Genomic DNA, 518,191 nt, shown 5'->3' with positions numbered 1-518,191 from the left:
AGCACTTTACAAACATAATCTATTCTTGCCTCTTTCGAAAGTTTGTATTTCTCTCTTAGTAATGGAAAAATCTTTAAGGTTTGAGAAGTGAAGCCAACTGTTTGGAGGCTAAAAAAATGGTTGGAATTAAATTATAAAGGAAGAATTAAATTATTTAAATTGAATTAAATTATCAATTAGCAGGCATTTATTAAGCAATTACTATATGCCAGGAGCTGGGGCTATAAAACTAAAAATAAAACAGTCCTTCTCAAGGTGTTTACATCCTAGTAGGGAAGGGGGGGAGATAACATATATGTATATGTACATGTGTAAAGGTGTGTGTATGTATGTGTTATATTGTAATATAATATTATAGTATAGAATAATCTAATCTAATATGATTAGAGCACCCAACCTAAGTAGGCTTGGGAAGTCCCTTTAGGGACATCCTTGTGCTGCTGTGTATGCATAGGAAGATGTAACTCCTGATTAGCTGAGACACACACACACAGAAAGGGAGAAATGGAGACACAGAGAGAAGATATAAACTTTGAATAGAAGATGGGAGGCCATGGAGCTTATGGAGGCTTATGGGCAGGAGGCTGCACATAGTATGGATTTTTTAAATAGATGTGGATGCCCCATTCTATATCTCTAAGTTCTGCCTTTGTGGAGGGTAGGAAGGACTAGGCAGTTACTCTACTCTCCTGTCTTCAAGAAGGACTTGGGGCTAGAATTACACCTAATTCTATTACACATCAGATATCTTCAGTCTCAGGTTACGATGCTCTTTTGGGGTTCAGGAAGAAAATGTACTTTTGGGGCAGCTAGGTGGCACAGTGGATAGAGCACCAGCCCTGGAGTCAGGAGGACCTGAGTTCAAATCCAGCCTCAGACACTTAACACTTACTAGCTGTGTGACCCCAGGCAAGTCAACCCCAATTGCCTCACTAAAAAAAAAAAAAAGATTGCGGAAGAAAAGGCACTTTCCCTGCTTCACAGGGCTGCCAGTTTAATCTCATCCAGTTTAGCTTCCCTCCCACCAAATGCTTATTACACAAAAGACAATCACATACAGCAAGCAAATATCATTTATCCAAACAAGCAGTAAAATAGTGTTTGGGAAAGTTATACAGATCAATTTAGGCAACAGGACACATGTGCCTTGGTGCAGTCTCAGCTCAACCTAGGAGAGAACGATCTCACCCACTCCTGGAAGTTTTGGGGATCCAGGTGCGGGTAATCAAGGCATATGTTGGGGTACTGGCTCTTCCCCATCTGCCTCAAGCTCTAGGACTTCCTGTTCAGTATTCAAAGTTTCTCAACTTTGCTCTCACTCGGGATCTTGCCTTTTTCTCACTTTCCTTATGTGTCAGTCTGCCTGCCTCTTTCTCCTCTGCAGCTTCACAGAGTTGGCCTCGAGGGGACAGCTCAAACCTACCTTGGTGGGGTGCTGGACAGATTATTTGGGGAGTATACCAGCAGCTGGGGGATCAGGAAAGGCTTCATTTTGTTGTTGAGTTGTTTCAGTCGTGTCCTTTTCTCTGTGACCCCATTTGGGTCTTGTCAGAGGTACTGTAGTGGTTATCTATTTCTTTCTCCAGCTCATTTTACAGATGAAGAAACTGAGGCAAAGAGGGTTAAGTGACTTGCCCAGGGTCACTGGCTTCATTTGGAAGGTGGCGTGTGAGCAGTCTTGAAGGAAACCAGGGATTCCAAAAGACAGAGGGAAGCAAGCATTGTTGCACTCCAGGCACTTTATGAAAATACAAACCTACAAAATAAAAATTGTGTCAGATTTGCACTGAAAAGGGATCTTCAAGACAATCCCAAAGGACTGTTTGGGGGGAGGGCAGTGAGGGTTAAGTGAATTGTCCAAGGTTACACAGCTGGTAAGTGTCAAGTATCTGAGGCTGGATTTGAACTCAGGTCCTTTTGAATCCAAGGCTGGTACTTTATCCACTGCACCATCTAGCTGCCCCCCTCCCAAAAGATTATTGATGAAGCATACTATCCACTTCCAAAGAACTGATATTGGTGGAACAGACTGAAGCATACTATTTTTCGCTTTCATTTTTTTCTTTTAAGCAAATTTTCTTGTACAAAATGACAAATATGGTATTACTTTGCATAATCATAAAAAAGGGGTCTTTAGGTTTACAAAAGGATTACCTTCGCTGCAAGTTCATGCCTTTAGCAAGGCTTCCCAGTACAATCAAAATAAGATTTGACTTAGAAAAATCAGATTTATGCCCAATGTTTTAGGAATCATCAATTTTTTAAAACAAGGTATGTGAGGTAGTCTGATATGTACTTATGCCAGTAGGCCCAAATTTACTTAGTCTGGGTGCTCTAATCATATTAGATTAGATTATACTATACTATTATATTATATTATATTATACTATATTATATTACAAAGCCTATCAGTTTTACTTTCGCATATATCCTCTTCTCTTTTCTGACCCTGCCCCTGTCCTGGTACAGGTCTTCATCGCCTCACCCTTGGACTATCGCTTCTAGCCTGCTGGTCTGTTTGTCTGCCATAAGTCTCTCCCCTCTCTCAGTTCATCCTTCACTCAGCTGTCAACCTGATCTTTGTAAAAGTGCAGATCTGATCATGTCACAAACTCCAGCAGCTCCCAAGATCAAATATAAAATCCTCTGTTTGACATTCAAAGCCCTTCTTAACCTACCTTCCTACTACCTTTCCAGGCTTTGTACATCTTGTTCCCTCTCCTGTACTCTGTGATCCAGTGACACTGGCCTCCTTGGCGAGTCTCTCCATCTAGACATTTTTCATTGGTGTTGCCTTGTGGCTAGAATCTTCTTCCTCATCTCCACCTCTTGGCTTCCCCAGCTTCCTTTAAGTCTCAGTGGTAATCCCACCTTCCATAAAACACCTTTCCTAATTCTTCTTAGTTCTAGTGCCTACCCTCTGCTGGGTGTTTATAGTTTGTCTGTACAAAGTTGTTGGAAGGTCAACTCCCACATCTCAGTCTAATGACTGTGAGTCCCTTGGGAGGAGGCAAAGCTTTTTGACTTTGGGGGGGGGGGGCGGGTATTCCCGGCATTTAGCAGAGTGCCTGACACCTCTGTTATAGTTCAGTTGTTTTTCAGCCATGTCCAACTCTTTGTGACCTCATTTGGGGTTTTCTTGGCAAAGATATCAGAGCAGTTTACCATCTCCTGCTCCTGCTCATTTTACATATGAGGAAACAGAGACAAACGGGATTAAGCGCCTTGTCCAGGCTCACACAACTAGTAAGTGTCTGAGACTGGATTTGAACTCAGGGAGATGTCAGTTTTCTTGACTCCAGACTTGAAGCCTGCCACTCTACCCACTGTGTCACCTAGCTATTCCTAACACCTAGTTGCCTGAAATATAGTAGGTGCCTTACTGCTCATCACTCTTATTTCATAGATTGAAAAATGGGGACAATCAAAGGGCCAAACAAAGTATTTTTGACTACCAGATCAATGTTTTACCCATATACACCATGCCATTTAGAATGCTTTAATGTTTTATTTTTTAAATGGTGAAATATGTGTGCGACCATGAAGCATCTGGACTAAAGACAAACTTACCAGAATGTATACTTTCAAAAGAGTATCTACTTATATCATAGAAAAGTAGAGCTAGAATGTAACTTGGGAATTATCGTGGATCTTTAGAACACAGGTCTGCAGCTGGAAAGGACGGATCCCTTAATCCATCTAGTACAGTCTCCAATCTCATTTTTTTTTTTTTTTAGTGAGACAGTTGGGGTTAAGTGCCTTGCCCAGGGTCACACAGCTAGTAAGTGTTAAGTGTCTGAGGCCGGATTTGAACCCAGGTCCTCCTGACTCCAGGGCCGGTGCTCTATCCACTGTGCCACCTAGCTGCCCCCTCCCATCTCATTTTACTGACGAGAAGATGGGCCTAGAAAAGGGAAGTGGTTTGCCTGCACCACCCACCCCCATCCCCACCCCAGGTCACACAGCTAAATGCTGCTATTTCTCAAACCACTTTTGGGATGACTTTGGTGGAAGTTTCCAAGCCACCCACGACACTCCCTCTCATTATAGCTAACTCTACTTGCTCTTTCACCTTGTTCTCCAGATACGGCTCCAAATTACTCTTGGCATTTTCTAGAAATTAACTCTACTGTCAGTGGACAAAAATTTGCCATCCCTGAAGAGTTTTTGAAAAAGGTGCTGTAGGCTTGGAAGGCATTTCCAAAAGAAGAGTTCCCAAAATGCTTTGAGCCATGATAGTGTCACTGGATTAAATGCTTAACCTCCTAAAATGATTAGTTTGAAGAGAACAGCATTCATTGGGATGTGTACATTTGGGTGTGTGTATTAATAAATCGATCATGTGCCTTTATAGCCGCCAATAAATGTTAATGCTCAGAACTGACTGTGAAATGTCAACATTTTGCACTGGATCTCTTCACAGATCTTCCCCCCAGAGTCCCATGGACTTTTGGATAAGCACAATATACCTAGGAAACATTTAGTAAACTAGCTTTACACTTGGGCAAATTTTTATTGATTCTGCTGGTCTGAAGTTAGAGTAAGTCAGTCTAATGGTTTTGAAAAGTTCTAATGTTTGGATTTTCTCCCCCAGAACTTGGGAAGAACTATCCAGACTGCCTATAGATAGAAAAGCTAAGGGGCCACATAGATCATAACCCTGACTTCAAAAAATAAAAGTTACTTTCCTGTCCCAAAACATTTTTTCTCCCAGAGGCAGCTGATACTGAGGACATAACTATAGACCTAGGAGTGAGAAGAGCTTGGTTCAAGTCTCAGCTATGTGACGTACTAGCTATGTGATCATACAATCAATACAAATTCATTATGTGCTGAATTCTTTGCCCGGCCCTGTGCCAGGCACTGGGAGTGAGGGGCCCTGAACATATGTACATATATAGAAAAGAGATACAGGATGATTTGGGAGAGAAAGACTCATGGGTGAGGGGATCAAGAAAGGCCTCTTATAGAATGTGACATATGAACCAAACCTTTGATGAAATGAAGATCTTGGGCAAATCCCTTCATCTCTCTACGAATTAAGGTTGCTTCTATTACTTACCTCTTAAGGTCCTTGTGAGGACTAAATGAGAAGAATAATGTATATAAAGGCATTTTTATTGCTATTTTGAACTCTCAGTCATGTAGTACTTTAGGTTTTACAAAACTAGGAAGAGGGAAGGAGGGAAGTAGCATTTATTAAGCAGTCACTGTGGGCTGGGCAGCCGGGTGGCGCCATATTGGATAGTGTTGGACCTGGTGTCAGAAAAACTCTTCCTGAGTCTAAATCTGGCCCCAGACACTTACTTGCTGTGTGACCCTGGGTAAATCACTTAATCCTGTTTACCTCAATTTCCTCATCTGTAAAATGAGCTGAAGGAGGCAATTGCAAACCACTCTAGTATCTTTGCCAAGAAAACCCCAAATGGGGTTTGTTGGACTGAACAATAACTTGAAGTGGACTGGGCACTGCTGAGCTCGGGATAAAACCCAAAGAAAACTAGATGATCCCCTACTTTCAAGGAGATGATCTTCTAATAGAGGAAGACAGCACATAAAGAGAAGGAGAGGGAATGGGGGAAGGAAGCAAGGCAGTTTGGAAATGGAGCCCATAAGAGAATGAGCTGAGAGAGAAGGCAGCAGTGTGGCTGCAGCTTCTGATGATATGACAGTTCTGGACGAGGACACACCAGTCAGTCATCACGTTGGCCTCACATTGGAGTCATCCTCAGTGGGGTGAGGCAGTTGGTTAGGAGATGGGGCAGACCAGATGAGAGAGTGAACTGGGAAACTGTCTCCCTACCACAAGCCTGTAAAGTGGTTCATACAGTTGTTGCCATCTTCATTTTACAGATGAGAATACTGAAGTCTAGGGAAACAAAATGACACATCCAGGCTCTTAGAGCCTGTAAATGTCAGAAACCATATAGAAACCGAGGTCTTCTGATGGTAATGCCTATACATTTACCGCCATGCCACAACCACTTCTATCACTTTACAGACTGTATAAATGGGAGCTAGGATTATTTTCAAATAGCACTTAACATGTTAAAGAGTATTAACCTCAATGGCAGGAAGCATAATCTCTTCTTTTTATTATATACAGACATAAGCATACTGGTATTATCAGTTGTCTCACTGATTGATTCTTAAAACAGCAGAATTGAAATTAAGGAATTAGTTTAAAAACACACGCAAAAATGTAATTCTGGTCAACTGCATATCAGTTTAAAATAATGTTGTCAGGATAGTAATTTTACAAAACGACTTAAGTTTTGAGCATTAAGTACCAACAGCCAGTATTTTGACCATCTTTGCTTTGTCTCTTACATTTACATTTTGTTATTTTTATCAAATCAGTTGTTCTAAAGAGTTTGCATGTGCATATCTGAAAACCATTTAGTTTTCTAAAAAAGTCTTATTGGTCTTTATCATAAGACAGTTCCATAAGTAATGTGCTTTTGGAGGGCGCATCCTCCCAACAAAAGCAGAAGTTTAATGTTGTCAAATTTATTTTTCATTTCTTTTGTGGGGACCAATTTTTAATTGGGGAGTGCTAGCTATGCGGCTCGCCGCAATATTGGGGCAAGGAAGGAGACCAGCAGCCTCCCTCAAAACAGAACAAGATTTATTTTAACAAGAACGAACTTTAAAAAAACACAAACAGGATCAGTAGGATCAAGGGAAAGGAAATAAAATGGGAAAAGGGCAATTATAATACCTGAAAAAAATACCGCCACCCAGGAATCAGCTGAAAATACACAACAGAACGCCTGTCACTTTCCAACTTCCACCTAGAATGCCCACTTCTCCTCCCCCAAACCTAGAAACACTTCACACAGCCCCAGCCAATGGGATGGCCGCTCTGACAGTCACATGACTGCCCTCACTAGGCTTCCAATCATTATAATTTTGCCAGGCCCATGTAGGCCTTGGCGAGTGGTGATGACGTGAGGTGCCAGAGCCCTGGCAAGGGCTACAACCAGTGGGCGGAGCACCGTGCAGTTTGCGGAGCCCCAGGCCAGTGGGCACCTAGGCATAAAAACCTCAAATAACAATTAATTCTTTACACTTTCATATAATATTATTTTTGTACCTGTATCGACTGTTTCTTTCTTTCTTTCTTCTTTTTTTTTTTGTGAGGCAATTGGGGTTAAATGACTTGCCCAGGGTCACACAGCTAGTGTTAAGTGTCTGAGGGCGGATTTGAACTCAGGTCTTAGGGCTGGTGCTCTATCCACTGTGCCACCTAGCTGCCCCCTCGACTCAGTTTCTTCATCTGTAAAATGAGAGGATTGGACTAGATGGCCTTATGAGGTCCCTTCCAGCTTGAGAACTATGGTCCTCCTAGGTATGAAACACTGGCTTTGAGGTAAATACAAAGATTAATAACACATGGCCCCTTCCCTCAAGGAGCTTATAGACTAAATGGGAAAATTAAGACAGAGAGATAAACCTAGAAATTGGAATATGACATATAAGAATGTAGAATAGGAAGTGCTCTGGAGATCAAATGAGGAATCTCTTTACATATATACATGCATACAACATTCATTGTATGTTTCTATTTATGCACAAATACATATGTTCTGGATAGACAGCATTACTTCAATTTGTAAGGATTTTTCAGTCTTTTCAAGCAGAAAGGTTTATACAAGATTAATTATAAAGTTAGAGCCCCATTCTCTTTGCAAAGCACACATTGCCTAACCTCTCATTAACATTAATGAGCGTTATCTGTGTGTACTGAGAGCAGAAGAAACCTCTAATTGGGTTTATTTTTCTTAAGTAGAGATAGAAATATCTCTCCAAAGTGTCATATAAAAGACATTGCTCACCTAATACAAAAAGTGGAACCTTTGCTAATTCAAGCCAACAAGAGGGTCCACCTAGAATAATTAAATTTTGTGACATTAGCAAGTTGGGGGAAACCACAAAAAATATCTCCTGCATCACAACATATACTTGGTTCATTAAGCTGTAAATAGAGTTTAGCCTTAATTATTTATGATAATGGTCTCTAAGCTACTAGTCAATGTGGTGCAGTCTGTTTTGTACAAGTAATGGAATGCTCCTACATGGCGAACTCCCCACAATCTTGCTATTGAATCTTCCCTGAGAGATGGTAAAGGAGGATCTGAGTTTACATGGGAGTGATCAGGTTCATACTTTAATAATCATGCTCTGTACTTCTATAGAGCCTTTCATCCTTGGATCTCAAAGCACTTTACAAGCATTCATATAAAACGCACATAATGCCCCCAGAAGGTATGTCTGTTTTTACCATCACTGTTTCAGAGATGAGGAAAACTCAGATTCAGGAGAGATCAAGTGACTTGTCCATGGTCACATATCAGTTGGCCGGCTGGGAATAAATTAAAGAAGGATCTGGCCTAGGATGTAATCATGAAAGCAAGCTTACAAAGAAAATTTTTTTCCTCCAATTTCTGTCTTGCCTTCATAACTAGATTCTAAGCTCCCAGAAGGAAGGGACTATGTCTCACATTGGTTTTGCATCCTGTTCAGCCCTTTGCACAGGGCTGCGCATTCATTTATTCATGTAGCTACCAAGTAATACATCACAACGTGTGCTGGATGGGATCTAGAGATGAATGACCTGCTGTGTGTGTGAATCTTACAATCTAGTAAGAAAGGTAAGGCATGTACACAAATAAATACAGTACAAAGTAGAGCAAGATAATGGTAGGAAAGAAAAAAACAACACAGTGCTGGGAGAAATTGGAGGGGAAAGGCAATGAATCGCCCATGCCAAGTGCTGAGACCTATGCATTCAACAAATGGATGATTCGCATTAATGCTAATGATTAAGCACCACAGTGATCCCTGCCTTGAGAGTGTGTTCTTTACTATTTATTATTTTATTTACTTCAGCTCTTTATTCCACAGAGAAATTTGGAGTATTTGAAACCTCTTGTTACTAGATGTCGCTTTATCTTTGCGCTTAGAGAGCTGAACGGGTCCTTTGTTATGGAAAGAGATTGCAGCTTTTTGTTTTGTTTTGTTTTCTGTGATGTCAAGTAGGTCAAAACCTTTGTGTTTCAAGTGTTCATTTTTCTTCTTGTAAGTCTCTCTATTCTTTGAACTCTCAAACTGGAACAGTTGCTAACAGGGAGCCTTTTTATGCTTTTGCTAGTTTCTTACTGGGCAATTTTATGCAGCTTTTTTTTTTAAGTGTGTATTTGATCCCTGCCATAATTTACATTTTAGACATTTCTAAAGTTTGTCCCCAAAATGCTGTGGAACGCTGAAAAAACGAAGCTCATTTAAAGAGGAATGAACTTTTAGCTCTGTCCTCTGTGACAGATTCCAGAGCATCTCTACCTTGGGGCAAGTTGGGTCACCATTTCGCTTCTCTGACCCCTCCTAACCTGTACCAGTCAGCAGGCTAGCACTAATGTCAGTACTGTTTACTTGGACAAGACTGATAGCATCCAGGTGGATTTCCCAACCCCCCACCCCCTTTCCTCTTCTCACTACTCCCCCACATTTTTTTTTGAAAGCCGACATATATGTTTGCCAGTCAAAAGTTAGACACCAGATCCTTGGTACAAAGAGACCAGGAGGAGCAGCACATTTTCTTAAAAATGGTTAATTTATTTTCTGACTACAGAGTAAAAAGAAAAATCTATTTTCAGTGTCTCCCTAAAATCTGCTGACCTGACTTTTTATTTTACTATATTTTGCCTTTATGCTTATTAAGCAGAGATTAATGGGTTCTTATTGCATCCCCAGGGGAATCTTTCTTGGATGAGGTCACTTTTGAAGAACTTTCCTATTAGTTGGTCTGGAGCATATCCTTTTATGGGGAATAATTTTTTGTGGCCAAATAGATTGGCCAGTAGATTATAAGTTCCCTGAAGGCAGGGGAGATAGTAAATTGCCAAATGGAAATGAGTTTAATCTCTAGGTATCACCAGCAACAAACCATTCTTACTTTAGCTAGTTTTAATCCATTATCTTTATAAACACGAAATATTTATTGAACCACCTATTTTATGTTCTTGGAATCCAGCTTGGTGCCTTGTTCAGAGTGGCAGCGGTTTCTTCCTTGCCTATGAATCCCACTTAAAACTGGGTTTTAGTTTGTTAGTTTGTTGAAAGCCCTTATTATAATCTAAACTTTTTATCATTTTCAGCTCCTAGCACTATATAGCAGTAAAAACTTAACAGAAATTTGATGAATTCTATAAAACATTTGGCAGCAGCCTAATAAAAAAATGAAAAATAAGCAGATGATTTTGAAATAATTTCTTTTCCATTAGCCAAGGGAAATTCCAGAAAGGTGTTTTTATTTTAAATAGTTGTTATTTCATAGTGGATGAAATGTGAAATACCTTGTTTAATGATGTGCAGACCTGCCCACTGCTAAAATGGATTTGGGGGTTGGGGTAGTAAAGGTGCAAAAGAGGCATTTGGTATCAAGGTCAGGGGAAGAAGAATGTGTTTTTGGACCTGTTGAGAAGTGTTTCACTCTAGATCAAGTTTTAGCTTCACAGTATATTTGGTACCTGCATAATGTACTATGTGTCTTAACTATTTGTTGGTATGTTATTCTGGTGATTATCAGCCAGGGAGTATGGGGGACATTGCAAAGAGGCACAAAACTTCTACATTAAAGGAAACTTAAAATTTTTTTGTCTAACATAGATATAGGGGCCAGAACTAAAGGTAACAACCACAATGGGAATGAAAAAGTAAGAGCAATTTCGAGACATTCTGAAAGGAAAGGTGGATGAATAATGGATGTTTGATGCAGGAAGGATGGGTTTGGACTTGGCAACTGACTACAGCTAGGCTTTGGTACAACATGGTGTTAAAAGAGGGCTGGGGGGGTGCAGCTAGGTGGCACAGTGGATAAAGCACCAGCCCTGAATTCAGGAGGACCAGAGTTCAAATCTGGCCTCAGACACTTGACACTTACTAGCTCTGTGACCCTGGGCAAGTCACTTAACTCTCATTGCCCCCCAAAAAACAAAAAGAGGGCTGGATTTAGAGTCAGACACTATGGGTGCAGATCCAGGCTCTGCCATTTGTTACCTTATGGAATTAGGGAAGCAATTTTACCCTTGTGCCTCAGTTGCCTCATTTGTAAAACATTACTTAAAGCAAAAGGAAATTAGAAAATAGAGCTGGCTTGGCAGTTCTGTTTTAGCCATATATCATATTCCCAGTGATTAAAAATGTTCTTGGCACAGAGTTGCTGTTTATCCTTCATTCTAGAAGAGGACTGTGACATTGGGAGGTGATGTCACGACTTGCAACGAATTGGATTTAAGTAAGGCAGAGCTGTGCAGTCACCAGCCCCACTCTCTCCTTCAGAGATGTCTAGGGCCAGCAGCAAGATATACATCAGGATGACTGGAGATGGCCCCAGATGTTTGATGCATTAGGGGTTAAGTGACTTGCCCAGAGTCAAGTATCTGATGCTGGATTTAAACTTAGGTCCTCCTGACTCCAAGGTCAGTGCTCTATCCTCTCCAATAAATTCCTGTTCATTGATTAACAAGTTCAGTTTCACATATACTGAATTCATGGTGTTAGTATGACAAACAAAAAGCACAACCATGTAGCTTGGGTATCTTTAGATTGGATAAAGGTGCCAACATTTTGAGATAAAAAGGAGAGCATAGAAACAAAAATATTTTGAAACAGGAAGATAGATGAGGGACCTCATGCCAAATAGATTCTTCATCCACAAAATAGGAGACAGGGCTGGTCTCTGAAAAAGGGGATTTGACAAGGGATGAAGCTAGAAAGCCTGGGCATAGATAAGATTTGGAATATTCATTTGCCATACTTCTCAGCCTATTTCTTATCTAATGTTATAGGCTGGTAAGGGTGAGTGATGGAAAGTCAAGCAATTAAAGGTGAGAGGATCTGTGGATACAAGGCTGCTGATGGTAATGATAACAGCGATGACAACTGCTTTAAGGTTTGCAAATGGGCAGCTAGGTGGCATAGTGGTTTGATTGCCAGGCCTGGAGTCAGTCAGAAAGTCTCATCTTCCTGAATTCAAATCTAGCGTCAGGCACCAAGTAGCCATGTGACCCTGAGCAAGTCACTTAACCCTGTTTGCTTCAGTTCCTCATCTGTAAAATGAGCTAGAGAAGGAAATGGCAAACTGCTCCAGTATCTTTGCCAAGAAAATCCTAAATGGTTTCATGAAGAGTTAGACACAACTGAACAACAACAACAACAACACATTAAGGTTTGCAAAGTGCTTTACAAGTCTTCTCTCACAACAGCCTTGAGAAGTAGGTAGCATTATTATCCCTGTTTGACAGAGGAGGAAACTGAGGCAGATTTAAGTGACTTACCCAGGGTCCCACAGCTAGTAAATGTCAGAGGTGGGATTTACACTCTGATCTTCCTGACTCCAAATCTCTCTCTCCATCCACTGTACAGCTCTGGTCCTGGTGAACTATATCTTTAAATAGGGAGGGGTGGGGTGGGGGGGTAGAACCATTCGGCAGATGTAATTGCTGAACCATTGTCAATGATAATTGAAAGATTGTGGAGAGCAGGAGAGATACCAAAGGACCTAAAAGGAGCAAATGTCTTAATTTTCAAAAAAAGGGAAGAGAATGGAACATGCAAACTCCAGGCCAGTGATCTTGACTTTGATTCTTGGAAAAATTCTAAAAAGAGCTTATTAAGAAGATTGTTAGTAAACATCTAGAAAAGGAAATGGTGATCCCAGAAAGATCAGCTCAGTTTCATCAAGGACAGGTCATGTTACCTAACTTGATTTCCTTTTTGCCAGGGTTACTAAATGGGTAGATGGGGTGGGATAACATAGTTACAAGTCTAACGTTTTAGCAAAGCATTTGATAAAGTGTAATATGCTACTACTGTGGAAAAGTTGGAGAGACATGGGCTAAATGATAATAAAATTGCATTCTTTCCAAACTGGTTGAGCTTTGATTTCTTCATGGGAAAACTGCCTGTTCATATCCTTTGACCATTTCTCAATTGGGGAATGACTTGCATTCTTATAAGTTTGATTTAGTTCCCTATATATTTTAGAAATGAGGCCTTTATCAGATATACTGACTGTAAAAATTGTTTCCCAGATTTCTGCTTCCCTTCTAATTTTGGCTGCATTGCTTCTGTTTGTACAAAAACTTTTTAATGTAATCAAAATCATCCATTTTGCATTTCATAATATTCTCTATCTCTTGTTTGACCATAAACTGTTCTCCTTTCCATAAAACAGATAGCATTCTTAGCAGATCTTAAGATGACTTAGAACCAGGAGAGGTGGCTAATGTAATACACAGCAGTGTCAGGATCTGAAAAAATTTTTTGAGATATTAGAAAACTGAGCTAAATGTGGAGGCTTATATGTGTATTCATCAGATCAGCTTCCCAGGTACAGAATGAAAGCATCATGCTTCGACAGCATCTTCTTATTCTTTTTTTTTTTTTTTTTTTTGGTGGGGCAGTGAGGGTTAAGTGACTTGCCCAAGGTCACACAGTTAGTGTGTGTCATGTGTCTGAGTCCGGATTTAAACTCAGGTCTTCCTAAATCCAGGGCCCATGCTTTATCCACTGCGCCACCTAGCTGCCCCCTGGACAGCATCTTCTAAAAAGGTCTGGTGTGCTGTTTGTAGCCTGCAAACTCACTCTGAGTAAATAGGGTGATAGGGCAGCCAGAAGAGCCACTTCTTGAGGTTGTAGGCTTGCTTTTAAGCAAGATTGAGGGGCAGCTAGATGGCACAGTGGTTAAAGCACCAGCCCTGGATTCAGGAGGACCTGAGTTCAAATCCAGCCTCAGACACTTGACACTTACTAGCTGTGTGACCCTGGGCAAGTCACTTAACCCCCATTGCCTGCAAAAAAATAATAATAATAAAATAAAAGCAAGATTAGACAACCACTTAGTATGCTTAAGTGGGATTTTTTTAAAGCATAGATTGGACTGGATGATTGATGAGGTCCTTTCCAAATCTGAAATTCTTGGATGCCATTGATTTCTCTTCTTTTCCTGACTGCCAATAGGGTAACTCCCTGGATATTCTTAGGATAGCGATAAGAAGATCCTGACCCCATTCTCATTGTGTCTGCCCACTTCCATGGTAGTTGGAGCTTGACTCCAGTGTCATTTCCTTAACTCCCTGCTCAAAAGGAACATTGAAGTGTGGTGGGAAATAATAGAAAGTAGAGGAAGGAAACATGCCTCTGTGGCTAGAATTATCAGGATTCTCACTATGTAGAGAACAGAATTTAATATATAATGATTCCATCTTAGGACCCCACCCCTCAACCCCCACCATTCTGTTATCTCCATACAAGGGGATTTTGTTACAGAAAAAGGCACATTGCAAATTGATTTTGCATACAAGGCAATCTCATTGCATAGATGCCAGGGGACAGTGTTATAGTAAGCCTCTAATATTTGCTCTGTACAATATCATAATACCTCTATTAATGAAGAAAAGACATTCCAGTGACAGTATATTGTTAGATTTCTTGCTATTTGAGGTAGAAAAAAATATAGAAGATATATGGAAGTAGAGGATACATTGTTCTTTGCTACCTCATCATGGCATAGAGGTAACTCTGCTTTCTCAAAGACTATGTCAATGGGGAGAAAGCTGTAGTAGGTCCTCTTGCCATTCATTCATTCATTCATTGTTCATTAAGCAACTATTATGTTCAAAACACTGTGCTAAGATCCAGGGATACAGATATAAAATATGACAGCCACTGCCCTTGAGGGCACATTCTATCAAGCCAGAGTGACTTTGAATATGGATCTAGCCATGGGCCATATATCTATTACCAAGGACCAGCCTGTCAAAATTTTCAGAGGCTTTTAACCAGAGGTTTGGCCAGGAAAGCCATTGTTTTCCCCCTCATCCATAGCAGCTGATGGTTATGTTTCTTTTTTATTGTTGTTTGTTGTATGATATTTTTATTTTTTATTTTCAGTTCCAAATTTTCTTTCTCCCACCACACCCTCCCCCACCCATTGAGAAGGCAAGAAATACAATACCCATTAATACATATGAAGTCAAACATTTCCACATTAGCCACATTGCTGGTGACAGGGGCAGGAAGCAAGAAAAATAATATGCTTCAATCTGCATTAGAGTTTATTAATTTACTCTCTGGAGTTGGACAGCATTTTTCATCATGAGTCCTTCACAGTTGTTATGTCAGAATAACTAATTCACAGTTGATCATTATTATGATATTACAATTATCGTATGCAATGTTTTCCTGGTTTTGCTCACTTCACTTTGCATCAGTTCATATAAATCTTACCAAATTTTTCTGAAACCGCCCCCTCTTGTAATTTCTTATAGCATATTAGTATTCATCACAATCATATACCACAACTTTTTCAGCTATTTCCCAAATAATAGGCATCTTCTCAGTTTTCAATTCTTTGCCACCACAAAAAGAACTGCTATAAATATTTTTACACATATGGGTCCTTTAACTTTTTCTTTGATCTCTTTGGGGTACCAGACCTAACAGTGTCATTGCTAGGCCAAAGGGTATGCATGGTTTTATAGCCCTTTGGGCATAGTTCCAAATTGTTCTCCAGAATGGTTGGACCAGTTCACAACTCTAGCCACAGTGCATTAGTATCCCAGTTTTTCCACATCCCTTCTAGTATTTTTCCTTTTTTTTTTTTTTTTTTTTTGCAGGGCAATGAGGGTTAAGTGACTTGCCCAAGGTCACACAGCTAGTAAGTGTCAAGTGTCTGAGCTCCAATTTGAACTTGGGTCCTCCTGAATCCAGGGCCAGTGCTTTATCCACTGAGCCATATAGCTGCCCCCCTAGTATTTTCTTTTTCTGACATGTTAGCCTATCTGATGGGTGTGAAATGGTATCTCAGAATTGTTTCAATTTGCATTTTAAATTATTAATTATTATGGGCATGTTTTCACATGACTTTTTAAAAAATAAAAACATTTTATTATCTTCCAGTTACATGTGGAGTAGTTTTCAACATTTGTTTATATAAGATTTCAAATTTCAAATTTTTCTCCCTCCCTCCCCTCCCTTCCCCCCCCTCCCCTAGACAGCAGGTAATCTGATATAGGTTATATATATGTAATAACATTAAACATATTTCTGCATTAGTCATGTTATCAGAGAAGAATCAGAGCAAAAAGGAAAAACCTCAAAAAAGAAAAACAGTAGCACCAAAACAAAAGAAATCGTATGGTCCAATCAGCATTCATATTCCAGAGTTCCTATTTTTTTCTTTTTTTTTTTTCTGAATTTGGAGAGCCTTTTCCATCATGAGTCCTTTGGAACTTTCTTGTACCATTGGATTGGTGAGAAGAATCTAGTCTATCACAGATGATCAACACATAATGTTGATGATACGGTATATAATGTTCTTCTGGTTCTGCTTGTCTCACTCATCATCAGTTCATGCAAGTCCTTCCAGGTTTCTCTGAAATTCGCCTGCTCATCATCTCTTACAGCATAATGATATTCCATTACATTTATATACCACAACTTGTTCAGTCATTCCCCAATTGGTGGGCATCCCCTCAATTTCTAATTCCTTGCCACCACAAAAAGAACAGCTATAAATATTTTTGTACATTTGGGTCCTTTTCCCTTTTTTATGATCTCTTTGGGGAAAAGACCTAATAATGGTATTGCTGGGTCAAAGGGTATGCACAGCTTTATAGCCCTTTGGGCATAATTCCAAATTGTCATATGACTTTTGATAGCTTTGATTTCTTCTTCTAAAAATTGCCTCTTCATTTGACTATTTATCAATTGGGGAATGGTTCTTATTTTTTTATTTGGCTGTTTCCTAAATATTTGAGAAAGGAGACCTTTATCAGAGAAACTTGCTATATAGGATTTCCCCCTCAAAGTTTCCTGCTTTCCTTCTAATTTTGGCTGGATTGGTTTTGTTTGTGCAAAAAAACTTTTTTAATACAATGTAATAAAAATTATCTACTCTACCTCCCATGGTCCTCTCTGTCTCTTGTTTGGTTATGAACTCTTCCCTTATCCATAGGTCTGACATATAATTTTTTCCATGTTCCCCTAATTGGCTTATGTTATGGCCCTTTATAGCTAATCATGTACCCTTTTTGTACTCATCTTGGTATATGGTTTGAGATACTGGTCTATGCCTAGTTTCTGTCAGACTGCTTTTCCAAAAACTGCAGTTTTTGTCAAATAGTAAGCTCTTGCCCCAATAGCTTGAGTCTTTGGATTTATCAGACAACAGGATATTGTGGTCATTTACTTCTGTATATGGTGTACCTAATGTATTATATTAGTACCCCCACTCTGTTTTAAAAAAATAAGTACCAGATAGCTTTGATGATTACCATTTTGGAGTAGAGTTTGAGATCTGGTACACCTTCACTTTTTTTTTCATTGATTGCTTTGATATTCTTGACCTTTTGTTCCTCCAGATAAATTTTGTTTCTTCTAATGCTGTAAAATGATTCTTTGGTAGTTTTCTATGGTACTGAATTAGTGAAACCACTCTGAGTTCACTGCCTCCTTTTCCCCAATTCCTTGCAGTCTGCTTTTTGACCCCACCAATTTCTGGAAGCTACACTATCAAAGGTTGCTAGTGATCTCGAATTGCTAAATCTGTTGTCCTTTGCTCAGATACCATCTTCCTTGAACTTTCTGCTGATTTGGACACTGCTGACTGTCGCTTCTCCTGGATATTCTCATCCCTTGGCTTCACTTGCATGACTCCCTCACTGTTTTCGTTCTACTTTTCTGACTTCCTTTTTGGTCTCCTTTGCTCAATCATCATTCTCCCCATACCCCTTAACATGGGCACTCAACAAAGTTCTGTCCTGGGCCTTCTCGTTTCTCCTTTAGATATTCTACTTTGGAGCCTTCTTCTAATCTCCTAGGATTAAATATCACCCCTCTTCAGACTCTATATATTTCCATATATTCAGCCCACATTCCTCCAGGGAGTTCCAGTCTTATGTCTTCAAAAGACCTTCCCCCATTAACTTAAACTCAGCATATCCAAAGCTAAGCTTTTCTAATCTTTCCCCCTAAACCTGACCTTCCTCCCAACTCTTATTTCTGTTGATGATCCCACCAGCCTGTGAGTTACTTGGGTTTGAAACCTCAGAGTTTACCCATCATTCTTATCTCTTCCTCATCCCCACATCCAGTTTGTTGGTAAGTCCTGCTGATTCTATTCTGAACTATATCCCCCTTGACCCTGCATTCCCATGCTGCATTCACCCAACTGCTACCTTACTTACCACATTTACTCACACAGGCTCTCATCACCTGCCTTCTGGACCATTAAAGATAACCTCATAATTGTTTCCCCTGTTCAAAACTTCATTGGTTCTCTGTTGCCTACTTTAAAATACAACCCTCTCCTCCTGGCATTGAAGGCCACGCACACAATCTGGCTCCAACTACCTTTGTAGCCTTATTATATACATGACTCCCAATCACTCACTTCATGTTCTAGCCAAATTTAACGTTCCATCACCCACCTCCATATACTTACAGTGTTTGGAATTCACTTTTTCCCCATCTCTGCTTCTGAATTTCTTCAGGGCTCATTGTAGATGCCCAATTCCTCTGTGAAGATGGACATATTTCACTAGAAAATAGATATGCCAGTGGCCAAAATTTGTATACATTTTATGGAAACGTTTTATGACTAAGAGATTTCCAACTAATTATCCTGAGAAGAGATGGAAAAAACACACTTCTATCTCCATGCTAGGGAGGTGGGGGACTGTGGGTGCATAATGTCAGATATATTATAAGACAGGATAATTTGAGCGGTCAGTTTTGCTTCACTGTTTTTCTGTGTCACAAGGGAAGGTATAGGTGGATTGTAGAGGGTACCGAGGGGTGCCCTAGGGGTCTGTATGGTACTTTCTAGCTCTAAAGCTCTAGGTCTCATGAAGTTAACCAGGCAGAAGCCATAACTGTAAAAAGCAAAAGTGACTTTCATTTTCCAAGTGTTGATTAAGTAATGAGAGCTCATTTAATAATTCCCTAGAAAATAGGATGCTGTATAGAAATCCAATGAAGAAAAAAATGTGTGTTCATTTAACCACAGAGTACAGACTGACAAATAAGCACTTGGTTCATTTGACAGTTTCTTTGTATTATTGGCTTGTGACTTAAAGAATAGCTGTTTTCCCTTGAATTTCTTTTTTCCCAACATGTCTGTTGCTTGATGAAGCTAAGTCCCTTCTTCATTTTGGGCTTAACAGTTAACTGAGCATTTAGAGACAAGTTGTTGTTTAGTGGTGTCCCACTCTTCATGACCCTGTTTGGGGTTTTCTTGGCAAAGATACTGGAGTGTTGCCATTTCCTTCTTCAGCTTATTTTATAGATGAGGAAACCGAGGCAAAGAAGGTTCTGTGACTTGCCCAGGATCTCACAGCTGATAAGTGTCTGAGGCCAGATTTGAACTCGGGAAGAGGAGTCTTTCTGACTCCAGACCTGGAGCTCTATCCACTGAGCCACTACTGCCCCAGAAGACAAGTCGTTGCTGATGACAGGCCAGTTTGTAATTTTAAAAGCTGTATACATATAACTAGTGAGACTATTACATAGCATAGCACTCTGAGATTTGTGCTTATTTAATCCTGATATAATCCAGTGAGTTCATGATAAAAACCCCCTCTGGTACCTTATGTTTACTCACATTCACTATGCAAGGGCTGGTCTGCCTAATTATGACTGGCTAGTCGTGCACTGTGATGTAATCTGGTTTAATTGGTAAGTAAAACTAGCAGCATATGTAACTGCTAAGGGTGGAGTGGTGTACTGCAGCTGCTAATTAGCTTTAAGTGATGGTAAATGGTAGCACTTTCACAAAATCTGTTTGTAGGGCTTTTTTTTTTCCTCCCAGCCGCTAGCCTCTGCACATAAATATGTAGTGGGGAAGATCAGGAACTTGGAATCCTAGCCCTGGCTCTAGCATTAACTGTCATTATGACCTAAAAATTCATTTGACCTTTTGTCTCAGTTTCCTTATTTGTTAAATGAGGCAGCTGGACAAGATGACCCCTGAACTCTAACGTTCTGTGGTTGTATTGAGTAGTAGGCCTCCACCAGTTGCGGAGGCCCATGGATCAGTGCCTTGAAGAGCCACAGGTCACAGTGTGGCTGTGCAGTCCGATATGGGAGCCACAGCTCCTAAGTGACTCATAACGGGTAACTGCTGCATCCCTTGTTGTATCTACCCCATGAGGAGTAGCTGGAGTGTCCTCTCCAGGGCCCTGGCCTGGGCGGATCAATATGGAAAACAAGCTATTAACCATGCAGCAGGTTTTCCTCCTCCTCGACATTGGTGGATCCAAAGGAGAGGCAGAGCCAATACAGTTTGGCACCAGTGCTGCCGCAGGAATTCCAACATCCAACAGCCTAAGGGCCTCCGACTCCTGATTTTTCCTCGGGGTTAACTCCTGAGGGCTTTCCCATATATCCCCTAGGCAGATGCCTGCCCTGGCTAACGAGCCCCACCTGCCCGAAGCAACTGGTTTTAAGGCGCCAGTGACTCGCCTTTGCCCCTTCTCCTATTAGTGGAAACAGTTCTGCCAGGAGAAGGCCAGGAGTTGGGCTTCAGTTGTCAGAGGCTATTTGAGCACGCTATTGGAGCATCTTATAGAGAATGGGAACTTATCCCAACTCCCACCCACAACAAATGAGATAAAACTGGCTTTTTTTTTTTTAAACCTTGCTGTCCATGTTTATTGAGCGTCTATTATGTTGAAAGAACTGTGTTGGACTATAGAAGGGATATAAAGGTGAGCAGTAAACAGGTCCCTAATCTCTGGGGTTTACAGTCTAATGGAGGAGATGAAGCAGGTGGATTGCAAGATGTGATAAGTGTCCCTCTGAGAAGTACAAAGAAGGGTAAGTGGACTTCAGAGGATGCTGATGCCAGAAGGTTTCATGGGAAGGAACAGCCCTTAACCTGGGTCTTGCAAGATGGGCAACCTTTCCTGTGGATAGAGCCAGGTTGGACAAGAACAGACCAAGAGAATATTTTGAACATTGAGAAGCCCACTTTAGATGGAAGCACACACAGGATTAGTAAAACTAGGAAGGAAGGTTAGGGCCAGATTTTTAGGGGGCTTTGACTAAGTATTTTCTTTTTTCTTTCTTTCTTTTTTTTTTAGTGAGGCAGTTGGGGTTAAGTGACTTGCCCAGGGTCACACAGCCTCAGACACTTAACACTTACTAGCTGACTCCAAGGCCGGTGTACTATCCACTGCGCCACCTAGCTGCCCGACAAAGTATTTTCTAGATCTGGGCTTCTTAACCTTTTTTGTGTCATAAACCCCTTTGGAATTCTGGTCAAGCCCAAGGACCCCTTCTTAGAGTAATGTTTTTTTATGTAACATAAAATAGACAAGACTGTAAAGAAAATCAATTCTATCAAAATAAAAGTATATATATATATATATATATATATATATATATATATATATATATATTTAAAATTTCACAGACCTCAGGTTAAAAACCTCTGGGATTTAATAATGGCCAGTTGTCCCTTTATGTGGGCATGGAGAGGGAAGAGGTCATCCATGCAATATTTAAATTTTACACCATTGGGTGGTGCAACAAAATTGCTAAGTGGATCATGCTAAATATTTCCCATCCAGGAGTATTTTAATTTTAATAGCTCTTGAAGATAACAATTCCTTAATTCCAAGGTGGCTAGAATCTCCTATTCTATACTAAACATTACAAGTTGTTCAGGATGGTTTCAGGCCATACTTTCAGAAGTAGCCCTCATCACTAAGCAGCTGCCTAATGTTAAGGACAGCCTGGCCCTGGGATGCCCAAGACTATATGTGGAACTTTGAACACCAAAGCTTGCACTGATTTCTTTAAGTCAGATTTCTATAATCTTGCATTTGTCTGTCCTCTCTGCTCACTGGAACTCTTTTCTCTGCTTTTTTTTTTCCTTCACTTTTTTTTTCTGTTGCCTTCTCCTATGTTTCTCAACTTTAGGGCTGGTGAGACTTAAATTGTATAACATAATACCTACAAAAGGGAGAGTGTACCTGGTTGCTAAACTGGCCAATCATGTTGTAGTTCCTGTAATCCTCTGCATCTTTGGCTCTTAACTATTTTTGTTGTTGACACTGGAGGCCTGAAGATTTTCTTAATAATTCTAGATTACTTTCTAGGTGGTTATGGGAAGTCATATCCCTGAGCATATCAACAAGTATTTATTGAGAACCTATTGTGTGTGCAGGTACATATCCAATGTGGCACCTCACCTCTTCCTCTCATCTCTCTCTGCTGGTTCACCTCCATCCTAGCAGGTCTAAAGAGAGTTGTTCTCAAAGTAGGGGAAGAGGGTAGCCATGGCCACAACCTTACTGATAGATGTCAAACTCTGAGTCCTACGGATAGCCCTGTTACAGGGGATGTACACCTGCTGCTCACCACCATAACTCCTGAGTCCCTGGTGGTTTGCCTTCTATTTATACAAAAAGTCACACCATGACATCATTGACTCTTTTTCCCCCTTTTTTTGGGGGGGGGCAGGACAATGAGGCTTAAGTGACTTGCCCAGGGTCACACAGCTAGTAAGTGTCAAGTGTCTGAGGCTAGATTTGAACTCAGGTCCTCCTGAATCCAGGGCCAGTGCTCTATCTACCATGCCACCTTGCTGCCCCCTACATCATTGACTCTTAAACATGAAATATCCCCCCTTCCCCCACAAAAAAGGTAAAAGCAAGAATAATTATAACATTTACTCAATTAAAGGCAAATCAGGACTAATCAAAATATCACAGTCCCATAAACCTGGGAAACAAACTCCCACCAATCTTCTACATACAGACTGAAGAAGGTGGATGGGATAGAGGGAAGTGGGACAGCAAACCATTAAGGAGACACTTAAGTATGGAAACCTAGGCAACTCTGGGTTCTGGATATTAAGGCTTTGATGTCTTTAATCTCTTTAGGGAATGGTTTGTACCACTTCTCTGTTAGCTGCTCTCCTTCTAATAATGATAACAATAACAATAATAATAACTAACCAACATTTATATGACACTTACTTTGTACCAGGCACAGTACCAAGTGCTTTACAGTTATTATCTCATTTGTTCTCATTTGCCCTTTTTGGTGCTCATAATTCTGCTGCTGGGAAAACCTGCTTCTTTACTAAGCTAATCAGCTCTGTTCTCCATGGGCTAGGAGGGGGTTTACCCTTCTCAGGCCATAGAGGAGAGATAAAAGGGCAAGAGAGGCACCCCTGAGAGATCTTTCCTCTCAGGCTGTATGTAGATATCATGAAAGGACAATAAAGCCCAGAGAGCTCATCATATAGCAGAGGAGTTGGCTTTCCTCCAGTCAGCTTCCAACAATTACAGTCCTCTGTTCCAGTCAAACCGTTCCCCACCTCATCTATAAATCCTGCCTGTGAGATGGGCTCAGCTCCTGTTGGCTTCTGTTTTGTATCTTTTCTCTTTGGCATCTTTTGACACCTCCTTTACTACATGTAGTACAATGCCAAACACATAATAGGTGCTTAATAAATGCTAGTTAACCAACTTCTATTTTCTGTATCTATCATTGTCTCCAGTCAGGGTCTCCTTGTGTTTAGTGACTTATCTCTATGTTGTGAAACTCAAAAATTTCCCTTTTGTTTCAGGTATAACCTTCAACTTATAAATAATTGTCCCATAGCCCTCTAACACCTACTTAATTTTTGTTTTCTCAGTTACAACCTTCAAAACCCTGAAAACAGCTATATACAAATGAGCCATCAGGACAACAGAGCCTTTTAGCCATCTCCACTTTTAGTCACGGATTTTTGTCTCTTTCAAGTATCTCTTCAAGCACTTAAAAAAAAAAGTTTTTATTGATGTCTTGTTTATTATATCATCATAGTTCTCCCAAGTATCCCTCATTCTTCACCCCCCCCCCAAAAGCCATCCCATATAACAAGTAGTATTTTTTTAAAGGGGGGAAAAACCCACAACAGTACAACTGATCAGTACATTGAAGAGTCTGAAAACATGTGTGGTGTACAACACCTGTGGACCTCCCACCTCCATGAAGGAGTGGATTGTCTTCTTAAACACTTGGATCTGACATCCTCTTTTTCTTCACAAGCTGATTTCATCAGTGTTCCCCACACAGATGTTCTTTATGTGCTGCTTTCAGCAACCAGAATGTCCACCATTATCCATGAGGGAAATAGGTGCCATTGTTGCTTTGTAATGCTGTAACTAGACATGATTTATTTAGACTTTTGCTTTTCGCTGAAAACCAAACAAGAGAACATCCCGCTTCTCCAGACAGAAAACCTTAATTCATCTGCTTTTTGCCCCCAGTCAGTCATGTGAAACATAGTGGGAGGTGCTATCAGAGGTAAGGAAAATATTCAACATTTATTAAGTGCCTGCTACCTCTATGCTAGGTGATGAGGATACCAATATCCCTCTGCACCGCCCCCCCCTCCAAATTCTTGCTCTAGAGGATTTATCTTCTAGTAGATGAGATGCAGGACTCAACATACCCACAAATAAATTTAGTACAAGAAAAACTAAGGGGCAGAGAATTACCTAGTGAGAAGATCAGGGAAAATGTGTCCAAAAGTATAGTTATTGGCCTCAAAGAGTTTTTAATAATAATAGCTAGCATTTCTATAGGGTGTCCCAAAAGTCTTAAGCCCTGTTTTAAGATTTAATAGCTTAAATAAGAATAGCATTTACCTCATAAAGTTATTGTAAGGAAAGATCAAATGAGATAATATATCTAAAGTGTTTTGCAAACTTTACATTTGTTATGTATTGTAAGCAACACTGTAAAGAATATTCCCAGAAAATTGTGCTAAATCTTTGAGGATGCCCTTTATAGTGCTCTGAAGTTTGCAAAATGCTTTACATGTGCTATCATCTTGTTTGACCTTTACTTAAAACACTCCTTTGAGGTGGGTCCTATTATTATCCCCATTTTACAGATGAGGAAATGGAGGCTAAGAGAGGTTAAGTAAGTTTGAGTTGGCTGTGGTCACAAAGCTATGTAAAACAGACAAACAAGCAGCATATATACATAAATTAAATGCAAAGCAATTTCAAGAGTGAGAGAGTACTTGTACAGGAGGGGGCAATTGAGCTGTACTTGGGAGGAAGCTATGAGGTGAAGGTAGGGGGAAAATGTATTACAATTGTGGAATACGATTTGTGCACAGACACAGAAACAAGAGATGTGCCATCTCCTATGGGGAATTAACCAGGAAGCCAGTTTGATATGGAAGATGAGGAGAACAATATGGAACAGTACTGGAAAGATAATTAGGAGGGAGCCAGCTTGTGGAAGACTCTCAGTGCCTGCCTTGGTAGTTTGTTTTATCCTAAAGGCAATAATAAGGAGCCATTCAAGATGTCTGACTTCGAGGTCGATGGACATTAGAGGATGAGTGGGATTTGGATCTGATCATGAGAGATGGGAAGGCAATCCAAGGTAGGGGGACATGAGTGATGAAAACAGGGTAGACATGTGCCCAGCATGTTTGTGAGAGAGGGAGAGGAGAACAGCATGGCTGGAACTGAATATTGGAGTAGTAAAAAAGAGTAAAGCTGGATAATTTAAAGCCAGATAGCCCAATACCTTTATTTTATAAATGAAAAAACTGGAAGTCATAAAGGCATAGGGACTTGACCAAGCCAAGCAAGAAGCCATTACAGTAACCCAAGCATGAAGGCCTGGATTTGGGGAATGACTGTGGAGCTGGAGATGAAGAGAGACAGTTGTGAGATATTTTGACTGACTTGGGGGAGGGGAATGGACAGCTGACTTTAAAGTCTTTAACTTGAAGAAGTGGGATGTTCCACTTTTTGGTTTTCAGTGAAAAGTAAAAGTCTATATAAATCATGTCTAGTCAAAGCATTACAAAATAGTAATGCCACTTATTTTTCCCAAGGATGAAGGTTTGCACTTCTGAAATCTCCTTACTAGACAGCATGATTTTATTTTTTCAATCTACCCACAGGGAAGAATTTTCAGCAAAAGATGAAACCCTAGAGAGGATACTTTATACAAGCATTTTTAAAAAGATAGATTGCTAGGATCACTTTTTAAAAATTTAAGTAGCACTCATCTTCTGGGAAAATTAGGGGCCTTTACAACCTTTATATTAATGATTTAGAAAATACCCCTAGAATGTTCTCAAAGACTGATATTTAGATTGAGGAAAGTAGAGTGGAAGAGAAAGTGACCAAACCCCAGGTGGATGGTAACAGGACCCAGAGACCTCTTCCCACAGTTCTAAGATACTTAGAGGGAACAACAACAAATGCCAAACAGTTGGGTGGCCTCTGCAGCAGTGGTAGCCAGAGGTAGGAGAGGCCAGGAAGTAGTAGATTAAGAGATTCTGGCAGATTCTAACCAAAACACAAATCTGTCTGAAACAAAATGAAGACCTTAGGGTCATTATTTTTCAGATCTGCTATGCATAAGGACAGATCCTTGTTATTAAAATGAAGTGAATATTACCTGCCATTTAACTATTACAGTCTTTTTTTTTCCTTCTTTTTTTCCCCCTATCCAAAAGCAAAGGGGAACTCAAGAGGTTAGATGCCTGGCAGATAAGTGGAAGGGCAAAGGTCAAGCTGTTTTCCAAGGACCACAGAATGTTGGAGCTGGAAAGTTCCTTAGAATTCACCAGCCCCTTCATTTAGCAGATGAAGGACTCAGCCCCAAAGATGTGAGGTGACTTGCCCTAAGGTTCTAATAACCGGCAAAGCCAGGACTGGTCCTTGGGCCTTTTTTTCCATTATGCCATGCTTCCCCTCTGTATTTAACTAGCACCCACCATCTTCTAGAACATTATAGATGTCCAGTAAGTAGCCAACCACAGAACCACTCCTCCTTCCCTCCAGGGGCATTGGTAATGGTAAGAGACAAAGAGACCCCTGGGAGGAGTAGGAAGGCAGCCAGTGCCTCAACTGACTCGCCCCTGCCTTGCAGGCACCTTCTTCTGATTTCAGTGATTTATTTATTTGCTTGTTATGCGAGGAGAAGCTAAAATCATGTTTATTTTCTAAGGCTTAAAAGAATATAGAGTGGGGCAGCTAGATGGGACAGTGGATAGAGCACAGACCCTGGAGTCAGGAGTACCTGAGTTCAAATCTGACTTCAGACACTTAACACTTACTAACTGTGTAACCCCAGTTGCCTCACTTTAAAAAAAAAAGGGTAAAGAGTGTCACAGGACCTGAACTTTGTATGTCAGACCTATGAGAATGTTCATGGCTAAACATGGCTACCTTCTGCTAACCCTGAGGACACCTTATATTTTCCTGTTAGAGCAGTGTTTGTACACACATGAGCCCACTTTTTCACCACCAAAGACCTCAAGGTGTTTTGAGCACTATAGAATCAAAGGAAAGAATTTCAAGACCTTGTGTGGTACCTCAACAGCATTAGGGACCAGAGCACTGGGCCTGGAGTTGGAAAGACCTGAGTTCCAATCCAGTTTCAGACCCTCTCTCTGCCTCAGTTTCTTCAACCAAATTGGGGATCACAATAGTACCTCCCTCACAGGTTTGTTGTGAAAGATTACTTGAGATCACATTTGTTAAAGTGCTTAGCAAAATGACTGCACATGTATAAAACATATCAATTTGCTTCTCCTCAATGGGGGGAGAAGAGGAAGGGAGAAAATTTGGAACTTGAAAATTTAAAAAATGCATGTTAAAAATTGTTTTTACGTATAATTAGGGGGGAAATGTTAAATTTATAAAAATAAAGTGCTTAGGGAAGCTAGGTAGTGCAGCAGATAAAGCACTGGCCCTGTATTCAGGAGGACCTGAGTTCAAATCTGGCCTCAGGCACTTGACACTTGATAGCTGTGTGGCTAGTAAGTGACCCTGGGCAAGTCACTTAACCCTCATTGCCTTGGGGGGAAAAAGGTGCTTGCACAGTGCTGGCACTATTAAAGTAGGCACTTAATAAGTGTGTGTTTTCCTCACCCCTTATCAAGAATTGGTCCAGCCTCTCCATTTTAATAATGAGAAAACTGAAACCCAGAGATGGAAAGTAATATTTAACCTTCCTAGCATTCCTGGGAGGAACAAATGAGGCAAAATATCTGGAATCCAAAAGCCCAACAACTTAGGCTATGAAGTTGTGGCATGTTCTAAGTAATACAGCAAGTGGATGCATTAATTAAGGATTAGAATTCTAACAGGATAAAGATGATGCTTTTTCCTCCTTTTTTTTCTTTAAACTAAAGAAAAGGACATTTCATTAAGAACCATAGAAAGGTGATGCAAAAATAGTATCAATTAAAATTTTTTTCTACAAAAAGAATCACAACATCTCCCCCCACCCCGATTTTCCTTAATCATGTTTCTGATGAAGACACAATGTTTCATAGTATCATAGATGTAGAGATGGAAAAAAACAGGTTTTCCAAGTCCATTTTCTTCCTCTTTTTAGATGGGGAAACTGAGGCCCAGAATGGATAAGTGAAATAAGTGGTAGAACTAGGATTCAAACTTGAATCTTCTGATTCCAACATGGCACTTCCCTATGTGTCCAGAGTCATGGTGGTCAAGTCACAGTTGAATGAGAAGGATTTGTGGCTATTATAAATGGATAATCCTCTTTAAGGTCAACAGTCACTCACCAGCGCCTTATGATTTTCCCTCTGTTTTGTCCTTCCTCCATCTAAACCCCTTCACCACTTCACTTATCTTTCCCTATGCTTACCTTTGGTTCCCCCTTTTCTGTATCTCTGCCTGGCTCTGCTTCCATACTTGTTAACTTGGCAAACTCCTCCTGACCTTGGCCTTTGGCACAGTGTCCTGTTTATTCTTCTTCATTGTGGCTCTAGCGCCAAGCATTGTTTCACCCACCCACTTAGGAGTTCCCTCCTCCAGGTTTGCTGATTGCCCATGCTGGCTAAACTCCATTCCTTTATCCCTCAAGGGGGTAGGGATGCAACTTCATATTCTATATTTATAAAGCAACCCAAATGTGAAATTTTATTTTTTTTCAGTCTGGACTCATTTATCTGGTCTCTAAATCCCACTCTATGTGTGAAACCTTCAGACAGGTTACTTCATTTCCATTATCTACTCTTATCTATAAAATGAGGGAGTTGGTCAGATAAACTCTTTAGAGTAAGCCCTTTCCGTCTCTGGTCTGTGTATATCTTTGAACTGGAATGAAACCTTCTAGGTAAAAACAGCAAGAAAAAACAGGAACCAGGATGTAGTGCTGGCCTGTTCACCTTTGCAACATCTCTTTACTACACCTCCTTGTCTCTTCTAATGCTGCCCCACTCTGATGCAGGCCCTCATCACCTCATGCCTAGTTACCTGCTCAAGACTCTCCCTACTCCAAACCTTCCTCTGTTCAGCCACCAAAGTGATTTTCCTAAAGTGCGGGTCTATCCCCTCTCCCCACCCAGTAAACTCCATTGGCTTCCTATTGGCTCCAAAATCAAATACAAAATTTCATTTGTTGTTCATAACCCATCCCCCTCCTACCTTTCCAATCTTCTCACTTACTCCCTAGCTTCCTTTATATCCCAAATAAAATCCTACCTTCTATAGGAAGCCTTTCTCAACACCTCTTAATTCTACTGCTTTTTTCCTTTTAATTATTTCCCTTGCATAGCTTGTTTGTTCATATAGGTTTGTTTTTGTTTTTTTGTCTCTGCCATTAGATTATGAACTTCTTGAGGGCAAGAACCATCTTTTGCTTCTTTAAATCCGAAGTACTTAGCACAATGCCTGGCACGTTGTAATCTCTTAATAAATGTTTATTGACTGACTGACTGGCAGGAAATAGACAAACAAAACATCACAGCAAACATAATAGAGCAAATTCATGCATGCTCATGGACATTACTCATAGGATAGCCCTTCAGAATGACTGAAGGCCGATTGACTTACATTATATACAGCTCTAACAAGCTTGTTTATGTTTTCCAAGCCCACGGCAACATTGTGTAGCATAAAGGCCCATGCATTGGGAGTTATAGCACCTAGATTTATATCTGGGCTCTGATACCTACTACCTGTGTGACCTTGGGAAAATCACTTGTAAACACTGGAACAAAAAGTGGCTAGGTCCTGGTTAGTATGAATGAAAAGTGGTCCCGTTATTTTGAATTCACACTGCATGTTTCCACAGGTCTAAAAACAAAAGATCATATTTTGCATAATTATCACTTTTAATATTGCAAATTCACATTCACGTAACCACTTCATGGGATTCCTGATCAGGTCCTAGCTGCAGGTCTGGTCCCCTTTAGTATAGTAGCAAACAGCCCTGATGGCTTCAACAGAACCTAAGGAATCATTATCTGACTGATGGATCTAGTATCATAAATTTAGAGCAGAAAAGGCTCTTAGAAGCCAATTGGCCCAAGCCAACATGCAACTCCCTCATTTTTTTTTTTTTTTTTAGTGAGGCAATTGGGGTTAAGTGACCTGTCCAGGGTCACACAGCTAGTAAGTGTTAAGTATCTGAGGCTGGATCTGAACCCAGGTACTCCTGACTCCAGGGCCGGTGCTCCATCCACTGCGCCACCTAGCTGCCCCATCCCTCATTTTTACAGATGAAGAAACAGGCCTAAAGAATTTGAGTGACTTGCCCAAGATCACATATGTAGTGAATGACAGAGATAGGATTTGAACCCAGGCCATCTGACTCTAGATTTATGCCATGCTCCTTCCTACAATCTGCTTCTCAAAGAAGTAAACCTTAAGCTACTGGGAAAACTCACTTATCTAAAGTAACTCATCCCTCAAAGATTCAAGGTGGATGAGATTTTTTTTCCCCTGTAATATCCAGGAATTGCCCTATGGCATTATTTGGAAGTTTGTTGGAGCAATCCTGTCGTGAGTTCCAAGAGCTTACTGCCTTTCCTCCACCATCTTGAATCTGCCCTGGAAATCCTCTGTAATATCACAAGATATAAATTCTACATGTATATTTCTTGAAAATATTTTTTGTTCTAATATAGAAAGATCCATGCTCTCTGTGCTTTGTCATAAAGTAATTACCAGTTTAGTTCCACAAACACCAAAATGCCTACTAGGTTCAAGGCACTGGGCATATAAAGATGAAAAAGAACATTGTTCTTGTCTTCATGGTGCTTGTAATCTAAAAAGCAATACAACATGCACACAAATAGGTTATGATACAAGATAGAAAGGGATAGGAACCAAAGGAAGCTCTTGAGAAAGTTTGAGGGGAGAGAGGGATCAGGGGAAGTATTAAGAGGAGAGCACCCCTGTTGTGCCTTGATGCAATGAATGAGGAAAGAATACCATTTAAGCATGGGGGCCTCCCTACAAAGAATACACAGATGAGATCATGGAAAAGCTAGTCACTCCATTGGGGGGAAGGTCATGGAAAGTGAAGGGGAATGGTGTTAAATAAAGTTGAAAGACTGCAGGAACTCTTACATTACAAGTGAAGGATATAATACTATCATAGAGACAATAGAATCTAATGAAGGTTTTTGAGCAAGAGATAGACTATGGTGAAACCAGTACATTAGGAGATCATCAAATAGCAAGAACAAGTTATTTTCAAATGCCTTTTCTGCCTTTGTGATAACATTTAATGAACTAAAAAAAAATGCTATATATACATTCCGATATAGTTAGGGGAATTTTTTTCTCAAACTAGGAATGTTGAACAAGGCTGTCTTACACATGTACCAGGAAAAATGTCTTCTGGATGATTTGTGAACATGGCTTCAAGGGAACTGTCTCTGTTTCCGTTAAGTAAGCATCAAGAGAATAGTTTGGGAGTTTGGGGTAGCATTAACCTCTTGGAAGGCAGCAGTAGCATAATTTGTCAGAATAGCCCATTGGTGCACTAAGTGATTATTGTTCCTAAAGGAGGAGAACAGATGGTAAGACATTGAAGTTATGAGGTAGCAGACTAATGGCGATTCCGCATCTATAATAGACATAGGTGGAAAGTGGTGAGACTAGATCAGTTATTCATCGATATTTACTCTGTGATGTTGCTTCCTTCTTAAATAAGAGATTCCTGATAGTCAAAAAGTTCTGTGGCTTAATAGTCCCAGACATTCTGGTTATAATAAGAATAGTATATATTATCGTAGCACTGACCACCTACAAAGTATTTAATATATGTTATTTGATTTAATTGTTACATCAACCCTGTGGGTAGGATAGTGAATTATTCTCCCCATTTTATGGATAAAGAAACTAAGGTTTAGAGGGATTAAATGACATGCTCGGTCATTTTGTAGTTAGAAAGGGGTGGAAGTGGAACTTGAAACTACGTCTTCTGATTCCAAATTTAGCGATTTTTTTTTTCTATACCATACTGCAGAGACATCCCCAGGTGGGTTCTTCCTCATGGGAAATCTTCAAGTAAAGGCTGAATTTGTCAGATATGATGAAAAGGAGATGCTTGTTCAGGTATGGGTTGGATTAGATTATCTCTTAAATTCCTTCCAACTCTGAAATTCTGTGAAATATTTAATTTGTTTGTTTGTTTTTTAGTGAGGCAATTGGGGTTAAGTGACTTGCCTAGGGTCACACAGCTAGTAAGTATTAAGTGTCTGAGGCCGGATTTGAACTCAGGTACTCCTGACTCTAGGGCCGGTGCTCTATCCACTGTGCCATCTAGCTGCTCCATGAAATATTTAATTTATAATTTTTTATTAACATTTTCACATCACCTTCATTTACAAATGTATCCCTCCCCTCCCCTCTCCTCTCCTCTCCTCAGCAAGCCATTCCAAGAAAGAAGGGGTAAAGAGGCAGCTCAACAAAACTAAACAACATTTCAGCAGCATCTGACAGTCTATGTTTCACACTTGCCTCAACAAGGAAGCAAGGGAGGTGAATTTTTCTCCTCTTTCAGGGACCATGTTTTATCATAATTACACAGAATTAAATTTTTATTGTCCTTTAGGAGAAACATCTTTTAAAAGGAAATAGGAGCCCAGAAAGGTTAAGTGATTAGGACTAGAGAAATGTAGGCCTTACATAATGGGGGATTTGGAACTAGCAGAATGCCAAGCCCCCAGACTCGTTACTTGTTTTTCAAAAAACCAAAGCTCTGAAGAGTAGCTAATATGTTAGCTGATAGGCTCTAAAATAGTCCAACTTTAGGCTTAATCTTAGTTAAATGAAACATTATATATATATACACACACACATACATACATACATACATATAATACACACACACTCACACATACACATATATATATTCCTAACCTTGGATTTCAAAAACCAACTTCAGTAGCACAGAACAGGGGAGGTACTGCTAGATGAGTTTATTTGGAAAGAGATCTAGAGGACCCTTCAGGCATGGTAGAGGTCCAGAGTAATGTTATGGGGGAAAATGGGGGGGGGGGGGTTAGGATAGGGGTTCTTGGGAATTCCTCTTTAAAGAATTACACCCTCTTGTACACAAATCCAATTAGAATAAAATAATATTTTATTTAGGCGCTAGGGAAAGGAAACCAAGAGAGAAGTCCTTGGACTTCTTCTCATGGGGAAGAGGAATGGACCAGAGGCCTGGTTCTCTGAGAGATACCTTTTTCTCCAGTGGGACACAGGCAAATCCTTTTTTCTCTCCTCTCCTCTCCTCCCCTCCCCTCCCCTCCCCTCCCCTCCCCCCTCTCGCAATGAAGGTTAAGTGCCTTGCCCAGGGTCACACAGCTAGTAAGTGTCAAGTGTCTAAGGCTAGATTTGAACTCAGGTCCTCCTGAATCCAGGGCCAGAGATTTATCCTTTGTGCCACCTAGCTGCCCCCAGGCAAATCCTTTTATAGAAGACTGATGGTGGTCAGATAGGGTGATCATCTGACTGTAGAAAGTCCCCTTATTGGGGGAGGACCATCCCCCACTGGTGGTGGCTCCAATCTCTCAAGCCATTTCTGTCACCAAGGCAGCAGCCACACCTAATCTCATCTCCCGAGGGGTAGGGGAGACTGGAATGAAGGGTGGTGGTCCTGGAGTTGTCTCAGTTCGGATCCTGTGCCTCTCATCTCTTTAGATGTGTCTGTCCTTTGGTTTAGTTTCTCAAGGAAAAAGTTTCTTGATTTTTTTCCCCCAGAAAACTTCTGAGGTACCCAGGCCTATAACAATAAGATACGGTAGTCATAATGGGATCTGAATCCAAATTAGGAAAAGTATAATATCCATGGTAAGGGAGATAAAGAGTTCTCCATACCTTCACTAGTCAGAACATTTCTGGAATATGGAATTCACCTTTAGACTAAACACATTAAGAAAAGATATTGATAAAATCATCATAATCCCCAGAGAGGGGGCAGCTATAGTAGCAAAATGCTTGGAGTACATAGCATATCAGGATGGTTTGAAGGAAATGGGACTTTGAAAGGCTGTCATGTGGAAGAAAGATTTGACCTACCCAGAGGGCAGAATTATTAGGTAGAAACAATGGGTAGAAGTTGAAAAGAGGAAGATTTCCGTTTGACTAAGAAAACAAAACTTCCTAAGATTTAGGAATATGCAAAAATGGAATGGATTTCCACCAGGTACAGTAGGTTCCCCTCCCTGCAGGATTTCTAATGAAGGATGATAACATCTCTGGTTGGTTATTGTGTAGAGGGGGGATGGGGGGGGTGTACTGCTGCTTACCGTTCTGCCTTTAGGTAGACAAGATTGCCTTCGAGGCCACTCCCAGCTAGTAGAATCTGTGGTTCTAAAGGAGTGGGATTAGGTGCTTGTGGGTGTTTTCATTATTCAAAACCAAATTCTGTGTGTTTCCTGTGTGGCTTCCAAAACTTTTCTATAAAATAGTATAAGGATGCTATGAATCATCACTTAATCGCTGTGCAGTTATCTATACTATATCTCACACCTTCAAAATTTGAGAATATAATAAAAAATCTTTTCCTGCATAATTCTTTTTTTATCTCCAGAGTTTCTAGTTTGTTTGGTTTTGCTTTGGTATTGCCCAAACAACAGAAATTCCTCTAAGTAAAAAATGCTTTGGTCTGTTCATAACAAAGGGGGTAAATTAAAGGAACTGTCTACAATTTGGTTTTTCTTTTTGTTGTTGTTGTTTTGGTTTGGTTTGTTTGGTTTTTGGTTTTTTTGGCAGGGCAATGAGGGTTAAGTGACTTGCCCAGGGGGTCACACAGCTAGTAAGTGTCAAGTGTCTGAGGGCGGATTTGAACTCAGGTCCTCCTGAATCCAGAGTCAGTGCTTTATCCACTGAGCCACCTAACTGCCCCTTAAAGGTTTTTGGTTTTTTAAACAAGACAAAATCACTCCTCTACCTATAATAACTCACCTCTGGCTGCCTCCCATTCCTCTATCTCCTTATCTCTTTCTCCCTCCTACTTTCCTGGGGCATGGCATAATGACTCCATGTATCCTGAATGCTCCTTCTGCCCAAGCAGTAAATTGGTACAGCCATAGTTGACTGGTCCTCTTTTCCTTATATTAAAGGTATTTAATCCCCAATCCTAAAACTCGAAAGGAAAGAAAACCATAAATGTAAAACAACTTTTAAAACCATTCTCAGTTATATCTACTTTGTGTCTGCTGCCCTGCCTGGTTTCAACTCTAAAAAACAAGATGCTTCTCCCAGGACAAGCTCTTCACTTCAGATCTCATCACTGTGCTGCTTAATTCAAGCTTTGATTGACACCACCTCCATCTTCCTCTGACTCCAGATTGGAAGACTGGAGGGGAGAGCACCAATCTCCTCCCAATGGCTTCATTTATAGAGGGTAGAAACTAGATGTATAGCTGGCTCCATTTTTGGGTGGGAGGAAGCAATTGGGGGTTAAGAGCCTAGGGTCACAAAGCTAGGAAGTATCAGAGGCTAGATTTGAACTCGGGTCCTCCTGACTCCAGGGCTAGTGTTTGATCCAGTGTGCTACCTAGCTACTCCTTATCTGGCTCCATTTTGCATCTGCTCCCCTACCTGTTTTTTTAACTACTGAAGAAGCTCCAGTGCAGGGTACCCTCTAGTACCCACCTCCTGCCTCTCTGCCTTTTTTCTGTGTTGTTTCCTTTCATTAGATGGTAAGCTCCTTGAGAGCAAGGACTATCTTTTTTTCAGTTGTATCCCTAGTTCCTGACACTTATTAGGTGCTTAATGAATATTTATTGCACACACTTATAGCACCAACCAGCTATCGAAAGTGGCACTAAATAACCCTGCCACTCATTAGTGACTTACCTTTGCTTCCTAATATTCATTGGTGTCCCTAACTATAGCACTGTGACTTTCAAGTAAGTTGGGAAGGAGGTGCCGCAGTAAGAAGAGTTGCTATACTTACTCAGATGAGATCTGGGTTTGAATTCTGCCTCCGACACACTTAACCCCTCTGAGCTTCAGTTTCTTCCTCTCCAAGGTAGGGATCACAATCCTTATGCTTCATACAAAAAGGATTGTTAGAAGATCAAATGAGATCATCTGTGTAAATCTCATTATAAACTTTAAAGTATTCTATAAAGGTCCCCAGTGGCTTGGGTCAGATAATTCAAAAGCTCCCTTGCAGATCTACTGTTCTCTGATCTAAGACAAATGATACGACATTAAATATATTATAATGATATTAAATTATATTAAATAATAATTAATTAAATTGATAACATTAAATCCAGGTTTAAAAATAGCATTAGAAAAAAGACAGCAAAGTGTTCTACTAAGTCATAGAGAAGTGAAGGTAAACATGGGATGAGTTGATTCTAACTCCACTTTGATAATTGGAGTCAAGGGAAAAAAAAATAAACTCTTTAATTTCTTGGTATGTAAAATGAGGTGAGGGATACTAATTCTGTATTTTTAAAAATACAGTAGTTGTGAGAAATTCCACATTTGAAATGATTGCAGAATACTTAGCAAAAAGAATTGCTATAGGTGCTGAAGATCAAGATTTAGATGAACTTAGGGGATCGTAGTAGGAATTAAGTTTTCCTGAGAAGAGATACTAAGGTTCCATTTTATTTTTAACATCATTTTTATAAGCAGGGGATCTTCACATAAAATCTCAGCAAGGCTTCCCCTGCCTTTATGTACCCTTTATGCTGCAACTTTATTTGTTTATATTTGAAGTTTTATTGGTGTCTTTTAAAAAAAATATGGTCGTCACAAAGAACTGTCCCTTGCAAAAAAGTAAAAACAGTTGCGCAAAGTCAATTGACTTGGGGACCTTGACTGAGAGTAAACATGACATTCCACATATTGGTCCCCGATTTCTTCTGTGCCAAGAAAAGCACTCCCTCCTTTTATAAATGAGGCAGTTAAGGGCCAGGTAGATTAAATAAGTTGCCCAAGGTCATAAAGCTTGTTCACACAAGATCAGAGTCTAGAACTCTTGCTGCCCAGGTCAGTAGTACTTTTTCTGCACCATCCTGAAAATGTGCATCATTCATAACTTTTTCTCACAGTACTCAATATGTTCAGTTTAATTTTTTAATTACTTCGAACTCTTTCAATGAGATTCTAAATGCTTTGGATTCATGGGGGAAAAAATGGAAACAGGAAATGGGGAATGCTGAAATGCAGGAAATAAAGCAGCTGAAGCAGGTTTGAATCCAGCCAAATGGGACAGGAAATTGTTTGTCAAACTCCACCTGCCACCTCCACCCCTGCCTCCATGCCAGTAATGCCCTTGTTGCTCATCTTTACCTTTCAGTCTTTCCCTTCAAGGTTCAACTTATATGATGCTATTGATATTTGTTTGTTTGTTTGTTTTTAGTGAGGCAATTGGGGTTAAGTGACTTGCCCAAGGTCACACAGCTAGTAAGTGTTATGTGTCTGAAGCTGGATTTGAACTCAGGTACTCCTGAATCCAGGGCCGGTGCTTTGTCCACTGTGCCACCTAGCCGCCCCTGCTATTGATATTTGAAGAAGCTTCTCCTTATTTACTTATACACATACACCTGCTGAAAGTACTTTCTCACTTCTCACATTTTCTTAAAGTACCTCATTCTGATTTCTTCTGCCCATCACACCTCCATTTTCGTATTGTTATCAATAATATTTCATATTAAACTTAATTGTGTGTTCATCATATTAATATATAAACAGTCAGTTGTAAGCAGCTTGAGGACAGGTAGTGTATAATTTTAAACATTTGTAGCACTAGAGTCTACTAGCATAGTATGTGGAATATAATAATCATTTAATAATTACATGTTAAGTTGAATTGGATCACTGGGGAATTTGCCTAACACAGCACTACTTGCATGTCTCAAGCACATGTAGGAATTTCAACATGTCAACAAAGTGTCTTATGATCTTATCATAACAAACTTTCCATTATTTTACTGCTGGGGTCTTTGTGTAGTTAATGATAATAGCAGCAGCTTACATTTACGTAGAACTTTGCAGATTGCCAAATTCTTTACATTGCGTATACCCCTAAGTATAAAGCATACACAGAGTCTCCCACTATAGAATGTGAGATCTTTGATGGCTGGGACTGATTCCTTTGTCATTCTGTCCCCAGGATCTAGCATAGCTCTAGGCACATGGTATGCCCTTAGTAAATGCTTGTTGTTTTATTGATTGATTTCATTTTATTCTCACAAAAACCTTGTAAAGTACCAGTAGGAAACATATCTCCATTTTTTTTCCCCTCTCAGGAAACAGGCTTGCAAAAGTTTGGTGCATTGCACTGTTAATAGGTGGCTGTACCAAGATTAAAACCCAGGATTCATGGGGCAGCTAGGTGGTGCAGTGGATAAAGCACTGGCCCTAGATTCAGGAGGACCTAGGTTTAAATCCAGCCTCAGACACTTGGCACTTACTAGCTGTGTGACCCTGGGCAAGTCATTTAACCCTCATTGCCCCACAAAAACAAAACCCAAGCTGCCTTCTTCCTCCAAGTCCTTAAAAAAAATTTTTTTTAAATAAAGCTAAAAAAAAAGCCTAACAATCCTTTTCAAGATTCAGATGTAATCGAGAGAAAAATAAAACAAAAGATCACCACAGCTCCTACCTTGGATCTCTCTCCTGCAGTTTCAATCGGCTCTAGAAAATTGATTCGACAATTTTGAGTTGAATGGGTATGAGACTGACACACCCATGTAGTCAGTGTCTAGGAGGAACAGCGAAGCATCCTGTGGACTGGTGTCCATCACAGACTCCGAGCTGAGAAAGTGGACAATGATACTCCAAGGGCAGATGGCCTCCTCTTTCTTCTCTACCAGATTAAAACAAATTTTTCAAAGCTCAAAATGTGCTGTAAAGCTCACCAGAGCTAAAGGTTTGCAGGTGTTTTTGTAATGAAAGCTCTGAAAGCAGATGTGTCTGAAATCTGTGCCTGACCAAGTGGGAAGCCTGTAATCCATTAGTGATGTCCTGTCAAGAGAGAAAGTGAGAGAGAGGGGAGGTTCAAGCAGGAAACCAGTTCTGGAGAAATGCAAGAATTAGCATGTGTGGGAGCCATTCCATCATGATTTTAGGGCATGGTGGCCTTTAAAACAAAACAACAACAACAAAATTCCTTTTTCCACTGAGATAAAAATTTTAAAACAAATCTTAGGTAGTAATCAAGTTTGTCCTTTTTCTTTTCTTGGTCAGGTTGTTCACAGGAGTCTTAGCTAGGCAGACCTTCACATTTGAGCATTTAAGGTTTGGCAAGCTTGTCTGGTAAATAGAATACACCTTTCTTTGGGTATGCCAACCTTCCCTAATGCTCAGTGAGAGTCACCCCAGCTAATAGCTCTGCTTCTTAAACTCCCACGAAACAAACAAAGGAAAATTGTCACCACTGGCAATTTTCCTGAGCAGTAAGCGTCACTTCCAGGTTACTCATGGGCTGTTATGTTCTGCCTTCCAACCCCTGAGAAAACCACTAGCTTTTATTAAAGATCAAGCAAGGATTTCTACACAATGATGCCCGGGGCTGCAAGGATGACTACAAAGCTTGTGACTCTCTATGAGGGGAAGAAAGTAAGAGAGAGAAGCCACTAACTACAAGGTGGACAGTGGCAAGGGCAGGGAGGGAGAATAGTGTCTGTTGGACTGTCACTTGCTCTTTTTGAAAGGTCTGCCTTGGATTTCTGTTACAGAGGGTACATTTAAGGCAAATAATGTCGTGTGCTACTCACTTAGGCCCCTTAAGGATGTAACACAAGGGGTCTGTCACATCTGTCTGATTTACTGTACATTCTGTTAACTTGCTTACTAGCATTTTGATAAATCATTAGTTGGGGATCTTTGGTTAATTACTAAACTTTCTGGTGATAGACAAAACTTGCCTGTTTCAACTTGCATTGTAATTTGAGGATTAAAAGCCACACCTCTGGGAAGCATCACTATCACAACGGATCTGGTACAGGAGACATGTGTTGTTGGAAGCCACAGTTTGACGAAGGAGATTCCTAAAATCAGTCAGGACAGTTAGCAGTTACTTTTTTTTAGGAATCTTCAATTCTAACATTCTGTGAAGGGCCCTTTAAAAAAAAAACTACAAGTCAAATCTCATTTATTTTTCTTCAGAAATATAAAAGCACAACTATATAAAGTTTTTGCCCATTTGTTTTTTCTTTTTCTTAAAGGCAAAGTCATTAACAGTGACTTAAACTTCATTAATATATCTGGCTTGGTTGACTTGCCAACACTTGCCCTTAAGAGATTGTAGATTTAAAATCTGAGATTCAAAAATGTGTTTTTAGATGGCATGTAGCTAGTGCAAGTGTGTGGCTGATAAAAGGTACTCTGTTTGGAAGGTTTTGGAAGTTTTAAGTACATCAATCTAAATATAGATAGGAGTCTCCCAACTGTTTTGTATAAAATCAGATTGGCTTATAATTAGTATTATTTTTGCATATAAATACACATGTGCATAAATATCCTTTCAAAGGGAATCTTCTTTTAAGGTTGAAGCCTTTTTTTTTTCTTTTGAGGCAACCTATATTCAAAATCATCTAGTATTTCATTAATTTTTTTCCCCTCCTTTTACCTGAATGACCATCCAATAAAATGAACTGAAAACTCTTTAAATATGCTGCTTTCTGGGGGCAGCTAGGTGGCACAGTGGATAAAACATTGCCCCTAGAGTGCAAATCCGGCCTCAGACACTTGATACTAGCTGTGTGACCCTGGACAAGTCACTTAACCCTCATTGCCCCGCCCTGGGGGGGATGCTGCTTTGCTGATTCCTTTGGCTGATGACTAGTTTAATTTATCCAACTTCTGAAAGTCTCCAAATCTGACGTGGATGCATAATAAATCTTAATCTGTTGATTGTAAACATTGCCTAGGCAAACCTTAAAGGATAATAATAGTACATTTGGTTGTACCATTTTAGGTCCCTAAATGTTCTCTAAAACCAAACCCTAGATGACAGAGAGACCTCTCAAGCATTATCTTGTTCTTTGTTTCTCAGATTATGTTCTACTGTTAAGCAGTCCAAGGGGACCTATCAGTCAGTTAACAATTGTTGATTTAGGCACTGTGCTAAGTGAGGGGGATACAAGGAAAGAAAAATGTTGCAATGGCAGACACGCGCACACACAGGAAACCCATTTACTCTGCACTCATGGACAACTGCATTCAATCAGGGTGGAGAAGCATTCCTGACTAGTAGAAATTAATTGAAAAGTTATTTCTTATTAGTCTTGAATTAATAATTGATTGTGTCCTGTACTATATAATGTCATTCGTCATTATTTTAACATTTTATATGTAAAATAATCAGTATCTATTGTAAGGGGCTAAAATTCTAGCTAGTCTGTCTAAAATGTCCAATGAGTGGTCGCCAATAAATTATAAGCTTTAGCAAGTGTTACAATTTTAAGCATTTATTAAGGAGAATAAGAATTTGGTAAAGAGAGAGAGAAAGGCCTAGATTCATCTATCTATTAAAGGGAGAGAGCATTTCTCACTCCACTCTCCACCAGAGTCCTGACAAAAGAGAGCAAGAGCGCCAGCCTCACCCCCTGTTCCTCCCACAAGCAAATGTCACTTCCTGACACCAAAGAGCCACATGTCTTGCCCTCAAAGGTCTTCTCCTCATGGCGGAGCTTTGCTACAGTAAGTCTCCAGCAGGTGGCGTCATTCCACTCGTTACACTATTCATCCATATCTTCATCCATAGAGCATTGTAGGGTATGTGGAAAGACTTTTAGCTTAAAAAGACCAAGGTATCCCCACTGCATCTGGGGCTATCTCCAGTCATCCTGACCTATGTCTTGCCACTGGACTCAGATGACTCAGGAGGAAAGAGTGAGACTGGTGACTCTGCACAGCCCTGCCTCACTTAAACCCAATTCACTTGCAAGTCAAGACATCACCTTCCTGATGTCATTGGTCCTTTTCAAGAATGAAGGACAAACAGCTGTAGGGTGTGAGGAGGAGATACATGAAGTAAGCAGTTCCTGACTTCTTATCCTCCCTTTTTTTTCTCTCCGGGTTCAAAAGTCATTTACTGATATGCTCTGGAATATTCCCAGAAATTACCAGAATCTCAGAAACTAATTAGTTTGGCCCTCTCACTAGAGTAAAGTAGACAGATCTCTTCTTCCATTGGCCTAGCTTCCCCTCTCTCTGATCTTGAACCAGACACAGAATTAGACACAGAAATCATGATTAATGGACCTGTAATGTATCAGTGAATATAAAGTGGAACAGATAAATTGTCATACCTGGAACAGAAGGCTATAGAAGGGTTTACAGCAAAGAGAAAGATTAAGAAATTTCCCTAACACTGTGCTCTAAGAAAATAAGTTAAATAAAGGAGCTGTTCACTGGACTTCTCTCCTCAACTACCACAATTGTTGTAAGAGACTGGTCTCAGCAAAGTTCACTCTGACCAAGTGTTCATTTTCTCATTATTACTTACTCTTTAACATCTTCCTTTTGTCTGTGTCTGTCTGCCTCCCTACATGATGACCCAAAACTTGGACAGAAGTTGCTTCTTTAAGGCCACTGGAAACTTCCTCCCCAAACTAAGTTTTCCTGGATATCTATAAATACTCGAGCCTAAGGCTATTCTCTTGTGTGTGTGCTTGCTCTCTCTTGCTTGCTTTCTTTTCCTTTCTCTCTCTTGCTTGCTCTCTCTTGATCTCTCACTCTCTCTATATATATACACATATAAATATGCATATAGATATGTATTTTTCATTAATAATTTTTGTAACAAATGCCCTTTTTTTTTTACAAATGCCCATTTTTAATAATTGGAGGACACAAGGAGACAAAAGCATTAACCGCGCGCACATACACACACACACACCAATAATTTATAAAGTACCAAATCCCTAAAGAAACATGAATATAATGATAATGAAAGGAATTTGGGGTTAATTTCTAGTGATCCTAATGTGTGTTGTGTCTTAGTGACTAATTTTTCTTAAAAAGCCTTATGGTACCATGAAAATCACAAAGGCATTTATTAACAAAATACAGAGAATTTAAAAACAAAACAAGTTTTTTAAAAGCCAAAAAGATGATAAAATAAAAGATCTCAAAATGTTGACTTACAAAAGGGAAAGGGAAATGAAATTGTGAAACACTTTAAAAAATAAAGTTGGTATTCCAAAGATGTTCCCAGTTATAAAAAGCTTATTGAGTGAGATGAGTTGGGGCATCATTTTATGTCAATTATGAATAAAATTGATTAGAAATTATGTAAAGTAAAAGCAAACCTTGTAGTATTTGGTACCATTATCAGGAGGCATCTTACAAAATAAAACAAACAAACAAAAAAAACCCAACCCAACCCTTTTAAAAGGTTTTACTTCAAGGGTTCTCCTATAGCAGATACTTTGAAAACTACTCTATTCTAAGCTCTTTTTTATAGATGAGGGTCATGGATTTCAACCTGGGAAGAACCTTCTAGTCCAACCCCTTCATCTTACAAATAAGGAAACTGAGGTTCAGAGAAGTTAAGACTTGTTCAGGGTCATGTGGCTTTGTAGACAAAGAAATAATAAGTGACTCAAACTGACATATGATTTTTATAGTTTCTTCTTCCCTCAGGGTATACAGCCCTTAAGAAGTGTTTTCAAAGGTTTAGAATTGTAGTTAATCATCTTTATTTTCTTTTCCTTTTTGAAAAGGATAACCCTAGTATTCTATTAAAATGAGGGAATAGGACTTGATTCCCCCCCCAATAGTCTATAACTCCTCGAACCACAAGTCTACCTTTTAATTTAGTCCTATATCTTATTTTCCCTAAAATCTTTTTCCTTGCTTTTGAAAGAAATATGATAAAATGATAGATCAACGTAGCAGTCATATTCCAAATTCTCAATTGTATTAGCCCTATGTCCCTCTAGTAACTATAGTCACTAGTCATATGCCACTCTTGTTGTTCATGAAGGCAGAAGCTCCACATTTTTAATTGAGACTTGAAGCACTAAATGTCTATTAAATTTGTAAATGACACTAAATTTGAAAGGAAGGATCTGTGATTTCCTGGAGAAGGGGAAATATGTTTTTCCCAAGAATTTTCCAAGAATCTACCAATATAGATTGTGACCAGTGACTTAGACAGCTTGGCTCATAGATATTAAGTGACTTTTCTAAGACTACATGGCTAGTATCAGAGGCAGAATTTGAACCTGGGTCTTCTTGGCCCCAAGTCCAACTCTATATCCACTATACTATATTATTGTAGTTGTTGGGTTTTTTTGGGGGGGGGGGCGGGCGGTCGTTGTTTTTCTTTTCTAAATTAAAAACAGTCTTATTCTAGTTTATTTTCAAAGAAAAATCAGCTTTCTCCCCATCCTACCTCCTACCCTCATTGAGAAAGCAAGAAAAACAAACCCTGTTACAAGCATGTATAGTCAAATTGTCAGTTGTTTTAAAAAAATAACAAGATATAGGGGCAGCTAGGTGGCACAGTGGATAAAGCACTGGCCCTGGATTCAGAAAGACCTGAGTTCAAATGTGGCCTCAAACACTTGACATTTACTAGCTGTGTGACCCTGGGCAAGTTACTTAACCCTCATTGCCCTGCCCCCCCCCCAAATAAAATAAAATAACAAGATATAGAGCCATAAAATTTTGTTTTTGTTTTGTATTTTCACAAAATCTTACTCATTACAATTCTTCCTTCCTAGTTCTTACTTTTCATTCAGCAAAGGGATCAGGTCTTATTTTTCTTTGAATTTTTCCTAGTTAAGTACATTTTACCTAGGAAAGAGCTTAGTAAACATTTTACATTAGTTTAGATTTTACAGAATCTCAATTGAAAGGGACACTCAAGGCTATATAGCCCAGCTTATACTTGAACAAGAATCCTTTCTGACCTATATCCAAGTGGTTTTCCTGCCATTGCTTGAAGACCTCTAATGAGGGGGATCCATTTACCTCCCAAGGCTGCTCATTCCATGTTGGGACAGTTCCCAGTGGCTAGGAAATTTATTTGTTGGTTTGTTTTGCGTCAGGTTTAAGTTTGCCTCCCTACAACTTCTATTCCTAGTTCTAGCCTTTGGGACCAAGCAAAACAGTCCTACTCCCCATGATGGCCTTCAGATATTTGAAGACAGTCATCATGTTGCCTCTCCCTCCCCAAGTCTTCTCTCATCTAGGCTAGACACCTCCATTTGCAAAAGCCAGGCCTCATAGGTCCTTCCTAGTTCTTAGATGGTGTTATCTTGAGGCTTTTCACAATAGTGATTATCCTCTTCTAAACACTCTCTAGCTTACCAGTTTCCAGTTTTTGGTAACGAGAACAGAATACTATTCCAGTTATTGGCTGACCAGGGCATGATAACCATCAATTTTTTTACTTGTCGCTATAGACAGGTACTGATTCTTGTGAATAAGGAATCTCATGTATTCAGATTTACACAGATTTTCAAAGTTATAATTATGTAAGATAGAGTAGTTGGTTCTGGCTCAATGGAAATATGCAATGTGGATTTGAAGAATATGAACATTTCAGGGGGTTCATTGTTCATGCTAATCAGGACTTGTCTGTATTCTTCTCTTAATGCAGCCAAACATCACATCAGCAGTTTTTTGGCTGCCATGTCACACTGTTGACTCATTGTTATACTTGCAGTTTGTTAAAAGACCCAGATATCTTTCAGACAAATCACTATCTAGCCACCCCTTCCCAAACTTGTATATATGAAATTGATTTTTAAAAAACTCAAGTGTAAGACTTTACATTCATTTATGTTATATTTCTTATTAGATTCAGCACAACATTCCAGTTTGGCAAGATCCTTTTTGGGATCCTAGTTTGATCATCCAACATCTTAAGCATCTCATCCAGCTTTCTGGTACCTCCAAATTTTATAAGAATTTATGCTATATGTGTCAGCATACATACACACAAAACTGAGTACAGATAGATGCCCATGGCACTTCATCACAGACTTAGTAATTGCTGTCAAGTCATTGATGTACTACTCTTTGCATCTGGCAGTTCAACCAGATCCTAATTCTCCCAAATCTACTATCACCTCTCCATCATTTGCACAGGAACGGCATGAGACTTTGGCAAGTGCTCCAGTAAAATCTGGGTAAATTTTTTACAGGATACCAATACAAAAAGAAATACAGGCTATCAGCAGCCACAGGAATGGTTTCACCAGTAATCAAGGAGAGGCAGTTATTACTTCATCTGTCTCTGTCAGGACCAGCTAAACTCTGTGTGACAAATTCATTATATTCATTTTCACCATAGAGTTCGAAGACCTGTGACCATCAGGGACATCGCATCTTCCCCTTAAGTTTTCCCTTTCATTTCCTCCCCATAGCCAGAACCCATATGGGCTGCTTAACCACTCCCATGTCTTGGATGAAATGGGAATCACTATAACTCTGCTCTTCCTGGTGAGATGTGGAGAACCACCAGGCCTCATAATTGTCCCTGATTCATCTACCCTGCAGTCCCCTTGGCATTGTCATCTGACTTGCTGACAACCAAAGAACCCCTGGGCCTTGCCACCTGCCCCTCCAGTGAACTCTTAAGACTCTCTGAGCCTTTGCATCTGCTCTGAACAAAATTTTCTTTTATGGGTTGTCTTCCCTAATTAGAGTGAGCGCCTTGTTTTTTCTGTTTGTATGTCCAGTGCTTAACACATTGTAAAGTGCTTAATAGCATAGCACATAGTAAGAGCTTAATAAATGCTTTTTCATTCTTCATTCATTCATCCATTCATTGATTACATCATCCTCCTGCTCTACCAGTATAGTAGTCCTGTCTGAAAATGTTTTGGAGGTCAGGGAACCATGCTAAGGTCATTGTGATCACTGGTTTTTTCCTCTAGGTATTCCCTAACCATCATTTAATGATACATTCCAGAATTTTGCCAAGAATTTAATTCAAACTCACTGGCCTTCAGTTTGGAGACTTAATTTCCTAACTTTTTTTTTTTAAATTAGGACAGCATTTGCTCTTCCCAAATCCTAGAGTAGCTCTTAAGTCAAGTCAGCAAGCATTTATTAAGCCGCAGGGGCAGCAAGGTGACCAAGTGCACAGAACACAGGGCCTGGAATCAGTATGACTCTTCTTCCTGAGTTCAAATCTGGCATCAGATACTTACTAGTGCCCTGGGCAAGGCACTTTACCCTGTTTGCCTCGGTTTCCTCATCTGTAAAATGATCTGGAGAAGGAAATGGCAAACCGGTCTAGTATTTTTGCCAAGAAAACCTCAAATGGGGTCAGGAAGAGTCAGACACAACTGTGCCTATGCTGTGGGCTGGGAATACAAAAACAATAAGAAAGAAGGTCCCTGCCCTCAAAGAGATGGTGTTCCAAGGAAGACCAGACATAAAAAGAAAGCTGAAAAGCACTGGGGGAGGGAGGATGCACCTGTGGTAAAGTCCAGAGTCAGGAGTGCAGTCTAGAGTGAAATGAAGACTCTTTCCACTCTCCATGTTTTACATCTGCCAGTGCCTTCACTATTCTAGATCTCAGTCTGGATCACCTGCATCTGGCAATCTAGGCTAGGAATAGCACATCAATGACAGTAATGTGTTCTCTTACTATCTGCTGACTTATCACCTTCTCCATAGTCATTTTTCTGACCTTCCCAGTTAAAACAAAAACAAACAAAAAACCCCCATTTGCCTTGAGTAGGAAATATAGGTAAAATTAAGCAGTGGCAGTTATTATACCATTCCTCCCTAGCGATGGTCCTCTCTTTTCTTTGACATTCCTCTTTTCTCTTCCCCATGTAGTTAAGAAAGAAACCCCTTGTTTTCTTAGCTTTCCTTGCCAGGCTCAGCCAATTCCAAGCTTTAGAAATCCTGCCATGAATCTTAGAAGACTGTGGCATGCTTTTATATTCATCCTTTGCTATTTGCCCTTGCCTCCAACTTCAAAGTACAAGTCTTTTATTTTGGTGGGGGAGTTCCTTGTGTATCCACACTAGTGTCTTTAGATGGCTTCCTCTTTTCTTCTTTATCAAATTGGTTTTCTTTTTGCCTTTCAGAATTTCATAACTGAGAACTTCCTATTTTGCCTGCACTGGCTTCCCCTGTAGAATTTCAGGACATGTGATCCCACCTATCCTTTCTTTGAATACTTTGAAATCTGATCTCTCAAAATCTAGAGGGCATGTCAGACTTTCTTCTTTTAGATGGAACAATCACTTCCCTGAAAGTTTCCCATCATGCAGCAGTTCATTCCTTCTTCTTGTTGACAGATCCAGAATAGAATTTCTCACTGCTTCCACTTACTTTACAGAGGACAAAATTATCAAGGCAAATCGGGAAATTATTAGTGGCTATGCTTTAGGCAGAGCACACACTTGTATAGATGTCGGCATAATTGAAGACCCCCTATTACTACTAAACTTATGCTTCCAATCCAGAAATCAGGTCATTCTTATACTGTAAGCTGTATTCAAGAAAGCAAAATCTCATTCTCAGACATTCCTTTTCTAATCAGCTGTTCATTTCCTAATATGTTTGTTGAATGTTGGATTATCCGAAGAAAATATACATGATAGAAAGAAAAGGGATTTTTAAAATTTAGCAAACATATGGAAACTCTTACTTCCAAATGAGAAGTATCCCCTTCAAAGAAGTCACCTTAGGAGGCAAGACCTTGATTTCAACTATGCTGCCAATGCTCAGAAATTCCTCTTTGGAATTGCCTTCAGAGCTAATACGTGAGCCACACAGGAAACCAAGTCTCATTGTTTTATTACCACACCTACATTTTTACCCAAATCGCATTACCCAGCTTAATCATTTGCCTTATTCACCAGCCAAAGCTCTGAATGATCTTGGGCAGTTAAAAAAAAAAATCAAGCTTACTCTAAAAAAGCTGAAGATTGGCTACCACTGAGGATATTTAGAAAACTATATCACAGGTATGGAAGACAGCTAATAAGAAGGATCACTAAACATGCTGACCAATGAATGTCTTTCTAGATTATGTAGGTATTCTTCCAAAAGAACATTTCTCAATGGGATGGTATACTTTTTTAGAGATCAGTCATATTTCCCAGTAGTCAAACTTGATAAAATAACGGGTATCAATATTCAACTCACCCCTAAACCAAATTCCAGTGGCATTTTATCAGAAGCCCTCTTCATTAAAACAAAAAGGAAATGTAGCACTTGAAGTTATTTTAGATCTACTGCTTAATGGCCTTTATAAGCTAGAATTGTGAGTTGTATTGAACAAAACAAAGTCCATTTGAAAAAAGCCAAGGATAAAAAAAAAAGGGTAAGGGTAAAGATCTTGAGATAGAGTAGACCAAAAAATTACTTTGGGACAGCAATGTTTGATTATATTTAAGGTAATCTAGTAGTATATTCTCTCAAATGGGCTGTCATATGCAAAGCTTTATAAAAAACAACACCTCTTCTACTCTATTGAACACTTTCTGGTGTACCCTGCCTAGTTGGTGGCCCTATTTATTCTGATTGCTTTTCAAAAAAAAAAAAAATTCTTGTTCTCTTTTGTCTTTACATCACTTTCACTTCCAAATATACTTATCCTCCCTCACCTTACCTCCAAAGCCATCTCTTCTAACATTCTTATCTTTCTTATTTAAAGAAAGAAGAAAGTAGAGAAGCTGTTCAGCAAAACTAGCATGTTGACAGAGTTTGACAACGTGCAGTGCCCAATACCCCTAGTCCGTTAGCTCTGGAAACAGGGGAGGGAGATTCATTTGCTCATCTCTCCTTAGAGGCCAGACTTGGTCATTATAACTACATGGTATTTGGTTCCTTTTTTGTTATTGTTCTTTCATTTTATATTGTTGAAGTATGTTTTGTTTTCTTGTTTCTACTTTGCATCAATTTCATCTGTCTTCCCATGTAGATATCTCTATATTCATCAATTTTTATGACACTGTAATATTCCATTACATTTGGAGGTCTTGTGTTTTAAAGGGGGCATGAAGAAAATAGGGGTCATGACTAAAAGATAGAGGAAATGGGATCATTAGCACTGGAAAAGAAAACTTTAAGAATAGGGAAAGCATAGGCAGATTTAGACAGCAGGAAAAGCCAAAATTTGGCAAATTTGGCAATAAGGTTGATTAGTTATGATGAAAGTTGCTAAATCTCCTTAGCTAGAGATCTTTTAAAAAGGAGGCCCTCATTGTAGCCTGTTGTCTGAGAGATGTGGGCCCAACCGAAGATCCGCAGATGAACCGGATAGCCTTGGAGGTTTAATTTCACTCTTGGGCTAAGCAATTTTCCTTCATAAGAATCGTCACGATTGCCCTAAAAAGCACTTGGAGAAAATCATTGGATAGAAGTGATGCTCTAAACACAGGTTGCCTCTCTTCCTTTGAAGATGGGATGGTAGAAGTTTAGGGTCAGTTTGCCATTTTTTAAAACAAAAAATTTTATTTGTTGAACAGCAGAGTAATTCTAAAACTCTAACTTCTAGAAAAATCACTTGTTTTTGCCTTTCTTGTAACTCTCTCTAAACTTGACCTTGACCTCCCTCTTAGCCTTACATTTTTAATACAGGATCATGGATCATATCCTTGTTGACAAGTTTTCTCCAATGGAATATCCACAGAACATCTGGTAGACATGAGGTGGTTGTGATTATAAACTTTCATGAAGGACTTGATTTTTTATTTCTTGGCAATCTTTTTGCCCAATGCTTGTGTCACTTTATGGGGGTAACAATTGATACAAGCCGCCAGGATATATACCTGTAGAACCTGTCAGAGGTCCCAGTATCAGTGTTTAGGGGGCTTGGGGTTTTTTTTGAGGCAGTTGGGGTTCAGTGACTTGCCAAGAGTCATACAGAAAATGAGTCCAGATTTGAACTCTGGTCCTCCTGATTCCAGGGCTCTATCCACTGTTCCACCTTCCTTTACTCACCTAGCTGTCTCTGCATCACCTGTATTCTTGACTATAATGGCTTTGTGTTCAGAATACCTTTCACCTAGCTACCAGCACCACCTTCTTAGAGTTCGTGAACTTGTCCATTGTGACATGAAGCAGCCAGAAGCTAGTTTTCTATTTTATTTTAGGCAAAAATACTCAAACAGGTCAGTAGCTTACTAGAAATAACTTATGTGGTTTTTTGTTTGTTTTTTGCAGGGCAATTGGGGTTAAGTGACTTGCCCAGGGTCACACAGCTAGTGTTAAGTGTCTGAAGCTGGATTTGAACTCGGGTCCTCCTGAATCCAAAGCCGGTGCTCTATCCACTGCCCCACCTAGCTGCCCCAACTTATATGTTTGTGAAAGAAAACAGGCATTATGTTGCATGTTTATTTTGTTTCTACATGGCCAAAATTTCTCTCAGTAATACTTCTCCTTCCTACAAGTCTTCCCACGCTTCTCTGTATTCATCATATTTGTCATTTCTTATAGCAAGGTAATATTCCATTACCTTCATGTACCACAATTTGTTTAGCCATTCCTCATTCAGTGAACATCTACTTTGGTTCCAGTTCTTTGTTTCTACAAAAAGTGCCTCAAGAAATATTTTTGGGATAGGGCCTTGCTTTCTTTTTCAGTGGTCCCTTGGGGTCTGTATCTAGTGGTAGAATCTCTGGTTCAGAGGGTATTGATATTTTAGTCACTTTACTTGTGGAATTTTAATTGCTTTTCAAAATGGTTGTACTGATCCACAGCTCCACCAACAATGTACTAGTGTGTCCATCTTTCCACAGCACCTCTAGCATTTAACTATTTCCACCTATTAATATCTTTGCCCAGGTTGCTGTTAAGAAGGAATAGCTTGTTTTTCATGGGATATTTCCATTGGTGCACAGACCACAGAACAACTTAGGAGACTGGGAGAGGGGGTTCTCTGCTTTCAAGACAGCAGGCCAAGAAGATAGGAAATGGGGCAGAGGGGGGGCCGGGAAGTGAGTCAAAAATTGAACTTCTTACATAGAGTAAGGTAGGAAAGAGTTTCTGCTTCTCCTCCCCTCTTCCCCCTACCAGTCTCTATACAATGAATTCTTTTTTCTTTTCTTTTTTGGTGAGGCAATTGGGGTTAAGTGACTTGCCCATACAGCTTACATCATACAGCTAGTAAGTATCATGTGTCTGAGGTCAGATTTGAACTCAGGTCCTCCTGAATCCAGGGCCAGTGCTCTATCCACTGAGCCACCTAGCTGCCCTAATACAACTAATTCTTACTGCTTTCTTCCTCTATCCATATTTCAGATATGAAATACAAATATGTAACCCAAGAAATTAACTGGACTATTCTAGAATTAAAAGTTCCCAGAAATGAGCCTAACCATGTAATCTTTTGGTACCTTTGCTCGCATTCTTCCAACTTTCTAATGTGAGTCAATGGATTGCCATGTATTGGAGCTTGAAAGGGCCTTGAGACATTAGTCTAATGCAGTCTATTTATAATGAGGACACTGAAGCCAAGAGAAGTCCAGTTACTTTCCCAAGGTTACATAGTAAGCCAGTGGCAAAACCAAGACTGGAGCTGGCAACTGATGTAAAAGTTGACATGAAGTAACTGGTAAAAAAAGGTCAGTTTCACACGCTAAGCAGATCTGAATGATGATAACCACTTATGCAATCCTTTTTTCCCCCAAATCAAAATTTACCTCAAACAAAATAAACCTTAAAGCCATTTACTTCTCAGTGTTCTTCCCAAGTTTGTAGGGTTTACATTTCATTGTTTATGCCTGTTTTCTTTTTCTCATGTTGGGACAAAAACTTCCAACTTGCATCTCTGCTGAAGGCAGATACATGAGAGAAAATGATTTAGAACCAAACCAGGGCTTATATTTTGCTTTGTTTTGCATTTTGTTTTTGTTTTGAAGATTAGGTTCCTCATATTTTTCTTTCATTTCCCTTGTTCTTTTCTTTTACTTAAGATTGGGAAATCTCATTAACCCTGAAAACCCAAACAACAACAACAAAAAGTCCAGTCATCATGCATTCACTCTTGGTGAAATGACACATGCCTACTGGCCACTTTGATCCCTTCTCTCCGAAAGCTGGAAATACAAAACTGAACATCTTCAGCCTTGGAAATTTAGTTTTCTCTAATGTTCAAGGTAAAGGGAGGAGGAGAAATCCATACAAGAAGAGGGGAAAGTAGAATGGACCATGTGAAGGGAACCACAGGCAAGACACTATTTAGGCAGCAGAACTCAGAGCCAACCTCTTGGCTAGAATCTATCATCCTTCTCTCTCAACAGAAGGCTGTTTCTGGGCTAGTCGCTATAGAAATTGCAACATTTGGCCTCTGTGGCAGTATGATCTGTACCCAGGGTGTTTGTTGCGTAGGGGGGAGCTTTGGCTCCTTCTTCTTGCTCTTAGTCAGGTCCCAACACCATCTCATGCCCCAGATGTGCCCAGACCTGCTGCCCCTAGATAGATGTCTTTTGGCAGTGGGGTGAAGGTAGAAGGGTTCATCCTCTCTCTTGGTGTTTCCTGATTCTTCTGAGGAATGTGCATCGACTCCCTGTATCAATCCTTAGAAACTCTCTGAAGGAGAGAGCCACCCTTCACATTCTTTCATCTCATAAGGGACTTGATTTGGGTTTTTACCCAATATCTGTAGACCCATTACTGGTACAGTGCTTCCTGCCATCTATCAACAAATAGTTGAGTTGCTTTCTACAACACTATCAAAATGTTCAGGTAGCAGGGGCTCTTCAGACCTTACCATGAAACCCCATCTGTTATTGATGCTCAGATCTCAGTCTGTTTTAGATGATTATTAGTCAAAAACTGTATATGCCCAGAAATTGAGCTCTTAATGCCATCTACATCTTAATAATTTCTCCTACAGAAGCCTGTGGGTTCTTTCCCCCTTTATTGGGAAGAATATTTACACTCCTGAATGGGGGAGTTATCTATTTAAAAAAATAAAAAACCCAAACCTACATTTCCTTTGTAAACTGTCATCTTCCAACCTATTACCATTTTATAACTTATGAGTCAGGCTGGAGACTGTTCTGGAACATGACCATGAGACAATTTTTACCAAGTTGTGTAATTTAAAAAAAAAAAAAGGTCAAGTACCTAATGTTTATGTCAATGTGGAGATTTTGAGGATTTCATTTCTTCACTCTAGAAATTCCCAACCTGGAATATATGAACCCCCAGGGGATACAAGGTTTTCAAGGAATATGGGACTACTTGGCAAATATATCATCCTATTGAAATTAATCTCTGTATCTTCTCTGTATTAATCTTGTATGTTCTGATTTATGTATGATGTCTTCCCACTAGAACATAAGGTCCTTTAGGGCAAGTCCTGTTTTTGCTATTTGTATCCTCAATGCATAGAATGGTGTCTGACACATAGTAAGTGCCTAATCAATATCTGATTGTTTAACTTATTGTTTTGTTTATTCTGGGCATGTGCCTGGTAAACATTAGACTTTATTTCATGTTGAAGAGAGGGTAGGGGAAAGTTTACTGAAATCCATGACATACAGGACCAGAAAAGGTTGTGTAAACTATTAGACTTTATACTCTTCTCTCTATACACCTTGAGGGAGGGAAGAAGGGAATGGGGGGGGGGAGAGAGAGAGAGAGGGATGCTCCTTAGAAAATGCTGGTTTCCAGGGGCAGCTACATGGTGCAGTGGCTAGAGCATGGGCCCTGGATTCAGGAGGACCTGAGTTCAAATCCGGCCTCAGACACTTTATACACTTACTAGCTGTGTGACCCTGGGCAAGTCACTTGGCCCCAATTGCCTCAAATGCTGGTTTCCTAAAAACATCAGTTCATGGAATAGTTCATTCTTTTTTTTTTCCTGTGGGGCAATAAGGGTTAAATGAATTGCCCAGAGTCACACAGCTAGTAAGTGTGAAGTATCTGAGGCTGGATTTGAACTCTGGTCCTCCTGAATCCAGAGCCAGTGCCTTATCCACTGTGCTACCTACCTACCCCGGGATAGTTCATTCTTAATTCAAGTCTTAGCTCTGTCACTAACCAGTTGTTTGACTTGAGGCAAGTCATTTTCTTTTTCCAGGTCACTATTTTCCTCATCTGTAAAATCAGAAATTGGACTAAATGATCTCTAAGGTTCTTTCTAGCTTTAATATTCTCTGATTCTGAGGTCTTCATTGCAGTGGTTCTTAGTGGTTTTGTTTGTCATTGGCTTTTTTTTGTTTTATTTTTAGTCTATCCTTTCCTTCTCCCTTTGAAAAAAAATGAAAATCTGTAGTAAAGCAAGTGGAAACTTAAAATCACCACCTGAAAAAAATGTGAGTTAAGCTCTCAGCACAGCATAAATTGACCAGTTGGAATGTTCAAGATTGGTTGAGTTCCTGTTACTATAGGAATTCTTAACATTGGGCACTTCCTGACTGTGTTGAGTTAGAGCATACAAATAGAGCACGCTACTACCGAAGGTTTCAGCAGGTAATAAAACTTATGTATGACCCCACCCCCACCCCCAGCTGAAAATAGTTCAATGATCCAATGCTCTATTCCTCCCCAAACTAACTGGGAGGCATCTGAAACCACAGCCTCCTGGCAGTGAACAAGGTACATCATTGTAAGCTAGAAAACCATGGCCAGTGTACCAGGAGAATGGGGACTTCCTGGATGGTGAGTAAGTAAAACCATCTATGGTTTCTAAAGCACCTTCAGGTAATATGATGGGAGCAGCCAGTTTCTCCTTTTATCACAAGCTGAATGGGGGGAAATGCCACATCTCTCCACTGATCATGATCTTTGCTGACCCCTAATCTTGAGCCCATCTTTCCTCCTTTTTAAACAGTTCATTGAATACCTTCTTGAAGTCTCCTTTATAGGTGGTAAAGGGACCAAATAAATCCCAGATGTACAAAGAATTAGACTTATTTCTGTGAGATACACAAATGCACCATAAACTTGGTCTTTCCGTTTAGAGTCACTCTAAGGTTCTGCACATGCATGGTAAATACCAGGCACCCCTTTTGTTCTTATCTCTCATGTGGAAGGTGTATAGTATGATGGAAAGGAGACTTTGGGTGTGAGCCCCACCTCTGCTCACTTCAGGCCTGGCTGTGTGGCCTTGGACGACTCTAGGAGTCCTCCTTCCCCTCTGAAATGCTGAGCAACCTGAGAAGAGACAAAGTCTTCTAGGAAAGACAACAGTTAAGTCATCTTCCTTTTTCCATTCCACTCCCACCTGTTTTAATCCACAGGAAGTTCATAATGCCCTGCTTTACCAAAATTTTTCTGCACTACAGATGAGTTAACATAAAACTGATTTGTGCAAAGCAAGATATTTAACTGAAACAAACATACAAGTCCAGTTCATTTCCAGCACACTCAAAAGTGCCTGTCCAGAGTTTTTAGTTAGGCCGAAATCTTATCAAATTGAATATTATCTGATTTAAATGTGCCATCGTCTGGGGCTTGAGAAACTTTGTAATGTGGACATTCCCATCATGGTGATATTTAAAGGAACTGAACACATCTCTACAGGTGCCAGATGGTACATGGATATACAGGGTCTTCTGGCAACCGAGGTCTTTTGTTGGCCTTATTAATTTTTTTTTCATAAAAGCATACAAAGTTGAGTCAACCTACAAAAATACTGCTCAAATGCAGTTTTCTCTTTAAGCTGGGCAGCAACACCACTTGAAAGCCAAACTTTTGTGTACATCTTGTGTCGGGTTAAAGCCCTCTAAGAATGTGCGGGAATGGTAATGAAGATGAGAATGATGATTATAGTTGAATGCAGACAAGTCCTCCATAAAATGGTGAAGTTGGCAAAGGTTTTCTTGGGAGACCCTGGCCTGCCCTTTCTGTGAACTTCTTCCCTCTTCTGGGGCAACTCATTTTCCCCTTTTCCCAACCTTCGGCCACCCAGTGCCCTCCTGCTCCCCCAGCCTCTTCTTTCTGTCAGAACTAGAAATGATCTGATACCATTTGCACTTGGTTGATTGACGCTCATTTGAACTGCAGTTATAATGTGTTCTGTCAACCAGGCATTTGCCTTTTAAGTCCCTTATCTCTCATCATGGTCTAAAGGGCTTTGTCTCTCCTTAAAGGAGTTATAGGCATTGGGAAACAGGTGGGGGAGACATGCTTTTGGATAGGGGAGGTCCAAAGTCATACTGTGGGTTCATCTCCCCCAAAATAAACCCAATTTATCCTAATTATCTGTGTGGTCTTTCTGGGCCTCAACATCTTCATCAGTAAAGTAAAGGGGTTGGATTAGATCGCTAAGGTAGCTTCCAAAGTTAAATCCTTTGAGGATGACTACAGATGGATCATAAAAGATGAAGGAGCAGTATTTCTCCCCCCTCCCCCTGCCCCAGTCTTTCTGCGCGCGCTCTCTCTCTCTCTCTCTCTCTCTCTCTCTCTCTCTCTCTCTCTCTCTCTCTCTCTCTCTCTCTCTCTCTCTCTCTGTGGCTTCCAGCTCCCCTGGGATGAACAAGCTGGGTCTGGTTGGATTGAGGCTACAATCTGGGTTACAATGTTTCTGACTTCTTCCAAGACCTTGAGCTAGCCTTGCTCTGGCACAGCCCACCCCACCACCCCACTCTGGACTCGACCCCTACTTCTCCCTTCCCCCTCCCTTTTTTGATCACGGGTTGGACTTTTTTCTCGTAACCTATCCCTTAACCTCCCTGTCTGGGAGGCCCATATTGTGTTGTTCAGCACATCTGACCACCTTATTTTAGTTATTATTTAACAATATTTCCATACCTCGCCCTGTATCTCATCCTCCCTTTTTCTGACATCCAAAAAATCTACCTCATGCTCCCCCAACCTCATTTTATTTCTACCTCCATCAATGAAGTTTCAGATTAGAATGGGCATCATTAGAATGCACCCTCTTTTGTAGACAGAGGTATGATTGTATGTGCATCCCCTGACTTCAAGTAAAATCGTTCCACTTAAGTGTGCAAGAGAAACCTTCACAGTGTTTGCTGTTTTAAATTGGAGATAAAAAGGAATGCATTTGTGCTTTAAAAAAAAAGTGACTTAAAGCCTTCAGCTTATTTGCAGATAGGTCTGCGTTCCCGGAGAAAGTGTAATGGGCCTCAGGTCAGCTGCATTGATTTAATGCATTACTCAGGCTGCCCGAGCAGGGGGAGAATCTTCTTAGACCGCATTAGAAGTGCCTCGAGCCTCTATGACTCCTTTTGATCAAATTTCTGTGAATGATGAGTGTCATGCCCTCTTCAAGCCAGCTGTGAGAGGGACTACTCCGGGACTCCTGGGGCATGCTGGAACACACCACACCGGGCACAGAGATGAGAGCTTGCTACAAAGGTGAGAGAGGCAGACACAACTTCGTACTGGAGAACACCAAGGGGGAGGATCTTATTTCATTCCCGTCTGCGGGCTGAGTGTACATCAGACCTTGAGGTGCTCGGATTCAGACGAGAGTAAAGGGGAGGGTGATGGTCCTGCCTTCTTTTACTTGTACAGACAGGAGTGTTTCCAGTACTTCTTGTAAGAGCTCACCGAGGAATGGGAAATTCTTTTAAAGCTCAGGAAACATAAGCAGCAACATCATGGCCGAGGTAAGAAAAGTTCCCATTTTTAGACACTGGAATGCCTGACTGCAGTGGACAACTTTTTTTTCCCCTCGTTTTGGGGAGTGTGTGTGTGTGTGTGTGTGTGTGTGTGTGTGTGTGTGTGTGTGTGTGTGTTGTAGCTGGTTTGTGGAGGCGGCCTTCTGAGAGTAGGGTTGTCTGTTGGGGCTTTAATGGGTCTTAATGCTGCATGTTGAGGCATTTGATGAGTTAATTTTCAAAAGAGTTGCCATACCTGAGCTGCTGGGCTGTGTGCTCCCTAGCTGTCTGCAAGGGGGGGGTTTGGGGGGTGGCCCTGAAATTTTAGCTTAGATATAAATACCAGTTGGGTAATTGTTTTTAGACTGAAGTGGTCGGGGCTCTGAAAACCCAGAGAACCTGATAATGTCTAATTGTATGAGTCTGGGATACACATTAATCACAATAAAAATCTTTGATTTGTGACCTAAATGTATTTCAAGGCCAAGTGCTTTAAGAAAATACATTAGAATTATTGTGATGTATAAATACACTGGGGGAGACCAGAAAGCTATACAGCTTCTCTCTGGAGTTCTTTGGGAATGAAAGTCTAAGTGTTCAGCAATTGAAGCCCCACGTCTGCCTTTTAGACACATTTCATTGCTGACTCTCTCTGTCTCTCAAAAACTAAAGCCAGTAATACTTCTTCCCCCCTAAACGAGGTAGGCATCTCCTTGGCATTGTTTGTTTCCATGGAGTGTTTTTCTTTGAAGTAATTAAGCAGCTAAATAGCTGACATTTCAGACAGACTATTTTTTCTGGCTAGATTTGGTTGTCTGTGGAAAACTAAACACGGCCTCAAATGTAAACTGAAATCCATTATCATTTTGCGAGGCAGATTTCTACAGAAAGCAGAGTGGCAATTACTGTCTTTACCCCCACACACACACACACCCCAACCATGTACCCAACATTTCCCAAATTTTTTCTGTAACACAGAGGGTAGGAAGGAGAGCTATGACTGATGGAAAAGTTTCTGGGAAAACATAAAATTACTTTCCATCTGGATTGTCAGGTTTCAGAACAATTTGTAAAAGTCTGGATTGTATTTCTGAAAAATCTTCTTGGAGTCAGTTAAAACTGAGAGTTATATAGAGTTTTTAAATCTTTCAAAATGAAAGCGTGATAAAACGGTCATTTGTCACTTTAAAAAAGAAACCCACAGATCTGGGATTTAAAGGAAAGTAGCTTAATAAATTGGCCAGACAGTGGCATTACATGTTATACTGTATTCATTGGGTTGTGAGAGAGCTACTCAAGTCTGTAGTAAGTCTTCCCTCCCACCCCCTTTTAAAATCATATAATTGCTTGGCTTCTCGAACCTGGGGAGCTGATTGTTTGTCTTATCTTTGGATGAGCTGACTGTTCTATGTTGCAAAACCTGGAGGCAGGCTGAGTTTCTTAGTGTTCCTTCAGTCTGCAAAAGGAGTCAGCTTCATTAGTCTCACGATGGCACATCCCATGCATGGCTGGTGTTGCCACTTCCTTCCAGCTAGTCCTGGAGCATGATCTGGGCTGCCTTGGTTTGGATAAGCTTGTAAGGATTTGTCAGCCAGATGTGACAAGATTGTCAAGAGGCAAGTAAAGGAGGAGATCTGATATTAATCAGTGCATAGCTCGGAGCCAAACTTTCTCAAATGCTGTGTAGTAACATGTTCTTCTCATTTAGTGCCTCTCTTTGTGGCTCTGGAGCTGCCACTGGTCTAAGTTTGACGGTTAAATGGGATGCCAACTAACAGCCTTTAATTGTATGAATAAAATTCTACTGGGGAGGGGGGAGGGGGAATCACACTTTATATTTTTTTTAATGTTTCCTTCAAATTTTATAGTTATATTCACTAGAGTCCTTAGAGGATGAGAACACTTAAATAAGGCCAGCCTCTGAGAATATCTCTCTCCAACTCATGGTCACAACTAGCTCTCCTATTAGTATGCTTAGGAGTCCTAAGGAGAAGGGGTCCACTGGTTTTCTGGGAAACCCTTTTGGAGGTGGGTTGCAAAAGCGACAGTTTTGAGTCACTTGTGTGTACATTTGTGTGTAAGTGTGTTTAATGTGAGAATTATACTGCCATTTGTTGGATACAGGAGGTCTATAGATTTTTGTATATTTAGCCACAGTTAAAATTTTTAATTATTCTATGAGTTGAAGCATATAGTGCAAGAGATTGATATTTTTTCAATTTTTCTAGTGTACTGTGCAACACCCCCCCCCAAACAAATGTTAGGTTTTACTGTTTTAAGGTATCATTAGATTTTTGCATAATTTTTCTGGAAGAGTTTTAGTTCAAGGGTATGTGAACGAGCATAGAAAAAGAAGACAGACTCTGATGTTTAAGGTGAAAGGGATCTTAAAGAGACACTTGGGATAAAAACAAAAACCAGAATTGGTGGGAATTAGCCAAAAGAGTATCTAAGCATTACAATGTACCTGGCAGAAACCTTATTTTAAATGTTAAAATAACTTGTGTGTTCCTAGGATGTGCAAATCACTTAAATGTTATAAGATGTCAATGGATTCAAGAGTATAAATTTTAAAGTAAAGAAAAGAAAAATTACAATTAGTTTTTTTTTTTACTATGAAAGACTTTGGGTTTTAAAAGTTAGGTTCTCTGAAAAGAAAATCACAATTAGTTTCTTAATAATTACAAAGGATTATGATCATCATAACCTTTATCATTTAGTGTTAAAAGACTGTAATAAGTTTGATTTCACCAATAAAAGTGAATAATTCATGTAGACTGCTGCAACATAAAAGGATATTATTGCTTCATCCAAAAAAGTTAAATGATCCAAATTATTAAACATGTAGACAAGAAAATGTACAGTAGCACACGTACAGTTCGTAATGCGATTGTCATGTAATTGTGACGAGGCATCATCCTTTAAGTAATTTGTACTATCATCTGGAAACATTTAGTATATTTAAACTGATAAGAATTCAGGGACTATGCTGCTTTTTAAACCTTGAACAGAAAGCTGGTAGCTTGAAATGACTAATTGGTGCTCAATAGATAGCAATGCCTGATCTGTTAGTTTGGGTCATAATCTACTTCAGAAATGGCTTTCCTTGTACATTTGGAGAAGTTCTGCAACATAATGACTTGCAGATAAGCTCCCCAAAATGTTCCTCTCTCTCTGAAGTAGTAGTAGACACATTCCAGTCCTGAATGTGTTTCAGTACGGTGAGGATTGGCAGCTTGTTATTAAGGTCGGGTCCGAGCTGAATAGCCAGGCAGTTGTAAAACGTCCAGTGAAAGGAAGGATGATGTCTTCCTGATTTCTTACTTTGAGGTGCAAGAAGTCATAACCCTGCGATCTAGTAGAGTATATAACTGAGCCTCAAAACATGCCTGTAATTTAGAAACGTGTGGGATTAAATATACATGATAGAATGAGCTCACAACATACAGTTTGACAGTAAAATTGAACTGCAGTATAGAGTATTTGCTGACATTTTTAAAAAAAAGGAGCAGTTGTCTATGGCCTTAATAATTATTTTGACAGTGCTCATTAACAGAAGTTGCCCTGAGGGGCCCTGTAGGGTAAATGACTTGAAAGAAGAATGGTGGTGGTAGTGATTTGTTGTTGTTGTTTTTAATCTCCCCCCACTCCCCAAAGTGAACATTTTCATTTAGAGATGGCTTTTATAATTAGCCTCCTTCTTTAGAAAAGTCATCCTTTTTTTTTTTTAAACACCCTGAATTTTCCTGTCTCCTTGAGGTCCAGAACTCCCCTCTTTTCAGGGCCGCTGGTCACTGTTTAGGGAAAAGATTCTTTCTTTCTTTCTTTTTTTTAATTGGGGAATTTTACAAATTCTCCATGGCAGATATCTTGGGTTTTTCTGTCTTGGATTTTTTTTTGAGAGATTATTTAAGAGTTTAAAAGAACTAACTGGCAGGCCACTTGGAGGTAGTACTTTGAAAGTTTTTACGAATGGAGATTGACTTGAAGGCAGTATTTCCCATTACTCTCTTAATCTTTGAAGCTTTCCTAATTCAAGTTTTTCTAATTCTGAAGATTCTTGGAGTTAGAGTGTGGTGGTACTTCTTCAACCCAATATACACTCCGACTTTAGCCAAAACAAGAAAGTCTTTAAAACAACAGCAACAACAAAAAGGAAGACTTAGACCCTTTTAGTGTCCATTTTCTGACCTCCCCAAACACTTCACAGTTAGAGCCAAACAAGTTGCTGCACCATTCAGGTTCACACATGGACCTGAATTATTGTAAACTGTGCTAACGTCCCCTCAGGGTGGAAATAGTCTTGTTCAATCAATGTGGGGCACAACAGAAATGAAGAAAGAAAACTGTGTCCACAGACGATAGAGAAAACCCTGTCAAAACAACACCATGTGGAAAACAGTTGTCACATGTATGTTCTGGCTCAACTAGACCTAACAATAGGTATGTGGTGTGTTGTTTTTTTTTTTAAAGAGGACTGTTATAGTTACTCTAATTCTTTATCCCATGTGGATAGTTTTTGCTGTCCTGCTGTGTAAGAAAATAAGCATCTGAATGATTTTCCTGCTTCATATGAACAGCCAACTCCCCCACCCCACCCCCATATTTCAGAAACATTTCCCCGATGCTTTCAGAGATGCTTGTCTAATTCCAGAGAACTGGAGGCCCCTGCCTTGTCGCTTCCATTTTTCATTGAAGGATAAATTCTTACCCTGGTGCTTTTGACATCTCGTGATATACATACTGGTTTCCTTAGGTGCATGTACAGTTTGTTTGGAATGGCATTCCTCATTCAATTATGCCTTGAACTTCAGTGGCATCCTGGGAATTAAACTGAAACTGAGCTTATAGAGAATTAACACGGGATGGCACAGTTCATGAGTTTGGTTTTGGTTTCCTTTTTAATTGGCAGTAGGTTGTTTTTGGATCTTCCTCAGCAAAGTTCGGATCCCTATTCAAATGTTTTTAGATCTGCTAAATGCCTACCCAACTGGGTGATGGACATTTGGCTTACAATTGAAGACATCTCGAAATACAAGAGTTGAACCTTAATTCTGTCTTCCAAGCTGAGTAAAATTTAAAATACTAATCCCAAAGTGCAGTTAGTTTCTGCCCACTGACTTTTCTAAGGGTGTCTGAAGATTTCTAGTGTAGACTCCTAATTTTAATATCAAATGGAAGACTTTGGTGAAAATGTTTTTAATACTACGTAAGTGTGTCTTGAAAAGGAATGGGAATGTCTAGTTTTGTTTTTCTTTATTTTAAATGCTCCGTATGTAAAATGTTTTCTTTATATTTCTTTTTCCTTTTTTGTCATTGAAGTGATCGGTTTAGAAAATAAAAAGTCATGAATGTGATGTGTTTGGGGGGAAACGTTTATACTTGTATTTATAGAGAGATCAAAAGAACAAGGATTTACTAGTCACCTGACTTTGGACTAGACAGCTATTGAACAATAACCTACTTTCTCCAAGATTCACTCTATTACCTGCAACTTTCAGATTCTCATCTCCTACAATATACTGTCCTATGCTGGTGGTGCCACCATCCTCTACAGTAATCCAGGATAGAATCTCCAATTAATTGTTGACTCTACCCTTACCCATTTCCCCCTCTTCCCTTCTCTGCATACTTCTTTACCATTTATTCTGTTACTTTCCAGGGTTTTTTGGGTGTTTTTTTAACATCTTATATCAAGCCATGCCTGGTGCTACCATCCTATTATAGGCCATCATCACTTCACATCTTGATTATTACTGTCTAATTAGTTATCTTGTCTCCTAGCTCTGCCTCACTTGTGCTTCTTAAAAGTGGATTAGATCCAGTCACTTCCCTGATTTAAAAAAAAGTTCATGTTTTCCTATTACTAACAGGTTTAAATCCAAACTTTTCATTCAGGCATTTATCAGGTCCCACAGTGCCTAACCAAGACTTTATAAGATGAAGCTGTCTATCCCAGTCAAGCCAGTCAGTCATCTTAACATTCCCTTCATCCATGTCATACTAATTCTCACTAATGTGCCTTTCCCTGTGTTGTGCCCTCCTGCACTATTTTTTATAATTTAACTACATTTTATTTTATTTCTAGATCTGCCTTCTTTCTCTCCCACCCCTAGTTAAGAAAGCAAGAAAATAAAATCCCCTGTTAAAACAAGTGTAGTGAAACAAAAATTCTACCCTTGGCCATGCCAAAAAAAATAGGTCTTAATCTCTGCAATATCTTTTTCATTAATCCTTCCATGAACTCTAACCATAATGCCATTAGAATTTGTTGTTGGGACATCTAAGGTATGTTCTGTTATTGCCTTATTTTTTCACGTTACACACATATTTCTGGTTTCTATGGCAAAGTTGTATCTCAAGGGGAGTGACTGTGTTTTATGCTTCCTTTGTAGCCTCTGTATATTAGGTGCTTGAAAATACTTTTAAGAATGAATGAATATTTTAAAAAGAAAAATATGAAAAGTTAAAACTGTGATAGTCAACTCTTATGTAAGGAGAATGCAGTCTATTAATATTTTGAAATATATCTTTGGATACCTTGCACAAATGATCTAACCTCTCTGGGGGTAAATTGGTAAAATCGAGGGGATCGGATTGGATCGATGAATCAACAGTCATTTATTACCTATCATCCCTGTGCTAGGTGCTGAGAACATAAAGAAAATCATTGAAAATGTCTTTGCTTTAAAGATGAGCTTTTAAAGCCAAACAGGGAAGTTGATATTTGATCCTGGGTGCAATAGGGAGCCACTAGAGTTTATTAAGTAGGGGAGTGGTACTAACATTGTCACTTTGGTGCTGGAGGAAGTCAGTTTGTAGGATGAATTGGAGAAGAGTTGAGGCAAGAGAGATCAATTAGGAGGCTATTGCAGTAGTATAGCCAAGAGGCAGTTAGGACCTGAAACAGTGGATTCAAGAGATGTCCAGAAATAGATATGTGACGATTGAGAATAATAATTGAGAAGGCAAAAGTGGAAGCCTAATTAAAAAGATGAGGTTCTCAAAAGAAATAGGGGTGAGCATGGAGGAGTGGGAAGAGATGAGTTCTGTTTTGGACACATTGAATTTGGGATGTCTGTGAGTTAACTAACCAGTTCAAAAGGTTCAATAAAGCAGTTAATGACACAGTTCTGGAGGAAGATTTGGACTGAATGTTTAGACCTTAGAGCCATCTGCATAGAGATGATAATTAAAGCCACAGAAGTTGATGAGATCACCAGAGCAGAGAAGGAAAAGAAGGTGTAGGAAAGAGACTTGGACTCCTCCAGGTGTGTGCTGGAACTGGCTTTTGAAGTGCTAATCATTCAAGTTTTCTTGTATTTACACTTTAGGAATGGACAAACTACAAATCAGGACTTGATTTATCGTTTTGTTGATTATTTAGATTTGAGAAAGTGATGGGGAAAATGTTAATAATACAGATGAAACTTAAAAGTTTATGTCCAGGGGCAGCTAGGTGGCACAGTGGGTAGAGCATCGGCCCTGGAGTCAGGAGTACCTGAGTTCAAATCCAGCCTCAGACACTTAACACTTACTAGCTGTGTGACCCTGGGCAAGTCACTTAACCCCAGTTGCCTCACTAAAAAAAAAAAGTTTATGTCCAGTGTACATTTGGGGAGTGGCATGGGGTGAGAGCCAGTTGTTAAACATTTAATGCAGATGAAACTTAGAAGTATATCCTGTCTACATTTGGGGGAGTGGAGGTGAGAGCCAGTTGTTAAACACTGAATGCAGCTTAAATGTAAAGGTGTATGTCCTGTGTACATTTGGGGGTGGGGCAGGGTGAGAGCAGGTTATTAAACATTTACTGCCACACTCCTAGGCTGCTCCCCACAGTTAGGGGGCATGATTTTGGATAATGATCCAAAAATGGAAACTGAGAAGATGTGGTCAGGAAAGGTAAGAGGAGAAAGGAACATCACAAAAGCCTCAAGAAGACATATTATCCAGGAAGAGAGGGGTAGTCAGCAATGTCAGATGCTGCAGAGAGAGGTCAAGTAGGATAAGTTCTGGGGCAAAAAAGACAACAAAACATCAGATGTGGCAATAAAGAGGTAATTTTCGAGAAAACCATTCAGATCCCTTCCTGCTCTCCTGTTACCCAGCAGACTTCCAGGTTCATGTGATAACCACAATAACAACAACAACAAAATGCTCCATTTTATTATTTCAGTCCAGGACTGGTGACTTGGGGACTAGCATTTGTGTTAAAAGCCTACTTGTCTGTCTTTCAAGGCCCAGCTCAAACATCACCTCCTTCTGGAAGGTTTCAGGGTCTCCTTTCCCCCTGTCTTGCCTCTTTTCAAGCCAGGTGATTTTTCTGTCTCCTCTGAGTAGCCCTAATATTTCCCTCTTCGGGCTCTGGACATAGTCTACCTTGTACTTTAATTAAACGTGTGTGTGTGTGTGTGTGTGTGTGTGTGTGTGTGTGTGTGTGTGTGTTGTGTAATCACCTAACTTAATTGTAAGCTGCTGGAGGGGTGGGATAGTGTCTTATTCATCTTTTATTAAGCCCCTCCAGGGTGGAATACAGACTTTCCACATGGTTGCTAGATAAATATTTATTTAATAAATGAATGGATGTTTTGTTTCTTAATGGTTTGGTGGTGGTTTGTTGTTTTTTTTTTTTTCTCCTCCTAGTAGTTCTATTGGTGGTGAGAGGAGCTGAACTGACAGTGCTAGAAAAAACTGAAATACTGGTTTATTTATCAAACTAAGAATAATAGCAACTGCATCCTGGTAATTGCACTCTGAAACTCTCTATGTATATTACCTCATTATTTCTTCTAAACATGTAGGTGGCAGATATTATTCCCATTTTATAGATGAGGGATCTGAGGCATAAGAGCTGTTAATTAACTGGCTTAAGGTTATGTGGCAAATCAGTAATAGAACTCTGGGGTTAGAATCTTTAGTCCAGCATCTAGCCCCTGAGAAGCAGATGGGATTCAGCCTTCCTCTCCACTGCCTTGAGTCATCTATGGTGCTCTTGAATCTTTTTTATTGTGATATCATCCTGGTTACATATGCTAGGGATCCTAGTGGCTTAAATGAGTGGTTTTACTTCTTGAACACAATCCAGATCTTGTTCCAGAGCTAAATAGAAGTACAATCTCAAAGATCCCTTCTCCAAAGACGCATATCCTGACTGGATAGCTACAAGTGTGCATGCAGTCCATGCAAACTCATTCATGTAGCTTGAAAAATAACTTAAGGTACATGTCCTTCTGACAGTGGATGCAGCTGATGCATCTTCACTGATGGACAGCCCAAACATTCCTGTCAGGCAAAGTCCAGTCAGTATCTTTACTTAGCTCTTTAGTGACCAAAAGATGCTTCCTGTTCTCTCATGGACAAAAACTGGATCACTGTAGATATCAGAATTTTTAACACTGGTTTAAAGCATATCAGAATGACTGATACCGATTCTGGAAACTGCCAGTTTAAGAAGAAGAGTGACAAAAAAGCAGGGGGGTGATGATGATGACGACGATACGATAACTTTTGATTGGTCCAGAATACTCTAAACATCTGCTTTTATAGGTTTTGCTTTTGGGTTTTTTTGGTGGGGCAGTGAGGGTTAAGTGACTTGCCCAGGGTCACACAGTTAATAAGTGTCAAGTGTCTGAGGCCGAATTTGAACTCAGGTCCTCCTGAATCCAGGGCTGGTGCTTTATCCACTGTGCTACCTAGCTGCCCCCTGCTTTATGTTTTTTGTTGTTGTTGTTGTTGTTGTTGTTGTTGTTGGATTTTTTTTGTTTTTTGGTTTGTTTTTTTTTTTAGTGAGGCAACTGGGGTTAAGTGACTTGCCCAGGGTCACACAGCTAGTAAGTGTTGTGTCTGAGGCTGGATTTGAACTCAGGTCCTCCTGACTCCAGGGCCGGTGCTCTATCCACTGAGCCACCTAGCTGCCCCACTGCTTTATGTTTTTAGAGAATAGAACACATATTAAGATGCTGAGTGAAAGAACTTAACTTTTTAAAGTTTTCTATTTTAATTTCCACTTGCACCTCTAGTCCTTTAATTAGAATTTTGAAATTTTATTTGACTTTAGACATTTTAGTTTTACTTTAGAGCATAACACTAATGTTCTTCGATGTGGCAGGATTCTGTGACTCTCTTGCTTGTTGAAAAAACATTCCGAAATTAGAAGCTTTCTTAGCCACTATAATTAGCATTCTTTTTTATTAATGATTCAGATGAGATTATTTCCCTAGATGCTTAATTAGCATCATTACCTTGTGTTAAAGTGGGTTAAGTTAGAACTGATCTGAGTGTAGTTTATAAAACACAGTTTTGGAGATTAGAGTTGTTGGTGAATTTCTTGGAAATCCTGAATCAGAATTGAAAGCTCCTAAAATAAAGTGACCAGGTGGTTACATGTTATTCAAGACAGAAAGTCCCATTCATAAAGGAAAGTAGAATTAATCTCAATCTCTCTCTGTCTCTGTCTCTCTGTCTCTCTCTCTCTCTCTCTCTCTCTCTCTCTCTCTCACACACACACACACACACACACACACACACACACACACACACACACGGATCTTGGGGCAGGTAGGTGGCACAGTGAATAGAGCATTGGGCTGGAAGTTAGGAAGATTCCTCTTCCTGAGTTCAAATCCAGCCTCAGACACTTACTAGCCGTGTAACCCTGGGCAAGTCACTTAACACTGTTTGCCTCAGTTTCCTCATCTGTATAAAATGAGCTGGAGAAGGAAATGGCAAACTGCTTCAGTATCTCTGCCAAGAAAACTCCATATGAAGTTTTCCCATATGGAATCATGAAGCATTGGATAGGACTGAAAACAAGTCGACAAAAACAATACATGAATCTCTTGGGCTGGGGTGAATAGAAACTGCTATTTGTCAATAGAAGTCACACTGTTCTGGAATAGAACTCTCACTGTCTGTGGGACAGTTAATCAGATAATAAGCATCATTAAGTACCTACCAGATGGGTGTTGGGCACTACACTAGGTGCTGGGGTTCACACACAAAGAATGAAACAATCTTGCTTTCAAGAACAATGCGAATAAAGGATGAGGTGTGCACCCTGAAGAAAAACCTAGTCACATCCTCTTTTCTGAATCTGTGTGTCTGTTCTTGGTCTAATCAGAATACCCGAGTTATGCTCCTGGCTCCTCCCCTCGCTAGCCAGTTGATCTTGACCTTAACCTTTCTGAGACAAAATCTGACCTTTAAAATCTTTACCAGACACACAGATGAACATCATAAGAGCCTAGATTTGAGGCTGGTAAGGATCTTAGGAGGTCATAGTCCTCTCTTTTTAGAAATGAAGAAACTGAGCCTCAAGATGTATGACTTCCCTAGTGTGTTATGAAGCATGATCTTAATAGGATTTGAATCCAGATTTTCCTGGCTTTAAAGTACAACTTTCTATCTCCTACCTTTTAAGTGAGAAATGTACCAGAAAGTAAATTGTAATGGGTGATATGGATGTCGGGGATTATTGTTATTGTTCGTATTAACGTGACTGATAATTTTCCCCAGGTTGCAAATAACTGAAATATGCATTAACCAACTATAATTCAGATACCTTGTTTTAAGAATAAATTATATTCAGAGGGAAATGGATGCAAGAGGAAAAGGAAATGTTGAATCCTTAATTTTTGTGGTCCTTTTGAGAGAAAAGAAATGTGGAACAAAGAGACCCCAGACACGTTAACTTATTAAATATAAGCTGGGAACGACCTAGTCCTCTTAGTGTTATACTAACAGAGCATAAGGTCTGGCAGGTTCTCAAGAACTGAAAAAAGACCGAGTATAGACCCAGACCACAGCCTTCTCATTTGAGAACCAGTTTGACTGGGTTCAGAAAGCCTTGTGACCCAATGAATATTTGGGTCCTAACAACCCGTGAGGACAGTCTGCTAAATTGTATAGGGGACACAATCTATTTTGGTGAGGGGGGGGGGTACCAATTCTGATGAAATCCCAGAGCCTTGCTGCTGAAGCAAGTTGTGAAATATTCCTGCTGTTTATAAATGGCTACCGGACACTAGGTGCTGTTCAGAATGGCCGAAGGGCATGATTTCTGATTCTCCAGCAGCTTACATCGAAATCTTTTTTTTTTTTTTTTCATGGAAGTCTGAACTGTTGGAACATCCATCAGATGTATAAGGATGTCAACTAATTGAACTGTAGTTCTGTTTTGACGTTTTGTTAGGTAAAGGCGATCGTTGCTCATTATTTTTTAACCTTTGATTTAAATGTATGACTTTCTGCTCTTTGAGTGTTTCCATAACAAGGTTAAAATAGATCTGTTACAGGAGCAAAAAGTGATTAATACCACCCCACATGTTCACGGGCTCTCTTTTACAAGGAGCCAAAGCTTTTTTTGTTTGTTTTCACCAGTTTTATCATTTGAGGAGGATGTCTTTGAGGGATTATGCAGAAATACTCCAGTCAGCTGCATACCCAGTTACTGCTTGTTCCAGTCCTTCAGATGAAAACCGTTGTCTGCCCAGTTCCTACCATCTTTGTATCTCCAGGCATGCTAATATGTCATCCCCTTTCAGAATAAATCCTGGAAATGAGCGGGGCCTTAGAGATGTGAAATTCTAAAGTGAAGGAGTCACTAATTATCACTGTTGAGGCGCCCCAATATATACTCTAAGGGCAGGTTTCCCAATGCCCTGTAACGGATTCCTTTGTTCCTTTATGTTCGGAGGATCCCAAAACACTTTTGAAATAAGCCCATATCCCCATATTTCTGGAGGGAAGAACCAAAGCCCCAAAAGGTAAGGTAGTCATTCTGTGAACCAGTACCACAAATTAAACCAATGGTTTTGTATTCGTGTACTTTAATCCTATCCCTGACCCAAACAGAATGCAGTTCTCCCATACCTGATACCTTGTTCTTGGGTCCAAACAGACCATGTACTGCTTTTACCTCTCCTGATGATAGCGTTTCCTATCTGACAGTCAGGTCTCATCTGAGGACTTTTGCTATTTAATAATTCATTTCATTCTTTAGACCTTTATCCCTCACTGGAGGATTGGAGATAAAGGGAAGGTCTGAGAAATTCAGCTAAACTTAAATATTTCCAAAACTTTGTCAGCGAGAATTCTGCCCACTTTGAACTCATGCCTATCTTTTACATGTTTGTGTATGGAAAATGCACTGTGGATCATGTATTGGAAAGAACACTGAACAGGCAGCTATTGGGCTGTCTGCTGCTCCCAGCTCAGCCATTAGTTCTGAATGTATTACCTTGGTCAAATCACTTTGCTTCTCTTTATAAAACAAGGGGGTTGGATGATATGATCCCCAAAAGTATCTATCTTAAGCACTCTTTTACCCTTACAGAGCTCCCAGCCCCCTGCATGGCAATGTACCAGATGTGTAGCAAATGACCATCATTCAGATCTCAGCACCACACTACCTATATGGCCTTGGGCAAATCACTTAACCTTTCTAAGCCTCGCTTTCCTCATCTATAGAGTGGGAATAATAAGACTTAAGCTGTTACCCACAAGACAGTAGAGTTTATTGCCTTTAGTAATCTGTTTTGTAGTTCATAAGACTTATTAGATTGAATTTATAAGCTCCAAATTCCTCACATAGAGAATTGTTACAGAATCACACTGGGTCATGTCTGGGGTCATCCTGCCCCAAATTCCTTTTCCTCTTGAGTAAAGATATTGTACCTCCCCTCCATGGAGTTAACTTAAGAGATAAGGTCCATACCCCCAAACTTCCCTAGGTTCCCTTAATAGATCTCCCCTTCTTGAAGCAATTTGTATTCAGCCTTTGCCACCTCTTTGAGTAATGAGTTCCATATGTTTACTACCCGCTGTTTAAGTAGTATTTCCTTTTGTTTGTTCTAAAACTACCTCTCTTAAAGCTTCAAGGGGTACATGTTCCCTAGCTCTAATATTCTGGGATGTGGCGAACAAGTCTGGGCTTTACCCTATCAATACCCTTCACGATTTTATAGGCTTTGATCATATTTCCTGACCCCCTTCTTCCTACCTTTGCCTTTCTAGACTAAAAGAGACTAATTTTTTTTTGTCTGCCCTCACACAAAAATCTCTATTCCCTTGATCTTTTTCATTACCCTTCAGCTCCACGATAAGAAGTGTTCACAACAACCAGACTTGCTTGGAACACAAGGAGCTCCAGGACAAGAATTCTCAGGAGTGCCCTGTAAGGAGAGTTAGGTTTACAGGTGAGGGGGTGTGAAACTGAACAGGTAGATTGAGGCAAATGATGTAGTTTACTCCCCCCAAAGTGAGCATCCCTTTTGTAATTAAACTGAGGCGATGAATCTCCTTTTGAATTTCCATTGCAAATGTCACAGTGAAACTTTACCATAAACTACAGAGACTTGCCTGCCAAACAGCTTCCTTTCTTTCTCCAACTAGATGATTGGGAATCATGTAATCCCACCTCTCTGCTCAAATGCATTAGCCCTTAAAAGCAACACAATTCTAATCCTTCATCCATTTTGGTCCAAATGGAGCATCTATAACACTTAATCTGAAGACTTTACTCTTCGGGTTCTAAGTTGTGTATAAACCTAGCATATCTGTTTCCTTTCTCTCTCTCTCTCTCTCTCTCTCTCTCTCTCTCTCTCTCTCTCTCTCTCTCTCTCTCTCTCTCTCTCTCTCTCTCTCTCTCTCTCTCTCGGCAATGAGGGTTAAGTGACTTGCCCAGGGCCACACAGCTGGTAAGTGTCAAGTGTCTGAGGCAGGATTTGAACTCAGGTCCTCCTGAATCCAGGGCCAGTGCTCTTATCTACTACACCACCTAGCTGCCCCTGCATATCTATTTCTAATAAAGAAATCTATTTCTATTCCGATCAAATGTATGAGCTGTTTCTTTGGGTGCAGAGAATATTCATTTGACACATTAATGGCTTCAGGCACCAAATTAACTGTTTATCTTCCTATGCTAAAATTGATTTCGTTCTTTCTGCTTGGACTTTTAAAAAAGAAAACAAAACAACCTGCTATTCTCATCCCAAATGTCACTTTTCTGCTGTGCTTGTTACTTTGCAGGCTATTGGATGCACTCTGAACTGTAGTTGTCAAGGTTTCAAACCAGGAAAGATACACCACCGTCAGTGTGAACAGTGCAGACATGGATGGGTGGCACATGGTAAAAAAAAAAAAAAAATTTAAACAACAACTATTTGTGTAACTTTTTGCTTATGTTGTATGGTCAGTAGCTAGTTACTTAGTTTGGGGGATTATTTCTGTCCCTTTTTTATTCCCTTCCCTTCCTGTATGTGGCAGCTTGACTACTCATGAACTTCAATAGCTGAATGAGGAAAATAAGGGAGAAAAGAATCTGAGACCTGTCCATTTCACTTCTTATATAATAGTTCCTGTTTTGTTATGGTGGTTTTTTTTAAGTTTGGGGAAAAAAACAGAAGTCGTTGGGTTAATCAAAATTATAAAACTATTAATAGCTTTTCTTCATCTTGGTTGGTATAAACAATTGAGGTGGGACTATAGTTTAAATGACTGCATGTATGAACTGAGATCACCTCTTTAAAATGCTTTTTTTCTGTCTGGTTTTCAGCACTAAGCAAATTGAGAATCCCAAATGTGTACCCAACTAGCCAAGTGGAGATAGTCCAGTCCAATGTGGTTTTTGATATCAGCAGTCTCATGCTCTACGGGACCCAAGCTATTCCCATTCGCCTTAAAATTCTTTTAGATCGGCTTTTCAGTGTCCTGAAACAAGAGGAGGTAATCCAGATTCTTCATGCCTTGGACTGGACTCTGCAGGATTATATTCGTGGATATGTGCTCCAGGTACTGTAGAATTGACAGCCCAGACTAAGAAATGTTGGGGAAGGTATTGCATGGAATGCCGCCTGTGTGTGGTTTCAGTGTAACTAGGAAATTTAACATAATTTTGATAGTGCTCTAAAATACTTAGAATTTTATCTGGGTGTGGCCTACATTTGCCAAACTAACAAATCGCCCCAAATTAACCTGTATGGACATAAAAAAAAAAAGAAAAGAAAAGTATGTGCTCACACAGACTAGGCCCTGCAACTGGCTGGAAATTACCTTTTATGTAAAGTAGTATTATGATCTTACATTATGACATGGATCAATATTTAATGATCTTGATAATCTTGCTTTTTAGTGTTAGGATTAAAAATATGGAATCAATTACCTTGAACCTCTATCACATGAAAAATTTATGATGTTACATTCCTTATCATCTTAGAAACTCTTACATGCACTGTGAAAAATCTCAGTAGGCCATCAAATACATGTTCTGTGATAAAATATTTATTATAGTTATTGGGAAAACTTAGGCATAGCTAGAGTTGGAAAGAACTCCAACACTCTAGTGTAATTACAGCTTTGCTTTGTGAACACCAGCAGCAGATCAATACAGGTTCATTTGTTTTCTGATGTTAGTTGCTTGGAAGATTATTAAGCTTTCAGTGAAATAATACTTGAGTTATATATCTAGGCTGATTGCTCTATCTTTTCTCCTTGGTCTTAGATGCTGCTGTTTGTTCAGACTGTACATATTTTAATTCTGGTGATGAAATTATACAAGAGTTTCTGATAAGTAATTATGCTATGGGTCATGACAGCTGAGTAGTTTATCACTGGGTTGGAACAAAGGAAAACAAGGATACATGAGTTATCTTGAGTTAGAATTGGGCGTTGCCATTAAATAGCTATGGTGAATCCAGGGAATTATTTTTTTCGGGGTGGGGGGCGTCAATGAGGGTTAAATGACTTGCCCAGGGTCACACAGCTAATGTGTCAAGTGCCTGAGTCCTGGATTTGAACTCAGGTCCTCCTGAATCCAGGGCCAGTGCTTTATCCATTGCGCCACCTAGCTACCTGCCAGGGAATAATTTCTTTAAAAAAAAAAAAAAAGTTGATTAATATTTTTTTTTTCAACTTAATCTTGTATTCAGGATGCATCAGGAAAGGTTTTGGATCACTGGAGTATCATGACGAGTGAAGAAGAATTGGCCACCCTGCAGCAGTTTCTTCGTTTTGGAGAGACCAAGTCCATTGTAGAGCTCATGGCGATTCAGGAGAAAGAAGGACAGTCTATTATCGTACCATCTACAACAACTAATTTGGATATTAGGGCCTTTATAGAAAGTTGCAACCAGAGAAGTCCTAGCCTTTCTGTTCCAGTGGACAAGGTGAACCCTGGAAACCTCCATCATTTTGAAAACCTCATCAATAATATGGCTTTCATGCTGCCTTTTCAGTTTTTCAGCCCAGTGCCTCCCCCCTTGATAGGTTCACCACCGGAGAGACATGTGATTGAGCAAGGTCAAGAAAGAAGTAATGACAGTAAACATGACAGCCAGATACCCTTTCCTGAAAATGGCTTCTTAACTCCCAATTCTGCTTCATTTCAAGTCGAAAATGAGCAGTGTATAAACTGTCCAGATGTCCTACCCAAAAGTGAAGATGATGCTCATTTCAGTGATTCCAGTTCACACCACCCAGTAGCCAAGCTTGAAATGACCCAGCTGTCCCCAGAGCCCAAATGGAAAACCACTGAAAGAAACAGTATTGGACCAAAGAAAGGCCGGGTTTTCTGCACTGCATGTGAAAAGACCTTTTATGATAAAGGGACTCTGAAAATCCACTATAATGCTGTCCACCTGAAGATCAAGCACAAATGCACAATTGAAGGATGCAATATGGTATTCAGTTCCTTGAGGAGCCGGAACCGACACAGTGCAAACCCAAACCCACGGCTTCATATGCCCATGAACAGGAACAACCGAGATAAAGATCTGAGAAACAGTTTGAACATGACTATCCCTGAGGAGAGCAAAAGAACAGGCTTTCCTGTGACATCACCAGACAGCAGGCCCATCCCCAGTTATGTCGGTCCATATGCTGACTCCAAAGTACAGTCATCATTTCCCAGTATTGGGCAAAATGGTGTGCTTTTTCCTAACTTAAAGACAGTTCAGCCAGTTCTTCCTTTCTACCGCAATCCAGTCACACCAGCTGAACTTGCTAACACCCCAGGAACACTTCCCTCTCTGCCTCTGGTGTCCTCCTCCATACCTGAACAGCTGGCTTCCAATGAATTGCCATTTGATGCTCTTCCCAAGAAAAAATCTCGGAAATCGAGCATGCCTATCAAAATAGAGAAGGAAGCAGTGGAAATTGCCAATGAAAACAGTGATGCCCTCAGTTCAGATGAAGAGATGCCCTTGCAGGTTGTCAGTGATGGAGAGTTAGAGACGTGTGAGCTCAGGGTGGAAAAACAGGTTGTTGACCAAGCAGAGCAGCACCCACACTCGGCCAACTTATGGAAGTCTCTTTCTGAGGGAGGGAGGCCTCCCAAACCAGAATCGGTGATTGAGACCAAACACTTAAAAAAAGTATCCGAGCAGGATTTGAACAACTCGGAGAAAGAGACTGAACAAAACCCAGTGTTAGCCATTGTGCCCAGGGAAGCTGCATTCAGTGATCCCAAACAACACACCAATGTCTTAATACCAGTGATTGAGCCTCTGCCAATGTATGCAAAAGAACAATCCAAACACCAGCTTCCCAATTCTGACTGCGTGGAATTACAGCACCACTTACTGACTGGGGGATTTTTAAATGCTTTGTCCAACAGGGGGATGGCTCTTCCTTGTTTTGAGGATCATAGAGAGAGAGATCAGGTCGGTCAGCACGTGCTAGGAAGACAAAAGGAAGAAACTCGCTTTCATTGCGATATCTGTAAGAAGACCTTTAAAAACACTTACAGTGTGAAAATTCATTTCAAAAATGTACACGCCAAAGAAATGCATAGCTGTACAATTGAGGGCTGCAGTGCAACCTTCCCTTCCCGCAGAAGCCGAGACAGGTAAGAAGTCATTTGAAATTTAACACCTTGAGGAAAGGAGCCAGGGAACTTATTATCTATGGGTCATTCAAATACCCTTTATAAAGTATTATTGCTGAGTCACTTCAGCAAATATTTTATAAATATCTGCTTTACGTGAAGGGACCATGGGGGAGGAGATACAATGTGCAACGGAAAAGAAGCTTTCCCAACCCTTGCCCATAAGAAACTTACCCTCTAGTGTGTGAACCAAAATAATAATAATAATAATAATGTACAGAGTGGAATATGAAAATGCAATATGACAGGTGTCCTGTGAAATTTAGAAAGGGAGAGGTTACTTAGAGCTAGGGGAAGGGGCTCATACAGTGAGTGCCATTTAAGCTAAGTCTTGAAGGAAAGGATTTTTCATTTATGGAAACTTTTATTTTCTTCTAATTGATCAGGTATTGGGGTGGGGGGAGGGCAATGAGGATTAAGTGACTTGCCCAGGGTCGCACCAGCAGTAAGTGTCAAGTATCTGAGGCCAGATTTGAACTCGGGTCCTCCTGAATCCAGGGCCGGTGCTTTATCCACTGTGCCACCTAGCTACCCCATCAGGTATTTTTTAAAGCAAGAATAATTTTAATTGCTAAAGACTAAAACGTGAGAATAATAGAGAGTAAATGTTGAGGGCTGACTTCTTTTTTTTTTTAAGTTACAGTTTGTGGTTTGATAATTGGAAGAAGGGAAACCTATAGGTGATTGGGTTTGGGGTTTTGTTTTTTGTTTTTGATACACAAACCTATCAGCTTCCTTACTTATAAAATTCAGAGGCTGTGGTATAATATACTGTTGTATGTAAATGACATGGCTATTCACGAAAAAAAAAAATATATATATATATATATATATATATATATATATATATATACTGTTGTAGTTAGTACAATGTTATCTGTAAGATCTCATCTCGGTCTGATATCCTGCGACTCTGAATTTGAATGTAACCAACCTTTTACTAAGCAGTATAACAGACCATATCCAACCAATCCAATAGGGTCTCATGTCCTGAGTTATAATCTTGTTTTTGTTTTCAGTAAAATTGAGTTACTTGACAGGTTCCCAACCCTATCACAAATTCTGAAACATTGTCCCCAAGAGAGCTCAGAGAAGATCAGAAGTTTTATGAAATACATGAAAAATAATAACTATATTTCTTCTTTCTGATCATTATGCCTTCTTGTAGCTTATCCATTAATTCCACAAACATTTACTGTGCACCTCTAAGTACTATGGGAAATACAAAAGTGTACTTTGTTCTTTTTGTCTTTGATACTGGTCCCTGCCTCCAAGTAGATTATAATCTAGTCAGAGAGAGAGGTGTGTAAAGATAACTCTAAAGCAAGACATATTATAGTAAATGCCACAAGAGAAAGTGTTATAGGTGCTGAGAGAAGAAAGATCACATCAGACTGGGAAGATTAGGGAAAGCTGATTGAAGGAATGGTACATTTGATCAGTGGCTCAAAGAATGACTAGTAATTTTATAAAGGGCATTCCAAATGGAAAGATTAGCATGGCAGGGGCGGGGGAGGCAAGAAAATGGGAAGTGTGTGCTAGTTTGACTTGAAACAATGGGACACATGAAGTAAAGAAGGGGAAGGCCGGAAAAGTTGGGGCCAGAATCTGGCAGACCTTGGTCACAAACATGTCAGTTTCCTTATTTATTTCCAGATACTTCTTTTAATTTGAGTTTCAAAAAGCTTTCTATTTTTATTTATTTATTTATTTTTGGTGAGGCAGTTGGGGTTAAGTGACTTGCCTAGGGTCACACAGCTAGTAAGTGTTAAGTGTCTGAGGTCGGATTTGAACTCAGGTCCTCCTGAATCCAGGGCAGGTGCTTTTATCCACTGCACCACCTAGCTGCCCCTCAAAAAGCTTTCTAAAGGAAGAAATTAGGAGAGAAAAAAAGTTCAAGTCCTGAAGCTATATCACAAAGAAAGTCTTAACTAGAGCACATGAGAATATATTATTACTAATAAAACCTATGCTTTATTCAAGTATCTGTGATTTCATAAGCATGACTGCCCCTACTGTAGACTGTAGACTATAGTAATGAATTTCTGTAGCTGAAAAAAATTTATAACAGAATCTCAGATTTGAAATGGACCTTGGAGATCCTCTAGGCCAGTCCACATTAAAACAGGCCTTTCCTCTATGACAAACCCAACTTGAGGTTTGAGGGATAACCTCCTCCCTGCCAACCCAGCCCTTCCATTTTTAGATAGTAGGAGCAAATGTGTATTCATGAATGAGCTGTGGTGTAAGAGCAAAGAAAATACACAGCGGCGGTAGGGAGAAAATGAGAGAGGATTCATTGGGTTATAAAAAAAAAAAGATCTTTTGAATGTCTATTGATATGTGCTATGGGGGCCACAAAGAGCAGTAAGAGATAGTCTTGATGAGATTAAACTCCACGTTACATATCATTTTTTATTCTTTTGTACAATATCTGCTAAATTGTCGTTTTTTTCAAAAGTCTTCAATTTTTTTTTTTAATTCTATGTGTTTGATGTGTTCACACTTTGGCCTTATAAAAATAAGCAGGCCCCCCTTTTGGAGGCAGGGTATATTTTGAAAGTTCTTTTATAACATGGTTATAACCCAGCAGCAGTATATGGGGCACTAGACTTGGAGTCAGGAAGATCCGAGTTTGAATTCTGCCTCAGACAGCTCCTAGCCATGTAAACCTGGGCAAATCACACAGCTGTGATTCTGGACAAGTTACAGAGGAGGAAAATGGAGATAAAAATAGCACTTCCCAGGGTTGTTGTGAGGATCAAATGAGATAAAATTTATAAAGCACTTTATATACTATTTATATTTACTATATAAATGCTGTTATTAATAGTTGTGAAATGTGTGGGGTGGAAAGAGCAGTGATTTGGAGTCAGAGGACCCAGGTCAATATTCCAGCATTGTCACCTACTCATCTTGGGCAAATCAACTTTTGTCATCTATAAAACAAGGTGGCTGGACGGGGTGGCCACTAAGGGTTCATCCGACTTTGATTACATGAATTTGGGGTACGTTCTCTTTAGTGGGGGTTAGATCCCAAGGTTGGTCCTACAAAACCTGTAATCCTCTTGATGATGATAAGAACAACAATGGTCGTTTTTTATGATGCTGAACAGTTTGTAGCAAGCTTTCTTTAGGTATGTCGTCTCATCTAATCCTCATGCCTCTGTGAGGTGACCTGCTACAGCTAGAATTATGGCAAGAAACCAGCCCTGAGAGAGAAGGGATCCCAGGATCCCCCAGCTAGGAAGTATCTGAAGTAGAATTAGAACCCAGGTCTTCCCGACTGCTTCAGGTTCAGTGCTTCTGTCACACAGTTAGAATCAGTCCCACTATGGGTTAAATACACTTTCATGGCCTAGCCCAGTAACCCAGTTACCATCTACAGCATTATTTCTGTGGGGAAATGAAATCCACAGGGATTGCAAAGGGGGGGAATGCAGTGACACCCCAATCACAGGACTGTTACCCTCAGCCCGTGGAAAACGATTTAATGACAAAAAGGATAAAGATGCATTTAAATGTAGCCCTTTGGGGTTTTCAAAGTGAGCCTCTGTTGAGTCTTTGAAGTCTGTCCTATTTTTTTTTTGAAGGACACTAGGTTAAGTGACTTGCCCAGGGTCACAGAGCTAAAACCTGTTTATACACACACACACACACACACACACACACACACACATTTTTTGGTGGGGGCAATGGGGGTTAAGTGACTCGCCCAGGGTTACTCAGTAAGTGTCTAAGGCCAGATTTGAACTCGGGTCCTCCTGAATCCAAGGCCGGTACTTTATCCACTGTACCATCTAGCTGCCCTAGGATCTGTCCTCTTTTTAACCCCACTATATACCTATGATGAATCTGAGTCTGTGAAGGTTGTTTGCCCAAGGTGAACAGAGGTAGTGTATGGGATGAGATTTAAACCCCTGTCTTCCCTCACTCTACCTCTATTGTTCTCTTTCCTATACCACACAGTAGTTTCTTCATATGTAAAATGCAGTTGTTATATTAGATTATCAAAAGCTTTTCCCATCTTTAAAGCTTGGAATCCTTCTTTGCTTCTGCAGTTTCAGTAGCCTCTGTGCTTGGACCACAGGCTCTGGAATCAAGGGACCCATGTTCTGAACCCACCTGGGTGATCTTGGGCAAAGTCACTTAATATCCCTAGCCCTGAATTCCTGATCTTTAAAATGAGGGGGATAGACCAGAGTTGCTCTAGGATCCTGAAAGGGAAAAGGAATTTCTCTTCCAGCCTACCTCTAATTTTCTACCTATTTCCCCTTTTTCTTTGGGCTAAGGGAACATTTTTGGGTCGCTGGGGAAAAGTCAGCATAGGTCTAGCATTAGTATGTACAAAATATCTGGAAGTCAAGGAAACATGGTGACTAACAATATTTTGGGGTCACTGGGGGAAAGGGCAGCATTGGTATAACATTAATATGTGCAAGGTTTTCAGAAGTCAAATGGTCATACCATAAGTACCTATATTTAAATTCTCTAGGTAGGTGCTTTTTAGGTAGTTGTGTTTTACTTGCTATCTTGCTGAGCAGCTTTTATGTCGTCTCATCTTCATGTAAGATTACTGTACATTTTTGCAATGAAATATGTTTCCTCTTTCAACTTGGAAATTGGTTGGAAAAAATTAGAGTCATTTTCATTTTCTTGTGTGGTCATAGAAAGAAACAACATTTATGGGTAAATGGAAGATTGAACTTTTTGGAATTCTGTAGCATTAATTTTATTTCTGGACCCTGTGAAATGTGATGCAATAATAGGACCTGCAGTAGGGTAAGCTTCACAGTATCTCATAGGCTACCATTGCATGAAATCTTACAACTGGAAGGGGATCTTCTGGGCTAGCCCTGTTAGATGAGGAGCCCAGAGCCCCAAAGAAGAACAATGGGTCAGTTAACAGGCCTAGGTTTTTATCATGTGCCCATCACAGTACAGTCTAGTCCAGTCTGCCAGAGGCTGGTGTTCTTCCCTGAGAGCTTCTTCACCCACAGCCTCCAGGTTTTCCCCTAAATTGTGTCTTCATTAATGATATTGATTATTAAAGGCTTTAAAAACCCACAGTTTTTTGATTGCTAATCTTCTTTTTTGTTATTTTAGACACAGTTCAAACCTAAATCTTCATCAGAAAGTTATCACCAAAGATACCCTGGAAAGCAGTGACAACCCTTTGGGTGCAACTTACCTTTTGAAAGATGTGGCTAAGGAGGTTTATCAGGATGCAGCTTTCAAACAGCACACTCCCCAGACTTCTGTCATCTTCAAGGGAACCAACCGGACTGGGAGTGTCGTCTACCCACTCACCAAAATCCGAGAATCATGTTTAGAGAGCTACAGCTGTGGTCCTACTAGTGAGGGCACTGTCCTCGATTTAAGCACTACCTCCAGCATGAAGTCTGAGAGCAGCACCCCTTCTTCCTGGGACTCCGATGGAGGTAGCGAAGAGGGCAATGTAGCTCTGGAAGATAGCGATGAAAGCTGTGAAGGACCAAGCCTGATCCCCAGTGAAGATGGCTACCCAATTTGCACCCTCATGGAAAAGGCCAGTCACAACTTTTCAAACCTTCCCTCTGGTTTGCCAATAACTTGTCACCTCTGCCAAAAGATGTACAGTAATAAAGGAACCTTCAGGGCCCACTACAAAACTGTGCACCTTCGCCAACTTCACAAGTGTAAAGTACCAGGTTGCAACACCATGTTTTCATCAGTCCGCAGTCGAAATAGGCATAGCCAGAATCCCAACTTGCACAAAAGTCTAACCACATCTCCAAATAATCTCCAGTAACAAGATGGGAGACTGAGTTTTCTTTTGATAAGCTTTTTATTTCAGATAATAAAATAGTAAAATGAAATGTCTCTAATTTTCTTTTCCAACATTTTGTCCAAGCCCACAGGGTACCTGGCTTTAAACCACTATTTCATTTGACTTTTTAAGTTCCTAGAGGCTGGGTAGTGTTTGAAACAACCAAACTTAAAAAAAAATAAGAAACAAAAAATAATATGCAATATGGAAGGATAGCATTGTGGTGGCACTATCTAGTATTACTTCTCTAAACCTAAAGTATTATTCATAGAGAATATAGAAGCCTGCAGATAATCCAACTGGTCCCAGTTTTGTTTACATATTACCTTGGGGAAGCACTGGACCAGTGGACAGGTTGGGATCCTCAATGTAGGATTGGGGTGGAGAGGGTAAGGACCATAGACTAAGTTAGACTTGCAGTATTAAGGACCAGATTTATGTGTCCTGGAAAATAATGGAATTGGAGAGCATGAGGACCTTTCCCTAAAGGTCCTATTTTGAACTTAACTCCTTAATAATTCCAAAAGCCAGATCGTGGGTCTAGAAAAATGACTTGGAGACTATTAGATGAGACCATCACATAATTTGAAGTGGAATAGTCTTTTTCTATTCTAAGGTGGCCTCCTATTTTGCTTTAGAAAACGTTCTCAGAGAATAAAGTGTTGACATATAAAATGCCCCTTTTGGGTTCCTGATTTGTAGCAAAACACATCCTAAAAGTGGATGGGGGGGGGGGAAATTTCCTATTTTAAAGTGCACTTTCTGTAAACTTCTTTTGGGAAGCAATCATCATTTCTTTTTCCTGCCTGCTTTTTCTCCCCCTTCCCTCCCCAAAGCACTCCCAAATTGGTAATTATTTAAGTTTTAAATTCTACACATGGAAGACATACACCCAAAAGATGTGCTCATGTTGCTGTGGTAGATGTTTACAATTTGGTTATCCAGGTAGGAAATGGATTAATTTTGCTTAATAATAGTTAAGAAAAACATTGCATTTCTTATTTTTGGTTCTGATACTAAGGTGATTCACCTTGTTCTTTCTGGTCACTGTAATTGACAGTATTCTGCATTGTGTTCTGTGCACTTACTGGTGTTTCATTTTATTTAAAAGCATTTTGATAATATTTAATTTGTGGTTATGTCCTATGAGTATTATATGTGTATATATGTTGTGCAACAGTATACTTGACTGAGTCCTTCCTGAGAAGAGCAGGAAAAATGCTAAAATTAAATTTTGCAAAACCACTGCTTATTTTCACTTTGTAAACTTTGGATTTCCATTTCTTTTGGTCACCTGTGGTATACAAGCATGATTCTTATAGCACAATTTGTATATATTTAATGTTTTAGAGTATGTGGTTTTGAAGATTTGTTTGGATTTTCACCATAACTGTATCTCTTAATCTTGATACATTTTTTGAATGTATTAAGATTAGGTTGAACTTTTTGAATTTAGTTGGTAGAAAGAATAGTGCAAAATTATTACCCATTTTGTGTGTTTAAATGCTTAACTTATTCTAAGATATATTCAGTACCATATACTATCCATTTCATGTTCTTAGAAAGGAAGCTAAATCAGACCTATGAAATGAGACCTTGTGAAATTTGGAATACAAGTCTGGACAAAAATGAATTTCATATTCAGAGTATAACTGAACCAATCTTTTATATTTCCAAAAGGCTAAAGTAATATTAAACAGCAATCAAGAAAACGTTTGGTCCAAAGAAGAATATTATTACTCTGGCCTTTTGGTAAAAAGCCAATAACTCATTACCAACTATTTCAACTTTTTTTTTTATGTGTGATTGCTTAAACATTAAGGCTCTGTTTACAAGTCAAATGTGATGTATCTTTCAAATATTTGTTATATACAACCGTTTTGTTTTTTCACTGTTTTCAAAAAAGAGCAAAATTTGTATACCCTTTGCATTTTTTATGAGTTAATAAAAATATTATGATACATCTTTTGTTTTAAAATGAATACATTTTTAGAACAAAATTCATTTTGCAGTTTAGTTTTACAAACTACATTTTTCAATTAATATTATCCCATTGCATGCCCAATGAGTTTATGCTGAATTAGACATTGTCATAGTTTACTGCTACCACAGCAAGAACATAATTATGGAAATTAATGAGTTAGAGTGTAAATAATGTAATATTTTTTTCTATTGGTATATTGAATTTTTGCCTGGGAATATTCAGTATGAAGTGATTTTTTTTTTTTGGTGGGGCAATGAGGGTTAAGTGACTTGCCCAGGGTCACATATCTAGTGTCAAGTGTCTGAGACTGGATTTGAACTCAGGTCCTCCTGAATCCAGGGCCAGTGCTCTATCCACTGTGCCACCTAGCTGCCCTGAAGTGATTCTTCAACTAGTACATGCTATCATGGTAAATAATGAATACAGAATAATGTTGCTATCATTTTGTTTCATTTAAGATACCAAAAGCAACCATTTATTTTTGAGGAAAATTATTTAGATGAGTTTTCTTTTTTAGAAAACTTACACATTTGTAGAACTTTGGAAATTCATGAACTTCCTATATTCCTTCACCCTCATACTTCCAATTTACAAATTCATAAACTCATCTACTTGAGCTTCTTTGGTCCTATTTCCACCTTGAGAGTAACCAAATGAAAGCCTTCTGGATCACTGGGCTTAGCCCAGTGCCTAAGAGTAAGTGTAATACCAACTACAAGGACACAGGACTTGGAGAATTTCTGCTGTCCAAGTGACTAAATAGTGAAAGTAATGAAATAACCAAGTACATGTATATATAATCACAGGACTTGTGCCACAGGATTCCAAAGGTCACCTAGTTCATCCCCTCATTTAAGCAGAGGAAGAAGGTAAGACATAGACCCTTAGTTAAATGATATTTGCCCGAAGTTGTACAGGTACTTAATGTCAAAACCAGGATTTATACCCAGATCTTCTGATTCCAAATAAACCAGTGCTACCTTCCAATGCTTGTGACGATCCCAAATCCTTCCCAGCTAAAAAAAAAGAAAGTAACTCTTGTTTAGTTTTCATTTTCATTCCCAAACTCTGTTGACCATTTCTCTTAATTGCCATTTTCCTTGATTCTTTTACCTTCCCAACTCTACTCATCAGCCAATATTGTCTTCCTTTGCAGTGATCTGGATGGTCCCCTAACAGCTGGTTGCCTTACAAACCCTTCTTCTAGAGTTACCCAAACCATTTAGTATAAATGGCAGAAGAAGCAGAAGGGGTATAGCAGCTTGTTAAATAGATGCTCTTCCATTTCCTTATTGTACATGGGACTTTTACAGCCTCCTCCTTTAAAAGAAGCTGGTTTTTACATCATAATGAAAAGAGTATCAAAACCTTTCTCAGTACTGGAGATTATTGTATTAGTTCCCACTAATTTAATATTGTATCAACTATATAGGTATAGCATGTAAATTGTTTGTAAAGTTAAAAAGAAAGTTGAGCTGCTTGAAGCCCTCTGAAATATGTCCCTTCTATAGAAACTATTATAAAGTAACCAAACACCTTTTGTGTGCAGAGCACTGGTAGGCACTGGGTAAGATACAAAGTTTAGCCAAGAAAGACACATCCTTTATCATAATGGAATTTACTAATCTAGTACCTAATATATGAACATAGATAATACAAAATAATACAACATAAATATATTAGGGGCACCTAGGTGGTACAATCGATAAAGCACCGGCCCTGGATTCAGGAGGACCTGAGTTCAAATGCAGGCTCAGATACTTGACACTTACTAGCTGTGTGACCCTTGGCAAGTCACTTAACCCTCATTGTCCTGCAAAAGCAAACAAAACAAAAAACAAGATAAATATATTAGGCCCAAACTAAGTACGCTGTAAGATCCAAACAGGAAGAGTCCTTAAAAACTGGGGTAAGAAAATCTCAGGAAAGGTTTTAGAAGAAGTGATTTTTGAGATGGGCTTTTAAAAATGGACAAATAAGGTGTTTTGCATGAGTGCACATATATAACCTTTATTGAATTGCTTGATTTCTTGAGTGGGGAGGGAGGGAGAAAGAAAATTTGGAACACAAAGTTTTAAGGAATGGACAAATCAACAGATGGTGAGGATGGAGTGACTTAAAATTTATAGGCACAGGAAATGACATTAGCAAAAGCTCAGAGGTAGTAGGTATGGGGTAAGTTTGGAGAACAGGATAATACAAATTAATTAAAACAGAATAAAAATAAAGAATAATATTAGTTAAAGCTGGAATTGTAAGTTGGGGCTAGATCATAATCGGTCTTGTATGTCAAGAGGAGGTGTTTGAAATGTACTTCCTAGTCAATAAAGAGTAGTTCAAGATTTTTGAATGGGGAAATGAAATTATAAAATTTATGTTTTGATAGATTGGGCTAGCAGAGATAGAAAGAGGATGGATTTGAGTGGGAAAGGATTGAGGTGGGAAGACCTATTAGGTTATTGTAACAGGCCCAATAGGTGGTAAGGACCTGTACTGAGGGGATGGCAATAAGAATAGAGAGGTGGCAGGTATGAACAATATTTTAGAGGTGGAATCCATCAGGTTTTAGTAACATTTCAAGGAGAAAGAAAGATAACACCTAGGTTTTGGACATGTAACTGGATAGATGATGCTACCTCTGACAGAAATAGTGAAGTTCTAGGAGGAAGAAAGAGCTGGAATTAAGGGGAAAGACAATAAGCTCAGCTTTGGACATGGAATTTGAGGTGCCAGTAGGAAATTTCAGTGCAGATATCCTGTGGGCTCTGAAAGATCAGGGTCTGGGACTCAACAAAGAACTCAAGTAGTTACATGGATATGAGTCATCTACCTAAATGGAGTAGTTAACTGAATGAGTGAATGAAATTGTTGATAAAGAATGTATAAAAAGGAGAAAAAAATCAAGCATTTATCAAGCACCTACTATGTATCAAGCAATTATTTCTAGGTTCTAGGAATATTAAGACAAAATTGAGGCAATTTGCATTTAAGGAGTGTATATTCTTATTAGGAATGGAGAAAAAACATTGGAGTATGTCCCTTTTGAGGAGTCAAGAGAAAATGAGACAAAGGTATTCTAAAAATAGATATAACCCTACCATTTTACTTTTACAGCAAGTACTCTTGGCTTCTGTCTAGAGTTCATAGAATGTCTAAAAATCTTTAGCTTCAACATTTTCTCCGCTGATCTTATATTGTAGGTTGGCACACCAATCAGCTGTAAACCATAACCAATAGCCAGGTGGGCACACCAGTTAACTGTAGAGTAGTTAGAATTAGCCAAATCTCAAACTTAACTACATGGTTTATTCCTGCCTACTAAAAAAAAATGAATTGATCATGTTTTGTCTCTCTGCCCAATTAAAACTAAAAACTAAACTCAAGTAAAAATATGATGGATTCTTGCTCAACACCTTCTAGCCATAATTTTTATTGTCCAGCAAGTTATACAACTATTCAATTTTCTTCTACCAATAGACATTTATTAAACTTGCTGCTTATTAGGCATTGTGTTAAGTGTTGGGGTTTTATATATATAAAAAGACCAAAACATTGAAACAATCTTCCCTCAAAGTAAGGTTACATGTTAATAGGGAAATCAATATGTAAATAAAAAGGTACATACAGGGGGCAGCTAGGTGGCGCAGTGGATAGAGACCAGCCCTGGATTCAGGAGTGCCTGAGTTCAAATTCGGCCTCAGACACTTAACACTTACTAGCTGTGTGACCCTGGGCAAGTCACTTAATCCCAATTGCCTCGCAAAAAAAAAACAAAAAAAAAAACGTACATACAGAAGAGAAGGAAGATGGCCTTTGAAGCAAAGACTCCAGTGGCTGGAGGGATCAGGAAGACTTCCTGCAGAAGAAAGCTGAGTCCTCAAGGAAGCCAAGATGTGGAGGAAGAGTTGAGCAGGGAGACATTCCAGGCATGGGAGACAGCCAGTTCAAAGGCCCCAGGATAGAATGTGTGAGAAACTGCAAGTAGACCAGTATTACTGGACTGTAGAATGTAGAGAGGAAATTAAGGTGTGAGAAGACCAGAAAGGTAGGAAGAAATCAGGCTGTGAAGAGCCTTAAATGCTAAACACAGGACTTTATATGCCACCCTGAAGGTAATGAGAAACCATGAGTTGACTGAGAAGGGATGGGGGTTGGAGTGCCTTTTGGAGACTCACCTTGGCATCTGTGTATGGGATGGTTTGGAGTGAAGAGAAACCTGAGATTACTTAGGAGACACTTGAAATGGTCCTGACAAGAGCTGATGAGGGCATGAACTGAGGTGGTTGTGTGAATGAAGAAAGAGAAGGGGACTTATATGAGAGATGTGAAGGTGGGAACTGAGCTATTGATATTTTAAGAGAGAATGGCAATTTCAACTTTAGGTTTGAACTTTAAGGTTAAGTTTAAACTTTGAAGTTTAGATTCTAGGTATGACCCAGTTTCTAAAGGAGACAATTAATAGGGAGAGCTAACAAAAAAGGAATGAAGATGGAGAAAAAAGGAAGATATCTTGCCTTCCTTTTGAACCAGCAGCAAACAGGACTCCAAAAATGAAAGTGCTCACTACTGGAGTTGCAGATTTCTGGAAGTAATTTTTTTTTCATTAGGAAAAGTAATTGGGGTGGGAGCCAGAAGACAAGGGGTTCTAATCCAGCTCAGCCACTTCCTGGTTCTGTGTTACTGTTGTTTTTTAGTCGTGTCCAACTCTTCATGACCCCATTTGGGGTTTTCGTGGCAAAGTCACTGGAGTGGTTTGCCATTTCCTTTTCCAGCTCATTTTATAAATGAGGAAACTGTGGCAAACAGGGTTAAGTGACTTGCAAGTCATAAGTGACTTAAGTGTCCAAGGCTGGATTTGAACTCAGGATGATGAGGTTTTTTGACTTCAGGCCTGATGCTCTATCTTCACTACCTAGAACTTCCCTCTGGCTCTGACCTTGGATGAAAATCTTATCTTTTCTGGGCCTCTCTATCCTAATATGTTAAATGAGAAGATGGAGTTAGATGGTCTCTGTACCTTCCAGATAGAAAAGTCTTTGTTTCTAATGAAGAGAATGGAACTCTAATGACATCTCATGATGATATACAACTGATTCTTACTCTGTGTTAAGATGTAATGGATGGAGGAACTCACTTTGCTACTTATTACCTCCTGTGTTATCTTGAGCATTTCAAGATAACCAGAAGGCTCAGTGGATCTCAGGTTCAGCCTGGGAGTCAGGAAGGCTCCAGTTCAAATCTGACCTTGGATACTAGCTGTGTGATCCCTGAGCAAGTCATTTAACCTTTGTTTGCCTCAGATTCTTCATCTGTAAAATGGGGAATAGCACCTGCCTCTCCCAGGGTTGTTGTGAGGATCAAATGAGATAATAATTGTGAAGAACTTAGCACATAGTAGGTGCTCTATAAATATTAGTTATTATTATTTATCCTCACTGGGTTTCAGTTCCTTCTCTATAAAATGAAGGGTATTAGATGAGCTAACTTCTCAAGTCCCTTCCAGCTCAAAACCCTAAAAGTTAGGGGAGACTCCTTTTTTTCTTCCACTTTTGCTAAAAACCTTTCTTAGGTTTTCATTATGTTACTAAATAGATGGGTTCAAACAAATTCTACTTTTGTACAAAGCTGTGGTTGAAAATGGAGTTCTTAATCTTTTTTGGGTCATGGACCCCTTCTTAGAATAATGTTCATAAATACATACGTTAAAATACCAAGGATTACAAAGGGAAACCGATTATTTTGATATACAGTTATAAAAAAAAATAAACATACTTGATTAAGTCCAGGCTCCTTATTTTTTTTTTTTGTGAGGCAATTGGGGTTAAGTGACTTGCCCAGGGTCACACAGCTAGTAAGTGTGTGTTAAGTGTCTGAGGCCAGATTTGAACTCAGGTACTCCTGACTCCAGGGCCAGTGCTCTATCCACTGCGCCACCTAGCTGCCCCCCAGGCTCCTTATTTTACAGATAAGAAAACTAAACCCAGAGAGATGAATGATTTGTCCAAGGGCATGCAGGTAGCAAGGAACAGCTCCTAGAGCTGGTATTTGACCCCATGTCCTCTGACTACCAAGTTTCTCTCCATAACAATACACAATCTCTTCATGGCCTGAAACTACCTACCCACAATTAACATAGGGTGAGTGGGGCTTTGCCCCAGGGTGCCAAAATTTAGAGAGAACTGACTGTGCTTTGACTATTTCACAAGCACCTGGTCAGTGTGAATGATTAGCTCAATGGATATAGGCAAAGTGAACTTCTCAGCCTGGCACCTACCTGTTCTATCCTCCTGGGGTGGTCTCTTTGCTATTTAGTGTACCAGAGCCTGTTTAAGCCCTTGGGAGGTTATTTTCCCTGGACCCTCCACCCCCTGCCTTTGTGTCTGCATTCTCCCCTTATCATAACTGAAATTGTTTTGTACCCTATTCTGGCCTCCTCCCTAGGCATGTAGTGCTTGCTTCAAGGTATAAGACTTGCTTTTATCAGATCCAGTAGTAGCTTACCTGAACTTCCTGATGCTCACAAATGTTAGGTATCTTGCATAATTAGGAAGAAAAAAAGAAAGGAAAAGAAAAGGAAGGAAGAAAGAAAAAGAGAAAGAAAGAAAAATCTTATTTACCAGGGGTTCTTAATTTGGGGTTTATGAACCTGTCTTAAAATATTTTGAAAATATTACAATTCAGAATAATTGGTTTCCTTACAATCTCATATCCTTTATGCATTTACAAACATTATTCTCAGAAGGGGTTGGTGGTAGCACCCCCCCGCAGAGTACAAAAGGGGCCAATGATGGCCAAAGGTTAAGAACCACTGTCTTAATAAATGCCAGCTGGCATTTATTGACCACCTTGTATGTGTCAGGCACAGTGCTAAGCACTAGAGATACTGTACTAAACTCTGGGCTACAGAAAGATTGATGTAATCTCCCTCCCATATCAACTGAGACTGAGTATTAAAAATTACCTCATAACACTAGCTGTGTGACCCTGGGCAAGTCACTTAACCCTCATTGCCCCACAAAACAAAAACAAAAAAACAAAAACAAAAACAAAATTACTGCATAAATGACATACATAAAAAACTAGTTTCAGGGTGTTTGGAATATTCAAATATTTAATTCTATGGAGAAGATCTAAGCCAGTTAGGAAAATAAAAACTACCCTCACTCATTGCTCTTCAGACTTCCTTAAGGCCTGAGGATAATGATCAATCAATCAACAGTCCTACTATGTGCCAGGAATATAGATACATAGAGTTGCACAGATATTCACGTGAAGCTGGTATAGCTGTGACCTTGCTTCCCAAATATCCAAGTGATTAGAATTTGCCTTTCCTCCTCTAATATGTTACATATCAAGGCCGGCTTTTCAGTTTTACTTCCAAATGTCAAAGAGCTGTGATTTCATCAGCGTGGATAGTCACTCCACTGAATTAGACCTTAACTCCAGCCAAGACTTTGGGAGGTTCTGTGGGAGAACAACTCAACATCTGGCGGCACCCTTGTGACGAAACTTTGAAATTAGCTAGGTCAGTCCTCAACCTACAGTTTGTTACCTGACTCCTACTTAAATCTTTTTCAGCATAGTAAAACCCACCAGAACCTGTCCTCTTCTGGGATAGCCTTCAAAAATCCAAGGTTACCACCATGCCAACTGAACACACACCTGAGGAGGATTTTAAAGACATTTTTTAAAAAGTTTTTCTTTTAACAAATTAAAATCTTCCCAGTGTCATGAAGAGGGGCATAACATATGTTAAGTACCCACTGTTTACATTTTGCTGATTTGGGTACAATGATCAAATTAAGCTTAAGGAAGAGAAATTTCTCAGGATCAGTGACAAACATTGGCCAGCTGACCCCCGGAAAAACTACTTAACTTTTGGTGCCCCCACACATGGATAGGAGGAGTTTTCTCACCTAGTACTTCCTACACAGAAGAGGTGTCAGGTCTGAGAACAGATTTCATAAGTCCTTCCAGTGAGGAACTTCACTTAGCAATGCAGATTAGCACCTTCTCTGCAACTTAAGAACTTTAGAGAATTACCTGGGTCACTTTGATGCCCAGTGACTTGTCCAGAGTCACATAGCCATATGAGTCTGAAGCAGAACTGGAACCCGGGTCTTCCTGACAGAGCCATTTCATTTAGGACAATACACCATTACATACATACATCCAAACACACACACACAATTATATATATTATATATGTGTATATATGTATGGGGGGAAGAGAGAAGAATACACACACTCCACCTCAAATATTGTGGTGTCAAGGAATCCAAAGAATACCCTTTGACTAGGGATCCTTATATGTGTGTTGTACTTTACTATTTTGAGACAACTTTCACCTACATTAGCTTATCTGATCACAATAAGCCGGTGAAACCTGAGACTCAGGTTAAGTGATTAACTCAAAGGTCACAGGAGGCAGAGGAATGGAGAAACAAGATTTAAAACCCATGTTTTCTGGCTCCTAGAGGACTGACCTCAGACCCAGGGTCACAAAGAAAGTACATTTCAGAGACAGGATTCAATAAGATCTCTCCTTATTCTAAATCCATCACTTTTCCCACTCCGCTGAATTACACTGTCTTCGAGTTTCCTCCCTACAGTTGTAGTGTCAGTCCAGGCCTCAAATCATTTCTTGATGATTCTAGAGAGGCAGAGAATCTGAGAGCTAGAAAAGACCTTTCAAGATGTGTCCAGTGCAGATTCAGACCTTTTTTATTTTATTTTTTAAATTAAAGGAAGAAAAAGGCACAGAAACACCATATTCCAACATCTTTAGTGGTGGAGCCTGAACTGGAACATAAATCTGCGCCCCAGTCTTTGTGTTATAATTTAAACATTACTAAGTGCTTCATTTCATTCTTTTTGTCGATTCTGACCAACATAGGCAAAGCCCTATTCTCTCTCTGTTACCTTGACCATTTCAACCCAATGTCTGAGATCTTCCAGTGGCTTCCTTTCAACCTACATATCTAATCTATGTAGCTAGATAGCACAAGAGATAGAGTATTGGACCTGGAATCACAAAGATCTGAGTTCAAGTCTGGCCTCAGACATTTAATAGCTATGTGGCCCAGAGTGAGTCAATTAACCTCTGTATGCCTCATTTTCCTCATTTGTAAAATGGGGAAATGATAGCATCCCTTTCACAAGATAGTTGTGAGGATCAAGTGAGATGATATTTTTTAAGAGTTTTTAGCACACTCCCTGGAACATAGTAGGTGCTTAATAAATACTTGTTCCCCCTAGTCCACACTATACTTGGCACATCCCATGATCATTCATCTACTTTGTTCTTCTGAGCTTTCTCTCATGTGACACTCCAGGTCTGTACTGCCCTCACCAAATCCCTTACCCTGTGGAATGGAAACAGCTTCTAAAATCCCAAGCATTTTACAAGTGTCTTCTTCAATAAGTGGAAAAAACATTTGTGATTTTGTCCAACCCACGACCATGCCAGTGCATTATCACTAGAGGATAAACACTTTCATTTTTAGGATAAAGCAAACACATCTTTCAATTTCTGTTCCACTGTTAGTGCTTTCCTTATTTTTTAATAGCAAGGAGAATGATGTTCTTTTAGCTTGTTTCAAGTAGCGTCTAGCATATACACATGGGAGCAAGAATCTTTTTGCTGGTTTTGAGGTTTTCAAGATAGGCAGTAATCTGGAAGTAGGCATATTCCACTCATCTTGATAAGTTAAGGAAGTTTGTCCCTTGTCACTGAATAGAACTTAAGAAGAGAGGGAGGTGTCACGAGTCTTCTCTAGTTATTGCTTAATCAGTAAACCATTTCCCCATCATTTTATTCTTTAAATAATGTGTAGTTTTGAGCAAGTCACTTGATTTGGCCTCAATAGTCTCATCTATAAAATGAAAGACTAGGAATGAGATGTGTCAAGGTTCCTTCTAGCTCCAGAAGCCCATGTTTGTTTGGGGGACTGGAGACAGGAAATACAATGCTTTAATTTTCTAGAGGTCGAGATGTAAGTTTTATTTTTTATATCATTTTTACATAATTTTATATTTTATATAGTATATGTCTATCCAGAGATATAAATCTCCTTCCTTTATGTGCTAACTACATGACTTTATGATTGAGATCAAAACTGAATTTTCTCTTTTTTTTCCTTTTTCAATTTAAACCACTTTATTGAAAAGTTAACAATAGCAAATATTGTCATGAATTTTCAAAGCCATATAATGAGAATTAGCATAACCCCTGCCCTTTCTTGATAATTCTTCTACCAGTAGGCCTCCAACTCCCCTCCCTGCAAAGCTCCAATCCCCCCCCACACACACAAAAAAAACCCTTGACTCTTTTGAAGTACATGAATTCTGTTTATGCCACCCTTTCCTTATCTTTGTTGTTGCCATTTATGAGCCTCTACATCACTTCCCCACATTCTTCATGACTAACATCTGGCTCACAGTCTTCTCATACTATTCCCAGCCATCATCCCTGGGACTTTGGTGTTCACACCAATGAGACCTCTAACAACCTGATTACACTATTCTTCCAACTTCCTCAACTCCAGCAACCTTATCTACCCACCCTAATCACTCACTGTTAATTCCATCCGTTTAACCTTCTCTTTTTTCAGAAATGCATGATCTCTACAATCTGAAGCTTCTAAATGTCACTCTCTTACTACTACCTCCTGTCCTTCCAGCTACCCCAGTCTCTCATTCACATGAAGCCTACTCCTCATTCTTGTAGCGAGCTCCAGTCTCTTTGCTTATCCCCATTCTCTTAGTCTGCCTTTCCCGTTCTAACTTCCTTTGCCTCCAAACCCAATGTTGAGGACACAATTTGACACTTAAATGTTCATTAGTTTAGCCACTAATTGAGAATCTCTTCATCTTCTATCACTCTTAGTCTGCAAGTTCTCATTCCTGGGGATGACGCCCACAACATCTGTTCTCTTCAGTCTTGTTCCCAGGCTGCTGAACATCATGGGACAAAATCATGAAAGCAAGTTCATTTTTACACACTCCATATTGATGGTGCTAACTACAGCTTTATATCTTTCTAGTTGATTCATGATGACAACCTATCTCTTCCCCAACAATGACCGTCGAAAATATTTTACTCCTTCCTTTCACCCTTCAACTGAATGAATGACAGCCTCAGTTACTCAGAAGATTGAGGTTTTTCAACATAAGCTCCCTTCCCTCCCATCTTTCATTCCTCAAAATGTTTGAGAAGCCTCATCAGATCCCTCCATCCATCTTGTCATAGACAAAGAAATTATCTCTGTCTTCACTGTGGTTAATTCTTTGTCTCTTGATCCTATTCTGTCTTCCCTTCTCTATAAGTCACCCCACAACATACATACCTTCTTTCTCATATCTCTCAGGCATCTTCAGTCTCTCCCTTAACACTGGCTTCTCCTCTGACTACAAACATACTGGGATATCCCCATTATTTTCTTTAAGCTTGCCTTTCTACTTTCCCTTGCCCTTTCTACTCCATCCAACTTTCATCTCACCTTACTCTTCCCCTTTACTGATAAAGAGTTTGTTTGGGGGGTGGGGGTGGGTGGAGGCAAGAAATATAATGCTTTAATTTTCTACAGGTTGAACTGTAAGTTTTTTTATGAAATTTTTGCATGATTTTTAGTTTTTTACATAGTATATGTCTTTGTAACACAAAGACATAAAATTCAACATATCTCCTTTAAGTACTCTGCATTAGCACATTTCCCCCAATAAACACTTCCCATATATCATTAGGAGTGGTAATATCAATAAAGTCCCACTCATTCAAACAGCACATCACAATTCCTTTTTTTTTTTTAATAACAAGATGATGCAGTGTATTTTCTCCATTTCTCTTTGGCAATATGGTTCTGACTGGGTTTTGATACCATCCAAAATAACTACAGTTATATAGTACTCAGGACTATTCAAGACTCATTCAGGGACCATATGAATCCAACACTCTTTGTAGAAATAGAGACCTAAATAATTAGAGAAATAATAATTGTTCATAGGTAGGTCAAGTCAATATTATAAAAAGGGCAATTTTACCTATAATAATTTGCTTATGCAGTGGCATACCAATCAAACTCCCAAAGAATGTTTTATAGATCAAGAAAAATTAATGAACTTCTTGTGGAGGAACAAAAGGTGAAGAATCTCAATGGTAATAATGAAAAAAAGTGGGAAATAAAGGGGATGTATCAGTACCAGATCTTAGCTTGAACTATTTTTTTTTTTTTGCAGGGCAATGAGGGTTAAGTGACTTGCCCGGGGTCACACAGCTAGTAAGTATCAAGTGTCTGAGGCTGGATTTGAACTCAGGTTTTCCTGAATTCAGGGCTGGTGCTTTATCCACTGCACCACCCAGCTGCCCCATCAGCTTGAACTATTAAGCAGCAATTGTTAAAATACTTACTACTGGTTAAAAAATAGCAGTCAATCAGTGGAAGAATTAAAGTACACAATATACTGAAGCAAACTCTATAGCATAGTATTCAATATACCCAAAATTCCCAGTTACCAAGGGAAGGACTCACTACTTGACAAAAACTGCTGGGAAAACTGGAAGGAAGTGTGACAGAAACTAGGTGTAAACCAACATTCTGAGGAAATTTATTTTGATTTGGGGACCCTGCCTTTGGGCTGAGATTAAAAAGCCTTATGCCCTTAGGGGCTTTTTCTGTGTAAGAGGAGCTAGGGCCCCTCCCCCTCCACTTCAGCTGGGGGGGAGGGGGGGGCGTGGGCAGCGGGCAGCCTCTGAGCTGGGCTAAACTGTGCCGACAAAAAACCCCAGGCCACAGTGCTATGTGTGGGCACAGTGGGGAGGCGCAAGAAAACCCTCAAAGACACTGGGGTTTGCTTCACCCACCCCCCAGTTCAGCCTGGGGAACATGGGCTCAGCCAGCCCTGGGGGCGGCCAGCCCCAGATTTCAACTGAGAGAGTTAATAAAAAGGGACACTAGAGATGCTGAGGGGGGAGATGCAGGAGGTTGGGAGAGGCCGGAAGCTTAAGAGAACAGGAGACAATACGAGAAAGCACTAAGATATAGAGACCTAAAGATGCCAGGGGGTTGGCAACAGAGGTGAAGATAGTAAGGGGCTTTTCAGGGGGGTCAATAAAGTGAAAGTTGGAGTGAAGGAGAAAATGAGTGAAAGTTGGAGAAAGCTGGAGCATACCCTAAGGCAAGAGGCGGCAAAGGCCCTTATTATATTAAAAGCAGATAGGTTGTATAATTTGCATTTCTTAACCTTTATCATTTATGTTGATTTTTATAAATAAGTTCTGCTTTGATTATTGAATTAACAGGCTTCTTAACCTTTTGCTTATCAACTTAGGATCAGAGCAAGTGTGGAGAAAATTTTTAAAAGGCCCTAACAGATTGGCTTTGGAAATCAATAGTAGTCAGATAGTCAAACAGTCAAAAGTCCCCAGATTAATCCTCCAGTTAGTTTAGTCCCCCCTAGTTAGTAAGATTAATTCTAACATATGAATGGTGACCATGGCAGGATGTACGGCCCAATTATAAATTTTAATAGTTATAATTTTTCATATAAATACAATTATTAATTTTTCAGATTAGATATAGTTATTAAAATTTTTTACAGTTCTCACCATATGACAAGATAAGTTCCAAATGTATATACATTACTTAGGTTTAGAAGTTTACATCATAAGTAAATTATAAGAGCAAGCAAAAAAATTCCTTTTTAGATTTTTTAATAGGGCTAGAGTTCATGACTAAGTGATAGAGAGGATCACACCAGGTAAAATGGATATTATATAAAATTTTAAAGTTTTTGCAAATATGTAATATAAAACTCAGGAAAGATAACTGAGAAAAAAATTTTGCAGTAAGTTTCTCTGATAAAGACCTCATCTCTAAGACTGATTCAAATTTATAAGACTAAGCCATTCTCAAGAGATTAATAGTTAAAGGACATGAATAGTCAATTTTCAAAGGAAGAAACCCAAGCTATCAAAATTATATAAAAATGCCCTAAATCACTAATAACTAGAGAAATGCAATATAAAGCAATTTCAAGGTTCCACTTTGCACCTATCAGACTAGCAAAGATGACAAAATAGGAAAATAATAAATGTGGGAGGGGTTGTGGGAAAACAGGTAGCACTAGTGTCAACTAGTGTTTAACTAGTGGTCAAACTGCGAAGTGGCCTAGTCTTTATTGAAAGCAATTTAGTACTATACCCATAAAATTATTAAATTATGTATATCCTTTAACCCAGTTCTGCCACTACTTGGCTTACACCCCAAAGACATTTTTAAAAAAAGAATCTTTATGTACAAAAATACTTATAGAAGCTCTTTTTGAGGCAACCAAATTTATAAATTAAGGGGATGTCCTATTGAAGAATCTTCAAATGTTGTATATTAATGTAATAGAATATTATTGTTCCATAAGAAATTATGAAACAAATCGTTTCAAAGGAAAGCTGGAAGACCACTATGAACTGACACAAAATGAAGTAAGCAGAACTAGAACAATTTATAAAATTATATTAAAGAAAATAAAACTTTAGAAGATTTTAGAACTCTAATCAATGCAAAATAAAAAAACAACAAAAAAAAACCCTTTAATCAATGAAATAATAAACCAGGAATCCAAAAGAATGAAGAGGGGGCAGCTAGGTAGTGCAGTGGATATAGCACCAGCCCTGGAGTCAGGAGTACCTGAGTTCAAACCCAGCCTCAGACACTTAACACTTACTAGCTGTGTGAGCCTGGGCAAGTCACTTAACCCCAATTGTTTCACTAAAAAAAAAAAAAAAAGAATGAAGAGGAAAAATGCCACCCCCTGACAAAATGCTAAAAGACACACATTTTTGAACATGACCAATGTGGTAATTTGTTTGAGTGAACAATGCAACTACGTATTGGGGGCTTTATTTTTCATATTTAAAAAATTGTAATTTAAAAATTGAGGGGAGAACAAAAATGTGTTTCATATTTAAAATTGTATTTCATATTTTTTAAATTGTAATTTAAAATTTGAGGAGAGGACAAAAGGATAGAATAATGCAAAACAACAGCATAAGCTTTATTTAGTTCAACATAATTTATTTGTATTCAGTAGTGTTGCTCAGTCAAAACTGCTGAACTGAGAGTCAGCTAGGTGGCACAGTGGATAAAACACTGGCCCTGGATTCAGGAGTACCTGAGTTCAAATCTGACCTCAGACACTTGACATTTACTAGCTGTGTGACCCTGGCCAAGTCACTTATTTTTTTTTTTTTGCGGGGCAACGGGGGTTAAGTGACTTGCCCAGGGTCACACAGCTAGTTAAGTGTCAAGTGTCTGAGGCCGGATTTGAACTCAGGTACTCCTGAATCCAGGGCCTGTGCTTTATCCACTGCTCCACCTAGCCGCCCCCGCCAAGTCACTTTTTAACCCTCATTTCCCCACCCCAAAAAACCCAACAACCTGCTGAACTTCTCAAAAAAGTTGTCTACAACCAATGCCCCTAATACCTCATTTCCAGTTCTCTCATCAAATTCTTACATTCCAGCTTTTGACCACACCACACTAACGAAACTACTATCTCAAACCAATGACTTCCTAATCACCAAATCCAGTGGCCCTTATTGGCCCAAGAAGGTTCATCCTTCTTGACTTCTCTGCTGTATCTGACTCTGTTTAGAGTTAATATGGTGTACAGAAGAAAGTTTGCTGTTGGTTAGAGTCAAGGAGGTGTGGGTTGATGGCTCTGACATTAATGAGCTGTGTAACCATAGGCAAGTCACTGAACCTCTCTGAGTCATGGTTTCTTTTTGCCCCCCCCCTTCTTTACCTATTTTTAAAAAATATTTATTCAATTTGAATTTACATACAAAAAGACATTTTCTCTCCCTGAGTCCTCCTCCCTCAGACATCAACCATGGAACCTTCAATAAGTCACTCTAACTTCCCTGAGTCTTAGTTTCTCCATCTCTAAAGTGGGGATCAAAATAACACTGACCTCAAAAGCTTGTTGTGAAGGTCATTAAAAAAGCATTAAGGGGCAGCTAGGTGGTGCAGTGGATAGAACACTGGCTCTGAATTCAGGAGGACCTGAGTTCAAATCTGACCTCAGCCACTTGACACTTACTAGCTGTATGACCCTGGGCAAGTCATTTAACCCCAATTGCCTCACCAAAAAAGAAAAGAAAAGAAAGAAAGCATTAAGCAAATCTTAATATATAAATGTGATATTATTGTTGTTGACTCCCAGATATGTTCTGCATTTTTGCCCCCTCTAAGCCTTAGCTCATTTTACTCATATTGGGCATGGCCTCTCTTTTTCCTCTTTGCCTTTTGAATTCCCACCCATCATTTAAAGCCAAATTCAAATGCCACCTCCTCTAAGAAGTGTTGCCCAATTCTCCTGTCAACAATTACCTTTTCCATTGATTCTCACATGGCATTTTTGTAGTTTTCAAATGTTACATTCAGGTTCTTACAACCTGTTCAAGGTCACCACCTATTAAAGCATTGGTCACCCACCCCCATTAACTATATTGTTCCCCTGCCCTCCCACCTAATGAACCAAGATGAATCCTGAAACATTATAGTAATACAAAAGAATATTTACATAGAGTAAAATGGAGGATACTAACAAGGAATGAAAACCAAACTGCCAATACTCTTTAATATGCCATTCCTCAAACACCCTCTCTCTCCCTGAGTCCCAGGAGGGTGCAACTCCGCACATCCCTACTCCTAAACATTACTTCTTAGCTCGACAGTGCAAACAATGGAACAGAAAGGATGTAATGACTTGCCTAGTAGACAAATGATATAATATTGATTCCTGACACAGCATTGTCCTTTGTCACCAGATTGTTGAAGCCCCCTCCCGCCATGTCCTTAAAATGGAAGGGGGTGAAGATTCAATGTTTACAAAGCCCTGTCATATCATTGTCCTAAAGTCTAGTACCAACATGATCTTGGAGAACTGCTGTTAATAGTAGCAGGAGATAAACAATGCTGAAATATAACACCAGCAAGAATATTGAAAGTTCTTGGTAAGACTACAAAGAGTTCATTGCAGCCCAGGATAAGCCCCTAGCCTTACCTCCCATTTTTCCTTTTCTCTTTTCTGGTTTTCATTTGAATCTTCCATATTCCCTCTCTGATGAGACTGTGCCCAACTTCTTACCAGACATACTGTAAATTCTCCTTTGCAACAGGAAACTGTGTTAGGGGAGCATCATTATCTGCTGTGCTCTGCACAGGCTTGTGAGGGATAAAGTTCCCTTTAAAATTTTGCTCTACTTGAATGCACTTATATAATTTTTTTATTGTAATTATATTATCTGTGGGTTATCAGGCTACCAGACTCGTAAGCCCTATTCCCTCACTTCCCACTTATCAGTGTTCTCTTTTAAAATTTTTTTTAATTAAAAAAAAATTTCCCCCCCACAGTGTTCTCAAAACAGAAAGTGCTTAATGTTTTGATTTGATGTTTGCAAAGCATATTGTTAGAAGCTATAAACTACTAGGCTGAGAAAAGCAAGGTTAGAATTCACCTATCACTGTTACAACAGTCCCACTATAAAAGTGCAAGTTTATAGATGAATGGAACCTTATAAACTTCAAATTAATAGAATGGTTTGGGTTTTATATGGAGAGATTTTTTCAAATGATATTTAAAATAATAGAATAATAGAATTTCAAATCTGGAAAAGCAATTAGAAATCATTTAGTCCAACCTCTCTTTCCTCCCATTTTATACATCTAGGTGAGAAAATGAATGGATTGGGTACCAGCACCAGGAATCAAGAAAACCTGAGTTTGAATTCTTCCTCAGAAACTTGCTAGCTATGTGGCCCTGGGCAAGTCACTTAACTTCTCTCAGTTCAGTTTTTCCATCTGTAAAATGGCGCTAATAATGACACCTGCCTTATAGGGTTGTTGTGAGGATCAAATGAGATAATAATATATGTCAAGTGCTTTAGAAACCTTAAAAGTAATGCATAAATGTGAATGATTATATTGATGAAAAATTAAGTCCTATAAAAGTGTGGTAAAATATGAAAGTTTTTAACAGTCGGTTAGGATAACTGAAAGACGCCAGTTTTTCAAGGACCACCCTTTTGGGGAGGAGATGAACAGTCCGCCTGCTGCGCATGTCAGACTGCCTGCCAGGTACAGTGCGCCTGCTGCGCATGTCAGACTGCCTGCCGGGTTTTTTTTTGACTTCCGGGGTGGAGAAAAGGAGAGAGGCCTTTTTTGGCCGGCTTGGCGGGACTCCGGGCGGCGCGGCACAGACGGTCTGACTCACTCCAAAGGTGGCCTAAATCGGTTTGGTGAGTTTTTATAAGGAATATAGACTAAGCCTAGATTTAAGACGATTTGTACTGTATTTCTGTTTTCCTATCCTTCTAATCAACAACACCTTATATACAATAAAGGCTCTATCTAGAAAACCAGAAGCTTCTTCCATTTACTAGTCTGGGAGATGAATTAAGGGAAGGGTTAAGTAGGGGAGATTTATGATCTAATATCCAATTTTAAATCTCACAGTTTGGCGACCCCGAAGGGACCTTAAGGACCCTCCCACCCTCCCTAGTTTGGCCATAAGCCGGCTAATTCGGTGGATTTTCCAAATACCCCCCCCCACCCCCCCCCCGCGGACTTTCCCTTTGTCTAGTCTCCCTTAAAGACTTTAAGCCTCTAAAAGTCTTGCTTTAAACAGAAAAGCCAGCCCAGTTTAAAGGGCAAGATGCTCGAATATTCTACCATCCCTTTGATTTTTCTCATCGGAATGTATTGGGACAGCATAACATCCCGACTTAGAGGAATAGTTTACTCAATGGTCCTTCATAACATTATTGGTTTTTTCCTCATTCAGGCAGCAAAAAGTTTTTTGTATAATAGTATACGTGAGAATCTTTGGGAAAATACGTTTAATATAAGTAGAAATTTTATGCCTGCAATTGAAATACCTTTTAATACCACATCCATAGTTCATACGACTAAGGATTTTATTTTTTTTTGTTGTTTTTTTTTTTGTTTTTGTTATTATCATTGTTTTTGTTATTATCATTGTTATGATGTGGGGGAAACTCTCACATATGGAGAGAGACCTCAAAATGGCTGTTTCTACTAGAGATGATCCAAATTCAGAATCAGATCAGCAGAAACTACTCCCTCTGCAGGAAGCTATAGAACATAGTAAGAAGGGAGTGCCAATTCAAGTCAGAAAATATAGCCCCTTTAGACCAAGTGACTTGAGCGCATGGAAATCAATCATCCCTAGTTTTGAGAAAAATCCAAACACTGTAATTTCACAGTTAAGGACTATATTTAATGCATATCAACCCAGTTGGGCTGATGTTACTTGCCTTTTGGAAACTTTACTGTCCCCAACTGAGATTACAGATATTATCTCAGCAGGAAATGCCCTTGTTGCGAAAGGTAAGGCCGATGTGGAATGGCCTCTAAAGGATCCAGAGTGGAATTATAATGATGATAGGGATTTCCAAAGATTAAAAGATGCTAGAGAAACACTTCTGAAGGGAATGGAATCTTGCTCTAGAAAACCGGAAAACTGGCAGAAATTTTTAAGCCTACCTCAGGAGGCTAATGAAAGACCAAACAGATTTTATGATAGACTTTGTGAGGCCGCTAGACAGTACACCAGATTGGATCCAGTAGATTTAAGAGATTCCTGTATCATTCTCAACACATTTGTTTATAATTCACTGCCAGAAATACGCAGATACTTTCTGAAACAATGTCCAGACTGGAGAAATCTCTCAGTAGATAGAATTAAGGAACTTGCAAATTATGTCTTTGACTCACGTGAGGAAGATCCAGATCACCCTAAACAGAGCATTCTGGCACCAGCGATTCCTAGTCAGCCATGTGGACACCGGAACAAGGACACTAAGGTGTGTTGTTACTGTCGTAAGGAGGGGCATGAATTGAGAGAATGTAGGACTTGGAGAAGAAATTCTAATTCTAATTACAGGCGAAATCAAAATAGAAATAGATCTTTTTGGAGGAATACAGAAAGGCAGTACCAGAATAATGGTAACCAAGACCCCCCTCAGAAGAGGACACAGGAATGATGGTGTCTTGGGGAGGAATGGAACATAGATAATGAAAGCCATATATTCCCAGATCCAGATTTTTTGAATGCACTTGTGCCAGTCCATTCACCTCCCCAGAGTAATGAACCACATGTCACCTTAAAAGTGGGGGAGACTTATTATGATTGTCTGCTAGACACAGGAGCCTCTAAATCAGTATTAGTAAGCAAACCAGATGCTGGGTGTAGACCTGTAGGATTTTTGAATGTAGTGGGAGTCTCAGGAAAGAGCCAGAGAGTGGCAAAATTGAATCCTCGCATGGTATCTATGGGGCCCTTAACAGTGGAACATTCATTTTTACTCATGCCTGATGCCCCTGTAAATTTATTAGGTCGTGATCTCCTTTGCAAGCTTAGAGCAACCATATCTTGTGCTCCAGATGGGGCTGTCTCCTTACAATTGCCAGAGGATACTGTTCATTTATTACCAATTTTACTTACAGAAGCTCAAGGAACAGCAGGGGAGGTATCCAAAATCCCCTCTGACATTCCTGAGTCTTTATGGGCCTCATCCCCTAATGAGGTGGGGCTCCTTAAGTCTGCCATGCCTGTTACCTTTAAAGTTAAGGGGGGACCACCCCCCTCCATTCCACAGTATCCATTGTCTAGGGAAGCAATAGAAGGGATCACCCCTATAATTGAGGCTTTGAAAAGCCAGGGTATTATTATTCCATGTCATCACTCTCCATGCAATACTCCCATTTTGCCAGTTAAAAAACCCAAGCCTGGGCCAGATGGTAAACCTGTTTATCGTTTTGTGCAAGACCTTAGAGCGATTAATAATTATGTTATTCCTAGACATTCCATAGTTCCAAACCCGGCTACGATAATTTCATCGATTCCCTATGAATCTACATGTTTCACAGTGGTAGACCTTTGCTCTGCCTTTTTCTCCATACCAGTACATGAGGACTTCCAATATTTATTTGCTTTTACCTGGAAAAATAGACAGTGGACCTGGACTAGACTCCCACAGGGATTTGTAGACAGTCCCACATTATTTTCCCAAATTTTACAGCAGGATCTGGCCTCTATTACCTTTAAGGGCTCCATACTAGTACAATATGTTGATGACTTACTTTTGGCCTCTCCTAATGCTGAAATTTGTCAGGAAGATAGCCGTCACTTACTGCTGGAGCTGCACAAGAGAGGACACAAGGTTTCCAAGACAAAGGTACAATGGTGTTTGCCCCAGGTAGAATATTTAGGATTTATTTTGGCTGCTGGAACTCGCTCTGTCTCTTCTAAGAGAGTCCAGGCCATTCAACAACTCTCTGCCCCCACTACTAAGAGGCAGTTGAGAGCCATTCTGGGAGCAGCTGGGTACTGTAGACAATGGATACCCTCTTTTGGTGAAATTACTAAACCCCTCATAGCTCTTACAAAAAGTTCTGTTCCAGACAGTTTACAGTTGGATCCCCAGCATCTCTCAGCCATAAAAGAATTAAAACGGGCCTTGTTATCAGCACCTGCCCTAGGACTGCCAGATTATAGTAAGCCTTTCACTCTCTTTGTGCATGAACAAAGGGGGGTGGCTTCTGGAGTCCTGACTCAGTCACTGGGGCCTAACCAGCGTCCTATAGCCTACTATTCAATTCAGCTGGACCCTGTAGCGGCTGGAGCGCCACCTTGCCTTAGAGCAGTGGCGGCCACAGCGCTTTTGGTAGAAAAAGCCTCTGATTTGGTCCTAGGTAACCCTCTAACTGTGCAATGCCCTCACGAAGTGGAGGCTCTCTTACTACGTCACAGGACACAAGCCTTTTCAGATCAAAGGCTGGCTAAGTATGAAATAACCCTGTTAGGTAATGAGAATATCACTTTAAAACGCTGCACAGTTCTTAATCCAGCAACACTACTCCCTAATTTACCATTCTCGGGGGAACCGTTGCATGACTGTGCTTCTTTAGTTGATATGGCTGAAAAACCCCGTGATGATCTTTTTGATACACCTTTAGAAAATCCTGATCTTGTCCTCTATACAGATGGTTCCTCATTTATGAGAGAGGGAACCCGTTTTACTGGAGCTGCTGTAGTTTCTGATTATGACACCCTCTGGGCAGCTTCTCTGCCTTCCCATTTTAGTGCACAGGCTGCTGAACTTGTGGCTCTTACACAGGCCTGTAATATAGCTAAAGATAAGAGTGCCACCATTTTTACTGACTCGAAATATGGCTTTGGCATATGCCACTTTATTGGTATGATTTGGCGTCAACGAGGCTTTCTAACATCCTCGGGCAAGGCTATTGCCAATGGGGACCTTATCAAGGACCTCTTAGATGCCCTAAAACTGCCTTCTTCCCTAGCCGTTGTACATTGCCCTGCCCACACAGGGAATAGTGATCCTGTTTCAAAGGGAAATGCACGAGCCGATTCTGCAGCCAAGCTTGCTGCATTAGAAGCTCCTGAACATGTATTTAACCTTTCACCTTCTGAGGATATTCCTTCCAACCTAACCTATGACGATTCTGAAGTAGAAAAGTGGAAAAAGAAATTTAAGGCGAAACAGATCAATGGCATCTGGGTGTCTCCGGAAGGTAAGCCATTTCTTCCCCGGAAATTCTACCACCAGGTATGCCTCTCTGTTCACAGAAAAGGCCATTTTGGTACACAAGGCATTGTAGACTCTATTAAGAGAACCTGGATAGCACCAGGTGTGACTAATACAGCATCTCGAATCTGCTCGGGCTGCTCCACATGTCAGTCTTATAATCAGTATGCTTTTAAGGTCAAAGCTTATGGAGGGCGTCCTCTAGCATATACACCTTTTGAGCACTTACAAATTGATTATATTACTATGCCAAAAGCAGGACATTATAAATTTTGCCTTGTTATAGTTGATCAGCTCACTCGGTGGGTGGAGGCCTTTCCCAGCCCCCGAGCCACAGCTGCCTTTGTTGCCAAAATTCTTCTTAAAGAGATAGTACCTCGTTTTGGCCCACCAGCCCGCATCGATTCTGACAAAGGCACACATTTCACTGATTCGATTTTATCCCAAATCTACTCTTTCTTGGGAGTGACTCCAAAATTCCACACGCCCTACCATCCACAAAGTTCAGGCCAAGTCGAACGTATGAATAAAGAGCTTAAGAGTATGATTGGCAAATTATGTACTGAAACCCATTTGAAATGGCCTGATGTTCTACCATTGGCATTATTCTATCTACGAAGTAGACCAAGAGGAGAACTTCATATATCTCCTTATGAAATGCTTTTTGGTCACCCTCCTATCCAAGCTAAAACTTTTTCCCCAGTTTATACATCACTGGTGGGAGGTGATACTTCTGTTGCTTCCTATATACAGGAATTACAGACCAGGCTACGTGAACTCCATGAGGCAGGAGCTGTGGTCCAGGCAGGACCATTAGACTTTTCATTGCATAACTTCAACCCAGGAGATAAAATATATGTAAAGAATTTTCAGAGAACCAGTGGAACTCAACCTGCCTGGGAAGGACCTTTTCAGGTATTATTGACAACTCCTACCGCCATTAAAATTGGTGAAAAAGACTCATGGATTCATTGCTCTCATATAAAGCCTGCACCATTCATAGGTGAAGAGATTTCAGATAGACCTGAGGTAGACGCTAAAGAGGTAAAAACCCTAACGATAGCAACTGTTAAAGAGCAAAGAAAGTTCAGAGGAAACAGGAAGTTCCCATTTAAGAATCCCACTGATCAGTTAAATGCTTTGGGACTCAGTCTTCGTAAAGTATCAGGAGACGGAAATTGCCTTTTTAGGGCTTTAGCAGACCAGCTAGAAGGTCACTGTAGAAATCATCTCAGACACAGACAAGAAGCTGCTTCTTATATGATTAACCATAGACAAGAGTTTGAGTCTTTTATAGTAAATGACTCCCCTTTTGAAGAATATGTTGATGAATTAAAGAAATTTGGAAAGTGGGGAGGAAATGATACAATTGTAGCATTTGCTAAGCAGCATCAGCTGAATGTTGTGGTTCATCAATTAAATCAGCCTTTATTGAAAATCAGTGGCACAGACAAAACTGATGCTACAGAACTCCACATTTTCTACCATAAAGAACATTATGACAGCATTAGAAAGATCAATGACAATTCAGAAACCCCTGCCACTTTGGCATGCAGAGAATTGGGGAACCAGTTAAAACAATGTGGCATACCCCAAACTCTAGCAGCTTAAATACCTTATAATTTAACAAGCATTTCCTTCTACAGGCAAAAGCACTGAAGTACATGGCCTAGTTTTCTGGCCTACCTCAACTATTTTTTTTTTTTATTAATTTTTGGGTTTTTTTGTTTTTGTTTTGACTTTTGAAAGGCACTGAAAAGACCTGGAATTGACTGCACCTTTAAGTTCTTTAAGAGCACAAAAGGGTGCTTAGCGAATCTTTTACTTTTTATTTTTTATTTTTGGTTTTGCTTTGGTTTTTTTTTTACTTTTGTTTCTTTTGCTTTTCTTTAAAACTAAATTTTGTAAACTAAGTGATTATTCAAAGACATTTTAAGTATATGCTGTGGGTGAGGCTATCGGGCCTCAGAAGCTACCAGAATTCTTCTTTTTTTTTATTTACTCTTTCTTTTGAGAGAACCATGAGTTCTAATGAGTTTTGTTTTATTTATTTATTTTTCTCCTTTCTCTTGTATGTTGTTCTGTTTAACTAAAAAGTACCAGAAATTGCTTGATACCTCACTGAAAACATTGAATATTGAATCTTGCTAATTGAAGTCTTATTTCTTTTTGATGAATTAATCACCACTTTAAGTATCTGCTACTGTTATACCAGAGAATTCATGTATAAGATGATGTGGTCTACTTGCTAAAAGAAGATTATGTAATAATGTCTAAAAGAAGATTATGTAACAATGTCTAATATAATCAGCTATTTACATTCGTTTATTATTTATATGTCATTATACTCTGGGTATGGTTTGGAATTATTGTATATATCACTAATATATTCTCAGTTATGCAGCATAGCACACATTTTTACCATCATATTGTCTTTGGTGAAATTAATGAGATTTCAGAAATATGGAAACTTATCATTTCAGAGACTAACTTGCTGTGAACTCTGACGCAGGCCCTGGAGAGAATATATGTGCAACAAAAGGAGAGACAGGTATACGTAAGTCCATGGTTTGCTTATGATGGTGACTATGTAGAGCACAATTACTAGGCACAGTCCAGTATTCATCCTCTCTCCCTCCTAATTTAACCTAATTTAACTGAACTTATTTATCTTTTTATCTCACTCAGTTGAATTCACCTGTGGCCTAGCACAATCACTGGCTGTCTCAGAACCATGAGATATGGTATGATAACCTTTCCATAACATTTTCAGGTGTCATGAACACATACTAAATTTGGCTTTGATCCAGACACATGGTGGTAAAAAGTGTTACACATTGCATAACTACCTCAACCCTCTATTACAAGTCTAACCCTATAAAGGAGGGAATGTAATGGAATTTATTAATTTGATCATTGACAATGCTATGCTAAGGTTTTAAAAATACAGCAATTCAAACAGTTAAAGAAGATAATCCAGCTTTCCAGACCAGAGTCCAGAATCCAGTTTTCCAGACCAGAATCCAGTTTCCTCCTGATGACATCTTACCACTTCAAGAAGACAAGAGAACTCAGAGACTTTATATGAATTGTTTTGCTTTATTAGCTTTTACTATCTCCTTTCTGTTATATACTATCTGTAACATGTACTCTCTGCAGAGGCTCTCCCTTTGCAAGACTAATGTCAAAGCGTCGGTTCATGAGGAAAAAAAAAAAATCGCCCCTCTGGACAAAACTTTCCTCTCTTCCTTTTCTGTATTGTTGTTCGCATATTATTAGTCAGCAAAAGTTATTATATTCTTTTTACTGTTCCATCAAGGAAACATTCCGTTTCTTGAGGAAGCAAAGGGGGGAAATGTGGTAAAATATGAAAGTTTTTAACAGTCGGTTAGGATAACTGAAAGACGCCAGTTTTTCAAGGACCACCCTTTTGGGGAGGAGATGAACAGTCCGCCTGCTGCGCATGTCAGACTGCCTGCCGGGTACAGTCCGCCTGCTGCGCATGTCAGACTGCCTGCCAGGTACAGTGCGCCTGCTGCGCATGTCAGACTGCCTGCCGGGTTTTTTTTTGACTTCCGGGGTGGAGAAAAGGAGAGAGGCCTTTTTTGGCCGGCTTGGCGGGACTCCGGGCGGCGCGGCACAGACGGTCTGACTCACTCCAAAGGTGGCCTAAATCGGTTTGGTGAGTTTTTATAAGGAATATAGACTAAGCCTAGATTTAAGACGATTTGTACTGTATTTCTGTTTTCCTATCCTTCTAATCAACAACACCTTATATACAATAAAGGCTCTATCTAGAAAACCAGAAGCTTCTTCCATTTACTAGTCTGGGAGATGAATTAAGGGAAGGGTTAAGTAGGGGAGATTTATGATCTAATATCCAATTTTAAATCTCACAAAAGTCAAATAATTTGTTCAAGTTACTGATTCGACTTTAACAACAACAACAAAAAAATTAGATGTGTGGTGGGGAGTGGAGACAGGGTTAAAAGGGAGACAGGGATAAATGTTTAACAACCTGGTGTAGGAGGAACACATTATTGAAATTTTCTCCATAACTCTCCTATGAAGTCCAGATAATCAACAAAACAATAAATCAAATCCTGATTTGTAGATTTTGCTGATTTCTGAGGTGTAAATCCTCACACTGAAAATGTAACAATGTACTCTGGCAAGCCCAATAGAGCTGGCTCCAGCACAGCCCTGGAAAGGTATCCATTTTCAAATGATCTTCAGAAAAAGAAAGTCAGACAGATGTCTGGAGTGTTGTAGTATAAAGATTAGAAAACTCCAGCTCCAAATACTAATCACTGGAGGGGAATAAAAGATAACATTGTCCTCTTGCTTACAAAGCAAAAAATAATCCCCACTTTCCATGGATTACATAGCTATTCCATTCAGAGCAGAGCTTCTGAAGGGTTGATTCAATCCAGCAAGTAATTATTAAACACTAACTGTGTAGAGGAGACTAGAGTAAGTACTGGAGACAGACAAAAATGAAACAATCCCTGCCCTAAAGGGCCTTCATTCCACTACATTGTATGAGTTGTGAATTCTAATTAAGGAATTTTGGATTCCCACTTTATGTTCCCCCCATTAGGGGACATGTTGGCCACACACCTAAAGAATTTGGTTTGAAAAAAATAATAATAAAGGCTCAGAGTAAATAAATGTTGGCCCTAAATGTAACTCTAAAGAATTTTGGCAGCTTTAATATGTCAAAGAACAAACCTGTCAAACAGCATTTAATTGACTGTTTTCCCAAGACCAATTCAGTAGTCAGGATGAGATCAGTCTGGCCCTGAGGCACTCCAAGGCATACACCCCCAATAGCACTGCCTCTGCCAGAAGAGACTGTTTTTCAGGTCATCCCCAGGCCTGAAAATTCCAAAGACAGCTATACTCCCATCGCCCCCACGGGAAGTCCAGGTTACTCTACAGAAGGCACAGGGGTGAAATACTTGTCCTTTCTACCTCCACAACCTATCTCCCATCCAACTCATCCTATCCAGTCGCACAGTCACCAGCCCAGTTCAAGTCCTAATCACCTTTCTCCTAGATTTTTTCAAAAGCTTTCCAATTGATCTTTTTGTTTCAAGTCTCTCCCTACTCTAATCTACGCACTCTACGCACTCAGCTGCCAAAGTGATTTTTGTAAAGTTCATGTCTGACCATGGCAGCACCTACTCAATAACCCCCATGCCTTCCTATTGCCTCCAAGATCACGTAGAAAGTCATCTGGTATTAAAGTGCTTTATATCTTGGCCCCTTCCTACCTTTCTAGTCTTCTTCCCGCCCCACCCCCAACCCCCAGTCTTCTAATTTTCTGGTCTTCTTATCCTTTATTTACTTCCATTTTCTTTCTAATCCAACTCTACTTGCTCTTCCTTGTGCTGGACATGATGTCTCCCATCTCTATGCCTTTGCCCTGGCTGATCCCCATGCCTGGAGTGCTTTGCCTCCTCATTTTTGACTTTTAAGTTTCCCTGACATCCTTCAAGATTTAGATTGAATCCCACCTGTAGAAGGCCTTTACTGGTTTTCCTAGCTGCTGATAGATACTGTCTGATCTGAGATCTACCTAATTATTTTCATGTATATCTCAACTTTTGGAATGTGAGCTCCTTGAAAGCAGGGGCTATTTTTAACCTTTCTTTGTATCCCCAGCATTTAACAAAATGCCTGGCACAAATTAAGAGCTTAATTAATGCTTATTTATGAACCAGATAACCTTGGTCCCATCTCTCCATGATGTTCTCTGAAACCCAGTGTCTAGGCAGAGAACCAATCCTGTCTCCCACAGATCCAGATGGTTAAGTATGGCGGAAGGGGGGGGGGAATCCTTTAGGTCCAGAGAAAGATAGCAGAGATAGCCCTGAAACAACTAAATACAAATCCTAATCCAATTTTTTTTTCTATCCAGAATGAGATTAGCCTTGGCAAGGCTGTGAGGGCAATGGATGTTGAGTTTCTGCTTAGCTAACATATGCTCTAATTCAAAGGCCACATTTGGAAAAGGTTGTTCTTCAAATATGGTTTTTAGAAAGGAATCCATTATAATTCCTTTTGTAAAGCCCTACCCTGCTCAGACCCCAAAATATGTGCTTACAACTGAAATATTAATTATTTTTGCTCTCATGTGAATGAATGATTCCGAGTTAGAAAAAATGTTACATGTCACTTAGTCTAACATCATTTTACAGAGGAGGAAACTGAGGATGAGACAGATAAAGTGACTTGTCCAGGGTAATACAAGTCATAAGCAAGAAGATAACTTTGTGAATTCCTTTAAAAATGTATAATACCCATCATCTTTTCACAAAATGAAATAAGAAGAACTCTGTACAGATTATCTTCTAATCCATGATGTGCTGGTAAATGTTTGACAGCCAGCTCTCCAAATATACCCAAGACACATTTTAAAATTCATTTGCATGATTAATATTTTCCTCAACATTTTCTTAAATCCAGACTAGAGCTGTCACACAATTCAGAGGTGGCAGGCCTCATGTGGCCCATAATACTCACTAGTGTGGCCAATAAGACATAGATAATCATATGTTTTAAATCAATCAATATTCAGCCAGTAGGGATTCTTAGGTGTGGTTCAGTTTATTTCCCTTTTCTAACTGAGTTTGAGACAGTTGGTCTAGATAATCGACAAAACAATAAATCAAGCCATCACTTGTAGATTTTGCTAATTTTTAATGTCTAAATGCTCACATTGGAAATATATAGAAGCAGGGCTGTGCCCTTCTGAAAACCTGCTGAAAACATGTCCCATCCCCTATTAGAAATGTTATTATTGAATAAGTCTACAAAAGAGATAGTTACTATTTGGGCGACCAGTTCCATGCAGGGAATTCTCAGAGATCATTGACAGTACTGACTACATGCTTGTAAGTCACTAGATAAATCACAGTTTCAGGCTGATCCCACAGCTAAGCAATGGAAGGATTACTTACATATAACCTCCATCCAACAGATGCTATACAGATTGCCGTTGTTATTTTTCCACAGAGTCATTGAGCAATCCTGAAAATAAAGGTATTATTGCAAATTATCAAATATTTGAAACATTTGTATTTCACCTATAATAATATTAATTCTGTACTACAGTATTAATGAACCAGATTTCAAAAGTGTTTTAGACCAGTCCTGAAATTCTTAAAACATTTTTAATTCCTCTCAAGTGTGAAAAACTGAATGAAGAAGAAAGAAGAAAAGAGATTCCTTAACAAAATCTTACTGGAGGCCTGACATTAGGTTCCTTTGCCACTACTCTAGGAAGGTCTCAAGGGGGTGGATGGGGGTGAAGGGTGAGGGAGGAAAAGTTCTCAATCTGGAGTCAGAGGAGCTGAGATCGAATTTAGACTTGGTAGTGCTCTATTGGTATTAACCTTGGACCTTGGTTTCTTCATCTATAAAATGAGTGAATTAGACTAGGTAATCTCTAATATCCCTCCTAGCTTCAAATCAATGAAACTATTCTAGTTAATATGTCTTGGTGGTAATGTTAATTGGTGGCCAGCCTGCTGCTCTGGCTCTTCTCTCTGGCCAGCAATCTCAATGATTACCATCTCAACGATAAGCTCTTAACCTCTACATTCACTTTAATAAGCATTGTGTTCGATGTGTGTCAGGTACTGTATTAGGACTGGGAAATTTGGAGGGGTGGGGACTTCTGGATCTGTGATTTCATCTGTGTATGGAACTCCCAGGAAGAACCCCCACCCCCCCCCCCCCCCCCCCCCCCCCGCCAAAGCAGATTAGCAACTGTTTTGCCAATTCTCTCTCTATATATAATTTATATATAAAATAATATATAATAAATATATAATAACATGTAAATAAATAATATATTTATTTATGAATTTATATATAATAATATATAATAAATAATATATATAATCTTTGCTAATGTAAAGAATTAATTGTTATTTGAGGGTTTTATGCCTCGGTGCGCATTGGCCTGGGGCTCCGCAAACCCCACGGTGCTCCACCTACTGGTTGTAGCCCTTGCCAGGGCTCTGGCACCTCACGTCATCACCACTCGCCAAGGCCTACATGGGCCTGGCAAAATTATAATGATTGGAAGCCTAGCGAGGGCAGTCATGTGACTGTCAGAGCGGCCATCCCATTGGCTGGGGCTGTGTGGGGTGTTTCTAAGTTTGGGAGAGGCGAATTGGGCATTCTAGGTGGAAGCTGGAAAGCGACAGGCATTCTGCTGTGTATTTTCATCTGATTCCTGGGCGGTGGTATTTTTTCAGGTATTATAATTTCCCTTTCCCCATTTTATTTCCTTTCCCTTGATCCTACTGATCCTGTTTGTGGGTTTTTTTAAGTTCGTTCTTGTTAAAATAAATCTTGTTCTGTTTTGAGGGAGGCTGCTGGTCTCCTTCCTTGCCCCAATATTGCGGCGAGCCTCTTAGCTAGCACTCCCCAATTAAAAATTGGTCCCCACACTACCTAGGGAACTAGAAGTGACTTTGTCCATGCTCACAAAGCGAGTATGTAGCAAAGATGATGTTGGAACCTATGTGGTCCTGATTCACACAGAGGCAGGCTCTCTATTTACCATACCACCACTTCTGTCTGTCATATATGCAAAGACAAAAAAGAAAGAAAGAAAATAATTCCTGTCCTTACCGGAGCTTACTTTCTACATGAATGTCCCTATAAACATTTTGATTTCCATAAGCATCTTAACCCAGAACCCAAATGTTTCTCTGACATAAAGGCAAGACTGGCTATGTTAGGAAACATCCTGATTTCATTGAAAAAAATCAAGGAAACAATTTTGAGTGAGCTACTGCAGGAAGTGAAAGCCAAGAGCTTGACTAATGCATTCAAACTAATAAAAGAAACAGTTCTTCCTTTCCCCTCAGGGTTCCATTACATAGCTAGATTTAGACAAAAACATTGGTTTGCACAACATAGAATCAGCCTGAAGAGTTCCCAGACAGAAGGAGGGGCCGCTCAATCCAGTCCTACAGCAAGATTGCTTAGGGGCTCGATAATGAGAAAAGGACCTTAGGGTCAGGAAGAAATTTTTTCCCTTGAAGAAGGGAGCTATTTAGCTATTAATCTAGGACCATGGGAGCCTTTTCTAGAAGGAGCTTTCCTTGTTGAATGGGTAACATTTGATATGTCTATAACCTGAACTTCCCACTGGAAAACCTATGCTCCTGGTTCCATCTCTTTGTATGACCAAGTGGGACTAGTTATTTGGGTTTCCAGGAGCAACTTTCCCTACGCACTATTTTCACATGAGCAGGAAGAACTCTGGTGTCCCAAGAAGGGTAGACCCAAAAAAGGCAAGAACCAAGTAATATCTATGTTATTCAGCCTTAACAAACTCAGCACATCATTACACATCACTTGACCTGATGATTTTACAGTATTAATAATATTAATTTTGGATTTAATTCTATATATTTTTATGCTGTGCCACTGGTAATAATAAGAGCAACTTATGCGTCAAGGATATGTAGTTTCATTGGTGTGATTAGGTTCTCCACTGATGCAGATTACAACCCCTCCATTAAATGGTTGTGAAGAGGTGATGAAGCCAAAAAAATCCCTCATCTCACAGCCAGCTTGGCAGTGAGCCTGTTCAAACTTAACTAGGCTAGTTCTTGGACAACAGACATCATCAGGCCCATATTCAAAGCCTCTCCAGCTTGCTGTGACCTGCCAGAGCTTTCATTCTGTTGGCATAGCCCTTGAGAACCCAGGGTCTTTTCCACGTCATGCATCAGTATGGAGTAGTGTATCAAGTGTTGGACCTAGAGTTAGGAAGACCTAGGTTCAGTTTCCACCTTGGATACTTCTTAGCTGTGTAACTGGCAAACTGCCTAATTTTTCTGTGCCTCAGCTGTTAAAAAGGTGAGTTGGACTCAATGACCTCTCAGGTCCTTTGAGCTCTAAATCTATGATCTTATGAACTGCAGGGAACTAAGGGGGAATTCTCATAACAACTCATATTTATGGAGAGCTTTAAGCAACACAGCAAGTGTTAGCACCCCCATTTTTCAGATGAGAAGACAGACTCAGAAAGGTTAAGTTGCCCATGGTCACGTAGCTGAGTGTCAGAGATAGTATTTGAACCAAGGTCTCCTGATGCCCAGAACAGTCCTCTTTCCTCTGTATCACATTACCTATCTGGTGGCAATAACCACGAGAATCCCAAATGACCCCTGTGTCCTGCTGAATTGTGGGAAATGAAGATTAGAGATCATTAGGATAAAAGCATTGCCCTGTGGCATAAAGTTAAGAGAAAGTAAGATAAGTTTATTTTTAATGATTTAAAGCTTCTAATTTGAATTTGTTCACTACAGCATTTACTTTACACTCAGGCACATGATATTGGTTTAAATGGCCAGGAAATCCTGTATAATTAGTTAAAGTAAAGAAAATTGCCTTGCCACTCTGAACCCAGCTACAGAGGGGACATTACCATTTCCCACAACATCTGTTCTCTCCTTACAGCCTGAACTGCTGATGAGATTGAGTGAGCACAGCTCCTGCTCCAGAATTGGGGGAAACCATTAAAATGACCAATCTAATTGTATTAGTTGTACAAGGTGAAGGGCAAAGCCATAGCCCCCCAGGTCAGTTAGGGCCCTTTGGAACTAAGTCCCCATTTAGGCTTTGGGTCTGGCAGAAGAGTGTGTATATTCAACTGAAGACTTGTGCCACTGGGACCCATCGTACAATTAGACTTAGAAAGGATGTTACTCTTCATCTAACCCAACCTCCTGTTCAGAAATCTCTTCTGTAACACCCCACATTCACAAGGAAACCCTTTTGATTGTTGGATAGCTCCATTGTTCCACTTATTAAGCTCTCCCCTCCACCATACAGTTATGCATTCCACATTACAACTTTCCCCCATCAACGTTTTGATATATCACTGGTGGGTATAAGAAATTAAATGGGAGGGGCAGCTAGGTGGCACAGTGGATGGAGCACCAGCCCTGGAGTAAGGAGGACCTGAGTTCAAATCCGGCCTCAGAACTTGACACTTACTAGCTGTGTGACCCTGGGAAAGTCACTTAACCCCAATTGCCTCACAGAAAAAGAAAGAAAGAAAGAAAGGAAGGAAGGAAGGAAGGAAGGAAGGAAGGAAGGAAGGAAGGAAGGAAGGAAGGAAGGAAGGAAGGAAGGAAGGAAGGAAGGAAGGAAGGAAGGAAGGAAGGAAGAAACAAAGAAATTAAATGGGAATTTGGGGGGAGTTTTGCTGAAGCCACAAACAACATGCAAAGGCCAGCAGATGACACAAAAAAAGTTTCAAAACTCAGAAATGCATAAAATATATGTATAGTATTGAATAATATCAAGATATTTTACCTTTTAATATCATAATAATTCAGACTTCTTCTCTGGCACAAAGGGAGAGCCAAAAAATTTTATAAGGATTTTCCAGATGGGAGGGAAAGGGGAGGGAGTGCATCTCGCCCTTAACCCCTGCCACATGGAAAGGATAACTATACAAAAAGATTATTTCCTCTTCCAAACAAGACACTTTCACATATTTAAAGAGAGTAATTTGCATCTATTCTGCCTTCTGGAGTCATCCTTTCACACTTGTTTTCTCAAAAGGTTTCAGGCTGAAGGGACCTTAGCGATTGCTAATTCAGTTCAGTCTTCTGGTTTTACAGATGAGGAACCTGTCATGGTTTCTAAACCTGTCATTCTATTGTCCACCATCCTCAAGATGTACCTCACTATCCAGCAAGGGCAAATTACAAATTCACAAAGTTGCCTGTGACACTAGCTGGAGAAGTCTGGTTTATTCTGGAATCTTAGGTAAAACCCTTTCTTAGAGCTCCCTGTTACATCACCCAAAAAATTGGTCTCACCTGTTGGAAAATAAAAAAGGAACTATTCAGAAACTTGATGATTCATATACTTGTGTTTGTCATGACTACTGCTGACTTTGTTTTTTCATGTATATTTCAATGTAAACTGCTTCATAAAAGAAAACAACCATCTTGATGTCGGCTGATCCCAAAGCCACATCCCAAAACATCATGTAATTGGGGGGTTTTAATAATAAATTGTGGCCAATGCATGTACTTTCTTTAAAAATCTACATAGAATTCTGAATATCTCTCTTTAAAAAAAAAAAAAAGTTCCCTAGACCTCATTAATAACTGTCCTACAAGCCTAATTATTAGGGCATAGAGACCTCTGCTGGATCCTACTGGGTATTACAGATATTCAACTTGGACCTTTTAGGCTCATAAATTTTAGAGAGGGAAGACGCCTTAGAAATTTTCTATCTCTCTTCTGTAGGTGGATAAACTGAGGCCCATAGAGGGGAAGTGACTTGCTTAAGGTCACACACATAGTAAGTAGGAGAATCAGTCTTTGAACTGAGGCATATTTTCATACAACCAGAAGGTTTGCAAAGCTCCTTACATAATATACATTATTTCACGTGATCTTCACAAAATTCTAGTGAGGTAGGTATTATTATCATCATCACCATTCGACAGATGAAGAAACTGGAGCTCATGGGCATTAAATGACTTGCTCAGGGTCACATATCTACTAAGTGTCTGAGACCCACAACTTCCTAAATCTTAAGTCCAGTGTTCTCTATATTCCCCTAAATTCCTCTCTGACCCAGCACACTCATTACCACTTACTATACTGCCTTTACCATATATTACCCTAACCTCCTCTCAGACCTACTACACTTTCCACTATTTAGCATTCTGCCTTAAGGACTTGCTAAAAATTAGGAAAGAGCTTTAAGTGGAAAATCCACTTAGCGAATCCATACTTGAAGCCAAAGTTTAGTTTAAAACCAATTTTATAGGTTTTCTGCTCCCCCCCCAAAAAAAACCCACCCAACCCTTTTAGTCATTGTAATGAGTTTGTCTGGAGGTGCTTGTTCATTAAGCTTCAACAAATCCCTTTCTTCAGGAACGTTTCCCTCATCCAGAGGGGGCTCATCCCCATGTACTGCTGGCTCTTTAACAATACAATGTCTTTCCTCCACAATTTCTGTTTCCTCCACTACTGTGATGGGGCCTCTGAGGCCACACAAATGCCCTGAGCATCACTTTATGGAAGGATCTATATACGGGTGCCTGGGAAGGCTTATTTCTCATGCTTCTGAAGGACCAGATCTGTATCTCCTGGTTATTTAATAACAGCCTAGTCCTGTAGCAGTACACCACCTGTGCGGATGCTCAGCAAATGCTTTTGGATGATAATAATGATTCTTGCATATGGGAAATTTAGAAAGAAGCGGCTTAGAGATTACTGTTGACTGTAAAAATTTCATCCCTATCTCCTCTAATATGAAAGTGTTTTTCTTAGGAGCAGAGTACTTTAAGGTAGACAAGGACTTCCAAAGTCATCTAAGTTCTAGGATCAGAGATTTAAAACCAGGAGGGACCTTAGAGTTCATAAATCCGACCCCCCTGCTCCATTTCACAGACTGTATAAGTAAAGTGCTGGAGAAACAGAAAAAAATGAAAATATCCCTTGCTATTCAGGAATTTACATTCTAATCTAACAATTGCAGCTACAATCTGAACCTGAGGATCTGGTGCTTTGTGCCTTCTACCTCTCCATTAAGGGGTTCCTCCTCTTCTCTAGACCCAGGCAGATTCTGTACTGGGGGAGCAGGCATCTCCTGAAAGGGTTTGGACCCTCTTTTTCTTACATTTTCCACCTCATTAAACTCCTCACTCTGGTGCAGCAGCACAGACTAGTTATTTGTGGCTTATATTATGACTCACACTCATGGTTTCCTCCAAAAAGGGCTGGTAGAGAAATATTCAGCGTACGATACAAATCAAGGACGACGATGATGATCACTCAAATTTTTATAGCATTTTAAGGTTTGCAACGTACTTTACATATATTTAACATATTTGATCTTCACAACAACCCTGTGAGGTGGCTGCTAGTATTATCCCATTTTACATTTGAGGAGACTGAGATTGAGAGAGGTTAGATGACCTGCCTAGAGCCATACAGCTAGGATTGGAGGCAGGTTTTTAATTCCGGCATTCCAGGCCCCTCCAGGGCCAACAACTCTACCCATTGTACTACCCAACTCTCCTTAGCTACAGGAGAGGTAATTTATTTCTACACACAAAAGTGGTAGACTAATCATGAAAGACACATTTCATATTATATGAGTGACTTGAACAGAATTCAGTCCTCTGGCTCTAATCCTGCTGAGAGGCTGGTACTTAACATTATCACAACCTAAAACAGTTTACAGGGCTGGTAATTAAAGCATTTTATATTTCAGCTCAGCTCTGCACCAGCCAAACAATTTGCTGATAAAACAGTCAGATTTGGGCCAATCCTCTTGTCACTGACTGTCCTACAAGAGTGATGGAGCACTTGTTGAGGATTCCTCCTAATCTGATAGGACCTCTGGGCCTCTAACTCATGAGGTAGTCTCTAAGCCTGAATGTATCTCCCTTAGGATAGGTACTCTTTCCCCTAAGATCTCGAAAGAACTGACAAAGAGTTAGCCCAGTCCTAGGCTCAAGCTTACCTGCGCTTTAGCCTCCATGTTCTTAGGCTGTATTGAGATGAGGGGTTTGCATTATGGGCAAACTGCCCTTCTCTTTCTCCTTATGGATAACAGTTCAAAGAATTCCAATGCAATTGGCAGGCAGAAGAGAGCAGGAAAGGGGTCAGTAGCTCTCTTTTGTCATCCGTGGAGGCTTCAACTCCTTTAGTTCTACTATGAACTAGGGGATTCTTCATCATTTCAAAGTGAAGTCCTAAACTATAAGAATCACGCATTTGAGCCTCACAATAACCCTGCAAGGTAGGTACTATTATTATCCACATTTTACAGTTGAGAAAACTGAGGCTGAAAGAGGTTAAATGACTTTCTCATAGTCACACAGCTATTAAGTATCTGAGGCAGTATTTTCACTCAGGTCTTCTTAACCCCAACCCCAAACCCCCAATCTGTACTGGGGGAGCAGGCATCTCCTGAAAGGGTCTGGACCCTTTCACTGAACCACCTAGCTGCCCACTGGCTAATACCACCTATGAACACAACTCACCCTGAACCTGCCCATCTGTTTTCATTTCAAGTTGAGAGGCAGAATAGACAGATGAACAGAATGTAGGCTACTGCTCTTAAAAAAATTACTCTATGGTTAAGGGTCTAATTAAAGCCCTGGACCCTATTCTTCCTTCAAGGAAAAGGAGAGTCTAGTAATATCAAGTGAATCTTGTGCAGTGCAGTGAAGCTGCCCCATCCATCAGTTCTGTTCATAAGTGTTAGCATTCACCAAATAATCTTATCTAAGACAGAAAAGGAGGAGGTTAGACTCAGGATGTGCTCTCTATCTCTGGATCTCTTATCATTACTATTTCAGTCTCTCACCTTTTATTCACTCATTGCTGCTAGACTATTGGTCTTGGAGTGAGGAAGACCTGAGTTCAAATCATGACTCAGATACTTACTAGCCTTGTGACCCCAGACATGTCATTGAACATCTTTCAATTTATTTATAAAATGTGAATAATAATAGTTCCTACTTCACAGGGCTGTTGTGAGGATTGAATTACATAACATATGTAAAATACTTAATAAACTTTAAAGCACTATACAAATGCTTCTTTCTTCTCTTCTTCCTCTTCCTCTTCCTTCTTTCAATCTAGACCCAAGGGTTGTCATTCCATCAATGCGTGTTATAAACATGCATTCTGTTATAAGGAGATCTCTCCTAAGGCAGGTGGGCATAGTTGATAGTGAGCCTGCCTTGGAGACAGAGAGACTACGGTTCAGGTCCTATCTCTGCCACATACTAACTTTGTGACTCTGGCTAAGTCACTTAACCACTCAGTATTGCAGGCAACTCACCTAGATGATAAATTATAGAAGAATTGCTCATCTGTATTGGTGGAAAGTTTACATCCTGGGAGTTCTCCACACTCTTGAAATCATAGTTCTGGACCAAAACCAAAAGTATTTCCTAAACACCTACATCCTTGATGACTTTCACAAATTCTTGGACTTCATGGCATAAACTCTAGCCAGTAGATGGTTGGAATTGTCTTGGAGGTTTCCAATATCTTTATGAAGAGACACTCATTCATTGCTTTTCAATGGATATTTTGGAAAAAATAAATACCAGAGGTAAATAATTTATAGATATTGGCAACATTATTAAAGTATATTTTTAAATTAGAAGTTGGGCTGCACTTTAAAAATGGTGCTGTATGATTGGAGTGAGTAGAAATAGAATTTGGCAATTATGTAACACAAATGCAAATGAAAAACTATTGGTGAGCTATGTGATGCAGTGGATAGAATGCTAAGCCTAAAGTCAGAAAGACTCATCTTCCTGGCCTCAGTTTCCTCATCCATAAAATGAGCTGTGGAAGGAAATGGCAAACCAATTAATTATTTTTTTGAGGAAAACCCCAAATGGGTTCATGAAGAGTTGGGCATGACTGAACAACAACAATAATTTTCTTCCTTTATTTCTTCTTTATTCTATTAGCATGTTACTCCTCCAAACTTTCTCTCCCCACATTCTAGTCAGTCAAACCTATGTAATGATTGGAATGACGCCACCTGCTGGAGACTTACTGTAGAAGAGTTCCGCCCATGAAGCGAAGGTCTTTGAGGGCCAGGAGTCTTTTCTTTGGCGTCAGGAAGTGACGCGGGCTAGTGGGAGGAGGAAGGAAGAGACTGGCGCTCAGTCTCGCTCTCTTTCCTTTGGACTCTGGTGGAGAGCGGAGCTAGAAATGTGCTCTCCCTTTAATAGATAGGAATCTAGGCCTTTCCCTCTCTCTTTACCAAATTCTTATTCTCCTTAATAAACACTTAAAAGTCTAACTCTTGCTAAAGCTTATAATTTATTGGCGACCACTCATTAAATATTTGACAGTTTAGCTAGAATTTTAACCCTTAACACCTACATACTTCCTGTTCCCCATATGTGATGTGTCATCTCCTGTCTTTGTGGCTTGAAGAGGCTTGCCTCTGTGCCTGGAACACACTCCCTTCTCACCTATCATTCTTAGAAGCCATAGTTTCCTTTACTGCTCAGCTCAATTGAGACATCCCACAGGAGGTCTGATCCTCTCTAGTTTCTAGTTGCCTTGCTACCTCCCTCAGAAATTACTTTCTATGGTGGCAGGTAGGTGGCGCAGTGGATAGAGCACTGGCCCTGGATTCAGGAGGACCTGAGTTCAAATCCAGCCTCAGACACTTAACGCTTACTAGCTGTGTGGCCCTGGGCAAGTCACTTAACCCTCATTGCCCTGCAAAAAAAAATAAATAAATAAAAGAAAGAAAGAAAGAGGAAGGAAGAAAGAAATTACTTTCCATTCACGTTCTATTTAATTATCTGTTTACCTATTCTTTCTTCCTAAAAGAATATAATATTCTTTAAGGCATTTTTTTCATTTTTAATTCTGTATCCCTAGTGCCTAGCAAAGTGTCTGGCACTTGTTGAATGAATGAATGTTTGTTGAACCAATGAATGAATGAATGAATGAATACTGTATTTGGAATCAGAATACCTGAGCTCAAATCCCAGATCTATATCTACCCTCTGTGTAACCTTGGTCACCTATCTTAACCTCAGTTCCCTCATAAGATGAAAGGATCAATAAAACTAGATGATCTCTAGCACAGGTCTCTTCTAGTCCAAAATCTAAACTCCTATGATCTTATACTTATATTTTGATTTGTGATAATTTATTACTAATAGCATTTGTTTTAACAGGTTGTTTTTATTCCATCTCCCAAAACCTATCCTTTTCTCTGGCTCTCCCCCATGCCTAAAATACTCTCTTACCTCCATTCTTTTTTTTTTTAATAATGTTTTTTGTGTGTGTGTGTGAGGCAGCTGGGGTTAAGTGACTTGCCCAGGGTCACACAACTAGTAAGTGTTATGTGTCTGAGGTCAGATTTGAATTCAGGTCCTCCTGAATCCAGGGCCAGTGTTCTATCCACTGCACCACCTAGCTGTCCCTACCTCCATTCTTACTATTGATTTCCCTGGCTTCCTTTAAGTCTCAAGTAAAATCCCACCTTCTACAGTATATCACCTTTGTTAATTATTTCCTATTTATACCGTGTATAGCTTGGTGTGTGTATATGTGTATGTGTGTATGTATGTGTATATATATATATATATATACACACACACATACATACACACATATACATATATGTGTATGTATATGTGTGTATATATATACACACACACATATATATATACATATACATATATATATATATGTTTGCATGTTGTCTCCCCCATTAGACTCTAAGCTCCTTGAGGGCAGGGACTGTTTTTTGCTTCTTTTTGTATCCCTAGCACTTATCACTGCGCCATCTAGCTGCCCCAATAACTAGTATTTATATGGCACCTTAAGACTCATAAAACATTTTACATATGTTATCCCATTTGATTTTTAAAAAAAGAAAGAGATAGAGAACCTGTATCTTAAGTCTATAGCTAGAAAGGATCTTAGAGCAAAGGTATCAAACACTCAGCCCACGATTGGCAACCCACAACACTCCTAAGTATAATCAGAACCAAATTAAAATGTAATTGAGAGGGGGCGGCTAGGTGGCGCAGTGGATAAAGCACCAGCCCTGGATTCAGAAGGACCTGAGTTGAAATCCAGCCTCAGACACTTGATACTTACTAGCTGTGTGACCCTGGGCAAGTCACTTAACCCCCATTGCCCTGTAAAAAAAAATGTAATTGAGAAATAGTTAACAGAATAAATTTTAAAACGATAAAACTGAGATAATATTATATTTTAAAACTAAGGCCCATGAGAACAGTTATGTATGGATTAGTGGCCATGTTTCTATCTGAGTTTAACAGCAATGGTCTGGGTCAGCCCCCTCACTTTAAAGATGAGAAAGCCAAAGCCCAGAAAACTGAAGTGACTTGCTTGAGGTCATGCACATAGGAAGCAGCAAAGCTAGAATATTAACTCAGGTCTTACCATCTCATCTACTATATTGTACAGTAAAAGCTGCATAAATTGAAATTTCTAAATAGATATTATAGGGTCCCAAAATATTCTCATCATAGTAAGATAAGCAAAAGCACCTAGAAGACAAATATATCCCACAAAAATTAATGTCACTTTACAACAGTAACATGTTAATATATATAAATGTGGTAACATACATAAATACTTATGTGTGTACACACACACACACACACACATATATATATTACAATCTTCCATTGGACCATCCTTCCTCCATCATTATTATTTCTTCTTTAAAAATAACAAAATTTCCCCTTTGAATATTTAAAGGAAAGGCTGGAACTTTCAGGGTTGGAATGAAGTAGGGACAAAGATAGGACTCAGAGTCCACCTGGGAATTGGAAATGAAAAGGGAATATTGGTGGTAAATTTGAGGAGAAGGACTCCCAAATACCTGTTCTAATGGGTCCTCTGTGCCAAATGAGATCTGGGATATAGGTAGACTGGGACAGGGGATAGGGAGTAAAGAAAGAACTCTCTCTTTACTGCTCAGCTGAGCTTTCTGTTTCGTAGTATCATAGGAAACTAGATCCAAAGGCAGGATTAGTTCTAAGTCCTTTTACTACAGTCATTGCTCTTTCCGCTGTATTATGTATACATGTATGTTTTTAAACACTGCCTTTCATCTCATCACCAAAGTAGCATAAGTTGTCCTACTTTGGAATCCTGCCTGCCAAGAGATGAATGGGCAGGCATTGATTTATTGGCTCAGTTTTCCTCGTTATACCGCTGAGTGATGAGGATGTTGTGCATTAAAGTTGTCTTTGCAAACCAGCCACATTGATCACCTAAGAACTTTTATCAATTAGTCATGCTAGCAGAATTTCATTTTCCATTATAAAATGTCTCCTTTTTAGGGAATGTTCTATCCGAAGTGTGTGAGCAAGAGGACTTCAGCCCTCAACACTGCTTATTCTGATGGTTTGGGGTAACAGTCTTCAGGAGGACAGACTAGGAACAATTGTGACTGTAATCAGGACTTATTGAACTATATGTTATCAGATGCTGGAGAAATGCACAAATTTCTTATTTCATTAAATGCCTATTACCAAGCAGAAAACATTGTCTCAACTTAACAAGTAATAAAATAGATTCATAGAGATCATAAGTGATTTGCCTAATGGTCTGAATTATAAAATGAAGCAGAAAAAGTTCTCAAAACAATCTCCAATTTCATATTTCTTGTGGATAGGCATGGTAAGGGGTTGTGATACTTGTTTGAAGACTGTATATGTTCAAAGAATCCATAAAAGCTTTCTCTTTACCTCCAAAGCCCTATTATGGGAAGTACTCATCTTCTGACTCTCTGCCTATATGTTATTTAATAGACGAAAATAATACTAATAAATATTGGAAATTTGGTGGTGGGAGTAGTAGCAGCAGCAGCGGTAGTAATGGTAGTAGCAGTTGTAGTTATAGTAATAGTGGTACTTATAGTAGTGGTAGTACTCATGAATAATGTAATTGTAGTGGTGATGGTGGTGATAGTAGTAGTAATAGTAGTAGTTGTTGTGGTGGTAACTAGTAGTAATGGTAAAAGTCCTGGTAGTTGTGATAGTGGTAGTAGTAGTAGTAGTGGTGGTGGTGGTGGTGGTGGTAGCAGCAGCTGTGGTGACAGCAATAGTAATTGTAGTAAGATGGACTGTGTGTCCATTCCCAGATAGCACTAGAGTACCTCTTTCCTCCCTTGCCCTACTCCAGTTTGGAATCTCAGAAATTCATGGAGAAGGGAATAGAACAGAGATGATGGTGTAGGACTGAATATTAACTGACATGGAGATCTAGCAGGAAAGACATCCTGGATCTACAGATAAATCCTGATCTACTAATTGGGGCCCTCTCTTCTACTTGAAGAGCACTTACTAAGCGTGGACCCTAGATGGTGCACTCTTCCTAGTTTAGATGATACTTGCCTCCCCACCCCAGTGATGTTCTAGGTCTAGGGAAATGGAAAGATCTAAATGGTTGGGTACCCCTGAAGGAGAGACTTGCCTTCATGGGAACCATCTAGTGGCTATGGTGAGGAAATGAGTATGGACTACATGTGGCACACTGGAGGATCATAGATTTAGAGCTAGAAGAGACCTAAGGGAGGGGGGAGGGGGTCTTCTTGTCCCTCATTTCACAAATAAGAAAAACTAAGCCCCCACGTTAAATGTCTTGGCCAAGGTCACACAGGTAGCAAAGTGGCAGGATCAGCATCCTTTCCACCAACCCCCATCTGAAGCTGCTGACTGAAGAGAGCCCCTACTTTGAACCAAATTCATGAATCCATTTATGTTGGGCTCTTCATGAGGACTTACGGCACAGGAAACTGTAGCACCATTTATCATTAGAACATCATCTGCAAATTTTGAAAATCATTTGTCTTAAGTAGGTTAAGATATTGCCCTTTAATGGGGCAGCTAGATGGCGCAGTGGATAGTCAGGAGTACCTGAGTTCAAATCTGGCCTCAGACACTTAATACTTAACTAGCTGTGTGACCCTGGGCAAGTCACTTAACCCTAATTGCCTCACTAAAAAAAAAAAAAAGATATCGCCCTTTAATAATAGGATCACAAGAACATGGATTTAGATGGATGAGACCATCAAGGATATTGAGACCCGGCAAGTTAAGTTAGTTGTACAAGGTCACACATGTAATAAGCAGTGAAACAGATATTTGAACCCAGGTTGTTCATCTCCCAATCCAGCCCTTTATCTCTCTTTTAAAAAATATTTTGTCTTTTTATGCCCAGCACCTAGCACGGTGACTGATACATTATTGCTGTTGTTGCTGTTATTCAGTCATTTTAGTCTTGTCCAACTCTTCATAACCCCAGCTGGGGTTTTCTTGGCAAAGATCTCAGAGGGGTTTGCCATTTCCTTCTCATTTTACAGATAAGGAAATTGAGGCAAACAGGATTAAGTGACTTGCCCAGCACTTCGGCTGGGCTTCAGCACTCTTTCCAATGTACCATGTGGTAGCAAGCTTTTTTTCCCCCATAGTACTTCTCCATCTCCTGCCTCTACACCTTTGCTGTGGCTTTGACCCCTTATTTGCCACACTCTCTACCCCTAGCTCTTCCTCTTAAAATCTGTGATTTTCTTCTAGGCTCACCCAAACGCACCCTTCTACAGGAGGGCTTTCCCAGGTTCCTTTGCACCCAGGCTTCTATTGCCTTCCCCTCTAAAGTTAATTTGTATCTACTCTGTGTGTATCTTGTATTTGCCTATTTAGTCATACAAGTCCAAGTTGTCACCCTCATTAGAACATAAATTCCTTAAGGGCAAAGACTGTTCTAGCTTTTTCTTTGTATTCCCAGCTCTTAAAACAGTCAGTGCTAGGGGCAGCTAGGTGGCGCAGTGGATAAAGCATCGGCCTTGGATTCAGGAGTACCTGAGTTCAAATCCAGCCTCAGACACTTGACACTTACTAGCTGTGTGACCCTGGGCAAGTCACTTAACCCCCATTGCCCCGCAAAAAAAAAAAAAAAAGTCAGTGCTTAGCAAATAGTGAGCTAGGATATATTCTCCCACACATATATACACCATCAGGAAGAAGAGTGGCCATACTATGGGGAACATGAAAGACAATTCAAAACTCTGACATTACAAGGTCCCACTGGCTTTTCTCATGGTGTCTTCACACTCTTATCCCTACATATAGCATCCACCTCTCTGCTGGTCAGGTTTCCCTGGCCTAGGACGGCTCCTTTCTAGAATTCAACTTGATTCCCTAGTGGGATTATTTGGGCCCAATCTCTGCTGGGCACAGCATTATCTTCTACTGGACATCTTCTAAAAGATGTCACTACTGATGGCGGAGGGGGAGAATCTAAGCTCAACTGAACCCTCTCTATCTGCAGAAAAATAATTACATTCTTCTCTTATTGACTCTCTATCACTCTTTACAGCAACTATTCCAAATTTAAGGTCCAAATTTTCCAAATTCCAAATTTTCCCCTTTTGCTATCTCCTCCTATGACACCTTAGTAGGTAACTTTGCCTCCTACTTTACTGATTATACAAACATACATACATATATATATATACATATACTTATTATATATACATATATGCGCATATATGTTAATATGGAGAGGGAGCTCCCTCTTCTCTCCCACTGCGCTCTTCAAATTTTTCCTTCCCCATTCTCTTTGTCCTAGGCTCTGAAGAAGATTCTTTTCTTTTTATTATTTCTACTCTTGGTCTTATCCCCTTCTATATCTTTCAGGAGTTTCCCCCTTCTAGCATTCCCTTTCTCTCATCTTGAATCTCTCTTTGTCTCTTTCCTTGCCATAAACATTCCTAAACTGTCCCCTTAGAAAAGGGGGTCCACTTGACCCTGCCTTCCTGTAAAAATGTCATCTTTTCTCCCTTTCAGGGCCAATCTCCCAGGAAGTCATAGAAATAAATATTGGGGCGGCTAGATAGCACAGTGGATAAAGCACCAGCCCTGGATTCAGGAGTACCTGAGTTCAAATCTGGCCTCGGACACTTGACACTTTAGCTGTGTGACCCTGGGCAAGTCACTTAACCCCCATTGCCCCGCAAAAAAAGAAAGAAATATTAAAATTCATATGTATAGATCTCTCTGTCATTTTGCTGCTATCACTGTAGGAACAAGAGAGGAGCCACAGGATGGAGGACTATTTTGTGTTTTTATTTACTTCATGGTTATCATTGTCAAATAATTCATTATTTGGTAGCATCCTAATGGTTATGGACCTTTCTATTTGATTAGTTTGGTCCTTGGATGATAGATTCAGTTTGTCACAAAGCCCATGTTAAAATCCTTCTGATAGAATATTATTATATCACCATTAGACTTTACAAATGGGAAGAAAGCAGATTATTATGACATGTGATATGTGTAGAGTGAAGAAAACAAAACTGGGAAAATAGTCTAGACCATGACTACAACTATGCAAATGAAAAAAACAATGAAACTCAAATGAATGTTGTATAATTATAATGACCAAGATAGACCCTAGAGAAAAGATGGAAAAATTCTTTCATTGAAAACTTGAGGGACTATGGATATGCAATATTACACATTCTATCAGACACAGTAAATGTGCTGTTTGACTTTGCTTTTTATTTAATCCTTGTTTCAAGGGAAGATTTTCTGGGTAAGAGAAGCCAGAGGATATTTGGAAATGAATGTGCTATAAAATCCAAAGGAATCAATACGACTTGGAGGGGAGAAAAGGCCTTTCCATTATGAGAGAGTCTGCCAGAGTTTATTCTCCATTGGCAGATTTGACTGTGAGAAAAACTGAGGTAGAGGATGACCTCCATATCATAATGAGTGATCTGAGCAGGCATTTTCATAGGATTATATTTTCATAATGATACTAAATTAAAATCAGACTTTAAAGCAAGTTCATTTGATAAGATGCCAGTGATTTAATGGTGAACTATTTGGCTTAATCTAAGAACTGACTATTAACATATCACTGAACAGAATTAGATTGGAATTCACAGTGATATTCATAGTCATTGGCATGAGAGTCTGAAAGCAGACATTAGTAAAATATGACAACTTTCTCTTGTTTCTGGGTAGTCAGTTTTCAGTGGCCATGGGTCAAAGGGGTTAATTCGCTCCTCTGCTACATACACTGGGCTTGTAGAGCTAGAAAGACTATGTTACTAATAAAGAGAATCGATCAAGGGAGACAGATAAACTTAATTAAATCAGAATAATGATGTCATGGGGGAAACTTTGATTATATAGGAAAGATTTTGTACCCCTTAGATTGGAATAAAACATCCTTATGGATTTATTGGGTAGGTAAAAGGACTTTGAAGGCATCTCCCTATGGAAAGTGTGGACATATCTAGTGATATCACACTGAGATGATGGAGAACACTTCATTGATGAGAAGTATTCTAAGCTTAGTACTTGTCTACCCATTCACACCTCATTAAAGATGTGGTTACATCTCAGTATGAAGATAACTGAATTGATTCAGGCTCTTGTGTTTCACAGTGACCCCTTGGTAATAGATCTATGAAAGGAGACCCCAGATCAGAAAGAGGTCCAGAGAGAGCTAAGACTGGAGAACTGAGAGTAAACTTTGGTCTGTGGTGGGGAGGAGGAATGAAATAAGTCCATTAGCATAGCCTCCCCGGAATAACAACCATATTCCAGCCTCAGAAATGGCATCTATCTGGAGGCAGTTGCAGAGTTCCTTGGCTCAAGAAATGGTAGCTGTGGATAGACAAACCGCATCCCTGAGTGGTGGGGAAGACTGAGTCCCAGCCTTCTGGAACAGAGGTGAGAATTCCTCAGTACCCAATTTCTGAAGGAGCGGGAAGAATTCCTGGAGTAATTTTTGAGCACACAGACCGTAGATTTTGAGACATGGGAACCGAACCATGATGTAGAGAAACAAAACCTGGACTTTGACCTCCACTATTCCAATAAGTTATTCAAATAGTACAGATCTGATGGGAATGGTGCTGATTTTTTTTTTTTTGTGGGGCAATGAGGGTTAAGTGAGCTGTCCAGAGTCACACAGCCAGTAAGTGTCAAGTGTCTGAGACTGGACTTGAACTCAGGTCCTCCTGAATCCAGGGATGGTGCTTTATCCACTGTGCCACCTAGCTGCCCTGAATGGTGCTGCTTTTATCACAGGGCAAATGGCCGATGTCCCCCACTTATACTTATTCAGCAAACCCATTTGTTTTCATTCCAGGGAAAGTCCAAGTCTTAAGAATGGGATTTACTGCAAAGTCAAGGTTTCCTTTCTATAGGATTGCCAAATTATTTTTCCTTCCAGGGGAATTTGAAACCCTCAGGGTAGTACTCTGACAGGAGGCCCATAAAGTTGCTGAGGTTCACGAGCGTGTGTGTGTGTGTGTGTGTGTGTGTGTGTGTGTGTGTGTGTGTGGTCTTTCTCTAACAACCACAAGGAGGTTTCCCCCCTCCTTTCAGGGGGAGTGTAAACTAGGGTATTATGGTCTATTTGACTCATTGGTTGGGGAGTGGAACTCACTGAAATGCAGGTGTTTGACTAAGAAATATATTGATTGTTTCCTGGCTACCATGAATTTCTTATCTTATTTTGCATTTTCTGTGGGATGGAACAAAGGCTACCTTGTATTCAATATGCATTATTACCTGGAGTGTTTGCATGCAAGCTGGGGCCCTTTTAAATCATATCTATGGATACTTAGACAAGTTATTTTCTGAAATTTCTCTCTTGCTCATTTGGGAAACCCAATCGAAGAAATACAATTTTCCAAAGAACCTCCCAAGATTAAACTTGGCTCACGTAAACCCAGACCTTGACAGTCGGAGGCCATGTGTTACACTAAACTTACCTTGCCATCATGAGTCCTTAGTGGATCAATTCAATTAAGTTACACAGGTATTCATTAAGTGTCTATCACATGCAAGTCACTGTCCTAGGTACTGAAACCAAAAGACAAAAAAGTCTCAGGTAGCTTATGGCCTGTTGGGAGCAAAAACCTATACAAAGTAAGTTTGGGAGGGGGGAGAGCATAAACATTTATGGGGAGGGGGCAGCTAGGTGGCACAGTGGATAAAGCACCGGCCCTGGATTCAGGAGGACCTGAGTTCAAATTTGACTTCAGACATTTGACACTTACTAGCTGTGTGACCCTAGGCAAGTCACTTAACCCTCATTGCCCCACAAAACAAAACAAAAAATCATTTATGGGGATCAGTTAGCTTCTTTCTGTTCTGCAACTAAGGAATCTACTGATAAATAACCTCAGCTAATTATATTGTCAAATGCCTGCCATTAATCATACGGGTCATCAAACAAGCTTGGTAGGAAAGACAGAGCACTGGATCTGAAGGGAAGATGAAGGGATGGGGTGCAGGGAATAAGAAACTAAGCATTTATTAAGCACTTGCTGTGTGTCAGGCATTGTACTAAGAGCTTTACTATTATCTCATTGAATTTGAAGCCCAGAGACCTGAGTTCTAGCCCTAGTTCTACCACTACTTGCTACGTGTCACATGGGTAAGGTTTTTTTTTTACTTCTCTGGCCCCAGTTTCCTCATTTGTAAAGTGGCTGAGTTTGACCAGATGATCCATAATGCTATTTTCAGTTCTAAATATCTGTGGTTCTAATTAGGGATAGATATTGATGGAAACTTCTCAGCTATGCTAGAAAGAAACCCAAAGTTCTTTGCACTACAAATGGTAGCTCTGGAGCATAATGGAGCACCCCAACCTGACAACATATGATTCTACATAACTCACCATGGTCAGATTACACTCTGAACATGCTCATACTTGTCAATGGCCCTCCTAAAATGTGGCCAGAACTAAGCAAAATAACACCAGTGTGGTCCAACCCAGCATGGAGTATGGCAAAATAGCATTTTTCCTTCTAGACACTTCTATTAATGCAGCCTTAACTTTAGTTAGATTGGGGGGGGGTTGTGGGGGAAGGATGATTTTTAGTCACTACCTCCTACTGTTGACTCATAAAACATTTTGTTGTCATTCAGTTATGTCTGACTCTTTGCAACCCCATTTGGGGTTTTCTTGGCAAAGATAGTGGAGTGGTTTGCCATTTCCTTCTCTGGCTCATTTTGCAGATAAAGAACTTGAAACAAACAGGGTTAAGTGATGTGCCCAGGGTTATACACAACTAGTAAGTGTCTGGAGTCAGATTTAAACTCAAGTTTTCCTAATTCCAGGCCTGGTGCTCTGTCCACTGTGCCACCTAGCTACCCCTAATTGAACATGCAGTTCACTAAAATTCCCAGGTCTTTTTCACGTGAACTTCTTTGTACCCACATTTCCCCCCATTCTGTATTTGGATCTTGATTCTGTCATTTAATGTTTTAGGCATCCCTTCAAATGTTGGGTCATTTGCAAATTTGATAAACATGTTATCTATCACTTAATCCAAGTCCAAACTAAAAATGTTAAGCAGGATAGGAGCAAAGTTAGTTCTGTCAAACTCACAGACAAACTCACATCCCCCAGGTTGCAAGCAGCTAAATGCAGCCTTAACCAGATTACAATGTAATTGGGAAATGTTTAACAAAATAAATAAAAATGTAATACAACAGATATATTGTTAATTTTTAGTTTTCCAAGTCAATATGACGCCTGCTGGGATCTAGTTCTATTTGAGTTTGATACCGCTGCTCTACAGCATGGTACTGCAGACTTCCCTTTGCGCTGATTTCCATTCATTAGTTTCCTTTGGATACAGTTGTTCAGCCATCTATAAATCCATTTAACTAGACTGTCACCTAACCTATGTTCTTCTATCTCCACCACGCTGAGATCATCATAGATTGTCAGATGCCTTCTTGAGAGTTAGGTATAATTCATTAGAAACTTTAGCAGCCATGCACATGGGAGAGAGAAAGACACAGGTACCAGGAGTGAAGATTTTCTCTGAGTTTCCCACTGTGGAAGGGGCTGTCCCATGGGAAGATTGGGCAATCTACAATTGTTCAAGAGTCTTTAGGAACTCCACAAAGTGGCTTAATTGCCGATGAATGTCAATCACCAGTTTGGAAGACCAGCCTGTCATCTGTGAGTAGGATGGAAGGAAAGTCAGCAGTTGTAATGAGAGTGTATTGTAGGGGTATGTGTTTGTGTATGAGTCAGAACAGGTGGGTGTGAGTATGGAACTTGGGCATTCACCTGAGAACACAGAGTGAGTAGGAAAGAGGTGTTTTTCAGTGGCTGCAGAGAATGAGATGGTGTGGGTGTGCCCTGACAGGTGAAAGTGTGAGGGGGTGGGTGTAGAGACTGGATACAAACCCTTGATTCAGTGAGGCTTTGCTCTAGATCTGTTTCCTCTGCCTAGGCATCCAAATGTGAACATAGTTGCTAGTGCTACATGCATATATCATAGACCAGTATCAGGTTCTATGCTAAGCAACGTACCTGAATCTTGGGCATCTGAGCTTCTGCTTGGTTCTATTTTGGAATGAGAACATTTGGGGTGGGGTGTGGGAGGCAGGTATTTTACTTTGCCCTAGAGTTATCTACCTCAAATCTGGAGGCTTTCCTCTAGGTCTCTCTATGTTTGGTGATTTCAAGTGTACCATGTGAAGTGTCCATCTATTATCCCTTTCTCTAGATACTTGGCCAGCCCACATCCTTTTTCCAATCATTCATTTTCTGGATAATATTGTTTGTGACATTTCTCTTTCTTTCTTTCTTTCTTTCTTTTTTTTAAGTGAGGCAGTTGGGGTTAAGTGACTTGCCCAGGGTCATACAGCTAGTAAGTGTTAAGTGTCTGATGCTGGATTTGAACTCAGGTACTCCTGACTCCAGGGCTGGTGCTCTATCCACTGTGCCACCTAGCTGTCCTGTGATATTTCTCAAACATGTTATCCCTAACAATATTCTCCAACCTGCATACATACCCTACAATGCCTTTGTGTCACCTGTAATTCTGATCTTTTGGAAACTGTGTGATACCATGATTCATAGCCATGCAGCACCACTAGAAGAATATTAGTGTTAAAAGCATCAGTTTTTGTTTCAAAGAGCAATCTAGTAACCCTTTCAAAAAGGGAAAAGAAATCAGTTTGACATGACTTGTGCATAGTGAACCCATGCAATCTCCTAGGCCTCGCTTCCTTTGCCAAAGGAAACTTGGTGAGTCAGGAGCAGTCAGTTATTCTAGCCCTACCTATCTTCACACTTCTTTCAATATCATTGTACCATTTAATTCGTTGTGAACCTACTTAAGGTACAAAAATCTTGAAACAGGGCTTCAGGAACCCTCTTTTCACCATCCAGAACACAAAGTGAGAACCAGTTCCTCTGAGAGTGTTTATGGATTATGGAAAGTTCAAAATATGAGTTCTCAATGTTGGGTTTTAGATTCCACTACAGAATTCAACTTCTTTTTTGATAGGCAGAAATCTGTTTAGTCATAGCAGGAAAAAAGCAATCAAACCATTTACTGCCAAACTCCAGCAGTATCTTTAACAACCACTGTCAGCCCAGTGAAAAACTAAGGTGCTAATTTCCCTAGTAAATGTTCCAAATCAGTCCCATAATAAATTTTTTGAGGAATCTATCAAAATGGGCATCTATTTATAGTCATGGTTACTTTTTCAACATCATTTCCAAATTAGAAAAAGGAATTTGAAATTTGCTTAAGGGATATATTTTTTCCTTCATCCTCATAAGTTTATGGATGTAGAATCATCTTTTGCTTCCAAGGATAGGCAATCTTTATTTTGAATCCCAAGCTTGACATTTGGGATGAAATTTTATAGTTTATGCCAAAGAAGTGCAGTAGTAATGTCTAAGTAGGAGGAGATATATGACGCTGTGCTTGCTTTCCTAACCCAAGCTTCTCACTCATTCATTAAAAGTTAATGTGAAGTTAAAAAAAGCTTCCTTAATAAATATGTTCTGCTGTCCACTTCAAGGTATAACTTTCCATTAAATCCAATCTAAGAAGCTGTTTCTATTAGTATAATATGAGACATGGGAGAGAAATATTTTTCCTTGGTATTTATGAGATGAAATCTCTTTGGGACTCAAGTCATTAATATCATAAGAAAATTATGCTTCTGTCAATTCTCAACATGTTTCTCTCACTATAACTTTGGTTTGCTTTTAGATGATGCCTTTACAAAATTCCTTTAGAGAAAATATGCAAAGAAGCAAAGCTTTTCTTTTCTCAGCAGGGTTGTTCTCTACCTGCAGAGATAATGTTTATCATGTAGACTAGAATTTGATGATATTAGGAACCATTTTGTCTACATGGCATTCAAATATAAGGAAGAGAATTATATTATATATATATATATAAAATATATGTACATATATTATATATATAAATATCAGAAGATAGATGGTTTGGGGGCTATTATAAATGGTATAGGGGATACGTAAGGAAATGTTTGGTGGTCAATAACATAGCCTTTCTCTGAAACACATCCACCAAGATTCTAATGTTTTGCTGTTCCCCAGCATGCATCCCCTTCCCCACTCAGGGCAGTTCCTCAGTATCTTCTTGGAATACCATCTCCATTCTTATCTTGATGCCTTTACTTATGACTTTTATTTATCCTTTATCTATTTAAATATACCCATCCTTCAAGGATCAACTCAAGTTCCACCCCTCTCCCGACTATGTCTTCTTATCTCAGCAATCCAAGTAACATAGATCCTTTCTCCTCTGAACACCTACTTATCATACTCACAGTAAGTTCCACAAAAGGCTATTCTTTAACCCATCACCAAATGCCTATTGGATATCTCAATCTGGATATCCTGAAGGCATCTCACACTCAACAAGGCCCAAGTAGAACTTAGTATTTACTCTTCCTGAAACCTACCCCTCTTTCAAACTTTTCTATTTCTGTTGAAGGTACCACCACCCCTCTAATTACCCAAGTCCACAATCTTGGAGTTACACCTTGGCTCTTTCTTCTCCCTACCCTCAGTATCCCACAAATCATAAATTGCCTGATTCTGTCAATTCCACATTGATGATACATCTCCAATCTGTACCTTTTCTCATATGGCCACTACACTAGTTCAGATCCTCATTACCTCTTCTCTGGGCTATTACAAAAGCAGCAACTAATTAATTTCTGGTTTCCATTCTCTCCTTTCTCCCGTCCATCCTCCACAGAGCCACCGAAACAATTTTCCTAAAGCTCAAGTCTGACCATATCATTCCTCTACTCAAGACCCTTCAATGGCTGTTGCTGCTAGGAGAAAAATACACATGCTTTAGCTTGGCATTTTTAGACATACAAATTGTGGCTCCAATCTACTTTTTCAAGCTTATGATATATTACTAACCTTTATATACTCTACCTTCTACCAAACTGGTCTATTTGCCATTCATTGGAGCTTAGTATTCTTTTACCTGCCTCTTTGCTTTTGCATTGACTAACTTCCCTGGAATATTCTCTCTACTCATCCCTGTCTCTAAGAATCCCTCACTTCCTTCAAAGCCTAGCTCATATGCTGCTCCCTTTGGGAAGGAAGCCTTTCCTGATTCTTCCAGCTGTCACTGTTCCTTCTAGCTTCAAATTGCCGTGTAGATTCTTATCTGTGTACATGTTGTATCCTACAGTAGAATGGAAGCTCCTTGAGGACAAGGATTTTGTTTGTTTGTTTTTTCTCTGTATTCCCAGCACCTAGTATATTTGATTGGATTAGTTTATTTGGATATTTTTAGTTTTCTCTCTCCAAGTCGAATATAAATTTCCCAAGGACAGGAACCCCATTTTGAATTTTTGGACATCCCTCATTTTAGCATAGTATTTGATTATAATAATATTGTTTTCATAATGACTTTGAGCAAATAAGTCATTTTGACTATTATAAATTTCTAAATTAACTATAAAGGACATATGAAGAAAGATGCTATCTGCATCCAGAAAAAGAACTGATATATAGAAGTATGTATAGAATAATTTTACATATATATTTATTTATATATAGCCATGGGGACTGGAGAAAAAAAGTAAAGATAAATTTACATGATAACTTTTTAATTATTGAAAAAGAATATAGTAATTGGGAAAAAATTTGAAGCAGAGGCAAAAGCAATGTAAGATGAGGATGCAGATGATGCTGGTGGTACTTATTTTGCTGGGGTACTGTGAAGAAAATTCTTTGTCAGGTATGAGGTACTATATAAATATTAGCTATTATTTTTGTTGCAATAATCAAACTCATGGGTTTTTTGAAAGGAAATCTCCTTTTAAAGTTTTATGTGTGTGTGTGTGTGTGTGTGTGTGTGTGTGTGTGTAAAAGATGAGCAGGATGCTGTCAGAAAAACCTGGAAAGACTAACATGAGCAGATGCAATATGAAATATACTATATACAAAATAACATCATTATTGTAAGATGATCTACTGCGAATGACTTAGTTATTTTCTGCAATGCAATGATCCAAGACAACTCTGAAAACCTTATGAAAAATGCAATCCATTTACAGAGAAAGAACTGACAGTATCTGAATATAGATGGAAGTATGTTTTGTTGTTGTTAGTTCCTTTTTTAAAAGTTTTTTTTGTTTGCTATGTTTTGCATGACTGCACATGTATAATTTATATTGAACTGCTTGAGTTCTTAAGGGGGATAGGGAAGAAGGAAGAGAATTTGGAACACAAAGTTTTAAAAAATCAATGTTATAATTTCTTTTTACATGTAAAGTGGGGAAAATTCAAAATAAATAAATAAATAAATAATGTGGGGAAAAAAAGAAAAAGAATAGAAAGTTGTACATAATAGGTTTATAGTTTCATGTGCAATCATCTTTTTTATTATATTATGTAATGGAAGTGCTTGTTTTGTTCCATAAATTAAAAATAAAATAAATAAATGTGGAAAAATAAGCGCTTTATTAATACTTGACAACTACATGTTGTTGTCTTTTAAAATCCCACACATGATGCTTTAAGCAAAAGTAATAATAGAACTAGCTACTAGAAAATTTAATTTGTAACTAAAGTAGAGATCATGCCACTTTCTTTAGATCTTAATCACCAAATATTATAGCCATCTAAAAACTGTCACAAGCTGACTTATATTGCAGAGTTCAATCTGTGAAGCTGACAAGGTACTTGATAGTCATTAATACAATCTGTGAAAACTCAGCCATAATTGGACCTCACTTTTGCAATTCAAAGACCTGAATTCTTAAAAGGATATTGCAAACAAAGACTTTTTTGAATTATCCAAATTGGCCACAATAAAGTACCCCTATTGTGTACCACCTAATTAGACAAATCCTTGGATAATTCCAACACAGGAGAGAGAAGACAGGGTCCAAATTGCAGGAAAGCAGTCATAACACCCCCCCCCAAAACAAATCAGGCTGTATTGATAACTTCAGAGCACACAAACCAAGAGATAAAGGGAAAAGTGGCTGCTAAAGACATAGGTTCAAATCCTAATTCTTCTTTTTACTGAATATATGACTTTGGATAAAAGATTAAATTTTTTGGCTCTCACATTTCCTCATTTTTGAAATGAAAGTGTTGGGGGCAGCTAGGTGGTGCAATGGATAAAGTACTGGCCCCTGGATTCAGAGGGACATGAGTTCAAATCTGGCCTCAGACACTTGACACTTACTAGCTATGTAACCCTAGGCAAGTCACTTAACCCCCATTGCCCTGCCCCAAAATTCAAACTGATAAAAAAAAAGAAAGTGTTGAATTAGGATATCTCTAAGATTTCCTCCTGCTCTTAATTATATGACCTTGTGAACATGATCGATTGTTTGATACAACTCAATTCACTAAAGCGCATGTCTTTTATTGCAACTAATTCTGTTCTCTAGCCCTTCCTGGTGCTCATATGCTGGTATGGGCCTGGGCAAGGTCCAGCAAGTCTCCTTCTGGCTCTGATGTGGCAGTCAGTGGGTCATGGAATCATATATCATGTCAATCCCCCAAATATTTCCTTGTACCCCGAGGCTATGGCTTGGTGGGATGCTGTTGGTGGAAGGATTCTATAAATTCCATGATGTACATACTGTGTGCTAGCTCCTGTGTCCTTTCCTTGGGTCTATTTATTCACAAGCCCACGCAGTAATGGAATCAACCCTCCCACTTTTATGTGTCATGGATGTTCTGATATGTACCAAGAAAGGCATACTAGTAATGCCTTGTTGGAGCTGTGAATTTGTACAATTGTGATAAGCAATTTTAAATTATGCAAATAAACTAGCTAAAATTTTTCTGCCCTTTAACCTAGAGATTCCATTATTAAGTATGTACTTCTAAGGAGGTCATAGAGAAAAAGAAAAAACCCACCCCCAAAAAACAATATTTATAGCAACTCTTTTTGTGATAGCAGAGATGCCAATCTATTGGAGAAAAGCTAGACAAACTATGGTACGTGAATGAAACAGAATACTCCTCTATGGTAAGAAATCATGAATATGACCAATACAAAGAAGCATAACAAAACCTAGATGGACTGATGCAACATGAAGTAAGTAGAGCCAAGAAAATAATATATATAATGCCCATAAACTTGTAAATGGAAAGAACAACAATCATAAAATAATTAAAAATGAATGTTACATGGACAGCTAGGTGGTGCAGTAGATAAAGCACTGGCCCTAGATTCAGGAGGACCTGAGTTCAAATATGGCCTCAGATGCTTGACACTTAACTAGCTGTGTGACCCTGGGCAAGTCACTTAACCCTCATTGCCCCTACCCCCCAAAAAATGAATGTTGCAAAGTTACAAAGAACAAGGTTGGCCCCAAAGAAAAGATTTTGAGAAGATACCTCCCCCTACTTCTTGATAGATATGGTGGATCCATGAGTATGGAACATGGTATGTATTGTCAGATTTTTTAAAAATGCATTGATTGGCTTTATTTATTTTCCTTTTCCTCTTTTCTTAAAAATATTCTGTGATATGTAGGATGTTTCTCTGAGAAAAGAGAGAGGGAAGGTTAGAAGGGGAAATTTTTGCTACATAAAACAAAATATATAAATAAAACTTTATTTTTTTAAAAAATACAATAGTGTTGAACAATGACTTTTGTTTTATTTTAGGGCAAAGCTGAACCTGTTGTAAAAATTAGTGAAACATAAACCAATCTGAAGCAAATTTGGCAACCCCAGCTAGACTGACCACCTGAATGACAGGGAAGGATCTTCTAGGCTTTGTGTTAGTTTATGTCAAGGCCTGCTGGTACAGAAGTTTCAGGAAGATTCAACAACATTTAACAAAGAAGTATTAAGAGCCTATCTTGTGGTAGAGCTAATCCCCAATATTCAATGGCCCCCTCCTAATAGTCAGCCCCCTAATTATATACTACTCTATTAGTAGGCTATGCTACAGGTCAACCTAGGTGAGCTCCAACCCTCCCAGGTAATAATTGACTAGACAAATTATGAGTGGGTGAATGAAGGAAAAAATTGTGGGTAGAAATCATACCTCTCACAGAAGGGCCTGTTCCCTGTGGATGAGTAGATAGAGAATTTTAAACCTGCACAGTACATTAATCAGGTGACCTAGTCAACCTGATAATAGAAGATGTGGCTCTGGAGATACTGTTCCAGGGTTAAGTTCATGCACTATGTCACTCCATTTGACTAATGGTAATAAGCTGTGGAAAGGTGAGTGTATATTTACCTGAAAGGCTGTAAAAAGAGAAACCTAGAAATTCACATTAAACTGGATGTCCATGTCAGAGGTGATACAGAGTCTAAAATTTCTCTTTAAGAAAAGGTAGGAGGGCAGCTAGGTGGCGCAGTGGATAAAGCACTGGCCCTGGATTCAGGAGTTCCTGAGTTCAAATCCGGCCTCAGACACTTGACACTTACTAGCTGTGTGACCCTGGGCAAGTCACTTAACCCCAGTTGCCTCACAGAAAAAAAAAAAAAGGAAAAGGTAGGCAGGGGCAGCTAGGTGGCACAGTAGATAGAGCACTGGCCCTGGAGTCAGGAGGACCTGAGTTCAAATTTGACCTCAGACACATGATACTTACTAGCTGTATGATCCTGGGCAAGTCACTTAACCCCAGTTGCCTCACAGAAAAAAAAAGAAAGAAAAGAAAAGGTAGGCAGCTATCCAGACAGGAAGCCCCAAACCAGGAAAGGAACTGAGCTATCTCTGTCAGTTAGGGATACTGTGACCACCAAAATAGTGTCATGGTTCCTGTACACAGGTAAGTCTTTGAAAAAATCTAGCATTACTGGTTCTTGGACCTGGGGGAATTTGCTGAGATTTCAGTTCAATGACCATAGCTGGAATGTTCTGCCTTTTCAGTCAGTCAACAGGAATTTAAGTGCTTACTACATGCCAAACTCAGGGGGATACAAAGAACGTAAAAAATATCATCCCGGCCCTCAGGGAGCTCACATTTTAATGGGGAAGACAAGATGCAAATAACCAGTTACATACAATTTTATTCAGAATATTTATGAATGAACTGCAATCTGAAAGGAAAAGGCATTAGCAGCTGGAGGGCTCAGGAAAGACCTCCTAAAGAAGGAATACTGAACTAAGTCTAGAAAGCAGCAGGGGAACTAAGAAACTGGGTCAAGAGGGCAGTCTTCAAGGCATGGAGAAGAGACAGTGCAAAGACACAGACAGGAGATGGAGTGCATAGTTTGAGGAACATCTGGAAGGGCATTGTAACTGGACCACAGAGTGCTTAGAGAGGAATAAAGTATGAAGAAGACTGGAAAGGAGACTTACTATTTTCCCGTGGAAGTAATTGGTAGCCAGTAGAGATCATTGAACAGAGGGTAGGGGTGACATGATCAGAGCTGTACTTTAGAAAAATCACCTTGGGTTACAAGTGGTAACACATTCATAGTCCCTACTGTTAAATTACTTGAAGTCAGGCAGTAGGTCTAAAGCTGTTGGGTGCCTATACTAAGTGGTGCACCAATATAGTGATGCTCTGGGAGTGGAGAACCACTAGGTTGCCTAAAGAATGGGTGAACTGGGGAAAACAGAGCAGGTTAAAGGTTAAAGGTTAAAGGTTCTGTGTTGCTCAGTATTGGGATATGGCCCACAAATGGGACTGCACTTATAGGGAGACACAGTCTGGGATATAAGAGAAGGAAGAAAGGAGAAAGGGAATAGGAGAGAGGAATCACTTTGGCAGCTGAATAGTGGGGAAAGGCTTGAGGTAGGGAGACCAATTAGAAAGCTGTTGCAATGGTCTAGATAAGAGGTGATCACAGCCTGCATCAGGGTGGTGGCTGTAAGAGTAAAGAGAAAGGGACTTAAATGAGAAGAAATACTATATATGAGGCTGGAAACAAGAAGAAGAAGAAGATTTAACGATGGATTTTTGAGTGTGTGGGTAAATGAGAGTGAGGAGTTGAATATTACACCACGGTCAACTGAAAGAATAGTGGTAGCTTCAACAATTACAGGGAAGTCTGAAAAGGGGGAGAATTTTGAGGGAAAGATAGTAAATTGTCATCTCTACCTCTGAGTTTCCCTGGCTTCCTTCACAACCCAGGTCAAATCCCAATTTCTGCCAGAGGCCTTTCCCATTCCCCCATTCCACTCCCACCCACCCCACTCATTTAAAATGCACAGAAGAGAACAGAGGGAAATTCAGAAGAAAGCATAGACAATCAGGACAGTTTTAAAGTAACGTGTATGTGTCATGTGCTTTTAAAAAAGCAAGTGATATGAAATAGAGATTCATGGTCTCATATGGAATCTCTTTTTATGTAACGTGCCAAGAAATTATTATTTTTTTGGTGATTAAGTTCAGAATTAAAAAAAAAATTAAATGCCCAGAAGAAAACACAAGAAGATTTGGAGGGAGACACAGATAAGCAAAATAGCTTTGAAACTAACAAGTTTATTTTATTATATAATTTTGAAAGGAAATGCAAGTTGTATATAATAGAGCTTTGTGGCTCTATATGCATTCCTTTTTTCTGTGTTCTGTATTTGGAAATGTTCATGTTTGCTGGTACGTATCAAGTTCAGAAAAACAAAAATAAATTTTAAATATATATTTTTTTAAAAATCAAGCCCTATGGCCTTGGACTGTAATGACCAAGGAAGAGTGTTCCTCATTGAACTCTTACCAAGAGAGATAAACAAATGTATGCAGAGCTGATCAAAGACTCATTCCTCAGATCTGGGAATCATGCTTGCTGTGGGGATAGTTGAGAGGGCAATCAGCTAGTCTGAGTATAGGAATCTTGAGTCTGCTGTTGGCAGGCTACTTTGAATAGGCTCTGACTGAGATTTAAGGCTATAGGGATATGATGGCTATAGAGTTTATATAGCTATATATGATATATTGTTATATATATACACACATATATATAGCTATATATGATATATTGTTATATATACACATATATATAGCTATATATGATATATTGTTATATATACACACACATATATAGCTATATATGATATATTGTTATATATATACACATATACATTTATGGAGAGAGAGAGAGGGTATAATGGCTATAGAGTTTGTATAGTCATATAAGAGCTTGTTGAGTGATACCTATAAATTATGATATCCAGGAAGGTATATGATTGTGAAGATGAACCTTCTGAAATGAAAAATCATTTCCACCAGTCTGTTACTGACTGAAATGGCAGTCAGGCTGAATGTACTCTAGCAACTTATGGACAGTGTGGACAGTGCATCCAGAGGGCCTTTGATGTAGCTTTCACTGCATATAGCATCTTCACCCAGATCATCTTGTTCTATTTTGCATTGATCAGCAAGCACTTACTGGTCGGAGGAGTGAGAGGACAGCATCATTGAATATGTTGTCCCTACAACCAACTGTTTCTGTGATTCTGGATAAACCAAGAGAGGGGCTGAAGTAAACTGGTTCTTCAGTCAAAAGCATGCTTCAACTCTGAAAAGCCTTGAAATGTTTTTGCAAATTGGTAAGAGACACTGTTAAAGAAGTGGTAGCAATACCTTGAGAAGCCATGGAACCACTCTGGGGTTTTCAAAAAGAAGGGAGTTGCTTACTATAGTGTAGACTCCACCTTACATGGCTCTATATGAACTGTATAATGACAATTTGTGTGTTTCAGGAACTCTTTCTCCTCCTTTGCTAATATGTATTATTCTAATTTTGGCAAATAACTGTTGCTGGCATGATCAGCTTAGGCCAATTTAATGTATTGGACAGGATCCCAGTATTAAATGAGGATATAATCAAGATAAACCACCACTTTGTGAACCAGAAGGTCTTAAAACATTCATGAACCTCTGGAAAACTGGAGGTATATCACACAATCCAAACAACATAACCCAATATTAAAACAGGACTTCCTAAAATTTTTGAAATCCATCTTCTATTTATTCCTCCTTTGTTTCTAGACTAGATGATATAGTTGAATATTGTTGCCCTAGCCAGTTTATCCATGAGTTCATGTATCAAGTAAGGGATATTTATTCTGGGTGGTGATGGCATTCATGACTCTATTGTCATGCCAAATCTCTATTTTTCAACTTTTTTTAATAACATGGGTATATATCAGAGGAGGTAAAGGGCCAGATGAATCATTTCTTCTGATTCACTCTGGCCTGATCAGTGAGTAGATTCTTCCACCTGGAACTGTGGTCCCCAAAACCAAGTAGATAGCACAATCAAATTAAATGCCTGGGGGGCAGCTAGGTGGCACAGTGGATAGAGCACTGGCCCTGGATTCAGGAGGACCTGAGCTCGAGTCCAGCCTCAGACACTTAATACTTACTAGCTGTGTGACCCTGGGCAAGTCACTTAACCCCAATTGCCTCACTAAAAAAAAAAATTAAATACCTGGAGGCTACTTCTCTGTAATGACAATATGCACACATGAATATTCCTAGTCTGGGGGAAAATACCTGGTGACAGATACAGATAGGAGCCATGGCTAGATGAATCACATATTTGTGGTAGTCAATATATTCAACAATAGTGGGAGAAGGTGACCTTCCCCGTCTCCCACAGTGGCTGAATTGAGCAGTGTCTACCAACTACTATTGAGTACTACTAGGAAAAAATGTACACAAGTAACTATTTTACAATGCCGAGTATAATAGGTATGAACTGACAGCATTCCTTTGAACTGGACTCCATCATGATCATGCCCTATGGACCTCATTATATAGAAACTCATCACCCTGAAAGTTTGCATGAACTCTAGTAGTCACATCTCATCAGTACTTTAGGACTCTGTCCTTCTGACTCAAGGTGGGAGGACAGAGCAAAGAACTCATCCTAAAACGTCCACTTAAAGAGGGATCCCAGGGGCAGCTAGGGGCTGCAATAGATAGAGTGCCAGACCTGGAGTCAGGAAGACTCATCTTCCCAAATTCAAATCTGGCCTCAGACACTTGCTAGTTGTGTGACCCTAGGTCACAAACCCTATTTGCCTCAGTTTCCTCATCTGTAATATGAGCTGGAGGAGGAAATGGCAAAGCACTCCAGTATCTCTGCCAAGAAAACCCCAAATGAGGTCATGAAGAGTCTGACATGACTGAAAAACAACCAAGGGCAGCTTATCTCTTAATTTCCCACCTGGCTTCACTCCTTTAGACTGAACTCCATAATGATTATGCCCCCATGCTGAGAAGCTCTTTCCTCTTTCAAACTTCCTTTTGTGTGTTGTCTTCTCCCATTAGATTTAAGCTCCTAAAGGGGCAGGAACAGTTTCATTTATTTTTTTCTGTATTTGAATCCCCTTGGCACAGCACCTGGCACAGAGTAGGCATTATAAGAGAAGTACAAGAGAAGCAGTGTGGAACAATCGTGGATTCAAGAACACCTGGCTTCAAGATCTGCTTCTGATACATACTATCTATGGAACCATGGACAGGCCATTTAACTCCTGGTGCCAGAGACAACTCTCCAAGACTATCAAGTTACAGCATTATTATTTAGCTGTATCATTGGAGAGAGTTTCTGCATTGGGATTTTCCCAAACTAATGACATTAAATATCTGCCTTTCCCTCCACCCCAAGTTGAGGGAGAAGAGAGACAGAGACAGAATGAGAAAGAAACAGAAAGAGACAAAGACAGAGGCACAGAATTAAAATCAAAGAAAATTTAATGAAGATGATTGCATTTGAACTGGACCTTGAAGGATAGATAGAATCTTGATAGACAAAGATGGCTAGGATAGTCTTTCCAAGCAGGAGGAACATAGTACAGGGCTGAGATAGAAAGAGCATAGAAATGACTTCCAGTCAGATGATAGGGAAAAAAAAGAAAGCAAAAACCTAAGCATATGTATCTGAAAAAAGACAAAACAAAAAGAGCTCTAGACTGAACAATGATTAGGAAATAGAAACTCTAGTGAATATCTTCTTCCAGCCTAGGTCTACTGAAGTGGATACCTAAAAGCATCCAGGCACTAAGAAGGAGGGTGGGACAGGCAGAAGAGCTAGGGTGAGGCAAAGCCAGCAGCAAGGAAGCTTCTAGCTTTCACAGCCTCACTATGTGCCAACTAGGAAGCCCCGGAACAGATAAGCATGCTCCTATAACAGACGTGGAAGTTAGAGTCTCAGGGCAGTCAAGTGCACCCCTAACACCAGAGTGCTCCAGGGAGAAGGTCTGATGATACTTAAGTATCCTGGGAGCCAGCAAAGCTAGCAAGAAGACAACAATCAGTCCACTCATCCTGAAAGTTTGCAGCCGCAGAACTGATCCATGTTTGACAGCTCAAAAGAGCTCAAGATACGGATGAGCCTGGTACCAGGCAGCAATTTGTGTATAACAGACACCAGTGGAAGGGAGGGCTGGGACCAGGGCTTCAGAAAATACAGACTGAGTGTGAACATGGGCCCATCATCCTCTACAAGTGTGTGTGTGGAAGTCTAAGCCTGGCCCTGCGGGGGGAAAAGTCCAGGAAAGAAAAAGAAGTTTAGGAAAGAGATCTTGAAATGTGCATAAACAGAAGAAGGCACCAATGATAAAGAAATATATATATCAAGAAATTTCTAAGACACAGACCTAGAGGAAGAGTGTAACAATATAACCACTATGAGCAGACCCTCAGGTAAAGGTTTGGCTTGCCCACAAGAATTCATGAAAGAGATGGAAAAAAAGATATAAAGGGATATTATTATAAATTAATGAGAACTCAAGGGGAAAAGAATTAGAAAGAGATCTGAAAAGTTTCATACAGGAGGTATAATATTTTAACCAAGTAACATATTCCCTGAAAATTAGTATGGGCTAAATGGTAATAAATGACTCCATGAGACAATAGGAAATATTAAAATAAAAAACTGAGAAAATAGAAAAAAATGTAAGGTGGCTCCTTTTGTGAACAAATAACTGACCTAGAAAATAAAGAAGAGAGAATCTAAGAATCATAAAATCACCAGAAAATCAGGATTTAAAAAAATGTGATACCATATTTTTAAAAATAATAAATCAAACTGTCCAGAAATATTAGAATCAGAGAGCAAAGTGCAAAGAGAAAGAATTCACTGGTTTGCACCTGAAAGAAACTTCAGAGTGAAAAAAATCCCAACAACAACATGGCACTGAAGAGCTTGACAATTGAATTTTAACATTAAAAATTAATTCCAATATTATATAAACTATTTGTAAAAATAAGAAAAGAAGAGATTCTGCCAAATTTCTCCTGTGATAAAAATGTAATTTTTACATCTAAATCAGAAATAGACAAATCCTAGAAATAAAATTATGAGCCAGTATAATTATTGACTATCAACACAAATTTTTAAATAAAATATTAGCCTAAAGGCTATTTCAAAGCACCAAAAAGATTGCACATTATGACCAAGTAAGATTTATATTAGAATACAAAGTTGATTCAATATTAGGAAAACTTTAAACATAATAGACCATATCGAAGACAAAAATAATCAAAATAGCAGGATTATGTCAATATGTGGAGAAAGGAAAAGATTTTGACAAAATACAACACCCATTTCTATTTTTAAAAAAAAATCATTTAAAAGTATAGGAATGGGGCAGCGAGGTGGAACAGTGGATAAAACACTGGCCCTGGATTCCGGAGGACCTGAGTTCAAATCCAGCCTTAGACACTTGATACTTACTAGCTGTGTGACCTTATGCAAGTCACTTAATCCTCATTACCCTGCAAAAAAAAAAGTATAGGAATAATATGTTAAATATATTTATGTAACACCAACATTATATGAAATGGAGAAAAATTAAAGAACTTTATAATAAGATCAAGTATAAAAAATTCTTTGTCACATTATTATTACATGTAGTATTAGAAATGTTGCCTATAGCAGGAATACAAGAAAAAAAATCAAGGAAATAAGTAAAAACAAGGTAAAAACAAAATTACAAATTTTTGCATATGTGAAAGTCTACACAGAGTACCCAAGAGTCAACTACGAAATTATAGAAACAAATAATAAGGGAAGGCCGGGAAAGGAGATAAGGATTTACATAGTGGCTACTATATGCCAGGCACTCTGCTAAATGCTTTTTACAAATAGTATCTCATTGATTTTCATGACAACCTTGCATTTGAAGAAACTAAGACAAATAGATATTAAGTGACAAGTCCAGAGTCACACCACTATGAAATTTCTGAGGCTATATTTGAACTTGTCTTCCAGATTCCAGATGCAACATTCTATCCATTGTTCTACTAGCTGCCTCTATAATAACTTTAGCAAAATAGCAGTATATAAAATAAACCCACATGAGTGGTATGTCTTTCTATATGTTACCAATAAAATCCTGCAGGAAAAGATAGAAATAGAACTTCCATTTAAAATATCTATGAGGTGGGGAGGGCAGCTAGGTGGCACAGTGGATAAAGCACTGGCCCTGGATTCAGGAAGATCCAGCCTCAGACACTTAACACTAACTGTGTGACCTTGGGCAAGTCACTTAACCCTTATTGCCCTGCAAAATAAAATAAAATAACTATGGAATATATATTTTTAAAAATAGAAGTCTAAAGGGCAGCTAGGTGGCACAGTAGATAGATAGAGTACTGGGTCTGGAGTCAGGAGGACCTGAGTTCCAATCCAGCCTCAGACACTTGACACTTATTAGCTGTGTGACCTTGGGTAAATCACTTAATCCTCATTGCCCCGCCCCAAAACAAAAACAAAAAACAAAATGGAAGTCTACCTATCAAGACACACAAAGGAACTATATGAATATATCCACCAAGTAATATTTACAGAAATATATACCCAAATAAGTAGAGATATATTAATTACTCATGGTTTGGCCATATCAACATGATTAAAACGATCCTGCCTAAATTTATTTGCTTGTTCAGTGCCCTAAAAGCCCAAGGGGAAAAAAATCACAAAATTCACCTGGAAAGGAAAAAAAAATCAAGAATTTCAAGGGAATAATGAAAGAAAAAGTGAGAAGGAAGGGGACCTGATTTCAAACTACACTGCAAACAGTAATTATCAAAATTATTTGGAACTAACTCAAAAATAGAGAAGTCATACAAAGGAACAGATTATGTATTGTACACAACATAAAGAATAAAAGAAATATAGTAAATTATCATTTAATAAACCCAAAGGCCACAACTCTTATGCTAAAATTTGACAAAATCTCTTGGGAAAACTGGAAAACAGATTGGAAGAAATTAAACCTAGACCAATATAACACAAAAATATCCAAATGGATAGATACATGACCTACATATAAAAGGTTGCATTATAAACAAAGTAGAGGAGCAAGGAAGAAAATATTTTTTACAACTATAAATAGGGGAAAACTTCATGACCAGACAAGGGAGAGAGGATCACAGAAGATAAAATATATAATTTCATTGTATAAAATTGATGTTTTAGTACCCAAAAAATCAATGCAGTTAAAATTAGAAGGGACGCAATTAACTGGGAAGAATCTTTACAGCAAATTTCAGTAATAAAGAGCTGATATCCAACATTAATAAGGTACTGTTTCAAGTAATAAGAATGATCACCATTCCTCAATGGTCAAAGGATATGATTTAGCAGTTCTCAAAGGAGGAAATTGAAGCTACTGACTAACATATGAAAAAATGCTTCAGATAATTAGAGAAAGGCAAATTAAAACAGTTCTGAGCTTCTACATATCTATCAGATTGGAAGTGGGGAATGAAAAGTAAAATGGCACATAAAAAGTATTCTCAGCAACACTTTTTGTGGTATCAAAGAAGTGGCAAATGTAGTACAAGAGTTTAATGGAATCTTATTGTGCTGTAAGAAGCAATGAATATGAAGAATTCAGAGAAGGATGGGAATATTTATATGAACTGATACAAAATGAAGTAAGCAGAATCAAGAAAAAATATATACAATGACTACAGCAGTGTAAATGGAAAGAAAAACAATAACAAAAATTGAAATGAAATGTTAATGACCAAGCTTGGACTTAAAGAAGAAAGATGAGAATGTACCGCCCTGCTTTCATTCCATTACAGAAGCAAAAGGGTAAAAAGCCTAAAGTTCTTTTATTTAGGCATTCTTAGATTAAATCTTGACATCTCCCCATAATTTCCATATGAACCATTTGTTGCCTAAACTGGTTAGCATTGACAAACTGGTTGTAGGCCTGTTGAAGCAGTCTCTGATTGGGCAATTTGCCTATCCTGTCCTTGCAAACATTCTAAACCTGTGACCTCAGAATTCTGCATTTTTCTGGGCTCAAATCATGATAATAACACAATAGCAATAACAATAATAATAATAGGGAATATTTCTATAGTGCTTTAAGGTTTGCAAAGCATTTACAACTATTATCTTATTTAATCTGTACTCTTACCCTGAAAAGGGAGATACTATTATTTATTATCCAGATTTATAGATGAGGACATAAGATGTGGTTTTCCTAAAGTTATTTGCCTCTTTTATTGGTCTTACATTAGTTTCATGCATCTGCTATATTTCTTCAATGGCATGTATGTCCTATCATGGACTTGAACAGTTTCTTCCCAGTGCTGTGTAGGTTCTTCCCTCAAAGTTTTCATAGCTTCACATAATGAGTTGCTTGTATTTTCATTAGCAGCTTACTGTCTGATCTCCATCCCAGCCAGCTAGGGCTGCTGTTATCTTGCTTCCTGATGTATACTTCAACCCAGTTTCTGTCCATACTTCCTTCATATGGACCTATTGAAGCTAAGTTCAAGTGTTTTAAGCATTTTTATTGTCTTCATATCAACTGTGGGTTGGAAAGGAATAATGAGAGGAGCATATTGTTATTAAATTTCTAGCTAGTATATACATATATATGAAACTTTATTTTAAGATTTAAAAAAAAGCTTTATGTAGGAAATTTCATTTGATCCTCACAACAACCTGTGAAGTAGGTGCTTGAAGAAACTGAGACAAGATCGACTTGCCAAGGATCACCCAGCTAAGTAAGTGCCTAAGGCAAAATTTGAACTCAAGTCAACCTGACTCTAAGTCCATATCTCAATTCTCTTTACCACCTAGCTGCTCTCTAACTAGTTTCCAAACACTTCCATCAAGTTTTGTCTTCCTCAATGAGGGACTGTCTTAGTTTCAGATAATTTCCATAATATGAATGGTACTTTGTTTTTCCATCTTGTACACCTTATATTGACATCTCTTCCAATTGTCCACAACATCATGTCTTTCTCTTCATTGTCAACAGGAACCCCCCAAAACTATAAATTCTTGATGAGGATCCAACTGTAAATGGGATCCACTCCCACTACTGAGCACCAGCTTTCCAATGACAAAACAGCCCTGGTGCTTTTAGACCTCCAATCATAATTACAAAATGTTACAGCAGTGCAACAATGTCAATACTTAATCGCACACCCGTGCAACATGGTGGAAACTTGGTCACACCCTGCAATAACATATAAAGCACTATGCACATCAAATTGGAATTATATGCATCATGGGATTAGGAGTCTAGTGAAATAGCAACTGGTCCATTCTAGAAAGGGTTCCAGTGGGAGCTGTCAATTACAGTCTAGAGAAAATGGGGGAATGGAAAACTTCAGGGGATCTTGCTGTGCCAAAAAATAATGATAATAATAGTATTTGTGTAACACTTTATGGTTTGGAAAGTACTTTCCAAATATCTCATTTTATCCTCCCAACAACCCTGGAATGTAGGTGCTGTTAAGACCCCTGTTTTACAAATGAGGAAACTAAGGCAAACAGGCAGAAGTATATTGGGGTTTTTTTGTTGTTGTTGTTCCAAGGCAGTAGGGGTTAAGTGACTTGCCCAGGGTCACACAGCTAGTAAGTGTCAAGTGTCTGAGGCCGGATTTGAACTCAGGTACTCCTGAATTTAGAGCTGGTGCTTTATCCACTGCGCCACCTAGCTGCCCCCCGTATATTGTTGTGGTTTTAAAAAATTTTTTAATTTTTTAGTGAGGCAATTGGGGTTAAGTGACTTGCCCAGGGTCACACAGCTAGTAAGTGTTAAGTGTCTGAGGCCGGATTTGAACTAAGTTACTCCTGACTCCAGGGCCGGTGCTCTATCCACTGTGCCATCTAGCTGCCCCCCCCCCCCGTATATTGATGATGATGATGATGATAATAATAATAATAATAATAGCTAGAAGTTATATAGCACTTTAAGATATGAAAAAAGTTTTTATGGAGGGCATCTAACAAGCCCATGTAGTAGGTACTTTTATCACTCCCATTTCACTGATAAGGAAACTGAGACTGAGGGACAATGACTTGTCCAGGGTCACACAACTAGTCACACACATCTGAGGCTGTATTTTAATTTAGGTCTTCATGATTCTGAATTTAGCACTCTGTCCACTGACTCAGAATACTAAAAGATATTTGAAGTACTCAATGAATCTTTCAAAGATAAAATCCACAATATTTAAAAATATATATCTTGAGAATAAATTCCCACAATATAACAGTTTCCTGGGGCTTGTAGGAAATCTCTTTTATTGTTACTCTTGAATTCAAAACACTCTCACTGGTTCCACCCCCATTTACTGGGAAATCTTTCCTTCTTATTAGATCCAGCTGTTGTTGACAAATGACCTAGACCTCTTAATGGTAGTGAAAGCAAAACTGTTTAATTAGGAAAAGCATGAAAATGTCAGTAGCAGGCACAAGAATAGAAATAGCAACAATTCTCAATCCCTATCCCCTCGAGTGAAACGTCTTCTCTTGGCTCATTCTCTTCTCTCTTCCCAGAAGAATTTATGAAACTCATTGGATTCTTCTTAGCCTCTCCAATGAGGAATTTCCTTAGTCAATCATGGCATTTTTAGAGGCAGTACCTAAGTGGAGAATGCTGGGGTTGACTCATAGATGACTCCTGAAACTCTGGGCCATGACTTCACATGGAACTGGCCAGCAGGGATATCAGAAATCCCCTTCTCCTTGTCTGTGCTCAGTTGAGCTATCCTCATTTCACCACGCTGCCACATTTCAGAAGGGAGAGAAAAAAGAGAACCTCAGCATCTCCAAGCTGAGGCTGGAGGAGGCACGAAGAATAGCTGCCATCTTACTCCACAGTCATTTGTTGCCCTTCCCTTTCACTTTCCGAATTAACCTTTATGCCACATACACTAGAGGTTATGGTGTCCTGTGTCATTATCACCCCACAAATCATTCCCTCTAATTAGGTCATGCTGGGAGATCCATCATCACCACTGGCTGTACTTTGCTAACTCTGGGAAGTATCTTACTAAAGCAAGAGAAATATCACCTCAAAACTCTAAAAGCACTTTGCAACCATGCTCCACTTAGAAGCATAAGCAAAGCATTACATGAAGTTTGAGTATTTTAGGGTGGGGGGAAAGAAGGAAAGAGGGAAAGGTCGTTTTTTACCCACTAGGGGGAATAGAGGAAGCCTTCATGAATAGGGTTGAATCTGAATTTATCTTTAAAGAATAGGTAAGAATTAATTAGGCAAAGGGGAAAACAGGAATATCTAGGAACAGAGAACATAACAGGTAAAAAGAAGAAAGAATGAAAAATGAGAACTACATTCAGGGGACAATGAATCATCCAGTTGGCTGGAACATAGATTTCATGGAATAGAATTAGATTAGGCCTATAAGATGTAAGATGGCACTAGATTGTAGAGAACTTTGAATGTCAGGCAAAGGAATTTAAATTTCACTTAGCAGCCAATAACAGATATTTAACAAATGATTTTTGAATGAATGAATGAATGGATGGATGAACTCCTCCATTGACCCTCCTCTCCATATCCATATCTTCTCTATATCTCTCTTTTTCAAATTTATGGATACACTTTGTTTTTAAATAAAACACTCCTCCCAATACACACCCAAACAATACTTGCTACAAAACACACTACTTGAAAAAGACAAAACAAATGGTTTACAAGTATGTTAGTAAGTTGTAGTTTAGCAATTGTTAATGGGAAGAGCATGTTGCTTAGTTGTTATGGTTTTGTACCACCATTGATTGCTCTTGATAAATCCCTCTCCTTCCCTTTTGGGTATGACACTCCAAAAATCATTTTCTTTTGAATCTTCATTTTTGCCCTTTCTACTCACTCCATTTCTTTTTTCTTCAATAAATCAATCTTCAATTTACCTCACACTGGAGAAATGAAAGACAACTGGAATAGAATGTTGTGTCTATTGGTATATACAGACGTTATAGCAGATATTTTTGCTTAATTTTTTTCTTTGTCATGAGAGAGGGTTCAATTTGAAGGGATGAAGATAAAAAGGCTGTGACAAAAGGCATTAAACAGTCAACCAACCAATATTAAGCACTTATTATGTGCCAGGAACTGGGCCTTGAGATAGAAAGAAAAATCAAAAACAGTTCCTACCCTTAAGAAGATTAGAAGATACATGAAAAAATACATAGATGCTACTCTTAGGCAACAAAGGGACTGGGAGGTAGGTGGGTGGATGAAGGCCTTGTGCAGAAGATGATGCTAGAGTTGTGTCTCAAAGAGAATCAGAGTTTCTAGGAGACAGTGAGTAAGAACAGCACTCCAAGCAGGGAAGAAAACTTGAGTGTCATAAGTAAAAAATAGCAAAAAACAAAACAGAAAAAATTCACACACATAAACAATATGGCTGCATCATAGAATGAAAGAGAATAGTATGTAAAAAGGCTGGAAAGACAGATCATAAAGACCTTTGAATGCCAAATTTTGCATATAATCCTAAGGTAATAGGGAGACATTTGGAATTTACAGAGTAGGAGGCTCCAAGGTCAGACCTATATTTTAAGAAAATCACTTTGGCAACTGTGTGAAGGATGGTTTGGAGTAGGGAAAGACTTAGAGAAAGGAGTCCAATTTGAAGGCTATCACAATAATTTAGGAGTGAGGAAATAAGGTCCTGAATTATAATGGTAGTTCTGTGAGTAGAGAAAAGGAAATATATCTGAGAGATGATGCAGAGAAAGAAATTACAAAATTGGACAATTGCTGAGATATGTGGGACCAGTGAGGGTAAAGAGTTGAGGATGACAATGAATTATGAACTTGGGTGACTGGAGGATGATGGTGCCCTCAGTGATAACAGGGAAGCTCATTGGAGGAGTGGGATTGGGGGAAATGAGTTCTGTTTTGGACATGTAGAAATTGAGATGGCCATGGGACAACCAGCTTGAAATGCTCAAAATGGAGGTGAATAAAATATATTTCCCAATATCCCTACCTTTCCTCTCTCCACAAAAATTTCCCTTATTTATTAATTTTTACATACTTATCTGTATTCATATCACCTCCCCTGATAACACGGAAACTACCCAAGAGCAAGAGTTCTTGAATTTTTTGTCTTTGTATAGCCAGTATTTAGCATAGTGTCTGATACATAGTTGTCACTATGCTAGACACTGGGAGTAGACACAAAGATAATAAAATCATATGTTCTGCCCTCATGGAATTTATATTTTAGAAGAGGGAACTTGACACATATGCAAATATGCACACTGTACCATAACTATAATGCACTGCCATATACATGGAAATATAATACAGAATACACTGAAAGGAAATATAATGCAGAAGACACTAAAACTATAAGGTAGGTTAAAATTGCTAAAGGACAGAATAAAGAAAACTTAATTTTTCTTGGATAGAAGACTTTCTGAAAGAGGTGACATCTGTGCTGAATTTTGCAGGATGAAAAGGATTTTTAAAAACAAAGATAGGGTAGAGGTAAGGGCAAGGGAGAGCCTAGAGAGTAGCCTAAGCTAAGGTATGGACTCAAAAAACACTATAATCCATGGATAAGTCATTTAACATCTCTCAGGTTTAGTTTCCTCATCTGTAAAAAGGGGAAAATAATAAGCACCTACCTCACAAGGTCTTGAAATCTCAAAAAGATATGTGGAGACTACTTTGCAAACCTTGAAGTACTATGTAAATGATAACTATTATAATTAAAATATAAGGCATTAGAGGGCAGCTAGGTGACTCAGTGGATTGATCACTGACCCTGGATTCAGGAGGACCTGAGTTCAAATCTGACCTCAGACACTTGACACTTACTAGCTGTGTGGCCCTAGGCAAGACACTTAACCCTCATTGCCCCAGATGATATCCTAGTCACAATCCTCTTTGATCATAGCTCATACTAGATGACCTTGATCTTCTCATTAAAGTAGAAGATTAAGGGGAATTGGGAGATGAAGGTTGGGTTCAGGACTTGAGGGGTTTGGAAAAGATTTGGAATAATTATTGTGGAGGATATGATAGGTAGGAAGTCAAGAAGAGATAAACCAAAGGATTGATAAGCAGAAGTAAGGGCCTAGTTTAGCTTACATAGCATAAAGTTTTAGTTGGCCAAATCAGCATGGTGCTGTGACTTTCTCTTACAATTCTCAGTAAAATGGGAGCTGGAGGGGAGAAAATAAACAGCAGGAATTGTGCAGCCTTGAGATTTGAGTCAGGAGATGGAGCTTTGTACCACTTATGTGACTTTGGGGAAATTACATTACTTCTCTGTGCCTCAGTTTCTAAATTGAAGAAATGAGTAGATTGGACTAGACAACTTCAGGCTCCTTCTAGCTCTAAATCAATGATTCTTAAACTGTCTATTGTTAGCATAATAAGTATTTTATTATTTTAAACAATTATTTATTTTGAATTTTTATGTACAACACTTCTCTTTGGCAACTGTCATAATTTCCTTTTGATATTTCACTCATTGTTTCTCTCTTTGGCACCCACTTATTGACATACATGCATATGTACATGAAAAGGTCACCAAAAGAGTTAGCTGTTTTGTTGGTCAGCTGTTTGCTAATAACAGATGTACTCTTTTATATGTGAAAGGGAATTATTTGCAGGGTTGTTGTTGTGCATTTGCCCAGTCTGAGAGTTGTTCAGAGCTACAACTCTAGGGAATCCTTATTAACTACAGCCATCTGGGAGCACCTTTCCTAGATTTTCATTTGTGTGAGTTTTATGGATCTCCCTGTGGGCTCATGCCACTGCCAGATGGGGTCTGGTACAAATAGTTCTGTGTATGTATCTAGAAAAAAACAATTCTTTTGGTTGGGGGCATTGGTCTCTGTGCTTCTACAGGTAAAGAGTAGCATTGAGGGACCTACTGAAGCTGATCATGAATCCATAGATATGAGGCAATGATGAAGCTGGCTGTAGACTGTTGGTGAACATGTCTGATAGTGTATTTTTGAGGTTTCCCCTCATTGTTCTTGTTTAGTTGTTCCTGACTCTTTGTGACCCTGTGGACTATATTATCCATGGGATTTTCTTGCAAAGATACTGGAGTGGATGTCATTTCCTTCTCGACCGGATTAAAGCAAACAGATTAAGTGACTTGCCCAGGGTCACACAGATAGTAAGTGTGTGAGGCTGAATTTAAACTCAGGTGTGCTTGATTCCAGTCCCAGTGCTCTATCCACTGAGCCATCTAGTTGGGTTTTTGAGACCTTCCTCTCATTACTATTGTCAAAAATCATACATGTGCAAATAAGCATTTCTACATAGTAATAATGGTAGATGGTACAGGGGGTAAAAGAACCCTTAGATGGTAGTAATTGCACAATTGAAATGCCTGGTTAGATTTGGAAGGGAGGCAAATGAAGTAAGAAATATAATGATGGCTTGAATTGGAAAAGGTAACCTTTAAGGACCCTTCCAGCATTTAGAACCACATCATGATATAGTGGATAGAGTATTGCATTTGGAGAGAGGAAGAGCTGGGTTCAAAGCCTGATGCTGATACTTATTAACTGTGTGGCCCAAGGTAAATAATTTCTTTCCCTTGACCTTTAGTTACCTTATCTGTAAAATGGAGATAAAACCTGTAGTACTTAACTCATGGGGATGTTGGGAAGCTCAAATGCAATAATTTGTGAAAAGCATGAAAATTCCTCATAAATGCCAGTAATTATTCTGTGGATAACTGGAAGCTTAGAGAAAGATCACAGCACTGAGATTGTGATAAGGGCAAAAAGCAAGTTCAGTAATAGTGAAGAAGTGGGAGACATGGAAAGGAAGGAGTTCGAGTCACTGAGGATATTTTAAGAGTTCCAAATCTTAGGAGCAGATCAGTTCTGTATGAGGGTTAGCCATTTAGAACATATCTGTGGGTAGTGGAAGTAGATAAAGGTTACTTAAAACTGAGAAAGTTGAGGAACTGTAAAGTTAGTATAGGATAAAGCTTATCTATACCGATGTTTATCATAAAAAATGATGGCAAGGGATAAATTGAAAAGGAAAATAGTGAAAGGGGTCCTAAAAGCATTAAGAAAATTGGAACGATATATGACATTCAAAAGACAGCAGTAAAGAATATGAAGAGGTGAAATACTCATTTGGCTTGGACATCGATCAATCAAGAAGCACTTAGAAAACATTTATTATGTGTCAAGTACTGTGAGGTGTGATGGTGGCAGAAAAATGATTTGGAAGCAGCAGGAATCAAGAAACATGTTGGTCCAACTTTCTGACTCATGCCTCATCCCTTGAAATGATAATAAATAGTATTTTGCATGTATTTTATTCTTGCTTTTATGGATACTGTTGTTTCCCCTGATAAAAGGGAAGTTCTAAAAAACCAAACCAAACCAAACAAAAAAGGGGGCAGCTAGGTGGCACAGTGGATAAAGCACTGGCCTTGGATTCAGGAGGACCTGAGTTCAAATCTGGTCTCAGACACTTGACACTTAGTAGTTGTGTGACGCAAGTCACACACTGCCCCACAAAATAAAAAATAAATAAATAAATAAGCAAGTAAATAAATTAATGAATGAATAAACAAATAAAAGGGAAGTTCTTTGAGGAGAGGGACGGTTTCTTTGTATCCCCATGCCTAGCCCAGTGTCTGATGCAAAGTATTTGCTTCATAAATACTTGTTAATTAATTGATTGATTGGCCCCAATCAATTTTTAATAGCAGAAAACCCATTTATCCAAATTGGTAGCAAAACAGAAATCAGAGAAGATCTCCATAGGAGAATATATACTAGACAATATAGAGTGAAGGAGCTCTCCCATCTGGAATTCAATTGAGAGAGTTTTAGATCTCACCCAAGAGGAAGGTCCCCAAAGTCTCTAGTGTAGCAAGCTCGAGATAGGGACATGAAGGACACTTCTAGCTTCACAACTTGTTCAGCCCTTCCCCAACTGATAGGCATCTCTTCAATTTCCAATTCTATGTCACCACAGAAAGAGCTGCTATAAATATTTTTGTGCAAATAGGTCTTTCTCCCTTTTCTTTGATCACTTTAGAAAACAGACCTAATAGTGATATTACTGGGAAAAGGGTATTCACAGTTTTAATAGCCACTTATGCGTAGTTCAAAATTACTCTCCAGAATGGTTGGATTGGTTAACAACTCCTCGAACAGTGCAACAGAGTCCCAATTTTTCCACATCCCCTCCAACATTTGTCATTTTCCTTTTATGTCAGCTAATCTGATAGGTATGAGGTGGTACCTCAGAATTGTTATAGTTTGTATTTCTCCAATCAATAGGGATTTAGAACATTTTTCCTTTGACTATAGATAGCTTTGATTTCTTCATCTGAAAATTTCATGTTCATATCTTTTGACCATTTATCAATTGGGGAATGACTTGTATTCTTATAAATGTGTAGGTCCAATAGTCTTTCCACTTACTGTACCCCACTAATACTAGAAAGAGTGAAGAGAACTAGGCAGTCTTAAGGTTCTAATTGTAACGTTGGTTTGACAACATTAGCTTCTGGATGGGGTAACAACAACAACTACACTTATAAATACTTTACAATTATTATCTCATTTGATACTTACAAAAACCTAAAAAGTAGGTCTATGGTTTAATGTAGGAGGCAAAAAGGGGTTAATAGAAAAACCCCAAACCCAAGCTCTAATACAGATATTAGCTCTAAAAAGGAGTTAGATCCCAGTTAATGGATAACTTATGTTAGGTTCTTGTACCCATAGTGATCAACATCCATAATAGACCAGAACGGGTCAGGTCAAAATAACAATAAAAGAAAAAGACAATCTATAGAAATTCTAATGAAAAATGATTATATTTTGAAACTAGCCATGGGAATCAGAAAGAGATATGTGCAGAAAAGGCCAAATTTGTCCCCAGATCCACCTTATGATGTGTAAACTCCAAAAACACACCTCCTCTGAAAAAGGTACCCACCTCGGGGGTTGGCTTAGGACCCCAGGAACTCCAAATTAGGATAAGCCCTCCCCTGAAAAACCCCTAGGTGGAAAATGTTATAATGAGAAGGACAGGCCCTCCCCTGTGCGTCCCTAAGGTGGATATTATTATAAAGAGGATGATAATCAATTTATCCATACTATAAATATAACTGTCTTTCCTTTCACTATTCGAGAGATAACCTTTCCAATATTTTAGTTCTCTCTCTGTGATCACTCACAGTATTGCAATAAAATTTGGGAAACTGAGTCACTGAGTCTTGCAATTCTTTTGGGATGACTCACAATCAATTTGACCCCAAATTCCAGCCCACATCAGGTTTGTATATGTGGAATATCCAATCAAATATTGTGAATCTAATCCCCATCCTGCTGGCTCTTCCTCTTCATTACATCACTGGCTTTATGCTTCATTTATTCACTTACAAAACATATAAATTTTTACTCAGTATATTAGAAATGAATAAAGCAAATAGAGCTAATGAACCCAAAATGTACATCTCTCCAGCTTGGTCAATCTTCTTCCAACCAGGCAACAACCCCCCCCCCTTCCACCCCCATACAGCAGGCAGTACCAATAAATAAACAAACAAACAAACAAACGAATGAATGAATGAATAAACAAACAAACAAATGAATAAATAAAACAACCTGGATCCTCAGGCTCTACACCCATAGATTCTCCCAGGCGTGCTCATGAGATATCCCACCTTAGGGTTTTTTCACTCAACAAAACTTCCCAGTATGTCAGAGCTCAAGCTGGTGATACAAACACTCAGAAAATCTCTCTGATCTCCCTCAAGCAGCAAAGGTGCTGTAGACTGATTGCATTCAGCACAGATCTCTAGTGCAAACTGCCTTTATCTCTTCTTCTCTTTCCCAAAAACATTTCAGATGAATTAATTTAATTCACTTTTTTTCACTCTCTCATACCAGGCAAGTATGAGGAAATGATTTTCCCTACAGATCATAAATGGACTAGGTGTCCTAGTTTTGCTCAGGTGGCAGAAAAGGAGTAAAATTTCTGAGTAATTTAATAATTGTATTAATAAGGCCAGCAGGTTATTAATAAAAGAATGGTCATTTGGATGTCTTTCCCAGACCAAAGACAATCATGGTGAGCTCGTAGTTCATATACCCTTCCAAACAGCAATCAAATCTAATTGGTTAAAGTAATTGGAGGTAGGCTATATTAAAATGAAAGGCAACATCAGACCCCCTATTGCTTTAGGCTATTAATTCAAAGGCCACTTTCAAGGGGTGGGCTGAGTGACCCCAGGGTGGAGAAGCCTTCCTTTGCTATCTAGACAAAAGAATCTATCTCCATCAAAGCTTGAGTAGAACACAATGAGCTTCCTACCCTAGATTAAATCCCTTGCACAGTTGGGTGGAGACTAACCAAGATGAAGAGAGTTAAATGCAATCTTATTAATAAAGTCTTTCAGGAAAAACTGAAGGACTTTTGGAAGATATCAGTTATTAATAATAATTTCTCACACAGAATACCATTTCCTCACCTCTTTTCTTCCCAAAAGGCTCAATGCTCCACTTAGGTGACCTCATGTCCATTTTCATAATCCTTTTTAAATAGCCCAAGATAAGTCTGTGATTTTGGCAAACATCTAGCCTGGGGTATACCTATTACATCTATAACTTCCTGGTCAGTGTAACATAGCTATTTTTCTGTGTTATTCCACAAAAATTATTTGTTGAATTAAACATTGAAGTAGCCTTTTCTTGGGTGGTTTTCTCACCCTCCTTAAAGATATGTTTTCTGTTGCTGGTACCATTATAAAGAAGGTAGACATTTGAACTGAAGAAATGGAAATTAGAAGCTGCTGCCAGGAACACCAAGGAGATCCCTAGGCTCTCTCTCATACTAGGGTTGTCTCCCACCAGTCAGCTGTTTGTTCTTCATTCTAGAAGAGGACCATGACATTGCAGTGAATTGGATTTAAGTGATGGAGGGCAAGATACATATCAGGATGACTGGAGATGGCCCCAGATGTTTAAGGAGATTGGGGTTAAGTGGGTCACATGGCTAGTAAATATCTGAGGTGAGATTTGAACTCACTTCCTCCCAACTTCAGGGCCATTACTCTATCCACTATGCCACCTAGCTGCTCTTACCAGTCTGCACAGAAAAGCTGGAAGAGGTGGGACTTTGCTCATGTTAAAGACTGGTTCACAATCCTTGCTGTGGCAATTCTGATTGTCTTTGAAGGAGGGAGAAAGGAATCCTGTTGAAATCTCTTCACAACAGAGAAGGGAACCTACAGGTGACTGCTGTTTCTGGTGGAATTTACTGTGTTGTGTAAGTTTATATTCCTTTATAAAACCTAAAGAAGTATTCTGTATTGTGCTGTGAAAAATCCCATGGTCTTTGGGCACAAGGGTCACTGAAGGGTTTGTGGTGATGAATCTGTCACAAAATCAGCAACAATTACACCCTTGACAATACCTTCAGTTCAATAACTTAATAGGTGCCTCCTAAATGCATTGACATGTCATATTAGAGACACAAATAAAAAAATGATAGTCCCTACCCTCAAAGAGATTACAGTCCAATGTAACACCAGGATATGGTACTAGGAAGAAGATGTGACACGTACACACACACACACAGATATATATATATATACATACATACATATATATGATGCATGGTAAGATGTGACAGAGGCAAAAGAGAGTCAAGAAAAGAATGATCAATATTTGAGAAGTAATAAATAGATCACTTTCACCTGGGGTTGGGGGTTGGAGATGTCATTCACTATTCTCTCTGATTTGATACCTTTGAAATCTATGTCAGAGGCAGTGAGAACTGGAAGAACTGCCGGTGTCCTCTCTCTTGTCAGCAACATTCAAAACATCTATGACTTCTGTATCATTAGCATAATGCATGAAAGTCAACTCCTTGTCAGACTGTGTGCATTCATTTATCCCATATTTATTGTTTGTGGCTGGGATGTGAAGAAGTATTTCTTACTATTTCAAGAATTGGCGGTAAGTTGTTTGGTGGGAGGATTAAAGTCTAGAAAGTCTTCACCACCAAAAGAAAGAAATGTCACTTCAATATGACGCCAAGCTACACTTTTCTTTAAGCTTTCCTTAATGTTTGCCTCTGAACAGAATTGAATGAACCAGCAATATTAACTTTTCCATCTGTAATGTCATAAGAGTTCAATAGGATTGACTATTTCCTATCATCAGGAGCAAGATGCACAAGAGAACCAATGTCACAAAGGCATGGGAATAAGCAGTCAAGCTTACTCCAGGTAGTTTCTCTGTGTTTCCATATCAATGAAGGTATAATTAACTCCTTAAGGGAAGGATGAGCAGTGATTAGCTTCTGGTGTTTCTAAAAGTGGCCTTATTATTCAGTAGTTGCATGCTGGAACTGAGTGAGTGCAAGAGAATGATTGGAGGGGCAGCTAGGTGGTGCAGTGGATAAAGTACCGGCCCTGGATTCAGGAGGACCTGAGTTCAAATCCGGCCTCAGACATTTGACACTTACTAGTTGTGTGACCCTGGGCAAGTCACTTAACCCCAATAGCCTCACCAAAAGAGGGAGGGAGAGAGAGAGAGAGAGAGAGAGAGAGAATGATTGGAAAAGTATTTTTGGAGTAGGAAGCTATCATGTTTGATGGTCTAGGCTCCCTGAGGTGTCTTTCCTTTTGTGTCTCTTTTGGGGTCTTACTGTAGTTTTTTTACCTAAAGGGATAGTCTTATACATGTTCTCTGGATCAAGATATATTTATATAAGGCTGAAAAGTCAAGAAGCTCAGAAATTTGTGTATAAAAACACCAAGATAGGGGCAGCTAGATGGCGCAGTGGTTAAAGCACTGGCCCTGGATTCAGGAGTACCTGAGTTCCAATCCAGCCTCAGACAATTGACACTTACTAGCTGTGTGACCCTGGGCAAGTCACTTAACCCCCATTGCCCTGCCAAAAAAAAAATAAAAACACCAAGATAGAAACTGGTCAATGGTGAGATGATGGGCACACGTATCTAATACTTCCTACTGTTTTTGTCATCTCCCTTCTCTAAGGGGTTCTTTTTTCAGAGGTTTGTTGCCAATTGATCAATGCATCAATTTGCTCATCAACTATCCTCTTTGACATTTCATATTCTGAATAACACCATGATTCATAGATTGAAACAGTGAGGTATACTTTTGAAACAGGAAAATGATAAAAAAAAAAAATTCCTTGACACTAACCTTGCTTCTTCAGGATGAGTGCTACAGTTGTCAAGGAGTAGAGTAGCTTTACTCTCTTCAAACTTTAAAATGCTCTATAAGTGAAGGTAGAAAAAAGAATGATAGAATCTGCCAGAAATAATTTATTTGTCCATTCATGCATTAGCTTACATTTCATAAGCAAAAGGTAAATGTATTGCCTCTTTGAAAGCTCTAGGACATTGAAATTTCTAATCGCAAAAGGTTTCATTTTATAGGAGCAGTAATGTAGGATTTAGAAATTTAAAAATCCCTAAGACATCATCTAACCCAATCTCATCATTTTACACATAAGAAAAACTGAGACTCAGGGGGCTTAAATGACTTATCCAAGGTCACACAGATAGAAACAAAAAAAGTCAATAGGTAAATAGGTTCACTTTTTATTTAAAATTGTTATTGCTATCTTTAATTTTCATTTATGAAAATAAAATTTTTCATTTATTTTCATTCATTTCATTTATTTACCTTCACTCTTCCCTCCCTACCAAACCATCCTTTGCAACAAATAATTTTTTTAAAGGTCATGGCATCTTGGATTTACATCTAGCAACAACAGCTACAATCACACTTCACTGGGTTTGAAAAGTTATTGCCTAGAGATTATTTCTGGGAACCAGTCTTCTATGTCTGTTCTTCCTTACCAACAGATATTCCCATTAAAGTCAAGTCTCTGAGTCTAATCCTGTGTCACACCACGGGAGGATGACTGTGAAGAGGGATGGTTTGAGAATTGTCATTGCTAGGACCCTTGCTTTAGGCACAGAGAATGACTAGGACATTAAGAATGAGTATTCTGATAATGGTGAAGTTGCTAAGCCTCTTTGCTCCACATGGACAGAGCTTTGGGAGGGATATGGCTATCTCCCAGTTCAACCCCAAATTCACCCACAGTATATTTTGTAGATATAGACTCTCTCAAGAAAGCCACATTATAAATGTACCCATTCAACCAGCCAAATCCCTCAAGAGTTGGTCTTCTACCAGGAATTCAGGGAGGCAATGATGTTGAGTGAGTGTTACTGAGCTGCCTAGGATGAAGGGCTTCAGTCAGAAGAGCCCCACTGCAGCAGCAGTGGCAGCAGAAGCCACAGCAGCATGTTTGGAGCTCTCCTTGGTGCTACAACTGGCTTTTTCCTGTTTCTTCTCTGCCTGCCCCAAAACTTAAATGATTTCAGCTTGCCTGACATTTGATCCTATCTAACCCTCTCTTTTACCTTGATAACTGTTTTGGCCCTCTTGCCTGTCATAGCTTTTAGCCAGTTTGACACAGCTTTTGGGAGGCTCAAAAAAGAGGAGGTCTAGAATAGGTCTGTGGGGAGTGAGATAAAGAATTAGAGAGGAATAAAAGACAACTTTTTTGAAAGATATAAGAACTATGACACAATGACCATTAATGATTCCATTAATGATGAAACATGCTATTTGTTATACAGAGGTGATGCATTTAAGGAATATTTGTGGACAGCCATGGAGGAAGAGGACTTGCTTTGTTCAACTATATATATTCATACAAGAAATTTGTTTTTTATTCTTTTTCTAATAGGATAAATATGGAATGGAGAGTAAAATAAGTTTTTGGTTTTCTTTTTACTATATTATTTACTATATTATTCATTTACTTATTACTATATTCATTACTTTTTACTATGTTATTCATTTTACTTATTAATTTATTTTACTTTGATACAAAAGACCTTTCACTATGCAGGCGTAATGCATAAATGTAAAACTGAAAGTGTGTATTTTGGTAAATTTTAAAATTTATTTTAGACTTAAATACAAAATGAGAAAAGAGAAAAAAGTTGCCATGTTCACAGCAGAATAGAGAAGATGATTTAATGTATAACAATAAATTTCCATTTCAAGAAAACCTATATAATAAATATTACACATTGTTTTCAAATCTGCCCAGCTTTTCTTTGCTTCCTTGTTGGTTTTCTTTTGTTCTCTTCTGTGTACTTTTTCCTTTATTATTTTCCCTTTCCTTTTCCCCCACCATAAAGAAGGCTACAATTAAGTGTGGATACACACACACATGGAGATATCTATACACACACACACACACACACACACACACACATATATACACATATACACTCATACATGTAAGACCATACTATGCCTATTTCCACTCATCCCTTGTTTTTCTGAAGGTAGCCAGCATCTTCCTTCAAAGATCCAAGTCTTTCCATTCTTTTCCAAGTCAAAAAGCTCATCATCTCCTATACCACAGCAATATTCCAATCCAATTACATCCTATCTGATGGACTGTCCTTTCTGCATTCCATGTTTTTAGGAAAAGGAATAGAAGGATTTCCTTGTTACAGTAAGGACCCAGTTGAAGTTGGCTAGATGAATTTATAATGTATTTGGTCCATATTATTGTGTGACTTCCTCCAGCTCTGTTCAACAGTATGTGTTAAGTTATTGGAGTTGTGTCCAACTTTCCATGACTTCCATTTGGGGTTTTCTTGGCAAAGAAACTGAAGTGGTTTGCCATTTTCTTCTCCAGCTCATTTTATGGATGAGGAAATTAGGCAAATAGGGTAAGGAACTTGCCCAGGATCACACACTTAGTGTCTTAGGCCAGATTTGAACTCAGGAAAATGAGTCTTCCTGACTCCATGTCTAGTACTCTCTCCACTCTGCCACCTAGCTGCCCCAACAGTATGTGAATAGATGCAAAAAGGATGGTGGAAGTCATTCATAACTGAAGTACTGCAAGGGAAGAGCTATGATGGAGCAATGGAGTGAGAAATAAAAAATAAAGGACAAAGCGGAATGGAGTTAGCTAACTTTAAGATCGAGATTAAGAAGGAGGAAAAGTGAAGTAATAGCATGCATGGGAAATGAGCAGGGAAAGAACTGATGGGTAGAAGGATCAGGAATCAAGATGAGACTGAATAATAGATTCTCTAGAGGTGGAGCATAGAGACAGGATGATAGGAGGGTTATGTAATCAGAAGAATCTCAGGGGTTTTTTAACTAAGGAAGTAGAATATTTGTGTGTAATAGTGAGCTCCAGTGTGTGACAACATATGTGTGGCTGAGGTTTCATTTTCAGATGAGAAAAGAAGTCTAAGATAGAGAAGAGGTTTGCATAAGTTCATACAATATAATAGTAGAGTTAGGATTAAAGCGTGTTTCCTGACAACATATAAACCAATGTTCTTTATATTGTTACCACATTGTCATTAGTCTAGGATGCCTCCATCAATGGTTTTGTGAGGTGGGATGATATTTCAAAACATCAGGTCTGTAATTTCATTGATATCGGTGCTCCTACCAAATAGAGAACTTAGGAATTTCAGTTTAGTTTTTAGGCAAAACGTGTAGCTTTGGTGAATGATATAATTTCAGAATTGGAAAGATTTTCAGAGGTCCTTGAGTCCAATCAATATATAAAATAGAAATCCCCTGTAAAATATCCCTGTTAAATTATCTTCAGCCCCTTCTTTTAAAAACCAACTTGTTAAATTCCTAGGATCCCAAATAAAGCAGATTTTGGGCCAAATCTTCTCAAACCAAAGGAAAGTCCTTCTTCCCCTTTAAAAGGGCAACACTGTTTCTGAAGTGTTATTTAATCTCTGTAAATATTTGAATGAGTAACATGTTATATGGAAACAATAGTATCAATCTCATACATAAGACAAGAGGAACAAGTCTGAAAGCCCTGTCTGCAATTGAAGCCTTAAAGCAGTGGTTCATTAAAGTTGTGTTGACATGGTGGTAATATGTCAATCCTGGTCCAGACAAATGGGTACTTAGCCATGTCCATTAGGAGAGCCCTGATGACCAGCTCAAAGAAGATCACAAATAGATTTCAAATGGTCCTTTATGAAATCTGCCTGGATTAGGAGATGGGGGAAGGGAAAGTGATATATTCTCAAGATACGTGTTAAACTCTGTTGAAAACCTTTAACCAAAAGTATAAATGTTAAAAGAAATATCTATGGTTTAGAAATGATGAAATAGCAGAGTTACCTAGCATTAGTTAAAGGGGGTCTTTTGGTTTAAATCTTAGAAACTGGTGAATTAGTTGGGTTGAGAGTCTGATACTTGTTGATTGAGTAGCTGACAAAATAAATACTTCATCAGGAAGAGATAAAGGGATATTTGGGAATCTGGATAGGATAAATGACAGATTCCAAGAATGAGTATTTTTACAGTTCACAAGGAAAAGCTAGCCTTGCTGTTTGGAAGTAAATGGTAACTGTTACAGCATGAATAACAGGATTGATTATTTTCTCCCATCTGACAGAAGATGGAAAAACAAAGTTCATTAGCTGATCAACAAGTGTTTACAATGCCCAAACTGTATACTAGAAGATTATAATTTAGTTGAGGGAAAGGAAAATGCAAGTTGAGAAAGAGTTTTACTGCAGGCTAAAGAAAGCAAGGGCTCAGTGGAGGAAACTGGACAAGAACTATGCCTTGAAGGAGAGATATGGGAGGCATATGGTACTGAAAAAGAATACTTGATATGAAATTAGAATAGTTGGGTACAAATCCTGGCTCTGCCATATTACCTTAAGCAAGACATTTAAGTTCTTTGGGCCTCAGTTTCCCTATCTCTAAAACAGAATAGTTGCAATGCCTGAACTTTAAAGTCTCAGCTCTAAATCCTATGATTCTATGATTTGGATAAGGAGAGAAGAAGAGGGGAGACATTGAAGGGATAAGGGAAAAAGAAGATGAGCAAAGAGACTCTAATGGCATGGAGTGTGCAGGAAACAGTAAGATGATAATTATTACTCTTCAGGAAGTGGGTGAGAGAAGGTATGCAGCTATCTGAAGGTATACCTATTGAAGATTTATAGAGGAAAATTTAGGAATGAAAGAAAAGTACTACTTAACACAGTGGCTAGTGGACTTAGGGAATTTATTGTCCCAAGGGACCATATAACCTCAAAATGCAAGTAGTACCAAAAAGACTTGGATAAATTTATGAGTAATAGGTCCAAAGTGAATTATGTATATCTTTGCTAATGATACTAATCTAGAGTTTTACAGTTTACAAAGCATTTCATGTATATTATCTCATTTGATCCTTGTAATAAGTCTGTGTGGTAAACATGGCAGTTGTTGCTAGCTCCCTTATTGCATAAATGAGGAGAGATGTTCACTGATTTACCCTAAGTCACATGGCTGAGAAATGATAGAGTCAGGATTATAACTTGGGTTTTTAGTTAGTCTAGTAGTGCTTCCATTCAGGACCAGTATTAAAAGTATTTGTGATCTGAGGGATATTGGCAATGTTTCCTCCAGCCTAAAGGGCATCCCCCCACTCATCATGCCACACTGCTCAGAAAGACATTACTTTCTGAAGTATTGAGGGCCTGTTAAAATGTATGTGTTTCTGCTCTGATTCTTTCTCTTGTAACAGGATTAATGCAGAAATAGGATTAATGTTATTATGTGTATATATGTGTGTGTGTGTATATATATGTATATGTATAGAGATATATAGATATAACCTATATCAGATTACCTGCTGTCTAGGGGAGGGGGGGAGGGAGGGGTGGGAGGGAGAAAAATCTGAAATTGTAAAGCATGTATAAACAAAAGTTGAGAACTATCTTTACATGTAATGGAAAAAATAAAATACCTCATACATAAAATGTATGTGTTATCTAGGAAAGGTAATACGTTAAGTACACATTCAGAATACTATGTCTACGTATAATTGATATCACATTCTTTGCTTTCTCAATGGGTGGGGGATGGGCTGGAGGGAGAAAATTTGGAACTCAAAACTTTTTAAAATGAATGTTTAAATAAATAAAACAGATAAATGTAAAACAAGGAATATTTGTCTAGATGTGGGCATCATATTTTAAGAAGGACATTGACATTATGGAATACATCCATAGAAGGGCAGCCAACAAAGTGAATAATTTGGAAACTTTGTCGTATGAAAAGAGTTGAAGGAACTGGATTTGTGAAGACAAGACTCAGGGGACTGGTACTTGATAGTTGTCTCAATAATCTCTGGGCTATCCTGTGAAAAAGAAATATATTTCTTTTCTGTAGCCATGACCAGAGCATGGAGACATCATGGTTTAGTGGTTAGAACATTGAATTTGGAGTCAGGAGACCTAGACTTAAGACCATCCCCAAACATTAGCCCTATGACCCTGGGCAAATCACTTATCAAATTCTCAATTTCTTAATTTGTAAAATGGAGACAGTAGTATTTATACTACTTACCTTAAGTGGTTGTGATATATGAAAATATAACTTCTTATGACAGCTGGTTTCACATGACTGCTGTCATAGGAAAGAGATTAGATTCTTTTTTTTTTCTTAACCCCAGATGGCAAGAGAGAGAACCCATGGGTAGTAGTTTCAGAGAAATAAATTTAGGGTTCATGTGAGGAAAAACTTCTTAATTAGAGTAAGCCAAAAATGCAGTGGGCTATCTCAGAGGGTAGTAAGTTCCCTTCACTTTAGGTCTTTAAATAGAGGTTAAAGGACAATTTATTGGGAATGTTGTAAAGGGAATTTTTGTCAGGTACAGTTGGACTAGATGGCCCCTGAGATCCCTTTCATCTCTTCTTTTAGTAGTGAACTGAAAGCTACAGGGAGCGAATTTTTGAATCAACATAAGGAAGAGCCTTCTAATACTTGGAGCTGTCCAACAATAGAATGGTATACCCAACATCACCACCTGTTAGGTTCAGAGGCTTGGTGTTATAAAGCGAAAGGGAAGGGGGAATTTCATCAACAGATAGAAGGTTGCACTAAATGACCTTTAGAGTCCCTTCTAACTCTAAGATGATTTTAAGCCATTTTAATAAACCAGTTCCCACCTTAACTTCAATTAATATATCATATTAACTATTAGTCAACCACCTAGAAGTATTTCAAGAGAATGGTATAAAAGACAGGTACTAAGGAAGAGGGAAAGATTTGGAGCACTGCAGTGTTATTTCTTTGGGCAGTGAAAGAACACTGAGTATATAGATAAGGTAGGATACCAAGAGGGAAGTAATGATACAAGAGGAAATAATGACAATCACTACAATGTTGTGATCGACAAAGTAGAAAATTGGAAAGGGAGTTAGATTTGAAGACCTACGTTCCAGTTAAGGCATTAGCCATTTGCAATATAAGTGCTATTGGGCAAATCTTTCAGAGCCTCATCTATAAAATTGGAGGTCATGACATTTGCCCTTCCCACTCCAAAGACGGGGTTTTGAGTGCAGTTGAACTACATGCTCTCTAAGGCCCCTTCTAGTTGGGAAATTCTGAGGTCAAACGTTTTTTTTTGTTTTTAAGATTTCGAGGTAATGTATGTAAGCAAGCCACAAAAATACGAGTACATTTTTGCAAAAGAGACTGAAGCCCCAAAAGATTTTCGTTTGCCCAAGGTCACATAGCTAGTAAGTGGCAGAGCTAGGACCACCATCCAGACGCTCAAACTCCTCCCGATTCTGTACTCTGTAGGTCACAACATGTTGGAAGGGAATGGAGAGGCCCGGAGGAGACGCTTCCTCTACTTCATTAGCTTGCCTATTGCTAAGCTGTTTGGGGTCCACCCCCTAACCTTGGAGATGAAAGCCTAGAGAGACCATAATGGTCTACTCCTGAATGTCCCTTGATGACACTGTCAGCAGCCGAAACCATCTGGATGGGGCATGGGTGTGACCCAGAGTTGCGATTTCGATATTAAGGATGGCGCAGAAGCCCTTGGAAGAAAAGGGGTGCCCTCCAGAGGGGTGGTGGTGGCAGGGGACGGGTGTTGATTGGAGGTGTGCCCCCTCTGGGCCGGCTGGCAATGGGAGAGTGGGGAGCGGGGGGACAGGGAGACGTGGTGAACGATTGGCTGGGCTGGGCTGCTGGTTGGGGAGATAGCTCCGGACCAAGAACAAAAGAGGAGCTCCGGCGAGCTGGCTCCGGAGTAGGCGCTCCAGCCCGGCTCGGGCTCCTGTTCTAGGAGGAGGGGGGAGGAGGGGGCCTGATGAGTAGTGGCTGGTGGGGGTGGGGGGCGCTCGGGTTTCACTAAGGCGACCGCGTACCTAGAAATTAAGCGGCCGAAGACACCAAGCGCGGGGAGTAGCCGCGCAGGACGCGCGGGCGGGCGGGCGGGCGGGCGGGCGGGCAGGAGGCTGGGAGGGAGGGGGTGGGGGAAGGAGGGAAGGGGAGGGGAGGGGGAAAGGACGGCGGGCTGGGGGGTGGGGTGGGAGGGGGGATGCTGAGGGCGAGGGAGAACAATAATAAGATCGTGTTGGCGGCCGCTGCCCGAGGAGGAATTCAGAGCAGAACCCATCCGCGCCCTCACCGGGCTGGGGAGGGAGGCCCGCCGCCGCCGCCGGCGGGGGGATGAGGCGGGCGACGCGGCGGCTGTGACCAGCGGGCGGGCTCGCCTCCGCAGCTCCAGGAAGGAGCGAAGAGCCGCGGAGCTCGGAGCCGCTGGGACGCGCTCCCTCCTGGACGCCGCGGGGTGACCGCGCGGTGGCCGCCGTGTCCCCTCCCCCGCTGTCGGGGGCTGTGATTTGCCGGGGCCTGGTCCCCGTCCCCCTCCCCCCGCCTCGTCCTCCCGCCCCGCTCCCCGCCCCCTCCATCGCCGAGGCTCCCGCCGCCGCCGCCGCCGCCGCCGCCGCCGGGGGAGAGAGGAGGCATCGCCCGCCCGAGCGCCGCCGCCGCCCCCGAAGCCGCTTCCCTTCCCGGCCCCGGCCCCGGCCCCGCCTCGCCCCGTCGCTTCCCTCGCTGTCCCGGCTCCGAGGCCGGGGGGACGCGCGGGGCGCAGCCCGCAGGGGGGCGGCCCCCCGGGATCTTCGGCGGCGGCGTTTCAGGGAAGCAGAGGCGGCTCCGGATGGCGCGTCCGCGGCCCCGCGAGTACAAGGCGGGGGACCTGGTGTTCGCCAAGATGAAGGGCTACCCGCACTGGCCGGCCCGGGTGAGTACCGAGCGGGCGAGCGGGCCCGGCGGGGGCCCTGCGGAAGATGCCTCTTCGCCCACCATTTTCCCCCTTCTTTATGGCAGTACGGACCCCTCTCACCTACCCACTCACCCACCCACCTGCCCTCTTTTGCGGTCTCTGCGGCCCCGAGCGCCCACCCTGTCCCTCCGCACCCGGAACCAGACGAATGAATCCCTGTCCTCGGTCTGAGGATTGCGAGCCTACAACAGCCCCGGATAGAGGGGCTGGGGCGGGGGGCTCATTTTCTGTAAGCAACACGATGGAGGTAGAGGGCATCGGCTTGGGGGCTTGGCAGTACTGGGGGCTTGATGCTTGTGGGGTGCACCCTTCTCGTCCCCATCTTCTCCTTTCCTTTCCTCCTCCCCACCTCTACCTCCCCCTCCCCCCCCCGCAGGGAGGGCAGCCATCCTTTCTTCCGTCTGTAAGTGCACCAGCAGCTTCCGAAGAAAACAACTGCCCGTCCCCACAAAAATCTGCCACACACCGGCAGCAGCCACAGGCCCGAATGGTGCCGCTTATTCCAGAAAGTATCTGGTGATTGAGGAAATACACTTGGGAAGAAAACAAGGCCTGTAAAACGAGCCTGTTTTTGAAGCATCAACTCTTTCCAGGGTTGTTCATAAATATCCCAGGTACTAGGCAGCCATCAGAGCAGGTAGGAGCCCTGCAAATGGATTTCTAAACAAGTTAAGTAAATATTTGGAATAATATATCCCTGGTGTTAATCCAAAAGAAGATATGTGCTTCTTGGCAGCCTTCCATTTATCTTGCCATGCACCCTTCAAAATCTAGACTTGTTGAGTTTTCTCTGAGCACAGGTTGTGGTACTATATGTCTTTTGGACTACTAATTTGTGTTTGGGGGTTCATACTGCTGTGTTCTCATCTTTCCTTTTAAATTGGCCTTGAATAATAGGAAGCTTGCAAACTGTCAGTGAGTCAAAAGCACACTAAGCATTTTTCACCTCCTTTATTATAGCCACTCCACACAGCAAGTTGGCTTTCCATGCTTCACTTTGGTCACCCATATACTCCAATACCCATTTGTGTATATGTGTTTTTGGCCCAGTGCTCTCTCTCTAGAAAGCATCTGAGTGAATTACATATTCATTGCTTTCCCACTTGATTGGTTCTATTAGGTGACAATGATTGATGCTGACTGTGTCATGTGTGCTTTAATGAGTTGAAAGTTATGCATTTTTGGTCCTGTATTATAATTTTGGAACTGATAGAATTAACAATATCAGGAATACAATGAAAAGGAGGATAAGGAATCTTAGATAGTATTAGTCAACTTAAAAAAAAGTGGGCATAGGGAAAGTTAGTTGTAATTAGAAAGTATGATCCATAAAACATTCTGAGTCAGAGTCAAATGAAAAATGCAAAACAAGGAAATAATATACACACATCAAAAAAGGATATGACATCAAAGAGGGCCTAGCAGAAATTTAGTGAAGTAGACATAATCAGTGAACAAAGGAATTTTTTTTAGAAATGTACAGAATAGCAAAAATCAAAATGGAAAATACAATGTTCATGTCTCTATTAACTCATTTTGGTTAGCATAGTGTCAAAAATCATTTGTTCTTTCCTTGTTGCGGTTATAAACTCTGCTTAAAATTGTATTCACATTAGAACTGTTTATTCAGATAACCATGTTGATTTAAAAAAAAGAGAAAAGTTTATTATAATGGGAATGAAATAGGTAACCCTGTACAAACTAGGAGAGTAAGAAGTGTTACTGTGGAGCGTAAGAGGCAGGCAACCTACATTCAAGCAGAGAAAAGGTATTGCAAAACTTAGATGCCCAAAAGGGACCTGTGCATAAAATTTATATGCCACCTTACAAGGTGATTATAATTTTTCTCTGACATGATTATAGAAATTATTCTGTAATAAAATTGATTTTTAAAAATCTCCCCACCCCCATATGATGGGGACAAGGAGAGAAAGATTAAGAACTAAAAAGAATAAATGAAAGAAATTATGTAAAAGCCATAAACACTAGAAAATCTACACATAGGATACCAGTGTCCTGGGTGAAATGAACATTCAGACACAAGGAAAATAGTCCCTAGTGTAGTATTTGGTCTTGGTGATTGTATCATAAATTTCAGGAAAGTGATAGCCCAAAAAAAAACATAGGTACACTTTTCAGAAATAAAAAAGAAAACCAAAAAACTAAACAAACAGGTAAAAGAGGTGGGGCAGTGGCGGGAAGAAGTAGGAAGGAACAATCTGTATCCATCTACTTTTGCAGTGTAAGTAGGAACTGGTTCAGAAAAGTTCTGTACTTTGCTGTGAAGGCTTAGTAAATGATAATCATTAGATTCTAAGAATATTGTTAAAGTGGAATGTAGAGTATAAGAAGTTCAAGGCTAAGAGTGATTCATTCCAGCAATTCTGTGGTTATACAAGGAATCTCTCATCAGTATTAACTTCCAGCAGCTTTTATTAAGTGCTTACAAATAAATGCTATCCTCAAACACAAAAGTGAAAGCAAAACTATTCCCATCGTCTTTGTGTCACTGCAGCTGGGTCACACTGAGTGATGAAGGTTTGAGGGTCCACAAAGGAATACCTGATCTAGGTCTAAAAGAAAGGGGGAATTTCCCATCTTTTTTGGGGGGGGGAGTGTTGTGAACTGTAGGAGAGCAAGAGATGAAAAAAGCAAGATAGGTAGAGAGACTGAAATTTACAACTTGAAAAAGAACTGTGAACCATAATAATCTTCTCCACTATTACAGAATAGCAGAAGAGAAAGTAGACTGTTTAAAATACTAATTGTAGGTAGAATAGGGAATTACCTTGAATGCTATGATTTAATTAAGGGTTTTATAAATAGGAAATTGCATTTGACAGATTTTTCACAAATTATCATGGGAATTCTGGGCTTTTATGAATTTATGATACTATATTTTATCTCATAAAAAGCCAATTTGTAAAATTAGTCAAATCTGGCATAAAGAATGAACAATTTGAACATATAAAAATCTTGTGGATATCAAAACTGAAAGAAGTAATATAAGGTAATTTGATTTCATCCATTAACTTCCAAACTCCAAGAGGAGTGATCTTCAGGTTGAGTCATGGTGGATAGATAAAATGTTGGTCTTGGAATCAAGGGTCCTGATTTTTTTAATCTCATCTAAGACACTTAATAGCTATACAACTAGGTATGTTTCAGCCTCTCTGGGGCTCTGTTCCCTAATCTGTAAAACAAGGGGAATGATAAGTATAATACTTACCCCACAAGATTTTTGTGAGGAAAATCTTGCACAATAGTGTTGTGACTAACTTTGTTTTGCAGACCTTTAAGCCTACATATAAATATGACTTATTATCAGTTTAAGGATCTGAGGAAGTTAGTGAGGATATAATAGCACTCTTCAAATATTTGAAGGGCTGTCCTCCTGTCAAGAAGGATTAAACTTGTTTTGCTTGGTCTTAAAGGGTAGGACTAGGACCAATGGGTGCAAGTTACAGGGAAGCAAATTTAGGCTACCTTTAACCAAGTATTTCCTGATCATTTGACTGGCCCCAAAACAGAATTATCAGTTCCCCAATTACTAGAGAACTTTAAGCAATGACCAGATAATAACTTGTCAAGCATGTTGTCAGTAGGATTTATTACAGAATCACACAGGTTCTTTATAATTCTGGCATTCTCTAATTAGATACAGAGCTGGAAGCCAGGACTAGGAACACAAGGGAGAGATCACTCACTCTCTCTCTCTCTCTCTCTCTCTCTCTCTCTCTCTCTCTCTCTCTCTCTCTCTCTCTCTCTCTCTCTCTTTCACACACACACACACACACACACACACACACACAAATAAGGTCATGCTAAACAGACAGTCCAGAACAGGGGAAGGGGAGAATTGGGAAGATGATATAGTAGTTGAGAATCAAAGACCCTTTCTTTGGCTCTGACATTCTCCCAGTAGTTAGAAGCTAGGATTAAGTAGAAATCAGAAGTCAGATGGAACAGAATGTCAAAGCCAGTCAGCACAGCAAAATTAGAATGAAATAGAGATAAGAGAACCTTGAAACCAATACAAACCCCACCTTACGGCGTCTTTTGTATCCCTCCAGCTTTAGCAAGAACCATTTTTTTAATGGCCTTTGAACAAATGGGTAGCTTAGGGTCTGGTGTTTAGAAAACCATTAGCTTGCAGCCACTCACAGAATTGGAAAGAGGGTGACAGTGAAAAGTACTAACATCTCAGTAACTGACTTACAAAGAGCCAGTTACTGTGCACTGTGCAGTATTTTAAATACCTCAAGCTCATGAATGTTGTTATGTGTTCAGAAAGGTAACTAAGTGTCACCAATTCTTATTCTTCTCTGGAAAGCCATTCAGTGGATGGAATACTTATTTCAATTCTTTAAGGATCTATATTTCCATTACTAATGCAGATTGTGAGTTTTAGATCTTTTTATGAGTTGCTTTGGCCGAATGAAAATCAGTTCATGGTCAAGTCTTCTGGGCATGAATTATTTGAATTTAGCTAGGCTGGTCTCCATAAGCCAAACACATAGTCCATGTCTGGGCCTTTCCAATTTGGTAGTATCTGTCAGAATTTCTGGCCTCCTGAAATCAGAATATGACTTTATTGGAAGAATGGACAAAATTGTTCAAGGTTTTATGGTTTTCTTGGACCTGGAAGGAGCCATAGAGATAATCCAGTAGTGATTATAGTTTATGATAATTTAGGGTTTTAAAAAGCCTTTTACAGGGAAGAGTCTGGTAATGGTCACCATTAGCTAGATTCATTTTATTCAATTTATTAGAGACATAGAAGAAGCAATTTATAGTAAATTTATACAAAGCTGGGTTGCAAATAATTCAATGGGAAAAAGTAATATAATTCAAATGAACTGGAAAACACATATATGTAAATAGTGACTTAAACAATTTGAGATACCCAAAATTTTATATTTGCTTCAATTCCAAATATAAAAATCAGTTTTGATAAGGAAAGCAATCATGTTTTATGACATAAAATCAACTAAATTGCAGTTCCAAAGTATTTTTTTCCCTTATTTAAAAATGTTCTCTCGGGGCAGCTAGATGGTGCAGTGGATAGAGCACCAGCCCTGGAGTCAGGAGTACCTGAGTTCAGGTCCGGCCTCAGACACTTAACACTTACTAGCTGTGTGACCCTGGGCAAGTCACTTAACCCCAATTGCCTCACTTAAAAAAAAAAGTTCTCTCTAAATATATCTGTTTCTGTATACATATATATGTATGTATATGTGTGTGTATATATATATACATATATATATTTATATTTATATACTCCAGATCAATGTGATCATTTAACTGTGAGGATGTTGATGCTATAAAAACATATAAGTTACATAAAAATTAAATCCCTCATCTATAATTTCCCTATAACAGCATATTTCCTGCCCTCTTTATCTCTACAGTATTTAAAATCAATTTTCTTGAAATCTTTGTTAAGTGTATTGTATCTTTTGGGTTTTGTATTACTTTTGGTTTTAAATATAACAGATGGCTTAATTTCTTTTTGGGGAGGGATGAGGCAATTGGGGTTAAGTGACTTGCCCAAGGTCACAAAGCTAGTTAACTGTCAAGCATCTGAAGGCGGATTTGAACTCAGGTCCTCCTGAATCCAGGGCCAGCGCTCTATCCACTGTGCCACCTAGCTGCCCCAGATGGCTTAATTTCTAACTAATATTTCAATGCATATGTGATCTCGTCAATGTGAGTACTAACTATATTATGATAGATTGCAACCCAATCTTGCCATTGTCTGTGACTTTGATCTAGGTCTTCTTGTAAAGTCTCCACAATAATTCTCTTACATACTCAGGACCTTCCACTTGTTCTCTTGATATTATGTGGGTACCAATGAAGCATGGAGCTATCCATCTATTATTTCTCTCCCTATATCACCTTTTTTGGTTATGTGTCTCCTTGATGATAACTTTTATACTCTTATCCAGTTCATCTTCAGTATTATATTGCAACCTATTTCTTTTTACCATATATTTCTCCTTTGACTTTTGGGTGACATGTAATCTTCATTTCTTGAAGATTATGGTAGTTCATGTATTTTTTTAGGGAGACATTTGGGTTATTGACAGGATTTCTACAGTTTCTCTAGGGCAAATGAGGCTAATTCTTTTTTCCTGTTCAGGGTCCAATGCAATGTTCACTTGCAATGTCAAATCCATAGATATTGACATAAATATAGAAATAGATATTGGTTTAGGTATATACATACAATCAAAACTAATAAAAATGATGACCACTAATCCTATAGTGCCTATTATGTACCAGGCACTGCGCTAAGCACTTTACAAATATCATCTCATTTGATCCTCACAAAAACCCTGGGAGGGAGGTACTATTATACCCATTTTACTGATGAGGAAACAAACAAGAAGTGAAATGACTGGTCCAAGGTCGCACAGGCTAGTAAGTATCAGAGGACAGATTTGAATTCAGGTCTTCCTGACTCCAGTGCTCTATCCACTGTGTCACTTTCACATACATGCATGCCTACATATGTGTATACATATACATGCACACAAGCACATGCACATGGGCTGTCCACCCCACTATATGTCATAATCTAAACAATAGGCATTCCTCATGCATTTGGGCTTTCTCACGTAAACAGGCCAAATTCTGAGTCATATTGGATCTTATTTAGGAGACTGTGCAGTGTTCTGGGGCTTGATGCAATCTGTCTAATGTCATCTGAAAACTGCAACATCTGTAAGACCTCATTATCCATACGGATTCTCTTGCATTTGAACTTTTCACTGGTCTTGTTGCAAACACCTTTGGCAAATATACATCTCTTTTATATCTCATCTGATACTGATAATCAGAAGATCATCAAAGTTCTCTCTGATGCTGATTCTATCTAGTAATCTTTTATGATGTTAACTTATTCATTAGAAACACCTTGTGGAGAGAAGCCTTTAAGGAAACATTTTGACCTGTGAGTAGAATGCTTTTTATGAATTCAGCAAACAATAAGCATAGTAAGATCTTATATTCTCCTGAACTTTTTATGAACTTCAGCCCATTTTATGACTAAATTTGTAGTCTGCTTTAGAATATAATTTGCAGAATTTCCCAATTCTCATATTTTCATCAAGGATGCTCTTGATTACAGATGTAAATTGTTCTCAACAATTTTATAAAAATGAGAATGTAGGATATAGAATGGTAGTTCTTGTTATCCTTTTACTCCCCCTTTTGGTATTAATTATATCTGTGGGTTTTTTCAGTAGTTTGATATCTTTCCTTCTCACAGATACCTTTTTTCTTACAGATACCTTTTTAAAAATATATTTCCCTAATTACATATAAAAACAATTTTTTACATTTTTAAAGTCTTGCATTCCAAATTCTATCCCTTTTACTCTCTTTCCCCCTCTCTGAGACAATAAGTAGTCTGATATAGGTTATATATGTTTCACAGATATCTTGAGAATTATAGTGCAGCCTCAAATACAGATATCCTCTGTCTCAACTTCTTAAGCTGCTCTTAACTTCTTTATTTTCTTTAGTGACATTTCCACTTTCTTATGTAGCACATTAAGGATTATGATGTTAGGGTGCATATATGGTGTTTCTGCTGTCATTGATGGAGAAGATACTTTGTTATTAAAATCCAGACACATATTTCCCACTTTCTATGTGTTTATCATCCTTCAATGCTCTATGGATAATTTCTTTCAATCATAAGCTTGTTTTTCCCTTCACTTCTTCTTGCTGTTTTTTGAGCTAATGTTAGGCATCATCTTTCTTCATTATCCTCAAGATTTTTCAAATGAGTTCATATCCTAAATCTGGGTTGCCTTTGACTACCATGTATCTCTGCTTGGCTAGGAAATAAATTTCTGGCTGTGATGTTTACTGGATTTTGTTGGCCTTCCCATGTTGCACCTGCATTATTTATATGGATTTAAACTTTGTAAGAAATGTTGATAATGTTAGTGTCTTTTCCTTTATCCATTTCCCATTTTTTTCTTTGACACCTTGTTTAAATAATTGATAGGGGACGGCTAGGTGGTGCAGTGGATAGAGCACCGGCCCTGGAGTCAGGAGTACCTGAGTTAAAATCCAGCCTCAAACACTTACTAGCTGTGTGACCCTGGGCAAGTCACTTAACCCCAATTGCCTCACTAAAAAGAAAAATAATTGATAGCTTGTTTAAATTGTTCTAATTTGGTGTTGGTTTTGTTCTTACATGAAATCCAAGCATACAGAGAAAGCTGATTCAAAAACTATTTTCACATGAGTAGCTTAGTAGTTCTTATCTATTAAGATATATTAAAATTTTTATGATGTCATTTGTATTGCTGTCATTCTGCTATGCCTACAGAATTACTTGGTTTTAAATTTATTTTAAATTAAAAATATACTTCTTTTAAAACATTTTTAGTGTTCTGCATCTAAATTTTTTAAATCTTAAAATCATGTGAAATACACTTGGACATAATTTGTTTTAAAGGAAAAAAGTTTTATGGTGCCACAATTTATTACTTGATGGTAATGGATTTTTGTCTTAAAAGCTTTCCCTTGAGACCTTAACGGAGTTGTTTCACATTTTTTCTGAGCTTCTCACAATTTTTCTCACAAGTGGGTTAAAATAGAAGATTTTATGATCTTTTTTTGCTCCCAAATTTGGCAATTCTAAGTGCTTTCCCCCCTTCTTCTCAGTACTGCCAAGTTTCTTCTTTTCCCATCTTGACTGCTCTAGAACTTAAATTTCCTTTTTCAGCATCTCCTTTCCTTCTAGGTTTCTTGGATACTACACTACAGAACTTTTCAGTATTCACCTCTACACAGTTCTATTTTCTGCATACTGTGTTATGATTTACCTTACTTTATATCTGCCTCTAAGACCTAGAAACCATGTCAAGAATTTGCTGAAGGAATTGGAAATGTTTTAGCTAGGGAAAAGAAGACTTGAGAGTGGCGTTAAAGTATTTTTAAGGCTATTATGCAGAAGAGGGAATCATCTTATTCTGTTCTACCCCAGAGGGCAGCACTAAGAAAAAAAGGATTGAAGTTACAGAGAATCATTTTAGGCTCAACACAAGGAAAACACTTGAACATTTAGAGTAGTCTCCAAGGTTCCTTGGGAAGCAGTGGGTTGCCCCTCGTTAGAGGTCTTCTTGTGAAGGCTAGGTGGCCATTTTTTTGATATTACGGACAGCATTTTTTTCAGGTACAGGTTGTAGTAGATGGTCTCTGAGGTCCTAACTCTTGAAATTCTGTGATCTGGCTAAGTATACTCTAATAACTCAATTGTTAAAATATGTACATGCGTTGAGGGGAACTTTTTTCCTGTTCTGTACATGGCAAACTAGAAAGAGCACTGAATTTGTATTCAAAGGACCTGGATTTGAATCTTGACTCTGTCACTTACTATCTATGTTTCCTTGGGCAAGTCACTTAAAGTGATAATATTCAATTCTAAGCTATTAGAACAGGAGGCTTTTCTTCTTTGAGGGCCTGAAACTTGTTCATTTGAATTTTTATAGCTGAGTTGACCATAATTGAAGTACATCAGATTACCTATGAGTTAAATTCTTTATGTGTCAACAGAGAACAAAGCCCTCTCTTTTAGAATTTTATTTTGCTGTCCTGTCAGTGAAATTGCTATAGTTATTAAGTTTTTTTAGGTAGTAAGATCTAAGGTCTCTCCAGCTCTACTGTTTAAGCATCCTGGTAATGGGGATGGATTTCATTTTCTCAAAGAATTATAGTTTATTTATTCAGAGACTTGTAGGTCATTTGTTTTCCAGTTTTGTCCTATTGGTCACTGAAACTCACCAACTTGTATTTCAGCACTATGGAGCTATATTCCATACTTGTATTCAATAGCATGTCCCAAGAACTACAGCTCTCTTTTCTTAAGTATGTGACATCTGGAAAGTGTATTACTTCATGTAGCATAAAGTTAAACCAAAAGGGATGTAGTTATTTGTTCTCTTCACATGTTATGTGACTCCATAGAAGATGTCAGTCCTATTAGAAAATATTAGAAAATTGAGAGAAAACCACAAAGGAAAAACTAAATAACTGAAGAGACCAGTACTTCTGATTATTAGTAAAGAAGGATATCTTCTATTTACACAACTATTTTACTGGGAGTCAGGATAGATGTGTGAACTGAACAAAGTAAATTAAGTTGTTTTGAATCTCAAGTTTCTTCATTAGGGAATGGAAGTAGATGACTTCTAAGGTTCCTTCCAGCTCAAAAGTTCTATGATTATTGTTTAGGCCAACTGGATACAATTAGGAGATCATTTTTTTTATTATAAACATTTTTATTTAAAGTTTTGAGTTCCAAATTCTATCCCTCCTCCCCTTCCTCCCTTTCCCCCTCCCTGAGGCTGCAAGCAATCAAATAATGTGCAGTTATGTAAAACATGACCACATTAGTCATGTTGTAAAAGAAAACTTAAATAAAAGAAAAAATGAAAGAAAGTGAATATAGCATGCTTCAGTCTGTGTTCCATCGATATCAGTTCTTTCTTTGGAGGTGGATAGTATGCTTCATCATTAGTCCTTTGGAATTGTCTCGGATCATTTTATTGCTGAGAATAGTTGTCATTCACAGTTCTTCATCAAACACATTGTTGTCACTGTGCACAATGTTCTAGGAGATCATTATTTACAAATAGATCTTGAAACTTTACCAGGTAAATCTCCAACCTGGTTCACACTCCTGTTATTCCCACCCATTCAATCAATAAGCTTTTATCAAGTTATCCACTATGTCCCAGACATTTTGTTAGGTGCTACATATGCTAAGACAAAAAAAGTATAATAGTGCTTGCCCTCAAAGAGCTTATATTTGGTGGTAATGAAATAACATGTATAGAGAAAAGTAAATACAGGCTATATGCAAAGTTCAGACACTTATTTCAGAGTGGTGTCTAACAACTGGGAAGGATAGGGAAAGCCTCATGGAGATGTAGTAATTGAATAGATATTCCAAGAGCTGGAAGGAAGGAGAAAATATATTCTAGTGACAGAGCACAGTCTATGCAAAGGCTAGAGGTGGGAGATAGAATGTCATTTGCAGAGGACATTATAAGTAGGTCAGTTTGGCTGGAATGGATGATACATGAAAGAGAATGATGTGCTATATACCTGGAAAAGTCAGCTGGTATCAGACCATGAAAGGCTAACTGCTAAACAGAGGAATTTGTATTTTATCATAGAAGCAATAGGGAGCTACTCAAGCTTCCTGTGTAGGAGAGTAACATAGTAGAATTATGCTTTAGGAATATCCATTTGGCAGCTGTGTTGAAGATCTGTTAGAAAAAAGAGAATCTGGAGTCAGAGGTGATAAGAGCCTAGGCTAGGGTGGTTGCCATACAAGTGGAGAGAAAGGGATGGGTTTGAGAAATGTTCTGAAGGTAGAATTGATACCACTTGGCAATTTATTGGATATGAAGAGGGAGGGAAGAGGAGTCGAGGATGACTCAGTGATTGTGAACAGGTGTGACTGGAAGAATGGTGGTACCAGCAACACAGAGAAGTTAAGAAAAAGGGTAGGTTTGGCAAGGAAGAAGATAATGAGTTCTGTTTTACACTTATTGAGTTTGAGATGCTGACTGAATATTCAATTGGAGATGTCCAATAGGTAGTTGGTAATTAGGGTGGATATATTGCTTTGGGAGTCATTTGCAAAAAGATAATAGTTGAATCAGTGGGAGCTATTTAGATGGCTGAAAATAAAGGATAGAGAAAGTGATGAGGAACTAGGACAGAAGGTGAGAATCCATTCAGAGTTGGGGTATAGCATGTAAATGATGACTTAGTAAAAAAAAAAAAGACTGAGACAGATTGGTCAGACAGGTAGGAGGAGAACCGGGAATAGCCAATGTCAGGAAAACCAGATAGGAAAGAGTACCCTATATCAGATGCTGCAGATAGGTTTAGAAGGCCAAGGAAGGAACAGCCATAAACATTAGCAACCAAGAGAGCATGTTTACCTTGGAAAAAGCAAACTCATTGAGTAATTAGGTCCAAAGTTAGGTGAGCTACAAGATGAATTCTTCAGCAAATATTAGGATCAAGAGGAGATATTTTAAGGATGGGGAGACCTGGGTATATTTGTAGGCAGCAGGGAGGAACCAGTAGATAAGGCAAAATTTAAAATTAGAGAAAGGATAATTGAGAGTATAAGAGGATGGGGTCAAGGGCACAAAAGGCTTTTGCATGTAGAATGCTCAAGGTAAATGGACCCTCTTTTCCTCAGTAAAGTATGAGTCAAAACTTCTGTGTAGAGAAGGAAAAGGGATGGGGGGGTAGTGGGAGTAATTTTTTTGATTGAGGCATTTAGAATAAGGACTAGACTTGAAACTTGGGGGACTGAAAGGATGGTGGCATCCTCCACAGAAAAATTTGAAAAAGAAGTGGGTTTGAGGGGAAAGATAATGTAATTACCACTCATCTATGCCTGCTTATTCTGTGCTATTCACCCCTTCCCATTGAAAAATAAAAAGTATGTGTGTGGGAGGTAAGGAAAACTGACTCATTGTTCACTTCTCTGTAGTGCAGAGCATACTGGTAGTGATTGGGGGCAGGGTGTAGTGATTATTGGGATGGGGATTGTAGTGAAAATTTGGCTGAATAATTGGGTCAGATTAGATTATATCCTTCCCATTCTGAGGGACCCATTCCTAGTGTGCTATAATAGGCCAGCCTTGGGAGGAAGCTGAATGCTAGAGTGTTAAAGCGGATGGTGTAGATGTGCGTTGGAGACAAACCCATGATTGACTATGGGGGAAGGTAGGATGAAATGCATATTCCCATCTTTTGATTGGGATCAGTCACTGGTTGGGGTAAAGTCCACTTTGGAGACCTCTTTTCTAAACAATAGGTACACAGACGAATATGGTGGGAAAATTCTTCTGACCTGGAGTCAGGATAGACTGAGATTCAAATTTCAACTCTGACATATATTATTTGTATGACCTTGAAAAAGTCATAACCTCAATTTCTTCATCTGTGAAATGGAGATAACAATTCTTGCAATATTTACCTCACAGAATTGTTGTGACGAATATACTTTACAAACCCTAATGTGCAATATAAATTTGAGTTAATATCACATATGCATCTGTCAGTACAAATTGGCATACCCTGGCTTAATGTCTACTGCCAAATTTTCTATAATATAACAGAATTTTTATTGGGGTGAATAATTGGTATAATACATTTCTAAATGGTTTATTTTGTGCCTTTTAAAAAGGACTCGGGGCAGCTAGATGGCGCAGTGGATAGAGCACTGGCCCTGGAGTCAGGAGTACCTGAGTTCAAATCCGGCCTCAGACACTTAACACTTACTAGCTGTGTGACCCTGGGCAAGTCACTTAACCCCAATTGCCTCACCAAAAAAAACCCCACAAAATAAAAAGGACTCAAGGGGCAGCTAGGTGGCGCAGTGGATAGAGCACCGGCACTGGAATCAGGAGGACCTGAGTTCAAATCCGGCCTCAGTCACTTAGCACTTACTAGCTGTGTGACCCTGGGCAAGTCACTTAACCCCAATTGCCTCACTAAAAACAAAAAACAAAAAACAAAAAAAGGACTCAAGTCAGTAGTGAGATTTTTAAAACAACAGTTTAAAAATAAGCAACCTGCAAAGACCCCATGGGTCATCCATAGTCCCCTCATGAACCACACTTTTAAAATACTAGATCATAGAATCTTGGAGTTGAAAAAGGCCTTAGAGGTCATATACAAGAGGACATTGTTTAAGTCACATAGCAATTTTGTGAAGAATTGCCAGATCTCTCTGTGTTAGCTTTCTAAGCTATAAAAGGTATTTGTCCTTTGTAGCCTTTAGTTTTGTGTATATGTGTGTAGGAAATGAATATATATACATATATATATATATACACATTTGTGAAGATACATTTAAAAGCATATGCAGGAAGCAACTAGGTGGCACAGTGGATAAAGCACTGGCCTTGGATTCAGGAGGACCTGAGTTCAAATCCAGCCTCAGACACTTGACACTTACTAGCTGTATGACCCTGGGCAAGTCACTTAACCCTTATTGCCCTGCCCCCCCCCCAAAAGCACATGCAAAAAGACATGATTTTTGTTAGCAATTATTTGTTAATAATTATTGAATAAGAACCAAGTTCACTTCTCAACAGGGCTAGACAAATAGTGGGTATTCAGTAAATACTTATCAATTGATAGGTTTTATTTTACCATACAGGAGATTTATCATTTGTTTCCTGGCTGGTATTCCAATCCTTAAACTTACATTCCATTGGCTGTACTTCTGATCATAAGAAAACTGAGGATTTGGAGAAAGATTGGTGAAAGTCTGGAAATCTATGTGTCCTGGCTCTCTTTATACTCCATGAGTGTCTTACAGTGCACAAAGAGCTCTTGAATGAACTTCCTCCTTCTGCCTTCAAAGCACAAGCTCCAGATCAGATTCCTTGAATCTGTCCTAGAATTCCATGAAACTATGTAGAGGCTGGGATATTCAACTTCCTAAATGTATAAGAGTCAAAGATAATCCAAAGGTCGTGAGTATGTATAGGGAACTAGAGAATTCAGATTTTGGCACTGTATTAATAAACTTTCATTTGTTTATGTTGACAATTATTGTAGGGGGTTAAATTGTTAAGTTCAGCAATGGTAGCAAATTTTAAAATTTATTTTACCAAAGATTCCAAAAAAGACTTGAAAGGAAAATAAATTACAGGAGGTACAATTTCTAACTCAGAATGGTGAAATGATTTGATTTACTGATACCAGCTACTGACATATTTCCTGTGTTTTTACCATTGAAATAAATTTCTTAGTTAAAATATCTTACAATTTTGGAGAGATTGCTAATCCCTTTTATATACAGAAGAAACAGTATAATAAGTTCATTTCAATTAAGTTGCTATTTGGTGAGACACAGAAAGTAGAGTGAGCACTGGCTTAATAAGTAATGAGTTCTCATTTTTATCTGTCACACTGACTTACCTAATGAGACTTAGGATTTAAAAAGAAAAATTGATAATTGATCCTCTCTTGGGTAATGTGAGAAGATCAAGCAAATCATTTTTATAAAGCACTTTGTTTGAACTTTGGGAATGAGGTACTTATTGATTTGTTTCAATGTAGTTATGTGGACACCTACACTATAACCAAATGGCCACAAATAAATTTATATTTCATGTGCATATATAAGAAAAGAAGTAATTGAGTTCTTTGATGTGAATAATTCTCACATTTGGTCTTGCATATTTTCATTACAACATTTTCTAGTGCAAAACACACACATAGAAACACAAGGTTTTTTGAAACTACCCAACTTTTAGACTGATGTCAATGCCATGAGAACAGAAAAATCCATATTTAGTTGTACCAAGGAACCCACTGTTTCCATTGACCTTAAACAGTTATGAAAATGAACAAACACCTCTAAATTTTCCTTAATTGCATTTTATGAATCTGTAATCCATTAATTTATCTAAACCTTTCTTTATACCTTCTATATTTTTAGCCTACTACGGTATATAACCAATCTACATCCTCTTGGGGTAATAAGCTACAAATGTTTAGCACCTGCAATTACCATATGCTTACTGGAACACCACAATGTTTTCCTTACAATAAACCTCTGGGTCCAGAGGGTTATCATAGTTTTGCTTAATATGTTGTCTCTAAGTCCAGAAGGTTGCCAGATAGACAGGGAAGTTCTGGGGGTTAACAGTTCCACGGTTAACTCTATAGAGCTAAACACGGTCAAGTCCCTGTGAAGTTAAAGGCATCCAGGCATCTAGAATGTACCACTTATTGCAATATTTCCTTCTCAATGGATTTATATATTAATTCTTATTTCATAATTTCTTGTTCCTATTGGGTACAATAGTTATATATAATAATGAAAGAACCTAACATTAATGTTGGTGGAGGATTGAATTTGTATAGACTTTCCTAAATGCATTTTTGCTTGTCACATCTAGTTTTCCAGTTGACATATTACAAAAAGCCACATTTTCTTGAAAATAAACTTTTATTAAATAGTTGTAAGTATGTTGGCATCAAAGAGATTTAAAGGTAGTCATATCATGGATCATTCTCCTCCTTGGTATTATAGAAATGTTATTACTGACAGCAATTATAATAGGTCCTCCTAAGTAGTTTATTTTTTAGCACATCAAGAGAAGTTTCTATCAGATAACCCATTTAACACATAAATACACATACAAAAGGTAGATGGGGACAAGTACTTGTCTACAACCTTTTGGCTTGCCACTTGATGTGTTGCTCTATTTAATTTTTATCATTTTGAGCTCTAAACCTAGGAAATTAATTGGATAGTTTTTATTAGTAAAATTTCAACTTTTTCTCATTGACCAATCCTCATACCAGTTCATTTAATATTATTTATTGAATGACCTGGAGAAATCTCCTTTTCCAATAGTAGTCATATAGAATTTATTAGCAAATAAATCCAATGATAAAGACATAGATAACTATAATATTTTGGCTATGAGGATGTTCACATATAGGTTTAGCTCAAACCCTCAGTATAACGGTAGATGATTCCAGTTCCAGAAATACAATTTCATCATTCAGTTCACTTTAGATTCTGATTTAAGGTCTCTTAAGAATCTTCTTCATATCTCTCCTTAAGGTAAGGGTTAAATAAGCTAGTTTAGTCTTTTTTTCCTTTTTCCTCAAAAGTCATCACAGGACAGTCTTTGTATAACATAATATACTTACCAGCTCCATACAAACTCTTAATAGAATTTTCTTTATAACATACCAGTTAAGACAGTTCTGACCAGGAAAAAGTTTGTCATCATCTTATTCTCTGTCCACTCCACACATTCCTCATAAATCTTCAAGGAACAAAGCACACACACACACACACACACACACACACACACACACACACACACACACACACACACACAGTCCATGACTTCATTGGAAGAAACAACTCACAGCAAGACATTTTCTCAACTGACTTCTAGAATAAACTGGTTTTTCTTCATCATTTCATTTGACTCAAAGATACAGTAACAGGGGGGCAGCTAGGTGGCGCAGTGGATAAAGCACTGGCCCTGGATTTAGGAGGACCTGAGTTCAAATTTGGCTTCAGACACATGACACTTACTAGCCATGTGACCCTGAGCAAGTCACTTAACCCTCAGTGCCCCACAAAAAAATTAAATTAAAATAAAAAATAAAGTTTTAAAAAATATTTTAGGATAGAGCACCGACCCTGGAGTCAGGAGTACCTGAGTTCAAATCCGGCCTTAGACACTTAACACTTACTAGTTGTGTGACCCTGGGCAAGTCACTTGACCCCAATTGCCTCACTAAAAAAAAAAAAAAATTTTAAAAAAGATACAGTAAGGGGCAGCTAGGTGGCACAGTGGATAGAGCACCGGCCTTGGAGTCAGGAGTACCTGAGTTCAAATCCAGCCTCAGACACTTAACACGTACTAGCTGTGTGACCCTGGGCAAGTCACCTAACCCCAATTGCCTCACTAAAAAAAAAAAAAAAGATACAGTAACAGCATAACAGTATCTATAATCTGTGGGAGAGCCAAGCAAAACAGAGGTTATATATGCATATAATATATGTATTATATAACACCTGTAACCTATTGTGTATATAATATTATTAAAATATGTGATTACACTATCTATATTATATAACATGTATTATAAATTATATATCTGATGATATATAATACACACATACATGAATATATGTTTTATATTGTATAGGGATTTCTGGTGGTTGCTTCAGTTGCTAAAAAAAGTACTCTGCAGAGAAATGGTTGGTGTGGCAAAGTCAAGGGATGCCACCACTACAGCTGTGGAATATGGCTCTATCAATTTGGTTTTTTTAATGGGCCAGTGTCATGACCATGGAAAATGTTTAACTATAAAAGGATCAGGTGATAAATGTAACCACATATTTGCTATATAGAGAGCATTATGGTAGGATCTGGGGAGATATATACAAAGTTTAAATAAGAGATATCGTGTAATAGTGTCTATTATAATTAAGTGCAATAGATAACTGTAAAATGCTTTTTGTCAGGGTAGTTGTTAACAACCAGGGAATTTTTTTTCTAAGTAAATACTCCTTTATTTAAAGTTTTGAGTTCCAAATTCAGGGAATTTTTTTAAGTTGCCAAGCAGGAAAGTATAAAAAGAGAGAATAGAGATGGCCAAGAACTGGCCTTAAAGAAAAGTAACATTAAGGGGCCAGGAAGCAACGGAAGCAACATTTATAGAGGATCCAGGGAAGAAGTGGTTTCCTACTTAAAATATTTTATAATTTTTCGCATATAGTAGAAATCTTGGCACATCTAAACAAAAAGAAACCCCACTGAATCTGGGAATCATGAATTTCCACAGTCCTGCAGTTTATGATGCTCTTGTACTCAAAAGTTGCCTGCTTAAATAAAGGCATAAATTTTTTTTTCAGAAATTGCTCTGAAAGACCATTTTAATTTTTAATTTTTTTACATTTAATTTTAATTTTTTTCAAAGTAAACAAAAAATTTTAACATTCATTTAAAAAAATTTTTGAGTTTCAATTTATCTCCCTCCCTCCTTCCCTTAAGAAGGCAAGCAACTTGATGTGGATTATACATGTGTAAGATTATTTTTATTAATCATAATTACCAATGACCATAAAGCAGGAATGGGAAAAGGACATGTGTTAATGCCTTTCTTATCTAGGTGGTACACACTAGGTTATTAACCCACTAAGCTCCCACTCCACAAGAATTTTTGAAATTTTCCATCTTTCTTGATGACAGCCTTTAGAAGTTTTTGGAGCAGTGATATGTTGTAGAAAGAGCACTGCACTGGGAGTCAGATCTTGCTGTAGTCTACCATTAACTAGTTTTGCTGGACAAGTCATGTCATCTCCCTGTACCTTAGTTTCCTCATCTGTAAATTAAGGAGTTCTCTAATAGTTCTCTAAAAAAGTCCTTTCGGGGCAGCTAGATGGTGCAATGGATAAAGCACCGACCCTGGATTCAGGAGGACCTGAGTTCAAATTCTGCCTCAGACACTTGACACTTACTAGCTGTGTGACCCTGGGCAAGTCACTTAACCCTCATTGCCCAGCAAAAAACAAAAAGAAACAAATAAAAAAGTCCTTTCCCCTGCTATCTCATCTTGTGAAGTGGAATTATTTTTTCATCCCCAATTATAAAATCTTGGAATTTTAGAACTGGGAGTGATTTTAGGGATCATAGTCTGATCTCATTTTACAGATGAGGTAATGGAGGCAAGAGATTTGAAGTGACTAACCTGGGGTTATATAGGTGGTATGTAGCAGAGTTGGGATTCAAAATCATATCCTGATTTGAGATCTGGTCCATTATCTATACTGCTTCACCAACTTCTGGTATAAGTTTATTGTGATGAGGGATTTATAATTACATTCTTATTACTGCATTCCCAAAGCTGGTTATTCTTGAACATTACTGAATTAGCCTATCTTTTTTTCAGAATCACCTCTAAAATATACCACTTAGACAAAAAGAGCTATCTTGTTTCAAGGACTTCTGAAGCACTGCCCCCCCTCCCACCCTTTCTGTGGTTTTAGGGGATGATAACTATTTTCTTTCCAGGGTTATTCTGCTTAAACATCAGATAAGTAATTTTATGTTTGTATGAGGTCTCTTTCAAAGATGTTAACACTTTAGTTGCTGGTCTGTTCACTAGATTGAAGATTTGGTTGATACCAAGTGTTGTATGATTAAAAATAGGTAAATTGGTAGAGTTGTTTATGTTGAAAAGAGTTCTGACTCAAAGTTTATATGATCTGTACAAGGCTATTTTTGCCTTCCGTGCTTTCACTACATAACTGAAAATTGTTAACCCATATAACTGAGTTATTACTGTATTGAGAGTCTGCTTATGATCAGAGTTCTCTATTTAGCACATTACCTTTTTTATATAATGGATTACTCTAATATGCAGGAAATCCATATTGACCAGTTGATTTAATCATTAATAAGAACCATGGGAAACTCCTGAGTTTGACCCAGGACAGATTTGAAAAGAACTCCAGAGTTCTGGATATATCAGACCAAATACTAGGGATTCTTTAGATTGTTTTGTTTTGTTTTGTTTTTGTTTTTGTCTTTTTTTACCCCAGGGACACCTTTGGTACTATTAGAATTAGGTTCTAGACCTTTCCCTTGAGACAGCTATGGAAAGATTGAGTTTCTGTCCACATCTGTACATCTATCTTCTGATGATTAGCTTAACTAAGATTATATTTCACATGTAGAAGTAGAAGAGGATGTAGTCTGAGATATCCCTTCCACAATGAAGGGAGGTAGTTGCCACTTTAATGCAATTTACAGCTAGAATTTAGTGTATGGAAGGGAGTAGAATATAAGAAGACTAGAAAGGTAGGAAGGAATGAAGTTCTGAAGAATTATAAATGCCAAACAAAAGATTTTGAAATTTGGACTCCACTGTTTCCCAAACTTCCCAAACCTTTTCTTTAACTGGTTTACTAAAAGGTTTAAGAGGAATAAGGCAAAAGAAAAGATGAAAAGATAAAAGATTACAATCAGATCAAGAAAATTCAGAGTTCTTGTTCACACCTGTGAGTGAGGACAAAATCAAGGAGATGGTCATTACAAGAGAGTAGCTGAGTTGGAGTGAAGCATTCCATTCACCTTCCCCCTCCTTTCCACCAGTAAGTTGGGGATCTGAGTGAAAGTACTAGCAGTTTTGGAAAGGGTGACCAGGGATTCAGTGTCATCAGAAGGCAACCAGATCTCAATGAGTGTCAGAAGATGGAAGGAGTGAGGTGAAAGGAAGTTCAATGAACATAGAAAGCAATGTTATAATATTTACTAGCACTCTGTAAACCCTAAAGTGCTTTTGCCACAGTTACCTTTTGAAGAAGACGATGCAGTTTTCCAGTACCTAGCATAGTGTCTGGCTTATAGAAATCACTTAATGACTGGTTGATTTTATAGACAAGGAAACTAAAGTTCAGAGAGGTTAAGAGACTTGTCCATTGTCACACAGCTAATGCCAAAGCCAATATTCGAACTTGGTTCTCCTAAACCACAATCCAGGACTCTTTCCACCGTACCATCCTGCCTCTTCCTTTAATGGATCTGTGATCTCATCAATCTAGGTATCCCTGTGATGATGCAGAACCCATCATTGCTTGTCTATCCTATTTGACTTTTATCCATGTCCTTCTGTAAGTTCATCACTGAGGGTCTACTCAATGTATCTGAGACCTCTCTCAAGTTCTCTTAACAGTGTTTGTATACCAATGGATCATATAGACTTTCCACTGTCCATAGCATGATCTCACTGTTGTTGCTAGCCATCTGATTTTTCCAGTCATGCATTTTTGATGATATCTTTTATAGTGCTTCTCCTATGGAATTCCCTTACTTATAATGTGCTGTGGACTGTCACTCTCTACCATGTACCTTTAGCTTGCCTTTGGGGCAAGCCTCAACTTTAATTCATCAAATACTGTCATGATCCATGACTTAGCTTTAAAGTTATAAATATGTGTGTAGGTGGTAAGGCTATTGACAATAGAAATTATGAAAATCATTCAAGTCGCTATATAAATAAGAATTCTATATTAATATCCAATAATTGTAATTGGTGCTGGCATAAACATATATTATGCATGTGTGTATAGTTTTGATTTTCAAGCAGACCAATTAGGGCAAAGGTCAACCTGGACAATATTCCCACAGCATGAAATAGGTAGTTCTAGTTCTTCTATAGCATAAACCAGTCTTATATTCAAGATACAAGTTTTTCATTGTTTAGACAGAACGACAGAGGAAGAGAGCAATATGAATCCCGTTTTAAATTTGAAACAATGAAGAAAAATAGGTTTATGTTCATTGAAAAACCACAAGACATATTATATACTAAATTCTGTTATTGGGAATGAATATTCTGCTTATCAACTCCATTGAAGGGAATTATCATAGATACTCTAACATGGCCTACCAGTTTGGGGAAATTAAAATACAATAAAATATACTGTTAAGGGCTAAAATTCTAGCTATATTGTCTAAAATACCTAATGAGTAGTTGCCAATAAATTATAAGCTTTAGCAAGAGTTAGACTTTTTAAGCATTTATTAAGGAGAATAAGAATTTTGTAAAGAGAGAAAGGCTTAGATTCCTCTATCTATTAAAGGGAGAATGCATTTCTAGCTCCCTTCTCTGCCAGAGTCCACACGAAAGAGAGCAAGTCAGAGCGCCAGGCTCCCCCTTCTTCCTCCCACAAGCAAACATCACTTCCTGACACCAAAGAAAAGATGCATGGTCTTGTCCTCAAAGACCTTCACCTCATGGCGGAGCTTTTCTACAGTAAGTCTCCAGCAGGTGGCGTCATTCCGATCGTTACAATACTTAACATGAAACTATACTGAACATAGTTTAATCTTTGGCGAATTAGATGACAACTAACTCAATTCATAGTTATGATAAACGTGAGTTAATACCAGACTTTGGAGTAATAAGATGACAGATGACAAGATTTACTGTCCTGGGCTTTGTGGGGTCTGATAGAACAAAAGAATTAGATCAAACAAGGTAGAAGAACACCTTTGCCAATTAAGATAGCTCATAAGTTCATAGAAACATAGCTAAATAGGCCCTTAGAAGTACACCTTATTTTATAGAGGAAGAAAGTGACACTAAGAAAAGGAGAATTACTTGTCTAAGGTCACAGAGGTGGCAAGTAGCAGTCAGGATTTGAACCCAGATACTATCACTACAGGTCTTCCCAGAGTGATATCGATATATCAGCAAATTAAGATATTTGTAGTACACTACAACATATACTGAGAGTGATACAAAATGGAGTGGAGGGATTGTTTTAGAGAGTAGTCAGTTATTCAGCCAATGAACATTTATTAAGATCTTACTATGTGCTAAACCCTGGAGTGGGAAATAAGCTTAAAAAGATAGGTAGGAATGGTTTGATAGAAGGCCTTGAATGGAAGAATAAGGAATTTGTACTTTATCTTGTTGGCAGTCAGAATCTTTTTTTCTTCTTCTGAGAAAGGAACATATTGAAATATTTGTTTTTTAGTTGTGGCTAGAGAGCAGGTCTCAGAATCAGATACACCTCACTCCCTTTATACACAGTGAGCCTTTCTTTTAAATCAAAAGAACCAAAACAACAACAACAACAACAACAACAACAAAAAACCCAACAAAATCAATTAAGCAAAACCAGTCAAAACCGTGACCAGGCTGACCAAATATGCAACATTTCCCATATGTGTACTCCTACTTCTCTACCAAAAACAGATGTTCATTTCCTGATTTCTTCTTAAGGTCAGGATCAGTCAATTACAATTACAATTACTCAAGATTTGTTCTTCCTTTGAGTGTTCTTTTCACTTTATGTCATTTCACGTATTGTTCTCCTGGTTTTTCTCTGCATTGGATCTTCCCACATTTCTCTGAATTCTTTGTATTCTCATGACTCAATAATATTATATGATATTCTTATACTGCAGTTTGTTTAGTCATCTCACAAGATAGGCACCCACTTTGCTTCCAGTTTTTTGTTGCTACAAAGAGTAGGCCTTTCTATCTTTGTCTTCCTTGGAGTGTAGTCCCAATAGTAAGATCTCTGGATCAAATTTTAAGGACTTGAAACAGTATTTTCTAGCATTATGTTAATTATTATTATTATTATTTTGGTGAGGCAATTGGGGTTAAGTGACTTGCCCTGGGTCACACAGCTAGTAAGTGTCAAGTGTCTGAGACTGGATTTGAACTCAGGTCCTCCTGAATCCAGAGCCAGTGCTTTATCCACTGCACCACCTAGCTGCCCCATATTATGTTAATTATAAACAATTCCTACCACTTAATAAGTATGATTATCCTATACAGCCTGTTTTAATGGAATTTGAGCTAACTAGTAATAGACAGGATAGCAAAAAATACTGCTAAACCAAAGAGCATCAACAATCTGCAGCTATATATCTGAGACACCAAATGCTATGTTGCTATACTTCTGATTAGAGTGACACAATTTCTATCACTTAGCTATTCTCAAAGGCATACTGATTTTTCCTTTCTTCAGCTATTTTTTTTCTGACAACCTTTATTACGTTCATTTGAATCGGGTTCAGACTATATAAGTGCATTTTTCAACCTTCATATTATCTTGCATCTACTTCCTGTTTTTATTTGTAGGTAACAGAATCAATTATGTAATTTTGGGCTTAGCGATTTCATTCATTCACCAAGTATTTATTGAGTGGATATTTATTAAGTTATCTGTATAGAGATACAAAATAAATGCCACACATTCCAGTTTCATTGTTTTCCTTTCTCCATGTCTTTATATTGAGTGTTCCTTCATTTGTTATTTGTATCACCAGCAGCCCAACTATGTGTCTGGCACATAGTAGGCACTTAATAAATGTTCGATTTCAGCTGTCTGACCCTTTGCAAGTCACTTAGCCTCTAAGGTGATTTTCTAAGATATAAGATACTGAGAAGGTGCTGACCTGAACAGTAGAAGAAATTCTCACCTGGGGCAGCTTCCTACCCCACTGAAATCATAGATTCTTTCTCAGTTCTTGTCTCTGTCTCCCCATCTGCTGTAGTGCCTACTAAGAATATGAGTTAGTCAAATGCCACCGGGTTATAAAGACAGTCTCTTCTCTTTAAAGACTGTATAGCCTAACTGATGACAAGAAATTAGAAGACATGAAAAGTTCAATAATATTAGAAGAGGTGTCATGGAAACCACCTATAATTAAGAGCCAAATAAGTGGTAGAGACAAACAAGTCCTCTAGGCATTTCAAGAAGGAAAAGGTCACCATCATCTAGGTTAATAAGGATCACACTGTTCAAGGAGGAGGTGGGGTATGAGTTGGAGTTTAGATGAATTGGTAAGACTTGGATAGGCAGAGAGGAGGCAAAGGATATTCTGGATGAAAGCAATTTAAGAAGCGGAAACTACAGAAATGCCAGTGAAGTATTTGGCAAATAGTAAATATCAGCCTGGCTGCAGTCAAGGGAATACATTTTGAAGTAATGGTGATTAAGATTATAAATACAATTTAGTACCATATTCTAGAGAGGGGCTTTGAATCTCAGTTTGAATATAATTTATTTGTTGCCATTGTTCAGTTGTTTCAGTCATGGCCAACTCTTCATGACCCCATTTGGGGTTTTCTTGACAAAATACTATATGGTTTGTCTTTCTCTTTTCCAACTCATTTTTCAGATGAAGAAACTGGGACAAACAGGCTTTTGTAACTTGCCCAGGGCCACCCAGCTAGTAAGTGTCTGAGGTCAGATTTGAACTCAGGTCTTCCTGACTCCAGGCCCGGCTCTCTATCCACTGTACCACTTAGTTGCGATAATTTATTTAATAAGTAATTATCAAAAATATACTGTGTAAGTAGCACTGTGCTGGATTAGAGATAGTGACAAATGAAATGTAAAACATGGTCCCTGCTCTCTGTGAGCTTGCAATTTAGTCAGAAATAATATACACATTAGAATTAAGTAATAATAAGACAGCATACAATCAAATGCCCAAATTTGTGTAGTCAGGAAGTATTTTAAGAGTTCAGAAAAGAAATAGGTCAAAATTGGATGGTGTGTTCAGGTAATGAAAGGAATAAAAGCCTGAATTGGCATGTTGGCAATGGGAATGGAAAGTTATTTTAGGAAACAATCAATCAACAAGCATTTATTAAAAACCCAACTACAAGACAGTCACTGGGGATACAGAGATAAAAATGAAACAATACCTATGCTGCTGACATTCTTTCAAGAGAGATTCCTTATTCATATATAAATATATAAAAAATATATGTTGTTATTCAGTCATTTCAGTCATATCTGACTTTTTTTTTTACCCCATTTGGGTGGATCTTTGCAAAGGTACTGAGTAGTTTGCTGTGTCCTTCTCCTTTCCACACGAGGAAACTGAGGCACACAAGGTTACATGACTTGCCCAGGGTCATACAGCTAGTAACTGTCTGAGACCAGATTTGAACTCAGAAAGAGGAATCTTCCTGACTCCTGATCCTCTATCCACTGAACCACCTAACTGCCCCTATAAAATATATACCAGCTAATGTTTCATGCTGGAGATGAGTAGGATCAGGAAAGGGCTCATGTAGGAGGTACCTATGAACTGAACTTTGAAAGAATCTAAGGATTCTGAGAGATAGAGCTGAGAAGGGAGTGCATTTTAGGCATTATTGGTTGTTCGTCCTTTATTCTTGAATTCTTTCTTTTTGGCACCTTGCAATATTTTCTCCCTGACCTGAGAGCTCTGGAATTTGGCTATGATATTCCTCGGGGTTTTCCTTTTGGAATCTCTTTCTGGAGGTGATTGGTGGATTTTTTTGTTTTCTATTTTAGCTTCTTCTTCTTCTAGAATTTCAGGGTAATTTTCCCTGAGAATATCTTGGAAGATGATGTCTAAGCTCTTTCCTTGATCATTGTTTTCAGGTAGACCAATAATTTTCAAATTATCTCTCCTAGACCTATTTTCCAGGTCAGAAGTTTTTCGCAAAAGATATTTTACATTGTCCTCTGTTTTTTATTCATTTGGATTTGCTTTATTGTGTCTTGGTTTCTCATAAAGTCACTGGCTTCCATTTGTTCAATCCTAATTCTTAGGCAATTATTTTCATCAGAGAGCTTTTCCATTTGGTTTTTCAAGCTGTTGACTTTTTTCTCATGTCTTTCCTGCATCACCCTCATTTCTCTTTCCATTTTTTCCTCTGCCTCTTTAACTTTATCTTCAAAGTCCTTTTTGAGCACCTCTATGGCCTGAAACCAATTCATATTTTTCTTGGAAGCTTTAGATATAGGGACCCTGATGTTGACATCTTCCTCCGAGGGTGCACCTCGGTCTTCCTTGTTAATGAAGAAACTTTCTATGGTCCTCACCTTTCTCTGTCTGCTCATCTTGTCTTTCTTTTACTTGACTTTTAGCTCCTTAAAGTGGGGCATTGTTTCCAGGCTGCAATATCCCAAGCTTCAGAAGTCCCAGGTGGTATGATTTAAGGAGGATCAGGTTCTTCACTCACCTGGCCTGTTCCCTGGTCCATAGATGACCCCAGACCAACTTGCTAATCAACCAGCTTTGTGTGTTATGGTTGTTAGCTCCAATGAGCCTGTGCCCCTCCCCAACTCGGGCCACTGCTACTCAAGCCTACCTCCTTGTTCTCGGCAGGGGTGAAAAACCCAAGTTCTGCCTCACCACCAGCATAGACCCCTGTAGTCTCCCCCCTGTCCAGGGCTCAGCCCTCTCACCAGACTGTGAGCTTAGTTCCAGACGACACTGGTGCTTTAGCTGATTCAGAGGCTCTGGGGGTCTCCCTCTCTGGTGAGGCCTTCCTGGGACTGGATCTCTGTCAGGGTGACTGTGGGGTTGGGCCCAACTCCTGTATCAGCACAGCAGCTCCCTCCTTCCGACCTTCCAAGCCGTTCTTGGTTAGAAGATGATTTCAGCACATTCTTCTGTGAGTCTTGCTGCTCCCGGCATTTTCCTATGGCGTTATTTAGATGTTTTTTGGAGCGATCCTGTCATGAGTTTGAGAGCCCACTGCCTTTCCTCTGCCATCTTGGCTCTTCCCTGTGTCCTTTATTCTTGAAGAAGACCATGACATTGGGGAAGTGATGTCATGAGTTGCAGTGAATTGGATTTAAGTGAGGGAGGGCTGTGCAAAGTCACCAGCCTCACTGTCTCCTCCAGGGCCATCTGGGTCTGGGGCAAGATGTAGATCAGGATGATTGGAGGTGACCCCAGGCTTGTAAAGAGACCCAGAGATAGGAGAACAATATATAAAGGATAAGGTTCTGTCCCTGCCCTCTTGCAGGTTACCTTCAAGCAGGTTTCATATTTCCAGCTTACAGTGATTAGAAAGTAGTAGTATTAAAAGATCAAGCTCTGAAATTCTAGGTTTAAATGAATGAACGAAAAAAGCATTTATTGAAACTTGCTATGCGGGAAGCATTGTGCTAAGGCTCACTAGACAACAAGAAAAGCAAGACAATCCCTGCTTCTTTTAAAGTGCTCACATGCTAATAGTGGAATGACAACATATACCAGAGGCTTCAGCCATATGGAGAGGTCTATGAGTCCTTAGTGTTCAGCAGCAGAGCAGATAGTGATGCATCTTTTACAATGTCATTTGCATGAATTGAAACCATTTCCATTTCTGATACTGAATCATTTGACAGCATCAAGTAATTTGGTGGCACACATTTTCATTTCAATGTCCTCAGTAGTTATGACTGCTGAGGAGGTGGGGCCTGCAGTACCTGCAGAAGCAGTTGCCTTGTCCATGTGTCCACAAGAATTGCTCCCTTAGATAATGTCTTTGGGGGCCAAGATAAAAGGAGGATTGATGATCTGGAGGATTGCTGATTTTTCAAACACTCTTAGGTTTAACTAGCAATCAGTGGCAATTGGTCATTGGTTGGCATTGGTGGTAGTGGAAACAGCAGGTCCCTTCTCCACAAAGGTTATTCCCTTCATTGGTGGCAGCAGAAGTTAATATCAGGACTGGAGGGATGGGAGAGGAGACACTGTGATTTCCAGGTCTCTGGAAATAGGAATAGGAAGATTAATCTTTCTATAGTGTGTAGATTCTATTGGGAGAGGGGGAAATCAGAGAGAGGGAAATTAATTGATAGGCTATTGCAAAGATTCAGGTAACTAGCACCTGAATGGGGGTGGGGATAGGTTTGGTAGAAAGCAGTGGAAATAGGAAGAGACAGATTAAGGACATTATGAAAGGGGGGAAATTAATAGCATTTAAAAACTGATTGACTATCAGTAGAAAGGAGTATAAATTTTGATGGTGATAAGGTTTTCAAACCTGGGTAACTTCAAATGATGGTAGGAATAGAGTAATTAGGAAGATCTAGTTGGTAATGGCAGGTTGGGAGAAAAGGAGTGGTGAGTTAGATTTTCATTATATTAAGTTTGAAGGGACAGATGGAATTTCCACTTAAATGTACCAGTAAAAAGGTCAAAATGTGGAACTTAAGAGAGGTCAGAGTATGAGTTAAATATTTGGAAATCAACTCTGTAGAGGTTATGGTTGAGGCCAAATGAATACATTTTAAAAGGTAACAAAGAAAGAATAAAGGACCCAGCACAACTTTCGTTGAAATAGCCACAGGTAGAGAGCAGGAGAGCACCTCCTGTGTGCTAAACTCTTCAAAAGGCAAAAACTTTTGATAAGCCACTATCCCTGCCCTCAAGGGTATGTCATGTAGTAGGTGGAATAGGGTACAAATACATAATACATAGTATTACCTAAGTGCCTTTTAGAGGTACAAAGCAAAATGCAAGAAGGAAAGTCACAGTGTATTGGGGTTGGGGACTCCCCCCCCCCAAAAAAAACCCTTTATGAAGGAGATAGTGTATGAATCTGACTTTAAGGAGAGGAGGGGGAAACATTCCCAGCAAGGCAAAAGTTTGAAACAGTTATAAAGACAGAAGCCTCTCAGAAACTAATATGAATGTCTTCTTTCTTTGGTATGTTCTCCCCCTCCCCCAATAGTACCTAGCTCCCACTAATAGTACTTTGTACAGTGTTCTGTAAGCAGACATATTATCTGTTCACTACTCTTTTAAGACAAGCGTTTTCAAGAAGTGACCTCTGAATAAGTGGCCCACTTCCAAATGGAAGTGTTCTCAAATTTCCTGGTGTAGTTATTTTTCTAATTTGATAATTAAATATAATTGTAGAATTTTATTTGACTCAGCAAACATTTATTAAGTATTTTACAGGTGTAAAGCGGGTGTTTGGGATCCAAAGATAGCTAAAATATAGGCCTTAGTCTAAAGGAATTTACAAGGTGGGAGACCTAGTCTAGTACAACTGATTAAAAAATATCCAAAAGCAAACATCACCCAGAGAGACTTTTAAGTAATCATTTCTGGAGGTTATATACTTACTCCAGTGAACAGCCTTTGCTCAAAAATTTTGAGAACTCATTTTTTCAAATGGTTTTCAGAACCTTTGGCACATTCTTTTGAATCTTCCAAAGGATAAGACATAGGAAAATATTTAGAGATAGAAGGGGCCATAGAGTTAGAAATGACCAAAAAAGAATAAGGAATACAAAGAGGTAGAGGGGTGTGCTCATCTTTGTCAAGAGACTGAAGGGTAGAAGAAAGTAAAATAAATGAAGAACAATTGATCTTTTGAAGCTATGGGATAGGCTTAAGCATTTTCTTGTAAAAGGGTGGAAGAAAGTGAAGCATCTTCTTGTTCCCCAAGGAATGATGATGGGGATCCACAGTTACCACCAGGAGAAACACATTATCTTTATAGCCCTTGGAGCTTTATCATCTGCTAGGACAAAAGTCACCCAGTAATGATCAGAGGAAGAGATTACTTTTTTTTTTTTTTGGTAAGGCAATTGGGGTTAAGTGACTTGCCCTAGGTCACACAGCTAGCAAGTGTTAAGCGTCTGAAGCTGGATTTGAACTCAGGTCTTCCTGAATCCAAGGCCAGTGCTCTATCCACTGCGCCACCTAGCTGCCCCAAGAGATTACTTTTGACGTTGGTGACTCCTTGCTAATGGATACCAAGGAAGCTGTGAACCTGACAAACAAGAGAGTGACCTAATAACTTTCCAGGACATTTGGGATGTAATGGACGGCCTACTGAAACTTGTCAAGTCTAAAAATGACAATCCTTACTTACTGATTTTTATGGGCAAATGATCGTGCTAGAAGCAACCCAGAAAGAATTCCTAGGAATTTTGGTCATGAGTGCAAAACTAAAGGACTTACAATGTATAGTAATGTCATCACTACTGCCAATTGGGTTTCAGAAAATAAGGCAGATTTTTATAGTAAACAATTGGTTAAGAGGGTTTGAGAACAGGATTTAGATTTCTAGACCATGGCTAAGAATATAGGAACAATGGGCTCTTGGCCAGGGATGGAGTATATTTACCTGAAGTCTTGTGAACTAGAAGATCTTAAATTTTAAAAAAGAGAAAAAACAACTCACATTTTTTCCAATACAAGTAGAACAGAGAGGCAGGTACAACATAGGAAGGAAACTATTGGTAAAGAATATCAACAATTCACAGGAAACAATATCCAAGTGAAAAAACAGTTAATAAAATCTGCTGCCTTGCAACTATATAAAATATGGGAAATGAACAAAGTGAATAAGATAAACAAGATCCCAAGGCAGAGACTAATTTGACTTTCTTCATAGCATTCATAGTGGTAGAATGGAACTCATGTCTGGAATATGGCTATGGAAGAGCATATTTTATTCAAAAGGAAAAGAATGAAAGGGGCAATTTAGTAACATATAATTAGGAAGTTGTACTTATGTCAGGAAATCTAGGCAATATGATACAGAGCATTTGTGTAAGGACCAATGAAAAACAAGAAAAACAAGAAAAATTGTGAGATACATATTACTTGGGGAAAAAGAAATAAATTAGTAGTTTGAGATAACAATTGTTTATATGGAGACATTTTAAGGTGATGGGAGACTCCATTTATCCATCCATCTGGAACTCTCTCTGCCCAAAGCAGATGATTAGGGTGTCAAGAATTTATTATCATTTCATTTTTCAAAAAGATTTAAGAAATTATAGGGGAACTGCTACTTTGGACCTGATTCTGGTGAATTAGGAACTAGTTGCAGAGGTAGATATGATGGGAACCTTGGGAGGAGGTGACCACCCCCATTTAAAAATTTGTTATAGAGAAAGAAGGGAAAGCATATATTAGACTAAAATGTATCTTAGATTTGAGTAGGGTTAATTTTTAAGGGTTGAGAGAAAGGATAGGTCAGATTCCAAACAGCCCAAGAAAGATATTAAACATAAAAAAAATTAAAGAAACAATTATAAATAAATAAAAGACAGTTATGTAAAGAAATTTATGTAGATAAACTCTATCTCAAGTACACTGTGAAATAGGTGGCAAATATAATTATCAAGAAACTGATAATGGCCTTTGGAAATATGATGGAGAACATGGATAGTACTATAGGACTAGAGATAATAAAATATTTTGTTTTACAAGAGAAGAGGTCAGTTGGTAGACTACAGGCCAATGATCTTGATTTCAATTCAGAGGAATTTCAATAATTTCATTAAAGGGATGTTTTTGAGCATTTATAGAGTAAGTAGTGCTCACTTAGAGCAAGCATGACTTTGTCAAGACATGGCAAGCTAACCACATTAATTTTTATTTATAGGGTTATATGATTGGTAAAGTGAAATGGTAGACATACAATACCTTAATTTGAGCAAAATATTTGGTAAAATTTGTCACATTATCTTTTGTGAATGAGATGGAGATACGGATTAGCTGATAATATAGTTTAAATGGAATCAACGCTGGTTGAACAAGTCAATCAATTTGGAAGGAGGTTTCCAATATAATGATGCATCTGATTGATACAATGTGCTAGGCTCTGAGTCAAGAAAACCAGAGTTCAAATTTTGCCTCGAATACTTACTAGCTGTGTGATGGTGGATAAGACATTTAACGTTTCTCAATCTCATTTCCCTCATCTGTAAAATTAAGGGGTTAATGTTGGTGACCTCCAAAATCACTTCTAGTTTTAAAACTATGATTCTCTAAGTACCACAGGAATCAGAGCTCTGTGCTCTTCAACAGTACAGTCCTAAGGGGCAGCTAGGTGGCACAGTGGATAAAGTACCATCCCTGGATTCAGAAGGACCTGAGTTCAAATCCAGCCTCAGACACTTGACACTTACTAGCTGTGTGACCCTGGGCAAGTCACTTAACTCTCATTGCCACCCATCCCCAATAAAAAAAAATTTTTAAATAAACAGTACAATCCTTGGCACATAGTAAGTGCTTAATTTTTTTTCATTTCATTTTTATCAATGACTTGTATAAGAAGATTGACATGTCCCATGTATCAAAAGCTGCATATGATAATAATATGGGAATGATAGCTGAGGTATAAGACTGAGAGATAGGACAAAAAAGATTAATGAGGCAAAATGGACCAAAATGGAATTTAATAGGGATAAAAGTGAAGTTCTATATTTAGTTTTTTAAAACATCAGCTTCTCAAATGTAGGATAGAGATGCAATTCCCCCATAAACTTTCCCATCAATAAACTCCTGTGGCTCTCTATTGCCTCTGGGATCTGATATAAAATCCTCTGTTTGACTTTTAAAGTCCTTCATAATCTGTCCCCTTCCTATATTTCTAGTCTTATTACACCTTAATCCTCTCCACTTACTCTGTGATTCAGTGATACTGGCTTCCTTGCTGTTCCTTTTACATACAACTTCCTCTCAACATGTAATGTTTGCAGTGGCTGTCCCCCATACCTGTAATGCTATCCCTCCTCATCTCAGCCTCCTAGGTCTCAGCTGAAGCCCCTTCTGCGAGCATCCTTTCCTAGTCTTCCTTAATCTTAGTGCTTTTTTCCTGAGACTGCCTCAATTTATCCTGTGTATGTATATATACACATACATGTATATATACTTTGTGTACATATGTTGCCTCTCCTAATAGACTATGAGCTGCTTGAATTTTTGGCCTTTCTTTGTATTCCCAGAACCTAGTAGAGTGCCTGGCACATAGCAAGCTCTTAATAAATGCTTGTTGATGATTGCGACCAGGTCAACCAGTCTATTTGATAAAGTTAGGCAGAGTTATTTGCCAAGTTTAATGATTCAGAGTGACGTGATGGCCAAAAAAGTTAATGTAGTTTGAGGCTGCGTTAAGAAACAAGGTGTTGGGGGCAGCTAGGTGGCGCAGTGGATAAAGCACCGGCCCTGGATTGAGGAGTACCTGAGTTCAAATACGGCCTTGGACACTTGACACTTACTAGCTGTGTGACCCTGGGCAAGTCACTTAACCCCCATTGCCCCGCAAAAAAAAAAAAAAAAAAAAAAAAACGAAAACCAAAACCAAAACCACCAACAACAAAACAAACAAACAAAAAAGAAACAAGGTGTCCAGGATGAGGGAGGTGCAGGCCTCACTATAACATTCTTCCCTGGTTAGAACAAATCCCCATTTATTGTGTTCAAATCTGGGAACCACATTTTAGGAAGGACATTGTTAGGCTGGCAGATGGCTGGGATTTCCAAATCCTCATCCTTCTTGACCATTACCATTGTTTATCACCTTTTTCTTCTGTATGTTCTCACCAACCTGGGTTTTTATGATGCTTACATGCTCTTGGTCTTCCACCCCTTCTAAACTTTCCTTCTCAGTTGCTTTTGCTGATTCTTTGTATCATGCCCACTAACCATAAGTGTTTCTCAAGGCTCTGTCCTGGTCCCTCTACTCTTTTCACTCTATTTTATCTCCCTTGGTGATCTCCTGTGAACCATAACTGGAATGCTTTGCCCTCTCAATTCAGCCTCTTCATTTTTCTTCCTTCCTTCAAGACTCCTCTCAGTCCTCCCTTTTGAAGGAGCCTTTCCAGTTCCCTTCAGCTGCTTGTATTTTCCACTTACTCTATTTCTGTCTATGTACCTGGTTATTTACAGTTATCTCCCCCACAAGAATGCATGATCCTTGAGAGTAGGGACTATTTTTGCCCTTTTTTTTCAGCCTCAGTGGTAAACACAATTCTTGGCACATAATTAGTGCTTAAGCAATGCTTGTTGACCAAAGGCCCGAGCTCACAAAGAAGTGACCTGGGAAGGTTGGCCTGGAAAAGAAAAGACTCAGCTAGCTAGAATGCCTCACCCAGAAAAAGAATATGTAAATAAACTAAAAGGGAATGCTCTAAGCGTCGTGAGGTTTGGTATCTTCTAGTATTTAAGCAGTTTAATAAATCTGTACCTCTCTTATGAATTCTTGAGACCTCTGGATTAGGGCAAGAAACTTTAGGCGAATTTGTAGGAAAGTTTTAGTACTTAGTACTTTCTTTAAAGATGCCTCCTGGGTAGAACATAATTTGTGTTCACAGGTAAGGAAGCCCTTCTTTCCTAGAGCACAAGGTAGAAGTTTCTTAACTGAGTTGTGACTTTCAAAGGAGTAAGCTTACAGGTGAGATGGATGATTTGTATGGTGTTTGCTTAAGGACTAGAACCATTATTAAGTGTAACAATAGCTTATACATTTTTTGGTTGCATTATATTCTGCCTTCCCCTTTTCTTCCCCTTTCTGTTTTTCCCACTGCTATTCTTCTTTCTTCCTCCATCTGTCCTTTCCTTTTGCCTGCTGTTCTGTTATTCTCTCTATTCTGGTGAGTTTAGCACTGACTTGTTAAATAGCCAGACACATCATCACATTGGTCAGCTTTTCAGTCTCCCACAAATAAGGACTCCTACATTTGGGATCTGTCTTTTCCTTCTTCTCTTTAAAAGTAATTTTGTGGGTAATTAATAGGTACATAGTACCCACTTGTAGTCATTAGCTCATTGTTCTTCATTTGTTTTTTTTTTCCTTAGGTATAGACATTAGACAACTACCTTCAATAGCAGGGTTAGCCAACAATTCACATTAGTCATTGTCTGGTTTGGAGTTTTTGTTTTTAGCTGTAATATGATTTTAGTAGATGGCAAAGTGGGTAAGAGTTCTGGACCTGGAGTCAGGAAGACTTGAATACATATTTGTCCTTAAGAACTTACTAGCTATTTGACCCTGGGTAAGTCACTTAACTTCTGTTTGCCTTTGTTTCCCCAACTATAAGATGAGGGCAATCATAGCACCTTCCCCTCGGGGTTGTTGTGTGGTTCAAATGAGATCATAAATGTAAAATGCTTAGCACAGTGCCTGGCACCTAGTTATCACTTAGCAAATGCTTATTCTCTCCCCCCATACTTTATCTCATTTTTTGATTGTCAAAACTCTTTAAGTTAGGCAAGGAAGATATTATTATCCCCATTTTATAGATTAAGAAACTGAGATTCCACGGGGTTTGTTCAGTGATTTGCCCAAGGCCACCAAGTTGATAAGTGTGAGAGACAGGGATGTAACCTGCATACCACACTCTCACTCTTGCCAGAAGAGCAGCCCTTTGCTACTCTCCCTATATGAGAGCTTAATGCTAACATCACGAAGAGGACATGCCTTTGTTTTATAATTCATGGTGATAAATTTATACTCATTTACCCTTTTTCACCTAGCTCCTTTGACCAACCGTATATATTTTTTCAAGTTTTTTAGGTGTGTAGTCTTTAACTATGTAGTAAATGAAGCGAATTATCTCATCCAGTTCTCATGAATCATGGCTGCTTGGCCTCATTAGCACAACATTCTAACCCACTGTTTCTCAGCCTCTGCACAGTGGCACTTTGTTTTGACATGAAGTTGCCTTTAATGTGGCATGACATCCTGGGTTTCCTTAACCCTAGCAGCTGCCTACCTAACACATTCTTACTTTCTAACAGTTACCGAGCCAGTTTTTGAAAAATGGCTTATTTTTTCTAGAAATCAAAAACTGAGACAATCTGTGTTATGAATATTAGGAAGGAGACCAGTTGGGCAGAATTTTACATAAATTTCTAAAACTTAAAAGTCACTTTCAAGCAGGGCAGGGATTATACATTTAACTATGTCAAATGACCTTTAGGTTTCTAGAATAAAGAAAATCCACCAACAAAAGTTGCATATTCTGGGTAGCTAGGTGGTGCAATGGATAGAGCACCAGCCCTGTAGTCAGGAGTACCTGAGTTCAAATCCTGCCTCAGACACCTAACACTAGCTTTGTGACCCCGGGCAAGTCACTTAACCCCAATTGCCTCACTAAAAAAAAAAAGAAAGAAAAAAAAGTTGCATATTCAGGGGCAGCTAGGTGCCACAGTGGATAAAGCACTGGCCCTGGATTCAGGAGGACCTGAGTTCAAATCTAGACTCAGACACTTGACACTTACTAGCTGTGTGACCCTGGGCAAGTCACTTAACCCCCATTGCCCCACAAAAAAAAAAGTTGCATATTCATGTGGTTTGAATTTTGATCTTCCAAAAATATTCTTCCTAAGGCTGATCTAACTTTTCCTTCCCTATCCCAGAAACCTTCAGTGCTCCCATGCCTGTATGGTAAACTATGAACTCCTTCATTTGGCATTTAAAGGCCTTGACAATGTGGCCCTAGCCTACCTTGCTAGCTGGCAGTAGTCCACACTCCTCTCCTTCTAGCTTTTCACTTTACAGCCAAACTAGACAACTAGCTTTCCAAATCCCATTCTGAACCACTCTTTTTGTGCATTCACACTCCTTCTCCCTGCTACATGCTAGAAATTCTCTCCCTGTTTATCTAAGAGTAAAGATTCTTCTTTTTTTATTTCAAGGTCCAGCCTAGCCCAGCCCAGCTAAAAACAATCACTCCTTCCTCAGATTTCCCTAGAGTACTTTGGAAATCCCCTTGGCTTCTATCACACTTTTCTTTGTATCATACTTATTTGTGAAAAAAGTCATATATACTTTATTAGACTATATGATCCTTGAAGTAAGGGACTCTTTCCAATTTTTGTATCCCCAGTGTATATAATAGTGTTTTATGCATAGAATATGCTTTTAAAATTCCTTTTAAATTGGTTCTCAATTGAAACTTATTTTCCCTTAAAATCCTTTTCCCACTCTGATTCTTGGTGGTGTATCTATTGAGTATTTAAAAACTGTCTGGCCCATTTGTCAGGAGACTTTATTTTGGTTTAGCTTATATTCAGTGAAACACATTTTATCTCTTCTCAACTTTAAAATGTAGCTACTTGGATCAAAATGGAGAATGAATGCTGGAAGCTATAGAGATTGACTTACATAAAGGTGTCTATAGTAAATCTATGGAACATATTCTCCATGTCATTATTTATAAAGTCCAATTCTTTGACAATCAAAGAGCACTCATCTATACAAATTAATATGGAGATAAGATAATTCCTTTCTCCCTAGAAAATGTAGTGAATGAGAGCTAGAGGGAACCTTGAGAAATCTGATCCAGTCCCTCCCCATAAAGTTGGTGAAAAATGAAATAGTTTCCAAGCTCGATTTTCTACCACTCCAGGGTATCTCCAATTATCAGAAGATTTAATGAGATTGTCAAAACTATTCATTTTAATTTACTTCATTTTTTTGAATGTTAAAGCTTTTTAGAGGAAGAGATTGGCATGAAATCAAATGCTCCTATTCCCCAGATTCCAAAATCTACGTCACTCTTGACCTCCAGGCAAGAGCTCTACTACCTGCTAAATCTCCCTGTTATATGTCCTGCTGTCAACTCCAATCTATCTTGTCTAAAACCTAACTCATTCTCTTTGATTAAAAACGAGTTCCCTTCTGGACTTTCCTTTTTCTATCTGTCTAGCTTTCTCTTTCCATTGTTCATCTTTGATTCTTCTATTTCTCCCCCTATATCCAGTAAAGAGATAGGCATGCAATAGAGTGCCAAAATATACTCAAGTAGCAAGAACACTGGATTTGGGGGGGGGGTCTCAAACAAGCTGTAGCTCTTCCACTTAACCTTCAATGTGATAGGGAGCAAGTTACTTAACTGTCCTGGGCTCAGTTTCTTCATTTATTAAAATAAAAGGTTTTGGACTAGGTAATCCCTAACATTTTCAGATTTTGTAATTCTTTTTTCCTTCCTTCCAAATGCTCTTCATATATATCCCTTTCATAACCCCTTGCCATGGTCTTTGTCCATACTCTCTTTCCCTCACTCTTTGACAGTATTGGTCTATTTTGAAGGCAGGGCCTTTAATTGCTTCCCCTCCCCAACCACCCTACAAAAAAATTCCAGAATAATCTTCCTAGATGATCGTTGGTATGTGTTATCTGACTCTTCTGCCTAAATTTTAAAAATGCAGAATCTAGCCTAGCATTCTAAGATCTCTCCAGGTTGGCCCTTGCTTAATATCTCTATGTCCTACCACTTTCCTACACTGGAATTTTCTACTCTAGTGAAACTGACTTCTTTTTCATTATGGCCCCTTCCCCATACATATATCAATATTCTATGTGCCTTCCCACCTCTGCGCCTTTGCTTATACCCTTCCCCATGCCTGCAGTGCCTTCCTGCCTTCTACTCAAGTTCTAACTTTCCTTTGCGACTTAGCTCAAGCCCTGTCTTCTCTTTGAGACCTTTTGTAACATCTCCTGACGTCAATGATCACTCCTACTGAGTTCCAGTAATGCTTATTGTCTGTGCTACTTATTTGACATTTGGTTTAAATGATCTTTTATTGTGTTTATGATTTTATACACTTATCCTACATCTCTAATTTTGAGGCAGCTAGGTGGTGCAGTGCATAGAGTGGTAGCTCTGGAGTCAGGAAGACTTGAGTTCAAGTCTATGCTCAGACATTTCCCAGCTGTATGACCCTTAATGTCTTTCTGCCTTAGTGTCTTCAACTGTAAAAATAGAGATAATAATAGTTCCTTCCTCACAGGGTTGTCATGAGGATTATGTGAAATAATAATTGTGAAGTGCAAAGTATGGTTAGCACATGGTAGGTGCTTAATCAATTCTTATTCCCACTTATTTTCTAATTTTTTAAGCTCCTAGATGTCACCAACTGTCTTATACCTCTTTTCCCACTGCCTTGCACAATTTATTACACAAAAGAGATGCTGCAGTTGTTTGTTGGTGATAATGACCACAACATTCATTTCTTCATCCTTGGATTGGGAACCTGTAGGTTGCCCACTTTCTTGGCTTTCCTCTGAAGCTTGATGGGATGAATTTTTAAATAGTCTTCAATTATTAAAAAAAGTTCTTTTTTGGAGCTCCCTTAATTAATACATTCTTCTGTCTTAAGCTTTCCACATATACTCTAACGTGGCTATAGGTATTTCCTTTATTTTTGTTTTACTTTCTTCCCTTATCACCTTTATTTTGCCCTTGAAGAATTGTCATTCTTCTTTCCTTTTATTCTATTTCTTCTTTAGTTTCCTCATCCTTGACTCACCTTCTCTCCATTCCCTAATTAATGTTCCCTGATAATCATAGAATCATATATCAGAGTTTGAAGTGATCTTGAGAACCACTAAATACAACTCCCTCCCATTATAGATAAGAAAACAGGCTCAGAAGGGTTAAGTGACTGTCCTCTGTCATACAGATGAGTATGATTTGAACTCGTGTCTTCCAGAATCCAAGTCTAGTTCCATTACCTGTTATACCACTTAGCTGCCCCTTGTGTAATTGGGAATGTATATTTTGTGATTTTTCATATTTGTTCTCACTTCATAGTTTTAAGTTACACAAAACTAACTTATTAGAGAAATATTATTGGTGCTTAAGCACTATATCTTCCCCTCAATTAACTGCTCCCAAATGAGTTGGTGCCTTGAGTTTTTGCTTCCTTGGCCAACTGGTTATGTCTCAGTTATCCATGCCTAAATGTCAAGAGTATAATGGTTGTAACTTATGCTTCAAATATTGCTTAAGTTTCAATGAAACAACCTGACCCTTAAAGTAATATTTACTGAAAAACAAACTCCTAGGTACAAAGTAAATATTTTTTCCTGCTATAGTAAAATAGTATTATCACTACATATCTAGCTCTTGTTACTTTAAAGAAAAATGCAAGCATTTCTCACTTAGGCTTGGCTTTTGGAAGGTTTCCCCCACTACCCATCAATACTAACTCCCTTCAGAGTTATATCAATAGTCCTTACATGTATTAAAGAGAAGGTAACAAATGGCCTAACACTCTCCATGTCCTACCTAGCTCCCTCTCCTACATCTCCTTTTTGTAGAGAAGATGGTTCCCTCCTGCCCTTTCTTCTGCCCAGTTTGGCTGAAAATACTTGATTTCAGATTTCCCTTTTCTCCTTCTCTCAACAGACTACCTCCAGAAAGTGGTTGTATGAAACTTCTTGATGGTGGCATTCTAATTAGCAGTCTTAGCCTGCTAGCTTTCTCATCACCAAATTCTTCTCACCTTTGAAGTTTAACGTTTATATGCAAATAAACCTGGAATCAGTCGCTGAAGACTGCACATTATCTAGCCTACTAACTCCTTTCAAGCCTCTTAAAAATTATTTGTCCCCCCCCCAGACATTTAAAAACATATTGAACAGAAAAAATTAAAAATGGAGATATTCACACTTTTTGTTGTTGTTGTTGTTGTTTTTGTTTTGCAGGGCAATAGGGGTTAAGTGACTTGCCCAGGGTCACACAGCTAGTAAGTGTCAAGTGTCTGAGGCCAGATTTGAACTCAGGTACTCCTGAATCTAGGGCCAGTGCTTTATCCACTGTGCCACCTAGCTGCCCCGATATTCACACTTTTTAGAAATTCTACCTTTGTTTTTCCCCCTCAGAAAACTCTCCTTGGGTATCTTTTGGCACAGTGGATATAGAATTGGTCTTGGATTCAAGAAGACCAGAGTTCAAATCCAACCTCAGATACTTACTAGCTATATAACTCTGGACCACACTGTCTGTCTCAGTTTCCTCATCTGTAAAATGGTTATAATAATAGCACCTACTTCCAAGGGTTGTTGTGAGCATAAAATGAGATATTAATTGTAAAGCGCTTAGCACAGTGACTGGCCCACAGTAGGCACTGGATAAATGATCATTTATCATTATCATGCCCTACTACTTAATAATGTCCCACCTGTTGACCCTACCTATTTCCAAAATTTAAATTTCTTCATATTCTATAATGAATTTGCCTATCCCATATTTTCTTTTACCAATTTTTCTTAAAAACATGAGAAAATTATTTTGGCTTTACATGATCAAAGAAGGCAGTATGTCTCAGAGCCTCTGTTTCTTGCACAAGAATCCAGTTGTTCTTACTGGCCCATCCTTCATGTTTCAGAATTATGGGCACCCTGTAATTTTGTATTCTTACAAATAGATACTAAATTCAGTAATGCTCCATTGACCTGGAATCATATAACCTTTATATATTTTTTTAATTTATAACATGAAAGTGTTGGATTAAAATGTCTCTTAAGATCTTTCCAGTTCTGTGATTATATAAAATAGAATGTCCTGTGTTACATAAGCTTTCTTGACAGTTGAAACTTTCATTTTAACTAGGCTCTATCCTATTCTCTATCTACTGCTCCACCTAGCTGCCCCTACTCCATTATACATTGCTGCTTCCACTGAACTACACTGGCCCAAATATATTTTCCTCAGAAAAATTGCCTTGCAAAAAGCTGAAGTACAGCTTGTAATCTATAGTATTTTTCTTTTTCTTTTCTTTTCTTTTTCTTTTTCTTTTTTCTTTTTTTTTTTTTTTTGCGGGGCAATGAGGGTTAAGTGACTTGCCCAGGGTCACACAGCTAGTAAGTGTCAAGTGTCTGAGTCTGGATTTGAACTCAGGTACTCCTGAATCCAGGGCCGCTACGCCACCTAGCTGCCCCCTATAGTATTTTTCAATGTTTATATGCACCATTCCTTTCAAAGCGATTTTTGTATAGGAGAGTGATATGAAAAACAGAATATTTTGGGAAGATGCTGACTAGGGGCATATAGAATGTACTTATTTAGGCTCAGGGTGGCTAATAATGAATAGGAAATAAAGCTTTGAACAAAACTATAATAAATTAAATAAAGTCAAGGAAAAATTTTAAGTTTGGGCAATGTGACTTATTGTTGCTTCTCTAATTAAAAAAAAATCCTTAACAGAAAAATAGAATCTTTATGTTATTTTTAATATTAGACAAAATTCCAATTTAGAATGCAGTAGGTCAGAGGAAAAACTTTTTTTTTTAATGCTCCTGCAGAAGATACTGCTGTAGGTGAAAACTGAATTATTCTGACAGTAATAGGAACTTTAGAGGTCAGATAAGGAAATTGAGGCCTTCAGAGATTAAATGACATATCTAGCAAATCAGGAGTTTGAATTCAGGGACCACAAGTTCAAGTCCAGCTCTTTCTAGAATTCTACCTCCAAAAGAATTTATAGGGACTCTTTAAAAATCTTGATGGCAAGTATATTTTTAAAATTTCTTTAAAATTTTTTATGTAAAACATTTCCATATTAGTCATTTTGTACAAGAAGACAAATAAAAGAAAAATATGAAAGAAAGAAAGAAAGAAAGAAAGAAAGAAAGAAAGAAAGAAAGAAAGAAAGAAAGAAAGAAAGAAAGAAAGAAAAAATAGCATGCTCGGGGCAGCTAGGTGGCACAGTGGATAAAACACTGGTCCTGGATTCAGGAGGACCTGGGTTCAAATCCAGCCTCAGACACTTAACACCTACTAGCTGTGTGACTCTGGGCAAGTAACTTAACCCCAATTGCCTCACCAAAAAAAAAAAAAAAATAGCATGCTTCAGTCTGTGTTCAGTCAATTTCAGTTCTTTCTCTGAAGGCAGATAGTATGCTTCATAATTAGTCCTTAGGGATTGTCTTAGATCATTGTATTGCTGAGAATAGCTAAATCATTCACAGTTCTTCATCAAACAATATTGCAGTTACTGTGTCCAATGTACTGGTTCTGTTCACTTCACTATGCATCAGTTCATGTAAGTCTTTCTAGGATTTTCTGAAATCATCCTGCTTGTCATTTCTTATAGCACAATAATATTCCGTGACAATCATATGCCATAGTTTATTTAGCCATTCCCCAATTGATTTCCAATTCTTAGCTGCCACGAAAAGAACTGCTATAAATATTTTTATACAAACAGGTTCATTTCCCATATATATGTGCATGTGTGTGTGTGTGTATCTTTGAGATATAGACCTAGTAGTGGTATTGCTGGATCAAAGGATATGCATAATTTTATAGCCTTAGGGCATAGTTCCAAATTACTCACCAGAATGATTCGATCAGGTCACAACTCCACCAACAGTGCATTAGTGTCCCAGCTTTCTCACATTCCCTTCAACATCCAACATTTTCCTTTTTTGTCATATTAACCAATCTGATAGGTGTGAGGTGGTACATCAGAGTTGTTTTAATTTGCATTTCTCTGATCAATAGTGTCATTTTCCTATAGATAGCTTTGATTCATCTGAAAACTGTTCATATCCTTTGACCATTTATCAATTAGGGAATGACTTGTATTTTTATAAATTTTACTCATTTCTCTATATGCAATGAGTCATTAATCAGAGATACTTGTCCCCCAAAATATTTTCCTAGTTTTCATTTTTCTTCTAATTTTGATTGGTTTTGTTTGTGCAAAAACTTTTTAAATTTTTATAACCAAAATTATCTGTTTTACATTTTGTAATGCTCTGTTTCTTCTTTGGTCCTAAATTCTTCCCTTATCCATAAATCTGAAAGATAAACTACTTCATGTTCTCTTAGTTTGCTTATGGTATTACTTTTTATGTGTAAATCATGTGCTCATTTTGACCTTTATCTTTGTATACGGTGTGAGATGTTGGTCTATATCTAATTTCAGCTGTACTGTTTTCCAATTTTCCCAGCAGTTCTATCAACTAACAAAGCAAACATTTCTGAAATATTTACAGTGAGCTCAGAAATTTACTGTACTCTGTCTGGTTTAAGAAAAATTATGGCCAAGTGCCTATGTAAGTCCATACTTCACCATTAGTAGTTAAGGATTAATCCAAGTGTTTTTCTGATAAGAATTTTAGCAAGTGGGGGCAGCTTGGTGGCGCAGTGGATAGAGCACTGGCCCTGGATTCAGGAGTACCTGAGTTCAAATGCAGCCTCAGACACTTGACACTTACTAGCTGTGTGACCCTGGGCAAGTCACTTAACCCCCATAGCCCCACCCCCCCAAATTAGCAAATTACATAGCACAACTTACAAAAAATAGCTTTCAAAATTTACTTGAATATATTATTTCAAATGATAATTAGAAGTTCTAATGATTAATTTGTGACATAATTAGTCTTTGAGCTTTAAATTTTTTTAATTAACATAGTCCAGATATGAGGTTTAGCAAAAAAAAAAAAAATTCATTAGAATTTTTTCCACCAATTTTTTTAATCCAAATAATCCATAGAGGAACCATATGAGATAGTTGCCTCCATGACCTTTTAGCCCTTACTTAGGAGATTATTTGAATATATTGTCTGTGTAATTTTAAATTATCTGTGTTTTATAATGATTTCTTTAAATTTTAGTGTCTTAAATCAAAACTCTCTTTGTATGGGATTGATTTTTTAGTTAAAAACCCAGAAACAAAAATTGAAATAAAAATTTTAAATCAATCATTTTACCCACTTTAATTTCTATATTTCCACTTTCTCTGATTAATGAAGTGGAAGAGATGAATTCAGATGAAATGAGGCATGCAAAATGAGAGTATCTTTTTAATAAAGTTAGAAAAACTCAATAGTAATTCAAAATTCTTATCAGTCTGCAAATTGTGTACTTTGGTCATTATTTTTTTCTTCCTGTCACTTTCATCTCTTTAATTAAAGTTCATCTTTTTTTATTATTAAACAGCTTTTCTTCCTTTTTTCCCTCTTTTTTTTTGGTCCACATTCCTCTGCAGAATCCACTTCAAAAAGATTACATTTCTCAGTTCAACTCAGTGAGTATTTATTATATACAAGATGCAGGGGATACAAAGAATGAAAGGCAGTTCTGTATCCATGGGATTTACATGCTACTAGAGAGATATAAAATGTAAATTAATTTTTTTTTTTTTAGTGAGGCAATTGGGGTTAAGTGATTTGCCCAGGGTCACACAGCTAGTAAGTGTTAAGTGTCTGAGGCCGGGTTTGAACTCAGGTACTCCTGACTCCAGGGCTGGTGCTCTATCCACTCTGCCACCTAACAGCCCCTAAAATGTAAATTTTTAATTGTATACAAAATAATTTCAGGAAAGAGAGAACACTAAACAGGTGGAAATGGGGGCATGGAGGACCTTGGGAAAGGCCTTTAAAGAAAGGTAGAATTTGAAGGAGACTAGGAATTTGAAAGGTAGATATGAGCAGGAAATACATTCAAAAGATGGGGAAGAGCCCATACAAAAGACATGGAAGCAGGAAATGGCATGGCATGGTTGGGGAACAATTTGTACCCTGGAAAGTAGAGAGTAACAGAACAATATGAAATTAATTTGGAAAGGCAAGTGTGAGCCAGATTGTGGAGACTTTTAAATGCTTTTAAAATGAGTTTTCATTTTATATCAGAGGCAATAGTCACTGAATATTTGAGAATGGAAGTCATATAATCAGACTTGTGCTTTAAGATTATTTTTGCAGCAGTGTAAAGGATGAATTGGAGAGGGAAGAGACTGAAGCAGTGAGACCATGAGGAGACTAATAAGGTATTCCAGACAAAAGATGACAAGGATCTGAACTAGAGTGGTAGGGCTTGTGAGTGAAGAAAATAGCATATGTAGGAGAAAAGTTATGGAGGTAAAATTGACAAAACTTGGCAACTGATTTGATCTTGAGGTGAGGAGAAGAGTCATCTCTGCTTGGGGGCAAAGGAAACAATATAAAAGTGTTATTTTTTGTTGTTGGGGTTGTTTTTTTTCTTTTCAGTTCCTAATCCTGTCCTTTCCTCCATCCCTGCCCCCCACCACAAAGAAAGCAAGAAATATTACATTCATTATACATGTAAAATATAATTCCACATTAGCCATGTTGTAAGAAAAAAATAAGGAATAGAAAATAATATGCTTCAATCTTTATTCAGAGTCTTTCACTATTGCTTATTATTACAATATCGCTTTTACTCTATACATCGTTCTCCTGATTCTGCTCATTTCACTTTTCATCAGTTCATATAAATCTTCCCAGGTTTTTTTCCAAAACCATCCCCTTCATTTCTTACAACACAATAGTATTCCATCATAATCATAAACCATAATTTGTTCAGCTGCTCTCCAATTCTTGGGTATTTCCTTAATTTCCAATTCTTTGCCACCACAAAAAGAGCTGCTATAAGTATTTCTCTAAATATAGGTGATTTTCCTTTTTATTTGATCTCTTTGGGAGAAAATCTAGTAGAAGTATTGCTAAGTCAAAGGTTATACACAGTTTTATTACCCTTGGACAAAATTCTAAATTGTTTTCTAGAATGGCTGGACTAGGTCACAAGTAGGACAAGGAGTCCACCAACAGTGCATTAGTGGACTTATTTTCCCCACATCCCCTCCAGCATTTGGCATTTTCCTTTTCTGTCATGTTAGACAATTTGATGGGTATGAGATGATATCTCATAGTTGTTGGCCTGTGTTCTCACAGGAAGTGATGTGCTAGCATTTTTATAGAATTTATATAGCATTGTACGGTATGCAAAGTGCTTTATACAAATTATCTCATTTTATCCTAACAACAACCTTGGAAGTTAAGTAGCTTGGCTAGGATCACACCAATAATAAATGTTTGAGATTGGACTTGAGTACAGGTCGTCTTGACTCCAGAGCTAACACTCTGGAGCCACTGAGCCACCTCCTTGACTCTGTTGGGGTGGGGGTGGCAAGGAAGGGGTAGTTTAAAGGGATTTGAAAAGGTCTGGAATAGGCGCTATGGAGAGTGTGATGTCAATCATGGAAGAATAAAAGCATAACTAAAGTGAGAACCCAGTTGAGATTAGATGACATATATTTGTAGTGGACCTAATTTCCACTTGTGTGATCTTCGTTTTTACTTCTCTTTTAGCCAGATTATTCAGTCTGGGGAAGCTAATTATTTAGTATAGCCCAAGACCTATATGACAGTTCATATCTTTGTATCCTCTCATCTCCAAAGAGTTACCTCAGATTTTATGAATGTGTTGTGATAAAAAAATTAGTTAGAAAGCATGCCATCCCTGTAGCATAGGATATAAATTTTCCACAGTATATTTCATAAATGTCTATTTTCTTGTTCTACATTAGTTTGTTTTACAAACATCCAACAAGAGGCTGAGATGATCAAAAAGTTTAATAATAGCATTATTTGCTCAACTGCTATTTGAATTTATAATAGGTTTATTGGGATTCTGATTCTGATGCCCATACTTAGAAGCCAGTGTATTGACATAATAAGTAGAAAACATAGTAAAGTGTGTTAAGGTAAAAAGTGTAATTAAAACCTTAAGTGGTGGGAGGCGGCTAGGTGGCACAGTGGATAAAGCACCAGCCCTGGATTCAGGAGTGCCTGAGTTCAAATCGGGCCTCAGACACTTGACACTTACTAGCTGTGTGACCCTGGGCAAGTCACTTAATCCCCATTGCCCTGCAAAAAAAAAAAGAAAAAAAAAGAAAAAAAAAAAGAAAACCTTAAGTGGCATTACTAGTACCACCTTTCTGACCTCATTTTTCATTCATATTTAAAAATAAAACAATTATTATTGGTTAGGCAAATTATTATTGGTTAGTAAAATAATTCCAGGTGATACAATCAGAAATTGTAGGTCTTTTTCTTTTATGTTGAATTAGTGTTTGCCTTGAATTATTCAGAATGCTTTATCCAGAAAACTTTCTTTGTAGTATATTTTAGTGTAGATTTCATCTTGTCATCTAAAATTTGTTTCTTTCCTTTATCAGTAGAGTAAAAGATTGCTTTAGACATTGTCTGATTATTACTAATCTAAACTTTAAAGCATCCTCTAATATTTAGTATTGAGCCATGTTCTTTTATAGGCTTTAAAAAACACAAAGTTACTAGCAAGCATGGTGATTTCTAACCTCTAAGAATTATATTCTTGGTAGAAATAGTCTTTTAAGAAACATGGAGTCTATATAGTTATCTGAGGAGTCAAGTGCTTATTATTCATAGTAATGGGAAGTCAGCATGAATAATTGACTGAAGAGAGATTCCAATATTTTTGCCAACGATTTCAAACTCCTGCTCAAACCTTTTTACAGCCACCTTTAACAAATACCGAAATAGATGGGTTTGAGTTTTTATCTCCACTTTTTATAGCCTCTTTGTTGTTGTTCATTTGTTTTCAGTTGTGATGACTCTTTGTGACCCCATTTGGAGTTTTCTTGGCAGAGATACTAGAGTGTTTTGCCATTTGCTTCTCCAGCTCATTTTACAGATGAGGAACTAAGGCAAACAGGGTTGACTTGCTCACGGTCACACAGCTAGATGAATCTTCCTGACTCCAGGACCAGTACTCTATTGATTGTGCCACCTAGCTGTCCCCTACTTGCCTCTACACATACTTTAGTGGGGGTGCTAACATAAGTTATCAAAGGGGTGAGGGAAGTAGGCAGGAAAAAAAGGAACTAAGCTATAAAATAAATGATATCCTGGATAATTAAGTGTTGTCTATCATATACAACTTTAATTTTTAACTCAGTTACTATTGACTGGACTTTGACTTGCCTTTGACTGAACCACTTTATGTATATCTCTATCAGATATTGGATCCCCTGAGAGACAGCTAGTCTGTATAGTGGTTAGAGTGCTTAGTTTTAAATTCAGGAAGATCTGAGTTCAAATCTTAAGATCTTAAATCTTAAATCTTGCTTAAGGTGATGTTGGGCAAGTCACTGAACCTCTCTCAGCCTTTCTTTCCTCATCTGTAAAATGAAGAGGTTGGACCCAATGGTCTCTAAGGTTCCTTCTAACTCTAAATGTATGATTTATGATCAATAGTTTTGGGTCAGGGCAGCTAGGTGGCAAAGTGGATAAAGCACCAGCCCAGGATTCAGGAGGACTTGAGTTCAAATCTGACTTCAGACACTTGACACTTACTACCTGTGTGACCTGGGCTAGTCACTTAACCCTCATTGCCCCACAAAAAAAAAATTGGGGGGGGTCTCCTAAGTAGGAATTCACTCTTTTTAGAGCACTTTCCCCCACCAACTCATGTCATACTTGCTGTCCATTAGAGTTCAGGGTAAAACATTTGCTCTTGGGGCCAAGACTAAGGAATTTATCCTAGAGGCAATAGAGAACCATTAAACATTTTTGAGCAGGGAAATAATGACATGATTAAGCCTATGCCTTACAAAAATTATTTTGGGAGATGAGTGAATAAGTAAATGAATGAATGAGTGGAAAAGCATTTATCAAGCACTTACTATGTGTCAGGCACTGTGGTAAGCACTAGGAATACAAATACAAAATAATTTTGTAAGAACAAAAAGCAAGATTATCTCTAACCTCAAGGAATTTATATTCTAATAAGGAAGACAACACATATGGAAGACTGGTGACCAGGGAGGAGCGCTTTGGACTCTGAAGTCACAGGGATGGTGACTGGAGTCATAGACCGATTGACATGTCCTTTCCAGGAATACAAAATTAACTTGATTACTATTCCCAGAGATAAAAGTGGAAAAAAGCTAAGGGTAATGATATGTGTATGAGAGCAACAGGAACAAAAGTAGGTCAGGTCAAACAAGTTATGGTGAATGAGGGCTGGAATTCAAGTGGTGGTTGTATGAATGGAAGGAAAGGAGAAGAAAACAAATGGGAGAAAATGTAATGGGTGTAGAATTGATAATACTTAGATACCAATTTTAGGATGATGGAAAGTGAAATGTCAAAGATGACTCTAAGGTTACAACTCTGGGTGATTGTAAAGCTGATAGAATCCTTAAAAGAAATATGGAACTTTCCAGAAGGAGTGGGTTTCAGAGGAAAAATGATAAATTCTCTTTGGACAGGGCTCATAGTCTTATGGACTTAGAGCTAGAAGAGACTTTAGAGGCAATTAAGACCAATCCCCTCATTTTACATCTGAGGAAACTGAGAATCAAGGATGTTAAGTGAGTCACCCATGATCACAAAAGTAATAAGCATCAAAGGTGGGATTTGACCCAAGATCCTATGGTGCCAGAGCCCATGTTCTTTCCACTGTATCTTGCTGCTTTCCTTCTGAAGGGGCATGTTGAATTTACCAATGGGACATCTAAGTGGATATATTATAGCTAGAGATATGTGTGTGATGTGTGTGTATCTGTATATAATTATCTATGTAGAGATTCAGTTCAAGGCAATAAGCACTTATTAAGCATCTACTACACATGATGTGCCACACAGGGTACTAGATTCTAGAGATCCAGAACCCAAACAAAAGTCAGTCAGTTATGATAAATCTATAGGAGCTGATAAGATTTCCAAGGAGGCACAGATTGAGAAGAGAGACCAGAAGGGTACCTTTATAGTCTTGTTTGTGGAGCAGAAAATCAATGATGAACCAGCAAAGACTGAAAAGGAGTGAGTGATTAAGTAGCTAGGAGGAGAAATAAGAAAGAACAGTGTTACATATGCTGAAGAGGGAGAGAGAATTCAGGCTCAGGGGCTTGTAAAAACTGCAGAGGGGAAAAGGAAAATGAGACTTGAGAAAAGACCATTGATTTTTAGCAGTTAAAAGATCATTAGTTTACTTTAAAGGGAACAGTTTCAGTACAGTAGTGGGGAAAAAATCCTGGTTGTGAGAGTTTGAGAAATGAGTGTCTGGTGAAGAGGGGGTGGTAAGAAAGAGACAACTCTTTCTGGGAATGTGGCAATGGAATAAAGGTGAGATACAAGAAGAAAGCTTGAAGGAAATGTAGGCTAAAGTGAAAGGTTTTCAAAAGATGGAGGAGTTGTTTACATGTTTATAGGTAGCAGAGAAGGAGACAGTAGAAAGGAAGGGATTGACTCTGAAAGAGGGAAATAATCATTGTAGAGGGAGATAATGGTTTACTAGGTCAAGTTCCTGGTAGAGATGAGAAGGGATAGGATCAAGGGCACAACTGAAAGGAGTTGGCCTTGAAGACATGGAGAAAGGATGCCGCTTCTTTAAAGACCAGGGTAATGAAAGAAAGAAAATATGGAGGCAGATACAGAATTTTGAGGTGTGGGGTAAGGAAGATGAAAGAGTTCCTAGTGGAAGGCTTCAATTTTCTCAATAAATCAATCAAGCACTTTATTAAGTGTCTACATGTGCTAGGTGCTAGGAATAAAAAGGCAAAAACAAAACAATACCTGTTCTCAAGGAGCTTTGACTCTGTGTTAACAACATGAATACAAATAAAGAAATGAAAAATAATTTTGATAGGGAGAGGATATTAACAACTGGAGATCAGGATAGACTTTGTGAAGGAAGTGACGTCTGAGTTTGGTTAGCCCTTAGGAAGAGAAAGATTCCAAAAGAGTCAAGAGAAAGAGGCATTATTAGAACCCAAGAGGGAGAGAATATCAAGAAATGTATCCAATCATTTCGCAAGGTTAAGAAGAATGAGGACTGGGGCAGCTAGGTGGTGCAGTAGATAGAGCACCGTACCCTCAGGAGTACCTGAGTTCAGATCTGGCCTCAGACACTTGACACTTACTAGCTGTGTGACCCTGGGCAAGTCACTTAACCCTCATTGCCCCATCAAAAAAAAAGGGGGGGTGAGGGAGAACTTTGTTAGCCTTAGAGAGAGCAATTTCAGCTAAGTGATCTAGAGACCAGATTGTAAGAGCTTTAAATGCCAAATAAGAGGACATGCAGGGGGGAAGTCAGGTGGCACAGTGGATAAAGCACCGGCCCTGGAGTCAGGAGGACCTGAGTTCAAATTTGGCCTCAGACACTTGATACTTACTAGCTGTGTGACCCTGAGCAAGTCACTTAACCCTCATTGCCCTGCAAAAAAACCAAAACAAACAAAAAAAGAGGACATGCAGATGCTAAAAGGGAAGTGAGAAGAGTAGAACTGGAGGAATACAAACAACTCTTTCCTAGAAGTTTGGCTATAAAACAGAGGAGAAACACAGGATGAAAACTTGAGTCAAGGTTACCTACTAAGAAATAGTTGATGGAATGAGGGGTTCTAGGAGAGAGGATAGTTACAGTAACCATTATGGGAAGGATGACAGTTAATCATGGAGTACTAAAGGAGGACCCAACTGATGTTGAGTAACATGAATTTAATAAAGTAACCAGATTCCAATTTTAGGCAGAATAGACCTATTTTAAGTCTACCTTGTAACCTGAATAGATAGGAAACATCTTACTTTAAGAAAGATATTTTGTTCCCTACCTTATGGAAAGGCCCTCTTGTATTTACTAAGGTATATTGGATCATGGATTAAGAGCTGGGAGGTACCTTAGAGGATATATAGTTTAACATCCTCATTTTATAGGTAAAGAAAGTGAGGCCTAGAGAAATGAGCTGACTTGCCCAAGGTCATCTTTCTGTCATCTGTGAAAAAAAAAGTATGCTAAGTAAATTAGTAATGTAAATAAGATTTTATGTGGTCACATAACCTACTGAAGAAAGCAAAATATTTTAAGTATTTCATTTAAAACACTAGCATTGGTTGCATAAAACATCTATTATGTACAAGTGTTTCTTATATACTCAATAACACAGATTATGCAGGAACACTGGCAGCATTTTGTTGGGCTTAGTTTTGTGGCATCAACGTGGGGTTAGTTCAGGTATATGATTTTATTGATGTAGGGAACTCCTATTTGGGATTTCCTTACATCTACCAGTGAAGATCAATAACTGTTTTAGAACTTAGAATGTTAAAGAGTTACCTGAGAGTTGAGTGATTTGTCCAGGGTGACTCAGACAGAGGGTGGCAGAGATAGGATTTGAAGCCAGTTCTTCATGACTCCAATGATAGCTCCCTCTTTGTTATGTCATGCTGGGTTTGGGTGAGAGTAATAAATTGAAAATATTAAAAATGTAGTTCTTTGCAAACATTCTACAATGCTTGTTTTTTTAATTTATTCAAACTATATTCTCTTCTCCTTTATTCTAAATTAGTGAATTTTAAAAAATAATTTACTAATTAAAATACTTATTTGAGGAAGAGGCTTAATTAGGTGCTTTAGGGTTGGTGGGGGGGATTATGTTTACAGAGGGTCAATATGAAACCTGAGAGAAGGAATGGTGGGGATTTCAAAAGTTTAAGAGTCACTGAGCTGGATGCTAAGTGATCTATCTCAATGACTGTATCTCATTTGAATTTTCAAAAGTGTGACTGAGAATCAAATTGTGACATTGTATTTCTAGCTTCTCAGTGCAGTGGCCTGTTATTCTTTCTCTGGTGTACAATTAAATGGCAACAACAACAAAATCTCAGAGAGTCTAGGAGCAGTGGAACAGTCACTGCTGTTTGAAATTAGTCACAGAAAGAGCAGTGCTCATCATTGTAGTCATCCCTTTATGAGATTCACCTGATTTACACAATTTATCTGAATGGTTGATAACAGCCCTATGTAATTTTATTCTTAACAGATTGATGAACTCCCAGAGGGAGCTGTGAAGCCTCCAGCAAATAAGTACCCAATCTTCTTTTTTGGCACCCATGAAACGTAAGTTAACCAAAATGCCGTATTCTTTTAAAATGAATGTCTTGTCAGATTACAAATTTTGATTTTAATCTGTAAAATATTGTTGATGGATAAGCTACAAATTTACGTGCTATCAAAATCAGTTTGATCAAAACAAAAGAACAATGTCTTTTCATCCGAGTAGACATTTGAAACAATAAATATCTCTATCTTATGACATAAATATCTTTGGTATTGAATGGCCTTAGCTTTTCAGCTAGATATTGGTGATAATGTGAGGACCCTCTGCTAGTGTACATATATCTTGTGTGTACCTCTGATTCTACCATATATTCCAGATAGGTCTCTTGTCTTTTTTTCAAACCCCAAAGACTGGAGTAGCCCTTCCCACTTATTTGGGGTGAACCTATCCCATTCTCATACAGGAGTTTCTCTCTTTCCTGCCCCATTGCTGACACAAGACACAATCTCTTAGTATCACCTCTTCCATCCTTAGAACAAGCAAAGAGTCCTTTATACATTTTTCTAAGGGTTTTGTTGTTGTGGTGGTAGTGGTTGTTTAACTGCTCGTAACTGTAGGAAAACCAGGGAGTAAGAATAATAAATGGGGGCAGGAGTGAATTATGAAGTTTAGATTCTTAATTAGCTTCTTGATTCTACTCCTCTAGCACATTCTTAATTCTTGTCTTGAGAGAAGGAAGCTTTGCCCAGACCTTGTATACCTGAGGCTGCTGCTCCATGATCCTTCTGGAAGGAAACCTGTATCCTAGGTTACCATCTCACCCTTTGCCTGGTAGACCCTCAAGAATAAGACAGATGTAAACACAGCTGCTAATGGTGGACTTTGGGGTATACAAAAGACTACTTGAGATTCTTTTACATCTCATTAGAAATTTCAAACTGCTTATCTATCATAGCTTCCTCTTTTACACACTAGCAAAATTATCTGGGAGCATTTTGCTTGAAATGCTTACCTCACAAGATTGTTGTGATAATCAAATGAAATACTGTACAGGAAGCATTTTGTAAACTTTAAAGTGCTCTGTAAATGTCAGCTGTTGGTATTTTTATTCCTCACCTCTCCCTTCCCTTAACACAATAGAATCATAGACTTTTAGAGCTGTAAGAGGTCTTTGAGATCATCTAGTTCAACCTTTTAAGAAGACATTTGATGGGAAATGATGCTCTAACAAAGTATGTCACTTTCCTTGCTAAATGAAATATGAACCTGTTCCACTATCCAGAACAGGAAGTGAAGCTTTTGCCTCTATTAAAAAATGAATTAAGTATTTCAGGAATCCCTCTGTATCCAAATTTAGTAGCAATCAGAATGCTTTTTATAAGAAATCCTGGCCACGTTTGCCAGAAATTATGATTGCACGTTTTTAAAGCATATACAACTTTCAGCCCTCCCCAGTATTCCCTGTTTACAGAGATCATTATTGTTCAAACTTCGCTTATTAGACTCACACATGACTTGAATTCTTTCCTTAAATATGCTTGCCCCATCCGTGTATGCCACACACCAAGCTGGACTCTTTACTGCTCTTGCTTACCAAATGTGCACCGCTGGATCACCTTGCTTTTCTGCACATCCTTGAAACATTTCTTCTGCCCACATTTATGGTTGCCCCACTTCAGTTCAACATAGGAAAGCTCTTTGGGCAGATCCATTCCCTATATAGGTCAAACCCCATGGAGCTGTACTGTGTTGAGCATTACTTTGGTGCTGCTAGACTGGCTCTGATCTAAAATCTTGTTGATCTTGTCTCCCTAGATAAGCTTCAGTAGATCTGGAGGATAATGATAAAAGAACTCTTTAAGAATCTGAATTTGAGACCTTTGATAAGTCCATGTCTTCAGAACCACATAACCCCTCCAGACACTGCCACTGCTTTGTAAGCCTCATCTTGGTTAGGAGCTTTATGCTGCATTGGTAATTCACATCTTCTTAGGGAGATATTGACATTTTCATCCCATTTTCTACAAACCCTTTACTGATAAGCACTTGATTAGACACAGTAATGTCTAAGAATTCAGAGACAGCTTACAGCTCTGTATTGCAGGTAATGTATGTAGAAGCTTAGTATAGCTTGGGAAAATTACCTCTAATACATACATAGGTACACATGCATGTATGAGGACAGTTAGAGAGATACATAAAATAGTTAAAAGTAAACCCTTGTATGGCAGGTGAGGCAAAGAGCAAATCACCCTCTGTTCCCTTCTCCTTACCATTTTTATATTATAATAATAATAGCTAGCATTTAGATAGCACTTTCTATGTAGCAGGTACTATGTTAAGCTCTTTACTATTATGTCCCATGTGGTCCTCACAACCACCCTGGGAGGTAGGTGCTATTATTATCCCCATTTTACAGATGAGGAAACTAAGGCAAACAGATGCTAATTGACTTGCCTGGAATCACAGATCTGGTAAGAATCTGAGACCATATTTGAACTCGGGTCTTCCTGACTCTACACCTAGCACTCTATCCACTGGGCCCCAAAATGAAAACTAGTTAAAATGAGCATTGAAGGCAGTTTAGAAAGACAACTTTTTAAGGGGAATAGATGTGACAGAGGAGGAGTGTTCAGCCTGAGGAATATGTACTGGAGAAAGGAGAGGGATATTATTACCAAATGGCTGGTTCTCATCCCTTCCCCATCTTTTTACATGCTGATTGAGTGCTTCACATCATTCAATCCATTTGCCCACACCACCTACTTCTCTCCTTAGCCACTGGCTCCCTGTAGTTTCTGTGGCCTGTTTAATTTAATCTCTATCATAATACAGGACTCCCAAGAATACAGAGCCTCAGGGAAGTTTCGCTAGATTTGTCATAAACCAGGAATGACTCCTTGCACAAAAATCCCAATCAAAAGATAAATACGGTAGCTAAGTGAGAGCTTGTGTGAACTAGTAGGAATGAGAGACTGGATGAATAGATACAAAGAATGAAACAATTTCTACAGGCAAGGAACTTGAGGGAGACAATGAATGTATACATGTGCATCTGTGTATATGTATACACACATATAGAATAAATAAAAATGTAATATATTTATTTTCACAGATTTCTCTGAATTCTTCATAATTGCATTCCTTATGGCACAATAATATTCTATTATTCATATACCATAGGCATCTACTTTGTTTCCAATTTCTTGCTGCCACAAAAAGTATTGATCTAAATATTTTGGGAACTTCTCCTTTGTCTTGGGATTAATGCCTAGTAGTAGTATTCCTGGGCCAAAAGAAATTCTGTATATTTTTCAAGGCCCAGTTCATGTTCCATTGGTACTCCAGCACACATTTATCTGTCCCCTGCTCCCAAGTTTCTATAACACTTATAAGCCATACCACCCAATTAAGTCTTTAAATATATTTAAACTTTTGCATTTTGCTGCAGTAGTTGCATATATGTCTGTCTTGTCTTCCCAATTAATTTATAAACTCCTTTAAGCACAAGGATCTATGATGTCTTTTATTTCTTCTGTGTCTCTAATCAGACCTATTGAAGTTCTTCTTTATAAGAGGCATTCATTAAATCTTTTGTTCTATAGCTGCTTAAAAAAAGGCTAACTCAGTTCTTATATTATATCAGGAGAAGCATCGTATCTAGATTATAAAAACTAATATTCCCATTATATACTTTTAACATACTGTCTGGAACATTGTGTTCAGTAATGGGTAATACATTGTTAGAGGAACCATGATGAATTAGAGATTAGAGATCAGGATAGTGATTGATCTGATGCAAACTGTTTTATTGAAGGAAAGTGGAAGGAACAGAAAATATTTAGCCCGGAGGCAGGAAGACTTAAGGGAAATGCGAAAACAATCTTCAAATATTTAAAGAGAAAAAGTGTGTAAAGAGAAAGGTGTATTTTGTGTTTCTCCAGAATGTAAATGAACCAGTGATAGAAATAGGTTTTTGTTCAGTATAAGAAAGAACTTTCTACCAATCAGTCTCAAGTCAACAAGCATTCATGAAGTCCTTACTCTGTACCAGGAACTGTGAGAAAATAAATACAAGCAAGATAAAGACAGGCCCTGTCCTCCAGGAGGTTACATTTCAATGGGGAAGACAAAAACACAGAAAAGGAAGTCTCGAGGAAGGTGCTGGAGAAGACTACAGCTGCCCAGCCTAGTAAGAAGTGAAGAGATGGCTAGTCTGGGTACCCCTCTTTAAATGGAGGCCTGTCTAATTGGAGAGAAGGACCCTAGGGGCAGATAGTGCCTCTGAGCTGTGATTTTCAGGATTAATAATGGTTGCTATAAAAATAATTTCTTCATTGGATGGGAAGTTGGACCTTTCTGGGCCTCAGTTTCCTTATCTGTAAAATGTGCAGCTTTACAGAAAGACAGTTGTTTCTGAGGTCCCTTCTAACCCTCAGTCCTCTGATGCTATGGTCTTTAAATTCTCTTCCAACTTAGAGACTCCATGGTTGGTTAAGAGAGGATGAGTTGTTGGGGGCAGCTAGGTGGCGCAGTGGATAAGGCATCGGCCCTGGATTCAGGAGGACCTGAGTTCAAAAAAAGGGGGGGGGGGGAGTTGTTAGTGAGGAGATCATAGGATGTTAACTAATAATTGATTTTAGTATGTATAATAGAAGTTATTCAGTAGCATTTTGATCTTTTAAGAGCAATGTTTTTCAGTTTCTAGAAATTTTGCGAGGGGATAATGAGTTGATGTATGCTTGATATTTCCTGTTCCATTACATTTTATATCTAGTGTTATTACTCTCTATATTATAAAATTTGGTAGTATGTTAAGAGTCAATGGGCCTTAAATAAACTAAAATGTTCATTAAAATAAGTCTTAAGGAAAGGGATAGGACCTTTGATTTCACCTATATAGGGAAGATGAGATAATTCTACCAATGTAAGTCAGCCCTTCTCTATATCTCATAGCTTATTGAATTACCTAGAACACTGAAGGGTTGAATGACTTGTCCACAGCCACAGAGCCTGTAAATGTCTGAAGGTAAGTGCAACTTGCTTGGATCTTCTTGACTCCAAGGCCAGTACTCTATCTACTATGCCATGCTACAGTAAGTCTCAAGTAGTTGAAAATTTTTTTTAAAAATGGTCGGGGGGGGGGGCAGCTAGATGGTGCAGTGGATAAAGCACCAGCCCTGGATTCAAGAGGACCTGAGTTCAAATCCAGCTTCAGACACTTGACACTTAACTAGCTGTGTGACCCTGGGCAAGTCACTTAACCCTCATTACCCCGCAAAAAAATAATAATAAATAAAAGAAAAAAATGGTCTGAGGCTAGAATTCATCCATCCATTCTTTGAACATCTATTTATTAAGCAGCCATTATATACAAAACACTATGCTAGCCACCGAATGGGGTGAAGGGGTGAGGATGATGTTAAGTGTTAAGGACTTGTTTTCTTAACTTTCTTATAAACTACCTTAGGGTACTTATTTCTTAAAATGTACTTGTTTCCTACCTGACAATTTTTAAAATTAGTATGTACATTGGGTTATTTAAGTGAAAAATGCCTTGATTGTGGTGCTTTTGATGTTTTAGATGTATTACATTTGAAAAGACATTTATATTACCCATGTCTTTTCTGCAGAGCATTTCTGGGGCCCAAAGACCTTTTCCCTTATAAAGAATATAAAGATAAGTTTGGAAAGTCTAACAAAAGAAAAGGATTTAATGAAGGCTTGTGGGAAATAGAAAATAATCCTGGAGTCAAATTTACTGGATACCAGGTAAATAATTTATATTATTTTCCTTCATCTCATCTCTTAGTTTTAGTTTTTATGCTGTAATGATCTTGTGCAGATGTATATTCTTTCTGCTAATTGGTTGATTACCTACTAGGAACACAAACTCTCTACTCCAGAAGACCAGCTAAATGTTTTCAGTAAATAGTGCTCCTAATGTTGTGACTGACTATGACTTTAATGTGCAGGTTTCCATCATCAAAACTTGATTGGTCCCTTCAGAGTTAAAGCTTCTTCATCTGATCATTGATGTTTAAGTGGCCACTGGAAGAAATTCTTTCTGCCAGACCTTTCTCTCCAGAGCCCTAAGAATAAGCCAAGCTGTTTCTAAGTAAAATGCCTAAAGTATAGCCATTTCTTATCACCATTTCCATGTGAGTATGTGTGTCTTTGCTACTTTGCTCAATGTAATTAGCTAATCTTTTATTATTTTTCAGGCAATTCAACAACAGAGCTCTTCAGAAACTGAGGGTGAAGGAGGCAATACTGCAGATGCCAGCAGTGAGGAGGAAGGCGATAGAGTAGAAGAAGATGGAAAAGGCAAAAGAAAGAATGAAAAGGCTGGCTCAAAACGGAAAAAATCATATACTTCAAAGGTTACAGAGGAGCTTTTTCCATTGTTATTAATGTCACATGCATGATAGTCACTTGCAAAATAGAAATCTAGCTTTTTTCCCCCCCTTTCAGTTATCACCTTCCATTGCAGTTGTTATTCCGCAAAAGGACTTGGATTCCATTTAGACGCAAATCTTCTCCAACTCTGAACTTCATTTCTAAATCTACATATATTTATTTTGAATAACTTATGGCTTAATGAGCTCCATATAATATTGGTGACACCTTAAATTGTCTTCACTAGTTTCTATTGCAAGATATGTAGTATAATCCAGGTATATATGACCTTAAATATCATTGTTTCACTCGATTATTGGTAAGACTTCCCCTAATAAGGGAGTCTAGGGTTGGTGACTGGCAGAAGGAATCATATGTTAATTCAGAAGTCACTAAAAAATTTACAAAATTTTAAAAAGTCACTAAGAAATATTTTACTCATTTACTGAGTTCTCACTTTTAAGTTCTTACAAAGAATTTGAAAAGATAATGGCACATGAAGGTGCATAAAGCACTTTCCTAATAATAACCACTGATGAGGAAGTAGTGTGTTATTGTCCTCAGTATACAAATGAGGAAACTGAGTTTCAGAAAGGTTAGGTGACTTTCCAAGATTGACACAGCCAGGAAGAATTAGAAGTAGTGTTCAATCTCTTGACCCCAAGTCCAGCATTCTCTCTTCTCTACTATTATGCCACACTAGATCTATGTGTTTAAATTCTTGGCCCACAAATAAAAATATCAGAAACTATATTTATCCTTCTTAAATTACAAAAACAAAAAATTACCCTGTAAAATATTTAATGACCATTTAAGTAAGGGGAATGTTTATCTCCTCTTCCATGTCACAGTCTTAACAGATATTTTAGTCACAGGTGAGCTGTGCCAGTTATAACCTTAATAAAATAATTAGAGTCACTCCATAACTATTCAACTTAAGTCAGATTTAATCAAGTATCCAGAGAGAGGCATAGTGGCAAAGGAGATAGAGAGCCAGCCTCTGAGTCAGAAAGCCCTGGACTTAAGTTGTCTCTGAAACATACCAACTGTGTGACCTGAGGCGGGTCATTTCATCATTTGGTGCCCTAGGCAACTCTGTAAAACTATCTCTTTTAGAGTATTGGCAGATTTGCATTGATAAAGGAAGTATCCTCGTTGACAGAGCCTCCATCAATCAAATCACAGGTTTGATCTAAAAAAAATAAAAGCTGGATTTGATAGGAACATGTTCTATTGTTGAGTGGGATGAGGAGTGAAGTACTGTTCTACCTAAATTTGGCCCCAAGGTGATTAGAGGTTATCATTTTTCTCTTCAGGTAAAGTGAACTGAAGATCATGTATTACATGATCATTTACATTAATACCCTAACCTTAATTCAGATTCTGAACATTCTAATTTCCCCAAGTCCCTTTGTGTGTGTGTGGGGGGGGGGGGCAATGAGGGTTAAGTGACTTGCCCAGGGTCACACAGCTAGTAAGTGTCGAGTGTCTGCGGCAGGGTTTGAACTCGGTTCCTCCTGAATCCAGGGCTGGTGCTTTATCCACTGTGCCACCTAGCTCCTCCTCCCCCAAGTGCCTTTTGAAGTTTATTGTATATGCCGTTTTTTTTCACATTTGGCCTTTTACTACAAAGTAAGTGGTCTTCTTTGGCACAATTAGACATTTGCTATATTTTTTAATGATCTTTTCTTTATTCACTAGGAGAATGCAACACAGATATTTCTTTTTCCTTCATTGTAATACTTTCTAAATTATCTAAGTGTGGATAAATATGGATAATCAGATCTCTGATTACATATGTAAATATACTTAAAATCTGTTATCTAAAGTGAAAATCACCTAATTTTAACTAAATTGTAACTTCCATTTTGGGTTTGATTAGTAAATTCAGTTAAGCAAGATGGAATCTTGCAGAGAATTTAAGTGAACAGTATTTCTTTTGGTTCAGTTATATTCCATGTCATATATCTATCAAATAGACTTTTTCTCTTTAGAAATTGCATGGTTTTTATTGGTTGTGTGGCTAAGCACCAATTTGCTGATCCATTTCAGAGACATTTTCAGTGACTAAATCACATTTATCTAACAACACAGTGAGAGGATTTATAAATCCTTAAAAGAAAAGTGTTATAGAAATGTTAAGTGGTCTTCTTTCCTTTAAGGTATATTAGTATGGACCTACTTATTAGTGATTTCAGGGTTATCCAGTTAAACTTCTCTTGCTGGTAAGCCATTAAAAATTCAGACTTTAGCAATTTCTTACTTTTTCCTACTCTGATTTCAAGTACTTAATGATGAGAATAGGACTCATCTACCAGCATGATCCTTGGTTCTTAAGTAGGTATAATTGAAATGATTAAAGTTCATTATGTTAATAGTTTTTAACAATTAGTTTTTCTAATGCTGTTCTTACATTGTCTCTTTTGGTGCTTAATCACCAGACAAAGTTAAAAGTTTTGTCGTGCTGACAAAAGTAAAATGACAAAAACAGAATACTATCTATTCCATTAATGTAACCCAAAAGGAGACTGAATTCAAATGGCCATATTCTGTTGCCCCTTATGTAAAAATTCTCTACTAGAGGCAATGGCTAACATAATAGGTTGCCTGTTCTGGTTGCATATTTGCAGTGTATTCTGAATATACAAACTTCTGAGCTTCAAATTTGAGAATTTTAGTGCTATAAGTGGACTGAGAAATCATTTAGTTTAGCCCCTTATTTTCTGAATGCTGAAACTAAGCCCAAAAAAGGTTGAATGATTTTCCCAAGGTCATTAGATAGTGGCTGTTCCAGGACTATATAAAGCTTGTTTTTCCCCTGACTCTCAGCTTAGTTTTTTCTACTGCATTGCATTGCATCAAAGAAAACCTCTCAAGCAGTGACTTGTCCCAATGATAGAGAAGACTTTTTGATGCCATATTTGATGGGCTTTTCTTGCTTTCTAACTTTAATTTTAGCTTTTGACTCTGTTTTTTTAACCTGTCTAAACATTTAGAAATCTTCTAAGCAGTCACGGAAATCTCCAGCAGAAGAAGATGACAAGGACTGCAAAGAGGAAGAAAATAAGAGTGGCTCTGAGGCTGGAGATGCAGGCAATGACACAAGAAACACGTCTTCAGATTTGCAGAAAACCAGCGAAGGGGTAATTCTGTGCTTGTCCTATTCTCTTACTTTCCATTGTGTCAGAAATCCTTTTGCTTGACAATCAGGGCCCTTCTGTCAATGATATTCATGCCAGCAGCAAAATCTAAAGGAATATTGGGCACAATAAATATTGCTAAATAGTGAAACTGTTCTTAAATGTGTGCACAGATAGCTTCTCAGGGTGTTATCCTGAATGCAGAGAGCCTGAGGACAGAAATTAGCTTAGTGGGAGCTGTACATGATGATTGGAACTTGACATCATATTTACACATTTTTTTCTTAAAGAAAAGTATTAAATGCTTCAAAGATGCATTGAAATTGATAAATACCACTTGAAATCTGCATTATTTCTCTTAATTAAATTTCAATCAATTCAATTTCCAGTAGTATAACTAATAAAGTATTATGGCTGATTCTTCTCTCTCAAAATTTATTAGTCAGTACACATGGGGACAGGTTTTTTCACATTATCTTTCTTGAATATATATGAAACTCATGCTAATTTCTGAGGTCACAAAGAGTTCCACCTTTGTAGGAATATTACTGAGAAGGAAAACTTGTTCATAGGAATTTTCCAGCTGTCTGTCCTATTGTTCTGTCTTGGGAGATTAGTTGGTAACCATTTTAAAACAGTAAGATTAATTGGCCATGAGATGGCACTATTTGCATATTACCAAAGTATATAGGTCCATACATTACTGTACCACACAGTTGATTATCATCACAATACTATTAAGTTCTAATTTCAGTTGAGTTCTTTCTCAGACTTAATTTAGCAGAGCAGCTGTATTTCATTGGGGCAGAAAACAGTTTCAGGCTAATATCATTCATAATAAAATTAGAGACAAAGGCAGAACTTAGCAGTTTTGGTGTTCTTCTCAGAGACCGATTTGAAGTGTACATTTAAGATGGAAATATTGGATGTTTTGGATAGCCCTGAAAATATGGGAGGGTTAGGTTTGGATTTTTTTTTAAAGGATTCTCAAGTTTTCTCTCAGAAATCAAAATCTAAAATATGGCAGAGCCACAAATTATTAGAGTATATTGCATAATGGTACTTATACTTGAGTAACTCCTGTGGATTTTGGGGGGGGGAGGATAGATGGGCCTTTTAAGGTTTTTTAACTTTAAACAAAAAGGTTTTGAATTTGAATGGTCTTTTTAAGGTCCTAAACTCTGAATTCTGCATGAGCTTCAGTTTTTCTTGCTGTGGTGATGGTGGTGGTGGTGGTTTTGTATCTTGATTCTTTCAAGCAAAAGTTTGAACCTTCTTGAATCTTTAGGAACTTATATATGTATCAAGCTGTGAAAGATGGCCCCTGAGATGTCTTCTGCCCACCTGATTTTTGCAGAACTCATAGGTTGTGAGTTGTTTATGTTGGCTAAAAACCAAAGTTTTATTTGGTTTTGCCTAAAAGAAACACTAAAATGTTTAGAACAGGATTTAAGCATTTGGTAATATAAAATTTTTTTTAAAAAAACTTGTACTTTGGGGGAGGGGGCTGGGCAATGAGGGTTCAGTGACTTCCCTGGGGTTACACAGCTAGTTAAGTGTCATGTGTCTGAGGCCAGATTTGAACTCGGGTCCTCCTGAGGCTGGTGCTTTATCCACTGCACCACCTAGCTGTCCCAAAACCTTGTATTCTCTCCATTCTCTTGGTTAGAAGCAGCTGAGTGGCACAGGGCATAATGTTGGACTTGGAATTAAGAAGACCTGAATTCAAAACCTGCCACTTAACCTCTTTGTGTCGATTTCCTTATCTATAAAATAGGGGTAACAATAGCATCTACCTCTAGGGTTGTTGTGAGGATCAAATGGAATAACATATGTAAAGCATTTTATAAACCTTTAACCATTACATAAATACTAATTGTTGTTGTTGTTGAGGCTGTTAATTTATTAAACTCTTAGTTCCCAGAAAATTGGCAACTCTCTCTACATATATTCTATTTAAGCTACTTTGTGACAGAAGATTGTATCGTTTTTCTAATGCAAGAAGGTGATCATAAGAAGATTTCGTGTTATACCTCAAGTGTTGGTTCCATATGGACAGTAGAAGTAGCTTTTCCTTGGGTGTGAGCAGAGCCATGGTAGAGTACCTGGAGCATGGTTGGGCATGTAGAATGTACTGGTGTGGGAAGAAGCTCAAGGCAAGGAAATAAGTTAGTCTGAGGCGTGTCTAAGTGGATATTAAGGTCTGCTAGTAAAAGGACAGGATCTGGGGAGGGGAGAAAGTGGTGAGCCAGGGATTGAACTCCTTCAGAAAGGAGGGAGAATAACCTAGGAGTTGCTGTAATATAGTTACCTTAACATGGTTCGAGTGGAAATTTTTGAATGCGTAGTCTTCAAAAGAAGAATAAGTACTGCAAAGACACAGTACATTCCTGTCTTGAAAAAGTATCTGTACTGGTAATTATAATGCATTTCCTATTTGTGTCACAGATATGCAAAGTTGATAAGGGACAGGCAGTCCTTTATGCCCTTCTTGCTTGGTTATACATATCCACAATGACTCATTAAAGAAGGACATTCCTACGTGTCACCATGTCTCAAGAATGAATAAATTTGTATTCCTATTTCTCAGAAAGGGACAGATGAAATATGGAAATAAAAAAATAAAACTCATTGTAGGTCATTCAAGATATCCAAATTGTGGAGTTTCCCTCATTGATTTAGCATAAATGGGATGAAGGCAGATGTCCTAATGATTGTCTGTGCCCCCTGCAGTGGAATAGATAGACAGGCCATTGCTCCAAGAGGAAAACAACTAATGGTCATTTACCAAGGGGCCAAACCTCCTGTGTTCCTAAGTGAACTTAAGTGTACTTCTAATTAAACAGGACTTCCTCAGAAATATATGTCCTATCCCAAATACAGCAATTGGTTGTTGTTCAGTTGTTTCAGTCATGTCCAGTTCTTCATGACCCACCCCATTTGAGATTTTCTTGCAAAGATATCAGAGTAGTTGGTCATTTCCTTCTTCAGTTTGTAGATGAGGAAACTGAAGCAAACAGGGTTAAGTGACTTGCCCAGGGTCACACAGCTAGTGAGTGTCTGAAGCTAGATTTGAACTCAGAAAGATGGGTCTTCCTAACCCCAGGTCCAGCACGCTATCCACTGTACCACCCCATATATAGCATCTACAGAACCTTATTTCTAGACTCTATTCTTACATTTCCTCTGAAGGATGGAGAGGTACCTAAAGACCCTCCCATCTGCCTTACTAATACCACCATATTCACTAAGGCCCAAATCACTTAGGGATTTTTAGATTTTCTCCAAGATGCAAATGGATCCTTAGTGGAAGCTACAGAAAACAGAATTTGAGCAATTCGAGCAATGCTCTTATATTCCAATATATTTTCCCTCAAAAAATATAAATTACAACACATTCATATCTGCCCGGTGAGACAACTGTTGGCTATGTTCTCCCATAAGCTCACTGTAGTACATCCGCCCAGTGTATTGGGGCCTTCCCCATTTTCTCCTTAAATTGTATAAATACACAATTGTGTAAATACAGTGTATTTATGTAAATCCAGTGAAGTGTGTGGGTGGTTCATCTGTTGTTTCTCTCACTCTCACTTTGTGACTGACCCATCTATTTTTTCTGATCATACATTTCTTTGATGGGATGCTCTACATCGCTTCTCCTGTATAATTTCTTGTTTGTTGTATATTGATGTTTATTCATGCCCACCATGTTCCTCTCCATTGCCCTTTGGGTCACCCCCTGCTTCATTTCTTCAGAGACTGTAAATGTTCCATATGTTGTAGCTGTATACTATCACCAGAAAGAACATTTATGGCCTTTATTTTAGGGAGCAGCTTGATGTTATTAAAGTAATTTTGTAATTTCCCAAAGGCAATAATCCTACATTCCCTCTGCCTGTTCAATTCTAGGTCCAGTTTGTTATCTGCTTTTAGTCCCTGAACAAAATATAAATATGCCGACGGACAGCTTCTGTGTCTATTGCCCATCCAGTTGCATACCATAGTCTGGATAAGAGGGCTTCTTCATCCACTTGCTTTTTTTTTTGGCATGGATGGTTAGCACAAGTTCTTCTGAGTGATCCTAGATCTCTTTTAGTAGGCTTTACAGTGTACATGGGCTTGAGGAGAAATCAATGGTGTCCATCCACAAACAGGGAATTCTATGCCTTTAAGTAAATAAAAGTGATCCCTTTTGTATGTTCATATCATCTTTGTTTACAACAAGGTCCTCCTCCATTTATTCTAAAAAGCAGGAATATGTGGATTTGATCTGTTAATATAGATAGAATTTTACCATAGATCTAGGTAGTTGTATGTTCAGAAATCCTCTTTTAATTGTCAAGAAGACAAATATAGTAACAGAAGTCTGGTATGCAATCTATTTTTAAGATTCTATTTTCTTTTTTTGTTCATTTTTAATTTGAAAATCTCTTCTTCCCTTCAGACCCTCCCCTACCAAGTGAGAAGGCAAGCAGTATTATACCCATTATACATGTGAAGTCTCGTAAACCATATTTCTATATTAACCATGTGGTAAAAAAACAAACAAACAAAAAAAAAACCTTTTTTTAAAGTGAAAAAATATGCTTTAATCTGAACTCAGAGTTCATCAGTTCTCTCTTTGGATGTATATAGCATTTTTCATCATGATTCCTTTGGAATTGTCATGGATCATTGTATTGCTCAGAGTAGCCACGTCTTTCATAGTTGCTTATCATCACAATTTTGCTGTTACTATTTACAGTGATCTGATTCTGCTCATCAGTCAATCTAAGTCTTTCCAGGTTTTTCTGAAACCATCTGGCTCATCATTTCTTATAGCACAATAGTATTCCATCAAAATCACACCAAATTTGTGCAGCTATTCTCCAGTTGAGGGGCATCCCCTTAATTTCCAATTCTTTGCTACTGCAGAAAGAGCTGCTATAAATATTTTTGTACATGTAGGTCATTTTCTTTTTTCTTTTATTTCTCTGGGGAAAAACCTAGCAGCAGTATTGCTAGTTCAAAGGGTATGCACAGTTTTATAGCCCTTTATTTGTAGTTCCAAATTGATTTCCATAATGGTTGGACCAGTTCACAACTCCAGCAGCAATGTACTAGGTGGTGCAGTGAATAGAGCACTGGCCCTGGAGTCAAGTGGATCTGAGTTCAAATCTCACCTCAGACACTTACTAAATATGTGACTGTGGGCAACTCACTTAACCCCAATTGCCTTAAACATCTGGGGCCATCTCCAGTCATCCTGATATCTATCTTGCCACTTGACTCAGATGGCTCTGGAGCAGAGAATGAGGTTGGTGACCTGGCACAGCTCTCCCTCACTTAAATCTAATTCACTGCAAGTCATGACATCACCTCCTGATATCACAGTCTTCTTCGAGAATGAAGGACAAACATCAATAACCTATTTTTCCACATCCCCTCTAGCATTTGTCATTTTCCTTTTCTGCCATCCTAGCCAATCTGATAGAAGTGAGGTATTACCTTAGAGTGGTTTTAATTTGCATTTGTCTAATTGTTAGTGATTGGGAAGATTTTTTTCATATGATTATCTATAGCTTTGATTTCTTCTTCTGAAAGCTGCCTGTTATATCTTTTGACCACTTATCAATTGGGGAATGACTCTTATTTTTAGAAATTTGGCTCAATATATTTGAGAAATGTGTCCATTATCAGAGAAACTTGAAATATTTTTCCCAGTTTCCTGCTTTCCTTCTCATTTTGGCTACATTGAAAAATTTTTAAAGTGAAAAAATATACTTTAGCATATTGATTATGTTAACATTGGTTTTGTTTGTACTAACAAAACCTTTTTAATTTCATGTAATCAAAATCATCCATTTTATCTGTAATCCTCCCTACTATTTGATTGTAAATCTTCCTTTATGCATAGCTCTGACAGGTAAAATTTTCCATGCTCCCCTAATTTGTTTATGATATCCCCCTTTAGGTCTAAAACATATACCTCTTTTGAGTTTATCTTTGTATACAGTGTTAGGTATTGGTCTATGCCTAGTTTCTGCCAAACTGCTTTCCAGTTTTCCCAGGAGTTTTTGCCAAATAGTGAGTTCTTGCTCCCAAAGCTGGAATCTTAGGGCTTATTAAACACTAGATTACTGTGAGCATTTACTACTATACATTATGTACCTAATCTGTTCCATCTATTATATAATCTTGAGGCTTCCACCTTGGGAGCATCTCTGCTTTGGTTAGACTTTGTGTGACTCCTTTGGCTAGGAAGGCTGCCACAAAGAGTGAGGATGCAGCCCTCAACAGAAAGGTGACTAGATTAGCTGAGTGCCAGGAATCCCTAGTGAGAGAGATATTTCCCCTTTCCCTTAGCTGACTTTTGTACTTCACTATCACAGAGAACAGAATGTTGTTACAACCCACCTGGATTGTTTGGTGGCTGGGAGATAGGGAGCCCTACTGTCTATCAATGAATATACCCTAAAATCAATTTCCCTTTTACTTATTCTGGTCGGAAGTTGCTTATAGGAGAGAAATAACCTGCATCCAACTGGAGGAATATGGGAAGGAGCCTGTGAATAGAAACTAACTACTTATAAATTTATAAATCTCAGTGTCATTTGCTTGTCCCATGAAGGACCAGAATCAGAGAGAGTGCTTGGATCCCTGAACAGGGTGACAGATCTGTATCTACACAGTATGCCAGGGAGTCCCCATAAGGAACAGGGGCATGATGTAGAGCAACAAATGTGGACCAACCCCAAACAACGGAGAGCTGTGCAAGTCTTTCAGGTCTGATGTGAAGGAGGTTAATCCTCTTGCAACCCCAAGGTCAGCTCTTTTTTCAGGGTAACCTAAACCATAAGGTTGCTAAAAGAGGTACTGCATCTGCTAGCAATGATGCCTACAGCTCACAGGTCTCTATGACTCTGGAGCAACTCTAAGTTACTTCACCTTTTAGGACAGATTTTTTAGATTTTATTTTTGCTTCTATTTAAAAATATATATATATACAGCTATTTTTTACTCCTTGTTTTTTATTTTATTTTAATTTTATTTTGGGGGTTGTGGCAAATCCTTGCAAGCACCAAGTCAGGAGTGAACGTAGAGGAATATTGTATAGTTATGTACTGAGGGTGGAGTGGGGTGGGGGTGGGGGGTGGGCTTAAGCACCAGAGCATCCCAGTTATGGGAAGTCTCTATCCTCTTACAAAGGATTATTGATTTGGATTACAAAACAGTGCTTGCAAATTGTGATGAGGTACTACGGAAAGGAATTTATACATAACTGTGGACTCTAAAAGTTGCATAAAGTACTAGGGAAGGTATTTAGGAAAGAGGACATTTCACCAGGCACAGTAAGTTACCAAATACTGGAGAGGGCTTCCATAGTCTCCAGAAAGATGTCCTTAATTTTTAAAAATCTTAATAGTATTTTTTTCCAGTTACATGTAAAGATAATTTTCAACATTCATTTTATAAGATTTTGGTTCCAAATTTTTCTCCCTCCTCCCATTCGTCCCTTCTTTTCAAGACAGCAAGCAATCTGATATAGATTATACGTGTAATCACATTAAACATATTTCCATATTCATCATGTTATGAAAGAAAAATCAAAACAAAAGGGAAAAACCTCAAAAAAGAAAAAAAATACAAAAAGTATAAATAGTATGGTTTGATCTTCATTCAGATCCCAGAGTTCTTTTTCTAGGTGTGGAAAACATTTTCCATCATAAGTCCTTTGGAATTGTCCTGGATCATTGTATTGCTGAGAAGAGCGAAGTCTATCACAGTTCATCATCACACAATGTTGCTGTTACTGTGTACAATGTTCTCTTGCTTCCGCTCACTTCACTCAGCATCAGCTCACTTAAATCTTTCCAGGTTTTTCTGAAATCTGCCTGCTCATCATTTCTCATAGCACAATAATATTCCATTCCATTCCTATACCCCAACTTGTTCAGCCATTTCCCAATTGATGGGCATTCCCTCAATTTCCAATTCTTTGCCACCACAAAGATAGCTGCTAGAAATATTTTTGTACATGTGGGTCCTTTTCCCTTTTTTATGATCTCTTTGGGATATAGATCTAGTATTGGTATTTCTGGGTCAAAGGGTATGCACAGTTTTATAGCCCTTTGGACATAGTTCCAAGTTGCTGTCCAGAATGGTTAGATCAATTCACAACTCCATCAACAATTCATTAGTGTTCCAATTTTTCCACATCTTCTCCAACATTTATTATTTTCCTTTTTTTGTCACATTAGCTAATCTGATAGGTATAAAGTAGTACCTCAGAGTAGTTTAATTTGCATTTCTCTAATCAATAGTGATTTTTAACATTTTTCATATAGTAATAGATAGCTTTGATTTCTTCATCTGAAAACTGCCTTTTCATATCCTTTGACCATTTCTCATTTGGGGAATGAGATGTCCTTAATTTGTAATCAAGTAGTGCCACCCTGTAGTCCAGTATGCCAAGAGGCATTCCAGGGTGATTTCTCAGACTGGAGATTTTAACTAAGGGAAAGATTCAGTGGATTTGACCAGGAATAGCAGTGTCACTCCAACAGGGTTAGAGAAGTCTTTGTTGAGACTTTTTGTCTATTGTGTGAAAAGGTGCCCTTACATTTATTTGATTACCCATTGACACGTCAATGAAGATGCTTGATACAATTTTGGCATTTGAAGATGGCTAGTTGAATTTTATGTAGTGTAGACCTATGCTACAGCTAAGGAGTTGTGCATGAAAAAAGGAAGCAGTCAGGAGACCAAAAATTGGGAGGAGAACTGAACATGGATAGATACAAAAGCCAAGAGAGCTGTTTTATACCTTGGTAAAGGCAGTGAAGCTTATACATCCACACAACTCGAAAGGGAGCCTCTAACCCCCCTGTGGAAAGCTGTGGAAAGGCAGGGGTAGAACCTCTTGGGCAGAGAAAAAATGGAGATCTTTGAGTGGTTAACAGTATGACCCCAGGAGAGGAGAGAGACTCAAGAGCCTATGAGATAACAGCAGCCAGGGAGAGTGGTAGAGTGATCAGAATTTCCAGACAAAGGAAGGGGAGTTTCTACACCAAGGAGAAGCAAACATGAGCTTTGCCTTTCATTGTTAGTGAGTTAGCTGTCCAGTGAGAAAGGGGTTCCAAGTGTATTTTCCTTGCAGGAGAGTCTCAACTACTATAACAATGGAGTACTGTGATAGGTTCCCCAAAGCCAAGGTGGCCCTTGCCAAAAGTTAGAGTCACTTTGCTGTTTAATGTGTTTTGCTGGGAGTCCTTGGGGTTTTTTTTGTTTGTTTTATTTTTATTTTTTTGCATTTTCTGTGGGATGAAATAAAGACTATATTAGATATGTGTTGTTAGCCCAAGTGCTTACATGTAAAGTTTTTACCTTTTCTGTAGAGACTGAGACATGGACCAAATTGTGTATTTCAGAGGAGTTGGAGTTAGAGCCAGAGTGATTTTGTGGGAGGCCCCCCATAATTAAACCATGTTTTTGTAAACCAAGAGCTGGGGTTAGGGCAGAGAGGTTATGCAAATAATTATGATGGTTCAAATTCCTTCACTTTGGAGTATTTTGCAACAATATTTTAATCATTTCCAGTCTATTTTATCTACTCTTTTAGTTTAAAAAAAATTATTTTGAAGGAAAATATATTGTTAAATGGGGATGAATGAACTTCATTGTATTTCAGTTTCAATCCAATTAGACATTATTAAGTTGATAAGACTTTAGCATAGATGAAGATAGCAGATACCTCTGCTTGCTTCTTACTATTAGGATCACTGTAAAAGTAGCTGAAAAAATTAATAGCAGCAATCATTTTGTTAGCCCTGCAAGCTCAAATCCACAAATCTCCATGAGGTCCCCTGTATGATATAGAAAGGAAATTATTAAAGCTCCTTTCTCCATGGTTATTTTAGATCCTACAGAAGATAACCGACCAGTTGGTTAACAGTTGTCTCTTTTCATGTCCCCTCTGGTGAAGTTAATATATTCATTAATTTAGCGTTGTTTTACTTTTCATGGTATTGATGTATAAGACTACCAATAACCTATATTTACACAGTATTTTAAAGTTTACAAAACACTTTGCCTCATAACAACCTTGTGAAAGTATTGAAGTATTTTCCTCATTGCATAGATGAGGAAACTGAGGCTTAGAGACATTAAGCGATTTTCCCCCCATGGGCTCACAGCTATGAGTGGAAACTTGAATCCAAGTCCTGTGCTGTTTTCATTATATCATACTGCCTCCCTCTCAATATCACTTAACATTCATATAGTACATGTGTCAAACACTTTTCACATGCATTGTCTCATTTGATTATCACAACAGCTCATTGAGATTGGAGAGTCTGGTATCATTCCTCTATTACAGATGGTAATACTAAAACTCTTGAGAGGTTTAATTATATGCTCAGGGTCATACAACTATTAAGTGGAAGAGTAAAGATTAGAACTCAGATCTCCTGACTCTTGTTCCTGGGTTCTGTCTAGTGTATTACATTATCATCCAAGCAAAATGATGTTATTTCTTGGGTTAATTGAAAGTGATTACAGTAAATAAGTTCAAGCTTAATTCAGTAAGGAAATTTATCTCAGTAATATTTCAGTGTTATTACTGCTTTGGTGTACTGAAATCCTATGTTGGTGCAATTATTTAAAGGAAATCATTATACCCTTGGGTTGGTATAATGATTTTACTAAGATCAGAATTGATTATTGAGGTTTATGTTTGAATTTTATTTCCCTGAATTTACTATGCATTCTATATATTGGTGTGGATAGTTTTCATTGGAGAGTAAGGGACTGTACTGTATTTACACAAGGAAGGTCTTTGTAAATGAAAGAAGAAAATAGTTGTTTGGAAAAATTAATCATTAGAGAGAAAATAACTTCTCATCTAAACCCAAATCCAAGTACTAAGTATATTCCACATGATCCCTCTCTAATATATTCACTAGGCCCGCATTTTGAATTACATAACATTTCAGCTTGTACTAGGTATATCATTCATTATACTATTTGAGAGACCCAGTGAAAAATACCTTTTGATTTTTTTTGTAATTCTTAAATGTCACAAATAGATAAAATAGTACCCTAAAGAACTTTGGGTTTTTCAGTGTTAAAAATGTTTATTGCTTTCTTAGCAATAAGTAAAATGAAGGGGACTATAAAATCCCTTCTAGCTCTAAATCTATGATCTGCGATCTCTATTTTTCTGGTTGAGATATTTGCTTATATCACCCGATCAATGGCAGAACCTGAATATGAATTCATTTGTCCCAATTTTTGAGTCAAAACCTTCAACTGACTGGAATACTAGAATATTAATTCAGGGTTTTGTTTTTTTTTTGGTTTTTCAGTTAAGTATTCTTTCTAATTGACCATCTGAAACTATTGTAGTCTTAAAAGGACAAATATAGCAAAATTCTCAACTAGCCTCTGTCTTTGAGAAATTGAGGACAGATTACTAGATAACTTTTTAGTTAAATATCCATCTTGTAAATCTAAATGATAAATTAAAGTACATTGTACTTCTACTTTAAACTAAGTATAGGTAGATTTTCTGATTATCAAAATAGTGAACTATTATCAACTAGGCATTTATGAGGTCGCAGTTATTTCATTTCCTATAAATCTTCTATCTACAATCCCTTTGCGAGAAATTATATTACTACTTTGACCTATCTAGATCCTAATTATACTCTGTATCCTATAAGTATGAATCACCCTTAGAAGTCTATTTGATAATAAAAAAAATCAATGAGCAGAAGAGAGGAGAAGGTTGAAAGAGTAGGGAAATCATAATGTGGCCTCTCATTTGTTAACCCCAAAATAAGCATTGCCAACTAGGCAATCCATTGCACAAACTGATAAGACTATTATTATATTTCTCCTTTGATTTTAAAATAAATCAATATTACATATCTGGCTAAATATAAAGAAATGGTGATATGCTTAATATGACAGTGGGTCAGTAGAAAAATATTTTTATCCTTATATTCTACTAGACTATACATATAATATTATGAAAGAATATTAGTGCAAAGATGTTAATTTAGTAATAGATTCATAGTAATAACTTTTTAAAGTATAAAACACAGTAATAAGGTTTTTAAGTTCCAAAATAGTCTTAATTTTTATAATAATTAACTGTGTTATAACAGCACAGAGTTATTGCAGATAAATATAAGACAGTAGAAATAGTAAACACATCCTTTACAGACTGTAACACAATAAAGGTAGTTCATAAAGCACAAACAAAATGCACAGACCTAAATGGAAGCTTAATAAGGAAATCCTAAATAGCAAGTGGGTCAAATAATAAGTCATAGAAAAATTAATTATGTAAAAGTCAATCATAATGACAAAACAACGTATCAGAATTTCTGGGATATACACAGCTAAAGCAGTCTTCCACAGAAAAATTATATCCCCAAACCATAAATTAAGAAAACAGAAAAGGAGAGGCTCGACGAACTAAATATCCACCTACAAAGGTAGAAACACAACCAAAAACTAAAACCAAAAAAGAAAAAAAGAAAATTAAAAGAGAGAGAAATTGGAAATTAAAAAAAAAAACCTAGAGAAATTATAAACAAAACTAAAGGCTGGTTCTTCAAAAAGACTAACAAAACTGATAAACCCTTAGCTAATCTGGTTAAAAAGAGGAGAAAAAACTAAATTAATAAAATGGAAAATGAACAAACTGAAATCACAACAAAACCAGAACAAATAAAAAGAATATACTATACACAGTTATGTGCTAACAAAACTAAGAACAATAGAGGATTACCTTTGAATCTATAAAATACCTAAATTAACACACCACCACACAGAGATATTAAATAATCTAGTGTCACAAAAAGAAATAGAATTAGTAATAAAGGAACTACCAAAGGGAGCGAGGGGAGGAGAAACTCTCAACTGTGAGGAAATTACAGGAGAATTCTTGAAAATTTTTAAAGAACAATTTATGCCAGTACTATACTCAAAATTTAATAAAGAAAGCACTCCACCAAACCTCTTTTATGAGATGACTACAGTACTAATAGCTAAACTAAGAAAAGACAAAGTAAAAAATATAGACAAATATTATTAATGAATATCAATTAAAAATTTTAAAACAAAAATCTAGTCAGTCTGCATCAATTTATCTAAGAAACCATTTATTGTCGCTGATCCCCCTTAATTCTAGTGCCTTCTTTCTGTTTGGTGGTTTTGTTTTTTTTTTTCAAATTTATCATGTATACAGTTTGTACAGGGTTGTTTGTATGTTATCTCCCTCATTGGACTATGAGCTCCTTGGGAGAAGAGACTAGCTTTTTCCTTTCCTTGGGAATATGACCCTTGAAGTAATGATTTTAAGAGGTGGATATGAAAAGGAAGTGCATTCCAGGTTCTTTATACAAGTGTGCTCTGTACAGACACAAAGGTGGGAGATAGAATGTTGAGCTCAGGGAACTTGGAGTTTACCAGTTTGGCTGTTAAGGAGACTGTGTAAAGGGAAATACTTCAAAAATCAAGAAAAGTAAAGTAGAGCGAGAATGTAAAAAGGGCTTTAAATGCCAAGCCAAGAGGTTTGTATTTTGTCCTAGAGAAAAATGGGAACTAATGATGATCCTTGAGTGGTGTAGTCAATTTAGCTACATTAGGTCCCATACAAAGCATCTAGAGATATGGCAAAACCCCTTTAAATAGTAATTCTTTGTAATTCAGGAACATTCCTTTACAAAAGACCTACATTGCTGGCTCATCATGATGTGGAGGAAGGCCTGAGAAAGAGGCGTAGAGCTCTTCAAGACTGTATTGAGAGATGCTTTATTAGGTTTGACTCTGAATATGGTCCCAGTTGAAGACCAGATGCTGTCCAGTAAACAGCCAACTGAAGTGCTGAGGGATTCATCACCAAGAAGTTTGCCAGTATAGGGTTCTTGGTTACAAGTCTCAGTCCTGGGTAGCCCCCTTCAGTACTGACAGTAGTAAAATGAGAGAAGAAGGGACAAAAGATAGCAAAAGCCACAGTTTTTCAAACTGCTTAAAAACATTAATTGTTCATATTCTTATTATGAGGCTTTATCAAATTACCAGTTGAATTATTTATTGTGAGAGGACTTAATCATATCTATATTCATAATATTGCTATGTAAAAGAAGTCAGGCAAGGTTTTAAAAAACTTGAAGTTAAAGAGGAGGGTGACTCAAAGAATCTCTTTGGATGGGCAAATAAAAGAATCGATAGAGTTGGTTTCATTGTTTCCAAAGACAAGAACAAACATATCACAAGCTCCTTGATCATATTACTTTTCAGTAATCACAATGAGCATGTGCAAACAGACTACAATGAAGATAATTGCAGTTTATTCAGCAACATCATTTGCAAAGGATGAAATAGAAAATTCTATGAAGAGATAGATAAGATCCTCCAAAGTAAGCACACATTTACCTTGACCCTTAGTGACTTCAGTGTGAGCATGGGCACAGAGAAGGATCACAGGAACATAGATTTAGAGCCGAAAGCAACCGTGGAGAACAGGGACTAGACTGGTCCAGGTTCAAGAAATGGACAAGATAAAACACTTGTAGATCATCCAGAAAGCCTTACAAGTACATATTATGAATATTTTCTTCAAGAAAAGAATTGCGGGGTGGGGGGTGCAGCTAGGTGGTGCAGTGGATAAAGCACCGGCTCTGGATTCAGTGGGAGCTGGGTTCAAATCTGACCTCAGACACTTGACACTTACTAGCTGTGTGATCCTGGGGAAGTCACTTAACCCTCATTGCCCCAGGGAAAAAAAGAAAAAAGAAAAGAGTTGGAAGGCACTAGATATGACAAGCACTGAACAACATCCCCCCCAAACCCGAAAACTAGATCCCAACAAAAAAGAAATAATTGGTTACCTATGTGAAAAGTAATTTCGAAATCAGTTTGGCTGTGTACAGTCAAGTCATTGACTGGTTGAAGGTCTAAATCAATTAGAATAAAAAATAAAAATGAGAAAGAAAACATTAATTACAGTAGCTCCAACTTGATCTGTTTAAATAATCTGTTGACTTTAAAAATAAAGACATTGACTATAATACTATTTCTTAGAAAACTTTTGACTGATACAAAATATCATAATGATGAGGCCAAAAGAATACAGGAAAAAACCTCAGGCAGTTAATACTTGACCTCCTTGCCAAGTGGAAAGACATGGCAATCATGGTTTAGAGACTTATTTATGGTTTAGGCTCATTTTCAAAACAATAGAGTAGAATGATGGAAAATTACAAGCAGTGAAGTGGTCATCACAAAACAATGTGAAGCTGTTAAAAGGAAATGAACTTACAAAGAGGTTGGCATGTGGCTCAGCTAAACCAGATCATCCAGAGAACATTTTTTTTTGGTGGAACTGAAAGGAGGGAGCACTAAAAAATAGGGAGATCAGGAAAAGTTTCCCTTAGGAAGTGGAATGTATGTTGAGCTTGAAAGGAAGCTAAGGATTCTCCACCAAAGAGACACAAAACAGAATAGATCCACTAGTGTGTTTCCATCATTTTATCATTATTATAAGAATGGTGGAATGGCTGCATTTGAACTCTTTCACCTGGATACCTAAAGTACTATGTAAGGAATTGGCAGTAGCTTTTAAGAAGAAAAAAGCAAAAAGAACAGCTGAATCCTACATACAGAAGTGGTAATACAATTTAAAAACCACATAGGGATCATTTTCAAAGATATCTCAAGGACATATTTTTGGGAGATCTTTTGAGAGAGATTCCCAAAGAATATGAAAAAGATCTCAAATGTTAATATTAGTTCAAACAGGCAACCAAATAGACATTAGTAGCTATCATCCCATATCCCTACTTTTTTTTACCTCTACAAACTTTTTAATGTGAATATTTTATGTGTGTATTGGGTTTGTGAACAGATGTAAATAAAGAAGGAAGCAGGAGGGGCAGCTAGGTGGCGCAGTGGATAAAGCACCGGCCTTGGATTCAGGAGTACCTGGGTTCAAATCCAGCCTCAGACACTTGACACTTACTAGCTGTGTGACCCTGGGCAAGTCACTTAACCCCCATTGCCCTGCAAAAAAAAAAGGAATCAGGAAAACTCTTACAGATTACTTTCTACAGCAAATCACTACTTCATAATCACATAATTGACTGAAAAGTATAGAAAATAAAAGAGAAGCTTTTATTGTTTGTTGTTGCTTGGTTGTTTTCAGTCATGTCTGACTCTTCATGACCTCTTTTAGGGCTTTCTTGGCAAAGATACTGAAGTGGTCTGCCATTTTCTTCTCCAGCTCATTTTATAGGTGAGGAAAGTAAGGCAAAGAGGGTAAAGTGACTTGCCCAGGGTCACATAGCTAGAAAGTGTCTGAGGCCAGATTTGAACTCGGGTTTTCCTGACTCCAGGCCTGGTGCTCTATCCACTCTACCACCTAGCTATCGTTGATGACAAAATGGCCTTTTATTTGGTAAAATAAAATAACAACATTATAGACTTTTCTTCAATAAGATTCTCCTCAGTATGTATTAATATCATAAAATAATCCTTACTAGATTAAGCTCTTAATAATTAGAACTGTCTGAAAGTAGAACAATTTCTCTCACTAAGTAGTAGTTTCCCCTTCATTAGAAGTATTCATGTATGGGCAGCTAGGCGGTGCAGTGGACAAAGCACTGACCCTGGATTCAGGAGGACCTGAGTTCAAATCCAGCCAAAGACACTTGATACTAGCTGTGTGACCCTGGACAAGTCACTTAACCCTCATTGCCCCACAAACAAAACAAAACAAAAAAACCCCAAGAAGTATTTATGTAAAGTTTGTATGACCATTTATTGGGGGAGGGGCATTACTAAAGGAATTCCTCTCTAGGTATGTGTTAGACCAGACAGCCCCAAAGGTCCCCTTTATTCTGTGGCACATACATCTTGAACAAGAACTGTGGGTGCACAGTAAGTTGAGCCCATATCTGAGCAGAATGAAAAGAGCAAGCTGGATTGCCTTTGGAAAACTATTTTTATATACATACATACATATATGTATGTGTATATATGTGTATGTTTATTTTATATATATTTTATAAATGTGTTTTATATATTTATACACATATAGATTATATATAAAACTATAGAGTTTTATTTAGATATAAAACTATAGAGCATTTCCAATAATTGCCAGATACTCCCTGCCATCAAAACCTGTCCTTTTTAACTGTATCATATTAACACTAAAGGGCACTAATTAGCACTAAGTGGCACAGTGGATAGAGCCCTGGGCTTGGAATCAGGAAGACTCACCTTCCTGAATTCAAATCTGGCCTCAGATATTTACTAGCTGTGTGGCCCCAGGCAAGTCACTTAACCCTCTTTGCATTAGTTTCTGCATGTGTAAAATGACTTGGAGAAGGAAATGGCAAACCACTTCAGTATCTTTGCCAAGAAAACCCCAAATAGGATCATGAAGAGTTGGACATTACTGAAATGACCAAATACAATTAACACTAATCTTCTTTAAATAATACTCTAATGTTACAATTGTGGGACCAACATAGTCTTTTAAAAATAAAGATGCGGGGGGCAGCTAGGTGGCACAGTGGATAGAGCACCGGCCCTGGAGTCAGGAGGACCTGAGTTCAAATCTGGCCTCAGACACTTAACACTTACTAGCTGTGTGACCCTGGGCAAGTCACTTAACCCCAATTGCCTCACTAAAAAAATAAATAAATAAAGATAGCAGATACTTACTAGCTCTCTGACCCTGAGCAAGTCACTTATTATCTGCTTCTGTTTCCTTATCTATAAAATATAAGACAATCATAATAATCCTCCCGGGATTGTTGTGTGCATCAAATGAGATATTTGTAAAATTCTTAGCATAGTGCCTGGCACCTAAGTAGGTGCACTATAAATACTAGCTATTATTATTATTGTTATTATGACTTGCAGTAGAATAAGGGGCATGTAAATTAAGAAGATCACAGATACACTGAAATATTGAAGTACAAAATAAGCTTGTTTTGAATGGTAGTTTTTAATTAACATACTTATGGGTTCCCATTATATATCACTTTGTTTTCTGTATGTGAAAGTCACCCATGTACAATAAAATATTACATACTTCATATTTTCATGATCGGACTGCACCTCTCCCCGGTTATTCTGATTTAGCCACGTTTATTACACATGACAGAGTGATGGTAGCACAGAAATAGACCCTTAATTCAGCCACACTTTCAAAGTTAGATTTTTTAAAATCTCCAGGTGTGAACTCTAATAGTTTGGTGAGCATGTAAGAGCATAGGATCACAGTTAGAGCTGGAAGGCTGGTTAGTTCAATGAGCATTTATTAAACACCTATTGTGTTAAACTCTTAGGGATCTAAAGAAAGGTGAAAGGCAGTTCCTGCTCTCAGGGAGCTCACAGTCTTATAAGGGAGATGACGTGAAAATCAGTTAAGTACAAGCAAGCTACGTACTGGATAAATTGGAAATAACCAACCAGATGAAATCCCTAGAATTAAAGGGGATTCCAGTAGCCTTCCTGTAGAAGGTGAGACTTGAAAGAAGTCAGAGAAGCCAGGAGGCAGAGATAGGAGGGAGAAAATTCCATCCATGGAGGACAGCTAGGGAAAACAGTTGATGTTGGGAGGTGGAATGTCTTGTTCAAGAAACAGCAAAGAGGCTGTGTTGGCTGGATCACAAAGTGTGTGGTAGGGGGAGCTGGGGGGGGAGGGGTAAGATGTAGGGAGACTGGAAAAGTCAGGGAGGGACACAGGTTATATGAAGTCTTTGAATACCAATCAGAGGTTTTTATATTTCATCTCAGGTGATAGGGATTCTCTGGAGTTTACTGAGTAGGGTGGTGATGTGGTCAGACTTTCACTTTAGAAAGGGACCTTAGAGGTCATTAAGTTCAACCTTCTCATTTTAGAGATGAAGAAACTGAGACCCAGAGATGTTAAGTGACTTACTCAGTATCACACAGCTTTTGAGTGAGGGAAGATTCAAATTCAGGTCTTCATGACCCCAAGGAGAATGCTGTATGTATGTTGAGCTTCTCATGGATGAATGCATAATCTTGAAGTAGTTAAGACTACAATTGCTATTGTCATTTTATGTTGAAGGCCATAGGATAAAATAATCCCAGGAATTTTCAGTGCTTCAATTAACACTTTAAATGTTAACACATAGCTTTCTTTGCATCTATGTATGGTTTTTTGCTGTTCTCACAAAGGTTGTCTCAAAAGGTGACTTTGGTCGATTAATAGTTTATAAGGATCTTAAGTGCCACTCTCCAGTGCCTCATCATGCTACGGAGGTAGCCCTGGGTTCTGGGAGACTATGCCAGGAGAGCACAACTTCTGGCAGGTTCTGCTGTTTCAGAAGGACTTCCAAGAGAGTCCTGGTCAGAACCTGGAAGCTTTCCCAGAACCAGCCAAGATGAAGTATTGAGAAAGGCCTTCCACCAGTACCTTAGCTACTAAGTGATGAATTCTTTGCCATGGCAATGCAATTATTTTAATGATTGTCTATACATGCATGCATGCATTCATACATATATGCATACTTACACATAGGAAGAAAATCAGTAGTGATATCCTCCCCAAAGCAAAACCTCCAAAGTACCTTTAAACCTTATCTTATCTTTAGTATTTTTGTTTATTAATAAACATAAAAATATCTGTAGCATGAAAAACCACAGACTGTGGGTGTTATTATGTGATACTTTTCCCCTGTAGGCATAGTGAAAGGGATCTAGAAAATGTACCCTCTGTGGCCCTAAGGGGAAAGGAAATTTCATAAGTCCACCCCCATTCCTAAGATTATTTACAAACTGAAAGATTCCCTAGGCTATAGATACATATATCTTGTATAATGAAGAGCTGAAGTAATTATGCAGGTAATTGTTTTTTGGCAAAAGGGCTTTGGTGATTGAATTAGCCACCTAATTGCCTGAGCTCTCCAATACACTTTTCATGTGAAGACACAGCTATAGGGGGAACATATTACTACTAATGATAGAGAAAATATTCATTTAGGGGAAATATAATCCCTCTTTAAATAAACTTCTTATATCCTGGTACAATTAGGGAGGAGGATATTGGGAAATTATTCTGATTTTATTCAAATAACATAATGAAAATTATTGAGCAAAAAATAAAAGGATCACAGAAAACTGTATCTCTCATAAAAAGTTGATTTCTAAATTCCATGTCAATTCTTATATTGTGGATTTCCACCCCCTCAAAGCTCCCCTCCTTCTTCTTTATTAATTCTATTTTGAAGAGCAAGATATCTATATTTCTATGACCTCAACTTTTTTCTCCTGTTTCTCAAAACTACATGTTTTAGTGATTGTCAAGAGTAATGTGTGCATCCTTCAACTCATTATCTTTCCCACATAACCTTCCCCTCTTCCAAACTTCCCTATTACTTTTGAGGATGTCACTGTCCCCCATTACCCAGGCTTGCAAATTCAGGGTTATCTTCAACTTCTCCTCACACACCTCACTTATTTAGCCCATTACCAAATCTTGTTTCTACCTTTACGTCTCTCATATGTGCTCCTCTTTCTCCACTTACAGAGCCACAAGTGTAATTCAGGCCCTCACTCCCTCACCTAGCCAGAAGTCTCTTCCCTTCCTGCCTTTTCATTCTTTTTACCTTTTACTCCCTTCCATGCATTCTAGGATCCAGCAATGTAGGACTACTTACAATTCCTTAAGCATGACTTGTCATCTCCAGCCTCCATGACTTTGAACCAGCTCTTCCCTCACACCAGCAATTCTCTGGCCCCCTCACCTCTACCTTGTAGTTGTCCTGACTTCTTCTCAGACTCAGCTCAAATCCCATCTTGTGTAGGCTTTTGTGGTTCTCCCCCAGCCTTTAAAGCCTTCCCCTCTCAGATTGTCTTCCATTATCTGTGTGTATGTGTGTGCACATGTATATGTATATACATATGTATACACACATATTTGCATGTTATAGATATGCACATAATATATATGTATATACACATATACATATGTATCTCTCTATGTATATCTATCTATCTTGTATGCACCTAGTTATTTATATGCTATCTCCCCCATTAGAACATAAGCTCCTTGAAGGGAGGGACTTTTTGCCTTCCTTTGTATGCCCAATGCTTAGAACAGTTCAGCACAAAGTAAGTGCCTAATAAAGATATTTCAAACATCTCACTTTTCTTGTTGACATTTCTTATCCTGGGATGCTTTTGTACCAGAGAGTGTCACTTTCTGTTTACTGTAAAGCCCAACAAGTAATTAGAAAGCTCCAGAATTTTAATTACCTTCATTGAATTGTGTTCCATTCAATAGTCCTGTATCAAGTACCTACTCTGAACAAGACGTGGAGTAGAAAAACAAAAATCAAACTGATTCTGCCCTCAAGAAGCCTAATTTTTCTGTTGTCCTCAAGTGCTCATCCAAATTGTAATCATTTTAAATTTTTTTCCTTTGAATAGAGACCGTCTGAATGTTCTCTAATGTATTCCTTAACTTGGACAGATCTATGAATATGTACAAATAGATGTATATTCATTTGTGTATGTATATCTAGACATAGAAATGAAGATATTCCACACAAGCTGTTTCCTCTTAGTAACTGAGAATATTATAGTATTAAGTATAAACAAAACCTAAAAGCTCAGACTTAAATACAGTATTTAGAATCTCACTTTTGTATAATAAAAAATTAAACCCTTATAAGCACCTAATAGTTCGTTTTCTTCTTTTTTACAGACTTAACCAACATAATGAATACTGAATAATAAGGGAAACCACAAGAAGGTTACATGTTTGATTGTCTCGGGTTTGATATGAATCAACACGTACTCATTGTTACCATCAATAGAGTCCCAGTTTGTATGCACATTATTCACATTCCTCTCTGTTGTGTTTGCAAAAAAATGAGACATTTTAGTCTTTTCTAAGGGTTAGCAATTCAATTTCTCGTTTGGCTGCATGAAGTTGCCCTTAACCATGGACTGATGATGATTTTTACACCAAGTTGTACATCTGGATGTTTTACCAATAGGGCAGTTCTCATCATCCTACTCTCACCTCTACCCCAACCCTCTCCCACCACTAAACTAAATTCAAATCGGCATTTTACAAAAGAGCCCAACAACATAAAGTTTAACAATATTTCCCTTTCATGATAGAATTTGGGGATTAACTCCTAGAGATAGAATTATAAATTACCACAAGGCCATTCTTTGTTAGTTGATTGATTGAAAATGAAAGCAAAGATGTTCTTGATTCATGAGGCCACGTGCAAAACATTCAATAATGTTGTAAAATAACTATTCCTTATTAGAAATAGCTAGCTGAGAGCTAATACTTCTCAAAAAAAAAATCACATTGTTATGTACGCAAATTCACTTAGTTTCTGTATGTGATGTTAGTAAAAGTCTTTTGTGTTCCTTTAGATTAAGACAAGGACTTTTTTTTCCAATACCAATACGACTTGAACTAATTACTCATTTATCAGATACCTTTCATTTTTAAGCCTATTTATGATACAGCAGCCCTATGGGAAACCAAAACAAATCACTGACTTTAAAATACTGAAAGGCTTAAAAACAACTACTTATTCTTCTCTTTTCTTTTGGAAATAGAGCTAGACTAGTAAATAATCATTCCAGAACCATTATGTGTACATTATTGTTGCAATTGTGATAATAGAAAATTTTATTTATTTTTATGCCAGCTAATATCGTGAGAACATATTTAGTCGGTTTGGTTTTTCAATCCTTGTTATGCTTGTCTTTGGAACATCTTTCGCGTATTCAAGGTTTGTAGTTGAAAAGTTTACTGTAAAAAAAATCAAAAACAAAAAAAAATGTATTGTTTTTACAGAATAAATTTATTGGAATGTGTATTGGGAGTAAGATTTGAGGTTGTAACCAACTAAGCTAGTGTCATTTGGCTTCATACATGTAATAATGTGAGGTATTAATGTAACTCAAGTATTAAAGCAAAATATTGTTAACAAGAAGTTGACAATAGAACTAAGTGCAGGTGAGGTTTTTTGTACGTTTTCTGGGTAATAGGGTTATTAATTTACTTAAAACATATTCAGACTAGTTTTGAAAATGCTGAAAAAAATGGATGCATGACCTGCATGTGTAAGATATTACCACAGCAAATGCACTCTTAGTTTCATATATCTGTCACTACACATGTGCTCTGATTGGCTCCTATTTTCTTTTGGTTTTCTTATCCTATTTAAGAGGCTGGGTGGGTCTAGAGGGTGACAGGGGTGGTTATGTAAAGAAGAGAGTTAAAAGAAGGAGAAATACCAATGATAAATCGGGGACACTGTAGTGATGGTGGGGACTAGGTGATATGATGTAATCATTAACCAGATATTGAAATGGAGATTCTTTAACATATTTTGGTCTAGATCCCTTTTCTCATTAATAAAAAATTGGACTTTTTCATTAGACTCACATACACACTTAGCAATTCAGAACATGCAAGAGTTCAGAGGAAGTTGGTAAGGAAGGTATCCCAGGTTTCTTTTAATTAAGGTTCATAAAAATTAGAGTCCATCAAAAATGTCACTTCTTTATAGGAAATGCTCACACTGAAATATAAATGTGGTATAGATAATAATTATAATCAGAAATTAAAGCAAAGAAAGTTAAAAAGAAACAGAAGTGAGTACTATAGACAATAGGCCATGTTTAGCAGAAATATGTTAAATATTTGCAATAAAAACTTAACGAAAATTTTTTTTCACAAGATAGACCAAAACATTTTATTTCAATTACAAATATACATTGAAATACAGTAGAAGAACTTCTCATTACAAAAGGAAAGGTAGACACTCCATAAAGGGAACAAACATAGCAGGATCTTCTTCTGGGGGTGATTTTTCCAAACAAAAAACATTAACAAAAGCATTGTAAAGAGTAGTATGCTTATAATTGAGAAAAACACTGTTTAAAACAACATCTTCTAAAAGGAGATGGTTTGAATTTCACATTGAGATTAGTATTAGAAAATACAAGCCTGACTGTTCATTTTCTCCCCCAAAAAATCTATGTTTGTTATGAGGAGACTCTTTCATCAATGATAACTGTATACAGATCACTTTTGTTCCAATGTAGGTTTATTTTTATGCTTCATTATAGTTTTACATAGGTTCAATTTCATAATACTAGTAATCGTTGACATTTCAATAATTACATTTGTGCAAATAAAATATTGAAATAATATAATCACTGAGTGGTAGGAAATGCCAAAGTTTATTCACAAATAATTTAGAAAACATTTTAAAATCTCTTATTTTAAACAAACATTTTTCTAGACAATTTAGTTTTCCCTTTCCAAAAAGGAACAAATTTATCTGCAAACATTATAGTACAATTTACGCATATGGTGGAGAGCAATAAAATTGTGTGTATTTTAATATACACTTTGAGGGAGATCTTCTATCAGTATTCCAATTATAACAAAAACCAGTAACCTAGATACAAAAAAAAATACGTTAAGTGATTTTTATTCCTCTTTTTCATCTGTGTTTGTTTTCATGAAAAACTCTGGTTTGTAGACACATCGGTAGGCCAGCAACTGAGGAAGAATTCCATAAACTAGGTTTAATACTAGGAACAACATTTTAGCGTCCTCAGGGACTCTGTAGACAAAAGGAGTTCTGGCATGAAGAGAAGCACCAATGTGGGAAAACTGAGCCTGTTGCATATAAAACAAAAATTGGTCAGCAGGAAGTTTGCTTTCAGATAAAGGCATAACTGTGTAAAAATGTATACATGTGCCCTTATAAACAGTCCTACTCTCAGACATCTCACTTTATAAAGGTTCATGTTCTTTAGAATATCACTGAATTTGGGGTCCTTCTTGATGTAACTGTCCAAATAAATTGTACCATCCTTGACATGGTTAGAGTGTGGCAGCTGTGTTTTTGAACCCATCCAATGTTCTATGCTAAACTCCATTAATGGCTCAATTATTCCCCATAATAACATAAAATTCTTAATTAAATAGCAAGTTTTGCTATGCTGTACATTCTGGAGAGACTATGTAGACACGTAATTGTCATTCACTGATTAAATTTTTAGCAAAGATTCCAGAAAAAAGAAAGCTAAGTAAATGGATTTCCCTTGCCCCTGCCCCCCCCTATAAATAGCTAATCAAAGATATAAGCAAGAGACTCAGAGGATTCTTGTTTTGTTTTGTCTACATCTGTTACCTATTCTTTCAAACAACTCATTCATATTAATGAGCATATGTAGCAATTAACAATCTTATTATATTTACTTATTTATGTTTGCAAAGTAAGGAATTTGGGAGCTTGTGTTGTACCCTAAGGTTGTCAAGGCAATAACTGGGAAAAACTAGCAGGGGTTCTTCCCAGATTAGAAAATAGGAACACAGACTATCTTTTCAGGTCGAAGTATATAATTTTGCCTAGCAATCTGTTTTGCCAGAATGGCATGGATTATGGAAAAAGAAAAAGGAAGTGGGCCTGTCTTTGTTCTATTGCATACTTGACACAGTGCATTTGAAATAAAAGGAAATCACTTGAACTTCCAAGATATCATTCATGAACATGTCAGAAAAATTTCATTAGAAAAATGTTCAGGGCAACTAGGTGGCACAGTGGATAAAGCACCAGCCCTGGATTCAGGAGGACCTGAGTTCAAATGTGACCTCAAACATTTGACACACTACCTATTTGACCCTGGACAAGTCACTTAACCCTCATTGCCCAAGGAAGGAAGGAAGGAAGGAAAGGAAAGAAGGAAGGAAGAAAGAAAGAGGAAAGAAAGAAAAGAAAATGGTTCATTTTAATTAGGAAGTGAAATAACAAAATAAGAAAAAATTAATATGATTGGAATATCATTTTTCTCCAAATATTTTGTTGCACTTATTTTGATCTACTTCAGTGTTTCCGTTTTTGTAACCTGAGTGAAATTCAGCTTATAAAATTTCATGAGGAAATTAAATAGTAACTTGTGACTTCAAAGTAAGAGCAAGGTAGACAAGGACAACATGTTTTCACCATAAAGCTTTCCCTGACAGGGCCAAAAAGTAACAGAAAAAAAAAATCACTTCCCACACAGAAAATTTCTCTTCTATTTTCAATTCCCACAAAGTAGTTTACACATAACTTACTCTATTAATCTAACAAATATAACAGTATTAGCATCTTGCTTTAGCACTAAAGCTATCTTTGGATCTCAGTTTTCTGGTCTATAAAATGGAAGAGTTGGAATAGATACTCTTTCAAGTTCCCCGTAACTCTAAAATTCTACAGCTATGAAATGGAAAGGTAGAGATGCTTACTTATCAGACAACATTGTTTATTAGTGAGCATGTGATGAGTATTTTAAGGAAATAGATTTCTACTGCTGGGTTGGGTTTTTTGTTGTTTGTTTCTGCTGCTATTTTATGGAGATAAAAGTAAATGTAGCATATGGTATCATAAATTAATATTAGGCTATGGTCAAAATTAGCATGTAGTCAAAAGAGTGACACTCTTATACAATGATAATTTCAAGGGCACTGGAAAGCCTGCGGACCTCAAATATACCTCTCTGACTTGCTGGTCAATGCCTGAAATTTCATAAGAGCTTCATTAAAATCTTGAGAAGGGTTATATTTTAAGCTATTATGATAAATATACCTCAGTTTCCTAAAAGCTGGTTTTTCTAAGTGGGAGAGATCATGAGGATGCTAGAGTTGCAAGGCTGGTGTCAGAGGGGGCAATCTCCAATAAGAAAGACAAGGAAATTGTTGTGTTTCTAGAGACACCAAACTAAAATATTTAGGTTTAGTTCTTTCTATATTGATAGACATTTTTCCATATCACAAAATTACAGAATTTGAAAAAAAAATTACTAGGCAGGTTTTGAAAGTACTGGAAATTAGAGGCAGTAGAGATATCATGCAACAGTGTTGGGAGATGTAGGAAAACCTATAGAAGCATTCTCTTGTTTTTCCCTGCACTATTCAAATGAAGTTCAGTACCTCATTTTCACGAACACCAAATTCACAGCAACATACAAAACAGTTCATGTGTTTAGATTAGATTGTAAGCCATCTGGGCAGGTACTATGTCTAATGTTCTGTAAAGCGCCTGGCGCATTGTTGGTGCTCAATAAATGTTAAATAATGGCTTTGCAATTGTCAAAATACAAAACCATTCTAAGAAATATTTGTAATCTTTTTTATACCTAAATTAGTATACTTTTTCTAATTGATTTGACAGACTAAAAGTATGAATTATGAAGTTTCTGATCATAAATTTTCTTGTTAAGACAGAGAAAGCTCATCAGATCGGTTTATGTAGTTTAGATAATTTATGTGCTGTTGATGAACTGGTAATTAATAGACAAAGTCAGTGTGACCATATCCCACAATATATTGGGTCCATCTGGAAGATCCCAAAGCATATGGGCTAAAGTAAAGTAAGGAATTAACTAGTATTATGGCAAAATCTCTGAGGGGCTCCAGGAATCTACAGGCCACAGAGAAACTTCAATCTCAAGTATGGGGGAGCTTTGGGGAATATTCCCTAAATAGACAGTTACAGAGATCTCTGACATACTTTAAGTCTGTAAAAGGACTCTTAAAATATGAGATCAGGCAGGCATTTTAACATCCCTAATGATTATAGGCACCCTATCACAGTGTAGTATTGAATTTGGAGTCAGAAGCCCTAGATTTGGATCCTGGTTCTACTACTTTCTGTCTTGTGACACTGGCCATGTTATTGAACCTCAGTGGGTGCCTCAGTTTTTTCACCTGTAAAAAGATGGGTCCTCTCCAACTCTCAATCTTAAAATGCCAGGTTATTGTCCAAGGACTTGACCTCTGATCTTTTCTTTTGCCCTCTAATCTTTTATTTGCTATATAATCTGACCCTTTTTATGCTACATAAAAGTGTGGAAGAAAAAATATGAATGAAGTTCTTAAAGCTACATCTATATAAGCAAATCTGCCTTCTTCCAATAAACAGCCTGGACCAGTGATTCTGAAAATCCACAGCTATTTCCAGAAATCACAGTTTAACAAGCTTTATATTCTATTTCAGTCTATAGGTCTATCCAAAAAACACAGGCAAAAGGTGACATTACAAATTTGGGTGATTATACAGGTAATCTGATCAGTACAGGGCTGGCATCTCATTGAGAATTTTAAAGTCTTGTTTATTCTCAGTGAGTGGCAGATTCTTCAATACACTTGAGTAGTAGATGCACCTGTTTCAGTGCCAGAAACAAGTTCCATGTACTCAATTAAAAATCCGACTCTTGATTACTGGTGTTAAGAACAAATAAACAGGGGGGACCTAGTTTGCTCAGTGGATAAAGTTCTGGCCCTGGATTTGGGAGGACCTGAGTTCAAATCTGGCCTCAGACACTTGACACTTACTACCTATGTGACCCTGGGCAAGTCATTTAATGCTCATTGCCCCACAAAAACAAAAACAAAAAAAACACACCAACAAAAAAAATTGTTTTTGTTTTTTCTGATCTTTTGCCCATTTCCCATTTTTATGTCTGGTGAAAAAAAATCAGAAGGAAACATTAAAATGACCACAATGCTAATGAAAATTTGGCTGCAGTCAGGTAGATGTGAGTTCAAATCTAGACTCAGATATTTACTAGCTGTGTGACCTTGACAAGTTATTTAGCCTATCTGCCTCAGTGTCTTCACCTGTAAGATGGAGATAATAATAACACTTACTTCCACAGTTATTGTGAGGATATAAAAATATAAAAAGTGTTTTACAGATTTTAAGGTGTTATATAAATATTAGCTATCGTTATTGTTAATATCTTTAAGCTTATCAGTTCCTTATTCAAGTATTCTTTAAACTTTCAGAAACACCACTTTACCAAAAAAAGAAGAAGAAAAGACACATAAAGCACACTGCCCAAGTTCTTACTCTCAATTAATTTCACAATTATAGCAGCAACATCCTAGGTCAACTCTCTAGGAACCAGTCACCCAAAATAATATTTTTACAATATTTTTTTTGAAAATGAATTAGACTTTCTGAATAGTCAGGGAAAATTCAAAGAATTTTTATTTGGAAAAGGAGAGGAAAGGAGTAAATGAAATAATTAGGTTCCTGGGCCTGCTTTGGGTAGCAAAGTTGATTTGGCCATAGGATTGAGAGGAAATTAATAAATAATAGAGATTAACCAGATCAACCTTAGGTGCTCCACTGAAGTCATTATACTTCTTTTTTCTGGTTTCTTTAATCTCCAAAGTAATCATGTGAACAGGTTATTTTCACAGCTATCAAGTTAATGAATTGATCTCATAGGTAGAATAAGGATTTTCAGTACTTCCAAATTGTATAACTAAAACAAGACTGGTTCTTGGTATTCATTGTGGCCAAAAGCATTTATTGACTGCTGTTTAATCAATTAATTCAATTATCTAAGGAAAAAATATGAAATCACATTTTCACTGGAAAGCAACAGAAAATATACACTTTAGCTGATTTTTTAAAAAATTACATAAATACCTATAAAATGATCCATTAGTCAATCACCAAGCAGGCTGGAATGTTTATCAATCAGATTTGGAGAAACTTCACTCCTAAAGTAAGAAAATAGCTGTTTGTTTGGAATCCAAGGTTGTGAAAGTGAAAGGATTCCCTAAAAATTATTGTGTAGGGTAATTTTTGTCTTAGTTTAATTTTGTTGGCTCAAGTTTTATTCGACTTGTCCCAGGTTGGGTTTTTATTTTCCTTACAAGTATCACTATACCACTTTCTGTTACTATTTGGATAACAGTTCCCTATCCAACCCACATGTCAACCATCTGTCTATTCTAAGTTCTAAAACACAGTTGTGCAAACTTTGGCCTAGTAAAGATTGCCCTCTGGCATCTGTCTCATGCTTTCCTTTGCTCTAAATGTTACCACCTTTTCCAATCTCTGTGCTACAGTTATAGGGTTCTAGCACAGTCATCATGTCCCAGTGAAAAGAAACATTTACAAATTTCAACAAACATTTATTAAGCACCTACTATGTGTAAGGCATCATGCTATGTGTTGCGGGGACAAGAAATAGAAACCTTAAAGAGGAGGAAGGATTATAATTTCAACTTGAAAAGGTAATAATATACTGTACAGTCAGAGTAAGCAACAGGCAAAGATAACTCACATTTTAATATAAAAATAACTCATGGCCTACTTAACTTTCATCCTTTGATTATGCCCCATGGAAAAAGCCAAGAGGAACCACTATGCTAGAAAATGCTTTCAGTTTTCTCCGGGACAAAAAAAAAATGGGTTCTTTAAATTTATACTCAACTAAAAAAAACCCTGAATTTATTTAAAGAATTATCTTCTATGTGACTAAGCTTGGAATTTCCAAATGAAAAGACTTGAAAAGGTACCCGTGACAGAATCACATTGTCTCACAGTTGAAAGGCACTTCAGAGGCCTAATTCATTGATGAACAGGAATCCACAGGAGTGTATAACAGTCAAATAAGCTTTCCAATGAGGGGGAACCCATTAATTCCCCAAGGAAGCGTATCCCAGTTTTTAGAGAATGTTTATTATTGAAAAGCTTTTCCTTACATCAAGCCTTAATTTGTTTATCTACAACTTTTACCTACTGCTCCCACAACTCTGGCTCAAACAAAGTAAGTCTATTTATTCTGTTCCACAACAGGTCTTTGAATACTTGATGAGAATTATCATAATGCTATCCTCCCTAAGTCTTCTATAACCAACCAGCCTTAGAGTTCCTTCAACTTTTCCTTGTATTATCATACATGAACTCAATGTCCTTTATCAACATGCTGGTTATGTTGATATCCATCACATATAATACACTATTATATATGTATGTAACATATATATACATATATGTATGTATATATATATATGTATGTATGTATATATTTTTTAATACCAGTCACTCTCCTCTCGATACTTTTTAGCTTATCAATGTCCTTCAGTGCCCAGGACTGAAGCCAGTACTCCAGATGTGTTCTTACCTGGCTAGAATGCAAACATGCCACCCCCACCTATCTTGTCTTGGCCACTATTCCTTTCTTAGTGGAAGACCAAAATCACGTCAACATTCCTGCCAGTTATATCACAGTGTTAACTCACCTAAAGTGTATAGAATGTGGGTAAAGGATTCCTAACCTTTTGTAGACCGAGTGCTGCCTGGCTGTGTTTCTCTGTATTGTGCTGTACTTGTACTGTACTGTAATGTAATGTTGACCTTTTAAATCCCATTGTAAGGCTTTACGTTTACCCACATTTTATTTTTCCTTGAGATTTCCCCCAATGTTGTTCCTACCTGTCGAGGTCTTTCTGAATTTTGATTGTTTTGATTCAGTATGTGAGCCATACTTTCCAACATTGTGTCCTCAGGAAATTTGCTAAGCATACCATCCATGCCATTACTGAAAGTAACTGATAAAAATGACGAACGACCAAGCACAGATACCTAAGGCATGTCTACATTGCTATGGAAAAAATATATTACTGACTACTTTTCAGTTACAGACATTGAAACACTTCTGATGTCACCTAACTATACTATTGTCTAGCACAGGTCATCTTAAACTTTTTCCACTCAAAACCTCTTTTTGACCAAGAAATTTTTATGTGAGCCCAGGTATATAAGTACATAAAATAGGCATATATAACCTTTTACTGTTGCCAAGTTTTTCATGACCCCATATGGAGTCATGACCCACAGTTTAAGAAGCTTTGGTCTAACACACGAATCACCTTTATGGGCCGCAGGCATAACAAAAGAGATTCTGTGAAATGTTTTACTAAAATCTAGATAAATTATACATATACATTCACTTAGAATAGCTATTCTGTAAATAATAATAATAATTATAATTGAAGCTAGGCTGGCATAGCCTGTTCTTGAAAAAGTCATGCTGGCTTTTTGTGATCACCACCTTTTCTAAATCTTCACTAAATATCCTCTTCTTACCTCTTACTGACTGTGTGACCCTGGACAAGTCATTTAACTGCTGTCTATCTCAGTTTCCTTAATTATAAAATGGGGATGACAGTACCTCCCTCAAAGGGTTGTGAGGATCAAATGAGATGGCATTTGCAAAGTGCTTAATACAGTCTCTGGCACTTTGCCAGTGCTATGCTTCCTTCCTTCCCTTTTCCTTTTAATAATCCATCTGAGGGGGCAGCTAGGTGGCGCAGTGGATAAAGCAACAGCCCTGGATTCAGGAGTAAGTGAGTTCAAATCTGGCCTCAGACACTTGACAATAGCTGTATGACCCTGGACAAGTCACTTAACCCCCATTGCCCCACAAAAAAAATATATACATATATATATAATCCATCTGAGAATTGCTGCCAGAAATCAAAGTCAAGCTCATTGGTCTTAGTTTGTAGACTTCACTTTCTTGCACATCTTCCCCACCCCCAATTCTTTTCATTTGGCACATCTGCCTTTCTCCAAAGCCACAGTGTACTTTCCAATCTTTGTGGTTTTTCAAACATCGATGACTATAACTCATTCAGTAATCACATTGCCAATTCTTCAGGACCTGAGAATGGAGTTGACCTGGGCAATGTGACTTGAACTCATTAAAGGTAGCCAGGTGTTCTCCTACTATTCCCCTTTTTGGTTCAGGTTATAGACTCCCTACTAGCCATTTTTGTTCTGTCCTTTCCAATCTAAAAGTAAAACAAGAGAATTAACTGATTGATTTATCAACTTTTCATCCTTTCCACTGATAGTTGTCTTCCTCCCATCCCCACTTAACAGCAGGCAATCTCTTCTTTGATTCTCTTTTCCCCAGGTTACCCAACAAAACTGTCTATCCTTAGCTTTTCCTCACTAACCTCAACCCATTCTAAATCTTAGCACCCTTTGCACCTTTCTTAAATGATGTCATACATTTATATTCATTCTTTGTTACCTAAACTTGCTTCTTTGATACACATGATTTAAAAAAAATAAGCATGGGGGGCAGCTAGGTGGCGCAGTGGATAAATTGCCTCACTCCCCAAAAAAATTAAATAAAAAAAAATTTTTAATAAAAAAAATAAAATAAAATAAACATGGGTTGGTGAGTCTCATATGCACCCACAAACATCTTTTTTGGAGGGGTGGGGTGGGGCAATGAGGGTTAAGTGACTTGCCCAGGGTCCCATAGCTAGTAAGTATCAAGTGTCTGAGGCCAGATTTGAACTCAGTTCCTCCTGAATCCAGGGCCAGTGCTCTATCCACTGTGCCACCTAGCTTGTGGCTGCCCCACAAACATCTTTACAAACAAAAATAAAACACATTTGCTTCCTCATTGGTACTGTTTCTCTTTGTTATCAGAATTTCATTCCTCAGAACTTTTCTATTCTTGGGTTGACAACCCATATAGAATTTTAGTCTATGAGGCCATAAGGTTCTATCAGTCCTTCAAAATCTGCTCTTATAACATCTAGAGCACATGTAAGATTATTCCATTTAATTCCTTTCTCTAGCTCGAGTTCTAAAATGGAATGGTCATTCTTCTCAACGTTCTCTTCATTTCTATCCCAGCAACCAGTTCAGTTGGTGAGAATTAGATCTTGACTACATTTGTCCCTTTTGAGTTCACTTCCCCATAATTAAAAGGCTGAAACTGTCAGTAAAACATGTCAGAAAATGATGAGTTGCTCTGTTTTTGGCTGAGAGAAAGCTCCAGCAGATTCCAGATAACTTAAGTCTCCCATCACTATTACATCGTGCTTGTAATCTTTTTCCCAAGTTCTTCATCTATTTCCTCTTCTGTTCAGGTGGTCTATAGTTAATTATACCTCCACTAATCTTCACCTAAATGTCCTCTACCATATCTTTCCCCCTCCCCCATCTTCCATTCTTGGATTTCCTCAATATATCATAAATTATATTCTCCACCCCGCCAAAAAAAACTTTCACCTGATTTTTTCTCTTTTTAGTTAGATTCACCCTTTCATTGCTTTATTATAATTAAGTTCAATAATACCTATGAGGTCAAATATGCCTTTTAAGATCTCTATTAAATCTTATTACCCATATTTGGTGTATTTGTGCATAAATATCTGAAGGTATAGAATTCATTACTGGTCCGTTCTTGAATTTTTTTTTCCTATGAAATAGATGTTTTGTTCTGTCATTTTCCAGTCATGTCCAACTCTTCATGACTCCATTTGGGGTTCTCTTGGTAAAGATACTGGAGTGATTTGTCATTTCCTACTCTAATAGGTGGCTCCCAATAATGAAAAAGGTGACTACTGCTATTCTTCTGACTATTGGTAGATATACATAAGCAAGTTTCTCTTCCTTTTCAGTTTAAATTTTGTTTTGCTTCATACTGATTTGCAAGATTCCAAACAAGTATATTCTTTGCCAGTTTCCTAGCTATACTTCATCTCTGACCAATACCTTTTAATACTATATTTTAAGCCACAATGACCCAAGTGGTGGCCTAATTTTTAAATTTTAAGTATTTAAACCTTGAGGGCTTTTTATATTTCCAACTTCAGGATAAAACAAAATAAGTGGAGATAAACCTAATGAAGGAAAGCATTGGAATGGATGATCCTTTTTCTATGGTGATATTCGTGATCTGCCAAATCCAACTTATTTCTGGATAGTGAATGATAGTAGATCAAATAAAGCTAGTCACTGGCTAAAAATTAGCTATTCTTAAGTAGGTTTACTTTTTTTGTGTGTGGGGCAATGAGGATTAAGTGACTTGCCCAGGGTCACACAGCTAGTCAAGTGTCTGAGGCTGGATTTGAACTCGGGTCCTCCTGAATCCAGGGCCGGCACTTTATCCACTGTGCCACCTAAATGCCCCCAGTAGGTTTATTTTTATGAAATTGGCACTTATTTTGATCCTTCCTTTACTTTTTTTTTTTTGGTGGGGCAATGGGGGTTAAGTGACTTGCTGAGGGTCACACAGCTAGTGAGTGTCAAGTGTCTGAGGCCAGATTTGAACTCAGGTACTCCTGAATCCAGGGCAGGTGCTTTATCCACTGCACCACCTAGCTGCCCCCTTCCTTTACCTTTTTTTTGGGGGGGGGGTGAGGCAATTGGGGTTAAGTGACTTGCCCAGGGTCACACAGCCATTAAGTGTTAAGTGTCTGAGGCCGGATTTGAATTCAGGTCCTCCTGACTCCAGGGCTGGTGCTCTATCCACTACACCACCTAGCTGCCCCCCTTCCTTTACTTTTAAGTAGTGTTTGTTCTGTTATCCCTATTTCAGTGTTTAGATAGCTGAACATCTATGAAGTAGACCAAATCCCCATGACATTGAAAAAAATTTCCATATATCATACGAGTGAAAGAGATTTTTTACTGTTCCTTATCTAGGGTAAGATATTTCATGTAGTTATCACTGTAGAAATCCAATTAATACTACAGTGATAAAAATCTTCATCAATGGCAATGGGACTACCACATTTGGACATCACAGCCCCCAATGTGCCATATGAAAAAGGAGAAATGGCACTAAAGAAACCAAAGATGGTAAGAGCAGCTGGATTTTTGTATAAACCAAATATAAATAGATATAGTCCATACAAATACATGGGTAGTCCATGCTGGAAGCAAAACAATTATGAAGGCATTAAGTGATTGCTTCTCCAATTATCTTTAAAAAAAGAAGAAGAAGATATCAATGACCTGGAAAATATCTTGGACCCTATTATTACTAAAAAAGAAAAAAAAATGATGAGCAATAAGAGTTGATAACTAGAGATTTGCCTATTACTGCCAACCTGCATGCCTACTTTTCCACCTCTATAAAATGCTTATCTATGCCCATATCAAGGCCATCCATTATGAAACAAAAGGTAAGATTTTCATCACGACATTCTAAACTAACTGTATCTTTTACTGTCAAAATTGGCTTAAAGGTATGGAGAATACAAGATTACACTGCATTTACTATTTGTTAATGTGACACTGCCAGGTGTCTCCCATGCGTATGTCAAAATCATTCAGAGAATCCTGAAAGATATAACAGAGGTGACTGTGTTTGAAGATCAAATCAAGTGATGCATGAGCAAGGCAGAGAGTTATTCTCGCCAAAGGTGTCTGCTACAGTCTTGGAGGATAATCGGTATGGACTCCCTTTAAATGTTGAGGCCCTCTAGATGTTTCTGTTTGGGGATAACATCACTGACTGCATCAAGCCCCAGGATATCATGAGCTACATAATCACTCTAATGAGTTTTTTTTGTGGTTTTTTGGGGTTTTTTTTTGTTTTTTAGTGAGGCAATTGGGGTTAAGTGACTTGCCCAGGGTCACACAGCTAGTAAGTGTTAAGTGTCTGAGGCCAGATTTGAACTCAGGTACTCCTGACTCCAGGGCCAGTGCTCTATCCACTGCGCCACCTAGCTGCCCCCTCTAATGAGTTTTAAAGAAGAAAAATCAGTTGGATAAAGAATGCAAACTGTGCAGAGTATGATATGGAGCTCATTGATCGTCACAATCCATAAATCTGGTTCATCAATACATGTATCTGAGGCAGAAACGGAATGGAGCCTGAACTGAACCCAGAGGGGAGTAGGAAAGGCAGAACAGGCAGAATTGATTGTCAGGAATTACATTGGTAGTAGACAGGAACATGGTGGGCATAACTAGGCTACAACATTTTACCAATGAAGTGTATCACCAGAGACATGACCCGAAAAGTATTGGGCAGGTCATGCAGTAAGACTAAAAGATAACCAATGAATGGGGTGTATGCTCCCATTAGTCACTTTAAGAGATCTAAAGGTCACCAGAAATGTTAAGTGTACTCAGTTAACAGAAGTGTTAAGTGCATTCAGCCTCTACAGGATGACAGGAAAAGAAGGAACAGCTAGGTTGTGATCTTCACCTTTGCAGGAAGTATCCATATCAATAAGTTTGCAGAACTACCAAAGTATATATGCTTTCTACTTTTTTTTTAAAAGGCATTAAGAAGCACTTATTAATATAGCCAAAAATGTAGAATGTGGAGGCAAGAAGTAGAAACCATCAAATAATAAAAGCATATTGTTCTTTCTAAAGATTCCCAAATACCTCCCATTTAGCTTAATAATTTTTGAAATTAGGAAGTTGTATATCTATAACACTGTACAAAAGCACTTCGTATTATATAGGGGCTGGCAGCCTCAATTTATAGATAATGAACTAAGACACAAATTATGTATTATGATCAGACTCTCAGAATATTTGGTGAAGCCAAAAATAGAACCCAGATTTCTCAATCTAGAGCTTTTTTTTTTTAATGTTAAATCTCATGCCAGAAGGAAACAGGTCCACAGGAGCCTTTATTGTTTGACATCTTCTAGCATTATTCACTACTCCAGAAAGATTTTTAAATCAGATTATATGCTACAGTTTTGATTTGATTCTGTAAGACTGAGCTATCGTACAGTGTACCTGAATTGATTTGTCTAGTATGTCCCCTTGGTTAAAGGAGGCACTGAATAAATGTTTGTCAGAGCTGCTGTTGGACTAATTTTTGACACACCATAGCAACACTGAGGAAGCTAAAATAAATGAGAGGATATAAAGCTGTCTGAAAGCATTCAACAAATATATTAATAATGTCCTCTAACCAGCTCATTTACCAAACAGCTGGAGGGAAAATGGACAAAAACAACTAACACACTGGTGTAGCAGTCAGTTGTTAATGTGGTATGATTTCAGGGCACTGGGAAAGTACCCCTGCTAAAACAGTGACTTGTTGATGCTAGAAATTCCATAATTAGCAATTCCCTCTATTGTCCTCAGTTAAAATTCAAATACCTTTGGGAGAAGCAAAACATGAAAACTTTATACTAAATAAGAATGCATTGATTAGATCCTTTACTGAAAACAGGTTTTGATGACGAAAGTGTAGAGCAGTGCTCTGTGCTCTCGGGTGGGGAGAAAGCAGAATCAGAAGGGAAAGAATGCGTCAAAGGTAGTGGATAATTGTCCCAAAAAGGGAGAATGGGGAGCCAAAGATAAACTTAACTGACTTTACAACATTGACTTCAGTAAGGTCTGGCAGAGATATTGGGAAAAAATCTCTTTGGTAAAGAGATTTTTTTTTATCCCTTTTGTATCAAAATGCCTATTATTCTCTTCCTTGTACTTAATCAAAACAAAACAAAACAAAAAACTCCTTCCCTTGTTCACCTTGTTTGCCTTCAGGAAAGGAACATTTTCCTGATATAAGGAATTATTTTTAAAAATAATTATAACTATTTGCCAAGGAGAAAGAAAAACACATGTTGAGAACTCAACATTCCAACCATACTCATGAATCTGTTCTTTGCAGTTTCTCCTTGTATATTTAATACTTAAAAGTAAATTAAGAGCCTTTCAAGCCTACTTTAACTTGAAAAAGTATGGGGTTGTTTTAATTTAGTTTAAAGGTTCTGTCTTGTAATTTTCATAGCAAATAATTTTTAAAACCAGTCCAGTAATAGAATGAATATACCATGTAAAGTAGTGAATTCCCCAGCATGAGGAATGTGCACAATGACTCCCTGTCAGGGACTTCCTAAAAAGAATTCTTTTGCATTGAGCAGGAGGTTGGAATATATGACCTATAAGATCCCTTTCATTTAAAGATTCAATGATATGCCCCCCAAAATACAGGGTTATTTCTATTTCTACTTTTTATCATAGCTCACTCTGACATATAATGATATCATTTGAATGTGTGACCTATAGTGCCATCATCTCTCTGTTACAAAAGCATCCATTGTTATCCTCTTTAACTGTCTAGAGAAAACACAACTCTTTGCTTTAACACTTACGGCCAAATATTTTGCTTCTGAGAGGTTTTTTGTTTTGCTTGGGTTTTTTATGAATAATTCTGTATTTTTAGACACACTAGAACAAAAGCATAGAATGGAGTTGGAGAGAGGTGTAAAGAATTGTTATTTGCGTGCACTGGCCTGGGGCTCCGAAAACCGGCACGGTGCTCCACCCACTGGTTGTAGCCGTTGCCATGGCGCTGGCACCTCACATCATCGCCACACCCCAACGCCTACACGGGCCAGGCAAAATTATAATGATTGGAAGCCTAGTGAGGGCAGTCATGTGACTGTCAGAGCGGCCATCCCATTGGCTGGGGCTGTGTGTGTTTTTTCTGGGATTGGGGGAGGAGAATTGGGCATTCAAGCTGGACACTGGATAGACAGACAGGAGTTCTGCTGTGTATTCTCAGCTGATTCCTGGGCGGTGGTATCTTTACAGATTGTATAATTTCCCTTTCCCCGTTTTATTTCCTTTCCCTTGATCCTACTGATCCTGTTTGTGTGTGTGTGTGTTTTTTTTTAAGTTCATTCTTGTTAAAATAAATCCTGTTCTGTTTTGAGGGAGGCTGTGGGTCTCCTTCCTTGCCCCAATATTGCGGCAAGCCGCTTAGCTAACACTCCCCAATTAAAAATTGTTCCCCACAGAGGAAGTTAATAAAAGTTTCTTTTAATGTTACATACCAATTTACAAAAATAGTGTATTTTTGCAACTCTAAGAAGACATCACAGTGGGGAGAAAGCTTCAGGTAGTGGAATGTCCCCAGCATTCAAATCCTGGTTGCTCAGAAACACCTATAGTGGGGATTCACCCCAAATTCACTTCCTTAGATGCTTCTAAGCCCTCAAGAAATCCAAAAAACTAACGAAATCCAACAGTCTCCTATGGTTATTTTGGAAGGTTTTTGACAGTTGTAAATTACCACATCAGCTAGAAATACAATTTATTAAGTTTGTCTTAATACTAGTAGTATTTCTGATGTGATTTTAAAAAAAAGTCTAAAAAACCTATCTGAGATAAAGTAAGAGGAAAGCCTGTCCCTGAGCCCTTGTAAACAGATTTATAATAAATACCAGAAGTTCTCAAAACACAGACTATGTATGGCCTTCAAGAAAATGCTTTTGGCATTTATGCAGATGAAACCTTCTGATAGAGCTGAGAATTAGCTGGCAAGTTGCAAATACATAACACTGCTGGTTACAGAAGCCCTAATTAATGTTCTGGGATTAAATTCATTAATACTATTTTTTAAAAAACTAAAACCACACACTGATTACAACGACCTAAAAAACTATGCATGTATTTGATCAAACATCAAAAGTTAATTTGAAGTGATAATGATACAGTTCAATTTTCATTTGGTTCTACTTACTATAAAGTGCCTTATTGACAAGTATAATAAAATTATGATAAAAATAACAGTTCTTGGTGAAAAAATATGACTCAACTTGGCCAAAATTCATCATAAAGACTTTTAAAGTTAGGTGGCATGGTATTACCTTTTCACAAATATAGGCACAAATGGTTTAATCTTTTATGGCTTAATTTCTGATTAGCTTAATGCCTAAAACCAGGATAGTGCTTGAGCTCTCCTGAAGTTGTAAGCTAAGCACCTTTGGAAACTATTAAATCAAGCAGCAAGAGTGCTGAAGTGATAGAGGACATTGGAATCTTCTTTAACTCTTTTAGCATTTGTGACTCGTGTCTCAACTCGTACAATCAAGGCATGGCTTAGATATTAAGAATTTTGCTTGCTGCTCTAAAAATATCTTTTTTTTGGATTCAATAACCCTGCGAATTCCAGGATACCTTTTATTGCCATCATTGCTACTGTAGTAAATTCATATAACTTTTAGCTGAACCTGCTTCTTATGTTTGCTTGAGCAAAAAAGAGGAAAATTAAAGAACAAAATTAACACATAAATCAGTTACCTACTGGTGGAAAAGACCAGTTTTGTTTTTGCTGTTTCTGAACCATTCTTAGTTTTTTTAATCATTCATATGCTAATATGCCTATTTATTGTAAAGTGCAGAAGAGATCTATTTGTTTAATTTAAGGACCACTGGTTTGGTTTTGCCCATAAGTAGAAGGGGTTCATTATAATGGACTTTGTATCCAGTGGAGAAGAGATATGTAGTTGTAAACTGTAAATAATGAGAAATGTTAATACAGTGTGGGGAAAGTATAAGTAAGCCTGGGACAGTGTGAAAATGATCATCCTACAGCAGAATACCCATCACAAAAGCCACACCTTTTTTCTAACATAACCAGAGGTCTAAAATCATTAGTATAATTATAAATTATGTGCTTCTCTAACTTGGGCTATTTTTGCAGTCACTGGTGGATCTCTATAGTTTTACTACCAAGGCTTCAAAATATAATAAAAACATAGCATCATAAAGGGGTAAAAAACCCAACCTCCCACGTATTGCTCTACATTTAAATGAGAAAGAATAAGACCAATAATCTGAGCCAAAATTATCTACAGCTTTAAGTCACAGGAAGAATTTCCTAAGAAATCGGATATGGGAGTAAGAAATTCTTCTCTGGTGAAAAGTAGAAAAAGGGTCTTTTTCACACTAGTTAAGAAAGCAGTTATATTGCAGTGGATAGAGTGTTAGGCCTGGAATCAGGAAGAATCTTATTCAAGAGTTCAAATCTGGTCTCACTTACTAACTATGTGACCTTGGGCAAATCACTTAACCCTGTTAGCCTCAATTTCTTCATGTGTAAAATGAGCTAGAGAAGGAAATGGCAAACCAGTACAGTATCTTTGCCAAGAAAATCTCAAATGGGGTCATGAAGAGTTGGACACAACTGAAAAAAATTCAACAACTCAAAAGAAGACACTGACCTTATGATATAATTTTTATCCATTCGACATTAAGAACTAGAACATTAGAAAATGTTTTCTTTGAGTGAATATTGTTAATACCTGGGCTAGTCCTCCAGCATGAATGAGTGTTATGTCAGGCATCCAAGAACATCCAGGAACCGTAAGGCCGTACAGTGCAATCACAAAGAATGGAACCGAATAAAACATATATGCCAGCATCTGTATTAAAACATAAACACAACTCTATTACTACTCACATAGCAGCATGAAAAAACACTGCCCTCCTCATCTGGAGAGACAGATACTTGATCCATCCTGATTTTAAAAGTACAGAATTCACACATTGAACACTATTACATGTTCCTACTATACAACAACATTTTACCATTTTTAAACTGAAAATTACAGGAATACCTCTTTTAAGTTTCATAACTACATCACCTGAAGTTTGGGATAAGCAGCAGGATCTCTTATGTAGGGTTCTTGAAACTGTATGTATAGACGGCAGAGCTCAGCAGGGCAATCCAAAGCAATCTACAGGCAGAAATGATTTTATTATTAAAAACAAAATTCTGTCTCACTAGTAGAAGTACTGCTGATTAAGCTAAATTTATTGTGTTTAGGTCATAATTTGGAACTCATAGATGCTCAATAGCAAGGAATGAAAAAAGAAAATCTTCTATAAAGAACAACAAAAGCAGCTGCTCCCATTGCCTGAAGCCCAGCTATCTAAAGCTATGGCTAACCTCATCTTGTACTTCAACTTTGCTGTCAATAGCACACTCTTGGGCTACATAACCTTTGAGCTATTTGTTGACGAGGTTCCAAAGACAGCAGAAAACCCCTATGCTCAGATTACTGGAGAGAAGGAATTTGGTTACAAGGGATTTGGCTTTCATACAATCATTCTTCAGTTTATGTGCCAGTTTGTAACCCTCACCCACCATAATGGCACTAGTAGAACATCTATGAGGAGAAATTTGCTGAGACCTTCATCCTAAACTACACCGGTCCTGACATCTTGCCATAGCAAATGATGAACCTAAAACAAATAGCTCCCAGTTTTCCATCTGTATGGTCAAAATTGAATGGATGTCAAGCATGTGGTCTTTGGCCAGCTGAAAGAAAGCATGAACATTGTGGAAGCCATGGAGTACTTCAGATACCAGGCTGGCAAGACCAGCAAAAAGATCATCATTGCTGACTATGGACAACTCTCATAAGTTCTTTGTTTTTGTTTTTGTTTTTGAAGTCTTAATCACCAAACTCTTCTTTCTATAGCTAAGAAAAACCTCCCTTTCCCCCCACTCCTAGTCTGCTCTCATACCCTAAAATCCTTGTTCTCTAACATGCTGCAATTCATTCTCTTTGAGTTTTATTTTCCTTTTCCTTTTCCTTTTCCTTTTCCTTTTCCTTTTCCTTTTCCTTTTCCTTACACAGGTCTGTCTAGACTGCAGAGTTGTTAATCATTAAGAAATAAAAACTAAACCATAGAAAAAAGATTTTAAAAATTAATCTCTTAATTTGGGGTAATAAAAAGAAATCAGGATTCTGTTTAGGGTAATGGGCTTGCCTGGTGCCCTTCAAACAACATCCTCTTCCTTATTCAACTTACTCCCACAACAAAAACATCTTTCAGTAGATGGTGGGCCTTAAACAAGTCCCACAGTTCCAATAAGAGGTATATTTTTATATGTATAAAATTATAGTGAAAATGTTCTCATTTTTTATTTTAAGACATAAATATTAAAATTTGGGGTTAGTATCTTATTGAGATCATTCGTGCTTACCAAACCTCTAAATATGCAAAATCCTGTTGCTAAGATGAGATACATAACAAAGATCAAATCAAATGGTCTTCTTATCAATCCCTTCTTCTGGATTTCTTGAACAACCTAAAATACAGCATGTAATTAAAAGACAGGCTTCAAAAGAGCCAAAGAAGAGAACAAGTCTGCTATCTTGTCTTTGTTGAAAGGACCTCCAAAAAAGATTTTTAAAAATCAGGTAAGCTACAAACTAGCTGTGAATTTGAACAAGTTACTTCATCTTTTTTGTTGTAAAATAAGAAAGCTGGGCTGAAAGGTTCCTTCCAGCTTAAAACCATTTTACACGGTTCCCAATGTATCTACCAACCAACTTTTACACAGTAGTTTGTTTTTTTTTAAATAATAAAAATTTCTATTTAAAGTTTCGAGTTCCCACAGGAATCAATATCTATCAATAGATTTGCATGTGTACTTATCTATGTCTGTGTATGCATGTATATATGTATACCCATACTCTTAAGGATTCTGTACAAACTGTACTGCTATAATTACATTTTAAGAATTTCCCATTGCTAATTCTTTTACAAAGTAAACAATCATCTCCCTGGTAGTCTTTTTTAAAAAATAAATGTATATTTTGGGGCAGCTAGTTGGTGCAGTAGATAGAGCACTGGCACTGGAGTCAAAAGGACTTGAGTTCAGATGTGGCCTCAGACACTTACTAGCTGTGTGACCCTGGGCAAGTCACTTAACCCTGATTGACTCTCCACCCCCCCCCACCTCCCGCCAAAATAAATAAATAAATAAGTGGTGGATTTATGTTTTATGCCTTCATTAAAAAAAAAAACTAGACCTATATCTGCAGTAGGAAATTAAAGGGAAGATTTTTAGAAAAGAATGTAATTTGCTTTGCAATGGAGATCATAAGATGCCTGAAAGGTCAATCTTAACCACTTTTACTTGGAAAGGATATTGTTATTAGCTCTTTTGATTTAGAATCCACTACCTCTGAGGCACTCTAGTTTACCCTGACCATTCTGCTTTGCAAGTCAGCAACTCTCACGTTCCTCCATCACAACAACTTGCAATGATATTCATGCTGGAAAGATTTCATTTCATCTAATTATGGGGAAAGTGATGTGATCCTCTTGAATCAGACCTTTCCCTGTCCTCTCTTGAGGAGAAAGAAAGATCTTGAGATTCTAGATTATCTGATGTTCACATATCTTTGATACTGATCCCTATGAATCCAGATAAAAGGTTGCATTGTGTTTCAACTCATTCAAATAACCCTTTAATTCATTATAGATAATGCACAATATAACCAACTAATAGCCTGGATTAGTGCAATTATTACACCCAGGAGTACCTTAGGGGAGCCCACTTAATCAGAAATTGTGGATGCTGCTTATACCTTGAGGAGGCAGTGATGTGTGCACCTAGGTAAACACTAGCCTAAACAAGAGCAAATCGACGAAAAGCAAAAGAATTTAGCCAGACCTTGGGGGAATAAATGAAGATTCAGAACTTTCTTTCATAAGACTAAGCAAACCAAAATAGTCCCTCCTATATTAAATGCAAAAAGGTGGTAAACATTAAGAACAAATACAATTCCATGTGCATGATTAATCAAAGACTATGTCCAAGTCAAAATGAGCCATATAAATCAGATATAGTCTTAATGTCTTGGTCATCTTAACAACTCTCATAAACCACAAATCACACAATTCATCAACAGTGATTAAGCACACAACTGAAAAAATGTTTTGATCCAAAATAGCCTAATCTGATTTCCTGCCCCATGTAGTTGAGACCCATGAATTAAGAGTGAGTTATTTAAATGTGAAATGATCACCTTTGAAGGGTAGCTGTATGTTTCTACAGGCTGTCTGTAGATCCTGAAACCAGCCCATATGGGAAGACAAATGTATGGCAGGCTTAAGAAAATGGCAGGACAAATTCTTGTTCCATACTTTCCTGTTTTAAAAAATTGAGACAGAGAAAGAGAAAGGATGACAGATGCATTAAAAACATACTCCCCTATTGTATGTTATTTAAGCTATTTGAAAGCATGTAAACACTCCCACAAGTTCTACCTAACTTTTTACTATAGCAAAAGTAATATTAAGACCCTGATTTGCAAAAATAGCAAATGGCACTTTCATTTAAAAAAAAAAGCTTTGAGTGACTGAAATATCCACTGAGTTCTAACAGATGTTGGATACAATACAAAATAAAGAATCATGAAAAATGTTTTATTAACATAAATTGACAACACTTTATTAAGCTCAAAATGTGGAGAATTAACAGTTTTAACCTTACTGTTTTGGGAACATATGGAAAAGGAATTACATACCCTCTAAATAATCAGAAAATTATTAGTAGCAGATCCGCTATCTGACATCTTTAAAAATTGTTCAATGGTAGTTTTAAGGAAGAAATTATGAAAGAAAGAAAGGGGACTTTGTAGGATAATTTGGCTGTAAAATGAGATCCATTTAATTCTACTACTACAGTAAGAACTACAAAATAATTTGCATTTTCAAAAACAAGGGAAGTGAAACTTATGATGATGTTCCTTACCCACAATGTTTCCAGGAAGAAAGACAACAATACTCATAATAATAGAGCCTACCCAGTACAAGCCAATCGATCTGTAATTTTCCCTGCAACAGAAATGCATCATTTAATCCACCAGTCCTAGAAAGCTACTGATAAGAAACCTCTGAGCATTATTAATGTCTTCCATTCTAATTCTGGTTAGTAAATTACATAAACTGAGGCCTGCTCTGTTCAATGCGGTAAATCAAACATAATGGAACATTACTGCTGAGATTCCGTTTCAGTCCACAGCATACAATGGTGGGGTCTTGCTGCCCCTTTAGAATGATAAAATAAAGCAGAAGAAAAGAAAGAAGTTTTATTTATATCATCAAAATGATTTTATTTGCAAATCACAAAACAGAAGAGCCAGCAGAGTGGAATAGATTGAGGGCTGGTCTGAAAGTCAGGCTGACCTGGGCTCAAATTCTCCCCTGTCACACATGACCTTTGTGACTGAATTGGTCAAATAATTTAAATTCTCAGAGCCTCAAGCCCACAATGTAGGATTAGAGGGTGTGGTGGAGTTGCTGAATTGTGTCAATGGCAGGAGTTTTCACACCTAAAGCACCCTCCACTGATAAAAGCCCCGATCTGTATGAAAGTAAAAATGAATAAGGCTTGGCTTTCTCTTGAAAGAATGACCATAATTGCACATGTATAACCTATATCTGATTGCTTACTGCCTTGGGGAGGAGGAGAGGGAGGGGGACGGCAGGGAGGGAAGGAGTGATAAAATCTGGAACTCAAAAATTTAAATAAAAATGGTTATTATTTAAAAAAACAAAAACAAAGAATGAACAGAGGAAAAAAGGAATGAGATCCTGACTTGTAAAATCTAATTCTGTGCACATACTTTTTATATTCCATTTGTTTAAGCAAGGTCAGCTAAGTGGCACAATGGAAGATATCAGTTCACCAGGTGACCTTGGGCAAGTCAGTTAGCTTCTGTTTGCTTTAGTTTCATCATCTGTAAAATGGGGTTAAGAATAGCACTTATCGGGGCAGCTAGGTGGCGCAGTGGATAAAGCACCAGCCCTGGAGTCAGGAATACCTGAGTTCAAATCCGGCCTCAGACACTTAACACTTACTAGCTATGTGACCCTGGGCAAGTCACTTGACCCCAACTGCCTCACTAAAAAAAAAAAAAAAAGAATAGCACTTATCTCCCAAGGTTATTGCAAGGATAAATGAAATGACATTTGTAAAATCCTTTGCAAGCCTTAAGGCACTATACAAATATTGGCTGTTATTATAAGCAAACGTATGTATATTTCTTTCCTTTGCAGATGACAAATACCAAAGTCAGAATAACAGTATAAACACGCATATGAACAGACTTACTCCCATGCTATTGCTGCCACCATAACAAGATACATCATATAATGGGCAGAGCCATCCCAATAACAGATTGCGTGCCCATAGGCAGTGTTCAGATATGGTTCACCCTAAACAAGATGGGAAAAAAAAGTCAATTGCACATCTGAATTCAACTTTGATATGTAGTTCATCATCATGTACAATCAGCAAGTTAAAATTCTATTGTTAACTAATCATGTGCTAGGCTTTACATACATTTACTACAGGATTAAGAATTTCTCTTAGAGGGGCAGCTAGGTGGCGCAGTGGATAGAGCACCGGCCCTGGAGTCAGGAGTACCTGAGTTCAAATCCAGCCTCAGACACTTAACACTCACTAGCTGTGTGACCCTGGGCAAGTCACTTAACCCCAATTGCCTCACTAAAAACAAACAAACAAAACGAATTTCTCTTAGCAACATTTCTAGTAACATTTATTGTAACACAATTTGGGGATGTATATAGGAAATATGGTCAACCACATAAAAACTCTCTATCTCTAACTCTCTTTCATCTCTCTCTTCTCCCCCTTTTCTCCTGGCCAAAAATTTAACAACTTACTTTTAAGTGACTAGAACTGGATTCTGTCATGGACTTATCTAATACTAGACTACAGAACTGTTGCTTTGTTAATATGTTTATATTACACATATTAATCCTAGTTTCCATGATGATCAATAGAGACAATATAGTTATAGCAGTCCTGGTCTCACAGTAATACATTGTGGCCAAACCAAAAATTGTGGAAATGCCAGTTAAGTCAATCTGTTTGCAGCTTAAAGAGATGGTTTTTGTGTATAACAGGACCATAGTAACCCCTGTCACCACAGCTGACACTTCTTTCTAATCACTGACTTTCCAAAAAGGAATCTAAGCCTTTTTTTTATTAGTGGTTCTGTGAAATCTAGACATCATTCAAGTTCATTCCCCACCATCTCTACCAATATACACAAAATCATTAAAATCCATTAAAAATCAATCACAGAACATCATGAAACAAAAACAGTAGCATATGCTACTCTCCATAACCATCCAATTAGAATCAATGGGACATTTGCTAGCACTCATAAACAAAATACATTTTGTAAAAATAGAAGCAACTGACCAGCTTGTTCAGAAGATGGAGTCTCTGAATGGGATAGGATTTCCCCACCACATATTAAAATATAGGAAAAGAGCCCTGGCCAGGGATAGAGTATACCTTTAAAAGACTGGTGGTATGACTGTATTTGCTTCGACTCTTGAAAAGATCATCAAAATGGCTTTCAACTGGAAAAGAAGGGGAGAGAGAGGGAGCTGCCTATGTATACATGTATATAGTATCCTTCATGGCAGATAACATGAGAGTAGCTATAATGTGGGCAGAAGAATAAAAATAGACATATCCTGGAGAACAGCAGTAACCCAGAGATTCACAGCAAATGAAATCCCAAAATAGAACTATGGAATTAGATGCTTATAAAAATGCACAAAGTATGGATAACAATCTAGATGAATAGAGATCTTACCTAGAGGAAGCAAACTTGGTGAAATAGATATATTACTAAGTCTTAATATAATAAGACCCATAACTGCAAATATCACTGAAAAGATATTCATTCAAAAGAAAGAAGATAAGTAAAATAATGGTGGTAGTATGTATAAAGAGGGGAAAGGGAGTCAGCAGGTATTGAGGCAAAGTATCATTGTATATTAGGAAATATACTTATAGGAAGAAGTCCAAGAAACAAAGTAGGAAAAACATGGTAGACAAGTATTTGTGGAAATGTCAATAGATGCAGAAATAGGTGATATTTTCATTTGATGCATACTAGAGACCACCCAGACAGAAAAGAAAAGAGATGAGGAGTCTGGAAATAGATCACATGTCAGGCACAGAGTGCTGATATATTGGTCATAAGATACTTAGGTTATCTGGAAACTTCTGGGGCTCACTCAGAAAAAGCAGAGTCACTAATAATTCTTGACTGCTTTATTAATAATTTCATCCTTTAAGAAGCAGAGAACCAACAAGGGGAAATTCTATGCAGGATTTGATTCTCATTAACAGAGAGGAATTGGTTGCTGGGGGGTGAAAAATGATGGGAACCTGGGGGGAAATAATCATTCCTTCTAGATCTTGTGATAGAGGAGAGGAAAACTAGGGATAGTCTAGGAATAGAATGACAAATGCTCTAGATTCTGGGAAAGGATGCTTCAAAAGGGTTTGGAGAAAGAAAGCATAGGTAGACTCTACACTAAAATTCAATGGGGTAAATAAGCCCCAAATTGATAGAAAGCTCTCAAGAATGAAATAATGAAAAATAGAAACAATTTTGATGAGGACAAAAATAACTAAATTATCCAAAGAGATTTCTATGGATATACAGGAACTTGTAAACAACTTAGATCTTAAAAAACTTGTAAGAAGATACAAGCAAGGAAAGTAACAGTGGATGAAGGTGATCTGGAAAGAGAATATTTAGCAGCGGAGGGACAGAAAAGGCCCACCTAAAGAAGAAAGGATCTGAGCTGATTTGGACGGAGATAAGCTGGCAGGGGGGTGGGGGCAAAACCCAGTGCAAGGGAGATGGAGAATCATGTTCCAGGAACTTCAAATAGACTAGAATGACTAGCTCATAGAGTACATGGAGGAGAATCGTGGGTAGGAGGACTGGATAGGTAGGAAAGGTCCAGGCTATGAAGAGCTTTAAATGCCAAACAGGATTTTTATGCTTTTACAAAGTGATATTTTTACCTCAGATATTAGCAAGAACAACATATTTACATTTCTCAAAAAAAGCTTTGGGGGTAGGGGGAAGGGACATACTTACTCTCCCTGACACTACCTCAGTCTCAGAGAGTAGGTTCAAAAATTGGCACAGTTCCCATATAGCATTGGTTCCACCAAGTCACATCCAGATGTAATATGGCTTTCAGATGAGTCCTTGTCCATATGTGGAATGACTCTCAAGATAAGTCTTCATCTCAGCTTCCACTGGTCTTAGTCCAACAGGTCACTCCCAAAGGCTGCTCCTTGATCCTTAGAGCACTGATACTAAGCTGACTGTGAAACCTGGATGGGACATGGAAGCACTCACGAGGGTCTCTCAAAGGTGCCAATCTCCTTCACCTCTTTATCTGGAAGTGGGAACCAGCTTCCTAATAAGTCCTCTGAAATCGTGCTTAAGTTGTATTGGTCATAGTTTTCCAAAGTTTGTTTGTCTTTACAATATTGGTTTTTTATCATATAAATTTCTCATGATTCTGCTCACTTCATTTTTCATCAGTTCATACATGTCTTCCAGCAAACAAAGGACTTTATATTTGGGTTAGAGGTAATAGGAAGCCCAGAAGTTCATTGAGCAGAGGGTCAATGTCATCAGGCCTACACTTTAGGAAACTCACCTCAGAAGGTGGTATGGACTGGAATGGAGAGAGACTTGAAGCAGGAGACTAGTTATAGGTTATTGCAGTTGTGCATGTGTAAAGCAACGAATGCCTGAATTAGTACTGTTTTACTAATGGAGAGGAGTATCTATAGGTAAGATGTTGCAAAAATATAAACAAGATTTGGCAACAAATTGTGCATGTTGAAGTGATAAGAAGTCAAGGATGACACTGAATTTGTTGGTCAGGTTGACTTCAAAGATAGTGGTTCCTTCAACAGTAATAAGAAAGTTCTGAAGAGGAAAGGTTCTGGTGGGGAAAGATAATAAGCTCTATTTTGGACATGTTGGGTTTAAATACCTGTGGGACATTCAGTTGGAAATATCTAACAGGCAGTGGGTGATGTGTGACTCTAGTGCAAAAGACAGACTAGGGCTAGATATATAGAGAGTTAACAGTCAAAAAACATTTATTAAATGCCTATTGTGTGCCAGGTCCTGTGTTGAGAGATGAGAATATTTAAGAGAAAAATAAAGACAGTCCCTGCCTTCAAGGAGCTTACAATTTAATGGAGGAAGACAATATACAAAGGGAAGCCAAAAAGGGGGGCAAGGGACCCCAAAGGCATGATGTCAGTGGAGTAAAAACCAAATAATGCAGCTAGTGGAAAATGAAGAGTTTAGATGGAAAGTTCTAGGCCCTTTACAAAGGAGTTTATTGCTTTGTCCTCCAACCAGAGGAGACAGGCAGCTGGGGGTGCAGAGAAGGTGTTGAGTATCAAAGCTAGATTAATCTCCATGACAACCAAGCAGAGCAGCTGATGGAAAATGAAGAGTGGATCTGGGAATTCTCTGCATAGGGATAATAAGTGAACCCATGGTAACTGATGAGATCATCAAGTATGAAAGCACAGAGCAAAAAGACATGGGGGATATCCATGGTTACTAGGCAAAGGAGACTGAGAAGAGGCAAGTCAAATAGATAAAGATCAGAAGACAGCAGTGGCACAAACCCCTAGACGAGGACAGTTTATCCAGATGAACAAGATGGTCAGGAATGCAGAGATGTTAAGGAGGTTGAGAAAAAGCCATTCACTTTGGCAACCAAGAGATCACAAGTAACTGGAGAAAGCAGTTTCAGTTGAATAATGAGGTCAGAATCTACCCCTTGAAGAACTGACAAGAGAGTGAGAGGAAAGGAAGTAGAGGATAATCATTCCAGTCTATGGAGATTCAGTTCCATTCAACAAGCATTTATTACACCCTCCTATATACACAGGGGCCAGCAAAGACAAAAGTCTAGTTCCTAAACTCCAGTATCTTAGTGGGACTGGCTTCGGAGCCTGCTTCTAATAAGGCATAATGATGGGTAATGGACAGCCCAGATCCCCATTCTGTAGGCATTTTCAGACATTCTGTACCTGGTTCTAGTCTGCTAGCTACATGATGAAGTTCTTTTTTTTATTTGGCTGCTTCCCCAAAACTGGGATGCATTCAATGGCACCCTATTAGCCAAGGCTTTGACTTCGGTTGGCTTTCTCCGTACCTTGCATGTTCAAATGAGGAGACAAAAATAAGACTTTATCTGGAGAGGAAGCCTCAGGGTTTTTGTTTCTCCCCATTCAGGCCACATGATGTGGCCCCAGAATGCACAAACTCTGTTATTGTTTCTGTTGTTGTGTCTGTTGTGTCCATTCTTCACTGCTGTTGAAGTTTTGGAGATAGCTATGACTTTTGAGCTATAAAACGTCAGGAGAGCAAGCCACAAGGCCCCAAGTAATGACTAGGTTTTCAGCCAGGCATATCATGCACTGGGGGCCTAGGACTGCCTCTTTTGGACCCAAACCATGGGAAAACTAGGAATCATTCACTGGCTATGCCTCATCTGGATGTGAACTTTTGGGACCAGTTGCTATGTAGAAAATTGCATCTAAGTCTGAGCCCATACTCCCTAGAGAATAAGGAGAGTTGAGATACTATTAACCAGGAGTTGAGGAATATTTTTATTTGTATTTCCTCTAGCTTTGAAGTAAATGCCCCTCTTGTAAAATCTAATGATACTGCCTGGTATAAAATGGAACTGGAACGATAATTACTAGCAACTAATAGTGGGAGAATGAACAGAAGGCAGTAGAGCTTGGAAAGACAATTCAAAGAAAAATGAACAAGGAAGGATGGTGGAAACAGCTAGGGAAACATCTCCAGTAGGCACTAGAATTTTCTGGAGGTCTTCTCGGGTTTGGTTCTATGTTGTCCTGCACACTTTCCTTCTCCTGAATCACCTAAGAACTCTAAAAATTAGGAGGTTGTTTTGGGTAGTGTAAGCTTCCACCTGTATGTGTAGTACATGTAGGTCTGACAGGGAGCTTTACTTGGTGACCTCTTCCAGGTGTCCATCATCATAATCAGGCATTTATAAGCATTTCTTTAAGAACTTTCTATAAGCATTCCTTAAGCACTATTAGACAATGTAATAGGTGCTATGTAAAATGAAGCTAGATTAAGCTAAGAAAATGAAGTATATAGATAGATGAGTTTTTAATGATTAAAGAGACAAATAGACATTGAATAAATACATAAAACTAACATAATTACAATGAAGCATTTAGTGATATTGGGAAGAGTGATGTGGGAGTGTTAGGAATTGAATATGAAAAGAATTACTACGGTTTTCCAATCCAACTCTTTGATTTTGCCTCATGTAGAAACTGCCTGTGGAAGTCACCTAAATATATTATTGCATGTTCACTTATTTGTGGTAGGATATTTGTGATGTGTTTCTGATCACATTATTTTTTAGTATACCAGGGAAAAGATTTAAATTTAACAAACATAAAAGGGTTACTTACCTCTTTCAAGTAATATGTCATGAATCCATCAATTATACCATCTTGTTCAAGTCCTATAATAAGGTTCACTACACTGGTAAAAGCAAATACTGCATAAACTAAAGAAATAAAAACAGTGATTAAAAATACTCAGAATATCATGGGATAGTATTATCCAATAAAAATAGAATAATCCAAAAGGATTATCACTAAGACACTGTGGAAAGTATCAACATAAGCCAATGGAATATTACACATTAAAACAAAAATAAAGCACATGTGGGATATATTATTGCACAGGAATTCAGTCTTCCAGAAACCCCATTCATAACCAAGTCAAAATAAAGGAAGCTAAGCACCTCCCCCCCAAAAAAAATTTCTCTTAGTAGTGAAAATATTAAGGGCAATGCCTTCAAATCCATTGCTAAATTAACACTTGCCTAATTCCCTAGTTCACTGCCAAAAATAATGAACATATTTTTAACTTAGTTGTGGCTAATAAGTGTTAGTTAATTGAAGTGGGCATAAGAACCTCAACAAGATACACTACAAAGTTATTGTTTTATCTCATCAATATTCAACTAAATAACCCTTCCTTAATTCAGAGGGTCATAAATTTAGAGCTGGAGGGGACTTTAGAGGCCATCCAGGCCAACCCCCTCATTTTACAGATAAGGAAACGCTCAGATACGTTAAGCAGCTTCCACAAGCTAATGGATAGTAAGTAGCAGAGGTAGTATCTGAAGTCAGGTATTTTAACTTCGAATGCAGCAACTCTCTATCCTTTTGTTCTTTGTAGTACCGCCTCTTCTCTTAAAGCAATGCTTACTTGATGTGACAAGTATACCTTAGGAAACTTAATGACTGATTGAATCCTGGGCAAAACATTGAAATGACTAGTTGTATTAAAGTTATGGCCCACATTTTTCCCCATTAAAATGTTTGTCAACATTTCTGCTTACATGAGTATTTCCTGCATATACAGAGCAGACTGGGTATTGATGTAATTTTGAAGATATTTACGATTGTAACCCACCCTCTGGGGTTTATCCTCCAACTCCTACTTACACAGTCAGGTTGGGTCCCTAGAAGGCCAACTCCTTCTCCCCTCAGAGTTCTAGAGGTTAACCTGAACGGTTGGGAATGATTTCTAATACTTTTGCTTGCAAGTACTCATACTCAGTGTGCCAATGAATATAAATTAACTAGTTGAAATAAATTAGCCAGGCAGAATTAATTAATAGGTATCAGAGCATAGAGTACCTTGTTAGTTATATTAATTAGGGTTGAGGAGTATGGGTCACCTTTCTTATGCTCTTTCCTCCTATTTAATATTTCCTGTCCTCAACAAATCAACTTGAGTATTTTGGGCAAAGTCCATATTCCTAAAACTTGTACAGCTCTCTTGTGACATGTAGATGTTCCAACTGTGTCCTTTTTTAGCATTATCCCCAATACATAGAATTAAGGAATTTGGGGGAAAGTATCTATGACACGGTTCATAAAAAAATGCGGAAATTGTGGATAAAGCACTGGCCCTGGATTCAGAAGGACCTGAGTTCAAATCTGGCCTCAGACACTTGACACTTAGTAGCTATGTGATCCTGGGCAAGTCACTTAATCCTCATTGCCTCACCAAAAAAAAAAGTGGAAATTAATATTTTCTGTACATCTAAATCTATAATACAATTTAATAAATATAATTTTAAATGAAGACATATATAGTATGCTTATCACATTTGTATATAACATGAAACTAGGAGGGAACAAGTGGATGATAATCCAAAAAGATTATTATAGTCTAGTCTGATATATAATAATAACAGGGCAGCTAGGTGGCACAGTGGGTAAAGCACCGGCCCTGGATTCAGGAGGACCTGAGTTCAAATCCGACCTCAGACACTTGACACTTACTAGCTGTGTGACCCTGGGCAAGTCACTTAACCCTCATTGCCCTGCCAAAAACAAAATAAAACAAAAATAATAACAGCTAATATTTATACAGTGTTTTGAGATTTGCAAAGCACTTACATATTATCTCATTTGATCTTAATAACAAACCTGGGAGGTAGGTGCTATTATTATCCCCATTTGGCAGATGAGAAAACTGAGACAGGCAGGGTAAGCCACTGAGGCAGAATTTGAACACGGGTCTTCTGACTCTAAGTCTAGCACTCTACCCATTAAATCATAGCTGCATGGGAAGTAAAAACTTTTGATTTAGTTTAATAATGATAAATGAAGTCTTATACTTGGATAAAAAAACCAATAGCACAAATATAATATGGGAGAGGTAGTAAGAGATATTAATTAAAAAGACCTAAAATAACCACTAAAAAAGCAAATATAGCAAAAAAAACCCCACAAAAAAAACCAAAAAACACAACTTGAAAGAGGAGATATGAGAAGACAACTCCACACCATCCATTTACAGAGGTAGGAGGTCTACCATTGTTGTATACTGCTTGTATTTTCCTTTTTTGCCTTTAAAAAATACTATTTGTTATATGGGATGGCTCTCTGGGAGGGGTACTGAAGAGAGAAGGGAAAGTATGATGATATAAAAGTTTATTTAAATAAAAACAAAAACCAAACAAACTAAACAGTATCTTAGTGGAGTGAAACCTTAACATGAGGAGGTGTGACTTGGCAACCAAAATTGCTAATACAATCTTGAATCTTAGAAGACTGCTGTCCAGAAAAAAAAGAGGTGATGGCCCCAAAGTACTGTACTCCACTCAGACCTTATCTTTAGCATTATATTCAATTCTGGGGAACCACATTTTAAGAAAAATGTTGATATATTGGAACTTATCCAAAGGAAGTGAGCAGTATTGTGAAGGAACTAGGAATAGTGCCATACAAGAATAAGATGAAGGAACTGGAAATGTTTACTTTGGAGAAGAGGAGGTTTGGGGGTACTTCATCAACTTTCATCCTTGTCATGATTCACAGACCTAGAGAACAGGTATCAGTCTCTTTCCTAAGCTGAGTCCCACATCAACAACTGTCTATTGGACATTTCTAACCAGATGTCCTGAAGACATCATAAACTCCACATGTTCAAATAGAGTTCATCATCTTCCCTCCAAACCCACCTCTCTTTGAAATGTCCCTATTTCTATCAAGGTTGTCACATTTCTAGTCTCCCAGTTGCTTTGGTGTTACCCTTGAGTCCTGATGCTCCCTCACTCCATAAATCTAATCGGTTACCCAATCTTGCCATTTCTACCTCTACGAATCCGGCCTCTGTACCCACTCATTATGTACAAGAACACCCCCAATAGGCTTGTTTTGCTGGGCTCCAGAGGGCAGAGCTGGATGCAAGTTGCAAAGAAGTAGATTTGGCTTTCCAATAGAGGAAAACTAAGTAATAATTAGAGCTGTCCCTAAATGGAATGGGCTGACATTGGAGATAATAAGCCCCCATCACTGAACATCTTCAGAAACAGAAGCTAGATGACCATTTGTCCCCATGTAATGGAGGGGATTCCTGCTCAGATACAGTTTAGACCAGATAAGTTATAAGGTTACTTGCAGGTCTGTAGTTTAATGCTACCAGTTATGGGGTTATTCATTTTTTGAGTGTCATGGTCCCTACGCACCCTCTCCCCTTTGGGCAGCCTATGAATTCCTTCTCAAAATAATGTGTTTAAATGCATAAAATAAAATACATAATATTGCAAAGGAAATCAATTATGTTGAAATGCAGTTATCATTTTTTAAACCAAATTCATGGGGGAGCTAGGTGGCATGGAGTCAGAATGACCTGAATTCAAATCTCACCTCAGATACTTATTAGCTATGTGACCCTGGGTAAGTCACTTAACACTGATAGTTTCCTCCCCCACCCCCACCCCCAAAAACCCTCAAACCTCCCTAAAACCAAGTTCATGGACCTCAGTTTAAGAACCTCTGTCTTATCACAAGTTTGAAAAGGCATGGTAGGGGCAGCTAGGTGGTGCAGCGGATAAAGCTCTGGCCTTGGATTCAGGAGGACCTGAGTTCAAATATGGCCTCAGACACTTGAAACTTACTAACTGTGTGACCCTGGGCAAGTCACCTAACCCCAATTGCCTCACAAAAAGAAAAAGAAAAAGAAAAGACATGGTAGGGGCAGCTATGTGGTACAGTGGATAAAGCACTGCCCCTGGATTCAGGAGGACCTGAGTTCAAATTCGAACTAGGCCACCTGACACTTCCTAGCTGTTTGGCCCTGGGTAAGTCATTTAACCCTCATTGCCCCGCAAAAAGAAAGAAAGGAAGGAAGGAAGAAAAGAAAAGAAAAAGAAAGTAAGAAAAGGCATTGTAGTGTAGTATGATAGGAAGCTAGCCTCAGAACCAGGATCATATGATTTCAAGTCCTACTTCTGATACATGCTTTCTTCATGATACTGGGCCAATTACTTAGCCATTCAGTTTTCTAGGAAAATCTTTACAGCTATAGGCTGCAGATTTAAACCCAATCTCTATTATAAGGCCAGAAAGACAAGTAAATGGAAGAATTGGGAATAAAACTCAGGTCTCCTGATTCAAAGTCCAGTGTTCCAGTATTCTGCTAAAAACATGATGTCTCCAAAAAAAAATCTAAACCTGAATCTCCACCAAAGGGAGAAAAAGGCATCCTCTATATTCTGAAATCAAAGAGAGATCATGATCAAGTATAAAGAGTATTTCATAACAAATCTAAAAAAAGTTGGTTCAGTGCCCAGTTCTACCATTCATTCATTAGGTAACTTTGGACAAGTCACAGAATCTCACTGAACCTCAGTTTCTCATCTGTAAAATAAAGGTGATGGACTGGGTACCTTCTGATATTTTTTAAGCTTGAAAGCAGAAAACTGTGGAAATAATTGGTAAACTGCAAATCATTAGGTCAAAATAATACTATCTGAGATACTTTTGTGTTTAAGAAATGAGGAGGATGGTTTCAGAAAAACCTGGGAAGAGCTATATGAACTGATACAAAGTGAAGTGAGAAGAACTAGGAGATCATTGTGTACATAGTAACAGCAATATTGTAATGATGATCAACTGTGAAAGATTTAGATACTCAGGTCAATACGCTGATCCAAGACAATTCTGAAGAAATCATGATGAAAAGAGCTATCTACCTCCAATGAGCTCTTGAGTGCTGTGACAAGAGTGACATGGCTAATATGGAAATATGTTTTGTATAATTTCACAAGTATAATTGATATCATACTGCTTGCCCTCTCAATGGGTAAAGGGAGGTAGAGAATTTGGAACTTGAAATTCTTTTAAAGATTTAAAAATAAATCAATTTTTTATAAAGGAAAAAAATAAATAATGCCAGTATATGCTTATTTGTCCTCCCCATTGTCCCTTCTCCCACTCTCCATTCTTGGTTCCTTCATCTACCTCTCTACACTTCTGTTCTTTTTTCTCCTCCCCAAGAAACCCACTTAAGATGTATATTTTCACAACTGCCTAAGTCCAATTACTTTAACAAATACCCTCAAAATGCCCTATGGTCATCCATATATAGAATATAGAATGACATCCCATCGATAACTATGAAATTTTCTATGACAATGACAGATGGAACATTAACTATATTTCTGATGTTTATTAAAACATTCCCATCTAAATTTTCAGTGATGTGAGCAATAATTTACAAGCCAATGAGAAATATGTTTGGCAGAAGGAAAAACTCCCAACCAACCTCATGTCCAGTATTTTCTATCCCATTGATACCTACCATAAAATAGGGGATCTCTAGGTGGTTTTCTCTTCACAAGGGCACGAGCCAACAGAGCTACAATGAGTAGAACCAGTACTCCAGCAGTTACAATTACCCAGGAACTATAAAAATTAAAACATGGAAGCTGAATCACTATCAAAGTAAACATTCTCATGCTAGGAATTTCCTAGTCAGTTGAATACATTCTCCTAATTAATGCTGCTGCACTATTTGTTTAAAATGCAACTCCACCACGAAGGTCAGTCTTTGGCACAACTGTTGGTTGGTGATAACACCTGAAAATATCTGGGCGGCTGAGTAATAAGTGATTCTATTTAGAGAGTGATTTATAGTTACAATGGGATTCTACACACATTGTTCCATCTGATCTTTATGGTAATCCTGTGAAGCTATACAAGTATCATAATTGCTCACATTCATATTGCACCTGAAGGGATTACCAATCACTTTACTTAGGAACATAGATGTAGAAGGGACCTCAGAAGTCATCTAGCTCAGCTCCCTCATTTTACAGATGAATATGTGACTTGCCCAAGGTCACACAGGTAGTAAATATCCAAGGTGCATTTGAACCCAGGACCTTCAACTCCAGAACCAGTGCTCTTTCCACTGTACCATGCTGGCTTTCTATACACTAGGTCATTTGATTCCCAACAACACTCTGAGGTATATACTATTACTATCATCTCCATTTAACAGTTAAGTAAACCAAGGCTTTGCCCACATTCACAGAGGTGGCTTAGCTGGGACCTAAACTCTAATCTTTCTGATTCCAAGACACTTCTCTTTCCCAGGGAGCAGACAAAATTCCCTTGTACTAGACACTTTCCTCATGTGGTATCTCCAGTAGGGGCTATTACTCCAAGTTGGTGTCAAAACATAAGAAGTAAAGAAGGCTTAGTTAGATTCTTGGATGCTTTGAGAAAGGTTGAGCCTCAGCAAGAAAAATATGAAGGAATCGGGGTTAAAGGGCAAACCAAATTGGCTCCCATCCCTTTAGTGTTCTTGCCAAGAAAGGGGAATTGGTACAGAACTTTGAATATTTGTTATTGTTTATCCTTCATTCTCAAAGAGGACCATGACTTTGGTGATGTCATGACTTGCAATGAATTGGATTTAAGTGAGGCAGGGCTATGCAAAGTCACCACCCTTGCTCTCCCTTCCAGAGCCATCTGGGTCCAGTGGCAAGATAGATATCAGTATAACTGGAGATGACCCCAGATCTTAAAGGCAATTGGGGTTAAGTGACTTGCCCAGAGTCACATAGCTAGTAAGTGCCTGAGGTAAGATTTGGGAGTCAGATACTCCCAACTTCAGAGCCAGGGCTCTACCCACTGCACCACCTAACTGCCCCACTTTGAAAAACAGACTGGTGCCCAATGGGAGACTGTTGCTGGGGAAAGATAAAAGGATGGATCCATGCTTTGGTCACTTTCCAAGCCACTCTTGTGTGATTCTACTCCCTATATCTGACTCTATTCTGCATCTGTAATTGGACTGTGTTCATGGGCAAAATATTTTGCTTTATGTGCTCTGTGTGTGCACGCACGGTCATACATGTAATATGTATGACCATACATTTAGCATACATGGCCAAGGGACTAGGTTAGTCAGGTAAAGACATCAGGGAGATCAAATGGAACTGACTCACTGATGGTAAAAGGACAGCAGACCAAAAGTATGTTCTGAAAGCAGGCAGGAGAACAGGCCCCGGGGGAAGTGACATGTTCAACATTATAAATTAAAAGGTCTAACAAAACAATTCCAGGTCCTTTTTACCTCAAGCCCTAGTTTCAACCATTCTAGCACCCTAAAATCACTGGACCTCACATAAATTCCAGTCCTACCATAGTATAAAAGGAGCAAAGAAATTGCATCCCACACTTTGAGATCTTGTTTTAAGACAGGGATCCCTGGAGGAACTTTGCAAACTCAGCAATGGCCCCACAGTAACCCTTTAAGATCTCAGTAGTCCTGAATAAGAAATAGGAAAGAAAGCTATGAGAAACCTTCTATATCTATATCTATCTATAGAAAGATCTATAGATAGATGTCTATATCTACGTATCTACTTGATTCTCTACTATATACAAAGAAATCCCATGGTACCTGCGACTTCCCATTTCCTCAAGTCTCCCATTTCTAAAAGATGGCCCTACCCCAAAGCTGGACCTCATGAGATCAATAGCATCTCCAAACTGACAAGGATTATTTCATTTTCTTAGGTAAAATTCATACGATAACATGATTAATGTGGTGGTAGATTCAATCAGCTTTTATAAAAAGTAGAGAAGGAAATTGCACTAGATCAAATCAACAAATATTTATCCAAAAGAGTATATCTACTAGGTACACAGTACCATGAGATATGGGCTTGGAGATCCAATGTTAAATAAGACACAAACTCTACCTTATGATCTAGCTGAGGAAGAAAGCCAAAAACACATGAAAAGTGAGCTATCAATATAAGATTTAAACATCAGTTCAAGAAAATAAATGTACAGACTTTACAGAGATGTAAAAAGGTAATTATATGAGCAACTGCCAAAGGAACTATATAAATGTTAAATATTATCTATAAGAGTTTAGAGAATGAGGTCAAGATCAATGTGGCCTGGGACAGTCAGAGAAAACTTGAAAGAGGTATGATTTGAGCTGAGTCTTAAAGATGAGGATCAGCAGGTACACAAGTATATGGAAAAGGACTGAAGACATCATTTTAAAGGTGGTAAGACACACGTGCTGTAAGTCAGGTCTGCTGGACTACATACCCACCCAAAGCCAAAACTAATTTCATACTCTCTACCCTTTTTAGCTTTGCAACAAATTGTACAGTGGATAAAGTGCTGGGCCCAGAGTCAAGAAAATTAATTTTTCTGAGTTCAAATATGGTCTCAGACATTTACTAGCTGTGTGAACCTGGGCAAGTTATTTCACCCTGTTTACCTCAGTTTCCTCATCTGTAAAGGAAATGGCAAACCACTCCAGTATCTTTGCAAAGAAAACCCCAAATGGGGTTACAAAGATTTGGACATGACTGAACAATAACATCATAAGATTACCAGCATTTTCTTTTTAACCTCCAACTTAGCCAGATTTCATTCTCTCTGTCCTCAAATTGTCCCACAATTCTGGAGCCCCCCTTAACTCCCATCACACCTAACATTATGCTATATTTGTCTGTGTATATGTAATTTTCGTGCTACTACTTCCACCAAGTAGGCATTTGTCGTCTTTGTATCTGAAGAGATTTGTACAAAGACTTAGAAGGAGTCCCTGTAGACCACCAATCCAATGTTCTCATTTTACAGGGCAGGCATGTAATGAATGTTTGTTGAACAAACCAGACGTAGCAGAACCAGGACAGAAATGTGCTTTTTCTTTTCTTTTTAAAGCATACTGAAATAACTTACTTATTTTAAATCTTCCCTATGTTAAAAGATCTGTTCAGCCAGCCAGCCACTCCTTAACATTAAAGTTCAGTCTAAAAAAAGAAAGTTAGCTCCATCTAGGGCAAGAAGCTGGAATAATGAATGATGAAAAGGAGGCAGCGTGGAAAAACAGAGGGAGACCATCTGAGCCAGCTGGACCAGGTTCTAGTCCCAACATGGTTACTAATTGGCTGCATGCCTTTGGACATGTCAGTTATTCTCCATGAGCTTAAGTTTCCCTATCTGTAAATTTTGGGGGAGGGGGAAGGGAGTTGGCTTGGATGATCTCTGAGGTCCCTTCTAGTCCTAGTATTCAATGTCAAAGTGGTGAAGTTGGATAAACTAAGCATGCATACTGCATGGCTAATCTTTTGATAGGCTTGATAGCAGACAGTAGGGTATCTAGTGCATTATTTTTTTTTTTTTGGTCTGGGAAATGGGGGTTAAGTGACTTGCCCAGTGTCACACAGCTAATAAGTGTCAAATGTCTGAGGCTGCATTTGAACTCAGGTCCTCCTGAATCAAGGGCTGGTGCTTTATCCACTGTGCCACCTAGCTGCCTCCTCCAGTGCATTATTAACAGCATATCATTTAGGGCTTATTCACTGTTTATTCTATCTGGGTCTCTAGAAGAAATTCAGATCAAAACATTTCAAAACTAGAAGTGATCTTAATCAGTCAACTGTCAATTGACTCATTCATGTAAGGCACTGTGCTAAGAACTAGGAATACAGAGACTAGATAGATAGATGAATAAACAAAGAATGAATGAATGAATGAGATGTCCTCTGCCCTCAACCAGTTTAAACTCTGGGCCTATACATGAGTACATCAATGAGGAATTACAATGTAACTTCACAAGGGCTCCCTATTATTCTCTCCAGGATTAAATATGAAATCTCCCGCAGATTTAAAAAAAACCCTTCCCTATCTGGCTCCTTCCTACTTTTCTGGTCTTCTTATACTTTACTCCTCTCAGTGGACAACTATGTGCTTATTCACTGGCCCAACTGATGCTCCCCAGCCTCCCACTGCAATGCTCTTCTTTTCCTCCTTACCTCCACCCTCAAATCTCACCTTCTACAAGAGGCCTTTCCCAGTCTCCACCCCCACCTTGTGCCTTCCCTCTGAGATTATCACCCATTCATACTCTCTTTGTCTTTCTACATACATATTTATATATCTATATGTATGTAAGGATATGTATATCAATGGATCTTGTGTGTACCTATTTTTTTTTGTGGGGCAATGAGGATTAAGTGACTTGCCCAGAGTTACACAGCTAGTGTCAAGTGTATGAGACTGGATTTGAACTCAGGTCCTCCTGAATCCAAGGCCAGTGCTTTATCCACTGCTCCACATACCCGCCCCATGTGTACCTATTTTTTTGCATGTTGTCTCTGTAACTAGCATGTGAACTTCTCGAGGGCAGGCACCATGTTTATATTTTTGTAGCCCCAATCCTTAGCACAGTGCCATGCATAGTAGGTGCTTAATAAATAATAAATAAAATGTTCATTGAAGATGATGGTGGTGATGATAAATGATAATGAGGAACAGACCACTAACAACTGAAGTAGGAAGGGGAGGTAGGAGGCAGCACTTGAGTTGAGCCTTGAAGGAAGGCAAAAAGAGGAAGAGAGGAGATGGTAGTTCAGGGGGTGAGGGAGGAGGAGACAGCCTGTGCAAGGGCAAATATTATCTAGTTCAGGGGCTCTTAACCTCTAGTCCATGGATAGATTTGAACGAGGCGGGGAGGATACATCTTCATTTTCACTAACCTCTAACTGAAATTGAGCATTTCCTTCAATGATTAAAAAACATCACTCTGAACACAGGTCCATGGGCTTCACCTAACTGCCAAAGAGGTCCATAACAAAGAAAAGGTTGAGAATGTTGGTGTGGACCTCATCATTTCCAGATAAGAAACTGAGGCCCAGAGATGGAATGAATGGCCCATGATCTTGAAGACAACAGTGGATTTCCTGTCTTCAGAGAAGTCGGTCTCTCTCCTCAGCATACCAAATAGAAGTGCGGGGAGGGGGGGGGGGGCGCCCCCCCCCAACAGGCTGGTCTGCAATTTCCATAGCAGCAACAGCTCTGAGAAAACACAATAGGTCTTACTTCTGCAGGCTGATAGGAACTCTTTTATGGCCCAGAATCAAAGTCTGCCCCAGGGCAAACTGTGAACTACTTTTCCTGCAGATGCCTGGTTTGGGGGCTGGCGTGAGTGACAGAGAACAATAAAGGGATGTTTAAATCTCTATCATTGGGTGACCCTTGGGCATACTTGTTCAACTCTCTGGGTCTCGGTTTCCTGATGTGTAAATCAAAAGGATTCGACTAGAACCACTTCAAGTGATGTCCAGCACTACCACTCTGTGAGTCTATGTAGTGTTCTCAGCTTCATTTAGAAGGTAGGGACAGACCTCCAGGTTCCAGTTATATTTAATGTTGTACTTAACTTCTTAACATCCTCTTTCAAATAATACCATTTCATAACCATTGAAGTCTTTTTAAAAGAGCCTGTGGGGGACAGCTAGCACTGGCCCTGGAATTCAGGAGGACCTGAGTTCAAATCAGACCTCAGACACTTGACACTTACTAGCTGTGTGACCCTGGGCAAGTCACTTAACCATTATTGCCCCACCAAAAAAATAAATAAAATATCAAAAAGCATGTCTCCCAACTCTGCTCCTGTAGACTAAAATAATTAGAAATTATTCAGTTAACACAGAATTAGTAGTTTTTCAAGTGGTGTAACATCCATATTCACATTTGAGCAGAAGATAAGACTACTGGTATTTTCAGAGTTTGGAGTGATCCTTGGAACTTATCTAGTCCTACCTCCATGCCATTTTACAGATGTGGGCCGGAGAAGTAAAGTGACTTATCCGAAGTCACACAGCTAAATTGCAGCAGTTTGGCCTGGAACTCTTTGATCCCAATAATCTAACAATCTTTCCACTAGAGTTGTTCATCACCTGTTTCTAAATGTGCCCTAACCGGGATCTTTTAGCATCACAGATTTGGAACTGAAACCAACTTGGATTTAGAGAATCGAGAAGACCTGGGTTTTGATCCCAGTCCTGCCACTTAATAACCGAATGACTTAGGCGAGTCACTTAATTAAACTATCCCTCCGTTTTCTCAACTGTAAAAATGAGGGGGTCGGACTAGATGGCTTCTAAGATCTCTTCCAGCTCTAAAATATTCTGAGTTTATGATTTCTTCAGCCCCCTTATTTTTCAGATAAGGAAACTGAAGCTCATTGGGATTAAGTGATTTAACCCAAGGTCATACAGGTAGAAAGCAGCAGGAAGGGAATTTTAACTTTGGTCCTTCCATTCCAAATCCGTCCTATCTGCACCCCAAGAATGAAAGGCGTACATGAATGAATGCTATGGGGGAAAGCCGACCGACAGAAAGGACACCCACAGTCAATTTGGCTAGATGTAAAAAGTTAGAGTTTCATCCATTCACTGGATCCTAGTTTCTAATCTCGCTTCAATTGCATCGAGGAGGTGCTATGTGTATTAACAAAGAGCAAACGCTTAATGCTTTAGATCCAGTTGCTAATTTTTAAAAGTCCCCGAATGTCAAAGCCCAGCTAGTGCGAGCCTCCGGCACAGACCTCCCCTGTGCGCTGACCTCCCCGGCTCCCTGCCGGGGCTGCCCCCCGCCCCCACCCCGCCCAGGCCACTCACTTGTGATGAACGGCCAGGTGGTTGAAGACGTAAGTGGCGGGGATAGCGGAGAGGGACAGCACGAAGACTCCGGTGGCCGCAGAGGCGCTCATCTCCGCCGGGGCCCCTGGCCGGCCTTCACCGCATCCCGCCCCCGCCGCCGCAGCCGCCGAGTCCGCCTGGGCGCGGCCGCCACCGCCCCTCGCTTCCTGCAGCGCTCCCGAGTCCCCGGTGTCGAGCGCGTCGGCTGCCTCCTCCCCTGAACTTGACCGAGCTTCCGCCGGGGCGCGCGTCTCCCCAAGGCGCCCCACCCCGCCGGCCCGCTCGGGCCCGCGAGCCTCGGCGCCCCAGACGCCCGGCCCCCGGGGCGGCTCCAGTGGCCCCGGCCAAGGGGGCACCATAAGCCCGAGGACTCTCTTTTGTAGCCGCGCTGGCCAGGGCAGCAGCCCCTTCTCTTCTAGCTCAAAGACAACTGCCCAGTAGACTGAGGAGCGCAAAGTTTGGGACGGGGCGGGGCTGAGAGAGGAAAGGGTCCCCCCAAGCTGAGCCTGAGCCGGTCCCAACCCCTAGACGGTGTCCTAAGCCCAGATCCCCTTTCTAAGGTAGAGCCTCGCGCTCCATTCTCAAACCAACAACTCTGAGAGTTTTGCTATTTCGGACCCAGGGGGAAAAACACCTGACTCAAGACCCATTCTGGGTAGGGTTGGACGATTTTAACCTCAAAGAGGGACCTACTTGGTCAACTACCAAGAATACTCAGCTGAAGAGAGAAACCGAAGAATCTAAGTCAGGACTAGTAAGGACTAGAACCCAGGTTACTTGACCCCCCAATCCAGTGTTCTTTCCACTCCAAGCAAGTTGTCCCTTAGTATTTAGGGGAATCCTATAGTCACTACACAAAAACCACCCACAAGTTGGTCTAAGCCGAATTGTGACACATTTGAAATTAGGTCTAGAGGCTCTCACTTCTCTCTAGTACCTGACCCCCAAGTCTAGAATGCTCTTTCCCTTCATACTCTGGCATTGAAAGTTCAACCAACCCCCTTTCTAAGGTTCATAACTAAGCGTTTGCCTCTTCACACCCTTTTGTAGTCGATTAACAAATAATCCTCTCTCATCCTGTGCCCCAAACCTAGCCTATCCCCATCCCTTCTATCCATCTTGGATTCTTCCAATCGATCAGAGAATTCCTAAGATCTTTACTGTGAAAATGGGTAATGATGTGTCATCCCCACCTTGCTACAAAATAAGAGGGCTGCACAGGAAGACCTCTGTGGTCCTTCTAGCTCTAAATCCTTATGGCTTTCCTGACTTCATAGATTTTAGAGGTATAAGGAACCTTTGAGATCATAGAATCAGAGAGCTGGAAGAAAGAGACTTCAGATGTCATCTATTCTTACCTCATCTTTTTACAAATGAGAAAACTGAGGTTGGACAAATAAAATGACTTGCCCAAGGCTACACAGATCATAAAGAGCCTCTGGTTCCCCCATCTAGTATTCTCTTACTATGCTAGTCCAAAAACCTTGTTTTACAGATGAGGAAACTGACAACTAGAAAGGAGAAGTGATTTGTCCCTTGGAATTCAAACCCGGGTCCTCTAAGAGAATTCTTTCCTCTACATCACATCAAACAGTTTTCCTCTCTCTTTCCTGCACAACAATACCAGATTGACACCGCGAATTTCTTTATAGGATTGAGCTAAACTCCTCAGCCGCAGGCCACAGAGCCTGTCCTTACCTATCCAAACTCATCTTCCACTTCATCCCTAAATGTATTCTGTACTTCAGTCACTCCAGTCTCCCCACTGTCTCCTGCGTACATCATAAACATTCCCACCTTTCTATCCCTACTCATTGCTGTTTTCCCAGAGGGTACTGGAAAGTTTGTAGAGCAAACAAATATGAATTGTACCCTTTCTTCTTTGCCTATCTCAAATCCTTCAAGGAGGTCCTATTTAATTCCTACAGCATCAGTGAAAGCTTCCTAACCAGAGTCAATCCTATGGTAAAGTTATAGACTTCCCCTTTCAGCTGTGGAAATCCGTAGCACTCTGAATAGGGACCACTGGAGAGGACAAAGGAAAGAAAGGAGAAAAGGTCTCACTGTCTCTGGCCATCTCCCCTTTTTACTGGGAATTGAAATCTGGAAGGGAGCTCTGAATCAGATCACCCGGTGGCAAAACACTGGAGATAACGCAGAGCTGGGCAGAATTGCCAAGTTTTCCCTGTATTGGCTAAATCCTGATTTTCATTTCAGGAGCTGAATCAAAACTAGTCCAGCCTCTAGGGATGGAAGGACAGTGAAGCATGCTTCCATTTCCAAGACCTTCCATCTCCTCATGCCCACCAATCAGAAGTACCAGGTCTGAGATATAGAGGCTTTGATATTTTTGATATTTCACAATCTACTTTTGTTTTTGTTTTTGTTTTTTTGTTTTTTTAGTGAGGCAATTGGGGTTAAGTGACTTGCCCAGGGTCACACAGCTAGTAAGTGTTAAGTGTCTGAGGCTGGATTTGAACTCAGGTACTCCTGACTCCAGGGCCAGTGCTCTATCCACTGTGCTACCTAGCTGCCCCTTTTTCATGCATTATAATTCATGCTCCTTTTTGGGTTGTTTTTTGCTTTGTATCCTCAATGCTTAGTATAGTGTCACATGATATATGCTTAATAACTGCTCTTTAATTGGCTGATTGATAAGGTCCATTCTTGGGGTTTCTTTGACTTCCAGTAGCTCAGTAGTCATTTAAAAGTCACAGTAAGGGGCAGCTAGGTGGCACAGTGGATAGACGCACTGGCCCTGGAGTCAGGAGTACCTAAATTCAAATCCAGCCTCAGACACTTAACACTTACTAGCTGTGTGACCCTGGGCAAGTCACTTAACCCCAATTGCCTCACTAAAAAAAAAGTCACAGTAGTTTGTAAATTGAGTATTTTGTTTCTTCAGATGAGAGAGGGAATAAGCATTTATTAAGCACCTACTCCATACCAGGTCTGTGCTAAGTGCTTTTTAATATTATCCAATCTGATCCTCATAATAACTCTGAGAAGTAAATCCTATTATTATCCCCTCTCACAGTCAAGAAAACTGAGACAGACAGACATTACATGATTTGCCTAGGGTTACACAGTATCTAAAGCTAGATTTGAACTCCAGGGCCAGTGCTCTATCCACTGAGCAACCTATGTCCCTGTCACTTCAGGATAACTCTGGCTTAGATCTATACTTTCTCCTTCCAGTAGGAAGAAGCCAAGAAGTATCTTTCATCCTTTCTACAGGGGGAAAAGAGATAAACCCCGCCAAATCACACCTAGGAGACAAACCAGCCAGGCTTATAGAAGAGACAAAGGGACCATTATTTGTTACAGAGGGGTATTATTCCTGGCTGGTGCCTTAGGTAACTGCTATAGCCCTTCTTACAAACTGCTTGCAGTAGTGATATTGAGTGCTGAACTGACCTTGCCATGGGATGGAATCCATTTATTGCTTATTGTAAATTGAAGCCACCAGTACATTTTGGGTGCTTTCCCATTCTAGTAGAAAAAATATTTTTATTAAGCATAGTATATTTTATAATAACTTCATTGAAATATAAGATCACTCTTTGTGATCTCTAAGCTTGACCATTAAAAATTCTATAGATGGGGAGCAACTAGGTGTCGAAGTGGATAGAGCACCAGTCCTGGATTCAGGAGGATCTGAGTTCAAATCTGACCTCAGACACTTGACACTTACTAGCTGTGTGACCCCAGGCAAGTCACTTAACCCTCATTGCCCCACCAAAAAAAAAATAATATAAGGAGGATCTGAGTTCAAATCTGACCTTAGACACTTGACACTTACTAGCTGTGTGACCACGGGCAAGTAAGTCACTTAACCCTCATTGTCCTGCCTCCCCCTCAAAATTCTATGGATCTTTGTTCCCCTACCCCCACCTCAACCCCACTACAGCTGAATAGTAGTCTTTCTGTGAGAAGGCTCACTGTACAGTCTATGCCCCTCCCTCCAACTCTAAAATAATCCTCATCTTCTGTAATCCCTGGTAAATATGTGCTTATCACAAAATTTGGTGTAAGTGGCAGTTTTTTCAGAAAAGGTCAAGTATATAAAGAATGAACTTAGACCTGTGGTTCTTAATGTAGTATCTATATACTTAAAAAAAGATATTTTGATCAGTTTTTCGATGGAATTAGTTTCCTTTGTAATCCTATATATTTTGTTATGGATTTATAAACATATTCTGAGAAGAGGTCCATAAACTTCACCAGACTGTTAAAAGAGTCCATGAAATAAAAAACGTGCAGAACCCCTGATTTAGACAAAGGCCAGAATGCCCAACTCACCTGAAAAACCAGTTTAAACCCAGTGGAGACTTCATCTGGTATGGGGAAACAAGTAGGTTTGATCCCTTGGCATAAACAGAATTTCTTCTCTGCAAGACTTAGAAGTGTAATCTCAGCTGATCTTAAATAACTGAAAATAAGTGCAAGGAGAGGGAGAAAAGAAAAAAACTGTAATTTTTTTAAAATTGCTATTTGGTTTCTACCAAAGTATGAAAGTTAAAGAGAAAGGTAATTAGGAGATAACCTGAGGATAGAGACCAGAATAGTGGAGAGACAGCATAAATACAAATGGCAATGGATGAAGAACTAGGGCTCCAATCCCGATCCCAGCTCTATCACCAAAAGAATGTGACTGTGGGCAAGTCTCAGCTACATAGACCTCAGTTTCTTTACCTGTAAAATTAAGGGGTTGTATTAGATGACTTCTAAGGTCCCTTCCACTTCTAACTCTATATTAATTTTATTTTATTATAACCAGAATCACCGGGACCAACTATTTGGTGGTGGTAATGGTGGTTGTTTTTTTCTAAGTAAAATTTAAGGAAGAGGAAGAAGAGGAAATGGAAAATAAAGTGGTTGTAGGGGCTAAGGTTTCCATGGATATAAAGGTTTTTTAGAAATATGGGCAGCCAAAAGGGAAGCTTTCTTGTCTGGAGGGAGAAGGGGGTGGGGCAAAATAAGGAAATGATACAGGAGGTAATTATTTCTCTTTAGTACCCAGGAGGTAGCATAATTAGCATTCTTCTTTGCTCCAAAGAGATAACAAGTGAACACGCCTTAACTAGGTTAAAAGATCCCATGTTTTTTCTTAGGACAAAAAAAAATATGATATGGTGTAGAAACTTAGTGAGGTATAAAGAGATAATGGAAAGGACCTGAGCTTCTAGCCAAGGGAGTGGGCTCCAAGACTTACTAGCTGTATGACACATAATCTTTCTGAGACATAATCAACCTTTCTGAGCTTCAGTATTCTCATGTGCAAGAGGCAAAGGCTGATAATCTTTCACCTTCTACTTCACAGGGTCCTTGAACAATTTGCCCAGAATCTCACAACTAGTATATGTCAGAAGAAAGATTTGAATCCACTTGTTCCAGCTTCCGAGGCTGGACCTCTATCTTCTTAGCCCATATTTTCTCTCTTCTATTTAATTAATATTTTGTATTCAGTGTGGCAATAACAATCTGGAGATAATTACAGTTTTGTGCCAAAGTATCCATCTTCTGCAAGTGGGAGTAACAAAACGAACTCTACTGACATGGTCAAGTATGTAGTCCTACAGACCCCCACTCACAGGAGGGTGCTGCTGGGATTCCAGATTCCATTCTTGCCCTCCCTGAGTTGTGGGATTTCTTTTTTCTTTTCTTTCTTTATTTTTGTGGGGCAATGGGGGTTAAGTGACTTGCCTGAGGTCACACAGCTAGTGAGAGTCAAGTGTCTGAGTCCAGATCTGAACTCAAGTCCTCCTGAATCCAGGGCCAGTGCTTTATCCACTGTGTCACCTAGCTTCCCCCTAAAATAGCTTACTTTTTTTTTTTTTTGGTGAGGCAATAGGGGTTAAGTGACTTGCCCAGGATCACACAGCTAGTAAGTGTCAAGTATCTGAGGCTGGATTTGAACTTAGATCCTCCTGACTCCAGAGCCAGTACTCTATCAACTATGCCACCTAGCTGCCCCGAGTTGTGGGATTTCTAAGGAGGAGAAGGTTGCAGAAAAAATTTGGCTTTTACCCTAACACATTCAACACAGATCAGTGAAGGAGCAAACATTGAACCACCTCACATACTGCCAGCAGTCCCATCCACTGTGCTAAAGACCCACGCTTATAGTTTCTAAGCGCTACTCCAAGGAAGTGAGTGACCAGTGTGTTAGTAGGCTGGCTACATTTACTGATAGTCTAACATATCTCTCCTCATCCTTCCTTGATTCTATCTCACTACTGCTTCCATATAAAAAGTCAACAACATAAATTGGGGGAGGTGTGGTCAGATAGAAGTTTATGTAAAAAAACAAAACTCCAAAAACTAGGGATTCCACCCAATTTCATATTCAATCATTCAACAGATTAATGTGGCATCTACCAAAAAAAAAAAAAAAAAAGGAAACGACAATTTCTAGACCCTAAGTCAGGACTCTAAGAAACTCCCACCTCTAGCGTACCAGGCAGCTTTGGGGCCCACATTTTAGGAAGAACACTGGCAAGCTAGAATATGTCCAGAGGAGGTTGTCTAGGGAAAGAATTAAAAACGAAATCATATGAAGATCAGGAGCTAGGATTAATTAGCCTAATGACGGGAAGGAGAGAAGGCATAATCACTCCTAGGCTCATAGATTTAGAACTGGAAGAGAGTGTAGAAGCCATCTAATCTACTTCATTTTACACATGAGGAAATCAAGGCCCAGAGAGATTAAATGATTTGAACAATGTCACACAGGTGGTAGTTGGTGTATGGGGTGTTCAGGGAGGACTAGCACCTCTGGTGTGAGGGCTTGCAGAGACCTTTTTAGGGCTGTTCATGCATCTTTGTTGTCCACCTTCACTCAACTCTCCCCTGTGGCTATAAGAAACTATAGCATAAGCAGGCAACACACTGGTAAACCATCTTGGCAGACAGGCTAAAGCAGGTGGAAGGTAACTGACGGGCCTCAAACCTGTTGGTGAGTTAGGGGGATGTCTATTCCAAGCATGTGAAGACTTCACCCAGAGGAATGGGCAGATAAGAACAATTTGTTACAATGGTCACGAAAGTGGCTGAAGCAGTTCTGTGGAGTGCTTAGAGTTTGGTCAGGCATTGATGACACCAAGGTCATACACTGCATCCTGGATCATAGCCAGTTATCCTGACTTTTGTCTTGCCACTGGACTCTATGACTCTGGAAGGGAAAGTAAGACTGACAACTTTGGGCAACTCAGTCTCACTTAAATCCAATTCACTCAAGAGTCAAGACATTACCTCTTTGAAAATGAAGGATGAACAACAAGTGGTAGAGATGAAATATGAACTTGGGTCCTCTGATTCCAAATGTATCATTCTCTTCATGCCTATTTCTGTTTTCAAACATCTGAAGGGCTGCCATGTGGACCAGAGATTGGATTTAATTTTCTTGGCCCCAGATAGGAGGCAGAATTTGGTTAATACAGAAGATTACCAAGAAGCAGATTTTGGTTTAAAGAGAAGTTTCAAACATCTTAAGCTGTGCACAAACAGAATGGGCTACTGGTGAGGTAATGAGTTCTCCATTACTAGAGGTTGGATGACCACCTGTCAGGGTCAGTTACAGAAGAAATTAATGTTTCAGTTAAATTCAATATGCATTTTTATTCATAAAAATTAATTTATTCATTTTTTGAATATTGTAGTATTAAGTCTACTATGTGCAGGAGACGAGGGAAGTCACTAGGGATATAAAGAAAAAAACAACACTTTTTGCCCTCACATTATAAGAGGAGTAAAGGTTAGACTAGATGACTTCCATGACCCACTCCAATGTAAAGATTCTATGATTCTAAAATGCACAAATTTGCTGAGAAAACCAGAAAGCAGTCCGGCAGAAACTAGGTATAGATTGATATTTCACACCATTTACCATATATAAGGTTAAAATCGATCCGTGACCTAGACATAGAGATATCATAAGTAAATTAGAAGAGCGGGGAACCCATTACCTATCAGATTTGTGGATAGGAGAAGAGTTTATGAATAAATAATAGACAATCTTCTGGGATGTGACCTGGATTATTTTGATTTTATCAAGCTAAAAAGGTTTTATAAAAACAAAATCAATATAGCCAAGATTAGAAGCAAAGCAGAAAATTGTGGGGGGGGAATATAGACAGTTTCTTAGATAAATACCATATTTCTCAAATATATTGAGTTAAATTTGTAAAAACAAGAGCCACTCCCCAATTGATAAATGGTCAAAGGATATGAATAGGCACTTTTTGGAAGAAGAAAAGCTATGTATAGTTATAAAAAATGCTCTAAATCATCGATTGGATAAGGGAAATTATAATTAATAACTAATGATTTGGGGATTTCCAGAGTTCCCCCCTTTTCTAAAGTCCTCATTTCAAAAGTTCTGTCTCCGAAGAACATTACTAATGATGAGATTGGATTACCTTTCTTAATAATCTTGTTCAGACCCCACTCAGGTGGGGAAGCCCATTGTGCTCTACTCAGGTTTGGGTGGGGATAAATTATTTGAATAAATTTCCCAAAGCTGGGTAATTTAGAATTAAATGACATAACCAAAGTTCATTAGAATAGGTCTAGCCCTTCTTTTTAATATTCATTCTCTCATTAATTATTAACCAATCAGAGTTGATTGCACCCTCAAGAACGCCCCTCTTCTGAAGGGCATGTAAATGGTGAGCCTGCCTTCATGAAGGTCTTCAGCATTCAAGAGTACCATTAACCTCTCATTAATAACATGCTAGCCTTATTAATAAAATTATTAAATTACCCAGAAACTATAACTCTTGAAAAATTTGAACATCACATACAGATATGCATATTAAAACAACTTTGAGATACCACCTCACACCTCTTAGACTAGTTAGTATGATAGAATATGACAAATATTGGAGAGGATGTAGAAAAATTGGGACACTAATACACTGTTGGTGGAACAGTGAACAGATCCAACCATTTGGGAGCGTAATCTAGAATTATGCCTGAAGGGTTATAAAACTGCAATCTACTATATTAGGTCTGTTTCACAAGGAAAAAAAGAAAAGAACCTATATTTTCTTAAACGTTTATAGCAGGTCTCTTTGTGGAGGTAAAGAATTAAAAATTGAGGTGATAACCATCAATTGGGGAATGGTTGAATAAGTTGTGGCATATGATTGTGATGGAATAGTACTGCACTGTAAAAAATGATAAGCAGTTTGATTTTAGAAAAACATGGAAAGACCTGCATGAAATAATGCCAAGTGAAATGAACAGAACCAAGAGAACATTGCATATAGTAATAGCAATATTGTTCTAAGAGTAACTGTGAATGACTAAGCCATTCTGAGTAATATGAACATTCAAATCAGCTATAGAAGACTTATGAAGGAAAATACTATTCACCTCCAGAGACAGGACTGATATATGGAAGTATGCATTATATGGTTTCATGTAATACATAATACATATACATGCATATATTCATACACACACATAAAAATATATATACACATATATTTATGTACGTATATAGAAACATTGGCTTTCTTTACCACAGGGTTGGGAGGGAGACAACTCAGAACTCAAAATGTAATAAAAAAATTTAAAAGAAAATAAAAGAAAATACACAATTAGCCCCTTAAGGGAAGAAGGCTAATCTTTCACTTGCTTCACAGTCTGCTGTAGGCATGTTAGCATGTAGTTCCTTCTTTTCTTTAGCTTCATGACCTTAGTTTCTATTTTTAATTACAATTATTCATCCTTTCAGAGAGGGTTATCCAATAGCAGCTGAACCTCTCTGTGCTCCCTGAAATATACAAGTCTCAAGGGCCAAAAAAATTTGTCTTTTAGATTTTCCTTCAATGTCTCCTCCTTTTCATGTTAAAAAAATCCTCCAAACACCTCTCTGCCCACTTGTTTCTCCCCATCTTTGTTTTCCCTGGCTTCTTCCTAAATTTTCTTTGCTTAAATGTCCTGTTCTGATTTGACCTCACATCTGTTCTAATTATAAAACTAGTACACGGGGTGACATATATTATTTCTTCAGGCTGGCTTCCAAACAACATGACATGCCAACAAAGAATGTATGACAAATAAATTGCATCTGTGATAATGGCAGGTTTCTTTTGGTGTAACACTTGATGCAAAAATCCAGCAGGGGGCAAAAGGAGCTACATTTTTCAACTTAGCACATGGGTTTCTGGTTCTGTTTGCTCAAAGGACATTAGCACTTAGATCTAAAGATTAGATTACTTAGATTAGCACTTAGATGTAAAGTGCTTTATAAATCCTAAAGAATAATGTCAGTTGTTTTGGCTATAAACTTATTTTAGTGTAGATTATTATTGGATTGTATTTTAGATCCTTATTAGAATTTAAATTATTATTTACATAGTCTAGAGGTTTTAAAACTTGTTTGTGTCGTAGATCCTTTTCGACATCTGGTCATACTCAAAGACCCCTCTTCAAAATTATGTTTTTCAATGTATGAAATAAGTTGCCTAAGGTTACAAAGGAAACTAATGATATTGAAATAGTTATCTAAATGTTTAGAGAAAAAATGTTCATGAACTCCAGGTTAAGAACTCATGTCTAGGGGCAGCTAGGTGGCACAGTGGATGGAGCACCTGCCCTGGATTCAGAAGGACCTGAGTTCAAATCCAGCCTCAGACACCTGACACTTACTAGCTGTGTGACCCTGGGCAAGTCACTTAACCCCAATTGCCTCACCAAAAAAGAAAAAAAAAAAAGAACTCATGTCTAGTACAATCCCTGTGTTTTACAGGTGAGGAAAATGAGAGGAGTGATTTGTCCAAAATTACATGGCCGATTGCTGGCATAGCCCAGAGCAAAACTGTGGTGTTTTGACTCCAATTTCAGTGCTTTTTCTCCAGGCTGTTTCTCAAGTCCAAGATAAGATACTAAGGGATTGTGTTTTTTTCCTCTTTATCTCCAGTACCTACAATAGGTGCTTATTAAAAATTTATTGAAATGTGGAAGAGTTAGCAAAGGAGACAGAGAAGTTGTCAGAGAAGTAGTAGAACCAGGAGAGTGAAGTGTTGGGGAAGTTAAATACAGAAATCAAGGGAAAAGGAAGCATGTGGATAGATTGGTTTTCTGAGTGACTTGGGTTTTTTAAACAGACAATTCTGCCATGAGCATTTTGAATCTAAATTGGAACAAACTATTTACTTGCATGACAGAGCACACAAGTGTTATTTTCTGCCTCTTAACATATTTCCTCACTAAAGCCAGACCTTACTCATAGGACAAATTGTCTTGATGTTACTTGAGAAGCCTGGGTGATAATAATGGCTCACACTTAAATAAAACATTGTGAACTGTTCTTTGGGGGAATCAGCCAGCTTACAACAAATGGACAGCCAGAAATATACACTGACATTCCCAAAATAGTAAAACAGTAAAAGGAGGGTCTGCAGTGTGATGGGTAGATCTGTAGATTTATTGGAAAACATGCATTGACAAGAATCGTACAGGAGAAAAAGTCATAGAGGTGTTGATGTCTAAATAAATAGAAAGAATATCAGCACTGATGAAATAACAGATTTAACACTTCAATTCAACAAACAATTTAGCATCTGCTAAGTGCAAGACACTACTAGGAGCTGGACATACAAATTTGAAAAACACGGTCCTTGTCAAGGAACCAATATTCTTAGCATGGATAAGATCTGTACTAAAATAAGCATGATTCAAGGTACAACGTAATGAGGGAGGAAAGAGATGGAGGAAGGAGAAGAGATCTAGACCAGAGATGTTAAATTCACAATCATGGATTAAAATATACTTGGGAAATATTTAACAAAATAAATAAAAATTCAATAAAACATAAATAATATTACTTAAAACTAAGTCAACGTGCAGTTCACAGGGATTCTTTTGTAAAGATTAGTGTCTCCCAGGGCAGCTAGGTGGTGCAGTGGATAGAGCACAGGCCCTGGAATCAGGAGGACCTGAGTTCAAATCCAGCCTCAGACACTTGACACTTACTAGCTGTGTGACCCTGGGCAAGTCACTTAACCCCAACTGACTCACCAAAAAAAAAAAAAAAGATTAGTGTCTCCTTCCTCTCACTTCTATTTGAGTTTGACTCCACTGATACAGACAAAAGATTAAGAGAAATCTGAAGAGGGGAGAGGTTGTTTTCTGCTAGGGGGAGCAGAGAAAATTCTATAGAGCAGTTCATCAGTCAACATGCATTGATTAAGCATTTGCTATGTTCCAGGCATCATGCTAAGTGCTGGGTAGTCAAAGAAAGACAAAAAGCCAGTCCCTGCTGTCAAGGAGTTCTTGTTCTAATAGGGGAGATGAAAAAATAGCTCTCTATATGGAAGATATAGAGAATGCAAGTAGGTCATCTCTGAGTCAAGGCACCAACAGTTTGGTGTGGGGAGGGGAGGGACAGTTTGGAACATGAGGAGGTGAAAGGCCTCCTGTAGAAAGGGGAATTTGAGCTGAGACTTGAAGGAAGCCTGAAAAGCCAAGAGGTGCAGATGAGGAAAGAAACTATTCTAGGCATGGGGACTGGCCAGTGAAAAAAGTCTAGAGTCGCAAGATGGTGTTTAGTATATGAGGAATAGCAAGATGGCCACTGTTGATGGATGGAAGAGTGTGTGAAGGGGAGTGAAGTGTAGAAGACTGGAAAGGTAGGATAAGGTCCTGAGCCAGGTGGGGCAGGAAGAAAAGGATGTAAATTAGGCCAACAGACCTGGAGGGTTTGCCTTCCAGGCTTGGAGGACAGCCTGGAAGTGAGAAAGGTCAAGATGATGAAATATATGAATGAGTGAATGAATGAAAAAATGTGTTTATTACTGGCCAAGCATTGTACTAAGTTCTGGGGATACAAATATGAAAAAAGGCAGTCCCTATTCTCAAGCTGCTCATGCTCAAAGTTGGGGAGACCATGGATCCAAAAGTGTCCCAGCTGCTGGGAGGATGCAAAGGTCTTAAGGTTGCAGCATGACAGTGCCTAGGGGTTTTGAGGGTGTTCAACAGATGGTAAGGCCCAGTGAACTTTAGGACCAAGTGGCAGGGCAGATGGTAAGAATTGGTGGTCTTTCATCTTACTAGATGAATTTGGAGTTGGTGACTCCCAGCTCTGTGGTATGAGCACCCATGTCTCTTCCTAATTGTCCCCTACCCCTGGATTTTTTTGGCAAAGAATTTAGCACCCTGGGGAGAAGCTTAAGGACTGGTTTAACTAGAACACAGAGTTTCTGAAAAGGAGTATGTCAAATAAGGCTAGAAAGATAGGCTAGAGGGGGCACCTAGGTGGAACAGTGGATAAAAAACACTGGCCCTGGATTCAGGAGGAGCTGAGTTCAAATTCAACCTCAGACACTTGACACTTACTAGCTGTGTGACCCTGGGCAAGTCACTTAGCCCTCATAGCCCTGCAAAAAAAAAATAGGCGAAAGCAGGTAACTCTGTGCATATATAGATATATCCCCAAACATTATTCTTAAAAGGAAAATTCAGGTCAGAAAGGTAGGCTAGAGACAGATTTTGGAGGATCTCAGATGATAGACCAAGTGATTTGCACTTTATCATATTGGCAATGAGAAGATATTGAAGATTTTTTTTTTTTTGGTGGGGTTTGTTTTGTTTTTTGGAGAATGGGAATGCCATGGTCAGACGTCAGCTTTTAAGGACTGGATTGAAGGGGGGTGGTGGTCAATTCAATAGATTTATACCAACTGTATGCAGATCTTGGTTCTAAGAACTGTAGAAGATGAGACAGATTCTCAGCCTTCTTGGAACATACAGTCAAATAGGAAGATAAAGATATTTACAATACACAATATCTACAAATGCTATATGAAGTGGGGGAGGTTGCTACACACTGTGGGAATCAGTAAGAGTTTCATGGAGGAGGGACTTTAAAGGATGAGCAAAGAAGATTGAGGGAAGGAGGATTCCAAGCACACAAGGACACAGCTACAGGATGTTAGGCTTGGAGCAGAGTTTATGGAAAAGTAATGAGCTATGGCAGGCAGGCTTTGAATGTCTAGGAGTTAACAATATTTAACAGTGAGGAAGGTTAAGGACATTATGGACTGAGAAAAAAAAGGTTATGGGATAGTCATGAAAGATCAGTGGTGGCCTTGGAAAGAACAGGTTCAGCAGATCAAAGAAATAACCTTGTGTAATAGTATGTAAATATTATTATTCCATTTTATAGAAATCTCAGTGAGGTTTATTGACTTGCTCAAGGTCACACAGCCAAAAAGCAGCTGTGCTTGCTTAGAGGCCAGTTTCTGATTCCAAGTATGGTGGCCTTTCTACCCTATCAGAGGAGAAGTAAAAATTTTCCTGCTCCAAAAGCTCTTGACAGAAAAGGCAGAAAGACCACAATTTTAGATTCATTTTTTTTTCTTAGAATGAGAAAACTTCACTGCACTTTCACTAATTTCCAAACACACCTAATAGATAGTCATCTGGCAATAGCTTAAAATAGATTAGTTTTAGAGCCTTCCTAATAATAGCTTTAGAGGATTTACAAAGTGCTTTGTATAATTTATCTCTTTTGATCCTCATCACGACCCTGGGAGGTAGGAGCTACTATTCTACAGATGAGGAAACTGAGGCAGCAGGCGGTTCAGTGTCTCGATCAGGGGGCTCACTCCTATGCCAATGTTTCTTTTCCCATCCATCATGTGACAGCAGGTTTTGACGGTACGAAGAAGGGTGTGGCATAGCCAGTTGCTTCGGAAGGACACTCTCCTGGCGGTGATGAACCGAGGTCAGAGCTGGAGAACATGGACCCTCCGGACAAATTTCTCCTGCGTCACAACTGTGGCCAGCGCAGCATGGTCCTGCCTGCCCCCTGGCCCTGCTTCATTTGCTTACTGAGGGGAGAGTTGAGTCCAGGATGTCGGACTCGCCCCGGCCTTTCCAGCAGGCTTCCAAGTGGACCTGGGCAAATGGGGGAGGGGGGTGCATATTCTCCTCCGCTGGGGTGGGAGGGACGTGAAGGGGCCCGGACTCTGCGATTCGGGGTTTTCCGCCGGGCCGCGCCTCCGCTGCAGATTCCGGGGGTGTCCATCGGCATCACCTAGTGGTGTACTAGGTGCACGCGCCGCCCTCCTCCTTTCCCCTCCCCCGCCCCTCCTCCGGTCTGGCTCGGGGGCGCTTGCGTGGGCGCCCCTCCCCCCTCCCCCCTCCCGTGGGTAGTGGCCGGAAGTGGCACTTTCCCGGAAGGTTCGGAAGCAAACGCAACGGAACCGGCTGTGAGAGGCAGGTTTCTCACAGCCGCGGCCTGGGCCCGGGACTGGACCTGACCGGGCCGGAGCGGGAAATGGCAGCCGGGGCCTGGACCGCCTGTTAAGCCGTCGCGGGGAGCGCACTCCGTAGGAACTAGCCGCGGTTAGGGCATGGCCGGAATCGGGACCCCAGCTCCGGGGGACTCTCTCCTGGGCCCAGAGGCCGAGAGGGGCGCCGGGGCCTCCCAGCAGCCGCCTTTGGCGCCGCCGCCGCCGCCGCCTCCGCCACCGCCGCTCTCGCCTCAGGGGCCGGCGGCGCCGATTCCCCTGCAGCGGGAGCCGTTGTACAACTGGCAGGCGACCAAGGCGTCACTCAAGGAGCGCTTCGCCTTCCTCTTCAACACGGAGCTGCTGAGCGACGTGCGTTTCGTGCTGGGCAAGGGCCGCGGGGGCGCCGGGGCCGCTGCCGCCGGGGGCCCCCAGCGCATTCCGGCCCATCGCTTCGTTCTGGCCGCCGGCAGCGCAGTCTTCGACGCTATGTTCAACGGCGGCATGGCCACCACCTCGGCCGAGATCGAGCTGCCCGACGTGGAGCCCGCCGCCTTCCTGGCGCTGCTGAGGTGGGTGAGGCTGGCGCTAGGCGCCCGGGACCCCGAGGGGAAGCGCACCGGGCCCTGTCTGGTCCGGGGCGCCGGGGAGGGCCTGGGAGAGGGGCGTTGGCGCAGGACAGCCGGGGCTTCCCGGCGGGCCTTGGGCTTGCGTGGATCTCCTCCCGTACTCCTCGGGAACCTTTGACCCTCGAGCTCGCTCCTTTACCCGTAGAGAGGGGGCTTCGCGCTGGGTACCGAGTCGGAAAGTGAATCTGTCAACAGACGGCTAGTGCTAGACAGCCCCGCTCCCGAGTCTGTACCTGCGCCGGGCCTCCTGCTGCGAAGGTCAGACGGTGCTTTGTACCCAGGCGACAACAAACATCTATCTGCTTCCAAGGTGATACAGTCATCGCCTGTGCTCTTTTCAGTTTTCTGCTCTTAGACGATGATTTCTGACCAATCAGTCAATCATCAAACATTATCAAAGATTTATGTCTATGTAAGCTCTGGGAGTGCAAAAAGAGGTAAAAAGACAGCTCCTGCCTTCAAGGAGCTTACAATCTAACGAGGGAGACAACATGCGAACAAACCTATACAAAACAAGCTTTGTACAGAATAACTCTAAATATGAATGATTGTACTTTTCCATAAGATTCCTGATCTGGATATTTTGGCATTTAGATGGGAACCAGAAGTTGACTGGTGGAAATGTAGCCCCCAATCTGTTTATCTGTTTATAGTACTTTTCTAATTAGTCTCTAAATAAAATGCATTATTTTTATTGTGTTGCTGATAATTACTCCTATTTCTACTCCATTAAATAGAAGTAAATGAGGGTGCGAGATATTGTTTCAATTTCGTGAGCTTGGAAATGTGGCTTTGGAGATGTTTTAGCTGAAAGAATAAATGTGATGCAATTTCATTAAAAGTTAATAGTCAGTTTATTATAAAATTATTTGCTGGAAGCATTTGGAATTGGAGGGAACCTCATAAATAATTTAGCATATTATCCTCATTTTACTGGTGAACTACCTGAGGCCCAGAGAGGTAAAGACTAAGGTTACAGGTAACAAGTTTTTTTTTTAAATTGGCATTTGAACCCCAGTCCTTTAACTTCCAGTACACCTCTTGCCCTTATGAGGTTTGTACTTTATCCTGAAAAAAGTGTGGTTAATTAATTGATTGATTTTTCCTTTTTTTTCTTTTGGTGAGGCAGTTGGGGTTAAGTGACTTGCCCAGGGTCACACAGCTAGTAAAATACTTTTAGTGTTTTAGTTATTAGGAGTTTAAAGCCTTTAAAATGAGTGAATTTGACTAATGTTATAAGTGTTTAAAACACGATATTAACAGTATATTACATTTATTTTGTGCTATCCCAAGTTTCAGAATCAAGTATAGTTTTACATTGACTTTTTTTTTTTTAAGTGAGGCAATTGGGGTTAAGTGACTTGCCCAGGGTCACACAGCTAGTAAGTGTTAAGTGTTTGAGGTCGGATTTGAACTCAGGTAGTCCTGAATCCAGGGCCCGTGCTCTATCCACTGCGCCACCTAGCTGCCCTTACATTGACTTTTGGAGATGAAATTTCTTGGTTTAGGTGTCTCCTAAATTTTTTTTAGAGCTAAGAGTGATAGAGATTATTATTATTTTTTTAATTTAATTTAATTTTTTTATGTATAAGGTATTTTATTTTTTCTGTTACATGTAAAGATAGTTCTCAACTTTTGTTTATACAAGCTTTACAATTTCAGAGTTTTCTCCCTCCCTCCCCCCTTCCCTAGACAGCAGGTAATCTGATATAGGTTATATCTATATATCTATATACATAGACATATATATATACACACATATATATATACACATAATAACATTAATCCTATTTCTGCATTAATCCTGTTACAAGAGAAAAAATCAGAGCAGTGATGCAAAACCTCAAAATAGAAAAAAAAACCCAACAGCACCCAAAACAAAAGAAATAGTATGGTTCAATCAGCATCTATATTCCACAGTGATAGAGATTATTTAATCCCAAGGAACTGGACCAATTAATTGGTTGTTCAGTGAGAAGAGGGAGAATACATTGGAATTCCCACCCTCACTCCCTTAATTCAAAGCACATGTATAGTATTGTTTTTCAATAGAAAACACAGATTTTTTTGTTTTAACATTTTATTGTCATTTTACATATCAATGATTAAGTATCTTTATTTTCACATACTATTAATTGCTTAAGAGTCATGTCACATTTTAATATATTATTTTGGCACTTTTCTTCTATTCAAAACAAGTATAAAGAATTTTCCAGTTTTCTCTGGGAAATATTTCCAGAAGTTCAGTTTTTGATTGATAGAATGAGGGTAAGTTCCATTGTTTTGGTGTTCTTAGTCTTCCTTTCTTTCATTATTAACTTTCCTTTCCAGAAAAATGTAGGATGTGTTACTTCTATTTTGAGTTGGTCCTGAACCTGAGTATTATGTGTACAATTTGGTTTAGTTTTACTAATATTTGCCCTGGTTGATTTTAGTATTGGTTTGTATGTAATATCTGGTTGTTTATCCAATATATTTCCATTTGGATATATTGATCCTGAGTCATCTATCCCTGTCCATGGTGTGTATGTATTTTACTAGTACATTTCTTACTAGTGTTTCTTCTGTTGCTGGTGGTGTGTCATCTACTCTATCTTGTACCCAACTTTGACTATCTTTTACTCCTTGTTTTTTCATTCAAGGATAATCTATTATCTAGCAAGATCTGTTTTGATCCATGGTTATAATCTATAGTTAATTCTTTGCTGACTATTTGAACCAACTGATTCAGAGTCATTTTCTGTTCCTCCTGTTCCTGAGTGTAAGGCTGGACCACTTCTGGTTGTCACAAAAGGATATTCTGGAAATTTAAAGCCAGATGTAAATTCTCTCTGCCTATAAACTTCTCTGTAGTGGTTTTCATTTGTGCCTCACACTCTCCATCTTAATTTTTGTTGGATTTCTGTTCTTTGTCCTTCTGTGTAGTTAGACTTTATTTGTTTCTTCCTGTCTGTTTGTTTGCTAAATTAGTCTGGTTGGTTTAATTTTGAAGTAGTACTATCCAGTAGGAAAGTGGTCTCCTATTCTCATCATTTTGATGTGTATTGTATTTTCTATAGTTAGAAATTGTGCTTCTGCTTTTTCTACATCTACTCTTGATGTTGAGTTAGTTGTTCCCATACCTTGGTTGAAGTTGTTAGTAAAGTTTAAGTAGTACCCCTTTTGCTTTAGTTGGTTGGTTTCCCATGGTTATGTATGTTATCTGATCCACCACCATGACATTATGTTGTTTGTGTCTTCTGCTATTTGTAGTGTTGCAACTAAATCATTACTATATTGCTTTACTTTTTGACTATCTGGTCCAGTTTCAGTCACAATTTTAATTGCTAAGTTAAATATTTCTTGTTCCAGTAAGTTTAAATCTGAACAAATGGTTGTTCGGTGTTGAAAGTCTGCTGGATTTAGCCATACTCTCCATGCATTAGCATTAATTAATACCAGTGGTATTAGTATTTGTGCATGTGTGCTGTCATTTTGCATTGATCTAGGTGAAGTGAATGTTGTTTGTGTGCTTTGGTAATGGTATGACTCACTATCTTGCTTGTTTAAGTGAGTCTGTCTGCTAGTATGACATATAGTAACATAGTGTTCTTCAAACTTCCATTTTTTTTGTGTAAGAAAAGTCCCCAGTACTTATACCTATTTCCCCACCTCCCCTAGAACCCTCACTTTGCATTTGCCCATTTCCCCCCAGTTCCATAGCATCTGCACCTTCCTTCATTGCTTTAGCATTGCTTTTTTGGTTCTGTTCTTGCTGTAAAGCTAGCTGTTGCTTAAAGTGTTTTCTTGCACAGTTAACAAATATATGTCTTGGTAGCTCTCTTTTTATTCTGCCACCTGGTTGTTTACGTCTTTTTTGATTTTGAGATTTTCATTTAGTAAAGTTTGTCTTTTTACCTTGTTAGATGTTGGTGCTGTTGGAAAAGGTGCTCTTTTTCCTTTGGACTCTTTGTTTCCTATCTAGCCATCTAAGTCCTCAGCCTTTTCTGTTGCTTCTGTGAATTTGTTGTTGGCTGGATTGTAATATATGTATGGGTTGATTCCTTGTTCACTTATGTTTGTATCCTTTGTTGAGTTCTTTAGCTGCTTTTATTTAATGGATTTTTTGGTTCTTGTCCATCAAGTTTCCTGGTCCGAGGTAGTTGTATCCAGCTAGTGTGTCCCCTGAAATTGAAAAGAGTTGGTTAGTTTCTTGTTTATTGGCAATACTTTAGTTGAATATGTTGCTTTGCTTACCTTCTCTGGGTCAGTTTGTGTTAGGCATCAAGATGTTCTGAGAAGAATGATTTCCCATTTGAAATCCTGAGTCAGAGTTGGCATTGAAATCTTTGGTCCTGGTGGTTCATGACCTTCCAGTGTTGAAGACTGTCCAAGAGTTGCAGCTATAGCCTTCACATCCTCAGTGAGGACTGTTGAGATGTTTTGCATGGCTTTAATAACTGCAGACCCGTTTTCTCTCTAATCTCCTTTCACTTTGGCACTGCTCATCATCATGTGACATAGTTATTCTTTGTTGCTTCCAGACTATTTGAATGTATTTGGTATTTCTTTGTAATCTGTTAGTCCATAGTCACCTCCTAGACCATTATTCTTTGAAGATATTTTATGTTTCTCTGTAATCTATTAGTTAAAGGTTACCTTCCAGCATCTATCTTTAATTGTTTGAGTGTGTTCAGGTTTAGTTCATATCCTATTCTGACTTTTGTAATGTCCTCATTTGTAGTCATTATCACTAGAATAGGTTCAATTAGTTTTGGTCCTTTGCCATTTCGATCTATTCTGACTGTCCACACATCACTTGTTTGAATTGGTTGACTTGTTGATTTAGTTTTCCTGCTTTTTCACCCATATTATGTTTTTGTGAGTGTAGTTAATGAGTGGAAAGCTCATATTTGCTGAATTGTCACAATTGTTATTAGTGATTTTTTAGTGATACAAGGACCATGTAGTAAGATAGTATTTCTTTTTCCCGTTTGTTCAGAATGAACATTATAGCATGTAGCACTTTAACTGGATTCAGATTATTTAACATGAATATTTTGTATACCTTTCTGTCTTATATGATTTCTAGTTCATTTGTGTTTTTTTCTACTATTAAGTCAAATGCTGGTTTTTTCCCCCAATTGATTGATTGCTTTAGCCAGAATCATTTCTACTATTGTTGCTTGTTAAATTTTCTCTGCCAGCCTGTGCTATGATGTGTACCCTGGATTGTGTAGCATCTACTGTTTTATGCTGATCACTGTTTTCTGGAATAGGTCAATAACAGCATCTTTAATACTTATTTCTCTCTGAACGTGTATAGTTTTGGCGTGTGTGTGCGTGTATGTTCTTTTATATCTGGTTCTTTTTTGTTTGTTAAAGAAGTGCCTTGATATTTGTATGAATCCCATAGAGATGACAGACCTTACTTAAGGTCATACAGCTAGTTTGTTACAGAACTAGGTCTAGAACCAGGCCCACTGACTCCCACTATAGCATACCTGTTTCTGTTTTTGTCTCCATCTCTGAGGCAGTGAGTAGGGTGTGGTGTTGGCGGAAGTTTTAATCCTTTGGATATGGGGAGAGGAGAGGACTTGTTTGTAAATTCTTTTTATTTGCCCTTTGTCTTTAGAATTTGTATATTATTTTTAGCTAAAGTGGCCAACTTTGTACTTTTTGCGGTAGCAAAAAACTGGGCCCCAAATCAAGTAGGTGGCTATTAATGGTGGCATGATTAAACAAATTGTGGTATGTGAATGCAATACTTTATTACTTTATACTGTAAGAAACAATAAATATAAGTAATTGAGAAAGGACCTGTATGGAATCACCCAGTATGAACTGATGGTGCATGAAGTAAACATAACCAGGATAACAGAATAAAATAGTGATAGCAGTAACATAAAATAAAAGAACTCTCATTGACTGCCAAAGTGTGATTAATTATAATCTGTCTTGGTCCTGAAGAACAGATGGCAAAATATACTCCTTTCTCTTCTGAGTAGAGACTTGGAGGACTAAGTAAGTTGCATAAATTTTCAAATGTGGGTTGCTGCTTGTTTAGTTTTGTTTAACTTTTTTTCTGTTACAAGGATGGGTTCAATGGGGGAAGGAAGGTAAAAGGATTATGTTATAAATACAAAAGCATCAATAAAACTTGAAAAAATAAATGCAGGGGCAGCTAAGTGGCACAGTGGATAGAGCACTGACCCTGGATTCAGGAGGACCTGAATTCAAATCCAGCCTCAGACACTTGACACTTACTAGCTGTGTGACCCTGGGCAAGTCACTTAACCCTCATTGCCCCCCCCCCAATAAAATAAATGAAAAAATATGTTTAAAACTGCATTTTGCAAATAGTAGCTCAGAGTAAGTAATTTTTAGTTTCAGTTTCATATGGTTAATATGAGGGGGCAGTCTGGCCTGGAGTCAGAAAGACTTGAGTTCAAATCTAGCCTTAGGCACTAGCTTTCTAATTCTGGGCAAGTCTTTTTTTTTTTTTTTTTTTTGGTGAGGCAATTGGGGTTAAGTGACTTGCCCAGGGTCACACAGCTAGTAAGTGTTAAGTGTCTGAGGCCGGACTTGAACTCAGGTACTCCTGACTCCAGGGCCAGTGCTCTATCTACTGTGCCATCTAGCTGCCCCTTGGGCAAGTCTTTTAAGCTCTGTTTGCTTTAGTTTCCTCAGTTTGTAAAATGGGGATAATAAGAGCCTACTTCACAGGCTTATTGGGAGGATCAAATGAAATAATTACTCAAATGAAGTCAATTACTCCTTATAATCTTCCTCTAGATTTCCCTATAAGACCGTTGTTTCAAAATAGTTTATAGTCTAAATCAGAGGTGTCAAACTCACAGTTGGGTAGGGTGGGCACCAAAACTCTCTAGTGTGGGAACCAGATTAAAATGTAATTGGGAAATATTTTAAAAAGTAAAAATACAATAAAACTCTTGGTTTTTGGTTTTCTAAGTCAATATGCTGCCAGCAGGAATCTGTTTCTGTTTGAGTTTGAAATAGCTAAACTATTGGAATTTTGGTTATTTTGTTGCCATTTTCCTCCTTTTGGCAAAAAAGTCAGGTATTTAATGATTAAGAAACTTTTTAGGGGGCAGCTAGGTGGCACAGTGGATAAAGCACTGGCCCTGGATTCAGGAAAACGTGAGTTCAAAACTTGCCTCAGACCCTTGACACTTATTAGCTGTGTGACCCTGGGCAAGTCACTTAACCCCCTGTTGTCCTGCCAAAACAAACAAACAAAAAACCAAACAACCAAAAAAGAAACTTTAAAGTTTTTCTTGTTCTCCTTATTAACTGCAATTGATTTATGTTGGTTTAACTTTTATATGATGTCTACAGATTTGTGTTTTTCCCCTCATCCATATTTCCTTTTTCATCATCAACAACTAATTTGAATAGGTCAGAATTTAGTGATTTCAATTGAATGGCATCTTTTTCTGATTTATATTCCTTTTTGTATCATTGTATTAATTTTTTTCTAAGCAGTCATTGTTCTGATTGTACAGAAGTGACTGATTTAACAAGTTATTTACTGTCTGTTCAATTGAATAATTTTGATTTTTTAAAAATCTAATTTGGTCCAGAACCTAACAGTTCTCTTTTCAAAGAAAATATTCACGATGCATAGATGTGGGGCATTTGTGTAGTCTTACAAGCCTTTAGTTTCCTTGTTCCTGATCCATATTTTCCAGTATTTTTCTTGGCATCTTAACCCATTCCCAATTTTGTAATTAAGTTTCCAAATATCATGGTATATGTTGATTACTTGGAGGATCTTACAGAGTTCTTAAAATTTCTTTACCTCTTCATTCTCTGCAAGAGATCTTAGGTGTATAAACTGCAATGTCTTTCATGATCTTGCTGATCTTTAAAGGGCAGAAAGCAGAGACATTTATTAAGCACCTACTGTATGCCGAGCCTCATGACCAAGTACTTTACAAATATTATCTCGTGTGATCAAATGAGCTTTTTACAAGCACATGTCCTATGAAATGGCTTTTCTCATTGCTTTTGCACTTAAGATATCACCAGCTTCCCTGTTTTTTTCTTTTTCAAAGAAAACCTGGGAGTCAACTTCCATTTACTTGTAGCTTCCTTTCACCTATGGTGGTAAATCCCAGAATTCTGATGAGGTAGTTTGTGACTCAGTGGGTAAATTCTGGGCCTGGAGTTAGAAGACCCAAGTTCAAATCCAGCTTTAGACATTTGCTAGCTGTGATCCTGGGAAGGTCATCCCTCAGTTTCCTAAGCTGTAAAATGGAAATAGTGGCATCCAACTCCCAGGGTTGTTATGAGGATCACATGAGATATATGTAAAGCACTTTGCAAACCTTAAAGTTCCATACAAATGCTAGCTAAAATTACTATGTCAAACTCAGCTTGTCTAAAAGCTTACTATTTTCAGGGGGCAGCTAGGTGACGCCTAGATTCAGGAGGACCCTGAGTTCAAATGCGGCCTCACACGCATGACATTTACTATCTGTGTGACCCTGGGCAAGTCATTTAACACTCATTGCCCCACGAAAACAAAAAAAACCAAAAGCTTACTATTTTCCCCTCAAGCTTTCTTCCTAACTTTCACATTTTTGTCAGACACCACCATCACCCTTCCAATCATTTTGGTTTGAAACTGTGGAGTCATCCATCCTCTCCTCTCTTCTTAACTGCTCGTGTCTCATCAGCTGCCATCTCTTATTGTTTCTGTCACCATACTATCTCTTGCATCAGTCCTCTTCTGTCCTCTCTCATAGTCATTTGCCCTGGTTCAGTCTAGGATTTTAGCTATGAAAAGGATGGGATATATAGAATAATAGCCTGAAGGGATAGTAAGATCTAGTGTGGGTTATTTTTTTTCCTTTTTACTCCCCAGAAAGGAGGAAATTTGTTTATTTTTGTGAATAGCAGGAAAGTTGCCAATAGAAAGGGAGTAAATGGTGATGATTATTGGTGAGAAGGGTCAGAGAATGGTGTAAAGGAGAGAGATGATATTAAGGGATTGGGGGATATAGAGAAGGTGAGGAGGGAAATTGGCATTATTCTCTATAAATATGGGACAACTAAGATGAGGATTGTGTTGGGAGACTTGAGTAGACAAGAAGGTTTAGAATATCCTCCTTTTGTGGTAGCAAAAAAGTAGAAACAAAAAAATTGCCCATCAGTTGGAAAATGTGTAAACAAATTGTAATATACGAATGTAATAGGATGTTACTGTGCTGTAGTAAATAATGTGAGTATAGAAGAGCAATGGGAAGTCCTGTATGAACTGATGAAAAGTGAAGAAAGCCAAGCCAAAACAATATCCACAGTGACTATTAGCAACCTACATAGAACAAAAACACAATGGAAATTGAATGCTTGAAATCATAATGACCAAACTTGACCCTAAGAAGAGGTAGATTGTTTTTTGCCATTCTGTGGATCCCCACCTCTTAGCACAGTGCCTCACACATAGAAGACCCTTAATAAATGTTTATCATTAAATGCATTAATATAAGAAAGCACCTCCTCTGCTCTTTGCAGAAATGATTTACCATGGTGGTGGGAACACTGTCAGATGTCAGACTTAGTTGATGTCTTGGTTAGTGTTGCTAAACTTTTTGATCTCTTTTTCTTTGTTGCAAGGAATGGCTCTCAAGGAATGTGGAAGGATATAGGGAAATGTAGGTGGGGGGAAAGGATATCAATAAAAATTAAAATATACACATTGAATTACATTTTCATCGATAATGAATTTATTTATCTAGGACTTCTGAAAATGAATTGTAGTGCATTCCAGTTCAGGATTTTCAATATGCTGGGTTGTATTCAATGTATATAAAGCACCTGATAGCTCAGGTGCTTTTCAATTCTACAAACATTTTAGAGGTTTAGGAGCATAATTATTAAGTTTTTCTTGTTGACTTGTACACATTAAAATGTTTATGTAAGTAAGTCAGTAAAGTAATTAAGTAATTCAGGGAATGGAAGAAGAAGATGAACTAAGGGATGTCAGGAAAGACCTCGTGTAAGAGGTGGCACTTGAAGTGTTCCTGAAAGGAAGCTAGGGATGCTAAAAGGGCGGCGGGGAGAGAGATAAAAAATTACTTGGGAGATGGAATATTTTTTATAGGGACTAGCAAATAGGCAGACCAGCTTGTCTGGAATGTGGAAATTTGTCTGGAGTTCAAATATAGTTTGGAGTCATATTGTGAGGAGTTTTAAGTGCCAAAGAAAGGAATCCGTATTTTTTCCTAGAGGCAGTGGGGAACTACTGAAGCAGGAAAATGACATGGTCACACATGTTATATATATGCCATGGGACTTTGACTTTGGCTACTGTATTGGAGGGAAGAGTTTCTAGAGACCAGTTAAGAGGCTGTTGAAATAATCCAGGTGAGAGGTGAGGGCTGAAAATAGTATAGTGCCCTGTGAGTAGAGAGAAGGGGTAAAGATGAAAAAGATTTGTGAGATGTGATTGACAAGACTTGGCAACTGATTGTATAAAGGGGGTGAGGGAGAGTAAGGAGTCTGAGTTAATGAGGAGCTCTTATCCTGCAATCAGTGAAGTAAAAAACAAACTTTTTTGATACCTATATTTCAGTATGACTAGTTTCCTTGGTAATACTATGTATTTTGTTTTTATACATTTAAAAACATTCTGAGAAGGGGTCCTTAAGCCTTACTAGACTACCAGAGGTGCCCATGACACGCGCACAAATGTAGAATGACATTGTGAAACTGGGGAAGGAATCATAGTAGCTAACAATATCCCTTACAGGTGTGTAACAATAATAACAATAGCCTGCAGTATGCCAGGCACACCATAAGTGCTTGACAGTTATCTCACTGATCCTCACAACAACCTTGGGAGGGTTCATGTGAACCCTTCAACAACTCTTTGAGCTGTAAATCCTATTTAGTTCTACAAACAGTAAATGACTTCTTTGTCTAAGGCACCACTATGCTTTGCACTAGGAAGCCATAGGATCATAGATTTAAACCTAGAAGGGACTGAAAAGGCCATTGAGCTCAAACTCTTTTTTTTTTTAAACAGATGAGGAAACAGAGGTCCGGGGAGATTAAGTGACTTGTCCAAGGTCACACAGGTGGTGAGCCTTAGAAGTAGGATTTGAACTTGGGTATTCTGGCTCCAGGGCCAGTTCTCTTTCTACTGTTTGATAACAAAGACTAAAATGAAACAGTACTTGTCTTAAAGGAACTTATATACTAGATTTATAGATCCTTAAATATAAGATAATTTTAGAGGGATAGAGCACTGAAAACTGGAGAGCATCAGGAAAAGTGTTGAGCATTTGGGCCCTTAGCTTGGTCTGTAGAGAAACTAAGTATTTTAAAAGGCAGAGGTGAGAACAGAAACGCCTTTGAGGAATGGGAGACAAAGGTCCACATGAGCATCTTAATTCTTTGTCTCTTCCTTGCCTTTGGATCTTTGTATGTTCTCACCCATTCTCTCATTTCCTGTTTTCTTTCAAGGCTAATGAACCCCTTGAACCTTCCCTTTTCCTCTAGTACCTTGCTCCATTAATCATTCCCATTCTGACTCAGTTTTCCTTGAGCAAGCATTTATTTAGCATCAGTTATGTACAAGAAGGTACTGTTAGGATACGACAACACAAATGAAACATGTCTCCATTTTACAGCTTAAGGAAACCATGGTTCAGATCATATAGCTTTTAAATGTGGAATTTGCACCCAGGTTTTATTTGATCCTCACAGTAACCTTGTGAGGTGTATGTGCTATTACAGTAATCTTACTTTTATTTACAGATAAGAAGGCTCAAGGAATTTAAGAGATTTGTCTGTGGCCACATAGTAAATATTAGATGAAGCACTTGAACTGAGGTCTTTTTTGACTCCAGATCCAGTGCAATTTGTACTGCATCATGCCAGGTCATTCCTTACTTAGAAAACTTTAGCATCTAGATCTCCATTGCTTGGAGGATAAAATTAAAACTCCTTAACTTGACATTTAAGGCCTTCCACGATTTTGCTTCAAATTGCATTTTTCCCATTTAAAAACTTCTGAATTTAGGTAATGCCAAAAAAACCCAATTCCATATGCAAAGTAGAACATAAAAAGAGGACTATGTGTGAAACCATGAATGTCTATTATATACAACTTGCTTTTTAAAAATAAGTATATCATAAATTACACATTACTTTAAAAGTTGTCCTGCTTGTCTTTTCCCTCAGCATTTCCCTGTACTCCTGTTTGTGCATTTAAAAAATGCTTCAGTGACCTTCTTTGGTTTCTGTTCACATTCTTTGGACAGTACTATCACTAGCTCTGTCATCCCTCGTCGTCCCCCCCCCACCCCAGCAAACTATCTTTTCAATTCTTACTTCTTTCACTCTATTCTTCTTTATACATTCTTATGACTCAGCCCCACCAGACTGCTAGCTGTTCACCAGACTCAATATTGTTTACTCCTGCTTCTTTGCATTTGTGCAGGCCAGTACCAGGAATGTATTTCCTCCTCATTTCTGCATGTTAAAATTCTTCTCTCAAGGCTCTATTCAAGGACTACCTCCCTCCTCCATTAAACTTTTAGTAATCCCTTCAACTGCAAATGTTCTCTCCCTCCTCAGATGTTAATTGGGCTCTTTGGATCTTTGCTTTGTCCACTATCACCTTCTACCTTGTATTATATACTATATACATGTACATATTCATAACTGTATACAATTCTAATAGATTGTAAGCTTCTAGAAGGTAAGGACTATGCCATTTTGATGCTTTCTATTTATAGTGCCTAGCACATAGGTATCTAATAAACGTCTATAGAATTGAATTGCTGACTGAATTGAATATGCTGACAGTATAACTTCCATTATGTATGTGAACAGACCTTATATATGGACATACAGTCCTATCCATCTTCATAGCTGCTAGGGACAGTGTTCATAGTGATAACCCTAGTTATCCATGAAAGTTTAAATAATAGCATATCCTGATAACTGAAGTGAAGAAGGGAATAATACATTTTCAATAGGTTTGAATAAAATATGGTTCAACATTTTTAAGTTTGGACACTTAAAAGGAAAAAAATTAAAGTATCTGGAAATTCACTAATATGGAAGTGCTTGAAGATGATACACCTGAAGATGGAGCAGATTAAGGATATTTGTTACCTATATTAGTATATTAGGCTTTTGATTCCTTATAACTTTGTCAGCTCTTGTCCACTATGAAGTATATTATTACTTATTAATTAAATATTACTGGTTTTTAAAATCCTATCATACTAATGGGCCTGTTGATGACAATGTCTCCATTTTTGAAATTGTTTTCCAGATTTCTTTATTCAGATGAAGTTCAGATTGGTCCAGAAACAGTCATGACAACTCTTTATACTGCTAAGAAATATGCAGTCCCAGCTTTAGAAGCACATTGTGTGGATTTTCTCACTAAACATCTTAGGGCAGATAATGCCTTTATGCTTCTCACTCAGGTAAGTAATTTTTATTTAATAAAGTTGTGTTAGCATACTAATTCAGTATTTTGAAAATCAGTGGTGTGACATTTCACCACTCAGTGGAATGTCTTGACTGAATGTGATATGCCATAACTGAAAAAATACCTTCCATGACAATCACAACACCAATATAACAAACTGATATACACCATCCAAAGCTTTTCAGCATGAAAAGGACTTTCCAGAGCTTATGTTCTGCTGGCATGCTCTTCATGGACCCATGGTAATCTTTCTACCATGTTGAGGCGTCAGAGTAGGACTAGGTGAGTGATTTGTCCAAGTGCCATTACTGAGACTAGGACACCAGTCTCTTAACACTCTAGTTCAGGGTTTTTCAACTATATCTCAAGTTGATGATGTTTTGAATAGAAAATTTTTCTGACTTACTGCAGTGTCCAAGGAATTCATCACTTAGTATTTATCACCATTCTACTGCTGCTGAGTTTCTCCATACTTACTGAGGCTGGTCCTTGGAAAACAGACATAGTCTATTACTAGGCTTGTACTTGGAGCCTTTCCATTGATGTTAGATCCAGCCAGATCTTGTGTTCTGCTCCATCGCCTTCTGGACTACAGGGTTACTTCCATACCATGATAGGGGCATCCAAAGGCATTGGTCCCTAGGTAGTATCAATAGGTCTAGGGAAAAAAAAGAGCTGGCTACTAGCACATTGTATGGACACCTTATTAAAAATTCATGAAACATTTGAACAGAATTGCATGGGATGTGAAGCCATGGATAGGTTGAAATTTCACACTGTAGGGAGGTCTTATATTGATGAGATAATAGATTCATGGAAGTGTTGAAGTAAACAATAAGTGAGCCAGTTTGACTAGAACATAGAATATTTGCAGGGAAAACATAAGTGTGGAAAGGTGGATTGGAACCAGACTGTGATTGTATTTAAATACCAAGCGGAAAAAGTTTGTATTTTATCCTAGAGCCAGTAGGAAGTCATTGAAGCTTTTTGAGCAGGGGATGGACGTGGTCAGACCTGTGCTTTAGAAATATCAAGTGGGCAGCCATGTGAAAGATGGTTTAAAGAGGGGAAAGGCTTGAAGCAGGAAGACAAATTAGGAGACATGCAAGATGTAGTAGAGGTAGAAATGATGGGACAACTACTGATTGGATATGGCAGGTGAGGGAGATTGGGGAGTTGAGGTTACAAACTTGGATTACTGGAAAGATGACAGAACTAGGCAAGTTCAGAAGAGAGAGGGTAGATTTTAGGGGGAAAATAAAAAGGTTTTTTTTAGACATATTGAATTTGAGATGCCATGGGGATATCCAGTTAGAAATGTCCAGTAGGCAGGTTATCTCTAAGTCTGAAGCCCAAGATATAAAATTAAGAATACACATAAAGATTTTTGGAGTCATTTTCATAGAGATAATTGAATCTATGGGGAAAAAAATGAGATCATCAAAAGCAGAGGTGCTTAACTTTTTTTGTGTGATGGACCTGTTTGGTAAAGTCAAGGTCTCCTTCTCAAAATGTTTTTAAATCCATAAGTGGAATCCATAGGACTGCGAAGGAAACTAATTATATTGAAATAGCTATTTTTTTAAAGTTTACAGACTCCAGGTTAAGACCCCTTGAGCTAGAGAGAGAAGAGAAAAGGTCACAGGACTTTACCCATAATTAGATGGAGTAAGAGTAGCCAGACAGGGAGGGTGAGAACTAAGAAAGAACAATGTCACAGAAACAAAAAGAGGAGAGGAGTGTTTGACAATGTCATGTTCTGAAGGAAGAGTACTGAAAAAAAAGACCATTTGAATTTGGCAATTAATAAATCATTGGTAATTTTGGAGAGAAGGGTGGCAGCTAGGTGGCAGAGGCAGCTAGGTGGCCAGTGAATAAAGTACCGTCCCTCGATTCAGGAGGACCTGAGTTCAAATGCGGCCTCAGACACTTGACACTTACTACCTGTGTGACCCTGGGCAAGTCACTTAACCCCAATTGCCTCACCCCCCCCCCCAAATTTTTTTTTGAGAGAAGGCAGCTAGGTGGTACAGTGAATAGAGTGCCAGGCCTGGAGTCAGCAAAACCTGAGTTAAAATCTGGCCTCAGAAACTTACTAGCTTTGTGACCCTGGCCAAGTCACTTAACCCTGTTTGCCTCAGTTTCTTCTATAAAATGAGCTAGAGGAGAAAATGGCAACTATTTTTGCCAAGAAAAACTCAAATGGGGTTGAAAGAATCAGACACAACTAATTGGTTAAACACAGTTTGGAGAGAGTAATTGTAGTTGAGTTACGATGTCAAAAATGAGATTTCATGTGATTGAGAAGTGAGTGAGTGGATAGGAAGTAGAGGCAAGAGGCACATTAGGGGTTTAGTCGTGAAAGAGAGGTAAGATGTAGAATGATAGCTTGAGGAAATGTTAGAATCCAGTCAATTTTGGCTTTTGCTTGTTTGTTTGTTTTGATAGGAAGATATGGGCATTGAAGAAGGTAGTAGATAATAAGAAATTTAATATTAGAGAGGTATGATTGCAGGGGTACAATCTGCCTGACAAGGTAATAGGATATATAAGATGAAGGGTACAAATAGTGAGGTTGGGCCTTGCTGAGGAAAAAGGGCCACCTCTCTGTCCCAGTAAAGTAGGAGAGAATGGGTGGGTTTTAAAAAATTAAATAATAAACATTTTTATTTAAAGTTTTGAGTTCCAAATTTTATCTCTCCTTCCCTCTCTCTTCCTCCCTCCCTGAGGTGGTACGCAATCAGATATAGGTTATACATGTGCAATTATGTAAAACATTACCATATTAGTCATTTTGTATAAGAAAACTTGAATAAAAGAAAAAATGAAAGAAAGTGAAAAATAGCATGCTTCAGTTTGTGTTCAATCAATATCAGTTTTTTCTTTGGAGGTGGATAGTATGTTTTATCAATAGTCTTTTGGAATTGTCTTAGATCATTTTATTATTGATAATAGTTAAGTCTTTCACAGTTCTTCATTAAACAGTATTGCTGTCACTGTGCACAGCGTTCTCCTGGTTCTGCTCCCTTCACTATACATCAGTTCGTACAAGTTTTTCTAGACCTTTCTGAAATCATCCTGCTTGTCATTTCTTTTAGCACAATATTGTGAATGGGTGTTTTAAGATGTAGAGTAGTAAAAAAGAGGGTGCTTAAGGTGACTAGATCTCTTTTTCTCAGTAAGGGAGTGAGGTCTTTTGTAGAGGTGGAATGGGGAAGAGGGAATAGTGCAGGTCTGTAGTCCAACTCGGTTTTCCATTAGCTTTAAAGTTCGATCTTACAGTGGAACATGGGAATTTTTCTTCTATATTCTTTCTGGCATTTGTGCTAATTTAAGTCTTAATACTATAAAATTTAGTAATAGAAAAGCTGAGTTTTGTCATTTGGGAAGATCTTTATTAACCTGAGCCCTTGTATAAGTAAGTTTAAAATCCTATGTTTGTAAAGCATGGCTTTGTTATAGAATCATAGGCTAGAGCAGTCAGAAGGGACTTCAGAGATCATCAGATTTAGCCACTCCATTTTTACAGATTAAAAAAAAAAACAACTTGGCCAGGTTAAATGACTTGCCCAAGGTGACATAACTATTTAGGCATGAAACCAGGATGAGAATCTAAATCACTAATCTTTTCACAATACCAACACTGCCAATGTGAAATATTTGAGGACTATAATTGGACAAAGAAAGTAAGAAAGGTACCTTTCTTGAGGAGTTAATATGTTTATATCATTTCTGTATTTGTCAGTTTTGCTTGAACATAACTTTATAGGTATTTTATACCTGCAAACCTTAAATTAGTATTTCTCAAAATAAGATCCAGTGACTATTGGTAGCTTGTGAGCAGGTTTCTTGTATGTACTGTTTTTACTGCAGTAATTTCTGTAGATTTTTTTGCAGCATGAATTAATTCAAGGTATGTGGGATTATATGCCTTTCCTAAAGGCCTGCTCTTTTTGTTTGGTTGGTTGTTTTTTTGTTTTTTTTTTTGTGGGGCAATAAGGGTTAAATGACTTGCCCAGGGTCACACAGCTAGGAAGTGTCAAGTGTCTGAGGACAGATTTGAACTCAGGTCCTCCTGAATCCAGGGCCGGTGCTTTATCCACTGTGCCACCTAGCTGCCCCCGACCCTGAGTTCTTGAAGGCTATGTCAACTATTCATAAACTCTGATGGTGGGTTCTACTATTAGGTTTTGAGTATGGGCCAAATGACAGACTGTCATCTTCAGACCAGCCTAGCTAAATGCAGATAGGTTCATTATTAGAAGATTCATTTCTCTTACTCTCCACCCTACCCCTTCCAATGAATTTTTTTGGATATTACAACCCATAAGAAAGTTTGGATTGTGATCAGCATCAGTGGAGGAAGTATTGGCACCTATAAAATCAACAACCAATTATTGTCAAAGTTAAACATTATATGAATTAATTTACTTTTGCTACTTATTTTTTAAAAAATCACCTTATTGGGGCAGCTAGTTGGCATAGTGGATAAAACACCAGCCCTGGATGGAGGAGGACCTGAGTTCAAATCTGGCCTCAGACCCTTGACACTTACTACCTGTGTGACCCTGGGCAAGTCACTTAACCCCAATTGCCTCACCAAAAAAAAAATCACCTTATTGGTATCTTCTTCAGAATTAATGACACCAATTAATTGATTTTTATGAAGGTTGTTTTACAATGGCAAGTGGAATCTATTTGTGGTTTCACCCTGTCATCATTTTTCTTGGATTGAAAAAATAGTTTCCAAACCACTCCCTCCTATGAATATAATTGAACAAGAAAAAATTGTTTAGTTAGGAAAGGTGCTGGTGGCTTTTATTTGAAAACAGATTCAGATTATAGTTGAATTGGCTAAATAAAGCCAAATAAAATTTCCTTCCTTTTGTATATGTCTCCTTTTAAACCAAGTTGAAAGTGTTTAAAAAACAACAAATAAGTAAAAATTAGTGAAGCCAGGTAATGTTCTCTGTCAAATAGCTCAGCATCAGTTGTTTTCACAAAACCTTATATAAATACCCATATGCAACCCCCCCTTTTGGAGTACAAATATGGTTGATGATTAGTAGGACTATATTTTTACAAAATTGACAAATTAAAAAAATTGGCTTTAATATCCTCATCTTTTCCTTGTTTTCCCCCTCTAAAATGTTATCTTATTTTTATTGGTATATTTTGTTCTTTTATTTGTTTCTGAATATATTCCTTCCTCTTCTTTTACCCAAGCAGCCTATACCTTGTAACAGAGAATTAAAAAGGAAACGAAGAAAAAACAGTCCAGCAAAACTAACCAATCCAATGATAGTATCTGACAGTATATATAGTATTCCATATCCATAATCTGCCCCCCTCCCCTCTGCAATGAAATGAGGGACCACTTTTCTCCTTTTTGAATCCTTTTCTTCCCAGGAATAGACACTCCCAAATCTCTAAAGTTCTTCCTCTCTGTTAACCCCTTTTGTTCTTATTAAAATAGGAAAGTGTCTGTTAATCACTTGTTATTTGCATTTTAGAGCAAATAACTTTTAATTGTTCTGATACCTCAACCAAGTAGTAGTATTTTTTTTTTCAGGGTAGTGAGGGTGAAGTGACTTGCCCAGGGTCACATAGCTAGTAAGTGTCAAGTGTCTGAGTCTGTATTTGAACTCAGGTCCTTCTTAATCCAGGGCCGGTGCTTTATCTACTGTGCCACCTAGCTGCCCCAAGTGTTACATTTTAAGCCTTTCATGTTTAATTTCAGAATTTCAGCCTTTAGCGTGTTAGAGGAAGAAAAGTATATTTTTGAACACCCCGAAGGAGGAGAGGTCCTGAAATTGTTTTACTTGTTAGGCTGGTGCTCTAGGCAAATTTAGACATTTTGAGATTATTTGTGAGGAACAGGGTATATCTTTGGTTTCTCTTCCCCAGAAATATCCTCTTCCCTCAGAGAGCTTTGAATTATTGACTGGCTACTAAGGACAGGGAACTGTATATTTCATTGTCATCTGCCTTATCTAATCCATAGAATCTCCCTTGTTTTAGCCACAGGTCTACCTGTCAAATCCTTTCCTTTCTGTAAATCATTTCCTTGTTTTCTTGACTAGATAAAAAGATTGAGGAATTGTCTATATTTACCTGTAGATGAAGCTCTAGTTATGCATGAGACTGCCAAAGATGAAAATGTAGAGAGAAGAGAAGGGAGCCAAAGACAGAACCCTGAGTAACACTCACATTTTGGGTGCAGAAGGAAGAGCCAATGAAGGAAAGAGAAAATGAGCCATCAGATAGGAGGACCAGGAGAATTGAGTGTCCCCAGCCAGGGGAAAACAGTTTCAAGAAGGAAGGGGTAGGTCACTGGAGTCACCTGCTGCATAGAGTCCAGGAGGATGGTGATTGAGAGAAAGGCTGTTGAATTTGGTGATTTCTGAGAGCTTTTTAGTTTAATTCAAGGGAAGTCATATTGCAAGAGTTTGAGAGAGATGAGTGGGTGGAGAATTACAACTGTGTGTATATACTAATCTTGCAGAGAAGGTTTGGTTAAGTGAGGAGAGATTGATCAGGACCCAAGAAAGGTATTTTTGTTTTCTTTTATGGAAGGTAGTTTAGATCTGAGGATATTTGTAGGTAGAGGGGAAGAAGTCAGAGGGGTTAGAGTGAGTCCACAAGTAGAAGTGTTAATCTTGGAAAGGAGTAAAGATACCTTTCTCTGAAATAGGAGTATATTATAGATGTAGATCAACTTTAAGTCATAGTGGAGATGACAGATTTTATTTTGAGTATTCTTGTTTCAGGAAAGAAGCAGGGTCATCTGCTACAAATGAGGTGATGACATAAGAATGGAAAAATTTAGGAGTAGCTGCCATAGGAAGGAATGTGCTGGGAATCAATAAAGACTATAAATGGCCACAAGTAGTCCTAAAATGTTGGGTTTGAATATAATGATTGCAGAGCTATAAGTGAAGGGTCCAGTTGAGGTTGGTTAGAATGAATTTCTGATAGAGCCAATTAGCCTACTCAAAAGTAATATAACTTTAGTTTTATGAATATTTTATGATATAGGCTTCCTTGATTCAGACTGATTTTACTCTGATTTATTCCTAGTCGAGTGGAGTTTTGCTTTGTAGATTCTTGTGGATACTGTGTACCAACTTCATTTGTTTATTTGTTTAATCACCAAAGCTAGAAAAATAAATTTAGTATTTATTAGGTACCTATTCTGTATAGCACACAGTATGAGGCACATGTGGAGATTGGAAAGATTTGGAAACTTAGAGTTTGTTTTCTAGGAAGGGGAAATTGGTATTATTTACATGCAAGTTTAAATTTGCCCCTTTTTTTTTTTTTTGCATTTCCTTTTTGGATGTATGATTACAATGTACACATAGGCCCTCTGCACATAATGTAAATATAAAGGTGAGAAGAAAGAATAAAAACAATAAAGAGAAAACAAATATCTTTTTGAAAAGATTCAAGAATGGTAAGCATGCAGTGTTAGTGATTATTTCAAAATTAGTATTTAAAAAATATTTGAAGGAGAAACTTGGTTTAATAAACATTTTTCAAGTACCCACTAAGAGAAAGGCACTGTTTGGTGCTATATGTACTTAAAATACTGTAATGAACATATTTTTAAAGTCATACATAATTAAGATATTGATATAGACTTAAAACATTGGAATGAAAGCAAGTCATTGCTTTTGACATATTTGGTGTGACGTGTTTATTTGCAGTGTCAAATCAGAATATCTTTGGCCTTTAAGTAAAATAAGTATTTTTTATATGCTTAGGCTCGATTATTTGATGAACCTCAGCTTGCTAGTCTTTGTCTAGACACTATAGACAAAAGTACAATGGATGCAATCAGTGCAGAAGGTTTTACTGATATTGACATAGGTAAGTTATTTATTTTGAACTGAATTCATTTTGGGGGCATTACTGGGGGGGTGAGATGTCTCATATCAATTAATTAGAAAATTCATATAATTATATCCCTTTTAGTGCCAAAATTGAATTATTTTAATTAATTATTTTTATGGAAATGTGCCTAAAATATTATTTTACTGCCATCTTAAACATTTAGTCAAATCAACAAATACTAAGCATTTACCATATGCTAGTACCAATGCTAGGGGCTGTGAGGGATATAGAGAATATGGAAATAAAAAGTCCTTTGAAGGAACTCATTTTATTTGATGGAGGAAGATAGTAAATCATGTGCAGAGTTAAATAAGCAAAAATAAGTAACAGCGCAAGATAATAGAAGAGGTACCACAATTGTTTTTATCTGACTACCTCCCAAATAAATTGTACAGAAAATAATTGTTCTGAAAGTTCAGAAGGTCACATTCAACCCTAGAGATAGGATTTTATTAGTTTAGTTAAGGTTGGGGGTGGTCATATTTGAGGCAGATCTTGAAAGCCATCCTTCAAGAAGTGGATGGGTAGAGGACATGAGTGTCAGAATGTCAGGAGAAAAAAGCATAAAGGTAACAGTTAGAATGGCCTTACTAGAAAGAGGTGTTAAAAAGGTGAGTAGAGAGAATACTGAGTGGAGGCTACTGTCCAGTAGCAATTTGGTGTTCAGCATCTAAGTATTTGCCTTCAATTTTAGTAAGGGAGCTTTGCTGGGGAGAGAGCACAATTCTTTCTCTACCAAGCAGGATTACACAGAGAATACTGAACATAATTTAACCTTTTCTTGATGATATAGTAAGTTACCCTGTGAATATTTGTTCATTTAACTTAGGATCTGTTCTTACACTGTAATACATAATACACAGAAGTTATGCTTCTGTTTTTAAGTTTCAGTCTTAATTGTTGGGTATTTAGCTAATACTTCAGGCTATTGTCAGTGTATGCCTGTAGTAGCTCCCCTACACTCCATTTACTTTGCTACCTCTAATCTATTTTGGTCTGATTTTAGTTTAGCCTAGGAAAAAACAAGTTCAAGTTAAGTCAGTCAATAAGAGCCTTATTTGAGTGCATAGACTTTGGGAAGACTAATTTGGAATTTTTACTTTGAGGGCTTTGGGCTGTTTCAAAGTTTTAAAGTTCTCAGAAGTCTGGCATCTGAATAAATGGTGTTATTTAGCCATTTAGTAATGTTTACTCTGACTTTTATTTTAAAGTTCTTCTATCAGATTTTGCTTTAGAAAGGAGACAACAAATGTATCAGTAATGTAGCAAGTGTAATTTTAAAAATTTTTGATGGGTAAGGTTGTCTATAATATTTTAAAATCATTAGTGTACATGAAGGCAGGATTTGTAGGTCTTGTCATAGTAGTTTTCTATATAATGACATAATTTTTTAATCGTTTTTCATACATCTGTATCATAGAGTAAAATTTACAGTTCACAGTATTCAAGCAGCATAGTTTACTTGCATTAGTATTCAAGTGTGTGTTGGGGAGAGAATTAAGGCTTCAGTTATTGTGAATCTTACCACATATGTGGCTAGATTGATGAATGACAATTAAAAAGTAATTTTCTTTTGCTTTCTGTTACTGGGGTCACTTATCTTTGATAAACTTTTTGGTTGATTTCAGCCCGAATAGTAAATATAGCATATATGTCCTCCATTTAAATTTAGTTTGACATATTTTATATTGCTCAGATTTTAAGTGCTAAAACATTTTTCCATCCATATTTCTAAAATATACCCCTTACTTAGAAACAAGGTTTAGAAATCAGATGACCAAGCTGATCACAATAGTATCCAAAAGAGAGAGACCCTGAGCTCCTGAAGGTTTCTGTTATGAAAAAAGAGTGACTTGTACATGGACTTTAGGCTACATATTTTGCATAATCATAGAATAATAGTATCAGATTTAGAGCTGGAAAGAACCTTAAAGGTCATCCAATACAACTCTCTTATTTAAAGATGTGTAACTAAAACCAGGGAAATTGTGACTTGCCTAATATCACACAGGTAGGAAATGGCAGATAAGATTTTTTATACTTATTTCCATTTCTCAGCCATGTTCTCAATATGTCTCTAGTTAAATTACTTTGGGATAAAGGACATGCAGCAATACACAAATTGAATATACAGGGTGTTCCAAAAGCCATAGCGTAGTCTTAAGCTATTAAAGCTTAAAGCAGTTAAAGATGTTTAAACTACTAAAACATAAAACTGCACTAAGACTTCTGGGACACCCAAGTGACTTACATGAATTTTGTTTTTAATAACATTTTATTTTTGATGGCATATTTAAAACTTAATGTGCTTTTTATTGATTGGAAACTTGAAATCTTTTAAAATGATTATGTAATATTAAGTGTCCGATATTTTAAATCTAGTCTAAATTGGGTTTTGTGTCTTGCCTTTAGACACATTATGTGCTGTTCTGGAAAGAGACACGCTTAGTATTCGAGAAAGTCGACTCTTTGGAGCAGTTGTTCGTTGGGCAGAAGCTGAATGTCAGAGGCAGCAGCTGCCAGTGACTTTTGCAAACAAACAGAAGGTACTAGGAAAAGCACTTTCATTAATCCGTTTCCCACTGATGACTATCGAGGAGTTTGCTGCAGGTAAGGCACCATTTTGGCAGAAACTCTCAACATCATTTTGGTGGATGGACCAAGGGAAGTGGCCCTTTGGGTGAGGGTCCAGGGAAGCAGTGACAGCATGAGCAGGGGCAGGACACAGTAGCCTAAGCAAAAGCAGTCAGCAGTCACATATTGATCACCCTAATTAGAGCAGAAGTATGTGAGGAAAAGACATTGAACTGGAATTTGAGGCCTGAGTAGTCTTAATCAATAGTTAGATAAACCTGCCCAAGCTGCTTTCTCTCTCTGAACTTCTAGTTAATAACAAACCTCTGCTACTACTACCACCTTTAATCACACAAAGTACTGGGTTTGCTTTTCTTTTATACAATATTTTAATATCATTTTGTGATGTAATTATTTGTATGGTTAATCTTTTATTGAGTGGTTTCAGTCATGTCTGACTCTCCACCCATTTGAGGTTTTCTTTTTTTTTTTTTCTTTTTTTTTTTGGTAGGGCAATGAGGGTTAAGTGACTTGCCCAGGGTCACACAGCTAGTTAAGTGTCTGAGGCTGGATTCGAACTCAGGTACTCCTGAATCCAAGGCCAGTGCTTTATCCACTGCACCACCTAGCTTCCCCCAATTTGAGGTTTTCTTGACAAAGATACTGGAATGGTTTGCCATTTCCTTTTTCACCTCATTTTTACACATGAAGAACTAAGGCAAAAAGGATTAAGTGACTTGCCCAGGGTCACACAGCTAAGTAAGTGTGTGAGGCTGGATTTTAATTCAGGTCCTCCTGATTCCAGGCCTGCCACTCTATCCACTGTGTCACCTACCTGCGCTATGATTAACCTATTCCTTTCTAAATTGTAAGCTTTAATAGAATTAGAATAGTGTTTTATTTATTCTTTGTCTACCAACACCCAACTTAGTACTGTAAAATATGTATGTAAAAGATACTTATTGAAACTGAAGCCCAAAAGTATAGATACTTGATCTAGGCTACTCATAGCCAAAGCAACCTGTGGCTTTCTAAAATCAAAGAATGTTTTTCAATCCTCTGAAGCTTCAAAGTGAATTCTAGTTAATTCTGGCAGTATATCAACATTGTGTATAATCTAAATAGAGGTTTGTAGCAGATTAAGTAGTTATATGTGCTTTTAAATACTATACTCTTTATGTTAACACATAAGAAGTAATTAACATTTAATAAAATCAAAGGGTCTCCTAGATGGCTCAGTGAATACAGTGCTGGGCCCAGAATCAGGAAGACCTGATTTCAAATCTGGCCTCAGATACACACTAGCTGTGTGACCCTGGGCAAGTTACTTAACCTCTTTCTGCCTTAATCCAGTGGAGAAAGATATGGCAAACCATTCCAGTGTATTTGCCAAGACAATTCCATATGCAATCATGAAGAGTCAGACATGACTGAACAACAGCAAAAATCATAGTGTTACTTTAACAGATTCCTGCTCTGTAACAAGAAAAAAAATGCTTGAGCAATACCAAAAGTCACAGTGATCCCATCTAAGAGTGACATTTAAACTTCATAGAATTTATCATCTTACAGGGGCAAAATCCCTGCACCGATAACTATCATACTTGATGAACACATTAGAGAAATACAAAGTTTTATGTAATATCTCAGGTTTGAGGAAAAATCCTTATGGACTGGGGGGAATCAAGAATGCTTTGTAAGGGAAGTAATATTTGAATTTAATTTAAAGGATGTGTGGGGATTTAACAAGTAAAGAATGGCCAAATCATAGACATGAGGCCCTGTGGTTGAATTGCATTTGAAGACAGGAGACTTGAGTAGTTCCAGCTCTACTGCTTGCTAGTCATGTGACTTTAGACCAGTCACCTAACCTTTGTGGGCCTCCCAGTTTCAAATCCTAAAATCCTATGAAGTTCTAGAAAATTGACTATTTTTATATTTGGAAATTCTTGTGCATTCTAAATCATAATTTAAAAGACTATAAGTAGGGACCGCTAGGTGGCGCAGTGGATAGAACACTGGCCCTGGAGTCAGGAGGACCTGAGTTCAAATGTGGCCTCAGACCCTTGACACTTACTAGCTGTGTGACCCTAGGCAAGTCACTTAACCCCAATTGCCTCACCCCCAAAAGGACCATAAGTGGAATTTTAAAAAGATATACCAGGGCAGCTAGGTGGTGCAGTGGATAGAGCATTGGCACAGGAGTCAGGAGGACCTGAGTTCAAATCCAGGCTCAGACACTTGACACTTACTAGCTGTGTGACCCTGGGCAAGTCACTTAACCCTCATTGCCCCACAAAAACCAAAAAACGAACAAACAAAAAGATATACCACTATTACTCCATACTTGACCATTATGAAAGAATAAATGAAGAATGATAGAATGATGGCATAGACAGGATGGAAGTAATGAAACTAGGAGGCTGTTTCTGTTTCAGTTCCATCTCCCTAATTTCCTAGTAATACTTTATAGCTTCTTCTTTGTCAGCTGTGAATATCTTGTTTATTCCTGATAGAGCTTTCTGTAATTTCTTTTTAACATGTCTCATCACTTTCTGGTATCTTAATTGGCCACCTCTTTTGCATATTTTTAATAATTTTATGCTTTTAATATGAATTTGCTTAATGCAAAAAAAAATAATTGTTTTTCCTGACATTGGATTATAGGTTAAGAGCTTTAAGGGACCAAGGAATTTAGAGATAATATAATTGAACCTCTTCATTTTATAGATGAATGTCTTTCTCTTGTTGTTGGATTGGGTTTTGCAAATCAATTTTAACCTCATAAAGTTCAGTGCTTCAAAGTGAATTTTTAAAACAAATAATTTTTTATTGAAGTTTTTTCCCCCCCACAGGTCCTGCTCAATCTGGAATTTTATCAGACAGAGAAGTGGTAAATCTCTTCCTTCATTTTACTGTCAATCCTAAACCCCGAGTTGAATACATTGATCGCCCAAGGTGCTGCCTCAGGGGAAAAGAATGCAGCATCAATAGATTCCAGCAAGTAGAAAGTCGTTGGGGTTACAGTGGAACAAGCGACCGAATTAGGTATCTGTCATAGTGTGATATTGCAGAGGGGAAAAAGACAGCTTTAATGTTGAACTGAAGATAGTTGGAGGAAGATATGATGATGATTTTTTTATGCTCTATTATATCTTACTTTCAAAAATCACTAGACTTGACCAAGGCTATTCAACAAATCACTGAGGTGATTGTAATCCAGATTTCCCTTAATTAATGTGTCTCTATTTAGGCCTTCTAAGAAATAAGGTGGAGGGGCATCTAGGTAGCGCAGTGGATAGAGCACAGGCCCTGGATTCAGAAGGGCCCGAGTTCAAATCTGGCCTCAGACACTTAACACTTACTAGCTGTGTGACCCTGGGCAAGTCACTTAACCCCAATTGCCTCACCAAAAAAAAAAAAGAAGAAGAAGAAGATGGAAATCTTGGAGAAGGGCAGATTTCCCAATTTTCAAAAAAGGAGGAGAATGGAGTATGTAGACTATAAACCCATGAGTTTGACTGTATTTCTGGGCAAAATTCTAGACCATATTATTAAAGGAATACTTAATGATTATCCATCAAAGAATTAGCATATTTTCATCAAGAACAGTTTATGCCAGATGATTTCTTTTTTCAACATGATAACTAATCTGGTAGATCAGAAGAATCCTATAGATACAATTTACTTAGATCCTATCAAAGCACTAAAGTCCTTCCTGTTCTTCTTTTGGAATAGATGGAAAAATGTGGTTTAGATCCTAGCTTCTTAAACTGTGGGTCATGCACCCATATGGGGTTTATTTCTGATAGAACTTTCTCTAATTTATTTTTAACATGTCTCATTACTTTCTGGTATCTTGAAACAGGAATAGGGCTGTCTACTTAACTACATCTAGAGTGTATTGTGTTTCATTCTGTGTATTACATTGATAAGTTAAGGAATGTCTAGAAGGGCTTACCCAGGATGGTAAAGTACCTTAAATCCATGCCATATGATGACAATCATAAAAAAAAAACCCTTGGGAATATTTATTTTATGAAGAGAAAATTTAGGCAGGTGGGGGTAAGAATAGCTGTCTTTTTAAGTGGTTGAAGGTCTGAAATGTGAAAGAGTAAACAACTTATTATTACAAATTATAAAATGCACTTCTTTCTCTGAGAAATCAAATACATGGGTATAGAATATTACCTAGATTGTCAGATGTGGCTACTTTTTTGAAAGGGTTTGGCCAATTTTAAAAAAATGTATGTTATGAGGGAGGGTATGATGGACAAAAGAAAGAAGGTTTATTGTAAATAACCAGTGTCAAAAAGAAAAAGTATCAGTTAAAAAAGGTAATAAAATACTAATGGGGGAAAAACACTAACTTCTCAACAATTAGCAATATCCAGTAGTGAAGTGGATGCCTCTGAAAGTACAGGGTTCCTTCTCATTAGATAGGTGTTTTAGCAAAAGTTGAGTGGCTGCTTTTTGAGTTTGTTTTAGAGATGAATTTTTTCAGGGATTGATTACACTAAATGGTCATTCTAGGTCCCTTCCAAATCTGAAATTCTGTGAGGTATCATGAAGACCAAATTAAGGACAGCAATAGTCCATGTTCACATAGCACTTTGAATTACAAAGTACTTTCACATCTAGTTTTTTTGTTTGTTTTTTGACTTTCACAACACCCCTGTGAGATGGGTACACAAAAGAAAGCTTACCTAGATTGCTTGAGTCCTTCTGTAACGTGGGCCCTCCATGAATGAATGGCTACAACTGCTGGCATGTATTCTAGATTTTAATTGGTATAATATACTACTTCTATAGGTTTGTTACTAATTAGTATTACAAAACAGAATTGTATTGAGGGTGATCTTTTTAAGTGCATAGGCATTGCATGGAAAATACCTCAAAAGAATTTTTTAGAGTATGACTGAAAGAAGTACAAGATGGAAACTCTGTGGTGTGTCCTATAGAGTTGTATCTTCATTTCATTTTGCATATGCTTTGTTGAAATCTGAAAGCAGAAAATCTAAAAATGTTAAAATCTGCCACTAAATATTCGAAGTCAGACATTGGAATTTTTAATGATCACATTTCTTTATTCCTTTAGACATTTTGTTTCATTTTATGTTCATACATGACTGCGTCATATCTCCAGCCCATATAGGAAGCTCTATAATAAATAGATCATCAATCCCTGCACAACACTGTGATTTGTTAAGATGTATACATTTAAGCCTTTTTTAGTTCAAATAGCTGGATGGTGAAGTGAGTTTATCTAGTAATTTTATCATCTGGTTAACTGAGATAAGTGATTCTCAAACCATGGCTCCTTGAAACCTGAAAATGCTGTGTTAGAATATTATATATATATATATATTATATATACCTCCCTTCTTTGCAGTGGTAGACAATAAATATGTTGGTTAGTTTTGTTGAATTATTCCTCCCCCCCCCCTTTTTATACTATGTTATAAGGGATGGCTATCTGGAGAGGGGAAAGAAACTATTAATTTAACTATTTTCTTAGAGAAAAAAAAATACGAAAAAATCTATCTTGCCTTTGAAATTATCTCTCTGACCTAGGTGACTTTGGAGTTAAAGTATATAGTAGTCTCATTAAAAAAAATTACACAATGAGAGAAAACTTAATTACAAAGCCCAGGTGAAAGCTGATTAACATTTTGCTTCACCAAACAGAACATTTTATTTTTCAAACAGATTATTTAAGTATTCACTTAAAATGTCAAGGAATCATTTTCCTAAAATCATTCAGTCCTTGTTCAGTCATTCCCTCCAAGTATTCTCCATTACATCTGGTCAGAAGTAAATTCTAGCTAGATATTTCTTTCAGAAAGGTCTTCCTTCTCTTGGTTTCATCATTACTTAATTCTGGGCAAAGTATGAGGAAAGAGGATGCTGCTTTTATGTAGATTACACAAGGGCCTCTTGCCCTGTTAGGTTATTGGCTTAATTGTGTCTTTCAGAAGAACAGAATTCCTTCCTGAATTTTCACCCATTTTTCTCTAGGAAAATGGTTGTTAGGCCTTTGGTAAGGGTGAATAGGATTTAGTGCAGGGCATTTTTTTTAAGAAGTATTATTGGGGTAGCTAGGTAGTGCAGTAGAACTGGCCCTGGATTCAGGAGGACCTGAGTTTAAATCCAGCCTCAGACACTTGACACTTAGTAGATATGTAACCCTGGGCAAATCACTTAACCCCAATTGCCTCACCAAAAATAAAAAATAAAAAGAAATGTTATTGGGGGGGCAGCTAGGTAGCACAGTGCTTAGAGCACTGGCCCTGGATTCAGGAGGACCTAAGTTCAAATCCAGCCTCAGACACTTAACATTTACTAGCTGTGTGACCTTGGACAAGTCACTTAACCCTCATTGTCCCGAAAGAAAAAAAAAGAGTATTATTAAGTACCAATAAGAGTTTCTTCATTCAGGTAAGTTAAAAAAGGAATTCAGACTAGAGAAATATTTCTTAATATTTTTATCTCTAGGTATCTATGCTCTCATTCTGTTCCTCTCCTTCTCCATGGCACCCAGGCTAGAAGTGTAACAACTATTCACAAGCCTAATACCACTACTGATTGGCACAGGAGCCAATCTGCTTTCCTTCCAGCCCGGGCCCCTGAGATAAATAGTTCTTTCCTCTTTAGGCAGCCTGGTTGCCAGGACTTAATGTGGATGTTGATCACCTTAGCCAACTGCAGCTTGAAACTCCTAAACTCAAGTGATCTGTCAGTCTCAAGTTACCTGATAACAGGGTTACAGATGTGTGCTGCCATACCTAACCATTCTTAATATTTCTAAAAGGGGGCAAGGGGAGAGGGTTAGTGTGCTTTCACCGTATTAGATCTTATTACTCTGGGTCATCACTTACTGATTTTAATAAAACCATTTACTACTGATTTTATTTTATTTTTTCAGATTCACAGTTAATAGAAGAATCTCCATAGTAGGATTTGGGTTATATGGTTCTATTCATGGGCCCACAGATTATCAAGTGAATATACAGGTACCCCTTTTTTCTGTATAAAGTACTTTAATGGATACTTGTGTATTTTTATAATGAGTTTGTGACAAAACCCCATTTTAAAGGAAACTACTATATTTGATTACATTTACAAAATTATGTATACTACTTCAGACTATCTTCTGTTAAACATATGAAGAAAAAATGTGTATGGCCATTTCGAATATTATTTTATGAGATGCTAGGAGCAGACTAAAGACTGAGGAAAAACAGCAATTCCAGTAGAGCTCACAGAGAGATGCTAATTCTTTTAGAGACTACTAACTTTTAGAGACTACTTTATTCTAAAGGGATTCATTTAGATGAATAGAACCTTAGAGGTGGAAAGAGAATATCAAGTCTAACCTTCCCAGAAGAGGAATCCTCACAAGGTTATTTTGCCTTTCTTTAGAATTCCAGTGATGGGTAGGTAGTTCACCACCTCACAAAGCATTCCATTTGGTCTTTTACTAGCTTAGTTTAAAAAAATTCTCCTGTCTTAGCTGGATTCTCTGTAGCAACAAAGAACAAACCTAATCCCTTTTGCACAGAATCCTGAAAATAATTTTCATTTTTCATACCCATTCCTTCTTTGTTCTTTCTATTGTCCCTATAGTTTAGTCCTTTGTTATCTCTTGCCTAGACTCTTGGAATGACTTCCAAACTGTTCTTCCCACTCTCCAATCCATTTTGTGTCGCTGACATTAATTTTTCTAAAGTACTGGTTCATCAATGATTCTCTGCTTAAAAATAATCAGTGGGGGCAGCTAGGTGGCGCAGTGGATAGAGCACCGGCCCTGGAGTCAGGAGTACCTGAGTTCAAATCCAGCCTCAGACACTTAACACTTACTAGCTGTGTGACCCTGGGCAAGTCACTTAACCCCAATTGCCTCACTAAAAAAAAAAATCAGTGGCTACTTATAAAATAGTTTAAGCAGAGCTTATCATTCCAAATACTACACAACAGAATCCCAATTTGTTTTTCCAGCTTTATCTTTCCTTACCTTTATATTTACAGAGTATATTCTAGACAAATTGTATTTATTCACTGTTACCATTCGTGTGCCTTTTTACCAGGATATTTTCTCAACCTCATTTTCCTTAGCTAAAATGCAGGGATTGGACTAATTTGCCCCTTAAGTCCCTTTTAGCTCCAGATCTGTGATCCTATTGCTGGAATGCCCTCTCTTCCTGCCCCCATTCCTCCCCCCCCCCCAATTTTTTTGTTTTTTGAAAGGCTACCCGTCTTTCTCTGATCCCCTCCAAACTAGACACATTGGTTCAACATTTATTAAAAACACTTTTCAAAGAACTGTGATAGCTATGCAAAGTTTAAATTAAACATTTTTTTGCTTTCATTGAGCTGAGTTTATAGTATGTTAAGGGAAATAAGATACAGACAACTATAATAACAAAAAATTATATAACTGCAAAAAGAGGTTTAAAATAAAATTCTATGAGAAGTATAGAGAAGGAAGATCCATTACCACCTTGGGATAGGGGGGGAGTAAGAATGGGATTCAGGAAGGTGGCATTTAATTTGGGCTTTAAAAGGAGGGTAGGAATTGAATATTCAAGGAATAATAATCAGCTTAAGGAAAGTCACAGAGAAGGGAATTCATGTAAACCAGATTTCTTGAAACATAGAGTGTATGGAGGGAGGTGACATGAGATGGTCTGGAAAGGTAGAGTAGGACCAGATTTTGGAGGTCTTTGAATGCCAGACACAGGGTTTTGAACCAGTTGTTTAGGGGCATGAGAAGAATAATAACATTGATGACATTAAGCAGAGGAATGAGATGACCAGATCTGTTTCTTAAGCATAGAGGTATTTTAGAAGTTGTATGAAGAATGGATTATCAAAGGGAAAATGTAGAAGTAGGAAGATATGATTAAATGTTCCTTTCAGTAGTCCTTTTGGGTGGAAATGGGTAATATTTTGGGTGTTGATAGTAAAATGAGAGAGAAGATAGATGGGCCAGAGATTGGGAAAGTAGAATCAAGAAGACTTGTTAACTGATTGAGTATTGAAGATATAGTAGACTAGGTGAATGGTAGTGTCTCAGGCAAGAATATGTGAAAGGAGGAAGAAGAGCAGGTTCAAAGGCAAAGAGAATGAGGTTTTAGACATATTGAGTTTGAGGTGGCAGTAGGATATTTGGCTAGTTGTTCTGCAGGAAGTTGGAGTTCAAGGTTTGGATATCAGGAAAAAGTTCAGTACTTGAGGTATTAATTTTGAAGTAATTAAATTGGGAGTGAATGAGATTGCTAGAGAAGATGGTGTGTAAATAGTGAAGGAAAAGGGCCAAAAAACACACCCTTATCAGAAAGGTAGGAAGAAAACCAGAAAAGCTGAGGAAGCCTGCAGATGATGGAGTGAATGATCAGCTGTGTTAAAAGCAGTAAAGTCAAAGTGAACAAGAACTAGAAAAGGGCCATTGAATTTGGTGGTCATTCAGGGAGAATAATTTCTGTAGTGTTGAAAGTAGACAGCAGATTTGAGGGTTGAGACAAAAGAAAGAGGAACAGATTGGTAATGAGAAAAGTGGAGGCAGTCAGTATAGACAATATTTTCACGATATTTAATGGAAAAGGAGAAGAAAAGAGATGAGATAGTAGCTGAGTGGGCTAGCAGGGAAATATCTTGTTTCTTTTCTGAATTTAAGAGATCTGAGCATATTTATAGACAGATTGGAAGGAGACAGTATAGAGGAATGAGTGAGCTCTCCCTCCCTCCAAACTCACATAGTCTCTTATTTTCCCATAATTTATCCTCCATTGTGCTGTCATACTTGTCTTAATCCCATTACTAGATTATAAACCTCTTGATGGTAGATTGTTTTATTTAACTTTGGGTTTTTTGTTTTTTCAATGCTTTGCATTTAGTAGGTACTCTATACATTTTAAAATTCAAAGCTTAGTTCCCCCTAAGCCTTATGTGTTCTAGGCTAAATGTCCTCAACAAATCTGACAGATGTTAGCAACGTGATCATCTTATTTTGAACACGCATGAATAATATTTTTATCAATATGTGGTTGTTATTCTGTGATTCATGTATCATCCTTCCCCCACCATCTCCTACACTTAATGCAGTTTATTTTTTTAGCCCTAGTCAGTACTTTGTTTATCCCACTTAAGTTATATTGGTAATTTCATCCCTATCATTCCAACTTGTCTCTGTCTTTTTGAAGTTTGATTTTTTTTTCCTAAAATAATTTTGATCTTTCCAGTTAATTTTGTATTAACAAAAGGAACCGTTTAAAAATGTTATTGAGTACAAGTTAGACTAAATTTGCCTCAGGATTCTGAGAGAAGTTTGACATGTTTCAGGAAAGAAAATACAGGAATATATGACAGACTGGTGTCAGCTCTGTGCTTAAGGAAGAATATCTGTAACTTAGTTAATGTAACCTTAATTAATTTGAAAAGAAATCACAGCATAGCTCACATTCTAGAAACAGTAAAAATCTTGTTTGTGGTTCAGGGCATATTTACAGTTTTGTAAGGGCTGAAGATCAGAGTGCACTTCAGCAAAGCATTATCCCACTCATTACAGTGGCTTTTCCAAACCTTTCCAACCCTCCTCAAACTTCCCATGGCTCCTCCTCCCTCCACACTCTCAGCTGAGAACCATGCTTTGTTTCATTGGATAAAATGAAGCTATTTGCCAAGTACTCTTCCTCCCTTTCTCCTTATCCCACATCGCTCAGATACCTTCTGCCATTCTCTCCTTCTTCACCCCTGTATCACATGAAGACATGCCCTTTTTTGCCAAGTCAAACTTCTATGTGTACAAGTGATTGCATTCATTCTATCACCCTTTTCCAGTAGATTGCCTCCCTCTCATCCCTTCTCTCTCCACTTATCTTCATTCTCTCCTTGTCTGCTGCCTACAAATGTGTCATGTCTTTCCGAGCCTCAGAAAGACCTCTCATTTAATCTTCCCATCCCCACTAGCTGTCACCCCATAACTTTCCTCCCATTCTTCTACTTCTTTTCACTTTTTTAACTCTGTAGTCTGGCTTCTCACCTCATCATTCAATGATTCTGTGTGACCCTGGGCAAGTCACTCAATCCCAGTTGCCTTAAACATCTGGGAGCCATCTCTACTCATACTGATAAATGTCTTGCCAGTGGACCCAGATGGCTCTGGAAGAAAGAGTGAGGCCAGTGACTTTTCACAGTCCTCCCTCACTTAAATCCTCCTGATGTCATGGTCCTCATAGAGCACAAAGGACAAACAACCACCACCACCACCACAACAACAAATTGTAATTACCTTCTGAATCAAATAAAAAATTGTTTGGCTTTTCAAGACTTTCACAACCTGTCCCCTTCCTCCATTTCCAGTCATCTTACACCTTATTGTCCTCTATGTTCTCTGATCTAGAAAACTGACCTCCTTAGTGTTGCTGCCTCTCCTGATTCCCTGCTTTTAATTTTTGAATTTTTTTCCAATTGGGAGATTTATTTAAACAGACGAATGCAACATGGGCCTCCTTATCTTTGCACTTAGAAGAAGGTGTTGGGCCTCTTGGTAGTGAAGCATGGCTTGTGCTGGCGAGGCAGGACTCTGTGGGGCAGCGGGAACTTGATTTTGGAGTCATGGAACTGCTTGACTGCAGGCCGGCAGCACTTGCTGGCAGGAATTTCTTCCACTTTCATAATCTGGATGGAGTGGGCCCTGGAACGGTGATGGGCCCCCATATCTCGGTAGCACTGAGTGACAGCACCAGCAGTGGTCAGATCCCTGTACTCCCTGTACATGTTGTGGGTCCCACTCCTGGAATCGTAGCGCAGCCAGATGCCAAAGTTTTTCACCCGAAGAGGGGTCTTTTCAAAGACCTGTCCACAGTACACAATTTCTCCAGAAGACTTCATCTTTTTCAGTTGGGAAACAAAGTACCAGAATCGGGACTTTGCTACAACATGATTAGGGGCAAAGATCTGCATTTGATAAAGAGGTGGCACTGGACTTTTGGGAGTAGGCAGGCATCTTGCAACTAATTTATACTCTCTCAGGGTGCCCGAGGCCTTCATGGTGCTGCCACCTCAATCCCCACCAACCCACAAAAGGAAGTAATGCCAATTCCGTGCTTTTTAACTGGCTGTTCCCCGTGCCTGCAACTCTTACCACCATCATCTCTTGTCTACTGACTTCCTACAGATTCCAACTAAAATCCCACCTTCTATAAGAAGCCTTTCTGTATCTTTTTTTGTCTTTGGAGTATGAAAAGTAGAAATTAAGATATAGAGGTTCGCCCAGTTTTAGCACTTAGTTTTGCAAACAGGTGTAGTTTTCCAGTTTATTTCTATAACCAGTCTGCTTTGGGAACTTTTTATTGCTTCCCTGAAGTAGTTTATATCTAATTTTCTTCTTTCTTATTACAGATAATTGAATATGAAAAAAAACAAACTCTGGGACAAAATGATACTGGATTTAGTTGTGATGGGACAGCTAACACTTTCCGAGTCATGTTCAAAGAACCTATAGAAATCTTACCCAATGTCTGTTATACAGCCTGTGCAACACTCAAAGTAAGATTTTTTTTTTAAGAATGCATAATTTTATACATTAATCTGGGCTCACTGCTAAAATTTTTGTATCTATTATTTTATTGGAAGCAGCTTTCAGACATAAATTGGTATTACTGAATAGTGGGAACCTTTCTAGGTAGAAAAAAGACTGGAGAAAATTATTCTTTTTCCTGTTTTCAGGACACAAACTCAGATCTATAACTGACCTTTCATGAGGGAATCCTTTGTTATAAATGAGAGATAAGACAAAATAGCGGGATATTCATGTTCTTCCAAGTGATGATCAGGTTTTCTTCTGTTTCCAAGAAGAGGTTTAAGCCTAGTAATTTCATCAGAAGTCACACTTTCAGCAAAAGTTCTTGGGTTTTTAAAAAAATGACTGTAGATGCCCTTTAGCTTGTGTTATGTAGTAATTACGCTGTATATGTAGTTATGTAGTAATTATGATGTATAGTATAACATTCATAATTAGAATATCATGTGAAGTTCATTTTTAGTAACTATTTGCTGACAGACCTTTTGTTCTGATTTAGGGTCCAGATTCCCATTATGGCACAAAAGGATTGAAGAAAGTTGTACATGAAACACCTGCTGCAAGCAAAACAACATTTTCATTCTTTAGTTCTCCTGGAAATAATAATGGTACATCAATAGAAGATGGACAAATACCAGAAATAATATTTTATACATAATTCAGCAAATAAAGAGACTGATCTGGAAGGCATACCTAACTAGCTGCTAATGTTAGTAGTGTGTTATGAATGTTCGTTATTTTAATATATATAAGAAACATTTTAGTTTCTTAGGAAAGATAGAAAAAAAATGTCCATATTGGCTTTGCATGATTATCATCAGGCTATAAAGAACTTTTAATGGAAGGTATTTCATTTTCATATAACTCTAGGAGAAAAGTACAGGACTTTAATTGTAAAAATATATATATTTAAGCAGCTACTTGTGCTTTCACCTGTATTTCATAAATCAGCTTGTTTGGCTGATAGTCTTTCAGTAGTTTTCAAATGGAAAGATCCTTGTTAAGGACAGTTGAAGTTTTGGGGTTTTTTACTGTTTTGCCAATTGGATGGGTAAATTGATCCATGTGGGCTTGGTCAGTATTCTTGCTAAACCTTTTATTAATTCAAATAACTGTTTTCAGGAAATATGAAAACTGGATTTGTGTCTTTGGTTTTGGAATCTTGGGGAACCACAAACATATATCTTGGGATAGGCATTTGGAATTACATTAAAATGTTTCTAAGTGTTGAAAAGCATTTATTTGCTTACCTGAGGAGATCTGGAATCCATTTAAAGAAATAGTTATTTTGTAGTAGTATAGTAATGTGGTTACATAGTAGAACTTATAAACTATAAATTGGAGTTTTATATAAATAAATGCAATAATGTAAAATGTGAAAAAGCAAAGTTACCTAAGACTGGATTCTTCATCACTTAAGCTGTGCATATAATTTCTTTGGAGGGAGGTGGGGGTTAGAATGATGCTTCGTGTGTCAGAGAATGAGATGATTATAATGATGGACTACATAAAGATCTGTTAAACATTTTATTGATAGTGGTGTACAGTAAGAAATAGAGCACAGCTCTGACATCTAGCTACCAAATACCTCTAATAAAACTACTTTATAGTTTAATTAATATCTCAGAGGTCTATGTAACATCCTGCTTAATATCTGTCAAAATATTACTTCCTTTGTATCACATTTGTTTATATTTGGGGCTTTATTATACTATCACAAATATAGCTATTCCAGAACATTTGAAGTAGATCAGGTAAATTATATTGATAATCTTTTTTGTAAAGTAAATGATTTGGGGCAGCTAGGTGATGCATTGGATAGAGCACCGGCCCTGGAGTCAGGAGGACCAGAGTTCAAATCTGGCCTCAGACCCTTGACACTTACTAGCTGTGTGACCCTGGGCAAGTCACTTAACCCCAGTTGCCTCACTTAAAAAAAAAATGCAAACAGAAATAATTTACTTTATTTATTTATTTATTTGTATTTTTTGGTGAGGCATTTGGGGTTGTGACTTGCCCAGGGTCACACAGCTAGTAAGTGTCAAGGGTCTGAGGCCAGATTTGAACTCAGGTACTCCTGACTCCAGGGTCGGTGCTCTATCCACTGCGCCACCTAACTGCCCCTTAAGTAAATGATTTCTTTTGTTTTGTTTTGTTTTTAGTGAGGCAATTGGGGTTAAGTGACTTGCCCAGGGTCACACAGCTACTAAGTGTTAAGTGTCTGAGAACGGATTTGAACTCAGGTACTCCTGACTCCAAGGCTGGTGCTCTATCCACTGCGCCACCTAGCTGCCCCAGTAAATGATTTCTTAATAACATTTTAAGCTCTGAGAAAGGAATTTCAAAGAATTTATTATGGAAGAAACATTAAGTAAAATGTTTGAATAAAAGTTTTCATCTGAAATAGTACTTTAGTTTATAAAAGCTTTTAAAAGTAGGGTCAAGGAAGTATGGTGGTAACCCTTATTTCTCAAAATCACTGGGAAAAGGGGGAAAAGACTTAGATTATTGAAAATTCTTGGTTACCTGTAATGCTTAAGGAAATGAATTCTGGTTAATTCAAGGTTAAACAGAGAACTTTTTTGTTGGCTAAAATATTTCTAACATAGTTCTACACTATCTTGTTTTGGTAAGTACAATATCCCAAAGATACTTAATCTGTTTCTTGACTGGGCTTTTTACAAAGTTTCAGGATCACTGTTATGAACATTCATTATAATTTTAGGTTAGATATATTTGTAGAAAGGTGTAGGAAATTGGACTGAATGTGTATTATCCTAAAGGTCAATTCTAGAGGTTGCTTTTAAAAATATATTTATAGGGGGCAGCTGGGTGGTGCAGTGGATAAAGCACCAGTCCTGGATTCAGGAGGACCTGATTTCAAATTTGGCCTCAGATACTTGACACTTACTAGCTGTGTAACCCTGGGCAAGTCACTTAACCTTCTTTTCCCTTCCCCACCCCCAAATACATACATACATACATACATACATACACACACACACACACACACACATACACACTATCAGTTTTGGGAGTGGTTCTGGCTTTGAAATAGATCTCTGGTTGAGGGTTTTTGCTAATAAAGGTTTCTCTTTTTTTAGTTTATGGAAATAGTATGAAAATAAAAGTACATTATTATTACTGTATTGATATAATTGCTGAGAATTGACTTCTACTACTGGCAGTTTTTGTAGTTTTGATTTTATTTCAAAGAACTATTACTACTATTTCAGGAGTTGGCAAAAAGTGGGGAACATTCTGAGCATTGCCTCATTGGAAAGCTAATCTGCAACTTTCTACTGTCTAATTCTACTATTTTAAATTATCTTTGATTTGTTGGTAATATATATATTTTGGGTAGGGCAATGAGGGTTAAGTGATTTGCCCAGGGTCACACAGCTGTTAAGTGTCAAGTGTCTGAGGTCGGATTTGAACTCAGGTCCACTTGAATCCAGGGCTAGTGCTTTATTCACTGCGCCACCTAGCTGCCCTGGTAAACTATAATTTAGAATAAATGTTTTCAAAATTTGTAACAAACAGAGGTGATACTACTTGCTTTTGTAGCCATGTTAAATACAGATATGCTCTGATAATCTCATATGTGAAATCACCCATTGGTTGGTAAGTAATTCATTAAGAAAAGTTTCTGGATTTGCTATAGGGTTCCTTTAAGTAGGAGCTCCTCTTCTATATAAATGTTTCAACCCTCAAAAGTTACAGATACTTGACTGGAGAGTGGAAACAATTCAACATTTCAGATTTAACATGTCTGAGATCAAACATATTCTTTAGCTCCTGCTATATTAACAAGTCCCTATTCCTGATTTTCCTAATTCTCTTAATGGTACCACCATTTTTGGAATCGTCTTTAACATACTATTCCTTCTATGACATCTTAAATCAGTTAATTTTGCTAAGTCTTCTTAATTGTTCATTTGAAATATTTCTTACATTAACACCATTATTTCATAGGATGAACCCTCTTATTTTTAATGATGAGGAAATAAGCTCAGCAAAGTGAAGTGACTCTTCAGGTGCCTGTTTATAGTAGTAGTTATGTGTCAGAACTGGAATTCAAACTGATGAAATTAAATGGGTGTTATCAGGAATTTCTCCTGGTCACTTTTGCTTCTTACTGCTAAGGTGCAGTGACTAGAAAGATTCTCCCTGGATAAGGGCAGATTTAAACCACTCTTGTCAGAGCTAAAGCTATGAGCCATTACACCCAGCCAAAGGTGCCCTCCGAAAGTCAGGCAGATTTCCCTAGGCTAAGATTTTCCTTTGAGTCAAAATAAGTTTTACTAGAATACTACCTTATTATTATCATAAATTACTTGTAGATACTATTTGACCTAAAGCATCCTACTCCCAAAACCTTTTGGCTTTGCCAAAGGAATCCCATAGGAACTGTTTTGGTTTGAGGTACTCATTCGCCTCATCTGACCTAAATCCTTTGGGTCTTGATATAATAATAATAGCATTTACGTAGCACTTCTGTGTTTGCAGAGTTGCTTTACAAATATTTGATTCTCACAACAACCTTGGGAGGAACTGCTATTATTATTTCCATTTTATAGTTGAGAAAACTGAGGTAGCCAGAGGTTAAGTGAGTTGCTCAGGGCCACCAGATAGTAAATGTCTGAGGCTGTATTTGAACTCAGGTCTTCCTGAGCACTAGTCCAACACTATCTGTTGTGCCACCTAGCAGCCTAACTCATGTTTTATTCTCACAGGAATAGAAGATAGGTGCTGTTATTCCCATTTTACAGATAAGGAAACTGAGGTTGGGTAGTTAAGTGACTTGACCATTAATTTAACTCAACTCCAGGTCCAGCTTCTGTTTCTTGCTGCTTCTAATTAGTTATATAAATACATGCTTAAGGGAATGGCAATCAATTATTTTGTTTCCGTTTACTCCCTTTCACTTCTAAGTGTGGCACAGTGGATAGAGCACTAGCCCTGAAGTTGGGAGGACCTGAGTTCAAATCTCACCTCAGACACTAGTTGTGTGACCCTGGGCAAGTCACTTAACCCCAGTTACCTTAAACATCTGGGGACATCTCCAGTCATCCTGAAATATATTTTGCCACTGGACCCAGAAAGTGAGGTTGGTAACCTTGTATAGCCCTCCCTCACTTAAATCCAATTCACTGCAAGTCATGACATCACCTCCTGTTATCATGATATCATGGTCCTCTTTGAGAATGAAGAACAGACAACTGTGTACATAGAGGTTGGGGGGGGAAAGCATTTTTTAAGTAGACGTTCTAAGGGGCAGCTAAAGTGGCGCAGTGGATAGAGCACTGGCCCTGGATTCAGGAGTACCTGAGTTCAAATTCGGCCTCAGATACTTGACATTTACTAGCTGTGTGACCTTGGGCAAGTCACTTAACCCCCCTTGCCCTGCAAAAAAAAAAAGAGAGCATCAATAAGACATGTTCTCTTCAAAACTTCTAAGAAATCTGAGTTGAAGTTCATTTTTTAAATTCAGAAAAAGACAAAATCTTTACTTTTGATACATGATGTTAGGTAATACAGTAACACTTCAATGACCTACATTTTCTTCTACCTCAGCCATTCAGAGGGGTGCTCATATGAGTTGCCTGTAATTGCAACCTTTGTGATCTTGAACTTTGAAATATCTCCGCTCATAACCTTATCCTTCCATTTCTCATCCCACCTCCTAAATCCATTCTGCCTCACCATGTCCTTCAGTCCCCTTTGCTTCCTTTTTCCTCTCCTAGTCTAATCAGTCTATCCCACCTGCTCTTATTTAACTTCACTTCCCTTCACACTCTTGACCTTGTAATTGACCAATCCACATACTATACCCTACTTCAACTCCTTTGTTACCATGGCCTGTCAGCTACTCAGACACAAGACATAGTCAACCTCTATCATTTCTGTTCATACTATCCACTCCATATTTGATATCTAATCCCCCACTGGTTCTCCTTCTTGGTAGTATTTCTCTATTCTTTATTGCACTACCTCTCCAAGTTCCCAAAATTATTCACACACACCCCCTTCCCACTCTCTTCTCTTTCTGGAGAAGACCATTTTTTTTTTAGTGAGGCAATTAGGGTTAAGTGACTTGCCCAGGGTCACACAGCTAGTAAGTGTTAAGTGTTTGAGGCCGGATTTGAACTCAGGTACTCCTGACTCCAGGGCCAGTGCTCTATTCACTGCGCCATCTAGCTGCCCCCGAGAAGACCATTTTTAATGAAAATAAGTTCAAAATGCCATGAATTCTCTCTTCCCCTCTACACTGTCCTCCATTATTTTCTCCAGTCTTTGAAGAAGGGATGGCCTTAACCCCCTTCCCAGGGATGTTGGACATTCTGATACTCCCACATTTTGTCTCTACTTACTGGCTTCTTCCACTGTCTTACAAACATGCTCTACCCTATCCTTAAAAACAACTACCACCACAAGAAGCTTTCACCTGATCTTATCTCCTTTACTGAATTTTCTTTCAAGATTAACAAAGATTTTGAACTGCTAAACTTTATGGTACTTTCTCTGCTTTCATCCTGCTTTTCTGTAGTTTTACATACTACTGATTACCCTTCCCCTTCTGTATATTTCCTCCTTTGGTTTCAGTGACACTATTCTTCTGGATTTCCTCTTACATGTACAATGGCTGTTTTCTGGGCTTTTTTTTCTGGATCATTATCTCCCACCCATTAAGCATTCGTATTGCCCAATCCTCTGGTCTGGGCCCATTACTCTGCCCCGTTTTGGTGATGTTAAGCTTCCATTGACTGGCTTCTAGTCAAATTACTTAATAAAGATTAAGTGCCTACTGTGTGTCAGAGACTACAGAGAGGCAAAAAAAGGCCCTATGAAAGGAGTTGACAGTCTCACTGGGAAACAACATACAATGTTACCAGACAATCACAAGACTCATTTCAAAGGACACTGGGAAAGACTAGTATTTGGAATTTTAGCTGTCTTGAAGGAGGCCAGGGAATTCAGGAGACAGAGATGAATAAAGAATCCTAGGGGGCAGCTAGGTGGTGCAGTGGATCAAGCACGGGCCCTGGATTCAGAAGAACCTAGTTCAAATCCGGCCTCAGACACTTGACACTTACTAGCTGTGTGACCCTGGGCAAGTCGCTTAACCGTCATTGCCCCGCCAAAAAAGCAAAAGGCTAGGCGGGGTAGGGGGGAACCACTACAGAAAATAAGCCCCGAATCTATATAGCTACTCATTTCTGAAGGAAGTGCTCCAGTACCAACTGTCTGTGGATCATCACCTGGGTGTTTCACTGGCATCTCAAAATGGAACTCTTTCCCCCACTTGTTTCCCATTTTCCCCTCTCCAGACTGTTTTTTGAAGGTGCCACGGTCATTTCCAGTCACAGGCTCACAAGCTATTCTCGACTCTTCCTTCTCCCTTAACCCCCATATACATTTGCCAAGTATTGTCAATTCCATCGCAGTCCTCGCCATTCACAAGCACATCACCCAAATTCAGGCATTTCCTTCGTCTAACCTCGACTATTGCCGTAGGCTTTTCGTGCTGTTAAATTAATATTCTTAAAATAGCCCTCATGTCACTTCTCAAAACTTTTTGAGGCTCCTCTCGAACAGCCTTCAGCCTATCACCAAACCCTTCGGCCTTACTTCACAATATTTCCCTCCATGCATTCTATATTAGAGCCAAACTGCTCCACGACACGATGTGGTCCCTGCGCTAAATAGTTCCGTTTCCCATCTCCATACCTCCCGGGGATGGATTCCCATCCCTGCCCTATACACTCAATCGCCTGGCTCGTAGCCCGCTACAGAGTAGAAGGGGTTTCAGGGTTCTGGTTGGATTATGAGACCTCTGGGCTCTTTCCATCTACAGCTGGAAAAAGCTCTAGCCATTTGGTCCAGGTTACAGATGCGACAATCGGGGTCCAAGTGGAGCCTTGGGCAAGCTCCCGGAGGAGGGCGGCGAACAGTCCAGCAGAACAGCAGCCGAAGCCGAGGCCTGACCGACCTCGGTGTGGGGCGGTAGGCCTTCTCCCGGAAGCTGCATGCTTTGGCCCCGCCCTTCCCCTCTTGCACCCGAGCGCAGGCGCAAAGGCCGCCCCAGCGCAGGCGCGAAAGCCTCCTCGCCTCGCTCGGGCTTTTTTTTTTTTTTCTGACGGAGAAGACTCCCCGGCACATGCTCTACCTCGGCCGCTGGGCTAACTGGGCGCGGGTTGGCGCCGAGGCGGCAGCGTCCAGGCTCGCTTCTGCTTCGGGGATGCCCAAGAAGGTCAGTGGGCCCGGGCAGGGGCTGTGACGGGACCCTAGGATATCCGCGACGTGTGTCTTGGAGGGAAGCCGGGTTTGAGGTAGTTTGTGGTGGAGTCGTGTGGGTCCCGAGGCGCCCTCAACGTTGGCTCTTTCCTTGTGCAGATGCTGACACTGAGGCCCCGAATGCCTTAGGTAGAGCCTGGCCCGGGACTCGCATCTCCCGACTCTTCATGCTCCGTCCATTGCACTGACCCCGACGGGCTCCGGGGCTTTGTTGAGGCCCCGCCTACCCCGAATGGGGCGGGAGGGGCCTTCCTGACACTTCGTAGACACTTTTCCTGGTCCTCAATCTCATTTTCCATACGCGGAAACTGGGGCCTAGAAAGGTGAAAGAGCCCCGGTGTCCTGCCAGCCAGTCCTAGGCTCTCCAGGGCGCCGCACCCTCCCCAAATACCTACCCTGCCAACCTTGAGAGGCTTATTGGTATCTCTGCCCCCCTCGTCCTATCTCTTTGGCTGTTTGCACCCAGCCTTCGCCTTAGCCCTGGTGATGTTCCACCCAATAGCGTATTTTTGGTGAACGTGTCCCACGTTTGGTGAATATCTTTGCATGCCCTTTACTTAGCTCGCAGTACCTTTATCGCATCGGCTCACATTGATGTAAGGCTTTCAGGTTTGCCTCCAAAGCGCATTGTAAGCAAGGAAATCTCTATGAGGCAGGATGGTATAGTGGACAGGGTGATGACCTTGGGTCTGTCACTGAATCTCCTTGGGCTCCTTATTTACAAAATGAGGGGGTTAGATTAAATGGCCCCTTCCAGATCTAAATCTGTGATCTTAAGGTTAAATGACCTGCTGAAGGCTACACAATTAGTTTCAGAGCCAGGATTCAAATGTGGGTCCCCTGGATGCAGGTCCATTATTCTTTGCATGATATCATTCTGGACCTTGCATGTAGTACACGTTTAATAAACCGTTTGTTGAATATCCATGAATCCACTCCCTGATGACAGTGATCACTTCAGTGAAAATGACTTCCAAAATCTGTCTATTCCCAAACTCTCCCCAGGGCTCTAGTTGCATTTTTCCAATTACTTACTTGTTCTCTAACTCAAAGTGTCTTAAACTGTGGGTTGTAATTGAATGTAGCCGTAGCGAAAAATTTGTCAGTAAATGTTTGATTTGCATACCATTTTATATACCCAAATAGCTGGGGTCAAGTAAAAATGGTGAGTGGCAAAAGTTTAAGAAGCCCTTGTCAAGAGGTAATGTCAAAGCTGTGAAAAAAAATATCTTCACTCACACACACACAAAATTTCCTCTTAATGGTGCTCACCTTTCAGTTACCCAAATTCAAAATTTTAGTTATTTTTTACTCTTTCCTTTTCTTCACCCTCTTACATCCAATTAGTTGCCTGGTGCTATTGATTCTACTTCAAAAATGCTTCTGATATAGATTTTTTCCTTTTTATTCACCTTAATACCTCTTTCCTGAACTATGGATGATGTCTCCTAACTAGTTTTCTCTAATCTGTCCTTCACATAGTTGCCACAGTAAACATTTAAAGCCCAGGTCTGGGCATATCACTCCCTTTCTCAGAAATCTTTAGCATTTCCCCGTTGCCCATAGAATAAGTACATAATACTTATTCTAGCATACAGGCTCTCTTACACTCTGCCTCCAGGATCTTCTACTGCTCTTTGTTGAAGTTCTTTTCTACCCTTCTATCCTTAATTATGATAGTTATCGGGGGCAGCTAGGTGGCACAGTGGATAAAGCACCGGCCCTGGATTCAGGAGTACCTGAGTTCAAATCTGGCCTCAGACACTTAACACTTACTAGCTGTGTGACCCTGGGCAAGTCACTTAACCCCAATTGCCTCACTTAAAAAAAAAAATTATGATAGTTATCTACTCATGTTGATGGAGCACTTCAAGTATTACAAAACTTTCCTCAGAATAACCAAGTGAAAAGTGGGTAACTCAAGTATTGTTTTTCCTATCAGAGTTTAAGAAACCACACGCAAGAGAACTCTTGCTCATGGTGACATAATGGAGTAACACTCAAAGTTTACTCCCCTTCCCATATTCGAAGTTTTAAGTAAACTAAACAACTGGACGTTGTTTCCCAATCTCATTCTGATCTTTCCTGCTTTGGTGCATGGAGTCATTCTACATCTTTGTCACAGTCTTCTTTCAAAGCCTAAATGAGATGCCACCTCCATGAAGCTTATCCTTATGTCCCCAAGCTAAATTGATTACCTTCCTCACATTTCTCATAGTGCTTTGGACCTATTCTCTATCACAATTATTCTTATCACTATTATTATAACTATTATTCTGCCTTGTAGCATGGTGATTTGCATGTGTCTTATGCCTCCTTTTGGGTTCTAAGCTCCATGAGAGCAAACTTTTTTTTCCCCAACTCTTTTTCAGTATCCCACTTCCATGAAGAGTGGGTTGAGGCTGTCTTCTCATATCACTTCATTAGAGTCATGCTTGATTTTTATAATTTTATTACATTCATTCCATATCAGTTTATGTAAATTTTTCCATACCTCTCTGTTTTCATCACATACTTAATTTCTTACAGCACAGTAATATTCCATTACATTCATGTACCACAGTGTATCAGTATCTAACACAGTGCCCTGAATATGGTAGGCACTTGATGAATTAATGCATTTATAAACACTAAATAGGGGCAGCTAGGTGGCGCAGTGGATAGAGCACCAGGCCTGGAGTCAGGAGGATCTGAGTTCAAAAGCGACCTCAGACACTTAACACTTACTAGCTGTGTGACCCTGGGCAAGTCACTTAACCCCAATTGCCTCACAAAAAACAAACAAACAAACACTAAATGAATGCCAAGGGAGCTTTTGGGGGAATACATTCCTTATTTTCACGTAGCTTACAATATAATAGGGAAGATAAAACAGATATAAATAACTATAATACAAAGCAATTAAAATTTTCATAGGAAATTTACAAACAGATGGGGAGAGGGAAAAGAAAGGAGAGCTTATTCTTGCTTTGAATGCTTAGTGGAGGGTAAACAGGAAGACTTCAATAGAGGTATCATTTGGGTTGGACCTTAAAAGATAGAATTTAATGCATTGGGATAGAGGAGAAAGGCCTTTCAGAGAGAGGGAAAAAACTGAACAAAGGCAGTGAGTTGGGGAAAATATGAGGCAGAAAACTCACAATTTTGAACTGGAAATGGCTTTTATAAGGCGTCTTTTAAGGAGGCTGAATGAGAAGACTGAGGCCTATGGAGATTGTCACTTGCCCAAGGTCAGATGTCCTAACTAGCCGACTAACCAAACTAAGTTCCATTGTTTTGAGTGTACCATGTTGCCTGATAAGCAGAGTATATTGGGAGAATAAAGTATCCCAATATATCATAAATGTCATAAAGAGTAAAGTATGGGAAGTCAAGTCAACAAGTTTTTATTATGGCAGGTGCTGTGCTTGGCATACAAAGAAAGGCCAAAGCAATCCTTGCTGTCAAGGAGCTCTAAGTCTAACTGGGGGGACCACAAGCAAATAACTATGTACAAACAAGATGTCTTTTGTATAAATTGGAAGAGGGTAGTTGTCTGAAGATCAGATAAAGTTAAGTATGTGAAAGCACTATATAAATCTAAGGTGATCTTGTTATTGTTCTTTTAGGGGAAAGGCCAGAGTAAGGAGCTGGTGAAACCACTTCCTCCCGCTGGACCTGTGGCAGTTGATCAGAGTGGTTCCATTACAATAGCCATTCATGCCAAACCTGGCTCCAAACAAAATGCCATAACAGGTATATCTGAACCAAGTAGTTGAATTCACATACGGCCAATTAAGTATGTAATGAGTTTGTGGCCCTACATATATTTTTTGCCCTAACTTGTATAGTTATGAACTTGTTCTGCCAATACGTTTGTTTCCTATTTCTATAACACACTTAATCATGAAATTTAGGGGTACTTGGATCTTAGGATTTGAAAGCTAGAAGCTGTTTTCTCCATTTCTAAATTCTAGAACCTAAAATAAGCTGCCAACCTATTATATATTATCATGGCTTTGAAAATTAATATACTACATTTAAAAAAAATTTTTTTATTGGCATCTTCTGTTTTTCACATCTTCTTGTCCTTCTGGATATCCCCACTCTTCTTTCTCCCATTCCCACATAGCTATCCCCTATAACAAAAAAGTTTTTTTTTTAATAGTATTTTTTTTTTTAGGAAGAAAAAATGAGCACAACTAATCAGTACATTTAAAAAAGTCTGAAAACATGTGGCCCTCCCACTTCCATGAAGAGTGGGTTGAGGCTGTCTTCTCATATCACTTCATTAGAGTCATGCTTGATTTTTATAATTTTATTACATTCATTCCATATCAGTTTATGTAGATTTTTCCATACCTCTCTGTTTTCATCACATACTTAATTTCTTACAGCACAGTAATATTCCATTACATACATGTACCACAGTTTGCTTAAATATACTATTATAAATATAGAAAATTTTCTAAGAAATAACTATCAACCTTTTTAAATATTACTTTTAATACCATAGGGCTTATGAAAGACGCAGCTTGGTACACTAGAAAGAACACTAGAATTAGATTCAAGGGACCTAGGTTCAAATCCTTCTTCTAAACCAGTACTAGCTGTGTTCATATAATGTCATTAGGTTTACTAAGTCTCAGTTTCCTCATTTCTAAGATGGAGATAATAATATAATCTTGTGAGAAAGATAATAATGATATCAAATGAAAAGATGTATAGAAAGCATGTTGTAAACTGTAAATTGCTATGTAAATGCCAGGAATTATTGTTGTCATATTTGGAACTTAAGTTTTAGCTTTTGCTTAACTTTAACTTGTTCCCTTCCAGGTTGGAAGTATTTAAGTTGTTAGGGAAATTATGTGGGAAGTCAAAAAAAGTATCGAAGTATAGTGGAAATAGCCCTGACCTGAAAGACTAGATTTTCACTTCTGCTACTGTCTGTACCTAGGTAATAAAATCCTGTCCATTACTCTTTCTTTTTCCAATTTTATATAATCACCAACTGCCTAGGAGTAAAATACTCCCAGCCTCTCACCTACTCTTCTCCCCTCTTCAGCCTGACCCTTCCCAAGTCCCCTAACTCTGCCTGCTTCTTCCACTAGGCCCACTATAATCTCTGTTCAGTAACTAACGACCTTCCCTTCATTCTAGACTTTTTTCTATCATGCTTCTTCTATCTACTTAGGCACAAAGACCTGGCATCCTCCAGATGGTGGTGCAACCTTGGCTGCTGTTTTCTCTCATACTGCCCTTTTACCAACCATATTGGTCCTGGATGGGAAGTCAGAATATGCTCTGAATTTGCTTCGCGCTACCATTTCCATACTGTCCTTTTGTTGATATCACTCAATAGCGTCTCTTTTGAAATGCAGAATTTATCATTTAAATCAGATTGTAGGGGCAGCTAGATGGCACAGTGGTTAAAGCACTGGCCCTGGATTCAGAAGTACCTGAGTTCAAATCCGGCCTCAGATACTTGACACTTACTAGCTGTGTGACCCTGGGCAAGTCATTTAACCCCCATTGCCTAAAAAAAAAAAATCAGATTGTGGCTGTTACTTCCTGACCTATCCTAATTTCTTAAGGAGCTCAGTATCTGGCTTTTCCTTCCCTACTCCTGTCCTCATATTATGGGACTTCAGCATTCAGGGTTGTTGCAAGGATCAAATGAGATCATATTTATAAAGCACTTTGCAAACCTTAAAGTGCTGTAGAAGTGCCAGCTATTATTTTAATTGTCCAGCAACAGGTGGTAAAGGCCAGAACTAGGATGGTGATGATTCTTAATAGGAAAAAAATATTAAATCTTATACTTGTAAATTTGATTTTTTTTAAACCCAAGTACAAGGTGGAAGAATCATAACTAGGTAACAGATTGAAAAAGATTTTGAGGGTTTTTGTAGAATGCAAATTCAAAATGAGGAGTCAGCAGTTTTCTGTGGCAACTAAGAAAGTGAATACAATCTACTTTCAAAGGGTTATGATGTCTAGGAGTATAGGAAGGGGCTGGCCTTGCTGTACCACGGAGTATTGTTTCAGTTCTGGGAGCTACGTGTTAGGAATAACATTTATAAACTAGAGAATCTTCAGGAAAAGACAACCAGGATAGTGGTTTGACTTGGTTTAAGAGGGATTAGGCTTATTCTGATTAGCTTCAGAAGACAGAACTTGAAGGGTGGATTTTGTAACTGATTAAATTTGAGAAGGAAGAGAAAGCAAAGTGTCAAAGAACACCAAGGTTTTGACATTTTCTGTGTGGTTCCACAGACAGAAGGAAGAGCTTGTTTGGGGATGGAGGGGCGGGGTGGGCAGCTCAGTTGTGGACATAATGAATTTGGAGTGCCAGTGGGACATATCTACACTGAGATGTCCTGTGTGGGTCTGGAGCTCAGAGAGACCAGGATTGATGATAGAGATTTGGGGGTTACCTGCATAAAGGTGGTAAATCAAGCTGTGGGAATGAGGACAGAGTTTCAGTTTAAGAGGAATATTTATCTCTGAGAAGCAGCATGATATAGTGGATAGAGAAAACTAGCCTCAGAATCAGAAAGACCTAGATTCCAGTCCCACCTCTCACATAGACTGACTTTGTGACTCTGGTTAGTCACTTATCTTCACAGTCCCCTAAATAACTCTCATCATTTATTATTTGCTAAACAGGTCTAGGGAGTCTCACTTGGCTACTATACCAATGAAATCGCAGATCTGATTTAAAAAAACGCTACTTCAGATTTATATTTTGTGTTATTTCCTTAATTATATCTGATTTAACTAACATGTTTAAAGATGAGCATTTTCAGGTCAAAATTTCAAACCATTTTTGTTACAGATGTGACAACAGAAAACATAAGTGTAGCTATTGCTGCACCTCCATCAGAAGGGGAAGCTAATGCAGAACTATGTCGGTATCTTTCCAAGGTCCTGGAACTTAGGAAGAGTGATGTTATCTTAGATAAGGTATATCATATATATTTATATGTATATTTTAAAAAACGTTTTTGTTATACATCATCAATTATTCTCATACCTCCTGCGCTTGTATTGAAAATTCTGTGTATCAGTCACTAGTTCCTATCATTCTTATTTCAAAATGACATTCGGATTTGTCTCTTCTCCATTCCAACTGACTCTCTAGTCCAGGAACCTCACACCACTATTAAATCCTAGATAGTCTTCCTGTCTGCAGACTTCCTCTCCCCTTCAATCTATTTCTGAACATTGCTGCCAGATGTTAATTTTCCTAAAACATTGCTTTTGTTGTGTCATTTCCTTAATGAAAAACATTGATAGTCAACACATTTTTTTGTGCTCATTAAATATGTGCCTTACACAATACTAAGTTTGTTTAGATACAAAAGCAGTGAGGCAGGTGATGACACAGTAGATAGAGCACTGGGCCTGGAGTTCAAATTCAGCCTCAGAAACGTTCTAGCTGTGTGAACCCAGGAAAGTTGCTTAAACTCCATTTGCCTCAGTTTCCTCATTTGTTAAGTGGGGATAATAATAGCACCTACCTCCCACAATTGTGAGGATCAAATGAGATAATAATTGTAAAGCACTTAGCACATTGTAGGTGCTTTATAAATTTTATGATGTAGTAGTAGTAGTAGCAGCAGCAGCAGCAGCAGCAGCAACAACAGTAGCAGTAGAAGAAGATGATACAGTACTTGCCTGCAATGGTGAGCTTAGAATCTTTGTTCAAGAGAAATCACATGAATAGAATAAGCAATTGGTGATTGACAGGATTCAGTTTTTACAAGGTATTATTTGTTACAGTTTGTGGATTTGATGCAAACTCCTAATTATAAGGTTCAAGATCTGTCATTACCTATCTTATCCAATATTATCTCCATTTCTCAGCATGGAAAAATGATCAAAGTTTCTATGATTGAACTGGAGTCCACCTTTAGGTCTTCTTGCTGCCTCACTCATAGCCTGTACTCGTTGCCAATTCTATGCCTTTATTGAAGCTGGTTCCTTTGACTGAAGTTTATTTCTTCCTCCTTTTCACCTCTAAATTCTACACAGCCTTTAAAGCTCAAGTTAAGTGCCTTCTTCCCAACAACATACCAGAATGGATAAAGTGCTAAACTTGAAACAAGAAGACCTGCATTCAGATTCTGTCTTTGACATGTCTAACTGTGTGACCTTGGGCAAATCTCAGAGAACCTCATTTCCCTCATCTGTAAAATGTGAAGAAAAGTAGCTCCTACCCCACTGAACTATCTTCATTCTCAGGCACTTAAGAGTTCATGTTAGTTGGCACAATGGACAAAGCACCAGCCCTGGACCCAAGAGGCCTCAAGCCCAAATCCAGCCCCAGACATAAGACACTCCACCCTGTCTGCCCTACAAAGAACAAAACATAAATGCTTTACAGATATCATCCCTTCATATTTAGTTCAGCCCTGTCTTCTGTGAATTTCTTACTGAGATAGTTCTTATGATTTCAAAGTATTATCTTCCCATGTAGGAATGTAAACAGTTTGATCTTTTAATATCCCTCATGAAGTCTTTTTCCTGTTTACCTTTTTATGCTTCTCCAGGGTCTTGTATTTGAAAGTCAAATTTTCTATTCAGTTCAGGTCTTTTCATCACAAATGCTTGAAAGACCTCTTACTGAAATCCCATTTTTGCCTCTGAAAAATTATACTCAGTTTTGCTGGGTATGTGATTTTTGGCTGAAGTCCCAGTTCCTTTGCCCTCTGGAATATCATATTCCATGCCCTTTGGTCCTTTAATGTAGAAGCTGCTAGATCTTGCTTTATCCTTATTGGAGCTCCACAGTATTTGTATTCCTTTAGCCTCTAAACTAGCCTTCATATGGCTGCTAGACTTGTCTTGCTTTTGTATAGATTTGGTCATATCACTCTTCTGCTCAAAACTCTTCAGTGGCTTCCCATTACCTAGTATATAAAGTTCAGAGTCCCATTCCTGGTATTTGAAGCCTTCTAGTCTTGTATTATTGTCTTTCAAATATACTATGCTGTAGCCAAACTAGACCACTCACCATTTCATGTACACATTCTGAACTTGTCTACCTTCATGACTTTACTCATAATGTTCCCTTTGTTTTGAATGTCTTCCCCTCTGTTGTCCTACATTTTTAAAAGCCTAACTCTCATATCACTTTTCCTAGGAAAGCCTTCTCTGATCTCTTCAGTTGGTAGTGACTTTCCTTTTTGCCCTTCCATCCCAGATCTCACATAAAACGTGGACCTTTCTAACATCATAAATCATTTTGAATTATACTTGCGTGTGTATATGCCATGTCCTCCTATTAGTTTGTAAGCTCCTTGTTGAAAAGGGGTTTGTTTATGTCTTACCTAAACTTTTTATCTTCTTAAGAGCTAGGAGTTATACTAGTGCTTTGTTCACATGGGCTTAATTAATGTTTATTGAATTGAATTGTTGAATGTTAACAAATTTGTGAGAAAATTGATCTTCACTTGTGTTCACTACAGTCTTTTATTTGAATGTAATATCTGACATTCTTTATTTTATTTTGAACCAGGGTGGTAAGTCTCGTGAAAAAGTGGTAAAGATTTTGGCATCTACAACTCCAGAAGAGATTTTGGAGAAATTGAAAAAGGAATCAGAAGCTCCCTAAAACAAACAGAAATGGGCAGAAATAAACATTATGTTTTTTGGAACTTTTTTTTAAATACTAAAAAGGTAAATTCATAAAGAGAAGAATCTAGACAATACTCGGAAGAAAAACAGGTCTCTGAAAATATTCTCCATGGAATGCTGGAAAAGTTAAAATATCATACAACTCATAAGGCAAAGAACGCTGCAGCCAAACTTCAGTTACTACTGGAAATACTCAAACCAAACCATTATGGTGCAGTTCTTAAAATTTAGAACTGGTTTGTTAATATTATGTGACTCCCCTAACGCTCATTTTACAGACCGTTACTTAAGTTTTATGGAGCCGTACACTTAAAGAGTGGAAAGGGACCTTAGAAATGACCTGCTGTACCTATCTCATTTTACACATGAACAAACAGTCTCAGAGAGACCAAGAGACTTGCCCAAGGTCACACAGGTCATGAGCATCACTGAGATTAGAGCTCACAGCTCTTCACTCCAATGACAGTGTCCTGTATATACCACACCATTGCCTTGCTTGTTATTTACAAGTTTTAAGAGACATAAAAACGTATAGAAGCAGCTTGGCAGAATGAGTAGAGCCCTAGACTTGAAGTCAAGGACTGTCACTTCTCTGAGCTTCAGAAAAGTCTCTAAGGCTGTAGATTATAGATGGGTTGAGATGTGGGCTGGTTGACAAAATCATACATCCTTGACTTATTCTGTGAAGAAAACATGGTGGATTTGTTGATTTACAATTGGGGAATAACATTTAAAATGTATTTTTAAAAAGACCTCTCTCTTTTTGTCTTTTCTCCATACCTACCTGGAAATGTTTTCTTAGATTATATTAATCAAGTCTCCCCTTAAACTATGTTCCAAGTTACTATATCATACACAGATACCTTCCTCTGCAATTGCTAAAGTACTTTACATTAGAGATATCATTAATTAGGAAAGATTGACTTAATGATTTCATGTGTCTAAGTAATGTTTTCTTTTTTCTTTATTTGCTTATTTATGTATTTATTTATTTATACTTTTTCCCCACCTTACATGTAAAAACAAACTGTAACATCGATTTTTAAAACTTTGTGTTCCAAATTCTCATCCTTCCTCCCTATTCCTCCTTAAGAACTCAAGCAATTCAATATGTTATACATGTGTAGTTGTGCAAAACATAGACAAAAAAACTTTAGAAAAAGGAACTAACAACAACAACAAAATATACTTCCATCTGTATTCAAGTATCATCAGTTCTTTCTCTGTAGATGGATTGCATTTTTCATAAGTCCTTCAGAGTTGTCTTGGGTCGTTGCATTGCTGAGAATGAATAAGTCATTCGCAGCAGATCATCTTGCAGTACAGTACATTTCACTTTGCATTAGCTCATGTAAATCTTTCCAGGTTTTTCTGATAGCATCCTGCTCTTCTTTTTTTTTTTTTATAGTAAACTACATTTATATAGTACTTTAAAGGGAGATTTCCTTACAAAACACCCATGAGGTTGATTATTAAGCAATGCCATCGTCTTTTTTTTTTTTTGCAGGGCAATGAGGGTTAAGTGACTTGCCCAGGGTCACACAACTAGTAAGTGTTAAGTGTCTGAGGCCGGATTTGAACTCAGTTCCTCCTGAAACCAGGACCGGTGCTTTATCTACTGCATCACCTAGCTGCCCCCTGAGCAATGTTTTCTTGAGGAAAATCCAGTGCTTATGTTCTTTATAACTCATCAAAGTAGGTTTCATCTTTTGAAGATGTTATTTGTTTAAAAATATTTTTCTGTTGAGTTTTTTTTTTCAGGTTAATAGTCTAGTTAATAATTTACACGTTGAAGCAGATATTGGTGGAATCATTAGAAGGTAACCTGACATGTTATCTGAATTTTGTCATGTAGATTTTATTATGCTCTGCTAAAAGGACCACCACTCCTATCACCAAAACCAAGAGATATTTTAATAACTGAATAACAGTAGTTCCCATTTACACATTATTTAGTATCACAATTAATAATTTAACTGGCATTCAGACCAAGTGTTCTCATTCCTAGTCTGCTTTTCACTACACCACTGTTGGGCAGCTAGATGGTGCAGTGATTAGAGTGCTGAACCTGGAGACCTAAGTTCAAATCCAGCCTCAGACAATTTCAAGTTATGTGATCAGTTTCTTTATCTCTAAAATGACCTGGCAAACTATTCCAATATCTTTGCCGAGAAAACCCCAAAAAGAGTTCACAAAAAGTCAGACATGACTGAAAATGACTAACAACACTGTTGCTCTAAATTTAATAAGCAAAGATTGCTTTAGGGAATCTGAAATAGCAAAACTTCTTAACAGTGAAATAAGTTACATTGCATTTTAACTTGTGATTAAAAGCTAATGTTGGGGAAAGAAAAGCTAGTGTTGAGACTAAATTCTGAAACCACTAAAGTTGCTTTTTTAAAAAATATAAGGTCTTGTCTCTTTTCAGGTCAAGAACAAATCAAGTTCCTTTGGAACTGTTTGGGACAAACAGCTTCCTGCTCTGTAAAACAGTGATCTCTGAGTTCTCACTCGGCTTTAATATTCTAATTCTTCTAATTTACAAGTATTTGATTAATAATATCTTATACTGGGGGCAGCTAGATGGCGCAGTGGTTAAAGCGCTGGCCCTGGATTCAGGAGTACCTGAGTTCAAATCCAGCCTCAGACACTTAACACTTACTAGCTGTGTGACCCTGGGCAAGTCACTTAACCCCCAATGCCCCGCCCCCCAAAAAAAAAAATATATATATATATATATATATCTTATACTTATGTAGTATTTCACAGTTTTCAAATCCTTCTACCTATGTCATATCATGATTGATCCAGATTTTCACAACAACCCCTTAGGACAGGAACCATATCCATTTATTTATTTTAAATTATCTTTATTTTTTAGCTTTCATTTAAAAAATTTTGAGTTCCACATTCTCACCCTCCCTCTTACTCTTCCCCTACCCAGTGAGAAGGCAAACAATAATCTGTTATACATGTGATATCATGAATTTCATGTTGCAAAAAAACAAGAAAAAGAAAGTGATAAAAGTATGCTTCAATCAGCACTCAGAGCTCATCAGTTCTCTCTCTAGAGGTGGATAGCATTTTTTCATCACGAGGTTTTTGAAACTGTCATAGATCACTGTCATAATTGATTATCATTAAAATAATGCTGTTACTGTGTACAATGTTCTCCTGGTTCTGATCACTCATCAGCTGTTGACATGTATGATTTTAAATTCAGTGGCCTTAGTAGCTGACAAAGTAGTTTTAATTTTTCATTTGACATTCACAACATGGAAATTTAGGAGATGCACATCAATTGGGGAATGGCTAAACAAATCATGATACATGATTATGTTGGAATACTGCTGCACTGTAAGAAATGATAAGCCAGTTGATTTTAGAAAATACATGGAAAGACTTCCATGAAATAATGAAAAGCGAAGTGAGCAGAACCAAGACAGTATTCTATACAGTAACAGCAATATTATTTGAAAAATAATTGTGAACAACTAAGTTATTCTGAGTACTGTAAATACTCAAATGAACTATAAAGGACCTATGAAGGAATATCCTATATACCTCCAAAGAAAGAACTGATAAATAGAAGTAAGCCTAGTATAATTTTACATTTATTTATAAATCTGCATCAAATGGTGGCCTTTTATAGTGCGGGTTAGGGAGGGTGGGAAGGAGACAGCTTGGAACTTAAAAAATTAACCACTAAAAATTTAATTAAAATTTTTATAATAGATGTGTATTATCACCTGTTTATAGGTGAGGATCATAGATTTAAAATTGGGAAGGGCCCTGGGAGATCATATAGTCCAACTCCCTCATTTTGTAGATGAGGAAATTAAGAAAGTTTGTGACTTGCTCATGATCACCCTACTATTAAGTGGCAGAGATAGATTAAAACCCAGGTCTTCCACCCCAAAACCCAAAGCTTTTTCCACTCTACTTCACTGTCACATTAAGAGGAACAGTATGAGACTTTTGGGTATATAGTCTCAATGTATCACCAATACCAAGATGGGTGGGGTAAGACTACTAAGATAAATGGCAAGTAGGTTGTGAAGTTATTTTTAAAAATTTATCTGCCTGAGCAAAGTGAACAGAACCCAGAGAACATTGTACACAGTAACAACATTGTGCAATGATCAACTGTGATAGACAGCTCTTTTTAGCAATACAATGATCCAAGAGCATTCCTAAAGATCCATGATGGAAAATGCCCACCACATCCAGAAAAAGAACTATGGAATCGGAATGCAGATTGAAACATATTATTTTCACTTTTTTTGTTTGTTTTTCTTGTGTTTTTTCTTATTTCTGATTCTTTCACAACATGACTAATGTGGAAATATGTTTAACATGATTGTATGTGTGTGTATATATATATATATACATATATACATATATATATACCTAAATATATAATATATATATATAATATATATATATATACCTAAATATATATATATATATATATATATATATATACCTAAAAAAATTATCTGGATATTTGTGCAGCTTTTGCTCCAAAGCCATAGTGGGTTCTGAAAGTATGTGGGGTCCAGAAGCTTAGTTTAGTAAAGTGAGGAAGATTAAGTTTAAAGCTGCTGGCCCAAAATTTCTCTCAAAAAGTTAGCAGCACTAGCTGTGTGACCTTGGGCAAGTCACTTAACCCTCATTGCCCCACCAAAAAAAAAAAAAAGTTAACAGCAGTTCTTCCCTGTCTTGAAGAAAGGGGGAAGAAAAAAAATCTAAATATCAGTACTTCCTACCCTGAAGTGTCAACCAGCTACACAATTCATCAAGTCCTGACAAGGAAATTACTTTTGAGAAAAATGCTATAGAATATCAGATTGTTAGAAGTGAAATTCCACTTAACGTATTTCTCACAAGAGCCCTGTGAGGTAGAGAACACCAGCATTATCACCATTTTATAAATGAGAAACTAAAGTTGAGCTGTCCAGTGTTTGATAGTAGAGCTTGGATGTGAATCCAGATATATTTAGCCAGAGTAATGTTCTCTAAACTGGACCATGTTGCACAACCTTTTATAGTCTGCATATTTTCAACAAGTAAGTATAGTTAACTTTACAAAAAACAAAAGTAAATCTGATGCAAAAATCTTCATTCTGCATTCCCTCTGCCACAATTTACCACCATCAACCACTCTGGGCTTTTATGATACTGCATTCTCTTGAATTTCCTGTCTGGCCACCCCTCGGTCTCCTTTGCTGGATCATCATCTGTCTCATCCCTCTAACTGTGGGTGTACCCCCAAGGCTCTGTATTAGGCCTTCTCTATATCTACTCTTAGTAACCTCAGGAGCTATTAATTATTATCTCAACACAAATGACTCAGATTTCTATATGTCCCAGTCTATTTCCTGAGTTCTGTATCACCAACTGCCTATTAGACATTCAAACTGCATGACTTATATACATTCCAAACATGTCTGATACAACTCATTATTTTTCCCCTAAATCCAATCCTTTACAGAATTCCCCCATTTCTGTTTAGGGTAGTGACTTCTAGTCTCATAGGTTCTTAAAGGCAGGGTTGTCATTGAGTCCTCACTTTCCCTTGTTCTGAATGTCAAGTATTGCCATTTTCTTCCCACACATTTCATATATGACCCCTTCTAACTACTCAAGTCACAACAAACCCTCACAACAAACCCTTATCTCTTGCCTAGACTGTTAGCAATGGCCTTTTAATTCATCTCTCTACCCAAGTTCCCTCTTTACTCCAATCCAACTTCCATAAAGTGGCCAAAACAATTTTCCTTAAGTGCAGATCTGACCGTGTCATTTTGTAAATTGACCATGTCATTTATTGAATAGGGACTCAGTAAAACTCAGTGGGAAAACTCTAGGATAAAATATGGCCCTTCACAAGCTGGCCACAACTCATCTTTCTAGCAACTCTCAAAGGCAGCTTACCAACTCATAGAGGAGTTGTGATGTACATCAGTCGAAGTAGCACCTGCAACAATCAAATAATGTATGCATGAAGTATATACTAAAGTCTTAGTGTAGTTTTAGGCTTTAATAATAACTTCAGATTGCTCTAAGACTTTTAGGACACTGTATTTTGACCTGTTTTGAAGCACTTAATATAAATGGTAATGAATGTTCTCACTTTGGTTGTATGGATGGAACCACATACACTCGTGGAATTGTTATCTTGCATTTGAAAAGATAATTTCAGAGCCTACTATGTGCCAGGCACTGTGCTAAGTGCTGAGGATCCAAAACCAAAAGTGAAACAGTCCCTGCCCTGCTCGAATTTACATTTTAATAGGGGAAGACATGTCTGTCTGTCTATCTATCCTTCTCTATCTTTACATCTACATGCATATACAGATTATATACAAAATGAATACAAAGGAGGGACAGCATTAGCATCGGGGGAGATCAGGAAAAACTTCATGGAATAGGTGAGCAGAAGGAAAACAGGAAATCTAAGAGGTGGAGGAGAAGGAAGAACATTCCAGGCATGGGGACAGCCAATGAAAAAGCAGTAGAAACTACATTTGAGGACTAGCAAGTGAGCCAGCATGGCTCAGTGAGATAGAGTGCATGTAAAGAAGTAATGTATAAGAAAGCTGGAAAGGTAGAGAGGGGCCAAGTGATGAGGAATTGGAAAGGCCAGCCATCAGGGTTTGTGTCTAAGCCTAGAGGTGATACACAGCTGCTGGAGTTTGTCAGGTAGAGATGTGATATTGTCAGCTACTGCTCCTTGGGAAAATCATTTTGGCAGCTGAGTGAGGAATGAATTGGAGTGAGGAGAGATGATGTAGGGAGAACAAGAACTACAGAAGTAGGTGGTGGCTATTTGAGGAGAGAAAAGGTAACTGATGTGAGAGTGGGTATTGAAGGATCCAAAAGGTACAGAATAGATAAAAGGGGTAGTAGAGTAACATTATATATTTATTTGAGGAAATCCTGGTACCAGAGGGGAAAAACATGGTAGTGAGCATTTAAATAAAGCTCAGTGAAGGGAGAAACATTGATATTGAGGAAATGTATTACAGGCTAACCAGGCAGAAGGAAAAAAATTGAATAATTCAGAAAATAAAGCCAGCAGCAGAGTCCTGATAATGATAGGGAATTTCAGGTATCCAGGTATCAGTGGACCTCTCTATACCAAAAGCAGAGTAGCTGATAAATTCTCAAACTGCTTCAATAGCAATTTCATTCTTCAAAAGGTGGAGGAAGTGGGGCAGCTAAGTGGTGCAGTGGATAAAGCACGGGCCCTGGACTCAGGAGGACCTGAGTTCAAATACAGCCTCAGACACTTGACACTTACTAGCTGTGTGACCCTGGGCAAGTCACTTAACCCTCATTGCCCTGCAGGAAAAAAAAAAAAGGTGGAGGAAGTGATGAAGGAATGTGTTTATTCTGGAACTGATTTTATCCAAAAAGGACAAACTAATTGTTCACATGGGCAGCTAGGTGGCGTAGTGGATAGAGTGCCTGGCCTGGAGTTAGGAAGAGTCCTCTTCTTGAGTTCAAATCTGGCCTTGGCAATTATTAAGCTATATGACCCTAGGCAAGTCACTTAACACTGTTTACCTCAGTTCCTCATCTGTAAAATGAATTGGAAAAGAAAATGGCAGACTGCTTCAGTATCTTTCCCAAGTAGGAGAAAGCAGAGCATAGTTTGATATGTACTCTAAATTTGGGTGCAGCCAATTTCTAAATGCAAAAAAAAAAAAAATAGGTAGTATTCAATGGTAATAGGGGCATCTGTTTTACATAGCTGGACTTGCTTTCTTTTTTAAAAAGGTGGGGACAGATAGGTGGCACAGTGGATAAAGCACTGACCCTGAATTCAGGAGAACCTGAGTTCAAATCTGGCCTCAGACACTTGACACTTACTAGCTGTGTGACCCTGGGCAAGTCACTTAACCCTCATTGCCCTGCAAAAAAAAAAAAGAAGAAGAAGAAGGACATTCTTATGGATTTGATTAATCAGGAGAACTAGGACCTGAAAGATTAATATAGCTGCCCTAGGCATAAAAAGCCCAGCCAATGAAGAGTGAATGCTGCTCAGGCTTGACTGAATTCCCTGCTGACCAGAAAATGGTAAATGCAGAGGTAGAAGGGAGCACGGTCCAACTCAGTCAGTGATTGTATCTTTTTAGACTCATGTATTATTAAGTAAATTTATTTTTATTGAATTTTATGGTCATAAATGTTTCATTAGTGTTCCAATCTCAGAATCGCTGGATTGGCCTGAACTAGGCCTGGTTCAGAATATGGCCTAAAATTCTACAAGGGAAATTAGTTCATCAAGCATAGAAAGCTCTTAAAAATGAAATTCTGGAGACACCTAAAGCAATATCATTGAAAGAGTACAAACAAAAAGCATTGGCTTGAGAGTTGAAAGGCTTGAATTCACATTCCACTCTGTCAATTTCTGCTTCTGTGATCTTGAACAGGCCATGTAACTCCTCTTGATCCCAGTTTCCTCACCTGTTAAATGAGGGAGTTGGACTAGATCATCTTGCAGGTGACTTATGTAAACCCTAAAAAGTCTTTAGAGTTGGAAGGAAGTAAAAGAGCTGAGCTGAGTAAAGGGACCTAAATGTATCACGAGAAAGATCCGCTAACCTAGATTTTGAAGACATGTAAATAAAATGCAGGCAAGGGAAAATAACTAATGAATTCATGTTGAAGGAACAATATCAGGAGAGCTAAAAAAGCCCCGAATGAGAAGCTGGCAATGAGCCCAAAGGAAAATGAAAAGGGTTTTTTAGTTAAGTTGGAAGCAAGAAGAATAATGAAGGGGGAGATAGTATGGCTGTTCCAAGTGGATGGCATGATAACATGATGGATAGAAAGAAGTACTCAACTCATTTATTTCTGACGTGATGTATAAAAAGTTTGAGAGACATGATTTCTTGGTTATTAATCATTTTATTAGGTTTGGCTGGTGAATAATAAAAGAATGGTCATTTGGCATTCCTCTCATACACCAAAAGACCCCTCCTGCAGATTTCCTGATGCTTTTTTATTCTTGGAAGAGTGGGTGTTCCTGACAGGTAGCAATCAACTCTGATTGGTTAATAATTAACGAAAGCATGAATATTATCATGAAAGGTGACCCTATTCTAATGAGGGGCTGGGGGATGGGACTTACTCCCAGACCACTCCCAGCTTCTCCAAGCTAGACAAAGAATCTATCCCCCACACACACCTCGAAGCCTAAATAGAACACAATGGGCCCTGAAATTCATCTAGATTAGTTTAGAGTCTCTTTATAAGGTTTTTCTAGTTGGGTGGGGTAATTTTTGAGGCAAGCTATCCTTCAAATGTCCTTCAAAGACTGGCTGTATTAACCTACAAGAGTTTATTTCTGTTCATTGATTTGTTTTTGTTTTTTTTGCAGGGCAATGAGGGTTAAGTGACTTGCTGAGGGTCACATAGCTGGTATGTGTCAAGTGTCTGAGGCTGGATTTGAACTCAGGTCCTCCTGAATCCAGGGCCAATGCTCTATCCACTGCATCACCTAGCTGCCCCAAGAGTTTATTTCTGAATGAAAAAATAGAAGAAAATCTTAATAATTGGTTATTAATCTGAGAGAAATAATCATCTCTCAGTTTTTTTTTCTGCCAATGAGGATGATCTTCAGATTGAGAAAGGGAGAACAAACATGCTTAACAGAGAGTTGAAACTCAAGATAAATCAAGAGATAGTGAAAGAATACTTATATGCTCTCAATGAGTTCACATCACATGATGGAACTAACCTACCTCAGGAGTTGGAAAGAATTGTCAGCTGTGATGGTTCAGCTACTGTCAATGATCATGAAAACATCATGGAGAAAAAAGGTTCTTCAGGAACTGATTCTCAAAAAAAAAATGCAGATATGGAGTCCTCAGACCATCTTTGGTTTCTTACAAAGTTGTAGAACACATTATTAAAGAAATAGCTTATGGATATTTAGAAAGGGAATCATGGAGTCTCAGAATTGAAAGACATTCTGTCTTTGTGCAAAGATATCCAATAAGGGAGAATGCACTACCACTAAGGGCATACTTTTTCACTTTGGGATAACTCTAATTGTTAGGGAAGTTTTCCATGCATTAAACATAAATTTGCCTCTTTGTAGGTTCTACACGTTGAAAGTAGAGATCACTAAAAACACCATGGCTTCAATGAGAATAAGTTATGATGCCCTAAACTCATTTTCTTTTTTGGAAGGCTAACTAGAATATTAGATGAAGAGAATTTTATACATAGTAGACCTAGATTTTAACAAAGTATTTGACAAAATTTCTCATGTTATCCTTATAGACAAGATGGAAAGAAGTGGACTAGATGATAATACGATTAGGTATATTCATAACTGATTCTATGACAGACCCAAAGAGTGGTTATCAAGAAGTCAGTGTAAATTTGAAGAGATGTCTCTAATGGAGTGCCCCAGTTGTGTGCCCTTGGCCTTGTACTGTTCAACATTTTTTTTTTAATGATTTGGATATAGAGATGGCATGCTCTCAGATTTATAGATCACATGAAGCTGAGCATGATAATTAGTGTTTTAGATGACAGAATCTGAAAGGATTTCAAGAAGTTAGAATGATGATCCAAATCTAATAGGATTAAATTTAGTAGGGATAACTAAAATTCTTAGCACAGTGCTTGGTGCATAGTAGGTGCTTAATAAATGTTGATTGATTGTAAAGTCCTGTATTTGGCTTCAAGGAATCAACTATAGAAGTTCCTAAGGGAGGACATGGCTAAAAACATGTCCTGTGAAAAAATTCTGGGGGTTATGGTGGACTGTAAGCTTAATTATGAGTTGTCAGGGTGACAAGGGAGCCCAAAAGGTTAGTGTTCTTCTAGGTTGCATTAAGACAGGTATACCATACAGAATTAAAGAGACGGTAGTACTATTGTACTCTGCCTCTGGTGTGGCAGGGCCAGCTGCTGAAATGCTTTGCTTAAAGCCTTGTCTGTAATTTTCTTTTTCTTATGTATGTAAGGATATGATTTTGCATCTTAGAACATTGCTTGCTATAGATCACATACATCTATATACACATTTACATCTGACTTTATTAATATTTAAGGCCTTGTTAGTATCTTTGTTAGAAGTTTATTCTCCCTCTTCTTTGAAATCTGAGTTAGCATTTCACATGTGGAATTGGGGGAGGGGAGAGGGAAGGGGGGAAATCACATAAACGTTTCTATGAGCTTTTTTATTTCAATAATTTATGGCTGGGGCAGCTAAGTGGCGCAGTGGATAGAGTACCGGCCCTGGAGTCAGGAGTACCTGAGTTCAAATCTGGCCTCAGACACTTGACACTTACTATCTGTGTGACCCTGGGCAAGTCACTTAACCCCAATTGCCTCACTAAAAAAAAAAAAAAAATTTATGGCTACTCTCCTGTTGCTTTCCAGGTAACTGGAGTGTATCGCATACATGTGAATTGTCTTTGTTTTTTGCTTTCATCCCCCTAAACAGTCAAGAAGCTGTCCACGTCATTGATAAAATGAAAATAGCTAAGTAATGCAATGGATAGAGCAGTGGGACTGGAGTCAGGAAGACCTAAGTTCAAATCCAGCCTCAGACACTTGCTAACTGTGTGACCTTGGGCAAGTCACTTAAACCTCTCTTTGCCTCAGTTTCTTCAACTGTAAAATGTGAATAGTAATAGCATCTACCTCCCAGGGTTGTTGTGAGGATCAAATGAGAACTTTGTAAAGTGATTAGCACAATGTCTGGTATGTAGTAGGTACTTAATAAATGGTTGTGTTCACCTCCCTCACCCCCCCCCTTTTTTCATCCAGACTGAACCCAGGGGGCAGCTAGATGGTGCAGTGGTAAAGCACTGGCCCTGGATTCAGGAGTACCTGAGTTAAAATTCAGCCTCAGACACTTGACACTTACTAGCTGTGTGACCCTGGGCAAGTCACTTAACCCTCATTGCCCTGCAAAACAAAACAAAACAAAAAAACAAAAACAGACTGAACCCAAAGGAGCTGGCATCAGAATGATCAAGGCCCAGATATTCCTTTTCTTCTTCCACTGCCCTGCATTCATATCATATGTCCTATCCTAATTTAGAGCAGTCAGTGATCAAGACTCACCACCACTGGCCTTTGCTCAGCAATGTTACCCCATGGAGACTATGAACACAACAATTCATCCCAAGCTGCTGGTTAAAATGACAATATGAAAAAATGTAAAGGCGGCCAGTTCTCCTATACACTCCCCAACAGATGTCCAAAGAGAACCACAAATGGATGAAGAATGAAGGAAGCCAAAGAGAAACAAGTGGTTGTCTCCATCTAATCCAGAACTGCACAGGATTATACTGTTGAGAGCCGTATAAGGGCTTGACATAAAGAATTATTTCCTAGTAATTAGTTGCTCAGAATTGGAATGGTCGGCCTCAGAGGGTAATGGATTCCCCCTCACTAGGAATCTTCAAGTAAAGGTTGAATGACTTTTGGAGTAGGAGACATTGTAGGGGAAATTCTTCAAATTACATGGATTTGCCATGGCCTTTAAGACCCACTCCAACTCTGAAATTCCATGATTTCCTTTCCCCACTAAACACAGAAATGTTATCGGATGATTCTCCATCTGCTGCAGTGGGGTGCTTCTTTCTGTTTCATGCCTCTCAAGTCACCCCACCTTCAGCTTACTCCACTAGGGAACTATTTTCCTCAAGCTCAGCAACTACCTGCAGTAGGGTAGCCCCTTTGCAGCCAATAGCCCCCTTTATCTGATGGCAGAAGGGGGGGGGGTGTTTCTTGGGTACTGGGTTTGAATCTACTTTGAAGGGAGTTCTGTCCTAAGTTTATATATTAGAGGCTACCTTTATCCATCTAACCCAGTATTTTTAAGGCCTGTCTTATGACAATTACTTTTCAGATTTTCATGAGGTGCCACTTTGATCTCATTAGTGTGTGCTTTCACTAGAATGGCCACCTTCTAGTCATGCCCTTTCCTGTACAGGAGATCCACCCAACTGACTGGGGGGTCTTCCTCTAATCCTTTAACATTTCATGGATACTGTTGTAATATGCGGGCTTTCCATCAGTTTGCCCTCACTGTAATTTACATGCAATGGAAATTATAAGATACACAGTTTCACAATTGTGTTATTTCAAAGAGAACACAAATTTTGTTGTAAAGAATGGATACTTCTCTGCAGTTGAAAATAAAATTTGAGAAGGGGAATTTTCAAGTCCTCTTCCACTAGGTGGCACCATTATGCTACCTCAGCCAATGCTTTGCCTTGGTGAAGCCAGTTATTTGGGAAAAGGAAGTTAATTTGAACCCCTACCAAATCACTCTTCTGAAATCACTACCATTGTACCAGTAAAATGGTCATTAACTAGGAATGCTAGGAAGCACATTATCCTTGCAGGATCCTGATTACTCATTCTTATCAGATTCTTCCAGTAACATCCTATTAGATCTTATTGTTCTCAAACTCTAAGGGAGTTTAAAGTTATTCAGTGGATGCAACCACCAGCAGAGTCCTCCTTGAGACATGAATAAACTAGGGGCAGAGGACAAGAATTTTAAAGTGCTAACATTTGTATGAGGGACAAAGTACTACTCTGATGTCTTCATCATGGTGTGGAGCTGACCTAAAATAGGCCAGCTGGACATAAGCTCTGACAGAAAGGAGAGACTGTTTTTTCCCCTTCAATTAACAAGCATTTATTTTCTCTTTCACTACCTCCCTACCAAAAAGGAAGAAAGACAAAAAAGAAAGGAAGAAAAACCAAACACATAACAATTATGCATAGTCAAGCAAAACGAATTCCCATATATCTAAAAATGTGTCTTTTCACTGTCTTAAGGAGCAATCTAGCAAGTACCAGTAGGGTAGTCACTAAAGGGTGTATTCTTTGGTTGTTGCAACAAGTTAAGGATTACTTGTGTTTTATTTTCTGGTCAGATAATGCTACATAATCTATGGGATAAGACATGAAAATATTTCTATTCTTTTTTGTTTAAATTTTGAACATTATTTTGTGGTTTTCCCAGAGAGCCATCCCTTATAACTAAGAAGAAAAAAGGAAAAAAAAAACCAATTCAGTAAAACTAAGCATATCCAAAAAAAGTCTGATATATGTAATGTTCCATGTCTTTCATTCTTCCCACTCGCCCCTCCCTGCCCCCCAAAAGAAGGGAGGGAGGTATATTCTTATATCTCTTCTTTGGGGTGAACCTCAGTCATTACAATTAGTGTTAAGTTTTTGTTGTTCTTTTCATTTACATTTATAACACTGGCTACCCTGGCCTTCACCATCTTAAAGCCAAGTATGTGTTACGTTTCACTCCTTCCTTAAGGATTTGTACCCTTTAGAGAGACTGAGAATTTTCTAAGTCCTTGGCCAATGACATTTAACCACATTACAGTCACATTATCTTTGACAAAGAAATATTTACTTCAAAAGGTATAATCCCCAATATACATACTTATTCCCTGACACATAGGACTTAAGTCTCTCTATACTGCCTCAGTCTCTGGGCAGCACAAGTGCTTAGGTTCATAGCTTAGTTCAGTTCCTATAGAGCACAGTCCGAAGTTCCAAGGTCAAAGTTCCCTTTGGTCTTTTGAGTCCTAAGTGCCCTGGCTTCTCTGGGCTTCCTTGCTGGACTCTTTGGCCACTATATCCTCTCTTGAAATTCTGGCCCAGTTCCAGTTTTGCTGGCACCTGAAACTGAGGACAAATGAAGCAGAAAAAACAACAACCCACCAAACAAACCCTCTAGGTCCATTTCTCAGAGCCAGTCAAGGATAAAGAGAAAAAGGGGAGCAAGGTATTCTCCCTCTTAGTTCAGTTCATAGGGCTAGAACTGTGGGTGAACCATATGTGATCTTCATCTTCTGGGCACAACAAGGGAGTGCTCACAGAAAGGAAGGAGAAAGACTGTCCCAGTCTGGCCAGTTTTAAAGATGCAAACAGTTCCAACTACACAACCAATCACAGGAGGCTACTGCCACCCGCAAGATAGGACAATTTAGAATGCAAGGTGCTTCCATATTAAGTGATGGGGGTATATGTAGGGCTAGCCCTCTTATACATTGTTATAGAAATTGTGAATATCATTTTTCTGGTTCTTTATACCTCATTTGGTATCAGTTCATGTAAGTCTTTGTATGTTTTTCTATAATCATCATATTCATTGTTTCTTACAACACAACAATATCCTACCAAATTCATGTAGCACAACATGTTTAGCCATTCTCCATTTAAAGGGCACCTACTTTGTTTCCTGTTTCTTTTTTTAACCATTACAAAATGTGCTGCTACAAATATTTTGATGAATATAAGACCTTTCTTTTATCATCATTTCCTTGGAGTTCATGCTTATGCCTTGTGATCTTCTTTCTCTTCCTCCTCCTGCTCTTCCTCCTCCTCCTTCTTCTAACTAAGGTCCAAAGCTGTTGTGATTTGGTCACCTTGTTGGTAAGCAGTAGAATTCAATTAAACAGGTCCTCTTATTCCAAAGCTGACCTTGACCACCCAGTCTTTCTGAGGCAGAATGATAGAACATGTGGAATCCTAGGACTCCTTTCCCTTTTGGGCCTTGGTTTAACAAAGAATTAAGACATAGAACGCTCAGAGATTCCTCAGAAGACCTTAAATTGTTCCTATCTAGTTCTAAATGGGAAAGAGGGATCAGAGACAATCCAAGTAAGGCTACTGTGAGGAAATGGGTAATGGTCTCTCTATAAGGATATAACAATCACCATTCAAATTACACTCCTCTGGACCTGTTTGAAGACAAAGGTCTCAGTCCCCCTCCTTTCCCTCCAGCAAACAAGATCACATGGTTCAAGGAGCCCTGAGCTGGTCTCAATAAGGTCCTTTTCTGGGCTGTGTCCATATAAGGGAAAATTGAAGAAATGTCTCTATGTCACCTCCCCCATTGGCTAAGAACCCAAAGAATAATTATGGAAATTAGGGTTAAGAATACCACATTCAGGTTAGCTAGTTTTTGTAACCCTTGAGTGATGACCAGTGATGAAAAAGGGGAGGGTCCATTCACATTAGGGACTAGGGGTTAAAATGGGGTCTGCAAGCCCTCATTCTTTGCACTCAACAGCTGCACACAGGGATGCCCATTCTTGAGAGAATGATAGTAAAAGAGCCTTTGACACATCACTGCTGCTGAGTTCCAGAGAATTATTGAGCAGGCAGGGACAGCTACATGGTGCAGTGGATAAAACACCGGCCCTGGATTCAGGAGGACCTGAGTTCAAATCCAGCCTCAGACACTTGACACTTAATAGTTGTGTGACCCTGGGCAAGTCATTTAACCCTCAGTGCCCCGCAAAAAAAATAAATAAATAAAATAAATTATTGAGCAGGAGTCATTTCCCTCTCAGCTACCAAGTAGGTAAAGTTTGTCTTTGGCACTCCCCAATCTCTATATGTTTCTTTATCCCTCTCTTCCATCTCTTCGTGCTTCCAGAAACCCATGTTCCTCATTTTATTCCAAACTCATCATTGTATAGTCAGGAGCCCCAAGCTTCCAATTTACCTCACTCTGCCAGCTTGTCTATTCTATTTCCTTCCTTTCTTCTCCTGCCTCAATCCAGAGAAATAATTTGATTTCGTTTTCTTTACCCACTCCACAGCTTCTCTAGACATGGCCCTTTGGTTTTCTTGGACTTGGCTCATTGTTACCTGATTCCCCAGGCTACTGACCAGGACCTGGTTTAGATTCTTCCTTAAGATCCAACTTTGGGGATAGGGGGGATGGGGGTGGTGGTGGTGGAGAACCACATTTCTTTATTCACCCCAGCCTGGATATAGCTCACTGAACCAAAGGATGAGGTCAGTAGAAGGGAAGTCCTTGGAGGGCCACTATTTTTGTCTGTATTCCTAGTGACCAGCACATGTACTTAATTAGTATTTAAAAATTTTAATTGAATTATTTACTTTTCTATCTGTTGCCACTGATTCCTAGAAACTAACAGTGGGATCAGGATGAGCATAGGATAATTAAACATCTTGGTTGGGCAAAAGATTGCCTCAAGAGGAAAAAACCCAAAGTGATTTCTCACTGACTGTCACAGGAAAAGTCAAAGTTGCCTAGTCAGTCTTTAAGATGCTGTGTTTATCAGTTGGGAAAATTTTGTTTGCCTCCTACTGACAAAGCAAGAGACTGCAAAATCCTTGAGGGAATTATAGATACTGACAGTGGAAAAAAACCCATGAGGTCATCAGTTGTATTCCCTGTAGGCCACTTAAGGAGAAGACAGTCCAGGGAGAAGCTATCCTGCAATAATAAGTGGCATCCTTTGCTGCCTTTTAGGGAGAGTCAGCAGAGCAGTAGAACTAAGTCAGAGTACCCAGATTTAGAATATAGAGTCAACTTGGGCAAAGCAACCAGAGCTTTGGTTTAGGGGCACCTGTCCTCCTTCAGCAGATAGAAACAATTGAACTTAATAAGAACAGTTAGTTAAAATATGAAGCCATAAGATGGTGTCTCTTCCCTTAGAATAACTGCATCTCAGGTGTGATCCTCCCCAGCCTGACCCTTCCTTATTGTTTCTTTCCAGCAGCAGCCTTTCCATCAGTGGAGATCTGAGGTCTCTCCTTGAAGTTCCTCCCTGCCCTTGCCCTGAGGACGTTTTTGTGGTGATTGTTCTATTTGCTAGTAGCTGTTACAGTATCAAATGTTTATGGGGTATAGTTTCTGTAGCTCAGGACATCCTTGATGTGCTACTTTGGAGTCAGGAAGATCTGAGTTCAAATCCTCCTTCAGATACTTACTGGTTGTGTGACCCTGGGTAAGTCATTTAACCCCCTCTGCCTCAGTTTCCTTATCTGTAAAATGGGGGTTCTGAAGGACAAATGAGATATTTGTAAAGTGCTTTGTAAACCTTATAGGGCTATATAAAAGCTAGCTATTATTTATCCTAAAGAAAGAGAACTCTATTCCTTTGGGTAGTCATCCTGAATGACTCCAAGGACATTGCAGATTAGCTCTCCATCCCCTTTTATGAGCATGTGCAGTCCCAAGTTATGTGATCTGGCTCTCTTTGTATCTCCATGCCTGTAATGCATTTCCTTATAATTTCCTTGGTGTGTTGAAATCTTTTTTTCTCCACTTCAGTACCCAGCTCCTATGTAACCTCCTCTAAGTAACCTTCACTGATTCTTCTCCCTATTTCCCCATTCCCAGATGAAAGCAATCTTTCCTTTCTCATATTTTCATAGGACTTTTTTTTGGGGGGGGGGGAGACTCTCTCAGGCCTGTCACACAGAGTGTTTACTGTAGCTACAGGAGGAATTAAGACCAAAGTTCACCAGCAGTGCCAGTCTCTTCTTCAGCATTGCCAAGTACCTTCCTGAGGCAGATGGAAATTTCAAGACAATTTGCACTTGGGGGTTGGAGGAAGGAGGAGAGGGAGGGGAAAGAAGGCAGTGAAGCATGAAGAGAATTGAAAAAGGCAAATGAGAAGGAGTATATGTATTAATTCCTAGATTCAGAAAGACTCATCTGGTCATACCACTCACATTTGGGGGAGAGAGGTTCTTAGGTTGCCCTGGAATAGAGATGTTAAAGGAATTCTCTTGCTGTAATCCAGCCAGAAAAAAAGGGGAGGACCCTTCAAGTGATGAGGCCCTGAGGTTTGTTGTTAAGGTAGAAAGAGAAAAAGGTAAGAAGAGACGGAGGAAGTGGAGAGGGGAGAGGAAGAAGTCACAGGAGAACAGCATCAGCAAGTTTTTGGGGACCAAAGTCCCAGGACCAACAGGAGGGAACCTGCAAGGGGCAAAGCTAAGAAGCCATTTTCTGGAAGAGAGCCATGAGAGCCGGGGACAAAGAAGCGTTCCACCAGAGGCAAAACTCTTTCTCACCCCAACATAAACAGAAGTCTGTGGAAGATTGTATCCGTTTGTATCTGGAGGGAATGAAAAAGATTGATTCTATTGCTTGATTTTGTCCGTTTCTTCCTTTGTCTTTCTGGCCTCCGGCCAAAGACTAGCCTCTCCATTGAACCCAGAGGACACTGTGATTCCAGAGCAGTGTCATAAGTCATCCCTGTATTATATTTATCTGTGTATTCATCATCCCAAGTAGAAGGTACTTAAGGGCAGGGATGATTTTGTTTTTCCTTTTTGTATCCCCAGGGCCTTGTACATAGTGAGCCCTTAATAAATGTTTGAATTAAAAATTAATAAATGAATCTTGGCCCCTGTGCCAAGTACACCGCTCTGTGCACTGGCAGTCCATCAATCACAGTGTTCTTTAAGGTAAGGGACACAGCAGAGAGGCAGGAAAAGATCACTGGGCCAGGAATTAGGAGACTAAACATCAAGTCCTGACTCTGGCACTGCTTAATGATGTGACCTTTTGCCCCTCTGCTCCCAGATTCCTCATCTATGAAATGAAGGGATCGCATTGTATAATCGAATTTGCTAGCTCTGTCTCAGTCTGTGGTTAGACATCCACCTTGACCAACTAATCAACTGGCGTGAAAAACTGCCTACTGTGTTCTAGGTACTATGCCACAGAATGGGAATAAAAATGCAATGAACAGAACAATCCCTACTTACAAGAAGCTCACTAGTACATTTACAAATTTATACAGAATGAAGAGAAAGAGAATAAATCCCACCCACCCCCACCCTTAAATGCAAAGTAATTAAATACTAGGTAGTTTGAGAGGGAGGGCACTAGCAGTAAGAGGGATCAGGAAAAGTTTCCTGCAGAAGGTGGTGCCTGAGCTGTGTTTTGAAGGCAGAGAGGGATTTTATGAAGCAGAGCAGAGGGAATATAATTCCAAGCATGGGCATGATCAGTGTAAGGACAATGAGCTGGGAGATGGAGTGTTGGAAGTGAGGAATAGAGAATTCAGTTTGACTGGATCACTGTGTGCAAGAGAGGGTGAGATGCACAATGAGATTGAAATGATAGGTGGGGCTAGGATGTGAAGATCCCTAAAAGATAAATTGAGGAGTTTATACTTTATTCTAGAGTCAATAGGGAACCATGGGAGTTTACTGCATAGGGGAGTGACATTATGATATTTGTACTGAAGAAAAATAGCTTTGACTGCAGTATGGATGATGGGCTAGAGTAGGAAGAGACTTGAGAAATGAAGACCAGTTAGGAATAATCTGGCCTGAACTACAGTGATACCTCTTTGCATAGGGAGAAGAGGTCAGATGCAAGAGATGTTGAGGAAGTACAAAAGACAAGAATGATTAGATATGTGGGATCAGAGAAAGAGGAGTCAAGATAGTGAGATCACAAAACTAGGAGCCTGGAAGTTGGTGGAATCAAGAGCACATGTAGATTTTGTCTTGTGTATATGTGTGTTTGGTTATGGAAAACAAGGGGGCTTAAGTAGGTGTGAATTTTGATATACCAATTCCAACACCACTCTGAACTTTTTTAGGCCATTCCCCATATTCTTTTTTTTTTCTATTTTATTTTATTTTATTTTACATATAAGGTATTTTATTTTTTCCATTACATGTAAAGATAGTTCTCAACTTTTGTTTATACAAGCTTTACAATTTCAGATTTTTCTCCCTCACTCCCCCCCTCCCCCCTCCTCCCCTAGACAGCATTCCCCATATTCTTGACAAGGAGAAGTGACCCTTCATTGCCAGAGACTAGAAGAGAGAGTGGAAGGAGTTTTGAGATGAAGAGTGTAAGAGAAGAGAAAACTGGTTAAATGGTTTTAATTTTCTCTGTAAAGTAAGAGGCAATGTCTTCCAGCTGAGAGAGAAAATGAGGCAGGTCTGGGGGCCTTGAGAAGGTAAGAAAAGGTTTGGGAAAGCTTTTGTAGGGAGTAATGACATTAAATAAAGGAGGAGTAAAAAGATTGCCTTGCTGAATTGAGGGCCCAGGAGAAGTTAGATTTCTGGAATTTCTAAATGTACCCAGGTAGCAAGGTGGGGTGGCTTCTTCTAGCTCCATTCAGCAGCACAGGAGCAGGAGTGCAAGCAGACTGATGATGATGGGTTTGATCCAGGGCTTAAGGTATGGCAAGGGTTTTGAGAGTAGAAGACAATATTGAGTTGAATTGGCTTACAGAGTGAAGATTGGAGAGGGAGAAAAGTAAAATGAGAATATGGGGAATGCCCTGAGAAAGTCCTGAGGGATATGGGAATTGGAGGTTCTGATGAGGGTGAAAAATAGGTTTAAGAGGGGTGAGGCAAAGGAAGAGAAGGAATGATCGGAAGTTATAGTCAGACAAGAAATGTCAGCTTTTAATTAAGAGAATGGAATATCTATGGGTAATGGTGAAACACAAGGTATACCCATCCCTGCATGGAATTGAGGTGTAATAAAGTAGGAGGTCATGAAATTTAAGGAGATTTTGGAATTGGGAAGTTAGGGAACTTAAAGAGACATCAACATAGATTTTAAAGACTGCCATTTATAAGGGAGGAAGTTGGAAGGAGAGGAAGACCATGAGCCTGGTGCAGACTTCTTCTCAAAGGGATTAAGAATGACCTGGGGGGGGGGGAAGGGCGAGGCTAGGTGGTGCAGTGGATAAAGCACTGGTCCTGGATTCAAGAGTACCTGAGTTCAAATCTGGCCTCAGACACTTGACACTTCCTAGCTGTGTGACCCTGGGCAAGTCACTTAACCCCCATTGCCCTGCAGAAAAAAAAAAAAGAATGACCTGGGGGTTGGTATACAATAGCCACCATGATATGGATTGTGTGGAAAATTTTGATACTGTTAATTTCATAGCAAGAGAGTTTGCTTAGTGATTTATCTGTAGGTTGGAATAGAGAGAGAGATTTGAAGTTTTTTTAAGCAGATGCTCTAAAATAACCACATCTACATAAGCCCCCTTGTTTTCTATAACTAAACACACAGAGACACATGACAAAGATAGGTCAGTATCAGAGCTTTAGAACATCAGCTTAATTAGTTCAGAGCTTTCAAACAATAACTTTATATCTTCACAGAGTAGATATTCTTATACATGTGTCTCTTAAATAAAAAATACATCTTTCTGGGGCAGCTAGGTGGCGCAGTGGATAGAGCACCAGCCCTGGAGTCAGGAGTACCTGGGTTCAAATCTGGCCTCAGACACTTAACACTTACTAGCTGTGTGACCCTGGGCAAGTCACTTAACCCCAATTGCCTCACTAAAAAAAAAATACATCTTTGGGGGGCAGCTAGGTGGTACAGTAGATAAAGCACTGGCCTTGGATTCAGGAGGACCTGAGTTCAAATCCAGCCTTAGACACTTGATACTTAACTGGCTGTGTGACCCTGGGCAAGTCACTTAACCCTCATTGCTCCACCAAAAAAACCCACCTCTATTTACTCAAACATTACATATAAGTATACATCTATATTTATATAAATATATACATATATGCATATATATTCATGTGATTCACATTTTTATGGAATGTTATCTCAGTGCTTGGGCACTACTTCACAATGAAGGAAATACTCAGAGTGCAGAAACTTCCAAGACTCATGAAGAATTCTTTTATGGAGGGGTGAGGAGAGGGATTCAGTGTATTCTTTTTTTTTAAATTAAAAAATTTTTTTTAGTGAGATTTATTCTCATTCTATTTTTCTTCAGGAGTTTAATTTGAAATTCAAAGATAGGAATTCAAGGATTCTGAAACTTAAAAGAAGACACTACTCTGGCACGGGCCTATTTATCTGTTTCCCTAGAGATATTTCTTTTGATTGTACTCCTTAGGCTCCAAAAAACAGGTGCTTTAGACAGTTTTAAATAATAATAAAACAATGAAGAGGTTTTGAACTTCGGGATTTGTTTATTTAGGTTATTTTAAAGAAATGATCTTAAAGCTGACAGTAAAAGTAAAATCAAAGAAATCTGTCACCTAGTTATTCAAAGGCAGTGTGATGAAGCCCAGTTTTTATGCTAAGACAAAATATATGGAATAGTTAAAGTCAGTATTTCATAGGAAGTCTGGAAAATATATTAAAAACAAATTATTATTATTTAGTGAGGCAATTGTGGTTAAGTGACTTGCCCAGGGTCACACAGCTAGTAAGTGTTAAGGGTCTGAGTCTGGATTTGAACTCAGGTACTCCTGACTCCAGGGCCAGTGCTCTATCCACTGCGCCACCTAGCTGCCCAAAACAAAATGTTTTTAAAATAATAAACATTTTTATTTATAGTTTTGAGTTCCAATTTTTATCCCTTCTTCCCTCCATCCCCTCCCCCTCCCTGAGTTGGTAAGTAATTAGATATGGGTTATACATGTATAATCATGTAAAATATTACCTTATTAATCATTTTGTATAAGAAAACTTGAATAAAAGAAAAAAATGAAAGAAAGTGAAAAATAGCATTCTTCAGTCTGTTCCATCAATATCAGTTCTTTCTTTGGAGGTGGATGGTATGTTTTATCAATAGTCCTTTGGGATTGTCTTGGATCATTGTAGTCTTGAGAATAGTTTAATCATTCACGGTTGTAAAAATAAATTATTAACTATCTAATCTGAAAACATTATAACTGTACTTATATGAAAAATTATAACTTTAGAAAAATTATAATTGGACTGTAAATCCCATCTGGAGTCGCCATTCAAATGTAAAAATATTTTACTAGCTGGTGGGGCCTAATCTTGCTGGGGAGGGGTGGGGCTAATCTAACTAGAGGACTAATCTGGGGATTTTTGACTGGCTGGCTATCTGACTGCTGTTAATTTAATATGAGCCATTTATAAAATTTCTCCACACTGCTCCCTCCCAAATTGATAAACAAACAATTAAGAAGCCTCTTAATTGACTAATCAAAGCAGGGCTTATTTATAAAAATAAATGTAAGAGATAAGAGTAAAGAAGTGCAGTTATATGGCCTTCCGGGGCATCTCTCTCACCTCTGCATCTCCTTAGTGTTCTCTCTCTCACGGACCTCTCAGTGTCTCTTACTCCTTCCTCTCCTGCCACCTCTCTTTACCGTCCCAACGAACACCTCAAAAGCCCGGAACTCCATACTCTTACTCCCAGCGTCTCTAACATCTCTGTATCGTAGCCCTTTCTCGCTTTCTTCCCCCTCTTGTACGGTCTCCCCATCTCTCTTGTCATCCCCCTTTTTATTAACCTGCTCTCCCAAGTGAAACCCGGGCTCGCTGCCCCCAGGTTCTGGCCAAGCCATGTGCTTCAAGAGCCTGCAGCTGGGGCTGGACGAAGCAAACCCCAGTGTCCCTGAGGGTTTTTGTGGGCCTTTCCGCTGTGTGAATGGGGCCCTCGAGGTGCCACACCCGTGGCTGTCTGTGCAGTTTAGCTCAGAGGCCTCCCTGCAGCTAAAACGGGAGGGGGAGGGGTGCCAGCTGTGCTAGGGAAGCCTGAGGCTAATTTAACACCCACATGGTTCTTCATCAAACAATATTGCTGTCTCTGTGCACAGTGTTCTCTTGGTTCTTCTCATTTCACTATACATCAGTTCATACAAGTCTTTCTAGGCCTTTCCGAAATCTTCCTGCTTATCATTTCTGATAGCACAATAATATTCCATCACCATCATATACCACAGCTTAGCCATTCCCCAATTGATGGGCATTCCATTTCCAAATCTTAGCCACCGCAAAAAGAGCTGCTATAAATATTTTTGTACAAATAGGTCTTTTTCTCTTTTTGTGGAAAAACAAACAAAATATTAATATTTTAAAGATAGAATAATAAATATCTAATAAAGATAGAAATCTAGTATGGCTAATTGCATATCAAAAAGGTTGTAGGGGTTGGGATGAAAAATCAACAAACATTTATATATACGTGTATATGTATAATAATAATAGTAATTATTATTATTAAATGTTTGCTGCGTATCCAGTACTAGTTAAGCAGTGGGAATACAAAATACAAACAAAAATAAAGACAGTCCCTATCCTCAAAGAGTTTATATTCTAATGAGGGAAGACAGACAATAAAAGGGAGCTTAAAAGCTGGGTGGTGAGAAAGGAGAAGGTTCCCACATGAGGGCATCATGAAAAAATCCATAGAGTCAGGAGTAAAGCACATGTGGCTGGCCTGGTTACTTCTTTCAGAATGAAGAACTTTACACCTTTGCAGCCTTAGGGATGGAGTCATCTTCCACAGGGGAGAAGACTGCTTAGGTATAATGAAGTCCAGAGAGTCAAGAGTAAAAACAGGAGGAAAAGACATTTTTCAAACAATGGAAAGATGGAGTAAGGAAAAACAAAACACCCCCCCCCCACACACACACACACACTCCTGGTACAAACTAGAAATCAGTAATCTAAAAAAGAATTTGAGTAGCTCCTTACAAGGAATATCAAAAAATGATGTTTTTCATTGAAACTATTAAAGAACAGGTGAAGCCCTTATTTTCTTTTCCACTAAAATGCAAGTTCCCTGAGGGCAGGAACTTTGATTTTTTTTGTTTGTTTGTTTATATTTCCAGTGCCTAGCATTGTGCCTGGCATAGTAGTAAGCATTCAATAAATACTTTTTGATAGAAAAAAAAAGCATTAGGCATGAAAAGGAGATTCCAAATAATCTTCTGAAATGGACAAATCAGACAGCAAATAATGGTGTGTGATCAAGCGTTCCATGACCCTGCTGGGTTTATATCCCAAAGACATCACAAAAAAGAGAAAAAGACCTATTTGTACAAAAATACTTATAGCAGCTGTTTTTGTGGTGGCTAAGAATTGGAAATCAAAGGAATGCCCATCAATTGGGGAATGACTAAACAAGCTGAGGCATATTATGGTGATGGAACATTATTGTGCTATAAGAAATGACAAACAGGATGATTTCACAAAGGCCTGGAAAGACTCGTATGAACTGATGTAAAGTGAAGTGAGCAGAACCAGGAGAACATTGTGCACAGTGACAGCAGTATTGTTCAATGAAGAACTGTGAATAACAACTATTCTCTCTCTCTCTCTTTTTTTTTTGGTGAGGCAATTGGGGTTAAGTGACTTGCCCAGGGTCACACAGCTAGTAAGTGTTTAAGTGTCCAAGGCTGGATTTGAACTCAGGTCCTTCTGAATCCAGGGCCAGTGCTCTATCCACTGCGCCACCTAGCTGCCTTGACAACTATTCTCAAGAGTACAATGATACCAAAGGACTACTGGTGAAGCATACTCTCCACATCCAGAGAAAGAACTGATATTGATCGAATACAGATTGAAGCATGCTATTTTTCACTTTTTTTCATTTTTTCCTTTTATTCAAGTTTTCTTATACAAAATGACTAATATGGTAATGTTTTACATAATTGCACACATATAACCTATATCTGATTGTTTACCATCTCAGGGAGGGAGGAAAGGAGGAAGGGAGGGGAAGGAGGGAAGGAGGGATATAATTTGGAACTCAAAACTTTAAATAAAAATGTTTATTATTTTTTTAAAAGTTCTGTGACCTAATTAAGAATTGAGCTGCAAATGGAAAATTTTGAAGGAACTGAGGGTGAAATTCAGGAATTTTTGTCAAAACATATAAGCTATTATTACAAATGGCCCCTGTAATAAAGGATTTTGAATTTCCCATGGGATTTCTATTCTTAGGGGCTCCAGAGGGCACCTTAGGAGCTACAGACTAGTGAGTATACTTCTATACTGGGGAAACCAATGTGGGTCGTGTGGATGCTTTTTGTCTTTTTTATACAATAATCATTTCCCAATGTGCTGCTCCCTCCTTCTATTCCTTGCTCCCCTCTCTCATCCCCTAGATTGTAGGGTTATAGGCTTAGAGCTGGAAGTTGCCTCATAGGCCATTTCATTTGAACCCCTCATTTTACAGATAAGGAAATTGAGACCCAAGTTGATTGACTGATTTGCTCAAGGTCATGCTAATTATCAAAGGTGGGATTTGAACCTAGGTCTTCTTATTCCAGAGCCAGTGTTCTTTTCACTGTATTTTGTTGTTTTTTTATTCTCAAGGAGTTGAGTACTTGCTTCATTCTTTCCACCCCAACTCTTGTCTTTGTATTTAAGAACTTAATGAAAAGAGCAGAGGAAGGGGTTCAAATCCTACCTCTGATACTTATGACCTGTGTAATCCTGGGTAACCCATTTAATCTCTCTGGGCCTCAGTTTCTTCATCTCTAAAATGAGGAGGGTGGGCTAGATGCTTTTGAGGGTCCTCTGAGGTCCTGTGATGCTGTGTTGGTGTTACCTCAAATATCCTTGCTTCCTGGTTTTATTACCCTCAACTCTCCTTTGTCATCACCCCCATCTGAGCCACGATTCAGGGGTCAGATTGACCCTTTCTACTTGGGATTATGAACCACTTGACAGGGCCAAGGACTTGGATGTTAAGAATTTTCTCTCTGGGTCTTCAATAGCTGCGGCTGCTGAAGGAGGGCAGATGGGTGGATGCAGAGTCTGCGGAAGCATTTGCCAGGCTACATCTCCACAAGGGTTGCTTCCTTATACAGTGACTTTAGGGGGCTTGCCTGGAAGCAGGATTGGTGGTCTAGGAGTGCTGCTATTGAGCACATGTGGGTCAACAAGAAGGTGATGGTGGCGCCTCCTCCTCTTTCTCCCTTAAGGCTCTTTGCTACTTTACTAGGCTGGCTTACCTGCCCCTTGGCAGCAGTTGGTGGAGATGGTTTGAACTTTAGTAACAATGGAGAAATTGTTGCTTTTCTAGAGGCAGCTAGGTGCTGACCTGAGTTCAAGTCCAGCCCAGATCCTTCATAGCTGTGTATCCTTGGGCAGAAATTTAGCCTCTATCTGCCTCAATTTTCTTATCTGTAAAATGAGTATAATAATAGTAGCTATGGTTATTGTGAGGATAAAATGAGATAATATTTGTAAAGTGCTTTGTAAACCTTAAAGTGCTATATAAACAGTATATAAAATCATTATCATCATTAGGATATGGCTGGGGGTGGGGGGGGAAGGAATAAGTTAAATCCTCCTGGACCTAAGCATTAAGGGGCCTAGAAAAGAAGGGAACAGATTTAGAAAGTATGATGCAGGGAGTTGTTGTTGTTGGGTTGTTGTTGTTGTTTTTTTTTTTCAGGGAAAATCCAGTTTTTAGATAGTTGTACGATTTAAAGAGTCTAGGGGAAGAGTTTAAAGATAAAGGGCTTTTTTTTGGTGGCAAAGTGGAAGGGATGAGCAGAGAACGGTAAGAACTGGGGAGAGATAGAACCAAAGCAGAGGAGGATAAAAGTTTCAGGAGACAGAAAGCAGGGGAAGGGGATTTTTAAAAGGCAGACATTAGTTCTGAATAACAGAGATCAAAGGAGCAAGAGATTTGCTAGCTTTGGGACAGTACCAAGTAGATAGAAGCCAGCAGAATCAATCAGAACCAAGTTTCTGATTCCATTTCAGGGACTTAGAAATTTCTCAGGCACAGCTAGGTGGTGCAGTGGATAAAGCACTGGCCCTGGATTCAGGAGGACCTGAGTTCAAATCCAGTGTCAGACTTACTAGCTGTGTGACCCTGGGCAAGTCAGCTAACCCTCATTGCCCCTCGAAAGAAAGAAAGAAAGAAAGAAAGAAAGAAAGAAAGAAAGAAAGAAAGAAAGAAAGAAAGAAAGAAAGAAAGAAAGAAAGAAAGAAAGAAAGAAAGAAAGAAAGGAAGAAAGAAAGGAAGGAAGGAGGGAAGGAGGGAAGGAAGGAAGGAAAGAGGGAAGGAGGGAAGGAGGGAAGAAGGAAAGAAAGAAAGAAAGAAAGAAAGAAAGAAAGAAAGAAAGAAAGAAAGAAAGAAAGAAATTTCTCATCATTTCTGTTCAAACAGATTTCTAGAGACACAGCATTCTGACGAGTGATAAACAACTGGGGTGGTGCTGCCTAGAACAAAGAAGGGTCCTACCTCATCCTATCTGGTTCAAGAAAGCATACAGTAAGTCCATCACTATCTCTGACTTGTAGCACCCCTGTGGAGCAATGTTGAATGGGGCACACCATTTCTGAGCTGTAGCAGGATGCTAATTCATCTAGGAATGAAAGGTAGGAAGGGTGGAGTGGAGAAGAGAGATGCCAAGAAAAGCAGCTGCATTTGTTAGAGGTCTGGAATCTCAAGTCTAGATGAAGGGAGGTGGTGAGAAGCAAAAATCCTCCTCCAGAAAATGTGAGAAAAAATAGATACAATCTGGCATTTTCTTGTCAGGGAAATCAGCCACCTGCCCTCCCTTCTCTCTCTTGCCTCCTTTTCTTTCTTTTTTTGAACATAAATTTTCCTGTAAATCAGATAATATCAGTTGAAAACCTATACCCCTCCCTGACATTTGAACGGACTATCTTTAAAGCTATACAAATTCTGTTATAGGCAAATGGCATTATTTTTTGGTAGCTTGGATTTCTTCCCCTTAAATCTGCTTTATAAAGGTTAGTAGCAGTCATATTGAGATAGAAGGAATAAGGGAATAAGCACTTATGTAATGCTTACTATGTGCCAGGCACTGTGCTAAGAGCTTTTTATAGAAATTATCTCATTGATCCCTGTGAGGTAGGTGAAATCAGCACTGGTAAATTAGATCAGAAGAGAAATCTCTATATAATGAAAATATTTCCAAGCCACAAATTTAGAGACTATAGTTGAAGTTGAGCAACCTTTCTGAATGCCTTCACAACCAATAGAAAAGCCCCCTGCCCTCTTCAACACATAGTTATCTGATGGCAACAAGTTGCCTACCCCATCCTCTCCAAGGCACATCCCTTACATCATACTGATTCTCCCAGAAGTAGCTCCCTACTCCATATGGAGATGTCATGTGCATGTCATTTTCCAGGCATACTTCTCTCTGAGAGCATCCCTTACCTCATTTTCCTGAATAAACTAATCACTGGTAAAATGGTAGAGTTACTCATGCCCACCAAATGTTTCTCTATTGACCTTTGGGTGATCCATAATTTGAAATTCTTTGGAGAAAGTGGTTTTGAAGCCATATAGCATCAACAGAATAATACTCATATTTTCTTAAATGAGTTTTTGTGACATCCCCCCAAAAGAGAAAAAGAGTTATTTGTACAAAAATATTTATAGCAGCTGTTTTTGTGGTGGCTAAGAATTGGAAATCAGCTCTTTGGTCCCTGTGGCAGGAGGAAGATGATGAAGGGACTGTCTTTGTTTGGTAAGTGCTGGAATAAGATGCACACTTTGTGCCGTCGCTGTGGCTCTAAGGCGTACCATCTTCATAAGTCAACCTGTGGCAAATTCTGGTATCCTGCCAAACGCAAGAGAAAGTATAATTGGAGTGCAAAGGCTAAGCAACGCAACACTACTGGTACTGGTCGAATGAGGCACCTAAAAATTGTCTACTGCCGGTTCAGGAATGGATTCCATGAAGGAACAACACATAAACCCAAGAGAGCAGCTGTTTAGGCATCTAGTTCATCTTGAGGATTCAACTGTTTGTTAAAATAAATGTCCTGAATCAAAAAAAAAAATTGGAAATCAAAGGAATGCCCATCATTTGGAGAATGACTAAACAAGCTGTGGTACATGATTGTAATGGAATATTATTGTGCTATAAGAAATGACAAGCAGGATGACTTCAGAAAAACCTGGAAAGACTCATATGAACTGATGTAAAGTGAAGTGAGCAGAACCAGGAGAACATTGTGCACAGTGACAGCATTATTGTTCTATGAGCAATTGTGAATGACTTAACTATTCTCAGCAATATAATGACCCAAGACAATCCAAAAAAGTAATGATGAAGCATATTAGCCGCCTCCAAAGATAGAACTAATATTGATTGAACACAGATTTAAGTGTGCTATTTTTCACTTTCTTTCATTTGTTTCTTCTATTAAAGTTATCACTATATTAGTCATTTTTCATAAGAAAAGTTTAATAGAAGAAAAAAATGAAAGAAAGAAAGTTGAAGAGAAAGGTTTGACACAATAAAGTACTCTCTAAAGTCTTGAAGAAATGGCCAGAAGTCCTGTTCAGAATATCTAAAATTCATTGAGCCCAAAGTCTTTCCCCCCTAGGTACAGGGACAAACTGAAAACCTTCAACAGGCCTGATGCCTTCATGATTGAAAGACTGGCATCATAGGAGAAAGGAAGGAAGGAAACCCTCAGCGTTGACAAATCATGCAGGGATTATGCATACCCTGAGGGAAGCCTCCTCTCATTGTCTTTTCCTTTCTTCTTCTTCTTCTTTTTTGCAGGCAATGGGGATTATGTGACTTGCCCAGGGTCACACAGTTAGTAAGTGTCAAGTGTCTGAAACCGGATTTGAACTCAGGTACTCCTGAATCCAGGGCCGGTGCTTTAACCACTGCGCCATCTAGCTGCCCCCCTTTCTTCTTTTAAAAAACTCTTAGAGCTATCCCTCTGCTGTTTGTTCATGTATACTTTTCTTGAGCCAAAGTTCCTTTGATGCCAAAGTCTTGTAGGATCATGGTAGACCTCTGGAGATGGCACTTTCATATAGAAATCTTGATGGATCTTTCTATTTTGTGTGTGCGTGTGTGTGTATGCTTTCTCCTTCCAGCTCCATCCTTAAATAATGTATTTAGGATGATTTGTCTTAGTTGAATCTCTCACCAAGGCTTCTATAAACTTGCTGTTCCTCCTTTTCTCTCTATTTTATGAGACAGTATTGCTCAATAATCTCTCACCACCCTCCCCCATAAGATTATCAGATGACTCATAAAATGATGTTTCTTTTGCCTTTGAATGAACTATAAAAGTAGCTGCACTGAATCCTTTAATTACTTCCCCAAGGAGAAACCATGAGCCATTCTTCCATTTATTTGTAATTTCATTTTGTCTTTTTGTTTCATTTGTAATGAAAATCTTAAAATTCTGTTAAAAGAAAAATTCCTTGTTTGGGCTTTTGCCCTGATTAAGGAGACTAACTCAGAGAGGGTGACCGTTGCTACAACTTATTCTCTTGGGCTTCTAGGGATAAACTAAAGGGGGTAAATATACTCCCACTACTATACACTGTAGCTCTTGAATTCCACCAGTGTATATCCCATTTAATGAGTCAGCAAGTTGAATTCCATTAACTCATAATCAGAAATATCAAATAAATAGAAGGCAATGCTCTAAGAAAAATTATATCATAACATTCTACTAAAAACATGGGAGATATTTATTCCTTTATTGATGCATACAATGTCCATTGTGGGGAGAATGGGTGCAAACATATAGAACCATAGCAAAGAGGCACATGAATATGGAATATATGTTCCCTAGGCTTTGATATCCTCTGTCTACTTCAGGAGTAGTCCATATGACAATATAATGGTGGATAGAGCTGCCTATCTGCTGTTATACTTAAGTCATACCTCTTCAGGTCTGCCAAGGCAGTATTAAGGACTTCCATCACAGCAAAAAATCCTAAACCTAGGATCTCCAGAGCTTTTTCTGGTCTATTTTTTTGACTTGCCTTTGAGGAGTTTGCATCTCAAGCAGCACAAGGCTATGCAAGTTCTCAAGTCTGTTCCTAGAATTGATCTGAGTTATCTCTTGATCCCAGCTCTAAGTATTCTTCTTAGACCCTATTTGTTTTGACCCATGTGGAGGTCTCTTGTGTGGAATCACTCATCTTTATCTCATGACGAGATACCAAAATTCACATTTCTGCCAACTAACTCACAACTAAGCAATATACATTTTGTCTTACCCTCAGCAAATAGCTCTAGATATTAGGTTTCTCAGAAATCAACCTTAAAGACTCATATGCAAATTAGGCATGTGCAAAATAGTTGCATATTTTTTCCTGTCTTTTCTCTCTGAGCTACTTTTTTCAATGTTTCTCTCACAACTGTCCTTTTTGTGCTACTTTTCTATTAATAAATTTGTCTAAATCAGAAACAGATATTATATTATAGTAGTAAAAAACAGGAAACAATAAGGGTGCCCACAGACTGAACAAATTGTGGTTTGTGAATGTAATAGGTTACAATTATGTCATAAGAAATGATGAATAAAAGGAATTCTGAGAAACAATGGAAGACATGATTGGATTCAGAGTTGTTATATGTTTTCTAAAATTATTTCCACTACTATATTTTATAAATTAATCTCTATTTATATATTAATGGCTATTGCATCCATTTTGACAGTAAGCATTATTATTATTATTATTGGTGAGGCAATTAGGGTTAAGTGACTTGCCACGGGTCACACAGCTAGTAAGTGTTAAGTGTCTGAGGACGGATTTGAAGTCAGGTCCTCCTGAATCCAGGGCTGGTGCTCTATCCACTGCACCACCAGCTTCCCCATAAGCATTTATTATTAATTATTATCATATATACCAGTAAAGAATTAACCAGGCAATTAGTACAAGCAGGAGAAAAGTCCCAGACCCATTTTGTTTCTCAGAGAGACAGCACATGGTTTCAAGGAAAGTTCAGAAGCCCTACAAAACCTACACTGTCCTAAGAGGAAGAACATACACTAAGTGACAGGGAGTGGGTCCAGGGAGCCAAGAGAGGGGCAAAGAGTGCAACCCTTGGGTGGTCATGGAGTTTTATCCTCTTTTGATAGAGGTGGGTCATTATACATTGATCAAAGCTAATTGGTTAGCATCATGCAATTCCATTGCTTGACATGATTTGAGAGTGGTTCAAATTAAAATGAACTCTATGATGACATAAGGGATGCAAAAGAAGACCCTTGCTAAAGGGCAAAGGCAAAGTCCTGAGGTTTTATCCCATCAGTTCATGGAGCTAAACAAAAGAATTAATCTCCATTTCTTTTGTTCCCTTGGATTTGTCCCAGACAAGATTTGCTGAGTATTCTGAAGAACTGGACTTTCTGGAGGGGTTGGGGGGAGGGGAGAAAGAATTGAAACCGATCTCTGGGTCTCCCCAAGAAATTCATTATTAATAATTATTTTCTCACAGTTAGAACACAATAATGAAAATTAAAAGAGCACTAAAAGGCAGATTACCTCTAACAGTAATAACCAATCTTGGTGCAGAAGAAGAAATGATGAAACACATTTTCTTGCTCTCTCTGTGGATGTGAAATGATTCATATCCAGTCAGACGTAGTCATTGTGTCATTTGGTTTTCTTTCATAACTCAAATACATAGAGAACTGAATCAAATTTATAAGAATATGTTTGGTTTTTTTGTGAGGCAATTGGGGTTAAGTGACTTGCCCAGGATCACACAGCTAGTAAGTGTTCAGGTCCTCCTGAATCCAGGGCCGGTGCTCTATCCACTGCACCACCTAGCTGCCCCAAATTTATAAGACTATGAATCATTCCCCATTTGATAAATAGTCAAAGGCTATGATCAGGCAGTTGTATGAAAAAATTATCTAATTATTGATTAGAGAAATGAAAATTAAAACCTAGGGAGTAGAGGAGGAATTTTGGAGGGTAGATATGAAAGCAATGGTTATTTCACATCATCAGTTGTTTGTTGTTTTTGAATATAACAATGCCTTCTATTTTAAATAAGTTATTATATTAGCATAAGTCATTTGATTAAAAAAACCCCATTTCCTTGAGTTATTTTCTCCGCAAATCAACTTATTGAATCAAGTGGGAAAAAAAAGAGGTACAAAAATTTACTGAAGAAAAGAACTCCTTAAAAAGTAGAATTGGGCAAATGGAAGCACCTACACCAAAAACTGATCATGTATTAGGCCATTAAAACTTCACAACCAAATGCAAAAGAACAGAAATATTATATCATGAAGCAGTTATGCACAATTAGATCATAATGCAATAAAAATTACATTTAATTAAGGACCATGAAAACAGATTTAAAATTAATTAAAACGGGGCAGCTAGATGGTGCAGTGGATAGAGCACTGGCCCTGGAGTCAGGAGTACCTGAGTTCAAATCCAGCCTCAGACACTTAACACTTACTAGCTGTGTGACCCTGGGCAAGTCACTTAACCCCAATTGCCTCACTAAAAAAAAATTAATTAAAACTAAATAATTGAATACTAAAGAATGAGTGGGTCAAAGAAGAAATAATAGAAACAGCAATGCATTAAAGAGGATGACAGCAGTGGGACAGCATAAAAAATTTTATAGGATGAAGTCAAAGCGGTGCTTAGGGCAAAATTTATATCTCTAAAAATTAATGTCAATAAAATAGAGAAAGAGCAGATCAATAAGTTGGGCATGCAACAACAACAACAAACTAGAAAAAGAACAAATTAAAAATCTCCAGTAAAACACCAAATTGGAAATCATGAAAATCAAAGGAATGATTAATAAAATTCAGAGTAAGAAAACCATCAAACTAAACTAATAAATAAAACTAGGAGCTGGTTTTGTGAAAAAATAACAACAAAATAGATAAACCATTGGTTAATTTAATTTTAAAAAAGAAAGAAGAAAACCAAATTACCAGCATCAAAAAATGTTAAGGGTGAATTCATCACCAATGAAGATGAAATTAAATTAGTTACTAGAAGTCATTTTCCCAATTATATGCAATAAATCTAACAATTTAAGTGAATTGGATGGATATTAAAAATATAAATAGCCCAGATTAATAGAAGAAATAGAATACTTAAATAACTCTATCGCAGAAAAGAAATCGAATGATCTCCCCAAGAAAAAAATCCCCAGGACCAGATGGATTCACAAGTGAATTCTACCAAACATTTAAAGAAGGATTAATTCCAATGCTATATAGACTATTTGGAAAAATAGGCAAAATGGAGTCCTTCCAAATTCCTTTTATGACACAAATATGGTGCTTATACCTAAATGAAGAAGAGCAAAAAACAGAGAAAGAAATTTCTTGGCCAATTTCCCTAATGAAAATTGATGCAAAAATTTTAAATAAAATACTAGCAAAGAGATTACAGCAATTTATCACAAAGATCATATACCAATGACCAGGTGGGATTTATACCAGGAAGCAGAACTGATTCAGTGTTAGGAAAACTATTGACATAATTGACCCATGTCAATGACAAAACCCAACAGAAATCATATGACTATCTCATAAGAGATAAAGATTTTTGTCAAAAGCTTTTGACAAAGTACAACACCCATTCCTATTAAAAACACTAGAAAGCACCATAGGCAAATTAGGAGAGGAAGGAATAGTTTACCTCTCAGATTTATGGAAAGGAGAACATTTTATGACCAAACAAGAGATAAGAGAATATTATGAAATGCAAAATGAATGACTTTGATTACATTAAAATAAAAAGGTTTTGTACAAACAGAAGCAATGCATTCAAAATTAGAAGGGAAGCAGAAATCTGGGAAACAATTTTTATAGCCAGTATTTCTGATAAAGGCCTCATTTCCAAAATATATTGGGAACTAAATCAAATTTATAAGAATGCAAGTCATTCCCCAATTGTGAAATGGTCAAAGGATATGAATGGACAGTTTTCTAGTGAAGAAATCAAAGCTATCTATTGCCATATGAAAAAATGCTCTAAATCACTATTGATTAGAGAAATGCAAATTAAAACAACTCTGAGGTACCACCTGACACATATCAGATTGGCTAATATGACAAAAAAGGAAAATAATAAATGTTGGAGAAGCTGTGGAAAAATTGGAATACTAATGCATTGTTGGTGGAGTTGTAAACTGATCCAACCGTTCTGGAGAGCAATTTGGAACTATGCCCAAAGGGCTATAAAGCCGTGCATATCCTTTGACCCATCAATACCACTATTAGGTCTTTTTTTCCCCAAAGAGATCATAAAAAAGGGAAAAGGATCCACATGTACAAAAATATTTATAGCTGTTCTTTTTGTGGTGGCAAGGAATTGAAAACTGAGGGAATACCCATCAACTGGGGAATGGCTGAACAAGTCGTGGTGTATGAATGTAATGTATTGTGCTGTAAGAAATGATGAGCAGGCAGATTTCAGAGAAGCCTGGAAGGACTTATGTGAACTGATGCTGACTGAGAAGAGCAGAACCAGGAGAACATTGTACACAGTATCAACAACATTGTGTTTTGATCAACTGTGATAGACTTGACTTTTCTCAGCAATACAATGGTCCAAGATAGTTCCAAGGACTCATGATGGAAAATACTCTCCAAATCCAGAAAAAAACCACAAACCAAACCTGTGGAATCTAGATGCAGATTGAACCATACTATTTCTACTTTTTCTTTTTTGAGGGTTTTCCCTTTTGTTCTGATTCTTCTTTCACAGCATGACTAATGCAGGAATATGTTTAATGTGATTGTACATATATAACCTATCAGATTGCTTGCTGTCTTGGAGAGGGGAGAGGGAGGAGAGGGAGGGAGAAAAATTTGGAACTAGAAATCTTATAAAAACAAATGTTGAAAACTATCTCTACATGTAACTAGAAAATAATAAAATACTTTTATGATTTAAAAAACACTAGAAAGCATAGGAATAAATGGAGCTTTCTTTAAAATGATAAGTAATATCTATTCAGTCATCAGCAAGCATTATTTGTAATGGAGATAAGCTAGAAGCTTTCCCAATAAGATCAGGGCTGTAGCAAGGGTGCCCATTATTACCACTATTATTCAATATTATACTAGAAATGTTAGCTATAGCAATAAAAGAAGAAAAAGTAATGGGAGGAAGTAAAATAGATAATGAGAAAACAACATGATCATGCTTTGCAGATGGTATACTTAGAGAATCAACTAAAAACTACCTGAAATAATTAGCAACTTTAGCAAAGTTACAGGAAATAAAATAAGCCCACATAAATAAATCAGCATTTTCATATATTACCAACAAAGTCCAGCAGCAAGAGATAGAAAAAGAAATTCTATATAAAATAGCTATAGACAATATAAAATATTTGGAGTTTACCAGCCAAGATAAACCCAGGAATTATATGAACACAATTACAAAACACTTTTCACATGAATAAAAGTATATCTAAAGAATTGAGAAAATATTAAATATTAAAGAATTGGGAAAATATTATTTGCTCAGGGGTAGACTGAGTCAATAAAAATGACAATTATATTTAAATTAATTTCCTTCTTCAGTGCCATACCAATCAAACTACCAAGAAATTATTTTATAGAGCTAGAAAAGATAAAAAAAATATTATCTGGAAGAAGAAAAGGTCAAGAATATCAAGGGAATCAATTTTTAAAATGTGAAGGAAGGTAGCTTTAGCAGTACCAGATTTCAAACTATATTACAATGAAGTAATCATGAAGATAATCTAGTACTCACTAAGAAATAGAGTGATAGGGGGCAGCTAGGTGGCACAGTAGATAGAGCACCAGCCCTGGAGTCAGGAGTACCTGAGTTCAAATCCAGCCTCAGACACTTAACATTTACTAGCTGTGTGACCCTGGGCAAGTCACTTAACCCCAATTGCCTTACCAAAAAATAAAATAAAATAAAATAGCCTATTTATAAACTTGATCACTTATTTATTGGAGAATGGTTCTTGTTCTTATGTATTTGTATCAGTCCCTATAAATCATGGATATCAGACCTTTATTAGAAAAATTTTGCTGTGAGGTTTTATCCAACTATTCTTTTAATTCTAATTGTATTATTTTGCTTGTGTAAAAGCTTTTCCATTTTAAATAATCAAAATTGTCTATTTGATCATCTATTATTCCCTCTAACCATTATTTAAGAATTCTTCCCTTAGCTATTGTTCTGCAAAGTATTTCTTTCCATTCTCTTCTAATTTTTTGCATGTGAAATGGCCTATTTATATTTAGTTCATATACCCATTTGGATTTATGGTTTAAGATATTTAACCCTAATTTATGTTAGATTGCTTTTTAATTTTCTCAGAAGCAATTTGTCTTATAGGGAGTCCTTCCCCCAGTAGCAGAACCCTTGGTTTATCAGACACTTAGCTAATGTGTTTGACTGCTTCTGGGTCTTGCATAACTAATCTGCTCCATTAATCAACTTTTCTTTGTCTCTTCTTTTTTTTTTTAAAGCACCAAATTGTTTTGGTAAACACTGTTTCATCATATAATTTAATATCTGGTAATGCTAGGACCTCTTCATTCCTACTTTTTCCCATTATTTCCTTTGAGATTCTTGACTTCGTGTTCCTTCAAAAGAATATCGTTATTTTATGTTGTTCACTAAAATAGTTTGATTGGTAAGGAATAAAATCTCTACTTAATTTATTATACCGGGATAGCACAACCATGAATAATTAATACTTCTCCAAATTATTTCTCTTTATTTAATTTTTAAAGAGTATTTTGTAATTGTAGTAAAGTCCTGAGCTTGTCTTGATAGGTTGATTCCCAGATATACATTTCTTTTTTTCTTTTTTTTTTTTTTGCTGGGCAATTGGGGTTAAGTGACTTGCCCAGGGTCACACAGCTAGTAAGTGTCAAGTGTCTGAGGCCAGATTTGAACTCAAGTACTCCTGAATCCAGGGCTAGTGTTTTATCCACTGCACCACCTAGCTGCCTCCAGATATACATTTCATAGTTATTTTGAATGTATAATGTATAATTATCAAGACATGATTTTGTGGTCTCATTTCATGTCCTGTTATTTTGTTGAGGTTATTATTTCAATGAATTTTTATTTCTTTTAATTTAATTTATTTTATCCCTGGATTCAGGAAGACAAGAGTTCAAATCTGGCCCAGGGCAGGGCGGGGCGGGGCGGATTTTCAGTTTCAAATTTTTCTCCCTCCCTCCCTTCCCATCCCCAAGATGGAAAGCAATCTGATATAGGTTATATATGTACAATCACATCAAAAACATTTCTATTTAATTAATTTTTAGTTGATACTCTTTTGGGTTCTATAGGGAAACTATCTTATCATCTGAAAATAAGCATACTTTTGTTTCCTCTTTGCTTATGCTTATTACCTCAATTTCTTTATTTTGTCATTATAAAAGCTACCTTTTCTAGAACTATATCAAATAATAGTGGTGAAAATGGACATCTGGTTTTAAGTAAATACTATTGACCATGGTAAAGAGAGCTCCACTAAGCTTTTTAGTGCTTTAAACATAAATAAGTATTATATTTTTGCTAAAAATGTATTTTTTTCAGTATATATTGATACCATCATGTGCTTCTTACAGGTTTTGTTATTCCTTCCTTGTTTTCTCTAAGCATGATATGGATACCAATGGAGCATAGGGGACATGAAGGATATGGAGCATATTGATTATTCACTCTCATTACATCATCAGCCCATTTCTTTTTCAGTCATACATTTCTCTGATGACACCTACCATGGAGATTTTAAGGAAAAATATGATCCTTATGATACAAACAAGTTATAATCATTGATCTTCAAAGACAAAATATTTATCTTTTCATTTATTTTTGTAGGGCTTTAAAATTACTTTGGATATTCATAAAAACCTCCTAGTAGTCTAAACACCTAATGTCTACCCCATTGCCATCATTACTCCCCTCATGCAGCAGAAGTTGAAGTGATCATTCTGCCCTAAAATCAGAACTCACTTTACTGGTAGTTTTATTTGCTAGGAGCAATGCCTCAAACCCTCTGACCCACCTTTGTTTATTTGTAATTATTTATATGTGTACATGTTGTTTCCTCTGATAGAATGATGTTGTTGTTTTTACACCTCTAGTGCCTCGCAAAATTCCTGGCACATATTAGGTTTTATCAATGGATTAGTTAGTCCTTTGAATTATAGAATGGTGTCATATAATGCTAGTAAGACAGATATCAAAAATTTCTTATGAGAATAAATAGTATTTTCTCTCCCTCCCAGATTCCTTGCTCATGGGATAGGGCATCCTAATCATTCAAACTTGAACTAATTCCCTGGATATAAACTCAGTATTCATTCTGACATATTACTTGTTCTGACTTGTTCCTTGATCCTTCTGAGCTTTTGGTCTTCTGATCTATCTCTTCCTCTAACCTTACTTGTCTACCTGTTCTCAAGTAGTGCCTACATCCCTGGGTGCTTAGTTGTGCCCTGAGTTACCACCATCCATGCTCTGATGTATGTTATTAAGGAAAAAAAGATGAATACCCAACAGAGTGCATTATGAGACACAGAGTAAGCTGTTTTATTACATTATAGATTCCCTAAAGGCATATGTGCCTCACATTTTACTTATATGCTTCCCATCATTTTATTTTTAAATTGAACAATTTCAGAAATTGATGGGGCATAGTAATTAGAAAAAGCAGTATGTTATACCTGTGGAAATGACATTTTGGTACCTCTATTATTTTAAACACAACCAAATAAGTAAACCCCCTGACTCTGAATGCAGGGGTTTGATCCGGCCTTCTGCACACTATGATAGACTCAATTGATTCATTTCTGAAAGGCAGTAGGAGGCAGTTTTTATCTGCTTTAGGAAAAAGTTGCTACATTAAAAAATTTTTTTTTGATCTTTTGTTTTTAGATAAACTTTATCTCCAATTATATCCCTCCCTATACCACCATCCAGCAAAAACATCTTTATTAAAAAAGAGAGAAAAAGTTAACCTACCGACACATCAACTGTGTCTGGCCGTGTATAGTGTTACATACTTTTTACAAAGAGACAAAAGAGGTACACGTTCTCACTTATTGTCTGGGGTCAAACTTGGTCATCATAACTACAAAGAGTTCAGCTTCCTTTTTTTGTTGTTCTTTTTCTTTACAACATTATGCATATTGTTTTCCTAGTTCTCTTTACTTTATTCTGCATCAGTTCATTTAAGGTTTTCCATGTTCTTCTGAATTCATCATATTTCTTATTACTGTGCAGTGATAATACATAACATCCATATTTTTGTTGAGCCATAACCCAATTGATGAGCTTCTAGCTGCAATATCAGTTTAAAGGAGTTGGTCTCTCTTAGCCTGAAGAGCTTCTTAGGGTCGTTGGCCCCTCATCATGATACATTGGGTAGATGACATTACTCTTAGAATTTTTAGGCCCCTGTCACTGACCTTATGAGTAAGATACCAAAGAGTAGTTCTGGATATTAGAGAGAAAGCCACAAGACTACTTTGAAAATTCACTGAAGCCAGGTAAACATAGAGAATTATTGTTGTTTGTCCTGTGCAAGGTCACCAACCTTACTCTCTCCTCCAGAGCCCTCTGGGTCCAGTGGCAAGATATATATCAGGACAACTGGAATTGCCCCAGATGTTTAAGGAAGTTGGGGCTAAGTGACTTGCCCAGGGTCACACAGCTAGTAAATGTCTAAGGTGAGATTTGAACTGAGCTCCTTTTGACTTCAGGGTCAGTGCTCTATCCACTGTACCACCTAGTTGCCCCAAACATAGAGAATAAGGTTAGAATCCAGTCCATTTTTATTGATCACTAGAATGTAAAATTCATTAAAATGTGAACAAAGAGAAGGAAAAGCTTTTTGTCACACTCATTGTGTGGATATAAAAATAATATTTTTGGCTTGAAAGATATTATTTCAATTAAAGAAGCTTTAGTCAAGATGCATTTAATTAAAAAACCCCTATATAAAAATGGTTTTTGTTTTTGAGATGTTAAATCTTTAAGATATCATCCTGGAATAAGAATAATAAATTATATTTGGATAGTGTCTGTGAAAACACTCGTGTAACTTGAATTTTTTTTGTTTAAGTTGGTTGCCTGAAACTCAAGATAGCATGGAGTAGGGGAAGAGCCATACCATTTGGAATCTTAGGTCCCTTCAACTTCTAAATCTGTCATACTAGCTAAATTAGCTGCTCACTGGTTGTGTGACCGTGGGCAAGTCACTTAACCTCAATGGGCCTCAGTTTCTTTATCTGTAAAATGGGGAGGTTAGACTAGGCAACTTCTAGATTCCTTCTAGCTCTAGTTCTTTGAGCCTATTTCAAATAGTTATGTTGTAAATCAGTCAAAATAGACCACCATTAACTGCCTCCCTTTTGGAGGGTCAGTTTTGTGATGATGCAGCATAAGTTAATCCATAACTGTTAACAAAGGGCTGGTTATAATAATTTGGGCAATCAACAATCATACCTCCTGAATAACATCCACAATACATTTCAAAGCTATCTAACAAATATATGCTTGTTAAAGTAATTAAGGAAAAATGTACTAGTGAATTAATGGAACTCACTTAAGCATCTGAGTTCATCCAAGTACTGAACTGACAATTTGGCCATAATATATATGAAGGAAAATATTTCTAAAACCTTTATCTGTGGTACCAAAAAATTGCAGACTGATAGAGTACCCATCAATTGGGGAATGACAGCAAATTATGATATAAATTGTGATGTAATACTATTGTGCCATAAGAAATGATGGAAGGGTTGATTTTAGAGAAACTTAGGAAAGCTTGTGTGAACTCATCCTGAGCAAAGGGAGCAGAAGCAGGAGAACATTTTATGTGATGACAATATTGTAAAGGTGAACAACTTTAAATTACTTAGGAGCTTTGATAAGCATAATGACCAACTACAATTCCAGAGGATTTGTAAGAGATGAAAAATACTACCCCTCTCCTGGCAAAGAAGTGACAAATTCAGAATGAAGATGGAGATTTTTTTTTTCTTTTGGATGTGGCCAACATGGGAATTAGTTTTCCTTCACTATACAAATTTGTGACTGGTGATTTTGTTTTTGTTTTCTCAATGAGGGGAAGAAGGTAGGAGAGAGAGAAGGTAAATTTTCCTTTGAAAAAAATTTAACTTAAAAATAAAGATAATATGGTCATGCAAAACTTTTGTCAATATAGATGGAATATTATCTTCCTTTAGAATATGGGAGGGAGGGGCAGCTAGGTGGCACAGTGGATAGAGCACTGGCCCTGGATTCAGGAGGACCTGAGTTCAAATCTGGCCTCAGACCCTTGACACTTACTAGCTGTGTGACCCTGGGCAAGTCACTTAACCCCAATTGCCTCACTAAAAAAACTAAAAAAAAAATGTAATTGAGAATATGGGAGGGGTACAAAAGGGGAGGAGAAATTGAAAAAGCCATGTGACCTTGGGGAAGTCCCTTAATTGCTCAGAGCCTGTTTCCACATTTGATACCTGCCTAAAGTGTTTTGCAAATTTTAATGTGGTACATAATAGTAAGTGGTTATATTATTTTCCCCCAATCTATTATTTAAAAAGAGGAGTGATTTGGCTCCCTTGCCTAGTTATTTTTTAAAAATCTGCTAAAAAAAATTAAACAAAATTATTCAACTTTTAAGAACTAGCACCAATTAAAAGTGAAATACTCCAGTACTCCAACAATCCATAGATCTGTGGTTTATTCAATATAGGTCCTCCTTCCATGGATGCAGATTATAATCCATTTATGCCTGCTTATCCCATTTATGTTCATATTCTCCATAAATGTCCACAAATGTCTCACAGAGAGTCCACCCACTATGATGTAGACTTTCTATATGTATTTGTGCCTGGGAGAAAAAATTGGTCCAAATCCATTTTTTTTTTTTGTTAAGTAGAACAACAGAGAGGGTAGCTAGGTAGCACAGTAGATAAAGCACTGGCCCTGGATTCAGGAGGACCTGAATTCAACTCTGACCTCAGACACTTGATACTAGCTGTGTGACCCTGGGCAAGTCACTTAAACCTCATTGCCCTGCCAAAACAAACAAATAAACAAATAAATAGAACAAGAGAAATACAGTTAACACTTTATTTATTTAGCGTTTTGGGGGAATGAACCTCTTTACAGAACTGAAGCAGTGTGACATGGGCAAAAATATTTACATTTGAAACATTTGAATAGAAATCTTCTGTTGACAGTACACACATAAAAGACCATTGGGAACTGCATTTATTTTACTATGCTGTGATACAGTAATATCCTTTGGGCCTATTGAGATTAAATAGGACTGTTACTCTTCTATATTAAATGGATCCAGACTCCTGTTTCTTCACACAGAACTTCACATATGCAGAATATGAGAGGTGAAAGGAGCCTCCTAGATCATTTAGTCCAACTTATACCTAAACATGAATCCTTTTTACAATATACCTAACAAGCCGTAGTCCCTTTGCTTAGAGACCAATTGTTTGCTGTTCATCCTTCATTCTCAAAGAGGACCAATAACATCAGGAGGGTGATGTCTTGACTCATAAGTGAATTGGATTTAAGTGAGGTAGGGCTGTGTAAGGTCATCAACGTCACTTTCACCTCCAGAGTCATTTGGAGTCTAGCAGCAAGACATGGATCAGGATGCCTAGCCAAGGATCTGGATGCAGTGGGAGACCTTGACCTTTTTAAGCTAAGGTCTTTCCCAGGTCTCAGTTTGTCTGAGGCAAAAAAAAAAAAAAGGCTAGGTAAGAATTGAGGCAAAAGATGGCCTCCTTTGACTTCCCCCAAAAATCAGTCTGGGAGGGGAAGACCCTCAGAATTTTGCTAAGAGACCACCAGTGAGAGGAAACCTTCAGAAGGCAGCTCTTTCACTGCCTCAAGGAGGGACTAACACACACACCCAACTAGGTGGAGTATTCTATTTAATCTGGCAGTAAATGAGCCTAACACTCATCAGAATTGGTTCAAAGACCTCAATCTCATTAGAATTGGCTCAAGGAGGGAATAATGTACATTGGATGGAGTAATCTCTCTAACCCTGCAGGAAAATAGGAGGGGAAGGGGATAAAGAGAGGGGGGCAAAAGAAGAAAGGGCAGAGTGGGGGAGGGGACAGACAGAAGCAAATCCCTTTTGAAGAGTGATAGGATAAAAGAAGATGGATAATAGAATAAATATCATGGGGAAGGGAATAGGATAGAAGGGAAACAGTTAACAATAGTAACCATGAAAAAGAGAAAAGGGGGAAAAATTGGACAAAAAATATTTATAGCAACTCTTGGTGGAGGCTAAGAATTGAGAATCAAGGGAATATCCATCAATTGAGGAATGATGGAAAAAGCTGTGCTATATGATTGTAGTGGAATGGTCTTGTGCTACAGGAAATGACAAACAGGATGATCCCCGAAAAACCTGCAAAGATTAATGAACATCGATGTATAGTGAAGTGAGCAGAGCTGGGAGGACATTGTGCATAGTGACAGCAGTATTGTTCAATGAGCAATTGTGAATGACTTAACTACTCTCAGCAGTGCAATGATCCAGGACAATCCCAAGGAATTAATGAGGAAGCTTACTATGCATCCCCATAGAAATAACTGATAAAAAGAACACTTGTGGATTGTACATATGTAACCTGATTGCAATCTTGTGGAGGGGGGAGGAAAGGGAGGGAGGGAGGGAGAAAAATTTGGAACTCTAAATCTTATGAAAATGAATGTTGAAAACTACCCTTAAGGGGCAGCTAAGTGGCACAGTGGATAGAGCACTGACTCTGGAGTCAGGAGTACCTGAGTTCAAATCCGGCCTCAGACACATAACACTTACTAGCTGTGTGACCCTAGGCAAGTCACTTGACCCCAATTGCCTCATTAAAAAAAACCCAAAACCAAAAAAACAAACAAAAAAACCCCTACCCTTACATGTAACTGGAAAAAATAAAATAAATGTTTGTTGCTAAAAAAAAAAAAAAGAAGGCAGTTCTTTCCAGTATGGGATAGCTCTAATTAAATGAAGCCTGGACTTATCTTATTACTGCTTCTGACCATTGTAGTTCTCCCCTCTGGGGCAGAGGGGATCTTGTGTAATCTTTTTTTTTCCCCCTATGTGATAGCCCTTTAAATACTTGGAGACTGCCTTTACATTCTCTCCTCTTCTCCAGGCTAGACATCTTTGGTTCCTTCCACAGACTCTCATAGGGTGAACTCAGGGCCATTCACCATTTTGGTTACCCTCTTCTGGACACTCTAGGTTTATCAGGTCCTTTGTAATATGTGTTGCTCAGAACTGAATGCAGCACTCTAGATGTGGTCTGACTACAGCTGGGAACAGTGGTGCTCTTTTAATGTGGTTTAAGTTTGGTTCCTGTTTGTAGCTGTTGTATCACGCTGCTGGTTTCTATTGAACTTGTGGCCCATGAAAACCTGTAGATATTTTTTAGATTTTTTTCTTGTGACCTTCTATCTACTTAAATTTTTTCTATCTTATTTTTCAGTATTAGGCTAAGAGGTATTGCTTCTGGTTGTAACAATGGGCCACCCCGAAAAACCCTTTTCCTAATCTGTTTTTAATTTTTGATGTATTGGAAAATCAGGTAACCAAGTTTGTTGAAATTATATCTAAAGTAAGAATAAATATGGGGGCAGCTAGATGGCGCAGTGGATAGAGCACCGGCCCTGGAGTCAGGAGTACCTGAGTTCAAATCCGGCCTCAGACACTTAATACTTACTAGCTATGTGACCCTGGGCAAGTCACTTAACCCCAATTGCCTCACCAAAAAAAAAAAAAGTACTGAGTGAGGGCCCTAGAGGGTCTCCTATGAATAAATGAACTATATTAATTAGATTTGTAGTAACTATTTTGACTGCTCATAGGAATTTAAACATTTCTTTCTTGATTCTTAATGATGTTGAAAAGGAAGAATTGATTGTAGGGGTGGAAATGATAAAAACTTTAGCCCTTAAGACTTGTGGGAAAGGAGAGGAGAAAGGACAAACAATCTTGATATGCTCTCAAGATTATGAGAGAGAGTTTGGAGAAGGATGGGTAGGATTTCATTCTATGGAGGAAGTCAACCCAGGTAGGAAACTCTCAAGAATGAAATTCCAAAAATACAAGGAAAACACATCTAATGAGGAGGGGAAAATGAGAGTTATTTTAAGAGATGAGAGTGGATGCAAAACAATTCACCAACCAGCTTAATTTAAAAAAATGTACAGAAGGTGGAAGTAAGCCCAGGTAACAGGGAATGAACATAAAAGCACATTCTAGAATAGTGTCAAGAGAACCAACTCTCACAATGAGATTTAGCTAAAACTGAAGAAAGCTAAGGACAGCAAAAAAGGTTTTTCTAAAACTATATTGGGGAAAGAAGAGGATTACAGATGGGAGGACCACTGCTATTTAGGGTTGATGAGAAGATGACAACTGAGAATAGAAAGAAAGCAGAGCTGCTCAATTTTTAACTTTCTTTCTCTTTCTTTCTTCCTTTCTTTCCTTCCTTTCCCCCCTCCTTCCATCCATCCATTCATCCCTCCCTCCATTCATCCATCCTTTTTTTTTAGTGGTGTTTTGTTTTTTGTTTTTTTCTATGGGGAAATGGGGGTTAAGTGACTTGTCCAAGGTCACACAGCTAGTGTCAAGTGTCTGAGCCTGGATTTGAACTCAGGTTCCCTGAATCCAGGGCTGGGGCTTTATCCACATCCATGTTTCTTAAAAAGGAGAATGACCTTTGGATTGAACAGGACAGAACAAAAGTGGCTTACAGAGAGTTGATATCCAGGATCAATAAGTAGACATCAAGAAAAGAAGCAAATTGTCCTTCACCAAAAGAACATTCACCTTGAAGACCATTCACCTTGGTCAAGCTATCTGAAAACAGAAAACTCCTTAGGACACACACACACACACACACACACACGTATTTGATATATATTCTTTTTTTTTTTATGGGGCGATGAGAATTAAGTGACTTGCCCAGGGTCACATAGTAAGTGGCAAGTATCTGAGGCCAGATTTGAACTCAGGTCCTCCTGAATCCAGGGCTGGTGCTTTACCCACTGTGCTACCTAGCTGCCCCCTTAGGATATATTCTGAGCTTTTTTGGCGGGGGGGCTTACTTATTCAATTTATTCAGATTTTACTCTTTTGCCTCCAAGAGCTAAACTGTTGAGAAGATCATGTCTTTTTTCCAAAACTGTGATAATGACCATTTTTTTTTTGGTGGGGCAATGAGGGTTAAGTGACTTGCCCAGGGTCACACAGCTAGCAAGTGTCAAGTATCTGAGGCTGGATTTGAACTCAGATCCTCCTGAATCCAGGGTTGGTGCTTTATCCATTGTGCCACCTAGCTGCCCCCGATAATGATCATTTAAGCCCAAGTGAAGCAGTTTATTTGTGGTGTCCTGGTTCTCATAGGTAAGAGATTTCTACAGCCTATACAGAGATAAGAAAGGGAATCCTTCCGACCCTCTTGCAAGGCATTCAGCCAGTCATTTACCCTAGAAACTTTTAGAAAATGGAAGCAACCCTAATGTGTATCAGAAGTGCGATCTTTTTAATATTAAAAGAGAAAATTTGTGAGCCATCTCCCAGATGAGGAAGGGCTACTGCTTCCTCACCCCAGCCCTCACCAGCCCTTGGGGATGTCAGTTAGAATCTTAATAGTTTCTTCTTACTTGTAACCATGTCCTTTCCCTAGTTGAATGTAAACTCTCTGAGTTCAAAGTTTGTCTCACTTTTGTATTTGTATCTCTAGTATCTGGTACAGTGTTTGGGGATATTAATATTAGACTCTTAATAAATGCTTATTAACAACAACAATAATAAACTAGAAGAGACATTTGCCTTCTTTTTAGGTCTTCAAGCCAGAGGCTGGGTGAATAATTATTGCGTATGCTCTTGTGGGAATTCTTTTTTGAGGATGTATTGAACTAGATGACTGATTATGATTCCAGCTCTAAAATTCTGTGATTCTAACACATTGAAATAGTTGCTTCAGTGACCCCTTTGATAAATGAGGTGTTACAATGTTGGTTGTTGTCCTAATTAATCCAGGTGATATAAATACCCCCAAATACAAATGATCTGCTTCTTAAATTGGTAGTGGCTCTCCTTGCAAGGATTTCACACAGATGTGCCTCAATTAGTCTAAAATAAACAAAATATGGTCTGTTTTCTGATGTAGCATTGCAGAAGAAATCTGTAATAGATATAAAATGTTGCTTTAAATATTAAAATTTTAAATTACACTGTGAAGAATGCGTATTCAGATTATATAATACAGAACTACTTTAAAAATTTAACAGCCTTCCTGAGTATGTGATTTAAATTGATTCACTTTCAGTCAAATCCATCCTTACAGCAGATAAGCATTTTGCCACTCAATATGTGTGGGATTAGATAGCAGTGTCTTAATGCTTAAATTGCACTGTCCCCTTTTCTTTCTACCATAGCTCCCAGCTTTGAGCTAAACGTCTGTCTATGGGGATTTTCCAAACAAAAACTTCCTTCCTGTTTGGCTGTGAATGCTATGACTCAGTTGGGATCACAGACTGAAGCCTTCTGATTGGCTTACAAAAGAATCAGATTGCCAAGTGGTCTCTTTAATATGTTTTCCATCTCCTTTACAGATGGGAAAAACAGTTGAGTTAAACATGTGAAAAGCCCCAATTTCTGTTACTAATTGCATCCCAAAGAATCCCTCTTGCTCCAAGTTGACCTGCCAAGCCTAGAATAAACAGAAACTTTACAGATTAGTTGCATTGTTGCCACTTCTAAATGAGCTACATGAAAGAGTCTTTGATGGGCTAAGCAATTGAGTGAATGACTTTCTCTGCTTCAAACTGAAACTCATACATTGTAACCTCAGTCCAGGCTGCCTTTCCTCCTTTGGCTTTCTCTCAGACTCTAAAAAAAGAACATAGTCAGGGGCAGCTAGGTGGTGCAGTGGATAGAGCACCGGCCCTGGAGTCGGGAGAACCTGAGTTCAAATCCAACCTCAGACACTTGACACTTACTAGTTGTGTGACCCTGGGAAAATCACTTAACCCTCATTGCCCCATGCAAAAAAAAAAAAAAAAAAGAACCACCTTATTTCCACATCAAAAGAGATCTCATTTTATTTGTCTTATTTAAGTCATCACGTTTAATTCCTACCTGGGCAGGTCTCTACATCTCCAGCAAGTGGTCCTCCAGCCTTTGCTAAAAGTCCTCTCAAGAGGTCATGTCCAGGCAGAGATGAACTGACCTTTAAATCATGACAATCCAAGGTTCATGTTGTGCTTCTGACACATATTGGCTATGTAACTCATTTAGCCTCTCTGTGGCCTGGCTAAGAAGTTGCAGGGAAGGTGCTGATCTGCGCTAGTAGGGGGAGTTTTCTTGTTTGGGAGCCCCCCTAAACCAATGAAATAACAGGTCAGGTTCCTATCCCTAGTGAGACATTAAATAAAGATTTAAATAAGCATGGGGGAGGGATGGGTTGGAACCCAGAGGACCCAGTTTCAAAGCCTGTCTCATTCACATACTACCTACATGACTCTCTAGGTCTCAGTTTCCTCATATGTAAAAAGGAGGTTGGACCAGATGGCCTTTAAGGCTCTTCTAGCTCTATATGATACTAGAATCCTCAAAAGTAGAGTTTTCCCCCCCTCCTTCTGGATGTCTCTATTTCCCCTTATATTGAGCTGAAATCTGCCTCTGCAACTTGCACCCATGGTTCCCAGGTCACTTTAATCCCTTTTCCATAGACAATCTTCCAAATCTATGTAGATGCCTATTATATCCTCCCTAAGCCTTCTCTTCTCCATTCTCAACAGTCCCAGCTCCTTCAACTGATTCTCATATATCTGAGTTTCTAGCCCTTTCACTATACCAGTTCCTCTCCCTCTTTATATACTCCAGTGTATCACAGTCTTTCCAAAAATGGGGTGTCCAGAGATAAATATAATATTCCAGATATGGTCTGACCCGGGAAAAGTACTGGAGAACTAACTATCAGTAATGTTTAGATACTATGAATTTATTAATGGAACCTAAGAATAATAACTTTGGGGGCTGCCATGTTATGCTGTTGTAGCCCACTAACACTAGATGTTTTTCACATATATTGTTGAACCCCAAATCAACTAAACAAGTGTAAGCATTTACGTTTATTCCTATTAAATTTCATCTTATTGAATTTGGCCCATTCATCTAGCTTCTCGAGATACTCTTGGTCCTGTCATCCAACATATTAGCTATTCATCCAAGTATAAAGTCATCTGAAAATTTGACAAATAAGTCATCTATGTCGTCATTCGATATCTCAGTGTCTCGCTTCAATGTAAAGATTTTTTCCAACAGTTCTGATTGCAACTTACCCATATCTTCTCACAAATGGAGGATTTACCCAATGTATTGAAAGTCTTCCTCTAGGTCTTTTTACATTATCTCCCATGCCCAACTTCTCTATTTCTGCCAAGGGCACCATCATCCTTCATATCACCTAGGTTGGCCACCTTGGCATCATCTTCTACCTCTTATTCTCCCTTACATTCATATCTTATCATTGCCAAAGCTTGCCACTTCTACCCCTACAAGGCAACGGGCAACATGAACTTACTAAGCACTTACTATACGCCAGGCACTGTTCTAGGTTCTAGGATACAAATATCAGTAAAAAGTAGGAAAGTCCTTGCCCTTGAGAAGCATTAGTTATGTTGTGAGAGAAGAATCACAACAAAAGGGAAAACCCTTAAAAAACAAAACAACAAAAACAAAAGTAGAAACAGCGTGGTTCAATCTGCACTCAGAACCCACAGTTCTTTTTTCTGAATGTGAAGAACATTTTCTATCATGAGTTCTTTGGAGTTGTCTTAGATCATTGTATTGCTGAGAAGAGTTAAGTCTATCACAATTGATCATCACACAATGTTGCTGTTACTGTTGTTTGGGACAAAATTGCCTCAGTTTACCCAAATAATTCAAGGAGACCACCAAGTCAAGCAGAGGCAGATTTATTTCATTCTCATGAGAATGGGTGATCCCATGCAAGGGATGAGGAGCATGCTGATGAGCCACCTATCCCACACACTGTGTACGATGTTCTCCTGGTTCTGCTCATTTCACTCAGCATCAGTCCACTTAAGTCTTTCCAGGTTTTTCTGAAATCTGCTTGCTCATCATTTCTTATAGCACAATAGTATTCCATTACATTCATATACCACAACCTGTTCAACCATTCCTCAATTGATGGGCATTCCCTCGATTTATAATTCTTTGCCACCACAAAGAGAGCTGCTATAAATATTGTACATGTGGGTACTTTTCCCTGTTTTATGATCTCTTTGGGATACAGACCTAATAGCGGTCTTACTGGGACAAAGAGTATGCACAGTCCCATAGCCCTTTGGACAAAGTTCCAAATTGCTCTCCAAAATGGTTGGATCAGTTCACAACTACACTAACAATGCATTAGTGTTCCAATTTTCCCACAGCTTCTCCAACATTTATTAGTTTCCTTTTTTGTCATATTAGCCAATCTGATAGGTGTCAGGTGATACCTCAGAGTTGTTTTAATTTTCATTTCCCTAATCAATAGTGATTTGAACATTTTTTCATATGGCAATAGATAGCTTTGATTTCTTCATCTGAAAACTGCCTGGAGAAGCTTACTTTCTAATAGGAAAAGAAAACAAGACAAAAAAGGGAGCTAAAAAGTAGTGAGTGTGTGTGTGTGTGTGTGTGTGTGTGTGTGTGTGAAGGGAGGGGGGTAATGTACAAAAAAAATGTACAGTAGGGGGCATGGTGGTTAACTTAGGGAGAGGCAGAAACATAGGAGTGGTCCCAGCTTGGGACCCTAAAATGGAGGCTCTCAGAAAAAACTCACCAATAAGAGAAAGGGACTAGCATGGCAGAGGGATGCTCCTGGATGAAAAAGCCCCCAGATGCCAAGAAAAGTTCCAGGGTGAGAAGACGAATGAATAACATTGGGGAATCTAGCATCAGCATCTCCCACATGTGTCTCCTCTCTTTTCACATAGTTTCCATCCTAGTTCAGGTCCTTATCACCTTCCCTTGGGCTGTTGCAATAGCCTAAGGGGTCTCCCTCCCTCAAGAATATTCCCATTCCAATCCATCCCCTAGACAGCTGTCGAATGGATACTCCTGAAGCAAATGTCTGACTATGTCACTTACCTACTCAGTATACTCCAGTGCCTCTTTATTACTTTGGGAATCAAGGAGACTCCTCTGTTTGGCATTTAAAGCCCTCCACAATATGACACCAACCTACTTATACATTACTGCCCCTCACACTGTCTATGGTCCAGCAAGCTTGCCTTCCTCACATATAGAAGGTTGCACTTGAGGTGAGTCTTGGGATTTTGAGAGGCAGAGATAAGGAGAAAGTGCATAGGAGACATGGGAGACAATCTATACAAAGGAACAAGAGTCTTGTATAGGAAGAATAGTATTATATGTTTATAACCTGCTTCTTGTTCTATTTCTGGACTCATATCTTGATTAATAGAGACTTTATCCAGAAAAGGTCTGATGGGGGGGGGGTTAATGAGGTTTAAGTGACTTGCCCAGGGTCACACAGCTAGTGTGTCAAATGTCTGAGGCCGGATTTGAACTCAGATCTTCCTGAATCCAGGGCTGGTGCTTTATCCACTGTGCTGCCTAGCTGCCCCGAAAAGGTCTTATTTTTAGCTTTTTTTTTTTCTGGATTCCAGGGTTAAGATCCAAGAGTAAAGCGAATCCTAGGATCATAGATTTAGAGGCAGAAAGTGCCTTAATTGTCCCAGAATTCTACAATTATAGATTTAGAGAAGGAAGGTACCGCAGAGGCCATCTAGTCCAACCCAACCACTTCATTTTACAGATAAGGAAACTGAAGCTCAGGGTAGGCAATAAGAAGCAGAGGCAGGATTTGAATCCAGCAGATCTCCTTGTGCTTTTTCACTGTGCTTTCTCTTCTTCTTTAAGACAAAGCCATGTCAAACTGTTCATTTTATAGGTGAGCTGGTTGGGGGCAGAGACTGTCTTCTGCCTCTTTTTATATCCCCAGAGCTTAGCAGTGTCAGGCACATAGTAATCATTTTAAAAATGTTTTTTGACTATTGAATAACTGAGTCCCAGGTTACACAGGTAGAAAGATCAAGTGAGACAATTGCAATGGTCATCATTAGGCTCACAGGGAGTTTCACTTGTTCCTTAAAATAGCATTCACAAAGGTGGCAGCTAGGTGGTACTGTGGATAAAGCACAAACCCTGGATTCAGGAGGACCTGAGTTCAAATTTGACCTCAGACACTTGACACTAGCTGTGTGACCCTGGGCAAGTCACTTAACCCTCATTGCCCCCCCCCCCCAAATAGCATTCACAGGGGGTAGCTAGGTGACACAATGGATAAAACACTGGCCCTGGATTCAGAAGGACCTGAGTTCAAATCTGGCCTTAGACACTTGACACTTACTAGCTGTGTGACCCTGGGCAAGTCACTTAACCCTCATTGCTCCCCCCCCCCAAAAAAAAACCCCACACACAACAAAAAATAGCATTCACAATAGGTCCCATACTGTTCCAGGTATAGGTCACCCTTATCTCCTCCTGCTCTAAAAAAATCTGGTTTGTATAAAATCTATGAGTAGCCTATTATCAGGCTCTTAGTAGTGCATTGTAACAAAGACATACTGTGGGAAGATTGAGAAGAAAATGATGATGGCACTAATGAAAGAAAAAAATGAATAAAGTGTATTAAATGAAAACATTGTGTAAAAATCCTCTCACAACATAGTATTTTATATGGTAATTGTGTAATGTCATAGAAGGATTTTTATGTATGTCAGTTAAGGGACACCCACACCAAGAAGAACTCAAATCTTTTAAGTAAGTTGTAATTGTGTAATTAGAAGGTGTGGATAGGTTTCTTCACCAGCAGAATGATGAGATCACTTAAGAAGACAAGATAATAGATCTGTTAAGATGAAGTTGGGTAATTATTTTTCATTACATTCCTATGTATATTTTTCCTTACAAAGAGGTCTAATTTGGGGATGGTGGTGACCAATATGATGGTATTCATCTAACTGCTTGAGCCAGGGGAAAATCTTGGCTGAAAATTTAATAAACAGTTAAAATTAGAATTAGACAGCAAAGTAGAATGCTTTTGTATTTTAGACAGTACTTGCTCTATGAAAAAAAATCTTAGAGCTGATTTTAAAAAAATACCCAGTGCTTAAGTAATGTTAATTCCTAACACTAGGTATCTAAGCATATAGAGATTACAAAGAATATAAAAGTGAATGTGGGGGCAGCTAGGTGGCGCAGTGGATAAAGCACCGGCCCTGGATTCAGGAGTTCCTGAGTTCAAATCCGGCCTCAGACACTTGACACTTATTAGCTGTGTGACCCTGGGCAAGTCACTTAACCCCCATTGCCCGGCCAAAAAAAAAAAAAGTGAATGTGAATAATTGGCAATATTTTTCTTTTTTTACAAATCTGTAAGGTTTCAATTTTGAAAAGTCCAACTCTGAGCAATATTTCACAAAAGAACTCCCTTAAAAATTGAATTTTCTTTGGAAAGAATTTAAAAATTATTATTTTACATTTGGGGAAAAAGCAGAGATTAGCATTTAAATGTCAAAAAATCTGATTCTACAAACCCCAGATAATTCTAGAAAGGTGATTACTTTCAAGACAAAGCAATGGAGTTCCTATACATGTATAGATTAATCCTTTGATTAGTAATACAGATTATCTTAATGTATGAAAATGAAGCAATGAGACTGATTTTACTGTCCCCTCTCTGCCCCCAAACCCTCTTTTTTGTTTCCTAAGCAGGGCAAGTCTTGTCCTTATTTTAAAGAAAAAGAAAGGGGCGGCTAGGTGGCACAGTGGATAAAGCACCAGCCCTGGATTCAGGAGGACCTGAGTTCAAATCTGGTCTCAGACACTTAACAGCTGTGTGACCCTGGGCAAGTCACTTAACCCCAATTGCCTCACCAAAAAAAAAAAAAAGAAAGAAAAAAAAGAAAAAAAGAAAAAGAAACACTCAAATATACACTCCAAGTCAGTGAGAGTGCCTAGATCACTGAAAATTAAAACTTGGATCTTTGAACTCTTTTCCAATTCTTTAAAAAAAAAAGATTGTTAATATGTTTCATACTTTAATAATTACATATACATAGAAATGCATTAAATCCAATAAATGATACTATTTTCAAGTTCTGTCTTTATGGTAAACCTAATTCTCAGACCTCCTATGCTTCCTCTTATCTCCTTGGTCACAACTAACATCTGGAGAAGTAGTCTTCACCTCAAAACTCCTGTACAGTACAAACAATACATCTGGATATACTTGTGTTGTGCCTATTGGAAGAGGGAAGGAATTACTCCAGTTCTGGAATACTTCCCCCCTACTTTCAGATGTGCTAACTTCCTTGGGCTAATTTTTTATACCCCCCCCCTCACACACACACACACACACACACAGGTGTACACAAGCACACACAAAACATCTGGTTCTTTTCAGTGTTTTGCTGGCTTGGTGCTCAGGCAAAGAGGTAAAAGGGAATAAGCATATTCTTCAATCCAATTGCCTTTAGCTGCTTTGTCAATTCTGCCAGTGGAGCAAGAGTCTTGATCTCCTTCCTGGGTTCAAATTTTACTTTGCTTTGTGACAGGTTAACTCAGCTAGTTACAACATGGTATTAAAAAAAAAGCTTAATAATTATATGGGCCAATTATATCCATACTGATCACAAAGTAAAGCAACAAAGTACATGCCCTGAGCATGAGTCAACAGCATCATCTTTAAAAGTATTCTGTCACTCATAAAGACAATAGCATCAGTTAAATGAAGTTTCAGGTAATATTGCACATTTTATGAAATTCTAATAATATGATCCCCATCAATCCTCTTTCCCTCCCCTCCCAGGTCTGAAGTGGGGCATAGGGGAAGGAGGAGAAGATGTGAATACAGGGCATCTCAAAAGTAGCTTTTTGGGGGGGGGCAGGGCAATGGGGTTAAGTGACTTGCCCAGGGTCACACAGCTAGTGAGTGATAAGTATCTGAGGTCAGATTTGAACTGAGGTCCTCCTGAATCCAAGGTTGGTGCTCTATCCACTACGCCACCTAGCTCCCCCTCAAAAGTAGCTTTAAATTGCACTAAGATTTTTGGGACTGCCAATTTGTAAGCATCCACCTATCTCACTTTCTCCAAATGGCTTATTTCAATCTGAGGACATTTGGTTGCCATTTCCTCATTATGATAGTGAAAAATTAGTTTTCTGAAGTCAGTAATGCTAAATAAGTGAATGAGGACATGTAGGTTAAAATAAATTCAATGTACAGAATTGAAGTTCTATATACAGAAACCATAGGATTCTGAATAAGCTGGATGAATCAGATTGAATGAAAAAGGCTGGACCTTTCTTTAAAAAGTGTACTTAAGGAGGGGCAGCTAGGTGGTGCAGTGGATAAAGCACTGGCCTTGGATTCAGGAGGACCTGAGTTCAAATCCAGCCTTAGACACTTGACACTTAACTAGCTGTGTGACCCTGAGCAAGTCACTTTAACCCTCATTGCCCTGAAAAAAAAATTTTTTTTAAAGTGTACTTAAGGAGGATTCTAAAAATAAAACTTCTACTCTGTAAAGTGTTTACTAGTTTATTAACACCAGTACTGTCACCAAAAAGCAGAAGGGATATTGCTTTCACTTTAATATATAATTTTTTTCTATTAATCCCACAATTTATTTTTAGCATTTCTTAAAACTCTAAGTGAGAAAGGGATGAGAAATAATTCCTTTCCTGTTGAGCACTGTATAGACATACTAGAAATCTCACCAGGTGCCATTCTTTTAAGTGGTTTCAGGCACCTAACAAGCTGTTCAAGAGTGGAGAAGATGAACAAACTAATTGGACTGAAGAGAAAATTAATTTATCTTATTTTCAAATGAAGATCTGCCTTCTTTCTCTCCCACCCTTCAACACACATTGAAAAAGCAAGAAAAACAAAATCCCAATTACATACATGTTAGCCAATCAAAACAAATTCCTGCATTGGTCACGTCCAAAAAAAGTTTCAGTCTGCACCCAATCTATCCATCAGTTCTCTATCTGGAAGAGGCTAGCATGTTTCATCATGTGGTTGGTCATTGTGTTAATCAGAGTCTCTAAATCTTTCAGAATTGTTTGTCTTCACAATATTGTCAAAATTCTATAAGTTTTTCTTCTAGTTCTACCCATTTCACTTTGTATCAGTTCATACCAGTCTTTCTAGATTTCTCTGAAATTATCTCCATCATTTCATAATGTAAAAGAATATTCCATTGCATTCATATGTCATGTCATTTCCCAGTTGATGGGCACCCCTCAGTTTTCTTCAATACCACACACACACACAAACCCACCCAAAAACTTGACATTTTTCTACATATGGGTCCTTTTTCTCTTTTCTTTGATCTCTTTGAGGTATAAACTTTATAGTGATATCACTGGGTCAAAGGGTATGAAGTTTAATAGCTTTGGGGCCATACCTCCAAATTGCTTTCCAGAATGGTTGGATCAGTTCACAGCACCACCAGTAATGCATTAATATACCTATTTTCCCCCAGCACTTCCAGCAATTTTCATTGTCCCTTTTCATTAACTTTGTTAATCTTATGAATGTGAAATATTACCTCTAAACTGTATTAATTTACATTTCTCTAATTACTAGGTGGCACAGTGGATAGAGTGCTGGGGCTTGGAGTCAGGAAGTTATCTTTATGAGTTCAAATCTGGTCTCAGATACTTACTAGCTGTGACTCTGGCCAAATCATCTAACACTGTTTGCTTCAGTTCCTCATCTGAAATATGAACCAGAGAAGGAAATGGCAAATCACTCCAGTATCATTGCCAAGAAAATCCCAAAATGATATGGACGTGACTCAAAACCCACGAGGATTATTACTAGAGTATTTTTTCATTGGGCTATTGTTAGCTTGGATTTCTTCCTCTGAAAACTGTTTGTTCATAGCCTTGACCATTTACCAATGGGGAATGACTCTTACTCATAAATTTGCATCAGTTCCCTATGTATCTTAGAAATGAGATCTTTATCACAGAAATTTTTGGTGCAGCTTTCCCATTGGCCTGCTTCACTTCTATGTTTAACTGTATTGGTTTAGTTTGTACAAATTCTTTTAAATTTATGTAACCAAAATTGTCCATTTTACCTAATATTTCCTCTCTCTCTTATGTGGTCATGAACTCTTTCCCTGTCTATAAATCTAACTGGTAAATTCTTCCATGCTCCTAATTTATTTATGTAATCATCCTTTATTTCTAAGCCATATACCCATTTGGAACTTATCTTGGAGTAGTGTGAAATGATGTCTATACCTAGTTTCCATCAGAGGGTTTTCCAATTTTTCCAACAGTTTTTGTTCAATAGTGATTCTTGCCTTAGTTGCTGGGATCATTGGGTTAGTCTGCTGTCCTCATTTGCTTCTGCCTTTTGTGTAACTAATCTGTCCCACTGGTTAACCCATTTTTTAATAAGCACCAAATTGTTTTAATGATTACTGTTTCATAGTATAGTTTCAGATCTAGTATAGCAAGGTCCTCTTCCCATTTTTCTTTCATTATTTCCCTTAAGATTCTTTGACCTTCTGTTCAGATATATTTTATCATTTCTTAGCTCTATAAAGTAATCCTCTGGTCATTTCATTGATTTGGCAGTGAATAAGTAAATTAATTTAAGTAGTATAATCATTTAAAGGCTCAGTATACCTATGAACAACAAATATTTTATATCCTTGAAATTTGTATAAGTTAATTGTTTTAATCATTTGACTCGTATTCTCTTAAGCAAACCATCATGTCATCTTTTAAAAATAGTAATTGTTTCCTTATTCCCATAATTTCTTTTTGTCTTATTTAGAGTTAGCAATTCTAGCACTATAGTGAATAGTAATGACATCCTTGCTCTATCTCTAATATTACTGGGAAAGCCTCTAGTTTATGTACATTACAGTTAATGCTGACTCTTGTTTTAGATACTACTTATCATGTTAAGGAAATGTCCATTTTCCCTGTTTTCTACTCACTTGTTAATTTTTAAAGGTGTTCTTAAAATTTGTATTCAAGGGTTCTGTAAGTAGATTTCTGAAGGATGAGGAAAAATTTACTTTATTTTCACTAACCTTTAGTTTCCTTTGTAATCCTACATATTTCATTTTATGCATTTAAAAATACTATTCTGGGGGCAGCTAGATGGTGAAGTGGATAAAGCACCGGCCCTGGATTCAGGAGTACCTGAGTTCAAATCTGGCCTCAGACACTTGACACTTACTAGCTGTGTGACCCTGAGCAAGCCACTTAACCCCCATTGCCCTGTAAAAAAAAATACTATTCTGAGAAGTTCATAGGCTTCACCAGACTGTCAAAGGAATCCACAAAACAAAGGTTAACAATCTTTTTTTTGTGTATTCTCAAGTCATGTTTGTTTGCTACGTTGCCAGCTAAGGTGAGAAACAGACTATGCCTTTCTTTAATCTCCCCATATTATTTTACAGGGTTTTGCATACAGCAGGTATTCTCTCAAGTGGTTATATTTTGCAAGCTAATCACTAAAGTCTTCAAGGGCAAGGACTAAGTCTTTATTCATCTTTACATACCAATAATGCCTTGCTAACACATAGGGCAACTATAAAATCCAAGAATTACGAATAAACTTTTAATGTTTATAAGGCATTGGGGACATAAAGACTAAAATAAGTTCCTATCCTCATGGGGCTTAGTCTTTAACTAGAAATGGGAATAAAATATGCAAATATAAGCAAATGTAAAGTATGTACAAAATGATTAAGAGGGAGAGTGCACCAATAACTGGGAGTAGGGGAGGGGAGGGAAATCAGGAAAGGCCTCATAGGAGGGAGCACCTGAGCTGTTTTGAAGGTTGCTAGGGATGACGAAAGATAAGGAAAGAATGCATTACAGACAAAGGAAACCACTTGTGCAAAGGCAGGGTCATGTACAGGGTACAGCTGGCCCGCAATTTTGACTGAAACAGAACAAAAGGAAATAATAGGAAATAAAGGTGGGAGTCAGATTATGGAGGGTTTTAAATGACACTCTTATTCCCAAAGGCTATAGCAAGTCATTGAAGATGTTTGACTAGGATCCGGAGCTACAGTCATGTTTTAGAAGTATCAGTTTGGTAACTATGGAAGATGGATTGGAGAGATTAGCTGTAGGGAGACAAATTAAGAGGCCAGTGCAACAGTTTAGATGAGAAGTGATGAAGGCTTAAAGGCTGTGTGAGTGGAGAGAGGATAGAAGTGAAAGATGTTTTTGTGGTAGAAATGAATAACTGGTTTTACTTTGCCTTTGTATCCCTGAGCTCGATACAGTGTCTGGCACATGGTATTTAATAAATGCTTGCTGACTGACTGCAAATGGTAGGATATGGGAATTAAAAGGTCAAGGATGATTCTAGAGTTGGGAACCAATCAGTCAAGCTATACCTAAAACATATACAACTTGCCTGCCACTGAAGGGGAACTGAAAACAGATGACTAGCTCTTCTTGTGTTTTAGGCTTTAGAAATAATTCAATTCCCCCTCCTTATGATCCTCCCACAATGGCATTATGTACAGGGAAGGTTGCACAAAAACATCATTACAGCAGTATACAAATACTATCAAGATTTACTTTTATTCAATGTCATGTTCAGGACTGGCTTTACATCTATGTAAGTAGAACAGGCATTTATATGCCTACACGGTATGGTTTGTGCAGCACAAGGAAGGTCTTACCCCCTCCTTCCACCAATCTCTCAAAAGCCTTGGTACGTAAAATTCCAGATTTTAATTCCCAAGATTTTTTCCTTCCTTGAAATGTAAGTACTTCTTGAAAGTAACTCATTATTCTTTACCAGTCTTTTGCACCCTAAGATAGATTACTTCCCATTTTAGTATAGCAGCTAACAGTGAAGAGTTTTTTAAGGGAATAAGATACACTGGTTTCTGGGAATAGGAAGGAGAGGGATGCTTCAGGAAGGCATATTCCTTCACCCAAGAAGGCTGTTAGGGTGGAAATGCCCAGAAGGTAGATATCAATCAGCTAAAAGAAAGGTTTAATTGTCACTGCAATGCTCTGACTCATACTAAGATAGACTGTACCCTTTAACAACACTTCTACTTCCACAAAGTAAGTCCTTTCCCACAAAATATTTAAGACAATCTCATAAAAATTCAAAATGCTACTCTTATTAGATAATAGGCTTTCGAGCTGGAAGGGACCTCAGAGAAATCATTAGTACAACTCCCTCATTTTCAGATAAGGATTTCTGAGGTCAAGAGAGTTGAAGTGAACCACCCAAGTTCTGTCCATGAGAGCCAGTGTTTGAACTTATGTGCTCCGGGTTCAAAAAATGTAGTGTTTTTTCTACTATACCATACTACCTCTTATATCAGGCAGGCTATAACAAAGGGCAAATCATTAAGAGATAAACCCAAAACTTAAAAGTGAGGTTAAAGTTACCATTTCCCTTGAATAAAACTGTTATTATAATAGCCATCATAATAGAGTTATAAAAATAGAAGATTTTTTTTTTAAAAATTGCCACAATTATTGTGTTTATACAAGATATAGCAGGTTTCATGTCTGGTAAAGAATAAAATAATATAAAATAAGTCTAAGCTATCAGGTCTCTAAAAATAATAAAGTAGAGCCCAAATATTGAGTTATGTTTTATATACTGATTGGAAAGAAAGGATTAAAAGTAACAGGTTTAAATGTATGCAATGTGATTGAATTTCAATCCTGTTTTTAAGTGAATGGGAAGAATCTCTCTCCTGCCCGCCACCCACCAGTAAAGTCATACTACAATATAATGCAAAAAATCAGATCTACACCCACTTAATCCAAAAATAAAAATTCTTTGCTTATTTCACATCTTTATTCTTGTCTTCCTTTTGTTACTAGTACAGAACTCAGACCTTTTAAAATAGACATTCACCAGTAGTTATTATTTCTAAATCAAAGTCAAGTGAAAGGTAAATCAATTATAATGTGTTTTAGCTGTTCTTAAATGATATTTTGCAAGCCAATATAACTGTCTCTTGATGAATTACTTCATTAAAGTCTGCCAAATTCCAGAAATAATCATATCCATGTTTACAGATATTCCTTTAAGTTTTAGAGAAGGCAAACTATTTTCCTATTCCTAATTATGCCTGTGTTACAAACTTATGACTACTGGCAGCCTTACATGGAAAAGACATGAAATTCAATGCACTAACAAAATATGAAAAAAAGATGAATTTGAGGTAGAAGTTGAACAATGCAGTCCATAACTTCTCTACAGGATTTATCATTCCCAGTTACCATCACACCTTTCTAGTTTATTTGTACATGACAGCCTTAAGTTGCCTAATATTATCTATACAAAATCATATATAAAAAACATGACCAAAAAGAGGAAACAGGCAAGCTTTTGACATGTTACAAGAGAATGTAATTGGTTTTACTTGATGGCTGCCAACATTAATAGTAGCCATAAGGTGGCCGTTGATTATAACCATATTGTCCATACTGATGATGGTAGTAAGGTTCTTGTCTGTGCTGCTGATAGTTATTACCCCAGGGTCTTCCATGCCATTGATTAGATCTGTTGTCACTTGGCCAACCCCGTCTGCCATCCCTTCCTCGAAAGTGTCTGTTATCTTGCAACCTATAACAAAAAAGGCCCCCACAGTTTAACATTCTTTTATAAAGGCACAAAAAACTCATTAAGTCTAGGATTCAACTTTGTCCTCAGCGTAATTCCCAGATAAATATTCTAGAATAATTCTTTTTCTATAACAGAAGGTTAATAAAACACTATGGCTAATCATAAAATAACCCTAAAGTTCAAATTATATTTAAAAACACAAAACAAAATCAACTGCACACAGAATTAACAAGACCTATTTTAATTTTATCCCACACGATCACTAATGAGAGCTCATTTATATAATGTTTTATTTAAGATTTGCCATTTTCCTCAAAAGTCTATTAAAAAAGTCTATTACAGGGCAGCTAGGTGGCACAGTGGATAGAGCACTGGCCCTGGATTCAGGAGGACCTGAGTTCAAATCCAGCCTCAGACACTTAACACTTACTAGCTGTGTGACCCTGGGCAAGTCACTTAACCCCAATTGCCTCCCTAAAAAAAAAAAAAAAGTCTATTACTACTTGCCTTTGCCAAAATGTTAAATATAATTCATTTTTTATTTTTATAACCTTCCCCACCCCCCTCAAAATAAAAACAAAAAAATTGTCCTCTTTTGAGAAAAACCCAAATCTGAAGTATTTTGGGAACACAGAAATTATCCCTAACTACATTTAGAGAGAAGATATTATTTAGACAGAAAAGAGATACTATAAATTAAATGTATTTGAAAAAATTAAAACAAACAAAAAACCATATGTGTAAGGTCCTAAGACAAGTCAATTTGAAATTAATTTTTTCAAAGAAAGAGACTAGTCAATTACAGCCTTTTCTTTCTGCAAATAGTAGCTCACAGTCAAATAACAGACCCAACTGACTCTACCTTTTTTTTTTTAAAGATATTTACCAACGTATTGAAGCTAGCTATATTTTATTCAATCAAAGGTAAATGTTCCAACTGAGAAGGGGACACAGACTAGTAGGAAGTTTTGCTACAATTATGTTAAATTTAATATACACTTTAAAAACCATAATGTAATAAAAGTTTACAGTTTCATATATAATCCTCTTTTTCTGTTCTTTATAAATAGAAATGTTTGATGATGTCTATTTAGAGTATATTTAAAAAAAAATGTTTAAAAAAACCATACCGATTGCCTCTGTTTCTTTGATTACCACTAGATCTACTGTTCCACTCTTCAACAATTGGAGGGGAATCTGCAGGGCGTTTCAGGTATTCTTGATACTCTGTATCCTCTTCTGTGAATCTACTGGCGAACATCTCTTCAAAATTTGGAACAGCACCAGGAGTATCAGTCATTCTGGAAATCTTTCCTAAAACAAAAATAACAGTTGGGGAACATTATTTTAAAATGCATATCTTAAAAATATCTAGGGGCAGATAGGTGGTACAGTGGATAGAACTCAGAACTTGGGAGGGAGGAAGGCCTGAGTTCAAATCCTTCCTTAGATATTTACCAGCTGTATGACCCAGAGCAAGTCACTTAACCTGTTTGTCACAGTTTCCTCATTTGTAAAATAAGGCTAATGATCATACTTATCTCACAGGGTTGTTGTGAGGATCAAATGAGTTAACATGTAAAAGTGCTCTGTAAACCTTAAAGCACTATATGAATACCAGTCATTATTATCAGTAATGGTAGTAATATTTTTCTTTCTAATTAGTAAATAACCAGGTTCCAAACTGAGTTTTTATACAGTCTTGCTCTCAGTATCTCATCATGCCACAGAAGTGAGCTTGGGCATTCAAAGGCATCATCAATACAAGGGCACTTGCCAATGCAAGTGAAAAACCTTCAAGTAACAGCCTGGAGACAGCCTGTTACCTTGAAGACTGACCTAGGTAAATTGAGTAGCTTATCACCAGAAACCAGATCATGAGGTGATTTTTTTTTTTTTGGGGGGGGGGCAGGGTGGGTCATAATCTCAAAAAAACCCCCAAAAACCCAAAACAAAACCCGAAATAAAACCACATATACTGTAATATGGTGCAGAGGGTTGAAATTTCCTCTGATGGAGGGAAAATCTACATAGAAATGATCCTTGAAAAACTGAATTATAGAGCTTAGATTGTACAGATTAAAAAAATATGTAAGAGGCATTTAAAAAGCAAATATATCACAATTGTACCCTATGTACTCATTTTAGATCTTGGTTGGATTTTTTTTTTGCCTTTCTTTGATCACCAATATTCAGCAAAGTTCCTGACACACAGTAGCTTATTAATAAGGGAAGAGTTATAAGGGAGAATATTATATAGTCTTTCCCTTCTAGGCTATCTCCTAAAGAAGATGAACTGGGCACCCATCCAAACTCAGTTGCTCACGGCAACCCCTCTTACCCCTCCTCAAAAAAGAGCCTATATTTCCTTATCGGTAGCATTAATAAATATTTGTTGACCCATTGATTGTCACAAATGCAAACTGGATCTTATTGATGAGGATGTAAACTGTGCACTACGGTTAGCAACACTGAAAACAGCTATAAAAAGAAAATGTAATTTGTTTTTAAATGCCATTTACAGTGCCTCATTCCCTTCACAGAAGAGGTGGTAGTGGTGGGGGTTCAGGGGTGCACTGTTTAGAATATGGTATATGCTTTGTTCCTTCCTTTTTTAGTCATTGTTACAAAGGAAGGCTTTATTTGGAAATGAATGTGCTAGAGAAACAAAAGGCATCAATGAAAAGAAGTTGGAAGCTAATAACTCCAGCAGGGGAGGGTTAAAAAATAGAATGCCATTTACAGATTGTTTCCATCATATGAGCAAGCTAAGTAATAAGAATTTATAAATGTAAAAACTGCACTCAAGAGCCTATTGTCTTTTAAGGTCAATGTAACAGTCCCACTGGATAAATGTGCATTAATACCACCTGTCAGGCTTCTGCCACCAGTGTTACATTGCTACTGCCTATCATATAATTTGTCTGCTGGAGACAGTTGAGTATGCTACCTCTCTCAGACTAGAATGGCAAACTATATATAGAATGATGCCTACTGGGCATCAAAGATTTGTCATTTCAGCGGCATTACAATGTGCCATGTAAAGTATCCAGGTCTAAATGTCAAATGTTTCACCTTTCCCTAACTGTATCTATCTGTAGCAATGGCTGTCTCAAAAATCAAAGTCAAGAGGTCTAGTCAGTACAATGTTGGTTATTTAAGTCAAGGAAGAGATCATAGAAAATATAGACTTGTTATATCAACCAAAGGCTTCTGTGTCAGTTATCTTTACATAGATAGGATCAACAAATTTTTACTAAACATGTTTATAAGGTACAGTGCTAAGTGCTGTGCAAAATATATATGGTCCTTGTCCTCAAGGAGGCTCAAGTTATTTTTTTATTCTTTACAATTCTATACTTATATTAAAATAAATCCTCTAGGACTATCATAACATACTTAAGAAGAAAAAAAGGTACCAACTGTAAAGGAAACAGTTTTGGGAACTGTATACTTAAATTTTCATCTAAATTATTTTCTTTTGTATTAGCACAGCAAATTCATGACTACATTAGAAATCAAATACAAAAATCCTAGCTCAAGTTTAAAATATCATTATGAAATCATATTTTTAAAGAGTTAACTTCAAAAATAAGCATTAGAAAGAAACCCGAGCCACTCAGCATTCTTATCTACTCACAATTCTCAAAGACTAATAAAAGTTGCTTAAGGTCAAAATTCCAAGTCTAAGTACCATAGTCACTGAAATTTATATACAATGAAATCACACCCAGTAGTAGCCTGGCTCTTGAAGGTAAACCTGATTTGGATCTTTAAGGACAAATGAGGTTAGAGATTGCCTGCCTCTCTAGGGGAAAGGGGCAGGAAGAGGAGAAGGGATTGTGAGGGGGAACTGTATACCACCTCCTCCTTTCATACTGTATCCTCTGATAACACGGAGATTTACCCAGATTCAAAGGCTTAAAGTTTATTCCCTCACCCAGCAAGTGGGACTTGTGTCCTTTTATCGGTAGCATCAATATAACAAAATAATTACTGAGTAAATGATATGTATAAGGTACAGTGCAGAATACAAAGACTAGGTCTTTGCCCTCAAGATGCTTACATTCTGTTTTGTTTTTTATGGTGCAATGAGGGTTAAGTGACTTGCCCAGGATCACACAGCTAGCAAGTATCAAGTGTCTGAGGCCAAATTTGAACTCAGGCCCTCCTGAATCCAGGGCTGGTACTTTATCCACTGCACCACCTAGCTGCCCCCTAGATGCTTACATTCTTTTTTTTTTTTTTTTTTAGTGAGGCAATTGGGGTTAAGTGACTTGCCCAGGGTCACACAGCTAGTAAGTGTTAAGTGTCTGAGGCCAGATTTGAACTCAGGTACTCCTGACTCCAGGGCCGGTGCTCTATCCACCGCCACCTAGTTGCCCCCCTAGACGCTTACATTCTAAGAAGGTGAGGTCTGTTCTGCCATAGTACAAGTACTCTAGTAGGCACCTTTAATCTCTTTCCTGCTTAAGCAGAGATCAATAATCTTCACCACAACCCCACCAAGCTCTTCATTCATACTCCAAAATTCCCATGTCCACTTTTGTCTATTTTGGCACATTACCTTGGTATTTAATATGCTTGTATAATTTATTTGACACCCTGGAACTTATTTGTATATCTCCTATATTACTTTCTATCTGTGGTAATGAAGGTTCTGCCAAAAAAGTATGCCACTGGAATAAAGTCTTTTCATTATTATTGTATTTTCTCTTCCGAGAGCTCAAAACGTATTCATGTAGTCATATTCATAAGGATGGCAGCATATATCCCAACACTAAAATCAAACCCCAATCTAACATAATTTTTCAGACTAACAGAGCAATGCAAAAAACCCCCAAATTTCTTGTTACTCTGATATTTTCAAATCATTGCTCTATCAATGAACCACCTTCACCTTCTAAACACAAAGATTTTCCACGAAGTTTTTGTTTACAGATTTGAAAGTCGGGAGAAATATTACCCTGATACCAGTATCATCAAATTACTTAACTTCAAATTGTTTAAATTCTCCATCTCCAAATGAGTTTAAATTCAAATGATTAAAAATATCAAACTGTAACTCAGTGGGCTACAGGACAGACAGGTCGTTCAAGTGACCCAATTTCATCCACCACCCAAAGTACTACAACCACCACTGGTTATTAAGAATATACCCAGTATTTCAACTTTTCTAGGAAAATTAGTATATATCACCTTTTACCATTAGCCAATATTAGTAAATTTATCATTAGCAATATTAGTACATTTGCTCTACATTTATTTAGGTATGTGTAATGTAGTGTGCTAAGCTGGTCTTTGGGGCTTACTTAGATGATTAAGTCACATTTACTGTCCCCCAAAAAACCAAAACCAAAAAAACAAAACCAACGGCTTTACCTACCTCAGTGGCTTAGGCTGCTATACAATTTAGTGGCGGTTTTTTGTTTGGAGAAATGTAAGTCCTTGATAAGAGACATGAAACAATAAACATTAGGAACGGCAGTCAGGAGGAGTATGGGGATCAGCATCAGCTTATACCACATTTTATTAGAGCCGGTGGTCTCACCAGAGAACCAAGAACATGACATGTCGGTGCAGTGTAAAGAACACTACTTACTGGGAGTCCGAGACCCCAGCTTGCTATCACAGTTTTTCTGATTTTTTTTTTTCCTGGAATGTAGAGGAAGGGGGAATGACGGGCGTCCGTCCCCTCGAGCTAGCCTTCAAACGGGCCGGGCCGGTGGCACCTCTGCAGGTAGCCCCGATCAGCCCGTCCACCCACTGCCCGGCTCGGCCCCTGAGCCCAGGCCAACCGCGAGCCACGCAGGACCGGCCGCTCCTCCCCCACCCACGCCCACACCCGCGCGCCTCCTCACCGCCTCGGTTTTCGGGACGCCAACTTCGAGAGCCACTTCCGTTGCTCGGCTGAGCGACAAGGTTACTTCCGGCTGAGCTGATCTGAGCGCTGAACGCGCTTCCGCTTCCGCTCGCCCTAGGAGGCGACGTTTGAGACCCGGATGTTGGTTTGTCAGGTTTTTTTTTTAGTTTATTCTTGTGTGAAGTTTATTCTCTCTCCGGTTGGGACGAAGAGCATAAGAAAAAGAGTCTGATGAGTGGCACAGGAATTCAGATGGGGGAAGATGGTTTTAGGCAGAAGTGACTTTTTGAGAGGGGGAGGGGATTATCGGATAGGTTAGATTGTAAGCTTCTTTTTTTTTTTTTGGTGGGGCAATGGGGGTTAAGTGACTTGCCCAAGGTCACACAGCTAGTAAGTATCAAGTATCTGAGGTCAGATTTGAACTCAGGAACTCCTGAATCCAGGGCTGGTGTTTTATCCACTGCGCCACCTAGCTGCCCCTGATTGTAAGCTTCTTAAGGGCAAGGACTTAAGTTTCTTTAGTCCTAGCTGCAGAGTCGGACTCTTTGTGCCTATCCCCATCTATTAGATTTTCTGTTTCAGCTGTCATCTTAACTTAACCCCGATTGTCCACAAAATAATTGCTCCTACGGCCCCCTACTGCCTCCAGGATCAATGACAAATTCCTCTTAAAATAGATATAACCCATCCCAGATTGTTTGTCGTCTTGGGGAAGAAGGGAGGGAAGCGAGAAAGGGGGGAAAATGTGGAACTCAAGACTTAAAAAGAAAAGAATATTGAAAACTATCTTTACACGTTAATTGGAAAAAAATACTGTTAAGAACGGTCACCCTTTCCTATCCCCAGCACTCTGCCCTTTGGCTCTTTTTTTGTTTTTGCCTGACGTAGTAGGTGCTTAATAAATGTTTGTTGAAGTGAATTGAATTGAAAGTCTTTCTCCTCTCTGAAACGATATAACTGTAGAATTTAAGCTGAGTCTCCAAGACTAAGTGAGATGGATTTGTTGAGATACTCTCCCCTGAACTTGTAACCAGTTACTATTAATCTTCCTTCCTTGATCCTTTTCTTTCTTTCACATTAAGGAAGGACCTAAAGGGGAAAAGGGGCTGTGTCTGTGGGAGGCATCCCACATTCCTGGGTATTTGTGATGATGAGCTGGGAGAGGAGTTATGGGCCAGTTATGTGGACCTCAGTCTTAGGACTTTTAAGTTCCAGCTGGAGAGTCGAAATCTTTGGATATTCCCCAGCTATTAGGCTTTTTGTTTCTATGACCATCCTTTGCTTCCCTAGCACCCTATCTACTACTTTGTATGTGGTAACTGCTTGAATATATTTTAACTTCATTCTCCTTGACAAAAAGTCTCACTATCTACGGTCAGCAACGCTGCCATCTGTCTACACAAAACCTGTCCAGACACCATACCACTCCAGCATCCCAAGTAGTCCCCTCAAGGGAAAAGGGTTGAAATCTCACTCTGAAAAGTTGCTCCCACTCAGAAATTATACACTTCTGTTGGGGAATGCTGTTAGATTGAACTGTTTTGCTGGATTTACTTTTACTCCCGTCAGAGTGGTTGCTAGGCACAAAGTAACTCTTAGAAGAGAAGATGCTGTTAGCAGGGTTAATTAACAACGGGTACTCTGAAGACAGAAACCATCAAATGAATGAATTAAGAAGGCAAGAGGTGGGCAGCTAGATGGCGCAGTGGTTAAAGCGCTGGCCCTGGATTCAGGAGTACCTGAGTTCAAATCCAGCCTCAGACACTTAACACTTACTAGCTGTGTGGCCCTGGGCAAGTCACTTAACCCCCATTGCCCCGCAAAAAAAAAAAAGAAAAAAAAAAGGCAAGAGGTGAAGAATAAGAGTTATTTATCAGAGCAATGAGTGAAACAGGGAAAATTAGAATCTGTCTAGTACTTTTAAAAAACTAACACTACATAGATAAAGGTGGTGCTTTGGATAGAGAGCTGAGCCTAGAATCAGGAACATCTGAGTTAAAATCCAACACCACACACTTAACTAGCTGTGTGATCCTGGGAAAGTCATTTAACTTCTATTTGCCTCAGTTTCCTCATCTGTAAAGTGGAGATAATAATAGCTCCTACCTTTCAGGGTTCTTGTGAGTATTTTGTTTTTGCAAAACCTTTTCAATTTATGTAATCAAAGTTGTCCATTTTATCTTCTGTGATCCTCTCTATCCCTTGTTTGGTCTTGGATTCTTCCTCACTCAACTGCACAAGGTATTTTCCTTCCTTCTCTTTTAATTTGTTTATGATAGGACCTTTTATATCTAAGTCATGAATTTTTGTTGTTGTTCATTCTTTTCAGTTATGTCTGATTCTCTGTGAGATAGTGGAGTGATTTGCCATTTCTCTCTCCAGCTTGTTTTACAGATGAGGAAACTGAGGCAAATAAGGTTAAGTGACTTGCCCAGGATAACACAGCTAGTAAGGATCTGAAGCTGGATTTGAACACAAGAAGAGGAGTCTTCCTGACTTCAGACCCAAAATTCTAACCACTCTGCCACCTAGCTGGGCTATTCTGGGCCATGGCCAGTCATCTTGGCCTTTTTCTTGACACTGGACTCAGATGACTCTGGGGGAGAGAATGAAGCTGATGAAAAAGAGGCTTTCAAAAAGTCCATTATGTTTTCAGTGGAGCTACTTGACTAGCCTTTAAACCCAAATCATTCTGGCTTTCATTGAATGGCTAATATTAGGCCCAGTTCAAGCCTTTGTAAACTCATTGTTTAGGTTTTGATGGCTTAGAATTAGCATAAATAGAAATTGTATTCTGTTCTGGCCAAAAACTCAGAGGGTCTTTCCCTCCCAGACTGATAGTTTTGGGGTGGTAAATTGGTCCATCTTTTGTCTCAATTCTTATCAGCCCTTGGTCACTGAATGGGTGTTGCCACAGACAAACAGAGACCTGTGAAAGACCTTAATTTAGAAAAGGCAAGGTCACCCATTACATCTTGACCCATTGCTAGTCATTCTGATTCTGATGACTGGAGGAGAGGGGGAGGCTGATGGCTTAGCACAGTTTTGCCTTGCTCAGATCCAATTCACTCACAAGACATCATACTCATGATGTCATTGGTACTCTTCAAGAATGAAGAACAAACAATAAAAAGTCACAAATCCATTTGGAATTTATTTTGATATATTATACAGAATGCTGATTTCTTTCATTCTCTTTTAAACCTTCTGCAATCTGACTTCCAACCTCACTATTCAAATGAAATTATTTTTTCCAAACTTACTATTTATTTTGATTTTTTCATTGATAAATCAAATGGGCTTTTTTCTATAAAACCTTTTTCTGCAGTATTTGATACTGTTGACCACCTTCTGCTCCTGGGTACTATCTTTTCTTTGGGTTTTCAAGATCTGTTCTTCAACCCGTCTGACCACTGTCATATTCCTAGCTGTGTTTATATCTCTCAGGACTCTGTTCAGGGCCCTAGGTTCTCTTTATATACTCTCTCACTTAGTGAACTCATTAGCTCTCATGGGTTTAATTATCTCCTTGAAGATGATTCCTAGATATATAGATCTAGCCCTTAGTCACTTTCCTGAGCTGGAGCTCATCACCCAAGAGTACTAACTGCCTGCTAGACATTTCAGACTGGATAACTTGTAAACATCTCAAATTCAACATTTGCAAAACAGAATTCTTTATCTTTTTGAGCAAACCCTCCCCTCTTCTGGACTACCCTCCCTCTGTCTAGGTTACCACCATCCTTCTGGTTACCCAGGTTTTCAGTCTCTGTGTTATCATCCTTTACTTCTTTCTCACAGTTACCTCACATGTCCAATCTATTATCATCTCATTATATATTTTTTCACAACCTCTTTTACCCATGTTCCCTTCATGCAGCTGCCACCCTAGTTCAGGCCCTCATCATTTTTCCCTTGGGCTGTGGCACTAGCCTTCTGATTATTCTTCCTTTCTTGTCCCACTCCAGTTTTTATTTACTGCCAAAGTGATTTTCCTAAAGCATAACTCTGACCATAGTCAACCCCACACCTCAAGTAATAGATTTCAGGGTCTCCCTTTTATCTTCAGGATTAAACATAAAGTCCTCTCAGTAGGTATTTAAAACTCTTCACAACATAAACGCTTCCTGCTTTTCTCTTCTTATATTCTCCTCCCTTCCCATCAATCACTCTGTCATCCAGTCAAACCAGCCTCCTTGGTTTCCTTCACATGTGATGCTACATTTCCATTCTCTGTCTTTGTACTCACTCTTCCTGCCTGAGCTTGAAATAATTTCTTTCCCAACTTCTGACTCTTAGATTCCCTGGCTTCCTTTAAGACTCAGATTAAGGGGCAGCTAGGTGGAACAGTGGATAGAGCACTAGTCCTGGATTCAAGAGGACCTGAGTTCAAATCCAGCCTCAGATACTTGACGCTTACTAGCTGTGTGACCCTGTACAAGTCACTTAACCCCAATTGCCTCGCAAAAAAAAGACTCAGATTAAGTTCCACCTCTTGCAGGAGACATCTAAGTTGGCATAGTGACCAGAGTAAGGTACTTGGGAAGATCTGAGTTCAAATCCTAATTCAAACACTATGTAGCTATGGCCAAATCATTTAACTTCTTACCCTCAATATAAATATATAAAACAATTTTACTGATAAGAGATTAAGATAATTTAAGAGAGTCCTTATTTAAAATAAAACATTACTCCCTTTTCCCCTTCAAAATTACCACTGTAACTAGTCAGTTTAGAAAGGTATTCATTCCCAGGAGGACAGCAAGATATGAGGTGAAACTTTGGTCATCAATTCCCAGTTGACTGGGTCTTTTTATACTTCAAGCTGCAAGACTGCCAAATGGCCTTCACACCACCTTAAAGGACCAGACCAGAAAATATCATCATAGCTGTTGACCCATATGCAAAATTAGGAGCAGTTCTCCTGAGGAGAAAGGAGACCAAGGGATTGGGGAGGCAAGTTGCTAAAGAGAAAGGAAGCAGAGGTAAAGACTCTGTTCCTGTGGCCTGGGCAGGAGCTTGGACATGCCTCACCCTCAAATTTGCAGATTCAGTCTACCCACAGTTCCTTCTCAGCAGTGACTCCAATGCCCAAATAGCTTGTGAAGTTATCAAAAGAAACAGCAAAGTGAGTGTAATGATAACACATACTTTTACTACACATACCCTATATCTCTTCATTGCCCTTTAAGTCAATAGTGACTCTCATTCTTTTGAGATATTGCATGATATTGCATGATTAGCAGCCATAAAGCCAAGTAAAATTTCTGGAAATTTTAAAGTTGTGGTAAAAAGGGAGACATTTTATAGAAAGTGGAAATGCTGTAATGTTTATTTTTACTTAGAACTTTTATAGATCTAAAGGTTAATTTAACAATAAATTAAATCATGCATATCTTGAAATGCTTGTGTAATTTTCATGCTTGAGATATAAAATTTTATAAGTTATTCAGCCAACAAGATATTTACTAATTTAATTTACTTTTAAGAGCTATTTCTTTTTTGAAACAAATGAAGCTAAAAGCCTCTGAATTTTGTGGATTTAGTATCTAAGTTTTTGCCAGTTCATAAAAAATATGCACAAATTTGAGAAGTGAAGAACATCACCATTATGAAAGTTATGTTTGCTGGACTATGTCCATCATGTCAAGCAGGTACAGAATATACACATTTTTAAAAAAATGAGTAAAAAAAGGTACAAAACTCTATCTCCACCAATACCTTGACAAAAACAACCATCAACTTGTTGAATAAACCATTTGCCGTTAGAAGTTTGTCTAATTAATCTCATTTTTCTAGCTATCCTTATTAGTAGTTTCTTCTTCAGTGACCTTGGTAAAATGGAGAGTATAATATTTATTTATACTGCTCACCTAAAGGCCTTATTTGAAGAAAGTGCTTCATAAATTTTAAAATGCTATATAAATATAAACTTTCTTTTTCAGCATAGTGCTGCTTAGCAGTCATTTTATTTATCTCTCATTGATACATCAGTAATTAAAGAATTTACTGTTACAGAGTTTTTCTAAATTTTTTTTTGGTGGGGCAATGAGGGTTAAGTGACTCGCCCAGGGTTACACAGCTAGTAAATGCCAAGTGTCTGAGGTTGCATTTGAACTCAGGTTCTCCTGAATCCAGGGCTGGTGCTTTATCCACTATGCCACCTAGCTGCCCTTTTATTTTCTTTAAGCTGGCAACTCTGCTCCTCACTTTCAGGGGATGACCTTCCTTCCTACTTTACTGATGTAATAGGTGGAGAAGGAGAAGGACTCCACTTATAACAGGTAATATCCTGAGACGGATGTGTGGGTAGAATGGAGCTGCAGCTTGTAATAAGAATAAATGAGGGGCAGCTAGGGGGTGCAGTGGAAAAGCACCAGCCCTGGATTAGGAGGACCTGAGTTCAAATCCAACCTCAGACACTTGACATTTACTAGCTGTGTGACCCTGGGCAAGTCACTTAACCCCAATTGCCTCCCCCCCCCCAAAAAAAAGAATAAGGAATTTCAAAAATAATAATAATAATTTAAAAAAAAAGAATAATTGAGACCAAGAAGGTCTCAGGTGAGGCAGCCCCCAAATTCCCTAGTATTATTCTTCTGAGGATGGACAAAGGGAAGATTTTCCTGCCCAAGCTCTTTACTTGAGGGCTTATCTATGTCAGGCCTAGGGGTATATAAATTATGATATTTGCTGTGCTTTCATCTGCACTGGCTACTTCTCTTATTAACATTAGGCAATATAATTTGATTTTTAAAGCAATACAAGCAACAGCTCTTGTAGTAGAAGTTTCTTTACTGTCCGTTTCATTTATAGATTTTTTTTACTACTTAAATATGAAGCTTTTAACTGAATTAATGTTGTGCTAAGAAGAATGCATTTTTATTGCAATTTTTAATCCATATAGCTAGAAAATCCTCTGTTTCTATAATTGTAACATTTTTGTTCCTTGTAGTTGTTTGCAAAGCACAAAAAACTGATGAAACTGCATTTTTAAGAATTTAGCTGATGGGGAGGCTTTTACAAAGGAAGTACTTACCTCTGTTTGTGTTCATCCCATCAACCAAAGATGCAAATGAAAAATTGGCAACATCTGTCCAGAGAGCCTCATTTGGACTGACTTGGAGTATAATAGGACTGATTTTATTACATGTGAAACCATTACAGTTGAAATGCCTGATCTCTATACTAGTGGGGGAACCTCAGATTTTCCTTCTCAAAACTAGGTAAATCTAACCAAAAAAAAAAAAACAACCAATAGAAGTTAAGGGGGTAAATAGAATTTTAGAAAAGTTAGAAATGATAGACCTCTGGAAAAAATTGAATAGGAAAGAAAGAAATATACCTTTTTCTCAGAAGTATATGGTACCTACACAAAAATTGACCATGTAGTAGGTCATAAAAACTTCAGAACCAAATGCGGAAAAGGAGAAATGCAAAATGCATCCTTTTCAGATCATAATGCAATAAAAGTTATATTCAATAAAGGGCTATAGAAACATAGATTAAAATTAATCAATCCTAAAGAATTAATGGGTCAAAGCACGAATCACAGAAATAATAATTTCATTGAAGAGAATAACAACAATAGGACAACATACAAAAATTTATGTGATGCAGCAAAAGCAGTACTTAAGGAAAAATTTATACCTCTAAACACATCAATGAATTGGAGAAAGAATAGATTATTAAATTGAGCATGCAACTAAAAAATTAGATAAAGAACAAATTGAAAATTCCTAGTTAAAGACCAAATTGGAAATCCTGAAAATCAAAAGAGAGATTAATAAAATTGAAAGTAAGAAAATCATTAAACTAATAAAACCAGGAGCTGCCTTTATTAAAAAATTTAAAAACTCATTTGTTAATTTGATATAAAAAGAAAGAGGAAAACCAAATTATCAGTATCAAAAATAAAAAGGGTGAATTCGCCATTAATGAAGAAATTAAAGCAATTATTAGGAACTATTTTACCCAGTTATGTGGTAATAAACCTGATGATCTAGTGAAATAGATGAATATTTACAAAAATATAAATTGCCCAGATTAACAGAAGAAGAAATATAATACTTAAATAACTATATCTAAGAAAAAGAAATTGAACAAGCTATAAGTGAGCTCTGCAAGACAAAAATCCCCAGGACCAAATGGGTTCACAAGTGGATTCTACCAAACATTTAAAGAAGGATTAATGCCAACACTATATAGACTAGAAAAATAGGCAAAGAGGGAGTCCTTCCAAATTCCTTTTATGACACAAATATGGAAGAGCAAAAACAGAGACAGAAAATTATAGACCTATTTCCCTAATGAAAATCAATGCAAAAATTTTAAATGAAATATTAGAAAGGAGATTACAGCAACATCACAAAGATTATACACTAATAACCAGGTGGGATTTATAGCAGGAATACAGAATTGGTTCAATATTAGGAAAACTATTAACATAATTGACCATCCCAAAGACATAAAAACCCCCCAAACAAACCAGAGAAAAGGACCTATTTGTACAAAAAAATTTATGGCCACTCTTTTTGTGGTGGATAAGAATTGGAAATCAAAGGAATGGCCATCAATTGGGGAATGGTTAAACAAGCTGTGGTATGATTCTAATGGAATATTATTGTGCTATAAGAAATGACAAGCAAGTTTCTTTGATAAAGACCTCATTTCTAACATATATAGGCAATTGAATCAAATTTATGAGAATACAAATCATCTCCTAATTGATAAATGGTCAAAGGATTTGAACAGGCAATTTTCAGATGAGGAAATCGATGCTATCTATAGTCATATGAAAAATGCTCTAAATAATTCTTGATTAGAGAAAGGCAAATTAAAACAACTCTTCAGTACCAACTCACACATCAGATTTGCTAATATGACAAAAAAGGGAAATGACAAATGTTGGAGGATGTGGGAAAATGGGGACACTAACATACTGTTGATGAAGTTATGAACTGGTCCAGCCATTGTGTAGAGCAATTTGGAATTATGCCTAAAGGGCTATAAAACTGTATTTCCTTTGCTCTATCAATATGTCTGTATCCAAAGAGATTTTTTAAAAATAATAAACATTTTTATTTAAAGTTTTGAGTTCTAAATTCTGTACCTCCTACCTTCCCTTTCCTCCCCCCTTAGGCAGTAAGCAATCAGATATAGGTTATACATGTGCAATTATATAAAACATTACCATATTAGACATTTTGTATAAGAAAACTTTAATACAAGAAAAAATGAAAGTAAAAATATCATGCTTCAGTCTGTGTTCATTCAATATCAGTTCTTTCTTTGGAGAGTATGCATCATCATTAGTCCTTTGGGATGATCTTGGATCACTGTATTGCTGAGAATAGTTATGTCATTCATAGTTCTTCATCAAACACTATTACTGTCACTGTACAACATTCTCCTGGTGATACTTACTGCACTATACATCAGTTCATATAGGTCCAAAGAGATTTTTTAAAAAGGAAAATGACCATTTTTAATAAAAAATATTTATAACAGTCCTTTTTGTGGTGGCAAAGAATTGGAAATTGATTGGATTCCCATGAATTGGGAAATAGCTGAACAAGTTGCGGTATACGGTTATAATAGAATATTATTGTGCTATAAGAAATGACAACCAGGATACTCTCAGAAAACCCTGGAAAGACTTACATGAACTGATGAAAAATAAAGTGATCAGAATCAGAACATTGTACACAGTAATAGCAGTATTGTATGATGATCAACTGTGAATGATTTAGCTATTCTCGGCAATACAATGATCCAAGATTATTCCAAAGGACTTATGATGAAAAATACTATCCACCTCCAAAGATAGAACTGCTGGAGTCTGAATACAGATCAAAGCATACTTTTTTCTAACTTTATTTTTCTTGTTTGTTTATTTGTTTTTGGTCTGTGTTTTCTTTCTCAATATGGCTAATATCGAAATATGTTTTGCATGACTACACATGTATGCATCTATATATAATCTTATCAAATTGCTTGCCTTCTCAAGGAAGGGCTAGGGGAGAGAATTTAGAACTCAATTTAAAACCCAATTGTTGAAAAAAATTTTTTTTACATATTATTGGAAAAAATACAAAAAACTTAAAAAAATACTTGGGGATTGCTTCCTTGATTGAAAACCATCCTGGGGCAGTTAGGTGGCACAGTGGATAAAGTACCGGCCCTGGATTCAGGAGGACTTGAATTCAAATCCGGACCCAGACATTTGACACTTACTAGCTATGTGACTCTGGGCAAGTCACTTAACCTCATTGCCTTGAAAAACAAACAAACCACCTTCCACGTTTGGAATACACTCTCTATTTATCTTTGCTTCTCAGAATCAGGTCAAGTGATATCTCTTCCATGATACTTTCTTTTATCTTTGTTGCCAATGTTTTCTCCTTCCTCAAAATAACCTGTAATATATTTATCTGTTTATATGTTGTATCCATCGAGAATAGGAGTTTTTAACCTGAAATCCATGGGAACCGATACATAGATTTCATGTGGCCTGTGAACTTGGAGGAGAAAAATTATATTTTAATTTTAATATCCTTTAAGGTAGAGACTGTTTAATTTTTATTATTGTGCCTTATTATGCACCACTTATTATGGTGCCTAGACTATAGCAGGTACTTAAGAATTACTTACCTAATTACATAAATCCCATTAATGTAGTATTAAAAATGTCTGCTTTTCTACATTTAGCTCCTTTAATGTTTTTTAGTTTAAATTTTACTTTATTCAATATTAATACTACTCCTACTTTTTATGCTGTAGTTATATTGGTCAGTTATAGACCACCTTTTCAATTTAAATCCAATTTAATCTTTTCTGTGGTACTTAAAAAATATTGTATTTCAAATTGGAGAATCTGTATTGAAATTCTGGCTCTGCTAATTCCTACATTGGCAAATCACTAGATCTCTAAGGGCCTCAATTTCTTCATATCTAAAGTGAAGGGGTTGAACTAGGTATCCTTTACAGTTCCTTCTGGCTCTAAACCCACAATCCTGTCATTCAAGATTTAATGTGATACCTATTAACTGTGTTATTGAAGTGTGTTTTTTAATCCAGTCTGTATTTCTTTTCTTTTTTTCTTTTTTCTTTTTTTTTTTAGTAAGGCAATTGGGGTTAAGTGACTTGCCCAGGGTCACACAGCTAGTAAGTGTTAAGTGTCTGAGGCCGGATTTGAACTCAGGTACTCCTGAATCCAGGGCCGGTGCTCTATCCACTGCGCCCTCTAGCTGCCCCAGTCTGTATTTCTTTTGGTTTTTATATAGTAGTTCAGTCCATTTACATTTGGTATTGTAGTTGTTTCTTCTATTCTTATTTGGATGGTTATCCAATTTATTAGAAAAAAATACAGATTTTAAAGATTATTATCACTGTTATTAATTCAAACATGACAAAACCAATCTAAACAAAATTCCCTTCTTATGCCAATAACTATATAGGCTTGTTAAACTTTGATTTGCTTTTTATCAAAAATAATTTTCATTTTGGGATTATTTAACCCCTACCCACTTTTCCTTTTCCAATGTTTTCTGTCTTTTTTTTCTTTGTCTATCTGAGACATTTTTTTTTCAATATTTAGTTTAGTCAGCATAAGGTAGGTAGTATATCAGCAATTGATTTATCTCATTTGATAACTGAATTGATAACTATAAGTTATTTTAAATATTTAACTTTTTTACTTAAAGAGTTGATCATTAATCAAAAGTTTTGTTGAAATTGATGTCTATAAATTCTTTTTTTAATTTTATTTTTTAACAATTAACTATGTCTATAAATTCTTAAAGTCCTTCTAGAATGTTGATCTCTTACTTTCATACTTTCATAGCATATTATATTTTACTAAGTATGTAATTCTAGATCTATTAAAATTGCTTCTTAATTTTGTTTTATCATATTCCTGTTCTGCTTGAATGTCCCCTGTCTCCTTTGAGAAGTCAGTCCCCTATGATTCTTATTATTCTCTGTCTTCCTACAACTTGTAGGATTCCTCCCCTGCCCCAACCCCACCTCATTATTGTAGTATTAAAGTTTATAGCATGTCTAAAGTATATTGAATTTTTAAAATCTTGTCAGTTTTGCATATTCTTTTTACTTATATATTTTTGTCCCTTGTTTTTTGTTAATCCTGGAAATATTTCTTGAATGATTTCCTGTTGGGCAATGGTTTTTTTTTGTTTTTTTAGTGAGGCAATTGGGGGTAAGTGACTTGCCCAGGGTCACACAGCTAGTAAGTGTTAAGTGTCTGAGGCCGGATTTGAACTCGGGTACTCCTGACTCCAGGGCCGGTGCTCTATCCACTGCCATCTAGCTTCCCCTTGGGCAATGTTTTGATGGTATTGTTTTTCTAAAATTTTTGGGATGTTAGCATTCCTTAGATTGCTATGTTGTGATCTGTTCTTTAGGTCTGTCATGAGTCTCTATATTTTTCAGTTCTTTTAATGTCATATACTTTCTGGGCAAGTTTTTCCAGTTGGCTTACATTGTCTGTAATTTTATTTTCCATTGTAGTAAGTCTGTTGGTGATTGTTTCTTTTGATTCTTTTGTCTTTTAGAATTCGCCATTTTCTTTGTTATTTCCTCCTGATCTTTTTATAGCATTTTTAATGCTACCTTCAGTTCTTTCTGTGACTTATATTACTCTTAATTGATCTTACAGTTTTTCTGGTGTCATGTTGGTATTCCATCTGTGATTTTTGTTGAAATCCCACAAAACAAGTTATATTCCATTCATAACTTAAGTAGCAATGGGCCACTGCATCTGGGGCTATCTCCAGTTGTCCTGATCTATATGTTGGTACTGGACCGAGATGACTCTGTAGGAGAGATCAAGGCTAGTAACTTTGCACAGCCCTGCCTCAGTTTAATTCAATTCACTGCAAGTCATGATATCATCTTCTGATGTCATAGGCCTCTTGGAGAACAAATGACAAACAACAGTAGCAGCATCAATGGGCCAATGAATATAAGAATAGGGAGATTTCTTTCTCTAGTTAGAGGAATGATCCCCTATCACTGCACCGACTACAAGACAAGGAGAGGCAAGTACTCCAGCCCCTGTGAGTCCCAGCAGCTGCTCCTATTTGCTAGAGAAGAAACAAGTTTGAATTATGATTTCTATATCTGCAACATATCCGATGCTGAAGATCTATCAACATTCCTTTTTATCTCTCTGGTTGTTTCCAATGCTTTGCTGCCCTTCTGTTAACTGACAATGAACCCAAGTGATATGTTTGTTTAAGAGACGAGGAATTTGTGGAAGATTTTATGTAGAAAGACAATATTTAAAAAAAAGGAACTGTCAGCTTAATGGTAATCATTGTCTGAAGCAGCCAGAATTATTAACACCTGTTTGGTCAGGTAGTAGATGTGACTTGAACTGGCTAGCTAGTAGAATTTTCTTGTCTATAATAGCTACCTGGAGAATTACATGACTCTCTAGCTTATATACCTAAGAATGATCTATATAAAAATGGACTGCCCAAACTGCCTCTTTGAACCTCCCTCCAGATCAAGGAGATGATGCACAAAGTTTCCCCTATGACTAAAAGTTTTACAATTTCTTTACCAGGGCTTTTCTGTGCTCTAGGAAGCATAAGTTTATACAAACCCCCTGGTTCTCCCACAGTTTGAACTCAAATCATCTATGAACTACAGTTGGTTGCATTTGTGTTCAACCATAATAATTCAATGAAGGAATGAAATTTACTTTGGAAAAAAAAGAGGAAATTATATTGAAATAAATTTGGTTTTTCCATGACTCCTGGTAATAATAACTAGCTCTTTTAAATGATCACAAACCATCCATTTAGAATTTTCCCAGAACCAATGTTAAGTTTTATAGCCTGTGGTTGTGAGAATCTACCTTCCCATCCCCACTCCCATGACCTCTTTTGAAAATTGGGAAGTTTGTCAGCATCTAGTCTTTTGCTAGCTCTCTTATTGGTATGCTGTCTATGGTTAAAAGTACAAATATAGATTCTTGAAAACCTATATGCCTAGAAAATGCTTTATGGACAATACTATCATTTCCCCTCATTCTTTTCAGTTTATTGGAACACACTGACATTTAAAAAGTGAATATTAGTTATAACTCTGTTTTTTCCTCAGTCATTTGTTGACATTACACAGTCTTCTCTATTCAGTAGGTATTTCTTACTTTGACCTTAGCTTTGCAAAATTAACAATAATTTTTTTTTGTTTTCTTCATTTTCTCCTTCAGGTGATGATGGACCATGTTCTTTGGATATATTTGCAAGTAAGGAATTAGTTCAAGGCAATGGGACAATTGATGACAGGAGAGTAAGTATTCAGGGACTATGATTGGCAGCCCTGACATGGACAGTGTCTGAGTTTGGGGAAATGGAAGTCACTTCCAGGAGTTTTCTATGTAGGTAGGGGCGGGACCCAAAAGTGAACCAGCCAAAATCAAAAAAGCTTTTAAATGTGTGAAAAAATAGTGTCTGGAATGAAATCGAATCCCGTTAAAAATCTAAGGAGGTGGGGGGTGGGGCAGCTAGGTGGCTCAGTGGATAGAGCAGTACCTGAGTTCAAATCCGGCCTCAGACACTTAATACTTACTAGCTGTGTGACTCTGGGCAAGTCACTTAACCCCAATTGTCTCACCAAAAAAAAAAAAATCTAAGTGGAATATAAAGGATATAGGCTGCAAAAGTTCAGGGCCAATTCAGGCTGCAGAAGTTCAGTGCTAGGGCAAGTAACATAATGCCTACTTTAACAAAATGCTGTCTCAGTTTATAGCATGCATTCTTGCTTTCCCACCTTTCTCTAATGCCCTTTCAGTAGGAGAGCTCCCATCACCACTTCTCTCATTTTTCTCCATGGTAGTCGACAGGGCAGGCCATTAAATTATTTAGCTTTTACAAATTATGTGTTTGGAACTCTGGAGTTCATATCGTAGGATTTGAACTGTAAGGGATATTAATTGTTTAGTACAACCCTCTACACTTTTACTGATTTGGAAACCAAGATGCAGGAAAGGAAAGCTAGCTTGTTCAAGGCACCCCCAGTTAGTAACAAACAAGACTGTTTTACAATATGAAAAATATTGATGTAATTTTATTATTTCTTAAGAATTCTCTGCCTTGATATTCTTTGGAAGAGTGACAGGAGGGGGTAATCTTTCAAGCTTATAAAAATTAATACTATAAATTACTTTCACATAAAAAAACTTGTTTTGGGTGCTTGGTATGCATAAAGTAATTGGAAGCTATAGAATGAATCCTTTTTTTTTTTTTAATATTATGGTCACTTTTAAGAAAAGAAACACAAAAGGGATATAACTTTCCAAGGGCACTTTAAGAATTAGCCTATTACAGGAGACACAGTAGTAAATGACATTAGTAATGTACTGTTTGATAAACCCAAAGACTCCAGCTTCTGGGATAGGAATTCAATATTTGACAAAAACTGCTGGGAAGGGGGCAGCTAGGTGGCGTAGTGCATAGAGCACTGGCCCTGGATTCGGGAGGACCTGAGTTCAAATCCGGCCTTGGACACTTGGCACTTACTGGCTGTGTGACCCTGGGCAAGTCACTTAACCCCAATTGCCCAGCCCCCCCCCCCAAAAAAAAACTGCTGGGAAAACTGGAAGATAGTATGGCAGAAATTAGGCATAGACCAACATCTTACACCTTATACTAAAATAAGGTCAAAATGGGTACATAATTTAGACAGAAGAGGTGATACCATAGGTAAATTAGGAGAAGAAGGAATAGTCTATCTTTCAGATTTTTGGAAAGGAGAACAGTTTATGACCATCAAGAGATAGAGAATATTATGAAATGCAAAATGGATGATTTTGATTACATTAAATTTAAAAGTTTTTGTACAAATAGAAGCAATGCATCCAAAATTAGAAGGGATGCAGAAAGCTGGGAAACAATTTTTATAGCCAGTACTTCTGATAAAGGCCTAATTTCTAAAATATATAGGGAATTAAATCAAATTTATAAGAATCCAAGTCATTCCCCAATTGAGAAATGGTCAAAGGATATGAAGAGTCAGTTTTCTGATGAAGCAATCAAAGCTATTTATTGCCCTATGAAAAAAAATGCTCTAAATCACTATTGATTAGAGAAACACAAATTAAAACAACTCTGAGGTACCACCTGACACCTATCAGATTGGCTAATATGACAAAAAAGGAAAATAATAAATGTTGGAGAAGGTGTGGAAAAATTGGAACATTAATGCGTTGTTGGTGGAGCTGTGAACTGATCCAACCATTCTGGAGAGCAATTTGGAATTATGCCTAAAGGGCTATAAAGCTGTGCATACCCTCTGACCCAGCAATACCACTTTTGGGTCTTTTCCCCAAAGAGATCATAAAAAAGGGAAAAGGACCCACATGTACAAAAATATTTATAGCTACTCTTTTTGTGGTGGCAAGGAATTGGAAATTGAGGGGATGCCCATCAATTGTGGAATAGCTGAACAAGTTATGGTATATGAATGTAATGGAATTCTATTGTGCTGTAAGAAATGATGAGCAGGGTGGGCAGCTAGGTGGCGATGTGGATAAAGCACCGCCCTGATTCAGGAAGACCTGAGTTCAAATCTGATCTCAGACACTTGACACTTACTAGCTGTGTGACCCTAGGCAAGTCACTTAACCCTCATTACCCCGCAAAACAAACAAACAAACAAAAAAAGAAACGATGAGCAGGAGGAGTTCAGAGAACCCTGGAAGGACTTGCATGAACTGATGATGAGTGAGATGAGCAGAACCAGAAGAACATTATACGCAGTATCATCAACATTATGTGTTGATCAGCTGTGATAGACCAGATTCTTCTCACCAATCCAATGGTACAAGAAAGTTCCAAAGGACTCATGATGGAAAAGGCTCTCCAAATCCAGAAGAAAAAAAAAAAGGAACTGTGGAATATGGATGCTGAGTGGACCATACTATTTCTTTTGTTTTTGGTGCTGTTGTTTTTCTTTTTTGAGGTTTTTCCTTTTTGCTCTGATTCTTATAACATGACTAATGCAGATATATCTATATCTATATCTATATATACCTATATTAGATTACCTGCTGTCTAGAGGAGGGAGGGAGAAAAATTTGAAATTGGAAATCTTATCTAAACAAATGTTGAAAACTAAAAAAATTAATTAATTAAAAAAAAAGAATTAGCCTATCATTCAACTTATTCAATCATACTTCTTTCTGAAATCCTGTGACAGAACTATGTATCCCTTTGTGTTCTGGAGACAAAAAAAAAATGTATAAACTTTTCTGGGATCCTCCCTGTGACCAGTCCTATCCTTTAACTGAGAATATTTTCTGACTACTAAAAGACATTTCCTATTCTTCACTGTGACCTTTAAATGTTAACTGACTTTAAAGAATAATGTTATCTCCAGGAAACTAATCCCCCCTGTCAGATTTAATTATATAGTAAAGGCTATTTTCTCCAAAAATAATTTCACATGAAAATTAATCTGTAATATCTTGGATTTTGGGGGTTTTAAGATTTTATGTTGAGACTTACCCAGTTTCCACTTTGCTTTGTGTTACATTATGGAATAGGTCTTATATAGAAACAATAATATTAGGTTTTTACTATAGAGACTTATGTATCAGAGGTAGGGTTTGGAAGACATAGTAAAGAGAGACCTAATTTTAACTATATAATAATTTTCACCTTAGGATACTCACATCCTTTAGAGATGTAGTTTCCTCACCTGTAAAATTTGGATTGGATGGCTTCCAAGGTACCATATAGCTCAAACATTTTATGAGTCTGTGATATCCATGACCATATAATAACAACCTGTAATATAGCAGTATAGCATCCTGTTTGGGCTCACTCTCCTAACACAACCTAGACTAGCAGGTTGGGTTACCAGAGGTTGATCACTACTTCTCCCTTAGGGTTCTATTGTTAACCCTGAGGGGCTGGTGGTTCTCCATTTGTAAGCACCCATCTGATTACTGGCTCCCTAGTCAAACTTAATTAGCTTTTCCAAGGTGGGTATTTACTAAGTTGGTGTAGTAAGAAGAGTTGGTACAAAAGCATTTCCCAAAAGCCTGGGATGCTGTCTCCCACAAATGTCAACTGTGAATCCCTGGGTTGAGGTTATCCATCTAACCAGGAGTTGTAGGTTCTCCCTTCGCCACAGGGACTCTTCTCTAAGCCTTTTCTTCCTTTATGGATCTCTCCTCCACTGATTGGTTGAAAGAATTAGACATATCCTGGGCCTGTGTATATAAGTGGGAGAGCAGACCACCACCACCACCACCACCATTTCCCCTTACATTTGTATAGTACTTCAGAGTTTATAAAGGGCTTTCTTATCTCTTTTCTTATTTGATACTGACAATATGCCTGTGAAGAAGTCATTGCATATTATCCCCATTTGAAGTATAAGAAAACTGAAGCTTACTGTTTTAGTAATTTGCTCAGGGCCAAATTACTAATTAGTGAATGAATTAGCACTAGAACCCAGGTATTCTAACTCAGGGCTTCTTAAATTTTTTCCACTCACAACTCCTTTTTGCAGGAGAAATTTTTACATGACCCCAGGTATATAGGTATATAAAATAGTTATACATAACCTTTTACTGTTGCCAAATTTTTCACGACATTCAGTTATGGGACTCCATATCGGGTATCAACCCATGGTTTAAGAAACTTTGTTCTAACTCCTCCAGGCCCAGAACTCTTTATCCTATTCGCTGCTGCTCCTTCTATAGCCACTTACCACCATACATTTATTTTTATTTTATTTTATTTTTTTAGTGAGGCAATTGGGGTTAAGTGACTTGCCCAGGGTCACACAGCTAGTAAGTGTTAAGTCTGAGGCCGGATTTGAACTCAGGTACTCCTGACTCCAGGGCCAGTGCTTTATCCTCTGAGCCACCTAGCTGCCCCCCACCATACATTTACAAAGTATAGCACTTTAAAGTTTACAAAGCTCTTTTATAGACATTATCTCACTTGATCCTTAAAACAATCCTGTAGGGTTGGTGTCGTGATTTCCATTTTATGGATCAGGAAATTGAGGTTTAGAGACAATAAGTGACTTTCCTAGGGTTATCGGATTAGTAAGTAGTAGAGTCTGGACAAAAACATGTCTAGCCTTCCCAACCTGGTTTTGCCTCTATATAATGTTGCCTCTTCCCACCAAATAGGTAGAGAGTTCAACAGAAAATGAGGAGAAATGTTTGCTGAAAGACTTTAAAAATGTTATTTTAGCAGCTACCCTTTCTTTACTATCCATCTGGCAGGTTTGAATGGTTAGCTGCAAGATCAAATTATATAAACACAGACTGAAACACTAGAATCTTCTCAGAGGTTCCATTTCAAGTATAATGTAACTAAGATCTTATATTTTGAAAACATGTCAGTAAGTCTCCTTGGTCTTAGTGATTGGAGATAATATGAAAACATTTAATAATAGACACTACATAAGAAGTGATCATACTTGAAGCCATTAATTTTCCTGACACTTTAAACTATTAATAAATTCAGGTTCTTAGCTCTTGTAAAATGAAGTAATATGAAACTTATTTCATAAAAGAGACATTTAAGAATTCACACCAGCCCTGACTTTGTGTGCAACTTTTTAGATCAGAGATATATTACTAAGTGGAAATAATAGGTTCCAAATTGAAAAAGAGGTATTCCTTTTCCCCACTGCTATTCCCCAGGCCCAATCCTGAAACTAGGACTCTATTTCTTTAGAAAGTAATACTTTCCCCTTTTCTATGTGTCCTTAATATTTTGGAATGTAAAGAATTATAAATAAACTCTATGTAATATCATGTGTATACATATACATATATATTTCATACAATCATGTAACACAATATTTGAAAAAAGCTTTTGAGGTCATATAGTCCAACTGTCAAAATAATACTGTACTACAATCTATGCTGTTGCTGACTTTACCTGGACTCTGTTCAAACACTTTTAGCCACCTCTGTAGAACTGCTTGATAGCTCTAATTTTTGGAATAGTCACACAACAATTAATGGGTCAGAAATAATTTTTATAGAAACCATTTCTGACAGAAACCTGCCTAAAATGTAAACTATACATGTACATATGGGTGTGTATTCTTGCCTTTATGTATGTGCATAACCCTTAAATATGTATTATACATATATGTATTATATTGCATATAATAATTTAAATTATGCTGCCAAAAGCAACACTGTATTAGAAAATAAAATAATTTTTAGAATATTATGAAGGTGGATAATGGACAATTATTAGCAATATCTCGTAAAGCAGAGTGAAGAAAACTTGGCAAAATACCAATCGAGGAAAATCATACCAAGGATGCTTAAGTGTAAAAATGGAAAGGAGGTCAACAAACAAGAAAAATGCAAAAGATTTGGAAAAAATCATAATAACAAACTTTTCTCTATCAGGAAAGTTGAACCAACTCACAATCTTGGATCTGTTATAGAGGAAGTGGAAATGCTGCTAAAAAGAACAAAAATGTGAAAACTTGCCAGTGTGAGATTTAAAATTCTAAATGTGGATTCTAATCTGTTCCCCCAGTTTTGGGGGAAACTGACTAAAATCACTGATAAAACGAGTTTAGGTTTTTAAGGGTTTATTGGAAAATAGAAAGAAAAAGATTGAGAACAGAATTCCAACAGCCTGGCATTCCTATCTTTCCTCAAATTTCCTGTGAAGTCCTCTGCCGCCACCACCATCAAGTCAGGAACCCAAAAAGCCCAAGAGCTCTCCGCGCAGGCTCCCTTTCCTCCTTCCTGTCTCCTCCCAGAAAATAGGAGGCTCCTCAAGTTGATTGGCTGGTAGCCTTGATAGACAGCACCCATGAGCAAATGTCATTTCCTGACGCCAAGGAAAAGCCACAATGCCTCTGAGGCATTTTCCTCATGGTGGAGCTTTCCCACAGCAAGTCTCCAGTAGGTGGCATCATTCCAATCATTGCACCAGATTGGACCAAGCACATAAAGAAGAATCTGTGATGGAGGCAATGCAATTATTGAGGGAATTTAGGGAACAATAAGGAAAGAAAGATACCAACAGCAAGGAAAAATATTGGACCTTACTAACCCTAAAAAACAGCAACTGAAATAACATTAATAATCACCAACCTACCTGCCTACTTTCCAATTCATGATAAATCTTTTTGAGACCCATTTATACACGCATTGAGGGTATCTTTGATGAAATTATTAGTAGAGAACGAGAAGGCTTTCCTAAGTGATAGTCAACAATGGAATATATTTTTATCATTTCACAATTCATTAAAAGATTTAGAAAAAATAAGATCCCATTGTGTTTATTGTTCATTGATTCCCCCAAAATAAAAGTATTTGATTCAGTAGAACAAACTGCCACCTTACTGGATCTCTTACAACAAAGTTAATTCCATCTGTATATCAAAATCATTAAAGATTTCTTGAAAGATATAATAACTGAAATAACTGTCTTCAGTGATCCTCTGATAATAAGCATCAAGCAAAGCATAAAACAGGAAGATGTTTGCTCACCAATGGTGTTTCCCACTATGATGGAGGAGATCCAGCACAGAGTCTAGTTTAAAGAGGGATTCCCTGTAGATAATAAGGTCTTCCAGAAGCTTCTGTTTGCAAATAACATTGTCATGATTACATAAAGCCCCATATCATAGTAGAGCCTCCTAAAAAATACTTGAAACAATTCAAAGGAATTTGAACTGATAACCCACAGAAAAAGACCAAATGGATGAAGAATTTACATAAATTATATATAGAAATTATCTAAAGTATGTAAAGGTAGTATAGTTGGATAAGTTGGGCCCAGAGTTAAATAAGAACAGGGAAGGGGTTAGGTTCCATTAGAGAAATTTAAGAGCTCCTTTATTGACCTTAAGCTTTGCATGAAAATAAATGTTTATTATTTTAATACCCGTATTGGTGTTTTATGGTAATAAGACATGAAATTCAACAGTATCTGAAGAATTAAAAATGAATATAATACAGCACAATGAAGAGGCATATAGTGAAGGTGATCAAAATGCAACAAAAAACCAATGCAGAACTCAGAAACCAACCGGCAATAATAGACTTTATCAAGGAATTGTATGTTAGGAAAAGAAGATTGGTTGGTTACATGGTAAGAGTGAGAGATGAGAAGTGGACAGTGATAATACTTCACTGGTACCTTCTCCATGTCAAGATGGCCTTTGGCATATTGGATTAGAGTATACATTTACATTATCATATCATATCATCATATACTTGTTATATTATAGCAATTATATTCTATTTGTTACAATAAATCATATTTCATTTCATTTAATCATTATACTCATTTATATAAACTCAGGACCCTCTTTGGTAGACTAAGGGGAAGATACGGACAAGAATTGCACAGGGTGAGCAGGCATGGATGGATTGCAGTTTTCATCACTGGAGGGAATCTCTGGATTAATGAGATCATAGATCCATCTTAGCCTAGCACAATGTCCAGCATGTAGTAGGCACTTGAAGTGTTTATTGATTAATGTGCATAATGTAATATGTATCATCCATACTTGTATATCCACATATAATGCATAATCTGCATGTGTACGCATAAACACATGTATGTGTGTGTATATAAAAGAAGCAATACCAATAATGAAAATTACTCCTGACTTTCATTACTATATTTGAATATGTAACATCCTGTTTTTGCAGTGTACAGTTAGCAACACTTTTATTCACGATTCCAAAGTCAACTTTTTGAATATAGGCTTAAATTGATATGTGCATGCATATGTGGATTATGAATGTGCATTTGAAAATACAAAACATCACTCAGTCCTATATAGTCTATTTCCCTTTTGCACTGATAGTAAAAGAGTGGCGAAAAAGGGGGAAGAGAGTTCTAAGAATCACACAATTTTTATGTCATTTATGAACATTAAATGTTGGCACTCTAAATGTGAAATCATTGTCTAAAGATAAGTGATTCAGTATAATAATAAGAGAATGCAATAATTATATGAATATTAACATTTTTGCTATAAATGAAACAAGAAAACAATGGAAGTTGTGGCTAAATGAAAGGATAGCATAGGTTCTCCTTGGGGAAAATACTCGGCTCTCCTGTTCACAATTCTGCTAGTGTCAAATAAAGGAATTGCAATGTACTAAAACCCCTGATTTCCCCCCCACCCTTGAACAACTATCTATGATATCTATCCATACCTTCCCAATCTTATACTTGTGAAATCAAAATTTTGCATCAAAGTGCAATACTTTAGATTTGCTGAATTTCACCTTATTACCTTTTTTATTAGTTCAATACTCTAACCTATCAAGATTCTTTTGGATCCTGACTTTGTCTTCCAGAGTGTTAGCTAAACTTCATAGCTTGCTGTCATCTGCAAATGTTATGCACATACTATCTAGAGTGAAGCTTAGAACCTCGAGGTTACTCCACTGGAGACCACTAGCCATGTTAACATTGAATCTTGAACAACTACTCTTTGAGTCCAGCTACTCAACTGTTTCTGAATCCTATTTTCTCAAATGAGAGAATATTTGTGAAGTGTTTAGCACCATGCTGGCACATAGCAGGTTCTTAATAAATGCCTATTTCCTTTTCCCTCCCCCCTTCTGATTGTATTATCATTTAATCCATATCTCTCCATCTTCTCCACATGAACATGAGATACTTTGTCAAGAGCTGTGCTAAAACCTTGGTAAGTTATCGCCACTGCATTTCTCTTTGCTACTAGTTTAATAATGCTATCAAAGGGGCAGATAGGTGGCACAGTGGATAGAGCACTGGCCCTGGATTCAGATGGACCTGAGTTCAAATCCAGCCTCAGACACTTGACACTTACTAGCTGTGTGACCCTGGGCAAGTGACTTAACCCCAATTGCCTCACCAAAAAAAAAATAAATAATGCTATCAAAAAGGAATTTTAAAGAGCATGTTTGTTTTTCAACTTTGCAAGGTACCTTTACAAAATTATGCATGTATGAGGGCATAAAACTTTTTAAAATGGAGAAAGTAGAGATATTAAACACAACCTTTATTAAAAAAAAAAACTTGTGGGGCAATGAGGGTTAGGTGACTTGTCCAGGGTCACACAGCTAGTATCAAGTGTCTGAGGCTGGATTTGAACTCAGGTCCTCCTGAATCCAGGGCTGGTGCTTTATCCTCTGCACCACCTAGCTGCCCTAAACACAACCTTTATTGACCATAATGTAATAAAAATTATAATTAAAAAAGAAATGATTCAGAGTCTAAATAATAAGTCAAAGAATTAATGGGTCAAAGAATAAAATCACAATAATTTTATCAAAGGAAATGATGACAATGAAATAACATGTGAAATCTTCTGAGATGTGGCCACAACAGTCCATAGGGAAAATATTTCTTTAACAAAAGGAACAATGAAGATACATAACTAAAAGAAAATCTCCAAGAAAAGCAACCAATTAAAAAACTCAAACACAAAAATAAAAATTCTGAAAATCATAGAAGAGATAAAGTTGCAAAGAAAAAACCCAGTAAGTTAAATAAAAGTAGATGCTAGATTTTTGAAAAGGTTGGTAAATTAATAGAAACTCAAATAGTATGATAAAAAGAAAGGAAAACTAAATTATTAAAATGAAAAAAGAATTTACAACAGTCGAAAAGGATATAAAAGAAATGATTAGAAGTTATTTTGACCAATTATATGCAAATCAAACCAACTCAAATGAAATGGATAAATTTTATAAAAAATACAAAATACCCAGATTAACAGAACAAGAATACAGTATTTGTTCAACATCAGTAGAATTATAGACATAGTAGACCATGTTAACAAAAACAGTAAAAAAAAAACCCCAAAAACCCAAACTATTATTTCAATAGGGATAGAGTGAACCTGTGATTTTATTGGAGAGGCATTGTGACATAATTAATAGAGACCTGTACTTGGAGCCAAGAAGAGCTGGGTTCAAGTCTTGATATATTGGTTTTGTGATTCCAAGGGTCACTTAGTCCTTTGGTGCTTAGGAATCTCCCTAAGGCAGAGGTTCTTAACCTGGGGCATAAGAGCTTACATTTGTTGTTGTCGTTGTTGTTGGTGGTGGTTAATTATTTCAATATAATGGGTTTCCTATAGGACTTTATCAGACTACCAAAGAGGTCTGTGACACACAAAAAGATTAAGAACCCTTGTTCTAAGACTATAAATTGCAGAGAAGGGGGCTGTCCTCCATTGCTACAGGGAGTTTTTCTGCTGTTTAGAAGTGAGAGGAGAGGGGCAGCTAGGTGGCGCAGTGGATAGAGCACTGGCCCTGGAGTCAGGAGTATCTGAGTTCAAATCCGGCCTCAGACAATTGACAATTACTAGCTGTTTGACCCTGGGCAAGCCACTTAAGCCCAATTGCCTCACCAAAAAAAAAGGAAGTGAGAGGAGAGGGCCTGAAGTGGAGCCAAGATGGTCAGTAAGATGGACAGTGAACAAGCTCCCTCCAAACCTCCTTCTACAGAGATCTAGAAAATGCATTAGGGGCAGCTAGGTGGCGCAGTGGATAGAGCACCAGCCCTGGAGTCAGGAGTACCTGAGTTCAAATCCGGCCTCAGACACTTGACACTTACTAGCTGTGTGATCCTGGGCAAGTCACTTAACCCCAACTGCCTCACTTAAAAAAAAAAAGAAAGAAAAAAATTGGAAAAAAAATGCATTAGACCAAATCCTAAAGGGGAAATCAAAGAAAAAAAAATCAAAATAAATAACTTGCCATCACAGGTTGCCATAAGGAGACAGAGTCATTTGAAGGTTGCAGAAACAGGTTCCAACTGGCAGCTTTGTCTCTCACTACGCACTTCCAGGTCACAGATCCAGGATGGAATGAGAAGGGACAGTCAGAGGCTCTAAGCTATGTATGGAGAGAGAAGCAAATTCAGAAGCAAGTAGCAGCTGTGTGGCTCAGACCCCAGGAGCATAATGAGATTTCAGTTCCAACTTACAGCCCAGTCTTTCACCTGCAGAAGAATAACCAGGGTAGGACTCAGACCAAAGAATAGCTTTCAGTTCTGTCACTCTGAACCAGCAGAGTTTTCGAGCTGACTGATAGTGACTGAGTCCAGCAGAACTTTGCTAGTGCTCAGACTCAAATCCAGGTCAGAAATTTTCAGAGCTCAGACCAGAGGGGCAGTGGCCAGATTTTTCAGTGGATCAGACCACTTTCAGGACACTGAAAGCTTGCAGCTCCCCAGCCTGAGCTATCCCTCAGAGTCCAGAATGACAAAATACTCAGTACTCCCAAAAAGCAGCACAAGAACCAACTCACACAGACCTTCCCTCTAGAAGTGCACAGAGCCTAGTCCTAACATCAGTTGCAAAATCAGGAAGTAGCCTGAAAGAATGAGCAAACAAAAAGATTCCCACCATAAAAAAAAAAAAGCTACTATGGTAACAGGGACACTCAAGACACAAACCAAGCAAAATGAAGAGAATGACTCCAAAACATCTTCAAGCAAAGCCTCAAAGAAAAACACAACTCGGGCACAAATTAAACTAGAATTCTTGAAAAAGATTAAGGAAAAGGGTTTTTTAAGTTAATTTAAAAAAATAAATGAAGTAAAGGAGCAGCTAGGTGGTGCAGTGGATAGAGCGCCAGCCCTGGATTCAGGAAGACCTGAGTTCAAATCCGGTCTCAAACACTTGACGCTAGCTATGTGACCTTGGGCAAGTCACTTAACCTCAGTTGCCTCACCTAAATAAATAAATAAATGAAGTGAGTGCTACAGTAAAAAAAGTTCGAAAGGAAATGAAAGATATGGAAGAATTGGAAAGGGAATTAATAGTACAGCATACGAGGTACAAAACCTTGTCAAAGTAACAAACTCCTTGGAAATTAGCATGAACCAATTAGAAATCAACAACTCCATAATTTTTAAAAATCAAAAGACTGAAAAAAATTGAAGAAAATAAATTACCTTAGTAAAAGCAATTGATTTAAGAATCATTGTAATATCTAAAAATCACAACTAAAAAATGAGGGTAGATATCATGTTTCAAGAAATCTTAAAACTCCCAAAGAGATCATAAAAAAGGGAATGGGACCCACATATACAAAAAATATTTTTAGCAGCTCTCTTTGTGGGAGCAAAGAATTGAAAATTGAGCAATGCCCATCAATTGGGGAATGGCTGAACAAGTTGTGGTATATGAATGTAATACTATTGTGCTGTAAGAAATAAGATTTCAGAAAAACCTGGAAAGACCTAAGTGGACTGATGCTGAGTGAAGTGAGGAGAACCAGAAGAACATTGTACACAATAACAGCAACATTGTGTGATGATCAACTGTGATAGACTTGGCTCTTCTCAGCAATACAATGATCCAAGGCAATTCCAAAGGACTCATGATGGAAAATGTTGTACATATCCAGAAAAAAGAACTGTGGATTCTGAATGCAGATTGAACCACACTGTTTCTACTTGTGTGTGTGTGTGTGTGTGTGTTTTGAGGTTTTTCCCTTTTGTTCTGATTCTTTTTTTTTCTTTTTGGTGGGGCAATGAGGGCTAAGTTACTTGCCCAGGGTCACATAGCTAGTAAGTGTCAGGTGTCTGAGGCCGGATTTGAACTCAGGTACTCCTGAATCCAAGGCCGGTGCTTTATCCACTGAGTCACCTAGCTGCCCCTGATTCTTCTTATATAACATGACTAATGCAGAAATATGTTTAATGTGACTGTGCATGTATAACCTATAAGAGATTGATTTCTGTCTTGGGGAGGCTGGAGGGAAGGGAGGGAGAAAATTTTGGAACTAGAAACTTTATGAAAACAAATGTTGAAAACTATCTTTACATGTAATTGGAAAATAATAAAATATTTTTATGATTTTTAAAAAAGAAATTTTAAAAGATAATTTCCCAGATCTCTTAGAACCAGAGAGAAAAATAGAAATAAAACAAATCAACTAGTCACCTCTTGAAAGAAATCCTAAAATGAAAACTCCCAGGAAAATAAAATTGAGAGTTTTCCCATCAAAGAAAAAATACTACAAGCAACCAGAAAGTATTTAAGTGCCAAGAATCCACAGTCAGAATCACACATGATTTAACAGTCCCACTCTAAAGAAGCAGAGTTGGAATATGATATTTCAGAAGGCAAACTTACAATCAAGAATAACTTATTCAGTAAGACAGAAACATAAAAAGGTAAGCATGAACAATGATAAGGGACTAAATGAGGATAAACTGCTTACATTCTAATATAGGGAGATGATAACATGTGTCCCCTCTCAACTTTATCTCAGCCCAGCCAAATTTATGGGTGCAGCCTGTTCTGACTATGCAGGTTGTCAATGAAGGTACCTTCACTTGTGGGACAGGGAATTCAAGGTGCCTTCATGTTAGGTGATCTGGGCATGCCCAGGACAAGCCACTTTCAGATGACATGAACTTGCGAATGATAGCTGTTGTGTTGGCTGAAGAATCAGGATCCAAAAATAATCTTGACAGGTTAAAAAGGTGGGCCAAATCAATTCATAGATGTGTGGTCAGAAATTAATTTCCCATGGAGCAGCTAGGTGGTATAGTGGGTAGAGCACTGGCCCTGGAGTCAGTAGGACCTGAGTTCAAATCTGGCCTCAGACACTTGACACTTAGTAGCTATGTGACCCTGGCCAAGTCACTTAACTCTCACTGCCCTGAAAAAAAATAATAATTGCACAAATTCAGCATGTGAGAGGAATGGATATATAGCAATTCACGTGAAAAGGATTTGGGGATTTTAAGGTAATACAAGTTTGAAATGAGTAGTCAATAGTATGACATAATGATTTTTTAAAAAACCTAATGCTTATGTCTGTATTAATAAAAACATGGTGTCCAAAATGAGAAAAGCAATAGTCCTACTATAGTCTGCTATGGTCTAGCCCCCTTTAGAAAATTGTGATCAGTTATGAGCACCATATTTTAGGAAGGATGTCAACAAATTGGAGCATATAAAGAGGAAGGTGACTAAGGTAGTCATGGGATTGAAGACATACCATATGAGAATTGATTAAAGGTACTACAAAAGGGGAGACCTAAGGAGATATGATATGATAAGGAGATATAACTACCTTCAAGTATGTGAAGGGCTGTCATTCCCATAGAAGAGGGTTTAGACTTGTTCTGCTTGGCCTAAGAGACCACAATTAGAAGCAAAAGTGCTGAGGGGAAGAATATACTACTACTACTACTAAGGAAAAGCCTCCTGATTTCATCAGTCTACATCTTTAAAACTGGCAAGACGGAGACAATCTTTCTCTTTCCTGCTGATTGAATCCAGAGGGAGAGGAAGTGGAATGGGCTTCCTTAATAGTAAGTTCTCCATCACTGAATGTCTTCAAACAGAGACAGGATGACTTCTTGTAAGGGCTTTACAGAGAGGGTTCTTGTTCAGGTGCTGATTGGTCAAGAAGACTTGAGGTCTATTCTGTTTGCAAGTCTGGAATAGGTCTTTTTAAAAAGTCATTTGGTCTGGACCTGTGATTTCATCAGGTTAGGGAGCCCCTAGTGTGGGAACTTTACCCATCAATACAGATCAGCAACTCTTCTATAATTTATCATTGGGGGGGGGGTGGAGCAATGAGAGTTAAGTGACTTGCCCAGGGTCACACAGCTAGTAAGTATCAGGTATCTGAGGCAGGATTTAAACTCAGGTCCCACTGAATCTGGGGCTGGTACTTTATCCACTGCACCACCTAGCTGTCCTATAGTAGGCTCTTAATAAATGGTTCTTAACTTCTCTGCTGTCCCATCTTTACCATTTGAAATTCTCCCAGTCTTCAAAGCTTAGCTCTAAGGTCCTTCATGAATTTTCCCAACTCTTGAGAATGAAATACAACAAAGGTAGACTGAGGTACATTTGTTTGAAAGAACATTGGTAGGCATGCTGCTTGCCAATAGAAAGGGTCAATGACTTGGCTCAGATTACTCGAAGACCCTAAGATGAAGATTTAACTCATTTTTATAAGGTTAGAACAAAGAACAGAACAGAGTAGGTAACAGTATGGGATTGAAGACAACATGATTGGTTATATAACTGATGCATGGGGGACAATAGGATTGGTTGGAATTTGAGAATGAAGGTCTAGCAACAGCCCTGACTTTTCCTGCTGTGATGAAGAAAAGGTCATTGCTTGAGTCCACCTGCAAGGTCAGAGATTGTGGGCCAGAATTCTTTGGAGAGCAAACCAGCCATCTATAGGATGGATAGGAAGGATAGCTTGGTGATAAAAAGATACCTTGACCAGACTCCCTGTTGAACACTCACAACCCTTAAGGATAATAGATTTCTTTGAGGCAAGAATAGAATTGTGATTAGAAGAACTGGGTTTTTAAATTTGACTCATTACAGGCCAGATGAATTTCTGAACTAAGTACAGAGACAAAGAACCATTACTTAGTTAAATGACAAAATAAATTAATTGTAAATAAGATCTATCTTATAATTCAATTAATTGTAAATAAGATATGATACAGAATCAATTTTAATCTTCTCACTCCCCTTCTCTCACTACAATAGAAGCAAACCTTCCCTACTCTAAAATATTATAATAATTTGTTTTTATTTCTTTTGTGGCATTTATTACATGTTTTTGTTTTTATATCTAATTGTGCATGTGTTTTATTTCCCTTACTAAACGCCATGAGTTCAGAAAATTCATCTTTGTTATCCTCCCACTTACATAGTGCCTAGCGTTTGGTAGATGTATAATATGTTTACTGAATGAATGAACATGATTAAGTGAAAGCAGAATGATACGTAAATTGTGTTCTTTGAAATTAAAAGCAAGATCCTTATTGAACATTTTAGATTTGTAATATAATTTCAAAATCTGTTATCCATTGCACATTGTAAATTATGATTTGGCAGAAATGCAGTCTTCCACTAACTTGTTCTATGACTGGGCAAATCACGTTACCCTTTTGTGCCTTCATTTTATCTTTTGCAAAATGGGAACATTTTGGTATATGTTGATTCATAGAGAATGTTTATTTATAAAGTACTCTGAGTTCAACTGAAAATACTTTGTGACTAAAATTATTCCCTATTTGAATGATAGACATAGTTAATCCCAAGTGACACATTTCAATTTACACAAAGTATAATTTAAATTTATATTTTCTGTAATACCATATTTTGAATTATATTGAGTTGCTTTAATGATAGATGGTAAAATCTAATTTCCTTCCACACAGCTGTGTCATTCTCCTATATAAAAGAGCTCTTTAAAAAAAAAACAACAACAAATTTTTGTCAATCCTTTTGGGCAAGAATTAACTAACATTCATTGCATTTGGTTGATTTGGCCTAGTGATGAACTGTTTACAACACAAGCCAGGTGCAGCTATTGAATGAATCATAGAATCAGGAAAGCAGAAACTTTGGCATGGCTTAGTGGAAAGAACCCAAGATTCAAAAATCTAGTAGCTTTCCCAAGTAGTATGTGATACTATAATTTAGAAAATTTCCCCCAAACAGTTGGGCAGGGCAATAGAAGAGCCAAATCAAGCAGTTGGCATAGGCAGAAACAAATTTTTTAAAAGTTGTTCAAAATAAAGGTAAATTTCCTAAAAGGAAATTAAACAAAACTTTGGCAAAAGAGGAAAATTAGTAGGGACAGTAAGGTAAGTTTAAAAAAGTAAAATTAGTACTATGCAATTCTCATGAGGCCAAAAAACGTATGAAGATAGTAGGTCCTTTTAAAGTTTTTAGGAAGAATTTCTGATAAGTTGTCTAGGACATAATAAAAGTGCTATATCCATTGTGGCATAATCATTTTTATGCATCATCTTATAGTTTTTATCAATTTTTATTAATAAAATATCAAAGTTAATCTATTTTTCTTTTCTCTTAAATTAATAAAGCCTTTATTTTCTCTTATCTAATTCCCACCTTAATTTTTTTTTTTATGAGAGGCAATGGGGGTTAAGTGACTTGCACAGGATCACATAGCTAGTAAGTGTTAAGTGTCTGAGGCTGGCTTTGAACTCAGGTCCTCCTGAATCCAGGGCCGGTGCTTTATCCACTGTGCCACCTAGCTGCCCCCCACCTTAATTTTTAAAATCCTTGAAATAAACATTTATAGTCAAGTAAAATAAATTCCCAGATTACCCATGTCAAAAGAGGTATTTCTAATTTTGCATCCTGATTAAATTATTTCTCTGTCAGGAGGCAACATAAATCATCATCTGTCTTCTACAATCATGGCTGGTAATCACATGGATCAGGGATAGTAAGACTTTCAAAGTTGTTTGTCTTTACAATGTTGTGATAAATTGTGCTCCTGGTTCTGCTCACTTCATTCTGCATCAGTTAATATGTCTTCCCAGGTTTCTCTGAAAGTATTACATTTTCATTTCCTGCAGCACAAAAGTATTTCATTATATCCATATATCATAATTTGGTCAGCCATTCCTTAATTGATGGATATCCCCCTTAGTTTCCAGTTTTTTCCACTAAAAAAAAAGAAAAGTTACAAATATTTTTGTACGTAGGGGTCCTTTTCCTCTTTTTCTGATCTCTAAGATATATGTCTAGTAACAGTATTACTGGGTCAGAGGGCAGGCAATTTAGTGACTTTGGAGGCACATTTCCAATTGCTTTTCATAATGGCTAGACCAATTCACAGCTCCAACTTTTTATTAATGGTTTGCTTTCTCACAGCCCCTCCAACATTTGTCATTTTCTTTTGTTTTTTGGTCAACTTTATCAATCTGATGGCCATGATGTAGAGCTTCAGAATCGCATTAATCTGCATTTTAAAAATTATTAGTGATTTGGAGAATTTTTTCATATGGTTGTTGATAGCTTAGATGTTTTCTTTTGAAAACTGCCTGCTGGTATCCTTTGATCATTTAAACATCGGGGAATGGCTTTGTTCTTATGCATTTGAATAAATTACTTATATATCTTGGAAATTGGACTTTTTTCAGAGAAGTTTGCTGTAAAGATTTTCTCAGTTTTAACTGTTTCCCTTCTAATTAAAACTGCATTATTTTTATCTATGCAAAAACTTTTCAATTTGGGGTAATCAAAATAATCTTTTACTTTCTGTGATCTCTTCTATCTCTTGTTTCTTCATGAACTCTTTCCCTAAAGACCAGAAAAGAAATTTCTTTCTCATTCTTCTAATTTCTTTATGATGTGATCTTTTATATCTAAGTCATATATTCATTTGGAGATTATCTTATTATGTAAGGTGAGATATTGGTCTAAACCTAATTTCTGTATGACTGCTGTCCAATGTTCCCAACAGTTTTTTTTTTTTTTTAATCTCAGTAGCTGGTGTCTTGGGGTTTATTAAACATTAGCTTATTTGGTTCATTTGCTTCTGTATATTGTATGCCTTAGCTATTCCATTGATCAAATCTCTCTATTATATAAGCAGTACCAAATAGTTTGAATGATTAATGCTTTTTAGGGTACTTTGGGATCAGGTACTACTGGGCCCCTCACTTTGTACTTTTTCCCTTAATAATTATCATCTGTGGGGCAGCTAAGTGGTGCAGTGGATAGAACACTGGCTCTGGAGTCAGGAGGACATGAGTTCAAATCCAGCCTTAGATACTTGACACTAGCTGTGTGACCCTGGGCAAGTCACTTAACCCCAATTGCCTCACCAAAAAAAAAAATTATTATTATCTGCCTACCAGCACTCATTGTTTAACCCCCTATATACACTTCTTCTAAACTGCTCTATTACTGTTGAGGACACCACCATTCTCCCAGTCCCCCAAGCTTACAAGCTAGGTGTAATCCTCAACTTTTCACTATTTCTCTTTTTTGATTTTGGTGGGTTGTTTTTTTTTTTGTAGGGCAATGGGGGTTAAGTGACTTGCCCAGAGTCACACAGCTAGTAAGTGTCAAGTGTCTGAGGCAAGATTTGAACTCAGGTCCTCCTGAATCCAAGGCCTGTGCTTTATCCACTACGCCATTTAGCTGCCTCTCTCACTATTTCTCTTGCCCCATATCCAAGCTGTTGCCAACGCATATGGGTTTCATCTTACAACATTTCTCAAGTATTACCCCTTCTCTCCTATAATACTTCCACCACCCTGGTACAGACTCTCAACATCTCATACTTAGACTTTTGCAATAGCTTCATACCCGGATGACTGCAATAGGTTGCTGGTTGGTCTGCCTATTGCAAGTCTCTCCTCCATTCAGTCACCAAAGTGTTTCCCAAAACACAAGTCTACTATGTCACCCCTCTATTCAACAAGCTTTAATGGCTCTCTATCACCTTCAAGATCAAATAAAACATCTTCTCTTCAACATTCAAAGCTCTTTATAACCTACCTCTCTCCTTCACTCTTCTTATACCTTGTATCCCACCATGTTTTCTTCAGTCTAGTAACTCTCACAGCCTTGCTCTTCCATGAACAAGACATTCCATCTCTTGGCTTTGGGTGTTTTCTCTGTCTGTCCTCCACGTCTAGAATGTTCTCCCTCTTTATCTCTGCCTACTGGCATCCTTCAAGTCCTAATTAAAATCTCATGTTCTACAGTACATTCAAGGTAAAAGATACTATCTAGTTTTGAAGATGTTGACTTTGAGCTATGAGTAGGATATCCAGGTGGAAATATTCAATAGGCAACAGGAAATATAAGACTGAAATTCAAGGGAGAAGAGAGCTGAAGATAGCCATTTAAGTCATGGGAGCCAATAAGATAATTAAATGAGAGAACCAAAAAGAGAAGAGACTTCTGGGGTGGCACAGACTTTGTGAGGAAGAGGAAGAAGAGGAAACAGTAGAGCAGATTGAATAAAGTAGTTATGGAGGTCAAAGGAAAACCATGAAAGAGTAGTGTCACAGAGGCCAAAGAAGGAGAGAATATTAAGAAAAGGGCTGGTCAACAGTGTCACATGTAGAAATTCAAGGAGGAACACTGAAAAAGAAACCATTGGAGATAGGATTAATAGAATAGAATTTCCAATTAATTAATTTGCAATTAAGAGTCCTGTTGACTCTTCCTAGGTCCTATATCTTCAATTTGTATAGTTGCCATGCAGCTACTATTGCCTGGAAGTACTGCATAATCTCAGTAGGTATGTTATCAACCGGCATGGACAACTCAAAGTCCTAAGATAAAGCAAACCATCCGGTTACTTAATTACCTTTTCTTACTCTAGAAATACAGCTTCATTAAAATATCAGTATAAATTAGCTAACATTCCATCATCAGAAAGATGTAAATGAAGACTTACAAGGGACCCATTTCCTTTCCATTATTGAATCAGCCCTCTATTTAAAAAACAAAATAATACCACATTTACAGAATCTCTGAGTTGGAAGTGACCCCAGGGTTCAACCAGTCTAACACATACCTGAACCAAAATCCCTCTGCAATACATTTGACTAGTAGTAGTAGGCCTCCACCAGTCGCGGACGCCCATGGATCAGTGCCTTGAAGAGCCACAGGCCACAGTGTGGCTGTGCAGTAGGATACGGGAGCCGCAGCTCCTGAGTGACTTATAACCGGTAACTGCCGCATCCCGTGTTGTATCTACCCCATGAGGAATAGCTGGAGTGTCCTCTCCAGGGCACTGGCCTGGGCGGATCAATATGGAAAACAAGCTGTTGCCCACGCAGCAGGTTTTCCCTCTCCGAGACATTGGTGGATCCAAAGGAGAGGCAGAGCCAATACAGTTTGGCACCAGTGCTGCCGCAGGAGTTGTCAAAGGGATGTGATATCCAACATCCAACAGCCTAAGGGACTCCGACTCCTGATTTTTCCTCGGGGTTAACTCCCGAAGCCTTTCCCATATATGGGTATAGCCGCAAGGCAGCGGTGGTTTAAAATCAGGGTTTCCTTCCCCTAGGCGGTTGCCTGCCAAGGCTAACGAGCCCCACCTGCCCGAAGCGACTGGTTTTAAGGCGCCAGTGACTCGCCTTCACCCCTTCTCCTATTAGTGGAAACAGTTCTGCCAGGAGAAGGCCAGTAGTTGGACTTCGGTTGTCAGAGGCTATTTGAGACACACGCCATTGGAGCATTTTATAGAGATATATTTGACTAGTAGCCATCAAACCTTTCCTTCAAGACCTCTGGGAGTCAGATGAAGGAAGGGACCCTCTCTCTTCCAAGGTAACACATTTCATTTTCAAATATCTCTAATTGCTATGATGCATTTCCTTAGATCAAACCTAAATTTGCCTCTCAGCAACTTCCAGTCATTTATTCTAGTTTGGACTTCTAGGGCCAAAGAGAATAAACCTAATCCCTTATCCATATAACATACCTGAAAACACATCTATCTTCTGCTGTGATCTCCCATCCCATATCTTTTTCCTCCAGGCTAAAAATTTCTAATTCCTCAACTGATTTTCATATGGAATGATCCCAGGGCCTTTCACCATCCTGATAGCCCTCTGTCTTTTCTACAATTTGTCAATGTCCCTCCTAAAAACAGGTACTTATAAATGAACCTGGTACTCTAGATCTGGTACTATCACAGTAGAATAAAACAAAACCATCATCCAATCCTGGAAGCTATGTTTCTCTTAATGTGGGCTAAGATTGCATTAGCTTTCTGGGTTGTCATGCCTCATTCAATTCACATTAAGCTTGCAAGCCAATACAACTGCTTGATCTTTTTTTATATTAATTGCTTTCTAGTCATGCCTCCCCCATCTTATACTTATGAAGTTTTTTTTTTTAAACTAAGTCTAAGACTTTACATTTATCCTTCTTAAATATCATTTGATTTGGTTCAATGTTCTAGCCTGCCAAAACTCTTTTGGTTCCTAGCTGTCTACCAGTTTGTTAACAATTCCTTCCAGATTTGTGTCATCCACAAATTTGAAAAGCATTCCATTTGTACCTTTATCCAAGTCATTGATAAAAAACAAGTTAAGATTTCAAAGGACTCATAATGGAAAATGCTCTCCATATTCAGAAAAATGAAATGTGGAATCAGAATGAAGATTGAACCATACTGTTTCCATTTTTGTTGTTGTTTTTTCTTTTTTGAGGTTTTTCCCTTTTGTTCTGATTATTTTTTCACAACGTGACTAATGCAGAAATATGCTTAATGTAATTGTACATATATAACCTATATCAGATTGCTTTCTGTCTTGGGGGGGAGTTAAGGGAGGAAGGGAGACAAATTTGGAACTAGAAATCTTATAAAAATAAATGTTATGGGGCAGCTAGGTGACACAGTGGATAAAGCACCAGCCCTGGAGTCAGGAGGACCTGAGTTCAAATCCAGCCTCAGACACTTAACACTTACTAGCTGTGTGACCAACCCTAGGCAAGTCACTTAACCCCAATTGCCTCACCCCCCAAAAAAAATGTTAAAAACTATCTTTACATGTAACTGGAAATAATAAAATACTTTTTATGATTTAAAAAAGTTAAAACACAGGATCAAAAGATCCTTTCCTGTTTGATTGGAGTAGGAAGAATGTTAGAGGTCTGAATGAAGAGTCTAATGAAAATGGTTAAGAACTCAGAAAGATGATTGGCTGACCTCTAGACTTATATCTCCAACTGCCTATTGAACATTTCAAATTGGACATTTTGTAGACATTTCTTTGGCGGGCAGGGCAATGAGGGTTAAGTGACTTGCCCAGGGTCACACAGCTAGTAAATGTCAAGTGTCGAGGCCAGATTTGAACTCAGGTCCTCCTGAATCCAGGGCTGGTGCTTTATCCACTGTGCCACCTAGCTGCCCCATTTTGTAGACATTTCAAGCTCAACATTTCCAAAACTGAATTTATTATTGCCTCCCTTTCCCTGCCACAAATCTCCCCCTATCCAGTTCATCCTCTATTCAGCTGTCAAGTGATTTTGCTAAAGTGCAGATCTAACTATGTCAAGCTCACCCTTCCCTACTCAGTAAACTTCATTGACTCCCTATTACCTACGGGATCCAAAATGAAATCCTCTGGCATTCAAAGTCTTTCAAACCTGACGCCCCACATACCTTTCCATTCTTCTTATACCCATACCTCTCTTCCACCTCCATGTACTTTGCAAGCCAGTGACAGTGGCCTCTTTGCTGCCCCTCACACAAGATACTCCATCTCCCAATTCTTGGCATTTTTTCTGGCTGTCCCTCCTGCTTGGAATGTTCTCCCTTCTCATTTCTGGCCTCCCTGACTTCTTTCAAGTCGCAGCCAAAATTACACCTTCTGCAGGAAGCATTTCCCGATCTCTCTACTTTAGTGCCTTTCTTCCATTGATTATCTCTAATTAATTCTGTATATAGCTTTTGAATATGTAGTTGTTTGCATGTTATTCCTCCCCCGCCCCCATTAGATTGTAAGCTCTTTGAGGACAGGCATTGTCTTTTGCCAGTCTTCATATCCCCCTTGCTTCACACTATACCTGGTACAGAATAGGCTCTTCATAAATGTTTATGGACTGATGGAGGGAGCGGAGCTCTTTCCATTCACTGGGTTTGTATTCCTAGAGCTTAGCACAGTGTCTGTCACATAGTGTAGCTGAATAAATGTAATCGATTGATGGACTGATCTACTTCAACCCTCCCCTTTTATGGATGACAAAACTGAAGCCTAGAGAAGTTTAAAAACTTGCCAAAACCACACAGGTAGTAAGCAGAAGAACAAAGATTTGAACCTAGGTCTTCCATCTTCAAGTACAATACTCTTTTCATTATACCTTTATGAGCTTTATGTTTTGACTTGGTTCAACCTTATTTACTTTCCAGTGTTTATGGAAAAATACGACCTTTGTTGGGAGGTATTTTTACCTTGCACAGCAGTTTGGGAGGAGCACTGGCTGTCCAATCATCTGAAACATCAAGAAATCTTTTCATGGTCTGGGAAGGATTGTTTGTTTTTTAAAAAATACATTTGATTAAATTGAAAGGTGCTCCATTGCAAGATGTTCATTAAAGGGGGCATAACTGCATTTAATTTTTCCTTTTCCTTTTTAATAAAACATTATAAAGAACTCTATTATACCACAGGTAATGATGGTACATAAAACTACCAACTCTCCATAGTTGTCACTGAAATAAATTCTCCCAGTAAAGAGAACAAAACTTCTGTCATTTATTGACACGCAGTTGAGAGGACAATAAAAGAAAAAGAATTATGACTCAGAGATATCCGTTTTAGCTGTGTTTTGTATTGCAAATTGCCTCATTAGGTCACTTTTCAACTAAAGCTGCCTCTTTGGGAAGGAAACTTCCTCTCAGTCAGAGTCCTCGAAGTCTGTGCACTGTCTATGCAGACAGTGGATGAAATTGATGATGCACTCGCTGGAGCCTTAGTCCAGCAAAATCAGGCTCCATCCCAGTAGATCCCTGTTAATAAGGATCTTCCCGGACTTGCCTCCAATGGGGATGTACAATATAAACCTGTCTTCTGATTCAGACATTGAAGGTTCTAAGTTGTTGTTAAGACCATTTAAGCTCTGAGAAACTGAATGAGTTTGTTAGGGCCAAGGAGGTCAGCATACATTGCCTCAATGCACAAAGCAGAATCAATCCCCTAGAACTTCTATCATAGCATCTCAAGTTGAGTTTCCTTCTCCAAGTTGTGACTTTCTTCTCTGTTGACCTTTTCAGATGTTATTCTTTTCTCTTTGTTCATGAATCTCTCTTAGAGATTTTCCCCAAACTGACATTTCTCTCTTTGGAAATAACCTATCAGGCTACTTAATAAGCAACTTGTTTAAATTGTAAATATCAAACTGGAAAATAATGAAATATTTATATAGAAAAAAAATTGTAAATATCAAATACAATTTTTTTAACTGCTCCTAAACCAGGCATCTTAGATGTCTCATAGGATTCTTGGGTTTTTGTTTGTTTAATTAACATAACAATAAATGTCTAATTCATTTATTCTGTAGCAGAATTAATTTAGATAATGATGAAGTAATTTGTTACTATTAGCTTCCGAGTCTATTCTGTATTGACAATGATTTTAATAGGCTAATGGACTTCCAGTACTCTGAACTTGAAGATGATTAAATGTGAGCAATTTTCATATTCCCACATTTAACAAAATGAATCTTTCAGTCAGATAAAATGTTATTAGAGAAGTTCTCCCCAAAAGTGTCAGAAAAGTTATTTGACCATAATTCAAGAAATCATTCATCACTCTTACTTCTATGCAATGAAAAAACTAAAGCACAGATTCTACCAAAAATTCATCATGAGCTTGCAGGACTCTCAAATTTCTTGTTTCCTTTCAGAGAATTTCAGAGAACATGGCTAATTTGGGGAAATACAAAATAGATCTCCCCATCTTTAAAACATAAACACAAAGGGGTGGCTAGGTGACGCAATGGATAAAGCACCAGCCCTGGATTCAGGAGAACCTGAGTTCAAATCCAGCCTCAGACACTTGACACTTACTAGCTGTGTGACCCTGGGCAAGTCACTTAACCCCCATTGCCCTGCAAAAAAAAAAATTAAAATAAAAAAAAAACCCAAACATAAACACAAGCAGAACAATTATGAGATGATTACTATGTACTAGACATTATGTCAAACACTGAGGATACAAAGGGCCAAGCAGTCCTACTCTCAAAGAGCTCACCTTCTAATGTGGAAGATGAATATGAGATTATCTAGGTACAATCTCAGAAGGATAGCCATTAGTAACTTTGGGACCAGGAAGGGCCTACCACAGAATGTGTGATATGGGCTGAATTATGAAGGAAGCCAAGGAAAACTAAGAGGCTAGAGGTGAGGAGAGAGCACTCTAGGCATGGGGAAAAGCCAGGGCAAAGGGACAGTAACTGAGACAAGATATGGAGTGGCCTGTGTGAAGAATAACAATAGTCAATGTTGCTGGATTCTGGAATATGGAGAGGGAAGTAAAATGCAAAATGACTGGAGAGGTAGGAAGGGGCCAGGTTGTAAAAGGCTTTAACTTCCTGACAAATGGCTTTATGTTTGATCAGGCAGGTAAGCAGGTGCCATTAGAGTTTATTGAGTAGGGAGGGGACATGATCAGATCTATGCTTTAGGAAAATCACTTTGGCAATAGAGTAGAGGATGAATTGGAGTGGGGAAAAGATAGATGGTAGGGAGACCAACTAGAAGGTTATTTCAGTAGTCCAGATAAGAGATAATGAGGACCTGATCCAGAGTGATGACTGTGGGAGTGGTGATGAGAAATATATGAGAAATATTATGAAGGTAAACACAACAAGGTTTAGCAATGTATAAAATATGTTGGGTGACTGAGTGAGGAATCAAGATTGACACTGACATTAAAAACCTAGGTGATGTGGGATTGTAGTTGTTCAGGATAGAAACTAGGGCTGGATGTATAGATTAGGGAAGCATATGAATAGAGATGATACTTGAATCCATGGGAGCTGATGAGATCACTAAATATGAGCCCAGAAAAGATCCTTGGGGGACACCCAAAAGCAGTGGGCATGACCTAGATGAAGAACCAAGAAAGGAAACTGAGGAGTGTTTAAATAGGTGTAAGAAGAAGCAGGAGAGGAGAAAGCAACATCATGAAAACAAAAGCCCAACACCTACTTCATGGAGTTGTTGTAAGGATTGTATGAGATAACATGTAAAGTGGTTTACAGACCTGAGAGTGCTTAACCACTGCAAGTTATTATTTTACTAGTCTAACCCCTTCATTTTACAGAAGAGGAAACTGAGGGCAAGAAAGGTTAAATGACTTTTTTTTTTTTGCAGGGCAATGGGGGTTAAGTGACTTGCCCAGAGTCACACAGCTAGTAAGTGTCAAGTGTCTGAGACCAGATTTGAATTCAGGTACTCCTGAATCCAGGGCCAGTGCTTTATCCACTGCACCACCTAGCTGCCCCCCTAAATGACTTCTTAAAAGTCCTACAGAAGGGGAAAAGCAGAGTCAGGGCTGCAATCACACAGAATCTAAGAATTGAAAGGTACCTTAGATGCCACCCAACACAACCAGTAACTAAACAAGAATCTTCTTTTGAACACACCAGTTGACTTGTGATCTACTCTTTGCTTAAAGACCTTTGTTGGAGGAGGTGCTACTCTCAAAGCAGCCCATTCTACCCTTGAAAGGTTTTTCCTTCCTTAAAATCCAAATTTGCTTCTTTGCAAATTTGCTCCATTCCTCCTAGTTCTATCCTCCGAGGCCAAGTAGGACAAATCTCATTCTAATTTCATCCAAAAACTTTTCTTTTAAACTATTTTCCTTCCTTCCTTCCTTCCTTCCTTCCTTCCTTCCTTCCTTCCTTCCTTCCTTCCTTCCTTCCTTCCTTCCTTCCTTCCTTCCTTCCTTCCTTCCTTCCTTCCTTCCTTCCTTTCTTCCTTCTCTTCCCTATGCTGAAGCTCCTCAGTTCCTTCAGTCAATCTTCATGTCATGACCTAGAACATCTACCCATACCCTGAGTTGGTCATGGCACCACCCCAAGGGGCCTGTGGCAGATCGCAAGGGTTAGCGAATTGGAGTCATTAGAGAGACCACACCCTACCCTTCCTGAGATAACTAATTGCAGGAATTGTTTCCAACACAATCTTATTTTCCTTTCTCCCATGATTACCCAATACTCCCTCACTCCTTCCCCTCCTAGTGCTAGCCTAATTGTACAAATTCTGAACTTCTCGCTTATTACCTGGATGCTGGAATAAACAACAGCAAAAGCAAAATTCCCTTTCTTTCTCTCTTGATTCTCCATCTCCCCAAGCAGTTGCTAATTCTTGTTGATTCTACATTCAAAACATCTCTCACATCATCCCCTTCTCTCCACTCAGACAACCACCACCCTTGTCAGACCCTCATTCTTCCTCACTGGAAGACTATGACAATGCTCCCCTGATTCTTCTCCCTGCCATGAATATCTCTGTACTCTAATCCATCCTAACACAGCTCCCAAATTGACATTCCTAAAGCATAGATTTCACCATGTTGCTCCACTACTCAATAAACTCGTGTTTCCATATTGACTTTACAATCAGATTTTTTTTCTCTCTTCCATTTAAAATTTTAATTTGTTGTATAAGTGTCATAATGGACATGATTATTAGTACATGTGTATGATTTATAAATAAGTAAACACACACACACACACATATATATATATGGTACAAGCTCATTCTTCTTCCTTCCTCCCTCCCTCCCTCCCCCCTCTCTTTTTTTTTTAATTGAGTGGAAGTTCAAGATCCAAAGAGTTTGGAGACCATTGGTCTAGAGGCTCTTCACCATCCTGGTCACCCTCTTCTAGGTACTAGAACCCCAATCTCTTGACTTCCAGTTAAGTGCTATTTTCACTCTACAAATGGTGCTTTTTCATACTGCTCCTTCTGCCACTCCTGGCACTATAATGACAGCAGGCTGCTAGCATTTTAGATAGACAATTTTCTGTGTAATGCTCACAAGTAGAACTTATAATAGGCACTTGACAGAACACAGAGAAAGAGACCTTGGGTCAAATTGTGAAAAAGACAGAATTCATCTTTAATGACAGTCCCTTTCAGTACCTTTTCTTCTTTCAATGCCTCCCCTCCCCCACACTATTTAAACACCTTTCTCTCTCAGTCCCCTGCTCCAAAAGCCCTCTCTTGACTAAAAATCTCATTTTAATTCAAAGTTGCTCAAATATGCACTGGACATGCCACCTAAGTATGTTCTTTCCTTATAGTACCTTGGGCTGTTCCTTAGCTACCATGTTCCTTTCCTTTAAATGTGTCCCTCCGGGGCAGCTAGGTGGTGCAGTGGATAGATCACCAGTCCTGGAGTCAGGAGTACCTGAGTTCAAATCTGGCCTCAGACACTTAACACTTACTAGCTGTGTGACCCTGGGCAAGTCACTTAATCCCAATTGCCTCACTAAAAAAAAAAGTGTCCCTCCCAGTATATAGTAGGTATTTATTAAATGCTTTTTTGTTGGTTGATTAGTTGATTGATTGACTATTAGAAATGGAAGAAACTTCAGAGGGTAGTACAATTCATACAAGATTAAGTATTCCCTCTATAACATACCAAAAGTGGTCCAATGTTTGCCTGAAGACCTCCGATGATGAGAAACCCATTACCACCTCATTCAAGCCTATTATATTTGCAGATAACTTTAAAGACCATCAAGTCCAAACCATGGAAATGGAATTTCTTTTCTATTATAGGAGTGTGATAAATATTTGCTGAATGAATGAATGACAGGTACTCAGTGCTTTGCAAAAATGACAAAAAATTATTACAGAGAATGGAGCCAAGAAGGCAGAGTAGGAGGAAGACGTATAGCAAGCTCCCTGACCAAAGTGCTCCTAACAGATCTTTTTTTGGGGGTTGAGGCAATTGGGGTTAAGTGACTTGCCCAGGGTCATACAGCTAGTAAGTGTCAAGTGTCTGAGGCTGGATTTGAACTCAGGTCCTCCTGAATCCAGGGCCGGTGCTCTATCCACTGCACTGCCTAGCTGCCCTTCCCAACAGATCTAGAAAATGCACTAGTCCAAATCCTGATCAAGAAATCCAAGAAAAAAAAAATAGCAGTGAGTCATTTGTTCAACCCAGACTGACATAGGGTTAGACACAGAGAGAGAGAGGCCATTGGACACTGGGGATAGAACATGACTCATGGCATTACTATGCCCAAGGACTGTGTCCAAGGAGAAGACAGGATCCTAGTGCCATACTTGGGCAATATAACCTTGTGCAGGGCATGAGAACTGGTGCCAAATGGTAGCTTTATCCCCAGTCCCCAGTTCTGGATCACAAAGTGGACTGAGGAAGGCACCTTAACCCAGAGGTGAGGAGCACTTGCAGGCCTTAGCCTGAGGAACTTGAGCAGGAGAAAGTTCAGAAGTCAGCAGGAGCTATTTGGCTCAGACACCAGAAGTGGATCTGGGGCTCAGTTTCAGCTTCTAAGCCCAATCTGAAACCCAAAGAGGAATAACCAGGGGAGGAACCCCAGATAATAGGGGCAGTTAGGTAGCACCATAGTGTATATAGTGCCCAGCCTCAAGTCAAAAAGACTCATCTTCCTGAATTCAAATTTGGCCTCAGACATTTACTAGTTGTGTGACCTTGGGCAAGTCACTTAACCCTATTTGCCTCAATTTCCTCATCTGTAAAATGAGCTGGAGAAGGAAATGGCAAACCACTCCAGTACCTTTGCCAAGAAAATCCCGAATGGGGGTCACAAAGAGTTGGACATGATGAAAATGACTGAACAACAGCACAACAGTCCTATTACTCTGAATCTTTCTAGTTGACTGATAGTGGCTAAGTCTAGCAGTAGTCTGTTGTTGTTCAGTTCCAAGCCTAGGCAAGAACTTGCAGAGCTCAGACCAGGGGGATAGTGATTAAAATCAACCCTGGCTCATACTACTTTGGGAAAACTGATCATTTTCAGCCCCACAGCCTGAGCTATCCCTAAGAGTCTGGAATAACACAACACTCAAATACCCAAAGAAAACAGCAACGGGAGGTGCCCAGACTTTATTCCAGAAGTACCCAGATCCTGACCTTAACATGAAGTTCAAAATCAGGAAGTAGGCTATATAATAAGCAAAAATTAAAAAAAGAATCCCATTATAAAAAAAGCTATTATGATGGCAAAGGATAATCAAGAAACAAACCCAGAAGAAGAAAATGATGCAACCATTTTGGAGAGCAATCTAGAATTATGCCCCAAGAGTTATTAAACTGCCTATACCCTCTGATCCAGTAATACCACTGTTAGGTCTATTCCCTAAGATGATTAGGGAAAAAGGAAAAGAACCTATATGTTCTAAAATGTTTATAGCAGCTCTCTTTGTGGTGGCAAAGAACTGGAAATTGCAGGGATGCCCATCAATTGGGGAGTGGCTGAACAAGTTGTAGTATATGATTGTGATGGAATACTACTGTGCTATAAGAAATTATGAGCTCAGCGATCTAAGAAAAACATGGATAGACTTGCATGAAATAATGAAGAGTGAAATGAGCAGAGCCAAGAGAACATTGGATAACAGTAACAGCAATATTGCCTTAAGAACAACTTTGAGCGTATAAGTCATTTTGATTATTATAAATACCCAAATTAACTACAAAGGATATATGAAGGAAGATGCTATCTGCATCCAGAGAAAGAACTGATAAATAAAAGTATGTATAGAATGATTTTAGATACATACATACACCTATATGTGTGTGTATATCTATCTCTGTGTGTGTATATTTGCGTTTAATGGTAGCCATCCCTAAGGTGGGGGAGGGGGAAGGAAGGGGAAAAAATAAATCTACATGATACTTTTATTATATATTTTAAAAGAATAGCAAGTTGTACATAATAGATTTGCAGTTTCATGTACAATCATCTTTTTGAATTATACTGTGTTATGGAAATGCTTGTTTTATTCCATAAATTAAAAAGAAAATAAATAATTTTTTTAAAAGAGAAGAGAATGACTCCAGAACATTGACAAGCAAAGCCTCAAAGAAAAACTTATTGGGACCAAAATTCAAAGAGAATATATGGAAAGGATGAAGGAAGAGCTAAAAAAAAAAGTTTGAAAATGCTTTTTTAAATGAAATAAGAGAGCTAGAGGGAAAAATAGAAAAGAAATGTGAGCAAACTACTTGAAATTATTAACAACTTTAGCAAAGTTGCAGGATACAAATAAACCCACATAAATCATAAGCATTTCTATATATTACCAACAAAGTCCAGCAACAACAGATAGAGAAATTCTATTTTAAATAACTGTGAACACTATAAAATACTTGGGAGTCTACCTGCCAAGACAAACCCAGGAACTCTATGAGTAGAATTATAGAACACTTTTCACACAAATATATCTAAACAATTGGAAAAATATTAATTGCTCATGGGTATGCCAAGTCAGTATAATAAAAATGACAATCTTACCTAAGTTAATTTATTTACTTAGTGCCATAGCAATCAAACTATCAAAATATTTTATAGATCTAGAGAGAATAATAACAAAATTCATCTGGAAGAACAAAAAAGCTCAAGGATATTAAGGGAATTAATGAAAAAAATGCAAAAGAGGGTCCAGCAGTACCAGATCTCAAACTGTATTATATAGTGGTAATTATAAAAACAATTTGCTACTGGCTAAGAAATAAAGAGGTGGATCAGTGGAATAGAATAGGTACAAATTACACTATAGTAAATGACTATTAATCTAGTATATGATAAACCCAAAGATCTAAGCTTTTGGAACAAAAACTCATTATTTGACAAAAACTTCTGGCAAAACTGGAAAACAGTATGGCAGAAACCAAGTATAGACCAACATCTCACACTGTATATTAAAATATGGTCAAAATGGGTACAATTTACACATAAAGGATGATACCATAAGCAAATGAAGAGAGTATGGAATCATTTATCTGTCAGATTTATGGGCAGAGGAAGAATTTAGAGCCAACGAAGATACAGAGAGTAAAACAAAATGTAAAATAGATAATTTTGATTATATAAAATTAAAAAGATTTTCACAAGCAAAACTAATGTAACCAAGATTATAAGGGAAGCAGAAAACAGGGAAATAATTTTTGCAACAAGTATTTCTGATAAATGCCTCATTTCTTAATTACATAGAGAACTGAGTCAAATTTATAAAAATACAAGTAATGCCCAAATTGAGAAATGGTCAAAGGATATGAACTGGCAGTTTTCAGACAAAGAAATCAAAGCTATCTATAGTCATAGGAAAAAAATGCTTTAGATCACCATTGGTCAGAGAAATGCAAATTAAAACAACTCTGAGGCATCACTTCACATCTATCAGAGTGGCAAATATAACAAAAAAGGAAAATATTGGATGCTGGAGGGGATGTGGGAAAACTGGGACACTAATCCACTGTTGGTGGAATTGTGAATAGATCCAACCATTCTGGAGAGCAATTTGGAACTATGCCCAAAGAGCTATAGAACTGTGTATATGCTCTTTGATTCAGCAATACCACTGCTAGGTTTATATCCCAAAGACATCCCAAAATAGAGTGAAATACCTATTTGTCAAAAAATATTTATAGCAGTTCTTTTTGTGGTGGCTAAGAATAGGAAATCAAAGGAATGCCCGTCAATTGGGGAATGGCTAAACAAGCTGTGGTATGTGATTGTGATGCAATATTATTGTGCTATAAGAAATGACAAGCAGGATGATTACAGAAAGACCTGGAAAGATTTGTATGAACTGATGTATAGTGAAGTGAGCAGAGCCAGTAGAAAGCTGTGCACAGTGATAACAATATTGTTTGATGAAGAACTGTGAATGATTTAACTATTCTCAGCAATACAATGATCTAAGACAACCCCAAAGGATTAATGATGAAGTATACCATCCACCTCTAAAAAAAAGAACATTTTTTTTTTTGCATTTTGTGGTGGGATTTTTGGCCAGGCAATGAGGGTTAAGTGACTTGCTCAGGGTCACACAGTTAGTGTCAAGTATCTGAGGTCAGATTTGAACTCAGGTCCTCCTGAATCCAGGGCTGGTGTTTTATCCACCTAGCTGCCCCCTAAAAAAAGAACAATATTGATTGAACACAGACTGAAGCATGCTATTTTTCACTTTCTTTCATTTTTTTCTTCAAGTTTTCTTATACAAAATGATGAATATGGTAATGTTTTACATAATTGCACATGTATAACCTATATCTGATTGTTTACTGCCTCAGGGAGAGGGGAAGGGAGAGAGGGAGTGAGGGATAGAATTTGGAACTCAAAATTTTAAATAAAAATGTTTATTATTCAAAAAAAGAAACATGAGCCATGGAAAAAAAGAATTGGAAGGGGAATAACAGCTTGGCACAAATGTAGGAGCCAATGATTCCATGAGACAAGAAATAGTAAAACAAAATCAAAAGACTTGGAAGAAAATGTAAGGTACCTCATAGGAAAAATAACTGAATTAAGGAAAAGATTAAGGAGAAAAAATTTAAGAATCAATGGACTACCTGAATTCTATGACCAAAAAAAAAAGAGCCTAGACTTTGTATTTCAAGAAATCTTAAAAGACAACTGCCAGGGGCAGCTAGGTGGTACAGTGGATAGAGCACCAGCCCTGGATTCAGAAGGACCTGAGTTCAAATCTGGCCTTAGACCCTTGACACTTACTAGCTGTGTGACCCTGGGCAAGTCACTTAACCCCAATTGCCTCACCAAAAAAAAAAAAAAAAAAAGACAGCTGCCCAGATCTGTTAGAACTAAAGGACAAAGAGAACTCAGAAATAATCCACCCTAAAATGAAAACTACCAGACTACTACTATAGTCCACTGAAACCCTGAGTTCTTTTTCAGATGATGAAATTATTTCTAGTCATACCTTCCCCATTTTGTACTCATGAAGATAATTTTTAACTCAAGTGTAAGACTTTACATGTATTTCTATTAAATGTCATCTTATTTGACTCAGCCTATGGTTCTAGCCTGTAAAGCCTTTTTTTTTTGTCCTGACTGCCAGCCATTGTGGTAGCTATCCCTCCCAACTTTGTGTCATTCACAAATTTGGTAAGTATGCCATCCAAGCCACTGATAAAATGTTAAATGGCACAGTACCAAAGACATTGAACACTACTAGAAAACTTTCCCCAAATTGACATTGACCCATTAATGCCAATCTTTGTTTCCTGTCATTCAGTCAGTTCTGACTCTACACAACTTTATTATTATCAAGCCCACATCACTTCATTTTTTTTTCACAAGAGTAACATGAGATACTTTATTTAATGTTTTGTTGAAATGTAGATAAACTACCTCTTTTATTTTTATTTTTTGCGGGGCAATGAGGGTTAAGTGACTTGCCCAGGGTCACACAGCTATTAAGTGTCAAGTGTCTGAGACCGGATTTGAGCTCAGGTTCTCCTGAATCCAGGGCCAGTGCTTTATCCACTGCACCATTTAGCTGCCCCCAAACCACCTCTTTTAAAAACAAATTTGGTGCTCTCCAAATCCAGAAAAAAAAAAAAGAACTATTGAATCTGTATGCAGATCGAATCATACTATTTCTATTGTTTTTGTTGTTTTTCTTTTTTGAAGTTTTTCCTTTTTGCTCTGATTCTTCTCTCATTACATGACTAATGCAGAAATATGTTTAATGTGATTGTACATATATAACCTATATAAGATTACTTGCTGTCTTGAGGAGGGGAGAGGGGGCGAGGGATGGAGAAAAATTTGAAACTAAAAATCTTATAAAAACAAATGTTGAATATTATCGCTAAATGTAACTGGAAAATAAATATTTATATGGGAAAAATGTAAATGCTAGAGCATTTGCATATAGGTTCATTATTTATACTGCTTCATTGTCTGTCTATGGTACCTTTTGTCAAAATGTAGTTACTCTGTTTATCTCTTTTAATTAAATATATTTTAGCTATCAAAAAATAAATTTGGTGGGCAGCTAGATGGTGCAGTGGATAGAGTCCTGGAGTCAGGAGGACCTGAGTTCAAATCTGATATCAGACACTTGACACTTACTAGCTGTGTGAGCCTGGGCAAATCTCTTAACCCCAATTGCCTCACAAATGAATGAATGAATGAACGAATGGATAGATGGATAGATAGATAGATAAATTTTATCCATATTGTTGTTTTTACATCACCAGAATTTCTCCTAATACCTCTCCACCTTTCCTCTACCAGAGAACCATCCCATAAAACAAAGAATTTGTTAAAGAAAAAAGGAAGGAGAGATAAAAATCAGCAAAACCAATCCAGGTCAGAAAAGTTTAAAAGTATATACAATGTACCACATTTGTGGAATTTCAGCTTCTGCAAATGACTGAGATAGGAGTGTCTTTTCAATTTTCTTCTTTAGAACTATGCTTATTACCTGTAATTTTTCAACATTCACCTTTGATGTTGTGGTTCTTTCCACTTATATTAGTGTGGTTATTGTGTATATTGTTTTTTTTGTCTCTGATTACTTCACTCTGTATCAGATCATGTAAATCTTACAATAGAGGGGCAGCTAGGCAATGCAGTGGATAGAGCACCAGTCCTGGAGCCAGGAGGACCTGAGTTCAAATCTGGCCTCAGACACTTGACACTTACTACCTGTGTGACCCTGGGCAAGTCACTTACCCCAATTGCCTCACCAAATAAATAAATAAATAAATAAATAAATACATAAATATATATTTAAAGCTTCCCATAGTTCTCTGTATTCATCATATTCATCATTTTTTACAGCCCAGTTACTTTCATGTATCACAGTTTATTTATCCATTCCCTAATTAGAGGGCAGCTACTTCATTTCCAGTGCTTTGATACAAAAAAAGTGCTCCTATAAATATTTTAGCATATAGGGAGCCTTTCTTTTTATTAGTTCTCTCATTAGGGTATATGCTTGGTTTTGAAATCTCTGGGTCAAGAGGGTTTGAACATTTTAGTCACTTCATTTTACAGAACCCACAGTTGCTTTCCAAAATGGTTGTACTGATTCACAACTCCACCAAGAGTGTGTTAATATACCTATCTTCGTACAACCTGGAAGGTTACTTAGGTTTGGAACTCACACCTTGTAAGGCGCGCTTTGCCACTGGGGTCCCTCCTTCTGATTGGAGTGTGAACAATGCCCAGAACCTCCATTTAAGGAGGGTGTGAAGGCCAGCCAACTCTTCATTTCCTACCAGTTCACTCCTCTGGACTTCTCCAGCATAATATAATCACTTGACAGGTATCTTACCCTCATCTTTTTAGCTTCCTTCTATGTGTTGTCTTCCCCATTAGAATGTAAGCTCCTTGAAGGAACAGACTGTTTTTCTTTTTGCTTGTATTTGTATTCTTGTGACTTAGCACAGATTCTGGCACATAGTAAGTACTTGATAAGTGCTTATTGAATGACTGTGTAGAAACTTTTACGTTTCACATAATCAAAGTTATCAGTTTCATTTTTTGTACTCTCCTTTCTGCCTTGTTTGATTAAGAGTATACCTCCTGGGGCAGCTAGGTGGCGCAGTGGATAGAGCACCAGCCCTGGAGTCAGGAGCACCTGAGTTCAAATCTGGCCTAGACACTTGACACTTAATAGCTGTGTGACCAGGGGCAAGTCACTTAACCCCAATTGCCTCACTAAAAAAAAAAAAAAAAGAGTATACTTCCTACCCATAGCTGTGAAAGATAGCTATCTGATCTTTCTCTTTTAATTTAGTTATTTTTTTTTTTGGCAGGGCAATGAGGGTTAAGTGACTTGCCCAGGGTCACACAGCAGGTAAGTGTCAAGTGTCTGAGGCTGGATTTGAACTCAGGTTTTCCTGAATTCAGGGCCAGTGCTTTACCCACTGTGCCACCTAGCTGCCCCAAATACCTATTCATCTTTAACCATTATTAATCACTAATCAAACTCTTTATTTTCTGCAGGCTGGCATTCAAGTAACTAAATGCGTATTTTTCCTGGAATCAGACCTTTTATTGTATTTTTCCAAAACTTGGCAAAACCTCTGGGCTGCTGTGATTTCCATATGCTCTCATTAAATAGATGACCTTTCCATTCTTTCTGGCTCCTCTATTGGTTCTACTCAATCCAGTGCTGAAACTCTACAGTTTGATGTCTGCTTTCTAAAGCTTCCTTCTTTAATTCCTCAAGAAAATCATCAACAGATTTTCATTTCCTTCTCTCCAGACCTCCGTTTCCCTTTTCACATGACTTATCAGTAGAGAAAAAAAAAAGTTATAATCAGAAATAAAACTGACACTGCTGAGATTCTACTTTTCCCCCCAATTAAAAGAGTGATTTCCCCTTCTCAAAGAAGAGATCCTGCTTGATCTTTGAAGCCAGTACTTATACTTATGATAACTTTACATCAAATGGCATCAGTAACATCTTAAACATGATCATTTAAATACCAATCCTTTCTGGTTTTATAGGGTCTGTATTGATTTTTCAGTGCTAAACTTTAAAAACATAGTTAAATATAATATAACAAAGTCTTGAGAAATATATTCATATTCCCTCAGCTTTAGTTTTGTCATTTCTAAAATGAAAGATTTGGGCCTGCTTATCTCTAAAGTCTTACCCTGCTTGAAAATTTTAAGATTTCTAAACTAAGATTGCAAGTGATTTCTTCACATTTCCAATGGGCTCCACTGCCAATACATGGTTAATTCAGTCAAATACAGTGTATTAGATACTATTCAAGAGTTGGTGGTAAGGTGTTAACTTCATCAGGATGGAGAATTTTAAATCCTCTGAGAAGGAACCTCTGAGATCATCTATTTCAATCCCTCATTATAAATATGTCACAATTTGCCAATTAGACACAAAAATCTTTCCTTCCTTATATAGATTTCTGAGTAATTTATAATCCCTATACCTTGCCCATTCAAACTCCTAGCTGTTCTTGGAAAACTAATACAATCTACCAAGAAACCTCATGGGACAGTTGTGGGAGTGGGAGGAAGAAAGTGGTATTCAGTTTGCAAGGATATTGCAGGGAATACTATTGCTAAAATTGACTTTAGGCTTAGATGGTAACAGGTAAAGTTTGCCTTTCCCTTTTTAATCCCTAAATTTGTCAACCCATATTCCTCCCACATAGCTATACAGTTAAATATATATATTGCTGATAACAATTATAATACTCTACATTTAAAAAATAAATTTATATTGCTGTCTTTTGGAATCTCTGGGTCAAGAGGGCAGCTAGGTGGCATAGTGGATAAAGCATTGTTTTAGCATTGCCTAAATTTCCCTCTGTATTTCTCCCTCTCCTATCCTCCCAGAGAACCATCCTACATAAAAATTAAAATTTTGGGGGGAGGGGGCATGGCAATGAGGGTTAAGTGACTTGCCCAGGATCACACAGCTAGTTAAGTGTCAAGTGTCTGAGGCTGGATTTGAACTCAAGTACTCCTGAATCCAGGGCCGGTGCTTTATCCACTATGCCACCTAGCTGCCCCCCATCCCACATAACAAAAATCATTCAGTGAAAAAAAAGAAGAAAAGAAAAATAACCACAAAACTGGTCATTAGATTGAAAAAAATTAGAAAATGTATGAAATGGTTCACATTCCCTCTCATCCCATCTGTTTCTTATCCCAAGTGCATTAATTTTGCTTATGTAGAAACTTTTCAATTTCATGTAATCAAAATTATCTATTTAACACATTACATTTTTATATTGGTTTCTAATACTCAGGCCCTCCTATGCCTAGGGCTTTCATATTGACACTTGGCAAGATGCCTTATCAGACCTCAACTCTTCCTCTTTCATGGCTTTTCACTGATATACTCTTTTCCCCCTTTCCTTTACATTCCTCCACATTCCTCCTGTCCTGTATCTCATTGCTTCAGTGCCTGGGTCATGATCACTTTCAAGGTGAAAACTGGTGAAGAGAGCAAAAATCTCGTATTAATGTGAGATAACTAAAAAGAAATAGATATACTACAAGAAAAATAGTGATCTTCTGGAGACAGTGCTTCTGGTCTTTAATCCAGAGAGATGACTCAATATATGGGAATTTCAAGTCAGGAAGGAGAAGGCAATGCCATCAGTGTGTAGTAGAAAGTATTTTTTGTGTGGCCCCCTGAAGTGATAAGAGGTCAAGTGGCCCTTATTTATCCAACAATGATTGCTGGAATCTTTTATGTGAAAGACGTTGAATAAAGGAAGTGACTAGAAGCTTTAGAAATATCATTCTTTTTTTTTTTTTTTTTTTTAGTGAGGCAATTGGGGTTAAGTGACTTGCCCAGGGTCACACAGCTAGTAAGTGTGTGTTAAGTGTCTGAGGCCGGATTTGAACTCAGGTACTCCTGACTCCAGGGCCGGTGCTCTATCCACTGTGCCATCTAGCTGCCCCAGAAATATCATTCTAATGATGACAAAAAACTTGGAATTGTAAAATGACAAATACTTAGAGCATAAAACATTAACCCATAACTCATCATACTCTCTCAAAACATTAAGCCATGAAACATTTTGTAGGACTCATGAACAGGTTGACTTTCACTTTGTAGATCATCATTTGAGTTTGAAGTTGCCCAAGTTATAACAGGAGCATATGATGAATTCTAGAATGTTCTGTGGGAAGCATGTTGGGACCCAGCCAGAATGAAGCCATTACAGTAGAAAAAAGTGAAGTCATATTTGGTCTTTTAGGTAAGAGGAAGTCAGGGGGCGTAATTCAATTGTTATTGTCCATCCTTTGTTCTTGAAGAAGACCAATAACATCAGGAGGGTGATGACTTGCAAGTGAATTGGATTTAAGTGAGATAGAATTGTACAAAGTCACAATTGCAACTCAATCAAGGTCCATGACTTATGGAAATCCACGGGCTTTTTGTAGTTCTTTCATCTGTAACAGAGATACTTAATCTGGGCTCCCCAGCATTAAAAACAAAACGAAACAAAAACTTTGGATAGCTATATTTCAGCATAATTGACTTCCTTTGCAATATTACATACTTTATTTTATTCATTTAAAAAACATCATTCTGGGAGGGGGCCCAGAGGCTTCATCAGACAAAGGAGTCCACGACAAAAAAAAGTTAAGAATGCCTGGTCTTTCATGCAGACCTAGGAGCTCCTGGCATCTCAAACTTAGGAGGTTTTCACCAAGGCTAGAAACACCCATTTTAGGACTACTGTTCAGTCATCTTTTCTCAAGAAAAGAAACACAGTGCAGATAATTTAGCTAGAACCTTGAGATTCAGTCTCAGGCTCATTGGAAAATGGAGCTTCATAGCATCCTTTGTATGAAGTTTTTTTGGCCTCAGTTTCCACATCTGTGAAAATGAGTTTCATAATGCTTATTTTACAGGGAAATTGGGAGAACTGGCATTCTTTAAGGTTAGAAAGGAATTAAAGATATACTAAATTAGCAACACCAGGAATTTGAGCATAGTGATAATGGAGCTGAGTTTCTCCTGAATAATTCTTACTCTACTCCTGAAAAGGAAATATCGTATTGATTTACCTTTGGAAATATGGAAACTCTCTAATCTTATTAAACAACAACAACAATAACAAAAGAGTGGTAGCGCTAATTAGAAAATTCCCTGGAGGACATCCTTTTTTGTTGTTGTCTTTCAGAGAGTGTGAAGTCAGATCTGTGCAAGGTTATCAGATTGATATAAACTCCTTTAAAAAGGGGAGTGTAAGGGGCAGCTAGGTGGCACAGAGGATAGAGCACTGACCCTGGATTCAGGAGGACCTGAGTTCAAATCCAGCCTCAGACACTTGACACTTACTAGCTGTGTGACCCTGGGCAAGTCACTTAACCCCAATTGCCTCACCAAAAAAAGGGGGGGGGGGAGTGTATCCTGCCCTCCATGATTTGGATATTTGGAAAATGTTAATGATGATAATCTCAAGTATTTGGAGAGATGTTAGTGAAGATAAAGAGGCAGCTAGATGACACAGTGGATAGAGTGCTGGGTCTGGAGTCAGTAAGATATGAGTTCATATTTGGCCTCAGGAACTTCCTAGAATGATTCTGGGCAAGTCACTTAACCCTGTATGTCTCATTTTCTTCATCTGTAAAATGAGCTAGAGAAGGAAATGGCAAACCACTCTAGTATCTTTGCCAAGAAAACCCCAAAAGGGGTCATGAAGAGTAGGACATGATTGAAAGATGACTAAACAACAGCAAAAATGATGATAATGAAGAGAATGTGCTGTCACTCAGCCATTTATAGTTCAATTTCTCAGGGTTTGGAAATGGTTATTGTTATGGGGAAAATGGGTGGGGGGTTGGAGTAGGGGTCCTTAGGAATTCCTCTTTAAATAATTACACCCTCTTAGAGGGTTTTTTTTTTGTTTTGTTTTGTTTTTGCAGGCAATGGGGGTTAAGTGACTTGCCCGGGGTCACACAGCTAGTAAGTGTCAAGTGCCTGAGGCCAGATTTGAACTCAGGTACTCCTGAATCCAAGGCCGGTGCTTTAACCACTGTGCCATCTAGCTGCCCCTTGTACACCCTCTTGTACACAAATCCAATTAGAGTAAAATAATAGTTTATTTAGATGCTAGGGAAAAGAAGTCAAGAGAGAAATCCTTGGACTTCTCATGGGGAGAAGGCATGACACAGAGGAGTGTCTCTCTGACATACCTTTCTTCTCCAGCAGGAGACAGGCAGATACTTTTATAGAGGACCAATGGTGGTCTGATGAAGTGATCATCTCACTGTGGAAAGTTTCCTTATTGGGGGAGGACCATTCCCTACTGGTGGTGGCTGGGGGAAGTTGGGTGAGGGGTGGCTCCCATCTCTCAAGCCATCTCTCTCCCCCTCATGCCACAAAGGCAGCAGCCACACCTAATCTTATCTCCATGAGGGGTGGGGGAGACTGGAATGAAGAGTGGTGGTCCTGGAGCTAACAGAGTTCAAATCCCCAGATGCTCATCTCTTTAGGTGTGTCTGTCCTTTGGTTTAGTTTCTCAAGGAGAAGGTTCTTTGATTTACCCCAGAAAACTTTTGGGCACATAACAGTTATCAAATGTCTTATGTATATTTATCTAATCTACCCCAGTTTTAGGGGTGAAATGTTTGTTACTCAGGGCACTTCTGCCAGTCTGGTCATCAGATTCTCTGCAGATTTCTGCTTCTAATACAGAAAAACAGGCAACAACTTGACTCAATGATCTGAATGTCATGGGGCGCAGAGCACCCCAGAATTTCTCTGGGGCACACCGAGGAATCTTCTCCTTGAGAAACTAAACCAGAGGACAGATAACGCCTAGAGGAACCAAATCAGACTGAGCTAGCTACCCTTCATTCTGGTCTCCCTTATCCTGGGGAGATAAGTTTGGGTGTGGCTTCGGCCTTTGTGTTCTGAAGAGGGATCTGTAGCCACCCCTCACCCAATTCCTTTAGTCACTACCAGTGGGGGATGGTCCTCCACTGCTCACCCAATTCCCCCAGCTACCACCAGTGGGGGATGGTCCTCTCTCACTAAAGGAACTTTTCACGGGCAGATGGTCCACCCCCATCAGTCCTCTATAAAAGTACCTTCCGGTCTCCTGTTCGAGGAGATTTGGTACCTCTGAGCCATGTGCTTTATGCCAAATCTCCCCATGAAAAGTCTAAGGATTTCTTTCATGGTTTCCCTCCCCCCACCCTTCCCTTCCCTTGCTCCTAAATAAACTATCACCTTATTCCAACTAAGTTTTGTGTGCAAGAGGGTGTAATTCTTTAAGAGGAATTCCTAAGAACCCCAACCCATACCCCATTTTCCCACTATATCATGACCACTTATAAAGTTTACATGCAGGAGGTGGCCTCCCATATTTCAAGGAGAGTCTATGTCTTTGGTGTACATTGCATGCCAGCACCATCCTAAATATGGTAAAAGTCACTATCTGCAACACTAGCTCATAGTAAATATCAGAATGTAGTCATTAGCACCATAGCTTCCAAGAGCTGAATTTTTTTTTCTTTCTTTTTTTTTTTTTGCGGTGCAATAGGAGTTAAGTGACTTGCCCAGGGTCACACAGCTAGTAAGTGTCAAGTGTCTAAGGCCGGATTTGAACTCAGGTACTCCTGAATCCAGGGCCGGTGCTCTATCCACTGCACCACCTAGCTGTCCCCTCCAAGGGCTGAATTTTTAAAGACTTTTTACTTTTTTTCTTAGTGTTGCACAAAAAGTTTGGGAAGATGCATCACTAGGCTGGTGAAGCAGACAAATCCATGGGGATTTACTTGTTTGTTTGTTTTGGCCATGGCACCTCTCAGCAATGGATACTCTTCTGTATCAGTAGAGGGAGTACTCATACCCATGAAATTAATATCCTTTTCCAAAATCTTGAACTTGCATAAATACATAGCAAATATTATTTACTTTCCCAGAGTAAGCATGCTACTTGGCCTTATGACTGTTTGTATGCATTGTAGTAAGAGACCTGCCTTCTGTTCTGCTAGATACTTTAGATTCATAGGGTACTAGACCACATGTGGAAGGGTCCAACTACTTATATCTGTGATCTTTGCAATATTATAAAGAAATGAATAGAGCTTTGTTTAACTCGTTGTTGTCATTCGGTTGTGTCCAACTCTACATGCTCCCATGGATTTTATCTTTGTCTATGGAATTTTCTTAAGAAAGATACTGGAGCAGTTTGACATTTCCTTCTCCAATGTGTTCCCTTTTTACAGTTGAGGAACTGAGGTATATAGGGGTTAAGTGATTTGCTCAGTCACACAGCTAGTAAGTGTCTGAAGGTGGATTTGAACTCAGATCTTCCTGACTCCAAGCCTGGTGCTCTCTCCACTGCATCACCTAGCTGCCTCTTGTGCAACTTAACCTTCAATAGTATCTCCTTGGATCATTTTTTCCTGGAATTGTAAATAAACTCTAAGACCCAAGCAAAACAATTTCATTCATCTCTTCTTCTTTCAACAAGTACTTATTAAGCACTTGTTATGCGTATAGCATTCTGCTAGATTCCACAAAGGAAATAAAAAAGGTCCTTGACCTCGAGGTACTTATTTAATGGGAGAGATAAGGCACACCTTATTAAGGGAGCATATGGTAATTAGAAAGCTTTCCTAAAGCAGAGCAGTGTGCCTGGAAATGTAGTTGACTCCCTCTTCTCTTGATGTTTTCATGTAAAGAATAGGCAATCATTTTTTCAGAATGCTGTAGAAGAGGGGGCAGCTAGGTGGCAAAGTGGATAGAGCACTGGCCCTGGATTCAGGAGGACCTGAGTTCAAATCCAGCCTCAGACACTTGACACTTACTAGCTGTGTGACCCTGGGCAAGTCGCTTAATGCCAATTGCCTCACCAAAAAAAAAAAACACCCAAAAAACAAAACAAAATGCTGTAGAAGGAATTATTGGTCATATGGAGGTCCCCTGCAACTGAGTTTGTTGTTGTTGTTTGTCCTTTGTTCTCGAAGAGGACCGTGACATCAGGAGGTGATGTCATGACTTGTAGTGAATTGTATTTAAGCAAGGCAGGGTGGTGGTACAAGGTCAGTAACCACACTCTCTTCCCCCAGAGTCAGATGGTTCCAGATGTTTAAGGCATTGAGGTTAAGTGACTTGCCCAGGGTGACACAACTAGTAAGTGTCTGAGGTGAGATTTGAACTCAAGTCCAGTGCTCTATCCCTTGCTTCACCTAGCTGCCTCTTCTACAGAGGTACTGAGTGAGTGGAACAGACAAGAAATACTATAGAAATTTAAAGAAGCTGCTGATTACTTTTGGCTAAAGTAGTAAGAAAAAACTTCCATGGTGTAGGTAAAACTTGAGCTGGATTTTGAAGGCTATGGACAAAAGTAGTATAGGACATTTTATTTTATTTTATTTCATTTCATTTTTGGAGGCAATTGAGGTGAAGTGACTTGCCCAGGGTGACACAGTTAGTAAATGTCTGAGGCCAGATTTGAACTCAGGTCCTCCTGAGTGATGGTACATGGCACATGGAATTTTTGTTGTAGCAGTTAGAGATAAGGTTGGAAAAGTAGCTTGGGGACCAGACTTTGGAGGGCCTTGAATGCCAAGCTAAGGAGTTTGAACTTAATCCCAGTGGGAGACTGTTTTGTGGAAGCCTGAGGAGGGTACCCTGAGCATGAGGTTGACTAAATGATAAAAGAAGCACTTAATGAGTTTTAGAATGTGAGGGTGGAAAGTGAATTTCGATTCAGAGAGAACAAGGTTATATCTGTATCAAACTTGGAAGTCACACTTACTTTTAGGAAATGGGAAGCTAGGTTAGTCTATGTAACTGTAGGAGAAGTACAAAACTATTGGGAAGAAATTTTCAGTACATGCACTTCTCCAGGGAAAATATCCTTTGATAAGTATGCTTAAGCATCCTATTATACCCAATTAGAAGGTGAAAATAAAGCATAATGGCTGTTTTCGTGTGTTTGTTTCCAATCAGGGAGGCATGGTGATAATATTATAAGCTTAGTTTTGAGTTTAAGAGAAGATAAACATGAATAGAGGCTTCTTTCCATTGTGGGGGAGACAATGAAAGCTGGCGAAAATAAAGCACCATTATCTAGGAAGTCCCAGGGATGCCTTATCTAACACCTAGCAGCAGAAGCTGCTTCAAAGTTGGAGGGCAGGTGTCAGTGGAATAGTTTCTCCCTGGCCCCTCAAGATCCAGTATCAATGAAGTGCCATGAGAGGATCTGGGAGTGGGGAATGATATGTGTAGCGTTATGAGTTTCAAAATGTGAGAGTGGAAAGCAAATTGCAATCCAGAGAGAACAAAGCTATATGTGTGTGTATCAAACAGAAATGCTGTTATGTGTAGCATCTTTGTGGTGTAGTGGGGGCTAGGGGGAATACTGTTATTTTTTCGTGGGGCAATAAGGGTTAAGTAACTTGCCCAGGGTCACAGAGCTAATAAGTGTCAAGTGTCTGAGGCTGGATTTGAACTCAGGTCCTCCTGAATACCAGGGCTGGTGCTCCATCCACTGTGCCACCTAGCTGCCCCCAGGAGTGGGGAATACTTGACTAGGATTAAAAAAGAGGCAGCGGGGGTGGGGGTGGGGGGTGTAGTTAGGTGGCACAGTGGATGGAGTACTGGCTCTGGATTCAGGAGGACCTGAGTTCAAATCTGACCTCAGGCACTTGGTACTTACTAGCTGTGTGACCCTGGGCAAGTCATTTAACCCCAAATACCTCACAAAACAAAACACAAAAGAGGCACAGGCTCAAATGTTGCTTCTGGTACTTACTATATGATCATGCGAGATCACTTAATGCCTCTAAGCCTCAGTTTTCTTCTCTATAAAATGGGTAGAATAATACCTATAGTTCCTATTTCACAGAGTTGTTGTGAAGAACAGACAGAAGAATAAGGATTAACCCTATGATTTCCCTGGCACAGGGAAATAAAGACCCTAAACGAGGAAATTCCTACCAGTGTAGGTTAGCACCTTTTCTACAACTTACAAAGAGAACTTCCTAGATCATGAAGAGGTTAAGTGACTCGCCAAAGATCACTTGGACAGTTCTTACCAACTTTGAAGCCTGATCTCTGTAAACAAAATGATATAGAAATGTCAGCTCTTATTAGAAAGAGGCATTTTAAGAAGATGAATCTGGTCATCAGTGTGCAAGCTCTATGGGGGTAAGAATCCAGAGGCAGTGAGTCCTAGTCATCTTACCTTAAGGAGCACTTTGTGGTTATGGACTTCATCCCTGCCCCAACCAAAGCCCGTTTCCTCAGTAAAGGGACTATATATGTTAGAAGCCTACCCAGCCTAATTTATAAATGTTTGGATTAGTTAAACCAGTTCTTCCATATGTTTGGGATGTGATGCAGTGCTGGTTGTCTAATGGGGAATAACGTAGGCCAGCTCTCCATCTTCTATCGTGGATGAAGGAGAACATTTCTTCTGCAATACGATGTTTGCTCTTGCAGTATTACTCTTGTGAGGAAAGAAATATTGGGTAACAATGATGGCTCAAGAAGGGCAAGGAAGAGATAATGCAACGTGAAAAAAAACTGGTGATGACAGGGAGCTCCTGGAGTACTTCCCAGAAAAACCTATGATACTAGGGAGGAAGGAAACCAGCCAGAGGAGAAAGAGGAGAGCTGTTTCATGTTCAAATACTGTAGAAACATGTACTTCATTTTTCAGACCCACCCTTTCCTCTTTGTACCCACTGTGTAATCCCTTGTCCAAATAACAGTTATTTTGTTAGTAGAATATTATTCATTTGTTTCATTCCTGCCTGATTCCTGATGACCTCATTTGGGGCTTTCTTGGCAAAGATATTGGGGTGGTTTGCCATTTCCTTCTCCAGCTCATTTTACAGATGAGGAAACTGAGGCAAACAGGGGTTAAGTGATTTCTTGCCCAGGATCACACAATTAGTAAGTGTCTGAGACCAGATTTGAACTAATGGGATATTACTGGGGGGAAGGGGGAATAAATGTTTATATAGCACCTGCTATGTGGCAGGCACTGTGGAAAGCACTTTGCAAATATTATCTCGTTTGAGTCTCAACAATTCTATTGGGATTCGTAGTGTTATTATTCCCATTTTACAGGTGAGGAAACTGAAGCAGAGGTCAAATGATTTGCCTAAAGTCATGTTGCTGGGAAGTTTCGGAGGCTGAATTTGAACTCAGGTCTTCCTAAGTCCATACCCAGTGCTCTAGCCACTGCACTACTCAGCTTCCTCTATTAAAGCTTTCTCTTCACTTCAGGCTGTTCTATATTCAGTAGCAAGAGTTATAGTATACAACTATTTAATCTCATTACAATCCTTCTCGATACCTTTAGGGTTTTTTGTCTGTTAATGGATCAAGTATTATCACTGTATCTCAACTACCTTATCACATCCTTGTTCATCGTTTGATATGCTGAAACTCTTAAGGAGGACTCCTAAAGTAAGACTTTTCACAGAGCAAGCAAACTTGCTATTTCTAATTCACTAATCTCCTTCTCACCTTACTCTTATATGCTAATTGTGACCATGAATGAAATAGTTGCCCTTCTTCCTCGGCTATCCCAAGTCCCTCTGAATTTCTTTGAAACTCAATGCATAACAAACTTTCTCTAGGAAACCTTCCCTGATTAATCCATACCACTTATCAAGTCCTTAAACTGAAATTTGAATCTCTGCATGTTAGATCTTGAGGGTTGTTTACTTCAGAGACTGTGATAAAGGATGGAAACCAGCAAATATTTGGGGAAGAAATGTGTATCAATATTATTGGTGGAATTGCTGCTGGATCCAGGGGGTCTGGGGCACTCTGACTTTCCCTTTCAAGGGCTCCTTTCCCTGGTGTCCCAGAAGCTGAGTTCAATTCTGGGGAACCTGACTCCTAAAGAGAGGGATCAGGCTCTTTTTTTCCTCATCCTTTGGCTCTTTACAACGTCCATCCCACAGTCCTAAGGAAAATCATTTAACTTTAGATTTCGCTCATGTCTAGGGCCTTTCCCAAAAAATGAGGAGTAAAAAGTACTCAATATAAATTGTAAATCAGGTATAGGACAGCTATTTCTTTCCTGTACAGGAAAGAAATGCTTGACACAAAAGACTCATAAGTATGTACTGACAAAGACTTTGACAAGCAGCGTTATATTCTTCTAGAAAGTTGATACTTAATACATCAAAGCATGAAGGATTGTTTCACTGCTTGAGGAGGCATTTCGTATTTATAGTATTTGCACTCTCTCCCACAAAGACTATTTTTCTTAGCAAACAGGCCAGGGTTTGGGCTTTTCTTCCTTGTAGAGATGGTCCTCTCCCCATACTACACCTGGCACCAACTGAGGGACTTAGGAGTTTTGATATTTTGGACTCATGAAATTTTCTCCGACTGCAAATATCTATTACAGATTGCTGTTTGATGGCTTATGCTCAGAGAAAGAACCTCAAAGGAGGTTCAGGGAGACATTCAAAGAATCCTGACATGCTTGGCATATAGAGAGTGGTACAGAGGGTGGTTTTTTGGGGGCCCAAAGTTCCCCAGAAGTTCTCTGAGGCACATTGAGGAATCTTCTCCTTGAGAAACTAAACCAGAGGACAGATATGCCTAGAGAGATAATGGGAACCAAATCCAAATCCACACTGGACTGAGCTAGCTTTGGGACCTCTACCCTTCATTCTGATCTCCCTTACCCCTGGGGAGATAACTTTGGGTGTGGCTGTGGCCTTTGTGTCCTGAAGAGAGAGATGGCTTGAGAGATCTGTAGCCACCCCTCACCCAATTTCTCTAGCCACCACCAGTGGGGGATGGTCCTCCCTCACTAAAGGAACTTTCCACAGGCAGATGGTCCACCCCCATCAGCCCCCTATAAAAGTACCTGCCAGTCTCCTGCTTGAGGAGATTGGTGCCTCAGAGCCATGTGCTTTGTTCCATACCTATCTCCCCATGAGAAGTCCAAGGATTTCTTTCATGGTTTCCCTTCCCCTCCTTCCCTTCCCTTGCCCCTAAATAAACTACCATCTTATTTTAACTGCTTTTGTGTGCAAGAGGGTATAATTCTTTAAAGAAGAATTCCTAAGAACCCCTACCCCTAACCCAAACCCGTACCCCATTTTTCCCCATAACATTTTGGCGCCCAACATGGGGCTCAAACGCATGATGCTGAGATTAAGAGTCTCATGCTCTACCGGGACGATTATGGGCCCCAGTTACCCCAACAGTTCTCTGGGGAGTTCAAGGAACTTTTCCTTGAAACCTCAGGGGTTTTCCCTTGAAATCAAATAGGCCTCTCCTTGAATTCAATCAAGGACACACACATACCCAAAAGAGATAATTGGCAAGCAAGCTTCAGGACCACCACTCTATATTCCAGTCCTCCTGGACACACCCAAAAGAGATAATCGGGACCAGATGGAACTGAGCATGCTCCAGGACCACCACCCTGCATCCTAGCCCTCCTGAGCACCTGGATGAGGTAATCCAGGAGAAGACCACCTGGAACTGCCCACCAGCAGACTGCTTAGACCCATCAGGACAAAGTTGACGCCCACCACCAGATTGCTCACGAGGGATTCCTCCTTCCCCAGCGCAATGCAGGAGGACCCCCAGCCCCTCACCCAATAAGAGACTCTTACCCACCCCATCTAAACCCTATAAAATGGCGCTCCCCGAGCTAGTCGGGGAGGAAAGCGGTTTTTTTTCCTGCAAAACCTTCCTTCTGGCCAGTTTCTCTTGTACCCCAATAAACCTGTTCTTTTATTCCTAATTAGGTATTGTGCAAGAGTGTAATTCTTTACAGAGGAATCCTAAGGACCCACATGCTTTCTTCTCCTGGTTTTTCCCCATATCAGGTTCATCACCTTTACAAACTACTGAAAGAGTATCTCTTCCTGGCTTAGTGAACAATCTTCTCTGAAGCAGTTGCTTCCTCCTGCTATCACCACAGAGACCAAGTGGTTCTCTGTCATCACAAAACACCAAGTTCTTCAGGACTAAGTTAACACACTTGGCTGCCTGCAAATGGCCAGGCTACAGGTTCAGCACTCCATGAGATGGTCATTATTACCCTCTACATCCAGTTAAGTGTTTGCTGTCCTCAGAAAATTAATTCTGCAAAGTTTTTTGGGGACTTGAGGAGGCTCAAGCATAATCTTTCCAGGTGCCTCCCCCAGTGTCTTGTACTAGAGTCTCAACAAAGTCCATGTGGCACTAAGTGCCTTGTAAGAACCCTAAGCTGTCTATTTCTGCAGTTCTTGGACAGTCCCCAAATTACCTGTTTTTAGGAAAGGTCCTCAAAGCTCAGTATTTAAGATAGCCACTATTACAGTATTTGATACCTGCCAACCTCTCTCTACTCTCATCTTGCTTTTAGTTTTAGGACCATAGGTTCAAGAATCTAGAGTTGGAAGGGACCTTAGAAGCCATCTAGTCTAACTCCTTCATCTTATATATAAGGAGACTGAGTACAAGAAAGGGTAAATTGGTCTAAGGTCACACAGGTAGTAAGCAGCAGAGGTGGGATTCAAATCCAGGTTCTGTGATTCCAAGGATAACATTTTTTTCATTTCCATTCTGTCTGTGTTTCTCTGTTTTGTGATTTAAAATTCAGCCTTAATCACATGATGTCACATAGGGCTTTTCCCGAAGTAGTTTTGGGGAGTGGTGGTTTAATTTGGGGGGGAGGGGGATACTCCAACTATGGACTATTAATCAATAAAGGTTTATTGAGTACCTAAGCAGGGGAGGGCAGGGGGGTGCTCCCCTGGGATACAAAAAAAGGCAAAAGACAGTCCTTGCCCTCAAGGAGCTTGCAATCTAATGGGAGGGACGACATGCAAATATATGCAAAACAGTCTATACAAAACAAATAGAAAATAATTAACAAAGGAAAGGCACTGGAATTAAGAAGGGTTATATAAAAGGCTTCCTGGAGAAGGGGGGATTTTAATTTGGATTTAAAGGAAGCCAGGGTGGTCTGTAGTTAGAGTGGAAAATGCAAAGAATTCTAGGGAGAAAGTCCGAGAAAATTCCTGGAGCCAAGAGATAGTGTTGTGTTCCTCAGATCGCCTGGAGGGCAGTGTCAAGGGATCCTAGAGTAGAAATTGGGGAGTAAGGTGTAAGAAGACTGGAAAAGTAGGAGGGGGCTAGGTTATGAAGGGCGTTTTGTATTTGCTCCTGGAGGTAATAAGAAACCACTGGAGTTTATTGAGTAGGGGAGTGAGGTGGTTGGACCTGCAATTTAGAAAAATCACTTTAATGGTAGAATGGAAGAAGGATTGGAGTGGGAAGAGAATTGAGACAAGCATACCCACCAGCAGGTGATTGCAACAGTCCAAGTGTGAGGTGATGAAGGTCTACACTAGAGTGGTGACACTGTTAGAGGAGAGAAGGAGGCATATTTTTCAGATGGTGAAATTGGTGAAATTGGCCAGACTTTGCAATAACTTGAATATTGGGGTGGGAGCTGTATGAGATAGTGAGGAGTCTAGGATGACTCCTAGGTTTCAAGCATGAGGGATTGGGAGAATGGTTGCCCTTTAGAGTAAAAGGAAGGTAGGAGGCAAGGAGGGTTTAGTGAGAATGATGAGTTTTGTTTTGGACATATTGAATTTAAAATGTTTACTGCAGGGGCAGCTAGATGGCACAGTGGTTAAAGCACCGGCCCTGGATTCAGGAGTACCTGAGTTCAAATCCGGCCTCAGACACTTAACACTTACTAGCTGTGTGACCCTGGGCAAGTCACTTAACCCCCATTGCCCCGCAAAAAAAAATGTTTACTGCAACTCCTGCTCAAGATGTCTGAAAGATCAGAAGTTGGGGGGGAAATGATTTATTATATTGTTCAGGAAATTAGTAAATTCTTTAAATCTGATTTTATGTGATTAAAGGTAATCCATACAGAATGCCACCTAATCCCAGTAACTTTCTAGGAATACTGGAGATGGCTACAAGGTATTCTGGGTTCTCCCAGGTCCTAGAGTCATCCAAAGCATTCTTGTTTTGGGTTACCACCCCTAGGACTTTGGATGAATTCATTCAAGCTTATATTTTGGGTTCCTTTGTGTTTTGGCTTCACCCAAATTTTATTTTTAAGTTTTGTTTTATTTACAGTTACTTATACATATCTCAATCTACCTTGCTTAAAATTGCTCTCTTGTCAACCTTGCTTAACTGTGTATGTGTGGCTTCTTTGCTAGTACCTTTGTCTAAATCTTATATAAAGTAAAGCTTTTAGAGTTTGGATGGGAGGGAGCCACACCTCATTGCCAGATTTCTCTTCTCTACCAAACAGCCCAATAGTAATGAATAACCCTAGATACCTCAGACGAGGGTATTTAAGTATTCTCTGTCTGTCTCTCTCTGTGTCTTTGTGTGTGTCTCCATATATATGAGTACATTTATAGATAAATAAATATAGACATATCTAGATCATTCAATCATCTATCTATCTATCTATCTATCTATCTATCTATCTATCTATCTATCTATCTATCTATCTATCTATCTCCCCAAAGTGTTATGAAGCTATATTAGGTTAGACAATGTTGATACATTATTCCCAGCCTGGAAATTTTACATATTTCAGTTTATTGAACTTTGTAACAATGGATGAGTCACTTATCTTTCTACTTTTCCTAAGTCTCAGTTTCTCCTCCTGTGTAATTTTTGTCCATGTCCTTCCATGATTCCTTCACAGAGGATCTACCCAAGTTACTGAAAACCTTTGAGTCTTCTAATATTTTATGGATACCAGTGCCAGAATAGGGCTGTCCATTTGTTATGTGTCACTCTTAAATTTTACTTTTTAAAAAATTACAATAATCAGCACAAACACTCCAATATACAAAGAAGGGTAAAAGAGAATTTGCATGTAAGATCATAAACTATTATGTAATTTAAGGATATATTAGGTTGAACAATATTGCCATGTTTGTGTTTCCTTCTGAAATTTTAGTTTTCTTCCTGTATTTTTTGTTTAACTGATACTCCTTTTCTTCTTCTTTTAAAAATCACTATCGTTTCTCATAAACACTCTTCCCCCACCAAATAAAAGTTTCTCTTATAACAAATATAGCTGGCCTACATCCTTTTCAAGTCATGTATGTCCTTGGTATCCTTTATGCCACTTTGCAGAAGTCATTGTTAGCAATATGTTGTAGCCTACTTAAAACCTACCAAACATCTTTTGGGTCATGTGCAATTTTTATTCTATTGAAAAAATCCATGGATCACAAGCATAACATCGTTGGGAGAATGTTGATTTTTAAAAGATGTACTTTGGTAGTAGGGAGCAGATTGAGATAATTGAAAATATCAGATAATTTCTCCAATCTCAGGTAACACAATCTCCTATTTAGTTCTTTTTTTTTTTTTTTGCAGGGCAATGGGGGTTAAGTCACTTGCCCAGAGTCACACAGCTAGTAAGTGTCAAGTGTCAGAGGCTGGATTTGAACTCAGGTTCTCCTGAATCCAGGGCCGGTGCTTTATCCACTGCTCCACCTAGCTGCCCTTCCTATTTAGTTCTAGACACACTTCCATCCTTAGTGCCTTTCCAAGAGATATTTACTCTGGACCAGCTGGCTGTCCACACAACTGCCACTGTTTGGGAAATGTCCAATCTCTTAGAGCAATTACAATGCAAAAACTTCATCTCTTGTGTCTGACAGATATTTTATGAGCACGGCTAACAGTGACTGTTTCCATGATAGACATATATTCAGAGGGCCAACCTTTACATTTACTTCTAATCATTGAAGTACCCAAGTGACCATACTATGCCAGGCATGATCTCTTACAACTTTGCTCTTGGTGCCTTTTCTGGTAAGGTACATGGAGAAATGATTGGCTATTCTCTGAAAGCATTGGAGAAAAGAGGTATAAATAAGCTTTAAAATCCTCACATCACGACTTATTTTTTAGGAAGCCTTTCTGGGATGCATCCTGAACAACCTGTAGTTTCAAAGGAACACTAAGGGAAAACTTCAGACTAAAGGGATTCAGGAGGTCTTGATCTAGAAAGATGAGTACTTTGATTCCATCTGTGTGCATATGTCAGGCACAACAGCAAACACCACGCCCTCCGTTCCTTAGTAAATGGTTTCACAAATTGTTTTCACAAGCAAGCAAGCAAGGAAACAAACAAGAAAAGAAAGAAGCAAGCAAAGAAAGATAAAAGCAAGGAAAGAAAACAAAGAAATAAAGAAAACAAAGCTCTTGACTTGGTAGCCAAACTACTGGTATTAGCTTTACCCAAGGTAGATAGACTGATCTTTTTAAAAACATACACACAGTTCCTTACCGCCAGTTCTCTCATGACTTTTCTTTCCAGTTCCTTAGTAGGTAATAGATCTTGCACATAGGCTTTAGGAACCTACGGTCAATTCCATGCCATGTGGGGGCAGCCAAAGGCTTAATAAAGATGCTTAATAAATATTCAAACTTGGTGCAGTGGAAAGGTCACTAGAATGAGCATCAAGCATCAAGAAAGCTTGGATCTAGTTTCCCCTATACCACTAACTTAATTGGGCAAGTCAGTCCTTTGAGGGCCTCGATTTCTTCCTTTGTTAAAAAAAAAAAGTGAATTGGTCTAGATCACGTATTCTTAACCTTTTTGTATATGTGTGTGTCACGGACCCCTTCTCAGGACACTGTTTCGTTGTCTACACGCCTAATTTAAGAAGATGTTAAATTCCATTTAGAGATTATTGAAAATAAAGATGTATTTTTCCCATTCAAGTTCACAGACCCTCCGAAATCTATCCAAGCACCCCTTGGGGGTTTGTGGACCACAGGTTAAGACCCCCTGGGCTGCTGATGTTTAGGGTTCCTCCCAGCTCTGAAGTTCTGTGTGTCTGTGTATTCCAGACTAGTTGGCAGAGGGAGGGATGCCAGCTATCCAGGTGTCCGGATCACCCTAGAGTCGATCTAGAGTCATTCGGCCGAAGACAGCTGTGAATGAAAGCTGCTGCGGGTTGGGGTGCGGCGGAAAGGAGGGACCAGTGTGTGTAGCCCGGCAGGGAAACTCCTCCTCTTTCCTTTCTTT

General features: G+C 38.4%; 8 protein-coding genes and 1 pseudogene across 12 annotated transcripts; 6 read left to right on the top strand and 3 right to left on the bottom strand.

Moving 5' to 3' along the window:
• The first annotated feature begins 58,401 nt into the window (after window positions 1–58,401).
• On the top strand, window positions 58,402–83,457 carry BNC1 (basonuclin 1). The gene is made up of 7 exons (XM_043980430.1): window positions 58,402–58,541; window positions 72,878–72,959; window positions 73,494–73,502; window positions 73,814–73,913; window positions 74,340–74,575; window positions 75,712–77,627; window positions 82,773–83,457. Exons 1-7 carry the CDS (start codon window positions 58,402–58,404, stop codon window positions 83,455–83,457), a joined length of 3,168 nt encoding a protein of 1,055 aa, XP_043836365.1.
• Window positions 83,458–177,027: 93,570 nt separating this feature from the next.
• HDGFL3 (HDGF like 3) lies at window positions 177,028–263,867 on the top strand. Its single transcript, XM_043981515.1, has 6 exons — window positions 177,028–177,264; window positions 231,297–231,373; window positions 236,948–237,086; window positions 237,539–237,697; window positions 240,710–240,856; window positions 262,593–263,867. The coding sequence occupies exons 1-6, from the start codon at window positions 177,181–177,183 to the stop codon at window positions 262,596–262,598; spliced, it is 612 nt and encodes a 203-aa protein (XP_043837450.1). The 5' UTR covers window positions 177,028–177,180; the 3' UTR covers window positions 262,599–263,867.
• A 1,424-nt stretch (window positions 263,868–265,291) lies between these two features.
• On the bottom strand, window positions 265,292–307,610 carry TM6SF1 (transmembrane 6 superfamily member 1). Of its 4 annotated transcripts, XM_043981511.1 has the most exons (10): window positions 307,231–307,610; window positions 300,090–300,193; window positions 294,389–294,486; window positions 288,158–288,261; window positions 286,796–286,878; window positions 286,068–286,189; window positions 284,234–284,338; window positions 282,885–282,977; window positions 282,543–282,662; window positions 265,292–265,550 (listed from the first exon to the last, which is right to left on the bottom strand). In XM_043981511.1, the coding sequence occupies exons 1-10, from the start codon at window positions 307,608–307,610 to the stop codon at window positions 265,359–265,361; spliced, it is 1,401 nt and encodes a 466-aa protein (XP_043837446.1). In that variant the 3' UTR covers window positions 265,292–265,358. The 4 variants fall into 4 exon arrangements, with proteins under 4 accessions (XP_043837446.1, XP_043837447.1, XP_043837449.1 ...); XM_043981512.1 differs by lacking the exon at window positions 300,090–300,193 and having other exon boundaries at window positions 307,231–307,369; XM_043981514.1 differs by lacking the exons at window positions 294,389–294,486; window positions 300,090–300,193; window positions 307,231–307,610 and adding an exon at window positions 291,000–291,018.
• Window positions 282,998–283,786, top strand: LOC122739815 (annotated as a pseudogene).
• A 14,743-nt stretch (window positions 307,611–322,353) lies between the features above and the next one.
• BTBD1 (BTB domain containing 1) lies at window positions 322,354–361,249 on the top strand. The gene is made up of 8 exons (XM_043985617.1): window positions 322,354–323,068; window positions 336,420–336,576; window positions 344,348–344,453; window positions 346,890–347,087; window positions 349,907–350,099; window positions 353,977–354,064; window positions 359,454–359,600; window positions 360,134–361,249. The coding sequence occupies exons 1-8, from the start codon at window positions 322,620–322,622 to the stop codon at window positions 360,290–360,292; spliced, it is 1,497 nt and encodes a 498-aa protein (XP_043841552.1). The 5' UTR covers window positions 322,354–322,619; the 3' UTR covers window positions 360,293–361,249.
• LOC122741820 (60S ribosomal protein L18a-like) lies at window positions 357,974–359,179 on the bottom strand. Its single transcript, XM_043985618.1, has one exon. The coding sequence runs from the start codon at window positions 359,100–359,102 to the stop codon at window positions 358,575–358,577; it is 528 nt and encodes a 175-aa protein (XP_043841553.1). The 5' UTR covers window positions 359,103–359,179; the 3' UTR covers window positions 357,974–358,574.
• Window positions 361,250–367,763: 6,514 nt separating the features above from the next.
• LOC122741300 (60S ribosomal protein L37-like) lies at window positions 367,764–407,874 on the top strand. Its single transcript, XM_043984641.1, has 3 exons — window positions 367,764–367,888; window positions 406,233–406,337; window positions 407,537–407,874. Exon 3 carries the CDS (start codon window positions 407,544–407,546, stop codon window positions 407,817–407,819), a length of 276 nt encoding a protein of 91 aa, XP_043840576.1. The 5' UTR covers window positions 367,764–367,888; window positions 406,233–406,337; window positions 407,537–407,543; the 3' UTR covers window positions 407,820–407,874.
• Window positions 367,770–378,591, top strand: C2H15orf40 (chromosome 2 C15orf40 homolog). The gene is made up of 4 exons (XM_043984637.1): window positions 367,770–367,888; window positions 371,541–371,667; window positions 374,750–374,877; window positions 377,435–378,591. The coding sequence occupies exons 1-4, from the start codon at window positions 367,796–367,798 to the stop codon at window positions 377,528–377,530; spliced, it is 444 nt and encodes a 147-aa protein (XP_043840572.1). The 5' UTR covers window positions 367,770–367,795; the 3' UTR covers window positions 377,531–378,591.
• Window positions 407,875–440,556: 32,682 nt separating the features above from the next.
• RAMAC (RNA guanine-7 methyltransferase activating subunit) lies at window positions 440,557–447,520 on the bottom strand. Of its 2 annotated transcripts, XM_043984638.1 has the most exons (4): window positions 447,412–447,520; window positions 446,937–446,997; window positions 442,681–442,864; window positions 440,557–441,550 (listed from the first exon to the last, which is right to left on the bottom strand). In XM_043984638.1, the coding sequence occupies exons 3-4, from the start codon at window positions 442,848–442,850 to the stop codon at window positions 441,364–441,366; spliced, it is 357 nt and encodes a 118-aa protein (XP_043840573.1). In that variant the 5' UTR covers window positions 442,851–442,864; window positions 446,937–446,997; window positions 447,412–447,520; the 3' UTR covers window positions 440,557–441,363. The 2 variants fall into 2 exon arrangements, with proteins under 2 accessions (XP_043840573.1, XP_043840575.1); XM_043984640.1 differs by lacking the exon at window positions 446,937–446,997 and having other exon boundaries at window positions 447,412–447,500.
• Window positions 447,521–518,191: the final 70,671 nt, after the last annotated feature.

This window comes from Dromiciops gliroides, chromosome 2, assembly GCF_019393635.1.
Source record: "Dromiciops gliroides isolate mDroGli1 chromosome 2, mDroGli1.pri, whole genome shotgun sequence".
NCBI classification, from domain to species: domain Eukaryota; kingdom Metazoa; phylum Chordata; class Mammalia; order Microbiotheria; family Microbiotheriidae; genus Dromiciops; species Dromiciops gliroides.
The sequence above is the reverse complement of the archived record's forward strand: the minus strand, read 5'-3'. Positions and strand labels throughout refer to the sequence as shown.

What these genes read in the sequence shown, in the direction of transcription:
- HDGFL3 (XM_043981515.1), top strand. Translation starts at nt 177,181, where the DNA reads ATGGCGCGTCCGCGGCCCCGCGAGTACAAGGCGGGGGACCTGGTGTTC. An exon ending in TTTTTTGGCACCCATGAAAC is followed by an intron (nt 231,374 to 236,947) that starts GTAAGTTAACCA and finishes TCTTTTCTGCAG; the next exon opens with AGCATTTCTGGGGCCCAAAG. An exon ending in AAAAATCATATACTTCAAAG is followed by an intron (nt 237,698 to 240,709) that starts GTTACAGAGGAG and finishes CTAAACATTTAG; the next exon opens with AAATCTTCTAAGCAGTCACG.
- LOC122741820 (XM_043985618.1), bottom strand. Translation starts at nt 359,102, where the DNA reads ATGAAGGCCTCGGGCACCCTGAGAGAGTATAAATTAGTTGCAAGATGC.
- BNC1 (XM_043980430.1), top strand. Translation starts at nt 58,402, where the DNA reads ATGACTCCTTTTGATCAAATTTCTGTGAATGATGAGTGTCATGCCCTC. An exon ending in TTCGTGGATATGTGCTCCAG is followed by an intron (nt 74,576 to 75,711) that starts GTACTGTAGAAT and finishes TCTTGTATTCAG; the next exon opens with GATGCATCAGGAAAGGTTTT. An exon ending in TCCCGCAGAAGCCGAGACAG is followed by an intron (nt 77,628 to 82,772) that starts GTAAGAAGTCAT and finishes TTGTTATTTTAG; the next exon opens with ACACAGTTCAAACCTAAATC.
- RAMAC (XM_043984638.1), bottom strand. Translation starts at nt 442,850, where the DNA reads ATGACTGATACTCCTGGTGCTGTTCCAAATTTTGAAGAGATGTTCGCC. An exon ending in CAAAGAAACAGAGGCAATCG is followed by an intron (nt 441,551 to 442,680) that starts GTATGGTTTTTT and finishes TTTTTGTTATAG; the next exon opens with GTTGCAAGATAACAGACACT.
- TM6SF1 (XM_043981511.1), bottom strand. Translation starts at nt 307,610, where the DNA reads ATGGTGCCCCCTTGGCCGGGGCCACTGGAGCCGCCCCGGGGGCCGGGC. An exon ending in CATACAGCTACCCTTCAAAG is followed by an intron (nt 284,339 to 286,067) that starts GTGATCATTTCA and finishes GCTGTATTTTAG; the next exon opens with GTTGTTCAAGAAATCCAGAA. An exon ending in TTTGCATATTTAGAGGTTTG is followed by an intron (nt 282,978 to 284,233) that starts GTAAGCACGAAT and finishes TTCTGCCTGTAG; the next exon opens with ATTGCTTTGGATTGCCCTGC.
- LOC122741300 (XM_043984641.1), top strand. Translation starts at nt 407,544, where the DNA reads ATGATGAAGGGACTGTCTTTGTTTGGTAAGTGCTGGAATAAGATGCAC.
- BTBD1 (XM_043985617.1), top strand. Translation starts at nt 322,620, where the DNA reads ATGGCCGGAATCGGGACCCCAGCTCCGGGGGACTCTCTCCTGGGCCCA. An exon ending in GCCTTCCTGGCGCTGCTGAG is followed by an intron (nt 323,069 to 336,419) that starts GTGGGTGAGGCT and finishes ATTGTTTTCCAG; the next exon opens with ATTTCTTTATTCAGATGAAG. An exon ending in CAGCCTGTGCAACACTCAAA is followed by an intron (nt 359,601 to 360,133) that starts GTAAGATTTTTT and finishes GTTCTGATTTAG; the next exon opens with GGTCCAGATTCCCATTATGG.
- C2H15orf40 (XM_043984637.1), top strand. Translation starts at nt 367,796, where the DNA reads ATGCTCTACCTCGGCCGCTGGGCTAACTGGGCGCGGGTTGGCGCCGAG. An exon ending in CTTCGGGGATGCCCAAGAAG is followed by an intron (nt 367,889 to 371,540) that starts GTCAGTGGGCCC and finishes TTGTTCTTTTAG; the next exon opens with GGGAAAGGCCAGAGTAAGGA. An exon ending in CAAACAAAATGCCATAACAG is followed by an intron (nt 371,668 to 374,749) that starts GTATATCTGAAC and finishes TTTTTGTTACAG; the next exon opens with ATGTGACAACAGAAAACATA.